Below are 531,371 nucleotides of genomic sequence, written 5' to 3'. Positions count from 1 at the left end.
TTCTTGTCTAGATAGCTTCTGGATTTGACTGTGTGGTCAATTTCTTCATCATAGTTCATTGGAAATTGTGCATGGTCTTGTGGCAAGAGAAATATAGTCATAGACTTTGGCAAAGGATGGAATAATGTGTGCATCACTGCACCTTTATTGAATGCAATATTAGCTAGCTTCCTGGAGAGCTTGGTTCTTAACTTTTCAAGTTGTTTGGATTTGAAGTAGATTTCCATCCCACGAAGGGTTTCAATTGAATTCATGAAAGTAAATGGAAATCTGTAATGTGCATCATGTATGCACCAATTTCTTTTGCACTCCCTTTCTCTTTTCAATGTTATAGTATTTAGGCATATTTTCAAACAGTTTGCTTGCACTATTGAATGCTCAATTTCATGTTTTCAAAGATGATGATGTTTGTTCATTTTTGTTTAGAGAATGATTTGAATTTACAATTTTTATCATAGTTCCTTGTAATTTTTCCACTTGTCTCAAACAATGGAAACTTCAACACATACAATTTGAAAGATAATAAATGATTAATAGATTGCTGATTGTACAGTAGCAAGACTGGAAATAATGTCAGTTGTTTTAGGTTGGAAATTTTTTAATAAGCCTATAAACAAGACCAAACAAATTGATTTATCTTCACTGTACCCATCCAACATAGATGTTAACATTGACTAGCAGCCAGAGGAATGTTGTTGCAGTCTAAATTTACCTCCAGTTAAAAAGAGAGAGACTTGAGCAGCCTCTTCCTTAATTGCCGTTGCTTTCCTAACCTTGACATCCATCCATTATCTCTTTAAACTTGCCCTTTTCTACCTTCAAATTCCAAACCTTTATATTTCTTCTTCATGCTAGAAAAGAGGGAAGTAAATTCCCACATCCTAGCAGAAGGTAGGGTACAATCTGGGTATGTCAATGCAAGACATAGATTATATATATACATATACATATATATATATATATACATATACATATATATATATATATATATATATATATATACATATACATATATATATATATATACATATATATATATATACACATATATATATATATATACACACACATATATATATATATATATATACACACATATATATATATATATATATATATATATATATACACATATATATATATACACACACACACACACACACACACACACACACACACACACATATATATATATATATATATATATGAAGCCTAAAACTTCTATATCCATAAAAAGCTAGAACCATATTAATCTTTTAAAACTATATTAATAAAATACTATCTCATTATTTATATTAAAATGGTAATGTAACCTTAAAAAAAAATTTAGTGCCATGAATCCTAAGATTGAATGCAGATGGTAGAATGAAGAGTTTAGCTTGAAGATTTGAGCTAGATATATTGACCAAATATATTGCATATATATAATATACACTTAGGGTCCTTAGTCTTGTCATATTAGGGCCTACACTTGAAATACTAGGGATAGGGTCTTTGGTATTAATGAAGCCCTCTAATTCAGCAAATTTGCAGAATATTCACAAAAAATTCACAATTTGATCTACTTTGTATTATGCTATAACTTATTGATCTAAATATTACCATAAATTCTTAAAATTTGATAAAGCTATTATCATATTTTGAATAAATACTATTGTTGATGTCAAGGGCAGTTCAAACACAAGAAGTTCATGATCAACACATTTAACGGATGAGTTAAAACAAACTCTCTACATTGCATCCACAATAGTTTAACATTTTCAACTAGTTATCCAAAATATAATCAAGGAAAACAATCTCATGAGTAGGAAAATTCTAATCAAAGATTTTAAACAGACCTGGCCTATAAACACAATTCACCTCAACAACTAAGCTAACATCAAGAGGAAAAACAAGAGACATATAGCTATAGAACCTAGCTCACTCACAAGCAAGCATGTGCCCTCATCAACAATTCTGTCAACATTCTTCCCCAAAGATGGAGATGAACCTTTGATCAACCATTTCTATTAGAATGATATTGTAGTATTTACCCATAATGGTCATTTAAGTCACCTAATGCATAGTTCAGAATATCATTATTGACAACTATTGCTGAGGGCAAAAAAAAAATGGGCAAATATATAAAGGGAACAAAATGATCAAATATCAAACATTATAGGTAGCAACACATAAATCCCATATCACATTTTCATTGTATGTTATGTGCAGAAGTAGTTGTGGATATTTTAGACCTATGACATGCAAAGTGTCCATTTTATGTTAGTTTGAGCTTCACTTGGTTTCAAGAATACTATGATATTCTCTACTTAACAAGGCCAACCATGTGAAGATGGAAGCTCATCTAGCCTCACCCCCCTCCCCCTAACATCAATCTAAAGCACCCATTATCATTGAACTACATACTTCATTCATTCATTCATCTATTTATGAACTATAACATTCAATCAATACAATCACATAACATTCATTAATATGATATAAAATTCATTAATACACAATACTAATCAAAACTTCATTAACACATAACAATATTCATTAACATAAAATAAAAATATGTATTAATAGGCATCATTCATACATAATTACATAAAACAAAGTTCTTTCATTATCCAAAAAGGTTTATCAAAGAAGATTTTTATAACATCATTTCTTTTTTTTGTTTTCTGAGCTCTCTTAAGAAAAGCGCTCATAGGAGCATCCATATCTGCATCATTCTCCTCCTCTTCTAGCACATGTAATGTCAAATTATGACAGCTCCTTCTCTTTGGAGGAGCAAGAGGTTGCTACACTAAAGGGGGCTCTGTTGCAAGAAGAAGTGAATGGGATAAATTGGCATACTCTTTTTCTTTTTCTAATTGTTATAAGTTTGTAATTAAGTACGAGTACAACATAAAATGCATTTTTCTTACCTGAAAATGCCACATCATGTACATTAACATTTTGATCTACCACCACGTCAACATGTTGAACACTTGGAACATGGTCCACTCCTTTAGCATGATGCTCAACATGCTCTGAAATATTCAAAAAAAGGATACACGTCAAATTCCAATTGAAGATGTTAAATTGTATTCATAATTGCATAATTAATTTCCAATAGCAAATTAATACCTCGACCACTATAATGCACATCATGGCCTTTGTCACGAGCAGGTTCTATGGTAGGATATGAAGGCTACAGTAAAATGTTATGCACATTGTTATGTAGTCAATTTACATTTAAAACTAATACCAAAAAAGAATCTTCTCAATTATTTAATTTCATTTACTTTTCATCTGACCAATTTACTTGTGAGATATCATTTGGTGCACTAGATTCTTGGGCAAGGCTTATAGATTCTTCACATAGGTGTGCAACCACAACTTTATAGCCTTCCTTCAAGGCAATTTTTCTATCTTCATCTGTGACCTCCACATTGAAATTTGTGCCTTGTGTTTTTTTCTTGATAATGTCAGTTTTCCATGTATGGTTTCATTAAACAAAAATTGTTTGCAACATTATATTAAAAAAAAAAAAATTCATTTCTCTACTTACAAGTCGAGATTGGAGATTCATATAGCCACCAGAGCCAAGTTTGTGTTGGCCAACCTTTTCTACTCTCGCTTTTGTAGCCATGGATGTGTCCTACAATCTATGAACATTTCAAACATCTTAGAGTATATATTTACAAATATCAATAATTAGTGCATGATTACAATGTACTTAATACTATAATGACATACCTCTTTTTGCCATGTGCTGCTTCATTATCTCTAGGTTCACATAGCCTTTTCTCCTTTGCATCTTCTATTATTTCATTCCACTCCATCAGTGGAATCATAGGAGGATACTTGTACTTTGGGTCATCCTTAAGAGCCCTTCTATATTGATCCCTCATAGTCTTTATATGCTTATATGCTCTTTTCATAAGTAGGCTAGTGTCAAAAATGGTTTTCCCAAATTTCTCCTCAATAGATGCAATTAGTTGATTTTTTAATTCCATAGCTTGTAAATTCCACCTTTTTAAAAACAGATAGATTGTTAGATCAATAACTTTAATATATTACAATAAATAAAAGAAAAGAAAATTATGTAGAAATGATATGAAACTATGTACCTTTTACGTATGGTGGGTCCAAACAGTCTCAATGTCATATGAAAAAGATGTTCAAAGAAAGCATTATTACCTACAAAAACATAAAGGATTTATTAGTTCAAAATGAGTAATGTAAAAGTAAACTAAATTTACACTTTAAATAATATCAATTTTAAAGCCCCTGGAAGCTTTCGTTCTTTTAATGGAAACATAGTTTTCTTATTCAGCAATAATATCCCTTCATACTAACTAGTACTAATCACATGAACTACTCCAGAAAACAGATCAGCTTCAGTAGTACTGCTCTCTATTGGTCTATCAACTGAAACATCATAACAATTAAATTACAATTTTAGTACTACTCTATGTTGGTCTACCTCCCTGCCTATGTCCATGTCTCTCTATGTGTGGGTATGTATATATATATGTATGTATGTATGTATGTATGTATGTATGTATGTGTGGTGTGTGTATGCATGTGTTTGTGTTTATGCAAGCTTCTGTAGACATCATTTAAGCACTGATATGCTACTTCATTTTTCATCAACTTGTAGATAGACATTACAAAATATAGCACATTACAAAATATAGAAAAATAAGGTTTTATCAGTTCTAGTGGGCATAGACAATGATGTTTGCATGGTCCTTGTTTTTGACAATGCAACAGACAATAGTGGACTGCCAATCGAAGGAGGAGTCCACACTTCATCATGAGTTAAAGAATAGAATATTGTTAGCAAATACATTTGCAATGGATAAAGATCAAATGGGATACTAGCGAGAAATGTCCACAAAAAAAAAGGTAAGTGTTATAATGTTGATCAAAACAAACAAAGTGTTACTTACACGAAGGTACTGCGCAACAACCCTAACCATGTTCACCATGTGATGTTGCAACTGGTACATACATCTATACAAGAACACATAAAATTAGAGATCATGATCCATAAGATACTATAAAATATGAATATCTATTGAACTTCTATTACTACTTTAGTCAAATTACTACTTACCTTCAAAGATTGGATTCTACTATCCAATTCTATTCTTAGTGCCTCTTTCTCCTCACTTCTATCTCCCTTGATGATAATGTTAAAAAGTTCATCAGTGTATCTTTGCATAATTTTTTGGGTGATGAATACAGGGTCAGTACTAAGGCCAATGTCATGTAGATATGATGCCTGTATTTCAGATTGCATTTGATCAGCGATCATTGTAGCTTTTTCCTATCATTTGTGACATCAAATATTCATATACTTTCATCAAAATAACTCCAAATCCATAAAGAAAAGAACATAATAATATGACATTTGTTTCTATATTAACATTAAAATTTACAATAATTAATGTTTACCTCTATTGAAGGTGTCTGAGATGGTGCATCCATATCGCCCTATGAAAAAAATTAGTAAGTCTTAGAAATCAGCAGCGAAATTAAAGTAATAGACTTACCAAAAAAAATATTAATAATAAACTAGATTGTATATGTAAATCATTTGTCTTAAGTTAAAAATTTAGCATAACTATTTTTTATATCTAAAAAAATATTTGACATGTTCTACTTAATGTTTATATGTGCACATATGGTTTGGAAAGAAATATTTGGTCATACAAGACCCCATCATAGTTGACATTAATCCTACTTGGACATTTCATTGATCATCATGATCTTCATCCATGTCATCATCATCATTGTACTTGTCACTTTGATTGTCGTCGTCACCAGCACCATCTTCATCACCATCATCATCCTCTTGACCACTATCATCATCATGACCATCATCACCATCTTCATCACCATGATCATGATTGTCATTAGCATCATCATCATCATTATCACCATTATTGTTAGCATGACCAAAATCATCACCATCTTCTTCTTCTTCATCATTGGGTAACTGTTGTTCCTAATAATCATTTACTTCCTCTTGTGCTTTTTTGATATCTTCTTCTTTGATCACATTATACTTTACCACCCTTCCTCTTGGGTCATTTCTAACAAAAAATGACCAACTTGGTTTGTGTGGAACACCAAAGTAAAACACTTGCTCGCATTGGCTTGGAAGAACCTAGGGCTCATCTTCAACTGGCTCAAATGACCTTGTATTAATCATAGTAAATCCACTATTGTGTTCATTAACAGTCCTATCAGGATCATTTCGATTCAGTCATAACCTAAACGATTTGACAAAAAATAGAACTATTTTAAATGAATTAAAGTCACACTCAAGTATATCATCCAAAATTCCACAGTATCAATTTTTAGATTGTTGAGGATGTATGTCAGTTCTAGATGAAATATTGGTGACCGCAAAGACAACACTTATCCCAAAATCACATGTTTTCTTTGTTTCATCTAACTTTTTTGTGTGGAATTTATAGCCATGGTAGTATATAGCTTTGTGGTGTTTGACCTACAATTATTCAAACATGTCAAGAATCTTCTCTTTGATCTATGAGTTGATATTAAACTTATGTCTCATGATTAGTAATCTTATACATACCTTTGTATTTCTTAAGCCATATATTAGATCAAGTACCATTGGCGTAACATTGGGATCTCCATTATGATGAGCTTCTTTAACCAATGATGCAACACCATCCCATGTTAATGAGCAACCATTTTTTTCAGACTATTCAATCCATACTGTCATCCAATCAAGATTGTTTGCAATATACAAGTGTAGTGCATCCCACTCACGACCAACTATAAAGAAGACAATTACACCAGTTAGAAACAACTTATATATATTGATTATGGATAAGAATTGTTAAATTACAAAAAAAAACTTATAATTACCTCTCACCCTCCTCAATCTACCTTTCCCTGTCAGGTACTCCCCTTTGAATTTATCATTACAGTTGGGATCCCAAATGTGATCTATATGGATACCTGCTACAAACTTTGGAAGATATTCACTGATATACACCATGGTCTAGTATATCATATATCCCTCTATCATAGAACCCTCATGATGTGCTCTTTGTCGAACCAAGCCCTTCATAAATTTCAAGTGCCTCTCAACCATCCACATTGATCTAGCTTGTACAGGTTCACACAATTTGATCTTCTCAACTTGATGTATGAGGTAGTGTTCTTGAGCATTGAAAAATGTTGGAGGTAAAAACTTTTTTATTTCACTAATAAGCTATGGAATTTTTCTTTTCCAATATTTTATATCTTTTTTATCAATTTCTTTAGATGATAACCATGTCCTAAAAGAGATTCAACATGCAAAAACACATAAAGGAGATTTCAAATAAAATTATACAATAGATTTCAAATAAAAAGCTACAAATCTAAGAAAAAACACTTCTAACCTCATGTATTTTCTAAGATCATATATAACTTGTTTAATACTGTTGTCAAACTATTGTGGAAGGGATAGAGGTAGGACGAACTACAATCATTAAAAAATGATCATTTCAATATATTATTAAATAATGCAATTGGTACTACATTCAATCTTACAAATATACTATAAATAGAAAACATGACTTACCTTGAGGAAGGTATTCCAATAATGTGTTTTCAACCTTGGCCCAAAATCACTTTTCTTTGATATAAGAGTGCTAATATTTGCAGCAAATCCTGTTGGATTTTTTTTTTTATGACTTCTTTTAATACATCACTTTGTTGCTCCATTAATAACCAAGGAAGGGCACTTGTATTTATGCAGTCTCCATCGCTATTTGATTCAATGAAAACTTTTAGTGCATGATTGGATTCATGAATGTCAGTACAAATTTTAGCAATTTGTTCTCTATCATGCCTTCCATCCAACATTTTCCATAGTGTCTCTGTTACATTCTTTCGAATATGCATAACATAAAATAAATGTGTGATTGGGGGATTCTTGTAGTATGGTAACCTACTAAATTGAGTAGGATAACTTTTCATTCCTCTAGAAAGTTGGTCATTGATGCCTTGATGACCTTTATGAGCGTCAATTACAAAATTAATAAATATAAGACAATATCAAAATACAAATTGTAAATTTTAGATGAAAAATTGGAGATTACCTCGACGATTTAGTCAATCGTATTCCAACTTCCATAAAATGAGGTGTCATTTCTCGTGGCCTTGATGATGTCTCTTCTTTCCCATGGAAAATATGTTTTTTGGAAATTTGATACCTATGATTATTGTGGAGAAAGTGTCTAAACTCATCAAACACATTCTTTCCTAAACTTCTCGAATGATGACATTTCATCTTTAGACCACAAACTGGACATGTAAATTTTCCCTTTGTCTAAAGACCTAAAAGATCATGTATAATTACACCATGTACAATTATCATGCACAACTTAAGTATTCAATAGTAATGTGTAAGCACTATAAACAGATCAAAAATATGTGATCTTGACAATATTACATACCGAAAAAAAGAGTTAGCCCAGGGGCATCATTTATTGTCCATACAAGCATTGCATGGAATTGAAATTTTCGATGTCCTATCGGTCTAGAGATGTCATACATAGTGATGTAATTCCATAACTTCAATAACTTGTCAATTAGGGGCTCAATATACATGTTCATATCTTTAGCTTGGTATTTACCTAGCAATTGAATGAACATAAACATTACGTAATTATTATAACCATTTTCATGCACTATTTATAAATTAATTTAGATAACTATAAAATAAAAAAATACCTGGCACAATCATTGACAACATTGTGCGCTCCCTCTTTATGGACATCCAAGGAGGAATGTTATTGTTAATAACAAAAATAGGCCATATTGAGTAAATAGATCTCATATCTCCATATGGATTGACACCGTCTGCCGCTAATGAAAGTTTTAGATTACGAGGTTCTTCTTTAAAGTGTGACCATGTTTCTTCTATCTCTTTAAATGTAGAGCCATCGATAGGCATTCACATAATGTCATCTTGACTTCTATTGTGTGCATGGTAATCCATAAATTGTGCCAAGCTAGCACACCTGAATAACTGTTCAAGATGTGGAATAATGGGAATGTACCAAAGAACCTTGTGAGGCACTTTTTTTGTTATTTGATTTGATCGATATCTACTAACATGACAATCAGGGCATTCTGTTGCAAATTCATGTTGTTTATGATATAGAATGTGATCACTAGGACATGCATGTATTGTCTGATACTTCATTCCAATCTAATCCATAATGTTAGATAATTCTCAATATGAACAAGGCAAAATATTTGATGGTGGTAACAAAAACTCACTAATCAACCTACAACAACAAATATGCATTGTTAATATAATGAATAGTAATTGCATGCTAACATTGAAGATGACAAAAATGACATACCTTAGCATACCTGACATTGCTACATTGGATATACTATTCATAACCTTTAAGTTCACCAACAACACTATAGCCGATAGTAGAGTTGTTTGGGAGCCTTCATATAATGGCTCATGTTCCTTCTCAAGTAAAGGTATATCAAGACCATCTTCATCATTATTATTAGATTTGCTAGTACCATCATTGTGAGCCTCTTCATCACCTGCCCCAATACCATCTTCTTTAATCATGTCCTCTGGCGCATTATCATATTCTTCCATGGAAGTGTTATCCGTAGCTTGGATATTCACACCTCCATGTTCCTCTAGTAGGAAATCCACATTCAGTCATGGACAAAAATCGTGGCCCCCTTCAACATGACCATATTCCCTACAATGACTCTAGGCTGTTGTGATTAGAATTATTCTATTCTTTAAGCGTTTACACTTTTTGCAAGGACAATAACATTTATCAGGTTTTCTTTAGAACTGAGCACACAATGTAGCCATTGCCTCATTATTTTTTTTTGGGTTCATATTGTCAAGCGTGGTCTTTCTTCACAGGAAAATATACCAGCAAATAAATTGGACATGTTGTAGTTAATGTTTATATCTACACATATGGAAATTGTTGATTAATGTTTTGAAATGTAATTAAAATGATCCTATAATTTCTAGAAGGCCTATCTATGTTTGAAAAATGTGGATTTATAGACAATGTATCTTAGTTATTTGCAAAATGCCTCAAAGAGATGTCACAAGCTGAAAGTTACTTAAGTGCTAACAGCAGCATGCCATGACTAATCCTGATAGCAATGACTAATCTAATTAATGCATCAACTAATGAAGATGACTAAAAGATTGAAACATATTAATGCAATCTTCAATCAAGAACATGTGAGCTCAAAAGATGGGTAAATCTCAAAAACTCATGAGCCTAAGATCATTACAATTTCAACCATGAAATAATTGCAATTGAAATTTGTTGAAAAATAGGCCTAAGTGGGCTGGCCTAAGGGTCAAAAGAAGAATTCATATTTCACTTAATTACAAATCAATTAGCTTATGTAAGTTTGGTCTCATGGTGGTTGTACAATTTCAAAAAACTTAATCCTTAGACCATTTGGGCTAACATCAAGGGACGTGAATTTAGGACTCAAACGTCTATAAAGGTTGGATGTTGAAATTATTTGGAAAATCAACCCTTCCAAGCACTTATTGATCCTTACGATGGATCAAACACCTTCTCTTGGTCCAATCTTGACCTTCTATGAAAGAAAATATACCCCTCATGTGGATGGAATCTCCCAACTCATAACTGTCCCATTCACCTAGTGACCCTCAAACAACACCCTGTCACATTCAAAGATCCTTCTCTCTAAATTCCTTGCATATTTTTGCAAAAATTCATATCAAATAGGTGCATAATAAATTAGAAACCCCTCTTCCATGAGTTACATATACAATACAGTAGTGGGAGGGGTCAAATTCATTGAGTTTGCCTCAGACAGTCAAGTTCTATCATGTGACAATGACAGTCTCTTATTACCTGTGCAAAATCCTTTACAAATGACTTTTCAAAAATAAAATCAACTTACAAAATAACCTTCTCAATCATTTTCATATTCAAAGAAAATCTTTGAAGTGAAATAAAGCTTGCACCAATTAAAAACAACCAAATTGCATAGTCACTGTTCTAGGGCATTTATCCTTCCATGCCTAGGTTTTTCCTTATTTCTTGGGAGACCAAAACCAATAATTTGAATGTTAGGTAAGGAATCAAATATCTTGGGGTGAGGTCTCCAATATTAAGAGGAGGTGTCATTTTATCAAAAGCACCTTTGAACTAGTCCAGAGGTTTTTTTGATGTTTTGATTAGATTCTAGATGAGTCCTTGTGGGTGCGAGTATATGAACATGATTCTTGATTCTGTCCACAAAAAATTTAGGCTTAACAAAAGGGTTAAAAATAATTGGCTTTTTAGGATTCATGCAAGGGGAAGGGCCAAAATAATTTTTAATCATAGGTCAATTTCAGCATTGATGATCCTCCCTCATGCACAAAAAACATGCATGACGGCCTCCTAGGGATTTGATAGGGCATCAAGTTATGGACTCATCAAGGTCAAACTAGATATTTATTGGCATAGGTGAATTAGCATTTAGAGCTATCAAGACCTAGGCATCAGTGTTAGGAATCATCATTTTAGATCTATCAAGCTTCAAAACTTTTCCAAGAGGCGTGAGGGATTGCAGGATAAAGTTCCACAGGAAGGGTGGGAGATTATTAATTGTAATCCATCTAGGGAAGTAATCAAAATATTGTCTTTACTAGTAGCCTCCTTTGACCAAGGAATTGACCTAAAATTATAGTTTCCCACTTTCTAGAAGCATCTCTTTGTGATCAATTTTTGGGATTTGGCATCACAAAAAAAGATAATAAATAAACTATTTTGTGTCATCCTAGTGTATGAAAAAAAGAGTCTAAATTTTCCTTCTCATATTCTATTCAACCAATTAGTTAAGAATTATGGGATGGAAACGAGGAGACATCATCAACATAAAATAATAGAGCACAATTACATAGTTTGATTTACTCATGTTTAATAGAGACAAACATATGGGAATTAGGGCATACAAAAAAATCTACTAGCAAGGGTCCCTTACCGCTATTCCCTTCTTCAACAATAATGAACAATTGAGAGCACTCCTTTTTGATGAACCGGGCTCCCTCTAAGAGTACTAGGGTCCCCTCAATAGCTTGTTTGAATGTCCTAACTATTGAAACAACAATATATACTCTAAGAATATATCTTTTCCAATTCCTAATAAATAATTCCACTCTTGCAGTCTTCCCTACCTCACCCACCGTGATAGTTTGAAAAGTGGTCTACAAGTTGCAATACATATAAAGTTTAGGTTCTATAATGATGAATTGTTTCCTCCAATACATAGATTGACACAAAATATTAATTTTCCAACAAAATGCATAGTAATAAAGATCCCAACAATTGTATGCTCATGGCACATTCTTAGTACTAGAAAAAAAACAATGAAAGATGTGTCTTTTGCATGCCTCCTTTGGCTGGGCTTGTTTTTCCATCTTGCTTGGACATCCAAGCAATTAAGCATAATTTTTTTTATTTTGGTGTCCTTTTCACAATACGAATAGAGGGACAATGTTCCAGCTTCTCCTCCATAAGTCCACTGCTCCTATTTTTGGAATGATGTCCACTAGTCCTCTTTGAAAAATACTCTTAGATTGTATTTAGAGCACTCCCTTACCTCCATACAATCAGCAACCAATCCCTAGGCCTCTAGATGGTGGTCTTCCTCACCTCTATGGGATTGATCATCCCTTTCCACCTTTGCCGTTATAGCTTATCTTCCTCAGCAACTTGAGCCACTATAGTCCAATTAACTTAGATTTTATTTCACTTGATCTTGTCAAGATCCAAGATATTTTTATCCTTCCAATGACCTGAGAAATTAATCATATTTGGGTATCATAAAGAACTCAAATGTTTGTGACTTTCAAATGAATAGTAGACCTAAATTTTTCATGAACAAACATCAATAAGTGTTGATACACATTTTCCTCCATTATTAATGAGATGAAAATAAGTTTTTTGATATTATTATGTACAAAATGATATTTCTTCTTGGCCCTTCAGAAGCATTGTTCAAATTTGTCTTTGTATTGTTTACCGGTAAATTATAAAAACACCCTTCACAAGCTGTACCTAACTTTGTATTAGTTTTTTCAAACCTTAAACCATTTTTGTCTTAAACATCAAGGGTAGACTTTGATGAAATGCATCAACAAGTCTTAAGCACTCGAACTCATTTATGATGCCATGCTTTGCAGTCAAATCATTTTTTACTTGTACTTGTATTACTTGCATTAAGATTGTTTATTGTTGTTGCAAAAACTCATCCCGTTGTTCCCTGTCATCCTTGTCCCGGAAACTCAGGGGGAACATAGAAAAAAATCTATGTTCTCTTTGATAATATATTATGGCTGTCAATAAATTGCATGAGGAATAAATCTCACAAGCTAGCAAGATCCAAATCTGATACCATCTATAATGTTTCCTTTAAATTTTCCTTATTTTTCCTCACATATCAAAAAATATGATTTGCAATTATAGCAGCACAATTAATTATAGACATAGTATCAACTTCAGGAATTGTAGGTTTACTAGCATAATTTAATTTGAATATAATATTCAGAATATATTTTAGAAAAGATATGACTTATCCATTGTATCTGTTGTTAACTATCTCAAATCTACAATGATCTTTCTTGACTAAAATGCCCTCAAATTGTCTTTATATCTTTCTGAACTAGGGGGGTTGTCTAGTAACTCGGCAATGGAAACTAGGAGGATCTTTTTCTTGAGAGGTTTTGTTCACAGGTTACTGAACCACAATCCATGTTGAAAAAGGAATAATAGTTTAATATAAATGATATTATCAATTGATGTCTTCTTCCTCTCACTCGAACACTAGTATATAGGATCTTCCACCAATACTTACATCTATCCTAATATCCTCTGCAAATAAATAGTTAATGATGAATTCATTACATTATTTAGTCCAAACACTATCTTTTACTTTGGTGATTTCTTTCCATTCTCTGTCTCCTATTCTTGATTTTATTTGTCATTGCGAATATGATTTCGGCTTATTTAGCACTTCTAATTATTTGGTAGATATCAAAAAAAGTGCTAATTTAAAAAGTAAATCCTCCTTGTCCTATGGTAGCTACTCTCAGGTGCATCCCTTGTCCAAACCATTTAAAAATAAAATAATATTTATATATTTTTATCGAAGAATATTCAAATAAATTAATAATTGGAGGGTATAATTATAGTTTAATTTTGAGGTGAGGGCATTACATCCCTACCAAGCCAAGAATAGAGAAATAGTCAATACAGACTTAGAGGCCGCCCACTTACCACCTTCTCCTAGAAAATATGAAGGACCGGATTGGTGGAAAAAAAAAGGAGCAGAGTAGGGGAGGTGAGTAGTTGATAGAGTATATCACAATAGGGGATTGAGGGAAAGTGCGAAAGAAAGATGAAATGGCCGCAGTATGGAAGGAGATATGGCATATTAATAGAGCTAGGCTACTGTGAGGCACATAACTAAAGCACCCCATCCAATAACAGGAACCGAAGGGGGTGGATGCCTAGATGAATTCATGTGGATGGAAGGCTATGGGGCTCCAACTATCTCTAGCTCATCTCCCACCCCCATCCAATGGTGGGAACTAGTGAGCATGAAAACAAGTCAATGCCAACTATCTATAGAGAAGCCTGCACCAAAACTCCCCTACACCCCCCTTTCTATAGTTCCTATTGAGCCCTATTCACCCTATTGAGCCCTATTCACCCTATTAGAAAAGGGAAAAGAGAAAAAAGACGTCAACTACCAACCAAAAATCACTTTTAAGTTAGGTTAGGCTATCAAAGCTTGAGTTCTATTCTGACCAGTTAGATTGTTTGAAACTTTGAAGGCTCAAATATAAATGGGAACCAGGAAACATAATAAAAATGGGATTAAACTAAGGAATGACGATTTCATGGTGTTACAAAAAGCATTTTGGAGTTTTTACAATTATACATCCAAGTGAAAATAAACAACAAACAATGTTCATACAGGAAAACCTTAATTGCAACATCCTTTCAATTTTGACCCAAGACTTCCACGGGTTGTAGTATAAAAATATATAATGTGCAATAACATATATGTATTTGAAGACTAGTCTAAGTGAAAGAATAGCTTGGGGTTGTAGATTAAAGGGTGCTTCAACCAAGACATGTGAAAACACATCAATAAGTTTAACTAGCGAAGATAGTAACAGACTTCAGTGGTCATTTATTTCTTTACCAATTTATGCCCATTATGGATGTCCACTTATCACAAGTCAGAAATAGTGGAATGTAGTTTTGAACCTAATAATTGTTGGTTGTTAACAAAAACAAAATAATCAACCAAACGTATGAAAACATAAAAAATGTGTGAGGTAAATACCAGTTTAAGTGTAGAAAGTTCTAGATTCAGAGCCAGATGTGAGATATGGAGTCCAGTGTTCCAGATGAGGAGTAAATGATAGGAAAGCAAGTAGCACTAGCATGGGTGGACCCAAGATTCTGTAGCTCCAACTACTTCATGCACTCAACAATGAAATTGAAAACAATTTTTCATTGTAAAGTTAAGCCCGTGTTGGTCGAAATTTCGGCCAACACAGTCTTAGATTTTTTTTAAAAAAAAATTTTCCTTCTACAATGCAACCAAGATAAACCTTTTTAATTGATAGTCAAAATTTTTGGTCGAAAAATGACCTCAAATGTACTAGTATTTAAACCATACTAAGCCACTATACAAGCATAAATCAATACAAAAGTCACATTCAACAAACATTATCGACAATAAGTATTAACTCTTGGGAATGTCAAAGCTAATTTACATAATATAGCTTCTATTTAAAAAAAAAGATAGGAGCACATTTAATGATCCCCAGAGAGGTGTAATAGAAAAGGATTAGGTTTAACTAGTTCGCTTAAGTTATGCACAATTCAAGAGGCAGTTACTGTAATGACCCCATCAAAACAAGGTTTGATAATAAATTAGTAATTGTGTAATATAATGAAGAACTATAAAATTAATAATAAGAATAAATTGAAATAAAAATAAAATTACAAGTCCATAACATTAATATAAAATCATCTATTTGAAATGCATTTGTTTCACTTTTGGGCTTTAAAATCATCGTCTATGTATGGTGCTTGTCGATAAAATATTTTAGTTCTTCCTATACTACACCCTTTCTTTCTTTCTTTGTGTGTGCATGTTCACATTAGGGACTTTCTCTAACAATTTGTGTGCACAAGCATGGGGGAACCATTTATTGTCATGCGCCCACCAAAATGCCATACATTCCAGCATGTGAAAACCATTTGCTGTGTGATTGAAGTTTAAATAGCACCCATATCATAAAAGCCAATGTTGTTAATAATATGATAAAACTAGCACTAACAATATTCAGGAGGTGGTGCTAGAAAAATAATTAAATTTAAATTTCCAAGGGTAGGGATGGATGTGAAACTTTCACCAATTAGTATAAAAGAAAAATCAAGTCATTAAGAAAAGGAGCATCTGTTCAGAATGAATATTATGTGACTTTGCACAGAATTGTTAAAGCCAAAGTTAACAAAACCCCTCCAAGGATATTCAGAGACTTAAAGATGAATAACCTTCCTCCTATCAAATTATTGGACAAAACTCTATAAATTGTCTAGGCATCAAGGACAAACATTCAAGTAAAAATGATTGCAAATAGAGAAGATGATAATGGTAGAAAATCAAGATAAGTCTATTTTTAGAATTGTGTCTAAGTGAGAAAACCGAATAATATAGAAAAATTCACAATTCTTTATTATGTTATATTTATAAATAAAAATACCAAGTATCATTTTTGAGTCATAATCCAAGAGATGCATATTAAAAAAAAAATTGAGTTGTTTCATATCCAAATCTTGACAATATCATGGATGGCTTTTGAAAAGATTTCAAAGCTCAGTGGCCATGCTCTAAGCATTGTCGAGAAATGCAACCCCATTAGTTGCATATGTGAAACAAAGAGTTGAAGTTCAAGGTTAATTACCTTGCACCCATCCTATAGGTGCTCCAACAATCAGCAAAGGAGATCTATGCTACTCAACTTCAATATGACTTCTACCTCCATGGATTCAAAATTCAAACTCATTTTTTGGGAGAATTTATTGCTTGTTGAGATATTATTATAAATGAGAAGCTCTGTGCCCATTTGTAATGGAGAACCCATTTCATGTAAATGAGCTATTGAGTCTCATATATATAACACTTTTTGACTCCTTATTAATCAAGAAAGGAACCTAAGTTTATGTGTCTTGCATTGTAGATGGTTGTTCTCAAAAGTCTAACTCTTAATTGTGTCTATGAATGTCTAATGCGTATGTGTTTTATCATTGTTACTTTTGTGGACTAGTGATCCATGATTCATAAAGCTCTATTTCAGTTATAAGAGGATATATGTTGAGCATGAGACTCTTCATTTTTGTTATTTCCTCTATTTCTTTTTTCCTCCTTTCATTTACAATAAGGCTTATACTGGAATAGGTGAATAGCTAGCCTTGTAATCATGGATATTGACTCACAAACCTATCATGCATTTGCGTGGCTTTCCATGATTGGTAGTTAAGTAGAATGGATTTATTCTAAACAAATATTTACACCAACAAGTCAACCCTTGATCCTTTGGGAAAAACCTCATTGATTTTGGTTTACCACATATAATCTCAAAATCTAGAATATTAAAATGTAATTAAATGACACAACCACTACACAGTTGTCAGACTCTTGTATATGATGACACACATAATAAGCCACTCCTTTTTCTGTCATCAAACCTATGTTAGTGAAATGGTTTCTCTGACAAAAATACATTGCTAGATGTTAGTTCCATTTTACATTTATCTTCCATCAAAAGAAAGTTTGTGAAAATGATTGTTGCATTTCTTCTAACACATGGCCTAGAAAAATATGCAAGAAGAAAATGATGTCAGTTTGCAGTCTCGTTTCATTTGAATGAGAGAAGCTATTGCTTCTAGCATGTATCTTGCATTGAGAACAAGCAGTGGCAAGTCCCTAAGACACCAGCACATAACTAGTCCCACATCAGTGGCCTTTCCTACTAAGAAATTATGTTGTAGTTGTTGTGTGATCAGTGTTAATTTTTGAAGGAAGATGATCCAACCATAATAGTGGGAACTCATCTGCAGATTACTGGTTTACCATAAATTTATGTGCATAGCTGACATTATATAAGAAGTAAAATGCTCATCCAATTTTTGTGAGATATGAAAAATATGAAATACAAATCATTGTATATCAATAAATTACAAGGGAAAACAAATATGGAAACTCCCGTCGCTTGTATTCAAGCAAAGTCCTTCAAATTTTTAGACATAATCTGCCCTAATTTGTTTTGTTGATTAGGAATGCATCTGGATGCAACTATGTGAGAGTAATATATATCAACAGTTTGGTCATACTGTATGATGTAAACTACTCAAACACTTGCCCAGACACATTCATAATTCCTCTAGATTTGACATTATTTTGTGTCAAAGGGTGGAAATTTCTTTTCAATATATAAAAACATAGAAATGTAGATGAAACATGGATGAAACATTACCATTCAAAAGTACTAACTGAAAGAAGCAGATTCAACTAATAGAGTTAGATAAGTAGTCTAGTTTAGGTAGGAGATGTTTTCCATTTCCTCTTTCTGGCTAGACAAAGATGCCTCAAATCATTGATGACAAACATACAACTTTTAGATGGTTGTTTGTCGATGATAATAGAATGCATTGAAAGAATTTGTACATGTTGCCTTATTTATTGAAAAGAGAATGTACATGTCTACTTCAGGAGGCCAATTTAGACCATTTACTTCAAAGCATTATTTATACACAAATAACTATTTTTTCTCTTGTTGATTTCATGCACAATTTAATATTTTCTAAATTTGTAGGCTATAGAACTTTTAACCACAAAAAAGTTGATTTTTCAATTTAAGGCTATAAACTAGTTTACATCAATGTTGGTTGCTTATAATGCATATTTCAGTCAAAGCATTTGCACCTGAATTTCATTCAAAACTTTAAATCACTTGATATGTAGATCTCAATTGTAATTCATTGTATCCTAATTACAATCATTTTGGTTGCTCTACAAGTCCATGCAAAAGTAGATGCTTTTTCTTGTTTTATAGAGTTGCTAAGTAATTTTTTGGACCATTTTTCCTAGAAACTAGACAATACTACTGTAGGCATCCATTCTATAATGGTACAAATCACATAACTTTTGAGGATACATGATGAAGAGTTGTGGTGCCATCTTGATGCTACAACCAAGGTATGGATCTAACAAATTAGAAGAAAACTAAGGAAAATTTAACTGGTTAACATGAAAGTAGGCCTTAATGTGCTCAAAAGTATACAAATGTAAGGTGCAGATACAAGTTTAAAGCAATATGAGGGGCTTTCAAACAACAATTATATGATAGAAGGAAGTTATGCAGTAACTAGGATAGCTAAAAATTCAACAAATATTTTTGCCTAAATAGAGAGGTCAAATAGATTCAAAACAGTAGAGTGTGATTTGTCACAGAAAATTATCTTCTACTTGATTTTTACCATTACAACACAATAATGTTTTTTCATAGGAAAATGAGTCTTATTTTGATTCACATTACATTTTTGTGCTGTTTTCATTGTATTTGTTCTTTAAATTCTATTTCTAGAGACTATCCATAATTGTCCCAGATCACCATAGACTAGGACTTGTACAGATCTACATCCTTCATTTTCGACCAGTCATATGAGAGAGGCTAAAGGTGGGGTGTTATCCTAGTGGGTAGTAAGAAACCTCTCCTAACTCACAAGTGAATGAGAGCTCTATTGACAATCATAGAATTTTTAATGTTGTACAATAATTTGTCTTTGGATGCAAGTTAATGTGTCTTGAAGAGAGTGATCTTTTATCCCATGGCAAAAACCTAACCTTTCATCTATGTTAAGTTATCCTTTAGATGTGAAATCATTATATGTTTATCAAATACTACTTTATGGAAAAGATATAATGGAGTGTGCTTCTTCTTGCTTGTATTGTGTAGGTTAACCCTCAGTTGTATGCATTCAGGTGGATAAATTTTTTTAATCAAATGTCAATCTATAAATCAAAACTTCAACTCGCCTTTGTAACACTAGGAAGGATACTCTTTAACATTTCTAGGTGTGAATTAATACTTTCACACCACCTTCTTTTAGCTTTACTATGACTCTTTGATGCTGCAAGACCTTTCACTTTTGAAATCTCTTTCAATGTCAACTTTGAAGCATTCATGAGCTCTCCTCTACTACAATCAAGCACCAAAGAACCCAAGCTGTCAAACCCAATTGGTGCTAAAGCTATAAAACCATTTTGGCATGTACTCCTGGCCACAAAATGCAGTGTAGGAAATGCTGAAGTGCACAAGCTATCTTTCGATCATGTAACAATGAAATTAGGGTGGAAAATAGTGCTTTCTCTTATTTTGACATAGTGTAAGCCCTTGCTCGTCAAAATTTTGACCAACATGAGCTTTTGGGTCAAAATTTCAACCAATACGGGCTTGTATTTAAAAATATATATATATGTTGCCTTACACATTTCGACCAATTTGACCCCATTTTATTAGATGGTTAAAATTTTTGGTCTAAAAATGGGGTCAAATGTACTAGTGTGTGATGGGTCGAAAGATGTCATACGTCATCCTATGACACCCTTCAACCCATATGAATGATTCTAATATGTCCCTAGGGGTCCAAGGACCTCTAGGCACATATGTCATCATTAAATGCGTTGAAGGGGCCTATGACCCCATTCGACCCATATGAAAAATTCTAATATGTGCTTAGGGCTCCTAGGACCTCTAGGAACATATGTCATAATGGAATGTATCGAAGGGGGTCATAGGTCACCCTATGACCCCCTTCGTCCCATATGAATGATTCTAATATGTCCCTAGGGATCCTAGGAACCCTAGGGACATTTGTCGTTATGGAATGTGTCAAAGGGGGTCATAGGTCACCCTATGACACTCTTTGATCCATATGAACAATTCTAATATGTCCCTAGGGTTCCTAGGACCCCTACGGTCATATGTCATCATGTAATGGGTTAAATAGGGTTATAGGTTACCCTATGACCCCCTTCGAACCATATGAATGATTCTAATATGTACCTAGGGATCATAGGACCCCTAGAGACATATGTCATCATAGAATGTGTCGAAGGGGGTCATAGGGTTTGACCTATAAGAAGGATTCCAATGTGTCTCTAGGGGTCCTTGCACACCTAGCGACATATGTCATCATGGAAGGGGGTCATAGGTCAATCTATGACCCCCTTTGACCCATGTGAACGATTCTAATATGTCCCTAAGGGTCCCATGACCCCTAGGTATATATGTCATCATGAAATTTGTCAAATGGGGTCAAAGGTCACCCTATGAACCCCTTCAACCCATATGAATAATTTTAATATGGACCCCTAGTGATATATGTCATCATATAATGGTTCGAACGAGGTCATAGGTCACCCTATGATTCCTATCAACCCATATGAATGATACTAATATGTCCCTAGGGGTCCTAGGACCTCTAGGGACATATGTCATCATGAAATGTGTCAAAGGGGGTTATAGGTCACCCTAGGACCCCCTTCAACCCATATGAATGATTCTAATATGTCCCAAGGGGACATAGGAACCTTGGAGACATATGTCATCATGTAATGGGTTGAAAGGGGTCATAGGATGACCTATGACCCCCTTCGACCCATATGAATGATTCTAATATCTCCGTAGGAATTGTAGGACCCCTAGGGACATATATCATCATGGAATGTATCGAAGGGGGTCATAGGTCACCCTATGACCCACTTTGACCCATATGAACTATTCTAATATCTCCCTAGGGGTCCTAGGACCCCTAGGGACATATGTCCACATGGAATGTGTTGAAGGGGGTCATAGGTCACCCTATGATCCCCTTCGACCCATATGAACGATTCTAACATGTCCCTAGGGGTCCTAGGACCCCTAAGGACATATGTCATCATGTAATGGGATGAAAGGGGCCATATCTCACCCTACGACCCCCTTCGACCCATATGAGAAATTTTAATATATCTCTAGAGTTTAAAGGATACCTAGCAACATATGTCGTCATGTAATGAGTCAAAGGGGATTATAGGTTGCCTTATGACCCCCTTCGATGCATATGAATGATTCTAATATGTCCCTCTGGGTCTTAGGACCTCTAGGGACATATGTCATCATGTAATATGTCAAAAGGTGTCATAGCTCACCTTATTATCCCATTCGACCCTTATGAACAATCCTAATATGTCCCTAGAGGACCCCTAGGGTCATATGTCATCATGTAATGTGTTGAAGAGGGTCATAAGTCACCCTATGACCCCCTTCGACCCATATAAATGATTCTAATATGTCCCTAGGGGTCCATGGACCCCTAGGGACATATGTCATCATGTAATGGATCGAAGGGGTTCATAGGTCACCCTATGACCCCTTTCGACCCATATGAACGATTCTAATATGCCTCTAGGGGTTCTAGGACCACTAGGGACGTATTTCATCATGAAATGTGTCGAAGGGGGTCATAGGTCACCCTAAAACCCCCTTCGATGCATATGAATGATTCTAATATGTCCCTAGGGGTCATAGGACCCCTAGGGATATATGTAATCATGTAATGTATCGAAAGGGGTCATAGGTCACCCTACGATCCCCTTCGACCAATATGAACGATTCTAATATGTCCCTAGGGATCCAAGAAACACTAGGGATATATGTCATCATGTAATGGGTTGAAAGGGGTCATAGGTCACCCTATCACCCCCTTCGACCCATATGAATGATTCTAATATGTCCCTAGGGGTCCTAGGACCCCTAGAGACGTACGTCAGTATAAAATGTGTCGAAGGGGGTCATAGGTCACCCTATGACCACCTTCAACCCATCTGAATGATTATATATCGTCATGTAATAGGTTGAAAGGGGTCATAGGTCACCCTATGACCCCCTTCGACACATATGAATGATTCTAATATGTCCCTACGGGTCATAGGACCCCTAGGGACATGTCATCATGAAATGTGTCGAAGGGGGTTATAGGTCACCTTATAACCCCCTTCGACCCATATGAACTATTCTAATATTTTGAACATATATAGTCATGTAATGGGTCAAAAGGGGACATAGGTCATCCTATGACACCCTTTCGACCCATGTAAATGATACTAATATGTCACTAGGGGTCCTTTGACTCCTAGGGACATATGTTGTCATGGAATGTGTTGAAGGGGGGTCATAGGTCACCCATTGACCCCCTTCGACCCATATCAATGATTCTAAAATATTCTTAGGGGTTCTAGGAATCCTAGGGACATATGTGATCATGAAATTTGTCGAAGGGGGTCATAGGTCACCCTATTAACCCTTTCAACTTATATGAATGATTTTAATATGTTCCTATGGGTCCTAGGACCCTTAGGGACATATGTCATCATGAAATGTGTCAAAGGGTGTCATAGGTCACCCTATGACCCCTTTCGACCTATATGAATGATTCTAATATGTCCCTATGGATCCTAGGACCCCTAGGGATATATGTCATCATTGAATATGTCAAAGGGGTTGATAGGTCACTCTATGACCCCCTTCCACCTATATAAATGATTGTAATATGTCCCTAAGGGTTCGAGGACCCCTAGGGACATATGTCATCATGTAATGGGTTGAAAGGGGTCATAGGTCACCCTATGACCCCCTTCAACCCATATGAATGATTCTAATATGTCTCTAGGGATCGTAGGACCCCTAGGGACATATGTCATCATGGAATGTGTCAAAGGGGGTCATAGGTCACCCTATGACACCATTCAACCCATATGAAGGATTCTAATATGTCCCTAGGGGTCCTAAGACCCCTAGGGACATATGTCATCATGTAATGTGTCAAAGGGGATCATAGGTCACCTTATGACCCCCTTTGACCCATATGAACGATTCTAACATGTCCCTAAGGGTCCTGAGACCCCTAGAGATATCTGTGATCATGGAATGTGTCGAAGGGGTTCATAGGACACCCCATGACCCCATTCAACCCATATGAACAATTTTGATATGTCCCTAGGGGTCCTAGGACCCCTAGGGACATATGTCATCATGTAATGGATTGAAAGGGGTCATACATCACCCTATGACCCCCTTTGACCCATATTGATAAAGGGCCACACCACCCTTACCCATTCACAATCAAGAAAGCAACAATATAGAGACCAAGAGAAAAAAATGCTTCACAAATAATTTTATTATACTTGAAAAATCCTTACAACACCCACAAGATGATATCAAGCTTCTCCTTGAGCTTCTCCTTGAGCTTCCACTCCTCAAGCTTCCCCCTTGAGATTTCACCTTCTTCTTGAGCTTGATTACAAATGATAATAAGCCTTGCTTAAATAGGCACTTTTAACCCAAGACATTACAAACACAACCAATGTGGGATAAAAGGTAAATACAACTATTTTTAAATAAATATTAAATTCCCACCCAAATACAACTAAGCACCCAACAAATACTAAATACATGATTTATCCAAAACCTTCTAGAATTTCCACCTACACACCTTGATTAATGGAATGACAACTATTTTTCTATTTATGCCACTCATGCACCTCGAAAATAGAAATTTCTCTTTTCCTTTATTCTTATTTTCTATTTTTAATTATTTCTCCTCTAATTTTCGTCACTTTCTCTCTCCTCCACAATTTTTTTTTTTTCAATTTTTTTTTCCAATAATTTTCCCATGCAAGATGCTCCTGCATCACATATGAATGATTCTAATATGTCCGTAGGGGTTGTAGGATCCCTGGGGACATATGTCATCATGGAATGTGTCGAAGGGGATCATACTATGAACCCCTTCGACACATTCTATGATGACATATGTCCTTAGGGGTACTAGTAACTATTCTAATGTTTCTAGGGGTCGTAGGACCGCTAGGGACATATGTCGTCATGGAATGTGTTGAAGGGGTCACCCTATGACCCCCTTTGAGACATTCCATGATGACATATGACCCTATGGATAGCAGGACCCCTAGGGAGATATCGTTCATATGGGTCAAAGGGGGTCATAGGGTGACCTATGACCCCTTTCAACATATTGCATTATCACATATGTCCCTAGGGGTCCTAAGACCCCTAGGGAGATATTAGAACTATTCATATGAGTCGAAGGGGGTCATAAGATGACCTATGAAGCCCTATAACATAATCCATGACGACAGATATTCCTAGGGGTCCTAAAACCCTTAAGGATATATTAGAATCGTTCATATGGGTCAAAGGGGGTCATAGGTCACCCTATGACCCCCTTTGACACATTCCATGACAACATATGTCCGAACATATTAGAATCATTCATATAAGTCAAAGGACACATTCCATAATGATATATGTCCCAAGGGGTACTAGGACCCCTAAGAATATATTAGAATCATTCATATGGGTCAAAGGGGGTCATAGGGTGACCTATGATGCCTTGCAACCCATTACATGATGACATATGTCCATAGGGGTCCTAGGACCCCTAAGGACATATTAAAATTTTTCACATGAGTTGAAGGGGGTCATAGGGTGACCTATCAACCCCTTCGACACATTCCATGATGACAGATATCCTTAGGGGTCCTAGGACCCTTAAGGACATATTAAAATTATTCATATAGGTTGAAGAGTGTCATAGGGTGACCTATGACCTCCTTCAACACATTCCATGATGACATAGGACCCCTAGGGATATATTAGAATCCTTCATATGGGTTGATGGGGTCATAGGGTGACTTTTGACCCCCTATAACACATTTCATGATGAAATATGTCCCTAGGGGTTCTACCATCCCTAGGGACATATTAAAATCATTCATATGAGTCGAACCCTATGACCCCTTTCAACCCATTCCATGATGACATATGTCCCTAGGGGTCTAAGGACACCTAGGGACATATTAGAATAGTTCATATGGATCAAAGGAGGTCATAGAGTGACCTAGGACCCATTTCGACCCATTACATGATTACATATGACCCCCTTTGACCCATATGAACAATTCTAATATGTCTCTAGGGGTCCTAGTACCCCTAGGAACATATTTTATCCTAGAATGTGTTGATGGGGGTCATAGGTCACCCTACCTATGACCCCTTTTGACCCATTACATGATGACATATGACACCCTTTGACCCATATGAACAATTCTAATATGTCCCTAGGGGACATAGGACACCTAGGGACATATGTCATCATGGAATGTGTCGAAAGGGGTCATAGGTCACGTTATGACCCCCTTCGACCCATATGAATGATTGTAATATGTCCCTAGGGGTCGTAGAACCCCTGAGGACATATGTCATCATGGAATGTGTCGAAGGGGGTCATAGGGTGACCTATGACCCCGTTTGACCCATATGAACGATTCTAATATGTTCCTACTGGTCCTAGGACCCCTAAGGACATATGTCATCATGGAATGTGTCGAAGGGGGTCATAGGTCAACCTATGACCCCCTTTGACCCATATGAACATATGCTATCATGTAATTGGATGAGTCATTCGATATGAATGATTTTAATAAATCCTTAGGGGTCGTAGGATCCCTAGGGATGACCCTAGGGACATACGTCTTCATGGAATGCATCAAAGGGGGTCATAGGTCATGCTTTGACCCCCTTTGACCCATATGAATAATTTTAATATGTCCCTCGAGGTCCTAATACCCCTAGTGACATATGTTGTCATATAACAGGAGGAAGTGGGTAATAGGTTACCCTATGATCCCTTCAACTCATATGAATGATTCTTATATGTCCCTAGGGATCCTTAGACTGCTAGAGACATATGTCATCCTATAATGCGTCAAAGGGGGTCATAAGTAACCCTATAAACCCATTCGACCCATATGAATGATTCTAATATGTCCCTAAGGTTCGAAGGACACTTAGAAACATATGTCATCATGTAATGGGTCAAAGGAATCTATGACCCCATTCGACACATATGAATGATTCTAATATTTCCATAGGGGTCCTAGGACCTCTAGGAACATATGTCATCATAGAATGTGTCAAAGGGCGTCATAGGGTTCGACCCATATGAAAAATTCTAATATGTCTCTAGGGGTCCTAGGACCCCTAGCGACATATGTCATCATGAAATGTGTCGAATGGGGTCATAGGTCACCCTATGACCTCCTTTGACCCATATGAATGATTCTAATATGTCCCTAAGGGTCCCAGGACCCCTAGGGATATATGTCATCATGGAATGTATCGAAGGGAGTCAAAGGTCACCCTATGACCCCCTTCGACCCATATGAACGATTCTAATATAGAATCCTAGTGACATATGTCATCATATAATGGGTTGAAAATGGTCATAAGTCACCCTTTGATCCCCTTCAACCAATATGAAGGATTATAATGTCCCTAAGGGTGCTAGGACCCCTAGCGACATATGTCATCATGGAATGTATCAAAGGGGATCATAGGTCACCCTATGACCTGCTTCGACCCATATAAATGATTCTAATATGTTTTTATAGGTCCTAGGACCCCTAGGGATATATGTGATTATGGAATATGTCGAAGGGGGTCAAAAGTAACCCTATGACCTCCTTCGACCCATATGAACAATTCTAATATGGGCTCCTAGTGACATGTCATCATGTAATGGATCGAAAGGGGTCATTGGTCACCCTATGGCCCCCTTCAACCCATATGAATGATTCTACTATGTCCCGAGGGGTCCTAGGACCCCTAGGGATATATGTCATCATAAAATGTGTCAAAGGGGGTCATAGGTCACCCTATGAACCCCTTCGACCCATATGAAAGTTTCTAAAAATTTTCTAACGGACATAGAACTCCTAAGGACATATTTCGTCATGTAATGGGTCAAAAGGGTTCATAGGCCACCCTATGACCCCCTTTGACCCATATGAATGAATCTAGTATGTCCTTAGGGATTGTAGGACCCTTAGGGACATATTTCATCATGGAATTTATTGAAGGGGGTCATAGGTCACCCTATGACCCACTTTGACATATATGTAGGATTCTAATATGTCCCTAGGGGTCCTAGGACCCCTAAAGACATATGTTATCATGGAATTTATCGAAGGGGGTCATAGGTCACCTTATGATCCCCTTTCACCTATATGAACAATTCTATTATGTCCGTAGGGGTCCAAGGACCCCTAGGGACATATGTCATCATGTAATGAGACGAAAGAGGTCATAGCTCACCCTACAACTCCTTTTGACCCATATAAATGATTTTAATATGTCCCTAGGGGTTGTAGGATCCCTAGGGACATATGTCATCATGTAATGGGTCCAATGGGGTCATAGGTCACCCTACGACCCCCTTCGACCCATATGAACAATTCCAATATGTCCCTCTAGGCTGTAGGACTGCTTGGGACATATGTCATCATGTAATGTGTCGAAAGGTGTCAAAGGACACCTTGTGATCCCCTTCGACTCATATGAATGATCTTAATATGTCTCAAGGGGTCCTAGAACCCTTAGGGACACATGTTGTCATGTAATGTGTTGAAAGTGGTCATAGATCACCCTATGACTCGCTTCTATCCATATGAATGATTCTGATATGTCCCTTGGGGTCTAAAGAACCCAAGGGACATATGTCATCATGTAATGGATCGAAAGGGGTCATAGGTCACCTTATGACCCCCTTTCACCCATATGAATGATTCTAATATGTCATCATGGAATGTGTTGAAAGGGGTCATAGGTCACCCTATGACCCCTTTCGACCCATATGAATGATTCGAATATGTCCCTAGGCATCCTAGGACCCCTAAGGACATATGTCATCATGTAATGGTTCGAAAGGGGTCATAGCTCACCCTATGACCACCTTTGACTCATATGGATGATTCTAATATGTACCTAATGGTCATAGGACCCCTAGGGACATATGTCATCATGGAATGTGTCGAAGGGGTTTGTAGGCCATCCTATAACCCCTTCAACTCATATGAATGATTCTAATATGTCCTTAGGGATTGTAGGACCCCTAAGGACATATGTCATCATGTAATGTGTCAAAAGGGGTCATAGATCACCTTATGATCCCCTTCGACTGATATGAACGATTCTAATATGTCCCTAGGGGTCCTAGGAACCTTAAGGACATATGCCATCATGTAATGGGTTGAAAGGGGTCATAAGTCGCCCTATCACCCTGTTTGACCCATATAAATGATTCTAATATGTTATTGTCATGTAATAGGTCGAAGGGGGTCATAGGTCACACTATGACCTCCTTCGACGCATATGAATGATTTTAATAGGTCCCTAGGGGTCCTAGGACTCCTAGGGTTGTATGTCATCATGGAATGTGTCGAAAGGGGTCATAGGGTGACCTATGACCCCCTTCGACCCATATGAACTATTCTTATATGTCCGTAGGGGTCTTAGGACCCCTAGGGACATATGTCATCATGTAAATGGTCAAAAGGGGACATAGGTCACCCTATGACCCCCTTTGACCCATATGAATGATACTAATATGTCACTAGGGGTCCTTGGACCCCTAGGGAAATATGTTGTCATGGAATGTGTTGAAAGGAGTCATAGGTCACCCTATGATGCCTTTTTACGCATATGAATGATTCTAATATGTCGCTAAGGGTCCTAGGAACTCTAAGAACATATGTCATCATGGAATGTTTTGAAAGGAGTCATAGGTCACCCTACAACCCGCTTCGACTTATATGAATGATTCTAATATGTTCCTAGAGGTCCTAGGATGCCTAGGGACATATGTCATCATGGAATGTGTCGAAGGGCATCATAGGTCACCCTGTGACCCCCTTCAAACCATATGAATGATTCTAATATGTCCCTAAGGGTCCTAGGACCTCTAGGGATATATGTCATCATGGAATGTATTGAAGGCGGTCATAGGTCACCCTATGACCCCCTTCAATCCATATGACTGATTCTAATATGTCTCTAAGGGTCCTAGGACCCCTAGGGACATATGTCATCATGTAATGGGTCAAAAGGGGTCATAGGTCACCCTATGCCCCCTTCGACCCATATGAACTATTCTAATATGTCCCTAGGGGTCCTTGGACCTCTAGAGACATATGTCATCATGTAATGAATTAAAAGGGGTCATAGGGTGACCTATGACCCCCTTCAACCCATATGAATGATTCTAATATGTCCCTAGAGATTGTAGGACCCTTAGGGACATATGTCATCATGGAATGTGTCAAAGGGGGTTGTAGGTCACTCTAAGACTCCATTCGACCCATATGAAAGATTGTAATCTGTCCCTAGGGGTCTTAGGACCCCTAGGGACATATGTCATCATGGAATATGTCTAAAGGGGTCATCGGCCACCCTATGACCCCCTTCGACCCATATGAATGATTCTAATATGTCCCTAAGGGTTCTAGGACCCTTAGGGATATATGTCATCATGGAATGTATCGAAGGGGTTCATAGGTCATTCTATGACCAGCTTCGACCCATATGAACAATTCTAATATGTCCCTAGGGGTCCTAAGACCCTTAGGGACATATGTCATCATGTAATAGATCGAAAGGGGTCATTATGTACTAACAAAGTAAGTGTTTAAGTGCCCTTTGTTATGGTATTCATCCTTAGTTTATTCTCAAAGATGTTCTTTTTTGCTCACTACTAACTATTAGAAAGTAAAGTCGAGGGGGTGTGAATCAATTATTCAATTAATAAAACTTTAAATATCCTTATTAATTATATAACATGTAAACAATAGATGAAATAACCATAGCAAGATAACCATACACAATAACACCATATTTATTAACTAGGGAAACCTTTGATCATAGGAAAACCTTGGTAGGAGTGATGCCCACAAGAAAATATACTAATATAAAAGTTCCTTGTGAAAGGATGTGTTGGAATTCTTTAGAATAACTGAGAGGGTGGGGTGAATCATTTATCTAAGGTCCAGATGTAAAATTAAAACTTTTCACAACATAGTGAACCCATAAAACATTTATCATCATGCATGCATCCATAAGATTATGCAATGACTTAAAACTTGTAGGCTATTGACAAATCAATTTGCAAAAATGTAAACATGAAACACAACAGATTCAATCAACACATTTGACATAATGATTTACGAGGAAACCCAATTTGGAAAAAACTACCAATAACATGCTACTCTTTTTCACTCTTCTAAAGTGATACCCTATGAAAGGCCAACCTTGTTAAAGGTTACAATGCACACTATTAAATGTGACCTGGTTAAAGGATTTCAATCACCCTATTAGGAGTAAGCCTTGTTAGAGGACTTTAGAAGTCATTTAAAAACATGAGAAAATATCTCATCAAAATCAATGCCCTTTTTCTTTTCAAATCCTTTTACAACTAACCTGGCTTTAATTATCTTCTTTCAACCTATAAACTCATTTATTTTGTAAAGTCCTTTTACCTACATGTAACTTTCATAAATACCAAGTTTGATTTTTTAGCAAGGAGTCAATTTCTTCTATCATTGCAAACTCCCATTGAATCTTTATATCCACTTGCACAACTTCATCATAATATTTAGCTTCACCAACATCTGCTAATAAAATAGAATACAAAGAGGGAGAAATTTTTTATGGTGGTCTACTTAGCCTTGTTGACCATCTAACATTCACTAAGGTGTGTTTTATTTGTTGTTGCAGAGCATGATGGACTATTGGAACATCATATTTTGGAATATCATCCAACACTAAATAATCATTTTCTTTCTTCTCATATTGTTGTAAAAAATATTTGTACAACACTTTCTCATTAAATATGATATCCCCACTTCTTACAATTTTACAATTTCCAAAATCCCAAAACCTATAACCAAATTCATCAATTCCATATCCAAAAAATACACATTTCTTTGACTTAGCTTCTAACTTGATTCTATTTTCAAAATTTATATGTGCAAATCCTTCACAACCAAAGGTTTTGAGAAAAAATAACTCACCTTCTTACCAGTCCATGTTTCCTTTGGAATACCATAACTAAAAGGAGTAGAGGGATCTCTATTGATAAAATATATAGTGATATTAATAGCCTCAACCCACATATTTAAGGGAAGCGATACTCACCGCCAATATTAGACCTGAGACAAATAATATTTTACTAGTCTCATTCTCAACCAAGCATTTCTATTTCTTTAAAGTTAGAAATACATTAGATTTCTATCTAAGAAAATAAATCCATAATTTTCTAGTTACATCATCAATAAATGTAACATAATAATGAGAGCCACCAAGAGAAGATAGTTGAGACGGCCCCCATACATTTGTATGTACAATCTCTAATTTCTCATTTTTCATTTCCTTCCCTCTCTTCACAAAACTAACTCTTTTTTATTTCCCATACATACAAATTTCATAGAAATCTATATTGAAACATTTCAAACTTGATAAAAATTTCTTTGAATGAAGTAATTTCATATCTTTTTCACTCATGTGCCCAAGTCTGTTGTGCCATAGTGTTATTTCAAAATCTAGAATGATTGTTTGTTCTCCCTGCTCAACTACAACTATTTCTGAACATTCTTTTTTCTCTAAAATAATTAAAGTAGAAGGAACAATATAACTTGTACAAATATATAAGATGCCTACTTTCACACCTTTTTCTACTACAAGGGAACCTTTTGAAACCTTTCAATTTTTATCATTGAAAGTATTTGTCCAACCCTCATCACCTAGTTGTTCGATTGAAATTAAATTCCTACCCAGCCTTGGAACATGACTTACCTCTTGTAGTGACCAATGATTCCTATTCTAAAAATTAATTAAAAATTTACCTTTTCCTACAATTTGGCAAGGTTCATATCCCCCAAATAAACAAGCCCAAAATCCTCTTGGGCATAATCAAGAAAATAACCTCTATGGGGAGTAGCATGAAATGAAGACCTTGAATCTAGAACCCATGAATCATCAAAAATTTCTAAAGAAAGAAGCAAAGAATCCTTTTTAGATTTATTACTTACCACATTTTCCTCCTTGTTCCCTTCTTATTGGTCTCCTTCATTGTTATTTCAAGTCCAACAATCTTTCTTCTCATGCCCTGGTTTTCCACAATAAAAACAATCTCTTGGTCCTTTGGATTGAGACCTATTTCCCTTTTACTTTCCTGTTGGTGTCCTATGATGACCACAATTATTTTCTCTTTCAGTCGTTCTACCTCTACTTTGTGCGTACAAAGCATTTCCTAATGTAAATCCACCCAAGATTTTCCTATGAGTTTCCTCAGTCAGAATAATACCAATCAGATCATCAAATTTTAGGGTATTAGATCCAGAAACAAAATCATTCATAGTCATTACCAAGCCATTCTAGATTTTAGGCCAAGAATACAAAATTAAGAGAGCCCTAATTTCTTTATCAAAATTGACATTTATAGAGGATAATTGATGAGTAACCATATTAAACTCATTTAAATGATCAACAACAAAACTACCTTCTACGATCGTCATATAAAATCAATACTTCATGAGAAATACCTTGTTTGAAGCAAAGAACTTTTCATATAGTTTCACTAGAATTTGCATAAACTATTCTACCATGTTATTTTTTGTAATATTAAATGACACCAATTGTGCCAGGCATACATGAATACTTCCAAGTTCCTTTCAATCCAAAATTTCCCAACCCTCATCTATCATAACAATCAGTTTCTTGGATCTTCCTTGTAATGGATGTCATACATCTTTTTGATAAAGATAGTCCTCTATTTGCATCTTTCATAACTGAAAGTTCTTCCCATTAAACTTCTAAACCTTCATCTTACCCTCGTCTTCCATCGCTCCCACTCAACTATGAGACTTGCTTGTAGAGGATAGCTAAAAAGGTGATGACACCTCCCTCTGATACCACTTGTTAGGATTAACCAAAGATAAAAATAATAGTTACATGTTAATCTAAATAATATTAGAAAATAATAAATCACACATAATAGAACACAAGACACAAGGATTTAATGTGGTTCATCCAATCCCTGGGCTATGTCCACCAATAAAAAGTCCAATATTATTATTATCTAGTGATTATAATCTACAATCCCTTACAACTCCATACCACCACAAGAAGCTATAATATCATCATATATTTAGAAATTCCTAACCATAAGCCATTTTATACAGACTTTTTTTGCTTACAAAATTAGGGCTAGAATAAGCCATCCAATAGAAAAATAGTAACTAACACCTTTTTATAATAGTAAAGTCATTTTTGGATTCGAGGGAATTACCCCCCAAAAAACCCATAGTAATAATAAGGGAAGAAACCATAGCCAATAAAGTGTGAGAAATTAACCTTCGAGATTGATAAGGGTCCACATCACAATAAATGGGTTATAGGTTATCCTATGAACCCTTTCAACCCATATGAACAAATAAAATAGGTTCCTAGGGGTAATATGACCACTAGTGACATATGTTGTCATAAAATAGCAAGTGATATGTGATGCAAATTTTGATGTATGTGAAGAGAAGCAAAGTTAAGATAAGATATTAAGATATCAATATTGTAAAGAGGTTTTTGTATCTATCTCTTTTGTATCAGGGAACTACATTATTTATTGCATGTTTGGGTAGTGGGATCATCTTGCATACATTTTTGTAATTGTATATATAAACTCTTAATAGGGTTGGAACAACTCCTTACAGGTTTGAGAATTTTAACAAGGCCTGGTCCTCTAACAAGGACCAAGACACTATATGCATGTGATAGACTCCTAATGGGGTCAACATCCTTAACCAAATACTTTTTTAGTAGATCATTTTGTGGATACCATCTCCACTAGGTTTTCCCTTGGTCAGGGTTTTCCTAGTTGATAAAATATGGTGTTATGAGTTCTCTTTGTGCATGGTTATTCCTACTATTCATCATTATTAGTTTACTTTCATATGCATGTTACAAGTCAATTAATAATATCTAATTTTGGGCAAAAGTTTGTAGAATAATGATTCACCCCCCTCTCAATATACCCAACTTGAGTAAGATCCCTATAGATATGGAATAGTTGTAGAAGAATCTTGAATAAGCTCTTGAGAAGATTGATCTTCTTACTAAAGAAAGAGATAACCTAAAAGAAATATATGAAGATGTAAAAGACTACTTTGGAGTATTGAAAGATAAGATTGATCATCTCAAATCTAGAAAGGAACCTAAAGATCAGACAAAAGGTGGTTGTAAAGTATCAAAATTGAAGAAAGAAAATTAGATTCTGAAACATGAGTTGAAGATCATTGAACTAAAGCTAATTTTGAAGAAAGATGATAGAAAAGTTGAATCAAATTTGAAATATGAAATGCAGATTTTAAATCTCATCTTAAAAAAGTGATATTTGAACTTGAATCCACAATAAGTTAGAGCATGTAGAACTTGAGAAGTAGAATACTATTGTGGAAGGAGAGTTAATCCAAACCAAGAAACAATTAGAAAATTTATATTCCGGTAGTGAGAAAATTTATGAGTAGCTATATTTTTAAAGACATTCCTATGATAAAACCTATCTTGGATATCTTATTGGAGAAAAGTCAGCAAAGAAATATGAAGCAAGAAAGGAGCTAGATCTATCTATTGAAACCCTTGAACATAAGAAGGATGATCAAAATAAGATTGAATTAAGTCAATCCAAAGATTCACCAAAAGAAGTTAAGCAACCAAGTCAACTTGAGAAAAGTAATGAACCTAAGAAAACTGAGAAAGTTGAATCACGTAAGGAGGTAAGGTATGAATTTAAAGGTAGATTATTTATATGTCATGAAGTTGGTCATATGAAGAGAGGTTGTATAGGAAAGTCATTCAAACCTATTACTAATTCTTATGGTTATAATTGTCATGGTTTTGGTCATAAAGTAGTTGATTGTAAGAAACCTATATTTGATAATAATAAATGCAATAGTAGAATGTTTAGAGATACTAACCTTGCATGTAATAAAAGAAGAAGATCCAGTAAAAGAAAATCTAGTAGATTTAATGAAGGAGAAATATCTAATGGAACAAGGAGTAACATTTAGTGTTACAAGTGTAACAACCTTGGACACATTGCCAAAAATTGTAGAAAACTAGTTAACCAGTCTGGACCTAATTAGAGAAGAAATACACTAGTATGTTAGCTATGAAAAAAATTTGGTCATATAGAAAGATTTTTCAGAATGGATATGGGGAACACCAACAAGAATCAAAATTCCAAAAGGAACAATAACAAAAAACTTAGAAGGAATGGTAACAACAATAAAAATCAAAGAGATGACTTAAGAGAATATGTGGAAGAATTCAAAGAGGTATTTGTCAAAGAAAAATATTTATCAAGTTCACATGTAGTATTAGAAGAACAATGTTTTGATGTACCAGATGAAAGATTGAAGTCAACTATTGTGTGTGATTCATCCTATTTGAATTAAGTACCTATTTATTAAAGACCAAATACTAGAGAGATGAAACTATAGTTAGAGATCAAGTTAAGAGTTCTAAAATTAATATAAGGTAGAAGATGATATGTAGAAGCTACAATTAAGAGTACATTTCTTTTGAATTTAGCACATACATGTGCAAAGGAAAACAAGATTACTAGTAACTAGAAAAATCTTTTTGTGAACTATGTACTTGCACAATTAATACAAAGACCATTTTGGTGAGATTTAAAGGATGTGAATGAGATCCTATGTACCATTTGATCATGTGAAGAGTTAAGGAGAAGTAAAGTGTGAAGTAAAGGTGATTTGAAATAATTCAAGGCAATTTGTAGTCCAAAGATAAAAAAGCCCTAAGTTACATGTTGAAGCAAGGTATTTCACTCTTCAGCAAAAATTTAATTAGTAAATTGTGTTAAGAACTCAAGCATTGAAATGGATAAGTCATTGATTTACAATGTTGAGGAAGTAGTGAGACCTAAGATGAAGATAAACCCTCTAAAATAATTAATTGATGACCTTAGCACCACATTGTCAAAAATTCTTGAGAACATCATTCACTTAGAAGATGTGAGTAGTTATTTGAGAAGAAAATTTGAAACTATAGTAAAATAACATATTTATGAGAAATTTATCTAGATTAAGAACTGGGACATGAGTTACAAACAAGGATTTGAATACCTAAAGGACAATGACCTAGTTAAGTTTATGTTTTACTATGAGTTTGATAATGAGGAATGGACTAAAGTGATTTTGAGAAGAATCCATGATGCAAAATTTTGGTTAGGAGATAATGAAAATGAAATCTTAGCTAACCTTATTTATGAAGTTATTGGATTGTGAAATAAAGGAGGTATACCAGTAAATGAAAGAATGTTAAGAATTTAGTACTTGATAATAATAAATTAGTTTATAAAGGTCAATTTGTGTGAAATCCTTAGAGCGCAACTAATAGATAATTTGGAAAGAATCAAAAAAGTAAAAAACAACTAATTTAGATTTCAGTCCCTGATTACACATATGTTTTTCTACCTGATCAAGAGATTTCCAATTATGCAAGCTTCAACACTACTGAGCAATGAGAGATGCACTATAGATAAGATCTTAGAGATATATAACATACACCTTATTGAGAAAGTCAGTAGTAACATTGATTTGATTGTGAAGACATGTGTGAATGAGATGGCAGAAAGACTTAGGATCCCACCCTTCATGATAGTGAAATATAAGGATGACATTTGTTTTATGGTGGATACAAATATCTCACATATTGAAGTAGTTACACTTAGAATTTTATATGTTGATCCATTGGGATATGAAGTCATTGAGGATGAAATCGAAGGGTATGTAGAGATAATCCTTAAAATTGACAAGGATGAGGAATTTGATAGAATTGGAACTTATGAAGAGCTGATTCAATCAGTTAACCAAGTACAACTAGAGAATTCATCTAAGAAGAAAGTTGAGACTATCATGAAAAGAACTATGCAATAAGCTAGAATTATAGTAGAAGAAGCAAGTGCTATGCGACAAACTATCATAAGAATGAGACATAGTGGTCAACAAGGGGTTATGTATGTTCCACCCTTGGCCTTTGCAAGACCATCTAAAGGATTGGCAATGGTAGCACTAGCTACTACAGGACCAATTACACCATTTGCAATAGTATCTCAACAACAAGCACATATTACACATGTAATCCCACTAAAACAATAAGTAGAAGAAGAAAAAGAAGAAAAAGTAGTTGAGGTGAAGAGGAAGTCAGTAATATTAGCTAAGGTAAAGAAAGAGTCACATGAATCTCATAGAAAGAAGAGAATGAAGGCCATGGAAATTGGACTAGGAAAGAGGCATAAGGAAATTATGCCAAGTATACTGAAGAAGAAGATGTGAGTTTAGATAGAGATAGAAAAGCTAGTAGAGAAGTGACCTGAAGTTGTGAGCTCAGGAAGGAAGGGATGGAAGCCTAAGATTAAAAAGTTAAACAATGCAATCATCAATGAACGTAATTTTGCCTAGTTAAATAAGTATTATTACTTGTATACATGAATTGACATATTAGAGCTAGAAAATGCTATTATTAGACACATAATACTATCTAGCAAGAAGTTTGAATAAGTTAAGGATGAGATACCCAAAGATCTCTATGAAAGATTGGTAAATATAAGAAAATGAGTGGCTAATGAAGACAAAGGCATAAGAGAAAACCAGATAAAAAAACTATGCCAAATTGATAGTGATGAAAACCTAGCCAACCTGATGAAGAGTCTTGAGCCTTATCTTAGCAACAATACAAGATCCATACTGATAATGGAAGGTAATTACCAGGAAGTAAATGAAGAGACAAAAAAGGCTATTATGAAAATGATGATAGATCTAAATAAGGAAACAACAACACCTCAAGTCACTATAGGAAAAAGACTCAATGCAAATAGATAGAACTAAAGTAACAATTGATATAGCTAAGAATCCTTTTAAGGATTATGGTATGAACATTGTTGACAATTTTTCCAGCAACAACTATAAAGAGGAAGTAGATAAAGAAGAATAGAAAGAGAAAGAAGAAGAGAAAAGAAAGAGAAAAAAGGAGAGAAAGAAGTAGGAAGAAGATAAAATAAAGAAAGAAGAAGAGAAAAATAAATAATAAGAGGAGAAAAGGAAGAAGGGGGAACAAAGAAACAAGAAATAAATTGAGGAGAAGAAGAATAAAGAAGAAGAAGAAGAAGAGAAAAGATAGAAGAAGAGGAGAAGAAAAGAAAAGAAGATGAAGAGAGGACAAGAAAAGAAGAAAAGGAGAAGAAGAAAAGAAGGCAAGTGTACATAGCTTTTCTAGTACACCCCTAACTCTTGTAGCCCTTACATGATTAGATGATGATAATCAGACTAAGATGATCTCATCTTTGAGAAAAATCATTGAGAAGAACATAAAAGTAAAGAGGCTACAAAAATCCCTTATGGATGTGATAGAGATACTACAAGGCACCCTAGCTGTACAACTGACAAATAGTAATCTAGAGGATAGAGAAAAGGTTGTGTTTCAAGATTTTGATGTTGAATTCACTAGTCTATCTGATATAGCAATAGTTCAAGCTCAAACAAAGCATGTTGCTAAACTATTTGATACTTTATGTCAAAATATTAGGAATGATCTAGGAGCCCTTGATGCATGTATCACATGAATCCAGAAGCCATTATAACAAAGATGGAGCTATATTATCTATAAATTGACCATATACTATCTCCAGCAATGGAATTTTTTTATCATGGCCATATAAATAAGAAGCCATGAAAGTCATTGTCATAGAAACAATAATAATGAGAAGACCTTCTACAATATTGGTGAAAAATAGAAATGAAAAAATTAAATGCATATCAAGTACATAAAGGGAAGCATGAGGTTTCAAGATCTAAGATCTCCACTTGGAAAACATACCTTTAGATTATAAAATTTGTTTAAAGTGCTTGCTTTTTTTTCAATGATATTGATATCCTACATAGTTAGAAAAATGATATCAACAATCAATTGAAACCCTTGGATAGTAAATAAGATTTTGATAAAAATAACTAAAATCTTACCTTTTGAATAAAGATCTCTACTTTAAGAATAGAAAATTTGTAAACATCAAATGTTGAACGGCAGTTCATATCACTCAAAAATAAAGGGCACAAAAAAGGGAAAAATAAAAGGAGAAGAAGAATATGGATGACCAAACCTATTTATGTATTGAAGGAGGTTGTAATAGCCAGTGATGGAGTCTTTCTTAAGTCATATTTTGCTTTACAAACTAAGGAAACCCCTTCAAACATAGGAGCTAAAACACTACCAAATTTTTTATTGAACTTCATTGCCAGAGAAAAAATATTTGAACTGTTAGGAATTCCAAACTTCCATTCATGCAATCACAACATTTACAACAAAAAACAATCCCAAAATTTTCCTGCCAAAAAAACACATATATGCCAAAAAATTACTGCCAAATGCATATGCCACTAGACACACCAAGTTGAAAAAATATAATGGTATGTAGGTTTTGTTTTATTTTACTAATATCCTAATATATAGTTTTGTTGTACTACTATAATAATTTTATTCATATTTTCTTTTTTATTAACTTCATTGTTTTTGGGTTTTTTTTTTTTTTTTTTAAAAATTTTAACTTACATTTTTCTTCTTATTTTTTAATCTTTTATTTTGTTATTTGTTTTTGAATGAAAATGAATACATACATACATACATACATATATATATACACACACATATATATGTATATGTATATGTATATATATATACACATATATATATATATATGTATATATATATATATGTATATGTATATGTACATATGTATATGTATATGTACATATATGTACATATATGTATACACACACACACACACATATATATACATACATACATATATATATATATATATATGTATATATGTATGTATACATATATATATACATATACATATATGTATATGTATATATATGTATATATACATATAGATATATATACACATATATTATATATATATATATACACACAAAAAAAAAATACAACAAAAATGTAAAATTAAATATTTGATAGTATGATCCTTAAATCATTTGACTCCTTTTCAGATCTGAGAAGATTATTCCTTTTACTATGTCTTGTGCATGCATTTATCTTGTGATTCTGAAGCCTTTTTGGAATACTTGTTAGCTATCAACACCAAGATTAGATAAATCCCTCAAACCTGGGCCATTTGTTAGTAACATTTCCTCTAAGATTGGTAAGCAATGGACACCCCCATTAAATTATGTTGCAATTCAAGGCTAATGGACTTTGATGAACCTATAAAGGTAGAATGATTGAGGCTAATGCTGAACACGAATAATAAGTTTGTAGTAAGAGTAGTCATGAGGGTTTGGTGAACAATATATCAATTGCCCAAATTGATGGAGGTCTAACTATGATATAGTGGCTATGTTTCTAGCCATTACCTACCATGTCTACAACGATAATGACAAGGTTGTAGAACTATGTTTCTAAATTTTCATCCCAAGTATTCAACTTGGTCTAGAAGAAGTAGTTTGGAATATTAGGGAAGACCTTTCTATCCCATTAGCTGCAAACTATGGGAGGCTTTATATTAGAGGAGAAGAAGTCCCTACATATCTAATCATCTTCACAGAAGATGAAGATGGATTTTGGGCAACCTGACCCATCTTTGTTAAGAACCTAAGCTTCTTGGCCCATTACCACGAGATGTTTGACCCAACCAACTAGAACTAGGTCAAAAATTATATAGAAGTGGATGAGGTTTTGAGTGATGAGGCAATGGAGGATGTGGTCCAAGAACTATGTAAGGAGCTTGAGGAAGATTCAAAGTAGTAATTCCCAATAATTATGCTTAATCTCTAAATAGGATCTTTAGGTTTGAATGTTGTTTTAATTTTTGAGATTTTGTTTAGTCTTAACAACTTCCCATTTCATTTAGGAAGTAGAACTAATCATTTTATACTAGTAGCCACTTTGAACTTAAAGCTTCAAATTATATTTAGTAATTAATAGATGTTACTATATTAAGTAAGCATGTTTAAAGAGTTGTTTGCTACCTATTTTCTAACCTAATTGACTTTCCCACTGCCTAGGGAGGACATAAAAGTGGTAAAGCTAGGAAGATATCTTAAATTATAGTTGGATTTACTTCTTTTTTTTTCATAATACTAACATATTTTATGCAGAATAGTTGCATTTTCCTTGATATATGCAGGACATTGGTAGGTTAATAACCAAGCTCCAACTTCAGTACTTTCTCTTCCATTCATTTTCTATCAGATCTTGAACTAGATGTTCTCCTGGAAGTACCCCTCTTCATGAAATTATGCATTTCTACATTTATCTTGTAATTTTTCTATCATTAAATTTCAAAATGATAGAAAGAAAACAATAATTCTTATGTGATAAAGCTATTTGTATTATAAGGATGAGACTTTGTAAACTGGAGAATGCCCTTTTTAATCTTGTAATAATATTGGACTTTGGTCCCAGGTGAGACTAGAGGTTTTCTTCCCCATTCTTTCCTATCAGTGCCCATTTGAATGGAGGGTTTTGTATGAAAATTTTCAAATTATTAATATAAAAATTTATGGCTTTGGCCTTTTATCGATAAAAAAAAATCATTCATCAAGATAAATATTAAATGTTAATTAATAGTTCACAAATATTCAAATAAACTATATCATATATACCTATGTTAAAAATTCCAATGATTAAATTAATAATTAACACAGTGCAAGGCTGAGAGAATTCCCAAAGGATATGTCCTAGCCCCCAACAAATAACCACACAATAGAAACACAATAAAAATGCAAGATCTGATATCAAATCACAACTCTTTATTCCTAAAATAACTATTACATGCAATGTGTTGAGCTATAAGGCCTTCCCAGTTACAACCAAATACAAAGTAATTACAATAACAATTCTACAAGATCCCTCAAGATCCAACTCACAAAACTAATCCCAGCTATCCTAGATCTATAACATAACAACAATCTGGTAGAAACCTCCAAGATCTCAACTTGTGCTCACAAGCTACCAAGCAACCTCCTTATTTCTAAACTGCAACCACTAGCTCTTCTCCAAACTTTATCCAACATCCAAGTGTAAATTGCCTCACATTTGGCATTATGTCCACACACTCACAACTCCATCACAATCCTACTATAAATTTCCTCACGTTTGGTGCTCTATCTACATACTCAAGAAAATTCTCCCAAATTCGTTGCTCCAAAATTGCTTCCCCAAAAACTTGCCAAACTCTAAGCCAAAACATCCTATTTATACTTACCAAGGTGGCTTAAAGAACCTTCTAGAACATTACAAATAATAAGGCTGAACCACTGATGGTTAGGACACATCCCAAGGCAAGATCTCATCGTAAATGGTGTGATCAAAATAAATCTCACAATTTGGCTTGCACCAAAAATGTAGAAATCACATCCAAAATGCTGACACTCAACATAAATAGGAAAAATTGGCACACGAAGAGTCACTCAACACATGAAGAGTCACTTGACACATGAAGATTCACTTGACACATACTATAGTGGTGAGATGGGATAACATGTGAACTTGAGTGTTAACATGATGTGGAATAACCTAAACTCAGCTTAAACTGTAAAATTACTAGCACTTGGAAATTGTAGCAACTCAGTAGCAACCAACATAATCAAAGGAATAATGCAATGGCTAGGACGCTCCTGCATTAGACTCCCCAGGTAAATAGAAAAGTGTTTCCCACTTTTGATGCCCAAAGCAAAAACCATCTTCATATTTACCAAAGGCTTCCAATCCAATAGGGAGAAGAAAACCAATCCACTCATCATCCACACCCACATCATTTTGTCAAACACCAGAATCTCAACCATCCAATTAGCATGCGCACTCCGTGAAAAAAAGTAAATATAATGCTTCACTAGCGAACCCTCATCCACATTAGAAACTACTGAATCCACACCAATAACAACAAAATCCACATTAGTAGCAATATGTAGATCTCCATCAACACATGTCAAACTCACAACATCAACAATCTCATTGCTCACAAGAAGATGCTCTACAACATACAACTCACCATCAATAGTAACTGGATCATCCATGACTAAGTGCTCTACAATTTCCATGTTAGACCCAACCAATTGATCATGAAAACCAATCTCCATCCCAACATCGACAAGGTTAGGAATATCCTTAGCAACAACCTCCAATTTCTCTGCAAGTTTTGTATCAAACTCCACAATCTGATCAACAAAACCAACCTCAACCACCTCAACCTTGCTATGCCATCTTCTCTCACAAACAAGTCTTATAACTGGCTAGACAACTCTATTCTAGATTAGTAGACTCTAACTCCACAAACATATACAAAATGCCTTCCTCATCTTATCCTTATCTCGATTAGCCAAACTAGTTTCAAATGGAGCAACCTCCTTCTTAGCTTGATCAGCCAAAGTAGCTTCAAACCAAGTAGATATCTTAGAAAAATTCCTCTCCACTATATCATAGAGATTCACAATCATCTTAGGGTCCAATCCTCTCAGAGCCATCTCCCAAGATCTTTGTAAACCCTCTGCAAAAAATCCTTCCTATGCTCCATGTGACAAAACTAAATTATTTGCAAGTTAGATCACAACTTGCCACCTCACATGAATAATTAGGAACCACATCACAAGTCTAGAACCATGGATCTGCAATCCACAAACTCTCTATAATCATGTCTCAACAAGATCAGTCTTCCATCTTCGCATCCATCGATCCATCTGCAAGCCCTTTGCAATTGCAAATTAGAACCACAATCTGCCACCTCACAATCAAGAGATCTAAGACTCCAAAAATAAAATCCACCACTAGATCAAGATCAAATCAAATTTACTTCTCCATCCAAGTCTTGGTGTAAACTACCTTAGCTTTGGCAATTTGTCTACATGCTTAGGAACAACCTTCACTCTAATAAAATTCAACTAACCAAGGTCTTGGTACAAACCACCTCACACTTTGGCAATCTACTTGTACACTTAGGAACAACTGAGCTCTAATACCATCTGATGTAGTGCAAGGCTGAGAGAATCCCAAAAGGAGATGTCCTAGCCCCCAACAAATAACCACACAATAGAAACACAATAATAATACAAGATCTAATATCAAATCACAAATCTTTATTCATAAAATAACTATTACATGCAATGTGCCAAGTGGTAAGTTAGCCTTCTCGATTACAGCCAAATACAAAGCAATTACAATAACAATTCTACAAGATCCCTCAAGATCCAACTCACAACACTAATCCCAACTAGCCTAGATCTATAACATAACAAAAATCTAGTAAAAACCTCCAAGATCTCAACTTGTGCTCACAAACCACCAAGCAACCTCCTTGTTTCTAAATTGTAGCCACTAGCTCTTCTCCAAACTGTATCCAACATCCAAGTGTAAATTGTCTCACATTCAATGTTTTGTCCACACACTCACAACTCCATCACAATTATGCTTTAAATTACCTCACATTCGGTGCTCTATCTACAAACTTAGGAAAATTCTCCCAAATTCACTACTCCAAAATTGCTTCTCCCAAAAGCTTGCCAAACTCTATGCCAAAACACCCTATTTATACTTTCCAAAAAGGCTTAAAGAACCTTCTAGAATGTTAGAGACAATAAGGCTAACCCACTAATGGTCAAGACATATCCCAAGGAAATATCTCAATATAAATGATGTGATCAAAATAAATCCCACAAGTTAACTTGCACCAAAAACATAGAACTCACGTCCAAAATGTTGACATTGGGCATAAACAGGAAAACTTGACACATGAAGAGTCACTTGGAACATGAGGAGTCACTGAACACATGAAGATTCAATTGACACACACTATGGGACTCTGCACACACTATAGTGGCAAGATGGGATAACATGTAAACTCGAGTGTTAACATGACATGGGATAACCTGAACTCGGCTTAAACTGCAAAATTGCTAGCACTCAACAATTGCAACAACTCGGCAGCAACCAATAGAATCGAGGGAATAACGCGATGGCTAGGATGCTCCTACATCAATAACAATATAGTAATAAATATAATATTAAAATAATTAAATAATTAAATAATTAATAATTGATGAACAATACAATATAAGTTAATATGCATATAATAATATAATATTGCAAATACTGAATAATTAATAATAATAATATAATCATATTAATATCCTTTCTATTTTTATATGAATTCCCACTAGGATATGAAATCGTTTGAATTGTGATATAACAATAGGATCTAATCACTTGTTTAGTAATTTATTTGGTAGTTTTTATAGTTGTTTATACTTTGGCAACTAATAATTAGTGACTAATTATTCAGTCACTTCTTTAGTCATTTATATAGTAGTTTATTTAATCATTTCTATTTGGTTCATCTTGTGCTTTTACCAAGTGACCAAATTAGTCACTTATTTAGTTACCTAGAACTATAAATTGCAAAGAAATATTGGAAAGTGATCAATTTTGCTCACATGACTAAAAGTTCTAATGGTGTGACTAAATTTCTTCTTCACAAATTGACACATTTTCTAAAATTTACTAGTGAGAGGAGCAAAGTTTGAGTAGAGCTAGTAGCTAAGTGTGGGCTTGGGAAACAAGAAGGTTTCTTGGTGGCTTGCAAGCACAAGTTTAGATTATTTTTGGAATTTCTACTAGATTGTGGTTCTAGACTAGCTAGTGGTTGGATTGCAAGGTCTTGTAGAATTACTATTGTAATTACTTATGTATTTGGTCATAACCTAGAAGGTCTTATAGCTGGACATGTTGGATGAAAATCTTATGATTCTATTATATATGAGAATTGGCATTGTTGTGGATCTTAATCTCTGTGTTATTGTATATATTCCACTGTGTGGTTAATTTTTGGGAACTAGATCACCTCCATTGGGGGTTCATTTGGTTTTGCACTACATCAGGTGCTATCAAAGTGATTTTTCCTTAATGTGTAGATAGATCACCAAAGTTGAGACAGTATGCACCAAGATCACCTCTATTGGGGGTTCATTTGGTTATGTACTGCATCAACCATTTTACTAGTTTGTGGGTTCACAAATATTTTAACTATATCATCTTTGGTTGTGTTGAGGGTCACAACCTTATCATAGTCTAAGCCATCATCAAATAGGGAGTGCATCAACTTGCATCAATGAAGAGCAACATTTTGTTGGTTGGTAAGTGTTTGACTAGTATCCACATTGGTGTTTAATGTAGACAACATGTGAGCTAATGTAGGTGTGTTGTTATATGTGGTTTGAAAAGATCTTAGTTTAGTAAGGTTATCTTGTATCAAATCTTCAATTTGAGGAGGGTTTAGAGGGGGTAGTGGATCATTTGGCAGAGGTTGAGGATTTTGATGAGTTTATGGAATATTTGGCAGAGGGTTTCGAGGAACATCGTTTCATGGCCCAATGTTATCAAGATCATTCGGGTCAATCATGCCTATTAAATTGCAAGAACTCAAAAAATACTAATTGTATACATAGTTTATAATTTTAAAAAAAAAACAACTGATTTCTATTAGAAAAAGCCTAATTTTAAATAGAAAATAATGAAAACAATTTAAAAACATAAAAATTAACTTACCTCTTACCAAAATGTTGGATTGAAGGTGGATGCATATCTTATATCCAATTTGGGATTGTATACACAAAATGGGGGACCAAAACAACCGAAATAGTAATGAAGATGATGCTCAAGGGTTTGTTTGATTTTATTTTCTACTTGCACATTTTGGATATCTGATATCATATCAAGTACCAGATAATATTAGATACCCTATTAGGTAAGGTATTACCTCTTTTCTTTGGTATTAGGATGGGTGGAAAAAAGAGTCAAAATGGATTTTGAAACAATTTTAGACATTTTAGAACTACAATTTTTTCATATCGCCATTTTTTTGCACAGCATAATCCTACACATACCCCAATACAAATACATTCTTATCTTGTCTTCATTCGTCTATTTTGTTTTCTTCTTCTTCTTCTTCTTTCATTCTCTTTCATTTATATTTCCTCTATTTCCTTTTTCTTTTCTTCTATTACTACATTTTAAAAAGATTTATCCTTTTCTTATGCTCTAACAGTATCAAGGCCAATATTTAATTTCATGAAATCTTATTGCTCATCAAGCTCTTCTATTTTCTCATCTTCTTTTTCTTTTTCCTCAACAAAAAAAACTCTTTTTTTTCCTCATGTATCTCTTCTATAACCATAGAAGTACCTACTACTTTGACATTTGGCATCAACATTACAAAGCTAGATACTTTATTTGTGGAAGATTTTGATCCAAGTTGTAAAATTTATAATTATTAAATTCAGTAATATCATTTTCTTTTCCAGGTGAAATGTAAGAAGTGAAAAGCCCTACAATATTACTTTGACAAAGACTATCGAGTTCATTAACTTGGGTGATCAACTCAATAATTATCTATTTTTTAATTAACCAAGTATAGACTTATTTTCTGTAAGAGCACATATTCTTTTCCTTGTTTTACCAATCAAACCTTATGTAATTGTATAAAATGATGTTACATAGTATTTTCCTATCACTACTCCTCATAAATAAGACACCATTTTTTGAAGGTTTATATGCTTTATTTAAAAAAGGATTTTAAAAAAAATAAATACATAATAAATAATATCAAAAAATATATATATTACATACTATAATTTTGTAAAACAAGTTTCTAAATTCAGATATTCTATTTTAAAAATATTCTAATTAATAAAAAAATGTTATAAACAAAACAAAAACATCTATACCATACATATCTTATATAAATACCATGTATATCTATTATTACATACATTACTATATTGTTTATAATAGATTTTAATTCTTTATTAATAAATTTAAGTGTCATATTGACAATTTTATAAAAATGTAACATTTCAATTTTTTAGTTTGTCATATATGACTCAAAAGAGGGGAAAAGAAGAAATACAACCATCAAGTTCTAGGCCTAATGTTACTTATTATTTATGTACCACTTGTCCACATACTTCATTCAAGACTCTTGGAAAATATAAATATTATTATCCATGTGTTTTTCCTTTAATATAATTTTGTTCAATTCATTTTATAGAGATAAATTATTTTCATTCTTATAATCATCTATCTCTACATTTAGCTTAGCACCATACTATAAAAGGCCTTAATAGCATCCCATTTTCTTTAGGAAAGGAAGAGGGGCATACAACTTCCCCATTTCCTTTTTATCACTAACCATTAAAAAATCAAGAATTATACTTGCATCAAGAGAATAAGAACTAGGACATACCTCTTTCTTTTACCCTTTCCATCTTCCCCACCTTAGTCCAATATTACTCATTATCACTGTCAAATTGTAGATTTATTAGATTCATTATTGTAATGAAATAGAACATGCTTAGCACTAAAGCTCTTTGCTTTAGGTTTCTTTGATATTTTAAGAATGGATTCAATCTTCTTCCTCTTCTTAGATGGAATCTCCTTCTCAACCCTAATTGTAGAAATAGATCGATGGAAAGCATCATCACTAAAAACACATTAAGGACACTTCTTTCTTCCAACTTACCTATTCATTAGGCCTAATCCTTCCATAACCTCACAAATCACTGAGTAGATTCTTAATCCACTCACAAGGCTATAGTAACCCAAACACATCCAGTCTCCTCAAACCCTTGTCTAAACACTCACATACATTCCTCTATACCCATTCAACCATTCTAAAACCCCATCCATACTCTAAAGTACTCCAAAACCTTTTATGGTCACTCAACCTACCCCTAATTAGGACCTCCACCTTTCACTAGAAACCTACTCACAACTTGCAACAATACCCAAATTTAACCAAATACTTTATTATTGACCAAATCACCTTTCTCCACCTCCCACTCCACCCTAAGGGATTCAAAAACATTTCTTGAAGACTTACTATCTTTAGGATAATCAAACTTCATGTAGGGACAATCATGTCTACAAGGATTACTCTCTTCCTAACAATAGTCAAGGCGCTCATCACAAAGGTGATAAAATCTTATCATTCCCTTCATTTATCTCAAATCAACACCCCCCCCCCCCCCCACCAATCCAACTCGTGTTGAACACAAAATCTTGTCACCCAATTATATGTAGCAGCCTAGCCATCTTTAGGACTCACATTAAATATGATAATATGATAGTCACAAAGAAAATTCTAAGACACACACTCATAAAAATTATGTATCATTTCCTTGGGTTACGACCAACATGGGGTTTTAGGATAGTTGAGGATTTTGAAGAGGTTATGAAACATTTGGCGAAGGGTTTCAAGGAACATTGTTTTATGGCTCAGTGTTATCAACATCATTCGATTCAACCATGCCTATTAAATTGCAAGAAATAAAAAATTACTAATTTTGTTCATAGTTTATAATTAAAATGAAAAAAAATATTAATTTCTATTAGAATAACCTAATTTTAAATATAATTTTTTAAAAAAACTTACTTCTGATTGAAACATTGGATTGAAGGTGGAGGTAGATCTTATACTTGATTTGGGATCGTATGTGCAAAATGGAGGCCGAAAACAACCAAAACAATAATGAAAATAATGCTCTTGAGTTTGTTTAAATTTTTTTCTACCCATAGGTTTTGGATATCTGATATTGTATTGAGTACCCAATAATATTGGATACTTGATTAGCTAAAGTATTACCTTTTTTCTTTGGTATTAGGATGGGTGGGAAAAAAGTCAAAATGGATTTTGAAACACTTTTAGGCATTTTAAAACTATAAATTTTTCATATCACCACTTTTTGATGCACCATGATCCTGCATGTACCCTAATACAAATACATTCTTATCTTGTCTTCATTTGTCTATTTTGTTTTCTTCTTCTTCTTCTTCTTTTTTCTTTCTCTTGGATTTATGTTTCCTCTATTTCCTTTTCCCTTTCTTCTATTACTGCATCTTTTTTAGATTTATCTTTTTCTTATGGTCTCACAGTACCAAGGCCAATATTTGATTTCACAAATCTTATTCGTTATCAACCTCTTCTATTTTCTCAACTTCTTTTTCTTATTCCTCAACAAAAAATTCTTCTTTTTCTTCATGTATCTCTTCTATAACCATAGAAGTACCTACCACTTTGACAATTGGCATCAACATCATAGAGCTAGATAACACTATTTATGAAAGATTTTGATCCAAGTTATAAAATATTAAATTTAGTAATAACATTTTCTTTTCTAAGTGAAATGTAAGAAGTGGAAAGCCCTACAATATTAATTTAAGGAATAATATTCAAGCTTACTAATTAGGGTGATCAACTCAATAATTATTTGGTATTTCAATTGACCAAGTATAGACTTATTTTCTATAAAAATGCATAGTCTTTTCCTTGTTTTACTAATCAAACCTTATGTTACATATTGTTTTCCTACCACTACTCATTAATCAGTCATCATTTTTTGGAAAATATAAATATTATTGTCTATCTATTTTACCTCTAATATCATTTTTTTCAATGCATTGAATAGAGATATAGGAATTCTATTCTTATAATAACAACTTGTTTTCCTTCAAGAAAGGTAGGTTCATACAACTTGCTCATTTCTTTTTCACCAGTATATTTTAAAACATTAAGAAATATACTTCATCAAGAGGATAAAACAACTCTTTCTTTTTCCCTTTCTTATATTTTCATACTTTGATCCTAAATTTCTATTTGTCACTGATTCATCAAATTCATTTCCATATTTAACTCAAATAGGATTAGCACTAGAGTTCTATGCTTTAGGCTTCTTTGAGATTACTAGAATAGATTCAATCTTCTTTCTCTTCTTAGATAGAATCTCCTTCTTAACCTTTGTTATAGGAGTAGTGTTACTAAAATACTGAAAGGATTTACAATGGACCTACATGTGATTGTTTTCATATAAGTACCATAATCTTTTTCAATGACACAGACATAAGCTATGGCATCATTTAGCACTTTTTCCACATTCTTCCCAACATCCTTGGACACTTTATTGCTGCATGAATCTCAAGTGACATTTCTCGAATTGTGTCAACCCTATCTTTAGAGGTATAAATAGGAGTGGAAAGTAGAATCCTTGCATAGTCTTTGGCCAATTATTTAGTCATATCCTTGTTTGCACTTATTGCATGATATCTTGATCAATTGGTACTATGAAAGTGATGTTATTCCTATATATACTAATAATAGGAGGGATTCTATCCTAGTTGTGCATGTTATGTTGCAATATTCGATTATTTCTAATATTGTAGCTAATTCTTTCATAAACTATTCTTTCCTAAATTGATTCTTTCCTTTCCTGTAGTTGTTTCCTTTCATGTAACTTTATGCATTTGGAACACAACTATATATGTACCTGTACAATTTTAAGTGAATACAATGAATGGAAAATATCCTTCTTGATTTTTTATTTTAAAGTTGGTATCAGAGCTTTGAAGCTCAAATCATCTGTATCCCTTCATTGAACCATGGTTGATTTAGATTCAGAAGTATTTTAGATAAAATCCACTCCCATTATTATTCAATCTAAAGGTTCATTATTTAAGGCAAGGATTACACTCGATGAAGCAAACTATGATTTTTCATCTTGAATCATGGAGATGCATATTGCTAAGAAGAAGAAACTCCCTTTCATTCATGGTAACTCACAACCACCTACTGAGAAGGATGATGGATATGAGAAGTGGTATGCAAACAATCAAAAGGTCAAAAGATGGCTATTGATATCTATATCCCTAGAAATTATGAAGTGATACATTCACTAACCACTACTCAAGATATTTGGAAAGCTCTTTCTAAGGCTTTCTATGATGGAGCATATGAATTGCAGGTGTTTGTCTTGACTCAGAGGGCTTTCTCTACCAAACAAAATGATAGAACACTCTCTGTGTATTATGAAGAATTAACCGAGATTTTTGGTGAGTTGGATCATCGTGATAAAGAGATCATGGAAAGTGAGAATGATGTTTAATCTTACTGATATTAATTCAGCAACAAAGGGTGCATATTTTTCTTGTTGGATTAGATGGTGATTTCAAACAAGTTTGTGGTGAAATTTTGAGAAAGGATCCTATTTACAAATTAGAAGCATGTTATGCATTGGTTCGCCTTGAATCTATTCGATGTACAAGAATGATTGGAGAACTAGAAAAGATTGAAACTTTAGTCATGGTGACTCAAAACCAATCTAATCGGAATGGGCCTCCTCAAAACCCACCTAAGACACTAATGGTGCTGATAAATCCACCTATAAATGCACCCATTGCAATCAAACTAGTCATACCAAAAGTCACTACTTTGAACTTGTTGGGTATCCAGAATGGTGGGATCGTAGCCTCGATTCATGGAAGAAGAATTTCAAGAAGACCTCTAGTGTAACATTTGTTGAAAAAAAGATAGAGGATAATGTTGCTAGATAGATCTTGGCATTAGCAACAGTGGAAAGTAATGGTGGTAAGTCTTTAAATGTCTACACTTGTTTCTAATAGTGAATGGATAATTGATTTTGGTGCTATGGATCATATGACGTTTGATTCTAAATAGGTCTCATCCCACAAACTATCCTCACAAAAATTTGTTTCCACTATCAATGGTTCTCCAGCCCTCGTTATTAGAGAAGGATCCTTACCTCTCATTGACACTTTGAATCTAGATTCTATTTTAGTGGTTCCATCTTTAGACTAAATTTTTTTGTCAATTTCCCAAATCACCACTACTTTACTTTTTGTTGTAATTTTTTGGCTTTATTTTTGTGTGTTTAATGGCATCCAAACAAGGAAAATGATTGGTTGTGGTGTTAGGTGAGGAAACTATATTACTTGGATTTGGTGTCAAAGAGTTTGGATAAGCTATGTCAAGCTCTAGCGATGGATGGCCCTAAGGGAGATAAGTAGAACTTTGAAATCTGGTTATGGCATCCACATTTGGGACATGCTTGCTTTGGTTACCTGAAGAAATTATTTCCTAGTTTATTTGCAAAATTTGATGTTTCTAGATTTCGGTGTGAAGTTTATGAACTTACAAAAAGCCATTGTGCTTCTTTTCCATTAACTTTGAATAAAAGTCCAATTCTATTTATGATCATACATTCTAATGTTTGGGGTCCATCCAAAGTCACTACCTTGGGTGGATTATGTTGGTTTGTTACTTTTATTGATGATTGTACTAGGATGACTTGGGTATGCTTAATGAAGTCTAAAAGTGATGTGAACTTGTTATTTTATAAATTTTATAACATGATTCATACTTAGTATAATGCACAAGTTCAATTTCTTCGTAGTGACAATGGAGGTGAATATTTGAGTTCTGAACTTTAGCAGTATCTAGAAGCACATAGAACTATTCATCAAACTAATTGTTCCAATACACCTTAGTAGAATGGGGTAGTCGAGAGAAAAAATGGTCACTTTTTGGAGGTTTTTTGTGCTTCTCTGATAGAAACCCATATGCCATTATCCTATTGGGGCAAAGCACTTACCTCTACAACATATTTGATCAACTGGGTACCCTCTAGCACTATTTATTTCCAAACACCATCCCAGACTCTTGTTGAGGTAGTTGTTACTCCAACTATCCCAAATTTGCCTCCTCACATCTTTGGTTATGTATCTTTCATACACCTCCATAAGCATCAGCTCAACAAGTTATCTGCTTGAGCACTACAATGTTTCTTTCTAAGATATGTTGCTTATCAAAAGGGGTACTGATGCTATCATCCTCTAACCCAAATTTTTTTTATTACATTGGATGTGGTTTTTCATGAAGACTCAATGTATTTTTCCTTTGAGCCTGAACTTCAGGGGGAGCACTAGAAGGAAATTTAGACTCTAGACTATGATGATCACATCTCTAAAGATGTGGATGTTCACATCTTTGAAGATGTAGGTAACTTGGACATCTCTGAAGATATGGATAACACCTTTGAAGATGTGGATGTTCACATCTCTGAAGATGTGGGTAATTTGAACATCTTAAAAGAAGGGGAACTCTCTGAAACTATTAATCAAGAAGTAGGTGAAACTTTGGATTAAAGTAGTGATGAACACCTAGAAACTGAAGCTATGGGTCCACGTGCATCTAAGTCCCTCACACCACACTAATCGCTTACCAAGGATGTTCCTAAATCATCAAGAAAAAAACTACCTCAGCGTATCACCAGAGGTATCCCTAAATCCACATATGAACTTGGAATTTTTGGTAAAGTTAAATATCCTATGAGTCATTATGTGTTCAACCATTGTTTGCCAAAATCAATCAATTATCTACTGTATCTATTCCTAAAAATGTACAGGAAGCCTTAGCTGATCCAAGGTGGAAAGATGTTATGAATGACGAGATGAAATCATTGTAGGAAAATAATACTTAGGGACTTGTTGATCATCCACTAAGAAAGAAACCAGTTGGATGTTGGTGGGTTTATAAAATTAAGTACAAAGTAGATGGTACAATTGAATCTTTTAAGGTGAGACTGGTGGAAAAAGGGTACATCCAAACCTATGGGATCAATTATACAGAGAAATTTGCACCTATAGCTAAAATTAATATAGTACAAGTATTGTTTTCTCTAGCTGTGAACTTGGGTTGGCCACTACAATAGTTTGATTTGAAGAATGCCTTTCTACATGGAGAGTTGTCCAAGAAGTCTACATGGAACTCCCACCCAGCTGCATGATACCAAAAACACATAGTCTGAAGACGTATAGATTAAAGGAGTCACTATATGGGTTGAAACAATCTCTAAGGGCATGGTCTGGAAGATTCAAAAAGTCAATGAAAGCCTTTGGTTACTATTAGAGTAATTCAGACCATACTTTATTCATAAAAAATTAGCAGGGTAAGATCACTACACTTATTGTGTATGTGGACGACATGATAGTTATAGGAAATGATCCTGAAGAAAGGAGGGCTCTATAGGATTACATGTTCAGAGAATTTGGAATGAAAGATCTCAGTCCCTTGAAATATTTCCTTGGGATCAAAGTGTCTCAATCTAATAAAGGGATCTTTCTGTCTTAAAGAAAGTATTCCTTAGACTTGTTACAGGAAACTGGTATGTCAGCATGTCAACCCACTGATACACTCATAAAAGAAGGATTGAATTTATGTATTGAGTCTAATTAGATACCAGTTGATAAAGGTAGATACTAGAGACTCATAGGAAGATTGATGTACTTAGCACACACAAGGCTAGACCTTGCCTATGCATTAAGTATTGTTAGCCAATTTATGCATAATCCTAGAGAACAACATATGAATGCAATTATGCACATTTTGAGGTATCTAAATTTTTCTCCTAGAAAAGGAATTTTATTCACTAAAAATGAGGATTATCAAAGTGTCGATGCATATACTGATGCTGAATGGGCTGGAGCAATAGATGACAGGCATTCTACTTCAGGTTATTTCACCTTTGTAGAAGGTAATATCATTACATGGAGAAGAAAAAAATAAAATATTGTTGCATGATCAAATGTAGAGGAAAAATTTAGAGGTATGGCACTTGGAGTATGTAAAACTTTGTGGCTAAGACTTCTCCTAAGAGATTTGAGCTATCCACCTAGATAGCCAATTCAACTATATTGTGACAATAAAGAAGCATGTGATATTGCTCATAATTTGGTTCAACATGATCATACAAAGCATGTGGAGGTAGATAGATTCTTTATTAAGGAGAAGTTGGATGAGAAGATTGTGGAGCTGCGTAAAATTCGATTAGAAGATTAGTTGGCTGATATTCTTACCAAAGCAGTTTCAAGTTGAGTGTTCTCGAAGTTTTTGGACAATTAGTTGGGCATGTGGGATATCTATGCACCAACTTGAGGATGAGTGTTGCAATATTGGATTGTTTCTAATATTGTAGTTGATTCTTTCCTAAACTATTCTTTCCTAAATTTATTCTTTTCTTTCCTATGCATTTGGCACACAACTATATATATACTTGTACAGTTTTATGTGAATACAATGAATGGAAAATATTCTTCTAATTGCTGACTTTCAAGTAATAATAAATAATTTAGTAAATTGGACATCTCTATCAACTAATTTAGTTCTCTTTATCAATCTTGTGTCAATATAATGAGATATAGGATAATTCTCCAACCACAAAGCTTGTGCTTCTCCAGATGTGAAGCTTGAAAAGAAAAACAATAGGCATGTAGCCAATGTTGCATAAAGGAGCACCGCAATTTTCTCACTAGTTTTTATCAAATTCAAATTTTCAATAAACTGATCCTAACTGAGAGTGTACAAATCATAACACGTACTTTTCACCATATTAAATGTGATATGGATCGCCATTACCAAAATTGAATTCTCTCACTTTGTGTAGAAAAGTTTGTTGCTGATAACTTGAGCTACATATATATAATTGTTGGGTTGGGAATAATTTTTACCACCAGTGATCTACTATCAGAAACAACATTTGTTAGAGCTTTGATCTCTTTAGTCTTAATAGACTTAACATGTGGTACATTACTAGTGTCATCCAATGTAGTTACCCTCTTCATAAAATCCTTTGTGAAAAGATGACATTGATTTAGCGATTGAAAAGTGTCATGATTGTAGAAATGTCAGTAACCCGGGGGAAGAAGCCTAGGCAAGAGTAGCTGAACTACTTGGCAACACAAGAGACCAAGTCACTCCACTGACATAAAGAAACTCGGCTAGAGTTAGGACCAAATCACTTGATCAAAAAATGGAAGCTCGAAAAAGGTAAGGACTGAGTCACCTAGTCAATAGGGACCAAGCTTACTCAACAAAGAAGCCAAGACAAATACCGAGAAAGGGCTACACTCGAATATAAAATATGTTCACTCACACGAAGAATAAACATGTCATTCCAGAAAACACAAGCAAGAACATACGTTTCTGATGGGTTTTTCCAAACCACTAAATGTATAATGGAATAAGTAAATGGAGACAAGATCAAACACGATATACTGGAGATGGACAAGTCTTCTTGCTTGCTTTCTTTCTATTAACCAAAACAAACTATTACAAATCTGGAAGGTAAAACAAAAAACCCTAAAAAACAATCTAAATACTAAACAAACTTACAACAATGTATGACTGCATACAATAAGCCCAGAGAAATCACTGCTCATATGGGAAAAACTTTCACTTTCAAAAAACTCAAGAAAAAAATATTCAACTCGTGCTGCTACACTTTTGATTAAAATTTTGTTGCTGCTTCTCTACTGAACTCTCCCAAATTAATTAGAATGTCTAGGATCTGTTAAAATGAAAAAAACATTCCCTCCTTCTGTCTCTTGTTGTTCACAAAAAACTTCCCTCTTATTTTTGAATTCAAACTTACCTACCACATTAAATGTCTTGACTATTAGAGTTGCAGTGTGTGACAAGACTTGGAGAACTCAACTTCTAATAGGTAGGTGATTGGTAGGCTCTAGGGACAAACCAAGTACATCATATTTCCAACAATGATGGTCATTCTCACCCATTTTTCATCACCATATAAGTTTAGAAAATGATTGGATAGGTCTAGCTTTTTTTGGACCAAAACCTGATTGGTTTCACTGTTTGATCTTCAATGTGCCAAATCATTGTGTAAAATATCATATAACTTTTAGTGATCAAATTTATCAAGTTTATAGGATAGATGAATTCTAAATCCTCAACCTCAATGACTATGTGAGGAATATGAGATAAGAAACCCATCATATCATTTAAAGTGGAGATGTTAGGGCACAACTTGAATTCAGTTTGTGGTTTAGAAGCTTCATCAAGAAACAAAAGAGTGAAATGTTATAGAAAAAAGAGATTGAAATATAATTGTGGAAATATCTTTGAATTTGTAACAAAAAAATATTAAATTTCTTTTTTGCATTGTGAGTAAGATGATATGTAAGCATTGTATTGATATGTGACGATCCTGACCTCATCCCTTATGATGTCAGAGTCTTGCACTCAACAAGAATTGATACTTAGTGTGCTCTTTGTGAGCCATTCAACTTCACTAGTAGACTAAAGGCCCATAGATAAATAATTCCCTTTCTATCTCATTATATCAGTAAATATTTGATGAAGTAGATTTGGAAGAATTGCATTACTTAAGATGAGAGAAATATTAAAAATAATTTCTCCCTTGTGTTTGACATTCCTAAGGATGCTAGTTTTAAGAATGTATTTCCTTATATGAGCGAAAGCTTTCTATCATCATTTTTTATCCACATTTTCTTCATTTCCTCTTTGATCTCTTCTTTGGTAATCATCTTTGTTGCTTCATAATATTTAACATGAATTGATCTATAGAGCCTTGCAATATGACCAATCTTCTTGCCTTTGAAATATCGATTACTCCGCTTCTTCTAACTTGACATTTATAGGTTAGCTTTATGACCATATTGAAATATGTTTAATAGTAGCTAGAAAACATTTTATTTATCATCATTAGATTTCCTACATTAAATTTATTTATGATTGAAACTATTGCAATTAAAGCATCTACAAGTAAAAGATCTATCATTTAGATATCACCTACTTCTACAATTTTCTTCTTTATATCCCAAATTATTACATTTGAAATAATGACAGTTAAAAAAATGGGGATTCATACTTACTTGGTGTCTTGCCAAAGACTTACCTTTGCCCAACTCATCAGGTGTAATTCTATTTTCACTTATCAAAAGTGACTCATTCTTTTATTTAATTGATCCATAAGAGCATTCACCAATATCACATCCAAAAAGTTCAAAGTCTCATTTAGTTTCTCCAAATTGGTTTTGATCTTTTCCTTGTTCTTCTTGTTTTCAACTTGATTTGATTTGACAGAAAAGGTCTTCTTTAGATTGATGATGCTATATTTCCTTACTTGAGTTTATTTACAATTTAGGATTATCTTGGGTTTGGGGCAATCTTGTGTCACCCAAAAATATTTCTATTTCCAATTTTTCCAGTTTGCTAGTATATTTCACTTTATTGATTGAGTGAATGATCATTGATTTGTTCAAGTCAATAAATTTGCATTGTTCAAAGTATGATCTAGATCTAGTCTTGTTTTTGTTCTTAGGTTCACAACTTATTTTGATCTATGTTGTTTGAGTTGTATTTTATTCTCTCTAGTGTGTTCTTTGACAGTTTTCATGACAGTTGGTGGATTTTGCTCTTGTGATAGAAATCTATAATTGTAGATCTTCCGTAAAGCTTCTATCTATTTTATTGGATCACGTGTGAACCTAAATCTCAAGCTGCAAGATTTCAAATAGTTTTTGTCTTATGTTCCTTATGATTTGGGACTAGACCTATTTGTTGTAATAGGTTTCTTGTTCTTGAAAAATCTTTGGATTTTAAGGCCGACTTGCATATCACGATCCTATATATTGTAATGTCATGTATTTGCTTAGGGTCATTTTTAGTTGGTAGTGATTCACAAGACTAAAACTGGATATATAGTCTCAAAAATTGAAGATTGAAAGAAAAAGACATGTATGAGCATAAGATATAAAAAGGAATATTGTTGAATATCTGTACATCTGATTTTCTATAAATAAATGTTGATTTCAATTTATTCTCTCAGAAGACCTATTGTTTGCAGCTTTGACAATTTAATCAACCAGTGTGATAAATATTAAAAATTAAATTCACAACTCACAACCCTAAACCTAAAAATTTTCTCTGCAAATACTATTACCGAGTGACAATTTTGATCGGTAACCAAAGAAACCAAGTGGCAGGAGAGTTTACCGAGTGAGCTCGGTAAATGAAAGGCAACTCTATAAACACTAGATATCGAGTGAGGTGGGTAGATGAATAATCAACTCGATAAATGAAGAACTCAGTAGACACTGCAGGGTGTGATTATTGACTAAACTCGGTAGCCACTAGAGAGTGGAGCAAGGTAGAAGAAGGCATCGAGTGAACTCGGTAGCCACTGCAGATGACTTCTACCAAAGACAATACCGAGTGTAGACTTATGATGTGAATATTTTCACCACTAAAACCAGAGATCCAAAGCTTCAAATACTCAACAATAAACTTATCAAATGTAGTAAACAAAGGGAAGAGTAATGGATTTAAGTATTCCTGTTTACTTTACTATTCAACTTGATTAAACCATTACAAAATTTGAGAGCATTTGGCTTCAACCAGAAAACCCTAAAATAACCCTAAACTTCAAACTGAAAAACTTTAAACTTTAAAATTCAAACTTATAGCTCTAATGGCTACATACTACAATGCCTGGAGCAATCACTGCTTCAACAGGCCGAATCAAAGAAATAATAAACTTACAAAATGACCAAAGAAGAAACACGTGCAACTGCAGGCATGAAATGAACTTCCTTTTCTCTGCACTCTAACGACTAGATCTATTGATCACTTCTCTTCTCTCTGCAACTCTCTGATCTGCTCTTCTTCAACTTTACTCTAATGTTTCTCTTTGTTCTAGTCAAATGAAACTGATCATTCCTTTTTTTCCTCTGCCAAAAATGTTTTTCCCCTCATTTTTGAATTTGAAAAAGTCACCTGTCCGTATTAAATTTTTTGAACGTTCAGGGGTGGTAGGTGGGAATTTGGCTCTAGGGAAAACAACAACCACATTAAATATTTCAACACTCCCCCTTTGTCTCGAGCCAAAAAAACAAGGATCAGTGTTGATCCAAATCAATTACACCAAGACACTCTCTTAGGTGTACAAAACTTCTAATGCCTAATGGCTTGGTAAATATGTCTGCTAGCCACTGCTCAGACTTGCAAAATTCCATTTTGATATCCCCATTCTCCACCAACTCTCTAATGAAGTGATATCTGATCTCTATATATTTGCTTCTCCTATGAAAGACTAGATTCTTGGACAATGCAATAGATGAGATGTTGTCACAATAAATTGTGGTTCCATCCTCATGCCTTTCATTCAAATCTGTCAAGATCCTCCTTAACCAAATAGCCTGACATGTTGCTAGATTTGTTGCTATATATTTTGCCTTTGCTGTAGATTGAGCAATAATAAGTTGCTTCTTGGATGCCCATGAAATTGCACCCGATCCCATATGAAATACATATCTGAAAGTACTCTTCCTATCATCTATACTTCCAACCCAATCACTATCTGTGTATCCCACCAGCTTGAAATCATCATTTGCAGTATACAAAATCCCAAATCCCTTGGTACCTTTCACATACCTTAGGATCCTCTTTCCCGCTTGCCAATGGGAATCCTTTGGTGTTTCCATAAATTTGGAAATCAGACTTACTACATGCATTAGGTCTAGCCGAGTTGCATTCAAATATATTAGACTTCCAACCATACTCTTGTATAGTGTTGGATCCACTCTCTTGCTAGAGTCTTCCTTGCTCAACTTCAGACCTATTGCTGTTAGTGTGGGGGCTGCCTTACTGTTCTGCATTTTAAATCTCTCCAAGATCTACCTTGCATATTTTTCTTGAGAGATGAAGATGCCATCATGCATTTGTTTTACTTCTATGCCTAGAAAGTACTTCAAGAGACCTAGGTCTATCATTTCAAACTCATTTTTCATGGTCTCTTTGAAATCACTAATTAGATCCTTGTCATTTCCAATAAAAATTAAATCATCTACATACAAGACAACAATCAACACATTTCCATTTGCTACCTTGATGTAGAGAGTAGGCTCACCATTGCTTTTGCTAAAGCCATTGCTCATCAAATATGAGTCAATCCTACTGTACCATGCCCATGGAGCTTGTTTGAGCCCATAAAAAGCTCTCTTCAATCTATATACTTTATTTTCTTCACCTACAACTTCATAACCAGATGGCTGCTCCACATACACTTCTTCTTTCAATACACCATTTAGGAAGGCGAACTTCACATCCATTTGGTATACCTTCCATTTGTGCTAAGCTGCAATTGCTATGACAACACGCACGATTTCCATTCTTGCAATCGGGGCATATGTCTTATCATAATCTCTTTCATACTGCTATTTGTAGCCCTTGACTACTAGCCTTGCCTTATGCCTATCAATCTTTCCTTCAGCATTGCATTTGGTCTTGTAGACCCATTTCACTCCAATCACTTGCTTCTTGGGAGGCAATTGAGTTAGCTCCCATGTCTCATTTCTTTCTATAGCATCTATTTCCTCATCCATGGCCTTACACTATTTCTTCTCCTTAATAGCTTCTTCAAAATAAATTGGATCACTATGAGAAAATTATGCAAAATTAACACTCTCATCATAATCTTCATACCTTTCATCTTGGTATATCTCCCTAAGACTCTTGGTCTTTCTTGGTAACAGGGAGGAGAGTGTGGGATCAGAATCTTCACTGCTACTGCTTGGCCCTGACAATCGATCATGCCTAGAAGAGCTCAGTAATGACTGAGGCTGCTTGCCTTTTTTTCTATCTGCTCCTTCTTCTTGTTGTTCATCAACATCCTCTTCACTCATAATTGGCACTTTACTTGAAGTGCTTGGTGACTCATCAATTTGTCCATACCAAGACTGATTTTCAAGAAATTTCACATCTCTTGAAAGCATCATCTTGTTGTTCAATGGGTCATACAATCTGTATGCCTTTGATTCTGGGCTGTACCCTATGAAAATTTATTTCATACCTTTGTCATCAATTTTTTTCCTTTTCTCTTTAGGCACATGTGCATATGCTACACATCCAAACACCCTTAAGTGTTCAACTGTCCATCTTCTTCGTGACCATGCTTCCATTAGAATTCTATCACGATCTACCTTTGTAGGACACCTATTAATTAGGTAAACTACTATTGCCATAACCTCTCCCCAAAATTCAGTTGGGAGACCTTTCTCTTTCATCATGCTCCCTGCCATTTTAGCAATGGTTCTGTTCTTTCTTTCAGCCACTCCATTCTGCTGTGGTGTATAGCCGGCTGTGAGCTCTTTATTTATGTCATGTTTCCTGCAAAATTTTACAAAAGAATTGGAGGTATACTCCCCTTCTCTATATGATCTTAGGACTTTAATATAGTGTCCACATTCTCTTTCAGCCTGGGCTTTAAATTCTACAAATTTTTCAAATACTTCAGATTTATTCTTTAAAAAATACACCCATGTCCTACGACTGAAATCATCTATAAATGTCATGAAATAAGTACTCCCCCCAATGGAAGTAACTTGCATAGGACCAACTAGGTCAGTATGCATTAGCTCTAATGGATATCTAGCCCTCCTAGAATTCTCAGAATTAAAGGGAAGCCTATGTTGCTCACCCAAAATACAAGCCTCACACTTGTCACATGAATTTTCTATACGTGGAAAACCTTCTACCATTCTTTTATTTGATAACAAATTTAAACCAGTATAGCCTAGATGACCATACCTGAGGTGCCATAGCCGTGAGGGGTCTTCAATCACACCCCTTAGAGCTGACTGTGTGGGAGGTGCAGCACCAACTTGAGATGAGAAACATGTCTCCATCTTCAAGGGAAACATTTTTTTCTTTTTCATTTGAACTGCTGCAAGTAGGATCTTGCTCCCATCTTTTTCATGGATGACACACTTGTCATTCTCCATTAGCACTTTGTATCTATTTTGAATGAGATGACCAATTCTCATCAAATTGTGCTTCATACCAGGGGAAAAATATACATTTTGTATTTCTTTCTTCTCACCTTTCTTAGTGTGGACCATAATAGATCTTTTGCCCACAACTGGTAGGGTTCCATTATTACCCATTTTAATTTCAGATTTGAAACTCTTGTCAATGAATAAAAACAAAGTTTCATTACCACTCATGTAGTTGCTACATCCACTGTCGAGGTACCAAACCTCAGGGCTTCCTTCTTCACCAACATTACACATGATGAAGGCAGTGGCATTATTTTCACTGTACATATTCACATTAACCACATTTTCTTGTCCTGACTGATCATTTTGCTTCTTCCAGCATTCATTTGCATAATGCCCATATTTATGACAGTAGTAGCATTCTACATTACTCCTATTTGAGTTGTAGTTTTTCTTACCTCCTCTTGAAGTATTTTGTGAGCTACTTGCTCCATCTGCTCTACCTGAGCTTTCTGCTGCAGCATTTTTTTGTCCTCCATTTCCTTGGCCTTTGCCTCTGGAGTTTCTGCCTGAGCCATTTCTTCCTCTCCCCCTTCCTCTTGGATTTGACTGAGCCTTGAATGCTTGCTCTTGGGTAGAAGAAGATGTGGATCTATTGATCTTATACTCATGGGTTTGAAGTGTACCCATTAACTCATCCATTGTCAAAACAATGAGGTCTTTTGCCTCTTCTATGGTCATGACCAAATTGTCATATTTATGAGGTAAACTCCTCAATATCTTTTCCACTATCCTCTACTCTTGATAGTCTTCTCCATTTGACTTTAGTTGATTAATCACATTTGAGGTCTTTGAACTAAAATTTGCAATTGATTCATTTTCCTTCATCGAAAGGTTCTCAAACTCCCTCCTTATATTTTGTAGCTTTACTGTACGGACTTTATCAGTCTCCTTGAAGTTCGTCTCAAAGATATCCCAAGCTTTATTTGCATAATTTGCTGCTACAATCTTTGAGAATACAGTCTCTGTCATTGCTGCTTCAATAAGACTTAATGCCTTAGCATCCTTTCTCCTTGACTCTTTCAAATGAGTCTTCTATGCATTTGTAAGGGCAGCATACTGAGTTGGGTCTGTCACATCATTGAACCTATTAACTAAAAATTCTCACAAATCATTTGCAACCATAATGGTTTTCATTTTCTTTTCCCATGTATCATAATTTTGTCCATTGAATGGTGATGGTTGCTGCCATATCTTTCCTGCATATCCTGCCATGATAAATATCCCAATAAAACAAATGCCCTAACTCACTGTGGATGTGGGGCCTCAAAGCTCTGATACCATGTGAGAAATATTAAAAATTAAATTCACAACTCACAACCCTAAACCTAAAAATCTGCTCTGCAAATACTATTACCGAGTGACAGTTTTGGTCGGTAACCAAAGAAACCAAGTGGTAGGAGAGTTTACCGAGTGAGCTCGGTAAATGAAAGGAAACTCGGTAAACACTAGATACCAAGTGAGGTTGGTAGAAGAATAATCAACTCGATAAATGAAGAACTCAATAGACACTGCAAGGTGTGATTACCAAGTGAACTCGGTAGATAATGCGATTATCGAGTGAACTCAATAGCCAATGGAGAGTGGAGCAAGGTAGAAGAAGGCACCGAGTGAACTTGGTAGCCACTATAGATGACTTCTACCAAAGAAAATACCGAGTGCAAACTTATGACGTGAATATTTTCACAATTAAAACCAGAGATCCAAAGCTTCAAATACTCAACAATAAACTTATCAAATGCAATAAACAAAGGGAAGAGTAATGGATTCAAGTATGCCTGCTTGCTTTACTATTCAACTTGATTAAACCATTACAAAATCTGGGAGCATTCGGCTTCAACCAAAAAACCCTAAAATAACCCTAAACTGAAAAATTGAAAAACTTTAAACTTTAAACTTCAAACTTATAGCTCTAATGGCTGTATACTACAATGCTTGGAGCAATCACTGCTTCAACAGCTCAAATCAAACAAATAATAAACTTACAAAATGACCAGAGAAAAAACACGTGCAATTGCAGGCATGAAATGAACTTTCTTTTCTCTGCACTCTGATGACTGGATCTACTAATCACTTCTCTTCTCTCTGCAACTCTCTGATCTGCTCTTCTTCAACTTTACTTTAATGTCTCTCTCTATTCTAGTCAAATGAAACTAATCATTCCTTTTTGTCCTCTGCCAAAAATGTTTTCCCCCTCATTTGTGAATTTGAAAAACTCACCTGTCCGTAATAATTTTTTTGAATGTTCAGGGGTGGTAGGTGGGCATTTGGCTCCAGGGACAAACAACAATCACATTAAATATTCCAACAACCGGGCCATGTTTCCCCACAAATCTAAACTTGAGATCTCCTAAGTTCTCTGCCATTTATCTTATTAGTTATGAGAGCACAAGAAGTGAAAGTAGAGAAAAATAGATAACACCTATGCTATAGCACTCAAAAGAAACAGATTTTTTTAACAGATCAAAACATATTACATTGATTCTGATTTTGTAGAGGATTCTATATGCTCAATCTCAATGAAGATGAGTTCTCAAACATTTAGGAAACTATATCTTAGGAGAACTAAAGGAATGTGGACAACATTAGAGAACAGATGAGGAAATATGCAGTAATAGTCTAAAATGCTAAGTTGCTAATTATTTTTTAAGGAACATGGGGAGGTTTTAAACAAGTTGTCTATTCTGCTATCAGAAACAAAATATCTTATCAAGGAGGAAATTAGTTGTATTTCAATTCCCCTTGGTTATATTTAGGATTCTGATGGTTGTATACATACTGGCATTCTAAACTGTTAATACAAAAGCTATAGTTCAGATTTGAACTGATTGCAGTGGGAGAAATTAATTTTCTTCCATCACTCTCCTAATTTTTAGGATTAATGCTTCCAAGATTGATGAATTTTTTATTCATACTTCAATATTTAGAATCTTCGATTTACTAGTTCGATCATGACTATTGTGGAATGCTCTATCTACAAGCTCTTGGCCCATTTGGTTACCATTCTATAATTTAGATGTAAAACATTTATTTTAACACTTATCATAGGTGATTTCTCAACACCTAAAATAAAGTCACACTACGAATCAAAAATCATAGTTTTAGAGGGCTCTATTGGTCCCGAACAACTAATTCTATCCTTCTCATCTTCTAATCTTCACATTTGATTCTTGGTTTCAGGGCAAAATTAAGTGAATTCTCATGACGTTGAACACTAAATACAATCTACTAAATATTTTTTATTATTTCTTAATATTTAAAATTATAAATTACATGATATTTAAGAATAAATGATTTAATATAATATGTGATATAACTGTTTCAATGTTAGATCTAATATATTCTTTTAAGTTTATTGGGATTGTCTAAAATAATAGTATTAACATAAAATATAATTATAGTTCTATAAAGATAACAATTAGAAAATGATATATTTATATAGACAAATTATATTTCTATAAAGATAAAAGTAGAAGATTTTTTTTTCTTTTATTTATTATATATCGATTGATCAAAAAGGAAAAGTACAAAAAGGAGGAGTGGGGGAAGTGGAGCCTCAACCCACTGAGTTCACAACATAAGAACCAATTACAAAGTAGGACTGCTCATTACAGAATATAACATAACAGTTACCAATTACCTAGTAGAAAATTTAAGAAAAATATAAATGTCAGATACTAGTTTTAAATATATTTTTACAAAATAGTAATTTTATCTTAAAACATTTATTCTAATATAACTCACAATAAAAGGAAATTTGACATAACAAAAAAAAAAACTTCAAGCAATTACATCTTTTATAAAAAAAATTAGATGAGAACAACAAAAAAATAATATTGAAGAAGATATTATTTAAAATAAATTGTTTTTAACTCATATACTGAAATAGCTGAAATTTTATTTGCAGCAGAGAACGTTTTCTGTATGCTTTATTGGTCACACAAAATCATCCTTAACATAAGGATGAAGTTAATTTTCAGAAATATTGATTGACATGACCTTAGCTTTACTCTCAGGTGCCTTTGAAATTGTCAGAGTCAGCACACCATTTGTCATGTTGGCCTTCACATGATCCAACATGACATTCTCTGGTAGACGCAAGTGACGAGAGAAAGTTCCATGTGGCCTCTCCAAACAACGCCACTTGTCATTTTTGTCCACCTCATCCCTCTTGCACTCTCCACTTATGTGCATAACACGTTCTTCCACTTGAACTTTCACATCCTCTTTTTTCAAACCTTCAAACCAGAGAAAAAAAAGATAAAAGAAAAATCATTTATATAAATAAATCATAAACAATCTTCCCAAAAATATCTTATTGATTATATAATTTAAAAGATATTTTATGATACAACACATCAACAATCTTAAACAATTATATATAAATTATCTCATTAAACCTGTACAAACATGTTACTGATATGGGCTCTCTAAACTATCACAACTTATCAAAAAAACATACATGAATTAAGCAATGATACCTGGCAAGTTAGCTTTGAAGATGTGAGCTTGATCAGTTTCAAGCCAATCCACAGGAATATGAATGGGGAGTTTTAAATCAGTGTTATGACACAACTCCCACAAATTCAATGAATCCCACAAATCAAGCTGCTTGAATGGGTCCATCATAATCCCACCTCTCCTATCCTCAACATTAGACTGTGCCACACTAGACATGCTGCGATAATATATATTAACCTCCTCTCTGATTCACTGCAAACAAAACAACTTAATTAGTACTTAAACGATCTTGCTTTAACATGGAATCAATTAAATAACTTGCAGAGAAGCTACAATTTAACTTACTAAAACAAGCTTCTAAAAGCGTCTGGAATATCAAAGGGCTTTGCCAGTGAAGCGTTATGGAAATGAGAGCTGACTGTAAGGAACGTTCAATCTAATCAACTTGGAATTACGTAAACTCGCTCAACTCCAAAGAAGCATACGCTACTCTTAACAAAGATGGTTAACTTGTGAAAGCATGTTCATTTCATGAGCCAGGGTGGTCATTCACTAATTATCTCTTGTTTCAATTGAACAATTATAGATTTATTTTCCATAAGAATGCATATTCTTTTTCTTGTTTTACCAACCGTAGCCTGGAACTTGAGGGTCACCCCTATCTTAAATCAGGGGCTGCTGGAATAAGAACATGGGAATAGGAATATCTATTCTAGAATAGAAAATAAGATTATGTATTCCTATTTTTGTTTGGTTCAATAGGTTTGATGGGAATTTATGGACCCACAAATTTATATTTTATAAAATAAATAAAATAGGAATATCTATTTCAATTTCACCTATTTAGGTGGAATTGCAAATGCTCATTTTTGGGCCAAAATTAGAATACATATTTCTATTCACAATTCTGATTTAGTGCACTCAAACGAAAGATTTAAAATTTTAAGAATTTACATATGCCTATTCCACTCATATAAGAATTTAAATGAGAATTTGATTATTTTAATACTTTTTATTTAATGTTTTAATATAAATATTAATTAAAAACAAAAATTGATGGTGATATACAAACATTGTAAAATTATAAAATAAGTATAAATGTAATATATATTTCAAATCTTTTGAACATAAATTCACATGTTTTATATAGTAAATAAAAATAATATAATTTAAAAAAATTAAATTAAATTAATAATATATAAAAAAATATGAAATTAATTTTTTTATATGCTTTATTTTTAAAAAGAATTTGAACTTTTTTATAAATACATAATAAGTAATATCAAAACATATATATTACGTACTAATATTATAATTTTGTAAAACAAGTTTCTAAATTCACACATTCTATTTTAAAGATATTCTAAATTAATTAAATATGTTATAAACAAACAAAAACATCTATGTCATACATATCTCATATGAATAACATGTATATTTATCATTACATGCAATACTATATTGTTTATAGCATATTTTGATGGTTTATTAATAAATTTAAGTGTCATATGATGATTTTATTAAAAAAGTAACATGCCAACTTTTTGGCTTGTTATATATGACTCAAAAGTGGGAAAGAACACAATACAACCATCAAGTTCCAAGCCTAATGTTACTTATTATTTTCATACCACTTCTCCACATACTTCATTCAACATTGCTTGGAAAATATAAATATTATTGTCTATCTATTTTTCCTTTACTATAATTTGGTTCAATTCATTTCATAGAAATAAATGGTTTTCATTGTTATAATCATCTATCTCTACATCTAGCTTAGAACCATACTATCAAAGGCCTTAATACCATCTTGTTTTACTTTAGGAGAGGTAGAGACTCATACAACTTCCCCATTTCCTCTTTTATCACTATCCATTAAAACATCAAGGATTATACTTGCATCAAGAGAACCAAAACTAAAACATACCTCTTTCTTTTCCCTTTTATTTCTTTCCCCACCTTGGTCCAATATTGCTCCTTATCACCATCAAACTCTAGATTCATTAGATTCATTATTGCAATTAACTAGAACATGATTAGCACTAAAGCTCTTTGCTTTAGGCTTCTTTGAGATTATCAAAATGGATTAAGTCTTCTTCCTCTTCTTAGATGGAATCTCCTTCTCAACTCTTATCATAGGAATAGATTGATGTAGATCATCACTAAAACCACATTAAGGAGACTTCTTTCTCCCAACTTACCTATTCAATAGGTAGCCTAATCCTTCCATAACCTCAAAAATCCACAACTAGACTCTTAATCCACTCACAAAACTACAATAACCCAAACACATCCAATCTCCTCAAATTTTTATCCAAACACTCACATACATTCCTCCATAGACATTCAACCATCCTAAAACCCCATGGAAATGCTCTAAAGCACTCCAAAACCTTCAAATCCTTTTATGGTCACTCAACCTACCCCCAATTAGGACCTCCACCTTTCACTAGCAACCTACTCACAACTTGCAATTATAGCCCAATTTAACCAAACACTTCATTATTGAGAAAATAACCTTTCTACACCTCCCAATCCACCCTAAGGGATTCAACAACATTTATTGAGGATTTACTATCTTTAGGATAATCAAACTCCATGTAGTGACAATCATGTCTACAAGGATTAATATCTTCCTAACAAAACTCAAGGTGCTCATCACAAAGGTGATAAAATCTTGTCATTCCTTCCTTTATCTCAAATCAACACCTCCCCTCACCCAACTCATGTTCAACAAAAAATATTGTTGCACAATTATATATAGTTGACCTAGTATGTTTTTGGATAGTCATGCTATCCTAAGGACTCACATTAACTTAGATTTCCTTCCCGCTTCTCAATTCCTCCAAAGGATTCTATTTAATCTAAGGGTCTCCTTAAGCATTCACCAATCCAACTACAAAACCAACCCTTATTGATCTATACAACACAAGTTCTTCTATACGATCAAAGTTTGACAGTCACAAAGAAAATTCCAAGATAGACACTCATAAAAATAAAGTAATCTTTCCTTGTCTTATGACCACTTTGAAAATTTTCTTGGATTCTCCTTACATCCTACCATGTCTTCAAAACCTTTCCAAACCCTTCTCACACTCCAATACTACCCAAATCTCAAACCAACTTATGTTCTTAGTTTGAGACAAATTTCAAACCTTTCCTCTGATTTGCACATGCCAAAAAATGAACATGGATCCCTACAAGTAAAAAAAGATTTTATATATATATATATATATATATATATATATATATATATATATATATATATATATAAGTTCCCCCAATTTCACTAAGATTTGTCCTTTGATCAATGGTGGTGTAATAAATTTTATATTCTCATTGTTTACCCTAGTAGGATTTTCATAGTGTTTTATAAATTTTGTTAGATCTCTCATAAAACTTTAGCAAAATGAATGAAATAAATAAATTATATTAAAACTAGTTAGGATAAAACCCCTCATAATTCCTAATTTATTTCAAATACAAAAAAATAGTTCAATAGGAAAAACATTATATATCTGATTATCATATCCGAAATGTATACTAAAAAAAATTGCTAGAAATCATAATCATTATTAGTATTTTTCATATTACATCCACCGACCCAATATTCAAACATCTAAAAGAATTTTATATTTCATTCAAGGCATTCATACAATTTTAACCACTTTCATAACTTATTTTTGACAAATCATGACTAATTACCCTTACAAACTAAAATAACTTATTGTTAACTTTGACAATTTCGCTTCCAATTAAAAATAGACCTAATTTATGGCTCTAAACCCTATTTAATGATTTATAAGGAACTAATCAATAATGATCATGATTGGCCTTATTAAATCACATGAACTCAAAAAAATTATGATATTAAATCATGGTCTCATTAAGGCATGAAGACCAACTAGGTGCTCCTACACCATAGATATTATTGAAGTACCTAAAGGATTCCATGTGGACTGGTGTGAGACTATTTTCATGTAAGTATATTTATCTTATCCAATGATACTGACATAATATTTGGCCTCTAAAATTTTTCCCTCATTCTTTTGGACATCCTTGGCCACCTTCTTGCTATGAATCTCAAGTGACTTTTTTGAGTTTTTCCAAACCTCTCTTTAGAGGTACTAATGGGACTAGAAAGTAGAACACTTTCGTATTATTCAACCAAATATTTAGACACTTCATAGCCGAGTGTCAAAAATATTTGACCTTGTTTTTACTACAATCAATAAAGTGAGAGTCCTCCATTTCCAAGGGTGAATTAACACTTTGATAGTCATCCTCTTGCACCAACTAGTTTCTTCTCTCTCTATCATGAGAGGTTGAGGACTTCCCTAAAAGTTTCTTCATAGTTTGTACTACTTGGCTGTAGTTATAGAGTTTTACTGTGAACAAACCAAGACCTCTCCTTGTTCTATCATTCCTTCCCCTTCCATTGGGTCTTCTACCTCTGTAACCTCTTCCTATGGTTCCTAAATCTCTACCTAATTCTTGGTGTCTTAACTCATTGTTCTTGTTAGATGAGTTTATTATCTTAAAGCTCCCTCTTCCTTTGAAGTTCTTTCCCCCTTCCTCTTAAGTTTATCCTCCTCTCTTGATGTAAATTTAAAAAACTCATCTATTGTCTTAGGTACCACCAAATGTATTTCATCCTAAATGATATATCTAAGCCCATTCATGTATCATGCCACCTTCTCCCTTGCATCCTCATGATGTTTGTTTTTCTTGCTAAATCTAGTGATATCCTTTGTGTAGGGATCCATATCTATGTCCTTCTACTTCAAATTATGGAACTTCCCTATGTTCTAGATCTCATAATCTACATGCATAAATTTTCCATTGAGTAGTTCCACCATCCTACTCCATTACTAATCATATTCTTTCCTAACCTTTCCCTTTCATTTTGAAGAAAATTCCACCATACCAAGGAAGATACTCTAAATCTTATTTTTAAAAATTTAACATTTTATCTATCTACCACCTCTTTATATATCAAAAATATTTCTCTATGGCTTCCATCCAATTATTGAGTTAGCCTCCACCTAGTTTCCTATTGAATGTAGGAACCACCATCTTTGCCTCAACACCTTCTCTATGTGCCTATTTTATGGAATTCACAAAATCATCATCTCTATAGGTGCATCTCAAGTTGGAGGTATTTCTTCTCCCTCTATGTCCAAATAATCCTTAGAGAATTCAAAATTAGTCTCTACTTAGCTTCCCTTACACTCTGACTTCTTGAACATCTTCTTGAGTCTGGTTTTCCACTTCTCATCTATCCTTTATTCTAGATCTCCTCCAAATCTTGATGTTTCAATATTTTAAGAAATATTTTGATAGCATCCACTTTATTTATTCCTCTAACATACACCACAATCAACACCAAAAATTGGCTCTAATACTAATATGATGTATAGGATCTAAGCTACTTAGAATCTCTCAAGGTATACACTAGGTTTTATTTTACTTTGGTACCTTTCCAAATATCTACACCTTCAAAACCTTCTCAAGGGGCTTCTCTCAATCAATAAAATATCTCTTGTCTCACCTCCTTGTGACAAACACTTGATAAATTTACATGTGAAACTAAAATGCACACTCTCAAACCTTCCACTTTTATCTAGAAGCATTCAAGATAATGTATGCCTTGCATATTAGGATCTTGACACCATTAATATAATAGGAATTGTGTGGGAATATCCTACACTCCAAACATCCCAATTCATCCAAGCTGGCCCATTGGATCCAACACAACTTACCCAAACTGCTTACATGCACAATTAGGTCTACTAGGAGACTTAGTATCAATTAGCCCTTCAAAATCAACTTTAAAACCTTGTCTCCAAAAATTTATTAACAAGGGCCCAAAAATAATTCATTTAGGGATACAATTTTGACTCCTCTATAGAATATCCAAAAATTGAGACTAGGTTCTATCTTTGACCTTGTCACCATATAGTGCTCGAATTAGGATTCTATGACTAGCTTGCATAGGGTTGATTAGAAATCTTCCCCAATTGATATATCTTGATGCATGTTTCATCATTCCATATCCATCCATTTTTAAGGAAACTAGAATGAATTTTATTTCACACCCACACACCCATTTTCTATCTTTGCAACTCAACTTCCTCTTCTTCATTGCTTGTCACATCCAAATGCCAAGCATAGGGCCTCAGTCCAAAATTTATGCTTTGTTTAGACCAATATAAAACAAAATGAATTTTATAATACATTACTATAACTAATGTTCCCCTAAATTTTTTCCAAATCGAATACCACATAATTTTAGACAAAAGTGATTGACTCTTAGAGGTACCTAGGGTTTGAAGGGTTTCCTGATTGTCTACACCAAAATGATTTCTCTAGATCTTAAATTTGTACAAAAATAAACCAAATAAATTGTATATGAAAGTGTATTCATAGGATTAAAAAAGTATCACTAGGTTTTCTCTATCTATCAATATTTTCAAGAACAAAAGAAAAGTATTGAGGAAATGCCAATAAATTTAGAATTGTCCAATTCAAAACCCCTTCTCAATTGCACCCAAACTTCATGTTACATTGTTCTTTGACTATTTAGGAATTATACCTTACTATGGAAACAATTCCAACTAGTTCCTACCAAAGTACAAATTATTTGGATGTTGTTGGGTTACATAGTGACATCATTTTGTCAACACTACAAATTGACAACTTTGACAACATTGATAATTTTGTAAAAATTGTTTTTTTTTCTCTAAAATCTTGATCAAGACTTGAATAGTTGGTCAAAAATGACTCAATTGAACATAAAATCATGTCTAATCCTACACCACAAGTGTAGGTGGTTGTTGACCAAGTTTGACCACATGATTCTTAATACATTACAAACACAACATTGGCACTATCAGCCTTATTACAATCCAAAAAAATATAGAATGAACCATGTGATACCTTATTTCATCACATGACATAAAATAGCCTCAAGGGACATTAAAGACCCTTGGGTTCATTGCACTATTTGGTTTGAAGGATCTCATATTATGAAAAATGTCCTTAGCAACCAAATGGATTTTTAAGGCCTTACAAGGGGATGAACCTTAGAAAGTTATGATTAGATATAATTTATCTAAGGTTCTTCCAAAAAAAATCCTCTTGGGTTGGAATCATTTTTTTTGACATTATTGCTAAGCATTTTTCTGTCAGACCTTTGGAGTAGTTGTCTTAAAAAATATATGAAAGCATGGGATTTAGTAAGAAAGCACATTTATCAAATTGGAATTATATACATGGGCTAGAAATATATTTTGAAAGGTCCATATAATTGAACCCAAAGCATAAATATAAGTTGTTTAAACTTTTGCTTAGTTTTTAAAAATACTATTGTTTAATTTTCAGGTAATGTAGAAAATCCACCCCCTAATCCACCAATCCCATAAAATCTACCACCAAACCCTTCACAAGATCAACTCCAAAACCCTTGAAATGAAGTATTTATCAAATAAATTAAATTGTGAGTTTTTCCTTGGGGATATCCCCAATTATTTTGATATTCTTCCTTCTTAGGGTAGAGGTGGGGGATCATCATTTGATAGGTTGGGGGAAATTTGTGACCTTAATGTTTTTAGGGAACCTATTGGAAAGGCATAGGTGGAGCATGTTATTATTCCTTCTATTCTAAAGGAACACGTAGAGGCTGACACACTAGGCACTATTAGATATTTTACTTAGAGCCTCATTTAGTTTTCCACTCCTTTGGTTGTCGATGAGCCTCATCGGTCTAGTGGTCACATGTTCACATCATGTGGATCTCTATGCACATTTGGTACTTCCAACAAAGAGGATTACGCTAATGGGATGATGAGAGATGACTTCCTCAATGCCATATTTTGCATTGATACACAGGTAAATATAAATAATTTTATTTTAAACTATTTTGATCACATCTCATATTACATGAATGACTAATATATTAGTATGTCTTGACGTTGTTCAAAATTAATGGCTAGAGTATTACTAACACTGGCACTAATCCCCCAACCTCATTTTATGTCATGTTGAAAAATCCACAGGTATGTATTAATGTATTCATTTAAATTAATACATCTATTTATAATGTAATCATATGATATTTTAACTCAAAAAAATTATCCATATGCATTAGTTTTATGTTGGACCATTGAATTTCACATTGTACTCTAAGTGTGGGCATTATACCACTCATGTAGAGGTATATTCATTTGCATGTTAATTTGATTCAATTTAATATATTTATTTAATAAATGAATGAATAATTAACAAATATGGCTTATTACATGATCATAGGCAGAGTCAGAGTGGTCATGATGATGTTGATTGGGGGTCAGCAGACTTTCATGTGAGTTCACTTTCCCTAGAGGTATATATATGTACTAATGCATTTTAATTTGTATGTGTATAGTATATTATTTTGCACATGAATGTGATGTCTAATGAATTTACATTCATGTGCAATAGGAAAATGTTGCACCTTTGGGATTGAAAGCATACAATGAAGGACATGATGCTCTATTCATAGAGATACCCAAATTTATTGATTGATAATATGGTATTAGAAACCATGTATTCTTCATAACTACATCTTATTCTCATGTTGTATCATTTTCAGCCATTGACATCAGAGACTTCTTCACATCTTCGTCACTTTATTGATTAGGGAATTTCTACTACAGTTGTTAGTTTTGAGCCACTATGTGAGGTATGAAAGAGTTTGCATTAAAATTCAGTTAGTATTAAAATTATTTATATTATATTCATAAGTATGATTAAGTGATAACTTTGATGATTTTTATAGGGTCTTATTACTCCAGATTGTTCACGTACCCTTGAGGTGGATGTAGAGAGGGATTACTAGCTAGCCATAAGAAAATAATTTATTTTATGTGTACTTATATCTCATTTTGATGTATAATAGTTAGTGATTAACATATACTTTTGATTGTAACTGATTGAGTTACAAAAGAGTCTATATTGATGAACTAGCGAGTGTGTTAGGAAGACCTTGTCATCTACAACATCTCACTCTTCTAGATAATCAAATCCAACCAGGGATTTGTTTTATTCCACTAGTAGGAAGGAGTAGATATCTAAGGATGTACATTTTATGCCTATATGACATTATTGGACATACATTTTTTTTTTTTTTTTGAGGTATGTAGTTTTTCACATATATTTCATGTATCACATTATTCGACATGCAACTACAATGTTTCAAATTATCAATGTATGACATTATTAGACATTTTTGGATATTGACATTATTAGACCTAATGGCAAGAACTTTGAGTTCATGTTATCACATTGGATTTGACGATTGTGTTCTTGGATTAGTTGATTGGATGCCAAGATTTGATGACTATGAATTCTAAGATGAAATATTTTGTTAAAAAAAGGAAATTTCATAATGCATATTGTGTTAGACCTATGAGAATGTTTGTACATTTAGAGATCAATATTTATCAATAGCTTACAAAGTTTAGTACCTTTATGTTGGCTGAATTCTTGGTTGAAATTAGTGTCTAATACTACATGAATGGTTTTAATGCATGGCTTGCTCACTTATTCTAGAGTTTTTTTCATGTGAATGGTTTTATGAATGTTACTAATCCAATTATAATCAATATCCACCTCTATGAAAGGCTGGTCCATTTGGATCTTACCAAGATACCCTCAACATGGATATTTCAAAAATTAACTCTAATCACATTTTGTGGGGATGAAAAGTGGCTACAAAAATCATGACACTTTAAATTTATGCCAAAAAATACTATATAGAATGATGCTTGTTTGTAGGTTCAATGCCTAAGACATTCTGCACATGACATTAAGGACTTCTATTCCCAAAATTTTTATATTTTGTAGTTGCTCATGGAAGACAACTTCAAATAAAATAACAAGTTCGTTATCATTATAAACAGCATACCATATATAAGCATCATACCATGGTTATACAACTACTTTCCTTTACTTGGACCACAAAATGTCATGTTGGGAACCTATCTTGTACCACATGCTAACACCTCAATAATGATAAGGGAGTAAATACTCCTCCACCATGTGACTAACAACATTTATTTAGATTTAGTAAAGGGTGTGATTGTCACCTTATGGCCCTCCATCCACAACCATAATTTCTTGGATCTTCATCTTCATTGCCTTTAACTTGTCAACCACTTAGTTCTCTATTTCCATGAAACTAAGAATTTGTAGTGTCTCATTATTCAGGGATCATGTTCAACATTATAACTTGAGCTAGAAAGTATTTAACACAAATATTTAATGGATCAAAAATATCAAATGGATAAACAACATTAAACATTGAAACACTAGTCCATGGTTTCATTTGCATAAGCAAGGGCATATTTTTCTTTAATATATCATCTTCCACCAAAGCATCATTCACTATAGTTGAAGATGATTAGGGCTTAGTAATATTAAAGATAATACATTTAATGGATCAACAACAATAAACATGCAAATACTAGTCCATGGTTCAAATCATCTTTAGAAGTCTCACTAAAGACTTAGATTTTGGCATGCCATCATTAAAAGTGTCTTCTATTAAGAATTTGTAATTGTAACCATCATAAACCTTTTATGTATAAAATGAATCTTATATTCAATCTTTAGTTTACATCCACTAGTGGGATGATATTGGAGTGGAGATATTGATTTCAAAATCATCCAATTATGCCTAGAAGCTTGTGTTAGGTGGGTGGAGTCACTAACAATACTGTATCTGGGTAAGTGCACCAAGTTGTGGTGCCAAAAGGGGGGTATAAGTGGACACCTTTTTCCTGAAATCTACAAATTTTGAACTTCAACAAGAATTTGAAGATAGTTACACTCAAAATTTTCAGATATGACAAAAACAAAAGTCGTAGTCCTTTGAATCTAGTTTCTAAACTACTAATTTTTTTCCAAAATGGTTTAGTTTTAGGTCCTCAAAAAAGGGGGCCACAAAAAGTGGTATTGTTTATTCCAAATTAAAATAACACAGTAAAAAGTGTGGCCCCCCTACAATTTTAACTTTTTTTTTGAAATTCTTTAATCGCTCTAGTCAAAAGTTACTTAACACTATGTAGTTTATCCCAAATTTTTGGGTAATTTTATAATGTGTTTTTTTTATAATGAATTTTTTAACTAAAAACATCACAAAAACATGAAATATCTGTGTGCTCCCCATAGAAATAATTGAAAACTAATCTAAAATCAAAACTTTTTTTTTTTCAAAGTGTGTAGAATGGAGTCTAGTTTCTAAAAAACTAAGTTGTTGCAAAATTTGATGAACAAGCTAAAATCTATAGCTCAATTAGTACATGGTGGTTTTTGGCAAAAAATGGACATACATTCAAAATAAATTATAGATGAAAGGCTTGAAATAGTTCAAATTAAAAATAAATTATATGGTTAGCTAGCTAACACAGAGACCTATAATGCTATGTAACTTGATCTTATCGATACCCAACCACGAGGAATCTTGAAGGGGAGCACACAAGAAAAATTGATCATTTTTGGTATGTTTGCTAGAAAACATGTCTCAGACCTGTTTATAAACTCTAAACCTTTGGGTTGGATCTCCAAGGAAAAACCAAGCCTTAGGCTTGGTTTTAATACAAAGCTTTCAATAGCGCGTGCACCCTATAGCGCGCACACACTATTAGAAGCATTTAAATTCTCAATAGCGCGTGTGCACTATAGTGCGCATGCACTATTTAGACCTAAATTATATCCCAAGAGCAAGAGAGAGCTAGGTGGGGGATGGGGTGTAGGGGGGAGGCAAGGGAATGGTTGTGTGTGTGTGTGTGTGTGTGTGTGTGTGTGTGTGTGTGAGAGAGAGAGAGAGAGAGAGAGAGAGAGAGAGAGAGAGAGTAGGGGATAGGAGAGGGGAGAGAGTACAGGATGGGAGAGAGGAAGTGAGAAAGAGTAGGAGTGGCAGAGAGGAAGTGTGAGAGAGAGTAGGGGTGGAAAAGAGAGAGTACGGGATGGGGGGAGAGAGATTGAAAGTAGAGGATGGGAGAGAGAGGAAGTGTGTGAGAGAGTACAGGTTGGGAGAGAGAGATTGAGAGTAGGGGATGGGGGAGAGAGAGAGTAGGTGGTGGGAGACAGAGTGGGAGAGGAAGAGTGAGAGAGAGGAGAATGGGAGTGCAAGTGTGTGAGAGAGAGAGAGAGAGTAGGGAATGGGAGAGGGGGAAGAGAGAGTAGCTCGAGAGAGAGTAGGAGATGGAAGAGAGAGTAGGTGATGGGAGAGGGAGAGAGAGGGGGGATAGAAATGTGTGTAATAGAGAGAGAGAGTAGGGGATAGGAGAGAGTGTGAAAATGTGATGGAGAGTAGGGGGTAGCAGAGAGAGAGTAGAGAGGGAGAGAGTGATAGAGAGAGAGAGAGAGAGAGAGTGAGAGCCAGAGAGAGTGAGAATGAGAGAGAGAGAGAGAGTAGGTAGTGGGAGAGGGAGAGAGAGTGAGAGACAAAGTAGGGGATGGGAGAGGAGAGAGGGGGGATGGGTGTGTGTGTGAAAGAGAGAGAGTAGGGAATGAGAGAGGGGAGAGAGAGATAGAGAGAGTAGGGGATGGGAGAGAAAGAGAGTAGGCAATGGCAAAGGGAGTGCGAGAGGGAGAGAGGGGGGATGGGAGAGAGTGCGAGAGTGTGAGAGAGAGTAGGGGTGGTAGAGAGAGAGTGAGAGTAGGGGATGGGAGAGAAGAGATTGAGGGGATAAGAGTGTGTGTTTTTGTGAAAAAGAGAGAGTAGGTGATGGGAGAGGGGAGAGAGAGAGAGAGAGTAGGGGATGGGCGATAGAGAGTAGGCAGTGGGAGAGGGAGAGAGTGAGAGTAAAGGATGGGAGAGTTTCTGAGAGAGAGTAGGGAGAGGGAGATAGAGAGAGGAGGATGTGAGTGTGTGTGACAAATCTAGAGAGTAGGGGATGGGAGAGAAGAGAGAGAGAGTACAAAATGGGAGAGATAGAGTGAAAGGATGGGAGGGAGTGAGAGAGAGAGAGAGTAGGGGATGGGTGATAGAGAGTAGGCAGTGGGAGAGGGAGAGAGTGAGAGTAAAGGATGGGAGAGTTTTTGAGAGAGAGTAGGGAGAGGGAGATAGAGAGAGGAGGATGGGAGTGTGTGTGACAAATCTAGAGAGTAGGGGATGGGAGAGAAGAGAGAGAGAGTACAAAATGGGAGAGATAGAGTGAAAGGATGGGAGGGAGTGAGAGAGAGAGAGAGTAGGGGGTGGTAGAGAGAGAGTATGGGAGAGAGAGTGTGAGAGAGAGTAGGGGATGGGAAAGAGTGTGAGAGAGAGTAAGAGGAGGGGATGGGAGAGAGAGAACTTGAGAGAGATGGATAGTAGGCAATGGGAGAGGGAGTGGGAGAGGAGGAGAGAGAGGGATGGGAGTCCATGTAAGAGATCTAGAGAGTAAGGGATGGGAGAGGGGAGAGAGAGGGGGGGATGGGAGTGTGTATCTAGAAAAGAGAGAGTTTAGGGGATGGGAGAAGGGAGAGAGAGTAGCGAGAGAGAGAGACTAGGTGGTGGGAGAGGGAGAGAGAGTAGGGGGTGGGAGAGAGTATGAGAGAGAGTAGGAGGTGGCTAAGAGAGAGAATGGGATGGGAGAGAGAGAGTGAGATTAGGGGATGGGAGAGTGAGAGAGAGAGAGAGTAGGGAGAGGGAGATAGAGAGAGGGGGGGATGAGAGAGAGTGTGTGTGTGTGTTTGTGAAAGAGAGAGAGTAGGGGATAGGAGAGAGTGTGAGAGTGAGAGAGAGAGTAGGGGGTGGCAGAGAGAGAGTATGGGATGGGAGAGAGAGATAGAGTAAATGGATGGGAAAGAGTGTGAGAGAGAGTAGGAGGTGGCAGAGAGAGTATGGGATGAGAGAGATAGAGTGAAAGGATGAGAGAGAGTGTGAGAGAGAGTAGGGGATGGGAGAGAGTGTGAGAGAGAGTTGGGGATTGGAGAGAGAGTAAGAGTAGGGGATGGGGGAGAGAGAGAGAGAGAGAGAGAGTAGAGAGGGAGAGAGAGAACTTGAAAGGGAGATAGTAGGCAATGGGAGATGGAGTGGGAGAGGGGAAGAGAGAGGGGGGATGGGAGTGTGTATCTATAAAGGAGATAAATTAGGGGATGGGAGAGGGGGAAGAGAGAGAGAGAGTAGGGGATGGGAGAGAGTTGGGGGATGGGGGAGAGAGAGAGAGATAGTAGGAAGTGGGAGAGGAAGGATGGGAGTGTGTGTGAGATATCTAAAGAGTAGGGGATGGGAGAGGAGAGAGGGTGAGAGAGTAGGTAGTGGGAGAGGAAGAGTGAGAGAGAGAGAGAGAATAGGGGATGGGAGAGGGGGGAGAGAGAGTAGGGAGAGAGAGTAGGGGATATGAGAGGGGAGAGAGAGTAGCGAGAGAGAGAGAGAGAGAGAGAGAGAGAGAGAGAAAGTAGCGAGGATGGGGAGTAATGTGTTTTCACATAGTGCGTACGCACTATAGTGCATACATGCTATAGTGCATATGCACTATATGAAATCACCTAAAAATGATCCAAAAAAATAAATTTGGGGCCCATTTCATCCATTCTCTACTTTTGGTCTATTGTGCACTCTATTATTTTGACAAAAATCATGGGTTTCAACATAGCAAACACTATTTCAACACTTTTTCAAGCTAGCAAACATTAAATTCAATCATTGGATACACAATTTGAAGAATTTTTGAATATTCCTTGTATAGAAAAGGTTAGTGCAATCCATTTTAAATATTGTTTGTCGATATATAGATACAAATTTGATTATAATTTGACATGTTGTTTAATATATAGTGAATTCATTGAAAATTGTATATTTGAATGAAATGTTATTTCGAAATGGTTAGAAATTTGACAAGTCGTTTGATATATATTGTGTATTCATTCAAATAATTATAATTTTTATATGTATTTGAATAATTTGTAATTTACACATTTTAAGTAATTTAGATGTTTGATAGGGAGAGAGATTTGACAATTAAAAGAGATAAAATGAAATTACTACGTGAACAAAGAAAATTGCAAAGAAATAATGAAGAATTGACTTTCGAAGAGGATCAGGAACCACCAATACAAAGAAACAAAGAGGAAGAATTAGAAAGACAAAGAGAATGAATGAGACTATTATGCTCAAGCAGACAATTAAATTTTGAAGCTACACCATCTTCTAATGTTGGAGTCATATCGTCTGCTACACCATCTTCCAATGTTGAAGTCATATCATCCTCTCATGTTGAAGAGACATTGATTTATAGATCCGATGATATACACACTCCATCATGTTATGTTGAAAGCACAATATCAACACATCAAGTAGGTGATATTACATCTTTTACATCTTATTGCCAAAGCACATCATCTTAGGTTCAAGGTACGCAATACACTCAACCTTATATTGATGTTGAAAATGTTGAGAGAATTGAAGATATTATAACACCTTATAGAATTCATTTTAGAAGACCAAAATATTTGATTGATATTGATACTAACATTTTGAAATTAATGCCTAACAAGATTAGTAAGTGTACTTGTCAAAGAAAAATTAATCATATGTGTAGATTATTTTTTGAAGAAATAAATATTATAGGTCAATGCCAATTATTTGTTAAAATGATGAGGAATTTGAAATTTAGGCCTATCATGAAGATTCTTGGACTAAGAACGATGGACGATCCAAATGAAAAGAGCATTATAAAGAATCTAATGAGTGCTTATGAAAAAGTGAGTTCTAAATCACACACCAAAGATAGTAATATCATAAGATGAGTACTAAAATCAACAATAGTAAGTAGCCAAATGAAGAAAGGTCGACTCATAAGAAAGACAAGCAAAACATTAAAAATTGGTAGAGGTACTCTAAAGAGAGCCATGCTAAGGTGTGAGAGATTGGAAGATCCAACAAAAAATGAGTTATGAACATTTAGTGGTAGACTACCATGAAAAGATAACAAAATTAGTGAAACCTTGAAATCATTGATTGAAGATTTTTGGAAAAATAACACACATGTTTCCCCTAATCAAAGAGATGTTGTAAGAAGGAGGATTGGTAGCCAAAATCGGGACCCACATGAGAAGCATTTTTTGGACTCAACTCAAACACAATTTTTTGCAAAATTTATTGGTATGTATCCTCAAATTCAAATAAGTCAAAGATTTTTTTTAGATGGGTAAACCTTTTTATGTGAAGATAAATCACACATGCACAACTTCTTGTTGTAGGATACATATTGAATTTTCTAACCATTTTGATGTTTTTAGGCATATATGTGTAGTTTTGCATTCTCAGTTTGTTTTGTAAGATTGTGACATGAATGAGCCACCAAGATCTTCAAGGGAATTCATATCCAACATTTTATGTGAAATAGGGGATGGCCAACAATTTTACAAGACATCATGCTTGGGTGGTACATGCTTATTTTGTGATTCTTTGCAACTTTTATCAACTTGTCAACATATGGATAGTACACATGCAATTGAAAATGAAATAGTAGATTATGGAAAATTTAAGACAGTGGCATATGCTCTAAAAGATGTAAAACATGGTAAAAGATGTGATTTAGTCATTGAAAAGATTCTAGTGTATGAGTTCATGAAGATTTTTTGTGAAAAGATTATTTACGAGTATGCAAGGCATAACCATAGAGCTCGATGGTTGGATTCACAATTCAAGTTGTGTAAGGATACATTTCCACTGGATACCATTGTTTTGGTTGTAGATTTCACAGAGAACTACAAACTACAACCACAAAATGAGGTGCAAGCAAAGTATTATACTTCTCAATAGGTTTTCATATTTGTTCACATAACATTCATGCATTCACCTACAAGTACAGAGGATGATAATAAGATTTTGAGGGAGTACCATTTTTATATCAGCAATGATCAATCACATTCTACAGAGTTCATACATGATTGTTTTCAACTATTTTATGGAGATTTGGCTAACAGGGGCATAACATATCGTCACCACATTATTTGGTCAGACTATTGTGCATCTCAATTCAAGAATGCACGGATGTTCTATTGGTTGAGCAAGATGCACAAGTTGTGTAGAATTCAATATATGTGGAATTTCACAGAGGCTGGTCATGGTAAGGGAGAGCATGATGGTGTAGGCACATGCATTAAAAGAGCCTTGGCTCATGAAGAACTAAAGTACAAAGATGGAGCAATATTGATAGATGCAAAATCCATCATCCAATGGTGTAACGCTGCAATGGGTCCAGGTAAGGAAGGTGAGTCTATGGTTGATAGATTTTTTTGGTTGATAGATAATACTAACATTGCATCATATTAGGATTGTTGCACACTAACAGGATCTAGTGAGTTACACTCTTTTAGAAGCTTTGATGTAGGTTCATGGAGTATCCACACACAAAAAATGACATGCTATTGTTCATCATGTGCAGAGGAAAATTGGGATGACTGTGAGTCAACTAAATGGGTGGACAAATGGGATATACGTGTTTTGAACCCAATTGACACCTATCGTCCCCCACAAGCACTAGAAATGGTAGAGATGGGTTCGTCTATTAACTTTGACCACTTGTCAAATCTAGTGCAACCTGGTAATATATATATTTATATATCTTTGTAATTTCAATATGTAACTTTATAACTTTTACCCAAGTATTTTTTAATTAATGACTGCATTTTGTACATTTGTCACTGCAAGCTATATTTTTGTTGTTATTGCACCTAAAGAAAATGAAGAAGGGACATATTATTATTTGTGTCATTGTGTTGAAGCCAAACAAAAATTGGATCACTCGGTTATAGATGGTGAAGGTTTAGAGTACCATGTCAGTGCAGTGGTTGTAACTGGCACATGGCTTAGACGATATTCTATGAAGAACTCTAACTTGTGGTTATTCAAGGATTGGCAAATAGAGAGGAAGATTCTTCATTATTCAAACCTTGTTTTTGCATCAAATGTCCACTTGATAAAATATGGTGGAAAACCACATAATAAGATTCTTTGGAAAGTTCATGAGTTAGACCATGAGGCAATACTTGAGACATTAAAATGTCGAGCAGATCCAATTGGCTCATTAAATTGAATAGGGAGAGAGGGAGAGAGAGAAAGAGTGATCAATTGGATCCAAATACAATGTTGCAACCTCTTCCCCAAGATTGTCCACATGACTAAGGTGGACCATATTTTTATGATGTGTAAGTGATGAGATTTATTTTAAATCATAGATTTTATGTTTTGATTTGTTTAGAATCTAGATACATTATTTGAATTTATATTAGATTCTTTAATAGGACCCATTTTTAGAATAGTCGTTTGAATAAGTGAAAGTTTAGAAATTATTGTTTAGATCAAAATGTAATGAAAGAACATGAAAATTGTTAGAATGTGAATTCTTTGTGATGTAAAGTCATGATTGTGTGCATGTAACCAGAAACTTCAAATTGGCAAAAGCAAGGATACAATGGGAGAAGTTTTCAATATGCATCAAGAAAGGGTTACCATATAACTTAGAAAGAAAGGATTTCTACAAATGGATAATTCTTAATGACAAGCCAAATTCAATTTTTGTCATTCTCTAATTTTAGTGGATTAATCTTATATTAAATTTTTTACTGTGCTAATTCTTCATTTGCAGGTTACCAAAGAAGAGGGCTAATAAATTCAAAGCACCGGTGATAAAGAGTGAGATGCCAAAATCATTTGTGAAATGGTATTATCAATTCACATCCTCAATATTTATTAGTGTTCTTTGTTCAAGTACCATTGTGTGTTAATCATCTTATGCCTAGAATTGCAGAGGATCACAATCATCAAAAAGTAAGAAGGAAAATAGGTCTTGATCTGATGATAATGGGGCAGTTACAGATATAGTTCTCTCTAAGGATAATGTTGATCAGCCAATGTATAGGTTGAGAGAACCAAAAGACTATTTAGGTCTACTAAAAAGAAATCAAACTTTTGATATTTTAGGATACAAAATGTATATTGATGGATTTGACAAGAATTAAAAGTATATAGACAATCAATTTAGTCTTCCATAAAATGGTTCAAGAGGAGGTCTCTAACTTGGTAACATCTTCCTACAACCATGTCTAAGAGGTTATAACCCAAATCTTCAGTTTGTCTTCTAAACACTCACATTGTTCACCATGCACCTAGTGTACCCTAGTGCCTCCAACATACCAAAACTCGTCCTTGGCTTCATACTGTAGACACCTAAAAACCTTTAGAAAATAAAGTATTTTTATTTTCTGAAAAATTCCTGATGACATCATCATTTATTAATTAATTAATTATTTAATTAATTAATTTTTTTTATGCCATTAAATCCCTTTATCTTAATTAAAAATATTTAATTAAGGAAGCCCTCCCAAAAATGTTTAAATCTTATTTAAACATTATTTCCTTATTTATTAATTATTTAATTAATAAATTGACTAAAAAACCCAAAATAAATAAAAAATTTATTTTTTGCCCAAAACTTGGCCAATTTCCTTAAGACCACTAACCTCTTCCAAAATCTTCTAATCCTTCTTTAATTTTGATTAAAGGCTAATCCCATCATTTCCTACCCCTAATCCCAACTCAAAATATTTAATTAAGATTAAATATTAATCCTCATGTTTATTAAAAAAGTTTTAATAAATATCTCCTCAACCCAAACCCTTGAAATAAATAAAACTTTATTTATTTCCTAAAAATCTAATTTATCCTCATCCTAAGAAGTTCTAGACTCTTCTAGAAAGTCTTCATCCTCATCCTAGGAAATTCTAGACTATTCTGGAAAGTCTTTATCCTCATCCAAAATCTAGACTCTTCTAGAAGATGTCTTTAAACCTAATCCTAATCCCCTCCTAACCTTGTCACATTCCCTAAACATGGGTTAAAACTTACTAACCCAAGCCAAAGTTAACAATTATCTCCTCCTTCACCCACCCTCATTAAATGCCATCCACTTGCCTATCCCTAAGCTAATCCTAAACCATCTTAATCCATCCTCTAATCATTTGCACAAGCCTAAGAAAGCTTAAAACCTTCCTAATCAAGTCCAAGTCGAAATTGCTCTCATCTCCCTCAAAATATCTCAACCATAAAACTTTATGAAGCCCACTAGGCCATAAATGATTCTTCCAAGCCCTTTTATTGCTCTTACAAGCCATTATGAGGGTATTTATGAAGATTTTAATCCTTTAGCCTCCTTTGTTGACTCATCCTTCCCCTTTCCTCCATCCTCTCACCATGTGACATGTGTCACTCCTTGATTGGCTATAAGGAAACACAATTCATGTGCTCTCCTCTCATGCAATCTGAGCCCTCCATGAGCTTTTTCCCATCCTTGCATCTTAGCCCTCAATCCCTCAAGCCTCTTGCCTATAAATTGGATCCTTCCCCTTTGCAAAACAACACAATCCATGAAGTAAAGTCATAATGCCATTTTAAGAAGCCATTTTACATCAAAACCGTACACTCACACCCAAATTCCAACTCCATTTGAAGCCATTTTTGAAGCATAAGCTTGAGCATACATCCTATCTATTTAGACAAAGCCACTCAACAAGAGAGCTTCTCATTGAGAGAGTCCATTAATGGCTCATATTCTCAATTTAGAGCTCATCTTAGTCTATCTTGAAGTTTATGAATTTTGTTTATTTTGTAGAAGCTTTATTTAAATTTGGTTTCTATTAGCATACTAACATTACTCATATACATTTTGGCATGCCCGGTGGGACCCTGCATGGGTCATCTTCATTAGCTTTTTTAGTCAAGTTTTGTATGTCATTTGCTAATTTTGGCTAATTTTGCTTTTTTGTGTGATTGGTAGGATTGTATAATTTGGTTTTGTAGGTCCACATGAACATGAAGAAGACAAAGGAACTCATAGTCAATCTCATAGTGTTTGTAGATTTTTCAAGCTTATAGGTGGACAAAGCACTTGGAATTCTTCTTCCTCTTCTTGTCCATATTCTTCTTATTCCATCTACTTCTTCTTCTTCTTCTTGTGGGAGATCTTGGCCATTTTTTTTTAAGGAAGCAAAATCATACACACTTCTTTTTAGTGCTTAAAATGAACCCCTAAATCATACTTAAATCCATTAAAAACTAAAAATTTGCAAAAAAAAAAAAAAAAAAAAAAAGCATTTTAACAAGTGAAACTAAACCAATCCAATCATTTGCATCCTTGCAACATCAAGGTTTTAGATGCATTCATGCAAAGTTAGGAACACTTCATTTTTGGAAATTTAAAAAGAACTTCAAGTTTTCATTTCAAAAGGTTCAAAATCAACACTAAGTGCACACTAAAATCTAAGTCAAACTCAAAGCATCAATCAAGGATTAAATGAACCCCATTTGCAAATATTTTAAAGTTCTTTTAAAAATCTCATGAAAACTAAGGATCCTAAATGGTTGCGAAAAATTGTCCTAAAAGCTTTGTTATTTGTTCCAAACAAATGTCTTGTTGCAAAATCTTGAATGTTTCTTAGGTTTTTCATGCATCAAAACAATCTAGGAATATCATTTTTGGGCTTAAAATATGCAAACTAGAACATAAAATTTTGAATGAAAACCAAAGTCCAAAGAGTCATTTTCACTTTTGAGTCCAAAAAAATCTTGAATGATCTAAGGTTAAAACAAAGCACTTCAAAGTTCTTAAAACAACACACAAAATCTCAATCTTGAATGCTCAAAGGTAAAAAACTTGAATGTTTAATCACTTGTCTTTGAATGCATGTTGCTAAACACACTCTTGAATGCCATGGATTAAAATCAAATTTTCCTTGAATGCATGATTAAAACAACAAATCCAATCTTGAATGCCAAGGATCAATTAACCATTGCAATATCAAACACTTCATTTGGAGCTTCTAAAATTGAACAAAACAAATCTCTTTTCCACATGCAATCTAGGTAAAGTTTGATTTTTGGACATTTAAGAAACTTTGTTAAGTTAAATACAAATTTGCAAAAATCAATTTGAGTAGTTCCTTGGACTCACCTCTTTTCTAATCACCCATCAATTCAACCATTGGTTGCAATCTCAATGCCATTTATGGGGATGGGTCTACTTGAAAAAGGTGTTAAATGTTTCATAATCTAACTCACTCACTTGGTCTTTGAACGTTTGCTTTAATTTTATCAAAATTCTTAAATGATCAAAACTCTAGATTAAATCGATCACACTTCAAGTTTGGGCAATAAAATTGAACAACTATTGACGTGGAGGGCCTCCGGGCATGCGCTTGACAAATTGAGTCTCACACATCTTTGCTTTGGGCTTTAAAACAAAATCACACCAACTCTTGAATGCTCTAAAAGGAAATTAATCGATACTTGAGGTGGAGGGCCTCCGGGCACGCGGGTTTACTTTTTTGTTGACCCTAACTCTTCTTCTTGTATTCATTCTTCACTCGATTTTGTTTTGTTGACGCTTCAAGTTGGAATTGAACATTGTCTCTTAAACATGAGTGCTTGCAAAGTCTATATCAGCACACATAAGAGTCAGTTGGTAAAAGAACAAGCATGTTTTTTAGCCCAAGGTCATCCAAGTCTTCTCTCTCCTTGTCGTCTTTTGAGGCCATCTTGGGTGCATAAGATTAGGATCCAAAACCTTGTTTCTTTTTAGGAGGCCTGCTTGGGGATTTCATCACCCCTTGGGAAGACCTCAACTCCAGTGTTCCGGTGGAGTATAAAGATCGGGAGGTGAATCCAATGAAACCTCTCTTGGAATCAAAATTTTTGTCACTTGGGCTAAGCCTCAAGGAACTTTATACCCTTGAGAAGTGAAAAAGGAGAAGTGGGTTACCGCTCCTCTCGGCTGTGTGACATATTTTTGGTTTCATCTACGGATTTGGGCCTCACGTACCTTTGGGTATATCGAGGACTCCCTAGCTAAACCAACTGTCAGCCTTGTAGACAACCATCTAGGATGTTAATGTGTTTGAAGTGACTGATCGAAACATTTGTAGAACACACACACTCCTTGGTGCTAGTATCACATTCTGGGAATCAAAACTTCTATTTGGTTGTTTTTATCTATTGCTTGGTCTTTTACTTATTGAATGCATGTTTGCCAAACTTGGTCAATCCTAGCTTAGGGCACACTTAGCATAGTCACTGCCTATCCCAGAAGTTGAACAAGTTGAAGCAAAATAACCGAGGTCTCTCAAAGCCAAGCAGATTCAAGAATTGATGTCAAAGCAACCCAAACCCAAATAGAAGTTCCACAAAGTTAAACTCAAACCATCTCAGGCATACCAAGAACTTTCAGCCAAGAGAAGGGAACTAACACCAAGTCCTTGAATTGCCAAACTCCAAAAAGTAGAGGACAAAGCTGCTAACAAAGCACTTCAAGAGGCCTGGTTAGAGCGCACCATCAAATTTAGCCAAAATCTAGGAGTTAATCCTGCTTATGCCTTACCAACTAAGCATGATTTCTATGATTAGACCCCCTTGTTTCTCCACATCTTCTTGGATAAGCTTCACTTTAGAGTCATCTTTGTAGAAAAGCCAGCCATTTTAGGTTATCCCCTTAAGCATTATTAGCTCATTCATCTCATTTAGAACCAAACCATCTAGCCAGCAATCAAAACCTCACATCCGAGCCTTCAAAATTGTTGTCACTTTTGCCAAAAGTTTGCCACTCCTAAAATCTTCCAAATCCATCAATCTCACCAAGGTTATCCCTTTGATAGAGCTTTGTCTAGGGTAATCCAACTTTGTCACTTGTTATCCCTCATCACCTTGAGCTAAAGGTTGGGATCCACAAGTGGTCAATCTCGTGTTCTTCCTAAAGGATCATCAGTCTATCCTTAAGTTGACACAATCACCACCAAGCTTGCACATAGGAAAGCAGACCTTTCATGCTTTGGCAACATATCTTTGAAATTAGAATCTCCAACCCAATCCTCCTTAGGTTTTGTCATATAGCTTTGCCTTAACCTAGGAAATCATTTGCATAGAGAAGGCTTCCCCCTTTTGCATCCATCAGAATTATTGCATCTCATCCCTAGGAGCATTTTTTATGCCACCCGTCACTCGCTTAGCCAAGAAGAAAGAAATAATGGAGCCCTATCATTTGGATTGAATAGCCTCACCCCCCTTGAGCACTCAGCCATCCTTCAGCCCAGAGAAAGCTATGCCATCATCTACTGACATTGAAGCTTTCATGAACCAACCAAGAAATGCAATATTGGTAAATGCCATTATAGACAAGAACAAAGAGACAATCATGGCTAATTTTCGAAGGGACAATGTAGGAACCTTTGACTTTGGAAGACCCCCTCCATTATCAGATCCATCTCACCCATTGTTTGGGCAGCTACCACCACCCATAGGCTCTTATGATCCAAATTATCCTCAATATATACCAAAAGAAGAGCCTCTAGCCAATCCATATGATCCAATAGACCCAAACATACCATCATCCACCCAAGTTGAAATCTCCATGCCGCAAGCCAACCCAACCACCACCACTCCATCCTTGGTTCATACCTCTCTGCTCCAAACCCCCTTTACCCAAAACACCTCATCATTCACCCCCTTCACTATTGTTGCTGCTGCTCCCCAACCCAGCCTTCCAAATCAACCCATCTCCCAAATTAGTGCTAGCATCTTTGGCCAACCTCGGCAATATACAATAGGGATGCCATCTATGGGGCCAAGTAATCAACCTTTCATCACCCCCTGCTTGTTCACTACAGCCCAAAGCACAATCCCATCATTTCCATTAGGTCTTGGGAGCTCAGTGCCATCAGCCACAAATCCACAAGTTACTACCCTCACTCCACAAAGCTATCAAACCCCACAAGCTACTACTAATTTTCTACCAAGCTCCCAAGTAACCACAACTCCCGCCACCACTCTACCAAGCTTTCAAATCCAGCCACCAAGCTATCAAACCCCATCAGTTCCATTCCCAAGCTTTCAATTCCCACCACCTCCACCACTAACTAATCCATTACCTCCTATTACCAACTACTTTTCAATGCCACTTCTAGGAGGTAATCCACCAATCCAACCAACCACCAATTATTTGCAAGTACCATCCCAAATGAGGGCACAGCCCACATACCTTGGTCAAACCCCACAAGCCCCCCGATCCTTTCCCCAAGCTTCACAGCCATCTTATACCTTACCTCCACAAAGCCATTCATTTATCCCACAGCCAGCTTATGTTCCTCAATCCCAACCTCAAATCCCATATCAACAGCAAGCCTCACAGCACATGCAACAATATGCACCACCTCCCCCTCAACAACCCATCATCCACCATGCAGCTGCCCAAATAATGTACAATCCCTATCAGAAAATCCCTCATAGCCATCCATATTTAGTGGCCCCATCTAGCGCATACCTACCTCAAGGCACTCCTATATTGGGGGCACCCCAGCCATCACCTATCAATTCAGAATGGGAGCAAATGAAGATAGCTCTGAAAGCCATCCAAGAAGGGAATGATCCGAAGACATTCAAGTTTGAGAATGTGTGTCCTTACCCATTTGACAGAGCCATTACCATGACACCATTTCCCAAACACTTTGAGGTACCCAAATTTGACAAATTCAAAGGAAAAGGAGACCCTGTCACACATATCAAAGAATTTTACATGCACTACTAGGACGTAGCATACAATGATGTCTTCCTCCTGCACTTTTTTCCCAAAAGCTTGGCTGGACCAGCTCTTGAATGGTTTTATAGAATCCCCTATGGCACAATTAAAAACTTTGCTGAATTATCTGAGGCATTCGTAGCCCAATATGCCCATCTTGTTGAAACAAAGCTATCAATAGTTGACCTTGTCCACACTAAGCAAAAAGGTGGAGAAAGCCTTGCTGAATACCTGCAAAGATGGCAAACCCTTACCAACCGCATATCCTGCACCTTGCCAGAGCACCATGTGGTGAAAATGTTTATTGATAATGCCCATCCTAGCTTGGCTCACCACATGACCATGAACTATTTGCAGACCTACAAAGATATCAAAGAGAAAGGAATGATCCTTGAGCAAGGACTCATTAAAGATGGTGTGGTCAAGATTTACAAGGAAGCCAACCAAAATCAATCACATTCCAATGAAAAGTCTAGGTATTGGAAAAAAAACAAGCACATTGCAACAGATGGTGTCACTGACACCAGACATGTGAATATTGTTGGTCCTTCTCAAAACCTGTCCAACCCACCATATCAACCAAACAATCAACAAGCTATCAATTACCAACAACATAATCACCAAAGCTATCAAAACCATAATTCAAGACCCAACTTTCAAGGGTCTAGCAATCAAGCTAATACCATCAATGTAGCTGCAAGACAAAAGCCCAGATTCCAACCTGCACCTAGAAATTATACACCCCTTGGTGAACCTTTGGATGTCATTTTTGAGAAATTAGTCAAGGAAAACCTCGTCAAATTTCCTCCTACCCAGCAAATCGACCCAAGCCAATCTAAAGCTACATGGTACAAAGATAATGAGTACTGCAAATTTCATAGGGTAAAAGGTCACACTACCCTCAGATGCATGAAATTGAAAGACTATGTGCAGGACCTCATTGATCGGAAGGAAATCACTGTTGGTGCCCAAACCTCCCCCAATGTAGGCTTATAGATCTATCAAAATGCATTTCCTCCACACCACAACCAAAATCCTAGAAAAGCACCTATCCAAACCAACAACAACAACACCAACAACCGTCAGCCAAACCAATAGCATGGGAAGAAAAATGACCACACTTCATCCTATATAGACTATGGTAGCCTTATAGGTTGTATATCCAAGAAAGAGCCTTCTGTCAATGTTATCAATATCCAAGGACCAAACAATGAGTGTGCAGTCACCACTCGAAGAGCGTAATTTAACATCGCAGGCCCACCCATTCCACCAGAACCATCAGCTCCATCAAAAAGCCAGTACAATATCTTGGAACACCTTGGGAACATGCAAGCCCAAATCTCCATTTTAGACCTTCTTCGCACTAGTCCTGTGTACAAGAACATTCTTGACAGTGCTCTCATAGAATCCCGTGTCCCTTTAGATATCAATGCTACTAATTTTCATAATCTTGTTGGACACCTATCCTCCTCATGTGTCCTATCTTTCAAACCCACCGACATACCTGTGGTCGAGCCAGATCACACCCTTCCGCTTCGCATAGCCATCATGGTATCCAATTTTGCTATGAAAAGAGTAATGATAGATAATGGATCAGCCTTGAATATTTGCACCCTAAAATTCATAAAACAAGCTAGGTATACTGAGGCAGATATCATCAGTGAGGTTATCACCATCAAAGCTTATGACAACTTGGAAAGAACCATAGAAGGAACTATTTTGCTGCCAATCAAGGTTGGGCCAGTCATCCAAGAAACACTCTACCATGTTATTGATCTAAACCTACCAGTCAACATCCTCCTCGGTCGCCCATGGATTCATGCCATGAAAGCTGTTCCATCCACTTACCATCAGTGCATCAAATTTCTACATCAAGGCACTGAGGTAACCATCCATGCTAATCCAGAACCCTTTGCTTATTGCAATGCATTTGAAGCTTCATATACAAACCATTGCCCTGGAATTGATATCGGCACATCCATCGCCAGCTCATCCCACACTTGTAATGACCCAGAAACCATCCTTGCCTTTACCTTGTCTATCGTGAAGATCAATAACAAGGGTTGTGGAGAGTATAGTCTGTCGGATGCATTTGTTGTCAGGGCATTCCCACTTGATCCACATGCCCATGGATGATCGACATATCACAAAGCTAAGGAGATTCCACCTCCTCGATACAAATAATTTGGCCCAACAACCTTTGTATCCTCAAAAATCCCTCTTCATGAGGAGCTCACTCCAGATATCAACAATTGGTTACATAAGGATGCACCTCAAAGGAATCAGGCACACCTTGATCACTTCAGCCAGAAGTATCCCCAAGAACATAAGCTCATCACTGACAAATGGAACTATCGAGGTGGTGGTCTAGGACCAGAAGAAAGAGGCATGCAGTGCCCCATCGATGCACACAAGTGGGAATCGAAGTCAAGTCTTGGCTTTGGCATACCCACAATTGAGGACACCAATACGAATGGTCACACTTTTTTGAACATTCACCGTGACCTTGTCGAAATCGAAGACATTCCTGAGGAAGTTGAAAAGAGAGCCTATGACGATATCCTAGACAAAATCTCCCTTGGAGACTCTGTTCTCCAAGAACTATCCATCCACCTCATTGACCTACCACTCGCCCATCCACAACTCATAGATTGGGACCAACCAAGCATCATACACATTGATGAGTTCACATCAGAGGAAGCACTTCTGAGATTCATGGGAGCCGAAACACCTCACAAGAAAACAAAGCCAGATTCTACCTATATCTACAAGCTAGATCCGAAGGGATATTTTGGAGAAAATCCCCAACCTAGTTCTGATACACCCAAAATTGGAACTAAGGTTAATCCAGGACTAGCTAAGGCAACGAAGAGAACCCGTCAGCAAGAAAATCTAGAGCCACAAGAAGAACATGAGGATTTAGCATTGCCTCCTCAAGATAATCGACCAAAGGTGTCTTCTATTCTAATTGAGGATACTCGAGAAGTCAACATTGGTTCTTCAAAGATACCCAGACTTGTTCACATTGTTGCATCCCTATCACAAGACCAAGCTGATCTCCTCTTTGAAGTCTTAAGAGAAAACATTGGTTGATTTGCATGGTCATATCAGGACATGCCAGGGCTTGATCCAAAGCTTGTAGTTCATCATCTTGCAGTCGATCTAAAGATCAAGCCCGTCAGACAAAAGCTTAGAAAAATGCACCCCAAGGTGGCATTATTGGTCAAAGCTGAATTAGAAAGAATGTTAGCTGCTAAGGTTATCCGACCTATCGACTATTCAGAGTGGATCTCCAACATGGTCCCCGTCACTAAGCCTTCTAGTGACATCAGAATCTGCACTGATTTCAGAGATCTTAACAAAGCTTGTCCAAAAGATGATTTTCCCTTGCCCAACATAGATATGATTGTAGATCTTACAGCTGGACATGAAATTTTGTCCCTCATGGATGGATTTTTTGGGTATAATCAAATCAAGATTACAGAAGAGGATTAGCATAAGACAACATTCACTACCCCTTGGGGAACCTTTTGCTACAACATGATGCCTTTTGGCCTAAAGAATGTTGGGGCTACCTATCAAAGAGCTATGAAAACCATTTTTCATGATCTCATCCATAGCATTTTGGAGGATTATGTGGATGATATCTTGGTCAAGTCGCATACCTTCATGGATCATCTTGCTGACCTGGAGAAAGTCTTTGATAGGTTAGCCAAATATCATCTCATGCTGAATCCCAAGAAATGTGTCTTTGGGGTCACATCTGGCAAGCTTCTAGGCTTCATAGTTTCTAAACGAGATACAGAGATTGACCCCAAGAAGGTCAAGGCTATCTTAGACATGCCTCCTCCCCAGACACTATGACAGCTTTGCTCTCTTCAAGGAAAGCTCCAATCTGTTCGACGCTTCATCTCCCAGCTTGCAGATAAGTGTACACCATTTTCACATTTACTGAAGAAGGATGAGAACTTCAAGTGGTATCCTTTATGTCAGCGTAGCTTCGACCATCTCAAGTAGTATCTCATCAATCCCCCTATCTTGGTTCCACCAGTTCCTGGTCGTCCCCTAATTTTTTACATATCAGCAACACCTACTGCTCTAGGGGCACTTCTAGCACAACTTGATGACTACAGCAGAGAAAGAGCCATCTACTACATCAGTAGAACCCTAGTTGGTTATGAACTCAATTACACTCCTATGGAAAAAGCTTGTTTGGCAGTTGTTTTCTCAACTCAAAAGCTTCACCACTACATGCTAAGTCATACCATCCAACTAGTCTCCAAGATTGACCCTCTCAAGTATATGCTCTCCAGAACAACACTTACAGGCCGTTTGGCCAAATGGGTTATGCTCCTTAGTGAATTTGACATCTAGTATGTGGACAGAAAGGCAATCAAAGGGCAAGCTATAGCAGATCACCTAGCTGATGCACCTCTAGTAGATGCATATCCTTTTCTCACCAAATTTCTAGATGAGCATATCTATCTAATTGAATAATAACCCCCATGGAAACTTTATTTTGATGGCTCATACACATTTCATGGATCAGGGGCAGGAATATTGTTGGTCACACCTCAAGGAGATTACATTCCAAAAGCCTTCAAGCTACAATTCCCTAGTACCAATAATATAGCAGAATATGAGGCTCTCATAGCAGGATTAAAGATAGCAGCCGAATGGAACATCATTGAGCTACAAATCTTTGGCGATTCTCAGCTCATCATCAAGCAAGCCCTAAATGAATATCAAACCAAAGATGAAAAGTTATTACCCTACAAAGAGCTAGTTGATCAGCTGACCCAGCATTTTACAAAGCTTCAATTTACACAAGTGCCTTGAATACAGAATAAAGCAGCAGATGCTATGGCTACTATAGGCTCGCTCTTGGAAATTCTCCAAGTAGCTACACAGTATGAGTTTTTAGTGGAACAGCTACTCACACCTGCCTATGCGAATGAGGATTCAAACCGTGTTTGTATCTTGGTTGAGCCCCAATCCCCTTGGTACCATGAGATTCACACTTACCTTAACGATGGTATCATATCCCCTCACCTCACACGTACCCAATGCCATAACCTCATCCAAAAATCATCCTGCTATGTTATCATAGCCAATACCCTATATTGTTGGGGTTATCATGATACTCTCTCTCAATGTTTAGACCAAAACGAGGCCGCGATGGTGTTAAAGGAAGTACACTCTGGACTTTGTGGTGCCCACACGAGTGGTATTTTCCTAGCATGAAAAATCCTTAGAGCAGGCTACTATTGGCCTACCATTGAAGAAGACTCCTATGAATTTTTCAGAAAGTGTCTCCCATGTCAACAGCATGCAAATCTTGTGCACACTCCAGAACATGATCTACAGCCTATTGCACCACCTTGGCCTTTCACTTTTTGGGGCCTTGATCTAGTTGGAACTATCACACCCCTCTCATCTGATGGACATAAATGGATAATAACAGCTACAGACTATTTCACTAAATGGGTGGAAGCAGTCCCCCTAGTCTCAGCTACAGGAGTTCAGGTCTCCAAGTTCATCTTGTACCACATTGTCTGCCGCTTCGACATCCCATCCACCATCTTCACCGACCATGGACATGGAAGAATTATGCACTTCCCTCCACATCCATCATCACTTTTCTAGCCCATATTTCCCACAAGGTAATGGCCAGGCAGAGGCAACTAAAAAACTCCTCCTTAAAATCCTAAAGAAAGTTGTCAATGATTTCGGCCGTGATTGGCACCTACAAATAAATCCAGCCATATGGGCCTATCGAACTTCCTTTCGTACATCCATAGGCACAACTCCATACTCCCTAGTCTATGGTGCCAAAGCGGTACTACCTATAGAGGTTGAACTTACCTCCTTGTGCATATCTTTGCAAGGGAAAATATCAAATGAAGAATACAGAGTAGCTCGGCTCACCCAGCTAGATCTCTTAGACGAGAAGTGACAACAAGCCTATGATCATCTCACAGTCTATCAGACTCATCTCAAAAGGAATTTCAACAAGAAGGTGCTTCCATGACACTTTCAACCAGGTGACATGGTCCTCAAAGAAAACATGAAAGTCCAAGCAGATCGAGAAAAGAAAGGCAAGTTTGAACCTACATGGCTTGGTCCTTATGTTGTCATTGCTTCCTTTGGCTCTGGAGCCTATCAGCTATCTACACCAGAAGGACAACTCTTGAATGATCCTACTAACATCATTCATCTCAAGAAGTTCTATGCTTGAAGATCCTTGGTATACCTAGCTTTTGAAAAATTTTTAAAAATAGTAAAGAGAAATAAGCGTCCAATGGTGAAAACTTGGCAATTCAAGCTCCTTGGATAGGTACCTTAGTGAAAACCTAGTAATTCAAGCGCCTTGTGTACTAAGACTAATCCATTATCTATCACTATCCTATCCCTCATCCATTCACCCACCATCCCATTAAACACCTGCTTGTTCCCTTGGTGTCCCAACCAAATATCCAAAATCTAATGGAGCTTGTAAATACCTCCTGTATACCTTGTACATCTTGTACCATACCTTGTATATCCAAATCTTGTCAAAAGTTTGTACAATATTCTAGCCTGTAAATAATCTTGTATCCTAGCTTGTATACTATCATGTACACACACAAAATCTCATTTTCACTTAAGCTTTTCGCAAACCATCTACCTATCCACCTATCACCTATTATAGACATCCCATCCTTCACAAACATTTCCATCTCACAAAACCCAAACATGAACAACCTTGTACATTTGTAACATATCTTGGTCCGTCAGCTTGTACATCCTCTTTAGCTTAGTACCATTGTATCTATCCAGTTTTCGTGTCAGATCATCCTTGATCAGCATTTTGCACACATCACACAACCCTTGGTTAGCTATTCCAATGCATCCTTTAGCTAGATTTCCTATTACCAAAGTGTTATCTTTCTTAGTTCAGCTTGCCAAACGCATCACTCATCCAAATCCACCAGCTTAGGTGCTCTCTGATAGGTCCTTGTAGGATATAGCTTTCCTCATGTCTGATCTTGGTCCGTTAGTACCTCGTCCTACCCATCTCGTTGGCAAATGGTTCTCTTTTGGATTTTCGCTTTCTTTTGATTTGGACTCTTCCCTGTTGGGTCTTGAAATATCTTTTCCAAGAAATCTCCTTGTTCCCTCCTCAAGGTTGCCATGATCTTCCATATCATGGTATAATGCGAATGGGGAAATCAGAGCGTAAGGTCTTGATCATGTCTTTTGTTTGTTTTTCTTTTCTACTTGTGGGTTACCCAGTGTCGGTTCTACGCTGCTTCCTTTAGGAATCATGTGTGATGCTGGGGCAATCCTTGCATGTTTGTTTTGAGTCAGTTTTTCAGTCCTCTGGACAGTTGGCGAAAAGGCCTTGATGTTCTTGGTAACCTTGGCAATTAACCAACAGTCCTATAGCAAATCTAGTGCTCAACTACATGGTGGTACTTCTCTTTGAAGTATCCCCCCGCTCAAAAAGATTCAATGGTTTTCCTTCATCTCCATTATCCCCCATCCATATCCAACATCCATCTCTCCTACCCCAGCTTATGGATCATTATCTCTTTGAATCACTCCTCACCTTTAACTTTAGGGATCCACAATCCTAGTCTTAGGGATCCACCAATCCAAATCAATCCACCAAGCCTCATCTTTCGAGATCCACAATCCTAGTCCTAGGGATCTCCAAAACCCATCTTCTGCCAATCTGACTCTTTGAAATCCTATTGCATCAGCTTTATAATCCCCTCATCCATCTCCCTATCCTGGATTCCTTTTTATAGCACTCTGCTCCTTCATCCTCCACCTTCCCTAAAGTCTTAAGCTTGCTTCCTCTTGTGCATCTGATTCTCCTTTATCATTCTCCCATAGTGAGAGTTTGAGCTAATTTAGCCCCTTCTCTTTGCCAATCTGAGTTTCCTTGCTCATCCGAGATTCTTGTACTTTTCAAGAAGCCATCGAGCCTCGCTTTCTCTCCCCGCCGCCTTCTTGAGGGGGCATCTCACAGTCCATTCTCTCCTCTTCTACTCTAGCCTTGGGCATCTTATTTTCTTATCTTTGATGCCATGCCACTTGCGGCATCACATCAAAGAGGGGCAAAATGTAAACACCTAAAAACCTTTAGAAAATAAAGTATTTTTATTTTCTAAAAAATTCATGATGACATCATCATTAATTAATTAATTAATTATTTAATTAATTAATTTTTTTTTTATGCCATTAAATCCCTTTATCTTAATTAAAAATATTTAATTAAGGAATCCCTCCCAAAAATGTTTAAATCTTATTTAAACATTATTTCCTTATTTATTAATTATTTAATTAATAAATTGACTAAAAAACCCAAAATAAATAAAAAATTTATTTTTTGCCCAAAACTTGGCCAATTTCCTTAAGACCACTAACCTCTTCCAAAATCTTCTAATCCTTCTTTAATTTTGATTAAAGGCTAATCCCATCATTTCCTACCCCTAATCCCAACTCAAAATATTTAATTAAGATTAAATATTAATCCTCATGTTTATTAAAAAAGTTTTAATAAATATCTCCTCAACCCAAACTCTTGAAATAAATAAAACTTTATTTATTTCCTAAAAATCTAATTTATCCTCATCCTAAGAAGTTCTAGACTCTTCTAGAAAGTCTTCATCCTCATCCTAGGAAATTCTAGACTATTCTGAAAAGTTTTTATCCTCATCCAAAATCTAGACTCTTCTAGAAGATGTCTTTAAACCTAATCGTAATCCCCTCCTAACCTTGTCACATTCCCTAAACATGGGTTAAAACTTACTAACCCAAGCCAAAGTTAACAAATATCTCCTCCTTCACCCACCCTCATTAAATGCCATCCACTTGCCTATCCCTAAGCTAATCCTAAACCATCCTAATCCATCCTCTAATCATTTGCACAAGCCTAAGCAAGCTTAAAACCTTCCTAATCAAGTCCAAGGCAAAATTTCTCTCATCTCCCTCAAAATATCTCAACCATAAAACTTTATGAAGCCCACTAGGCCATAAATGATTCTTCCAAGCCCTTTTATTGCTCGTACAAGCCATTATGAGGGTATTTATGAAGATTTTATCCCTTGAGCCTCTTTTTTTGACTCATCCTTCCCCTTTCCTCCATCATCTCACCATGTGACATGTGTCACTCCTTGATTGGCTATAAGGAAGCACAATTCATGTGCTCTCCTCTCATGCAATCTGAGCCCTCCATGAGCTTTTTCCCATCCTTGCATCTTAGCCCTCAATCCCTCAAGCCTCTTGCCTATAAATTGGATCCTTCCCCTTTTTAAAACAACACAATCCATGAAGTAAAGTCATAATGCCATTTTAAGAAGCCATTTTACATCAAAACCGTACACTCACACCCAAATTCCAACTCCATTTGAAGCCATTTTTGAAGCATAAGATTGAGCATACATCCTATCTATTTAGACAAAGCCACTCAACAAGAGAGCTTCTCATTGAGAGAGTCCATTAATGGCTCATATTCTCAATTGAGAGCTCATCTTAGTCTATCTTGAAGTTTATGAGTTTTGTTTAGTTTGTAGAAGCTTTATTTAAATTTGGTTTCTATTAGCATACTAACATTGCTCATATACACATACCATGACCCCAAAAAATTTGATCATCTCAAAACATCCCATATAACATGTTCCAACTCCTTGCACACTCTTAGCAACTCATCTCTTACACTTTCTCAATTTTGCCTCTTCTAGGCTTGTTCCAACTAGCCCTTGCCAGTCACTAATTTTCTATTTTCTCCAAAATTTGCCACATAAATTCCTAAACTATTGGGTGATTAAAATACCCTTTTCCTCACTCTAAAATATAATTCAAAACCAACTACACTTTTTTTGTAAAATATCACTCAAAACTAGCTATTTCAGTCTGTCAACTAGGCCTAGTTTGAGGCCATTTACAAAGCAACTCACAATCCCTTTACTCTTGGAACTCCCATGACAAAAAATAGTCTCAAGAAATGACTCAAATGAAAGGATTCTTCTATTATTTTGGTCTCATGATCAAATTTACAATGGTTTTTACAAAACCCTCCTTTCTAGCCCCTTTACCCTAGGGCTTTCTAGAAATCTTACTTTGCAACGTCTCTAGAACCCAAAAATGGTTCACACACCTTCAATTTGGTTATATTAGATGACTTCCAACATAAAATTCAACTCTTGTTTGGAGAAAACACTAAATCCACCTTTGGAGCAGTCACATACCCCTTTTTATGCACTCTTTCTCACTCAACCCCATACCCTTGGGCATCAAAAAATCAACTCCAAGTTCTTCCCTACACATGAATGATTAAAGAAAATATTTTAAAATATTCTTGACCCACTCCACAAGCCCCAGTAACCACATTAAGTAGAATGGGTTAGATTCACAAAATGACTCTCAAACCCCTCTTAAATTGTCACCTACAGTAGATTTTAGGACAGTCAATATGAAAAATAAAAAATCATTGAATAAACCTTCATACCAATGATAAATGAAAGTTAAAACATTTCCCTATTACCTTCAAAAATAATCAGATCAAAAGGTATTGTGAAAATGAAATTACAACAGTTACAATTTTAGATTTTAGATCAAAATTTTAGGGAAAACTATGCATTCATTGCTCAAACTTCAAAACTCTTACATTACCAATCAATTTCAACCATCCAAACTTGTCTCCCACAAATGGGAATGAGGTTTTAAACTCATTTAGAATCTCAAAACCAAATTAAACCTCCCTAACTACCCCTCTAATCACCTTTGTGCATTAATCACCTTATTTTGTTGTCAAATTGACACTTTTTGTTGTCAATTGACAAGTTTTTGATATTTCTTGCTACATGACTATCCCATTGCTTTAATATGGTCATTTGAGACCTTATTAAACACAAAAAATTAAACAAAAATCATATCTACCCTTTGGACCCCTTACATGACTCGATTAAGCCCAATTTGGCTTATATTGCCAATGTTGGCAATTTTACAAAATATTGCACTTTTAGTGCCTTTTACATTTTTTAGAGGCTTTGATAGCCTTATTACATTATTCAAGACCTTTATAGGTCTTTTCTTTCCACCCCTAACCTAGGATCAATCCAAATCCATTCCTAGTGACCCCTAGGTACCTTGTAGGCTCAATAATGCCATTAAGGCTTACATTAAAGCTTTGATTACAATATGATCAATCTATGATAAAAAAAAGATCACATGTCCATGATTAAACTCATTACAAGTTTTAATGATCTTAGAAGGCCATTTGTCTTCCAATCCACCTAAGGATTGCTCATCTTGCCTCTTGCTTGTGACGTTGGTGCTCCTGCACCAGTGCTAGCCAACAATTGGAAAATTTATGTTATTGATTGAGCTACTAGATCTTGTCATTTTTAGTTTTTTTCCTTGAGAAAATTCTTACACTTAGCATAGCTACTATCTTTCAAAAGCTCTTCCATATCCTTATAAATATTAGATTTGAGTGTAGTTTCAATATTTGGTAGCTTATTACCAAGAGTAGTCATCTCATAGAAAAAAAGTCTTCCAACCTAAGCTTCTCTTGAAACTTTTTTTATAGTTCTTAATTTCAAAATAGATACGACTTTTTCATTGTAACATGTAGGCACAGATCTCATAATTTTACTCGTGTTCATCATCATTGCTTAATGGTGTAGGGGCACCAAGGTCATTCTATGAAGATACATTCATTGAAGACACCAAGGACTAAGGATCCAATGGACTTCTAATATAGGGAGACTCTACCCTACAAGTGGACTCCACTTCACAAGCCCAACCTTCAAACTCAGGGTACTCAAACAACTTGGATCAACACCTAGGAACTCCTTGCCACCAATAGGCCTACAAAGGCAAATACTTCTTAAATGGTTTCAACACTCAACTTTTCAGATGGAAATGGTTATTATAGACTCAAACCAATAAGAAAAATCCCAAACTTGAGGTTTTGCAACACTCAACAATCAAATTTCAAAACTGTTACCAGCACTTCTACTAGGACAATTTCTAGTTTTAACAGTCAAACTCAAAAACCATAAAAAAGACCCCCCACTATTTTTTCATTTTTAAACACTCTTCAACATCCCCTAAGATATTCCAAAAGATTAACCACCAACTCGGCTCTAGCATCAAGTTATACCCACTTTGTGTCATAGTCCTAAATGGCCAGTTTAGGCTAGGTTACAAGGAAAACATAAAAAAATGGGTTCATAAACTTGGTTCAACCCCTTGGATCTCTTCTATACATAAAAATTTTCCTTCTACACCCTTCACATGGGTCAGATTAATCAGTTTAGGAGCCTGATCCTTCTTTTTCCTTCAAATCTAGACTAGACATAAGATTATGTTCAGTCTAGGGCTTGCTGGTAAAAATAGATGCCATGATCCTACAGCCCTAAATCTCTGCCATCTCAAATAATCCTCTCCTAAATTTTATTCCAAAAAGTGGCATTGAAATCCCACAATGGGTTTGCAACTTAGGATTCCATCTTGCTGAAACTCTCAAATTTGGAGTAAATTTGACCTATTTGACCTATTTGCATTAAAAATTATATAATTTTTTTTGTATACAAGATAAAGACCTCAAACTAATTAAAATGGAATCCTGACTCAACCCTCTATCCAACCATATAAGACTTATACCACCACTGATTCGTACAGGCTGTATAGAATTGAAAAAATAGTAAAAAAGGCATAAAATTTGAGTTTTTTACTCACCAATGTTGTCCACCATCCATACAATGGCCTTTCTCACATGTGGGGATATTAAGTACATGCCTTCAAATAATTATAACTTTCATTTGGATGGTTGGAACACCATACAACCTCATTTTCAGATTGACAACTATTATTTGCAAATATTGCTCTTTAGCAATTTTTTGCACTTTTTAAGGTTGGTTTAGTGGTTTTGAGTCCTATAATAATCATTTAGAATGATTAGGATTCATTGCGGTTGGTGGTTAGTTGAAATTCCAAAAAGTGCAAAAATTGCAAAGTTGCATTAGCAACTTTTGCAACAATTTAGCAACTTTTAGGAAATAACCATAAAACTATCTTTGGATGGTTGAAATTGTTTGTAAATTCCTTTATAGGCCCTTTGCACTTGAATGAGAGGCATAAAAGGAGTTTGATATGTTTTTCTTCCAAGAATCTAATAAAAAACCCATTGTTCCAACATTTTATGACTATTTTTGGCCATATAGTATGGATTTTTCAGATTGAAAGGGTGATGTTTTGCATTGATCAGTTAGTGTATCTAATTTGAAGAATTTTGGAGGTGGTTTGAAGGAGAGATCAATTTTCATTTGCAAGTTATACATTTTTCCTTCCTCACTGCCTGTGAAACCCTTGAACCTAGGGTTTGGCCAAAGAAATGGCCCTAGTTTGAGTTCCCAAGGTTGGAATTTCTTCAAAACTTGCATGGGGTAGGCTAGGGATATGTATTTTCATATTTTGATGGTTTTTCAATAGGGGTTTGAATTGGGAATAAATGGGAGCAAGCCCTAGGTCTAATAAGACCCATCTATTAGACCTAGATTTGATGTTTTGGTTAAGTAATGAAAAGAATAGGAGTTGAGGACTTGTCAAATCAGGAAAACACCCTCATCTAGCCTAGAAGAATGTTCTAGAGTTGAAGAATGAAGTCAATGAACCCATTTCTTGGTCTTTGCTTTGTAAACCATGCCTAAACTTGCTAATTAGGCCTATGTGCAAGGTAGGGTTAGTGTATGTTGGAGTGGAGTGGAGTTTTGAAACTATGGTGTCTGTGGTGTTAGTTTTCATTAGATGTTGCATACTGAGGTTCCAACCATTGATACACTTTTTTTTGGTCATTTTATAGTTTCTTTAAACCATCTTTAAGTGTGTGGGGAATCTTGAAGTTCCAAAGTCTCATTCTTCTCACTTTGTATGAAGAACAATGCCAAATGCTGCATTACTAGTTTGTGAATAATAACAGTAAATCTGACCACTATTTTATAGTTTGGATTGTGTTGGATAGTTTTAGGTCTCTATTGATGTAGGGGAGGTTGCAATTACTGATGTCACATTGTATTAAGGTTGAGTGAATTAGATTTTGGTTGGTACAAGGGGGAAGTAGTTAGTATTCAGTCTTGAATTAAAATATCTATACCAAACAAAGTACCCCATATTTATAGTCAGATCTTACTTAGTACATGTGTATCACTTGGAATATGAAAATATATAAAACTTCCAAATATATTGAAGCGACTAACATCTAGCTTCTTCCCTATGAAAGCTTCCTCTGGTGTCATCTTCCCTAGCATATTGTGTGGAGATTTGTTGTATGTGTATACTATTGTACTACATGTCTCTTCCCATAGGTAACAAGGCATGTTTTGGTCATGTAGAATATAACACTTTCTACCTTATATATATATATATATATATATATATATATATATATATATATTATAAGGAATATTTCAATCTCTTTTGATTGCTTCCCTATTATTCCATTTGTACTAGATCAAGAACAACCTCAAACCTAGTGTCACTCATTAGAAAAGATGTTTTTTTACTTCTTAGAGATTTCAAAAGATCAGACTCCAACTCTGTTCCAACACAAAGTTGCCAACTACCAAATCTCTCTCACCTTTCGTCATGGAATCAAACTATTTTCTCTATTAGCTCTGGGTGGCTAGGTAAACCCTATTCCCAACCTCGTCCTATCCTCTTCAGCGCTCAAACGTTCTCGGGCAAGCCGAATCGGAAGGTCCCTAAGGGTCACTAAATGCCATAGGGCTGCGATCTTTGATGGGGCATATATTAGAGTTTGTGTGAGGTATGGATGTGATTCCAATTCCTACAAGACCATGTTGTGGAGACCTACAATAACCCCTCTCACTTTTTGGAGATCATACTCCATTTTTATTTTATGACGCCATCTCGGGTGATGCTAAAACTTGTAGTGTTGGCCAGTACAAAGTTGCCAACTACCAAATCTCTCTCACCTTTCATCGTGGGATCAAATTGTCCACTCTGTTAGCTTCGAGTCACCAAGTAAACCCTATCACCAACCTCATCATGTCCCCTTTAGTGCTCAAATGTTCTCAGGCACATTGAATCAGAACATCCCTAAGGGTCACTAAATGCCATAGGGCTGCGATCTTTGACAAGGCATATCTTGGAGTTTGTGTGAGGTATGGATGCGATTGCAATTCCTATAGGACTATGTTCTAGAGGCCTAAAATAACCTCTCACACTTTTTGGAGATCACACTCTTTTCATTTTACGATTCCATCTTGGGTGATGCTAAAACTTGCAGTGTTGGCCAGTATAAAGTTGCCAACTACCAAATCTATCTCACCTTTCCTTGTGGGATTGAATTGTCCACTCTGTTAGCTCCAGGTGGCTAGGTAAACCCTATCCTCAACCTCATCCTATCCCCTTCAGTGCTTGAACATTCTCGGGCATGCCGAACTAGAACATCCCTAAGGGTCACTAAATGCCATAGGGCTGCGATCTTTGATGGGGCATATCTCAGAGTTCATGCGAGGTATGGATGTGATTCCAATTCCTACAAGACCATGTTTTAGAGGCCTACAATAATCTCTCACTTTTTTGAGATCACACTTTTTTAAATTTTACGATGCCATCTCGGGTGATGCTAAAACTTGCAGTATTGGCCAGTACAAAGTTGCCAACTACCAAATCTCTCTCACCTTTCATCATGGGATTGAATTGTATACTCTGTTAGCTCTAGGTGGCTGGGTAAACCCTATCCCCAACCTCATCCTATCCCCTTCAGCGTACAAAAATTCTTGGGCACACCGAATCGGAACGTTCCTAAGGGTCACTAAATGCCATAGAGCTGCGATCTTTGATAGGGCATATCTCAGAGCTCGTGTGAGGTATGGATGTGATTCTAGTTCCTACATGATCGTGTTGAAGAGGCCTACAATAACCTCTCTCACTTTTTGGAGATTACATCAATTTTTATTTTACAATGTCATCTCGGGTGATGCTAAAACTTGCAGTGTTGGCTAGTACAAAGTTGCCAACTGCCAAATCTCTCTCACCTTTCATCGTGGGATCGAACTGTTTTCTCTGTTAGCTCTGGGTGGCTAGGTAAACCCTATCCCCAACCTTGTCCTATCCCCTTTAGTGCTCGAACGTTCTCGGGCATGCTGAATCGGAATGTCCCTAAGGGTCACCAAATGCCATAGGGTTGCGATCTTTGACGGGGCATATTTCAGAGCTCGTGTGAGATATGGATGCGATTCTAGCTCCTACAGGACCTTGTTTCAAAGGCCTACAATAACCTCTCTCTCTCTTTTTGGAGATCGCACTCCATTTTCATTTTATGATGCCATCTTGAGTGATGCTGAAACTTGTAGTGTTGGCCAGTACAAAGTTACCAACTGCCAAATCTCTCTCACCTTTCCTCGTGGGATCAAACTTTCTACTCCATTAGCTTTGGGTGGCAAGGAAAACCCTATCCCCAACCTCGTCCTATCCCTTTCAATGCTCAAACATTCTCAGGCATGCCAAACTGGAACGTCCCTAAGGGTCACTAAGTGCTATAGGGATGCAATCTTTGATGGGGCATATCTTGGAGCTTGTGTGAGATATGGATGTGATTCTAGTTCCTACAGGACCATGTTGTGGAGGCCTATAATAACCTCTCTCACTTTTTGGAGATCACACTCCATTTTCATTCTATGATGCCATCTTGGGTGATGCTAAAACTTGTAGTGTTGGCCAGTAAAAAGTTGCCAACTGCCAAATCTCTCTCACCTTTCGTCATGGGATCGAACTGTCTACTTCGTTAGCTCTGAGTGGCTGGGTAAAACCTATCCCCAATCTCATCATGTCCCCTTCAGTGCTCAAATGTTCTCAAGCATGCTGAACTAGAATGTTCCTAAGGGTCACTAAATGCCATAGGGATGCGATCTTTGACAGGGCATATCTTAGAGCTTGTGTGAGGTATGGATGTGATTCTAGTTCCTATAGGACCGTGTTGTGGAGGCCTACAATAATCTCTCTCACTTTTTGGAGATCACACTCTTTTTTCATTTTACGATGCCATCTCGGGTGATGTTGAAACTTGTAGTGTTGGCCAGTACAAAGTTGCCAATTGCCAAATCTCACTCACCTTTCATCATGGTATCAAACTGTCTACTCCATTAACTCCGAGTGGCTAGGTAAATTATAAAGGGTTTTTGAATCTACCCATAGAATAGTTAGATTTCAACCTAAGAGGAATTTAAATCTAGAAAATTAGAGTAGGAGACCTACAAGGAATTCTATGATAGTCAACATTTTGTACTGTATGACAATTGGAGGGTTAAACCAAGAGTTGATTCTCAATCAGTTCAACACTAGAAACTTGGGGTTGGTGAAGCCATTGGTGAAGAGTTGTAGTTATTGGCTTGGAATAGGGCTAGTGTCCCTAAAACAAAAAGGTGCAAGATCTTGATTGGAGAAGTGCTCACCTTCGAGGAGTTCACAAATGACCCTATCACTTTGGATAGGCCACAAAAATGATATCCTAAAGGAGTAAGATATTAGGAAGGCCACAAGTTTAGTTTGGTAGATTAGCAAGAAGAAAGTGCTTAAACCTCACTTCTTGCTCAACATCTCTGCATTACTGAGGGGGAGATAAAGAGGATAGATGGCTAAATAGATATGGAAAAAATAGAAATATAAAGAGGGGTGGAATAAGAGAGAGTGAGATACAAGGATAGAGTGAGATACAAGGATAACATGAGCCAAAACTACCAAATTGTAGTGCTTGAATCCTTCATTAGAAAATCAACACCAAAATTTGAATACGAGTCTACAAAACAACATGTTCCTTCCACTTGTCATACTCTTTTATTTCCTTTTAAAGATGCTCTATGATTTTCCATAACATGCGTTGTAAATTTGTTAACAATTATAGCTCCCTCTTACAAGTATCTTATGTGTCATCTTAGATTCGTCCCCCTCTCATGTGAGTTATCTCTCTTTCCTAGACATCACAACTATTTATTAAACTTTTATTTTTACCTTAATCTAGTTACTATAGAATAATAACAACACATTCCAATCAACTGGTGATTATGTTACAATCATTAATGTATGAAAACACATAAAAATATCAGTGATTATGTTACATTTATGATTTTTAAAATGAATTTTTTTGCAAATAATCTATCTTTTCTCTACTATCTTTGACATCTTTTAATTGATGATAAAGAATGGTGGTTATGTATTTAAGCTCAACAAGCTACTTGTGTTTTTTCTTCTTGTCTATATTCTTTTTGTAACAATGATTTTTTCTTCTACACAAACTTTGTGACCACTTGTGATCAAATTTTTATCTTATTTTTAACATAAATGTTTAGAGAAATTTTGATCTAATTTTGTTGGATAGAGTAATTTCAAACAAAGATAATTTTCAATAGGCCATTGATCTATTGATAAAGCTGAAATCTCTTTAAGTGTCCAAAAAATATCAATTTTACTGAATGCAAGACAAAAATTTTAATGAAAATTCTTCCATCAAAAAATTATTTTCATAAAAGACTAGAACTCTATTATAACTATATTATTTATTATCTATAAAAATTATAAAAATAAGTACTAGAGAAGAGACACAAGTGACCATGAAGATTCATATTGTAAAAATGGTATAACTAAGCCTATAATGAAGAAATATTTAGAGAAAAGTTGTATCCATTAAAATCTTTAATAATAAATTAAATCAAAATCAATACAATTTATTACTGAAAGATATTCATAGTTCCATCTAACCACCTCCCAAATCAAAACATCATGGAGCCAAGATTGCAATCAAGGGACAAAAATAGACTTATTCAAAATAGCATCTGCATATGGATTGTCATATAGCATAAGATTGCAATGAGCTCTACCTTGGACAACTTCCATGCAAATGTGTTGATCATTAGGATCATCATAATAAAATGCCCACTTATCAACCATTAAATCATCCTTAGCTTCCAACTTACAGTACACCCTTATTTTCACCTTCTCATCTCTCTTTGCAACATAAGCATGTTTCTTAACACTATCCCTATAACTCCAATGCTCGCTGAACATGAAGAAGATGCATAGAGATAGAGGGAAACAAAAGAAGGTGTAGGTAGACATGAAGATTAAAGGAAATAAAAACATAGTGATAAATGAATAGAGATATAAAAAGAGGATGAATGTGAGAAAAAATAGAGAGAGTTAGGGAGACACAGAGAGACATCTAGATGGTGATATAGATTCATAGAGATCATCATATTAATACTTAGTTTTCTCTAATTCAAAAAATATTGAAGATATCATGCTAGAACTCTCTTATTGATTTTGTATCAACTTCATACTTAATTTATCTTCTTTAGGTCATACTTTTTAGGTTTAATTGTATGTGCATACATTAATGATTATTAGCAATTGTAAAACTTGATCTTCTTCTTATGTAACAATATTTATATGCTTAGATGAATACACTATTTATTTGATTATATATCTATAAAATTGGTCTGTACAATGAAGACCAGTCATCTACAATCCAAGGTTTTAATTTAGCTAACAAATTGAGAGCTTCTCAAGCTACTTATTTCTTTCATGGAGTTCCTAATAAATCTCAAGGTTCTCATTTAGGTGACCAATTGCTAGGAGGTCCACGAATATTGCCTGATAAATTTTATTGCTAGGAGGTCCTAATTGATCTTGACTGATAAAGTTTATTGCCAATAATTATTGTATCAAAAATTCAAACTAATTAGGTATTTAATTAAACTTGATAAACAAATGATAGAGAAGGAAAACTTTAAACATGAACAAGATCATAAATCATATGACAATGACATATTGCAAATGATTAACTTATGCTTAAATAGTGATAAAGTTTATTGTTAATCAATATTCTATCAAAGTTTTGAACATATTAGGTATTGAATTTAATGTCATACATAAACATATCTAATTTAATGTCACACATGCACATATCTAATTTAATGTCATACATGAACATATATAATTTAATGTCATACATGCACATATCTAATTTAATGTCATACATGAACATATCTAATTTAATGTCATACATGAACAAACATATAATATAAAATGATAACCAATAATGTCATGTACATTAACAAACACATAATATATTATGATAACCAATAATGTCGTATGTGAACAAACATATCATTTATTAACCAATAATGTTATAAGTCAAATAATGTCATACATCAAATATAAAATGTCATATAAATCAAATGTGTATCGAATATGTCCACTAATTCCTATATATATACATGTCTAGATCAACTATATCTTTTCCTTCCCACGAGGGGAAGGAAACAAATCTCTCGAAATCTTCTATCATTGTGTGAAGGGAGATGGTAGAGATGACGGGTTCCTCCTGACATGCTCGCTCGTCCTCTTGTTGAGGATCTTCTCTAACTCAAGCGGATACAAACAAAGTAGATATGAATCAATATTAATTATACGTTGAAATCAAATATATATACACACAAAATCAATTATTTTCTTATCGTCATCAAATAGTCACTCTATAAGTCCACCTCGAAGGCTCGTGGATGATCAAGCATGACAAGACCCTACAAAAATTCAATAAATATAATCAATTATAAATAACATTAGAAATTTTGAGACTAACTATTATAAACAGCAACTAAAATGAAGAAAATTCTTTCATACCTTAGTCAATGGCTGTGAGCTAGCCATAGTTGCGACCACTCCACGCTCAACAAACTATCGAAGATGAGAAGGGGTGTCCGATGTCATAAGCTACATGTCATACAATACATGTTACATGTAACATGAAACATGAAACAAATATAAACAATTGAATTAAATTAACATGAAACAACTGTACCTATATGAAGCTCGTATGATGTCTATGCTCTAAGTCCGTAGTAAAGGTTGAGGGTCCCATAGAGAACTGATGCACATGCATTATTTTTTTTGTAAATATTTAATATGATTACTTAATAAATATATGTATTAATTAAAATGATTAAATTGATACATACCTCTGGACTCATGGAGGGGACAAAAAATGGGCCTGGAGGATTGCTGCTAGGCTCGACAACAATCTGACCCTGAATTTTGAACAATGTCAATAGATGCTAATTAATTAATCATTCACTATACATATGAAATGTGATCAAATTAGTAAATTATAATTGTAATTTACTTGTGTGTCAATGCCAAATGTGGCATTCAGGAACTGATCAGTGACGAGCCCATCATCCACACCATCTCCAGCATGAGTGCCAAATGTGCATAGGGTTCTGCATGAAGTGCACATATGACCACGATGCACAGAAGGCTCCCCCTCAACTAATGGGCTCATGGAATGAGTGAGGGTCCATGTCAAAGCATTAATGGTCCCTAGAGTGCTAACCTCTACATGTTGCTTCACAAGTGAAGGAATAGTCACATGCTCGTGTTGTCTTGGCCACAAGTGCCCTAACTACATTAGGGTCACAACATGCTCCCAACCTCTCAAATGATGACCCCCCACCTCTACCCTAGGAGTCTAATATACCAAAATAATTGAGGATCTCCCCAAGGACAAACTCACAATATAATTTCTTCAAAAAATACATGGGGACCTCGTGATTGTTGCAAGGAGGGGCATCAAAAGCCATCCACTGTCTATCCCAAAAAATATTTCTAATAGCATCGTGTATGCACCAATCATTGGGGAACCATTTAGTACCCTCTCTAACAGTATTTTGCTCACTAGGTTTTCTAAATAATGCACATATTCTACCTTTTGGTATTTCTTTTTTTTTAACATCTTCATATGACAATTTATTTGCATAAAATCTTTTTTGTTCATCCCTCTTAACCCACCAAATATCTAATTGACCACTAACTGAGGATATCTAGGTCTTAATGGATTCAATGGATGATTCCAATTGAGCCCTCATTGGATTGGTTTGTCCAAATTCTTTCAACCAAGCAATGAGTCCTTCTAATTTAGTTTTGCCTCTATTTCATTTATTATATTTTCTTGTGTGCCTGGCGAAAGTCTTGCAATTGGTTTGGGTTGTGGAATTTGTTGTTCTTCTTGGGGAGGGTTTTGGTTTTGAGGGTTTTGAGGTTCTTGTGGATTTTCCAGTTGATTATGGACATTTCCTAATAAAAAATCAATTGAAATCAAAATAAATAAACAAATTTAAATAAAAATTGTAAAAACCCTACAAAACAATATAAAAATCCTACAAATCAATATAAAAAAACATATCAAACAATGAAAAATGAAGTTAAGATCACATACAGCATCGGTGTGGGCATGCTTGTGATCTCATATTTTGCTAGCGAGGAGGCATATTGGCAACTAGGATGGTGAAAACCTTTGTTTCTTGAACCCGTGTACGCACTGCTGGAGTAGGAATGCAAAAAAAATAAAGATGAAAATGATGGGTTGCGGGTATGTAGCCCATCTATAAAAATTCACTTTTTTAAAAGCACATATGCGCTATAGTGTGTACATACTATAGAAAATAGAAAAAAAAAAAGAGTTGTCACCTTTTTGGCACCACAACTCAATGCATATACCCATCTTGTAGAGTCCAAGTTCATCCATGCTTCTTTCATTCATAGTTAAAAGTAGAAGTACATGTTGAATATAAATTTGTGCTGAGAGTTCAAGAGTTGAAAATCAACAAAACTATATTTTCATTACACATTGTGAATTCAAGTATCTAGAAGCAAGTTGATATGTCTTAAAAAAGAGTGAAGTCATCTAACTGATTACTAATAAATTATATCATTTTACTAAGAAAGTGTTTATTTAGCTTTAAACAATCTTAAAATGGCTAATTTAGCTTAAAAGTGTTGATTTTTGACTTAGTGAATCTTGAGGACACCTAGGTATTGCATGCATGGAAGCATTCTTGATGCTTGATGAGTGAAACAAGATGTCCCCTAGTGTTTACCCAACCAACTAGACCTAACAAAGCTAACAAAATGGTCCCACAATGAAAGATTTCAAAGATGCTCCATTTAGCAACTTTCCACTATGCAAAAATGTAAGATTTGTGTCAAGTGAAATGTGTTTGTCCAAACCAAACTATGTGAAGCATAAAAAATTGGAGCTATACGCACTTAGACCTTGGTAACAGCTTCCTTGCACACTTCATGAAGCTTTGATAATTGTCATGAGGTCCAAGATATCTCCCTTTGAATATTGCTATTTGAATCAACTTAGTGCAACTTGGGGACACCTACATACAACATGCACAAAATAATTCTCAAAGCTCAGTGAGAAAAAAAAGATGTCCACTAGAGTTCACCCAGTCAACTAGACCTAATGGAGTTGAAGAAATGGTTTTATGATGAATGGATTGAAAGATGTTCCATTTAAAAACTTTCCACTACACAAAAAAACAATTTATTTTTTGTTAAGTGAAATGTGTTCACAAAAACCAAACCACATGAAGCATAAAAAAATGGAGCTACACACACTTAGACCTTGAGAACACCTTCCTTGCACACTTCACAGAACTTTAATAACTATCACAAGGTCCAAGATATTTCCCTTCAAAATTATTGTTTGGATTGACATAGTGTATCTAGGGGACACCTAGGTATGATATGCGCAAAATAATTCTCAATGCTTGATGAGAGAAACTAGATGGCCCCTAGTGTTTACTAAACGAACCAGACCTAATGAAGCTAATAGAATGGTCCCACAATGAATAGATTGAAAGATGCTCCACTTAGCAACTTTCTATTGTGTAAGAATGAAAGATTTTGTCTTCTTGAAACTTCTATTTGTTCTTTACCATTCCTAGATGTTATTATGATCATTCCTCTATTCAATTTCCCTCATTGTTTCGATTGGTTCCATTTTAGAAGGTTTTTGAATACACTAATTTTGAGTTTTTGCATAATAGTTTGACCCAATAGTTAAATGGTTGTCCGATACTCAAGGAATGAGAATATTCTAACATGTATGATACATTAGTAATTAAATATATGCAATAAATGAGTGAATGGAGGTTTATTCCACAAGATTTGTCTATTTGGGTGCATTAGATGCAATCTAACCTATAGCAATAGAAGATGTTTCTTAAGGAGGTCATGTTTTTATGATGATAGATGTTTTTTAAGGTTGAATACAAGGTATAGGAACCTTAAAATTATCAAATAAGTGAATCTATTTCTATGAATGCAATGAATGTGTTCCAAAATTCTACATAATGGAATCTTGATTGCAAAATCCCAATAACATTCATCTCTTTATATTAATTATATGAATGTATATTTACAACTTAGCTCTATATAAGACACCAAAAAGAGAGAGCTAAGGAAAGAAAACCTTCGGTCTTGCCCAAAATAATATATGAAATTCATAAATATTGTTAATTACATAATTTTGTGATAACATCTAATCCAATGAACCATCTGGATCTACTCTATACCCTTTATTGTCTCAAGTATTGCCTCATGGTATGACTTGCGAACCTTCTAAAGAGTCCTATTGAGTGGTTTTCCTCTATATTTGATCAAGTGGACATTTGATGCAATCACAAGGTTCAAATAATGAAGAATATTCTTCTCTATTTCCCAAACCTTGAATAACAACAAGTTAGGGTTCCTCATACTATATTGTTTAAGCCATGTAACAATTGGTACAACTACACCTATAGGGTAATCTAAACCTTCACCATTTGTAACCAAGTGATTTAATTTCTATTTTTCCTCGACACAATGATATGAATAATAATTTGTCCCTTCTTCATTTTATTTAGGTGAAAACACAACAAAAACATAGCCTACAATGATAGAAACATAACGTGCTCATTAATTTACCAAATAGTTAGCTAAAAGTAATAATGTTACATATTAAATTTACATTGATATATATTCCATCCCTATATTCCTTAGTACATGATGGAAAAAAGCATGCCATTTTTTGTGTGTGGATACTCCATGAACTTGCATTAGAGCTTCTAAAAGAGTTTAGCTCACTCGATCTTGTTAGTATACAACAATTGTCATATGGTGCAATGTTAATATTATCTATCAACCAAAAAAATCTTTGAACCATAGAATCACTTTCCTTACTTGGATCCATTGTAGTGTCACACCAGTCAATGATACTTTTTTCATTTAACAATGTTGCTCTGTCTTTGTACATTAATTCTTTATGAGCTAAGGCTCTTTTGATACATGTGCTTGCACCATCATGCTCTACCTTTCGATAACTAGCCTTAATGAAAATCCACATTTATTGGATACTAGTTAACCTATGTATCCTACTCAACTAATAACACATTTGTGCATTCTTGAATTGAGATGCACAATTGTCTAACCAAATGATGCATTGACAATATGATATGCCTTTGTTAGAAAAATCACCACAAAATAGTTGAAAGAAACCATGTACAAACTATGTAGAGTGTGATTGATCATCACTAATGTGAAACTAGTACTCCCTCAATATCTTCTTATCCTCCTCTATACTTGTAGATGAATGGATGAATTCTATATAAAAAAATATGGAAACTTGTTGAGAAGTATAATACTTTTCTTGTACCTCATTTTGTGGTTGTAGTGTGTAGTTCTCTGCAAACTCCACAACTAAAACAATGGTATCTAGTGCAAACGCATCCTTGTGCAACTTGAATTGAAAATCCAACCATCACATCTTATGTGTATGCATTGCATACTTATAAATGATTTTTTCATGAAATATCTTCATGAACTCATACACTAGAATCTTTTCAATCACTAAATCACATCTTTTATCCTCTTTCCCATCTTATAGAGCATATGTAACAATCTTATATTTTTCCAAAATCTACTATTTCATTTCCAATTGTATGTGTACCATCAATATGTTGACAAGTTGAAAAAACACCACAAATCAGGCATTTACCATTCAAGCATTACGACTTGTAAAATAATTGACCATCCCCTCTTTCACAAAGAATGGTACAAATGGATTCTCTTGAAGATCTAGGTGGCTCATTTCTGCTACACTCCTACAAAACAAAATTAGAATGCAAAAACATGAATATATGCCTTAAAGCATCAAAATGGTTAGAAAACTCAATATGAACCCTACAACAAGTTGTGTATGTGTGATTTATCTTCACATAAAAAGTTTATTTATTTCAAAATATCTTTAACTAATTTTAATTTGAGGATATGTACTGATAAATTTTACAAAGAATTATGTCTGAGTTGAATCCAAAAAAAATTTGCATGTGGATCGTGGTTTCTACTACTAATCCTCCTTACCACATATATTTGATTAGGTGAAGCATGTGTGTTATTCTTCCAAAAATATTCAATCAAAAATTTCAAATCTTCACTAATTTCTTTATCCTTCCATGGTAGTCTACCACTAAATGTCCATAACTCATTTTTTGTTGGATCTTCCACTCTTTCTCACCTTTTGATGGCTCTCATTAGAGTAAATCTACTTATTTTCATCATTTTTCTTGTGCTTCTAATGAGTCAAGATTTCTTCATTCAGATGCTTACTATTTTTGAAGTATGCATGTTGTAATATTACTATATTTTTTGTTTGACTTAGAAACCACTTTGTCATATGCACTCATTAGATTCTTTACAATATTTTTTTCATTTGACTCATCCATTTTTCTTAGTGCATCTTAGTGCAATAATCTTTGTGATGGGCCTAAATTTCAAATTCCTCATCATTTCAACATATAATTGACATCTTCCTATCAAATTTCATTCTTCAAATAATTATCTCCATAAATGATTAACTTTTCTTTGACAAGCACACTTTCGAATCTTATCAGGCATTGATTGCAAAATATTAATATCAATATCAATCAAATATCTTGTCTTTATAAAGTGAATTGTAGAAGGTGTTCTAATCTATTTAGTGTCCCAACATTTTGAACAACAACATAATTGTGGGTGAATTACATACCTTCATCTGAAGATAATGTGCCTTGGCAATAAGATGTGAAAGATGGAATATCACCTAGGTGCTATGTTGATGGTGTGCCTTCAACATGACATGATAAAGTGCACACACCCTCCAACGTAGAACATGATGTCTCTTCAACATGAGATGACTATGTGACTCCAATATTAGAAGATGGTGTACCTTCACAATTCAATTGTCTTGTTGAGCGTAAGAGTCTCATTCGTTCCCTTTGTCTTTCTAATTCTAAATCTTTGTTTCTTTCTCTTGGTGGTTCTTGTTCCTCTTTCAAATCCATATTTTCATTAATTGATTGAAATTTTATTTGTTCACACAGTACTCACATTTTTCTTTCTTCCTTGGCATGATGATGATTTCTAAATTTCAAATCATTTAAAAATACAAATTGTAATGATATCTAAACATATAATCATGCAAACATACAAATTACAATGATATCTATGAATACAATATATTACAACTTGCCAAATTATAATATAATTTGTCTCTATAATGAAAATATATATTTAAAAAGTATCACATTAACCTCAAATATGCAATGTTGATTACCAATTGAAATAGTGTATAATATGGTTGAATTTGGTACTTCCAACACCAATAATAGTATTTTCTTACTTCAAACATTGTGAAACCCATGTTTCTGTCATAAAAATAGAATGTAATAGATTACAAAATGAAGAATTTGGGCCTATATTAATAGTTAAATTTCTATTTAAGAAAATTTCATGTATTCACATAGTGTGATCACATTGTAGCACAAGTGCACTATGTAAATACACATTTTCCTCCCTTCCTCTCCATCCAATCCCCTATAGGTATTTGTACCCCCTTCTCTCTCCATCCTATCCCATTCTCTCTCGCTCTCTCTCCATCCTATCTAAACCTCTCTCTCTTCCTATCCCCTACTCTCTTTCTCTTATCCTATCCCCAAGAAATCTTCATACCTCTCTCTCTCTCTCTCTCTCTCTCTCTCTCTCTCTCTCTCTCTCTCTCTCTCTCTCTCTCTCTCTCTCTCTCTCTCTCTCTCTCTCTCTCTCTCTAAATCTATCTCTAAATTTCTCTATCTCCATCAATCACTCTCTCACTCTATGTTACTCTCTCTTTCTCACCATCCTATCCTCTATAGATATTCCTACCCTATTCTCTCTCAATCTAATCCCATCCTTGTCTCTCTTTATCCATCCTATGCTCCATCTCACTCCAGATTAGTCACTCTCTATACATCCTATTCACTCGCTATATTCTTATCTGGATATCCTATCTAAAATATATCTCTTCCAATAGATAAATTGTGTGGTGTTACCTAACTTTTTACCAAAGCAATTAAAGAATTTCCCAAAAAAAATAAGGATTATAGGGAGACCACTCTTTGCACTATGTTATATTTTTATTGAAAAATTAGTACCACTTTTTGTGGCCCCCTTTTTTGAGGGCCTTAAACTCCACCATTTAAAAAAAATAGTAGTTTTCAAACTAGGTTCAGAGGACTGCAACTTAAATGTTTTAGTCATATCTTGAAATTCTGGTGTAACTATCTTCAAATTCTTGTCAAAATTTAGATATTGCTGATATCAAAAAAAAAAGTGCCATCTTATACCCCCTTTTGGTACCACAACTTTGTGCACTTACCCTGGTTCTAATATTAGTTCTTTGGAGGTTTTGGTGGGATAAATCCTTAACCTTAAGAAAGATTCTAATGTATTTTTGTCTATCATGTCTAATGAAATCCTTTGATAGCTTTGGACATCTAGGAATAATAATTTCCATAATGGTTGTGTTAGATTACTAATTACCAAGTCCCTTAGAAAACTCATAGTCGATGATATTGATTTCTAGGTTTCTATTACAATGAGGCTCTCCAAAGATATATTTGGAAGGTTATTGCAAGATGAAACTAGGAAAGTGTTTAATTGGGAGACTTATCATGGGTATACTTGGTCAAGGTGGTTAGATGATAAAACTACCTTGGAATTTGGATAAGAAAATGTTATGGAGGATATGGAAGATCAGAGAAGGGGGCAAAGAGCCCAAGCTTTTGAGTAGGAAGGTCCAACTATAGTAGTGCAAGTAAAAGTAGAAGTTGATGCAACAATTTTTGGAGTGCAAGCTGGCATATAAATTCCTAACCTTGTAACAATAGTGACCATAACAATATTTAAATGGTTGGATGAACCATTACTCTAAGCTACATGGCTCAAGGAAATCAAGGGAAACCTTCCTTGATGGCTATGATATTTTAGGATGTATTAGTGATGTTTATGACACATTCTTTACATTAGGAACTATTGTGAAGTAGAGGATATATTGTATATGATGTATACATTTGGTTCTAGTAGGAGGTATAATCATTTGATGTCATATACACGTTGTATTTTTTGTTACATGAATTTTACAATATATGTTCTATTATAGGAGGGGGCATTATTTTTTGTATGATTTTGAAGATTGGAGATATATAATGTATTTCTAATACTTGTTCCTCTTATATTTGATAGAAAAAAACATGCATTGCATCACTTTAGATGTGTGATAAGAATTATTTTCCCCATATTAAACAATTTCAACCTTTGAGACTACTTTTGAGTAATGTCTCATTGGTATTGTAAAATAGACAAATCAATTTTACATTGAGATATGGGTCTCAAAACTTGATGCAGCTCTTGGTGTAAGCCACTTTAAGATCAATAATTGTGTACAGGTAACCTCCTTATTAAGACATGATTTAACTATTTGCACAATCCAACAGATGTAGCATTATACAAGTAAAGAATGATGTGACATGCAATAAAGAATCAAATAATTATCTTTACAAGAAAACAGATGTACAAAACTCATGACATGATAAATTCACACCACTATGGTGATAAGATACACAACTAATACCATACATCATTTTTTCTACTATCTTGGTCTAGATTCAATAATGGTTTTGAAGTACATCTATATGGATGCAACTATAAGAATTCAAATGAAGAGAAAACATGCATAGTGCTTGCAAGATATGACCCAAAAAAAATTGTTAACACATATTTTTCTTTGATATTGGATGCTCCTATATCATTTATGTAGGATGTTAGGTTTAAGGAGTGGATTTCATGAACTAAGGAGCTCATAGTTTATCAAAATGGTTATGGTTTATGAATATTGTTCTTTGATAGGTTTGGTCCACACACATATCCAAGGATAGAGAGGGAGTTAATGTGTATGCAAATTTCAAATAGTTTTACAGTCAAGAAGATTTTTAAGTTTGGGCACATGCATTAGTTGCATTTCCAAAAGGGGGCTCATGAAGAAAACTTTATTGGGTAAAGGGTTTATTAGGGGGCACAAACAAAGTTTTTGTTTGGGAAAAGGGTTCATTGCGTAATTGAATTTATTATTTTCCATGAAAGAGATTTAGAGAAGAACATCCTAATCATAGAATATGGCTTGAGAAGAATTATGATAAGCCTTAGGAATAAGAACCATAAACAATGTTAAATTTGTAAGATGATTCTTGATTATGGAATTGAGTTTTCAATTCAAGGATCCTACAATAGTAACTTTTAGCAAGGTTCATAAATGAAGGTTTAGGATTAAGGATAAAGTGTGGACCTAAGATATTATTGTAATTTTGCTTTAGAAAAAGGCTTGTGGATGAGGAATTTGTATTTTCTGATAGGGATCTTGAAAAGTCTAGAAGCTTTGTAAAATGTTTGGAAAGGGATTCCTAAACAATTTTGAGTTTTTGGAAGATGGTAGAGATTTAGAGAAAGATTAGTAAGTGTAATGTTCAAGTTTCAAAATGTCTCAACAAAAGTAGAGTTAAGTATGGCATTTCCAAATAGGATTAGATTGACTGGTTTCACTCTATAATAATCTAAATAGAAATTTTATTTGCATGCAGTAGATATTTTGAATGAGATTAAGTTGACTAAATTTCACTCTTCAACCTCTCTACTTATAACCCTAGGTCCAATAGATTTTGATCAAGGAATAAATGCCAACCACCTACCTTTTTTCCCAATTAAAATCAACTTATTGATTAAATTAAGATTGATTATGGATTACAATCAAAGATAATAATAAAATGAGAAAACATATTTTTTAGAAAATGCTTCAAAGAACATAAACTTATATTTGCATGTAGGAACAAGTGGGGTAAACAAACACAATGCCTATAGACCAATATCACATAGTAAGAAATAGTTTTTATCAATCAATTTCTTTAAGGAGCTTAATTTTTTAAATACATTTAGAAAAACATAAAGGGGATTTGCACAACTATTCTATTTGGTAGCTAGGCATTTTGAAAGATGTCTTTTCTTGAATTTTAACATGAATAAATAGTTCAGTAATGCGCAAAATTATTACAAGAAAGGCCATATTAAAATTTTTAGTATTTATTAATATTGATAGTTAATAAAATGTTATATACAAGAGGTGTAGTAATAGGAGGAATTGTTGTAAGAGATATTGTATTCAAAACTTTTGGTATTTGCTAGCAATAAAATATAGAGAATTTCTTCATTTAGGAGTTATTCATAATGATCATTAAAAACTATAAGTTTAAGGGGATAATTAAACTACTATATTATGTTGGAAAGGTGGTTATGCACTTTAAATATACAAAGATGAAGTTGGCTTTGATGTCAAAATCATGACAAGAAAGGTTTTGTTTCCTAAGTACATTATCATTGACATATGGATGAGATTTAGAAGGTTTTCATTGATGTTAAATGTGTTTTAAAGATTGTTTTTGATTAAGGTAATAATGGGTTTTGAAGGGACCCAAAAACCCACAAAAAGTCAAAGGATGTCATAGAAAAGCATTACAAGTCTAGCAACGCAAAAATGATCAACCAAAGATTTGTAAGGATAGATTTAACCAAGGTCAAGTTTACAAAGACAGTTAAGAAGGATAATCACTAAGTCCTAACTATCCCAAAAGGTGAAGAAATTGCTCCACCTATGAAAGAAAAGGAAAAACTATCTAGGTGAGAAAGAGACACCTTTGACTGCTTTCCAATGACCAGGATCCAACCCTTCTCAAACATTACTACTTTACTCTTCCATGAATGTAACAATGAAGATCTAACACAAGGCTAAGATCCCATGAGAGAAACAACACATAAACCACCAGCCAAAAAACCATTTTGGACTGGGCCATTATCAACCTTTTTTAGTTTTTTTTAGAAAATTTTTGGTAACTTCTACATCAATCATGTTCTACTAGGTAAAGCCAATAACATCAAATACTTTATTGTTCATCAACACCAAATCTAAACACCTCTACAACTTGAAGAAGCAAGCCTATAGTGGACCTGACCAATTGCACCAAACTAGTCAAATTAGTAGACACCACATTTTCCAAGATAGAATCAACAATAGAATTCTTACCCACACTCTAGACAACCTACATCTGAATTGAACCAGTGGAACCCTATATCCCTTCTGTAGGAATCACCTCCTCCTAGGAGGTATTTATACTATCCATATAGTGCCCCAATAAGGTTCCCTTCCACCATGAATAGGACCTCTTAGATTTATCTTTGACAAAGTCACACTTTGGTACACATGGCCTATTTTGAAATATTTTCTACATCTAAAAATAAGGCCTTTATAATCTAGAAATTGAATCCAAGATCCCCTTGGAGAAAAAAGTTGAATCTCTCCTAGCATACCCTTATAAGTGTCATTAAATCTGAGCATAGGTAGCATGAAACATATTAGGCGAGGCAAAATCCACCATTATACAATCTCCTAAAGCTTCACCCACTTCCTTGAGAATTGAATCCATCCAAAGATGTAAGGGAAGGTTAGGAAGTAGAATCCATATAGGCATCTTATAAAAATATTTGGAAGAAGGATTGAAATCCTAATGCCAAGGTTTGATCATCAAGGGATATTGATTTTTCTAAGTATCAAGGTGATCACAAAGAAAGATCCATCTATCTTCTAGATTATCGATTATTGTAATAAATAAATCATTAGCCAAGGGGTAGATCTAAACTGAGTAAAAAATATGAGGTTCCCAGTGCTTAGTTATCCAAGCATGAAGCCCCAGGAGCATGTGTTAGAAGCCCTTGGACCAACAAATAAAAATGTCCTCAAATAGAGCCTCACTTTTATGCTCAATATCTGATATTGTATATTCATCAAAAGTCAATAGAATAGAATGATAAGTAGGAAAGGGTTTAGATTTAACCCTTCTAGAAACATCCTCCAAGTACCCACTTGTGATTTGAGCATAAGAAGACCCACTGTTACAAGTAGAACTTCCAACATTAGCATGACCTATAGCCAAGTGAAACACAAGGGACTCCATAGAAAAGCCCTTCTCAACCTCACTAATTATAGATCCCTTCGCCATAGTTGAGTTAAGCTTAGGATCTCTCATATTGGCTAGACGCAGAGAAAATACCAAAGCTATACAAGAATTCTTCAGAGCAATCTTTGACCCATAAATAGTATTTACATGACCAATAACAATAGGAATGAAACCTCCCATGGAAGAATACAAAGCACTATTAGAAGATTGAGTAGGGCCTAGAGCTAGAGCACCTTCATCAGACACCTACTGCAAAGTCTCTGTTGCAAGAACTCTAGTGTGTGCAACACATGACAAAAGATCCTTTCATCAATTTTAAAGAAAGATAATAGTGTTTTAAATATTTTTGTTAAACTTATTGCAATTAGTTAATAAAGGATATTTCCCTCAAAGAATTCCCTTTCTACATAAATCGAGCAAGGTCTCTCTTCACAAGACCTTTCAATGGTATAAATAGAAAATAAAATAAATTTATTTATTCCAATCAAGGTTATAGGCATTTAAGATGATATAAGATGAGATTGGTTTGAAGATAAATAAAAGTATTTTAAAGACAATCAACATTAAAAAAAGGCAATACACGTTCAAAAAATTACCTTTATTACAAAAATAGCCCTTTTCATGAAGACACATAAGGATATATAGATATAAAAGATGATATTCAAATATGATGAAGAAGATGAGAGAGTTGTAAGAAAAGAACATCATTCACATTGGTAGTACACACTCTAGTAGAAAAACAATATGAAAAATATTGCAAATCTAGAAGAAAAATGTGTAGATTTATGAAGCACTTATGATACATTTATAAAAGATAGTTGTACATAAAGGAAAGATTACACATTTGTTAAGCATTTAAGAAGAGATTGTTCACATTTGTGAAACATTTATAAATTATAATAAAATTCAAAAGCGAGATCATGATTATTCTAAGTGTTCATTTCCTCTAATAAAGATTTAATGCCTATATACAGACATGCAAGAAATATGTCAAAAGGTCACAATAAAAATTTCTATTTAATTAAAATGCTGGAAGGTAATGTTCCCTTTTTTATGTTTTCTTGGACAATATGTGAAATAATGTAATTTATGGATTTAGGCTATGCAATTTTATGATTAGGTATTTTTAAAAAATGTTCTAAGTAGATAAAGAGGGATTAGATGGTCTAAACCCTACAAAAAATAACATTAAGTCAAAATGATTGATGAAAAAGAATTCAAAAATGGTGAATTCAACAAATTTTAGAATAACTTAGTAATTGTTGAAGAACAGAGTCCAAAGATTGTGAGACTTCACCCCAACCCGTCATAACATAGACATTTTATTTACATTTTTATATTTGAGACTTTGATATTTTGACAACTATTCGAGACTTAGATGGACAGTGGATTGTTTTTTCTAACAATTTTGATACTTTAGTAGTGTTTTAAATTATGATATGTGCTAAGAACTTGATATTATGTATGAAATGATTGAACACATATGGATGCAGTTTTATGACATGATAATATTAAATTATAATGCAATGCAAAATGTTAAATTGGATTGTAATGACTTATGGTATGTAGATAAATGTTACATTGAACATGATGATTTAATATATGTAAATAAATGTTAAGTTGAATATGATGATTTATGATATGCAAATTTATTATGATGGTTTATGATATGCAAAATTGAGATTCTAACACCTTGAATGATCTAATTGAAATTATTAGGAAAGGGAATTTAATTTGAATTGTGTTAATATGGATTTTGTAAAATTTGAATTATGCATTTTATGATATACATGTTATATGACCTCCTTGGACTATTTATGCTCAAGGAAGTGGAACCATGGAAATTCTTGGGGAAATGGTTTCCAAACCTTTGTGAGCATAGTTTAACCAAGGCAAATCTTTGGAAGATTCAAAAGCCTCATTGTGAAAGTATTTTTCTTCATAAATGTGAGTTTTTTTGCATGTGGAAATGTTTAATCATAAAGATGCATTAGGGACATGTCATGGTGATGTGAAGTGTGTTTTTATGTGTCACTTGACACTTGTGAACTTTGTGTGAAAATTGACATGTCATTTAGGATTTTGATCATGGTGGCAATTTACCCTAAAACTGATTACCCTATTAATGAGTAAGTAAACCCACATGACAAGGGGTAGGATGGGTCACAATCAAAGGAAATTCGAATTTGGACTTGGCTAGGGTTTTGAGGGGTCATTAAGTGGTCCCAAGGTGTCTTTCATGTTAAAATAAGTTACCCATATGATAGTATATCAAGTTAGGGACCTAATTTTGACCATGTGAGTGCCTAGATAGCCTAGGGGGGGCCTCTACCCATGTATTCTTCCATAATTCGAATTTGTAGTTGTCACATGTGTTTTCTCTCATGTTCCCACTAAGTCAAATATAAAAAATTTAGAGGAGACAAGTTTGTAAGAGGAAGTCGCTAGGTGTCTTTGCTAAAATAGTTAGTGGAAAGGCCTTATTAGAGAGTCTTGGTCAAATTAGTGGGTTGTTCACCCACTCTCTAAGTTTATAGAAAATTAAGGTTTTGGAAGGAGATTAAGGGAGCTCTACTACAACTATATTTGCCTCTATCTTGGACCAAGGTTGGTGTTTCAAACCATGTTTAATTTCCTTTCTTTTAGTATTGCAAGATAAATTTGCAAGTATGGAGGATTTGTCAATGAAGCATGCATTGCATGGTGAATCTTTGCATTGTGGATTTTGGTATTGTGTTGTGGAAAATGTGAATGTGTATTGTGTTCTTGAAGATTTCTTAGTTTTCCTTCTTGGTTTTCTTGTTTAGATTTGAATGTTGAATGTGATCATGGGTGTGAAGACTTCACTCACCCTTGAGAGGGAAGAAAAGCCTTGGGTGAAGGGATTAGTTGGGCTCAACATTGTAGTTGAGAAAATTCACCTCATGATGATGAGTTGTTTTTCTTTCATGGAGTATGGGCTCCATTGAAGCCATATACCTTTATTGTTTTGGGAGATACAAGGGGGTTGTGTGTGTAAGAAGGAAGAGATTGTAATGATGGCCTTGAGAGGCAAAATGAAAGTGCAATACGATGTTTTATGTTGGTTATGACATCTCCTCTTTGAAGATCCCACCTTCACCCAATGTGAAATGATTCCAATGGTGAATTAATGTGCAAGTCATGGGAGGGATTTGTTTTCTTTTATGTGTTGTGTTCATGCAATGGCAAGTGATGTATGTGTGTAACCCATTTGGATCTTGTTTCCCCTACTTGGTGGGTGGCTTCATGGAAGCCTAGGATGGGAGGTGAGCCTCCATGGTTTCTAGTTTGTGTGTGTGTGCAGGTTTTGTGAAGATGGACTCCTTGAAGATATTAGGGTTTCACCCTTGTCAATGTTCAAAAAAAAGAAAAGAAAAAGAAAACAAGTGTGTAGAGAGAGACCAATATTATATGTCATCTCCAAATGTGTTGAGATATCAAGGCTTCATTGTTATTTCTTTGTGATGTAAAAAAAAAACTTGTTTATTGATGTATGTTGCTAAACATTGTGTAAGGATAGATTGAGAAATTGAATATGGTTACTTGTAAGGAAATGTTTATTAGAAATTTTTACATTATGTGGTTTGATGTAATTTGGAGTATCATGTAAATGAGACACATCCTCTTATAAATCAATTGGTGAAGGTATTCCATATGGTTATGTTTCTTTGGTATGTTGATAGATGATTACATTATAGGTTTATATGTTGTCATATTTTTTATGGTTCATTTACAAAATGCAAAATTATTGCTGCATGAAGATTGGTAGGATAGAACTCATAAACTATAAAATTCAATAAGTAAATAGACTTCCATGAAATACACAAGGAGATGCAATAATTAGTATGTTAAGGTTGATTTTAAAATTAATACCTAAAAATAACTTCATTTTAGCTAGAAGAAGGAAGGAGCAGAACCATAGTATGAGACTTCATAAAATGAAAAAGCCTGTATGTGCATAAATTACTCTCTTGATTTTGTAAGGGAGAGACAAATAAGTCTCCTCCCTAATACATTCTAATATTTTAGTCCAAGGAATATCCCTTGGATTCTTCTAAAAGTTTCATGAAGGTCAATCCCCCTAACCAAGAAGGAATAATAATAATGCACTTAAGCTAAAAAATTAAAGAAAAAGGTAAATAAATAAAATATAAAATATAACTATTCATCTCCTAAGCACTTACTTTTCTTTCCTTGGAAGATTTATGCATGTGACAAGGGTTATGGGGATGGGAGCATTTCTGACATGAAGTCAAACCCCAATCCCAAGCACATCTACCTTGGGCTAAGGGAAGTGTGCCCTTCTATGATTCTAGGTACCAAACTTGAAGGAGGGCCAAATAAGAATATAGAAAACTATGCAATGTTAAGAAAATTGACTTTTCCCAACCTCAGCTCACCTAGGAAGGAGGAACATGTGTTTTGAAAAGAGGGAGGAGTAGGCGGGTGTTGAGAAGTGTCCCATGTGAGCCCTCCACCTTGGAATCATGGTTGATGGAACCTTTCCTTTTAGGTGCATTAGGGGAGATTTGCAATCAAGTCAAAACATTGTGGAAGGAGGGTTTAGCTGGCACATGACCCTATATTGCTAAGAAAATTCACATGGGAAGGAATATTAAGCCTTGGGCAATGTAATGATATGTAAGAATTTTGGGGGGCGAGGGGGGGGGGATAAATGGGTAGATGTTAGGACATAGGAAAATTGTTGACAGTCAACTTTGGAAATTAAAGTTGTTTAGGGGGATTAATTAAATTAATAATGTATGTTATTAATGGAGTGCTTAGGATGATTGGGGTTGTTAGATTAGATAGGTTAATAAAGTATGTCATGGGGTGTTACTATTATTTAACTGAAGTTATTTTATAAGTAGATTAATCATTATGCTAATATTAGGTAGGTATTGAGGAATAATGGATTAGGTTATTAAATAGCATGAATTCATAGAAATTGTTAAGAACTTGGTAGTTAAATTATTATTTAAATAAGTAAATCATGTGCTAATATAAAGTATGTGTTATGGAGATATATGATAACTAATTGTGTTATCCAGTTATTAATTATATGTAATTAGTATTGAAGGAATAATCAGTGATAATAATACTTATTAATTAATTAATTAATTTAATTTAATTAAAATCAAATAAGTAATTAATAATTAATCTTAAAATAAAATTGAATAAATAATTAATCATTGGGACCTAGTTAGTAGCACCTAATTAGTAATTGACCAAATTGGTCGAAGTAGAAGAAAAAGAGATAAGAGATAAGAAGTTCATTAAGGATATATATATGCAATTAAATAGAAATGGAAGATAAATGGGAAATTTATGTAATAAGGTTGTGTATGTATGTACATGGTAGGGTACCTTGAATTCAAAACATTTAGGACAAATTTAAAACACCTCCACATTCATAAAACCTAGTACCATTGCAACTGCATTAATGCAAAAAAATTAAACTTCACTTGCTTATACAGAATGTCTTAATTGGAGTATAGAAGGTGAAAGGGTTTATAACCATAACATCATTATAACTTAGTATTGCAATCAAAGTTAAAAAAACCAAGTGACCTCTCATAGAAAACTTGAAATCTAGATTTTGAATGGAACAAATTCTATTACATCAACTAACCTTATCATCTCCAAACTCAGTGGTTGAATTAATAAATTTTCCAATACCCTTGAGAAGATATAAGTTGTTATCTAGGCAACTCACCATTCAATAGAACATTTGTAACAAGTATAGAACCATACCTAAAATCTATAGTACACCCTCAAAAAAAAAATGTTGGTTGTGTTATTGCCATGTAAATATAGGGCATGACATTCTGGTATCAGAGTAGGTTACAACACTAGACCCTAACCCATTACACTTAGCTCATTAAAAATGAAACATGTGTGTAGGATGCCTGTCATTACCCATAATGGTTTTCAGAGGGCTAGAGGCCCTAGAGGTGCACGAGTCAAATCTAGAGGGGTAGGACATGGAATTGTCGAACCTCCATGCGAGCAACCTCAAAATCTTAATCAACTTGTTACAACCATTTAAAATCTTATTGGAGTAGTGCAGGAGAGGATGCCACCTATAATCCCACAACTCAAATAGTAAGGAATAGGGGAACATAGAGCAAATAACAAGGAAAGAAAGAGTCCCCCACTTGGGGATGTAGAGGGACAAGGTGACTAGGAAGAGGCCTTAATTCATTAGATTAAACCATCACCAGTCATAGAGACACCAATAGTAGTGAGAACACCCAGGGACATACGGAATGAGATTATGGATTTGATCTAACTCAAACCACCTCTTTTCACTAGAACTACAGATGGTACATAGGCAAAGGCATGGTTATAGAGCCTAGAGAGTTGGTTTAGGTTGCGACCATATGAGAAAAATCTGAAGGCTTGACTTGCTATCCACTTATTATGAGACAATGCTTCCAATTGGTGGAAATAGGAGGAAATCATAGGTAGAGTTAGAGTAGACCCACTTACCTAGGAGGCATTTGTGGCCAGATTTAGAGATAGGTACCTTTCAAAGAATTTCAAACAAAGTCGGATTGAGGAGTTCCATGACATTCAATAGAGGGGCCTTACTGTAGCACAGTATAAGAGCAGATTCTTAGAGCTCCTTCCTTATGTTGAGTACATGAAGGATGAGAAGCTATAGATCTATCAATTTACCAAGCGTCTTAACTTATCTCTTTAGAATTCAATACGACTAGCTTTTTTGAGCACCTTTAGGGAGGCAATTGAGACAACATTGGTTTTGGAAGATCTCCATAACAAATAGGAATTTTGGGATTGGTCCCACAACTAGAATTATTCCCAATAGTAAGGACAACATAAACCCTCATGGAAGGCTAATTAGGGTCATTCAATAAGGACTTCTAAGGCCCCATAGGTACAATAAAAGTCATAGTAGGATAATAGGAAAAAGTCAACATAAGGATATTAGGGTTCTAAGACCAAGCAGTGGCAATCCTAGGGGTCCCAACGAGATCGAAGACCACAAGCTCCATATGCACAGCTAGCTAGGACTTAGGAGTCCTCCCGTGGTGGGTATAGTGGATCCAACAGGATAGGTGGCCAACAATAGCCTAGGCCATAGGGAGTTCAGATTTAGATGTGTGGGCCATGTTATGATTGTGGTGGTATGGTTCATATAGCTAGAGAGTTTCCATAGGGACCGATGGCCAGTAATCAGTAGGGAGCCACTTCAGAGCCTATGGTAGTAGACATGGGTAGATCCCATAGGGTATTTGTAGCAGTTGATAACTGCCAAGCCAAGCATTAGGCTACAATTATTGATGCTATCGATATGATTAGAGGTGCCAAAGTTTCTATATTGTTTGATTCTAGAGCTACCGATTCTTTTGTATCTCCTTTTATAGTGGAGCATTGTCGACTAGTGGTAGCTAGGTAGAACGATCATTGGGAAGTTGAATTGGAATCTAGGGCTAAGGTGATAGTTAATTCCCTTATTCATAATTTTCAGATTCAAATTGGAAATTTGAGTACGATCTTAGAATTTTGAGCTACTCCCCTAGGATCATATGATGTAGTCCTTGCTATGGATTGGCTATGTACACATAATGCTAAGATGGACTGTAGACAAAAGAAGGTTGAGTGTCTTGATGATTATGGTACTCCTATTGCGATTTAAAGGGTGCAAAGGCTAGTGTCTCTTTGTATCTCCGCCATGCAGCTTAAGTGGTTTCTACGAAAGGGATGTCAGTTATTTGCAGTATCTATCAGTGATAGAGAGGAAGAAGATGAGAGGGAACCTTCCTTAGATGACTATCTCATACTACAATAATTCAAGGATGTGTTTTCCTCAGAGCTTCCGAGTATGCCACCACCTAGGGAAGTTGATTTCCACATAGATTTGGTGCTAGGAGCAAAGCCCATTTCAAGATCTCCATATAGGATGGCTACACATGAACTCAATGAAATTAAGATTCAGTTGGAAGAACTCTTGGAGAAGGGACATATCCACCCTAGTGTATCACCTTGGGGTGCGCTGGTGATCTTTGTGAAGAAGAAAGATGGATCACTTAGATTGTGTATTGACTATCGACAATTGAATAAGGTAACAATCAAGAATTGATACCCACTCCCTAGAATTGATGACTTATTTGATCAGTTGCAAGGTGTTCGAGTATTATCCAAGATAGATTTGAAGTTGGGATATCACCAATTGTGAATTGTGGAAAGTGACATTCATAAGACCACATTTCATACAAGGTATGGCCACTACGAGTTTACAGTGGTACCATTTGGTCCTACAAATGTCCTAGTTTTATTCATGAGCCTTATGAATGGGGTATTTTGTACATTTTTGGATAATTTTGTAGTAGTGTTTCTTAATGATATATTAATATATTCACATGATGAGAAGGAAGACGAAGAACACTTGAGGCAAGTATTGCAATGCTTAAGGGAAAATCAGCTATATGGAATTTTTTCCAAGTTTTCCTTCTTTAGAAAGGAAGTGCATTATTTAGGTCAAGTGATATCAGGAGATGGAATTGTAGTGGATCCATCCAAGATCCAAGCCATCATATATTGGCCAACACCAACTAATGTTTCATAAATTAGAAGATTCATGGGGTTAGTAGGATACTATAAGCAGTTTGTGGCAAGATTCTCCAGAGTAGCTCACCCCATCACCTCACTTCAGAGGAAAGGGAAAAAGTTTGAATGGACAGACAAGTGTGAGAGGGCCTTCCAAGAATTCAAGAGGGACCTCACTAGCACACCAATCCTAGCAGTGCTTGATCCTTCATCAAATTTTGTAGTTTGCACAGATGCTTCACTAGATGGTATTGGGGCCATTCTCATGCATAATGGCCATGTCATAGCATATGAGTCTAGTAAACTTAAGATTCACAAGCTCAACTATCCCACCCATGATTTGGAGCTTGCAGTAGTAGTTCATGCCTTAGCTAGATGATGCCACTTTCTTCTAGGACATCACTTCGAGCTTCATTTAGATCACCAAAGTTTGCAGCATATTTTCACACAGCCAAATCTGAATGCCTGATAGAGGAGATGGATGGAGTTCTTATGTGAGTACAATTTTGACATACATTACATTAAGGGAAAGGAAAATGTAGTCATGGATGCCTTGAGTAGGAGGCATCACGAGATATCTTCTATGATTACTGAGATAGATTTGAGAGAGTGCATAATACACCATCTTTTCAGAGATGTATTTTATACAAAAGTTTGTCAATTAGTCCACTCTCAGAGACCCCTAGAAGGAAGATTTTCTGAATTTTCATTGGGTATGGATGGATTACTATGCCATAAAGGGCACATCTATGTACCATCCTCGAATGAATTAGGTGAGTTCATCATTTTGGAGGTACACAGAGCACCCTATGTAGCACATCTAGGTGTCAAGAAGATTCATGTAGATTTAAGGCAATTATATCATTGCCCAAGAATGAGAATGCAAATTGCCAACATCATAGCCAAATGCCTAGAGCGTCAGAGGGTTAAGGCAAAGCATAGACATCCAGGTGAGCTCTTGCAGCCACATGAGATACCTGAGTGGAAGTAGGACACTATCTCAATGGATTTCATTATTGGTCTTCCAATGTCTTCTCGTCATCATGATGCCATCATGGTGATAGTTGACATGTTGACCAAAGTTTCTCACTTTTCACCCATTTGCACCACCTTTACAGCACCTGTAGTGGCATAGGTATTCTTGTGAGACATTGTTAGACTCCATGGCATTCCTTGTAAGATAATATTAGATAGAGACTCCTTATTCACCTCCTCATTTTGGAGTGAATTATAGACATCACTGGGTACCAAGCTCAACTTTAGCACAACCTATCATCCTTAGAACGATGGGCAAATAGATAGAGTTAACTAGATCCTAGAGGATATGTTGTGGATGTATGTAATGGACCACCAATTCAAGTAGGAAGAGTAACTCCATCTTGTAGAATTCTCCTATAATAATAGGCATCACACTTCCATAGGCATGCCACCCTATCAAACCTTGTATGATAGGCCTTTCAGGATGCCCCTAGCTAGGATAGGATTGAAGACATGATATCTATAGGGCCATGGTTAGTTGAGGACATGGAACAAAAAATGGTATTGATCAAACAACACCTTAGAGAAGCCCAGGATAGATAAAAGAAATATGCAGATGTGAAGAGGGTAGATAGAGAGTACATGGTTGGGGAGAGAGTATTTCTGAGAGTGCAACCACATAAATACCCAATTTTTTTTGGAAAAGGCTCTAAGTTAGCACCTCACTTTGTGGGTCCTTTTGATATTTTGGAGTAGATAAGACCAATTGGTTATCATTTAGCCCTGCCACCTATCTTGTCGCATATTCACAATGTATTTCATGTATCTATGTTAAGGAAGTATATTTATGTTAAATCTCACATCATAGATTGGGATGCTTTGTAGGTGGAGTTAGATGAATAGACAGCATTGGAGCCCATTCACATTTTGACCTGACAGACCTAGACACTTCAAGGCTGAGAGTTAGACCAAGTTAGGGTCTAGTGGGATTGTTATCATGAGGTCATGACTTCATGGGAGGATGCAGCCCAGATAAAGACTAAGTACCCATATCTTTTTTATGAACGGTAGGAGGAAGTTCATGCCTAGGGGGGAAGGATGTGAGGACTCACCCTGACCTGTCATAGCATAGAAATTTTATTTACATTTTGATATTCAAGACTTTGATATTTTGACAGCTATTTGAGACTTAAATGGGCAATGGATTATTTTGTCTATTAATTTTGATACTTTAGTAGCGTTTTACATTATGATATGCACTATGAACATGATATTATGTATGAAATGATGGAACACATATGGATGAATTTTATGACATGATAGTATTAGATTATAATGTAATGCAAAATGTTAAATTGGATTGTGATGACTTATGGTATGCAAATAAATGTTAAATTGAACATGATGATTTATGATATGCAGATAAATGTTAAGTTGAATATGATAATTTATGATATGCAAATTTATTATGATGGTTTATGATATGCAGAATTGAGATTCTAACACCTTGAATGATCTAATTGAAATGATTAGGAAAGAGAATTTAATTTGAATTATGTTAATATGGATTTCGTAAAATTTGAATAATGCATTTTATGATATACATGTTATATGACCTCCTTGGATTACTAATGCTTGAGTTTAATTGCAGGAAGTGGAACCATGGAAATTCTTGGGGGAAATAGGTTCCAAACTTGGAAGATTCAAAAGCCTTATTGTGAAAGTAATTTTCTTTGTAAATGTGAGTTTTCTTGCATGTGGAAATGTTTAATCATAAAGATACATTAGGGACATGTCATGGTGACGTGAAATGTATTTTTATGTTTCACTTGACACTTGTGAACTTTGTGTGCAAATTGACATGTCATTTAGGGTTTTGATCATGGTGGCAATTTACCCTAAAATTGATTACCCTATTAATGAGTAAGTAAACCCACATGACAAGGGGTAGGATGGTTCACAATCAAAGGAAAATTGAATTTGGACTTGACTAGGGCTTTGAGGGGTCATCAAGTGGTCCCAAGGTGTCTTTTATGTTAAAATAAGTTACCCATATTATAGTATATCAAGTTAGGGACCTAATTTTGACCATGTGATAAGCTAGACAACCCGGGGGGGGGCCTTTACTCATGTATTCTTCCATCAATTCAAATTTGGAGTTGTCACATGTGTTTTCTCCCATGTTCGCACTAAGTCAAATATAGAAAATTTAGAGAAGACAAGTTTGTAAGAGGAAGTCGCTAGGTGTCTTTGCTAAAATAGTTAGTGCGAAGGCCTTATTAGAGAGTCTTGATCAAATTAGTGGGTTGTTCACCCACTCTCTAAGTTTAGAGATAGTTAGGGTTTTGAAGGGAGATTAAGGGAGCTCTACTACAAATATCTTTTCCTTTAGCATGGACCAAGGTTGGTGTTTCATTTCCTTTCTTTTAGTATTACAAAATAAATCTACAAGTATGGAGCATGCATTGTATGGTGAATCTTTGCATTGTGGATTTTGGTATTGAGTTGTGGAAAATGTGAATGTGTATTGTGTTTCTTGTTTGGATTTGAATGTTGAACATGATCATGGGTGTGAAGGCTTTACTCACCCTTGGGAGGGAAGAGAAATCTTGGGTGAAGGGATTAGTTGGGCTCAACATTGTACTTGAGAAAATTTACCTCATGTAGAGGAATTGTTTTTCTTTCATGGAGTATGGGATCCATTGAAGCCATATACCTTTATTGTTTTGGGAGATACAAGGGAGTTTTGTGTGTAGGAAAGAAGAGATTGTTATGCTAGCCTTGAGAGGCAAAATGAAATTGCAATATGATGTTTTATGTTGGTTATGACATCTTTTGTTTGAAGATCCCACCTTCACCCAATGTGAAATGATTCCAATGGTGAATCAATGTGCAAGCCATGGGAGGGATTTTTTTATGTTATGTTTTGTGTTCATGCAATGGCAAGTGATGTATGTGTGTAACCTATTTGGATCTTTTTTCCCCTATTCTATGGGTGGATTCATAGAAGCCTAGGATGGGAGGTGAGCCTCCATGGTTCCTAGTTTATGTGTGTGCATGTAGGTTTTGTGAAGATGGACTCCTTGAAGATATTAGGGTTTCACCCTTGTCAATGTTGGAAAAAAAAGGAAAAAAAAATAAAACAAGTGTGTAAAGAGAGACCATTATTCTATGTCATCTCCAAATGTGTTGTGATATCAAGGCTTCATTGTTATTTCTTTGTGATATAAAAAAAAACTTGTTTATCAATGTATGTTGTTGAACATTGTGTAAGGATAGATTGAGAAATCGGATATGGTTACTTGTAAGGAAATATTTTTTGAAAGTTTTTACATTATGTTCTTTGATATAATTTCAAGTATCATGTAATGATACACTTTCTCTTATAAATCAATTGGTGAAGGTATTCCATATGGTTATGTTTCTTTGGTATGCTAATAGATGATTACATTATAGGTTTATATGTTGTCAAATTTTTTATGGTTCATTTATGTGTTACAAAATGCAAAATTATTGTTGAATGAAGATTAGTAGGATAGAACTCATAAAGTTTAAAATTCAATAAGTAAATAGACTTCCATGAAATGCACAAGGAGATGCAATAGTTAGTATGTTAAGATTGATGTTAAAATGAATATCTAAAAACAACCTCATTTTAGCTAGAAGAAGGAAGGAGTAGAATCATAGTATAAGACTTCATAAAATGAATAGACCTGTATGTGCATAAATTACTCTTTGGATTTTGTATGGGAGAGACAAATAAGTCTCTTCCCTAATATAGTCTAATATTTTAATCCAGGATATATCCCTTGGATTCTTCCAAAAAAAGTTCCATGAAGGTCAATCCACCTAACCAAGAAGGAATAACAATAATAATGCACTTAAGCTAAAATGAATATACTTAGACCCATATAAGTCATGTGACCCTTAGGTCATCCTTTCTTGAAAACAACACAAAAATATATATCTAATTTAAGATTATGTCAATTTAAAAATTATGTTAAGACTAGACACCTAATGATTAAACTTGGAAGTACTAAATAGATGTCCCCATAAAATAATAAACTAATTACAAACAAATTAAAGAAAAAATTAAATAAATAAAATATAAAATAAAACTATTCATCTCCCAAGAACTTACTTTTGTTTCCTTGGAAGATTTACGCATGTGAAAAGGGTTATGGGGATGGGAACATTTTTGACATGAAGTCAGACCCCAATCTCAAGTACATCTACCTTAGGCTAAGGGAAGTGTGTCCTTCTATGATTCTAGGTGCCAAACTTGAAGGAGGACCAACTAAGAATATAGAAATCTATGCAATGTTAAGAAAATTGACTTTTCCCAACCTCAACATGCCTTGGAAGGAGGAACATGCATTTTGAAAAGAGGGAGGACTAGGTGGGCATTTGAAAGTGTCCCATGTCAGCCCTCCACCTTGGGATCATGGTTGATCGAACCCTTCCTTTTAGGTGCATTAGGGGGAGGTTCACAATCAAGTCAAAACATTGTAGAAGTAGGGTTAAGTGGGCACATGACCTTATATTGCTAAGAAAATTTGCATGGGAAGGAATGTTAAGCCTTAGGTAGTGTAATGATATGTAAGAATTTTAGGGGGGAGGTAAATGGGTAGATGTTAGGACATAGGAAAATTGTTGACAATAAACTTAGGAAATTAAAGTTGTTTAAGGGGGGGTTAATTAAATTAATAATGTATGTTATTAATGGAATTCTTAGGATGATTGGGGTTGTTAGATTAGATAGGTTAATAAAGTATATCATGGGGTGTTAGTGTTATTTAACTGAAGTTATTTTATAAGTTGATTAACCATTATGCTAATATTAAGTAGGTATTGTGGAATAACGGATTAGGTTATAAAGTAGCATGAAGGCTTAGGAATTTTTAAGTGCTTGGTAGTTAAATTATTATTTAAAAAAGAAAATCATGTGCTATTAGAAAGTATGTGTTATGGAGATATATGATAACTAATTGTGTTTTCCAATTATTAATTATATGTAATTAGTGTCGAAGGAATAATCAATAGTAATAATAATAATTAATTAATTAATTAAATTAAAATCAAATCAAATAAGTAATTAATACTTAATCTTAAAATAAAATTGAATAAATATTTAATAATTGGGATCTAGTTAGTAGCACCTAATTAGTAATTTACCAAAATGGTCGGAGTAGGAAAAAAACAGATAAGACATAAGAAGTTCATTAAGGTTATATATATGCAATTAAATAGAAATGGAAGATAAATGGGAAAGGTATGTAATAAGGTTGTGTATGTATGTGCATGGTAGGGTACCTTGAATTCGAAACATTTAGGAAAAATTTAAAACACCTCCACATTCGCAAAACCTAGTACCATTGCAACTGTATTAATGCAAAAAAATTGAACTTTACTTGCTTATACAAAATGTCTTAATTGGAGTATAGAAGGTGAAAGGATTTATAACCATAACATCATTATAACTTATTATTTCAATCAAAGTTAGACAACTAGGTGACCTCTCATAGAAAACTTGAAATCCAAATTTTGAATGGAACAAATTCCATTACAACAACTAACCTTATCATCTCCAAACTCAGTGGTTGAATTGATAAATTTTCCAACACTCTTGAGAAGATATAAGTTGTTATCTAGACAACTCACCATTCAATAGAACTTTTGTAACAAATATAGACCCATACATAAAATCTAAAGTACAACCTCAAAAAAAAATTTGTTGGTTGTGTTTTTACCATGTAAATTTAGGGCATGACAAAGATCCACAAAATCAAATTTTGAACAAAGAAGGGTTTAGATGGGAACCGCAAACTAGAGAACCCCTTGCCAACCACTTCTATAGGATAATCTACTAGAAAAGAGAAAATTAGAAAGAAACTGATTCCTATTGTTTGGATAAAATTTATGTGTTTAAACAAATAAAAAGAACAAGGCAAATAATGTAGAGTAGAAGTGAACAATATACTGTGATGCAACAAATATGTAGTGAGCAATGTAAAGACAATAGATTATTTATAGAAATGAAGATAACACAAATATATTTACATTCAAATTCCATTGTCATAATAAAATACAATGACTCTTTACAAGCCTTCTACTGCAATAGAAACTCAACAGTTCAAATTTTAATATATAAAAATGGTTGTCTGATATAACGATATGGAATATGTACATACCCTATAAACTATTTTTGATAGACAATGAAATATATGCTACTACATGACAACATAATAACTAACAGATAGTGTCTACAATATGACTGCAATCTATTATTCTAGAGTTGTCTGCAATATGCTAATATGAATTATCTTTTGTAATGTGCCCTCTCGGATATGCTATAATGATGCTTGCACCTGAATCTATAAAAGGTTGCCATAGCAACTGGATGTGAGCAGAATCTACAAAGGGACTTGTTAATAAATCAAAATTCAATACACACTTGTTGCAGTGATAAGAACTCCCTTGCATGATTAATTGAATATTGAATAGACATATAAACAAATCATAATGGTTATCATTGATAATAACTCGTGCCTTCTTTGGGTAGGCATTTGATGTTAGGATAGATATTTTAAATAAATCTATCTAAAGAATGCCATGCCAATAGATATCCACTACAAAATGGTTAAAATTTAATTTAATACACCCAAACCTATATATATATATATATATATTCTCTATTTTTTGCCACTAAATTTTTTTATTTTAATTTCTTAAAAAAATTGACATTTATATCTCCAAAGATTATAAGTTTAACAAATACTTTATGTGGTGTTTATTAAATTATTTTTAAAATATATTTATTTATAATAAAATTATTTTTTTTGACATGTAGATGGTTGTCAAATTCAATCTAGAAAGATAAAAGCAACATTTACACACATGACCCCACTCCTATTGGAAATATAGATGGAGTAACTAAGGGGGGGGGGGGGGGGGGGGGGTGAATCAGTTACCACAAAAATAAATCCACAAATCCCTTAGATGTCTCATAAACTAATTACCATTGTTACTCGGTAAACATACAGAAAAATATTGTAACTTGGTAGATGCAATGTATGTTAACTTATTACTGATCGTTAAGCATTCATAGTGATTAACATGCAACCATAAAAGAAATAACATGAACATATGAGACACCAGATTTAACGTGGAAACCCAATATAGGAAAAACCCCAAGTAACTAGCTACTGATTTTCACTCTTCTGAAGTGAGCCCTGATAGGAGCCAACCTAGTTAAAGGTTACAAAACACACTGTTAGGTGTGACTTTGTTAAAGGATTTAATCACCCTGTTAGGAGTGGCCTTGCTAGAGGTCTTTAGAATAATTCAATTGAAATGTCAGCTTATTAGAGAATTTATAAATGGTTGTTAGACCAACTCTATTAAGAGATTTAGGAATCACTACTACAATGGTGAGAAAGTAACAATGAGATGACTTGAATGAGATGCAACTAAATTGTTGATACATATCTCTATTTTACTTCATTAGATCCTTCTTGATCAAATAAAAATTTGCTACTCCTCAAGGATATCTGATCATCCTTCAAATTTTTCTCACACTTTCTTCTCCAAACAATCAACACATTTGCATGCTTGTTCATTACACTTTAGAATTCTCAACTTGACCTTTTATTTATACCTTACAAATTATCAAGTCGACTCATTTACAACTTACAATTGCCAATAATCATTGCCTCAGTCAGCTACAATCATTACTTGAAATAATTAAACTTTATTTCCCAAAATAATAAAGTCCTTCATTAGTTGACTTTGCTCAGTAAACATTGTTCCTAAACTAATTTCCTGTGTTAACCAATAGAGGCTCAGTTAACACTACAAACTCTACAAAATCCTTTGGAGACTGAGTGAACTTGGTAATCACTAACTTTTCTTTGTTAACCATGAGAGCTCAGTTAACACTAACTTCTACCACAATCCTTTGATGCCCGAGTGAGCTCAGTAGATATTGTCTACATAAAGTAATTTCAAGGAATGCTTGGTAGACTCTAAAATTTTCTTTGCTGACCACTTGAACTCGGTAAGCATTGACTAATAACTTATATGACATTTGTGTAACATCAAGGACAATACACAATTGGACAATTGTATCCGACAATCTCCCTCTTTGGCATTGATGGCAACACAACATGTCATAACACAATAAAATTTGAAAACAAGTCTTTTTCTGATAGAAATTTTCTCCCTCTTGGATTTTATGCAAAAAACTTCTCTAATGCAATAACCTCCCTTTGTGAAGGAATTACATAGCTTCTTCTTCAAACAACAAACTCTCCCTCAAACAAATTCAAATTTTAGAAAGATATGACATTAAACTCTCCCTCTTTGACAACACATGCCAAAGATAGCACATACTAAATAAGTATCAATGTACCTTAGGTACTAATTCATATGCAATGTTCCCATGACTATGTTGCATCAACTGATAGATCTTCAACTTGGTTCCTGTTGATGCATCACTAAAACTTTATTTTAGTGAGCTTCAGATAGGGGAATGACCCCTAACTTACCTCTTAGATACAAGAATTCATCCTTAGGTGATGACTTGGTGAATATGTCAACAATCTATTCTTTTGTATGGACATATTCAAATCCGATCTCTTTATCCTACACCAACTCTCGGACAAAGTGATATTTTATTACAGTGTGCTTGGTTTTGGAATGTATCACTGGATTTTTAGATATGTTAATTGCAATTGTATTGTCACAAAACATAACAAATGGTTCTTTGATCTCAACCTTCATACCTTCCAATAACTATTTAAACCAAACAATATTAGAACAGTTCACTGTTGTTACAACATACTTTTCTTCTGTTGTAGATTGGGATGTGCAATTTTTCTTTTTACTTGTCCAACATACCAACCTCTTTCCTAGAAAGAATGCTCCTCCACTTGTACTCTTTCTATCATCTAGATTACCACCCTAATCAGCATCAGGAAACACTCTTAGGTCAAGATTTCTTCCAAGTTTATATCATAGACCATAATCTTCAGTTCCTTTCAAGTATCTCAAGATTCTTTTGATCGCCATCATATGATTTTCTCTGGGTTTTTATGAAAATCTTGCTACTATACCAACTGCAAGAGTAATATTAGGTCTTGTATGAACCACATATTATAATTTTCCAATCATTGATCTATACAAAGTCTAATTGACCTCTTTTGATTCATCATCTTTGGTAAGCTTTAATCTAGTACACATGAAAGTTCCAATTGGTTTACAATCTTCCATACCAAACTTCTTGAGTATCTTCTTGATGTATTTAGACTAAGTAATGTAGATACCATTCTTGCTCTATTGAATTTAAAGACCAACAAAGAATTTAATCTCACCAAACATAGACATTTCAAATTCTTTGTTCATTTTCTCTGAAAAATCTTTGCATAGATCATCATTCCCTATAAACAAAGTATCATCTAAAAATATTTCTGCCAAAACAATCGTGTTATCTGGTCCTTCCTTGATATACAAGCTATTGTTATCATTAATTCTCTAAAAAATAATTTGAATAAGATAGTTATGCAATCTCCCATACCATTCTCTAGGAGCTTGTTTCAGACCATACAATGCTTTGTGTAATTTGCAGACCATATCCTTTTTGTCTGGATCAACAAAACCTTCAAGTTTCTCAATGTAGACTTCTTCATCAAGAATACCATTGAGAAATGTTGATTTGACATCCATTTGATATACCTTAAATCCTTTGTATACTGCATATGTTAATAAGGTCCTAACACCTTCCAATCTTGCAACAGGAGAAGAAGTCTCTCCATAATCAATTTTTTCTTCTTAAGAGTAGCCTTTACATACCAATCTAGCTTTATTTCTTGCTACCTTACCATCTTCATTCAACTTATTTCTGAATACCCATTTTCTTCCAATCACATTTTTATCTTTAGGCCTAGGTACAAGAGTCCAGGTTTTGTTCTTCTCTGTTTGTTCTATCTCTTCATTCATAGCCTCAATCCAACTTTCATTTTCCAATGCATCTTTGATATTTCTAGGTTCAAAATCAGCAAGTAAACAAGTACCTTTTAGCTTACTTCTTGTCATGGTACCTTCTAATTTGTCTCCAATAATCTAATCTAGTACATGATGTCTTCTGACATACTTGGCCAATATAGGTTCCTTGCCTCTTGAATTAATTGCATTGTCATCCTCTTGCACTTCAACTTCAAGTTTTGGCTGCTCTGAATCAGTAGGAATTGGCTTGGTAGCTTTAGAATGTGACTCGGGTTCCTGCAACTTGGTTTGAACTTCTTGCAACTCGGTGACAAATGAAGACTCAGGATTAGAAGTCACTTGATTAACAGATGTGTCTAACAATGTATTAGGTTCAATGAAAACAAATCTCCTATAATCTTTTGGTTCCTTTTTTCTTTCTTCTTCAGTCCTTTTTACAAACTCATCAACTTTCACATGTGCACTTTCTATGATTTTGTGAGTAGACAAATTCAAACATCTATATGCCTTACTCTTACAAGAATATCCCAAAAATATACCTTCATCACCCTTTGCATCAAATTTTCCTTTTCTAGATTCTTTCAAGATATAACATTTACTTCCAAATACTTTCAAGTAACTTACATTGGGTTTATAGCCATACCATAACTCATAGGGGGTTTTGAATGAGTCTTTCTTTAGCTGTATTTGATTCAAGGTATGAATTGTAGTGATGATAGCTTCCTTCCAGTATTTGATAGCAATGTTATTTTCAATCATTGGAGTCCTTGCACAATCCATGATAGATCTGTTCCTTCTTTCATCTATTCCATTTTGCTTGGGAGTTCCAAGAGCTGATAGCTATCTTTTGATTCCTCTTTCAATGCAAAAGTTATTGAATACATGGGAAATGAATCCACCACCTCTGTCTGATCTCAAACATTTCAATCTTTTCCCTATTTCCTTTTCTACTCTAGCCAAATACCATTTAAATTTCTCAAATACTTTTGACTTCTCTCTCATGTACATAACTGTCATCATTCTAGAGTAGTCATCAACAAAAAGAATGAAGAACTTTTCTCCAGTATAGCTCTCAATTCCAATAGGTCCACACAAATCAGTATGCACAATTTCTAAAATATCTTTAGACTGATAGTTTTTACTTTTAAAACTAGTCTTTCCCATCTTACCAATCTAACAATTCTTGCATAGACCAACATCAGGTTTCTTTATACTAGGAATGCCTCATACTTTCTTGAATTTTCTTATCTTTACCATGTTATCAAAGTTTACATGACATAACCTTTTGTGCCATAACCAACTTTCTTCAACTTGAGTAATAAAACATGAGCACTCACCAAGTTCAAGATAAAACAAGATACCTTTTGTTTGTATGTCGGATCCAATCAGTTTTCATTTGTCATCCAACAGTCTTGCTTTTCCATGCATGAATTCCACCTTGAATCCAATATTGATTAGCTATGCTACACTCAATAGATTATGTTTTAGTCCTTCAACCCAATAGGCATTATCACATAAAATTTCTTTGGTTAATGAGATTCAGCCTCTTTCTTTTATGCAACAAGGTTCATTATTTCCAAACCTTACACTACCACCATCATAGTCTTCAAAATGTTCAAACTTAGTTTTGTCACCAATCATATGATGTAAACAACCAATGTCAACAATCCATGTATCATTTTTGCTCACATGAGAGATAAGTGTCATCTTATCTTCCTCATCATTATCAGATTTATCTTTCACAACAATATAAATAATTTCATCTTCACTATTATCAGAATCTTTAGGGTATTTAGCCATAAAACATGTTTTCTTACCTTTGTCCTTAAATGATTTAAAATCTTTCTTGCCATTGCATTTATGACCTTTCTTCTCATCCTTGCTTTGCTTGTTTGGGCACCTAGCTGCAATATGACCAATTTCCTCAAATGAAAAATAGATTAGGGGAACTTTACCTTTGTATTTTCCTTTTCCACTACAATATTTCCTTGCTAGTAGAGCCTCAACAACCTCAAGATCACTGTTAGAACTTTCCTCTGATTCTTCTTCACTTTCTGACTAAGATTCCTTTATTTTCTTCCCTTTTTCCTTGCATGAAATCTTGGCTTCAAATGCAAATTCAATGTTCTTGGAAGCTGGAACATAATTGTCATAGTTATCTAGCTCAAATTTAGTCAACCTTCTTACTGTGGCATGTAAATTTATCTTATGATTTTCTTCACATCTTCTTTCTTGAATTGCAGATACTCTAATTGCATAAATGGGAATCAATGTTCTAAGAACTTTACTTACAACTGTTACTTCTTTGATATCTCCTCCATAAGCTTTGATTGCACTAACACTTGCTTTGACCCTCTAAATATATTTGGCAATGTTTTCATCCTCTTTCATTCTCATTTGATCAAATTGTCCTCTTAGACTTTTTGCTTTGGCTATCCTCACATTATCATCACCTCCATAGATATCTTTGAACTTGTTCCACATTTCAAAGATAGTTTTGTAGTCCTTGATATCATCAAATTCTTCATAGCTTAGGGTAGATGCAATGTCTATCATCATGGTGTTATGAGTCTTCTTTTTAGCAATATCATTAACAGATAAAGTACCAAAAGGAGTTGTGTATTCTTCATCAAGGTATTTCAATCATGTATCTCCAATGGAAGTTAGATTAAGTCTCATTAGTCTCTGCCATGCTAAGAAGTTATCCCTATTAAACTTTGGAATTTCCCTCTTGTAAGACATCCTAATCTTTAACTTGGGTCCTTGAAACCCTTCCTACGAGCACCCAAATCTCTGATACCAATTGTTGGAAATATAGATGGAGTAACTAAAGGGGGGGGGGGGTGAATCAGTTACCACAAAAACAAATCCACAGATTCTTTAGATGTTTGATAAACTAGTTACTACTGCTACTCGGTAAACATATAGAAAAATGTTATAACTCGATAGATGTAATGTATGTTAACTTATTACTGATTGTTAAGCATTCAAAGTGATTAACATGCAACCATAAAAGAAATAACATGAACACATGAGACACCAGATTTAACGTGGAAACCCATTATGGGAAAAACCATGAAGTAACTAGCTATTGATTTTCACTCTTCTGAAGTGAGCCTTGTTAGGAGCCAACCTGGTTAAAGGTTATAAAACACACTATTAGGTTTGACCTTCTTAAAGGATTTAATCACCCTATTAGGAGTTTCCTTGCTAGAGGTCTTTAGAACAATTCAATGGAACTGTCACCTTGTTAGAGAATTTATAAATGGCTATTAGACCAACTCTATTAAGAGATTTAGGAATCGCTACTACAATGGTGAGAAAGTAACAATGAGATGTAACTGAATTGCTAATATAGATCTTTGTTCTACTTCACTAGATCCTTCCTGATCAAATACAACTTTGTTGCTCATCAAGGATATCTGATCATCCTTCAAAGTTTTCTCACACTTTCTTCTTCAAACAATCAACACATTTGCATGCTCGCTCATTACACTTTAGAATTCTCAACTTGACCTTTTATTTATACCTTACAAATTATCAAGTCAGCTCATTTAAAAATTAAAATTTCCAATAATCATTGCCTCAGTTGGCTACAATAATTACTTGAAATAATTGAACTTTATTTCCCAAAATAATAAAGTCCTTCATTAGCTAACCCTACTTGGTAAACACTATTCCTAAACTGATTTCCTGTGTTAACCAAAAGAGGCTTGGTTAACACTACAAACTCTACAAAATCCTTTTGAGATCAAGTGAACTCAAAAATCACTAACTTTTCTTCGTTAACCATGAGAGCTCTCTTAACATGAACTTCTGCCACAAAATCCTTTGACGCCCGAGTGAGCTCGATAGATACTATCTACACAGAGTAATTTTCAGGAATGCTCGATAGACTCTAAAATTTGCTTTTCTGACCAACTGAGCTTAGTAAGCACTAACTGATAACTGATATGAAATTTGTGTAATATCAAAGACAACACACAATTGGACAATTGTATCCAACAACTCCATCCTTTCTTTCATTATAGAATTCATATCCAAATTCATAATTGTCACCATATCATAGACATGTATGATGTTATTCAAGTCAGTGCCAATAGTACATTATACACGTAGCAATTGATCCTCCATTACATCTAATGTACCATACTCTATTGTTATTATCGCTTGTCCATGCAAGATGATTTTATCTTGATAACATTTCCTCACTTACTTCTGTCGCATCATATTGTTTAATTGATTGGCACTTTGAAAACAATTCTATGTTATAATCTTTAAGTATCTCATATATTAAGTCAACGTCCATCATTGAGTAGTTTATTAGATGCCATGTAAGTAGTTGCTCAATAATAATAGCCGGCACAATACAGGCTAAGCTCTCTATAATGCATGTTATAGTCCAAGTTCAATAATGGTTAGGATGGTCCCGATAATGTTCTTTATAAATATTCTAGTTTTCTATTATAAAATATGTAAATCATAGAAAAAAATTCAAAATTTCATTTTGTAAGAGTTTAGTCATGTCTTCATATACCTATGATGCTAATGATGAACTGTATTCTCCTATAGGAAGTCATTTTTAATGACATCATACTGATCAATAAAGGGTTGTGCACATTCAGGGACATTGTTTCCTTGAACTTGAAAAGGTTTCCTCAATAAAATCCACATGTATATAGATCTCTTCCAAATCAGTATTTCCCTCAACAATAGTATTACCCTGGTCTAATGGTATATTGGAAGATTTTGACCATAATATTTTATTGTTGTATATTACATCAATTTGGTAATCAATATGTTTGCAAGCTCTTTGTATCTACTCATTGTAGAAACCCAAGACAACTCTAATACACCTTGTGAAAGGTGGATGAACAAACTAAACTAAAATGGAAAAATACTCAATATGTTGTGGCACTTATATATTTCATTAACCATTTTTTCTATATCGATAACAACATGAGGTGTCTCTATTTATAGAGAGCTTTGATTGTTTCTAGAAACATCTAAATTAGGTGACATTTAACAAATAGACTTTTCTAGAACTATCTAAACATAAATGCCTTCTAGAACTTAACCCTATCCAGCAATTTCTAGAATCTTATATTATGCCTTTACATTTCATTTGAGGGGATATTACACATTCCAACACCCATTACATATCCTCATGATTGGCGCATTAATTAAGCATTTGTGATAAATTTCAATATTTAATTATATTAGATTAATTGTATATCTTTTTAAATTGATAGATGACAACAAAATATAAGGTTTGGGTGTTGATGTTTGGTAGCTCAATCAAATAAACCCATCAATATATATAATTATGAGATATAATTTGTGTGTGTGCATGAATGTGTGTTATTCATTATTATATTAATTACCAAATTAACAACTAGACATGTCCCTTCAAGGGACATGTCTCTTCATGACTTATGCTTAATATAAATATAAGATAGAGCTGCCTTTGGAAAGTACATACAATGAGATAGTGTTTTTACATTTGCAGCAATCCTCCTCCTTTAACATAGTATCAGAGTATTAAAAGAAGAAATTGGCCCTAGAGACAAGTCTATATGAAAACATGTCGTTCTAGAAGATTTGAAAATCAAGAAACTCAATCCACAAGAAATTTAACAAGCTTAGAATCAAGGATAGACATGGCATACACCGAGCAATCTTCCCATCTAAAGAAGAGCATGCGGCTGAAATAAAGTATGCTATTCAAATTGAAGAAAATTAAAAATATTGTATGCTACTTTGTGCAAAGACAACACACAAGTGTCTTCATGAATCTAACTAGAAGCAAGGTTTCATGAGCAAGTGTTAGACATGTCATCCTTCAAGATTGATTTTACAAAGTCACTTATAAGACATATCGACTATATTATGAATGTCAAGCATAGTAAGAAAAGGTAAAATTGTTATCCAATACATCTTTTCTTTTAAAAAGAATAGAGTAGCTTGTGAAGGAAATGTATTTAAGGCAAATCACCTATCTAAATTGACTATAATTTTATTGTACATGACAAGACAATAATAATTTACAAGAGGCAAAGCCATTGCACCTAGTAAAACTATCATATCATGGTCAGGTATTTTCTAGACTTCATACACATTGAGAAATTATAATTTGAAGGTGTTGCAAAAGATTAGGTACTGAAGCCAATACCACCTATGAAGAAATGTGAATTGATTCTATGTTAATTTGGTTAGCTTGGAAAACTATTCGTCCACATGTATTATTTAGTAAATAATTGTTTTATTAACTAATTTGTTAGAGCATGGATAATTATTTGTTAAATAATTGACCACTTTTAGAAGCAACTAGAAACCAATTTTTTATTGGTTGTTGTGTTGTTTTCAATCTCAACCATCAATTGAGAATCAATCTCGACCGTTGGTTTTTCAATAGGAGTAGTATATAAGGGGGTGGCATTTGGAGAAAAAAAGTTGGAGAAGCATTTGCAGTGATAGAAAATCGTCTTGCAGTGTTAGCAACAATGCAATGAGAGTGTTGGGGATAGTAGCAAAGGAATACCAACAGGAGAAATTGAGAGGTTCTTAGAGTTCTCCCAGTAAGAGGGAAGGAATTTTGTATATCTTGATTTGATGAAGTTAATATAATTCCTCATTTGTAGAACTGGTTTTCCCTTAGGGTTTTTTTCCAATGATGATTTGTCCAAAAATACTGTCATTATGTTGCTTATTTCTTTCTGTATTTTTGGTGACATTGTAGTTGTGTTACTTTTTGACAAGGTGAATGCACCAAGTTGTGGTGCCAAAAAGATGACACATAACTCAAATTTCTAAATTTTTAAAAGGGTGCATGCACTTTGGCTCCAAGGGCTTGTGGAGCCCAAGTCAAAGTGGGTATGAACCTTTTAAAAACTTTATAAATGGGCTACAAACCCACGACCCATTCCATTTTCTCTTATTTCTTTGTGTTGGTTTCTTCTTTCCCCTCAATAACGTGCACATGGAATGTAGAATTTGAAGAATTTTCTCATTCTCCTCCTCAAAATGGCTCCTTGTCACCAGAGATCAAGATCGGGATCGTTAAGTATATTTTCTACTCTTCTTTTTGCATTGTTTTGTATATATATATTTTTGTTTTGCTTCATATTTTTTTTTTTTTTTTTTTTTAATTCAATTGGTTTCTTATCAGGAAATATGAATAATATACCACCAAATCTCCAACTTGATCAACAAAATCAAAATGAAAACCCTCCACAAGATCAAAACCAAAATCCTCCACAAGAAGAGCTAGAAATTTCGCAACGTCCACCGATTGAAAGACCTCCTCCTAGCACCCAAGAAAATATAATGAATGAAATAGAAAGAGAGAAAAATGAACTAGAAGCAATCATTGGTAGGTTGAAATCTTGCAAAAAAAACTAATCCTATGAGAGCACAATTGAAATCCTCCCTTCAGTCCATTATGAGCCATGTAACTTCTGTTAGTGGTCAGTTGGATATTTGGCATGTTAAGAGAGAAGAACAAAGAAGATATTATGAAAAAAAATTATCTTATAAAGGTGTAAGAAAAAATGACATAGCAAAAGGTAGCATATGTGCATTGTTTAAAAAGTTTGGAGAACAAGACAATGTTAAATATACAACTAAAATGTTCCCCATCCATTGGTGCATGCACAATGATATTAGAAATAACTTTTGAGATAGATGGTGGATGGTCTTTGATGCCCCTCCCTACAATAATCATGAAGTTCCAATGTATTTCTTAAAGAAATTGTATTGTGGATTTTTCCTTAGGGAGATCCCCAATTATTTTGATATGTTGGATTCTCAGGGTAGAGGTGGGGGGTCGTCGTTTGAGAGGTCAGGGGACGTCATGACCCTAATATAATTAGGGCACCTGTTGTCAAGCCACAAGGTGAACATTTGATTATTCCATTTGTTGTGAAGAAACATGTAGAGGCAAGTACTCTAGGGACTATCAATGCTCTGACACAAACCCTCATTCATTGTGCGAGTCCATTAGTTGAGGAGGGGTCTTCTTTGCATTGCGGTCACATGTGTACATCATGTACATCCTTATGCACATTTGGTAGTCATGTTGGAGGAACTATGGATGATGGGCTAGAAATTGATGATTTTTTGGTGACACATTTGGCATTAACACACAAGTAAATTACAATTATTTAATAAACTAATTTGATCACATTTCATATGCACAGTGAATGACTAATTAATTAACATGTCTTGACATTGTTCAAAATTCAAGGTAAGAATGTTGATGGCCCTAGTACAGATTCCTTGACCCCATTTTACGTCTCATTGATGAGTCAAGAGTTATGTATCGATTTAATCATTTAAATTAATACATATATTTATTAAGTAATCATATGAAGAATTGACAAATTTCTTTTATCCATGTGCATTAGTTCTCTACTGGACTATCGACATTCACAAGGGACTTTGAGCCTAGGCATGATATGAGCTTTGTAGAGGTACATTTGTTTCATGTTTCATGTTACATGTAAATTGTATTATATGATTTGTAGTTGTTAATGTCTCAGACTCCTCATCTTTGCCAATCCATTGATTGTGAAGTTGTTGTCATGATGGCTAGTTTAGAGCCATTGATCGAGGTATGAAAGAGTTTTCATAGTTTTAGTTGTTATTTATAATAGTTAGTATTGAAATTTCAAATGTTATTTATAAGTGTGATCGAGTGATTATATTAATTGAATTATTGTAGGGCTCTATTACTCCCAATCATCTGCAAGCCTTTGAGGTGGATGTATAGAGTGATTATTTGATGACAGTAAGAAATAATTAATTTTGTGTGTACATATATTTGATTTCAGTGTATAATAATTATTGATCCATATCTACTATGTTTGTATCAACTCCTATTAGAGAGGAGCTTGAACAAGAGAATGAGTGAACATGTGAGGAAGACCCCATCATCCCCATCATTTCCCTCCACACAATGACTGAAGACCTCTATGGATTTGTTTCCTTCCCCTCATGGGAAGGAGAAGATATAGGGATGTACACACATGTATAGGCATTAGTGGACATATATCTTGGATTTTATGTTAGTGGACATATTCAACATACATTTGATGTATATATGACATTTTATATTTGATGTATGCCATATATTTGATGCATGACATTATTAGACTTCTGACATTATTGGTTATCATAATATATGATATGTTTGTTCATGTATGATATTATTGGTTATCATAATATATTATATGTTTGTTCATGTATGACATTATTGGTTATCATAATATATATCTTTTTTTTCTTATTTATATTTTAAGTACATTTCATGTATTTCGTTTAAATATAATTTTCATCCAAAATGATGCAGAGTGCTCACACCAAAAGCTAGTAGATTTCCAAAAAGGAAACTTTGAAGGAAAACTACCTTTCCCACCTTCCTAAGAATCTTTAAAGACTCCTTCCAACTTGGTTACAACACTAAACAAACTTCTACGCAACTTCACAAAACTACTTGATCACTTTCCCTATTCAAGACTTGGGAAGCAATAAGGGAAAAATGAGTAGATTTGAGAAATGGATCCTAATCAACTTCTTGCTTCAAACTAACACCTTAGACACTTCAAGGAACACCCAATGATGAGGTTTCCACAATTGGTTTACTCTCCTAACATGTAGTTTGCAAAATTGTTCTCAATAGGCCTAATTGCCCTTATAGCCCTTTTTGTGGTTTTTAGATAGTAACTTTGTTTCATTGAACCTGGAAAACAAAGAAAGTATTTGGATACCCTTTTTGAAGTTACACAAAACTCCAAAGGTTCAACTCCCCAACCTACTCCAACACTCCTAAACCTACGCAAGCCTCACAAGCCTAATTGGCCAAATCAAGCCTAGAACACTTGGAATGTGCAAGGATGGGTTCTTAGAATTGGTTTTCTATTACAAAGGGTCTTATTACACATTTCCGACCATGGAATGACTATTTGCCAAGTTTCATAACCCAACTAGTGCAAGAGCACCCTAATCATCTCCTTCGAATTTGGAGTTATAATTAGTATTTTTTGTGTCATGATAGGTTAGGGAGTTAGTTATTTCAATTCATGTATTTAGGTACTCAATTAAGGACATGTTGACCAAGTTCATGTTTTAATCAATATGGGTCTAAGTGTGTCAAAGTCCCTCAAAATGTGGAAAATTCCATGTAAGGCCATAGATGGAGTGTTAAAAGTTCATGATAAGCTTTTGGACATTTTAGGGTACTAAGAAAGTGTGTGAAAGCATAAAATGAAAAATGTGCAAAAATGTAAAATTGTCAAAAAAAAGTTGTTGTCAACATTTTTTTTGTAAAAATAACAAATTGTGGAAGATGGAAGGTCATCCATCTTGGACAAGCTCTTAGAGGAGGTAAAATGTCATGTTATGGTATAAACAATGTAATTTCATGTAGAAGATAAGGGGGAAGAGGTGTGAAGAAGAAAAGTGCAGAGTATGGTGTGAATTTGTATAATAAATCATTTATTTTTTGTGAGATTTTGTTGATGTACTGTCATTTGATTATAGTCCTTATTATTTTCTAATATCTCATGGTTATGTTGACTCTTAAGCTTCCTTATACATGGTAATGGAGTTAGGATCAATACTAAGTGTTGCATGTATGTCTAACATCACTGGTTATGGGTATAGTTCTCTGTATTCACAGATTGAGCAATAAACGACATGCTTCTTCAGGTTAAATGATTACATTACCTACATGTTATCTTTATATAAAGTGGAGGAAGATTTAAAGGCTCCCTTGATTTTTTTAGATCACCATCTTATAAGTTGACACCACGACCTTGTTTCTAATTATGGGAATGGCTGAGAATCAATAAATACCTACTGATTGCATGGAAAATACAGAGGATCAACAATTCAAAATGTGATGGTGGCTTGGTTAGAGTTTTCATGTGTGTTGGAAGGCTTCTATGCATTCATGGGATGCTAAGGAATCTCTTGGAAGAGGGGAATAGATGAGATAATGGAGTTTTGGAGACAATTACCATAATCGACAATGAAACTCTCATGGAGACAAGGATTTGAAGAATCTACCTTCTACTCGATGACTAGGAGCCTGAAAGTTAGTAGTTGGAAAGGTTTTGATAAGCTAATGGAGTATTTAATTCTATTTGAGTTATTTGAGAGTTTTTAGAGTTTATATTTTATAGTTTAGTATTGGCAGGTGATTGGAAGATTTTGATTTCTTACCTAAATTCCAAGCTAGGGCTACAAAGAAGCGTCATCATTAGGTCAGTTTACTTGTAATAGTGTTTGGATCCTACTAAGGTGTATAGAACCTTATGAATGTTTGAAAATAACTTTATTGGTAGTGATTTAAGCCTTTGGAAGTAATTTGGAGCATGGTGTTGTTAAAGACCTTGGAGCATGTAAGGTAGTGGAGGTGTTGTATATTATGTGAGATAGTTGGTTGAGTTTGTGAAGGTTTAGGTAGAGATATTTGGAATAGGTGAGTGTGACATGAAGAATAGGCCAACCACCTAGTATCTAACTTTGGAAGATTCCCAAGGGACCGAAAGCAATATGTTTGGAAGGCTTGGAAGAAGCCTAGCTATAGAGTTTGATAAGAAGATTAACACCTCCTACTTGCATCACCAACTCCAATCCCTGTCCATAAAATTGACATTTTAAGGAATAAAAACACCATATTTTCACACTAGGAAACATTCATTAACCCCTTAGATCATCTGATAAAATTATGAAACTTAGGAATCTTAATCTACCTACCCTAACCTTAAGAATTTCTCACAAAATCTATATATTTGATGTTAAAAATTTGTTGAACGTACACCTCATGCCTCCTCTAACTTTGTAGAGGGTATTTTCATCATTAGACATCCATTCCAACTGATTACCAGTTGGTTTGATTGGTTACAAGGTTAATTTCAATGTTTTCCAAAAAATTGCTAAAATTGCCAAAAAGTTGTCACCAACTTTTATTGCAAATTGCAATTTTTGAACTAACTCTTCCTAGAACTTAACTTAGTAGATTTTTGGTAACAAATAGGACCTATATAAGGTGTAATAACTCTCAAAATACTTCTTGACTTAACTTATTAACAAAAACAACAAAAAACCAAAAATCCTTAGGACTAAGGAAACTTGGGTTTATAAGTGACCTCAAGTTCCTTGACCTTACAAACAAGGATTTCCTTATCACCATAATAAATAACATGTTCAAATTGAGGTGTATGATCAGCCCTTTACCTTCTATCATGAGTCTCCATCATTGGATGAGATGATATATCTAGTTGCCACCTAGGTGCCCTGCACCACAGGTTTCAACATCACTAGAGATGGGGCCGCAAAATAAATTCAATCTCCAAAAAGAGAGAGAGGTTATTGTAGGTGTCAAAAAAATGATCCTGTAGCACCCAGAATTGCATCCATACCTTGTATCAGCTTCAAGATATGCACCATCAAAGATCGTTGCCTTATGACATTTAGTGACTCTTATAGTCAATTTGGTTCGGCGTGCCTGAGAATGTTCGAGTAGTCAATGGGATGGGATGAGCTTGGGACTATGGTTTACCTAGACACTCAAAGCTAATAAAACAAACAGTTTGATCCCATGATGAATGGTTAGAGAGATTCACCAGATGGTGACTTTGTATTGACCAACACTTCAAGTTTCAACATCACCCAAGATGGGGCCAAAAAATCAAAAAAAAAATCCAATTTCCAAAAAGAGAGAGGTTATTGTAGGTGTCAACAACACAATCCTGTAGCACCTAGAATTGTATCCATACCTCGCATGAGCTCTGAGATATGCCTCGTCAAAGATCGGTACCCTATGGCATTTAGTGACTCTTAGGGTCAATTCAGTTCAGCATGCTTGAGAATGTTTGAGCGGTCAACAGGATGGGATGAAATTGAGACTAGGGTTTAGCCAAACACCTAAAGCTAATGGAATAGATAGTTTGATCCCACAATGAATGGCTAGAGAGATTCACCGGTTGGTGACTTTGTACTGGCCAACACTATAAGTTTTAGCAACACCCGAGATGGGGCTGCAAAATAAAAATGGAAGCCAATATTTGAAAAGAGACAAAGGTTATTGTAGGTGTGGACAACACAATCTTGTAGCATCTATAATTGCATCCATACCTCGCATGAGCTCTGAGATATACCTTGTCAAAGATCATTGCCCTATGGCATTTAATGACTCTTAGGGTCAATTCAGTTCAACATGCCTGAGAACATTTGAGAATTCAATGGGATGGCACAAACTTGTGAATAGGTTCTATGTGGCCACCTAGAGCTAATAGAATAGACAAATTGATCCCATGATGAATAGTTAGAGAGATTCAACAGTTGGTGACTATGTACTCGCCAACACTACAAGTTTTAGCATCACCCAAGATGGGGCCGCAAAATCAAAACAAAATCCAATCTCCAAAAAGAGAGAGAGGTTATTGTATTTGTCAATAACAAGATCCTGTATCACCCAAAATTGCATCCATACCTTGCACAAGCTCTATGGTATGCCCCGTCAAAGATCACTACCCTATGGCATTTAATGACTCTTAGGGTCAAATTCAATTTGGCATACCCAAGAACATTCAAGAATTCAATAGAAGAGGATGATCTTGAGACTATGGTTTATTTGGCCACCTAGAGCTGATAGAGAAAATAGTTTGATCCCACAACAAACGGTGAGAGAGATATGAGTAAGATATGTATGCCTAGGCAATTTTGTGCAAGATATGAGCAAAAGTTGCTAATTAGGAAAAATCGGGTCTTTCAAATTTTTTGGTCAAGATAGCCTAGGATTAGGTGTTTTTAGTCATTTTTTAATAATTTCAAACCTTTACCAAGTCCTAGAAGTGAAATCTAGTGAACTTTGCAAAAGTTGCACTTTTTGTGCAAAATTGCAAAAGTTGCTAAAAAATGCAACTTGGTTGGAAAGGAGTGTAAAATCTGTTTCATATGTTCATGTACCCAAGCATGGGTAGTTACAACTTCCCAAACCTCTATTTGCAACTTTTTGCAAAAATTGCAAAAGTTGCTCAAACAACTTTGAAACTTTTGAGCAATTTTTTCTCTTTACATCTTTTAGTCAAATGGGTTCATCTAGGACTATTCTAGGACCCTAGTTAAGATTCATAGGAGCTATAAGGTAACCAAATACCTTAGTTGCCTATCCCTAACAAATTTTAACCTATTGAGCAACTTTTGACCAACCTAGGAATTTGAGTGCTTCCCCATGCTAAAAACCTTCTAACCTTCCAAAATATGCTTCTCCATGCTCAAATACCCAACCATGGGTAGTTACAACTTCCCAAACTATCACTTGCAACATTTTGCAAAAATTGCAAAAGTTGCTCAAGCAACGTTTTGAGCAACTTTGCAACTTTTGAATATTTTTTTCTCTTTACATCTTTTGATCAAATGGGTCCATCTAGGAGCATTCTAAGACCCTAGTTAGGATTGCTAGGAACTATTAGGTAACCCAATACCTTATTTTCCCAAACATAACAAAATTTTACCTTAGGATTCCATGTTTTTGTAATTATATTCAATCTAATGAATCAACTAGATTTGCTCTACATTTTAATGTCTCAAGTATTACCTCGTGGTCTGATTCACAAACCTTCCAAAGAGTCTTATTATGTGGTTTTCCACTATATTTTATCAAGTGGACATTTGACTCAAAAACAAGGTTCAAATAATGAAGAATCTTACTCTCTATTTGCCAATCCTTGAATAATCACAAGTTAGGGTTCTTCATAGAATATCATCCAAGCCATGTGTCTGTTATAACCACCGCACCTATACCATCTATAACTGAGTAATCCAAAAAAAATTGGCTTGGAAACAACAACACGTAATAATATGTCCCTTCTTCATTGTCTTCAGGTGCAATAACAACAAAAACATGGCCTTCAGTGATAAATACACAAAATATGGTCATTAATTGAGCAACTACTTAGTTAAAAGTTATAAAGTTACTTATTGAATTTAAGAAGATATATATATATTACTAGGTTGTACTAGATCATACAAGCGGTCAAAGTCAATGGATGAATCCATCTCTACCATTTCTAATGCCTGTGGGGGACAATAGGTGTCAATCGGATCCAAAACCTGTATATCCCATTCGTCCACCCATTCAGTCAACTCACACTCATCCCAATTTTCCTCTGCACATGATGGACAATAGCATGTGATTTTTATATGTGGATACTCCATGAACCTACATCAAAGCTTCTCAAATAGTGCAATTCACATGATCCTATTAGTGTGCAACAATCCTTAGATGGTGCAATATTAGTATTATCTATCAACCAAAAAAATCTACGAACCATAGACTCACCTTCCTTACATGGACCCATTGTAGCATTACACCACTAGACGAAAATTTTTGCATTTGTCAATATTGTTGCATCTTTGTACTTTAGTTCTTCCTGAGCTAAGGCTCTTTTTGTGCATGCGCTTATACCATCATGCTCTCCCTTTCCATAACTAGCCTCTATGAAATTCCACATATATTGAATTCTAGATAGCCTGTGCATCCTACTCAACCAATAGAACATCTGTGCATTCTTGAATTGAGATGCGTAATTCTTTGACCAAATAACATGTTGGTGATATGGTATGCCCTTGTTAGCCAAATCTCTATAAAATATTTGAAAAAAACCATGTACAAACTTTGTAGAATGTGATCAATCATTGCTGATGTAAAAATGGTACTCGCTCTATATCTTCATGTCATCCTCTATACTTGTAGGTGAATGCATGAATGTTATGTGAACAAATATGGAAACCTATTGAGAAATATAATACTTTACTTGCACTTCATTTTGTGGGTGTAGTGTGTAGTTCTCTATGAAGTCTACAACCAAAACAATGGTATCTAGTGGAAATGTATCCTTGCACAACTTGAATTGCAAATCCAATCATCGAGCTCTATATTTATGCCTTGCATAATCATAAATAATCTTTTCACAAAAAATCTTTATGAACTCATACACTAAAATATTTTCAATGACTAAATCACATCTTTTACCCTGTTTCCCATCTTTTAGAATATATGTCACTCCCTTATTTTTTTGTAATGTACTATTTCATTTCCAATTGCATGTGTACTATCCATATGTTTACAAGTTAATAAAAGCTACAAAGAACCACAAAATAAGCATGTGCCATCCAAGCATGACATCTTGTAAAATTATTGACCATCCCCCATTTCACATAAAATGTTGGATATGAATTCCCTTTAAGATCTAGGTGGCTCATTCATGTCACAATCTTATAAAACAAACTTAGAATGCAAAAATACACATATATGCCTCAAAACATCAAAATGGTTAGAAAATTCAATATGTATCCTACAACAAAAATTTGTGCGTGTGTGATTTATCTTCCCATAAAAAGGTTTACCCATCTCAAAAATCTTTGAATTATTCAAATTTGAGAATACATACCAATAAATTTTACAAAAACTTGTGTCTAAGTTGAATCCAAAAAATGTTTTTCATGTGGGTCATGATTTCGACTGCCAATCCTGCTTTTTACAATATCTCTTTGATTAGAGGAAACACACGTGTTATTTGTGTAAAAATATTCAATCAATGATTTCAAAGCTTCACTAATTTCTTTATCCTTTCATGATAGTCTATTGCTAAATGTCCATAACTCATTTTTATTTGAATCTTCCAATCTCTCACGCCTTACTATGGCTCTCCTTAGTGTACCTCTACTGATTTTCAACATTTTTCTTGTCTTTCTCATGAGTCAAGTTTTCTTCATTTGGGTACTTACTATTGTCGATGTAAGTACGTGTCTTGTGATATTAGTATCTTTGGTGTATGATTTAGAACCCACTTTGTCAGATGCACTCATTAGATTCTTTACAATATTTTTTTCATTTGAATCATCCATCATTCTTAGCCCAAGAATCTTCATGATGGATCTAAATTTCAAATTCCTCATCATTTCAAAAAATAATTGGCATTGACCTATAATTTTTAATTATTCAAAGAATAATCTCCACATATGATTAACTTTTCTTTGACAAGTGCACTTGTTAATCTTGTCAAGCATTGATTTCAAAATGTTAGTATCAATATCAATCAAATATTTTGGTCTTCTAAAAAAAATCCTAGAAGGTGTTATAATCTCTTCCATTCCCTCAACATTTTGAACATCAACATAAGGTTGAGTGTTTTGCATACTTTGAACTGAAGATGATATGCCTTGGCAATAAGAGGCAAAAGATGGAATATCCCCTACTTGATATGCTAATGTTGTGCCTTCAACATGACATGATGGAATGTGTACATTTTTGGATGTAAAAATTAGCGTATCTTTAATGTGAGATGATGATATTACTCCAACATTGGAAGATGGTGTAGCTTCACAATTCAATTGTCTTCTTGAGAGTAAGAGTCTCATTTATTCTCTTTGTATTTTCAATTCTTCCTCTTTGTTTCTTTGTATTGATGGTTCTTGTTCCTCTTCAAAAGAAAATTCTTCATTATTGCATAGCAATTTTTTTTGTTCATTTAGTAGTTTCATTTTATCTCTTTTAATTACCAAATCTCTTTCCCTCTCTTCCATTGTTTGAGTTTTTGTTTCTTCCTTGGCATGATGATGATTTATATATGTCAAATTATTCAAATACATATACAAATTACAATTATTTTTCAATGAATACACAATGTATATTAAACAACTTGTCAAACTTCTAACCATTTTCAAATAACAATTCATTCAAATATACAAATTTCAATCAATTCACTATATATTAAACAACTTGTCAAATTATAATGAAATTTGTCTCTATAGTCACAAAAAATATTAAGGACTATACTAAGCTTTTCTATAGGAAGAATGTTCAAAAAGCCTTCAAATAGTGTATACAATGATTGAATTTGGTGTTCATTAGCTTCCAATAGCATGAAAGAATGTTGAAAAAGCCTTCAAATAGTGTATCCAATGATTGAATTTAGTGTCTGCTAGCTTCCAATAGAATGAAAGAATGTTCAAAAAGCCTTCAAATAGTGTATCCAATGATTGAATTTGGTGTTTTCTAACTTTCAAAAACATGAAACCCATGTTTTCTATCGGAACAACATAACAAACAACAAACAAAAAATAGAATATGGGTCAATAGGGACCCAAACTTTCACTATAACCATTTTTTGGTGTTTTCATATAGTGCATATGCATTATGTGAAAAATCCATCTCTCCCTATCCCACCCTCTCCTATCCCCTACTCTTTCTCTTCCCTATCCTACCCTCTCCCATCCCCCCCCCCCTCTCTCTCCCCCCATCCCACCCTCTTTCATCCCCTACTCTCTCTCTCTCTCTCTCTCTCTCTCTCTCTCTCACACACACACACACACACACACACACATCCCCTACTCTCTCTCTCTCTATCCCACCCTGTCCCATCCCCTACTCTCTTTTTCTCCCCCTCTCTCATCCCCTTCTTTCTCTCTCTCTCTCTCTCTCTCTCTCTCTCTCTCTCTCTCACACACACACACACACACACACACACACACACACACACACACACACACTCATCTCCTACTCTCTCTCTCTCTCTCTCTCTCTCATTCCCTACTCTCTCTCTCTATCCCACCCTCTCCCATCCCCTACTCTCCCTCTCTCTCTCTCTATCCCACCCTCTCCCATCCCCTACTCTCTTTTTCTCCCCCTCTCCCATCCCCTTCTCTCTCTCTCTCTCTCTCTCTCTCTCTCTCTCTCTCTCTCTCTCTCTCTCTCTCCCCCCCCCCTCTCTCTCTATATACACTTTCATGTATCTATCTTGATCTTCATCTCCATATTTATCTAGCTAAATCTCTCTCCCTCTCCTCTCTTTTACTATATATTTCTCACACACATCTTTCTCTCTCCTCCTATCACACCCTCTCCCATCCCCTACTCTCTCTCTCTCTCTCTCTCTCTCTCTCTCTCTCTCTATCCCACCCTCCCATCCCTTAATCTGTCTCTCTATAGATATATTTTCATGTATCTATCTTGATCTTCATCTCCATATTTCTCTACCTAAATATCTCTCCCACTCTTCTCTTTTACTATATATTTCTAACACACATCTCTCTCTCTCCCCCTATCACACCCTCTCCCATCCCCTACTCTCTCTCTCTCTCTCTCTCTCTCTCTCTCTCCCACCCTCTCCCATCTCTCTCTCTCTCTCTCTCTCTCCCTCTCCCCCTATAGATATATTTTCATGTATCTATCTTGATCTTCACCTCCTTATTTCTCTAGCTAAATCTCTCTCCCACTCCTCTCTTTTACTTTATATTTCTCACACACATCTCTCTCTCTCTCCCCCTATCACACCCTCTCTCTCTCTCTCTCTCTCTCTCTCTCTCTCTCTCTCTATATATATATATATATATATATATATATATATATTTCATGTATCTATCTTGATCTTTATCTCCATATTTCTCTAGCTAAATCTCTTTCCAAGTCCTCTCTTTTACTATATATTTCTCACACACACACATCTCTCTCTCTCTCTCTCTCTCTCTCTCTCTCTCTCTCCCTCTCCCTCTCTCTCTCTCTCTCACCCTCTCCCATCCCCTGCTCTCCCTCTCTCACTCTCCCCCTCTCCCATCTCCTACTCTCCCTCTCTCTCACTCTCTCCCTCTCCCATCCCCTACTCTCTCTCTCTCTCTCTCTCTCTCTCTCTCCCTCCCTCCCTATCCCACCCTCTCCCATCTCCTACTCTCTCCCCATCCTCTACTCTCTCTCGTTCTCTCCTTTCCTCTATCTATCCTTCCCCCTCTCCTTCCCACTCTATTGAAATTCAAGCTTATAGAGTGCATGTGCACTATAGTGCATACGTACTATGTAAGCTTGAATTTAAAAATGATTTAAACAGGTTTTCCTTAGGGATCCAACCCAAAGGTTTGGAGTCTCTAAACTGGTTTGAGACGTGTTTTGCCATAAACATACAAAAATAATTGATTTTTCTTGTGTGCTCTCCTTCAAGTTTCCTCGTGGTTGAGCATCGATAAAATCAGGTTACATAATATTGTAGATCTCTACCTTAGCTATATAACCATATAATATATTTCAAATTTGAACTATTTCAAGCCTTTCAACTATAATTTCTTTTGAATGTATGTCTATTTTTTGTCAAAAACCAACGTCTACTAATTGGACTGTAAATTTTAGCTCGTCCATTGAATTTTGCAGCAACTTAGTTTTTTATAAACTAGACTCCATTCCACACACTTTAAAAAAAAGGTTTTCATTTTAGATTAGTCTTCAATCATTTCTAGGGGGAGCACAGAGATATTTCAAGTTTTTGGGATGTGTCCAATTAAAAAATTCCATCGTAACATGTCTCTACAGACCACGTCCAAAAAAATATACATAATAAAATTACCCAAAAAAATTTGGGATAAACTACATACTGTTAGGTAATTTTTTACTAGAGCAATTAAAGAATTTAAAATTTTAGAGGGGCCACACTTTGCAGTATGTTAAGTTTTTTCTAAAAAAATAGTACCACATTTTGTGGCCCCCTTTTTTGATGACCTAAAACTAAACCATTTTGGGAAAAAAATAGTAGTTTAGAAACTAGATTCAAAGGGCTACTACTTTTGTTTTTGTCATATCTTAAAATTTTGAGCATAAATATCTTCAAATTCTTGTGGAAGTTTAGAAATTTTTGATTTAAAAAAATGGTGGCCACTTATAACCCTGATATTTACTGTGAATTAAATTTTGACAATTAAATAATCATTTAAGATAGGAGATTAATAATCAGCGACTGCAATAGTAATTTTCACATGGTATCAGAGTAATGTTCAGGGTAAAAAAGTTTTTTCCTAGGAAAGAAATTGAGGGTTTAATAAAATCTAGTTTGATCTATTTAGATTTTTTATTGCTTCAATCCCTTGAGACAATTTCAGTTGGTTTGAGAGGTCAGGACATATAGGATGGTGCCTCAAATTTTGGTGTCTGAAAGGCCAAACTTTTGTTGTTGTTGGAAGATAATGGTATCAAGGATTATGTTACTAGTGTTGTAGTTGTACCTACAGATGCAATGCAACTTGCAACATACAAGAAGGACAATGCCAAGGTGAGGAGGAGAATCCTTGATGGTGTTAAGGATCATATTGTTCCACATATCTCAGAGCTAGATAAAACGAAGAAGATGTGGGATGCCATTTTTAATGTGTACCAGAATGCTACCACTAACACGAAGATGATTCTCAGATAGAAGTTGAAGAGTACACAGATGAACTTGGGAGAAGACATCACAAGTTACCTCACTAGACTTAGACTTTTCGAGGATGAGTTAGTAGCTATTGGAGATAGCCCTAGTGATGATGAGCTAGTGAGAATAGCCCTAAATGAGTTTACTAAGCAGTGCAGTGTCTTTTTTCAAGTTGTCAGTGAACGAGACATCTTACCAAGTTGGGATTGACTATGGACTGATTTTACTTAGGAGGATTTTAGACTAAGTCTTGTCAATGGGGCCAACAAGAGTTAGAAAAGTGAGGTGGAACATGAAAACATTTCCCTAGCGAGAAAAGGGAAAGCAAAGAAGGGGTCTAGCAAAGGATTGAATTCACAAAGTGAGAAGAAGAAGGACCTGTCCAAGATCAAGTGCTTTGGTTGTCATGAGTATGGTCACTATGTTAGTGATTTCCTTGAAAGGAAGAAGGGGAAGAAGAAGGTGCCAACTTCAGCAAGTGCATAGGAGCTCTCTACTAGAATGGAAGATGATTTTGTGTTGATAGCTTGTATGGCTACCTCAACCTCACAATGTGTTTGGTGTATATATAGTGTAGTGTCATTTCATATGATAGGAGTTAGAGATTACTTCTCCAATTATAAGAAGGATAACACCAATATCCAAATTTCTATGGGAAGCTCATCCAAACTCAGCTCAATTGAGAAAGGGACTATTCAGTTTCAAAGGGAGAATGGAAATATAATTCCACTTTATGATGTGTTGCATGTGCCAAGTTTAGGTATGAATTTGACTTATGTATTTGTTCTTCAAGATAGGGGGTATAATGTACTCTTTAGAGGGACACATGTGTTGATCAAACATAAGGATTGAAAGTCACCCATAGCTATTGGAGTTAGGAGTGGTTGCCTTTATATGTTGTAGTTTGATACTCCTAAAGCACTTTAGAATAGCATTAATTCTAAAGATCTTGGAGAGCTATGGCATATGAGGATGGGCCATATTCATCATGGATCACTTAAATTTCTTTGTGAGACAGTGACGAGTGTTCTAGAGGTGAGCACAAGCATGATGATGTATGTAAGGGATGTGTGTTGGGGAAGTTTGTGAAAGAATCTTTTTCAAGGAGTGACACCAGATCTAAGGGTGTTCATGATTTAGTACATTTAGATGTTTGTACGCCAATGCTAATGAAATCTCTCACATGATATGATTACTATGTTACTTTTATTGATGATTTCTCTAGGAAGACCAAGGATGAGGTTTTTAGTCACTTCCAAGAGTTCAAGGCTCTTGTGGATAATTCCACAATAAGGAAGATAAAGGTTCTTCAATTAGACAATGGAGGCGAGTACAAAGGAAATGTCTTCTAGGAGTTTTGTACCAGGAAAGGAATCAAGAGAGAGTCGATCGTTCCTCACAACTCGCCACAAAATGGAGTAGCTGAGAGGAAGAACCATTCTATATCAGAGGGAACAAGGGCTATGCTACATGACTAGGACATGCCATGTTACTTATGGGAAGAGGCATGTAGTACAATAGTTTACATTTAGAATAGGGTTCCACACAAGGTGCTAGGGAAGATGACACCAGAGGAATCTTTCATAGGGAAGAAGTCATATGTTGGCCACTTCATGATATTTGGGAGTCTGGCATATTGCCATATTCCAAATGATACACATACATAGTTAGAATAGACTGCATAGAGAGGGTACCTTGTTGGGTACAATGAAACCTCAAAGGTATATAGGATTTTTATCCTTGGGACTCGAAGATATATTGTCGGACGTGATGTCAAGTTTATGGAGGACAAGGCACTTAGAAGGTCTAGAGATTTTCTAGCAAATGATTAGTGTAGCCATTGAAATCTCCAAGGCCAAATCAAGGGCAACAAAGCTCAAGTATAGTTACTAGTACTAGTGTAGGCTCAACTGGTGAAGTTTCATAGAATTTGGAGCAATTGGTGCAATAGGAAATGCATCAAGAAGACATAGAGGTTGATATAATTGTATCCTCTACAGTTGGCAATAGGAACCATGAGGCTCAAGATATACAAAGGGATACTTAGGATTTTGTAGGAGCTCCTAGGAGGAACTCTAGAGAATAGAGACAACCAATCAAGTTCAATGACTATGTAGCATTAGTTAGTCATTTGGTAGATAGTGATTCTTCAAGCTATCAGGAGGCTGCAAAGCATCATGTATAGCAAGATGCTATGGTTGAGGAATATCTCTCAATAATGGAGAATGATGTGTGGGAGGTAGTGCCTAGACCAACAGATAAATCAATAGTTGGATCATGTTGTCTCTATAAGATAAAGTGTAGTGCAGATGGTAGCATTGAGAAATACAAGGCAAGGTTTGTGGCAAAGGGCTTCTCTCAAAAGGAGGGAATAGACTATGAGGAGAAATTTGTAGCAATGGCTAGGTATACTTTTATATGAGCTGTGATCTCATTTGCAACATAGATGGGATGGAAAATCCATTTAATGAATGTTAAGACAACATTCCTCAATAGTGAGTTGAAGGAGGAGGTATACATAGAAAACCTAAAAGGCTTTATAGCACACAACAAAGAAATCCACATGTGCAGATTGAAGAGAGCATTGTACAAACTCAAGCAAGATCCCAGAGCATGACATGAGTGCGTTGATACATACTTGCAAGAAATGTGCTTTGTGAAGAGTGAAGCGGACGCTAACCTCTACTTCTTGGTAGTTGGCGGTGACGTTCTTATTCTTGTTCTTTATGTATTTGATCTGTTTCTTACAGGTTCACTAGGCCTTATAAAGGATTGCAAGAGGGACTAGAGTTTGAGATGAAGGGTTTGGGACGTATGCACTACTTCCTAGGCATAGAGGTGTGGCAAATAGATGGAGATATTTTCCTTGGCCAAGAGAAATATTGCATTGAAATCTTGAAGAGATTTGAGATGGAGGATTGCAAAGCCATGTCTACACCCATTATCACAAATTGGAGGAAGGTAGATACATCTAGGGAAAAGGATGTAGGTCCCACCTTATATAGGTAGTTGATTGGTTCACTTATGTATTTGGTCAAGACCAAGACAAATATAGCATTTGCAGTAAACTCTCTTAGTCAGTTCATGGTTGAACCAAAGAGAATGCATTGGACAATGACCAAACATGTGCTACATTACTTATGTGGTACAATTGACTATGGGATTAGACATGTCTAAGGTGAAGGTATTAGATTGATAGGCTATACTGAAGTAGATTTGACATGTAGTACAACATACAAAAGGAGCACTTCAGGTTGTTGTTTGGGTTTGGGATTAGGAGTTGTCTCTTGGTTCAGTAGGAAGCAAAAGTCTGTAGTTTCGAGTTCAATAGAAGTAGAATACATAGAAGCTAGCATGGCAACATGTGAAGCTATATGGCTTCAAAAAATTTTAGTGGCCTTGTTTAGTCATAAGGTTGAGACTACTGTGATTCACCGCGACAATCAGAGTTGCACCAAGTTGTTTGAGAAACATATAGACATCAGATAACACTTCGTCAGAGATTGTGTACAATAGGGGATTGTTTGGCTACAATACACACCTACAGAGGAGCAGATAGTAAAAATTTTGACTAAGGCATTGGGGAAGGAGAAATTCATCTTCTTCATAGATAAGTTGGGTGTCATGTAGAACAACTTCCTCGTTAAGAGGAAGTGTTTGGTTGGTTAGCTTGGACAACTGTTCTTCCACATGTATTATTTAGTAAATAATAGTTTTACTAACTAATTAGTTAGAGTAGGTACAATTATTTGTTAAATAATTGACCTCTTTTAGAAGCAACTAGAAACCAATTTTATTATTGGTTGTTGGATTGTTTTCAATCTTAGTCGTCGATTGAGAATCAATCTTGACTGTTGGTTTTCCAATGGGAGTAGTATATAAGGGGGCCAGGGGGGCATTTGGAGAGAACAAGTTGGATAAGTATTTTCAATGATAGAAAATATTCTTGCAGTGGGCGCAACGATAGTGTTGGGGATAGCAATAGAGGAATATCAATAGGAGAAATTGAAAGGTTCTTGGAGTTCCACCAGTAAGAGGCAATGGATTTATAGGGGTTTTATAGGGATGATTTGTCCAAAAATAGTGTCATTATGTTGCTTATTTCTTTCTATATTTTTAGTGAAGTTGTAGTTGTGTTATTTTTTGATATTAGATGCGAATTAATTTTCAATAGTTAAATAATCATTTAAGATAGGTGATTAATAATCATTGACTCCTATAGTAATTTTCGCATTCTCCTTGTCAAATAATTATACTCTCTCTCATTCATTTGACACAATATGAAAGATTCAATCAACACTAGTTTGAAGAACTACATCACCAAAGTCTTTCAGTCGAGCTATTGTCATCAGTGTATTGATTGGCCCCACCATTTGTGTCTTGTGTGTATCCTGTGCTTGCACAGTGAAAGATATCTGTATTGATAGGTATATTTGATAGGAGCTACATAGGGTTGTAAGTAACATGTTTTTTAATACATAGCCAATAGAGATATCATGGGAAAATAATTCATGTTTTGAGAGCATGTGACCATCAGAGAGGAAATGCAAAAGTATTCAACCTAATAGAAAAATTAGGAACCACTAAACATAGTGGTCATAATATTTGAGGAATTCGGCAATGATAATTGTCATATTAAGGTGTACATTGAAGACTATTTTCCATGGACACTAAACGAACTAAAGGGACATTTGATGGGGACTAATCCTTTATCATTGGATACCATATTACAGAGGAACATGAGCTAATCAACATCATAATGGAAAGAATATCTTTTACTAAGTCTAACCAAATATTTAGGAGTATGCAAAAGCACTCACAAGAGACCTGGACAAAAATATGGCAAGACAAGAAATTTATGTCTCCTAAAATGCACATGGTAATCTAATATTATTAACAAAAAAGATTGAGTTGAAATGTATTCAGTATTAATTGATGCATATAATATTAGGTATTTATATATTGCTGACTTATATAATTTTGTGGGTACGAAGTTCAGTAGAAGACATATTGTGAGCTTACTCTTTCATGTGGGGGAGGAAATAGGGAGAAGACATATTGTGAGATCACTCTTTCATGTGTTGGGAGAAAATAACAATCATTCATATTAGAGGTGTAAATACATTACCTAGCAATAGACATAGGATGCCACTTAACATTCAACTAAGTCAATATCTAAAATTGGTGCCAAGAAAGGTATTATGAGTGAATCTTCAATTTGACTATGGCATTAGATCTATGAATCATTATTCAACATTACTTATGAAGAATTCACTTGTACAAAAGTTATAGATCTTACCAATATCAAGAAACTTGTTGAAGTGACGATGATCGATGACTAACTCTAAACTCCAAATACTCTTTTAATATTCCTTTAAGATCTTTAAAGTTTTGAAAATGGGATCAAAAGGGTGTTGATGTTAGTCTAGAAAGAAATATGACTCTTTGAAGACAAATTGACTAACCTAGTATGATTGAGATTGTATAAAAAGAAATAAGAAAAAGAAGAACAAAAGGAAGTTTGCCATATTTGATATAATATAGAATTGTTCAATGATATAAGAGTGAGAATTTAACATTGTGTGGCAAATTATAACAAATGTTTCATTCCCGCTTGAACCATCCTTAGAGGGGAGATATCAGAGAATAGACACTATCAAATTTCCAGTTTGAACCATCCTTAGTCGAGAGATGTTTCTCAAACAATCTGAGAAAATGTTTTCTAAAGTAATGTAAATGGACCTTCATTAAAACAATTTGTATCAAAGTTGTGGAGATAAGTATTTCTTAGCCTTATGTATCACATTTATCTACTCATTGTAGTCTCTCTCTTATTTGTATTTCTATATGTACTATAAAGAGTTATTTGCCTTGATCTTTTACTCTGTCTTTAGAGATGTTCTTGCAGGATAAGATGGTTGATACTTTACAAATTGTTCATAACACAATCTTATGAAAATAGCTCCAAAGAACCTTTGATCTAGAATTCATTAGTCATCTAATGATCATACTAGATAAAATGAGGCTCTTGAAGCAAATGTCTTTGATGATCAAGTTTATGAAGTATCCTTCTGTATCAAGAGGGGGTCTAGCAATTCATTAAAGGCAATCTTGGACAAAAAGAGGGAGCAGATAAATGACATGCTTTGGTCAAACTTTTGATAATCTTGGTCGTATTGAATTAGAGAGAGTAGACCATGTCGAGATGGCTTTTTTAGTGATCATAAACTATAGCGGTTAAAGCACTATGATTAATGAGATAAAGATTCATGTATGTAGGTTGGAAGGCCTTATGCCATCAAGACACCTATTAAACTAAAGAAGCATGACACAACTTGTTACCAAGAGGTTACAAGGATGATAACAAATTCAGAGGGAGTCTGACACTTCATCGAAGAAAACCTTGTGCTAAGAGGTTAGAAAAGTTGATATCAGACTTAGAGGGAGTTTTGACACTTTATTAGTAACCTTGACAAGGAGGTCAAAAAGTTAATGTTTCTTCGTGAAGAAGAATTTCCAACGCAATCCCTTGTAATACATTCTTGCCTACGAGAGATAAGTTTAAGGTGAAAACCTTATGCTCTAATATGTTTCATGGTGTATGTCATGACAACACCACATGAGAGTATCTATGGTGACTTCATATGAACTTTTGATGTCGTGTGTATAGGCTCACCCTCTGTGTACATCATGAGGAAGTGAAGACTTCCAAATGATTATCACTTGTATTTTTGGAAGTTATTGGAAGGTGACGATCTTACAATAACTTAAATCATGATATACATTTTATAGAAATGTTGAAATAGATCATGAAAGGCTTTATCTTGTAAATCAACAATTAAGTATTACATATCATTAAATTAACGATCTATAAGTTATTTGTATAGATATATGATAGGTATGTGGTGAATATTTTGTCTTGATATTCTAATAAGCCATTACTCAGAGTCATTAGTGAATATCATATGTTGATATTCTAATAGGCCAATACTCATGTTACCTAATATGATATCAAAATAATATTTGGTTTATATTATGTGTTGATATTATGATAGGCCAATACTCATATGATGCATATAATGGAAGTTTTCTGATCAAAGATGTCCTTGATATGTCATTTCTAATAGTACCAATGGTGTAATATATGTCTTGTGTTTATCCTCCCTAGCTAAGAGGGAGTGTTGATGTTTGGTAGCTTCAATCGAATAAACCTATCAATATATATAATTATGAGATATAATTTATATATACGTGCGATATAAGCTATACGATAAATTTTTATGTGTGTGTGTGTGGGTACAATTCATTATTATATTAATTATCAAATTAACAATTAGACATGTCCCTTCATGACTTATGCTTAATATAAATATAAAAGAGTTGCCTTTGGAAAGTATAGACAATGAGATAGTGTTATTACATTTTGCTATTACTACTCTTTTCAGAGTGGAGGAGATTGTCCAGATTAAGATGATTGATGAAAGGGTCAAGTGTGCCCTTGAGCTAAACTTGAGGGTCTATGGTCTCTCTCTTTCTTCTTCTTTAGAACCTCTTACAGCAAGCTACTCTTTTCTTAAGGACCGACTGGATATCAAAAACATCAAACTTGATTGTGCCTAGGTCAGACATGATTGCACCCTCTTTATTTGGTTCCTCTCACTTGTTGACCACCTTTGGGTTCTTAGGGCAAAGAGGAAACTCTTCCCTCTTCCTACCAAGATCTATCTTGATGAGGATCTTACTAAATCACATGTGGCTGAACTTAAACTAGCTCGAGTTCTTGTTGTGGCTGCCCATCAAGAGGGTAAGTGGGTAGTGATCAGAAATCTCAAGGTAGTGATTCGTGACACTTTTCCTGTAGGTTGGGAAGTGAGGTCGACCTCTAAGGCCAATTGACATGCACAGTTTATGTAGCCTTGCCACACTATCAAGAACTTCTTCTTGCCCTTATCTTTAGCTCGTTAGCTCGAAGTGTGAGTTGCCCCATCATGTTTATACACACAGTGTACCTCTTTGGCAACAACTCTCCTCCTATAGGACTCTTTGACATCGCAATGACCCTTGTCACCCTCACTTGTTCGTTGTTCGTCTTACTCCTTGTCTCGATGTTGCTTGCTCACTTCTTCTTTTGCTTTTGTTTTTGTGCTTGCTCTTTCGCCTACCTTTTGACCCCTGCTGGCATTTTCAGTCCCTTAGGCCCGTTTGTGGCCTCTTGGTGGACATTAATAAATTATCTTATCTTATCTTAACAATGGGTGCAACTTGTCAAGATAAATTGAGTGTATTGAAATGAAGAATAAAGTTATATTGTTCAAATATAATGAAATTTATCAATGAAAAAAGTAATTAGCATGTGAAATGTATAGTAATACTTTAAAGGTTAAAAGGGATCGTCTCTGAATGAAATTGCCTCTTGAGAAGATATAAAGAGAGCTTTGTTTGAGAAGTAGAACTATCAATTAAACAAGGAGTGATATCATCTATATCAATAGATCCAAATGTACGAAGGCCGAATTTCTAAGAATTATATTTGCAAGATATATAAAAGATTTATGTGCAATATTATATGAGATTTTATAAGCAATTTAGTAAGTGCATCTACGAGAGTGTGAGCAAATTTAAGGATGATTATAAGAGCTGGATTAATGTAAGAATTTATACATTACAACATACTTATTAGTAAGTGCATCTACGAGAGTGTGAACAGATTTAAGGATTATTATAAGAGCTGGATTAATATAAGAAATTGAAGTTATACATTACAACATACTTATGAGTACCATGTGTAATATTACCGTGGACATGACTTGTGTGATTAAGAAGAGGTTACAATAAATGCGTGCACACATGCTCAAACACTTTTAAAGACTTCAATTAGGGTGAACATATTCATGGAGAATATTTGAAAAGGAGGTTCAAATACATCTATCATATTGCACATAAAAAGTTGGACCCTTACTATACTTCTATTCTCTTAGAGATTAGGAGGTTGTGCCTCTTATGGAAAGAGATTGGAACCCAAGAGTAGAGAATAGTGTCTCTTGTAGGTTGGCACCTATTAAGAATGGAGTGATTGATCTCTCTCATAAGTTCAAGCTTGCAAACTCAGTGTAAAAAATTACTATATACTAACAACTAATTTGAAAAAACTAAAAAAAATTCATTAATATACCGATTCCCCTTCCATTCTCCTCCACCCCTATGTTCTCATCATATTATAGCAGGTTCTCCATCTTAGAATGTCAAATAACTCATGAAAATATAATAGTAAGAAAAACAAGGCTTTAAAATAAATAATTTTTTTAATACAACTTTACATGATTTTGTATAGAATTAATCATATTTTGTTTTCTATAATAAATCTCACACAATATTTTCATGGGGAGATCTCTCATCACACTCATCATCTCAGCTAAGTTTAATGTCAATATCTCTTATATCTCTTTTTAATATAGGGGTTAGTTCCTTAAAACTTGGAATAATCTCAAAATATTTTCTAATTTCATTGGCATTTTCTAGGTATTCAACATGTAAAATTCATATAATTTTGTCATAATATTTTATGACATTTCCAATCTCTCACAACAGTCGTCATCGCTGTTAAATATAAAACTAATTTTGATTTTAGTGCTAATGCCAATTTACTAGGATTAGGAAAATAATCTACAAATATTTTAGCAAATGTTTAGCATTTTCTAGGTGCTTATAATGTAGGATTTTTTCATATAATCATTGAGGCAGATTTACAATTGAATATTCCTCCCCGTTTGTTTTCTTTCCTTTGAAGAGCTTTACTAATTGAAACTTACGAAGATGATTGTGACGAATCCAGATCAATAATCATATATATAAATATATATATATATATAACTAAGATGTTCAACATTGTTAACTAAAATTTTCCTGTGAAGAATTTTACCGATTAAAAATTAAAATAGAGGACTTATGCCCTACTGTCCATACGGTCACTCAGTAGCCAAAAAACACTCCTTCCGCAATGGCCACACCGGGAGCTTGAAAGCAAACACGTCCCATTATAGTTGGCTACTTGGGTAGGCAGCTAACGGACAAAGATGCGGAAGGGATTTTGCAACTTATGTCTAAGCTTTGAATAGAAGATAGTCAAGAAGAAATGTGTTTTCAATAACAACTTTAAGGCCGGCCACCAAGTAAAGAATATAAGATCAAAATTTGATAAATACAATCAATTATTAAGCATGAATAGAACCTCAGAACTTTTTTGTGGGAACTAATTATATTCAGCTTCCTGACATGGAGACGTTAACTTGTCTGATCCAGAGAATCAAGACTCCGAAATCAATTCATGTCACCAAAATTGGCTTAAGCCATACTCTGATGTTAATCCTGCATGACAGTCTTGAAGGAATTTTCCAACAATCCCAATGATCTTTTCAATATTGATTTGGCAGATTCATTCTTCTCCACATCATACAAGTGCAATAATTCATTGTACAAAGATTTATCAATCTTCTGACTAGAATTAAGGCAAGATACTTCTATCATGTCAAATAGGCATTCAAATGCTGCCACGTGGACCTGCAATTTCAAACAATACATTGTCAGTGAGACATGGATTTAAATCTCTTTAAAAGAGATGCATTTAGAATTTAAATGAAAAAAAAAACAGAAATTTATTATACCACTAACAGTTACAAACTGCGCTTGAATGTAAGCATTTCATCACAGATCGTTTTCTGTATTTTGGAAAGTTTAAATCTTCTTACAATCACGAAGTTGAATATTGCCAATATAACTACAGCACTAGGTGAAAGGAAACAGAAAAAGAGTTTTAAAGTTATAAATGACGTAGCTGAGAAATAATAGTTATAAAACTAGAAAACATTCGGAAACTTGGAAAGGTCTCCAGATGAACAAGACAAATAGGCTTACATCACAAAAATAACAAAGCAGAAACCTTCTGTCAATTGAAATCCCAGTTCAAATAAGAAATATCAAGGAATATGTCATTCAAACGAAAACTCTTAGTTGCCAAATCAGCTGTTTGTAAATGTCCTAAATCATATATATAAGGCTCACTTGCAGCATTAAAACCTTTCCCACAAATATGACTAACCTTCTTTCATAGAAGAAACTAATAATTCCAGATAACAAACCATGTAAACCTCAAAAGGCATGCATGAAGAATGAACTATGGTACATATAACACAATTATTGTCGAGAACCACATTTGGAAAGTTATTGTCCTCAAAACAAAGGAAGTCAACAGGCCTTTGGTCTACTGGTGAAGTTGAATGGCTCACAAAGTTGTCCACCAGGTATCAAGTCTTGCTGAGTGCAAGGCCCAAAGACATCATAAGGGATGAGGCCGGGATCGTGCCCCGAGCGAATTTGGCAGTTTGGATGCTCCTTGGTCCTTGGCTCTTAGCCAAAGAGGTTTCAGGCACGTGTGGGCCCGTATCGGGTACCTAAAACTTGTTTGTGGATGACCTCCATAAAAAAAAAAAAAAACCAAAGGAAAACCCTATGACAAACAAAAAAAAAAAGCAGCAAAAATCAAAGAATAAAAAGAAGATTAACAAAATGAAGTGTATCCAACAAGTGTAGTCTCCATCGACAGAGCCATCAAGAGTACCAATCACAAATGATAATTTTGAATCTTTTACAGTATGTTTTACAAATACAAGCTTGAAAAAACACAAAATACATGCATTGTATCCAAAACAGTTATTATCAAAGAAACCCTACAAATAATTCAAGTGCCCAACATTTTGTTGTAATATTCACTCTCTTGGATATGTTAAGTGAAAGGATCTCTGCAAATGTACTAAGCACTACCATTTATTTCTGTTTCCAAATGCAGATTTTAAGGTTATATAAATATTCATAGAAGAGACATGTCTCTTTGGTAATAAATGAATGAATCATAAATTAGACTATATATATATATATATAAGTGCACATAAGAAAGTTTGTTTAATTGATGATTGACCAATAACAATAGAAGAATTTTCTCTACGTCAATTTAATCCGACTGAAGCTACAACATAAACACTCCCTCTTAGCTAGGGAGGATTGTTATAGAACACATTATGTTCTCAAGCATATAGAGAGATATCATTTCAATAAGATATTCTTGGAATGACATATTTAACTATATCAACATATATTCATCAACTTGGATGTTATCTTTCAATATCATCAGAGATATGATTCAACAAGAAATATCAATCATATGATATTCAAAATACTTATAATCTTTTGGTATGTTTACTGGCATAAAAAATCTTTGACGCCTACCAAAAGAATATGTTATATCCTAGTAGGATATTAGTTATTTGATTTTCGACACTCTGAGACAAAAACTTAATAAGGTCAATTAGATAACTAGTAATCAACATGTCATGAACTCTATCATGATCTCCGACACTCCGAGACAACAAGTTAATGGAGTCTGATTATGATACGTTCGTTATCATGACTGTCGGCACTCTAAGACAACAACATAATGTAGTCTGTCATGATAATAGGTCAAGCTATTGATAAGATTGTCACCTTACAATAGCATCCCTCCAAATATATCAATGAAAGATCATCACCTTTCATGACATAATCCACATATGCAAAATAGTAACCACCATGAACCAAATCAGAGGGTGGAACAGGGGGGCTTTCACTCCAACTTCTTTCTCACAGAGAATAACACATTACAAGGAATTTCACTAAGAAACTTCTCCCTCATAGAGAAGATATCATTCACAAGGGATTGCACCTTAAAATTCTCCCTCTGAACAATGGTCTTGGGAAGTCAGGTCTTGTAGTTACTCCTTTAGAGGCTCTCTTAGCTCGAGGATGCTTGTCGGACTCCCTCTAAATCTGATATCGATCTTTTAACCTTTTTTTTGTTTTGTTTTTTTGATAAGTCATTGCTTCCTCATGATGTACACAAGGGTAGGCCCATCAAAATCATGCAGTCACACACATGTATTTTAGACTCCCTATGAATATCAGTCTTCTAAGCTCCTACGTTGTCTTTGAGGAAGTGTCCGACTCACTCTTAATCGAAGAATACTCATAACCTCAATCATCAAGGATATTCGCTTCAAGGGCCTCAGTTTATCTAGCTTAATGAAGACTAATGAATTCTAGATCACAACTTCTTTGAAGCTACTATCATAAGAATGAATCTGCACAATAATTGGTAGCATGTGTAAAGTACCAACCTTCTTTTTCTGGAAGAACATCCTCAGACATAAAGGAAAAAGATTTAGGCAAATAACTCTTATAGTATGTATAGAATTACAAATAGGATAGAGACAACAATGAGTAGATAAATGTAAGATAGGAACACTTATCTGCACATGAGTCCATAGATTTGATAATGGAACATCTCTTTTCTAAAGATGGTTCAAGTGCGAATGGAACATTTGTTATTATTCCCCTCCACAATGTAAAATTCCACTCATTCCATTTTATAGAGTTTTCAGTCACTATCAAGTCCAAGGAGAGACAATCATGCATAGATGATATCAACCTTTAATTCTGTTAGTCATCAACCTCTATATATCTAAGGAGACATTCATATTAATACCATTATAGATTTGTATCTTCTAATCATCAGACAGATCTTCCTAATCAATATTGTTATGTTGCCTTCTAGAACCTGTCCCAGTATATGCCCTCAACAGTTACTTTCCCAATCCTTCTATGTTATTACATAGATTTCTCATCCTTTATATTCATCCATTCCATCAAGACGAGAGATATGATTACCATTTTATGCATCTCCACAGCTTGCTTATTAGTTGAGTTCATATCCTGATCACATTAGTACTAAGAATAGAAAAAGAATCAGGCAGGAAGTTCAGTATCAATTTGAGGCGCTACTATCATGGTAATATAAGTTGTCAATGTTTTGTCAATCACCGTCTCCAGGTATATATGTGTATACTTGAGTGGAGCTATATATACCTTCCGCCAACAATGAGGAATTTGCTTATGCTCAGTGATGAATTCAGTCACACCAATTTAGACACAATCAAGTCTTCCATATTAGCACATGACTTGAATTTCCCCTTGTCTTAATATCCGATTTAGCAATTCATTATGTTTGTATTCTGTAACCATTACATTCCATATGATAACATCTCTGTTAAGAAATCTGTCAACCAATCCACGACCTTTATTAATATTGTGTTGCTCCATATATTTATAACGACTTATTTCTGATTGATTATCAATTCCCCTACAATGAGGGATTAATTTGTATTCTTCTTATAACCAATGCACCTGTCTTTCAACCTTTAACTGCTGTTATTACACTTAATGGAAATCAGTGATGTTCTTTATAGTAATCTCAGTGCCTTCATACATTGTCTTTCATCAATGAAGAGTTATAATGAATGAAATATGTCTTGTCATCAATCCATACATAAATCTGAATGTTGTTTACACAGAGGTATATATTCGCGAATCTCAGAGGTTTTGCTTCCCTCAATATCTCTGCAATTATATTATTTGGCTGTCTTCCTATTCTTCTGTTTGGTGCTGATCATTTCATTACCCCCCTCCCAAGGGAACCTTCTACTCTTCTGTTCAATATTGATCAATTTAAAATAGGTCACAAATGAATGAGTTTTGATTCGCAGAGTAACAACAAAGTGGAACTGTTGCAGATTTGTCTAGGTAAAGGATCGGATCCGAGTAATGATCTGATATCTGTTTCCAGTTTTCAGCATTTGTGCTTATGTGCCTAAGGAGGCTGCTGCTCAACTTGGGAAATATATGAAGGATGTAGTAGAATGGACGTTTCATCCCTTGTCTCTTTAGTTCCCTGTTTAGAACAATGTTGAGCAATTTATAATTCATAGCTTACTACACATCTCCTCAGCTTGGGCAAGGTTATGCTTGCGGGTTGAGATTTGGTCAAATAATGTCAATAACTTTTCATATTAGAGTACCCCATCTGAATGGAATCAGAAACCAGTGTTCGATATAAATTATTGAATGCCTCAATCGCTTCATTGTCCTTTTATATATAATGAATTCCTTTTATTACTCTGTCCTTTCTCCCTCCCTTCCATGTCATGATATTGCACTTGCCTCTATTATATATGATCACCTGGTATCCTTAGTCACTCCTCCGTCTGACTTGTATGCCCTCCATAAGATTCTAGTATCCAGTACTAACTATCTTCCATGTTCCTGCAATCTCAATGATATTTGTTGATCTCAATGCTAACCCTCTGAAACAACAGTTCAAAATGTCAGCATTTTGATAGCACCTTCGGCAGATGTAAAAAAACCTGATGACGATGTTGAGGCCGACGAGGAGATTGATGATGTTTCACCGCAATAGCTAAGATTGGTTGTCACACGTCTTTCCGCATAACTGAACTTTAATTTTATTTTTTTGATAATCATTCGTCTTCAGTTCCCGTTATTTTATTTTTTTCCTCGATTCATGGGGGTATCCCCATGACCTAAGCCCAGCGATGACCAGCGGCCGATGCCAGCTTAGGGCGAGACTAGTCCCCCATGGGTGGAGAGCAACCGTGTGCAAGCCACTCTCACTGGTTAAACCCGGAGGCAAAATCAAACCGTAGACCATGGGGGTGACCCACGACTTCAAGCCTATCAGTCTACCATGTGCACTAGGGGTTGCCCCCTTCAGTTCTCATTATTATTCTCATGTGTTCCTTTGTGCACTCAACACTTGATGATTGATAAGAATTTCTTTTCTCTGCATATGGCATATCCTATTATCATCTCAGAATAAGATGCTTTGACCTTACGTGGAGGATCAAATCATGACTGCCTACTGGTGTGGAACGTGAGATGCAATGATTTGCTCCTTTGATTACCATTCTCTATTTGGTCTAATATCTGTAGTGTAGAGGTTCTTAATACTTGTTTACATTAAATGTATTGCTACTTCCTAACTCTTTCCGCCTTGGTGATGATTAACCTCTCTATAGCCACTGAGCAAGAGTTCGAATGATAGTGTTGGCAGATGTTCCGGTTGTTCTCTAATGTTCGATCTTCATTTTTCCTTGTCTCTTCCTCTGTCAGACTCAAACTGCACAACTCCTCAAGGAAGAAGATCTTGTTGGAGTATATCTACTGGCTTAACTATTTATGGGTTTGATACAAGATGTTATGTAATTGTTGAAATCCTAATTTCTGATCCTAGTGCACATGTCGATTCTATAATTAACATTTGCAGCCTGCTCTAATACCATGTTAAGTGAAAAGATCTCTGCAAATGTACTAAGCACTACCGTTTATTTCTGCGTGTTCCAAATGCAGATTTGAAGGTTATATAAATATCCATAGGAGGCATGTCTCTTCGGTAATAAGTGAATGAATCATTAATTAGATAATTTTAATATTAATATATCATATATATAATAAATATATAAGTACACATAAGAGAGTTTGTCTAATTGATGATTGACCAATAGCCATAGAATAATTTTCTCTATGTCAATTTAATCTGATTGAAGCTACAACATTAACATGATATGCCTCTATCCAAACTGTGATATTGAGCCTATTTAATAAGTTTACTAGGATATTAGGAAAATTTAATTATTCTCATCTCAGTAGTTAATAATGACATGTACTTCACTTAAGTACACAACTTCCACCACCACCACCTCATCAATCCTTACTAATAGTAGAAGCTAGGTGCCACCTATATTTAGACTTTTAGTCAATAAAACCTGTCTTAGACTAATTTATCTGGCCTCATTATTGGGAGTGACTAGGAGTTGTAATTGATTTGCAATGTCACTTTGATTCATGCATGTAAGAGCTAACTTGCCCAAAATTTCTGACATGGGGGGATGTAGAAATGGATTTTTGAGACAGTTTTCTTTCCCTGTGATAGGGAGCAACAAGAATGATAATGAGGAAGACAATAATAAAAATATGATGTTTTTAAAAAAAGGTATAGGGAATATGAAATTTCAAATATATTCGTATGATACAGCATTGAAAAATCTAAAATCATTCATCATAGAACATAGCAATTGAGTTGAAACTTGAAATAAGAGTTCAAATGTCAACTTTGCACATTAATAATTATTAATTTCATACTCATAAACCATTAAATTTGGAATTGAAATGCCCAAAGGCTGCCAGTTTGAACAAAATGAAAAGTATTATATCATTTATCATTGCATCAATGAATCATTTTATGTTAAAAATTCTCAAAAGATTCAGAGTCTCAAAGAAAAAGCTAAAACATGTAACAAAAACAGAATGCTGCCACTGTTAAGGATCTTAAGAGCCTCCGTTAAGGTTAAGGATTTCATTGTCTGTGTGTTTTAATTCACTACGGTAACTTGTAATAACAATTCTTTTTCTGTGTGTTTCAAGCTACTCTTACAATGAATATGTATATGATATGAAGAGGCATGTCTCCCATGGAGACATGTCTCTTCTTAATTCACATTAGTTATTAATAATACTTACTCAATGCATTATCATGATAATAGAGAAAGAAAGATATCAAATGTTTAAGGCCAATAGGCCATTCAAATATTTGATTTCATCAATTGGAAACATCCAATCGAAGCGACAATTATTAACACTCTCTCTTAGCTAGGGAGGATGATCTCTATCCAAATAAACAAAGTGTACTATTGTTAGATCATGGTAACATCAAGAGTATGGTATGGCCAAGAATATCAACCATATCATATTCACCATACTCATATAGTTTCTTGGTATGTGCATTGGCATCACGTCTCAAAATGTCTACCAGAGAAAAATTTCTACAGATGGTGTCTCCATATACTAAGTCTCATAGCATACACCATGTCATATCTCAGCAGCATAGATACATGAGATATGCACTATAAGACTATATGGCATGTCCACGAATATCTTACAACGAGATATCCACCATAATAATATCATGTCATGATATTAAGAGTAATGGCCTACAAATATCAAGTCTCATGATATTTATCAAGTACTTAGAGTAATGGCTTACAAATATCAAGTTTCATGATATTCACAAAGTACTCACTCATGTGATATAGGGACACTATAATCATGGTTTATTCACGGATATTAATGCCCCATGATATAATATGTGCACACGTATCACTCATGATACTTACCATAGGAAAATTATAATCATGGTTTGTTCACGGATGTTAATGCCCCATGATATATCTATAGGATACAACTCATAGATAGCTATTAGATGATATCTATCTCTCAGTTGTTATTGATTTACAATATATAATCTATCACAATCTGCTTAGACATCAATCATATGATATCCATCATGATAGAAGGTTAGATTATTGTAAGATCCTCATCTTACTATAGTAACCACAAACAAACAACAATGAAAGATCGTCACCTTCCATTATGTTTCCACAAAATTATGTAGTAACTCACATGACATCCAACGTGAACATTTCCAAAGGGTGGAACAAAGGCTTTCACCTCAAAGTTCTCTATCATTGAGAAAAAAACATTACAAAGAATTTCATCTCAAACTTCTCTCTCATAGAGAAAAACTCTTTTAAAATACATCTTCAGTAATCACTAATGTTGAGTCTCCCTCTCAATAAGAGCTCCGCTCAATAACTCCAAATTTATCTTCAATAATGTATAAACTTCACTTTGGCACAAGGCTTGGAGAAAAGATCAGTTATCAAATCTTTAGTGATAATGTACTCTAAATGAATAACATTTCAAGTATCCATCTATGGTTTAGGCATTTGCATAAAGGCCTTTTCTTATGTTTGCATCTATGGAACAACTTCTAATAAATCACGGCCCACTAATTGATACAATCTATTGATCACTAGAAATTCCATCTCAACATGGTCTACTCCCTTTGCATCAAAATCAACTGAAGCATATCGACTATCTTCTCCTTCTGTCACAGAAGAATGCTTGTTTCATGGTAACGAGTAATTGTGTTGAACTGTAGGTTTATCCCCAAGTTTGGTTACATCAAACATTCATGCTAAAGAGGCTCCCTTTTGAAGCTCCAAGTTCATGCATCAACCTCTTGATGCCCAAGTTTACCTTTGACGGATGTGCTAGACTCCCTCTTGTTATAGAAGGATACTCATCATTTTGATCATAGAAGATATCTTGATCCAATAGCCTCACTTTATCTAGTATGGACATCAGATGACTAATGAATCCTAGATCAAATATCGTTGGAGCTATTGTCATAAGATTCAATCGTGCACAATATTTGGTAGCATGCCTAATGTACCATTTTTCTTTTCCTACAAGAATATCCCTGTGGACAAAGGAAATGATCAAGGCAAATAAATCTTATAGTACGTATAAAAATACAAATAAGAGAGGAACTACAATGAGCACATAGATGTAATATTCAAGGCTAATAAATACTTATTTGCACATCAATATCCTTGATACAAGTTGATGCAATGCAAGACCTAGTGAACCCTCAATGGAGGTGACCAAGCCCCTAGCAAACAACCACATCACGGAAACACAAACACAAAACACAAGATCTAATAGCAAATCCAACTTTATATTCATCAAATAACTAATTGCATGCAATGTGTCGTGTTGTAAGGCCTTCTCCATTACGACCAAATACAAAAGCAATTACAATAATAGTTCTGCAAGATCTCACACGATCCAACCCAACCCTAGCTAGCCCATATCTGCAACAATACTGCAATTTGGTAGAATCTCCTAGCAAGATCTAAACTTGTGCTCACAATTCACCAAGCAACCTTCTTGTTTCTAAGCTCACTCTTACCTACTAGCTCTGCTCTCAAATTCGTAACACAAAATTCCTTCCTTGAATCTCTGGTACTCAATGCATGTTCTCCTACAACACTACCCAAACCCCTCTCTCATATTTGCATAGCCACAATTCAGCCTTTTACAAATAGAATCATCTAGAACCACAAATAGGTCCTCACACATCCCATGGTTGATCCACGTCACGATCACATACTACACATATTAAATGCACCAATCAACTGATCAAATCTCCCAAGAACATCTAGTCAGTGACCCAAACCACAGAGCATCAGCAGCAACCACTAAGCACACCAAGCATGCACTAAGTATACCGAGCAAGAACGTCCACTGAGCTCCCAGATAATTACCGAGCACTAGTTCAACCGAGAAGATCATCAACCAGGCACCAACGACATAACCGAGTTTCTCGAGTCACCAAGTTTTGCGGGTGAAACTATAACCAAGAACTACCCAATAGTGATTGAGCATAACCTCCTTTCAACCGAGTTCACCAACTCCAAGGTCAAAAGCCACTCCAATATACAGGATTGTCAACTACCCTAGGATTCTCCTGCATTAGACACCCCAGATGTGAAAAGATGTTCTTAGTAGCTAGAAAAACATCTTTTGGGATTCAACACATAAACCCTGAACTGGTTCTTCATATACATGTTCTCCAAGTCATCAACTTCTACACATTTCCCTTTGTTCCTCTTCTGCAAATCCTTTCTTGCAACAGACAACTGTTTACTTTGCTTCTTCACATCCTTCCTTGGTGTACCATAGGTTTTTTTTCCACACTGGTCTCTAACCATTCGAGAATCCTTCTACCCAACTCGCCTACCAAAAGTCAAGTTCCTCCTATTGAGTTCTACATTTTGCAAAGGAATTAGTGAAAACTTCCTGCCAACCTTCTCTACAGCAAATACATTCTTGACACAACCATGCACTTCCCTACAATCATACTACCAAGGTCTACCAAGTAATATGTGACAGTTACTCATGTCCACAATATCACACAACACATGAACAACATATTGCCCAATTTAGAAATTAACAAGACATTGCTCCCTCACTCCCAAAGCATGTTCATCTTGTAACCAACTAATCCTATAAGGACAAGGATGTCTCATTCTCTTCAAACCAAGTTTCTGAACCATCTCCTCGGCAACTAGGTTATCAATACTACCACTATCCACAATCACATTCCAAAAATCACCTCTAGACTTGCAATGATTCCTAAACAAATTCCTCCTCTAACAAGGTTGCAATGCCTTCTTACCAAACGATACTCGTTGACCCGGCAAGTTATCTTCCAGCTCAGGCTCATTCACCAAGTCCTCATTCTCATTTACCACAACAAATCTTCTATCACTGACCTTCATATCAGCATTGGCACATTCAAACAATCTATGTCCTTCACCACATTTGTAGAAAGTACCTTTAAATCCACCTCTACTTGTTCTTCTCCTTTGTTCAATAGGTTTCGGTTCATTGTCAACAATCTATTTATCCTTCACCAAGTGATCCTACTTCTCCTTCCCACGGGAATTACCTTGATGTCTTCTCTTCAACTTATCTTCTACCTTAAAGGCATACTGATAAGTATCCTCAACCGAATCAATCTTCAACATATCAATCTCATCCTCAATATTGAATCTCAAACCATTGATATATCTAGCCACTTTTTCCTTAGAAGGTTCCCTATATGCAGACCGAATAGTTAATTGTAGAACTCCTCGATATAATCCTCTACAGACATATCCTTCTGTTTCAGATTCTACAATCTCTTAAACATCTCAAGTTCATAATCAATAGGAATGAACTTAGCCTTCAACTTTGTCACCATTAATCTCCACCTAGTCTATCTCTTTACAATTCTTTCCATCATAAAGCAGCATGTCCTTTCAACTTAGTCTGTGCCAACCTCACTCTGAGTGGATTACCAATATCCTCTTACTCAAAGTTGTTTTCTAACTCACCAATCCAATCAATCAAGTCTTTAAGATTTAAAGTACTTGAGAAATTAGAAACATCCATCTTATGCTTCAACTTCAACCGAGCTCCAGATCTATCCAACCGACTAGTTCTATCTTCCATAGATCTCCCCATGCAATTGGTTCTATCTTCACAACTAGATTCAACAACCTCAAAGTCTTCAGCAACTTCCTCATAACCATCTTTCGTACCCACGTTCCTCGGTACACCAACTATAACTCTCATGATCTCAGCAACCATATCAGTCTTCATCAACTCCAATCTCAGATCTGAAATCTGATCTAACATTCTCTAAAATCTTAGTCTCCACAACATCACATAGACCTATAATTGCCCTAAGGCCCAATCTTCTTGCAGGCATCTTCCTAGATCTTTGAAAAACAAGAATTGCACGAGATCTCTGCAACCCACACTCTAACAATCTCCAACCAAATCAAACCTTCATTCACTTTGATACCACTTGATGCAGTGCAAGGCTGAGTGAACCCCCAATGGAGCTGACGAAGCCCCCAACAAACAACTACACAATGGAAACACAAACACATAACACAAGATCTGATAACAAATCCAACTCTATTCATCAAATAAATGATTACATGCAATCTATCAGGCTGTAAGGCCTTCCTGGTTATGGCCAAATACAAAAGAAATTACACTAATAGTTCTGCAAGATCTCACATGATCCAACCCAACCCTAGCTAGCCTAGATCTGCAACAACACTGCAATCTAGTAGAAACTCCAAGCAAGATCTAAACTTGTGCTCGCAATCCACCAAGCAACCTTCTTGTTTCTAAGCCCAATCTTAGCTACTAGTTCTTCTCTCAAATTTGCAACTTTAGATTCCTTCCTTGAATCTCTGCTACTCAATGCACGTCGTACTACAACACTACCCAAACCCCTCTTTTATACCTGCACGACCAGCCTGTTAGAAATAGAATCATCTAGAACCCAATTAAACATAACATGCCTTAGTTGGCTTGAAACAATCATTAAACACACACATGAGAAATAACCAAGACCCCAAATGGGTCCTCACACATCCCACAATCGATCCACGTCACGATCACACACTATGCATATTAAAAGCACAAGTCAGCTACTTAAATCTCCCAAGAACATTGAGTCGGTGAACCAAACCACCGAGCATACCAAGTATACATTGAGTATACAAGCACCACGCCCACCAAGCTCCCACATAATCACTAAGCACTAATTCCACTGAGTAGATCATCAACTAAGCACCAACAACTTAACTGAGTTCGTCCAGTCACAGAGTTCCTTGAATGAAACTACAACCTAGAACTACTCCAATAGTGACTATCTCTTCCTTTCAACTGAGTTCTCCAATGTTAAAAGCCACTCCAACATACAGGATTGATAACTAACCTAGGATGCTACTGTATCACAAGTTGCTCCAATGAAGGTCCACATGCATCAAATTAGAAAATGCCCCCATATGAAGCATTTGTCAAACAATGGAAATGGGACATTGGTTATTATTCCCTCCCACAATGTAAAATTCCCACTCTTATATCATTGAACAATTTTCCATGACATCGTAAATGCAAAACTTCTTTCTATTTAATAGATCTTAGAACCTTAGTCTATTTGCATTGTCAGAGGACATAATAGAAGTGATGAGGCTAAGCTTTCAGCTCTGGTCAACAAACACATCACTATCATAATCAAAGTCATTTCCAACTATTGCATCATCACAAGCTTTTGTCGAAATTACCCCACTCTATATCTAGTATTCCTTTGTATTTGGCATACACATTTCCCATAACATCTTATTCTAATCCATTTCCAATGATCTTTGCATGGACTTGCTCAACCTATGCATTGGTAACCTTCAAGCTACAAAACGCTATAACAACACTAGTAAAGGAATGATTTGTCAAGGAAAGATGCTTCTCCATGACCATTCTTAGCATATCCTATTATCAAGCATTCCAAGAATCCAATTTGTGTTCTCATGGTGGCATGAGACATAGTTCACACGATGATTCTTGAGGGAAGCATTCAATGATTGGGTCATTAATAATCAAATATGGAATGCCATTGTTTATGAAGTATTCATATCTAAAGCTCCATTAATGATCTTCATCCACTACAGACTTCAAAGTATGACTCAACAAGGGATATTCATAGTCATATCTAGTGCTAATGTCCAAGTATCATATATAATATCTTTGGTCCAATGATTCAATCTCCCTCGACACACTAGGAATATCTGTACTTAGTCAAAACTCCATACTTAACATTGATCACTAACACTCAACTTGGGCTCAATGACTGTCAATTCAATTCATAACCTGCTACTTTGTTGTTTCCAAAGTGGATGTATTTTCTGCACAAAATCTTCAATACTAACCATGAAAGATCCCTGATGGATCTCTTCTGCTGATCTGCTGTAATTTTATATTTTTAAATCTGTTTTCTTGTTTATTTATGTTTTCTTGCAGATTTAGATAGAAATGCAGAAAGGTTTGTTTGTTTTTGATGGTTTTATAACATAGAAAGGAATAGGGAACAACAACCATGAAACAAAACTGAAATAAATTAAGTATTCAGTAAAAATCAGAATTATTGCGTAATAAGCAGATTTGTTTGAATTATAGAACCAAGCAATAAATCCAATGCATTTCCAAAAGCTCACATACAAATTTGATGTCAAACTGTAAGGTGAAGATTGTTCTTGAATCCAGCATACATTTGGAGGTGAATACAAGCAATACTCTATACACCACGTGGTGTATCTCCTGGAAATGGCGTCCCACAGGCTACAATGAACCACATCCAACTAGAAAGATGATATGCCACACTGAAACCCCAATAAGAATTGATGCCTCTGTCCTTAATCACCATGCACAATGTCTAAGAGATTCAGTGCCAAAGATTGCTGAGGGATACGTCCCAGCCAATCACTAACTTGGGGTTTGCGTCCCAGATAGAAATCGCCCATTCAGAGCAAATTCATAAACAAGTTGTCAAATATGCAAAAGATGGTCTTAGAATGAAACTTTTATCTCCTTATAACCCCTCCCAATTACAAATCGAACCCTAAGTGTCTCCAAGTGGCGTTGGGTAGTGAAAGTGTTATAATTTCTTATTTTAAAGTGGTCATGTTACAAGAAAATGACCTTTTTCCTCATAGACAGAAATATGTTTATTGAATTGCCCTGGGACCAAAGAGAAAGATTTAGAGAATTTCGAGACCTTTCCAACGAGCTATCACATCATAGGATGTGCATCCAGATGAGGCCAAAAACCCCTTATTACTCCAAAATGGCTAATAACTTAGCCTTATTTAATTATTAAATGCTAACTTAAGAAATATTAAAAATATAGCCCAAATAGCCACAAAATGCCCAACTGACATCACAAACCATAAAATCATCCTGTCATTTGTCTGTGACTGAAGTTGGAAATCAAGGATCCACTGGCAATCTCATCCTTAAAATCTAGGGATGCTCTTAAAATTTAGGAAACAAGCCCTATCCCTCTGAAACTGAACCCAAAGAGTAATCTCATGGAGACCCAACCCTGGGCAAGATCATACCTCCTAAAAAGTAAGAACTGCCTCCTAAAAACAAGGAACGTCTCCCAACTGATCAATAACTGCCAGAACATCAAGTCCCCAACACTGAATAACCATACTGGGTCTCTATCCAACCCTGTCAGCCTACAAGACCTCATGATAAGCTAACTCACATGTCTCTCCTAAACTAAGCTAAAAGGGGACATGACAGTCCTCCCCTCTTGAAGATGCTTGCCCACAAGCAATACAACACTAATGCTCCATTATCCCAAGCAATCCAATTACAGAGCATTGATCGACCCCAAACCTGAAGTGTCTCGTTAGGACAAACATACTCCCCACTATAAGGTGTAGATGTGAAGTAGATCACATCATCACAATAGAGTATCCACCCCTAAATACCCTTGCGCCCAAGAATCCAAACAAATGGCCATCCTGTTCTCCTGTCGAAATTCAAACCAGTAGCTGGTCCCAAAACAGTCCTGTTATGCAACCCATCCCAAACCTCATACAATCTTCATGGCAAATCTAAGGCACCCACTCCTGTGTGTTAAGATATTGAGGCACATGGGGTTATGATCAAATCAATGTTACTATCTGAGTCCTGATCAGTAATCATACTCCTAGCTGATCCACCCTGAGACGGAAGTGGGCATGCCTTGAGCACGATCTTCCTTCTCCCCACCATAATCTCCAATTGTCTCTTCCTGAAATCTTGGTTGTATCTCCCCAAGTATTGCAACCACTATACACCCAAAACTACATCCATGCCCCCTAGATCACACATGTAAAAGTCATCTATCAAGGTGTATCCCTTCATGCCTATGCTCAACTGTGGGATACCCTTAACGCATTGCAAAGTAAGACCATTGGCCACAGTCACATCGATTCCTGGAAAATTTTGTGCTTGCATACCACATCAGTCTACCATTCTTGTATTTATAAAATTATGTGTAGACCCACTGTCCACCAAACAATACACAGTATGCCCATGGATCATACCCGAGATGTAGAAGAGGTGAATCATTGGTACACCTGACAACGTAGCCATAGTCCCTTGTGTTGCGACTGCTACCTCAGCATCTTCAAGCTCAATTTGGATACCATCATCTTTGTCATTTATATCCCGACCCTCCTCATCATCCGCATCTGATATGACCTCAATAAGATGTGCCTTTCCCTGCCCAAGGCACCTATGTCCCAATACCCATGGCTCCTTACAAGAAAAACATAATTTCCTCCTCCTTAGTTCATTTCTAGAATCCAGGTCTACTCTGGGAGGTGGAGGTGGCATGTCCTTAGCCTGTAAAGGAGGTCTTTGTGGTGCCTCTATATTCCCCAATGGTTTCTTATCAGTCTGATAAGAGGTAGGAGTGGTGTCCAATCTCAATGTCGCATCAATAGCATCCTGAAGAGTGGCCGGTTGGAAAGCACGAACCAATCCCTTAAGCCTGTCCTACAATCCCTCAAAGAATAGCATCACACTACGCTTCTATGTCATATTAGGTACCATAACTGCAATGCACTGGAACTCATTAATATAAGCCTCTGCATGACTAGTTTGTCTCAGATAAGCCAACTCTCCATAGTAAAGTTCTATATCCTTATGGTCAAACCGTGTAATGAGTCGCTCAGTGAACTCAGTATAGGAATGTACTAAGGCGTGATCTTAGCTAACCAATCCATGGTGCCACCAATCATAGGCAATCCCCTCTAGATGCAACACAACAAACTGGATAGCCTCACGCTCAGGCATGGGCCGTAATGAAAGATATATATCCAGCTTGTGAACCCAAGCTCGTGCACTCGTATCTCCTAAGCCATTATATGTAGCCAATGTGATCTTCCCAGTAGCTCTATTGAGGTCATAGTTTTGCTGCTGTTGTGGTGGTCTATAACTACGATCTCCCCTAAACCTAGCTATATCTCAACGCTGTGCACAATACTGGGGAAGAGAGAAGACATCCCTAACCTCAGGGGGTAGAGCTCTCCACTCAGTTGTGGCTGCCAAAACTGACTCTTGGAACCCCACCTCTGGTAGTTCCACCTGGGCTCGCTGTTCGCCTGGTATGAACTGAGGAAGCAATGGTCTATTCATAGTAGGTGTACGATGGCGATGCCGCCTAGAGGAATGAAGGGAGCTCCCAACTGAAGAATGGGACTGATGGCTGCACTGACTACCAACCATTGAAACTGATCTACTTCGCTCGCCTCTGTTTCCACCCATCTCCAAACGCTCCAAGGTATCATGTAATCTGTCTAAAGCCTGTGCTATCCTTGGCTGAGTAATGAATATGGTCTGCACCATCTCTCTCTCTTCATCATCCTGATTCCCTGTGCTGCCCACTTGTTCTTCTGTCATAATAGGTTCCTGGGCTATTCCAAACCCTTGCTCAAGTTGAGCTCTCCTGCGCGTATAAAATATGTGTATCTCAGCTCTTGGATACATAGATTTGTATTCAATCCACCAAGTAGTGACTACCCAGATGCTGAAATGAATTATCAAAACTTTTTATCCAATACCCAAATGCCGAAATGAATTATTAAAACTTTTTAACCAGAACCCAAATGCTGAGATCTATTGTGACAGTTTCTCACAAACCCTACAGGCTGGCAAGATGTAAGCTCTGATACCACTGAAAGATCCCTGATGGATCTCTTCTGCTGATCTGCTGTAATTTTATATTTTTAAATCTGTTTTCCTGTTTATTTATGTTTTCTTGCAGAACTAGATAGAAGTGCAGAAAGGTTTGTTTGTTTTTTATGGTTTTATAACATAGAAAGGAATAGGAAACAACCAGGAAACAAAACTGAAATAAATAAGGTATTCAGTAAAAATCAAAATTATTGCAAACTGTACCAGGTAGATTTGTCTGAATTATAAAACCAAGCAATAAATCCAATGCATTTCCCAAAGCTCACATACAAATTTGATGTCAAATTGGAAGGTGAAGATTTTTCTTGAATCCAGCATACATTTGGAGTTGAATACAAGCAATACTCTATACACCATGTGGTGTATCTGCTGCAAATGGCGTCCCACAGGCTGCAATGAACCACGTCCCAACTAGAAAGATGATATGCCGCGCTGAAACCCCAATGAGAATTGATGCCTCTGTCCTTAATCACTACACACATTGCCTAAGAGATTCGGTGCAAAAGATTGCTGAGGTCTACGTCCCAGCCAATCACTAACCTAGGGTTTGCGTCCCAAACTAGAAATCGCCCATTAAGAGCAAATTCATAAACAAGTTGTCAAATATGCAAAAGATGATCTTAGACTGAAGCTTCTATCTCCTTATAACCCCTCTCAATTGCAAATTGAACCCTAAGTGTCTCCAAGTGGTGTTGGGTAGTGAAAGAGTGTTTATTTCTTATTTTAAAGTGGTCATGTTACAAGAAAATGACCTTTTCCCTCATAGACAGAAATCTGTTCACTGAATTGCCCTGAGACCAAAGAGAAAGATTTAGAGAATTTTGAGACCTTTCCAACGAGCTATCACACCATAGAATGCACATCCAGATGAGGCCAAAAACCCCTTATTACTCCAAAATGGCTATTAACTTAGCCTTATTTAATTATTAAATGCTAACTTAGGAAATATTTAAAATATAACCCAAATAGCCACAAAATGCCCAATTGACATCACAAACCATAAAATCATCCTGTCACCTATCTGTGACTAAAGTTGGAAATCAAGGATCCACTGGCAATCTCATCCCTAAAATCTAGGGATGCTCCTAAAATTTAGGAAACAAGCCCTATCCCTCTGAAATTGAACCCAAAGAGTAATCTTGTGGAGACCCAACCCTGGGCAAGATCATACCTCCTAAAATGTAGGAACTACCTCCTAAAAAAAATGAACATCTCCCAACTGATCAATAACTACCTAAACATCAAGTCCCCAACACTGAATAACCATACTGGGTCTCTATCCAACCCTGTCTGCCTAAAAGACCCCATAATAAGTTGACTCACATGTCTCTGCTAGACTAAGCTAAAAGAGGGGACATAACAGACCACAACTTGAATTCTAAGAAGCTTAACTCTAAGGTAGGTCCAAGGTTCCATGTGCAACACGTATAAGATGCATGAAATGTATTAGAAATTTGTAGAAATGATGCCTTATAACTTGGGTCAAGATATGCCCAAGTCGTTCCGACCATATATTGCTCAATTGCATAAAGTCAAGGTTTTCATAGTATATGCTCATTTTCACTTATTATGGTAAGTAATCTATTTCCATTTTCTTGACATTAACGCCTCAATCCAAATAATGAATTTTAAATAGTGTTGATTTCCTATAAGGAATAATCTTTGTAGTTCCATCAAAAGCTTTTTTGTGATAGCTTAGAGCGGTGCTTTGACAACAGACTCTTCCCCCCTTCTACTTAGCTTCCTACTTAATGTAGCTTGATTTGGTTATATGACAGGACCCATTATCACTGATCTTTTTCATCTCTCCAACAATCCCATCATGGTTATGGATTTACCTTTTCTTCCTTTTAATTCTACGTTTCTATTGTCATTAATGGCATGCGAGAAGATTTGACTTATCTGATGCTCACTATCCGATAATCAAACAAATATTTATAAATAAAATTCTATCTGTTAAATCTGATTCTTTGATACCGTTTGATAACAAGAGATTAACCTTCCCACTGCCTTGACACCAATATCGAATCAATTAAAGGGGCATGGGACAGGCACTGTTCGATAAGCAAAGAGGCAACCAATTTATGCCCGAGAAAGCACTTGCAGTTGTCTGCGAAATGTGGCCATTAAATGATAAGCCACATACTTTCGACTTTCTTGCAACCCAGTTTGACAACAAATGTCAATTACCAAAGTTAGAACCCAAAAACAATATGTTCAAAACAATGTCTCTTTTAGATGCGATGCCTTCTCAATACCTGAAAGTCATGCAAAAACTGAATGGTGCGATACCAAAGTGTTGTATTTATGCATGACCACAACTATCATCCAAATATTTTCTTGTGTCGAGGAGTTTGGAAGCTTGAACTTGATTGAGAACACTAAACAGAAAAAACTGCACCCATCGCTGCAAGAGAGGTGCTTCTTAGTAGAAATCCATCCTAAACAAAATTTCTTCTAGTCAACCATAACATTCGGTTCCAAAAGATCTGTGATATCTCGACAATTGTAGGGCATCTGCAACTCTCGCTCCATGGCAACACTACATGTTTTTGAAGTATGCGAATGCCTAAAGCCACCATGAGCACAAGGAATACACTGATATGCTATTCTAATGTGTGCATTGCTCTCCTTGGTCTTGGTTAAAAAATGTGATGTTTGATTTTCCAATGACTGAATTAGTATTATTCTATTTGCATTTAAGTGGTGCCTATAGAGACTAGAGCAAGACTTTTGCATTTCTCTTTTTCTTGCAGGAAAAATTCCTTAACGAGGCACACACTTGCTCTGCTACCATGTTAAGGATCTTACGAGCCTCTATTAAGGATTTCATTGTCTATATGTTTTAATTTAGTACGGAGAGTTGTAATAGCACTTTGTTTTCTGTGTGTTTCAAGTTACTCTTACAATTAATATCAAGGTCACCAGGAGACGGGGAGACTTTGAGGTCTTCGGTACTGGTACTGGTACCGGTACGACAATTTTTCAAATAGGAGACGGGGGTACTTGGAGATGGCAATTTTTTTTAATGTTTAAAGAGTCTAATACTAAAAGTAAAGACAAAATTTGAAAATAGTAATACTGCAAGACTAAAGTAAATAATAATAGTAATGTCACATTAAAAATTAAAATAGACTCATAGAGTCAAAGATTTCAAAACTCACATGATCACAATATTGTATCTCATAGAAATATTTGTTTTTCGAATATTGCATATGATCACCATCATATCAGATTGATAATCGCTGAGATTATCATTACATATTCAAATTTTAAATTCAAAAAAGTATAGTTTGATGCTGAATTGCCGATATGCAAACGAAAATGAACACTTTGTACAATAAACAAAAAATAGAGATATATCTAGTATTAGTATGTTGATGGTACTATCATCTACTCCACAAGGTTGTGATCATCCATCTCAAGGTCTTCAGCTATCATGCTCTCCAAAAAATCATCACTCTCCAAAAATATTTTAAATAATTTAATCATTTAAATTGTCAATGGTCTTAATTTTTGTATAAAAAACATTAAAATGAGGGCTAAAATATATAAAATTATTTAATATTATATTTTACATTTATATTTTACTAGGAGACTTTGGGGAGACTTCACTTTTTGGATTAGGAGACAGGGAGACTTCAGGAGACTTCGTCATGAAGTCTCCAACCTTTTTTGAGGTCTCCGGAGACGCAAAAAGTCTCCGAGACACGTCTCGGTCTCCGAGACGCGACTTTTAGGGGGAAGACGGGTCTCTCGGTAACCATGATTAATATGTATATGATATAAAGAAGCATGTTTCCCGTACAGACATGTCTCTTCTTAATTTATATTAGTTATTAATAATACTTAATGTATTATCATAATGATGATAATAATTTATATATTGTATATGTATAATATATCTCGTGTAGTATGCATACATACATACATCTATAAATATATATATATATATATATATATATATATATATATATATATATATATACACATAAAGCAATTCAAATATTTGATTTCATCGATTGGAATCATCCAATCGAAGCTACAATTATAAACAGCTACCCTAATCTACATCCATATTAGTGTCACTACCACGTTAGCCTGAGCCTGAAAGGTTGCACCATCCAAAAAAATCCCAATCAATCCATGCTGTGTGTTGTCCTCATCAACCTAGGTTGCATCTTTGGTATTAATATTCTGCAATAAAAATGGATACCCTAGAGTGTAATGATCCTTAAGTTGCATAGCACTATGCACAACCACTAACTTTTCTGCTCATCTAGAAGTAAGCCTATTTGTCTTGATAGAAAGGCTAAAGCAATAGGTAGACGATTCCTCTCTGCAGCATTGGAAATAGCAACCTGTGAGAGAAGGCGAATGGAAAGTGTCCTCAATTCTAGTCCATCCGCCCATGCCATTGCCACCACTGAATAGGGATTTTTTGTGCCACTACTGCTCTATCCATCTTTGCCTTTGGTGTGTTGAAATTTGGACCATCAAGATTTGAGAAGACTCACGAAGAATACTGGATTGTTTAAGGTGAATACATCTTTTGAAGGCCCTTCATCAACCCATGTCTCACTGTGGCATCTGACCAGCTTGAGATCATACCATTTTGGATTTAGTGTAAAGGCTTCCATATGAAGTGACATATTCATAGTGTTCCACCGCTGCATGATAATGGGCTTGATATACTACTCATATAAGTCGAATTGATTATCCTTAGCCGAAATTACCTCCATCTTTTGAATCATGCTATCAAGTCTCATACATCTCTCCAATACTAGAAGAGTTCATATCACCATATTTGTTTATGATGAAAATGTAATTACAAACAAAGAAGAGGTTGTTGTGAAGGGTACACAACTTTAATATAGGAGAAAATCTGTAAGAAAACAAAAGAATTTGTTGTAAGAAAGAATGTTACATGATAAACACCACTTAACCAAAAGAAACTGGATCCTTAGAGAGGATAGAAATTGAAATACTATCTTGTCCCCTAAGCATGTTGTCAAGGATAAGAAGAGCTATATATTGTTTATAGTGCTTCTGGATTAGATTACGTGTGCAATTCATGAATCAAAAATTACACACGCAATCTAATCCAAAAGAACTGTAAACATATTTCATGAATTGTAGAAACCTATTGTCATTAAGGTAATATATTGCTTAAATAGTATGATTGCTTCTAAAATTGTACCACCATGAATGACAATGAGCCTCCAAGGAAGAGGTTAACAATGTCACATAGTGTGGAGCAACACAATAGGATCGTATATGTTATTTAAAACAGTCATAATTGAAAACAACTCATTTTTACATGTTACATAAATGATATCATAATCAATGAGTTTTTCAATTTTATAATACAAAGCTTGACAATTGTTAGTAGACTAGTCATGATATTGATGATAAATACAAAAAGGAAGATTCTTGAGATCTTGTCTCTATATATATATATATATATATACACACACATATATATACCTATATATACATATACATATATATACATATATGTGTGTATATATATATGTATGTATATGCATGTATGACATTAGATTTTCAGAATCCATGAAATATGTTTGCAGTTCTTTTGGACAAGATTGCGTGTATAAATTTTGATTCAAGAATTGCACACACACTTTAACTAAGATATCATTTTGTATAGCCTTCTTCATGCCAAGCTAAATATCTTACCCTTCCTTCCTTGCTCTAGTGACTCTCACAGCTTCGTCGACTGAAACCTTTCCTATTCTTAGTTTTGCTCCAGAGCCACTAAATCTAGTTACCTTCTGGATGGCTTGCTTTGTAATCTTGTAAGGCCTCTCTAGCCACATATATTCACCATGTACTCTACTCAGTACAAGTCTTACCCAATCCTCTTGGAAGAAGTTAGGAATGTCTATTGCATGATGCAATGTGGTGTTCTATAAATGTCTCCGTTCCTTCTTCAACTTTCCGTTATCACGGAATGTATAAAATACTTCATTTATTTTGTCTATTCCCAGTTCCAAGACTTTTACCTTTAAATACGCACTCACATCTTCAATAAGAAGTACGTCTGCAGGTAGTGAAGACAACATTCCAGTCTAGTTCGCTAAGTCTCCCCTTACCGAGGTAACCATTTAATCAACTTCCTTGAATTACTTGTTGCTGACCAACTCAATCTTGTGTATTCCTTTTGCCATAATGTTTTTCTGAATGTTGAGCTATCTGTTACTGATTTCCTTTCCTCATTTTTGCCTCTCCACCTTCAAGTTAGAAATTTCCTTGTAGGTAGAATGGTGCACAAATGGTAAATTAGGTTTTTCGTAAATTTTGTACAACTCAAGAATTCGAGCTTGCAAAGTAGTTAAAGACCACTTTGTTAACCTATTTATGCCCTTCAGTAAACAATTGTTAGGTTAACATTAATGTGTATTGGTAAACAAAATGCTTACCTACCGCTTAACTTGCAATTAATGCCAATGACCCATGCTACAACGGTAATTATCTTTACGCTCCTACCTTGTCACAGGTTCATTGTGCTTCACTAGTTTGTCTGTTGTGTTACCAATGCATCTTTTACCGATTTCAAATAGGGGACTTGTTTGTGATATTATGCCTTCGCACGTAACCCCTTTAAGCTTAGGTTAGCTTAATTCATCTTTGAAGTCTCACCTTCAACCAGTGAACTTCCAACCTCTTCAGGCTTGGTCACTTCAACCTCATCAGTCTTCTTTGCCCATACTTTGTTGAAGTTCTTTTTGACTTCATCTTTGTCCACAATCTTGTCCTTCCCTCTGTTATCCAGGTTCTACACTTGGAATCCTCTTCCTAATCAATGGCCTCTAGTAAGATGACCTATCTTACCACAGTAGTAACAAGTCATGCATGTTCCTCTCGGTGGTCTTGAATGATTTCTTTGATCAGTTCTCAGTTTGCAATATGTCTTTTGTTCTCACAAGTTGAACATAACGGTGTAGTGAACTTGTTCTTCCAGCTGGGACTTGATGTTCTCTGAAACTGCTAGATTGACCTTTCCTTGGATCTACAGACCTTGGTCTTGTGCCAGCACTTGTTACAGAAGTAACAGTTATAGTAACCATTAAATCTTTTCTCATTAGAATGAGATCTGCACTCTTGAGAAGAGTGACCATACCAATGGCATGTGTTGCGATACCCGTAGAACATATTTTGTGTTGTGGGTGCAATCTTTCTATGCCAGCATACATTGGAAGTGCAACCTATTTTATGACAACAGTGATAGGTTGGTTTCTTAGGCTTCTTACCTTTAGACGATGTTTTCCCTTGTCCTTGCTAGGTCTGGTCCTTGCTTCCAAAGTCCTTTCTAGCTCTAGTCCTTGCTTCTAGATGACACACATCTTTTAGTCTTGTTGTCACCTTCATGGCCAAGACCTATTGTGTTCTTTGTCTTCCTCTGAGCCTTGAATTGTTTGTTTATCTTTTTAGAGCTGTCGTTGAAGTTTTTCAGCTTCTCATTTCTACCATGGGTGCTCCTTAGTTCCTTAGTCATCTTTTGAATTTGCTCATCCTTTTGTTTGACACTCTCTTCGGTCGTTCTCTTTTCTTCCAGTACTTCCCTTAGCACTTCTCATTCTGTGCTTGACTTAGCTTTTCTAATGTTTCTTCCAGTTCTTTTTGCAGCAATAAGATACACTTGTTCAATTTCTTGTTGTTTGTCATAAGGTTAGAGATTGTTTCTATAGATCCGTCTGTATCACTATGCTCTTCAATTTGCTCAATGATCTCATGGCTCTTGCTAAGTTTTTTCATGAGTTCCTTTCTTTTTTACTGTGAGTCAACTTTTCTTTTCGATCCTCAATAGTGTCAAGAGCTTCCTCAAGTTGCTTGTTGTACTTCATGGCTGCTACCTAATCTTCCCTCAAGTTGTCAGGCTTGTTGTCAATAGGGTTTGAGCTATGATACCAATTGTTGGTACCAACTGGTAATGAGAGGGGCGATAAATCAGTACTAACTCTAAAATTGGTTATTCTCTTAACTGTTCCAAACAAATTGAACAACAACCACTTAACTAACAACACAATGATAAATGCAGTAAAGTAGAAGTATGTAAGCTCGCACACAAAAGCATTCATCAATAGACACACAATTTTGTACATGGAAACCCTCGATGAGAAGATAAAAACCATGGTGGGGATAATATACCCACTAGCTTTTTACTGTAGATAAAAGGTTGCCCGGTTAAGAGCTACAACTTGTTCCTTCTAAGAACACATCTGGTTAAGAATGTCTACAACTTATTAGGATTACAATCAGCCTAATAAAGGTACCTTGTTACAAAATTTTAGCACTCCTTCAAAGAGACACCTTGCTAGAGGATTTATCATATGCTTGCTACTGAAGCATGCCCAATTAAGAGCTTAAAAAATGATTACAATGGTTAGAAAGCAATAAAATATGATCTAGACTATATGACACCTTGCCTGATAGATCTTTAGTGTATATTCAAAAGATACCTTGATCTTCTCTTGCCACTTAGGCAATCTCTATGATAGATTTTGTATCACCTCATTTGTTCTCTACTTGGCCTTGTTTGTAGTTGTAATGATCCAACTTTGATCATTGCTCTAAAGAACAAATTTCTTATTTTCTCTATCCTCTTCCAAATTTATTTTCATCCATAATGTCCATTACCTTCGTTAGAGTTTCATCTCCCTTTTATTATATATAAGTTAATCCCAATAATCGTGTCTTTTGGGACTATTAATAATGCACTATGTTTTAATATATGATACTGTTATTATTTTACTTATTTAATAAATTAATAGTCTATATTCTCTAGTGTACTATTTAATATGGGACTACTAATAATGTACTATGTTTTAATATATGATACTATTATTATTTTACTTATTTCATAAATTAATAGTCTATATGCTACAATTAAGTATTATCACTATTTATATCGTGAATTATAATATTGATTGATTATATATCTCATTTAAGATTTTTTAATAATTTATTAATCTATAATAAATATAATAGTATTTATTTTATATCTTGTTATAATATAATTAATTTAGCAAATTGTTATTTTATATTTTAATAGTAATATTACTATGATAAATATTATATTTATCAATTAAGTATTTCAATAAGATATTTATATAATGTGTGTATTTAAATATTATTGTAGATACTAATTAGGGCTCATGACAAGTTGACCCCATTCAAATTTGCTTGTCCTCAAGCATTGATGTGATTCTAATTGGTTCATACTTAGATTCATTCTTTTCCCTGCATATGCATTAAAACACTTGCAAAGTATACATGTTAGTATATGATGGCCTATGAATAAAGACACAAAGTGGACACATTAATGCAAGAAGACACAATGCAAACATGAGGTAGACACCCTAATGAATGAAGACACAAATAAAACATGAAGCAAACACATTAATGCATGAAGACACAAAATAGACAAAGAGTATACATGTTAAAACTTATTAGTCCTCCCATATTTTGAAATAGGTAAAGGTTAAAGAATTGTTTTACCAATTTTGACTATAAATTTCATGCTCCCTCCTATTTGGAAATCAATTTTTTTGAAAATGTGTCTTTTAGCAACTTTCTCTTAGCCAATAACATAGTAGGGTTCCCTAGCATTTATCCCTTAATTGTAGACTTTCTCTTGTGTGTCCGACTCAATAGTGAATGGTAGAATTATTGCTGCTTGAGTTTGGAAATGATCTACTTGGGAGTCCCTTAGATTTAAATCCACATTGGGACTCTCTTGCCCCAAAGTGAATGAATTATTCCTCCCCATGTGCAAACTCCCTACCCACTATTGCATAATGGATGGTAGAATTATTGCTGCTCAAGTATGGAAACAAGCTACTTGGGACTCACTCAGATTTACATCCACATTGAGATTCCTTTCCCCAAAAATGATCAAATTACTCCCCCTCTGCAAACTCCCAATCCATTGCACACTTAAAAAGAATACTTCTTTCCAAATTATTGTTTTAGTTACACTCATCTTTTTTTCCTTGTTATCCATGTTTTTGTGTTATGTTGTTTGTTATATTCCATTTGATTGTCTTGAATCTTTTCCTCGTGTGTTTAATTACATAATGGATGGTAGAATTATTGCTGCTTGAGGAAAGAAACAATCGACCCAAGGCTCCCTCATGGTTATCACCCATATTGGGAATCAATTGCCTCAACGTGATTGGATTACTCTTTTGCCTGTGCAAACTCCATATCCATCATGAATTTTAACACAAAAGGATTATGAGTAATGTCACCTTCCGAGACCTTAATTAACTCTTTCATAATTCCAATTTGAAATTTAAGTTTTTAATGTCCCCATATCCAAATTTTACATTATTTAACTTAAATTTATCAATTGAACCATTGTAACCTAATTTTATATCTTCTTATCTCTCATACTTATCACTTATACTGATAAATTTAATATAAATATATTATATAAATATATTTATTTTAAATGAGAACTCATTTATCAAAATGATTTTTTGAGTTCAAGTTATCTTCCTAATGCTTTATATAAATATAATATATACCTTAGCCATATATTTATGGTACCTTGCTATCTGTATAGGATTTTAATAAGCTTTATGCACATTTAAAATGTTCTAGTTACATGATAGGGTTTAGGGAATCATACCATAGGTGCATTTTTTGACGTAATACACTCTTAGAGTTTAAGCTTTTGAAAAGTTTGAGATATTTAAGAATAGAGTTGAGAATGAATCTGGTAATTAAGAAAAAATGTTTGAGATCAAACAGAGGAGAGTCACCTCTAGAGAGTTTAATATGTTTTGTGAAGAGAATGGAATCAAGAGACATCTTCACCTAGGATACCTGAACAGAATGGGATTGAAGAAAGAAGAAATAGATCAGTAGCAGAGGCAGAAAGAGCGATGTTGTTTGAGAATGATGTATCCAAGACATTTTGGAGAGAAGCAGTAAATACAATAGTGTACACTATGAACAGAGTACAAATCATAAAACGTATGAGAAGACACCTTATGAACTTTGGTTTGGTCATTCATCATCAGTTAAGTATTTCAGAATATTTGGAAGCAAGTGTTATATTAAGAGAGATGATGATGTTGGTAAGTTTGATCCAAGAAGTGATGAAGGTATGTTTCTTGGCTATTCATTGAAAAGCAAGGCATATAGATGTTTTAATCATAGAACTAAGACAATAGTTGAGTACGCAAATGTAAAAATTGGTGAGAAGTTTGGAACTAAGGAAAAGATATTAGATTACAATTCAGATGAAGAAGATAATTTTGTACTTGTTAGATAGAATGTAGAAGTTTTCTTTGAAACTAACAATGATCTGCAGAATGATGTATAAACTATTGACCAAAGAGGAGAACAGAGATCTGAACCAAAAGATGAGATAAGAGTTGAGATGTCAACTCCTACCCCTAACAGGAATCTGACAAAAGATCACCCTCCAGAGAAAATAATTGAAAGTAAAGACAAAGGTGTGATGACAAGAAACAAAGATTATGAGGAGATATGTTTAATTTCTCAAGTTGAACCTAAAGATAAGAATGTGACAGGAACCAAATGGGTATTCAGAAATAAGATGAATGAACAAGGTGAAGTCGTGAGAAACAAGGCTAGACTTGTACACAAAGGTAACTCACAACAAGAAGGCATAAGACTATGAGGAAACTTTTTCCCCTATAGCTAGAATGGAAGCAATAAGAGTGTTCTTGGCTTATGCAGCAAATAAAAAGTTCAAAGTATATTAGATAGATGTTAAATCAGCTTTCCTGAATGGAGAATTTGAAGAAGAGGTATATATTGAGCAGCCTGAAGGTTTTCCTTTGACAGAAAACAAAGATATGTTATACAGACTGAAGAAAGCTCTATATGGACTGAAGCAAGCACTTAGAACCTGGTATGCAAGGTTGGACAACTATTTGGTAAAACTTGGATTTGCTAAAGGTACCACAAATAGTAACTAGTATTTGAAAGAAATTGAGAATGGTTTGCTGATAATAGCAATATTTGTTGATGACGTCATATCTAGAGGTAATGATGACGCAAGTGATAAGTTTTCTGAAGAGATGAAGAATGAGTTTGAGATGAGCATGTTAGGAGAAATGATTTTTTCTTAGGATTGCAGATTGTGCAAAACAATGATGGTATTTTGATTTCACAAACTAAGTATTTGAAATACTTGTTGAAAAGATTTGGATTGGGAAGTTGTAAGCCTATTGGTACACCAATGATAATTGGTCACAAGTTATCTAGCAAGGATGAAACACCTACAGTTGAGCAAAAGAAATACAGATCCATGATTGGAGGTTTGCAATATCTGAGTCACACCAGACCAAATATAGCAAATGCAGTTGTGATTGTAGCTAGATTTCAAGCTAATCCTAAAGAGTATCATTATGCAACAATAAAGAGCATATTCAGATATTTGAGAGGAATATCTGATTATGGAATTTGGTATGATAGATCGAGTGATTTCACTCTATGTGCATTTACTGATGCGGATTGAGCAGGCAGTATGGATGACAAAAAGAGCACCAATGGTGGATCATTCTTTCTTGGAGGTAGATTGGTTTCTTGGCTAAGTAAGAAACAAGATTGTATTTCACAAAGTACGACTAAGGCAGAGTATGTTGTAGGAGAAAACAATTGTAATCAAGTGATGTGGATGAAACATATGCTAAAGGATATCAAGATTGAGTTTGCAGAACCTGTTATCATATACTGTAATAACACAAGTACAGTAAGTATGTCTAAGAATCCTATATTGCATTCTAAGACAAAACATATATCTATTAAGTATCATGTCTTGAGAGAAAAGGCAACAGAAAAATAGATTAGATTGGAATATGTGAGTACTAAAGATCAAATTGCAAATATCTTTATGAAGCCCTTACCTAAAGTTACATTTGAGTACTTTAGAGGTATGCTCGAGGTTATGCCCTTGCCTACTTTTGAGTAGATGATGCAGGGATTGCATCAATCCAGTGGTACAAAGTATTATTGTTAGACTGGACTAAATGCTGATGCTTCCTATATGGGGGAGTATTTGTGATGAGCTGAGTCATTCAGGACTCTTGGTATTTGGTCCTGAACAGTGTGTTTGGACACTTGAGCTGGTTGAAGACTTGGAGTAGTTAATTGACATAATGAGGCCTTTGTCATTGATGTTAATGGGGGAGAATATGCATGAAAAACATCTCCTAAGTTTGTATAGGAAGAGTGCATGAGAAGTCTCTACTTTATTAGGGAGATTTAGAAAGATTCATGTAAAGGAGGACGAATATCTCTATGGGGGAGATATGCAGCATAAGGAATTCTGATGTATTGCGAGTTGTTTAGTGTGAACAACTGTTGCCGATCCTAAAGAAGATGCAGAATAGAGCAATATTCCATAGGATTTTAGATTTGATTGATAAAGAGGATTTGAAAAGATGAGAACAACAACTACAAAAAGTACTATTTTGGTATTCTTGGAACTTAGATGTTTTCCATCTATGTTGCCATCAATGCCAACGGGGGAGATTGTTAGCATGAATGCTGATGCTACTACATTGGGGGAGTATCCTAAGCATTGGAGAGTATTGACATGTTGCATTCATGACTATGTTTGTCATTGATGTCAACATAGCAGTAAGTCTGTGAAGACTGATAGAGTAGTGGACAAAGATCTTAGTTGTACGGACAAGGTTTTGACTGTTTGCTAATGCGCGTTCACGAACATGTTCAGTACAATGTCCTAATGTGAAGGTTCAATACGCAACACGTAAGTTGAAGTCGTATAGAAGTTGTACTTGATTTACAAAGTGCAGTACAGAGATAGAGTACCTGAGAAGCAATTTCTAATGTTTGCATTATATCCTTTAACAGTGATATAACTTGTTGATGCGCTGTTAGCTAGTGACAAAGGGCAGTCTAATGGTGATGTTAGCAAGTGTGCAGTTCCTAAAGTCGCACATGTAAAGTTTTGTATATACTATGAGCCGACAGTGCTATTGTAATTGTAAATTAATTGATTATCTTATTATTATTAATTGGGAAAGCTTCAAGGCCGACTCAAAGAATTATTTTAAAGATATGGTATAAAGGAAAGATGTTTTCCTTGTTTGTAAAAGAGTATCAAGTATTGTATTGAGTGTGAAGTGCGAAAAGGAGTAGAGCGTTTACTAAATGTGAGAAAGCAATCCAAGGGATTATTGGATGCGAGTTTTTGTGATCTGGTTACAAGATCAAGAGCAGAGGACCGGTTGACAAGACAGAGGAAGGAAGTACTATTCAATTCTATTATTCTGCAAGGAATAATACAGAGATCATTTGGACAGTGGGTTCATTGATCTTGCCTTTGAAGCTGTTTGGGCCGTGGGTCTAGCTGTCTTCCACAACTCCTAATAGGGTTGGCACAACTCCTAACAAGGATTCAAAGTCTCCTAACAAGGATTGATATGTACTGAATGTTGTTCTAGACTCCTAACAAGGTCCATCCTCTAAAAAGGAATATTTATATTAGTACATCATCTCCTAGGTACCATCCCCACTGGGGTTTTCCCTCTGATCAAGAATTTCCCTAGTTAACATATCTGGTGGTATTGTGCATGAGCATCTTGTTGTGGTTTCTGATTATATTGCTCATAAGGTTAAAGTTTAATAAGGTTGACAATTGTGATATTAGTTGGATTATTGATTCACTTCCCCCTGGCTCTCGGTTATATTGGTGGACTATATATTCTAACAATACTTCATACTTGTAACAAGCTATTTTTTCCCATTCTTAATTAAACGATTAAATATATAGATGAAATATACATTACTTTTCATATTCACATGAAAAACAGTTATCACAACTACCCTACATATTCAAATGAAAGAGATCAATGGTTATAACAAATTAATTGAATCCTAGTCCATTGAAAGAAGTAACTGATTTAACAATATTAACCATCTAAACATATATGCCACTGAAAATGCAAGTACATAAAAGTAAAGTACTTGTTAAAAAGAAGATGACTTGAATGTAGATGATATCTTTGTCTTGTGCGAGCCTTATCATGGGGCTTAACCTCCCAACAACAGACCCTTTAAGTATCCCCACACAATCTCAGCTAAAAGGCCCTCCCTACCTATTATTATGCATGGAACAGCCCTATCTTGCCTCTAAGCATCTTGATGTTAGAGTGTCATTCCACACCCAACTTGACAACAAGAATCATACCATTAGACCATGATGAGCTCACTCAATCTGATTTATTTGTTTAACTCCATTACCTATTTAGTTTGGAGCTGATTAACCAGCCTTTTGTCTTGTAGGTTATATTCATAAAAAACATTTGTTATCAGCCACACCCTTCATCTCGACCTTGTTGATCATCCTTGATGAATCCCAATGTGGCTATCCATGATTCTTGAATAAACTTTGTTTTCTACAATCAAGATTTCCTTACCCAACCTAGGTTCACATAAAATTCATAAAAGAAAGGTTCATTGGCATTTCATAACCTTTTTACTTGCAGTTCATTTCACCAAATCAATTAACATCATCCCACACTCTTCATCTTGACCTTGCTGGTCATCCTTGATGAATATCAGAGTGGCTGTCCAAACAATGCATAATCACAACCAAATAAATTCTGCCCCAGCCTAATCTTTTGGCTTAACATTACTACAAAAGATTCATGATGCTTTGTAATTGTCTTTTTTGACTCTTCCCGAGAGTTTTGTCTCTTATCTCAGAGGCATATAGAAGATGCCCCTGTATAAGCATTGCACTAGTTGGATCTCTTTCTAAGTTAAACAAAGTTCAGAAAAGAAAACTAATTCTAAATGTAATAGATTCTTTATGCATGTATGCACGGCCAAACACAAGTAAATAAAAGACACTCCATTCAGAGCTAGACTTTATCTATATTATCATTGCTTTCTTTCAATTCTCAAGCTAAGATTTCCAAGCCTCTTACAACAATTGTAAAGAATAGAAATAAAAATGCATGACCTATGAAATATTATCACTTCTTCGTATGTTCAAAACGAACCCTTAGCAATTGTTGGTAAGTGTGAAGCAAGGGTTACAATCATAGAGAAAGGATTTAAGAGGTGCAACCTCCAATATTGTCTCATAACACTATATGCTTGTGCCCCTCAAGCAAGGATGCTAGGCGTTGTATGAAAGATATCAGCAAAAACTATTGCACGACTCTGTGTGGAAAGTAATCTCAACAATGACGCATGATATTACAGATAAGAAGCTATAAGTATATGGTAGTGGAATTGCAATTGAATGTGACTACAAATATGATGGAATGAATTTGCAGAATAGTATTGCGACTATGAATGGAATCAATTTACAGAACAATATGCGACTGTGAAGGGAATGCATTTGCAGAGCAATAAGTGGACTGAGAATAAGATATGAAAATTCAATTGTTGGCATGAAGGAACCGCCGCATATAAGAACTTGTTTGATTGATAGCATGCTCGGTTAGGAGCAAGAAGGTAGAAGGTGGCAATATGAGTTACAACAAGAACCATTGGTATCATATATGCAATTTCATATTATTAAAATGGCCACTGAGATATATTAAGGCCCACTGAAGATTATACGGAATATGACCGCACATGATATAACATTAAACCATTGCCAAGGGTTGGAAATAATAATAACTTTCTAAAATGTTGACATATGGATGAAATGAACGATTTTTATAACATCCACAAGGCTAAGGTAGCCTATGGGACCCACACGATCACCCCCCCAAGGTAGGTGAGAAACTAATTTAGCTATAAACTTTTGGTTAACTTGTCTCTCTATCGTTGAATTTTGATAATCAGAGCCGTTGTTCTCTTCACTTGATTCTCCTCAAATAAGTAGTTCAAGTCTTTGTTCTCTAATAACTCTACATACCTAGGTCTAGTGTCACTATATGCTGGACATTCCTTGACAAAGTGGTGCTCCATCTCTACCACCCCCATATTACAGAATAGACAAGTTTTTTCTGACCACTCTACTTTTGGAACTTGCCATCTACGAGTCTCACAATGGAGCTGGTGTGAACTAGTTCTGAGTTGTGCAATCGACATTTTTGCTCGCCAATTAATAGGTGCTCTTATATAGGCCTTTTCATCATGACTAGAAGTGGGGTTAAATTCTTTAGAGTAAAATGATTTTTTCCACCCCTTTGTCTTGCCCAAATGATACTATTTGGGCAAGTATGGATGCTAATATCCCATTTTCTCATCCACTTGTCTTTTTGCTTCATCCATGTGCCCTTTCGCTTGACAAGTTTTCCATCCATGACTAGCTTGGGCCAACTATGATTTTCCAAACCTTGGGTTTTCTTCAAATAGCTTAGCAACTGGACCAATGCGATGGCTTCTAACGGAAAAGAACCCACCTCGACAAATAAGATCTCATAGGGCATCCTGGTCTTGACTCTGAGATTGCATGTAATGAAGTGTTTTTGAATTCTTTCTACCTATCACCATTTCTGTTCGGACACATTGCCACCCCAAGCTTCACACCCATATAGAATAACCGGAGTGACCAGCAGACCAAAAAGAGTTTTCATGGTCATCCAATCCCATATTTCTGCGTTCCTACACCTGTTTTGTAGAGAATATAATGCCTTCCAGCCCCTTTGAATCCTTTTTGATCTGCGTGTATCCCAATTGATTTTGTTTTGAAAATTTATATACAAGTACTTGTACTCCTTCACAATCTCCAGAGGGTTACCCTCAAACAAGAACTCATCCAGTGTGCCCCCATTCTTTTTCAACAAGAAGTTCATAACTTTGGTCTTGCTAGTGTTCACTTGCATTCCAACCTAGTGCTTTCAAGTATTCTTTCAAACCCTTAGCCATCTTAGCAAGTATGATGAGATCGTCTGCATATAGGAACAATCTTATCACAAAGTGAGCTCGCTACACCCCCTCACTGTTGGTCCTATTCATCCATTCTTCTAGCTTGTCAATATAAAGCCCAAATAAGGTTGGAGATAGCGGACACCCCTGTTTAACCCTAATGTTGCTGGCAGAATCTTCTAATAGCCCTTTCATCGTTTTAATTTTAGCTTTGATTTGCTCATACAATCTGTGAACAACAGACCTAAGTTCCTTAGGAACTTCCAACTCTTCCATTCTATCTCAAAGTTTGTTACATGGCACTATGACAAATGCTTTTTTAAAGTCTACGAAATAGCAGAAAGCCTTGGTCCCTTGAGTGTCCCAAATTTTCTCTACCAAATATCTGAGCATGATCTATAGTAGAGTGTTTCAGTCTAAAGACCGCTTGCCCCTTCGCTCTTTTCCCTTCCATTTCAACCCATTTGCTGATTTTTTGTTCTGCCATGCTGCCAAATAACTTTCTGAAGAGGGGATTGATCATGATAGTTCGATAATTAGAAGAGTTGTTTATGTCTCCGCTTGTGTGGAGTGGAATCACCACACTAGTTGTCCAATTTATAGGGAAGCCTTCCCTATTGACAATGTTGAAAATCCTAGTGATGTGTGGTGTCAGGGTTTCAACACCCCATTTTAAATATTCAGCCTATAGCCCATCTATATCTTGGACTTTACCAATAGCTAACCTTCTTATGCCTTGAATAATATCCCTCTGGCTGAATAGATCAATTGTAGTCTCGATTACCATGGTTGTATGCTCTCCAAAATCACACTCATAGAGGGTCTTGGAATATTCTAGTCATTTGGTCCATGTGATGTTGTTCTCTATCTATGTCTTTCTCTGTCAGAGCTCTTTCAAAAACTTTTTGGGGTTGTTTTTCCCAAGATTAATCAGCTTGATACTTCTCAAGCTCACATATTCCTCTTTCTTCCTTTTAACCAGCTAAGCATACTCCTTTCTGCTTTCTTTGTTCATGTTCTTTTTCCAACTTCGTTTTGCCATTTTGCACTCCTCATCAAACCACGCATTGGCCGAAAAAGTATTCTTGTCTTCTCTCTTGGCCCTTGATCTTTTACACCCCTCTAGGGCTTTATTGATAGTAAGGACAAGATTATCTTTGTCCATGGAATGTTTTTTAGAAGGCTAGAGATATTTTCCCTAAGCACAAGACAACCATATAAGAGTCTCGGAAAATATTATGATTTTCTTGTGACATTAAAACTTTGTCGGCCGGGAGCATCTACCTCTTTTGTAAGAGTTTTGTAACATTATGTTGATCCTTAATGTGAGTGGCCACCATTATCAAGATGAGGTTATGATCAAACTTTAGCTCTATGGGGCATTCCTCTATCTCAAAGTTAGTTATCTTTGAGACATAGTCTTGTGAGCATATGACATAGTTTGCAACACTTTGTCCATTGTGTCTTTTGCATGTGATTCCACCTGATTTAGGCCAATTTTGCATAACATCACATATGACCATGTTATATAAGCAACATAAACCTAGTAATTCAGCCCCAAAGGGATTGACTTTTCCCATGCTGTCCTGCGATGATCTTTCCCATTTTTGTGTCCCCTCTTCCTCTAGCTAAATTGGGTCTCTGCTTTACTTGTAGCTCTCCTTAAGGCTGAGAGTTTGGTTTTTCATTGTCCTAGTGTTGAAATCGCCTAATATCATTATTTCCCCTAGGGAGCTAAAAGGGGCAATGTCTTTTTTGAGCGCAGTGAACGGTTCTTCTCGGTCCAATCTATGTTTCTTATACATTGTTGAGCCTTTAGGGGCAAAGTAGCAGGCAGCCAAAATTTGTAGAAATCTGATTTTCTGTTATTTTTATCCATATATACTGCTTGTTTACATCTTCTTTCTCCAAGTTTATAAGTTTGCTCCACATTTCTTTGATTAAAACGACAGCCAAAATTTGTACAAATCTGATTTTCTGTTATTTTTATCCATATATACTGCTTGTTTACATCTTCTTTCTCCAAGTTTATAAATTTGATCCACGGCAATTAAAACGGTGATGCCTCCATGTCCCTTACCATTTTTTGTCCGCTCATTCCACAGCGATACCTTCTTTATATCCCTCAAAATCTAGCACCCTACATCCATCGTGCTCATGAGTCTCGGTAAGCATAATGATGTCATTACATTTAGCTATTGGCCCTAACCCAGGTCTTCTTCTCCAAGGATAACCTCTGCAATTCCAGCTGACTATAGTTAAACGTTTCTGGGTAGGCCTGAGTCCCTATTTATTGTGTGTAATTTTGTTGCTGATCTGGACTCTGCCATTTCGTAGCCTTGCCCATTTACCATTTTCTCTTGCTATTTTCACTTTTTCCCATTCCTTCCTTCTTCCCTCCTGCTGACTTAATGTAAGGTCATCATCAAGATGTATATGTGTGCCTTTGAGAAACTTTCTATTACTTAGGATTCTATTTTTGTCTCCTGCATTCTACATTGTCACTAACATTCTTGTCCTTGCCTCCTCTTATCCATTTTCCGATTCTCTGTGCTTGTATGGTTGTTCCATGCCAATCCAATTGGTCTTTAAAGAAGTCTTTAACTAGATTTGTTGTGTTTTCCTATTCTTCATAGTCTCTTAGCCCTTTGACGACGATATTTGTTGCTTTCTCGCTTGTTTCCTTTCCCTCTCTAATCTGCCACCGAACTTGTTTTTCTATGCTTTCGTTAGAAGTGTTTGCTGGCCCCTTTACTATGTTAGCCCATGACTTAACTTCTTCAATTTGCTCTCTAAGTTGGTTCTCTTCTAGTTCCATATTGGCCATGGCATCTTGTATATTTTTCATTTGACGGTCTTTGTCTCCATCCCTAGTCCCCCCTCCTCCAGTGTTACCTGCTGCTGTCTTCTTTTCCCCTAACTCTTTCCTTAACAGTATCAGCTCGTACTCCCCTTTTTCCATACTAAACTGCAATTTCTGAATCTGCTCTCTAACTGACTTGACCTCCATTGTTAGTTTCCAGTTATCTTCGGTAAACCTTTTCATTTTCATATCTTCTGTTTGACTCTTCTCTTCGAGCGCCCACACCCTCTCTTCCATGGATACCAAGTCATTCACAAAGATGTTCAAGTACCACTTCATGGGTGTCTTCGTGGGCTATAGTTATTTGGCAACACACCCCCCCTGTGTCCATCGTGTGAGAGTCATCTACCTTCTCTTTACTCTTGAGAGCAGTAAACTGCTTATCTGTTTCAGTTTGTTCAGTCAACCTCAAACTCTGTTCCACCGTCTCCGTGTTATCTGGAACGTGTGGTACCGGTTTCAGAAGTATAGCTGCCAGCCTCCCTCTTTTTGCATATTTAATCTTCCATATCTTTCTTCATCTGATTATTCTTCTGTATTGCTTAGCATTCACGTAATATAGTTTCCTCTTGCAGTCGGTTCGTTGACTTGTGGAAAGCTCAAGATGCCTATTGGTATATTGCCATTTGCTTCTCCAGAATTGAAAGGGCTCATATGCCCAGTTGGGGGCCCTGGAAGAATGGGAAAGCTCCCTTGATTCTACCTAATGAGGCTACTTTGCACTACTCTATCCCCATTTGCCAAAACCATGACTTTGGTACCAGAGATAGCATTGTGCCCAGAGACCCCTCAAAACCTGTTTGCTGTTCTATTATTTTGGGTGACCTGTCTATCTGATTTATTGCCACGATGTTACTGTCAGATCCTATGTTGTGCCCGGTGATCCCATCTACTTCTGCCTGTGATTCCTTTACCGCTGATTGATCGACAGACAAGAGTTGTGTAAGAACCTTCCCACTCTAGGGGACAATCCACTCTACAACTAATAGAAGAAAAACTAGTTGAAATACAATTTTAGTAGAAAATGCTCAAAAGTATTTAGAGACCCTAGTTCTGGTGCAGCTATAGCTTCCCAAGATCATTAGATCCCATACTATATGGAAATTAAATATTTTCCAAGGTTTGGACTTTGGACTTGTTCTTCACATTGATAAAGCATAACTATCCAATTTGACAGTGCAAATTTCAGATATTCATGGCCATTTTGTCATTCTAAGCTAGGCAGTGAGGATCATGTATGGGGTCACTCACAAAAGATATGACATTGCAAGGAAGCAGAACGTTGTTAGTGGCATAACAATAGATCCTTGTCATTTAAAAGAAACAAGTTTATGTCAAATACTTATCACATCGGTGATATCCTAAACTAAGAGAAAAGTGAACAGAATAAATATGCAAGAAGGGAATTAAATGAGCTCACAACACTGAAAACATCATATTTTCGGCAATATTGGAAACAAATATATTAAAAGAGCTGAGAATTCTCTAGCACTAGCATAGTTCAGAATATTACAGGAAGTGGGATAATAATAAGAGGCTGTCAACACAATCTCTTTTAACTTTAGAATTTTAAAAAAATGTTTATCTTAAAGGTCACACAAACACCATAAGTGGGATAGTACTAAGAGGCCGTCCAGACAATCTCTTTTTGACTTTGGAATTTTAAAAAAAATGTTTATCTTAAAGGTCACACAAATACCATGCAAGTAATTAGTAATTTAAATTGGAACATAGCATAAGCAAATACTTTGAAAGGAAAGTTATAGGCATGAAGTACCTGTGCAATTTTTATGCTGCCTATGCATTCCAGAATTGGTGGAACTAGAATTTGAAAGGACTGTAATTGCACAAAAGAGTTGAATAAACATATCAGACATTGTTACAGAGCAGCTCAGCTGTCTGTGTAAAACTTAACGAAAATAGATTTTAACGATCATATAATTAAAGCACACCTCAATGATTAAGGTGTTTACAAGAGCCCCTTCATCAGAAGACATGCTACTAGCTTCTGAGGTGGCGAGACGAAGCCTTCCACACAATGCTCGGACTGCTAGAAAAGCTGATAACTTAACTGCAGGACACACAAGAAAGTTCCTTAGTGAACAAAAAACATAAAACGAGATCAATATACATCATCTAGCCAACAAATAATTAAATATGAAAAATAGATGTATGGCCTTTTGAATCTTAATACCTTGCCATGAATTTCCAGGTTGAAGAGTACTATGAAATGCTGCAATTATATTCTTTCCCTGCTCAAGAATATCCTGTACCTTGGCAACATTGATACCAGAAGTTATGCAATCCAAGACCTTTTCGATGGGTGATGGCGTCTCTTGTTCATTTTCACCTGCACACATGACTTTTCAAGATTACATGTGTACTTATATTATGCAATTGGTTGCATTGATTCATTTAATCAGCAAGATGACATCAAGACAAGTAATTGCATGGTTGAATTTATGATGCCATTCACCAATTCAATCTGGAGATTGTAAAAATTTGGAGAGTTGCATGTGTGCAGATGAGGCAACTTTTTACAGATATCATATTCCCATCTGGAAATCAAAATTAAAATGACCTGCATTGGTCTATTTGAAGCTGTTGAATGACAGACATTTTTGGTATGTATGTCAATCATTGAGCTTGTCATTCATATGTTTATTCATTATTGTCCTTCATCATGTTACATGGCTTCAAGTAACAATTGGTATCATGTAAGCAGTAATGGATTAGATAAAGACAAGGGCATGAATTATACATGCATATCACATATTAAGAAATTTGAACATAACTATATATGCACATAGATAAGTCAAAGTATTTATATTCATCTTCGCATTCGAAATTGGCAAACCTCAAAATAGTGGCATTTGTGTTCGCCAACTCGGGGAGCTAAATAACTAGATAAGTTCATTCTTTAAAAATTGGTATTCTTCCAAAGTTGCATAATGTCAATGTAAACCAGAATAATGTTGACGATAGATGGTTATTGCATTACACTATATCTGTAATGTCCACTTCTTGAGTATCAGAAGAATGTACGGACTGTTACTTCAATCTTCCTTTCCCACAGTGTTAATTGAAATCTAACTTGAGAAAAGCGATAGTAGAAAATGCAATATCCATGCAAGTTGCAATAAATATATTTAATGCAGAATGATCAATATCTGGTTATTGCAGAATATGACATAACTGTGAAGCTGACAATGGAAATTGTGATATCTGATATGCTACTGTGTTATATACAATGTGACAATTATTACTCATGACTTATCATGATAGATTGGTTATACAAGCAGTTGTTATTTATTATTAATGCTTGTTGTTTCTGATCATTATGCTTAATGCATACAATTGTCTGCGAGAAGATGTTGCTTACAGCAATATGAGTTGGCATCTCTGATTTGTATATATGTTCTTGCAAGTTGCAACAATAACAGTGTTGCTTCTGATCTTATCAATAATCAATTGTGTAATGTCTCTTAATTAGACTGATCAGCAGCTGGCAGAGGGTTGACCTATCATTCGAGTTCTTGTAGGTCAACAACGAGGATAGGTGACTCAGCCAAGAAGGTCATGGAGTTCTATAGGTGCTCTGTGAGCCCCTTTGGGCATTCACGAGGGTTCCTTTTTTATAGAAAGGTTTGTCAGTTCATTTGTTGACCACCTTGAGGACCATGGAGCAGAGCAGGATCCCTTTTGAGCAGTTTAGTTGATTGGAGACATTCTCCTAATTTTTAGGAGGGGTCCCTAATTTTTAGAAGGAACTATAATTTGGCCTGTAGGAGTCGGGCATCATCAAAGATTAGGTGGCTTTTGTCAGACTCCAATTTTGAGTCCAGATTACTGTTTTATAAATAAATTAGGAAATATTTAAATATTTTCTAAGTTGGGGTTAAATAAATTAATCTTAAAGTGAGTATTATTATTACTTTATATTATAATAACAAGTTATAAGAAGTTCATGGGCCCATCTCCCTAGGTGGAATAACTTATAAGCTTAGTTACCCTGGTTCGTTACTTTGCCCTTTGGACCAGGCCAAGGTTCAAACTGGTACCTGGTTTGGGTACAATTTGAACTGGGTTCAATTTTTTGTCTCCAAGTTCGAATTGGTCCCATCATGCATCGAACCCAAGCAAATTGTCTAGAAACAGATTGAACCAGTAATGAATTGCATCAAATTGGACCCCGCAAGCAACGCAAAAGTGACATTTTTTGACATATGTAATAATATTTTGAATTCCTTATTACTAAAAGGAGAAAGTGAAAGGCTTATGATGGCTTCTAACACTCATGTGTGGTGTGTAAGTAGATTAGTCTGTCTTCAGCAAGAGCAAATCGGTGATTGAGCAAGAGTTTGTTTGTACAAGGCGTTGTTAGACTGGTTTGAGCGCTATCTTTAAGTGCTTGTGCCTCATTCCTACACCTTTGTAAGCTTACAATGACACGAAGAGGTAAGTCCTTATTCTAGTTTCTTTTTGTTTTGTTTAAGCTTTTTATATTTTTCATTTATCCTTCATTGTCAATAAGATCTAGCCAATATTTTCCCTAAAATGTCATTCTCAATATGTAAACAATTTCTTGCCATAGGAAAAGGAACTTCAATGGGATCTGCCTCTTTCTCAGTAGCCAATGCCAATACCCAACAAAGAATAGAACCCCATTCTGATTTTCCTTTGTGGATATTGTATGTCCTCTTCCAGGTGTTTTTCATTGGAAATGTCAAGGTTGTAATGCAGAAAGCAATAGTTCATATTTTCATGTAGTGGGCCATTTGTGTGGATACTCTGGAAGAGGAGTCAAGAAATATCTTGGAAAAAGAAATGCATCTATGCCAAATTCATTAGCATCAACATATATTCAAGAGCATTAGGAAGCAGAAGAGAGAGAAGAATATAGGAAAAATAGCATTGATGGCAGTAGCAATAAAATTAAAAAAAGAGCAAAGAGAATGAAATCCACCACAGCTGTTGTGATAGAAGACCACCCCTTCTATACTACCAAAGCTGCCCTCGATTCTCAAAATGAAGCACCCCTTACACACAAAAGAAAGGGACCACTAGAAAATGCATTTCAAAATCAAAGTAGGGAAATTGTCGACATTGATGCAGCAAGATGCTTGTATGCAAATGGGTTGTCTTTTAATCTTGTTTGCTCTCCATATTTCAAGAGGATGCTGAGAAGTGCTAATAAAGCTCCTGCAGGGTATAAATCTCCCGATTTTGAGAGATTAAACCACCTTCTTGGATCAAGAGGTCAAGTTGATTGATGAGCAATTGAAGCCAATAAAGGATTCATGGATTAAGACAAGGGTTAGAATTTTTTCAGGGGGTTGGAAAGATACTAGAAATTGTCCATTGATCAATGTTTTGCAAGTGTCCCCTGAAGGGGCAATGTTTTTGAAAGAAGTGGATTGTGAAAGGGAAGTAAAAGATGGGCAATTTATTGCTAATATTCTCATCTCTGTCGTTGAAGAAGTGGGTGCTAGAAATGTTGTCCAACTTGAAATGGACAACACAAAGAATTGTAGATCTACTAGTTTGTTGGTTGAAGAGAGATACCATGATTGTTTTTGTACACCTTGTGTGGTTCATTCCTTCAATCTTATGCTACAAAAGATTGGGAAGAGTATTGAGTGGATCAAGGAGGTGTATGAAGAAGCTGTGGAGAACCACATGTCCATCACAACCCATCACATGACTAAACGAATATTCAAAATGTTATCACGTTTGGAGTTGCTTAAGGTAACTAAACTTTAACTCAAATTAGTAATTTAACTTTAAAATAATAGTATCTTACAATTTCTAATTTTTTTATTGTATAATGTGTATTCTTTTTTGATGTATCTAATAGTTGTTTTTTTCTCTATTTTATGTTGCACGTTACTGGAACCATAGTTCCAAGAATCATGGCAATTCACTCGATTCACTCGATTCGGTGATTTGATTCAAGCCAAACAATATTTGTGAATTGGTGAATCAAATTAGCGATAAACAGTTTATGAAATAAGTTACTTGCTAAATTTCAAAGGTTTTTTTTGATTTGCCGATTCATGGCCGATTCACAATTCAATTCGGCCTTACCGATTCCGATTCTTGTTACTTTGACTGGAACACATTTTACATCAAATGTAACGTAATGTTCCCATTTTTGGCAAGTCTGTGCAGTTAATGGAGTTAGCTCATAATAGGGATCCTTGTGAGCAAACAAAGTGACAAGGGGGTCCCAATTGTAGAAAAACTATTTTTAGTAAGTCTATTTTTGGCAGTTTCTATTTTTGACAGTGCAATGGGTGGCTTTAGAAATTGGTCGTCACCTGCAATGGATGTGGTTACTGATTGCATGAGCTCTTATTTATTAATTAATAATTAAAGTTCCATTATTATTATAGCAATATTTTATAACAATGTCATTAAAAGATATTACTAAAACAATTGTGTTGGAATGTTTTAGGAGCTGAGTTATTTTGGAAATCTTTCGCAATTTTTGCAATTGACTTCTTTTGAGAAACTTTTGCCAACAAAGGATTATAAATATGAGCTCATTTCATCGGAAAAAGGATCCTTGAATATTTATTTTCATTTGTTGCTTTGTATGGGAGTTTCTAAGTTTACTGATTTCTAGGCTTTTGCTGAAGTATAAGGGCTATATGCTGATTGGAGCTTCCACTGCTGAGGTATAGTGGATCTAACTCAGAGTTGGACAAATTTGAATTTATAGACGTCTTCCATTTATATTAGTCCTGTAGCTTTGGAAGGCATTGGAGTTGGAATTTCCTATATGCGTGGGTATTCTGATTTTAGGTGCCCATTTCTCTGATAACAGTCGTCTTTCATTTTCAAAATATTGAATAAGCTATATTTGTATTGGGGCATTATCTCATTCTGCAAATTTGTGATAATCATCCTCAGAATTGACGCTGGAGTTTGGAGGTCTAAGATTCTGCAACTGGGGGTCATTTCGAACTAAAATTTGGCACAAGGAATTCCCATTGGTTGGAATCGGGATTCTCCTTTCTTGTTGACATAAACTTCTGCACATTTGGAGCTCAATACTGCTTATAGATGGGCATCCATACACTTATTTGAGTGGTGGGATTGAATGGTTCGAATCTGTGTTTGCGGTGATGCTGTGATTGTGAGTTGAGATACCACTTTGGGCGATTGTCACATGTTGTAGGCAATTCTTCTAATTGCACAATTTGGGATCCTTCTGTAACGATTAATCATCTGCATATAAGCAGCTGCATACTGAAATCGCAAAAGGCTGGAGATTGATTTTGTGTGCTTGAGCTGATTGCTTTGGGCCTCCCGTTGAATGCTTTGTTGATACCATTTTTCATAATGCTGTGGTTAACAAACAGGGTCTGTGTTTTAGAGGAATTGAGCAGACTTGTTCATCTTAAGAATTGGTTGGCTCTACCAACTACAAGTTCCATTCAATTAAATAAAATTCTGATTTTAGTTGCTTCTATAGATTTTTGTATAAGCACTTCCTGTGTTGTTTGAATTTGGTTAAATTGATACATTCAGCCATTACCTCTCCAACTCATGTCTTAGTATAGATCCTTTTGAGTGGCCATAGAGTGTTATTACTAGAATAGTATTTTTCTATACCTCTTGTGAGAAATCATAATGAAAATTATGCTAAGGTGGAATTGGAAATGGAATATGCCCATTCGATGTAAGTGTTCTTGTCATTACTATCAGTCTGACTATAATGGGATGTTATGAAAAAACTAAGCTCATATTTCCAGAATTACACTTAGGGCCCACAATCACGAAAAATTCACATATTTCGGTCCAAGCCAGATATAGGGGTTTTATAGGGATATCAGAGCGGTTTCATGCCAGCCTACAGGAATTGGGCTCAAAAATTATTGGTAAGTGGTCTGTGTAGGAGTCGTTAGTTCTTTTTTTTTTGTATCATGGGAGATGATAGGAGATTTGTGTCGGGTATGCACTATACCCGTAGAGGCTGTACAACTCCACCCAAGCAAGCTAAGCCTGGGATACAATTTGGGTCTACTGGTAGCCTGAGTGGTTCAAGCAATTTAGGAGTTAGAGATGCTGATGCAGAGATTGACAGAGAGGCTATGCAGACATTCAAGAACCTAGCAGCCTGATAGTAGCAGATCACAGGTGTATTGCAACAACTGTCTAACACACTGCAAGAGATAGCACTTCCATAGGGACAAAGTAGGGAGAGGGCTTGAGATTTTTCTGTTGGCTCGCACAGATCTCGAGCTGAGGATAGAACCTGATATGGTATTAGATATAGAGATGGAAAAGAGGTTCGAGTTGAGGTTCGAGGCAAGTTAGCTGACAAAGTTGACAAACATACTAGCACTAATGATAGGCCACATAGGCCAATGTTTCTAAGAGCCAAGGTTGATGCGGCCAGTATTGACTCTAAGGCTGCTTATTCTGTTCATGACGCAGTTGAACACTTTAGGGAGTGGAATGCTTTACCATAGGTGATTAAAGAGCATCTGAATTTTGATGGGTTCCTAAGTTAGAAGTGGGATCATTCCTAGGTGAGGCCGACACCTGTGAGACAAAGGCCTTGACTGACAGAGTTTGTGTAGGAATTCAATAATGTCGTCCTTAATTGTGGTACCATTTGTAAGAGTTCTTGAAGTCTAATGGGCACCTCCATTTGTAGCATCTGATTCACCAAGTTGTTATCCCCCTCCAATCATCCAGGAGTAGCACCTTTGATATCTTTTGTATCCTTCATTACCCTTTATATTTCTTCTCGTGCCTCTCGCAATCTCGGCTTCATCGTGCAGGGATCACGATGCGTTTCTTGCTTGGCCTAGTTGCAGTTGAGAACAAGAACTTTCTCCTCGTCAGTGTTAAGGAGGTTCACTTGTTTTGGGCAGTTGGCGACTTCGTGATCCCTTGAACCACACCATCGACACAATTTTTGAGTGTCATTCTTCGGGTGATCTCTGGCAAAGTGGCCCCATTGGCTATATACCTAGCATTGGATTATAGGCCTTCCCTTGGAATCATACTGTATCCAATTCCTATTGTCATTTATGCCCCATCCCCCTCGGCAGTTGTTTCTGTAGCCATTGGATGTGGCATTATTATTGCCCTAGGTCTCATTATCAGTGCCAAAGGTGGATGGTTGTTCTTGTGTGAAGAGTATTTGTTGGCTTTGTGTCTTCATGTTGAACAGGCACTCCTTCGTAGAATGACCCAAGACCTGACAAATATACATTGCCTTTTTAGGACATGCTCCCCTTGTGTCTTTTCTCTTTACAATCCGCACACCATATTTCTCCCTCCTTCGTACGGCTAGTGGTTCCCTTCATGGACTTGAACTCCTTCCTCATCCACTCCAAGTCCTTTTGGAGGGCCTGCACTTTCTTGTTGGGTTCCTCATCGCTATCTACACTACTTTCCTCTTCAAAGGACTCGTTGCTCTCAAAGGAGTATGAGGATTTACTTTTCTTCTTTTTTTTCTTTGCCGTCTTGCCTTCAATGTCCAAATTCATCACACGGTCGTAGGCATCTATGTACGATGTGGGCGGGACTATCTTTATCCTCCTTCTCAGTGCCCTGTGGAGTCCTACAAACCACCGTTTCTTTATTTCATCGGCAGGTTGAGTACCCATCCCGCTAAGAAGATCCTTGAGCCTTTGATTTTAGGCTCATATTGTTTCTTTTTTCCCTTGTTTACAGTTTTAGATCTTTGCAACGACCTCATTGTCGTCCCGTAGTCAAAATTCTGCTTGAAATTCTTTCTTTGGATTGTTCCATCTGGTGATCTTCGCCTTGTCCATGTCAGCGAACCAATCCACCGCCACTCCCCGTAGGCTGGCTGGAAATTGGTTCAACCACTCATCGGAGTTAATGACCGAGTTAGCAGTCCATATGGTTTTGTATGTACAACAATGCCGTATGGGGTCTTCCTTCCTATCGCATGTGAACTTCGAGAGTTTTTTCTTCTGAGACATTGTGTTTCTTGTCTTTTGATGACCACTCGATTGTGTCCTAGAACTATTAGGAGTTGGTCTCGGCGGGTTACTCTAACCACTGTGTAGTGTCCCTTCAACACTTTCTTGTTCCTCGGTGTGTTTTGTTGGCCTCACCTCCTTTCCTACTTCTTCATGGGTTCCCTCTCATAGTGGTGTATGGGATGAATGTAGAAATTGTTCCCTTGTCTCCTCGAGCACAGTTAATTTGTGTTGTGTTTCTTCAAGTAACTCCTTGTTGCTCTCTATTCATCGTTCCGATAAACTGTGGCAACCTTCGATGGTTCATGTGCCTCCCGCGCACTTGCCTTCTACCACACTCGATGATTCCTCTTACTACCCCACAGTCCCTTCTTCAACAAGTTGTCTTAGCCACTGCCTTCGTTCGGCTTGGATTATATCTCCCTACACAGATTGTAATTCGTCAACATCCTCCCTCAAGTTCCTATTTTTATTTAAGAGATTGGGCATCTGACATATACCATTATATTTTTTTTTTTTTAAAAACACTCTTTTATTTATTTAATCTGTATACAGCACATGTCGACTCATGTGACAGTTACAGACTCCTAAGTGTGCTTGACACCATGACTCAAACGCTCATGGTTCAGTTTTGCGACGCCATGTGTCTCTCTCCTAATAGAAATTCTTGAGGCTTTCTTGTCGACATTCCTCTCATTCCACTTCTTCCCTGCGTCTCTTCTCTTCTAGGTATGCTTGTGCAACTAGATGGGGAAGTTGGTCTAAGAATCTGTTTGTTGTTAGGCTTGAGTGCATAGCATCCCACACATTGTTTGATGTAACCTCATTCTCCATGGCTTCTCTTGGCACAAAGGTTTCAAGGCTTATGCGGTACAGGATGTGAAAGTTCTAGGTTGCCTCGTGCTCACCTTCCAAGATTTATGTTTCATCATTCTCATTCTTTTTCCGATTGTCTAGTACGATTACTCCCATTTATCCTCGGCCTTCCATTCGCTACCACTCTAGTTCGAACTAGCAATGGCGCCAAATGTTCAATCCGTAGGTGAACAGGAAAGAAACATATAATAACTTAACAAAGTAAAATACTATTCGTTCATCAAATGCTTCTATACATAACAGTAATGTTCCATACAATGATGCCAAATACATAAGTGAAAGTCACATTTATAATATCCGATACAGTGCTCATGAAACGACACAACCGTGTCCATACCGATAACCGTCTAACTACCCAGTTTGTCAGACAACAACATGCATATCCAAATCCAATTGATTAGAGATTTTAATGCCCAGAGATTTAATTGATTTATTAATAGAGTGACTTATAACTTAAGTTTGTATTATTAATGTCACTTTATAATGTATGAGCATTTTCTTTCCTTAGTGGGAAAAACTATTAATTTTATAAGGAAATAAGAAACAAAGGGAATATGAAGGGTCACTAGGTTGTGTTTAGAATGAGGAGCTCATTTCAACATGCTTGAATATTCTTGAACATTGATTCTGGTCTTGAGTTTCTCTTTGAAAATATGTGAAGTGTTCAGCTTCATGTTCAAAACCTAAGGATAGAAATCTATAGGGTCTCCTCGTCAGATTGAATGGCAACTCAGTTCAGCATTGGTGATGAATTCACATTTGGAGTTACAGGTTCTTTCTATATGTTTCCAATTTGACTATTGTTGTTGTTTCTAAGATTGGATTTCTATGTATGTTATTGTATTGCTGGTTTGTGATGTAATAATGGATTCTAAGGTGTTTTATATAAGTATTTTTCTAGTGATTACTGGCTTTAAACTATATAAAATTATTTGTTGTATTCTGAAATTTTTTGGGAGAAAATTTGGGTAGAAATATCAAGTATGATATTAAACTAAATTATGAAACCGAGATTTCCTGAAACAAATAATAAAATATAGAGTTATCCAAAAAAATTCAAGACAAATTATGGAGGAGTTGATACAGCCCAAAATATGTTGCTTATACAATATAATATAATACAGGAAAAGTGAAAGCAATTAAACAAGCACTGAACCATTAGAATATTATAATGTTTCTTTAATGGTCATCTTAGTCTTCAACATATTAAGTAGTTTCAATTTTTGTCTTTAGTTCGCATTTGTTTCTTTTAGAAATGTGGTCTTTGTAAATCTATATAAGGAGCTTTCATCTATTTTATTTAATACAACTACAACAACATTGATATACCAAAACATGGTATCAAAGAAAGTCAATGAGGTTTCATTAAATTTGGCAAGTTTATGAGAAAAAACCCAACCTCTTTTGATCTAGAATTTTTTCTAATTTGTCTTTTGATTTTTTGAAATAAAACTCATTAGAGATGTTTTATGAAATTTGTAGTTTGTCTTCGAAAATCTTTGCTCAAAAGCGCAAGCCTAGATGAGGGCTATGATTACATGATTTCTTTGTTTGGGCAAAAGTTTCTATTTCTCGAAGGTTGCATGATTGCATGTTTTCTGCATGTTTGTTGCATGTACTTGCATGTTGTTGCATGTGTTGTCTTACCATGTGAACTCTTGTGTTTTTCTGCATAAAGTTTTTTTGATGAGTTTTTGTAATTTTTTCTTCTAAATTTTTTTTGATGCCTTTTTGTAATTTGTTCTTTTAAAAAAAATTATGGCTTTTCGCAATTTTAATTTTTCTCTCTTAAAAAAATACATATGGGTTTTCATAATTCTTTCCCTTCAATTGTTTTAATCGATTTTCATAATTGTTTTCCTTCAAAAAAAAAAATTTTGTGTTTTTACTTTTTACTAAAAAATTATCTATTAAGTTTATAAAAATTTTCTCAAAAATTACCTTTTGGGTTTTATTGTTTTTTCCTAAAAAACAATGCTTTGTATGTTGATCCATGTCTTTGATTCTATAGTCTGGTTTTGATCAATTTTACACCTCAAAATTATTTGATTTTTCCATTTTTTCTCAAAAACTTGTGGCATTTTCAATCTGTTATGGGGCATCATGCTCATCTACAAAGTTTGGAGGGTTTGTCAATTTTCCCACAAAATCATGATAGTTCTCAGTGTTTCGCTCTGTGTTAAGAGAACAACAGCTTTTTATCCAACATTAGGTTGGATATTTTCGTGATGATATATGGTGAGATGTTTTGTTGATTGTGGGAGAGTTAGTAGCAGAGTTAGTGGCAGGCTCTTGTCTCTTTTTGCAAAGCGTTCTTATGAAAGGGAAACCCTTCTCTGTTCATTTCTGGAAGGATTTTGGCTTCTTAGTCATTAGCATTTTGTGGATCTAAGAAGGGTCTCAACAACAACACAATGTTTTATAGAATTTGTGACCAAAAGGCAAGAGTTAGATGATGATTATTAAGGGAGGGTATTAGAATATTATACTGTTTCTTTAATGGTCATCTTAGTCTTTAGTTTATTAAGTAGTTTCTATTTTCATCTTTAGTTCATGATTGGTTCTTTTAGAAACATTGTCGCTGCAAATCTATATAAGGAGCGTGCATCTCTTTTGTTTACTACAACTACAAAAGCATCAATTCACCATAAGAGGAACCTTTTAGAACTTGAAAGTGCAGCGTATCTGTATTTGTAGGGAGTTTTGGTATTGTTCGACAAAAATTTGAAGTGATAAATGCATTTGCTAGCTGCAACTAATGAGGATGACATGGAGGTAAACAAAACTTTCATAAATCTATGGAGACAGATGTTGCTATAATTTAATAAAAGTAAATGAAATTGGCTAATTTTTATGTTGCAACAACTTTGTAATGTCCCCATTTTTTAGGCAAGTTTGCGGAGTTATGGAATTATCTCATCATAGCGACACTCATGACCTAACAAGGTGAATAGGGGTCTCAATTGTGGACTTACTATTTTTAGTAAGTCTATTTTTGGCAGTACAGTGGGTGCCTCTAGTAGTTGGTCATCACCTGCAAAGGATGTGGTTAATTATTGCATGAGCTCATATTTATATATTAATTATTAAAGTCATATTATAATGATATTTTATTATAATAATATTATTGAAAGGTACAAATCAAACAAGTTGAGTTGTGTTGGTAAAATTTATGGAGTTGAGTTCTTTTTGGAAACTTTTGCCAATGAGGGATTATAAATACGAGCTCGTGTCATTCTAAAAAGCATCTATTGAATATTATTTGCTTTTGTTTCTTTGTGGCTTTTTTTGAGTTATTGGATTTTTGTGCCCTTGCTGAGGTATAAGGGTTTGGATCTGGACGAGAGACTGATTCTCCTTGATTCATCAGTGTAATTGCAACTGAGTTCATTGTGTTCATTGGAGGAGCCACATTTTGGCTCTATAAACGTTTGCAACCAATTGCCAAAGCTTGGACGTTGTTCTAGAAGGCTGAATATGATTTATTTAGCAGCTGCGATTCATATTTAATGGGCTGCGGTCTAACAATCTACCTCCAATCAGAATTGGGAGTGCCAGCAAGGTTTTTCTGGCCTGCCTGTGCTTGATCTGTGTATGTGATCGGGAATTTACGAGGCCACATACCTATGAGCAGCTGCAGGAGCAATTACTATGTGCTGCAATCTGATCTAGACCAGTGACCTGCATTACTGAGGACGTGCGATCACACAGCTAGGGATTCCAAACATAATTCGGGATCATGTTACATTGTAATGTCCCCTGCTTAGCCAGTTTGGATATATGTTGTCGTTAGCCCGTTCTTTCATGGTCCCGAGGGCTAACCAGGACTTCAAATGGCATCCTGAGGTTATTTGGCCTAGTCAAATTTAATTACAAGCGAAATGGAGTTCGTTTGTTGGGTTTTGGGGAGGACTTACTATTTTTAGTAAGCCAACAAGGGATGCAGGCCTTCATTTTTCAGTGGCAGGATGAGATGTATTTTGTCAAGCTCCTTCCGATGAGCTATTATATGTGGGATTTCAAATTTATTTGGTATATTATTTTAATGTTTGAAGTTGTAACAACAAAAGTGACTATTTAAATTAAATATTATAATGTTTCATAAAGTCACTTTATAAATATCAAGTTCCCCATTTTAAAGTACATACATGGGCATTCGTAAAAGGGAAAAGTAACATTAAAACTCATGTATTATCCCACATTGGCAAAAGGAAAGCGTAGAACTAATGAGGAAGGGTTAAAAGAAAGAGGATAGCTCTCATTTGTGGCATGCTTGGATATTATGTGAATTTGGCGATTGTGGAGATTTTCTCCTTGGGCTTGGAGGACGTAAACCCTCTGTGCTATCAATCTTGACGCCATTGAAAGACATGGTCTTGAGATTTGTGTTGGAACTTCAAGGTAATTTATATTGATATCTATTCTCTATTTGGTCGAGTTTTACTGTGCCAGGAAGAGTTTGGGTTTTGGTAGTCAGGAATGAAGAGCCAAATTATAAATCTGGGTTGTTGATAGAGTTCGAAGTTCATAGTATTTCTCAGGCTGCTGTACATGTTACTGGACGTCTCTGTTGAAGGCATCATTCAGCATGGCTGGGTTTGTGGCCGAGCTACGGTGACAGCGCTACAGTGCTGAGCTATAGTGTCGAGCTACAGTGACACGGCTACAGTAATTGCTATCTTGTTGGAAATCAGATTGTGAGGTATTTGATATTTTATTTGAAGGAGATTGTTAGTTCCCTGAGAGTTTGATTTGAAGGAATAAGGGCTGGGTTGAAGAGAGACTGCTGGTAAATAATTTGTGTCTATTTTGGAGGGGCTGCAAATCAGTGCTGTGGCTGACTAGTGACTGCATAGAAGCGTCTGATAACACACAGAACCAGTACGACCAGGTCTGGAGTTTGAACATTATCAAAGCGATCTGCTGTTGCTTGGAAGGAGACATCATTGAATTTGAAACTATTGCTGGAGCTGTTTCTTGTGAGTAACTGTTACATTCTTGTCAGACCTGTGTGAATCTTACGTTGGTAATTAACAGGCTTGCAATTGTCTGATGCTCTGATTTGTAATGCAAATTTCTAAGATAAATGTGAATCTTGGAAGCTTTAAAAAATTGCACTGAAGTTATGTTTATGTAACTCTTGAAGTATTCATCTTGTTATTTAATTGTTTATTATTGAAAGTAATTGTAAGCAATAGTTTTATATCAACAAACATTTCATCCATATTGGAAAGAGACAAATCAGAAATCTCAGCTACCAGATTGCATGCAAACTGTTTGACAAAATTTATACAAGCTGACGGATTCAAAAAACAAGCTCAAAACAGGGTGGCCTATTACATTCATGCTGGAGGATTAATATTCCTTATGCTGGTGCCAAGAACCGCATTCTGGAATCCAGTATTGATATCATTGCTTCTACAAACCATTTCCAGGTTCAGGATATTTGCTATAGTACGTTATTTGCAGGAATTCAATAAATTCAAATTGGCAAGGTTATTCACTTTAAATTTGGTGATTGGAAATTGGGTATCTGTATTCCACAATCCTACTTAGTTTCACTGTGTAAATGGCATTAGTAGGAAATGTTTTATGAGCAGGCATTGACAATTGAGATTGTATTAGGTAGTTGGAATAAAATAAAATAATTGCTATCTGAAGTTTTATAAAACAGTTGATGCAGTAGCTTGAATTGGTATTAGAGTAAACTTGCTACGTGTTTGACAGAATACCTAACCTATAAATTAAGAAAGAAAATTGCTGTCAAATTAGCTCAACCAGACTCAGGATTATTACAAACTTTAAAATGGCAAATTGAATTCTTTCAATGGAAAAAACCTCAAGCATGGGACTCAACAACTTCAGTGGGAAATCCCTAGCATATGAGAGCATGTGTACTCTCTATCCTCACTGAACATAACCCTTTTTGTTAAGTGAGGTTCTACTACCTCATGCTATTTGAGCAGTGAAGCCAACAACTAAAGTTTTCAGTATTAATTTACAGAATATCAACATATAAAATCAGGATGATAGTTAAAAAAATTTATTTTTTTCAATTTCCCTGCACGAAGGACATATTGTTATATATTCTATCAATTTACCAGCAGATTAGAAAGGACAAAAACATAATCACTTGTTACAACTTTCTTAGTCACGAGATATATTTTCCTGGATTTGTATTTTTATAACATGTAAAACTGAAAAATTGTACGGTGATGTTAACTATAATTACTTTCTAAGAAGAAATCTGATAGGACAAAAAATGTTACCTGCATTATCGTCCTTCAAGGATAGAACAGTGCGATCAGTTTTGCCCGAAGAATTTTTTATGCATATCTCTAATAAGAAAGGCATAACTATATTGAAGAATTCTGGTTTCCCGAATGCCTTAATTATCTGGCAACGAATAACATATTAGTGAGAATTAAAAGTAACAAATATTTCAAAAGAAAATCAATCACTAAACTAGGAACATATATGATTGGCAATTAAGAGCACTATTACTATCACATACAAAATAACTTTGAATCCAAATATCATGCAACTGAAATATACTTATCACATTCATACACTTGCAAGCTTATACCTTGACATAAAAATTGGTAATTCTCCTACAGTGCCGTTATTGTCTATATAATATGAATGCTAAGAAACACAAGTTCTAGAGTTAGAATGAAAGAAGCAAATACATCAATGTAACAAATCATAATTGATATAGATACTAAAAAATTTACAGCAATCGAACTGCTAAATTTATAGTGTTAAACCATCAAGCTCAACACTTAAAAATGAATCAGAAGCATCCAACAACAAAGATAAAGGTGCTATTGTTAATCTGGGAGGACAAACAGAGGGGATGCATTGTCTATAGAAACCTACATGGAACTACAATACATTTTAAGACATCAGATTAGAAAAACTTCATAGCTTTAAAGAAAAATGAAGACAAACAACCAAACTCAGAGCCAGAAATTAGCTTTACCGAGTTGCATAAAGAATACACACATTTACTAAACTCTAAGTTGTGTACAATGTACATGCACTCAGAAATGCAGTGAGGCACCAATAAAGTCCATTCAGTCTCAAAATTCAGTCGGTAGGAAGTTGTAACATTGATCTATTATAACCAGTAGCACATATCCCTAGAAATTTACAGAATTTATGCAAACACAAAAAATTTCAAACCTAGATATACATGGTACGGCACCTGCCTTGTTTGGTGAATGTAGAGGATGAGATAGATGCAAGAGAATTTATGATGTACAATGATATCCAAAGCATTGTCTAGAAGGGCATATTCCAACATGGAGATCATTATCATTGTCTCCCATATTCTCAGAGACATGCAATGTTATGTTGTGCTAGTGATATCTATCAGCCAAGGGACAAATTCCACATTGTGCTTGTATAATGAACTTGTGACCATTATATATAGGATGTGGAGTAAGACACACTCCTCTCCACATTAAAAGCTATGTGCTAATTCCTAAACAGCACATGGAGAAGACCAGTGCATATCCATTCAAGGCTTAAACAAACAAACCAGCCAGCCAGCTGTACTGATTGATATATGCATGGTACTTCAGCATGCATACATGTAAGTAAATAACAGCAGATAAAAGAAAAATACTATGCCCATACATTGCAGTTATTGTAGCTATTTCAGTACACAAAACATGATTGAATGAGAAAAGGTTTCCATGTAAGTATATCCACCAAGAAGTTACTCTTGGGAGAAACTTACCTGAAACACCTAGTATCTTACAACCATTCACCATTCAGCATTTTAGAAGAATACATCAAAAAATTCCCATGGCAATTTAACAATGCCTAAAACTTGCCTTATCCATCAGCATCCCAATATAGCCATATATCTTATTTCATTAGATTTCCCATTATAAGTAGTGTGACTTCAGTCTCTATTTTTCAAGCAGTCAATGTTTACTATGCATGTATACCTTTTGATATGACTCTTTCTTGATTTACCATTCTTAAGAAAAAATTCTGGTAGTTGATAACAGAACTAGTTGCGGCAGATTGTTTACTCCTGAAACACCACCCATGAATGAATTGCTCAAGAAAATAACGTTGATACTAGTGAGTTTTTGGTGTATCATCTTGCACACAGCAAAATGTTCCTCACCTGCTATCTTATGGTTAATTTCTGGAAAAAGATGCAGCATAAACTAATAGAAAACTGCTTTGATCAATGAATGCCTATTGAGCAATTTATATGATCTTTATGATCCTATAGATCTTTTTCACCCGAAAATGCAATCAAATGATTATAGAATTACTATCTGGAGAAAGCCGTGCGCCATGAAAATTGCAAGCACAGTTTGTGGAGAGATTTATTTTTCTTATAAAGCAAGAAGATAATCCACTCAATCTGATGAGCTCCAGCATCAAGTTCCACATAACCCAGAGAGCTAGAATCTAGTACCTCATACCTAAAAGTACTTTAGTCTCTCTTGCTTTCCGTTTTGTCAATGTATTGAACATTTGATTAGTATTTTAAATTGGATTATAAAACCATTGAATTTAAGTTCATCTAATATGAACTGCTAACTCAAAGTTGGTTCACCTTCTAACTCTTTTTTCTCTTTTCCTGATCAGTGAGCTTGTACCTAGGGATGCATCAATATATTTATACCATAAGAGAGCTATAGAGTTTTCTTTTTCATTACAAAATCCAAAATTAAGGTTCAGTAAGCCTTTTCGTTATGGCTGATTTCTTCTATTCCTAAACTTCTTGTTCCAAGCCTAACAAATTTGAAACCATATACTGCCTGCTCCAGTGCCACACAAGATCCAAGCTATATGTTTCTATTATATTATTTATTCATACTTATTACTTGGGCTACCTAAATCCGATCAACCTTTCATAATATTTTCATACTATCTTCCACAATCATGAGCAATATTTACTGGCCTTGTTGCACCTTACCCAGCAACAGCTTGTTAATGTCCTTTGGTTGCAAAAGGACCACTCCCAATCTGGCTACCAGAAGAACATCCTCCTGGTTGCTACAAACACCTTTGTTTACCATCTCTGTGCCCAGGGCCCATACCATGTCTTTATTTTCTCCCAGGTCGAGGAGACATGCCACAAACCTAGATGAAATGTCAGTATTAACCTTATACCTATTTTTGGCAACCAGAGCTTCAACTCCAAGGATCCACATATTCACCATTAACACAAGCCTATGGTGAATATTAAAAATCATTTTGAGCCTATCCTCCAAAAACTCCCCAAGGAAAGCCATAAAACTCTTAGTACTAAGCAACCTAATTACCGTATCCATCTTACTCACTGCATATTTCAAAATGCAAAAATACATATAAAAGAAACTACTACACTCCTTAAAAGATAGATCTCTTCCTCATAGCACCATAGGCTTCACAAAATAAGCCAATTGACCCCTGTTTAAAAGTTTATGATGAACAAAGTCTCATTGGCCACCAAGTTGACCAACCTATAACATCCAAGTTGGCTTCTCTATGCACATGGTTGGCAGTGAAATTTTTGCGTTTGTCCTCTATATTTTTTTATATGTTCATGAATTTATGTCCAAGTATTTTTTTTTTATATGTTCATAAATGTATATGTCGAAGCAAATTGTTTATATTTTTTTTGTATGTCCTAGTATATATTTTTATTATTGTATTTTGGTTTTCCTTCATATGTTCATATCCCCTTGCTAGTTGCCTTTCTTCGAAGTGATGTCTGAATTTATTTCTTTCATATTTTATTGCTTCATTTGGTTCTTGTGTTATTTCTATAAACATGCATATCCATTTATTTCTTATTAGTAACTTTAGCATTGTATAGCTTTGCAAATTGGGGCCTAGCTGGTATTCTAGTGAATGGGCTGAGGTAGAAAGGGTCTGTTTCTACCATGCTTATAGATTTTGTTAGGGGCATTCCTCAGTTGACTGGTCTCTTGAAGTGCATTTTCTACTATTTTTTCTGAAGATTGTTCACTACTATGGCAATCTCTTAGAAGTCCCGATTTTCCACATTTTTTTATCTTGTATAATGGGTCACCATCTCTAGTTCTTTATTACTGGAGTCTTTTTATCATTATAATTATTTCTGCTAGGTGACCGTCAATTTCTAGCATTTCTACATCTCTTTAGTTTTTGGATTTATCAAACAAGCAACAATTGTTGTTGTGTTACTTCACATTGCAAATACACTAGTTTGAAGATTCTCTTGATCCCTAGAGATGGGGAAACAGAGTCAACGAAACTCCTGCACCTAGTCTAGCTGAGTCTTGCTCCAAGACCCATCTTGAGTCTTGAGCTCCAACTCTTATGTCTAGTGCTTGGAGATAACAATCATACTTTTCTAAGTGAAAATTCAAGATTCTTTGGTCATTCCTAAGTCTTATTTTGTCCATTTCACATGAACCATCAACATAACAAGAAGACGATTTAAAAAGAGAAATTTTAATGATCAAATTGGAAAAATTAAATGCAATGGAGGAAAATGAGCACCCTTTGAAGAAATATCTAATATCATTTCGATATTGACTTACCTTGAAGTTCAAGGTGACAAACATACCAATTGTATATGGGCTTTTTTTAATTTCACTTATCACCATATCAAAATAGCTATATTGTTGTTATCTATTCATTAGTTATAGCGCTTCCATGTGTTAAATGTATTGTTTGACTTTGAAACTTTGAAATTTCAAATTATTAGAGCTTGAGAATCATGTGACATGTAATGTTTGAATTATGACAAATTGGAACTCATAGTACACTTTTATGTTTTTAATGCATTAATTTTTTTGTGTTTATTTTTGGGTCGAGTCAATATCGAGTCTCAAGAACGAGTCAAAATTTTGGGCTATCATGTCAAGTCTGAGTTTAATACTTCAAACTATGGCAAATAACATAGAATCAGCTTAGGCAACCATCCTCCTAATTGTCCCTTTCCACAACATTTCAAAAAGTAAATCTAATATTTCCTCTTTTTCTTTTCTTGATTTTGCCTCATAAATCTAACATTTTCAATGTGCACAGAAAATCTACCATTAGTGATTACATAATACTTTTGTGTAATGTCCCTGCTATTAGGGTTGGCTTGGGACAAGTAATACTTGCAAAATGAATATCAAAATTTAACAATAATAAGTCTAACTATACTATTCTACGCTCTATCCTAACCCCAACTTTAAAGACGTCTCCAGATCGGGATTACTAACCCTCCTCAGGATCTCTGGATCATGAAAGATATAATATCAATTCTAGTACTATCCTCAATTACTTCTTCGTCTTCTCTGGAGTGATCCCTCTAAAGTCCTTCCTCGATGAGATAAGCTCTACCCAGTGCCCTTGTCACATATGCATATGTTGACATCAATAGAATATTCCGGCCAAAAAGATTATATCATCCTCACTTATGTCGATCACACGGAGACTAACTTCATATACCAATATTTGAGGCAATGCCATATTAAGAGCACTCTCTTCCCTAGAAAGGGACTCTCTTGATCTTAAACCATTAATCATAACCATTAAATCATGTGTATTATTTAGAAATTCACTTTTATATGTACATATATACATATTTATATGTATCAAGTATCCATAACCATAATTTAAGAAAGAGTTAACATTAAAAAATCACATCATACCTTCCTTACATTGTCTTTTCTCGACATGCATGGTTTGGTCCTACAATACAACTATACTTCTGTTTTATTGTTTTTTTGCTTTAGAGGATTTGATTGGTTGTGTGTGTTACCTATAATCTGATCTCCTTCTTCTTCTTATTTAATGATGATTGATAGATTTTTTTCTATTTCTCATCTATATCCTTCTTTCAAAGAGTCACAACCATTTATAATAACAATCCTTCGAAATGTCACAACACTTCCTACTTATAATCTTTTGGAAAATTCATAACACTTCATAATTAAAACCTTCCGGAAGAGTCACAAATGTCCATAGCTACAACCCTTTCATAGAGTTATATTCTTTAATCATTGCAACCTTTCGAAATATTCCCTTTTTTTCTTCTCTTTCCTTTCCTCTTCCATTAATCCTTCTTTAACACCTCTTTTCTCCTTTCCCCTTCATTAATTCTCCTCCCTTTTATATCTTAATTCAAAAAAGTCACATCTCTTTACTACATATCTATTGACTTTTCATTAGAATTAGTTAATTTATATTATTCATATTATATTATTAATTTACTTATTTATTTTATATTTATTATTGAATCATATTTTGAAAGGTAACATACTGATAAGTAGGAGATAATTTCCACTCTAATATTCTAACTCTGAAACCAAAAGAGCTGTACAGAAATATGAATGCACAGACTGAGAAGTTGTACGGGCCAAATTTGGAGGGCAAAATGTAGAGCCGTACGGTGACGAGATTGCTAGCCGTATGCAAGAGTTTGTCAATCTGTATGGTGGAGGTTGTGTGGCCACACGTGGTGGTTGCCAAACCATACAATGACCCTAGTGGCCATACGGTATGGAGAGACAATCCATACGGAGGGAGGTTGGAAAGCTATACAGTGGAGGATAGTTAGCCGTACGGTGTTTGTAGCAAGTCGTACAGTAAGAATAATAGGCCGTACGGTGGCTCAAATGGATGACTCGAAGGCCCAAGCCATACAAGGAGGTGAAGGACGGCAAGGAAGGATGGATGGGTGAGGAATGAGCAGCGCGGAAACACACAGTTGGCGACGGAAACACAATGTTGCTCATACACAAAACACAAAATGTTGATGGAATCCACAAAATAATAGAGACACCAAAATGGAAGTGCACAGAACAAAGAATAGATCGAACCAATAGTTATTCGCAATATGATGGTGCTCCGACTTGCCAAATCTGAGCGAAGTAATACATGCGACAATAGAATTAGGTGAGGGTTGAATCCCACTGAAACCACACTAGCTAAATAGGGAAGATTTTTCAGTTCCAAAATGGCGAACAATGTAGAACTCCAACAGGAATTCGTAGTACAGAGAAAAATAATCCAAAGCATACCTGCAGACTACCTACAACTCGTGCTTAAATACCCATCGGGAAACTTTCCAAAGGTGTACAAAGACAGCTAACGACAACACAAACTACGGAAACAAAAATTAAAAATGGGTCCGAGATACATTAAATCAATCAGCTCGTTACAAAAATTTAATTAAATACATTTATTTTATGACAGGGACATTACAGTCCTCCCGTCTCAAAATTTGCTTGTCCTCAAGCAAATGCAAACCCGGTTCTGGGAAACCTTCCATAATCAGCTCCTTCAGTTTCCGAGTCAAACACTAAGTAGATCTTCCCGTCGAAGTAAATGATGTCATCAATAACCTTGTATCTTTCATCACATACATAACCATCCATTAACTCACATGCAAAAGTGTTCTTAGAATACTCGGCCAATAGATCAGCTCGCCACTTATCCGAGGAAGGTGGTGAGGTGTTGAATATCTTGTTTTTACTTGCAACGTCTGGGGCCAAATCCTGTTTAAAAATTGCCTCCATCTTCTTGATTGTGACTTCCCTTGATCCTTTATTTGACATTCCTCTTAGCAACACCTTCTTCCCATCCGTCTCGAATGAAAAGTCCATCCTTTTGAAACTTTGAGTGTATTGGTCAAGAGTTTCCAACCACTGGATGCCCAAAATGATATCAATATCAACCAAATCTATGACAAACAAATCATTTGCCAGGGTATAGTTTCCCATGGAAATTTATAGCTGTGGGATCACCTGAGTGCAAGGTCACAAGGTTCCTCTTGCAACCTTAACCTCAAATCCTTCGTGCTCAACTGTGTGTAGGCCTCTACTAGTGACAAAAAATGAATTGATGAAATTGAGTGTGGCGCCACTATCAATCATGATTGGGACTCATTTTCCGTGAAGTGTGCCAAGAACTCTGAAGATACCACCTCCAATCGGTGTAGTGAGGGTAGCATTGGAACCCCCTTTTTGTATCAGGGCATTTATTCTCTCCTATTGGGTAATTTCTTCGTCAATCGCTGCAGGTATTTATTCTTCATCGTCATCAGGCATCACCTCAATGTAATGAATCTTTCCCTTCCTGAGGCAACGATAACAGGACCCCATAGTTCATTGCACGTGAAACAGAGCTTTTACCTCCGAAGTTCTTGCCGAGAATCTTCATCAAATTGAGGTTTTTTTCTGAATTGGTTTCTTGTCTTTGTCTTCTTGTGGGGATGGTGTTGGTGTAACTGCGTGAGTTTTGGAGGAAGATGTGGCCATGTCACGCACCTTCTTAATAGCTTCGTTGAGTGTACCTGGGTTGAACCCTTTGATCCAGCCTCTCAAAAGCTCTCTCAGCCCATCCATGAATAACACAATTCAATGTCTTTCAAAGATGTCTGTGACTAATATTGACAGCCTTTGGAACTCAGTGACATAGTTGTCTACTGTGCCCATTTGCTTTAGCTGAGCTAGATCTTTGAAGTTTAGCTCTGGATCCTTCCCATCGAAACGATCAATGAGTCTCTCAGTAAACTCAACATAAGAGGTCACTTGGTTGTGACCGAGAGTGACCAGTCCATGATGCCACCACTCATGCGCCACTCCATCCAGATGAAGTGCTGCGAACTTGATTGCTTCCTCTTCAGGCATTGGATTGAGTTGGAAATAGGTATCTGCCTTTAGGGCCCACGATTGTGCGGCAATGACTCCAGATCCATCAAATGGCGATAAGTTCACCTTTCCAATCTTTCTCCTGAGTTCATCATTAAAATAATCACAATTTCCTCCGCTAGAATATCTCATTCTTAGATCAACATAGTCTCTGTAAGATATATCTCCTTCCATATTTGCATTTTGCCAATCTTCCCGCAATTATTCTTGCATTTCCTCAAAAGTCGCATCTCTTCCTTTGTGCAGTGCTTCCGTCCTTGGAAGGAAGGTGGGTATCAAGGGTCGAGAGTGAGAGGGTTGAAAGTTTTTCCTTCCGAAAACAAAATCATTGCTATGCACATTTTGTTCTCCTATTGTCTTTCCCTCGGCCAATTTTTGAAGAGTTTCCTGCATAAGCCTTTGGGTTTCGTTGATTTGCATTTTATTTTTGTTTAGCTCTCTTAAAAGATTCATGAGTTTTGTCATAGGATCCTGATGATCTGCCATTCTATCAATAGGATTATTTCATCTTCTCCTCTGAGTATAAACTTGCATTCACTTCCATAGGCAAGCAAGATCAAAAGCTCTGATACCACTATAATATTCTGACTAACTCTAAAACCAGAATATCGTACCAAAATATGAATGCACAGACTGAGAAGTTGTACGGGCCAAATTTGGAGGGCAAAATGCAGAGCCGTATGGTGTGGAGATTGATAGCCGTACACATGAGTCTGTCAACCTATACGGTGGAGGTTGTGTGGCCACATGTGGTGGTTGCCAGTCCGTACTGTGACCGCAATGGCCGTACGGTATGGAGAGGCAATCCATACAGAGGGAGGTTGGGAAGCCGTACAGTGGAGGATAGTTAGTCATACAGTGTTTGTAGTAGGTCGTACAGTAAGAATAATAAGTTGTATGGTGGCTCAAATGGATGATTCGAAGGCCCAAGCCGTACAAGGAGGTGAAGGATGGATGGGTGAGGAATGAGCAATGCAGAATCACACAGTTGGCGATGGAAACACAATGTTGCTCATACACAAAACACAAAATGTTGATGGAATCCACAAAATAATAGAGACACCAAAATGGAAGTGCACAGAACAAAGAATAGATCGAACCAATAGTTATTCGCAATATGATGGTGCTCCGACTTGCCAGATCCGAGCGAAGTAATACATGCGACAATGGAATAGGGTGAGGGTTGAAGCCCACCGAAACAGTACTAGCTAAATAGGGAAGATCTTTCACTTCCAAAATGGCGAACAATCCAAAACTCTAACAGGAATTCGCAGTACAGAGAAAAATAATCCAAAGCATACCAACAGACTACCTACAAGTCGTGCTTAAATACCCATCGGGAAACTTTCTGAGGGTGTACAAATATAGCCGATGACACAAACTACGGAAACAAAAACAAAAAATGGGTCCGAGATACATTAAATCGATCGGCCCATTACAAAAAATTAATTAAATACAATTATTTTATGACAGAGACATTACATCCACAGCAAGTCAAATTTTGATATTGCTATCAAGATTTAACTGTGTGATTTTGAGTCAAACTCGTACAGTTAAATCCTGATAGCAATATCACAAGGTAATATACTATCTACTATATTCTCTTTTGTAATTAATTTTATTTATTTACTCATTTATTTATTCATTTAGTTGTTTTATTTTTTGATCAGTAATAGATTATTATTTTTATTTATAATAAACGGGAAAGGACATGCCCTAAAACAAAGGGTAGTAACAAGGAAGGGCACTACCATCCCAAAGTATAGAAATACAAAGAGCTCAAGTCAATCACCCAGGATGATAACAAGACTAGAGATTAACTTTTTTATTACCCTTAGAATGAGACCTAATAACCATATCAAAGGGTTCCTTCAAGCTTTCTCTATTTTCTTCCCTTTCACAGTCTATCATCTATCCTTGACCCTAGCAGCCAAATTTAGCCAATCTTCAGATGTTCCTACATGAGGTATTTCCACACCACACATATCTTCTACATATTTTTCTTTTTGTTGGATTCATATCATCACCATATGAGCCTATTAATGTGCATCCTTCCTTAGGTAAAACCTTCTCCTTAGATGTTTGAGGTTTGTACTTTTCCTTTGCTACAAGAGTAATCTCCCCATTGTTGCTTAGAGACACTGGTCCTAAATCCAAAGCAATATCATTCCTACCATTCTTCTTTTGTCCACTCTACAGAGGGTGGTCCGTTGGCTCAAGCTCCCTCTTTCCAGCAACAACCTGAGAGAAATTCTTTAACTTCTCAATGTTTTTCTCAACTATATGATCTTTTTGAGAAGCATCTTTCCATCAAGAAGTTGATTTATGCATTGTATCTTTCACATGAAAACATCTTCTACATATATATGGGATTCCTTTGTAGTCAAGAGATTGTGTCCAACAACCTTTAAAGATTTAATTGAAACTTCTATAGGAATCACATTAGAGATATCCATCTGTACCAAAATGTGTGCAAAGGTGGAGTGAATGAGATTAGAAGATGCTCCATCAACCATTATAAATTTTCCTAAAGAATTCCAACAACAACAAGACATGAATCAAACCAAAGATGCAGTAGAAGATTTGGTAACCTTACCCGCAAAGGGATCTTTCAACAACTTTGGAAGTAGGACAAAATTCACGATGCCAAGGCTTGAGCATTAAAGAAAAAAATCTCCTCCTTATTCAGAACCTGCCCACACAAAACTTTGTTCCTATCATGCACAGTTTCAAAGACAACAATCAAAAGGCCCTCACCAGGGGATAAATCTGGACACGTCTGTTGATAATGGATTCCTGGTTGGTGGAAATCCAAGAATATAAATCATGCAGATTTGGCCAAAGTGCATTAAAACAGCCAATCAACCCTAATTAGGAAAAAACATTGATGTTATGCAACATTGTGGCTTCCACCTCACCCTCTAACTCTACTGAGATAGGCACAATTATGAGTGGAAAATCCTAGCACACTTTGTATTGGTAGCCACAGTCTAAGAGGGAAGAGAGCTCCCCTTTGCCCTTTGAGGTGAGATGCAGCCATCGTATATAAACCTGCAACACCCAAACCTGTTGTTGCACAACAAAACCCCTGTTGTCATCACCTATTCGCACTCTACAAAAGACCACCACGATGTAGAAGAATCCCTTGTAAAAACTAGAAACCCTCCTTCACATTCAAACATGCAAAAGATCATTTCCCTCTGTCTTGTATTGTGTAACATCAGAAGAAGCGTCGCCATGCAAACAACTAGAAGCACCAAGCACAGATTGACCATTTTGATGAAAGCAAACCTTGGCCTTTGAGTGGAAAATCAAAAACTTAACCGGCATTTTAGAAGCACGCAAACAACTTCGAAGCGCCATCCAAAAATAATTCTTTGCGACCTACTAACTCTGTATTCTTTATTCAATTAACAATATTGTATTATCTAATTATTATTAAAGTTCTATCTTAAAATGGAGACATGACATTTTGTTAGTTAAATTGGGAAGTATAATATAAATTTGTTCCAAAGGGGTGTTAGTTGATGATGGTTGGCAGACTTAACCAACCATCGAGCACTATTTGTATTTGGAGTAGAAAAAGTAATGTTGTTGATTGTATAAATATGCTATAATGTGAAAAGAATTATCTATTTTCCACAGTCATTTGTATTCTATTATTTATGAGTTATATGTTATTCATGTTCCATTAAATATGTTTGTTTACTCTGCATGAAACAATACACCACCCATAGAGAGTAAACATTTTGGTGTTCTTACCTATTGGAGCCTAGAGATCAAACAACTAGAAGGTGTGATAGCAAAGTCATGCGCTCGTTATTCGAACAAGAAATGCTCATAATTGAAAATGACATAGAAGAGGGACTAACAAGGGTAGATCAATTGACACAAGACCTGGTGCATGTGTGAGAAGTTTTGGTCGACCAATACATGCTAGAGGAAGCTCGCAAGAGAGTGGTCCCTAAAGGCATAGTAAGCGACGAACATTCTACATGACCAGTGGTCTATGATCTTCTTGGAAGCATCCCAAGGTTGGTGGTACATAACTTGGTTCAAATAAATGAACAATGTATAGAAAAGCAATGGAAACATTGCCAACAGATATTGCAATAGTACGAAGAGAGGAACCAGAGGGAGGAGGAACAACACAAACAAGTAGGCAACGTATCTTTGGCAACTCATATATTTAATGCCCTTCTACCAAACAAAAAGGTGACATTCTAGGAAAGAGATAGAAGAAGAGAGGTTAGTAGAAACCTTAGTAAGAAGATCTCTATGAATCTAAGCGAAAAGTCACAAGCAACGAAAAGTGCAAACACTATTTGAAGTATCCCAAAGTCTCCCATGTAGTAATAATCATAATGTCAGACAAAGTCAAAGTTGGGAAGGTGGAGGTTGACTGGAAGTGAAGGTAGAATACAACCTACAAAGCAAGAGTGGGAACAAATCACAAGAAACTTACCACTCCTTGACAAAGCAAAGGACCTTCCAGATCAAACGAGCATTCCTTCGATGCAAGAAGTGACTAAAGAGGAGAGCTTAAATTGTGATCAGTACCAACTGAACTGTCAAACCACTCTGAAGGTGGTAGTAACGAGGAAAACAATCTTGGACAGCTTGTGGCAAATTTATTTGAAAATATCTTGTGGGGCACTAAAAACCTAGTTATATCAAAGGAAACCCAAAATAGGGGTATTAAGACTAGAAACTCCAAGGGAAATAGAGCATTCATACAAGGGAGCTAATTAAGGCATGAGCGGCATAGGTTGAGGGTTGAAAGCTTGCACGTAGCCAAAGGTGCAAGTGATGCACAGGGATGCATAAAAGGAACAAACCTACCTCAGTCAAAAAAAATCACTAGGTGTCGATCAAACAAAAAAATAGTAAACACCCTTGAGAAGTAAAAACTACCTAAACTCAATAGGAATGAATTAGAGGACCCTATCCGCGATTGCAAAACTTGTGTACTATATGGGGGGTTAATGACCAAGTGTCATGCCCTCATTTTAAGATATAATTTTAGTAATAATAATAAGATAATATAATAATTATTAAATAAATAATGATAATAAAATCATATACTAAAAATAAGAAATAATAAGATATTATTATTAAAATATAAATAATAACATACATATAATCTATTATCAATAAAATAATATTTAAAATAATTAAATAAGAATAAGATTAAAATGAAAGAATAAGTAAATAAAATTAACTATAAGAAAATATTGTAGATAAGATACAATAAATTTATTAATGTCCAACAAGAGACCGCGAAAAGGTTCTAAGGGCCTAAAAGTGTACAACCAAGGAGACTAACAACACGACCACCAAACGGTACCTGGGAAAGAGCAGAACAAAAGTAAACAACAAAGTGAAAGAGAAGCAAGAGCAAGAATAAGAACAAGAACACCACCAAGGCATGGACTAGGGATTCTTCCTTGGTGTCAAGAAGTCCAGAATAGAAGGGTAGGGCCCAACACAACCAAGAATACTAGTGTGTCTCTGAGTAGTCCTTGATGGGTGATGCTATCAAGATAGTCTCACAAATCTAGTATGACTAATAGTAGAAGTATCAACCACACGCTTCACACCCCAAGGAGGCAAGGGCAAGAAGAAGGCTATGATAAGCCCATTCGAGGCCTGGCTCTGGGAAAAAAGAAGCTGCAGAGTATGGTCACGGAGTTGCATGGTCTCTCGAAGGTAAAGTACGAGACATCACTAGTCCGTATAAGTGAAGGTGGAGAGCGACTGACAATCTCTAAATAAGCAGTAGTATCTCCCTCTAATCTCATCGTAGATGGGGCATTGAAAAAGGAAGTGGGTCTCAATCTCCGCCTCAACCAAGGTACAAAACCGACAAATCTAATCCTGCCTATCGATATGGTGATTGATCTTGGAGCCAAAGCCTATGAGAACCAACCTGAAAGGAACCTAGGGAGATACGCAAAGCGTGGCTCCAACACCATGTCAAATAAGCTCGACATGCAATAATCCCATCCTAAATATCCAAAAATTGCTTAGTGTCGAAGGCCATTCGCAGACATAACCCCCTTGGGGATTACTCCAAGTTGTGGCAATGTACCATCAATAAATGTTAAGTCTAACATGCCCATTAAGCTCTTGTTGAGAAGGAGGTGAACGGGAGCATCCAATGAGAACTGGAAGGGGGGATGGCTGCCAATCCCAATCCCAATCAAACGCAGCAAAATAGTCGCCTGAGCATACTGGCAACGGGCCTAGGTGGCAGTGTTAGTATCGGCAATGGCAACTGAAGAACAATAGGCCAGATAAGAGTAGCGGTAGCAACCCTCCGCAAACACCACAAAGACACAGAGGTGGTGGAGAAACCAAATCAAATCAAAGATAACCCCTAGCCTGAAGGGGTGGGCACCAAAGTCAGCAAGAATAATACTATAGAGAGTGGACTGATGACATACAATGTCACCTTTCTAAATAGGATTTAATAATAAATGATAATAAACATAAAACAAATAATATAATATACAATAATATAAGTTAACTAAATCTAATGACAAGTCAAGAGATGTGTAATAATGAGATGGTAATTTCCTATAATCAATAAGTTGCAAACATAAAGAATGAGAATCAACATTTCACCATTAAATGACCTTCAAGTATAGATTCACGTCTGCATCCTCTTGGAGAAGCCCAAGCCTAAAAGATAACAATCTATCATCTCATACCAGGCTTGAGAGCTTGTTTAAGGTCATATAAAGCCTTCTTTAATTTGCAAACATGACCATCATTACCATGTATTACAAATTTGTCGGGTTGCTCTACGTAAACTTCCTCTTCTATTATGCCATTAAGAACAACACTCTTCACATCCATTTGGTGAATTTCTATCCTTTTGATGCAGCAATAGCAATCACAGCCCCAACAGAGGTGTGTCAAGCAATTGGACAAAATTTCTCTTCATAATCAATTCTCAACTTTTGCAAAAAACCTCTGGCAACGAAACTTATATTTTTCAAAACTGCCATCTGCAACATGTTTGATTTTGATGAGCCTTATAGATCAAACCACTGATTTATCTTTCGGTCTACAAACAATGTCCCAAACAATGTTTTTATGAATAGATTGGTATTCTTCTACCATAACATCTTTCCAAACTTGATGTTTGAGAACTTCCTCTACATTAGCAGGTTCTAATTTGATAATTTCACTAATCAAGGCAACATAACTAGAGTATATATGAGGTCTTTTGCTTTCTTTGAAGGTTCCTTTTGGAGCCACATAATTTCCAGCCTCTTGAGTCATTTGTCTTGCCCATAGAAGCCTTTTCTAATTCACAATAGTATCTCTAGGCTCGTTATCAGAATCCATAGGTTCGTTTTGACTATTAGCTTCCATATGCTCATGAATTTCCCTCAGAAACCCAGAAGCATGATTCTCTTCCATATTTTCAGGGTCCTATTGATCTTCAATATCTGTTTCATAACTATCTTTGGATCTTTTGAATGCAACATCTTCTTCAAAGATTTCATCTCTGCTTAGCCCATTTAGATTTTATCAACGGATGTAAATCCTATAGGCTTTAGATGTTTCACTATAGCCAACAAATATTTTCTTTTTCCGATGTAAATCCTGTAGGCTTTATATGTTTCACTGTAGCCAATAACTATTCCCTTTTTCCCTAAGGGTTCTCGTTTGGATCTCTCTTCTTTGGGTATGTGAATGTAAACAAGACAACCAAAGAATTTCAGGTAGATTATATAAGATTTTATCTTTGTAAATGCATCTTTACAGGTTGTGTTAGCCAAAAGAGAGTAAGATAAGATAAGATAATGATATTAATGTCCAACAAAAGACCACCAAAAGGTCTATGGGACTGGAGGATTACAACAAGGAGGCTGGCATGTAATGTCCCTTCCTTTGATTTATAAGTTTTGAGACTCTTTTAGTTGCAAGAAGTGCTTTTTTATCCAAACTTGTAACCAATTAGTTTATCAACAGTTATTTGATCTTCAATCAGAGATAAATAATGCTAAGCTATTCCTCTAAATCTATAAAAAGTGGCTGATTGTGTGACCGATGTGATTGATGGCTCCACAGCTTAGAATAATTGCTATATATCTCGTGGAAATCTTGTGGTAATATTCTCCTATATCCAAATTGAATATATAAAGTTGTCTTGGTTATGCCATCAGATTGATAATACTCTGGTATATAAATGTAATTGGTACTATGCTGAATTAGGAAAAAGATGTGTTTGGCAACCTGTCATTTATAGTCAGGGTGTCTACTGAATTCACAGCAATTTCCAATCACTGGTTATGGTCTTATATCGATTAGTGTTTCCAGGACATTCTCAATCTTAATGTGTTATGATATACAAGATGGAATTACACTATAACTATTGTGTCACATTTCTATTTTTATTTAGACTTCTCTTTCTTGTATCACTATCTGGGAAACTAGTCCTCTTATACTGTCACTGCTAAGATTTTTGTCCTGGCTATTGAATATTACTGTTATCGTGACTAGTTATTATCCACTATTTCCCGAATATGGATAGCTTTTCATTTATGCTAGAGTAGCTTGTGGTGTTTAGTATGAACTTCTAGTGTCCTTGATAATCTACGTTGTCCCTGACTGAGCTTACGGTTTGGATCTCTGCGGGATGGCATCTTTGGAGATGTGTTTTGTCTTTCACTTGCGACTCCATGTCCTGCTCTCCCGTCGTCCTTGTTTACTGTGATGAGGTGAGGCTGCCTGTACTTAAATGTGTAAGTGAAGTCTCTGTATATGCCGCTTGCTTTGCAATCTTCTCCACTTTTTGTCTGTCGTCCTTTCCCTGCGATGTCCCCTTTTTATATGATGATGTTGGAAAAGGCACGTCTATTGTATTTGTTTAGTAACATTATTATCATTATTATTATTATTAAAAATGTCAAAACATCATCATCATCATCATTATTATTATTATTATTATTATCATCATAGAATCTTATTATTTGAGAATGGGGACATTAATAATATAATATAATAATATAACAATATATCATATTATTATATTAATATACTATTCAAAGGAATAGTAATTGTTAAGAGGGTGTGACCATTACAAAGACATAAGAGAAATTTGAGAAATAATATATTACTATCAAAGGAAACAATGAAAAGTAGTGAGTCAAATTTCTAATGAAAAGTGTTGACCGTTTGGATAAATTATAAAGGAGATCTCATTCCAAGACAAAAAGGATGGTAACAATAAAAATATTATTAATCAAATTTTGAGAGCAAAGGAAAAGTAAACAGTGATCATGAAAGGGGACATCACAGCCAACCTTCTATCGTGCCGCCTCCATCTCTTCGCCACATGCCATCTCACTGCCCGCTGCCATGTGAATGTCACTACCAACTCCCAGGACAATACCAGGTGCCATGTGATTGCCACTGCCAACTAGGTGCTCTATACTTTGACTTTCTATCATATTTTTTTTTCTTTTTTCCTTTCCTAGAACATTTTGGCTCTTGACTACTTTGTAACAACCACTCTCTCAAATAAATATTCAACTTCAACAAACTCTGTTCCAACTACGTAAAAATAAAACACACTGCTGTTGGCTAGATGAGCATCTCATTCATGTTGCTCGTCAGTTCTGCAAAACCAGACTGACCTACATACACCTAATCCCTTCTTAGAATATCTTTCTTTTATCTTGCAACTTGCTCATTAGTGTATTTTCAGTTTGTTTCAGTAACCATTTTAAATTAGAACCATCATTAACACATCAATTCTTATCTATGTATTTATATTCACTGATGTAAACCCATTTATGTCCCAAACAATCAAACTTGACTGCAGTACTGGCTGATAAATGCAAAAGAATTCCAGCACACTAAACAAAAGTATATTGATAATAACAATGTCCTTATAAAAACTGTCTAATACAATTATTTTGTTGATAATATAATTGTGAGATTAACGCAGCAAACTCTGTTAAACTCAATCGTGGGAGTAGGTTAACTAAACCTATCAATAAAACCATTCAGATTGACTGTTTAACTTTAAACGGGTCAAAGATTATGATTTCTTTGCTTCACAATCAAATGGCAGGGGAATGAGATACATTAATGCGAATAATCATCATCCAAGGCTTATGATGCGCAAGAATAATTATTAACCACAGATATTTTTTTTGCCATTTCTCAAAGAGACTATTCCACAAAGGACATTATTATCAACATAGATTACTAAATATGACACTATAAATTCACAGGAAATTAAGGAAGAATTTGTGAATCTCTTGATATTTGGCCAGACTGCCTAAAAGAAACACAAGAATAGTGGAAGATATAACCAACTACCTCTGCATATCTAACAAATGAACAAAAAACTTATGGACAAACATATTTTTGCCACTTGTACCTTTTCTAAGCAAATAAATGCTGCATTACGGTACAACTTATTTTTCTTGGTGCAGGCAGAAGATACAGCAGTGACAATGGCATCTGGCCCAATGGGGTCATTTGGAGATATTGCATTATGGCATGCTTTACAAATAGCAGCAGTTGCATCCAAAACAACCTCCTTCCCCTGCCAAATAAATAGGATTAAGAAGTGTTGGAAGGTAGGCATTTGCAACTCCATAGAATGAAAGAAATGAAATGAATAACTAGATATTACAACTTCAATGACTTTTTAATATATCTATCATTCCATTCGGAATGAAATACAAAACAATACACCTGTTGCCTTGCTAAATCTCTAGATCCATACCTCCCATATACGTCCAGGAATTTCTTTCACAAGGAAATTCAACAAGTCTTGAACAAAGGGTGCCAATGATTCACGTAGAACTTCTGCCAGTTTTATCATTGCTTTTGCAGACTGACAGCAGAAAAATTACAACAATCATCTCTTCCATAGTTACAAAGATAAACATTTCGTGCAAGTAAGAAGGAAACAGAAAATACAATACATAAAATAAAAAACATTTTGTTCTATAGTTCATTTACTCAAAGTATCAGCAATTCAAAGCCATAAGCATCAATATGATAAAACTCATTAGCTAGAAGTTGTCAAGAATGAAAGAATTAGCCCACTAGCATACAGAGTGACCAAATATGTAGCCCAGTCAAAGAAGTAAAGAAAAGAACAGTGTGTGCTCTAAATTTCTGTCATGGCCTCGTTTCCAATAAAATTTTAATTATTAAAATTATAGAATAAATTAATGATAATAAAATTATATAAAAATATAAATATAAGTAAATAGATGATAATCTCAACATAAATAATATATTATTAATATAATAATATGATATAATATAATGATATAATAGCAAGGTTGCACAGGGATGGGGTTACTTGGGGTACTTAGAGTACCGGTACGACTAATTTTCATAATAGGGGATGGGAGTACTTGGGTATGTCAAACTTTATTTTTAATTATACTTTTATATTTATGGAAAATCTGAAATTATGAATCATGACAATGATTTTTTAAAACAAGAACTGTGATAAAGTTTGCCAATGTAATGTATTGTTTTCACTTTCAGATTTGCTATATGTTTGTAATAATAATATATGATAAATGATTAAAGATGCATAACAGAGAAGGCAGACTTTAAACATGAACAAGAAGATTATAAATCATATGAAAATGACATACTGCAAATGATAAACATCTGACTTGAACAGTTATAAAGTTTATTGTTAATCAATATTGTATCAAAGTTTCGAACTGATTAGGTATTGAATTAAGCTTGATAAACAACAAGCTGATATGCCAAAAAAAAATGGAAAAAAAAATCAGAAATCTTAATCAAGGTCCTTAGCTATGATGCTCTCCACCGAGTACCCGGTACTTAGGATACGTGTATCCGGTACTTGGGTATGTGGGTATGAGCACTAGGGGTGTGGGTATGAGTACCCATGCAACCTTGTATAAAAGAAATATAGAAATATATCAAATTGCTAAAAATAACAATACAATAATATTTAAGCCCATCAAATTCATAATTATAGAAATAGAATAACATTTCTAATGTTATTATAGTACATGTCTATATATCAATATTATGCATATCCAAAATTTAAGTACAATAAAACCTTATACTAGTCTATGAACCAAAAAGTGATATTAAGGCATTAATGAAACCGTAAAATTAGTAAGGGACATGACCCAGTAGACTGGTCACAACCTTTACAATGCCGAACACACTGTTAACTGTCAACGGTGACAATGATAAGGGAGGAAGATAGCAGATAGAAGGAAATATTATAAAGAGTTAATCATTGATTGGAAGATGGAAGCCATTATTGTTGGGATCTGCGACAGAGTTGTATGAATCAATTTATTGACAATCTGTAATTATAAATTAATAACACTTAATATACTACGGGAAGTTGCGACATGAAGTGGAGGATGCAAAGGAGAGAATATGGGAAGAATACAGACAAAAATTAAAATCTCCACAAGGACAAATAAAGCGGAGCACAGTAGTGAATCAGAATATAGGAAGGAATACTAGTTAGCATTAGCATCAGTGTAGGGAGAAGAGAAGACCAAACAATAATCCCAGTCAGCAGCATACCATCCAATCATCATTCAACTAGAACATACATTCAAACCCAGTAAGAGGTAAAAATAGAAAAATGTCCATCCTCTCCATATGTAAACATTTTAAAGGGTAATGGTGCTCGGTGAGTATACGAACAAACTCATCAGTCATGAAGGATCATAGTGTCAGCAATAATAGAATACAATCATCCAACACACTATATATAGGAAGGTCACATCCTAAAGTATTTGCCCTGGCTTGCATCACACAGAAATTATTCCTTATCATCTGCTAATGTAGTGATTTACATTCAGAACCACTAATCAATACTTCGGAGAACACAAAGATTGTTATAACGATCATCTTCTTATATGACATAGTCACAACAGTATTAAGTTTCAGAGTATTAATTGATATAGTCCATAGTATCTTTAAATAGCTATCGAATATCTTCAAATGTCATTGGATAAGATATTGGAGAAAAAAGAAACATTATAATGGACTTAAGTGTGAGCAATATAACACAATTGCCTTCACTAAATGTCACTAAAAGAGCAAGGAGAAGATATGCATAGCAATCAATTCCTCAAATACCTGATTTATTTAAGTAAAGATATTGATGCCATAATAAATGCTAAACTTCGAAAAATGATTTAAGGCAAATTTCTGTAAAAACCCTATGTTCACTTCTGCCGGTCTTAGTCGACCAATGGACGAGTTTCTTTTTTTTTTGTTTGAAATATATTCTTTTTTCTAAATTATATAAAGGACGCAATACATTAAGAATAAAAAAACAATTCCAGAAATTACTTTGCATTTAATGATAAAGTAAAGACAAGATTTTTTCATCAATTCCACAATCTTATCTTTCCAGATTTTTTATTTATCAAAGAACCTGATTTCCCGGGGACAAAAGCAGCTACTGTCGGTTTAAAAGGGCATTCAGAATGCATTAATGGTGGCTCCACACACAACATCAGCTACCCCCAACTCGAAACGCCAATCCCAGACTCCAAAGAACCAATGTCAAACAGCCAACTCCAATACCAATTAATACTAGCAGGCGGAATGATGGATTTCTGAAGACAAACAGATTTTGCAGGATGTTCACGTGGATTGCAGAATTTTGGTGTCATTCCCTGCTAGCCGTATCCTATTGCCCAACTGATTGTGACATTATTGGATGACCAAACTGAAACTTATTGCCACACGTGTTTCCAGAATTGCAACCACAGCTGATATTAAAACCAATCGACTTCCCTCCAATTGCTGAACAACTCAATTTCAGCAGCAATCGAATTACTTTCAGAATGCCAATCTCCTTAACCACAGTAGTTACAGTCGCAGATTATAACAACTGTATACCTCAGCACAATTGTTTATGAGAAACTCATAAATACCTTCAAACCCTTGCCAGTTTATCAAGAGATAAAATATATGATATTCAAGATGCTTTTCTCTTCGAATGGAGTCATATTTATAAGACTATGTGCAACCTGTCTTCACCTTGACGCTTCTCAATTAAACATCCCTTTATAATATAAAGTTCAATTACTTTATAATATAAGCACCATAATTAATCACCAAAGCATTAAATACTCATTAAGTCTCAATATAATTGCAACAAATATGACTTCACCAGATCAATATTAGAATAATATTTATGTTTCTTTTTAATGCTCACTATTGTATCTTATAGTATCTCTGTAAATATTAGAATGTTTCTAATATTTAGCTGTAGTCTAGAATAGAATGTTTCAATTCTATTCGACTCTCCTCTTTGTATATATAGATCATTTGATCTCTAATTAATAAGTCAAGTATTTTGCCATTTACATTTGTAACATGGTATCAAAGCCTCTTTGAAATTTGAAAAAAATTTCAAAAGAAAAATTCATAATGAATTTTTTTTTCCAAGTATTTTTGAAAAATCTGTGTTTTCTTAGAATTTTCTCTCCCTCAAATTAGTAAAAATCGCAATTCTCCTATTTGTTGTTTTCTTGGGCAAAATTTTTTCAGTCCTCATTCTGCAAAATCACAAATTGGTTCATGGGCGTCATTTTTCTAGTTTGTTTTGCCCTCATTTTTCTTCTACAAAAGGCTGCGAGTTACCTATTCTTTCTTTCACCTTGACTGCGTTTTTTTTCTAAGCATCCACCGCGATTTGGAGTCTCTTTCTAGCATGGTTTATTTTGGTCTATTCGTGGGAGCAGTCGACCGTTCTTTTTTCACTCATCTTTGGCTCGATTTCTCTACCCTTCTGCTCGTGTTTTTTCCTCTCACTGTGGGCACCGACGCTTTTCTAGATTTCCCCTTCTGTTTGTGGTCGTTTTTGGTGATTCTGATCATTTTCTGCCTCTCCAATGGCCACCTAAGGTTTTTGAAGCAATCGGCTAGGTTTTTGATCCCTCGAAATCAATCAAAAAACTATTTTGAATACATATTCTAGATGGATTTTTCAAAATCTCAAATGGGTTGTCGTCAGATTTTTTGTGGGTGTCTCAATTTTCGAGCCAGCAAATCCGAATTTTGATAGCATATTATTTCTAGGTTTTTCAAGCTCTCTTCTGGGTACTTCGATTTTCTTGGGTCTTTCATTTTTTCACCTCGAAGTTTGTGCCATTTGAGATATTCACATATTATGAGCATTTGTATCAGCAGCATTAAAAGTCAAACTCAATTAAAAAGCAAGCCAATGCTACCCAACACTCAGAACAGAAAGAATCTACCTACCATGCCTTTATGGCCAACATACCTACTGATCATGTGAAATCTTCTGCCTGGTACATATATTCTAGTGCCTCCCGACATTTCACTCACAGAGGTGATTGGTTTGTTGAATTCACTCCCTATTCTGACTCAGTAATCTTTGGAGGCGACGAAGAATACAATATTGTCGGCAAGGGCAATGTTCAGATTCAATCCGGAGGAAGAAGACTCATGTTCCTCAATGTATGTTATGTTACTAGCATGAAACGTAATCTTCTGTCTGTTAGTCAAATTACAAAGCAGTCCCCTCAATTGGATGTCATTTTCAGTGGAAATAAGCGTTCGATTATTGATTGTGCTTCTCGCACTACACTTGCTGTTAGTCTCAAGGATCATGGTATTTATAGGCTTGTAGATTCAAGTGATTCCCTTGAGTGTGCCTTCATCGCCAAATCATCTGCTCTCAACAGCCTTTGGCATCGGCGATACGGTCACCTAAACATTCAATATCTAACACAACTTGCTCGGGATAATTTAGTCCATGGCCTACCTGATATCCAGACCCAGAACCATCGCGTTTGCGGAGCTTACCAAGCAGGGAAACAACATAGGACACCATTTAAGGATGGTGAATCATGGCGGGCATCTAAAGTACTCCAGCTAGTCTACACTAATGTATGTGGTCCTATGAATACTCCTTCTGTTACTGGGAACAGGTACTTTCTCTTTGTGGATGATTTCAGTCGCAAAATGTGGGTATATTTTCTTAAGCAAAAATCAGATGTTTTTCATGTATTTCAGCAATTCAAAGCCCTAGTAGAAAAAGAGTCTGGTTCCCCCATCCTTACTCTTAGGACCGATAATGGGGGGGAATTCTATTCTTCTTCTTTCTCTGCCTTCTGTACTACTCATGGCATTAGACGTCAGTTCACCACACCTCACACCCCTCAGCAAAACGGTGTTGTAGAGCATCAAAACTGTACCATCACAGAAATGGCTAGGGCTATGCTAGAACATTGAAATATTCCCATAAAATATTAGGCAAAAGCAATATCCACAGCTGTCTACCTTCTTAACCCGGTCACCCACCCTTGCAATTAACCATAAGACTCCTGAGGAAGCCTGGTCTAGTCGCAAACCTAGGATCAACCATTTGAAAGTTTTTGGCTCTCTAACATATGTATGGATTCCTGATGCCAAATGCACTAAATTGGATTCTAAAAGACAGAAACTCATGTTTATAGGATATAGTCATACACAAGGCCTACAGACTGATTGATATAAACATTGATCTTTTAATCTTCAGTCGTGATCTTGTGTTTGATGAGGAACTCGGACCATTTCAGCTCTTTGCCTCCCTGCCGCATTCTGAGATTCAGTGTTCGGCAATCTCTGACTTGGGTCCTTTTGTTTTATATAACTCATTTGATGCTACTGATACACCACCTCAACCACCTCCAGATAATATAGCTCCTGCTCCTGCTCCTCATCTAGCTATTTTGACAGCATCTGATATTGGCTCCTCTACTCTTCGGCCAAAATGGTGGGCTCAAATGATTCGTGATCTTCATCTTGATGAACTCATTGAGGGTAGAACCTCCAGAAATAAGAGCATTCAGCACAACACAGTTAATGTTGCTCTTATGGCCAACATCCACAATATCCTTGAGCCCCAGACATATGCAGAGGCCAAAGGAATTCCAGAATGGGAACAGGCAATGGATGTTGAGCTTCAGAGTCTTCAAAAGAATCACACCTGGGTTCTTTCAAATCTCCCTCTTGGGAAGAAACCCATTAGCTGTAAATGGGTCTATAAGGTCAAGTACCATGCAGATGGTACCTTGGACAAATACAAAACTAAACTTGTTGCTCGAGGATTCACCCAATGCGAAGGCATTGACTATGAGGAGACCTTCGCCCCAATAGCCGAGATGAGCCCTACTCGCCTTCTTCTTGCCATTGCAACTCAGTATGGTTGGAAAGTTTATCAAATGGATGTAAAGAGTGTTTTTCTCAATGGTGAATTACAGGAAGAAGTCTACATGACGTAGCACCCAAGTTTCAAGATTGTTGGTTTAGAACCAAAAGTATGTAGACTCCAAAAGGCCCTCTATGGTCTTAAACAGGCCCCTTGGGCTTGGTACATAAAGATTGATAAGTACTTAGTTGCTCAGGGATTTCAACATAGCCCATCAGATAGTAATCTATATATTAAACACTCTGGTAATGATATTCTTTTTTCTTGTTGTCTATGTGGATGATTTGATCATTACTGGGAGTTTAGAACATTTGATTTTAGAAATCAAACAGGATCTATACAAAACTTTTGATATGATAGGTTTTGGATTGCTTCGTTATTGTTTAGGTATTGAGATTTGACAGAATGACAATAGTATTTTTTTGTCTCAATCCAAGTATGCCAGAAATTTTCTTGACAGGTTTCGAATGCAGGATTGCAAACCTACCTCCACTCCTATGGAGACTAGTTTGAAATTGTCCGCACAATCTGATTCTCCTCCTGTAGATGAAATACTCTTCAGGCAACTAGTAGGTAGTCTCATCTACCTTACTACTACTAGACCTTATCTCGATTTTGCAGTCAACTACATCTCACGGTTCATGATGAACCCCAAGACTGATCATTGGACTGTAGTGAAACGTGTGTTGCGCTATCTACATGGTACTTCAAATTATGGTCTTCTTTACACAAAGAGTGCTACTCCTCAACTCAGTGGATTCACCGATTCCGATTGGGTCGGCTTAGTTGATGGCAGGAAATCTACTTCTGGCTATGTGTTCAGTATCGGATCTGCAACAGTTACCTGGACCAGTAAGAAGCAACACGCACGAGCACTCTCCTCTACAGAAACAGAATATAGACAAGTTGTCAAGGCAGCTTGTGAAGCAATTTGGCTCCGTCAAATGCTTGCAGATATGCATATTCCTCAAGCAAGTTCAACTTCTTTGCTTTTAGAAAATCAGGGAGTACTCAAACTTGCCAAGAACCTAGTGTTTCATCAACGAACCAAGCACATAGAGCTTCATTTCCATTACATCCGACAGTTAGTAGAAGATGGATCTATTCAGTTACTCTATGTCCCTACCTCAAAGCAACCCGCAGATATTTTCACAAAACCCCTTGGTCCTGACAAGTTTGTTAAATTCAGGGGATCTATTGGTGTAGTAAATAGATTGAGCATTAAGGGGGGGTATTAGAATTATCTTTATGTTTCTTTTTAATGCTCACTATTGTATCTTATTGTATCTCTGTAAATATTAGAATATTTCTAATATTTAGGTGTAGTCTAGAGTAGAATGTTTCTATTCTATTCAACTCTCCTCTTTGTATATATAGATCATTTGATCTCTGATTAATAAGTCAAGTATTCTCCCATTTAAGTTTGTAACAATCAATTCACCCAGATCCAACAAAATGATAAGTAACCAACAATGTTATAACTGCCTTGACCAAAATAGGAACTGACCAAAAGTGACTTACTAAAAATAGTAAGTCCAAAAATAGCAAATCCATACCAAAGACCCCCAAAACCAAACGTCAACTCATGGGAGTTGCGCTAATGAGCTGACAAATCCGAATTCCAGGAACCTGCTAAATCGGGGACATATATATATATATATATATATATATATATATATATATATATATATATATATATATATATATATATATATATATATATATATATATAGATATATAAAGAGAAGCCTTTTATAATAAGAATCAATCTCAAGTGATATGGGACCAAACAAGGGTCATTACAACTTCTTGGTCTCGATTTAGATCATAAAGCGAATGAAATTCAATCAGTGTAGGCAACTTACATCACTAATTCAATCTGTTGGTGTAATTAAATGTTCACCACTTACACTTTACTTAAGCCCATAGTTTGCAGCCTCGGATTTGGAGAGTACTAGGCAAGCCCAAAATTTTCAACTCAAAAAAAAACTCGGCATATACTCAACAACACAAAAAGTACTAAAATTTAAAATCTCTTAAAGAAACATTTTTTTTTGTAGAATACAATTATAAAATGTATTAAATTAGCAATTGACATTTCAATAGAGAAAATGTATAGTTTTATAGCACTAAAATGATGTGAAAAATGCATCTAATCCAATGTTTTCCCTGCATCCTCATCTAGAAGATTCTGCTACTTAACCAAAAACTTACGAATGGTCCTCTGTCGCAACTGCCTTTCTCTAGTATCAAGAATTGCTTCCGAAATCAACTCCAATCTTCCTTCATCATCCAACGGAGGCAATACAGGAGAAGGTATCACATGATGACCCAAAGCCCCCTTGAGTCACGAAACATGAAACACATTATGAATTTTGCTATCATCAAGCAATTGCAATTAACATACCACCTCACCAACCCTCTGCACAATCCGAAAGGGTCCATAATATCGCGGCTTAAGTTTCTCAACTCCACTTTTCTTGATCGAACACTACCAATACGGTTGCAACATCAAGTAGACCGTGTCCCCTACCTGAAAAGTTCGAAATGTTCTTTTCCTGATTCTGTGCCTTTTGTATATTATCTTTCAAGGTCCTCACTACATCCTGATTGTCTTGCAACAACCCCCCAACACTTGGTACTCTACTATCATCACATAACAAGTCTACAAAACTAGGTGGTTCATATCCATATAGAGCTCTGATAGGCGACATCTTTATCATCATGTGATGAGTGGAATTGTAACAATACTCACATAAGTGAATCCACTTTACCCACACCCTCTGCTAAGAAGAGATATAATTCTGCAGATAACCTTCAACCCACTTGTTCACTATTTTCGTCTAGCCATCAGTTTGTGAATGGTAGTTAGTGCTAGGAGTCAACTCAATCTCACACAATCTAAAAGTCTCCTGCCAAAAATGACTCATAAATCTACTGTCACGGTCACTCACAATGCAACCTGAAGGTCTCCCTGAAAAATAATTCAGCCAACTACATAGTTGAAAAGAACCTTTGCAGGTCAAATCTGTAAGGGAAGCAGCATGTCCTGAGAAACCAGCCACAAACATACGGTAAAAGGTACAAAGACTAATAAACCCTCTTAACTATATCAAGTTCTCGAGGGTAGGCCACTCTACAATAGCATGGATCTTATCCGGGTCCATACGAACTCCATTGGCACAGATAATATGTCCCAGATAAAGTAATGTTGTCATACCAAGAGCACACTTGGACTCTTTGGCATACAAGGAAGCCTGATCCAAAATACCCAAGACTGTATCTAGACGAACCACATGATCATCCCAAGTCTTACTATAAATCAGAATGTCATCAAAGAAGACCAACACAAACCGACGAAGCTGACTATAGAACAACTTGTTCAAAGTAGACTTAAAAGTGGCAGGGGCATTGGTGCGACCAAAAGGCATGACCAAGAATTCAAAATGCCCACAATGACACCTGAATGTTGTCTTCTCTATGTCCTGCTCTCTAACCTAGATTTGATGATAACCAGATCTCAGATCAATCTTCGAAAAATACAATGAGCTCATCGATCTGTGGAATGGGATACCAGTTTTTATGGTCCTCTTATTTAGCATCCGGTAATCAATACACATCCAAAGGGTACCATCCTCCTTTACCAGAACAACTGAAGAAGTGAATGGGCACTTATTTGGCCTAATATGCCCCTAATCGAGTAGCTCCTGTATGCTCTTCTCAATCTCATCTTTGAGCCTCTTCGGATGGCGATAAGGAGTAATCATAATAGGTTTAGTGCCCTCCTCCAACTCAATAATATGCTCAATCCCGCAATCTAGTGGCCTACCAAGGGGTAAACCATTAAACACTTTAGAGTGTTTAATCCTCAACTGTTGGATATCAGGATGATATTCTGCCTCCTCAATATTCTTTGGAGTTGACATAATCCTACACTCTACTGCCCAATCAATAATATGCTTATGTCGAACCAAGTGTTGCATACGCCTAAGTGAAACCTGCTTCAGCTCATCATTACGGATTGCTTTAAGAACTTGGGGTTGTCCGTCCTTAATGAACCTCATCTCCATCTTCTTTGTGCTCAAGTAGATATCCCTAAGTGTGTGTAACCATGCCATACCAAGAACTATATTTGTTCCCCCCATGTCTACAACATAAAAATCTGCAGTGAAAGCATATGTATTAAGCTTCACAGGAAGATCTGTAATCATCTTGTTACACTTTAAAGTGTAACCATCAGCTACCCATAAGCCCACAAAATCCTCCGACTGCATACCTCTCCTAGTAACCAAACAAGCATTAATAAAATTATAAGTAGCTCCAATATCTAATAAAGCAACAATACCCTGCCCAGCTATGAGCCCACACATCCTAAAAGCTCCCTCCTTCCTCATACTAGATAAGTAAGCTACCTTAAGGTTGGAGTCATCCACCTCATCATCGACATCATCATTCCTATGTTGATCCAGATCATAATTCCCAGATTGCTCCAAAAAATCAGCACTGCTATCATCATTGTAGAACCACTCCATCCTCCTATTTTTACCCTTAGGTTTCATAAGACAATCATGGTCAACATCATAGGGACCCCTGCAATAGAAACACAACTTCCTCCTTCTCAAATCATTAATTGTATCCCATCTAAGGGTGTTGCAGCAGGACGCTTACCCTCCGTCTTCTCCTCTCTCCGAGGAGGTGTCCTATCATAGGAGGATGAGGCAGGCTTTGAGGCAAACTTGCCTCTAGGTGTAGAGGCCTCTAAATTACGAGCCTTTTTCATTCCCTCCTGTAATGATGGGGAGTCCAATGACTTAACCCACCCTCTGAGTGCCTCAGTAAGGCCCTCAATGAAAAGCATAACCCTCCTCTGCTCAGATATGTCATACACCATCACTGTTAACCTCTGGAACTCATTGATGACTGAGCCAACTCCCTAAAATAAACCTCAGGATCATTCTTGTCAAAACGGTCTATCAATCCGTCAACTAACTCCTGGTATGATATGCTCTGATCATGATGGAGAGATACTAAACCATGATACCACCAATCGTGCGCAACTCCATCAAGGTGTAGCACAGCAAACCGAATGGCGTCCTCCTCAGTCATAGGACGCAAAGCAAGGTAGATGTCAAGCTTGTGGACCCAAGCTCTAGCAATCACTCTACCACTCCCATCAAAATGAGCCAATGTCATCTTACCAATTGCCTGCTGGAGCTCAGTATACCTGAGTCGTTGTCTGTCAGTAGCAAGCCTACCCCTGGAATGCTCACACTTCTATGTCAAATATCTGTCAAAACTCAAGTTATCCTTTAATGCCTAGGGAAGAGCATCCCACTCATGAAAATGAGTCAGTACATCATCAACAAATGGAGCAGCGTCAGAAGTAGTGCTAACTGTATCTAATTTGGATCTCAAAAAGGTGGATCTGTATGGCCTGTCTTGAGCACCAATATAGCCTGTCTTGTCCACCCTATCATTCATCCTGACATCATACTCAATCCTGTGCCTGTCATCAGCCCTGGGTCCCACATCCACACATGACCTGTGGGAACCAACAGAAACATCTCGATCTCTCTCTCCACCCCGATCCCAAGGCAAAGCTAACTGCTGCAAGGTATTAGACAACTGTTGGAGAACACCTATCATTTGCTATTGCCTGGCTACGATATTTCGAAATGCTTGCAAGGCATCTCTATCCATAGATGTGAGTATCGCCGATTAATCGGCGATACGAGATAAAATCGCGATTTTTTGGGGCCGGCGATTTAGTCACCCCAAAAATCGCAATTTTTTTTTGCAGATTTTTTCCAAAAAATTGCAAATTAATCGCCTAAAAAATCGCGATTTGTTGCAAAAAAACCGCCCGCGCCCGGCAGTCACATAAAGTGACGAAAAAACACATTTTTTTCATTATGTTTTTACATTGCTTAGGGCGTTTTGGAGAGGAGAGGATAGAGAAGGAGTTCTTGTCAAGAAACAGGCGGAATCAAGTGCATTTGGAGGCCTTTTGATTCAATTTCTTCGTTACTAGGTAAGTGATTTGAATCTTTGTTTTTTGTTTTTGCAAGAGATTGTATTTTTTTTTCTTGCATGTAAATGGATAAAAATACATTCCTAATTAGTTAGGAATGCATTTGATGAATGTAAGCAAGATTAAATGCATTCATTTGCATTTTTTTCCATTCTAGATCGAATTTATGCTAAAAATTTGCCCTTTTTAAAAAAATTTGAAACCCTAGCAGCTAGTTTGTTTGAATGTTATTTGGATTTCAATTTATTGGTGCTGTTATTGGAATGTTGCTTGAATTCTTTGTTTAACTGTTAACTTTGATCTTGTTATAATTTATTTATAGTTTTTTTTAAAAATTTGTATGTGTAGGCAGCCCGCAACAATTTTAAATGGCAGACAAATGGCCATTGACTCCATGCCCCTCAGGCTACATTGGCACCAGGTGAAAGAATGCGAGAGATCAAGCATGGAAATATGCCTATGAAGCATCCGATGAACCAACCAAAGTGATTTGCATTCGATGTGAAAAAGTAATATCCGGGGGCATTTACCGGTTCAAATATCACATCGCAGGGATCTCAAAACATGATACGAATCCTTGTGAGAGTACAACAGAAGAAATAAAAAGGTTTGCAAATGCCTTGCTCGCAGCTGGAGAGCAAAAAAAATTGCAAAGAGAGCGGAATAAATTGCATGTCAAGGCAGCCATAGCAGAGACCCAGGTCAGTTTCGTTGATGTTCAGGAGGAGGAGGCAGCCATTGAGAGCATGGCTCGCTCTTATTGTGGGCCGCATGTCCGCAAACAGGGTGGTTTTTCTTTCACGAGTTCCACTCCCACTCCCACTCCTACACCTCCTAGCACATCCGCACCATCAGGATCAGCAGGTGCTTCTGGGATAGGGAGCTATTTTGTGCCGAGGCACACACCTGGTGCACAACCTTCATTAGAGGCCACTAGATGGAATAAGGAGGTCCATGACCAGTTGGACAATGCACTAGCAGATTTCTGGGTTTTCAACAACCTTCCTATTAGTGTTGTTGACAGTCCCTATTGGGAGGCTTTGGCCACAGGGTTGACAGTTGCAGGAAAGGGGTACAAGTCCCCTTCTCGTTTTGTGTTGGGTGGCAGGTAAGCAAATAATTTTATTACATTCGATTTCTTTTTAATTTTTAACTTTTTACTTAGTTCTAAATTTTAATTAATTTATCTAGAAATTAGAATGTTGATTACTAAAGTCTAAATCAATTTTAAATTACTAAGAATCTAAGACAACTAAATTTTGTTTTTGTAGGCTTATTGGAAATTTTGTTGAGAGGGCCAAAGCATTTGTTGAGGAACAGAAACAAGAATGGACAAAATTTGGTTGCACCATTCTTTCTGACGGGTGGACGGATGGGAAGAGCAGGACCATAATTAATTTTTTGGCCTACTGTAATGATAATGTGGTGTTCCTGAAATCAATCGATGCCTCCAACAAGGTAAAAAATGCTCAGACATTAGCATTGATGTTGGAAAACATGGTCTTAGAGATTGGCATTAAAAATGTGGTGCAAATCATCACAGACAATGCTGCTACATATGTATCAGCAGGTAAACCGTAATTTTATGTTGCATGTGCATTGTGAATTTCACAACAAGAATTTTTAATAGTTTGATATATTTGAAAAGTTGAAAACTAATTAGTATTTGCTTTTACAATTGGCAGGAAAACTCCTACAGTAGAGGCACCCCACTCTCTCTTGGACCCCGTGTGCAGCACATGTCCTTGACCTTCTTTTGGAGGACATGGGCAAACTTGAGTGGGTCACTCCAATTGTGGAGGATGCAAGGCGGGTGACAAAATACATATACAATCACCCATGGGTCCTTAGCCTGATGAGAGAGCACACTAATGGCAAAGAAATTGTCAGGCCTGCCGTCACAAGGTTTGCAACGATTTTTTTGACATTGCAAAGCATTCTCGATAATTTGGCTTCTTTGAAGCAAATGTTTGTTTCCAAAAAATGGCTTGCTTCCACATTTTCAAAGAAGAGTGCAGGAGAGAATGTTGTGCGGATTGTGTTTGATAAATATTTTGAAGATAAGGCTGATGAAATAGTAAAGGTAACTACAAAACTTTAAGTTTTAGTTTACACTTTACAACTTTATTACATACTAAGTTTGTAACTCAAGTAAATAATAATTTTGTAACTTGTCAACTAATTTCAAATTTATATTGTAGGTGTCTGAGCCTTTAGTCAGAGTTCTGTGTTTCGTTGATGGAGACCAAACGCCAATGGGTGAACTATATGAGGCCATGGACAAGGCCAAAGAATCTGTCAAAAATTACTACAAGGGGGAAAGCATCAAATATGAACCCATTTGGCAGATCATTGATAGAAGGTGGAATAATCAGCATCACCAACCCATTCATGCAGCAGGATATTTCCTCAACCCACGTTTTAGGTATACTGCAAGCTCATTCTTACTCAAATTTAAGTTAACGAAGACTTGAGTTCATTTTGCTTTCGTAGGGTGTTGGGTGTGTACTAAAATTGCAAGACTTATTTGTTTTTGGTTTTTGGTTTTAGGGCTGATGGTACATATGCAGATCCTGATGGAGAGGTCATCAGAGGCCTAAGTGAGTGCGTCGAAAAGATGGTAACCAGCGAGGAAACAAGAGATAAAATCATCGCTGAGCAGGAGATCTTCACTTCAGCAGGGGGCAAGGTGTTCTCCACTTCTCTCTGCAAGAGAGCAAGGCTTACACAAACCCCAGGTAATACATTTGCAAACTTCTGAATCTCAAATGCTAAATTAATATTTATGTTTCACTTTTTGTTGTCTATTAGTATTTTCTAACTTGTACAATTTTTGTGATGCAGTGGCTTGGTGGACCACTTGGGGTGCAAGCACTCCAAATCTTTCAAAATTTGCTCTCAGAATCCTATCACAACCTTGTAGCGCATCACATTGTGAGCGCAACTGGAGTTTGTTTGAGGCCATCCACACAAAAAAGAGAAACAGGTTGTCCCAAAAGAGGATGAATGACATGGTCTATGTGCAATATAATCTTAAATTGCGCATGAAAAAGGCGCAACAAGATCCTCCTGGGCCAATTGATTTGGATGAGATAGATCCTTATTATGATTGGACGGCACAGGAGCAGGCTCCCTTATTTATACAGGAGGACATCTCCAATTTGGAGAGGGAGGCCGCGGAGGAGGAAGGGGGTGGAACTGGATATGACATCGATTTGGATGACATCGAGGAGGGCGATGATGAGGATGATGACATTGAGCTTACTGCAGAGGACCTTGACATCTTGCGCGCAGCGAATGTGGAGCTACCGACATCTAGTTCTATAGCTACACCATCTCCTACATTGGCACAGACACAGACACGGGCACAAACCCTGCGGGGATCTAGTTCTAGAGCTTTACCCTCTCCCGCACTCACTAGTAAAGTGACTGGGAAGAGGAAGATGTAGTCCTGTATTTGACATTTGTACTTATTTGTAGTCATGTTGATGTGCTTATTTGAACTCTTTACATTTGACACTTTATTTATGAGAATACTTCTCATGTGTTGTGAACTTGTTAGTTGTTAGTAATTTACAACTTGTCACTACTTGCTAGTAATTTACCGATTAATAACTCTTTTTGCATTGATATATATCTAAACATGATTGTTTCTTATGTATTGTTAGTAATTAAGTCATTAGATGCAAAAAAACATTGAATTCTGTAAAAAAATCGCATTTTTTTATTAAAATTTAGTGGTTTTTTAGTTCCCGATTTTTTCCCAATTTTTCCCAATTTTTCCCGATTAAACTTTTTCAGGCCTAGGCGATTAATCTCCTCAGGCAATTTTTACATCAATGTCTCTATCAACGTAAGCATCAGTAACACGTTGTCCAAAGCCACCGGAACCACCCAAACTACCCACTGAGCCAAACTAAATCTCTGGCTCCCCCTCACCTGGACATACATTCTAATCTCGTCCAGTGTAGTGCACACCTGGCATGAACCTACAATCACCATCTATATTTCAAGATGCAACATAACCGAAATATGTCTCTGAAAATTCTGAGCCCAATTCCTGCAGGCTGGCAGGAATCTGCTTTGATACCACTATAAAAACCCTATGCTCACTTCTGCCAATCTTAGTTGGCCAATGGACGAGTTTCTTTTTTTTTGTTTGAAATATATTTTATTTTCCAAATTATATGAAGGATGCAAGGTAACATTAAGAATTAAAAACAATTCCAGAAATTACTTTGCATTTAATGATTAAGTAAAGACAAGATTTTTAATCAATTCCACAATCTAATCTTTCCAATTTTTTTATTAATCAAAGAACCTGATTTGTCGTGCACAAAAGCAGCTATTGTCAGTGTAAAAGGGCATTCAAAATGCACTAATGGTGGCTCTACACACAACATCAGCTACCCCCAACTTCAAATGCCAATCCCAGACTCCAGAAAACAAATGTTGAACAGCCAACTCCAATACCAATTAATACTGGCAAGCGGAATGATGGACGTCTAAAGACAAACAGATTTTGCAGGATGTTCACGTGAATTGTAGAATGTTGGTGTCATTCCCTACTAGCCGTATGCTATTGCCCAACTGATTGTGACATTAACGGTAATAACGTCCAAATTTTGAAAGATAAAGATCTCTATCGTATCTACAAACTTTAACAAAACCAAACGTCAACTCATGGGGATCGCGCTGATGAGCTGACAAATCCAAATTCTAGGAACCTGCTAAATCGGGGACATTACAACATATATATATATATAGAGAGAGAGAGAGAGAGAAGCCTTTTATAATAAGAATCAATCCCAATTGATATGGGACCGGATAAGGGTCATTACAACTTCTTGGTCTCGATTTAGATCATAAAGCGAATGAAATTCAATAAGTCTAGGCAACTTACATCACTAATTCAATCTATTCATGTAATTAAATAATCACTACATAAACTTACTTAAGCTTATAGTTTGTAGACTCGGATTTAGAGAGTACTCAACAATCACAAAATTTTCAACTCGGAAAAAACTCGGCATATATTCAACAAAAGCTTGGGGAAAACTCGGCAACTCAAAAAGTACTAAAATTTAAAATCTCTTAAAAAAACATATATCTTTTTGTAGAATACAATTATAAAAAATATTAAATTAAGTAATTGACATTTCAAAAGAGAAAATGTGTAGTTTTATAACATTAAAATGATGTGAAAATGCATCTAATCCAATGTTTTCCTACATCAACATTTTTACCTACATTTTTAACATCTATAAATACACGAGAGTTAAACTTGAGAGTACTCACCCAGCAGAAAAACTTGAGAGTACTCAGCAACTCTGATAATACTCGGAGAGTTTGCAAACTATGTTTAAGCTTACTAAGGATAATGCTTTGCATAGTAGTTACATTCAAAAATTTGGATTTTGTAATTTTAAGAATTTTCTAATTGGCATTGCAACTGTGAACATAGACGTATATGATATGGCATATTAGTTATTTCAATTTGAATATATGTGAACTATCAATTCACAGTTTATATTTATCTTGATCAATGATAAAATACCATACTATCAATTGATTTAATTTTGTATATTTCTTGCATTTCTTTGTATATATGTGTGTATTGTTTTTTAAAAATATAGATATATACAAATACATGCAAACCCCCCCAAATAAAATTGTTCATCCATGCACCCGATTCTTCCACCCACATCCACATCCACACCCAAATCAACAACTTAGATTTCATGTATACAACTGCCCAGAAACAATTGTAATACTTAGAATATACAATTGAAAAGTAATTTATTGTTTTTATAAACAAACTACAAAGGGAACAGCATTCATAATCATCGAAATTGTTTTTTCATTTGCTAAGATTGATATTGACAAATTAGCTATGGACTACATATGCTGATTACAAGTCAATTTTACTAACCTTTTTCTTGTTTGTCCATGATGATGATAGCATTCCATCACAAAGTACAGCAACTATTTCAGGCAAATATAACTGAAGAGTAATGCTCTCACTACTTGAGTTCTCCTCCCAAACCTCCTCAAAGAGGCTGCCAACCTCCTCTTCATCATCAAACCTACAGAAAAAATCATAACAGGTAATAACTGATAAATCTTGCAACACCATATGAATTGAAATTATGAAATCACTCTTCTAAGCACTTCTCAACAATAGAAAATGTGGTTGTCAGCAAACCTTGCCACAAAAGCCACAGGGAGAACTATGGTGTGATATCCCTTGACAATTTCAGCAGCTCGATGAGAGAAATTTTTAAGAAGAAGAGCACTTGCCACTCGAGTGTTCCTGTCACTGTCAGAAGTATACAATGCGACAGTATCCTCAATCGTCTTCTGCGCTTGAGCAGAACTGGAATATTTCAGCAAGTCTCCACAGGCAGATGCAAATGCTCGCCTCCCTGCCGAACTTTTCTCTCCCTGAACTGCTGGGAACAAAACCTTTGATAGTGTGCTTACGGACGGTTTTATATCCAAACCAACCTTTTGAATGAGTAGACTGATAAATCTTGCAACACCAACCCTACAACAAAGAAGACAATCAAAATTACAAATAAAGAAATTGGTTTATTACCTCAGGCTATTATATTTATGCAATTGCCATTTATAAGAAACAAAATCCAACTTTAAAAATATACAATAACTTGAAATAATGATACACAAAATAAAATGTTAATAACAACCTTATACAATATTCTGCATACTGATTGTAAGCAATAACAAGTCAATAAATACACCAACAACTCAATTGAAAATGAGGAAGTAAAAGTTAAAACAAACCTTCTAGAACATATGTGTTTAATTTTTTTGTACAAGTTCAGTACTAGTTGAGCTTGAGCTTAAGAGCATACACAAACAATCATTAAATATAAATTATTCTTTAAAATCCCTTGGCAGCAGAATTAATATTGGACTGGTGATGTGCAAGTACAAATAGCGGTCACATTAGCCAGAATCCTTAAGCACTTGCATACAATGAGATATTACTAACACAAACCTGACAAAAAGATCACAGAACTAATGCAAATCTGGAAGAAGGAAAAACCTGCGCTCCACTTGTCAAAATATTCCAAGTCAGCTATTTAATTATATTGCAAAATAAGAAGCAAAACAAAAGATTTTCGTTAATCAATGAAGAAAAAAGTATTGGACACAACAATGAATAGAATAGCAAATGTATTTTCTGTAAAGAAATCTTATTTTCAAGTTGAAAGAGTTCTCATCAACTAATATTAGCAAAGTAATTAAAAGTAATATTTTACTGTTTCTTTTTCAACAAATGTTAAACTCTTAAACTTCAATTTGCAAAATGGTAGTCACTCAAAGATTAACAACTGTTTGTATAAAATGCACCAATATTAATCAGCTTCTCAAAATTTTACTGTTGATGCTAGGTTCCAATTAAGAGCATACAGTTGGTAAAATCTTATCATATTCATTTTAAACAATTTCTTTGTAATGTTCCGAAGGAAAACTCAACTTTATGGCGATCTCGACCCAAATGAAATATCGGCCCGAAGGGGATTTCATTCCGAAGGGATCTTGATCTGAAAGCAATCTTGGTACGACGGAAAATTTGATCCGAAGGGAAACTCAGTTCGAAGGGAATCTCGATCCGAAGGGGAACTCGATCTGAAGGGAATCTCGACCCGAAGGGAATTGCTCTGATACCACTGTAATGTTTCCAAATTCGTTTAACTCCAAACAAATGTGCACCGGATCACGATAGGCGTACAAGGTGAGATGCAAGGTTGGGCCAAGATGATGTACAGACTGCTTGGGCCATAAAGTGGATGCCTAGATGTTGTATAGTGTTTTCCTTAGAGGTCGTACGGTAGTGTATGAGGGTCGTACAGTTGAGGGAACAACTGATGGCCGTACAGGGAAAGCAATATGAGCCATATGGGTTGATGGTATTATGCTCATACGATGATGGGTGGGTTGGCTATATTGTATGTTTGAGGCTGGTCGTACGGTACTAAGAGGCGGGTTGTACTGTTTGCTAAGAGAGGCAATATGGATGGTGTGGGAGGTCGTATGGTATGCAGGGGAAAACTTGTCGTGAGGAAGATGCTATGAAGGCCGTATAGTATTTGCACTGAGTGTTGCGAGTAGCGGATGGGGTACGGAAGGAAAATGGTTTCACATCTGCACCCTAAACTATTAATCCAGAATACAATAAACAATGCCAAACAAGAATGGAGATTTGAACACAAATATCCTTCAATTAATATTTTTCCAAAAGATGGTGCTTCGATTTGCCAGATTCGAGCGAAGTATTACATGAAACGAAATAGGGTGAGAGTTGAATCCCACTAAAACCGGACAAGCCAAGTAGGGAAGATCTTTAACTTCTGAAATGGTAAACAGAGAATACCAACGAGAATTCACAATACCAAAGAAATAATCCAAAATGCATACCAACGACTACCTACAAGCCGTGCTTACATACCCGTTGGGGAAAACCTTTCTAAGGGTGTAGAAAGATAGTCGACGACAGCACCTACGAAACAATTAAATAAAAATGGATCCGAGATATACCAAATCAATCGGAACCATAGATACACATAATATTAACTTGGGCCCTGTCTTAATTAATTAAAGTAACTAATTAAATGTTTTTTTATTATATTATTTAAATTCTAGGACCAATTAATTAATTAATTTAATTCAATTATTACATTAAAATTTGAGGACATGACACTATACCTTTTGCTGAGTGCATTGTTAGCTCAAGACAAAATAATAAATTGCCGCATATAACCTCCCTTTTTGAAGCACCTACCAGCTATTAGTCCTAGATGAGAATGTTTTATGAAGCTAGGATCAAGTTTTCTAGTTTTAAAACAATTAGGCACCTAAACATGATTACAAACCGTTCCATGAATTATTGCCACTTTGTAATATCGGTCTGCCCATGCATCATTTGTATGTCTTGGTGAATGGAGTCAAAAAAAGCATGTTATCTTCCAATTGTTTGTATCATTGTTGGGTCTTCATCTAAGACACCACTTAATAGATATTTGCCACTTTTGTGATATTGAAGGAGAAGAACTGAGATGCTCGTGAATTTTGTAAGCATCTGTATTAATGTTCTACAATGTACATGAATTGGTTTGAGGGATGATATTATGACATCCTGAAAGCCTTGTCATTGTGATAACCTTTAATGCTTTCAATCACTCAATATTGATAGCTAACAGTGTTTATCATTGCTCGCTATCACTGACTATTTTATTGTATTTCTTTCTTCCATTCAATTTTTGTCTTCCTTAATGGACATGGTTTCTAATTTTTATGGACCATTGCTTACTCTTTATACATTAACCTGTGATTGTTCCTTACAATCTTATCGAAAACTATTTGTCATTCGCTCCTTTGAAAATCGTTATCATTGGTAATTACTTGTATCTTCCCTTCTTATAAGTCTAGACCTACTTCGGACCCCATTAACTACATGACTACCATGATCGGACATACATTTGCCAAACTTTATGCCACTGCTCTAAACACCATATTATCTAGAGAGATAGACAGGAAAGGTTGTAGAGCTAAAGGACAAGCTGGTTTTCGTGTTGACTATTAGACTATGCATCATATCTTCACGATGAGGGCTATTATTGAGAAGGCTAGGCATTGCTCTAAGAAAGTCTACTATTGTTTTGTAGATTCCTGCAAGGATTTTGATTTTGTTCCTAGGGTGGCCTTATTTCAGAGATTTAGTGACATTGGGATCTCTAATATGTTATTGACTGCTATTATGAGACTGTATGTGAAAGTGACTGGTAGGCTCAAGACTTCGGAGGATTTTTTAGATCCGATTCAAAGCACCATTGGGGTGAAGCAGGGCTGTCCTCTTTCTCCTACTCTGTTCAGATTATATATTGACGAGCTTGAGGATTTTCTTGTGAAATCTTCGCAGCCTGGAGATGGGTTTTATTTGCATCAAGTTTTGATCTTCATTCTCCTTTTTGCTAATGTTCTTCTCATGGCCTCTCTTCTTGATAGCTTACAGAGACTCCTTAATGGTCTAGCCTCTTTTTGTGATCACCATCAACTTGTGGTCAATCTGGCTAAGACTCCTGTTATGATCTTTAATTGCTTAAAGACCTCTCACCTTCATTTCTTCTACTAGGGACAAGAGGTTGAGATCACTTCTTCGTACATGTATCTCAAAGTTAAGTTTTCGGGACCACGCTTCGGTTTGAGACCAAATATTCAATCTAGAATTAGTAAGGGCATGGGTTCTCTAGCCATGATTGAGAGACAGTGTTTCAGATATCATTTTCAGGACATTTTGTCCAAGCTATCCCTCTTGGACTCCTTGGTTAGACCAACCGTTCTTTATGGGTCGATGGTTTGGAGGCCTTCTCTTATTGCTTCAAATTGGGCCCTATTGAGCATGGTCAAACGTTGTTTCTACAGCGCATCATTAGATGTCATAGACTCACCCCCACAACATTGTCCTAGTTGAGTTTGGAGCTCATCCTTTCAGACTTGCAACCATTTTTTACTTGATCTAGTTTCTACATCGGCTTCGTGGTTTCATGGACTCTAATGTTGGCCATCACAGATACTCTCATTTGGCATATTGTTCTTTCGTTCAGATTATGAGATCCGACACTATCACTAGATCTTGCTGTTGGTATGCCCTAGACACCTCTTTGTTGAGTTCGATCAAGATTGACATTGATTGTCTCCCTCCACACCAGTTCTCATTGGATGCTCCTACTCATCTCCTCCCCTCTTCTCAAGAGTTGAATGAGTATGTTAGACAGGATATTTACAGGCAGTATATTATCACTACTTGGTGTAATCCTCCTGGTGGATTATGCCCTAAGATGGCATTTTATGCAAAGCATTTTCTTGAGATTTAGAATGGTATTATTGTGCGTCCTGCTTACCTCTATCGGCATTGGTGTCATGCCCTTCGAATCTCTTTGGGCTCCTTTAGAGTTGGTTCTCATCGTCTTCGAGTCTAGACTAATCACCATTTGGACAAAGAGGATTGGGTTTGTAGATTGTGTACATTGGCGGAGGTTGAGACTGAGACCCATTTCTTATTTCGTTGCCCTATCTACCATGAGATCAGAGGGAGATATTATTGTCTTTTCAAACATTGTTTCTCTTTCTGAGTTCTTCAGCTATGTTGATCAGCGATGTCTTGCTCTTTATCTTCGAGAGGCCACCCAGCTTCATGAGCATACCCTTCAGTTAGCCAGATCTCAGGACCACACCTCAAACTAGCTCATCACCGCCTTTTTCTCCCCCTTGTCTCAGTCACGGGTTGTGAAAAGGCCTTCCAGCATCACTCCTTCTAGATCAGTCAAACATTGTAATAGTCTTTCCAGGTAGAGGCACTCCTCTAGCAAATCTCGACAGTGATCTATCACTTTTTATAGTCCACGGTTATATCCTTCTATGACTGACTACTTTGTACCAAAGAAGGATTCTTAGTCCTTACCTTGTGTTTCTTCGTCTTGTATCTTGTTTTGTTTTGTTTCTTTTCTATCACCATTTGGTGATCGTGCTGTTGTCGGCTCTTCTATTTGTATGCTCAGTTCCATAAACCTTTGTGGTTTTTTTGTTGGAGATTAATATTATTATCTTATGTTATCTTATCTTATCTCAACTTAGTCACTTTATTAGTCAACATAGATGTTGACAATTGGTTTTCACATATTCGTGATCATTGATTATTGGCATTGCTTCTATACTTCGCATCCCTCATCGTTTGTATTCTAAGTCAGAATCATAAATCCCCATATCTTGATGCTTTGCGAATGTATTTTGATCAATCATCCAACACCAAGGTAGACCTAGTCACTTCCCTCTTGCCTACTGTAAAGACCCTTAATAGGGTTTGTCATAATTTGTTCCAACATTCCCATTTTAGGGTTTGAATTGTACTTAAGGATGGTAATTTGTAATGCTATGAGAATGTCGATTTTGAATAATTATCATGTGTCATCATATTTAGAAACAATACATACTTAAGCTTCAATTCCTTCATCCTCTCCTAAACTAACCCTAAGGTGGATGGTAGAATTATTGTTACTTGAGTGTGAAAACAATCTTCCTAGGGCTTCCTCATGGCTCTCACCCGTATTGGGACTCGTTTGACTCAAAGTCATTGAATTAGTCTTTCCTTTGCGCAAACTCCCTACTCACTTGGATGTATTAAAGATTGATTAAGATAAGATAAAATATTAAAGAATTGACATAATATATTTGATTATCTTTATTCAATAAACATATGTAGATATAATGCTTCAAAATAAACATTCATCGGCTTTGTGTTCAAAGAGATCATAAGATCATTAGAGATGAATGGATCTGCCGAATTTGTGACATGGAGAAGGCCCATATAGTATGAGATCAGAGGGAGGTTCTATTGTATATTCAAAGGGTGCCGGCCTCTCTCATCCATCTTCAAGTACACATATTAGTGGTGCCTGACCCATTATACTCAAGAGACACAAGGCTTCAAGACTGCACCTTACAAATTAAGTCTCCCTTGAGACAAACCACAAATAATCTCATCACCTCCATCTTCTCGTTGGTCTCTCTAACTCGAGGTGCCAATCGGTCACTTGGTCTTGCTAGCTCTGGGCACATCAATTCAATGAGCCCTCACAAGAGTTTCACGTGGTAGCAACTCTCAACTTCTAACGGTTCTCAGAGACGACACAAGCCTTCTTCTCATCCTGGATCGTATCGTCTAGTTCTAGATATTTTCTCCATGACGGACATCACTAGCTTGTTGTTGGTCCTCGCTCTTTGTTTTTGTTTTGTTCTACTTTCCTTGGGCATTTTTTGGTGTTCCCACTGTTCTTCGACTTCTCTTGTTGTATTTTGGTAGTCCCTTAGACCCTTTTTTGTGGTCTCTTGTTGGACATTAATAAATTAATCTTATCTTCTCTTATCATCTTATCTTCATCCATCGATCTCCTTAAACTGCCTACTCCTATAAATCACTTATATACCACCTAATTAATGATGTATTTTTTATAAATAGCCTTCATTCCTCAATCAATATAATGATGATATTGAAATGGATTTCCCTCACATATAGATAAGATTATAAGTTTAAATCTCTAATTAAAAATTATTCAATTGCATATCTTTCATGCCCTCAATTGGGACATTACAGATGTCAACAATATACACATTTACAATTTGTTTACCCTCGCAGGGTAATAGAGACTAATTGCATACAGAATGTAAAGTACTCAACACGGAATGGAAAGGGAGATAGTAATATTATATTCATCCATTGATCACTGTACATAATTGTAATTCATACCAAAATGTCTTAATTAAAGGAAATAGTGCATACATACAGGGTCTGAGGGGTCGTGAGGCAAACTGTCGCGATCATGTACCTCCCTCAGATGTGCCAACCATCTAACTACACAATAACCCAACAACATCATCCCCCCAAAAGAAAAGTCTTCTCTTGACAACTTACAAAATAGGAGACAACTATCTAAATACATCAAAAAACAAAGACTAAGGAGGAGGTCGCATCCCTGGAGTGTCTAGCAACCAACACAGCTAGTAAACCTGATCCATACGGATGCACAAATCTTTTTGTGTCCTTGTGTTGACCTCTACAACATCCTTCAGTTAAAATGATGCCTCTATGGCTTGTGCTTCCTTCTATGCACAAGCTACATTAGCCTCCTCTAGCCCCATTTCAGCCTTTTCCTTGTCCTACAAGAGCGCTACTCACTCTATCGTCCAAGTTGCTTGTTGGCTAGCCAACTAAGTTGCTAGCTCCTCTCGAGCCTTCGCCTCCACCTCTCTGGACCTCTCAGCTACAACTCTATCTGCCTCTGCACGTCGCTAAGCATAGTAGGAGAATGAAAGTACAAATTAAGGTAGAAAAGAAGTATTTTACAAATGACTTTTTGAAATTAATCAAAACAATAAAAGATTGTGTAAGGAGACATTTCAAGTGGTATTAGAGTGACTTTCATGCCATCCTGTTAAGGTTAGGAATGAAAATGATAAGAAGCAGTAGTAAAAACATGATCAAAGAAAAACAAACACGAAAAAACCAATATAACGGACAACAAAAAATTCAACAACGGAATGAATCAATTCACACAAAAGAAATGCAGCGCTCAAAAGAAATTGGATCAGTTGTTGGGAATGCTAACACAAGCTTTATTAAACAACAAGTGCAATCGAGCTCAATCCATCAACAACACAACTCTAACTACACGTATATCTATAAAACATTTTAGGTAGAGAATACCAACATTCCCACTAACAAGGCAATGCACCCACAGTGGTTAATCAACAACATCAATTTTGACTAGACCATGGTTTCAGTTTTAGAAGTTGAACTTGGGGCCTCTACCTTTAGGGAGGGCAGGTTTTATTTTCCCAGCATCAAAATGGACAGTTTGTGGTTATCATGGACACTTCAGAAGTTTTGAAAAATCAAGGAGAGTCTCAGGCTTTAGAAGTCTAATTTTGAAAAGCGTTATGAAGAGGATTAGGCAACCTTCTCTATACATTCACCACCAAAAGGGGGCACCTAGGATGATCAAGGGAGGGTATTAACATATTGTAATGTTTCTTTATTAATAATTTCAGTTGCTTTAGGAAGTTTCCTTTTCTCTTTAGTACATGATTGTTTCTTTTAGAAACTTTGTAGATCTATTTAAGGAGCCTTCCTCTCCATTGTTTAATATAGTGAGTTACCATAACAAGTTATAAGTCTTCACAATTTCCTAATATCTTATTCATTTGCTAACATATAATAATCAAGTTATTTCTACTACTCTCATTGGCTATTGGTGTCCAAGGGTTGTCACTCCTTGTTTACAATAGTATTTGAATGCTTTAAGTTGAGTGGTTCAAGAATGGGGACATCACACAATATATCCATTGACATCAAAGTAGCAAGCATTTATATTGATTAATCTTTCCATTTCCAAATTCATAAAATAAGAATATTGACAATATACATAATTACATTGATTAATCTTTCCATTTCCAAACTCATAAAATAAGGATATTGACAATATACACATTTACAATTCACATTCAATACACTCATTTGTGAAGAATGAAAGTACAAATCAAGGTAGTGATGCAAGAGCATCTTGGGTTCAGGGCAATCTTGCATTTACCAAAATAATATTGTTGGTAAAAATTATATTATAGCCAATCGTTAGAATTAGTATTCAAAAGGTTGCATGATGGTTGAGTCCCCCTTCGGGAAGTTTATGTACATCATCTGAATGGATTTACGAATCATCATTGTACTTGGAATTGCATATCTACTTATATAAATAAAGTATATGTTTAGTGTTGCGTTCTAGTCTATTAATGCGATAAGTATTCGTTTACCATGTACGGTAAACATTTGGCATCGTTGCCAATCAAACCTAGTACAAAAAGAGGTGTTATGAAGATTAATGTCGAATTTGCTCAATAAGGATAGGAACAAAATAAAAGACAAGGATGAGATACGCACAACAGAAAAAGCATTAATCCTCACACAACAGGCAGAGCGAAGGCAAAAGTTTCAGCAACTCAAAGACGAGCACCAAATTGCTAAAGGAGCACGGACTAAGGGACTGCATTCACCTAGCAAACCGAGTGTCGAGGACTTGCTCAAGGAAATGCAACAAATATTGAATTTGGTAGAAGAGACAAGGGAGGAGTTCCTAAACTTGTATACGCCAAGGGTATAGAATTTGAACGGAAAGGAAGGAACTCGCACAGCTCGAGGTGTCAAAGGAGCACAACTGTGGGGTGAACTCTTCATTCCCAATACACTGCACGAACGAATACAAGTTGAGAATCAAACAACTTCGCTAGTAAATGACCTCTTCACACCACAAAGTAACAGGGTTGTCCGAAGTAGTGCGGCTGTGTAGAACAATGCCGATACACAGAACAACGAGGATGCTCAGAACAACATGGGTGCACAGAACAGTGCAAGTACACAGCAGAATAGTGTGGGCGCACAAGTACCACAAATAAAGAAGAAATTAACAATGCCAAGACCAAAGGAAAAATTGTCGAAATTTAATGGCGATGGGACGGCCGATCCAGTCAGACATTGTAAAACATGTGAAACAATCTAGACTGCTAATGGTGTAACAGATCACGATGACTGAGTCTGACAATTTCCGGCTACCCTGCGAGGTGTAGCCATTGATTGGTTTTCAGACACAGATCCGAAGAAGTTAACTACATGGTCGAACGTCAAGAAAGAATTCATAGCAGAGTTTCGATTACTTAGGGAGAATAATGAGATAGAAGTGGAAATCTATAGTACCAAACAAGGCAAGAATGAACAGTCCATGTATACACGAGGAGGCTGAAGGAGCTGGTAGGAAAAATGGAAAGCCAACCAACAAACGGGTTGAAGAAAAGGTGGCTTGTCGAAGGGTTATGACCAATATTGCGAAAAGATGAAAATTGTACCTCCAACATCATACGTTGATGCATATAACCGCGTGATGGACTTTGAAAGTAAATAGGAAACAGACAAAAAGAAGAAAGACAGATCGTCGAACTCAAAAGACTCATCCTCTAAAAGCAGCAACAACGAGGAATCAAGTAAAAAGGTTCAGGCACTACAAAAGCACATGCTACATATGATGAAAGAGTTCAAAAACATGAAAAAGAATCTTGGCCAAGCAAGACAAGGGGAACTATAGTGCATGTATTGCAAGGAGGAGGATCACACAAAGGGCTCCTATCCTAAGAACCAATTTTGTGATATCTGCCAAATTGTGGGACATTCCACCAAGGAATGCCCATCCAATATGAAAACGAACAGACACCAACAAGTATTACTAACGCACGAAGTGTCCACCTTGGGAGCAGGAACAAATATGAACAATGACACAACAACCTTAGGAGGGTACCCAAACAACCAACGCAAACCAGGCGACAATAATAATAATGGGGGTTGTAGCCTGATACAGTACGATCTGAGAGGATGGCCAATGATACAATGTCATGCGTGCAACCTCTAGGGCCTTCGCCACAGACTGTACTACGAAGGGAACGCTACAATTGTGCAAATGGTGTGATCCTAGAGACCACGAGGATTCAAAATGCCCTAAACCCAAGGTGAACCTATTAAGTATAGAAACTCTAAAGTTTCTACAAATTCTTTGGACTAAATATAGATATGATTCTAGCTTCTCTATCTTCTACAACTAGTTGTGAGTAACTTCAGATTATTGTCTTTGACTGAATTAGAAATATGAATCAGAATTCTTTCTTTTGCTTCTGCAAATCGTATGAGGGCAGAATGACTAAGGAGGAGACTTGTATTTATCTTTTGTGTGTCCTTAGACTTCACTCTTACCCTCTATAACTATAGAGATTAAAAGACATGTTCTTAGAAAGGACATGTCTCTTCCAACAAATCATTTAGTTAACCTCCAAAATCGGCAATCAACTAGGATTAATTAAATATTAATTATCAACCAAACAATGGTGTTAGATTAACATTAAACAAAGAAAATAAAGCAAAGATTTAACCTTTACTTATCATGCAATCTCAGATCAAACTGATCTGTTCTCAAACCAATATGCATTAACAAGTTACAAAATTAACACTCCCTCTTAACTTAATAATCATACTGAGAGATATCATATCTAGCGACATCAATGAAGATGAACAAGCAAGATTTGATACTCTATATCTATCTAAAGCTGAGCATGTGGTATCATAGAACACATGATATAATGTCATATTACTAAACCTGTAGTATGACAAACCACTACTACTAGTGATACTAGTGTTGCAAAGAATACAATGTATAGGATAAATCTAAAGAGTAAAATAATTTCTTCATTTATCCAAGTTGTGACTCATAGATAATGGTATTTCTATATCACAACATGATCCTAAGTTTAAGACCTACCAGAATACAGGATAAACCTGGAGAATAATAAAATTCTTCCTTTATCCAAATTGTTGACTCATAGAAATGTCTACATCACAATATGATCTTAAACTCATCTAGATCTTACAGTAGAACTCTACTGTTTAGCACATTATCTACGAGATCGTCACCTCTTATAATGTCTGTTATACAAGTGTTCATTATCTCAGAGATCGTTACCTCTTAAATAATGAATACAAATGGTGGAGCCCATAATAGTCAATAGCTTGACAAAATAAAATTATTTTATTAATAATTTAAAGAGTACAAATGAATTACAACTCAACCATACCAAGTCTCCTCCTGAAGTGTTCTATCTTCACTCTAGATAGAGGTTTGGTGAGTATGTCTGTTGTTTGATCTATAGTGCAAATGTATTCTAATTTTACAAAATTCATGTCTACCATATCTCTTACATAACGGTAAGGAAATTCAATATGCTTGGACCTATCATGAAAAACTGAATTCACTAAAAGCTTGATGGAACTTTGATTATCGCAATGATTAATCGTAGGATTCATGGCTTGGCCAAATAATCCTACAAGTAACCTCCTTAGCCAAACTGCTTCTCGAGAGGCCATCACTGCTGCAATGTATTTGGCTTCTATGGAGCTCTGCGCTACTAAAGACTACTTTCTACATATCCAAGATATTATCGCTGATTCTAAACTGAAACAACATCCTAAAGTACTTTTTCTATCTTTCACACTTCCACCCCAATCTGAATCAATGAAACCATGTAAGTCTAAGCCAACTTTCTTGTATTTGAGTCTAGAATTAAGAGTGCCTTGTAAGTATCTCATAATGTGTTTAACCGCAACTAGGTGAATCTCCTTTCATTCACACATAAATTGGCTTAAGAAATTAACAGCATAGCAAATATCTGGTCTTGTATTTACCAAATACATAAGGGACCCAATCATCTATCTGTAGAGAGTAGAATCTATGGAAGGTGATTCTACTGTTGCTTCTTTAAGTTTATGTAAATTAGTCTCCATTGGAGAAGACATAAACTTGCAATTCCACATTCCAAATCTCTTCAAAATATTTGATATATAATTCCCCTGATTAAGTATGATATTGTCAAAATTCTGTTGTACTTCCAATCCTAGGAAGTAATGAAGGAGTCCCAAATCTTTCATCTCAAATTCTCTAGTTAGATCTTTCTTGCACTGATCTATGAGATGATCATCACCTGTTATTAGTAAATCATCGACATATAGTATTAGAATTACCATATCATCTTTATCTCTTTTATAATATAAATTTAGATCAGCTTGATTCTTGGAGAATCCTAAGCCAGTGAGACACTTATCAATTCTTTCATACCAGGCCCTGGGACCTTGTTTAAGCCCATAGAGAGCTTTCTTGAGCCTGGAAACAAGAGTATTAGGATCATGTGTTTCAAATCCTTCAAGTTGCTCCAGATATACTTCTTCTGTAATCTTTCCATTTAGGAATGTTGTTTTTACATCCATCTGATGTACTTTCCATCCCTTTGATGCTGCAATTGCTAAGATTGCTCTTACGGAGGTATATCTAGCAACAGGAGCAAAGGCTTCTTCATAACCAATCCCTTCCTTCCCAGGAAATCCTCTAGCTACAAATCTAGCTTTATACTTTTCAATGCTACCATCAGTAGCATCCTTTATTTTAAATATCCACTTGGAAGAAACAACAGATTTTCCTTTAGGTCTTGGAACAATTTTCCAAACATCATTTATCATAATAGATTGGTATTCTTCTGTCATTGCTTCTTTCAAAGTTGTATGTTTAATAGCATCAAAAGGATTGGTTCGTTCTGTTTTGGATAAATCACTCATGTTTGTTGTATAACTAGAGAATCTTTTAGGTCTTTTTCTTTCTCTAACTATTCCGGAAGGTGCAGCAAAGTCTTGAGCTGCTTCAGCTGTTTTGATGGTTCAAAGTGGTCTTTTCTTTGAATTTTCTTCAAGGTTCATATTTTGAATTTCATCTTCGATTTCTTCTAAGTTCTCCCTCTGGGACCCAGATTCACTATTTCTTTCAAAACTAGATAAAGGAGAAGGTTCATCAGAACTTATGGCTCTTTTGAGTGCAAGATCTTCTTCAAAGATTACATCCCTACTAAGTTCAATACTTTTATATCCAGGTATGAAAATCCTATATGCCTTAGATGTTTCACTATATCCTACAAAAATACCATTCCTCCCAAAGGGTTCTAACTTGGTTCTCTTTTCTTTTGGAACATGGATATATACAAGACACCCAAAAATTCTAAGATGACTTATATTGGGTTTTACTTTAGTAAATACTTCTTCAAGAGTTTTATCTTTAAGATAGGAGTGACGGCTTCTATTTCGAATATATACAGCAGTACAAGAGGCTTCTGCCAAAAGATAATATTTTATATTTTGATCGAAAATCATAGCTCTAGCAGCTTCTATAATTGTCCTATTCTCTCTTTCTGTTACCCCGTTTTGTTATGGATTATAAGGAACAGTGTACTCCCTCTTAATCCTTGATTCTTTACAAAACCTTTTCAACAAGTCTGAGGTATATTCTCCTCCATTATCAGTTCTAAGGGTTTTAATTTTATGCCTTGAAAAGTTTTCAGTTAATGTTTTGAATTCCTTAAATCTCTGTAGGATTTCTTCTGATTCTTTGCATTTTAAAAAACAAATCCATGTTTTCCTAGAGAAGTCATCTATGAACAAGATGTAATACAAGAATCCTTCAAGAGAAAGAACAAAAATGGGTCCACATAAATCTGAATAAATAATTCTAGTACATTATTTGTTTTTCTAGTACTATCATGAAAAGGACTTCTGGTGTTCTTACCCAGAGCAGACCCTTTGCAAATACTTGAATGTTTTTTATTTAGTTTAGGTAATCCAATAACCATCTTCTCCATAGTTCATAAAGTTTTGAAATTTAGATGTCATAATCTTCTATGTCATATTTCATTTACATCTGCAGCTTCATGAACTAAGGCTTGAATAGATCGACTAGATTCTATATTCAATTCATACAAATTTCCTTTTTTTTGACCAATTAACTTCACTTTCTTGATGGAGAAGTTCTTTGCCCAAGTTAATACTTTGTCATTAACGAATGCGACATTATGCCCATCATCTTCATGTGTCATAATTGAGATTAGGTTTCTTTTAATTCCCAGTACATAGAGTACACCTTTAAGAAGAAGAGTATTTCCTGATTTTAGTTTCAAAGTACAATTTCCAATTCCTTCAATGGAGTGTGTTGAATTATCACCAATGGTAACTTCACCGTTAACCTTCTCTAATAAAGAGTCTAGTATTTCTTTGTATCTCGTTATACGTCTAGAAGATCCACTATTAATTACCCATGCTTTATTTGAAATTTCATTTGATATTGAGGAATACAAAACACGTTTCTCAGGATCATAAGTATCTTCTTCCCTAATATCATTTGTACAGTTTGCTTGTTGTTTGGAATTTTCAGGACAATTAGATCTATAGTGTCCAAATTTTTCACGTTTGAAACACTTTATTTTAGATAGATCTTTCTTGGGTTTTCCATTCTTTTGATTTCCCTTTTTCTTCTTGAAATGCTTCTTCTTGCCCTTATAGGAGTTTGTATTAAGAACATGAAGTTCTTCATCTTCTATTTTCTGTTTCCCTCCATTCTTTAGTTCTCTGGATTCCTCTTGAAGACAATTGTTCTTAGGTCTGTTGAAGTCCAGAAGATTATCTCGGGCACTTATTCCTTGTGCAAATGTCTCCCATGAATGTGGCAATCCATCTATAGCCATTAGTGTTAATTTTGTGTCACTAATAGTGGTTTCTATACTTGATAGTTCATCTCTAATGCGAACAACTCTTAGGAAGTAAGAATTTATTGATTCTCCTTTCTTTATCTGAATGTAATTTAGTTGTCTTTTTCAGTGCGAAACCCTAGTTGCATTGTTTGCTACATATGCATTTCGTAATGCATTCATCATATCAAAGGCAAATTGATGTTTTGTAAGCATAGGTACGATATCATTTTTTACTCCATCTAAAATGATTTGAATGGCTTTTCTATTTCCTCTGCTCTATATAGATTTATAAGGTTCAACTGATGGTTGTTTGGATGCTTTGTCAACGAATTGTCTTACATCATTCTCTTCAAGAATCATCATGATTCTGAATTTCCAAGCCTCAAAGTGTTCTTTCCCATCAAACCTATCCTCGAGTCTGATTGTGTATGCCATTGAAAATAGGAGATAGTTGCTAGATATATATGAAGTCAAATAGCTGAATTTTGCATAGCCTAGGTTCAACTACCAGAGCTCTAATACCATGTAAAGTTTTTGCAAATTCTTTGGACTGAATATAAATATGATTCTACCTTCTCTATCTTCTACAACTAGCTGTGAATAACTTCAGATTATTGTCTTTGACTGAATTAGAAATATGAATTAGAAATATGAATCAGAATTCTTTCTTTTGCTTCTGCAAATCGTATGAGGGCAGAATGACTAAGGAGCAGACTTGTATTTATCTTTTGTGTGTCCCTAGACTTCATTCTTACCCTCGATAAGTATAGGGATTAAGAGACGTGTCCTTAGAAAGGACAGGTCTCTTCCAACAAATCATTTAGTTAACCTCCAAAATCGGCGATCAACTAGGATTAATTAAATATTAATTATCAACCAAACAATGGTGTTACATTAACATTAAACTAAACTTCCAAGGATAGGCGCCGATCTTGTCAAGGAAATAAAGCAAAGATTTAACCTTTACTTATCATGCAATCTCAGATCAAACTGATCTGTTCTCAGACCAGTATGCATTAACAAGTTACAAAATTAACAGAAACATGTGATCAAGAGACATTAGCACGTGGAAGCGAAGAAGACAATGTATCCAGACCTACAAAAGGAAAAGAAAAGGTTACAGCAAGCACGAGCTGAATTAGTAAAAGAAATGGAGGCTGAAAAATTGCAAACAAAGGACAGTGCCGCCACCTCAAGGAGGATCCAAGTAGAACAAAATATCATACAGCAGGTAATGAAAGCTAAGGTTCCCATGAAACTGAACAACCACCTTCTTGCGATGCCTCAGTTACGAACTGCAATCCTAAACATGACACCATCCCCGAAGGCGATGGAAGAGCCAAGAAAAGACGCACCAGGTGCAAGTGGAATGATTGCGATGGACCCAATGCTACTTGCATTCACCACAGGAAGACACCCTGCAGTAGTAAAGATAAGTATTCTTGGAACCATTCTCATGGATACCATCATAGATGGAGGGTCAGGAGTGAATGTACTACCGAAAGAAACATGGAAGAACTTGGGGCAACCTAAGTTATGGCCACCTACATTCCAACTGCTCACCATCGATCAACATGGGATCAAACTCCTAGGGACTCTGGTGGCACAACCTGTAACGATCAGGACACAACCATTCTTACTGGACTTCATGTTTATTCTGTTATAAACAAAAGGGTACAACACCATCCACGGACTAGGCTGGCTAGTACAAGCAAAAGTAAAACACGACTAGAAAAAGAACACTCTGTCAATGCAAGGAGGAGGTCGTAGATTTGTAATTGACCTATATGCACAAAGGATCGGACAGGAGGCAACATCGTCAGATTCTAAAGGCGAAGGAGACGACGAAGGGAAGAATCGAGTGGAACACAACGAAGAAGGAATCCTGAGACTAGAAGGAGAGTCCAACGATGACAACCTGGAATCAGTGAACAACCTACTCAATTGGCAAATGGAGGACTATGAGCTCTTTTCGAGATGTCACATGTTGGGGAATGCGAATAAAGAGTCAAATACAAAGGAAGTGGAGCTCCAAAAGATAGCCGACATGATGAAGAGGGCACTAGAACTCCAGATGCAAGCCAAACTAAATTTGGACACTTGGACGCAGCAGGTACATGAGTTGTTGGCTCAACTGAACAAGCTTCGGGCACAGAGGACATCTACCACACCGGTTGTACCATGAACACAACCCTCTACTTAATTAATTTTGAGTCTTGATGTAATTAGTAGTTAGCTGTCTCTATTTTGTCGTCCGGAAACGACTTTCCTTTTAGGAGGGATAATGTTGTCGATAAAAACTATATTATAGCCGACAGGTAGAGTTAGTATCTGAAAGATTGTGTGACGGTTGAGTCACCCCTTTGGGAAGTATATGTATATCGTCTAAATGGATTTATGAATCATCATTGTACTTGGAATTCAGTATCTTCTTATATGAATAAAGTATCTATTCAATGTTACATTCTAGTCTATTAATGCAATAAGTATCCATTTACCCTATATGGTAAACAAATACTTTGTTTCCAAACTATTCAGTTTACCAGATTGTATAACCTATGTGATCGATCCACCGATCATTCATTTATTTGAGTAGGCATTTGCAATGATCGGATTATAATCAAGACTTAACTAGGATCGTAGTCCTAGATTTGCATCTCATTTGAATCAGTTGCTTGAGTTATGATTTGTTCTCTCTTTGGTAGCGTGTTCTTGTATGCTCTTCGACCCATTGGTGAATTTCGATCTTGCAATGGAAATCTATAGCTTGTGAAGCTCGGTGGCGTATACTTTTATGTTCTTGGATCATGTGTGGAGATAAATCTCAATTCCTTGGCCCTTAGATGACTTATATGGTTCGTTCCTTAGGATTTGGGATCAAACCTATTTGTTGTAATGTATTTCTTGTTCTTGGAGAATATAATTTATTCTTGAGCCGACCAGCATGTTGTGATGCCTATATATTGTAGTGCAATGTAATCTTGTGGAGAGAGCTAGAGAATATCAAGGTAGATACCATTTGAGTTGGATCTAAGGTCTCCGACCGTAGATTTTAATCAAGCAGCTTTATTGTAGCCTAGCATGTATGAAGGAATGTATGTTGCTAACTGATTGTAATTTGATTTCCAATTGTAGATCTGGCATTGTTCTATCAATCTCTTGTAGTTTTCCATTCTGTTTACTATTTGCTGCATGCTTGGACAGATCTCTTTGAGGTCAATCCTTCTGTGAATGTAGCAAGTGGTATCAAAGTAAGTTCTTCTTCCTTGTGGAGTTGATTATTGAGCCTATTGTTGCGAAGCCCTAAGCTGATTTAGCTAAAGGGTGGAAGAGTTTGGTCAAAATGGCAAGCATTGAGGAATCATGCTAGTTTGCTTTGACGACAGAAGAAAAGTTGAACAAAAGGCATGAACAAAAACAGAGAGAAGGTGGCAGATTTCAGAGAGGCAGTAGTAGATCATTTGCAGATGGAGGTAGATATTACTTCAATCTGAAGCTAGGCAGGTAATGGAAAGAAGAGATTTCATATAGAGGAAGAGGAGGTGGATACCCTAGAGGTAATGGTTACAAAAGAGAGGACAGAAATTGGTTTACGAGAACTTGTTTCAAACGTGAAGGTGGTGATAGAGCATTTCAGTGCATTCGTCGGAATTCAAACAAGAAGATTAGTAGCAGTATTAGAAATACATTTGTGGAAGAAGAGTCACCTGAATCAATGAATAAACTAGAAGATAGGGAAGCCCTAATGGTTAAAAGAGCCCTATGTTATGAGGAACCTGATAAACAACCGATGATGATGAAGAAAAATTTAAGACTAGATATAAAGTTGCAAGGAAGCGTTGCAAAGTCATAATTGATAGAGGAAGTTTAAATAATTTAGCATCAGAAAAGATGGTTACCAAGTTGCAGTTTCCAACAATGAATCACCTGAAGCCATATCAGATTGCATACATTAAAGACGATCATAAGGTTCTCATAAGTGAACAATGTCTTGTGAAATTGAAAATTGGGTTATATCATGGTGAAGTTCTTTGTGTTATTATGTTGATGGATTGTTGTCAGATCTTAATGGCTAGAGCATGGCAGTATGATAGACAAGCGATGCATAATGGTAGATTGAATAGGTCTACCATTGTGGCTAATGCGATGAAGCAAGTATTGTTACCTTTGGTAGAAGATCCTAAAAATGTGGAATCTACCACAGTAAAAGTCTATTTAGTTGAAGGAAGAACATTTCTAGATGGCTTGTAGAAAGAGTGTATGTAATTTTCTTTGATTCCTATGAAACTATAATGTCCCCCTCTAGGATCCTTTAGGTTTTGTGACTAATTTTTCTTTTAAATCTGAGTGCAAGAAAATTCTTCCACATCAAGACTCTACTTTCAGCACAAAATCTTTGTAAATTTATCTTGATGATAATTGGTCTTAATTATTATGAAAATGGTAATATATGATCTTTCATCAATATAATGCTCCCTTCTATGAATCTTAGGATTTTATCCAATTTCTTGAAATGCAAAACTCAATAGTAATGAAGACTAATCATCAAGGGTTATACTGTTAAACCTTATTCCATTGAATATTGTCTTTGGCGTATATTCCAACTGTAAATGTGATGTTTGTATCAGGACGTTGTCCCTGATTCAGATTGCACTGCAGTTTGGATACCCTCAATAGTGGAATTGGTTCCTTTTGAAACCAGAATGCATCCAATGTGACTTTCTTAGAATAACTCGTAATCAGAGATCAAATGTTTTTATCCGTTTCCCTTGTTCTCGGGTTATTCCCAAGCAAATGGTTGGAACTAGAAGGCTAGCATTGATCCTCTTTTCAACACTTGTCTATATTTCCTTGTTCCCTTCGACGGTATGATTGATACTTTTATCTTATTTGACATAAGTGATTTGTCTAAAGACTTACATGCGCATGGCAATTCTGTCAAACCCATCACACGTGCCATGAGGACTCACCCACTTCTCCTTAGATTATAATTTCAATACATAGCGCAGATGCATGAAATATCACTGATTATTGGTTCCAATTTGAATCTTCAGTGCTCATTGCATGTGAACAAGGAACCACCATAGGTTGATGCTTATGGATGAATTCTCTATGAATGATACTCCTATTTCTTCCTCCTCGTTTGAGGTGTTTTGAGGATGATTTTTTATTCTTTACCTGCATGAGCTATTGAATGATGGAATCGTGCTGATTGGATTTTGACTGGTGTTTGATTCGCTAACTATCACTGACTGATTATATATTTGGATGCTTTTCCCTGTATGTCTAATTTCTACGTTTGTCATGTGTTCCGTTCCTAAATGCCCATATCGAATGGGTATGTCCTACTTGAATTTAAAAAGGTAGCTCTCTCTTAGCGATCATGGCTTTTCAGCCAGGACGTTATCATTTTCATCCTTTTAATTTCTTATACCAACTGTATATAAATCTTTAATTAGATTGATGATTATTATGATGCTTAGGATCACATTAACGTGTTAATGTAATAGTGATTAACATGTGGGTAGATTAATATATGAATTCTCAGGAAATCTGTATTGTATCGTTTGCTGAGAAATTACCCCATATTATTACAGTTCTTTCATTTTATAAGTCACTATTGATACTAAATTTGGTCCTTCAATAAAGATGGGTTTGCTACGAATTTCATAGCAAGTTTTACAACGTGTATTGCCTTATGTTTTGTCAGGCTCCAAATGTGCATGTTCAAAGTTCAGTCCGTCTTCTTAAAAATTGATGTATCCCTATTGAGTTGCTGCTCAGCATAATTATCGTGAATTATATCAGTGTTCCTATTAATGCTCGATGATTGGCCAAGATTAAATCACTAATCCATATTCAATCATTAATCAGTATCACGAGACTGATTTGAGTTCAAAGGATGGTTCAGACATACAAAAGCAATATCCTAAGAACCAGATGGAAGAAATAGAGACTGTCTTGAATAGCAAAATTGGAAGGGGTAAAAGAGGAAAGGAGTATATAGAATATTTGGTGAAAAGGAAGGATGGACAAGTTGAGGATTCTTCATGGATTTCTTAAGCTGAGTTGGATTCGTTTGATTCATCTCAAACTGCAAAGTGAGAAACTCACTTTCTTAAAAACCTCAGGTAACTAATGCTGGAGCATCTTGGATATAGAGAAAGCTTGCATCAACCAAAAATATTGTGTTTCCGAGTTGTTGAGTTTGTCAGTTTATACCATAGTAACATGGGGACGCGTCCCCCCCTTTTTGCTCCACGTCCCAGAGACTTCAACGAACGGGGGACTGAGGACTCTGTCCCCCCATCCCCGGCAGCGCCACTTGATTCCACCACCTCCACCAAGGATGGGGAACATCTCGGTGTTGACTATTTGCAGATTTGACTATTTATGTTTAATGTTCGATATTCCAATTCAATGCAATGTTCAAGTATTTACCCTTTTACATCTTTATATCTTATATTGCAATACATATTTTCATAACTAGCATTTTAAGTACCATATGCATATATACATACCCCCTCTCATGTCCCCTACTGCCATCCCCCCACCATCCCAAAATTAAGGCCCCTTTGTCCCCCCGTCCCGGAAACTTGTCCCCCCATTCCGTCGTCCCCCTGTCCAACAGGGCGGTGTAACTATGGTTTATATAGTGTATGTGATTAATTCAGTGATCCTTCATTTGTTCGAGTTAGCATCTACAATGATTGGATTATAATTAGGACTTATCTTGGATCATGTTCCTAGGTTTACAGCTCATTTGGATCATTGCTGCTCGAGTTATGATTTGTTCTCTCTCCAAGTAGTGTGTTCTTGCTTGCTCTTGGACCCCTTGGTGAATTTCGATCTTGCAATGGAAATCTACAACCTGTGAAGCACGATGGCACATACTTCTATATTCTTGGATCATTTGTGGACCTAGATCTCAGTTTGTTGGCCCTTATACAGCTTATATGGTCTGTTCCTTATGATTTGGAACTGGAGCTATTTTTTGTAATACGTTTCTAGTTCTTCAAGAATGTAATCTATTCTTGGGCCAACCTACATGTCGTAATGCCTATATATTATAATGCAATGCAACCTTGTGGAGAGTGTTAGAGGATATTATGGCTAGATATCATTAAATTTGGATCTAACCTCTCTCACCCAAGATTGTAATCAAGCAAGCTTGTTGTAACTTGACATGTATGAAGGCATGTATATTGCCAACTAATTGTAATTTTGTTTCAGTTGAATGAAAGTAGATTTGGAATTTTTTTCTCAATATCTTGTTTTCTATTGTGTTGACTCTTCCTACACACTTGGAAACATCTCTTTGAGGTCCCTCCATCTATGACTATACCAAGTAGAAAAGAAGTCTCTTGCAATTGAAATATACGAAATCAACATAAGCCCTAAAAAGTTCATAGGGGCACATTTCATGTATCAATGTCCACTTACTAATTTTATCTATTTATCTTTCCAAGCATGCACCAAGAGGTCTTGATGCACGTTTCCTTCTAATTTGTGTTGGCAGTTTGTAGCAGCAGGAGCTATATGTTATACCTATGATAGTCTTCTCTTTTTGAACTATTCATTCCAAATTTGAGTTGGTTGATTATGTATTAGTTGTGCCATATATGATATTAATTGGAGACCCTTGCCTCTCTTCTATTCATTCTATTACCAACGATTATTTTCTTCGTATGTTTCATCATCAAAGCTATAGTATAGACGCTTCATATTCCATGCAATGGAGTCTTTGAATAAATGTGGTGGATTCACTAAAAAGTCACAACAAATAAAACTAGAAAGCACCATCCTATGTGTATGTAGAGGTCACTATGATTTATTTTATGGTGGATATTCTTGGATCGTCGCAACTTATGGACAGGTTATTTTATTTTGTTCATCATCATTCAGAATGAGGATCATTCCCATTCTATGTTTACAAGAGGTGATCTTTCAAGAGATGATAGTTGGTAATCATTAGTGATTATAGTATGTGAACTGAGCAGTGATTGTTGTATACGCTCTATGTATTGATCATTGTATAGGTCTTGTATTTCAATTATCGGGTACATTCTATGTGAAATATTTGTTTTGCAGGTTCAATATTGCTATAGTTGTGTATTGATCTTTAAGTGTATGCAAACTCAAAAGTTTGTACAGATTGGTGTCAGACTATTATTATTATTCAATAAAGTATTATTTTTCATGTGTTTGGGTTTTCCCCCTCACGTTGGAGGGTTCTTTTGAGCTACCATTTGTGTTTTGTGTCTTGTATTATTTATTACGTATATTATTTTATATTTTATCACTAAAATCACCAATTTGAATTTCACTTAAGTGATTTTCTCTCTCTACGATGCTCCACATCATTTACACACCTTTCCTTGACTTGAAATCTTCAAGAGTAATATTACTTTATAGAGATGCATCTGATCTCCCATCTTCACCTTCTTGATATGCCATGAAACTTCCTCTTATTGGTTCTACATCCATGCTTATGTGCAAAGATGGCAATAATTCAACAACTACTAAGAACAACAACTCAAGTATGGATTGATAAGTAGGAGATAATTTCCACAGCAAGTCAAATTGTGATATTGCTATCAGGATTTACCTGTGTGATTTTTGAGTCAAACTCATTGACCCATGTTTCATGAGTAGTGATTCAACATGAATCCATCTCTCATGAGAATAAATGGAACACTTAGCACTCATTGGATCTAGGTGATGCTCACAGGGGTGAAGCATCGGGACTTCTCGGGAGGTCACCCATCCCAATACTACACTAGCCTTAGCGCTATGGATTACAAACAACAAATAACAAGTTTTGGCTGAAACTATGACTCTATGAAATATTGTGTGCATTCAATAGAATGATACTTGAAATGAACCAATTGCAAATATAGGTCTACTCCAAGTATTATAATCAATCTTACTCAATCTTTGCTGTGTCATCCAAGCAAAGTCCCATTGTAGAAATGTTCAAGATGGTACAATCAACTGAAAAAAAATTCAATTATCATCTCTTGAATTTTAGATGATATCAGTGATATTGAAGTGATTTTTTTTGCACCATAAGAAAGAAAATCATATTGATATTGCCAACCTTCTAGCCAAGTCAGTTTTCAAACATAACCTGAACTACCATCTCAAAATAAAAAGAGAAATTTCCTCTACCTATCATCACAGCTAAACACTCCATCAAAGAACAACAAGCTATCATCGCAGCTAAACACTCCTCTCTTGTATCAAAAACCGATTTGAAGGTCAAGTCATGGGCATCTCTTTGTAGTAATACAAACTCTCAACCTGTGGCTAATATTAATAAAATGGTACAAGGTAAGATCAAGGATGAGAGGTTGAGACAGGTTCATGAGCTTAACCTGCGGGTTCGTGGGCTTCCCTCTAATCATGATCCTCTTGCTGCTAGACGCTCTTTCCTCTATGACCAACTTGGTCTTACAAACATCACAGTGGATAGGTGCTGGTTTGGTCATGGTGATGTTCTTTTTATTAGATTTCTTTCACTGGTTGATAGACTCCGGGCTCTTCGTGCTAAGAGAAAGCTCTTCTCTCTCCCTTCTAAAATCTTCTTAGATGAAGATCTCATGAAGGCTCAGGTTATAGAGCTCAAACAAGCTCGCAAAGTTGTTGCAAATGCGAGGCAAGATGGCAAGTGGGCAGTTATTAGAGATTCCGCTCCAAGTGGTTAGGTAGAGCGACAGGCCCCCAAGGCCAAATGACGGTCCCACCAGCAGTCGGACAAGACGGAGACCCCCACTTGCTCCCTTCTTGTTAACTGCTGGAATGGTAATGGATCTTTAAGGTCATTACCTGGTCTTCTTTGTGATGTTGTAGGTACTATTGATATTCTTGTTATTACCGAGACTCACAAGAGTCTTGTGTGTCCTCTTCCAGGTGTTACCGGTTTTCAGTGGTTATCCATTTGTCTTGATGAGGTTTGTGTGTCTGGTGGTGTAAGGGGCTCGGGTGGTGTTGTTTGTTTGATTAAGGATGATATTTTCAGTAACACCTCTATTGTACACTCAGACACGTTTGCCAAATTTATGTGGGTCCGTATTGACCGTAAGTGTCACCGCTAGAGAGATCTTTATTTGGCTGCTTGCTACATTCCACCGGCCTCCTCTCACTATGCTATTCATGCTACTGATGACGAGGACCCTTTTATTGATATTTGTGAAACTATTTCTCAATTCGCTGTTCTAGGGGACATTATTTTACTCGGGGACTTTAATGCGAGAACTAAAATGCTCCAGACTCCACTTTATGATCACAGTTCAAACTCCATATGTTCCATTGAGATTGATCCTGCCCATTCAGGGCTTCAGAGGTGTTCCGAGGATGTGCGTGGGCTGTTATCCGTGTATGTCAGACATTTGTTGCGGCTTTGTGAGTCTTCTGGCTTGGTGATCTTAAATGGCCTCTCCTGTTTTTCGAGTTCTAAGATTTTTACTTGTTGGCCTCATGGTGGTGGCGCTAGTGTCATTGATTACACTCTAACTTGTCCCTCCATTCCGAGCATCCGCAATTTCACCATTTTGCGCCTTCCTCTGGCTGATCATGCTATCCTCAATACTCATATTAGCCTCTCCCCTCTCATGTCGCCTCGTCATTCTTCTTCTATAACTACTCGCTCACCCATTTGCTTTCGTTTTCTCGATGGTGATTGTGAGCTCTATTCCACTCATCTCTCAAGACTCCTCAGCCCTTCATGCTTCTCAGACTCGTGTGAGGCCACCTCCATGTTTGAATTACTTACGTCAGCTATCCTTAAATCTACCACCCTTTCCATTCCTCATCGTCCCCCTTTGCTCCTTCGCAACAAGCATCGTAGTACCTGCCCCATGAACCAATGGTTCGATTCGAACTGCAAATCTTTCCATCTGCTTTTGAGGTTCACTCCACCGACTTTGCCAGTATTCGCTCGTCTTATCTCCGTTTGCTTCGGAATACGAAGCGTAACTTTGTTGCTTCTAAGTGCAAATCTCTTTGCTCCACGCTGATTCGCAATCCCCAGCTCTTTTGGCACACTCTTTTTGTAATGTCCCCTCTTTAGTTCGACATGACATTGATCATGGATTTTGCCTATTCCAGACTCTCGTAGACAAATGGTGTGGAGAGAGAGTCAATTCTGCGGATCAGATGGTCATATCTTGCTCTTGAAGAAGTGTTAAGAGGTTATATTTTATTATTATGTGTTATTGGGGCCTACATGTTATAATTTTAAGTTGAGTTGCACTTTTTATTTTATAAGATTACTTTATTATAAAAAGTGCATTATAATGAGATTTTATAAAGGATGTTTCTAGAAGTTCTAAAAAAAGTGCATTATAAAGAGATTTTATAAAGGATGTTTCTAGAAGTTCTAGCAACTTCTTAGAAAAGTGAATAAATAGAGGGCTGGGCCTCTCATTTTGGACATGCTTGGATTTGAGATTTCTTCTACTTCTTCCATTGTGGAGCAAATTTGTAGTCTCTTGGGTCTGCAAATTATTATTTGATCTTTGGGAACGAATCACTCCCTTGGATTGGCGACTTTGAGGGTGTGAAATATCACCTGAATTGTTGCATTTGAGGAGTTGGTAATTCAGCCATCTCATTTGGGCTTCATTGAGATTCAATTATAAGGGTTTACTTTGGTTGGAATAAGGGTTTCAGTTGTGCCCTAGCATTTGTGGATTGATTAACAGGGTTTGAAGACACAGTTGTGCATTATTTTCAGACTGTCAGTCCAGGGTTTGGACCCACATTTTTGCTCATAACTCCTAATTGGCTTGACGGATGAATTTCATATTTTAGGGGGTTATTCAGCAACCCTAGGCGCCCAGATTTATTACTTTTGGAGTGACAAAGAACGCTGCAGTATTTTTATCTAGCAGCCGTACCAGGCCGTACCTGTACAGCCCTGTCAGTTGGGCAGCAGCAGCAATTTTGTGAGTCGGTTTGGGGCAGATTGTGAGGTCTTCGTGTGGCATTAATTCAGCATTCATATCCGGCAAAATTGGAGCTATTCCAGGTGCACAAACTGAAGTTTTGATTGCCAAAATATTGCATGTTATGGATTAGAACAGTCAGCACTGTCATTGCATAAATAGTTATTTCCAGTCATTAATAACTGTTGTAAAACTTTCGTCATTTGCATTCCAAATCTGAACTGGGTTATTGTTCATGTCATAACATTGCATTGTCAAGAGCTTGATGTATTAGAAGTGCATAGTTGTGACAGTCTCTCATTGTAATCAGTTCTATTTGCTGTCATAAAATCAGAATTGCATTGGACTTCATATTTGAGTTTCATATTGTCATCTATCTCTTAGATTGGTAGTGTTATAATCTGGAATTGTTGTTCATACATTATTGGCATCATATATTGAGGTTTCGTTGTACAATAATTAGTAATATTGCAGCCTTATTCGGTTACATGCCAACTGTTTGACAAAATTCCTAAGTCCAGTTTGAGGGTTTCAGTGGCCTTTATAGTAAGGGTCATTACAGTGGTATCAGAGCCATAAGTCCTGCCATCCTGTGGAGGTCTTATAGGGAATTTGGAACAGCTGGATAGAAGGGAAAGTGTTTGACGAAATGTCAAAACACTAAAATCAGAACATTTATGTTTGAGCATGCGACAGAGGCTTTATAATTTCCACAATACCAAAGCAAGACAAGATAGGATTTCAGACCTGCAGAGCGAACAGTCTAGCTCATCTGTACAGGTGGACATAGAATCCAGTCATACAGACACAGGGGAGGTATTCTTTGATCAAGACTACGACTACAATATGGATAGAGGCGGGAATGCCGATCCAGATCAGCAAGAGGAAAGATTTTTACAGTTATTAGACACCTTGGCACAGGGACAGCGATTAGCCGAACAAAGAGCACAGGAATAGAATCAGAGAATGGAGCTTATGATGCAGATGATGGCTCGTCAAATGGGGTTGAACGCTAACACAGGTGGAGGAAATAATCAGAATGGTAACAATCAGAATGGGAATAATCAGGATGGGATACATAATGGAGGCGAACAAATTGGGAACAATTTCGGTCATGCACCCCAGCAAGCTAGGACAGTGAGTTCGAGACCTATGATTCCCACGTTCCTTCCTAGAGCTCCAGAGCAGCCAGTACCAAAACCCCAGATCACTGACATACAGGATCAGCTGAGGAGAGATTGGGAAGCAGGAGGTCCAGATTTTACAGCTGCAATCACCTTTAGAGAGTATATGGATGTGCGGATGAAGCATATGCCCCGTGGACATGACAGGACTCAGAGCTATGAGCTACGAAAAAAAGTAAGGAAACTTCAGTTACCATATTATGATGGCTCGGGGAAGTCTACAGCAAGAGCTTGGGTTCAAAAACTTGACACATACTTTCAATTGAACCCTATGTCTGAGGAAGAAGCTATTAAGTATGCAGCAATTCACCTGGATGGGTTAGCACACGAGTGGTGGCATCATGGTATGATCACTATGGGTCATGCACACATTACCTCATATGTGGAGTTTACGGAGAGACTGATTGAACGTTTTGATAAGAAGGATCCAGAACTCCATTTCAAGGAGTTAGCTCAGCTTAAACAATGGGGATCATTGGAAACATACATTTCAGAATTTCAGAAACTTGCAGTGTTAGTAACAGATGTATCTGAACGGAGGCTATTGGTTTTATTTATGGATGGGCTAGTTGATCCGTTGAGAGGATGGATTAAAGCTCTCAACCCTCCCACTTTGCAGGAAGCCATTAAGAAAGCTCGTGACATGGATTCCTCTTCAGCTTCTAAAAATAAATTCCAGGCAAAGAGTTTCCCTTCGGGAAAAGATAGGGACGGGAAACCCTTTCATAGAGAGGCACAGCTACCTTAGGAGGAAAGTAAGAGGTTGGACAAGGAGACACTTAATGACTTGCGTAGGAAGAAGCTATGCTTCTATTGCAAAGGCCCGCATGAGTATGGCCATGACTGTCCTATGAGGCCAAAAGGGAAGGCCAACCGAGCAATGTGGGCTTATTATGAAGACTCAGATTCAAATAGTTCAGAACATCATGATGAGGATCCTGATGAAGCAGAGGGAGAGCAGGAGATAGATAGTGCAGGGCAACAGCAGGGAACAGAGCTACATTTACAGGAAGCACGACTGTCTAGTATCCAGAGAGAGGGATCTTTCAGACTTCGGGGAGTTTTGGCTGGGCAGAAGGTTATTACATTATTGGACACAGGTGCCACACATAATTTCATTGATGCACGATTCGTGGAGAAGCGTGGACTCATTACTGAGGAGTTCGTGGGACTAAGAGTCAAGGTAGCTGATGGATACACTCTTCGTTGTGACAGGATGGTACGAGACCTACCTTTGCGCCTGAACAACTATGAGTTTAAGGCGGACTATCATGTGGTCAACATGGGTGACATGGATATAGTACTTGGAATGCAGTGGCTACATTCATTGAAGGTGGTTACCCTGAGACTAGAGGATATGGAGATACAATTCGAAGTGAATGGTAGGACTCATGTGCTTAAGGCTATCCGTAATGGAGACATCAGGACTATCTCATTTAGGCAGCTGGAGAGATTAACTAGGCATAATGATATAGAGTGGGCAGCAGTTTGTACTTTGACACCTACACAGGAGGAGCAACATAAGACGGAATATCATCCTGATATTCAGAAATTGAGGATTAAGTACGAAAAGGTATTCAGTGAGATTCCACCAGGCAGGCCACCGGACAGAGGCATTGAGCATGTTATTGAGCTGGAGGAAGGTGCTAAGCCTATCATGATCACACCATATCGACACCCAAAGCGACTCAAGGATGAGATCGAAAGGACCATCGAGGAGTTGCTAGCTATGGGGCACATCCGACCAAGTAAGTCACCTTTTGCATCTTCTGTTGTTTTGGTAAAAAAGAAGGATGGAACTCTTCGGATGTGTGTTGATTACAGGGAATTAAATAAGAGAACCATTAAGAACAGGTATCCCATTCCTCGCATTGATGAGTTGATAGATGAATTGCATGGGGCTTGTTATTTCACGAAAATTGATTTGAGAACAGGATATCACCAGATCAGAGTTTGTGAACAGGATATTGAGAAAACTGCTTTCAAATGTCATTGTGGGCACTTTGAGTTTGTAGTCATGCCTTTCGGTCTGACCAATGCACCTGCCACTTTCCAGTCCACTATGAACAGAGTTTTCCACCATCAGTTGAGGAAATTCGTGCTGGTGTTTTTTGATGACATTTTGATCTATAGCCGATCATGGCAGGAGCATCTAGAGCATTTGGAGACAATGTTGAGCATTTTACAGAAGGAGTCCTTGTATGCAAAAGAGTCCAAATGTGACTTAGGGATGACCGAGCTGTTATATTTGGGACACATTATTAGTGCAGATGGAGTGCGGATGGATCCTGAAAAGATTCGCGCTATTGTTGATTGGCCTCCACCAGAGAACCTTACACAGTTGAGGGGGTTCCTTGGTTTATGTGGTTTCTATCGCAGGTTTGTCAGTGGCTACTCACGACATGCAGCTCCCATGACAGATCTACTGAAAAAAGGGGAATTTATGTGGACTCTAAAGGCACAGGACTGTTTTATGAGATTTAAGGAGATAATGACTACGTGCCCAGTTCTAGTATTACCTAATTTCACGAAGCCATTTGAGCTTCAATGTGATGCATCTGGAGAAGGAGTAGGTGTTGTACTTATGCAGAATAAGCACCCCATAGCTTATGAGAGCAGGAAGCTCAGAGGCCCCGAGCGTTCATTCAGTATATATGATAAGGAGATGTTGGCCATCATGCATGCTTTGGCCAAATTCAGACAATATATTGTGGGTAGCAAGTTTTGTATTAAAACTGATCATAACAGTTTGAGGCATTTCTTGGGACAGCGGGACTTGAATGATCACCAGCAAAGGTGGGTAAGTAAGTTGCAGGCATATGATTTTGACATCTCATATGTCAAGGGAACTCAGAATGTTGTTGCAGATGCTCTTTCTCGAAGGCCACACCTCACTCTTATGGTTCAGATATCAGAGGATTGGCAACACTTGATTATAGCAGAGTATGCCAGGGATACATGGGCCTCCGATATAGTGGCGGGAACAGTGATTGATACCAGATACACACTTGTAGATGATTTAATCATTTACAAGAACAGGATTTACCTAGTCCCAGGATCGAAGGTTAAGCAACTGATTTTGAGAGCATTTCACGACTCACCGACAGCAGGCCATCCCGGGTACTTCAAGACTTACAGGTCAGTTCGAGAGCGGTTCACTTGGAAGGGGCTGAAAGCTGATGTTTTGCAGTACATTCGAGAGTGTCTTGTTTGCCAACAAAACAAACAAGAACACACCTATCCGGAAGGGTTCCTACAACCACTTCCGATCCCTGACAGGAAGTGGGAGTGCATCTCCATGGACTTTATCACAAGTTTGCCCAAGGTACAAGGACGGGATTGTATTTATGTGGTGGTAGATAGATTAACAAAATATGCTCATTTCTTTCCTATCACCACTACCCACTCAGCAGCTCAGGTGGCAGAGGTTTTCTTTCGGGAGGTTTTCAGATTACACGGATTGCCTCGGAACATTGTGAGTGACAGGAATAGCCGTTTCATGAGTCATTTTTGGCAGGAGCTATTCCGGTTATGTGGCACGGAGCTTACACCCAGCACAAGCTATCACCCCCAAACCGATGGTCAGACGGAGATTGTGAACAAATGGGTGGAAGGGTATTTAAGGAATTATGTGGCAGCTCAGCAGCGAGCTTGGGTCAGATGCATATATCTCTGCGAGTATTGTTACAATACTACATATCACATCACTATACAGATGACACCCTTCATGGCACTTTACGGTTATGAAGCACCTAGTTTCTTGGATTTGTTGTTGGGCGACAGCCGGGTACCCAGTGCAGGAGAATTATTACAGGAGAGTAAGGATATAGTTGCTACTCTCAAAGATAATATTGCGAGAGCTCAGAACCAGCAGAAGCAGTATGCAGACCAGAAGAGGACTGAGCGTAGTTTTGAGGTGGATGATATGGTTTACCTCATGTTGCAGCCATACAGGCAATCTACTCTTAAGAAGAGTGGTGCAGAGAAACTCAAGCCACGCTATTACGGACCATTCAGGGTTATCAGGCGAATTGGTGAGGTGGCTTATGAGTTGGAGCTTCCGGCAGACAGCAGGGTGCACAATGTGTTTCATGTGTCCCGCCTCAAGAAGGCATTGGGTCAGAATGTGGTGCCTTCCGCAGTATTACCTCCTTTAGACGATGAGGGAAAATTGATTTTAGTGCCAGAATCCATCCTGGAGAGAAGAGAAAAGCAGCTTCGCAGAAGAGTGATCAAAGAATACTTGGTTAAGTGGAAAGATCTACCTGTTGAGGATGCTACTTGGGAGGGGGAAGCTATTTTGCAGCACCTGGCGTTGAGATTGCTTGAGGCCAAGCAATTTCAGGAGGGGCGGACTGTAATGTCCCCTCTTTAGTTCGACATGACATTGATCATGGATTTTGCCTATTCCAAACTCTCGTAGGTAAATGGTGTGGAGAGAGAGTCAATTTTGCGGATCAAATGGTCATATCTTGCTCTTGAAGAAGTGTTAAGAGGTTATATTTTATTATTATGTGTTATTGGGGCCTACATGTTATAATTTTAAGCTGAGTTGCACTTTTTATTTTATAAAATTAATTTATTATAAAAAGTGCATTATAATGAGATTTTAAAAAGGATGTTTCTAGAAGTTCTAGAAAAAGTGCATTATAAAGAGATTTTATAAAGGATGTTTCTAGAAGTTCTAGCAACTTCTTAGAAAAGTGAATAAATAGAGGGTTGGGCCTCTCATTTTGGACATGCTTGGATTTGAGATTTCTTCTACTCCTTCCATTGTGGAGCAAATTTGTAGTCTCTTGGGTCTGCAAATTATTATTTGATCTTTGGGAACGAATCACTCCCTTGGATTGGCGACTTTGAGGGTGTGAAATATCACCTAAATTGTTGCATTTGAGGAGTTGGTAATTCAGCCATCTCATTTGGACTTCATTGAGATTCAGTTATAAGGGTTTACTTTGGTTGGAATAAGGGTTTCAATTGTGCCCTAGCATTTGTGGATTGATTAACAGGGTTTGAAGACACAGTTGTGCATTATTTTCAGACTGCCAGTCCAGGGTTTGGACCCACGTTTTTGCTCATAACTCCTAATTGGCTTGACGGATGAATTTCATATTTTAGGGGGTTATTCAGCAACCCTAGGCGCCCAGATTTATTACTTTTGGAGTGACAAAGAATGCTGCAGTATTTTTATCTAGCAGCCGTACCAGGCCGTACCTGTACAGCCCTGTCAGTTGGGCAGCAGCAGCAATTTTGTGAGTCGGTTTGGGGCAGATTGTGAGGTCTTCGTGTGGCATTAATTCAACATTCATATCCGGCAAAATTGGAGCTATTCCAGGTGCACAAACTGAAGTTTTGATTGCCAAAATATTGCATGTTATGGATTAGAACAGTCAGCACTGTCATTGCATAAATAGTTATTTCCAGTCATTAATAACTGTTGTAGAAGTTTCATCATTTGCATTCCAAATCTGAACTGGGTTATTGTTCATGTCATAACATTGCATTGTCAAGAGCTTGATGTATTAGAAGTGCATAGTTGTGACAGTCTCTCATTGTAATCAGTTCTATTTGCTGTCATAAAATCAGAATTGCATTGGACTTCATATTTGAGTTTCATATTGTCATCTATCTCTTAGATTGGTAGTGTTATAATCTGGAATTGTTGTTCATACATTATTGGCATCATATATTGAGGTTTCGTTGTACAACAATTAGTAATATTGCAGCCTTATTCGGTTACATGCCAACTGTTTGACAAAATTTCTAAGTCCAGTTTGAGGGTTTCAGTGGCCTTTATAGTAAGGGTCATTACACTTTTCCCCCATACCCCTTCACCCTCCACCCTCCACTTTCGCTCCCTCACCTCGCACACCATGGCTCTTTACGACATTCCGTGGCAGCCTTCCATTCACCCCCCTTCACCTCCTTTCATCCGCCTTTTCAGCCCTTCCCACATTTATGAGGCTATCAAATCCATAAAGTGTAGTCGTGTTGCTAATGAGGGTTTCTAGGCTGAGCTTTTCAAGTTTGGTGCCTCAATTCTAGGTCCTTATCTCTCTATTCTTTTTAATAGAGTGATTCACACTAGGTTTCCGACCTCCTGGTCTAGGCATTTGATTTTTCCCATCCACAAGACCAGCCCTGTCTCTGATCCAAGGAACTATAGAACCATCATGATTGGGCATACATTTGCCAAACTGTATGCAACAGCACTTAATGCTATGCTATCTGTGGAGCTCGACAGGATTGGAGGTAGGGCTAGAGGGCAGGCTGGTTTTCGGGCAGATTATCAGACTATGGATCATATCTTCACATTACGGGCTATTATTGAGGAAGCTAGACACAGATCAGAGAAGATCTATTGTTACTTTGTTGATTTTCGCAAAGCTTCTGATTCTATTCCTAGGGTGGCTCTATTCGAGAGACTTAGGGAGATTGGTATTTCTGAGATGCTTCGTATCGCTATTATGAGACTGTAGTTAGTAGATTCTGGACTCCAGAGGGCTTCTCGGATCCAATCCATAGCACTATTGGTGTTAAGCAAGGATGTCCTCTCTCTCTTACTTTATTTGGGATGTATATTGATGAGCTTGAGGACTTTCTCTTGAAGTCTTCGCTCCTGGGAGATGGTTGTTATCTTCATCAAGTTCTAATCTCTATCCTTCTATTTGCGGATGATGTGGTTCTCCTTGCTTCTTCTCTAGACAGATTGTAGAGACTTCTTGATGGTTTGGCTTTATTTTGTAATCAGAGACAGCTTGTGGTTAACTTGGGTAAGACTCAGATCATGGTCTTTAACTATTTAAAGACCTCTCATCTTCACTTCATTTTTCAGGGTCAGGAGATTGAGATCACTTCATCCTACACTTACTTGGGGGTCATGTTTTCTGGTCTGCATTTCAATATGAGACCTACTATTCAGTCCAGACTTAATAAGGGAATGGGTTCTCTTGCTATGCTTGAGAAACAGTGTTTTAGACATCACTTCTAGGATACCTCGTCTAAGTTATCCCTCTTAGACATTTTGGTTCGACCGACTGTCCTTTACGGTTCTGTGGTTTGGGGCCCTTCTCTTCTTAGCTCAGACTGGGCCTCGATTGAGCAGATTCAGACTTTGTTCTTGAGATGCATCATCAAATGTCACAAGTTCATTCCTCACAGTATCATTTTTGCTGAGTTTGGTGTTCATCCTTTCACACTCACGGCCATTTTTTATTTGGTTTGGTTCCTTCATCGTCTTCGTGGGTTTGTTGATACTGCTGTGGACCGAAACTGCTACTCCTACTTAGCTTACTGTTCTTTTGTCTCCATTGCGGATGCTGAGTTCAATAATCCCGATCGAACTCAGCACGTTGTTGGTATGCGCAAGTTTCTTCTTTGCTGAGTCTGGTTCTCGCACGCGTTGTTGGTATGCGCAAGTTTCTTCTTTGCTGAGTTCGATCGAGATTAACATGGATCATCCTCCTTTTCAGTTCTCCCTTCTCGGCAAGAGTTAAATGAGCATGTTCGTCTTGATATCTACAGACTCTACATTACTACTACCTAGGGTAACCCTCCTAGCGGGCTGCGTCCACATGTCTTTTTATGCGGAGCACTTTTTAGAGATTTATGATAGGATCATTGCCCGTCCTAGCTATCTTTCATGACGGTAGTCTCATGCCTTGTGGACTCTTTAGGTTCTTTCAAAGTTGGTTCCCACCATCTTCGAGGTCAGACTGATCATCATATTGATTGTGGGGAGCGGATCTGTTTGCTCTGTACTCTAGGGGAGGTGGAGAATGAGGCTCATTTCCTTTTTTGATGTCCCATCTACTATGAGATTAGAGGGAGATTCTTTTGTCTATTCAGGAAATGCTTTTCTCTCCATGACTTTTTCAGCTACTATGATCAGAGATGTATTACTCTTTATATTCATGAGGCCACCACGCTCCGTGATAGCATGATCCAGACACTGCTTCCCCACCGGCACTCATCTACTCAACTCATTACTGCCTTCTTTACACCATTATCCCCTTTGTGTTGTGTGCAAAGGTCTTCCAACTCTATTTGGGCTAATGGGCTTTCTAGATGTGTCAGATCCCGTTTCGACTACTTGCACCAGCAACACTCGTCTGGTTGTGGACAGAAACAGGGCAGTGCCTCTTAGCATCGACACTTGTTTCATTCTATGACAGATTTTTTCTCGCCCAAGAAAGACTCCTACTGCTTTCTTGGTCTCTGTTCTTTATTGTTATTTCTTTGGCGGTTTTCGTTTTGTTCGGGCATCTTTGTATGCTCCTACTAGGGTTTGCTTCACTGTTGTAATCTTTTCAATCCCATAGACCTCTTTTGGTCTTTTGTTGGACATTAATATCATTATCTTATCTTATCTTATCTACCCTACTCAAGATCATCATTTGGTCGTCTTTGCAAGAAAATTGGGATGAGTGAGATAGGTGTAAGTTTCAACAATGCAATCTATTGTCCACTAGAATGCCAATTAATCTGAGTCATCAAAACACAAAAACCATCTCAAACAATACCAAAGAACAAGTAGTGAAGTGCATCTATATTGGTAAGGAAAACTATTGAATCCCCAATTACTAAATAATAAATTATAAATAGTTTTTACTGAGAATTGGATAATGTCACAAAAATAAATTATAAATAGTTTTTACTGAGAATTGGATAATGTCGCAAAAAGCTACTTTGTGCAAGGCAAGTGCAACTAGTCTGTCATGTTCATTGCAATAGTAATCTTGCCTAAAATCCTGAAGATCCATGATTCCAACTAAGAAAGATATCAATCAGACTCCCTTTTGTCAATTCCTCCAAAGAGATTGTCACTCTCCGTCTATGTGTAGATGTCGCCTTCATTATGCAGTAGTTGGCTTCAAATCTATTAGGTGTAAAAGCTCCATCGACCTATAACATTATTGTGAATTAACCTAGAATAATCAAGAATCTGAAATGATATGCTCAAAATTAATATCAAACAGTGTACAAAATTACATAGTGACAAGAGAAAATGTGTTTTGCATATATAGTATACAATGAAACATATCATTTAATCCTTTTAGTGCTATATACAACAGTTACATATATGGATTTGTCTAACAGAAACTAAAAACTGGATCCACACAGAATATATACTGTCAAACACGCATTACATTCTGGAACTCCACATACCGTGTATTTAGTCCCACTCCAGAACGAACAAGATGAACAATGCGAGGAACTAATAGTTCTAAAGTAGGAAGATCAACATATTTTAGACACAGATCAAGAGTCTCCCACATTGGGGAATCTTTTGCAACTGCAACACGCAAGTTTTCAAACTTGTCTTTTTGAATACCAACACTTTCTGCATGTAACTGGGGAAAACAAAAAAAGAATCAGTAAATAGTAAAAGCACCTATGACTTATTTATTGGTAAATGCACTTAATAAAATGCTGTAACATATAAGAATAAATTAATGGAAATAAAACATTATGTTGTTTGAAATTGTACAAAAGTCGTGCATCTCAGACAAAGTTTCAAAGTTATTAATCAATAGCCCTTCTACTGTATAAGTAAAGCATACAAAAATATCAGTCTGAAGAATGGGGATATGTTAACCTCTGCATAATTCAGCCTCTGATCTTCTAAACTTGAAAGGCTTTCTAACATACAGAAAACCAAATCTGGTAAATGAGGTCGAATTGCATCCCCAGCACCCTGCAACAAAGATGTGTGAAGAGACAAAATGATAAAGGTTTGGATAACTTATGTCATTTCAATTTCAATCAAAAAACGATCCACTATTATTGTAGGAATTTAAATGCCCAATACAGTACAATTCTTTACAAGACCATACCCATGTTTGAATAATACATTACAGCTTAAGACTGGTATGCTTTCCACAGAGGAACCAAAATATTCTGACATTCTAAATCAATTATTTATATTGTATGATTTATCATAGCATACCAATTTGAATTTCTGTATGTGTTTTGGCACACTGCAGCACTATTGATTATTCTGAGTGGCTAACCATCTTTATGTAGAAAGAACAAATTTTGACAGAAGGTAACAATAGAAGAACAATCAGCATATCCATTCATGAGAAAAAATAATTTAAAGCCCTTTTTGTTAAATAGATGCCTAATCCTCCAACTCTGGATGGACATTTCAAAGGGCAGCATACAACATTAGACAAGATATCAAAGTAAAGTCCAATAACAATGTATGTGAATACTAGAAAAACAAGTAAATCAATGCATTTTTATCACTGGTGAGATAAACATAAGATCCCTGCAAAATGATAACAACTAAAATTATTGCAGGGAGACCCCTATTTAGGCATACAGACTCATTTCCACAAATGAAAGGTATGCCACTGCGTTATCCAGATTACACAATCATACAAATTAAGCCTAACCCAAAAGGAAACTTAATTGTAAGCATGATAGAATAACATTTATGCTGCAAAATATCCTGCAAACATAGTCTTCTGGAGTAACCATCTCCAATTGCAAATCATGTACATCCTACTCCAGTATTCAATACAATTGTAACAATTCTATAAGTAATAGATGTGCCCTGAGATGAAATCCAATTAACAGCGACTCCAGTACTTCTTGAATATAAAGAGTTGCATTTATAAAGTTATTGACAAAGCATTTTCTACAGTGGAAATTAGTTTTTCTTCTTTAGGGTGCATGACATACCCAAAGGGATTCTAAGGGTTGTAAAATAAATATATGTTGCATATTTGCAGTGCCATCATTTCTATTTTAAATAGACCTTAACCAACTTACTATATACGTACGCATTTTTTAAGCATATTGGCTATCTGAAAGCTATAGCCATAGTTAGACTGACACATTTCTGTGCTGCAACTACTAGCGAAACAAATCTGAATCTATAAGTTATGTCAACTAAACTCACAAACATTTAAAGGCAAGTCTTAGTGAGTCACAGTTAATCTACCCACCTGCATTTACTGCAGACCCATTCAAAGGAATAGCTCAAATTTCTGAAGTATTAAAAATGTGCCTAAAATATTTTGTTGTCAAAACTGAATTCTAACACAACACTGTTATGGAATAATATTCATGTCAATAATTTTGTTGATACTGGATTCATAATTAAACAACAATATTAATTGTACTTTACTTGCTACATGGATCACCGTAGTTTGAGCTTGCTAATAATATCAATGTGAAGATTTCACAATTCTAATTTGTTCATCCACGCGACATAGCCTTATGTAACTCCACATTGGTATATCCTACCCATTTGCACTCATATCAGAAGTTTTACCAAAATAGACATTTTAATATTTTAATGAATAAAAAAGTCATTTTTTTAATCTACACAAATGGCCAAATAGGTCAATGGGTCTTGTACATACAACCTATTATAATCAAAATTATCTAGCTAACAACCCTGGGACAACAAAAGACATTAAATGCATGAAAGAAAAACTAACCATTGTAAAAAACAGTCATAGTAAAATTCCTAAAATAATGGGATTCCAATATATTTGGAGAGTTTACCGTACAGGGTAAAAAGATCAACACATGTAGTATAACACAATTCAATGCAGAACAGATACTTTATTCATATATGCACTTAATGATTACAATCCGAATACAATGACTACAATGATCACAATGATGATTCCAAAATCCATCTCGGACATGTACATATACTTTTCCGAAGGGGTGACTCAAGCGTCATGCGCTAGTTCGGATACTACTCTAGCCGTCGGCTACACTATACATTTTACCGACTACAGAGAGCTACCAGTTAGCAAATAAAACCATAAAAAGGAAAATAAAACTAAATGAAATAAACCAAAGAAGTCAATAAAATCCCAATGAAAAATGGGGTTCAAATATATTTAGAGGGGCGAAATACAATTGGATTTTCTGAGCAATACTGAATTTTTAGCTTGAAGTTTTAATCAAACACTTCTAATGAATGATAGGTGAAGGATATTGATTAACCTCAGTAATGAATGTCCTTATTAAGTATGCTCAATCTCACGGTTCTTGCCTCATAATTGTGTCTTTGACAAGCAGATTGCACAGCATCAATTTTTGCAACAATGAAATAAAATGCTTGTGTGTTTGTCAATGTGACTATCTTTCTGGTATTGTATTGACAAGTATGCATTCAACTTTGAGTTAATGCAACTAATCTGGGATTCCAGTGCAAATCAGAAGTACAAATAAGCTTACAAAAATTGTTAGTATGCTCCTTCAATTCCACAGAATGCATTGCCATGATAAATAACTAAACATGTTGGAAAATTATGGATAATATATGAGTAGAATTTATCTTTACTGATCTGTCTTTTGAGTTCTACAAAAATATCAAAAATGCATGTAGGACATACTTTTCCTTTGCTTTCTTCGAAAGATTTTAAAAAGAACTAACCTTGGAAAGCTTCATGATCATTTTAATTGAAACTTGCTGCACACTTGAAACTTTGCTCATCATACCCTGAGAAAGCATAAATGGCAAAACAATAGCCATTGTTGCACTTGCATCATTTCTGTCTGTGAGGGATGTATCACACAGCCTTGTACTTAATGAGCTCACTGCTCGGCAGAGACTGTCACCAGCATTCCGAACAGTTTCCTTTATGTCATCCATAGCACGAAAAGCTGTTATCCAGATTCTCTCCAGGTACTTTCCTACCTAATGCATCCACAAAAATTCCAGAATATTCAATCAGAAAATTAAATAGTGTCATTGCCTTATGTGTTCTGCATTGACAATAGGGCAGCTAAATTTCCACACATAAATTTTACCAATCTCAGAATCAAATAATCAATATATTGAAATAGTGAATCAAACTTCAGTAACAGTTTATATACCCGCCAAAAAATGCTGCCAGTACAAAGACATGCTTATAGACAATATGGAAAAGAAGGCATCCATCAAGAATAAACTGGCAGTAAGTTGTTTCATCTTTAGAGAAGCGTTTCTATTTATCCAAAAAAAACATCTCCAATATGCTGCACCACAAAATGTAATCCACTGCTTCAAGGAAGACTGGACATCCCAATTAAATGGCATCTTAAAACCATAGTTTGAAAACTCAAACACCATGCAGACCTAGCAAGCCAAAAAAAAGTTACTTAGACTCTAGACTCAGCAAAGCAGAAGAAATATTCCTCACAAAACAAGATACTGATGCATATAAATAGCACATGAATTTATTTTTCTCATCAATATGTCAAAATTCAAATGTTTCATATGTTATATGGCCTTCAAATTGATTAATAATGCAAGAAAGAGGGGCCAAAGAGTTGGTTATATGGGCAACATGGGCATAAAAACAAGCCAGGTCTAGGGATAGCACAACCAATGGGGCTGAAAGTCAGTGCCACCAGAACCAAACTAAGGCATTTCATATCACAAGGAAATTCACTGTGCACATCACCTATCATAATTTTATCACTATATTTTCATCTATTCTTCAACACCAAGCCCTCACCATTTTTGAACAGACATTAATTGTTCCCACTCCCTTCTCTCAACATGTTTTTATCATGGGGATGTTGAAGATATCTTCAGTCTGGCCAAATCTGACCAAAAGTGTAAGAAAATCAATTGTAATACTCACAATTGCATGGGTTATGTTGTCATTCATTGTCAAACAAGTCCATGAAATAAAATCGCAGGTGCGAAAAAACCCTTGATTGAGACCTCATAAAATTTTGCTGAATAATTGATTTGACTTTCCCCAAAACTGACTAGATTTGAAGAGCTGGAACACTCACAAGTTGCCTCTTTTCACTGTTTCAGCCAATTATTACCATTTTTTCCTACTAAGTTTAAACTACCAAGAAAATTACCTAAATACATCTGAAGCAAAGTCTTTGGATGTCTTTTGTCCCCAATCATAATAAACAAACCCACATTTTAGTTGAAAATGCGGAATGTTCCTTTCTTGCACCTAGCTTAGTTTGATCTTTCCCTATTACTAGGTTTACCTAGGTTAAAAAGGATGCGATTAGGGGACTTAGTGTCCTGAAGTGAGCTCATTCAGTGATGTTGAGTGTTTCTGGCAAAATTTCTATTATCGGCATGTCGCTATTTTTAAACTTGGACACCTCAATTCCTCTCTCAGTTACTGCAGTGTATTTTAGTTGGACTTGGTGACTTAATAGAATTATTCTATTTTATTCATTAAATCAAGTGCCTTTTAAAAACATCCAATTTTACCTAGTAACATTGGCTTGTTTTTAAAAGAGGATCCGTTTGAAATCCAAAATAGACGCCTAAGGAAGAGGATAAATATTTATCCTATTGAGCTTATATTATGCTTACAAAAAGTAACGCCGATGAGGCATAAGCTCATTTAAACTAAATCAAAATGTTTTATTTGGGAACTCAAAAGGTTCAAACTTCTATGACATTTTTAAGTTGCTTTGAAATCAATTTTGAAAGAAAAAGGTTTCAAACGGAAAAAGCTTGCCCAAATTTCTTGTTTACTCTATATATTCATGCTTTGAGTTCTCATTCAGTTATGTTGAACTGATATATTACTGTTATACTATCAGGACAATTTTGAAGTTCATATCTTAACTGGTTGACAGCGAAATACCTCATTCAAATTATCAATTTCGGTGGTGAAAGGTACCCATAGCTGATAGGTTCTCATTGTTGGATATTTTTAGCATGTTTGAAGCTTTCAAGTGGAATTGTGGCTATTAGGACAATTTTGAAGTTCATATCTTAACTGGTTGACAGTGAAATACCTCATTCAAATTATCAATTTCGGTGGTGAAAGGTCCCCATAGCTGGTTGGTTCTCATTTTTGGATATTTTTAGCATGTTTGAAGCTTTCAAGTGGAATTGTGGCTTGAAGAGATAAAGTTCTTTACATTTTTTCATGTGGGTTTGAGATGTTTGGTGTGAAATATGGTTTACAATTTACACTTTGGCCCACGATGGGAGTACAAGCTACGAATACAAGCACAATGATGGGAGCTACAAACACGACATTGCAAACACAGCACAACACGAATGGAGCCACGTCGATGACAATCTAGGTTTTAATGCTACTGATGTCGACAATGGGCTAGCTTCATCTAGTCTTTGTCTCTTCTGTTGGCAACGTGATGACAATGCTCCCAACGGTTTTTGTTTTCGAACTGTGTGGTGTTGCCTCTATCTTTCGCCTTCAATGGGGTGCTTCGTTATTGTTCTTTCTCAACCTTTACTTTCCATTTCTGCTCGTTCCTATTCGAGCTCGTGCACCTTGATTTGTTCCTCATATAGACTGCTTGCATTGTTTACCTTTCCTTTCGGTGATTGGAGCTTGGTCTACCAAAGAGCGCAGTTGTTGTTGTGTTACGTTGGTCTTCCCTGGACCCTGTCTTTGTTACATTCTCCTATCTTCTGTTGTGTTCTACAACATCCTTCCTAGGTTAAAAGGAATTCATTCTTTACTGCATTACTTTGTTCATCCTTTGGAACTATGGGAGACGGATTCTACTATTTCTCACTATTGCGATTGTTACGACGAGCATGGCCAATTCGCAGTCTTTTCCTCTTTTGAGCAATGTGAGTTTTCTAATTCATTTCCTATTGTTCTCCCTTCTTTCTTTGTAACTTGTCTACTAGGTGTTGTGAAGTTTTCACACCATCACCCCAAAATTTTTGAGGACCCCCTTTTTTCTAATCGCCTTGGCAAATTTTTGGATTGTCCAACAATTTTGAGTTTTGAAAATTTTGAGCCTTGGACACCTTCAGGGCCAGTGGGGAGAAGTTTAGATTTATTTTCACCCAGTTTCAACTTGATTTTCTAGAGCCACCAATTTTATCCTTCAGCCGAACAAATTTTAAAGAGCAACACTTGGTAGGATAAAATTATAAATTTTGCACTTAGACATTTTCTTTTAAAAATTCGGATATAATTGTATAAATTTGGATAATTTTCAAAAAATGAAATTTTTGTTAAATTTGGTATTTTCGAAAATCTTAATTATTTTTTTTGGTGAAGAAAATTAATTTTTGTGATGGTGAAATAAAATTGCAAAATCGATTTTAGGCTCTAGAGAAATAATTTTATTTGTGTTAAAAAGCTAAAATTGCTTAGCTAAATCGATTTGGGTAAGAAATTGCAAAAAAATGATTTTAATAGATTAAAATTGTCTTGAAAACTTTTTGCCTTTAACGAAATTGGTAATTTAATATTGAAAAATGGCTTTTGGTTAGCCAAAATCCTATTTTAATGACGTATTAATTACTAAATCCTCATTAAATGGAAATATTTAACATCTCCAAGGCACCATTTAATTTCTTTTTGCAATTTAGAACTAATTGGCAATTTTAAAAGTTAATTTTCATCATGGCAAAATTAATTTTGGTTAAGTATTTAATGTGGCCATAATTTTGCATTAATTATTTGTTTTTCTTTCTCCCAGGGTCCAAGAAGAAAGTTGGATATAAGAGAAGGCCTCTCTCCCATTTCTTCCTCACTTTTCACTTCTCCTTCTCAAGGCGTTGGTGATTTTGCAAAAGCAGATCTGCACTTTTCTTGCTTGGCGAATTTTTTGGAGGCCGAAATTTGTGGAGGCCGAAATTTGTGGAGGCCGAATTTTGTGGGAGCCGAAATTTGTGGTAGCCGAATTTTGTGGAAGATAAAATTTTAATTTTTGCAAGTGGCTGCGATTTTTGCCCTAGGTTGGGAAATTTTATTTGGAGGTAAATTGCATGATAAATTTCTAATTTGCAAAAGGATTTGAACTTCTTGAAAGTCATATCCTAGGTTCCGAAAAGTCGCTGTAAGTTTACTAGTTAAAGTGAATTTTCATCATCTAGAGTTGCAAGGAGTGCTTAAGCTGACATCCATATTTCATTCTAGTCTAAGGATTGCTCCACTTTGTTCTTCTTGCCTTTTGGTCCACCACTCTACCATCCCGTAATAGGGCGACCAGCATGGAGGATGATAATGCAAGTAAGAATCTCAAGCGGGCGAACACTAAGAAAGACAAAGGATATGACGCCCAATACTTCCTTCTTCTCGAAAATGAAGAGAATAACTGACACCAATATCTGTACAGTGGACATGATACGGATGAGGGACAGACTGAAGGAAGGACAATCCCCCTTGGCAAAGAGGAGAATATCAACGAGACAAATTTTGGATCGAGGTTGGATGAGTTGGGAAAGGTTGTTATCAAGAAAAAGCATTTGGACACCCTTTCCTCTCTCAATACTTTTATTGGATTTGCGAAATAATATGAGAAGGATCATGAAAAGATGTTACAAGTAGCAAGCATCGTGGTGAAGTCAGTGGAACTCAGGGCGAAGCACACACCTTGTCCTCCTATGGAAGAAGTTAATAAAAGGTTAGCTAAGTTCATTGCCTTAGCTAAGAAAATGAAAGAAAAAGGGAGATTTATATTAGAATATCATTTGATGTAAGCCCAAGAGGCAATTTCCCTTTCTTCTAGAATAGGACAAGTGTCTATTTCTGATTGTCCACCATTTTGGTGCCTTCTCATTGGTTGCCACTTTTTGCACTTTTTTCATTGGTCCATTGATGAGGTGGCAGCTTCTCATTGGCTAATGGGGTGGCAAACCTAATAAGGGTTTTGAGGATCCAATCTGGATCGTTGATCTTGTTTTGATCTCCACCATCCGTTGTAGTTTTGGCCCCTATAAAAGGCCATTTGTTCTCATTTGTAAAGGGTTGGAGAAATTGTTGCGAAGATAATACCAAAATTGCTCTCTTTTTCATTGTTGCGATTTGCATGTTGATTAAGAGCGTTGGGTATTATTGCATGTTTTCTACTTCCACTTAGTTAGATTTCTTTTCAAGTTGTTAAAGTTGGTTTCCTTTCAAGTTGTTTAAGTGAGGCTAGAGTAGATGAACAATTGTATGGTAGCATTGGTAACTGTTTGATAGGGATAAATACTAGGCCACTAGCATCCTAGCGGCTGGTTGAGAAGCTTTGTGTGGTAAACCAGTTTATTATTCCTTCGAATCATTGCACCTGTGGAAGTGAGGCCGCTGGTCAACTCTCATTAGGTTCGGTCCCCGTCCATTTGCTAACCTTCCATTCATAGGAGTAGGAGTAGAATAGTAAGTAGTTGGGTAGTCGACGCTTAGAGAAGCAAGTTAGAGGAGTAAGTTAAGTATTAGAACACATCCATTCACCTTCCACAACCATTGCCTTCCCATCAATATCATCACTGGCAGACACATCCTCCATCACCACCACCATCAACATTATCTGCCTCTGCACATTTCACAAACTGAGTCGTCATCTCCATCACTCCACCAAAGTTCAAGTCATCCTCGAATGAATAGCATAAGGCCGCCTACGTGATTACTAGCAAATCACATCGATAAAACTGAGCGAGACGGTGTAAGGAACATTGGAGCTATTGCTTATGTCTTCATGAGTAATAACTTTTCAAGAGAGGAGTTTCATGTTTGATATCCCATATTGAATATTCAGATCCTAATATGTTATGTAAGTGATACAAAACTCGCATCAACACTAGGGTTTGTGTGTTTTCCAAGGTTCCTTATGTTTGCTTGACCAATTCTTCGTTCACCCTAGATGCTCCAGAGCTTCCCCTTACTCCTCTGCATACTTGCCAAAGCAAGAATACAGATATAGTGTTAACAGAAATGTTGGAAAGAGTTGTTAAGATGGAGGTTGCGCTTTTGAAGGTTACAGATACCAGATTGACAAAACTATTGGAGAGAGTTTGTCGACTAGAGACAGAGAATAAGTTGTTTAGAGGTAAGGTACTGGAGGTATCCAATAATAATTCCATTGTCATAGTAGATCATTGTGAGCTATGCCACTATCGGACGAAGCAAGGTGTTGTTAGCTCAGTCATTTCGAAGCTACAAGCAAGACAATCCGAACTTGACAACATACAAAACTCACTCTAAAGATAGATTGAGAAACAGTTGAAATCATGGGCATTAGACAATAATAATGCAATTACTCCTCTTGAGGGGGTTGAGGCTGTAGGCCACTACAAACTTGTTGAGGAAAGTGCAAGGAGAACTAGGGAACACAATATGTAGGTTCATGGCCTCCCGCCCATCATCTCTGAGCCTTTAGATGTTGCATACACATTTCCAATGATTCCACAATTTTATTAGATAGACTACAAGTACTCCAGACCGAAAGGAAACCATCTAAGATTTTTCTTGATGAGGACCTTCCTAAGTCCCAAGTCACAAAACTTAAACAAGCCAGAGCTCTAGTAGCAGTTGTAATATGGGACGACAACTGGGAAGCCATCAGAAACCTTAGGGTGGTGATTCAAGATAGTTTACTTCCTAGTTCAAAGTCCAGACCCACAGTAGTGAACACTAAATGACGTTCTAAATGGCAAGGTGGTGTTTTTTTGTCTTAGGCTTTATAGATTAGTTCTTGGAACTCTAATAGTTCAGTTCAGTACTCTCCACATCTTCTTGATGCTGTGGATTTCTCAAATTTGGTGTTCCCCACTAAGATTAGTGAGAGCCATATCCGACCTCATTCTACATTTGTTGGTTTCATTAGATAACTAACTTCAGGAATGAGACCACAAGTTCCGGTGGGATTTGCGGTTTTGGGGCATCCCTGCCTTGTTAGAGATCGACCCTGTGATTTGGTTTATGTTGTCCTTTCTGATGCCTTGGCTAATTTCATGTAAACCCAATTTTTCAGCACTGCCACACGTGTCATAGAGATCAATTTTAGTGTCCACTATTTCCTTTGACATCCTCCCCCTATTTTGTCCATAGTGGCCATGATGAGGACCCCTTCTCTGACCTTAATAACAATGTTAACCAATTGTCCATTGTTGGGAAAGATCTCCTCTTTAGGGACTTAGATGCAACAAACTCCCCTTCACAGTAGGGTGGATGACTCTTTGCATTGTGGACTTAGATCCGCCTTACATTAGGCTCCCCAGGTCATTAAAGGACCCATATGCTCCCCTGACCAAATACAACAATCATCTTTTATAGCTTACTAAGTTCTTGGACATACTAGTTCTTAATGGGTTAACTTGTCTTCTTGAATCACACTTATTTACATACAAGTCTCATGGTAGTGGTGCTACCGCAGTGGGTTATGCTCTCTTGGCATTCCTTCATCCCCTCCCTTAGCAACTTCTCCATTAACCCCCTTTTTCTAGTTGGTCATGTTATATATATATATATATATATATATATATATATATATATATATATGTGATGGAAATATTGTCTTTTGTCAAAGGTCAAAAGACACATCAAATGAGAACATGATTGTATTCTAAGGAATGAGTTGTAAAAGGCATTTAGAATTAATGATGGACAACAATTCAGTGACACTAGATTATCATGGCAACATGTATATAGATTATATCGGATCACATGGCAACATGCTAAGTGTTATATGCTTCAGGAGCTAAGGACATACATGAAATGTGCAGTTTATAAACAGTGACAAGTTTCAGATTTGAATAGCTAGGACTACTCTTACAGAGGTGTATCTGGCAGCTGGAGCAAAGGTTTCTTCATAATCAATTCCCTCTTTCTGAGAGAATCCCCTGGCTACGAATCTGGCTTTATATTTTTCAATGCTACCGTCAGCAGCATGATTGATTTTAAATATCCACTTAGAAGAAACAACAGATTTTCCTTCAGGCCTTGGAACAATTTCCCAAACATCATTCTTAATAATGGATTGGTATTCTTCCATCATAGCATCTTTCCAAGCTGTATGTTTAATAGCACCCGAAACATTGGTTGGTTCTGATTTAGATAAATCACTCATATTTGTTGCAAAACTAGAAAATCTTTTGGGTCTTTTGCTTTCTCTAAAGGTTCCAGATGATGCAACGAAGTCTTGTGCTTCCTCTACAATCTTAATAGCCCAATGTGGTCTTTTCTTAGGATTTTGAGTTTCCTCAAGATTAAGATTTTGTGTTTTATCTTTAATTTCTTCAATCTTCTCCCTCTGAAACTCAAATTCATAATTTTCTTTAGAACTAGGTAAATGTGTGGGATCTTCAAAACTAACGGCTCTTTTATATGCTAAATTTTCTTCAAATATTACATCCCTACTAAGTTCAATGTTTTTTTGACCAAGTATGAAAATTATATATACTTTAGATGTTTACTATACTTGATAAAAATACCTTTCCTCCCGGAGAGTTCTAACTTAGTTCTCTTTTCTTTTGGAACATGAATGTACACTGGACACCCAAATATCCTAAGATGGCATATATTAGGTTTAACCTTAGAAAACACTTCTTCAGGAGTTTTATCTCTAAGGTGGGAGTGACAACTTCTATTTTGAATATAGACAGCAGTGCAAGAGGCTTCAGCCCAAAGATAATATTCTAAATTTTGATCAAATATCATAGCTCTTGTTGCTTCTATAATTGTTCTATTCTTCCATTCTGCTACCCCGTTTTGCTATGAGTTATAAGGAACAGTATACACCCTCTTAATTCCTGCATCTTTACAAAACTCTTTAAACAAATCTTAAGTAATGTCCCCTCCATTATCAGTCCTAAGAGTTTTAATTTTGTGTCCTGATAGGTTTTTAGTTAGGGTTTTGAATTCTTTAAATCTCTTAAGGATTTATTCTGAGTGGACTAATTCAAAAACATTGTTAGTTTTTCTAGTGCTATCTTGAAATGGACTTTTGTTGTTCTTACCTAGAGCACATCCTTTGCATATGCTTGAATGATCTTTATTCAACTTAGGTAAACCAGTCACCATCTTCTCCATATTCGATAAGGTTTTGAAGTTTAGATGTCCTAACCTTCTATGCCATATTTCGTTTATATCAGCAGCTTCATGAATTAAGGCTTGAGTAGGTTCTATATTTAATTCACATAAGTATGTAATGTCCCCTACTTAATGTGACCATCAGGGTTAGTAGATTAGCCTATGATACGAGCTTTCGTAGGCTAACAAAGTGATGAGCTAGCTCATTTGGCAGTATTTTAAGGAGTTGCTATTTTTCAGTAAGTCAAGGGGAGTCAAGTGATATGGGAATTTCAGGTGTTTGGCTTGGTAGATTTGGTTGAGCTCTTTCCGACGAACTATCATACATGGTATTCTAAGTTCAACTCATATGATTTTAATGCCGAAGTTAATATACTTTATTATAAAGTGATAATTAAATAAAAGACTTATTAATTATGTCACTTTATTATAAAGTTGTTTTAAAAAAATGTTTCTCATTTATCCCACATTGCTTATGCAAATGAATCCAACTTCTTGGAGAACTTTATATTCTCTTGGCTGGAATGAGTTAGGGTATGCTTGGATGAAATTATTATTATGCTTTTGGACTTTTGGGAAATCTAATTGTTGAGCTTGGAGGATGAAACCCCTCTTTGCTAGCATTCTCTTCATTGTTGAAAGACACAGTCAAGAGGATTATCGGGTGTTTTCATTTAGAAAACACAATGGGATTTATTGGTGATTTTACACATGATTTAAGAGCTCTGAAGTTCAGGTTATGCAGCCATGAATAGTAATTTTGCTACAATGCGCGTGAATGGTGTTTTCCTAAACTGTGCGTGAATAATGTTTTTGCTACAATGCCCATGAATAGTGTTTTGCTACAGTGCGTATTGTTAGCCGACTGCATGGTTCCGGCGAAGTTTCTGTAGCCGACAGATTGACTGTTGTCGGTGTTTTGTATTTTGTAGCCAACGGGTAAATAGTTTGTAGCGGATGTAATGTTGTGGCCGACGGACTCCTTCGGGAAGGTTCGGTGGTAGTATTTATATTCCGTCTAGGATCATTGTAAATCATCAATCATCTACTATTACGGATATTATGAAGCATAATGTATGTCTGGCATATGCGAATATAATTCTGCTATTCTGTTCCATTGTCTGTATGCGTTGATTTCTTTACCAGTACGGTAAACATTTGGCGCTGTTGCCTTATGAATCTGGAAGGTGGGAGGAATGAAGATTAATGCCAAATCAGCTTAACAACGATCAGAATAAGGTTAAGGAAAAAGATGGAACCCATACTACGCAAGAGAATTTAATTCTAGCACAAGCCGAACACCAAGGGAGATTTCAGAAGATTGTCGACGGAAACCGGAGCGTCGAAGAATTGTTGGAGGAGACTCGGCAGCGGGTTGAATTGGTGGAAGAAGCACGGGAGGAGTTATTGAATTTGTGTTCGCCGACGGAAGAAAATTCAGACGGAAGAGCATCAACATGCACGGCTCGCAGTGTCGAGGGAGCACGAGCGTGGAGTGACCTCTTCGTCCGGGATAGACTTCCACGGGAAACAACTTCAGAAGATCCTTCTTCTTCACCAAGGTTCGCTGCTATCGACACCTCCAGTGCGAGAGTGCAGACCGCCGGTGTGGGAGTTTAGACTGTTGGTGTGGGAGTGCAGACCGTCGGTGTGGGAGTTCAAACTGTCGGTGTGGGAGTGTCGATCGCCGATGTGGGAGTGCCGACCGCCGGTGTAGGAGTGCAGACCTCCGGTGTGGGAGTGCAGACCTCCGGTGTTGTGATGGCGAGACCCAAAGAAAAGTTGCCGAAGTTTGAGGGCAATGGTACGGCCGACCCCATCCAACATTGTAAGACATGTGAGACGATCTGGCGGACAAATGGAATCACAGATGCCAACGAATGGGTCAAGCAATTTCCAGCAACCCTACAGGGTGTGGCGAATGATTGGTTTTCGGATACGAATCCACAAAAGCTAAATAGCTGGGATAACATTAAAAAGAAGTTCCTGGCGGAATTTAAACTCTTGCGGGATGATAATGAAATCGTAGCAGAGATTTTCAATACCAAACAGGGGAAGCACGAAACTATCCGCGTCTACGCCAGGAGATTAAAAGACTTAATAAACAAAATGGAAAGCAAGCCGGCGGACAGATTGCAGAAAAGATGGTTCGTGGACGGCCTACGCTCGAAGTTGCGGAGGAAAATGAAAATTGAGCCACCATCGTCATATGTGGACACGTATAACAGAGCACTGGACCTTGAAAGTGAGTAGAAGACAAAGAAGAAGAAACCTAGCTCCTTTGATTCTGATGACGATGAGCCTGTCGGAGATGATAGCAGCAACGATGAAGGCAGTAGCAAGAAGGTTCGTGCCCTACAGAAGGATATGGTTCGCATGATGAAGGAGTTTAAAAACATGCAGAAGGAGCCAAAAGGCAGTGAACTGTGGTGCACGGAATGTAAGACTGACGGTCATACTAAAGGATCGTGTCCAAAGAACCAATTCTATGACATTTGTCAGATCATGGGCCATTCGACAAATGAGTGCCCCTTTAACATGAAGACAAGAGGATCTCCGTAGGTGTTTCTTACACAGGAGGCTTCCCCGTCGGGCAGTAGCGAAAATACGAATACCGCAGGTGCCACATCCGGAGGGTACAGGAATAATAACAGAGGGCAAAACAACAACAATACAAATAATAACAATAATAATGGGAGCCGAAGTCGAACTCAGTATGATGCAAACAGACGGCCAATCATTCAATGCCAAGCATGTAATTTGTGGGGTCACTTTGCGCGGGATTGTACAATGGCAAACACACTGAAATTATTATGCAGATAGTGCGGACCCGGCGATCATGAAGATTCCAAGTGTCCAAAGTCTAGAGTAAACTTGATCACTGTTGGCACAGAGGTAGAGGAGGTTCTGGCAATTACACGGAGGCAAGCGGAGGAAAAGAGAAAATTGGGGGAAGTGCAGGCAGAAATTGCAAAGGCATCGTCGGCGAGGACATCTCAGTTGAAGGACATCACCGGCACCTTGGCAAGGAACTTCGCAAAATAAAACATTGTACGGCAGATCTTACAAACGGAGATACCGATCAAGATCAGTGACCTTCTCACAATGCCCCAATTACGGACGGCCATTCTAAATCATACACCGTTTTCGAAAGCAATGGAGGACACAGGAAGGGATAGTAGGGAAGTGATGACAACAGACCCAATGCTGCTAGCACTCACATCCAAACGGCATCCGGCAATTGTCGAGATGGGGATTTTGGGAAATGTTTTGACAGAGACAATTGTTGACGGAGGGTCCGACGTAAATGTCTTACCGAAGGATACTTGGAAGAAGTTGGGAAAGCCGACGCTATGGCCACCTACATTCTAGTTGCTCACGGCAGACCAGCACGGGATCAAACCATTAGGAACCTTGAGGGCGCAACCGGTAACCATTGGTACGCAACCATTTTTATTGGATTTTGTAATTATTCCATTGAAAAGAAAAGGATATGATGCTATTCTGGGACTGGATTGGTTGGTGCAAGCAAAAGTAAAACATGATTGGAAACGAAATACCCTATCAATGGAGGGCAGAGGCAAAAGATTCACAATTGACCTGCACAAACAAATGGTCGGTGAGGAGGCAGCATCGTTAGATTCAGAAAGTGACGACAAAAGTGACGACGAAAGAAAGAGGAGAATGGAACAAGACGAAGGAGTATTGAGACTTGATGGAGGATCGAATGATGACGACCTGGACTCGATGAATGGCCTGTTCCACTGGCAGATAGAAGACTACGAACTGTTTCCGAGTTGCAATATGTTAACGGTCGATGAACGTGACAAAACACAGGAAAATGAATGTCCGGAGGAATGCAGGGAAACAGAAGAAGGAAAAGCTGCCATGGCTGAAGCTAAGGGGAAGAACATACAGTCTGAACATAGAAAAACGAAAGATCCCACTGTCCGGTACATGGTGAATGGACCGCGCGGAAAGAAAAGGTTACACCGCAGCATAAAATTAGTGGAAGGGCACCGACAGTAAGGAAATAATCCAGTTGCGCGACGACCGCAGGCACAGTGGGCGACGGAGGTGGCACAGCACAGGCGTAAGGCGTATGACGGTCGGAACGAAATCAAAGTGGAAAGGTTTAAGGCCAGATGGTTTGGACCATATCAGATTCGGAAGGTCGGCGACAATGGAGCGATCAGATTATCAACTTTGGACGGGCAGAAGGTACCTCCGACAGTCAACGGATCCAAATTCAAAATATATGGTGCCAGGAAGACTCTGTCGTTGTCGCAGAAGGGGACTCCCTCATCGTTGCCGAATGGCGACGGTCAGAGGCAAATTTGAGGTGCTTTGTATATTTTTTGAAGAAGAAAAAAAATATATATATTGAAAAAAGAATTTTAAAAAAATAATAACAATTGTAAAAGTCCCGTGGGTGGCTCCAGCGGGTAGCTGTCCGCGGAATGTCCCGCAAATAGTTCCTGTGGACTGTCCCGCGGCAAAGGTCCACGGACATGTCCCGCGGGTAGCTGTCCCGCAAACATGTCCCACGGGTAGTCGCCGCGGACTGTCCCGCGGGTGGCTCCCGTGGACATGTCTCGCAGGTAGCTGTCCGCGGACTGTCCCGCGGCAGATGTTTGCAGACTGTTCTGCAGGAGGTTTTCTGCAGCATGATCTATCTATCTGTTTTCATTGCCGGAAGAATTTTTGAGCTTCTCATTGCCGGAGGAGTGGTTTCAGTGAAGGATTGTTGGAGTTTTTCTCATTTGCGGAGGAGAGATTGTTTGAGTTTGTGTAGAAGATGGGTGTGCGAGGTTTTCTTAAAAAAAAAAAAAAAAAAAAAAAAGATGACGACAGATTCAAGTTGTTCAAAATGAGTGACAAATAATGCCAAAGGGAAAGGGAAGCATCAGTGGTTGCCAGAAAGAGTGTAGAATCGGCAGAAAATGGCAGAAATGGTGTGTTTCGTGCAGTTCTATGTGGGTTTCAAAGTGCTAATTTGATCGCGGCAAGGAGCGCACCCCGGGCGCTGCCCCAGGACCCCGCGGGGGCGCTGCCCCTCAACCCCGCCGGGGGCGTTGCCCCTTGGACCCTGTCGTTGCGGATATCAGTCATGGGAGTCTAACCAGTTGAGAAAAGTTGAAGTTGTTGCAGGCATGGACTTTCTATGTACTAAGGCACTGGGAGTAGGTGTTGGCCGGGAGGCTGTCTTGGTGGATGCGTAGAGAGCTCGGGAGGAGCTAATCATCCAGTTGGAGGCAGTGCAGCGACACTTTGCTCAAGGTACCGAGGAATTGAAAACAGAGAAAGCAGCACAAGTGGCTATCAAGGTCAGCTTCATTGAGGAGGTAGAGTGTTGTGTTAGTAGAGGCTACAGGCACGGGACGAAGTGACAGTGATGTGTCAGAAGCAGATTTATCTGGTTGTAATTAGTCCGTTAATGTATTTTGTTTGTTAATTTGTTTCAGATATTTTGTAATTGTCGTCTGGAGACGACTTTTCTTTTTCGGGGGGATGGTGTCAGCCAACTAGATGGTTCCGACGGTGTTTCTGTAGCCGACAGATTGACTGTCGTCGGTGTTTTGTATTTTGTAGCCAATGGGTAAATAGTTTGTAGCGGATGTAATGTTGTGGCTGACGGACTATTAGTTTGTAGTACATACATGATGCCTGTGCACATACAAAGAGAATATAATTATGATGAATATCATATGGTTGATATTCTTTGTTGAATCATCCTACAGATCATATCGAAAGACATCTATTTTGATGGATATATATTGATATCCTTAAATACGTTTTTTCAAGAATATCATATTGAGATGATATCTCTATATATTCTATAACAATTATCCCTAGCTAAGAGGGAGTGTTAATGTTGTATCTTCAATGGGATTCAGTTAATCTAATCCCCTATGGTTATTGGTTAAACACTATTGTTTTTTATTAATCATCAATTAGACATATATATATACAAATACATACATACACTGATGTAGGAGCATCTTGGGTTGCATTGCTATCCTGCATGTTTACCGAGTTCAGAGTTGTGGTTGAATTGCAATGTCTTGCATTGTCGAGTTCTCTATGTTTGTCGAGTTCACAATTGCTGCCGAGTTATCCTTTGGTTGCCAAGTCAGAGTGGCTGTCGAGTTCCTTTGGTTGTCGAGTTCATGTGATTGTCGAGTTCCTTTGGTTGTCGAGTTCACCAAGTTGCAGCATTTTGTTTGGTCCTTCATTTGCCAAGTTGTCTGTGTGCGGTTTCTAGTTGGAGCCAACCTTAGCATTTAATTCCATATTAGGTATTTGTTGAGAGCCAACTTGTGGCTTGTTTTAGCATTTAATATAAGGGTTATCTTGTTGTATTTGCAACATGACAACTTGTGGCCATGCATGTATTTAAAGGACTCTTTGGTAGAGTTTTTAAGGGGGAGGGAGGAAGTAGATCGAAGTAGCGTAGGTTGAGCAAAAGCAAAGTTGAAATGCGAGGTTTGATCATGGTGGATCGAATTAGAATTGTACTGTCAGTCGTAACCCAAAAGGCCTTATAGATCGGCATGTATCTGTCATTTTGATGAATCTATGAAAGCAGTTGTTCCTCTATCTCCTGTGTTTTGTTGTCATTCTGTTGTTTTCCACTTTGTTTACTCTCACAGGTGGTTTGGAATAGCTGGGAGTGTCTTTGGCCTTCGTTATTTCATCCCTCCCTGAGTCAAGTGGTATCAGAGCAAAGGTTCGTCGTTGTGGAAATTGGCTTGTGTAGAACCCTAAGCGAATTTGGTTGCAGGGTTGCAAATCTACGGATTTGACCTATAACTTGCAGAGGGTTACGATCTTGCAGGAACCTGATTGTAAAGATGGTTCGAGGTAGAGGAAATGCTGACAATGTCGTATTGGATACATTGAGACAAATTGCAACCAAATTAGATGTTATAGAGACAACCCAAAGAAGAGGAGCGCATCTTGATGATGTGAATGATGAAGCAGCACCACCAAACCCTAATCCAAAACCTGAAGAAGATCAAGATGAGGCAAGGTTTTTGAGAATGTTGTCTAGGGAAAATTCAAAACCTACTGTAGAAGTTGTTCCTTATGATGGAAAATTGGATACCAATGATGTGTTAGATTGGATCTCTGAAATGGAGAAGTTCCTTGACTATGAAAATACTCCTAATAATAGAGGATGGTGAAGATTGCAGTTACAACATTGAAAGGACATGCCTCACTGTGGTGGGAGCATTTGCAAACTAATAGACAAAGGAGAGGAAAGGAGAAGATCAAGACTTGGTTGAAGATGGTGAACAAGGTAAAGAACAAGTTCCTTCCTGTTGATTACCAAGTTAGATTGTTGAGAAAGATGCAAAATTTGAGACAAGGAGATATTTTTATGAAGAAGTATGCTGAGGAATATAGATTGGACATCAAATCTGGACATGTGGATGATGATGTTGAGAAAATTGCTAGATATTTAAAATGATTGAGATCTGAAATTCAATATGAGATAAGTTTTGTGAAATTGGAAAGTGTGGAGGAAGCATATCAATATGCCTTTAAAGCTGAGGAGATCTTGACAAAAATGTATGAACAAAGATAAAGAGGTAGAGGTGGTATATTCCAGAAAGGCAGAGGTAGATTTTATGGAAAAGGTGGCAGATCTGAAAATTTTGTGCAAGATTAGGGCAAATCGGAATGGAAGAATGATGATAAAGGCAAGACCGAGTGGAAAGGTGGTGATTCCTACCAAGGAGGTACTGGTTCTTACCGAGGGAGAGGTAATTCTTATTATAGAGGTGGTTTTCGTGGTAATTGTTTCAGATGTTGTAAAGAGGGACATAGATTCTTTGAGTGTAGATCCTCTAAAAGTAGGCAAGGTAATAGAAACGTTGTCGTTCAAGGAGATACCGAGGGCTTACCAAGTGGACCTAAGTCTAGACAAAATCTAATGGTAAGAAGAACCTTATGTAATCAGGGAAGTGATGAAAAACTTGTCCTAAGGAGAAGTCTTTTCAATACCAGATGTAAGATGGCTGGAAAATGTTGCAAGGTGATCATTGACAGTGGAAGTTCTACAAATTTGACATCAGAAGAATTGGTTACAAAGTTGCAGTTGCAGAGGTTGGAGCATCCCAAACCTTATCATGTTTCATGGATCAAAGATGAGCATTAGATATTAGTAAGTGAACAATGCATTGAGAAGTTCAAGATTGGACATTATTTTGATGAAGTTCTGTGTGATATTATGCCTATGGATTGTTGTCATATTCTGTTGGGTAAACCTTGCCAATATGATAGATATGCTATACATGATGGAAGATTGAATCAATATAAACTTTGGATGAATGGGAAAAAGAAAATATTGCTGCCTTTGATTGAAAGTCTAGATGAGGTTAATTGTACTACTATGAAAATTTTCATGGTTAATAGAAAGCAATTTGAAAAGGAAATGAAGAGGAATCAAATCTGTTTTTCCATAATTCCTAGGAGACCAAGTTTTGCCAGTACCAATCGAGTGTCAGAAATTAGTGAGACCCAAGTGTCAATCAATAGTGACCGAGTGACAACAGAAACTGCTAGTATTGACCGAGTGCCAATACAAATTATAAAATTGCTAAATGAGTATAAGGAAATTGTTGCAGAGGATATACCTGATGGTCTACCTTCAGTAACAAGTATAAGTCATTGTACGGATATGATTCTTGGAGCTAGTTTGTTGAATAAAGCACCATATAGATTGACACCTATTGAAAATGAAGAACTTAACAAACAAGTGCATGAGTTATTGCAGAAACATTTGATCAAAGAAAGTTTGAGTCTGTGTTGTACCTGTTGTATTAGAAGAATGGAGAATGGAGAATGTGTATTGATTCTAGAGCTATTAACAAGATCACAGTGAAATATAGGTTTCCTATGCCGAGGATGGATAACATAATGGACTATTTGAGTGGAGCAAAGTATTTTACCGAGATTGATTTTAAGAGTGGCTATCATCAAATCAGAATCAAAGAAGGTGATGAATGGAAGTCTGCTTTCAAGACAAAAAATGGTTTGTATGAATGGTTGGTAATGCCTTCTAGTTTGACTAATGCAACTAGTACTTTCATGAGGTTGATCAATGAAGTTCTTGTAATATCCCCGTTTTGGTTGACATCGTTTTGCGTGCCGGATCAGTCTATCACGGACTCTCGTAGACTGGTGGTTGTGATGAGAGAGTCATTCTAGCATTTATTTGAGGATTGGATGGCTTATTATGCTCTTGGAGATATTATTTTATCATTACTTTTTATATGCGGCCTACATGTTATAATTATAAGTTGAGATTGCACTTTTTATTTTATAAAGTTATTTATTATAAAAAAAAGTGCATTATAATGGGATTTTATAATGGATGTTTCTAGAAGTTCTTAGTAACTTCTTAGAAAAGGATGTTTCTAGAAGTTCTTAGTAACTTCTTAGAAAAGTGAATAAATAGAGGGCTTGGCCTCTCATTTGCACACACTTGATTTGATGATTCTACTACCTCTCTCTATCAGCATTTGTGGCACCATCTAGGTTTGCAAATATTCAGCATAATCCTTGAGAACGATACCTCTCAAGAGATTGCATAACTGCAGAAGTGAAAGATCTTCTAAAGGGTTGCACATTGAAAGTGGTATTCGGCCATTTCATGTTGAGCTTCATTGAGTTTCAAACTTGGACTGAGCTTTGATATTTTTGGAGTTCTTTTTGGTGAGGGATTGCGTCATTGTTCAATTGGAGGGCTTAACAAAAAGATTCATTGCAAATCTGATATCAACTGGTGATTTTCGGAAGTCTGGCTGGGATTACATTTTATCATCATTGGGTCATCAATATTGGTCCAAATCTCATGCAATCATTTTTAAAGCATTCCAAAAGCCTAGGCATTTCAGTCTGTACCATTTTCGGCTGCCAGTGTTGAAGGCAAAAATTAATACATTTTCAGTACAATGTCGTACTGTACGGCCTGCTTCAGAACAGTGTACGACCTGCAGCAAAGGACAGTTTGGGGAAGTGCAAATTTGTTGTTCTTCATCAGCATATGGCCGTCTGCAGTTACATCAGTACCAGGTTCTTCTATTATCATTGCAATCGCTAAATATCAGTAGGCAATAGGAGTAATGAGGGTTTGCATTGTTTGTTGAATTTTGTCTCAGTTTTGTACCCAGCTATATAATCACTGTACACCTTGTTCAATGAGCTTGATAGATCTTTGTAATCAGTCCCAGCATTGCATAATTTTGTAAGTAGTTTCTTGGTACCAAATGGTTTGCCAAATCTGAAGATGCAATTGTTCTAAGAAGGGCTTCATATTGGCACTATTTTTGCATTATTGTGTTGCTTGGGTTTGTTGCTCAACAATATCTACGATCAGTTATTTACTACCAGCAGTATAGTTGATTGCTTGCCAAGTGTTTGACGGAATTTCTCAGTACATATTCAATCTTTTAACTCAACAATACAGTTCAAATTACATGCAAAGTGTTTGATGAAATTCAATTGTACAAAGAATCAGTGTTTTAGTGATCCTATTAGTAAGGGTCATTACAGTTCTCAAAAGATTCTTGGGTAAGTTTGTGATTATTTATTTGGATGATAATCTGATATTCAATAAGACTAAGGAAGAACATCTTCAGCATGTTAGACAAGCATTGTAGAGTTAAAGCAATTTTGGAATGGCCTACGCCTGAGAATGTGGGTGAGGTAAGATCATTTCATGTTTTGGCTAGTTTGTACAGGAAGTTTATAAGGAGTTTCAGTTCACTCTGTAATGCTATGACTGAGACAATCAGAGGAGATAAAAGCGAATTCAAGTGGACACATCAGGCTGATAGCAGTTTTGAGACTTTGAAACAAAAGGTATTTCAAGTTGAATGTGATGCAAGTGGTAGTGCAATAGGAGTTGTATTAACTCAAGAAGGTAAACCTGTTGCTTTCTTTAGTGAGAAGTTGAATGATGCTAAAAGGAAGTATTATATGTATGATCAAGATTTTTATGCTATTGTTCACGCATTGAAGAAATGGAGACATTATTTGATTCCTAAGGATTTTGTGTTGTATACTAGTCATAAAGCCTTACAATACTTGAGAAGTCAGCATAAGTTGAATCAGAGACATATGAAGTGAGTTGAGTACTTGCAGAGTTTTACATTTGTGATTAAGCATATGAGTGGAGTCACTAACCAAGTTGTTGATGCATTGAGTAGAAGACGTTCATTGCTGATTGAGATGAACGTTGAAGTTCTTGGTTTTGATAAGATGAAGGAGTTGTATTATACTGATCCTTACTTTTATGAGATGTAGAGAGAGTGCAGAACACCTAGTTTGACAAAACAACCAAGTCAGTTTGATGAGTATTTTATTCAAGCAGGTATGTTGTTTAAGGGTATTTGTTTGTGTATTCCTAAGAATTCTATGAGATTGAATTTGATTAGGGAAAAGCATAGTGGTGGATTGGTTGGACATTTTGGAATTGATAAGACACTGACTTTGTTGAAAGAGAAGTATTATTGGCCTCAGATGTATAAGGATGTTCAGAAGTTTGTGAAGAGTTGTGGAGTTTGTCGAGTTGCAAAAGGAGTAAGTCAGAATATTAGTTTGTATACACCTATTTCTGTTTCTAAGAAACCTTAGAGTGACATCAATACGGATTTTTTTCTTGGATTGCCTAAGACAGTGAAAGGGTATCATTCTCTATTATTTGTTGTGGATAGATTTTCCAAAATGGCTCATTTCATACCTTGTAAGAAGACGATCAGATGTCAAGCATGTTACTGAGATTTTCTTTAAAGAAATTGTTAGATTGCATGGATTACCTAAAACTATTATTTTTGATAGAGACAAGAAGTTTGTTGGTTATTTTGAGAAGACTTTATGGAAGAAGATGGGTACCGAGTTGAAGTTTAGTTCTACTTTCCATCCACAGACAGATGGACAGACAGAGTTTGTGAATAGAAGCTTCGGTAACTTGCTGAGATGTTTAGTTGGAGACAAACCACATAACTGGGAGACAATATTAGAACAAGTTGAGTTTGCATATAATAGTTCTGTGAATAGGAGTATAGGGAAAACACCTTTTGTGATTGTTGATAGAATACAGCCTAAAGGGATATCAGATTTAAGAGATGTTGGTGAAGAGAAGAGAAGTGTTGCATGAGAAGAGTTTGTTGATTTTATGAAGTCTTTGCATGAGGAAGAAAAGTTAAGATTGGAACAAAGTAATCTAAAGTATAAGGAGAATGTTGATAAGTCTAGAAGACATCACGTTTTTGAAGTTGGTGATGAGGTGATGGTTCATTTGAAGAAAGGAAGATTTCAAGTCGGAACATACAGTAAGTTGAAGATGAAAAAGTTTGGACCTTGTAAGATCTTGAAGAAGTTTGACAGTAGTAACACTTATGAAGTTGAGTTACTTGATGACATGGATATATCTCTTATATTCAATGTTGCTGATTTGTATAAGTATCATAAGTCAGATGATGAAGTTGTTGTGTCAGATAATTATCCTAAGAAGCAATATGAAGAAGTTGAACAGATATTGGATCAGAAGGTTGGTAAGAGAACAAGAGGGAAAGATTACTGAGTATTTGATCAGGTGGAAGAACAGACCAGTTGAAGATGCTACATGTATTTCCCAATCTGAGTTGGATTCAGCGCAAGCTATGACATCTCAATAATTCAGGATAATCATTTCTTTCAACCCCGGATGTCTAATGCAAGAGCATCTTGGGTTACATTGCTATCCTACATGTTTACCGAGTTCACAATTGTTGCTGAGTTGCAATGCCTTGCATTGTCGAGTTCTCTATGTTTGCCAAGTTCACAGTTGGTGCCGAGCTATCCTTTGGTTGCTAAGTCTAATTGACTGTCGAGTTCCTTCGGTTGTCAAGTTCCTGTGGTTGCCGAGTTCCTTTGGTTATCGAGTTCCTTTGTTTGTTGAGTTTGCCGAGTTGCAACATTTTGTTTGGTCGTACGTTTGTTTAGTTTTCTGTATGCAATTTCTAGTTGGAGTCAACCTTAGCATTTGATTTCGTGTTAGGTATTTGTTGAGAGCCAACTTGTGGCTTGTTTTAGCATTTAATATAAGGGTTGCTTCGTTTTTAAATTGGAGAGAGGAAGTAGATCGAAGTAGCGTAGGTTGAGCAGAAGTAAAGTTGAAATGCGAAGTTTGATCATGATGGATCGAATATGAATTGTGATCAGCTAGGCATGTATCTGTCATTTTGATGAATCTATGAAAGCAATTGTTCCTCTATCTCCTGTGTTTTGTTGTCATTGTGTTGTTTTCTGTTGTGTTTTCTCTCGCAGGTGGTCTGGAATAGTTGGGAGTGCCTTTTGCCCTAGTTATTTCATCCCTCCCTGCGTGATACACACAAACACACACACACACACACACAGATTAACATAGAGACATGTCTCTTCTATTCCTATCTATATGCATTTGGATATGCACTTAGAACACACATAAACATATACAATGCCATTAGATTTGCAGTGATCCTGAAAACTCAATAGGTCATGCTCTATTTCGTTTCTCCATCACTTGCACTCCCTCTTCCCCCCTCGCACCTCCCCCTCCTTGTACCCCTGGTCCCTCATCCCTTGCACCCCCTCTTCCCCTCATTGTCCCCCTGGTCCTCCATCCCTTTCCCTATCCCCATCCCCACATTGTTGTCCACTATGATTACGGTGACCCTAACTTGTTTACCCACCATTTTAGACAACTTCTCCTTCCCTTTTCCCTCTTCTCCACATTGGGGTGCATCACCACCAAGTGCTCTCGTTTTTCCACCTCCATTTGGGATGCCTCCTTGTCTTCCTTCCCTCATTTCTCAACCCCACAACTTCCCCATCCTAGGCTAAAGAACACTTGCCCTATGAATAGGCCTCTCATCGGGCCTTGTGGTCATTCTTCATGCTCTACCATCCTCCTTCCACTTCCCTTCACCCCCCACCACCAGCTCCTTCATCATAAAAATCGTCTCCAGTTTTCCTAGCATAGATGTACCCTTCTTGCCTCCTTCCACTACTGACCAAAACTTTTCTAACATACCCTTTTCCACAACCATTCCTTCCTCCCTTTGAGCTTGTTCACAGTTTATCATCTTCCTATATCATTGAGCTTTATGATATCCCTATTCAGCATCATTTCCAGCTCACCACCCACCCCCATTGTCACCTCTTGTCCTAGACCATTGTAATGTCCCAATCTTTTTAGCCTCTCACTGGAGTTCTTAGCCTTTACATTCTTCGAAGGTTGAGTAGAGAAACAAAGAGAAATGGATTAAATTAGTTTCTTATAAAGTCATTGAATAAATTTAAATTAAAAGGTGACTTTATAATTAATTCATTTAATTAAAAGTGACTAAAGTTAATTAAATAAATTAAAAGAATCTTCTAGGAGGAATAAAATATTATTTTAGAAGGAGGTCCATCTATTGGAGGAAAAGAATAAATAGGGAGGGCAGCCTCATTGTTGCGCATTGAATGTGTTGCCATCTACTCTTCCGAATAACTTGTGGAGCCAAGGGTTTCTGCAGTTGCTACATTGATCGTTGGGAACGAACACTCCCATTGATTTGCATAACTGAGGGGGTGAAATATCTTCCGAAGGGTTGCGACTATTGGAGAAGACAAATCAGTCTTTTAGCGCCAGATTTGTAGAGCAAGGAATATTTGGATATTGCTACAGTATCAATACTACAGTGTGACACTACTACAGTACCGCTGCTTCAGTAACGCTGCTACAATGTCGTTGCTACAATGATTTGCTACAGGAAAATTCATATTTTTGGAGTAATTCCAGGTTTTTATCTACTACATTTTGCATTGTTTGAGAGTAGATATTTAGGGCATTGGTAGAGTTTGTAAAATCTTTTGTAATCTGATTTATATCAGAATTTGTTGACATAATGACTTATTGTTGAAAATGCATATTTTCTCATTTGAAACCCATGTTTATATGTTCCAATAAAATTCAAAAAAATTTACATCACCACTGCTAGTCATTTAGATTTTGCAAGAATATCTCTTTTAGTTTGGCATTTTAGAAAGAAATCAAAATTTAGATATGCAATATATCCCTTGTGTGCAAAGTGTTTGACGAAATTCTCAGGTTAGAAATCAGGAAACTAAAATCAAAATGGCAAGGGATATTACATTGGTATCAAAGCTTTGATCTTATCATCCTGGAGGGTTGAAGTTTCATATGCAGCCACAACAATGAGGTCACCTTAGGCTTTTCACTCATAGGAGATCAAGACGAGCAAAATCAGTATGAGAATATACTTGTAGAAGAAATGGGTGACAAGGGAGGAGAAAAGATGGCAAGAAACAAAGGAAAAGATAGTGGAGACAATGAAGAAAGAGAAGCACAAGAGTTCTTTAGACATTTGGTAGTGAAGCAGCAACGGATAGCTAAAGCTTTATGAAAACTTACTACAACAATACAAAAGATGAACCAACATATCAAACAAAACCAATTCCTAGATGCTGACAGAGCGTAGTACAAAGAGCTTCCTCCCAAACCATTCATAGGCCTACACACTCTACCTTTCTCAAGAATAAACACGAAGATGATAATGTTGAAGGAGAGACAACATTTGTAGATCATCTTATGGAAACAAATGTTGAATGTGAATCATTGACACCAGAGGTAAGGGAACACCTAAGCTTTGACAGATTTCTAAGTCAAAGGAGAGAGCATTATAAGACAAGGCGAGATTGAAGACCAAGCGACCAAAACAAAGGTTTGAAGCATGCAGCACACAAATTCTCATTACCTATGTTTAATCGTAGCAGGATGGTTACAACTCAATCTTGGACTCATAAGCTAGACACTTTCCAAAATCTTCGACCCATGATAGAGGAGAATGATTTTATGTCTTCTACTTCCAATAAGATGTGTAAAAATTTATATGTTGAATTTTATGGACATACAAATCTGAATCAGGAAAATAGTATGACAGCCTTGGGCAATAATTTGTCTACATCATCCTCACAAGATGTTTCACTAGAGATTATGGAAGTGACCATGGGTGTTGACACTCAAGATACTGGTACCAGGAATGGAGATTGCATAAACACTTCTGATTTTTATGACATCAGTTATGAAACCTTGCATCCACAAGGACCAAATGCTATCCTTGAGATGGCACATGGTAGTACTCAAGAAAGGGGTATTAATGACACAATGTATTATGCAGATTCATGCTCTAATGAGTCTGATTCTTCAAATCAGACCTTAGCAAATGAGTTTGAAGATTCAGTTGTTGGCATGGAGCCCCAGGATTGCAAGCTAGAGGAACATGCAGTTGAGTTATCTGTTGAAGGACATAGCCACAGTACCTTGGATGTTGATGTGCGCATGGACAATAGCACACAACATAATGTGTCTAATTCGGACTCATTTCAGTCAAGGAGTTTTCTTTGGAATGGGCAGTTACAAAGACCTCATCATTTGATAGAGCCACTTAAGGTGGATATGAAAGTTGATCCTCTACATAGTAGAGCAGCCTCTAGTATTTTGATTACACATGTTGAAGGTAAATCTTTACAATGCCATGATATCATTACTGATTTGTTTGAGCATAATTGTGTTATGCACCACCATTCTCCATATAGTGAAAACGTCAACACTGTGATAACATCCATCGATGGCAGCCTTACACCTACTGGTAAACTGAAACATATCAATTATACAAGAGCTAAATTAACATACTTTGGCATTAAAAAGGTGAAGAAGTTTAAAGAAATGAATGATGAATGGTTGCCAAAAGCTAAAAATGCTAAAGTGGTAGCTGCCAATGCAAGACAACATCTTCAAGAAGTCAAAGGAAATGTCAATCTCCTCAAAATAGCAAGGAAAAAGAGGATGGATAACATTAGAAGACTCTGATTTCAAACTAGGAAAATGAATCTAAACATGTACCTAGATCCGATGACAACAATGAATTTGACGAGTCTAGTCAATTAAAGGATTTAGTAAAGATTACAAACATAAAGAAACAAGAACAGTTTGAGGGTTCTTTACGTGTAACTAAAGTTGCTCATAGCTTGAAGACTCGATTAAAGGTGGAGGCAGATGAGATTATTGCAGCATTATCTCATCATGACATGATGCACAAACAAATTGAGGATCATATTTGGACAGTTCAAAAAAAGTTAAATCCAAAGGGGGAATCAGCAGCACCCCTAGATAGAGAAATGCTTAATGATTTGAGTAGAAAGAAGTTTTTTGCAAAGGAGCGCATGATGCAAACCATGATTGTTCATTAGGGTGTAAGGGGAAGATTGAATATGTTATGTGGGCATATAATGAGAATTTTAAATTTTAAAATTTAGATCAGAAATTTGATCACGAAGGGTCTGAGCTAGCAGGATCAGAACATGAGGAAGAAAGGGCTGAAAGGGAAGAGTCAGTTCAGCTACAGGAAGCATGTCTCACTCACATACAGTGTGAGGGTTCCTTTAGGATGCGTGGAGTTTTAGTTGGGCAAAAGATCATTACCTTGCTTTATACAAGAGCCGCACATAACTACATTGATGCTTGGTTGGTTGAGAGACGCAACATACAGAAGGAGGGATTTGAGGGTATAAGAGTAAAGGTTATAAATGGCTACACTCTTAGGTGCGACAGGAACATTTCAAGTCTGCCCATGCATTTGAATAGCTTTGATTTTAATGCAGATTTTTATGTGGTAAACATGGGAAATGTTGATACGGTATTGCGGATAACATCGCTTCATGACATAGACTGTGTTTTGATGTCAATAGATGAGGAGCAGCAAAAACATGCTTATCATCTAGACATTTAACAGTTGAGGCAATTTGTGTTAATTTTGTGTACAACAAATTGTGGAGGGATCATATTCCACATGTTGATACAAGTTTGGGTATTCTTGGCAAAGAGACCTTGCATATCAAGGAATTCGAGTGTGAGTTAGGTTCTAGAGAGCTGTTGTACTTAGGAAACATCATTATTACACAGGGAGTATGCATGGATCTAGACAGGGTCAAGGCAATCATTGAGTGGCCTACACCTGAGAGTCTCATACAACATAGAGGAATTTTGGGCTCATGTGGTTTTTATTGTAGATTTGTTAATGGATATTCACGACATGCAACACCACTTTCTGATCTAACCAAGAAGGGATATCTTAGGAACTACACTGAAGGACAGCAAAAGGGATGGGTTAAGTGGATATGTCTTTGTGAGTACTTCTATAATACTACCTACCATTTTTCTATTCAGATGACACCATTTATGGTCTTGTATGGTTATGAGACACCCAACTTTCTTGATTTGTTGATGAGTGATAGTAGAGTGCCTAGTGTTGGAGCTTTGCTGCAAGAAAATCAAGATATCATGAGGGCTCACAAGGAGAATATTCAGAGAGCAGAAAACCAGCAAAAGCAATATGCAGATCAGGAACATTCATTTGAGGTAGGAGACATGGCATACTCGGTGCTACAACCTTATAGAAAGTCTACACTAGAGAAGAATGGTGCAGGAAAGTTGAAGCTGCAATACTAGGGACCCTTCAAAATCATTAGGCATGTGGGTGAGGTAGCTTATGAGTTGAAGTTACCAGCTGACAGTAAGGTCCATAATGTTTTTCATGTGTCACACCTCAAGAAAGCGTTAGGACATCGTGTGGTCCCTTTCACAATTGTACCACCCTTAGATGATAAAGGTAAGTTGATTCTGGTTCCTGAGGCTATATTGGATGTTAGGGAGAAACAGTTAAGGAGATCAAGGAATATTTGATCAAATGGAAGGACTTGCCGATTGACAATGGTACTTGGGAAGGTGAGGAAATTTTGCAGCATCTGGAGTTGACATTGCTTGAGGACAAGCAATTTAAGGAGGGGCGGATTGTAATGTCCCCATCTTTTTAGCCTCTCACTGGAGTTCTTAGCCTTTACATTCTCCGAAGATTAAGTGGAGAAATAAGGAAAAATTGATTAAATTAGTTTCTTATAAAGTCATTAAATAAATTAAAATTAAAAGGTGACTTTATAATTAATTCATTTAATTAAAAGTGACTAAAGTTAATTAAATAAAATAAAACAATCTTCTAAAAGGATGAATTAAATATTATTTTAGAAGGATGTCCATCAGTTGGAGGAAAAGAATAAATAGAGAGGGCAGTCTCATTGTTGAGCATTAAATGTGTTGCCATCTACTCTTCTAGATAACTTGTGAAGCCAAGGGTTTCTGCAGTTGCTACATTGATCATCAAGAACAAACACTCCCATTAATTGGCATAACTGAGGTGGTAAAATATCTTCCGAAGGGTTGCGACTGTTGGAGAAGACAAATCAGTCTTTTCATTGTGCCAAATTTGTTGCCTAGGGCCAGATTTGTGGAGTAAGGAATAAGTTGGATATTGCTACAGTAACACTGCTACAGTGACGTTGCTACAGTGATGTTGCTACAGTGACGTCGCTACAATGATTTGCTACAGGAAAATTCATATTTTTGGAGCAATTCCAGGTGTTTATCTACTACATTTTACATTGTTTGAGAGTAGATATTTAGGGCATTGGTAGGGTTTGTAAAATCTTTTGTAATCTGATTTATATCAGAGCTTTACACCAAAATTTGTTGCCCTAATGACTTATTGTTGAAGATGCATATTTTCTCACTTGTAACCCATGTTTATATGTTCCAATAAAATACAAAAAATATTTACATCGCCATTGTTAGTAATTTGGAGTTTGCAAGCATATCTATTTTAGTTTGGTATTTTGGAAAGAAATCAGAATTTAGATCTGCAATATATCCCTTGTGTGCAAAGTGTTTGACGAAATTCTCCGGTTAGAAATCAGTAAATTAAAATCAGAATTGCAAAGGATATTACACTATTAGGGAGGAGGTTCAAACTACGAATTCTAGTAGGACTGTTGATGGACATGGCACCACAGTTTTGGGATCCTATTTAATTGATCTCTTCAACCAAGTTGTTTGCACAAGCTTCCCCCCTTCTTGGTCACAGCACATCATACATCCAACCCATAAGGTGGATCCTACCTCAAACCCAATAGTTACAAGACCATCACGCTTGGGCACAACTCTAAATTGTACACCACGATTCTCCATATTCTTTTGTTGAGGGAGTTGGATCATTATCACATTTGTGCCAAGGGGCTGATCGGCATCAGACTGGATTATCAACCAATGGATCACATCTTGACTCTTTAGGGTGTTATTAAAGAGTTACGACATCACTCCTGTATGGTTAAATATTGTTTTGTGGATTTCTGCAAAGCCTTTGACTTTGTCCCTAGGAATGGCCTTTTTCAAAGCCTATAGGATATTGGTATTTCTAAAACTTTTATTGGTTATCATGAAACTCGATGAGATGGTTTTAGGTTGTCTAAAGACCCCTTTTGGGTTTTCGATCTTCATCAAGAGCACTATTGGGTTAAGAAGGCTTCACCTTATTGCCTACTCTTTTTGGTATCTATATCGACGAGATAGAGAGGTATCTTCCAGACCATACTCTTCCTAAGGATGGTTATCTTCCTCACCAAGTTGTAATCTCTATTCTTCACTTTGTTGATGATGTCATTCTTGGAGGGTTCGCAAAGGCAACTCGAAACTCGTGTCTTTTTTATGTGTTGCGGCATTTATCGTTGAATTTGCGGAAGACCAAGCTAATGGTCGTCAACGCTCTTACGACCTCTCAACTCTATTTCTTCTTCGAGGGTCTCAAGGTGGAGATCTCATCCTCTTACACATATTTGGGGTTCAAGTTTTGTAGGCCTTGCTTTACCATGAGGCCCACCTTTCAACCAAGTATTAATAAGGGGTTTGTTTAGTTGGCCCTCTTCAAATCACAATGTTTGTGGAACCGTTTTGCGGACACTATGTCCAAGATGACACTTACAGATACACTTATCAAACCTACTAGTATCTATTGTTCAATTGTGTGGGGTCCTTGTTTGTTGGACTCAAATTGGGCCTCTTTCAAGCACGTTCAAATTCTCCTTTAGGGTATTATCTAATGCAAACAATCCATTAGGCACAACATTGCTCTCAAAAGGTTTGGGGCACGTCACTTCAAATTTGAGGCCATATTTGACTTTCTCTAGTACCTTTGCAGCCTTTTGCACATTGCTAACTCATATGAGGGGAATCACAGATGTCATTACCTGGCATACAATTCCTCAAATTCTATTGTCACTTCTGTTCTCTTATCAGATCTGGCTAACTTTTGGTTTGTTGACACTTCAACCCTTCTTGGGTCTATTGGGATTAAGACGAAACGCCACTATAATAACCCCACCTGGCTAAAACTTGACCAATTCCAATTTTCACTATATTTTCATCAATTCTCCCTCACAAATCAGATGTTTGGCATTATTGTCGAACACTTGGATAACAACCTTAATCTTCAAAGCATATGAATTATAGATGGATAGATGCATACACTAGATGTAATGGATAGATGGATGAATGTTGATATAAACATTTACTCTAATATATAATTCTGCCATACATTTTAGTCTGAAATAACAAGTGGCTTACAACAATTTCTATGTTTATTCATTTACATATGCTGCAACAATTTATCAAACTTACAAATAAATGATGGAACCTGTTAATCTTAGAGATGATGCCCAAGTTGCAGAACCATTTTTACTCAACACTAGGAAATTGCAAAAGAATTACCCCAAATATATATGCCCAACAGTAGTAAGAATAGATGCTCAAGTATAAGGGGAAATGATGTCTTATGATGCAAAAAACACACGCCACAACAGAGATACCAAGCGCCCTTGGTAACAATATATTAAGCGCCAAAAATGGTGAGCAATATACATAAAATGATTGCCAAACAATTTCCAGATTGAAACCTCGCCCAACAGCAAAGATGATTGGCATGGTTGAACAGGTTTCTCAATCACCAAATTCTTAGAAATAATGATGATCCAATTTGCACCAACACCAAATTGATTCTCCAACAAAAACCAAGGTCTTCCTAGCAACAGTATGAACAGTAAGGAAGATATCTAGCAAATATCAAGTTCGCTATACTTTAGCAATGGAATGAAAACACTTCTTAGCTTAAAAACCCTTATACCTCAGCAAGGGCATCAAAATTCAGGACCTCAGAGAAAGCCACAAAGGCAACTAAAGCAAATAAATATCCAAGCACGCTTTTCCCAACAAATGGGCTTGTATTTATAACTTCTAGATGCCCTTTTTGTTGCGAAAACGTAACTTCACTTAAGAAGCTTGACCACACAACATTAATTAGAAGCTTCCATTAGATTTTTTCACTTCACTTGGCTCAACTAATTAATAAATGGCTCTTTCCAATGATAACTCAACACTCAAGTGAAATTATAAAGTTAAATTATAATTTTATAATAAGCCATTTAATAATTTAATAATAATTTGGCCACTAAAAATATAATAACTCCCAAAATACTCATCTTTTTAAAATGGCTTTTGAAATAGGAGTCATACCTATTATTTCTCTGTGACCAAATGCACTTTCCAAAAATAGAAAGGGTCCATCTAAATTAACAACCCACTTACCACAAATAGTAAGTACACAAAACTAAACCCAAACGAAGTCCAATCTGAGCCAAATGAAAACCAATCTATAGCTTACTAAATTGTAGAGAAGACAAGACCCTCTCAAGCCAAGCCACTGCCTCAGAAGACCCTCTATCCACAATAATTAGCCTATGAGGATCATAACAATAGGCTAATCCCTAAATCTCTAATGTTGGCAAAAATGAGGACATTATAGCCACCTCCCTTCCAATACTCACCTAATGCACGCCCTTTATAACAATCATCTTTCCTATCCTTAGTTGTGTCTATAATGTAATCATTCAAATAAACTAACTACATATTTAGATGCATGGGATTAACAGTTACAACGAATTAATAATTCACTTGAAACGCCTTAACTAACAATTGGTGATTTACTTTATTTATTTAATTAAACTAAAAGATTTAAATTGCACGAGAAAGGGAGAGATCATTAACTAACTAATACATTGTAAATCTCACTTCATGTTACTAAGAAATACTAATGTAACTACAAACACAATTGGATACATTAATTGTAACTAATGTAACTATGAATGCAAACCCAATCTATGTTGTGCAAGCCTTGGCATTGCTAGAGAGGAGAAGCATTGTTAGAGACTTAACCACCCTACCACGGACCTAGTGTATCCCCCTCTCACTCTCAATTGAGAATGGCCTACTCTACACGGGATAAGGCACAGGAACGCCATCTTGTCCTTCCACCTGAGCATCCTGGTGTGAGAGTGTAAACTATATAGCTAGATAGGTTGTGGAACCTTCTTATCAGCCCATCTATCTGACTACAAGTTATCCTGATCTTGAAAGCCACTAAACCTACCCTGGCCAGGGATTTACATGGACACCATGTGCTTGATCACCCACCGCTCACCTTGACAACCAAGACTACACCTAACTGCCCACCATGAGCTAACTAAAGTTCTACTTTCTAGTTTATAATTTCTAGACTGGTTTTGATATGAATTCTAGTTTGAGTGCAGATATAGCACAACCAACTTAAATGGGGTGGCACCACACATCTCAGCCTTTCCTGGCCTTCCTTCATGGTTCTTGGTGCATCATTCCCATCGTATATTAGACTGGTTGAACAATGCAATAGATCATCAATTTCATTCAAGAGTTTCTTGCGATTGCATGAATACAAGTGGCAAGCCTTCTCAAACACTCCACATCTATTGGAGTAAAATCTCCATGCTCCCAATGGCACATAGAAAGGGTGTCATTGTAGCTTGTAGAGTGTGTGTCCACATGGGTTGTCTCTTACTAATACCTTATGAAGTTAGATAAAAGGTAAAGAATATAAACATTCTAGGCCGATGGCTCATTCCATGAACACGACTATGCACATAACTTAGATCTTTGCTTTATGTTCATTTATGTCCACTTGGACCTGTAGAAATGTAAAGAGAATTAATGCAATACTTTAGACTACCATAAACATCAGTAATGTTGTGAAAGAGTTATCAATTACGACCTGGCAAAGCTGCATGGAAATAGAAAGAGGTATCCTTCCCCATACTCCAATACGCGAGCTTAATGTATGGCTTTAATGGTCTGTGTTCAACAATCATAGTGATGTTTAACTTCTGATGGAAAAACTAAAAAGGGAATAGCAAAATTTGCAAAATGAGAAGAACCCACAACAGACTACAAATTGCCATCTTATAAAACATTGCTCGGCTTCAAAGAAATTATGCTCTACCATGAAACAATTATGTGCATGAGAAATTGCAAGGTACTGAGCATGAGTTACAATCTTGATGGCCATAGAAACATAAAAGAAAAGAAAAATAAAAAGGTCGAGATCATAAGGAATGATAAGAGGCCGATGACCTTTTATACATAAATTTAATTTGATGTAAGGGAAAGAAAAAGAATATAAAGTCCTTCCCATGATTTATTATAATAATACTTATATTGTTTGCACATGTTTGTATGTGTTATGTATACATATACCTACATACACGTTATAATTCAATATATGTATTCTATCCCATACGTTAAATTTTACATATACGCATATAAACATATATATATATATATATGTAACACGTACAAATGTGTGTAAATACCATGGTATCATTATAATAAATCATATCTAACATCACAAGAAAGATTGTAAAGCATCCAGAATCTCATATCAAAGGTAACAATTGTTTTTACTTCACTTAATGTTCAAATGAATATATTTTTGATGACCTAGTTAGCTCATTGTGGACACTTGGCATAATCTAGTTTACCCAGCCTACTTTCCCTTGACCATGGTAGGTTTAGACTCGTACATGTCAACTCAGTGAAAGGTTGGTTGCCTCCTACATTGTTCCCTCTCCACCAATGCTTTCCCCCATTGTTGCACTTCCTGCAAAAAGGAATTAACTTGGTGAGAGCATACGTCCACATTATTCAATTAAAAAAAATGTTATCATAACTAATAACCCTATTAACTAACCATTTCTATTCATATGATAGCAATATAAATTACCCAAAATCTTTGATTCCTTGTAAAACATGAGGAATAACCAATATTTCATTCATATGAACTCAAATGAGTAACAAATTTAACCAACAATTTCTGATTAGCACAATTTCTGATTAGCTTGAAATATGAACAATCAAATTAATTTTCAAAATCAACGAAAATAAGGTATGTAACGCCCTCCCCCCGCTTCTTTGTCCCCACCATGAATAGTTGCAATAGAGTTGTCATTTACACGTAATTTGTTCACACTATTTGGATTAACCCCCATGGGGACTTTCTCTCTAAGATGGCTTTTACGTGGAGGACTTTTAGGAGTTCCTACCTATGCCACCACTAGCCACATCCACTCGTGAACCCCCCTTGGCTCCATTAGTGTGGGGTCGCATCAGCTTCAATACAAGACCGAATACCACATTGATAGAGTGCACAGGATTCGTCAGCTTTGTAACAATGGGGAGGTTGAGTGTGTGAAACACTTCATTTTTCATTGTCCTCTATACTACAAGATCAGAGGGAGTTTCTAGCACCTCATCAAAGAGACAAGATCGTTCTCAAGCCCTTAGGCTGCAGGACCACATACTCTAACATTGGCATCCCATGACACCTCTACCTTGTCAATTTATTACGCCCTCCTTCACAAGGCTTCATTTAGAGGATGGTACCAAGAGTCAGCTTGGCCCCACCCCTTTTACCAAATTTGTGAGGCCTAGGACGAGCTCCTATCTGTAGCAGCATTCCTCTCCCAAGATCACTATGACGTGACCTAGGGTTACATATGGTCCTATTGCTTATCCTTTGGTTTAGAAGTTCTTTCTGGCTGTTCGGAACCCTTAATTGCATTTGAGAGGGTTCTTCTCTATGGTTGCCTCTCCCTGCTTTTGTTTCTTTTGTTTCTTTCTTCCTTGCGATTCATTTAGTGTTCATTTTGTGGACCAGTCCCTTATTGTTGTACTTGGTAGTCCCTTTGACCTTTTGTGGTCTTTTGTCGAACATTAATAAATTTATCTTATCTTATGTAAAGTGAGTTTTGAAAAGTTTTGTGTTGTGCTTCTGACTGTTGGAGTGAGCATCCCAAATTCAAGAAATGTGTTTTTTGTAAGTAGCTAAAATCAAGTTTTGCTCGTATCTTTCAAAAGCTAAAGATTTTTTATCTGGGTATTGTTTCAATGGATTTGTCATCGCCATGAAACTCATTTTTGCAATTCACTAAATATGTTTCCCAAAATAATAATTTTTCGAGAACAGATTGCCCCTCAAGGAGATCATACCATTTCCTTCAACTGGTGTTTTCAGACTGAGTTAAGTTCTGCAGTGCCTAAGATCTGAATCTACAATTTGAGGCATCATTGGATAGAGTAATTGCTCGTTAAATTAAAGAAGCTGATTAGTGTTGATTTAGCACTTGCATGCACACCTTGAGAAGCTTGAGTGAATTTTCTGCTCTCTTTAAGGTCTGATTTTATTAGCAGGAAATTTGATTTCAGTGTTAATCCATCTTTGACATTATTTCTTAGCTAACACATCCTAAATGTGTTGAAGTTCATTTCTTTGTAAAGATCCTAATATTTTCCTATGATGATGATGAGATAATGGATCAGCTCCTTCATCTTGTTATTTAAATTTGGTCCTTATTTCTATGTAAAATGGACTAACTGAGCAGTGAGTTCAGGTGTTGCCCCCACTTCATTTTGCTGCTCTTCTATTTTCATCTTGTTGGTTAATTATCTTGCATGTAATCTGAATCTAACAATCAATGAGTTACACTTCATTAGTTTGAAATATTGCATCATATTTTTCAAATAAAACAAATTTGATTATTACAAAGGTGTCAGGGCAATTTAAAAGTCTACGATAGTAACCTTCATTCGCTATAACTCACATGAGCTCAACAATAATTACTACAACTCTTTTGACCTCATTCACTTCAACTTAACACACCTTATTATTCTAACCCATGTGAATAAGGTTTCCTAACAAATCAAAACTACCTCATGCTTATCGTAAGTATAAAGTATAACTATGTGTAGAGTGGCCGCCACATCTGCAACAACGGACTGATGAATGAATATGTTTCTATTCTTGGCACCCAATGCATATGAAACAGAGCTATTGAGTAGAGAAGCTGTTAGGTTAGGCCCAGGATCACCAGAAATCAGATTTAACATAGAGAACCTCAACTACGATGTCTATGATCAAAATTTCCTAGTTTGGTTAATGTACCAAGGATGACAACTATGAACAGCTCTGTCAATACTTCAAAAGCACCTAACAATAAACTCCATTCAAAACACAGTTTTCAAATATATTCTAACTAAAAAATCTAACCCCTTTTTAGCACAAATTTTAGGGCATACTGAAAAAATAACATGAGATATTCTTCAAGTTCACTTGATTTCATATATTTTACTTGAAATTCAAAGAACCTTGTGGCATAGGCTGTAACACTAACCATTATCAATTTAAAAATGTGAATATAAATTTCGTATGGAAAAAGGCTTTATCATACAGGCTTCTATGATGACTCCAAAAACCATTATTTGTCAAAATGGTGCTATTCTGTTTGACTATCTGTACAGCGCTCTGAAGAAAAGGGTGTCTGCCAATCATAAATGATTTCCCTTGAAAGCAGATTGCAAGGAGCCTGTTAATGAGAATATGGGTGTACAATCAGGTTTATTAGCTTCTCAACGTGAAAGTCTATCGTGGCCAAACTATCTGTCTGTATATATAGACCTATATTAGACCTGAGAGGTAAGCACGGGAACCATGCCTTGGGCTGGGTATTTAGGGTATACTCCTTTGGATAGATTTTAAGCCATTTCCACCATATGCTTTTATTGCTTGTTAACCTGCCCAACTTAGAACGGATTGTAAACCTATTTTCTATAAATTTGAGTCCCAAGTCGATAAAATTGTTTTCCAAATTCAATCCATGGTTTGCCCATGACTCACATTCTTACTTAGTTGCTTACCAACTAGGGCCCATCCCCTCAAATACTTTTCAATACCAGATGCCATCAACCATTGCCAACTAGGTACATCTCCTAATAAAATGCAAATAAGGTACAGTAATTTTGCCTTACAACACAAATATAGGAGCAAACGTCAAACTAACCTGATCAAATTTGCGCCCTTGGAGAAGATCTGCAAGAGCAATACATGAAGACTCACGAGAGCGCCACAGTCTTGACCCACTTTGAGCCAATATATCCTCAATAATGTCATCAAAGAATTCATCAACAGTCTTCTTTGGCTCAGCCACAAGTGATCTCCAGATATGCCCCATTGCATCCTGCAAAATAATCCACAACTCAGAAGTCTATCTGCAAATTGTATTTCAAACAAAACCATATATAATTATCCACTACTTGATAATTTCACCAATAAAACATAACTTCATCAATAACTTATCTCTTATGAAACAAAAACAAAAAGCTGATGAAATATGCCTAAAACAAAATTTCGGACGAGCTGCCATTAAACAACTACCCCGTACTCCAGAACTGTCAAAATAAGTCTCTTTTTACGCAATACAAGTACATTAGAGTTCATTGATAATTCTCAAGAGTGCATTTACATATTCCATTGTTCATGATTTAAAAGGTCAAGTATATCAGATTTCCACAACTAACCTTTACAAGATACATCATAACTCCATGCATTTAACAAGTTCTAAATTAGTATGTCAATCACCTTACCACAGATGTTTTTGCTTTATCCGGTCTTCAATCCCACAAGAAATCCAAACCAAGCCTGCTTGGCATTTAGTCTCTTTACCAGTAGACCAACAAAAGTTTGTGCGTGAACATTAAATGCTCATTAAAATTATGCAAAATATAATGAAGCACAATTCGCAAATTATTGAGAAAAAAAGTCTGCTGGAACATTGCTATTTCCCTTTTTACAAACCATATCAAGTCAGAGAACCTCAAGCCTATTTTTATTTTATATAGGATAACAGGGGAATTCAACAAGGGAAAAACATAATAATCCTATATAGGCTAAAGGGGGAATTTAAGAAGCAAATAATATAATCATAATTAAGTTGTCCAGGATCACCGATGATGAGAGATAGCATACCTTTAACTCAGGCACATGAAGCAAGTATTTACAACTAATAAGTATCTCTATGAAACTGAAGATTTCAGAGAATTGGGAGATGATGCTGTTGATGTCAAGTAGTAGTTGTCAAATAAGGAGTGGCAAAGAGCAAAAACACAATCACTCAGCTGTGGCGGTCAAAAAACTAGAGAAAGTGAGAAGACCAATTTAGAAACAAAGGGTGAACAGTTGCGAGAAGGGAGCATAAGAGAATCTCAAAAGGGAAGAAACATATTCCTATTACATTTGATGTGTGCATATGAATATATGTTTCCCATGATCTCTACACAAAAAATAAATAACAAATATCCCTTGCCATTTGAAAAAGAATTCATGTTGTCATCAATGACAAAGGAGGAGATTGTTAGAAATATTTTAATATTGTCATGGATGTCTAAAGCACTCAATTGAGATTGTTGGACTCTGTCATTGATGGCAAAGTTAATAGGAGAAATCATTGGACGGATTCCTTGATGGAAAGCAAATAGCCAAAGGTCACTAATCATTAATCATTCACGCTTGCCAACCATGTCTACATTATGATTTCAATTATTATGTTAACGAGCTGCATAAGGTAGCAATAAGGAAATAATTGTTAAGAAGATTATTATTATTATAAACAAACAACTGTGATTAAAAGGAATTAAGTAAGGCAATGACAATATACATATTAGTTATGAGCTGCAATTATCATATAATAAATGATGATTAAATTTCATGGCAGCAAGTTACAAAGGAGTATTTAACTTTATAAGAGCAGTGAATCAATTCTTGTATGGCAGTGATTAAATGAAAAAGTGGAAATAGAAGACAATATCATAGAAGACAAAAAGCATATAATAAGGCAAAATGACTGCAACATTAAGGCGGCTATAACATTTGAAAAGGAGGCGCTTAAGACTATAGTTAACATCAAAAAATAAGCAGAAATGAATATCATGGAAAGGCAGAATTCATATGTAATTCCTCCTTTGCAATCAGGTGCGATCAATGCCCAAAGTAGCCCTCCTAAGAAGATAATAAAGCAAGTTTGTGAATGGGAAGAAAGAATGGGAAGAATACACAGCATAACTCATACATGCATATGAGTTAAGAGGAAGAATTAACAGAAAATGATATATTAAATACTCTTCAGATTTCAAAAAGAAGATAGAAGAAGATGAAGTGTAAAGTAATGAAGATATAAAAAGCATAACTATCAATGCTGTATAAAGAACAACAAAAATAGCCCATCAATGGGCTCCTAAGGGTTCACCCCAATGCAAAGAAGAGGAATGAGGTGCAGTGGGAGAAGCCAGAGGCGGGATGGATAAAAATAAATTTTCATGGTGCATCCAAGGGGAATCCTAGATCATCAAGTTTTGGATATGTGACAAGTGACCTAAAAGGAAAAGTTTTGGTGATTGAAACAGAGAAGCTAATAGATGCGACAAACAATGAAGCATAAGCTTCAGCGACACTATTAGCAATGGATGTAGCATCCAAAATCAAGGAAGAGCATGTGCACCTAGACAGTGCCTCACAAATCATTGTCAACTTTATCTCTAATGCACGAGCTCACCTGTGGCATATTAACAAAACTATGCAAATTGTTTGGAAAAAGCTAGAAAGTTTCAAAAACTTCAAAGTAATCTACATATATCGCAAAGGAAACAAATTGGCAGATACACTTTATAAATTGGTGGTCCCCTTTGCATATGAATTTGGATCTAATTTGCCAAAGAACTTAGTTGTAACAATGTCTTAAATTGCAATGATGAATTCATATGGGAGGGTATGTTACGAGATGGGTGGGTGATGTAGTGTACTACCAACTTACCTTGATTGGGCGTATGAATGGTGATGTCATCATTCCACATTTATGAGGATGTCAAAGACAGTTTTTTAGTGAAGATATTCTTATTCTTGACACTTTGTAGGGATTTTTTTTTCCATTTGGTGTTATAACAAAGAGAAAGTGACAGTTATAGAGGTGGGATGGAGCTGAATTTCGACTTCAAGGCAGACAAGGCAAAAATGTCCTTCAACAGACAAGTTACAAAGGAGAGGTTGAAGAGCTTCTTTGCCAACGATGATCCATTTTTTCTAATATTGGTAAGAGCACTTATACGGGCAAACTTCATCATCTCCAAGTTCAAATATAGAACAAATAGCACGATCTCTTCCATGTATGTGCATGGGGGCTAACAAATACTAACAACACTAATTTGCTCAACAACATCATCCCCCTAACAAAGAACGTCATCTTTGGACGACGCACAACAAAATGTGGATGAACACAACTATATAACTATACAAAACAAAATCAAGACTGGAGAGGGTTAAGAGAGTGTCACTAATCAAGAAAGCATTGGTGCTGGCATAGAGGGTCCTTCTTAGGTCTTCTCATTGTTTTTGGTTGTCATCTTGGCATACACGTCCGTGTTCAACTTTTGGTCACAATGGAAGCATTTACTTTAAGGGATTTGCCTCTTATGCTTTTCATACTTACCATAGAATAACTTGGTATGGTTTTTTGACGATCTATTACTTGATGAAACTTCTACCATTGAAGTTGTTTAAGTGGCATCTTCAAGAGACATGGATTTGAGAGCACTTACCATCCCTTTCTGTGAATCTCTTAACACTTCCATGAATAAGTCTGTCAAGATCTACCCTAGAAACTTGGACTAAGAGTTTTTGTAATTCAGCAAAATAACCTTTTAACCAACCAAGATTATAGAATCCCCAAGGGAGATATCTAACCTAGTAGCTGGAGTAAACGACAACTAAAAGGCATTAACAAACTTAACAAGCAAGAGACGGTACAGAAGAATATCACTCGATTATCATCAAGTTGGTCTTACTAAATCTTCATTATCAATATACAACTACTTACAAGTTCGTAGCTAATTATCCCTCAAAACTATAAACCTAACCTTCCAACTACTTCTAAACTACTTTCAGCAATCTATCACTTTTGCTATGCTTTGTGCCCCAACCTTGCACTTCCAAAACTAGAACCTCTACCCTAGTTATATACAAGATTGTCAGCCACAAGTCGGCTTATCTAATCAGAAAATCACAAGACAAGGATAATGTGTTACAACAGATAGGTCACGATACAAAACATAAGAATAATCCTCAAATGGGTACATCATGTTGTGCAAACATACAAGAGGATCAATCAAATGTATTACAAAATAGAACAATGTGCAAACACACATCACATGTCATGAATCTCCATTGCAATTCGCATCTCACCAACCTAACTATTAGAACAGGAGAACTGGAATAGGACCAAACCAATCTTAAGATATCTTCATAGGAAACATCAGATCGTGATGCGAACCTACACACAGAAAGTCCACGATGCCTAGATCATGCCATAAAGATTGCATATGAAAATGAGCTAACTGAATTGAATGCAAGCTAAAACAACAAGAAACTGTCCTAGCAAACATTGAAACAAATAAAAAGAAAGCAAATGTTTTTGGGGGATGCAAGATTGCCAATGACCCGAGCATGCTCCTACATCAGACACCACAGGTGAATAGATGTTCCATATAAGGGATTTATTAACATTTGACGAGGTTCAAAATGTACGTGCCATAAACATTCTTCACCCACTCATCTTCCTTCTCAGAAAAACCGGCACTGCTCTGAATTTTCTCATGGCCACTCCTACTATTGTTGATGCAAGTAACTCAACAAATTTCTAATAGAACAATAATCAACATCAGGTAAATTGTTGCTCCTCCTACAATCTCTCCTCTTACCTGAATAACCACTGCCAGTTTTACTAGTATAGTCTGTGATCATCTTTTGTTGCTTGACTCCAACTCTGAAAACCAAATCTTCCTGCAACCCAACCACAGGATTTTGTTGCTCATCTGATACCTCAATACCATCTCCTTTGATAACCTATTGTAACATTCGATTGTCACTAGTCATCAAGTTCACCGATTCATTTATATCCATCAAATCCTTCAACAATTTCTCAACCTTACAAATCCTACAAGCATGAATAGCTAAAGTATGAATCTACATACTTAAGTTCTACATTCATTCCTTCATCATTCAAAGTAGGTAAAGTAATTTTTTTGTCATTTCTAATGATAGAAACAACATTTCTTTGGCAATATGGAATAGTAACGCCATCATATTGCCAACGTCTACCCAATTAAACATGGCAAACACTCATATTAACCACATCACAAGGTATCTCATCTCGACAAGTCTCAATATTAAAATTAAGCCAACACTGTTGTTTCACTTCAACCATGTAATCATCTTGAAACCAGCTTATCCCATAAGTACAAAGATGCTTGAGTCTTCTTGGTCCCCATGTAATGTCCCCATTCGTAGCAAGTTCGTGATGTTGCCTTGGTCAGTTCATCATCACGAACCTCACGAGATGACAGTGGAATTTGAGGGCCTCACTGTCGAGTTATTAGGCCTTCCAGTGGCCTAGGGTGAGTTTTGGCTCTGCTTTGAGGGACTTATTATTTTTACTAAGTCAACAGTTGGTTTCAACGAGCTCAGATGAGTTAGAGTTGAGTGATGCTCTTAGTTTTTATTTCTACCTTCTGGTTTTGGCTCCAAGAATCTTGGAGGGTACATCTATTTTTAATAGGTCACCCGTTAAGTTCATTCACTGTCTTTCTTCATCAGGATCACTCTTGTGTTGTTAGTTTTCAATTTTGATGCTTCTTCAATCACTTTGACAAGGCGTGTCAATTATAATTATTATTCAACTAAATAAGTTGAGGTTAATTTCTGTTGGTATTGTGAAATGGTCATCATAGTGTCATAGCTCGTTGGAACCGGGTTGAAAAGTTTTAAATCCTAGGCACAAGAAGCAATGACCTTGTGTGTCAGAATATCATGATATGATTAAAAACGTCATTTTTGGAGCCAAAAGAAATTAATAAATTATATCATGTACCAAAGTATAAAGCAAAAAGCTTTTAAGTGAAAGGTGTCGTAAAGAAGTCATCTTTAATTAATATAAAAGCAATGCTTTGTGAGAAAGGGATTGATTCTTGGTTATTGCTTTTTGATTTTATTAGTGAGGATTTGATGTTGCGAATCCTTCTTAAAGACTGATTCCTCTTGATCTGAGAATAAATTTGCAGCTATTATATAGCAAATTGGATTAGCATTCTGAATTTGAGTTTTGCATTCAATTCATTTCTGAGGTATAGTGATTTGAATTATTTCTTCATTCTAATTTTGGGCGTCTTCCTCTGGTATGCTAACTGTTTCTTGAGGCGATTTTGTGCTTAAGATTTTGGAGTTGTCCATCTCTGTTATAGAGTACCCATTGTCTCTACATTTTGGCATCGTTATATCTAAACCTGGCATTTGGAATTGTGGCTAACGATTGCATATATCTGAAGCCTGTGATTACACATTCTAAGGCAGCATTTTCTACAGCACACCTTGCATTTACTAATTGATGTTGGACTCAACGTTGGGAATTGGTGTTCATAATTTAGCTGCTGTAAATCAAATTCCATTGCAGATTTTACCAGGTTCCTCATCCTTAGTTGTAATTCCTTTATTGATGAGAGGATAATTCTGTACGAAATTCCTAATTGCAAACTGAAGTTACAATTCAATATTTGGCTTAGCTAGAAATTATTGTGGTGTTTATTTATTTCAGTGTTTAATACAAGATTTCTTTTGATTCCAGGTAGAAATAATACATCTTGAAGTTGGATAGTAATGCATGACTCTAATTTGATGTTACAGGTTCCCAATCCTCTTACAGAATGTACTGAATCATCTCCTATAGTTACATCTTCCTTAGTCTCTTCCACCATAGTATCTAGATGTTCTCAAAATCCAGTGATATGATTTGATAGTGCCGAAAAGAATAAGAACTTCCCAGAAGTCTTCTTCTATATTTGTTTTTCTAACTTTAGCATAGGATACTTGTTCCTTAATTCTATCAGGGCATTTGGCAACATAGTGACCATATTGATCATATCTGAAACATTTAACTTCAAAAGTGTCTTTTCATTGTCTGAATGAACCTTTTCCATTAAAAAGTTTCTTCCTTTCGAGGTTTTTCCTCTTTCCTTTCTTGAAATGAAATGAAAGCTTTTAATGATGTCCACGAGACCCATGATCCATGGGACCAAAAGAACCCCTAGCTAAATTAGTGTGCATTCTCCAGGCTGTCCCTTTTGTTGTGGATCTGCATAAGTAAGATTGCCCCCTTGTGGAGTCTTGCCCCTTTTGAAAAATTCTTTTATTTTAGTCCTCTGTAAAGTGTCCTTGTATGCGGTGCAATCCTTCACATAGTGCCCTTCCGTTTCTACCACTCCGTCTTTGCAAAACCTACAAATTATGTACTGGCCAACTAGAATTTTAGTTTTTCCTCTGATCTCAACCCCTAAGTATTCTTTGTCACTGTGATCGCATGTGCTATTAAATTCTTTGACATAATGGGTCTTTTTTCTACCTAACTGATTTGTCCACATGGCAGATCTGATTTTTTCTACCACCCATTTTTTAATTTCTAGATTGGATTCCGAGCATTCCTGGTAGTCGATGTTCCACTTGTTGAACCATTTGCTATTTTGCTTCTTCCATGTCTTCTTCCGACAGTCAAACTCCTTGTCAACCACCATTTTAGGCCAGCGATGCGTATCCATTTTATGTACAATTTTTAGGTAGCTCATGTAAGAAATCAACACATACAGACAATGAAACAGAATAGCAGAATTATATTCGCATATGCCAGACATACATTATGCTTCATAATATCAGTAATAGTAGATGATTCCCCTTTACAATGATCCCAGATGGAATATAAATACTATCCACCGAACCTTCCCGGAAGAGTCCGTTGGCCACAAACATTATGTCCGCTACAAACTATTTACCTGTCGGCTACAAAATACAAAACAGCGACGACAATCATTCTGTCGGCTACAGAAACAACGTCGGGACCATCCAGTCGGCTGACACCATCCCCCCCAAAAAGAAAAGTCGTCTCCGGACGACAATTACAAAATATCTGAGGCAAATTAACAAACAAATTACATTATCAGAGTGACTACAACAAGAAAAATCTACTTCTATCCCATCACTTCCACATTCATCCCGTGCCTGTAGCCTCTGCTAACACAACACTGCCCTTAATGAAGCTGACCTTGATAGCCACCTGTGCTGCTTTCTCTGCTTTCAATTCCTCGGTACCCTGAGCCAAGCGTCGTTGCACTCCCTCCAACTGGATGATTAGCTCCTCCCGAGCTCTCTACGCATCCACCAAAACAGCCTCCCAGACAACACCTACTCCTAGTGCCTCTGATACACAGAAAGTCCATGCCTACAGCCACTTCAACTATTCTCAACTGGTCAGACTCCCACGACTTGATAGCCACCTGTGCTGCTTTCTCTGCTTTCAATTCCTCGATACCCTGAGCCAAGCGTCGTTGCACTCCCTCCAACTGGATGATTACCTCCTCCCAAGCTCTCTATGCATCCACCAAAATAGCCTCCTAGCCAACACCTACTCCTAGTGCCTCTGATACACAGAAAGTCCATGCCTACAGCCACTTCAACTATTCTCAACTGGTCAGACTCCCACGACTGATATCCGCAACGACTAGGGGTCCAAGGGGCAAAGCCCCCGGTGGGGTCGAGGGCCAGCGCCCCCGTGGGGTCCTGGGGCAGTGCCAAGACCAAATTAGCACTTCGAAACCCACACAAAACTGCACGGAACACACCGTTTCTACCATTTTCTGCCGATTCTACACTCTCTGGCAGCCACTGATGCTTCCCCTTCCCTTTGGCATCATTTGTAACTCATTCTGAACAATTTGATTCTGTCGTCATTTTTTTTTTTTTTTTAAAGCAACCCCTCCTACTTCTGTTTGTCTGTTGCTGTTTCGATTCTCTACAAGTTCCTCCTTCCATCGCTTTTGTTTTCCTCGACCATGTTCTGTGCGGAACACAGACAATACCTCTGGTTTAATCTTTCTTTTTCTCCCATGGAAGCTTACAACAGCTGAAACTATGAACATTCACCCATCCGCAGACTAGAAAGAGGTCTTCGCAAGGCGCGTGAATACCCAGCGGGAAGAGGACCTCCGGACAAGTGCCCGCGAGACACCTCCGGACAGGTGCCCGCGGAACACCTCCCGCAGACCTCCGGACAGGTGCCCGCGGGAAACCTCCCGCAAACCTCCAGACAGGTGCCCGCGGCGCACCTCCGAACAGGTACCCGTGGAACACCTCCCGCGGACCTCTGAACAGGTGCTCGCAGAGCACCTCCCGAATAGGTTTTTTTTTTTCTTTTCTTTTTAAATTTTTTGACAAAAAATAAAATAAAATAGAAAGACAGCACCTCAATTTTGCCTCCAACCGTCGCCATTCTGCAATGACAACGAAGTCAGCTGGCCATTCTGTGACAGCGACGAAGTCTTCCTGGCACCATATATTTGCAATTTAAATCCGTTGACTACCGGAGGCACCTCTTGCTCGTCCAATGTCTCCAATTTTATCACCCGATTGTCGCCGACCTCCCGGGTCTGATATGGTCCAACCCATCTTGCCTTAAACCTTTCCTGTTTGATTTCATCTCGACCATCGTACTTGAGTACCAACTGCCCCAGCTGAAACCTACTGAGTTTGTCATGCCACGCCTTATGTCTATTCTGTGTTACCTCCGTCGCCCACTGTGCCTGCGGTCGTCGCGCATCTAGCTTATTTCCTTGCTATCGGTACCCTTTAAGTAATTTTATGGTGCGATGCGTTCTTTTTCTCTTATGCGGTTCGTTCACCGTGTACCGAATGGTGGGAACTTTCTTTTTTCTGGGTCTGTATTCTATGTCCTTCCCTTCTTCAGCCGTAACCTCCTTTGCATCATCTGCTTCTCTATATTCCTCCGGACACTCATTTTCCTCCTTTTTCTCACTTTCATCGACCCTTAGCATATTACAACTCGAAAAGAGTTCGTAGTCTTCTATTTGCCAATGGTAAAGGCCATATACCGAATCTAGGTCGTCATCATTCGATCCTCCATCTAGTCTCAATTTCATCTTCATCTAGTTCCATTCTCTTCTTTCCTTCATCATCACTTTCGTCGTCACTTTTTGAATCTGACGATGCTACCTCCTCGCTGACCATTTGTGTGTGCAGGTCAATTGTGAATCTTTTGCCTCCGCCCTCCATTGATAGGGTATTTCGTTTCCAATCATGTTTTACTTTTGCTTGCACCAACCAATCCCGTCCCAAAATAACATCATATCCTTTTCTTTTCAATGGAATGACTACGAAATCCAATAAAAATGGTTGCGTACCAATGGTTACCAGTTGCGCCCTCAAGGTTCCTAACGGTTTGATCCTGTGTTGGTCTGCCGTGAGCAACTGGAATGTAGGTGGCCACAGCGTGGGCTTTCCCAACTTCTTCCAAGTATCCTCGGGCAACACATTCACGCCGAACCCTCCGTCGACAATTGTGTCTGTCAAAACATTTCCCAAAATCCCCATCTCGACAACTGCCAGATGCCGTCCGGATGTGAGTGCCAGCAGCATTGGGTCTGTTGTCATCACTTCCCTACCATCCCTTCCTGTGTCCTCCATTGCTTTCGAAAACGGTGTATGATTCAGAATGGCCATCCGTAACTGGGGCATTGTGAGAAGGTCACTTATCTTGACCGGTATCTCCATTTGTAAGATCTGTCGTACAATGTTTTGTTCTGCGAAGTTCTTTGCCAAGGTGTCGGTGATGCCCTTCAACTGAGATGTCCCTGCCGACGATGCCTTTCCAATTTCCGCCTGCATTTCCCCCAATTTTCTTTTATCCTCCACTTGCCTCCGTGTAATTGCCAGAACCTCCTCTACATCCATGCCGACAGTGATCAAGTTTACTCCAGACTTTGGAGACTTGGAATCTTCGTGATCGCCGGGTCCGCACCATCTGCATAATAATTTCGATGTGTTTGCCGCTGTACAATCCCACGCAAAATGACCCCACAAATTACATGCTCGGCATTGAACAATCGGTTGTCCATTTGCATCATAGTGGGTTTGACTTTGGCTCCCATTATTATTGTTATTGTTCGCATTGTTGTTATTTTGCCCTCTGTTATTATTCCTGTACCCTACAGATGTGGCACCTGCGCTATTCGTATTTTCGCTACTGCCCGACGGGGAAGCCTCCTGTGTAAGAAGCACCTACGGAGATCCTCTTGTCTTCATGTTAAAGGGGCACTCTTTTGTGGAATGGCCCATGATCTGACAAATGTTGCAAAATTGGTTCTTTGGACACAATCCTTTAGTATGACCGTCGGTCTTACACTCTGTGCACCACAGCTCGCTGCTCTTTGTCTCCTTCTGCATGTTTTTAAACTCCATCATGCAGATCATGTCCTTCTGTAAGGCGCGGACCTTCTTGCTACTGCCTTCATCGTTGTTGCTATCTTCTCCGGCAGGCTCGTCGTCATCAGAATCAAATGAGCTAGTGTTCTTCTTCTTTGTTTTCTGCTCACTTTCGAGGTCCAATGCTCTGTTATAAGCGTTCGCGTCTGACGACAATGGCACAATTTTCATTTTCCTCCGCAACTTCGAGCGTAGGCCGTCCACAAACCATCTTTTCTGCAATCCGTCTGCTGGCTTGCTTTCCATTTTGTTTATTAAGTCTTTTAATCTCCTGGCGTAGACGCGGACAGTTTCGTGCTTCCCCTGTTTGGTATTGAAAATCTCTGCTACAATTTCATTATCATCCCGCAAGAGTTTAAATTCCGCCAGGAACTCCTTTTTAATGTTATCCCAGCTATTTAGCTTTTGTGGATCCGTATCCGAAAACCAATCAATCGCCACACCCCGTAGGGTTGCCGAAAATTGCTTGACCCATTCGTTGGCATCTGTGATTCCATTTGCCCGCCAGATCGTCTCACATGTCTTACAATGTCGGATGGGGTCGGCTGTACCATCGCCCTCAAACTTCGGCAACTTTTCTTTGGGTCCTGCCATGACAACTAAATTTGGTAGAGGCGTTACTGGGTCCTGCAACACCGGCGTTGTTTACTCCAACACCGGAGGTCTGCACTCCAACATCGGAGGTCTGCACTCCCACACCGGCGGTCTACACTCCCACACTGGAGGTGTCGACAACTGCGAACCTTGGTGAAGAAGAAGGATCTTCTGAAGTTGTTTCCCGCGGAAGTCTATCCTGGACGAAGAGGTCACTCCACACTCGTGCTCCCTCGGAACTGCGAGCCATGCGAGTTGATTGTCTTCCGTCAGAATTTTCTTCCGTCGGCGAACACAAATTCAAGAACTCCTCCCGTGCTTCTTCCACCAACTCTACCAGCTGCCGAGTCTCCTCCAACAATTCTTCAGCGCTCCGATTTCCGTTGGCAATCTTCTGAAATCTCCGTCGGCGTTCGGCTTGCTATGCCAGAATTAAATTCTCTTGCGCAATACAGATTTCATCCTTTCCCTTGATCTTATTCCGATCCTTGTTAAGCTGATTTGGCATTAATCTTCATTCCTCCCACCTTCCAAATTCATAAGGCAACGGCACCAAATGTTTACCATACTGGTAAAGAAATCAACACATACAGACAATGAAACAGAATAGCAGAATTATTTTCGCATATGCCGAACATACATTATGCTTCATAATATCAATAATAGTAGATGATTCCCCTTTACAATGATCCCAGACGGGATATAAATATTATCCGCCGAACCTTCCCGGAGGAGTCCGTCGGCCACAAACATTATGTCCACTACAAACTATTTACCCGTCGGCTACAAAATACAAAACACCGACGAAAATCATTCCGTCGGCTACAGAAACACCGCCGGGACCATCCAGTCGGCTGACAGCTCAGCAGACAAATAAGTGTCATGGTCTCTTTTGGAAACATGCCTGCTTCTACCAAAAGAATTTCATATGGGACCGTTGACTTGACTTTGAGGTTAGTGGTGATGAAATGCTTTTGTATTCTTTCAATTTGCTGCCATTTGTGGTTTGAAACGCTGCTCCCCCAGGCTTCGCTGCCATAAAGAACTATCGGAATCACTAGCAGCCCAAAGAGGGTAATTCCAGTTTTCCAAACCCATAACTCTCTTTTTTTGTATCTATTCTGTAGAAGGTACGAGACCTTCCACCCTCCTTGTATTCTTTTTGATCTACATGTCTCCCAACCTAGTCGATACTGGAAAGCTATCCCCAAATACTTGTATTCTTCTCCAATTTCCAAGGCTTTAACTTTGAATATGAAAGTAAGATGTTGTTTTCTTTTCTTCAAGGAAAAGACCATAATCTTGGTCTTTGATGTTTTGACTTCCATCCCAACCTCCGTACAAAATGTTCCTAAATTTCTCAGATGTTCCTTTAATCCCTGGGCTATATTAGTAATGGGTATAAGATCATCGGCATAAAGGAGCAATCTAATCACATACTCCGCTAGCTGAAATTCCTCTCCATTGGTTCTATTTAACCATTCTTGTAGCTTGTCAATATAAACACCAAACAAGGTGGGGGAAACTGGGCAGCCTTGTTTGACCCCAATGTCACTGCTAAAGCACTCTGACGTGCCTTCTTTGGTTCTGATTTTTGCTTTAACCTACTCATAAAGCTTATAGACAGCAGCTCTGTACTCTATTGGAACCTCCAATTCCTCCAGTCTCTTCCATAGTTTGTCCTTGGGTATGGTGTCGAAGGCTTTCTTAAAGTCAACAAAGCAGCAAAAAGCTTCTTCTCCCTATTTCTCCCATACTCTCTCGATGAGGTATCGCAAAGTAATACAGTGATCAATAGTGGAGTGTTTGGGTCTGAAACTCACCTGCCCCTTAGCTCTTTTTCCCTCTTTTTCTGCCCAACCACTGATTCTATGGTCTAATATACTCCCGTAAAGCTTGCCTAAGAGAGGGTTCACCATAATGGTTCGGCAATTGAAAGGGTTGTTGGCATCTTCGCTTTTATGGAGGGGGATGGTTGGTATTCAAAACATCAATGTCTTCATTTATGGATTTTTGTTTGATTCCTTTTGGTAACTGTCTAGCTTCTTCTTGGATCAACTCAAGGTAAGTAAGAAGTTAAGAGATATTTTAAAAGGATGTTACTGATATTCTATCTTCTTATTTGCTATTTAACAGTTGGAAACAGTGATATCAATACCAAACACCAACTCAAAAGCTGATTGAGAGTATACTGCCATAGATCTAAGTCTAGTTTTCCTAATATATAATAAAAATCTCTACAATTGGGGCGACAGACTTCCAAATGTAGAAGATTTATAAGCTATAATTTAATTATAACTATATGTGTGAGTATGAGAAAGTAATATAAGCTATAGTCAAAGCTTCTACTCTAGAAATTACCATAATTCCTCCCCATCAAAGCTTTGGCTCCAATTGTTTCTTGTACTCAATATACTCTAGTAAACATACAAAAATAACATGAATCAAAGATAATAGAAACAAATCACAGCCACAGCTTCCAATTTGTTCTATCACAATTTATTTCCAGTCAAAGCTTTGAATCCAACTACTTCTTTCTATTCACTTTTCTTTCAAATTTGCACTATACAATCGAAGTTCCTTAATTCTATCAGAGTATTTCGCAGCATAGTGACCTAATTGATCACATCTAAAACATTGAACTTGGGAAGCATCTTTTCTTTGTCGGAATGAACCTTTTCCATTATAATTCTTCTTCCTTTTAAAAAATTTCTTCTTTCCTTTCTTATGATGGTTGGTATTCAAAACATCAAAAACTTCATTTATGGATTTTTGTTTGATTCCTTCTGGTAATTGTCTAGCTTCTTGTATGCAGTCAGATCTTAGGTAGTCTAACTTTGGGAATTTTGACCTTGCACATATACCTTCTTTCAATAATTCCCATGAGTTTGGTAGGCCACCTAAGGCTATAAGGGATAATTCTTTGCTATCTATTTCATACCCAACAGTTGACAATTGATACCTTAATTCTAGTATTCTCATCAAGAAAGCATTTATAGATTCTCCTTTGTTCATGCCTATGTGATTCAACTGTGTTTTGAGTGAAAGTGTTCTGCCACTATTGTTTATCTCAAATGTGCTCTCTAGAGTTTGAACATGAGGTATGCAGTTGTTTGTTTTGCCAATATAGGTACCATGTGGTCTCTAACAGAATCCACTATCAATTTTGTGGCTTTTTCATTATTTTCAATCCACTGGGATTTTTCCAGTTCATTTTCAGGTTCAAGTTTTTTGTCTTGTACATATGATTCTAATTTGTTATCTTTTAATAGCATCATCATTCTTAACTTCCATGCTGTGAATTTGTTCGCTCCTTCAAGGCAGTCCTCTGATCTGATTAATGTTCCCATTTGAAGAATTTAATGTATAAGCAATATCAGGTGAATAATCTGATTTCTCAAATTTAATTTTAAATCTGCTTTAATACAGGCTCTGATACCATGTAAATGAATAACATATATCAGACTATTTCTGTTGTGATTTAGTTCTGATTTACAAAGCACTGATCTGGATGTGTTGTTTGCAGGTGATAATAAATCAAAAAGTTAATGAACCAAGTGAATAATCAAATCTATCAATTGACTGTGAATGTATTTAATCTTGATGCTCAATTTGCTTGAACGATCTATAAAGATTGAACCATTTATTAATTTCAATAATCTTCTCTTTTGTGACCGGTCAACTAATATAACATCTCCAAAAGGCATAAGGAGGAACAGTCGTGACTATTCAAGCATATGTCTCTTAGAAGAGACACAGAAACAAAGTCTAATACGTTAAACAACCCAATTGGGTATGATTAATTATTGAACCTTTTGCAAATGCAGCCGATGGTTAAATCAGGCATGATTATATGCTAAACAAATATCACTAACAGCCTTTGATCTGACCTGAGTGATGGATAATTCACTCAATCCATTCTCTAGCACACATGATTGATATTGATCAGGGATTTACAGCCTGATCCAAGAGATAGATAAATCTGATTTCTCAAGTTTAATTTTAAATCTGCTTTAATACTGGCTCTGATGCCATGGAAATGACTGTTAAACTTCTATCAAACTATAACTGTTATGGTTTATTTCTGATTTACAGACCACTGATTTGGACGTGCTGTTTGGGAGTGATAATTAATCAGAAAGTAAATAAATCAAATGAATATTCAAATCTATCAGTTGACTGTGAATGTATTTAATCTTGATGCTCAATTTGCTTGAATGATCTACAGAGATAGAACCATTTATTCATTTCAATGATCTCCTCTTTGTGATCAGTCAACTAATATAACATCTCCAAAAGGCATAAGCAAGAATGGTTGTGACTATTCAAGCATAAGTCTCTTAGAAGAGACACAAAGGCAAAGTCTAATATGTTAAACAAACCCGATTGGGTATGATTAATTATTGAACCTTTTGCAAATGCAGCTGATGCTTATCGGGCATGATTATATGCTAAACAAATATCACTAACAGCCTTTGATCTGACATGAGTGATGGATCATTCACTTGATCCATTCTCTAGCACACATGATCGATATTGATCAGGAATTTACAGCCTGATCCAATTAGATGAATATAATCACTCAATTGTTCATACTTAAGAGTGATATGGATAATATCAGTTTAATGTATAGATGATCTCATAGTTATATATGGCCAGTTATTTTAATTTCTATGCATGTGTGTATGCATGTGTATCAGTTCATATGGTGAACTAGCATACATACATGCACAGACATGTGCAAACAGTTGCCAATGTTGGTATATCCTTGGGTTCTGACAGATGCTGTCATATCTTAACATTGCTCATTAATGGCGGTTTTACTTTTTTGATAGATTCGCATTAATTATTGCTATAGGATGGCAGGATTATGCTTTAATACCACTATAATGTCCCCACTAGGACCTTAGTCAATTTTCACTATAAATTTCAAATTACGTTTTCGATTGCACTTGCAGATGTTTAATATTCCTACTAACCTTTCCCCTATCTTCATAATCCAATACTTATGGATTAAGGGATTTCATTAAAGAGTAATGAATTTTTTGTAATGCACCGTTAGAATCTTAGAGAATTATTGTGTGAGATGCGAGGGGAAATCTTCTTATTCCAATGTTTTAGAAAGAGCCTTTGCATGTCATGTTTTTCATTGAAAGACCTAAATTGGGGTCTCTAGACTCAAATGCATGCCTTCTATGTCTAATGTAGATGCAATTAAATCACTTGAAAACCAAAATTGGGTTCTTTAGAGGAGATTACATGCAGCGTTTTTAGCCTTGAAGTCCAAAATCGGGTTCTCTAGGGAAGATTACATACTTCAAATGTGCAATGAAAACACATGAAGTCAAAATCTGGTTTAGGAAAGCCCATTTGCATGTGACGTTTTGCATTACATTTCACCAAAATTTCATTCCTTTGGAAAATCAGGGTTAGAAAAAGTGATTGCATGTTTTATATATGCAATGCACGTACATACATTTGAACGCCCAAGCCAACATTGGGCTTAGAAAGGGTCATTGCATATTTTCATGAATTGCACTTACATGTAAAGAAAATCCTTTGGCAAATTGGGTTACAAGATGTCATGACATGTGATGCATTTACATGTAAAGAGAAAAATTCGGGTTAGAGGATCCATTTACATGTTTTAAAATGCAAGTGAAACCACCCAGTATGTTGTTTTATTGAGAAGCTAGTGGTATGCAAGCTAGAAACGTGGTTTGGAGGAGCAACTACTTGTATTTCAAACAAAAATAACATGTAATGGACTTGCATCACTTAAGTTTTCTACTTAGCACATGTCTTATTGATTCACTTAAGTGAATCTCACTTAAAGGGGTCAATACATATTTACACTAATATATTTTATATATCATGTGTAAATATACTCAAAAAGTGATATTTCACTTAAATGTTATGAATTAAAACATTAAAGTAAATCTCAACATCAAATTAGATAAAGTGCTAAAGTCACTTAAGTGATCAATTAAAAAGTAACTCAACGGCAAATTATAACATAAAGTTCACTATAATGACTTAAATTATTTAAATGATAAATTAAAAGCCATAAAGTAACTTAAGAACGTAACATAAAGTGAATTTAAGTTATATTTTTTGAAAAGTGTAACTCAAAATATAAGGTCAATATTTTAACTAAGCAGTTGAGGTTCGAGAACCCACTTTTTGGGCACTTAATATATTTTGACTAACAACTCCGTTTAAGCCCCACGATATATCGAAACGAGGGCATGATTGAAAGCCAGAGATTGAAGGAAACAAAAAGACTAAAACAATCTAAACAAACACTTAAAAACGAAAAAAGGAACTTTGAAGGTCTCAAAAATCAAGTACAGGCTAACAAACTTAAAAAACGGAAATGACTTGACAAGAGCCTTTAGTAAAAGGATTCATTGTATGAATTGGGAACGACTGATTGATCAATCTTGGCCAATCAAATAGTGAATTATCATAGAGAAATGTGAAACTTAATTTGTAAAGTTTCAGCGTGTTGCCTCCATTTTGAGGAGACAAAATGGAGGACAACCAGTAGACCGACCATTAAGGAAGCCCAGTGAAATAATTATGTAACATTTTTTAATGGTAATTCAGCTAGAATTATTACGTTTTGCTGTAAGTTCTACTGACTCTGTTTCTTTATAGTCTTTTGTTTCTGTTTTAGAAACTTTGCTTGTAATCTCCATTTAAGGAGAATTCCTCTCCTTCGTTTTCTATTGAATATCAAGTGATTATCATTTCATTGCCTTCACAACTCTAATTGCTACACCCATTTCAGCTTTGACTCAAGAACCAGTAACACTATAGCTGAATGAGGCACAAGATGACTCATCTTTAACATTTAATCATTACAAATGATGACTATGTATTGATTATATGAGTTGATGGAGAGCTATAATATACATAGAGATTTATAAAATGGATGATTGAATGACATGTTATGTGTTTGTTCATAATAGAAGGGATCTGGTCAATTTTTGGATACAAGGGTGATGATAAACATGTTGGATTCCAGTTGTACCTATTAGATATTATTTAATGATTGAGCATTACCTTGTTTATGAAGTAATAGCATCATATAGTTATGTCTATAAAGTAACTTACACTATAAGTTACAAGTACCAATGGAGCTTTCTCAACCAGTAATAAATACAAGTTATACTCCTTGAGTGTGTGCCAATCAGTTCCCTCAAACTAAATGCATTCATTCTTTCGACAGCACCAACCTAGACTATATATGCACATAATCTTAGAAAACAAGTGTCTCCCATCACTAAACTCCTCCGTGTGCCATCATCAGATCCAATATTTGTATAGAAGAGTAGTTGATAAGAATATGATATTGCTTCAAGCTTATTTTATTCATTGTATTTGATATCATGAACTTTTTTAACTTGTCAATCTTGTATTCAAGTTCAAAACTTTGGCATTCCACCTTTCTTCTTTTTCTGCCAGAGCTATTGAGCCCCAGGAACTGTCATTTTTGTTTGGCATGACTTGTAATTGAGCAACCTACAACCATTATTGATTGACAAAAACAACCTTAAATTGACAGCCTTGCAATTTAACACAAAACAAAAGCTTGGTTGATATTGATAACATGACAAGAACGACATGAATATTGACTACAAAGTTGACTGACAGTAATGTTTTGTAAGAGTAACAACAGATTCCTGATGTCTTGATTCCCTCTTTGGGCAGCTAATTAAAGGTATCATTTCCTTGTCATAGCTAGAAATAACTAATCTTCAATTATCAGGTTCTCAGACAATTTGAAAACTTCAATACATGCCACAAATAAATACTAAGCTAAGTCTGCTTAAAACATGAAGCATTCAGTTGTCAATGATCATTGGTTATATCCTTGCTGATATTCCCCCAGATACCAAATTAATACCATGATGATCACAAACAAAATAGAAACAATGTTTCATTAAACATGAAATGCAATAAAACTGAGAACAAAGATACCAATGAATCATCAGTGTTGGGCATTACCCTAATACACAATTCTTTCAAAGATATTCTCAAATTAAGAAAAGAATTTCTTCCCTTCAACCAAAAGCACCTAATTTTAAAAAGACTTTTAAACTTAAAGCAAAATTCAGGCTTCCACAAAAATAACAATTGAATGAACTATCTTACTCATTTTCAACTTAGTTACCGGATTCATGCCTAGAGGCTGGATCCAGATTTGGATCCTACCCGGACCCGGATCTGTAGCTGGATTTGTCTGGATTCTTCCAGATTTTTTGAAAAAAAAAATTCGATTATTTTCTTATAATCATAATGGATTTGATCCATAGATTCATACCAGAATCATAGATTCATACTATGAAATGATTTAGAATCATAGATTCATACTATGAAATGATTTAGAATCATAGATTCATACTTTGAAATGATTTAGTTTTAGAATTATGTATACTTCTCTCATTTTTTTTTTGTGTGTGTGTGTATCTATATATATATATATACACGAATCATAATTGGGAAAAGAAAAATTACAGATCCATGGATCTGGTTCACGTGCCTGTGTCAGATCGTGTCACGAAACGGTAACTAAGATTTTCGATAATTTTTCTTTAAAATGTAAACAAAAGAAAGGATAAGGAAAAAAAACCTGGATATTTTTGTCTGGATCATACTGATAACGGACAAGCTTTGGCACAAGCAAGCGTAAATGAGGCTTGAGGACATCACCTGCCTGCCTAGCAATTTTAGAAAATCCAAAAGCAGCACCACGTTTAGAATTTAGAGATGCCTGATAATTGGCTAAGTCCATAAACCTATAAATCAAGTCTGGCTGTCCCATTTCAGTTGCTAGACTGCAAAGCTCCTTATATGTACTTAATTTCCCACCACCAGGTCTTTCTCCAATACTTCCCTCTGCAAATACTTCTGAATCTTCTGTCAACTGGATAGACATAAAGACAGTTTAATAGAAATCAAACAGGCACATTACATGATCTGGTGTAAACAGAAATCCAAAACAGCTCATTTTGTAATATGAATAGTTCTAGTTATCTTACGACAATGAAAAGAAAACCAATACCTTGACAGCTCGTTTTCTATTTGCTGTACCAGTCAATGTACTGACAAGAGCTTTGACCAGTTCACTTTTGGTCGATGAATTACCAAGCTCATAGACAATGCTCATGCCTCGTGATGCCATCTCTTGTGTGAGATCATTCTGCTCACCCAGTAAATATGAGAAGGCTTCCTGTAGAAAATGACCAGTTCCATATTTTAAAAACTAGATAAATCTATGACAAAGTAATTTCTATTACAATAAAATGACAAAGGTGAACAAAAGCCCATTAAGAAACGTTTCTTAATTATATTAATAAAAAGAAATTCAGTTGATCTTTTCTATTTTACAGAGGACAGAGACATATAATGTTCACAAAAATTATTCAAAAGAAAAATTAAAGACATAAAATTGTCATTTTCCTTTGTCAAGTCAAACTCCCCCAGTTGATAGAGTGTTATTTGTTTACAACTCTATCTGATAAATGAACACATAAATTAATAACAAAGGACAGCTCATTCCAGAAACAAGACTAAATTATATTTTAATTTGCGCATGAAATAATTACAGAAGAAGACCACTGATGGTCAGCCAAGGATTTCAGTCAGTCCAACTATATCATCAAGCTTTCTTTGAATATAATAATCTATTTAATAAGGTTACCAATAAGGTTATTAACCAAACGACTCTTATGACTACCCAATGCAAACAAACAATTAATACATAGTCGGATAATTTATATTATCAAAGAATTATAATAGTCATTGTACATAACAACCACATCATTCCCATTTGAAAACAATGAAACCACCCAGCAAATTAGGAAAGAAAAAAATTCAATGCTATGAACTCTAAACATGGCATGATCACAGTACGTGAAGTAAATAATATCAGAGTTACCTACAGACGTGTTGGTGCACATATAGACCCGCACTTAAAAAAATTTAAAACAATTTGGGTTTCCCTTGATTCCCAAACCTCATTCAACTGGATTCATATAGTTAAATTAGTTCACATCATACCCAGTTTGGTTCAAGAACAGGCCTTGAACCACTTTGAAGCAGTTCAAATTGGTTTGACTGGTACAAACAGGTTCCTGAGGTTCATCTAAGAGGTTCAGAGATTCAGAGTTCTAGTCCAAAAACACTAGTTTAGTGGTTCGAGAGAGCACACTAAGACTTAAAATGCAGGTTCATAACAGCTTGGAGAATGTTCAGAGGTGCAATTCAATTGTTCAGGTTTAGTGGTTCAATGGAAAAGTTTAAAAGTACAACTTCAGTAGTTCGAAGATCATTCATACAGGATCTTCATAAATGACACATGGTGGACAACTCAGTCAATTTAACGAGGTCAGCCAGTTTGCAAGGTTTGTCGAATTTAAAGATTTGGCACAACAAAGGAGGATGTTTCCGAGTCAGTGGTGATTGATAGGATTTGCATACCATCGATGGTACATGCCTTCAGAGATTCAGAAATTGTTGTTTTGCTCTAACCCTCCATTATAAACTCTATGGGCTTGATAACTCCAAAGCTGATACAGGAAGATCCTAATAAAGAATACAGGGAAATATTGAGCTAAATGTTTGATCCACCAGCCAAATATGTAAAACCTGATGACAAAGGCCGAGATTGTGATCACTAACATCAAAAGGAATCTTTCAATGAATATGGGCATGAGACCTCAAGTCGGTGATAACCAAAGTTAAAACCACATCCTTATTTGGAAGGGAACATTCAGCTTGTGTATGACTGGGGATCTCAATCATATAGCTACGGTATGCACAAGGCTGGCTTTGTAAGAGTCGTACTCAAGGCTAATATTGACACTATCAATGGTGGTCGACTCCCCATATGCAAGTGCATCCTATGTATCTTCTAGACATACCTTGGCTCCCTAGTTCGATTAATAACCTTATTGGTGACAAGCAGATCCAACATGTCCAAACGGAGCTGAACACAGGTGTAATTGAGTGAAGATTGACACTTGTTAACTTTAAAACACTCATATAGCTACGGTATGCACAAGGCCGGCTTTGTAAGAGTCATACTCAAGCTTAATATTGACACTATCAATGGTGGTCAACTCCCCATATGCAAGTGCATCCCATGTATCTTCTAGACATACCTTGGCTCCCTTGTTCGATTAATAACCTTATTGGTGACAAAAGCAGATCCAACATGTCCAAACGGAGCTGAACACAGGTGTAATCGAGTGAAGATTGACACTTGTTAACTTTAAACTCCAATATATCTGATAGTTTAACGTAAAATAATGATAAAGTGTCATCATCAAATAATTTTGGTAAGTCATAAAATTAAAAATTGTCATAAGATGAGAATTCCATATTCTCAAGAAATATCATAGGAAAGAGAATGAGATAAAACCGAAATAGAAAACAGTTTTCAAAGAATCAGTTACTTGAAAGTTGAAATTATAAAGATCACTGGGAAATAAAGAGAATTTTGGGTGCAAGAAAAGATTCAGTTACAAAAACCGAAAAGTTTTATCAGAAACAAGAGAGAATAAATATGCATCAAGAGGACTGAGAAAGGGTTCCGCCTTTGATTTGGGGACTTTGTGCTACAGGAAAACAAGACGGGTTTTGATTTCCTGATTGTAAGAGACAGAGAGAAGGGGAAAATGTTTTTCAGAACTCCTATTTGTAAAGGGGATGGGAATAAGTTAGAAGGTTTTGTTTTCCAGGGAATTTGTGTTCAGTAATCTTTGCTTTTTGAAGCTTTGATTAAGTATTTGAAGAGAGGAGGAGAATGTTAATTAAATCTTTGAATTTAAACATTTTTCTCTAATTAAAGCAGATCTTTGAATCTTTTTAATTGTCTTTAAATGGTTGTTCTATTTGCAGTTGCAGATACTATAAAACCCGAGTCTTATGTAAATGTGTTCCTGAAAATGAAGCTTTCAGTCTAATTGTTATTTTCTAGTAATAGGAGAGTCAAAAGGATTGACTTTGTGCGATCTCTTTCTATTCTTCTCACTTCTTTCCTCTGTTTTGCAAATCCATTTTCAACATGTGTCATAGTTATGAGCAGATGTCAAATCGCTTTTCTTGCTTTCTGGTTATAAGGATCTTTGTTTGTAGTGTAATGCATTCATTGGAGATCTTAAATGGGGAGCTGTACCCAGATAATTCAGAGAATGATCATCAATTTCATGATAAATTATCCAACTGTTAGTGCAGCTTGTACTTTGTTGTGAGCATTTGGAGTCAATTTACATATTTATATTTGAAGGACAAATCTATTCACTAACAGGACGCACCCCAACAGTTAGCTTCATGAAGACCCTTTTCACTAAAATGACCATTGCTTTATACTTAGGCACAAATTTGAATAATATAATTTATTAACTCCATTTCGCTCCAAAAATGACTTTTTCATCATATCATGATATTTTGACACACAACGTCATTCTTTTATGTGCCTAATATTTAAAACTTTTCAATCCAGTTCCAAAAGAGCTACCACACTAAGGTGACCAATATACAAAACGAGCAAAAAAAGAAAACTCAACATATTTAATTGAATAATAATCATAATTCACCCATATTGTGAAAATGACTAAAGAAGCATCAGAATCGAAATCTGAAAGCACATGAGTGATGAATGAACCTGAAGAGGTGACTTACTAAAAATAGACGCTCCCTCCAAGATTCTTGGAGCCCAAACTAGAAGCCAAATATAAAAATTGAGAGTGTCATTCAAGTCATCTAACAAATAGTAAGTCACACCTAACAGAGCCACAACCCACAAAAAGGTCCTCTAATCACCAGTATTAGCCTACAAAGACCCAGTAATAGGCTAAATCCATCCACTATCATGGTCATGCTAAAAAGGGAACATTACAAAACAACGAAATGTTGTATGTTAACATTTTACGATGTTTAAATGGCATGCTTTATGCATATTTTCATATGAATAGCATGTATATTTGCATATTTCCCTATATATTCTAAAATTTTCCTATATTTTATATAGTCATCCCCTCGTCGTCCCCAACCTTGGCAAAAAAAAATGTTGTCGTAGAAACTTGTCCCCTGTCCGTTATCGTTTTCATCATAAAAACTCGAGGTAAAACTGAATAATATGAAATATAAATAAGACGACCATATTTTTTGTGTTATCAATTTTAAGTAACTTTTATATAAATTACAAACTAAATTGTATGAACCCAAAATACTCAGTAACGTATTATAATGGTTGATGACGTCCACTCATTTTGAATGACAAGGTCAAAGCCAAGATTTTGTGATTAGTATTATAATAGATGGTTATGCAATTTTTCTATTACAGTCGATGTGGTGCTTTTCGTCAGGATATTCTTGACAGTGTATCAAGATATTCCCGACAGTGTATTGGGAGGTTCTCGATAGTGTATCGAGATGTATGCTGTCAGGCGGACATGTATCGGGATGTATCGGGAAGGTTCTATTATTGTAGCCGACATGTTGTATGTGGCCGACAAATACCTTCGGGAAGGTTCCTCGGATAGTATTTATATCCCCCTTCAAGATCATTGTAATCATCAGCATCATAAGCATAATGTAATATCTTGGCATATGCGAATATAGTTCTGCTATTCTTATCTGCTATTCTGTTCCATTATCTATATGCATTATTTTCTTTACCTAGTACGAAAAACATTTGGCATCATTGTCGGGTGGACCTGGAAAGGCAGGAGAATGAAGAGTAATGCCGAATCAGCTGAACAAGAATAAGAACAAGCTGAAGGAAAAGGACGAAATACACACAGCACAGAGATCTAATTTTGGCACAGCAAGCCGAACACAGAAGGAGGTTCTAGAAGATTGTTGCCGACGGACCCAGAAGTGCGGAAGCATTATTGGAGGAGACTCGACAGCGAGTAGAGTTGGTGGAAGAGGCAAGGGAGGAGTTTTTGAATTGGTGTTCGCCGAAGGAAGACAATCCAGAGGGAAGAGAATCGACTCGCACAGCTTGGAGTGCCGAAGGAGCAAGAGCGTAGAGTGAACTCTTCGTCCGGGATCCACTTCCAGAGGGAACAGATTCGCTTAACGGAGACCCTTCTTCACCAAACAGCACAGCTGCCGAGATACCAATTGTGAGTGTCGGGATACCAAGTGTGAGCGTCAGCATATCAAGTGTGAGCGTCGGGACACCAAGCGTGAGCGTCGGGATACCAAGCGTGAGCGTCAGGATACCAAGTGTCGAGATGGCGGGACCAAAGGAGAAGTTACCTAAATTTGATGGTGATGGAGCAGTTGATCCCATCCGACATTATAGAACCTATGAAACGATTTGGAGGGCCAATGGCATAACAGATACAAACAAATGGATGAGGCAATTTTCGGCAACCCTACGGGGGGTGGCAATTGATTGGTTTACTGATACCGATCCACAAAAGTTAAACAGTTGGGATAACATAAAAAAGAGTTTATTGCAAAATTTCAACTCTTGCGCGACGATAATGAAATTGTAGCGCAGATATTCAATACTAAGCAGGGGAAGAATGAAACAGTTCGAGTCTTTGCGAGGAAGTTGAAGGACTTGATCAATAAGATGGAGAATAAGCCGGTTGATGGGTTACAGAAAAGATGGTTCATTGAAGGCCTTCACCTGAAGCTGCGAAAGAGGATGAAGATCGTGCCACCATCGACATATAATGAAACGTACAATCGTGCAATGAACCTCGAAAGTGAGCAGAAGACAAAGAAGAAGAAGAAGAGCAGCTCGTCCAATTCAGATGACGACACGTCTTCAAGAGAAGATAGCAGCGATGATGAGGGCAGCAGCAAGAAGGTTTGTGCCCTTCAGAAGGACATGATTCGGATGATGAAGGAATTCAAGAACATGAACAAGGAGACTAAGGGCAATGAGCTATGGTGCACAGAGTGCAAGAAAGAAGGCCATAGGAAGGGATCCTGCCCGAAAGATCAATTTTGTGAGATTTGCTAGATTTTGGGACACTCAGTAAAGGAACGCCCTTTCAACCTGAAAACAAGAACACTGAAACAAGTGTTCCTAACACAGGAAGCGTCCACGTCTGGAAGGAGCGGGAACAACAGTACGGAGGGTGCCACGTTGGGAGGATACAGAAATAATCGGTGCAGTCAAAACAACAACAATAGCGGCAACAACAATAATGGAGGAAGGAGTCGAATCTAGTATGATGCGAATGGCCGACCGATAGTTCAATGCCGCACATGCAATCTGTGGGGTCACTTCGCCTGAGAGTGCACAATGGCAAACACACCGAAGTTGCTATGCCGATGGTGTGGACGTGGCGATCATGACGATGCTAACTGCCCGAAGTCTGGAGTAAACTTGATTACCGTCAAGACAGACGAGGAAGAAGTTCTGACAATCACTCGGAAGCAGGCGAAGCTATATCCTGATCCGACGGAGGAAAAGAAGAGACTGGAGGAAGCACGGGCAGAGATCCAGAGAGCAACGCAAGCAGAAACAACACACCTAAAGGACACGCCTGGTACCTCCGTATGGAACTACGCAGAACAGAACATTGTACGAAAAAATATTGCAAACTGAGGTACTTGTCAAGATAAATGATTTGTTGCTCACTATGCCTCAACTCCGTACGGCACTCACAAATATAGTTCTAATTGCTAAGCAACCAACAGAGCAAGAAAAGGAGAAACAAGGGGGCGCAAGTGTGGAAGACTCGATGCTGTTAGCTCTTTCATTCGGACGCTATCCGGCGGTTGTCGAAATGGGCATTCTCAGGACTGTGCTAACAAACACGATCGTGGATGGAGGGTCCGATGTCAATTTGCTGCCAGAGGATACCTGGAAAAAGTTGGGACAGCCGACATTGTGGCCACCTACCTTCCAGCTACTAACAGCCGATCAACAAGGAATCAAGCCATTGGGAGTCCTGACAGCACAACCAGTGACAATTGGAACACAACCATTCTTGTTGGATTTTGTCGTGATCCCACTGAAGCGGAGAGGATATGATGCCATTCTGGGCCGGAGGTGGTTGATACAAGCCAAGGCAAAGCATGATTGGAAGGAGTCCTGCGGTTGGAAGGAGGATCGACAGACGATGATCTGGATTCGGTGAATGGTCTTTACCACTAGCAGATAGAGGACTCCGAACTCTTTCCGAGCTGTAATATGTTAAGGGTCGATGAAGATAAGAAAGAAGAAGGAAATGAATGTCCGAAGGAATATAAAGAAGCGGAAGTAGGAAAGGCAGTTACGGCTGAAGATGAAGGGAAGAACATACAGTATGAACCCAGAAGAAGGAAAGATTCCACCGTACGACCGCGCAGAAATAAAGTGTTACTTCAAACCACAGATATAGCAGAAAGGTGTCGACAACAAGGAAGACACATCATACGGTCTGCACATGAAACAAAGAGGAAGGGTTTAATAAAAGTTGCAACAGTACGGAGTGGAGGTGTTATTGACGGCCAAAAGGGGCAGCTGACGGAGTCCATGGTACCGAGCTTCGGGAACAAACTGGGCGATATGGAAAATGGGATGGGGAGATCGTGTACCTTAAATAAACTTGATGAGCAACGATTGCAGACACAAGGGGCCACGGAGGTGACAAAGAACAGGCGCAAAGCATGGCATGATAGACACCTGAAATTGAACAAGTTCCAACTAGGACAGCTAGTGTTGAAGTATGACGAATGGAACGAGATCCAACCAAGCAAGTTTCAAGTGAAATGGGTTGGGTCGTACCAGATTCGGGAAGTGGATGATAACGGAGCAATAAAACTATGGATACTAGATGGAAAGGATGCGGCCAATGCGGTGAATAGGTGGAAGTTGAATGTCTACCATGGAAGAAGTAACACACCTCCGTGGACGAACAACTGAGACAAGAACGACTGTAAGTACTATATATATGTAAATATTGTACAAAGTTATCTGTTGAAAAAAGAAAAAAAAAAGGCACCATACGGCCTCTTGACCGTACGGCATGATGTCGTACGGACTGGGCACCATACAATGTCTTGTGAGAAAGCATAAGGAACCGTACGGGTAATAAAGTGTCGTACGGCTTGGACATAGGAAATAAAGCCTGTACGGCTTCCATTAAATTGTTCCTCAGTATTGAAGCATTTGCCACCATACGGACGAGCAGAGTGCAAATTGCAACCGTACAGTGCCCCCAGTCACTCACCATACGGCATTTGCAACTTAAGTCATCGTACGAGTTTCTAGTCAAAGTTGTCGTACGGCATTACAACAAGACTTTGCAAAATTATTTATTCAAGCGGTTGGTTGCACATTGGAGTTGTACGGCCTTTCCAAATAGTATTCATGTTTGGTATTTTGTCAACTAAAGGTTTATCACCATACAAACATGGCGTCAGCACTACAAGGTGGATACGTACGGCATACAAGTCAATTCTACAGGCAATGAGCATTCGTCTGGAGGTATTTGGTTGAAGGTTTTTGGTTCCTTCTGAAGGCATATAGATTGCATCACCGTACGGGTTGGAGGAAGGACACCGTACGATAGGTTTCTTATGTACAAACATTGTGCGGCATTCAGGCAAGTAGAGGAGTGCAGCCACACAGCGTCCAGAAGCAAGTCCAGAAGAAAGGTGTTTGGAGGGTTTCTTAGAAAAAAAAAAAAAAAAAAAAAACGTCGACAAATCAAGAATATTCAGAATGAGTATCAGATGATGTTAGGGAGCGCACCAAGGGCGCTGCCCCTCGACCCTGCTAGGGGCGTTGCCCCCTAGACCCCTAGTTGTTGTGGATTATCAGTCGTGGGAAGTATGACCAGTCGGTGAGATCAGGAGCTGCTGCAGGCATAGTGTGTCAGAGGTGGAGAGATAACAAAGCGAAGCAAGTCCTTGGCATAGTTGGTGCTTATAGAGCGAAGAAGGGCAAAGGCTGGGCGGGAAGCTCGGGAGACGGCAGAGAAGGCTCAAGAGAAGATGGTCGACCGACTTGCCACCCAGCAAATTGTGTGGGAAGCAGAGCGGACAGTGTTGGCACAACTCAAGGAGACTGCACAAGGGAAGCAGCAAGCGGAATAGCAATTAGCCACAGTGGAGCAGCAACTAGTAGCAGCCGAGCAGCGGTTGGTAATAGCGCTTCAAGAGGACTCAACGCAGCAGGCTCATGATCAGAAGGAAGTCGAGTGCCAGGAGGTGGCATTGATGCTAAAGGAAATGGTGGAGGAGAACTCTTAGATTAGAGCTGATTTGCAGATCCAGACAGATCAGGTGTATCAGCTTTGACGTAGTCGATCTTCACAATCGGAGACACAGCCTTCGGGTTCATGATCTATAAGTCCATGTTCTTTTTGTTTTATTAATAATGTAGTTAGTTGTGGGTTTTTTGTTGTCTAGTCGTCAAGAGACGACTTTTCTTTTTGAGGGGGATGATGTCGTCAGGATATTCTCGACGGTGTATCAGGATGTTCCCAACGGTGTATTGGGAGGTTCCCGACGGTGTATCAGGATATTCCCGACAATGTATCAAGATGTTTCCGACGATGTATCAGGAGGTTCTGGACGGTGTATTAGGATGTATGCCGTCAGGCCGACATGTATCGGAATGTATCGAGAAGGTTCTATTATTGTAGCCGACATGATGTATCGGGAAGGTTCCTCGGATAGTATTTATATCCCCCTTCGGGATCATTGTAATCATCAGCATCATAAGCATAATGTAATATCTTGGCATATGCGAATATAGTTCTGCTATTCTGTTCCATTATCTATATGCATTATTTTCTTCACCTAGTGCGGTAAACAGTGCTGGCCCTTCTTTGTTAAAAATCTCTAACACAAAAAAATCCTGGGTGTAAATTTTGGTGTTGCTTGAATAAGAAAAAGGTTGTTAATACAATTAATTTTGTTTGAAATTAGCGTAATGAATAATTAATTATTATACTAGGAACTAATGAAGATTTGCTATTGTGGGGACATGATGGATGTGGATTCTTTAATTGGGCTAGTGATGCACAAACAAGAAGTACAATGCATGAAATTTACTTTTTACGATGTCTTATTTGCCTTTTAATTGCATTTATTTGTTGGGAACATAAGCGAAAAAATGCATAGCTATAATTGGTATAAGGATTTTTATCGATAACAAAATGACTAATATCTGACTTGATATCTATTATAATCTTCTGCTAAATTTATCTTTACAAATAAATCTTATCTTTAGCCTTCTAAATAAGACTATGTTCAAATATCGTATTTTTTATTTTTTATATATTTAAAAATATAAAGATTATGTTCGTAGAAAGGAGAGACAATTGGCATCTCCCTTGATAAGGACAGGAATAGTCCTCGAGCTTTCCTTCACTCACGATTAAGGCTATTTGTCATTGACGAAACTTAACCAAAAATTAAATGATTTTATTGTTGATATTATATTCAAATTTATAGTTATATATAACATAAAAAAATTATATTCTTTATGTATACAATAGTATTTATAATCAAATTCTTGAAATGTAATTAAAATTTTAAAAAATGTTGTCAAATATTTATAATTTAAAACTTTATTTTTTGACTTCGTTAACAATAAACATTAATATTTAAAAACCATGCTTACAATGGAAGCAATTATAGACAATATTGAATATAATTTTAAAATAACTAGATTTAAATCCAATGAATTTAAAAGGTTGTGATATACCTTTCTTATTGATAAAGTCAATTTATAATGAAGAGGATAGCTAATTAATTTGACTTTTAAAAAATTAACAAATTTTTTTTTCATAAATTCATATTAAGATTTTAAAAAAACATTTATTCTGATTCCTATTTTTATTGATGGAACCAAACATGAATAAGTCATCTACCGATTCCTCTTCTAGGACAACCAAACAACTCCAAATGATATTCCAGAATTTATTTTCAGAATGCGTGAATTGCAGAAGAGAGCTTATTCCAGCATAGTTGAATTCCGCATTGAGCAATTCTAGCAACCAAACGGGGCCTTATGCATTAAGATTCTTGAATGGTGAACAGTAGCCCATTTGATGAAGATGTGTTGTGAGTACAGAAAGACATGAGCACTCAAGGACTACAACCTCCAAATTGATTGCTTTCTCTATTCCTAAGACCTTGAGAGGATAGGATTTATTTGCTCCATTCAGCCTGGACTCTTTAATTCCCTATTTGTCATGTCTCTTCAAAATGCTCTGCTCCCAACAAATCGCTCCAATTCAAATATCCCTCCCTTTACTTTATCACCCGTCTGCTATTATTGTACAGCAACTCCAGTCTGTATTAAAAAAGTCCAAACATTCTAGGATTCGTAAAACTAGAGCTTCATGGGATTAAATGGTCAAATTAGGCGTTATCTAAACTAAGAAAGCATATCGCAATAGATACAAATGACAATAATAATCACCAAGGCCACAAGGTATGTCCTTGATATTTTGTTTAAACCAAAAATAGAAAATAAGATGCCATTTCTCATCAATGAGAAGCAAAGTGAAAGATAGCATAGAAACAGTATTTATTTTTATTTTTTTGATCTATTCTACAGTGCACAGATGATTACTTCCAACTCTTATGAACACATTTGGTTACCAGACACATTTTGTGCTTTTTGTGCTCACAACAAAATTACCGTTGTAGAATAATCAGTGTTTACACCGCAATGGATCAGACTATTCAGTTGCTCATGTTTTACCCATATGGAAGGAGGTTATTTCATTTTTGAGGAAAATGAGGACAATTCCCTGACTCGAGAAAAGTTCTGGAATCATCAACAAATACAAAATTATAATTTTCTACAGATAAGCATCCAAACATAAAGTAGGAATTTTTTTGAGTTGCAATCACTATAATGAAGAAATTTATCACGACGAAATTTCAACTAGAAAATATTTGCAAAATCAAACTCACACGTCCACCTACAACAATACAACCTTAACCATATATTATTAACAAATTTGTCTTATAGTGATCTCCCTGAGCATAATTTGTATAATTTTTTTAACATATAGGTGTGCTAGAATGAATAACCATGCGATTACTCGCTACTTTAAGATCTAACCACAATAATTTTGATTACAGAAGAAACTGAAATACAAATTACCATTCATAATTACGTGAATAACAAATCTGAATTTTAAAGTTCTCGTGAAGTTAACCATACCTGAGTTTGAGGAAGCAATTCTTGAATCTTTGGATGTTGGCCACAATAAATTGTTAATGACAAAAGCCAAACAGAACCTGCACATCGTTCTTCTTTTCGAGTACTATAAAGGAGCTCACCAAATAACTTTTCCGTTATTTTCTCTCTGGCCTTGACATGACCATCATCAGCCACCTCACTTTCAACAACCATACTTTCATTAACTTTATAGGTAGCAATTTCGCCCATAAGATAATTTGAAGATGTAGAAAGAGAAGTGTAGCTTGACTTCAAGATATCATCAGCTGTCATATAGACACCACCCCATATAAATGCCAAAGCCTCCCCTGCAGAAAATAACAAATCTTCAACCTGCACAGTTTCATGTTTTGGTTTTCAAATTGCTTGATGACCAATATGAAGAAAAATACAATGAATGCAGCTTTGTCCATATCCATCAGCAACAACAAAATTAAAAATGAAAATGTCTACACCATCACACATTTACAATTAACGCACGAATGTTAAATCTGCTGACATACCTTTGATCTGCTTAGACTGAAAATTAAATCAAGTGCCATGTCCATAAGCCTTGGAGATGTATCTCCAATGCACATATGACCTAATGCAATAGCAACCTTCTGAACGACCTTGGTATCATCTGAAGCAAGCAACTCCTTCAGACGTACAATTAAAGAGCTCAGAGATGCATCTTCAGGTTCTAACATTGTCCTACACATTGATGTTTCTTCCTCAAATGCTTGTTCAGATATATTTTCCCCAGGTATCCCTTCTGTGGATGGCCCCACACCTGCAGTTTTTGAAGATTGGTGAAAATTGTAAGCATGCCCATAAAGAGTCAACCGGCCTCGCAACCCTACATGACCGAGTGCCTCAACAGCTGTTCCAGCCAAATATATACTTTGGGAATTGATAGTATCCACCAAGGCCATCAACGAAGTTTGCAGGACATCTCTTGGAATCTTTCCAATAAAAACCACAAGTTTAGAATCCCAAACATCACTTAGTCTCAAAATAGAATAAAATATATAACACAAACGACAAGTAGTTAAATACGAAACAAACCTCAAAAATAATGGCTAAAATCAAGTACTGAAAATATTATCGTTCCAACATGAAATAGTGTCCATTCAGTGACATCTTAGTCAAATGAAAATAGAATTCTAGGACTTCTTCAACAAACAATCTTTCTTTAATGCTTCAGGGAAATACATTCTTATAGAAGTGACAGAACTAATGTCAAGAGCCTGGTATGATGTACCTAGTTCAAACCCCTTAGCAGCAAGTCCACACTAAACTTGTTTTAAGTTAGGACAAAAGCTTGCCAGTTAGGACAGTAACCAATCCTGTAAGATCGTAGCTACGTACATAGATACACTCATGGAGAGAGAGAGAGAGAGAGAGAGAGAGAGAGAGTGAGAGTGCATTGAACACAGAAACTTCAACTAAAGAAACAAGAGAACATTCAAATATTGAAGTGCACCATGTACATGAGGCACGACTACACAAAAAGACATAATTAGAAGGGAAATAATTTTCTGAAAGATGTTAAAATTTTCTTTGATATATGCCTTATTTTTTTTAGCCTTTAGAGCAGTCATATCAATCTAGTCTAATGTACATGGTTAAAAATGTAGTATCTTTACTATTTAAGGATTAAAGGGGTATGCTTGGTATTATTTAATTTTAGTCTAGAATTTGTATAAGAATGTTTTGCAGACACGAACTTGCTTGCTATATACAAGGGCTTTATCTTCTCTACATAATTAACTTTTTTTTCAGATAAATAGAAGTCAATTTGATATCTAGACATCTTGTGTGTGTGTGTGTGTGTGTGTGTGTGTGTCAAAAATTAATCAACTACATAAACAAGATAAAGCCCTTATTTATAACTAGCTACCCACATAACTACATTAACAAGATTCAATCAACCTTCTAATATTTCCTTACACAAGCCACCTACATAACTAGCTATTTGACTTTCAAGAACTAAGACCAATGCTTACGTAATACGATAAAAGCTCTACACTAATGTTACATCCCTATTTTTGCTTAAATATAAAATGCTCTTTGTTGGGTGGATATTTTGCAACCGACAGTTTTGGGTAAAAATTCAGTCACAAAATAGGATGACCAGCCACAGCGTGTGAGACAGAGTCTCTCCTACCTTAAAGGGAAGGCTCTCCCTTCTCACTGTTCCTTGGATCAACTCAAAGTAAGCAAAAAGTCGAGAAATCTTAAACAGGGTGTTACTAATATCCTTTCTTCTTAACTTCCAAGAAAGGATCCACTTACTCGTAGAATGAATAATGGGCAAGGTAAATCTCTAACTACACTTCTATCAAGAGCTGGAAATAGTAATACCGATAAATCTTCACTAACACAAAGGCTAGCTAAAACATACCGGTTTGGCTCTAAGTCCGGTTGTACTTTTATATGGTAAAAGTTTTACAATTAAGGCACAAAGACTCCTAAAAGTGAGAACAATCTAACTATTTTGCGAATTAAGATGAAAATACAAGCCACAGACAAAGCTTCTAGCTATGGATTTTCACAATTGTTCCTGGTCAAAGCTCGGGCTTCAATTGTTTCTTAACTCTTTTCTATCAATCACAAGATACAATATCAATGACAAAAGATAGTACGAATCAAAGCTAACTTGAATGAATTATAGACAAAGCTTACAATTCACACAAATAACAATCTCACTTAATCAAAGTTAAGTCTCAAATGCTCCTTTGTATTCACTTTCTCTCAAAATAGTGCTACACAAACAAAGTTCTATTGGCACAATTTCTACAGAGCTCTCTTGCATAAAGATAATGATGATTTTACAATGAAGGGGGCACTCCTTTATATAGGCAAAGAAGTTGAGAAAAAGGGAGAGGAAAAAGTGGGAGCAACTAAACCAACTTTGACCAAGTCTAACTACAAGAGAAAATATAGGGTTACATGCAACTGCATGTGCAACTCACATTACATCTTTTACATACACATGTAACTTGCATTACATGTAATTACACTTTTTCATGTACTGCATCTTCTCCAACTACAAACATGAAAGAAGAAGAAAGAAGACGGAAGAGAAAAGAACAATTCTAAAAGGCCTTGTACTTGACGATGCAATCCTAGATGATAACAGGATTGAGAGTTCTTGTACCTTGTACTGCTGCATTCACGTTGATAACCATAGTGTTGCGTCTTTTGACAACCTCTAGCTCTCTTTGATGAAATGTCTATTATCATGTGAAAACTTGATGTGATCCATCTTTTCTCGCTCAAATTGTTCTGAATTCTCCTTTGCAGATCAGCACAAACTGGAGTCTTTGACACTTTGAAAACCTTCTTGATGATGTTCGGATGTACACTCGAAACAACTTTCCATCAGCACCTTTAACTCCCTTTTTTTTTAAAAAAAAAAGTAAAGTGTTTAGCGCATGGGAATGCGTGTAAATGGAAATTGGCGATTTTCAAAAAGTGACTTGGGCTTTCAAGATGTCACTGCATGGAAAATGGATTACATGTAAATGCAACATGTAACAGAAGCTGGAGGGTGAAATGAGATGCAAGTGTGAGCAAAAGATACGCTTTACATGCATATGTGGATGAAGGTTAAGATGGAAAGCTGATGCAGGAGCATCCAGAGGTATAAGGGCAATCCTGTGTCACCAAAAAAAAAAATGTACTTAGACTTAGTTTCTATTTCATGTGTTTTCATTTTTGGATACCCATTTGGGCCAAATAAAGGTTCCAACTCCCACAATTCCACTATCAGTGAGCTAGAAAATCTCGAAAAAATAGGAGCATGCAATTGGGCCATCATTTTGGTGAACTAGGAGGTGTAAATTGGCTAGATCAATGTAATTGTGATTTAGAGCATTCCAGAAAAAGAATCAGGTCAAAAGACCCCACGGTTTGAAAGTTATTGCAATTTTTCAGGTTTTGGAGACCTCCTAAGAATGCTTCAAAGTCAGGTTAGGGGCATTAAATGACCTCAGAAAGGGCCGAAAAATGGGGGATGAGCGGAGCTGGTCCATAGGGCTATAGAGCGCTTCGAGAGCTTTTCGGAAATGTAAACGGTTCGTCAATCGGAGCTACGGTTCAAAAGTTATGCCTCCCGAAAGTTCGGTTACCGTTTCTGGATTCTTCTAGATTTGCACCGACTTCTAACGCAGCTTCTGGAACCTTCTATTTGGTCGGTGGATGTCTACTAGCAATTTCTAGAATGTACTCCTAGTCCTTAACCCTCCGGGGTCTATTTAAGGAGATTTTGGCATTGTAAAAGGCAGTTCGGAGTGGAATTTGAGAGGAGGTACTAAAAAGAGAAATTATCTCCAAATCTATGCTATTGTAAGCCCTTAGGGCATGCTTTGAAGTTTATTTTCTCTGTACTGTTTGTACTAGCTTATTTTCTCAGTTAATACAATTTCCCTTTTTTGTGGTGTCTATTCTGTTGTTGGGTTGTGTCCCCATCAAGTGGTATCAGAGTTGGTTTTCCTGAGTGTGTAGACAGAGCGTCGACTGTGAGGCAGTTTGCACCAGGACTATGTGGTTGTGGGTTCGAGTTAGAAGATGCCTCCACGAAGAGAGCGTGGTGGAAGGGCCAAAGCTATTAATCCTGAGGAGGTTAGAGCCCTCCAAAGGCAGGTACAAGCATTGCAAGAGGAGCTCCGTAGAGGAGCAAATGTTGCCGCTGGTGACGACAGTGAGGATGACAATGAAGAAGAAGTTATGGGACTACAAGGGGAATTTGACGGGGAAGTTCTGAATCATGCAGAGGAAAGGCTTTTTAGGGCCATTACTAAGTTTGGGAAAAGACCCACAATTGAAGTGAGTGTATTTTCAGGAAATCTGAAACCAGATGAGTTGATTGATTGGATCAATGAACTGGAAGAATACTTTGAGTATGAGAATATCAGGGACCCAGATAGGGTTAAGTTTGCAAAGGCTAAACTGAAAGGCCATGCCAAAATCTGGTGGCAAGAGGTTCAACTAGAAAGAAATAGAAGAGGAAAAGAGAAGATCACAAGATGGAATCGCATGGTGGACAAATTGAAAAAGCAGTTCATTCCTGTGGACTATGAGTTTGATTTGTTTAAGAAGATGCATGGGTTAAAGCAAGCAGGAAGATCAGTCCAAGAATATACAGAGGAATTTTACCGACTCTTGATTAGAGCGGGACATGCAGAAGCAAATAAGGAGAAGGTTGCTCGTTATATCAGTGGGTTGCGACCTAGCATCCAGGAGGAATTAAGTCTGGTAAGAATGTCCAGTGTTGAAGAGGCATACCAGTTTGCCCTACGAGTTGAAGAGAAGTTGAATAAAAGGTTTGAAGGAACACAAAGAGGGCGCAGTCAAGGAGGAAGGGGAAGCGGTAGATCATCTGGAGGCCGCAATGAAACCCAAAAGAAAAATGAAGATGTGGGTACTAGCGGAAACCAGAGGAATGAGAGTTTCAACCGCTCCCATGATCAAGACTTTCGAAATCAGAGAGGAAGAGGTAGAGGACGTCGACAAGGAAGAGGCGGCTTCCGTGGTACCTATTTCCATTGCAATGAAGAAGGTCATCGTGCCTTTTGAATGCCCTCAATGACAAGGAAGGACAGATAGGAGAGCTGAGGGCCAAGCTAGGGTTGCTCATGTGGATGAGGATGCACAATCATCACATTCAAAGGATGCAGAAAGAGGAGAGACCTTGGTAAATGAAAGAGTCCTATTAAGTGGTGAGATTGAACCAGGACAACGGAGGAGTTTGTTCCGTACTAGATGCAAGTGTGAGGATAAATGTTGTGACGTGATCATTGATGGTGGTAGCACTGATAATTTGGTATCAGAAGAGATGGTCTCTAAGCTGAAGCTCAAGAGGGAGAAACATCCCCAACCCTATCGGATTGCTTGGGTAAAAGATGATCATAAGGTCCTGGTAAGTGAACAATGTTTAGTAAAATTCAAAATTGGGAGTTACCATGATGAAGTTCTCTGTGATGTTATTTCGATGGATGTTTGCCATCTATTGTTGGGTAGACCATGGCAGTTTGATAGACATGCAGTGCATGATGGACATGCAAACACATACTCTCTGACAAAGGATGGAGTTCGCCACAAATTGAAGCCCATGAAAAAGGAAGGTGAAAAGGTATGTAGCAGTGCTAGGATTTGTCTTGTTGATGGAAGGAAGTTTTTAGATAGCATGAAACATCAGCATATGTGCTATGCTTTCATTCCTAGGAAAGATAAAGAAGGTAGTAGTGAAATACCACTTGAAGTTTCAGATTTACTAAGGGAATTTGGAGATATTATCTCTGATAATGTTCTAGATGGATTGCCACCAGTAAGGCAAATCAGTCATCAGATAGATCTGATTCCAAGAGCTAGTTTGCCTAACAAGGCTGCTCACAGGATGACTCCTACTGAAACAGAGGAGCTAAATAGACAGGTTCAGGAGTTGTTGAGGAAGGCCTTGATTCGAGAGAGCCTGAGTCCATGTGCAGTACCTGCAATACTTGCACCAAAGAAGGACGGAGAGTGGAGGATGTGTACAGATTCTCGAGCTATAAGTAGGATCACCATCAAGTACCGGTTTCCTTTGCCAAGGATGGATGATATTATGGACTGCTTGAATGGAGCTCAGTACTTCACAAAGATAGATCTGAAGAGTGGTTATCATCAGATACGGATTCGAGAAGGAGATGAGTGGAAAACAGCCTTCAAGACCAAGGAGGGTCTTTATGAGTGGTTAGTCATGCCCTTTCGATTGACGAACGCCCCAAGCACCTTCATGCGGCTCATGAATGAGGTACTTAAGAAGTTCTTGGAAAAATTTGTTATTGTCTATTTGGATGATATTTTAATTTTCAGCAAGATTTTGGAAGAACATTTACTGCATATTCGTAGTGTCCTTGAAAGGCTAAGGGAAGAGAAACTATTAATTAATCTGAAGAAATGTATCTTTGCAAAAAGGGAGTTAGTCTATTTGGGGTTTGTTATATCACCTGAAGGTCTCAAAATGGATCCGGAGAAGGTAAAAGCCATCTTGGAATGGCCTACTCCAAGGTCTGCTACTGAGGTAAGATCATTTCATGGTCTAGTTAGTTTTTACAGGAAGTTTATTAAGAATTTCAGTGGCATATGTGCACCCCTAACTGATACAATAAGAGGGGATAGAAAAGAGTTCAAATGGACTGTAGCAGCTGCGAGAAGTTTTGAATTGCTGAAGAAGAAGGTAACAGAACAGCCTGTGTTGGCACTTCCAAATTTTAGAAAGGTTTTCCAGGTGGATTGTGATGCTAGTGGCAGCGCTATTGGGGCTGTATTAAGCCAAGAAGGTAAGCCTATTGCATATTTTAGTGAAAAATTGAATGATGCAAAGAAGTATTATGTTTATGAACAAGAGTTCTATGCAATAGTTCAGGCCTTAAAGAAATGGAGGCATTATTTATTGCCAAAGGAATTTGTTTTGTATACTGATCATCAGGCATTACAGTATCTAAATAGCCAAGGTAAATTGAATCAGAGGCATATGAAGTGGGTAGAGTTCTTGCAAAGTTATACATTTGTGTTGAAGCATAGAAGTGGAAAATCTAACAGGGTTGCAAATGCACTAAGTAGGAGACAGTTGTTACTTACAGTAATGCAGGTTGAAGTAGTTGGGTTTGATGAACTCAAGAATTTGTACCCTGAAGATCCTGATTTTGCTAAAGCATGGGAAGCTTGTAAAGAACCTGTTGCTGTAGATAGAACCAAGTGGTTAGACTATTTGATTCAGGATGGCATGTTGTTCAAGGGTAGTCAATTGTGCATTCCAAGGAGTTCCATGAGGGAAAATCTGATTAAGGAGAAACACAGTGGAGGGATGGCAGGACATTTTGGTCGAGATAAGACCATTGCCATTCTTAAAGAACATTATTTTTGGCCTCAAATTTCACAGGATGTGAAGAAGTTTGTACAGAGTTGTCAGGTTTGTCAAGTTGCTAAGGGGTTTAGTCACAATACTGGCCTATATCAGCCATTGCCTGTTCCATCAAGGCCATGGGAGGACATAAGTATGGATTTTGTTCTTGGATTGCCAAGGACACAAAGGGGTAATGACTCAGTATTTGTGGTGGTTGATAGGTTCTCCAAAATGGCACATTTCATTCCATGCCACAAAACTCATGATGCTGTCCATATTGCAGACTTGTTTTTCAAAGAGGTGGTAAGACTACATAGTCTTCCAAGGAGTATAGTTTTTGACAGAGATACTAAATTTGTGGGGTATTTTTGGAGGACATTATGGAAAAAGTTGAGAACAGACTTGAAATTCAGTTCCACGCATCACCCACAAACTGACGGCCAAACAGAAGTGGTAAATAGAAGTCTGGGCAATTTGCTGAGATGTTTAGCTGGGGATAAGCCCAAGGGATGGGATTTGATTCTACCACAAGCAGAGTTTGCTTACAATAACTCTATAAATAGGAGTACTGGAAAATCACCATTCCAAATTGTATATGGGAATAGCCCAAGGACTGCACCAGAATTGAGGAAGATAGAACAAGGGGAGAGGACAAGTGCTGAAGCTGAGGAATTTGCTGAACATATTAAGCGTCTACATGAGGAGGTTCAGGCACACATTACCAAGATGAATCAAGAGTATAAAGCTAGGGCTGATCAAAGGAGAAGACATAAGGAATTACAAGTAGGGGATCTAGTCATGGTGCACTTACGAAAAGAAAGATTTCCAGCCGGTACTTACAACAAGCTGAAAATGAAGAAATTTGGCCCCTGCAAAATTCTGAAGAAACATGACTCAGGAAATGCATATGAGGTGGAGCTGCCAGATGGTATTCAAATTTCTGCCATTTTCAACATTGCAGATTTAACAGAGTATCATGATGATGGTGCAGATGAGGAGCTGGTGTTAGAGCCATGTCCAATTTCTACTTCTAAGAAGGAGGAGATAGAAGACATTCTAGATCATCGTGTGGGTAGGAGTACCAGAAACAGGCAGTATGAAGAGTATTTGGTCAAATGGAAAGGACGACCGATTGAGGACTCAACTTGGATTTCAGCAGCTGAGGTTTCCCATTTGGGATTTCCTCTACCATTCATAAAGTGACAAGGTCACTTTTGAATCTACCCTGGGTGTCTGATGCAGGAGCATCCAGAGGTATAAGGGCAATCCTGTGTCACCAAAAAAAAAAATGTACTTAGACTTAGTTTCTGTTTCATGTGTTTTCATTTTTGGATACCCATTTGAGCCAAATAAAGGTTCCAACTCTCACAGTTCCACTATCAGTGAGCTAGAAAATCCCGAAAAAATAGGAGCATGCAATTGGGTCATCATTTTGGTGAACTAGGAGGTGTAAATTGGCTAGATGAATGTAATTGTGATTTAGAGCATTCCAGAAAAAGAATCAGGTCAAAAGACCCCACGGTTTGAAAGTTATTGCAGTTTTTCGGGTTTTGGAGACCTCCTAAGAATGCTTCAAAGTCAGGTTAGGGGCATTAAATGACCTCAGAAAGGGCCGAAAAATGGGGAACGAGCAGAGCTTGTCCATAGGGCTATAGAGCGCTTCGAGAGCTTTCCGGAAATGTAAACGGTTCGTCAATTGGAGCTACGGTTCAAAAGTTATGCCTCCCGAAAGTTCGGTTACCGTTTCTGGATTCTTCTAGATTTGCACCGACTTCTAACGCAACTTCTGGAACCTTCTATTTGGTCGGTGGATGCCTACTAGCACTTTCTAGAATGTACTCCTAGTCCTTAACCCTCCGGGGTCTATTTAAGGAGATTTCTGGCATTGTAAAAGGCAGTTCGGAGTGGAGTTTGAGAGGAGGTACTAAAAGGAGAAATTATCTCCAGATCTATGCTATTGTAAGCCCTTAGGGCATGCTTTGAAGTTTATTTTCTCTGTATTGTTTGTACTAGCTTATTTTCTCAGTTAATACAATTTCTCTTTTCTATGGTGTCTATTCTGTTGTTGGGTTGTGTCCCCATCAAAAGCATGGAAAAATACGGAAACATGTATTTTCTCATGGAGGTGTGAATGCATATGGAGAGAAGAAAATGACATCTTTTTGACTTTACAAAAAGTGACTTTTAGTCAAAATCCGACCTTTTAGATGCAATTACACGTAAGACATTTTATGTAATCGTGTCGTGCGAATGGAAATGAAAGGTGAGATGGGTGAAAACGGAAGTGGAAAATGGGATTACATGCATATGCGGATGGCGAATGGGATGAAAAACATGTAATCACATTTCATTGAGTGAGAGATGAAGTGTTGTGACATGGAAATGGAAAGTGGAGTGAAGTGAAACGTGCTCAAGTTCTTGGGAAAGAACTTGCAATTTCTTCCAAATGGAGAAAAAACCGAAATGCAAACAAGCAAAACATAAAAACAAACACAAAAAAAAACACATGCTTCTGGCAAAATACTCAAACATGTCAACAAGGAAATCACTTCAACATGCAAATTCGAATTTGGAGTTTGGAAAAATTCCAAAAGTGTGAAAATGAGAGTTTTCATCCTTTTTAAAGGCAAAATGCACTTTTCATGGCATATATATGGACAAATGGGCAATTTCAAGCCAAAATATGCATAGAAATAGCAAGATAAACACAAATTAAATAGCAAAAAAGAAAGAGTCCACTTGCATGAAGATTAAGTGCCAAAAATGAAGGAGAAAAAGCCAAAATAGCAAGTTTTATAGACTTAAGACCAATTCTCCCTTAAATCCGGATTTTCAAACAATCTTTTGACTTTTTCCGCACTTGCATGTAATAGACATTCAATGATCGAATTTGACATGAGAAGGCCAAAAATGTGATCTTTGAAGACAATATCATGCATTTAAAACTAAAAAACAATCCCTCTTGATCAAAGGTATGGGTTGGAAATGCATTTTTTTGAGTTTTTTGAACAAAAATATGACTTTTTTAATAAAAAATTTGGGCCGTTTTTGGAAAAACGTGGCCAAAAAATGCATGTTTTAAAGTCATTTTTGACTTGTGAATGCAAAACGACTTCCCCAAATGGATGTACATGGATCCAAATGCAAAAAAGTGACTTCAAAACACATAAAAGTGGATTAAAACCCCAATTTTCTGGGCATTCTAAGCAAAAACGTGTTTCTCCAAGCAAAAACGATTTAGTGTTTTAACACCAAAATAATGATCACAATGTAATGGAATCAGCAAATAAGGTCAAAACGATTTGATTCCAAGCAAAAACATGTTCCAAATTTGAAGATTTATGGAGTTTTTCGCAAAATCATGCTCTAGCTTGGGACTTCTGAACACATTTTTGGGTGCAATAAACTAATTTTTTATGAGGGCAAAATGATCATCTCTCCAAAACGTTTTGAATGCAACTGATTTCATCCAAATCCATGGAGAAAATTAAAAGTTATGATCAAAAAAAGAGGTTTTTGGAGCAAGAACATGTTTTCTTCACATAATAGGATATTTTTATGTTCATTACATATTTTGAAACATGTTGGAAGGCATAATAGGACCTTTTAGAGTCCATTACATGTTTTAAAATGTCTTGAGACATAATCTCACTTTTTGAGACTCATTGCATATTTTAAAATGTGTAAGACTCTAAAATCCCACTTTCTGGAGTCACTTACATATTTTAAAATGTCTCACCTTTTTGATGCACAAGCATAAAAACTCAAATTTTCATATCATTGCATCAAAAAGGTCCACTTTTACAAGCTTTTGATGTAATGGCATGAAAAGCATCCTCAAAGTGAATTTTAAGGTGCAATAGCATGAAAAGTTTCCACTTTTTATAGATTTTTATATGCATTTGCACATAAAAAGTCCACTTTGAGGCATTTAAGTTATGTATTTCATTTAATTTTATAAAAATGTCATCAATATGGGTCAAAAATAACATTTATGCATCATATTAATCAATATAATACATAAACATTATATTAAAGTGACATTTATATAAGTATTTGATTTACAAATCAAAAATTTTAAAAGTAACTATATAGTTTTATAGTCACTTTAAGTGAAAAATTAAAAAGTAACTCAATTTAAAATTATAACATAAAGTGCACTATAGTCACTTTAAGCTATAAATTTAAATAAAAAGTAACTTCAAAACATAACAAAAAGTGAGTAAAATGTTATATTTTCAAAAAGTGAATGTCAAAATGAAAATATAACATCATATTTTTAATTCGTGTTGTTGCACCTAAAATGTCCACTTTTGAGGCACTAAAATGACCATATCTCTTGACTGACAACTCTGATTGACCTCTAGGTTAGACCGAATCAAAGGGAAAAATGAAAGACATGACATGAGCAAAACCAAAGGACTAAAAACAGACAAACGCAAACTCAAAAGCAAAAAACGGACTTTGAAGGCTTCAAAAATCAAGTAAAGGCTCGACAAAAAGCAAAACAAAAAAGACTTGACGAAGGCCTTCGATAAAAAGATTCATTATATCAATTGGTACCGATTGGTTGATCACTACTAACCAATTAAATAATGAAATAAATTCAGAGAAATCCGAAACTAATTTGAAAAAGTTTCATACTATTACCTACATTTTGTGGTGACAAAATGCAGGACAACACTCTTTATAGCAGTTGAGAACTTCATGTGAAGTAAGTTGATTTGGTTAAGTTTGTCAATCATTATTGGTCATGTGAAATGGAAGTGTTGGTTATTCGTTGTAAATTCATGGGGTTTGGAATAATGGTTAATCATTATGATATTATATGAATCGGAAATGGATAGCTAATATGAATACTTATTGATGATCTAATTAAATGATGAGGAATATGTTATTACCATGGTGAAATTTATTTTTGCAAGAACGCAACAAAGGGTGGAATCATTGCCAGAAAAGGAAAGGGCTTGTAGGCACCACCTACCATTGAGCTAACAAGTACGAGTCCTAAACCACTTTGGTCAAGGTAAAAAACGGACCAAGCAACAAGGGATACCAAGTGACCACCATGAGCTAAAGTGGTCTACTTTTTTAATAAGATGAGAATAATTAAATGGGGCAAAATTGTTACCTTTATATATTGATATGAACTTCAAAGCTTCTTGTGATAACTGACATGGGTTAATATAACAATACAATGGTACCGATATATACTTGTACATGTATGTCTGTGTATATATAATTCAAATTTGACATGCATGAGCATATATGCCCACTTAAAATAAGATGTATACCCAAGATACGTATGCTCAAAATATCATGTATAAATACATATACCTGTGCAAATGCATATACGAGTATATCTAGATATAGGATGGTATCCTTATATTAACACCTTGTGAGTGGAATTATTATTTCCAACCTTTGGCTATGTTTTAATATTATTTCATGTCATCGATCCTCTTTATTTTTCCAACGGCCTATTTAATATTTCTGTTCTTCTTTGAAAATAGCCATATGTGCTATCAGCCTCTCTGTGTCTATTCATGGAAAGGCTTATTTTTCCAAGGATGCCTTCGTAAGCAGTGAAGATGTACCAACGAAGCAATCAGACAAGAACATGTTCTACAGATGGAATGACAAGCAATCAAGCCAGCAAGGTGATCACATCAAGACAAGTGCCACTTTCAGGATCTCTCCTACTTACAAGTAATTGTGTTATATTTATGTGTTTGTGAATAATAGATAATTCTTAGACAATATAATCTGTAAAGAGGGAAAAGGGTTATGTAAGGAGGCCAAGAGAGCACTTACATCATGCAAGGGGGCACAAGGAGTACTTACATAGGACCAAGAAAGCTCCTTACAGCCCCTGCCCAATTCTACAAGATAGTGTGTCTTTGGGAATATCAGACACTAATAGGGAAAGCAGGCACAAGAAAACCACTAACCAAGCAAAGAGGACTCTAGTATACATCCATTAGACTTTAGTCCAGAAATAGCTTCGGATGGACCTATCATGTTTCTTCCACTAATTTGCAATATGCTTGGATAATGCTATGATAGAATGTAATTAATATTTAATCTAACCCTAATCACTAAATGGATATATAGAAATATATTTTCCTATGTTGTTTATGTCATGATTGCAAGATTCAAATCCAAGATTATTTTTTAAAGAAGTATCTACCTCATAAGATGTAACCCTAACTCTATTGTTGCAATTGTAGTTCCACGCAAGATTCTTGGGCAACTTAGGAAGGAGACATCACAAATGGTATCAGAGCATAATCCTATCGGCCTGCAGGATAAACCTACTTTAACCACCATCTATTAAGGGTTTAATATTTATACTTTTTTCTTAAGAAAGTAAAAAATAAATATCGGATAGGGCAACTATGCATTTCTATTTATGTGCCCTCAATTACTTCATTTTGAAAAATAAGCATTCTTCCTCCATGTGTATTGGATATACATGCTTCTCACATGTGTGTCTTGATTTGCTTCACAACTGATAGACTTCGGCACGTTTATTCGATATGTATATATTGGATGTTACATCCCAAATTTTGCCCTAATTTTTAATTTGGTCATAATTGTCGGTTTAACAAATTATTTCTTTCATGATCATGTGAGATGAGTTAGTTATTTATATACGTTGTACCAACTGTTGATGAATTATTCTTTTCATGATCATGTGAAATGAGTTAGTTATTTATATACGTTATACTAACTGTGGATGAAATGGTTGGTAATCTATAACTGTTATTAGATGATTAGCAATTGTTTGATTTGAATTAACGATTAATATATTTTATTTTGAATTACTATGGAATTAATATTTTGGCGAGAATGTTTTACATGGGTGATTACAGGAGAACACTAAAGAGAGGGGAAGCATTGCTAAACGGGATCACCGGAATGGGATATTCATTTGGTTCAGTCATCAGGATCAACAGGTATGACCTTAGACTTCCTTGGAAGGGATACGATGACTTGTCCACAGGTTACAATATGGGACCCGCATGAGCTATTAAGAAAACAATATAGGAAAAAACATAAAATAATCTAAATTAAAATATAATACATACCTTATGAGATTGTTTATTAATTTTTATCATATCATTATAATAAACACTTACATACGAACACATAAATATAAAAATGAAATGGCACCAATAAATTATAATAATATAATCTAATGATGTCACCTCATCAATATACTTATGTGAACGTATATAAGAACATATTATTATAATAAAATAAAAATTAGAACTCTTCAACTCCTCCTTTCTCCTTATTTCTTTTCCCTCTTCATTTTCTTCTCTTTTTTTTCAAATCAAATTTATGTTTTTTAATTCGAATAAACATCTTGGGAACCGATAGAAGTCGAGGAGTCTTGGCAAGCCTTTAAAGAAGCCATGAAACAACCAAGGCAGCATCAACCTATTTCCATGTCTGCTACATTCTCCATCCAAGCCGTGTGAATCATTCAAGCCGTGAGTTTCCTTCGCAATTGAATCATTCATTCTATCAACACACCTCGTATCATATTGTCTCTTCCTTACTCCGCCAACGTTTGTATCCCACAAACCAAGTCTCAGAGCTAGCGGGTGAAACAATTTGCCAAATAGGGGATTCGGCCAAGGACGAGAGGAGCCACGTCCAGACTAACTTCAATCCCAATCATAGGTCATGATTAAATGCAATCGTATTTCATAAGAGTCCTTTTGCTGAGCATATGATCGACTGTAGTCGGCTACACATTGCTAGGGTTGAAAGAAATATAACATATGCATCCGTAATTCATAGTTTCTTCCTTCTCTGATTGTTGTCGACTACTTATTGTTAGAACTCAAAATAATGCAAAATATGTTTTCATATTCATAACTTCTTCCTTTCCTAATTTGAATGTCCGACTATAGCTGGCTATGCATTGTAGATTGAGATTAATTTACAAACCATGTTGTTGGTCTCTTACATTACATAGAGTTCATTAAGATCTACATGACTAAACATCATTTATAAATTCGAATGATAGTTGTTGATACTTAAATGATTGTATGAACCGACATCAATAAACACACTGATATAATTTCCGAAACAAAGATCAAAGTACTCTTAGATTCTTTAACACCTAAGATTCATCGGCAATGAAGCCATTGAAATGGTGAAGAGGTGTAAATAAAACAGAATGATCATAATCTTCCAGGCACCTAGGATTCATCAACAAAGAAGCCATTGAAATGGTGAGGAGGTGGAGTTAACCTGCAAGAACCAAGAATGAAATCAGATATGAATAACTATGTAATGAAACACTTAATACCTCATGTTGTACCTGTAATGGAATCTATTGTCAAGTCGAGTGGTGGTGATCGGGTCGTTGAACCCAAACAGAATTTCTTGGCCAAGGTAGTTTATAGGAATATACGTCAATCTTATGATCACTTGATCTCCGTACACGTCAGTTATATAAGTATAACTGATTGGGCACTCAAAACCACCCAGTAACTCGGATGGCTGGACTGAAGAACATCCCAAGCCCAATCTCAAGGTAGGGAGGGTCATTCTAATATGTTAGGATGTGTCAGGATAAGTATGGTCCGAAGTTGGGAGGTTAAGCCCATGTCAATGCTTCTCCTCTCACCAATGCCAAAGCTTGCACAACCAGATAAAGGATCCTCTATTATTACTATATGTTTTTCACTATTTTACTTGTTAATCATCTAGCATGAATATTAGATAGCCTTTTTATTTCAAATAGGGTAATTAATAGCCATCTAAATTTGAGTAAAAATATGTATACTTTCAGTTAAGCATGATTTCAATTAAGGAAGATAGTTGTTGCTTTATTTTTTCAGCTGAATATGTTATCAGTTAGAAATGGTTAAATTATTTACACTGAATATGTTTTTCATTATTTCAGCTAAACATGAAAATACAGTTGGATTAGTAATAGTCATTTAACTGAATATTAATACAGTTATTGTTAAAAGAAGTCTTTGTCATGTGAAATGGAATCAGTTACTTTGTAATTGTTAGAAGATATAGATCTTAAGATGTCTTTGAATTGGTTATGAAAATTCGTTTGTTACACTGGATGCCTGGAATGTCTACCATGTATCTATGCATTGCTTAGTGCTCTACATGTCCATATTTATGCATTGCCTCATGTCTTAGATGTCTAATATGCATTAGATGTATTGCTTCATGCTTTAGGTGTCTAACGTGCATTTATCACTTCATGTCTAACATGTATACTCCATGCCTTACATGCATTTTTATGGCTTCATGCATTTCGCATGATTAATGCAAACATGTATTAATACATACTCATGTGTACGACTCATGCCTTAAGTGAATTCTTGTTTAATATTCATGCGTATGAGTGAATTCTTGTTTCATATTCATGCATATGATTCGTGCCTTAAATAAATTCCTATTTCATATTCATGCGTATGATTCATGCCTTAACTATATTCTTGTTTCATATTCATGTGCATGATTCATGCCTTATGTGTATTTGAGTACTTCATGTATGATTCAACATGTAATCATGTATATAATTCACGATTTGTGTGCTACATGTATTCACACGTATGCTTCATGAGTTAAATGTATTTATCTGTATACTTCATGCTTTGTACATTGTGTGTATTCACATTCATGCTTCATTACTTAAGTGTATTAATGTCTATACTTCATGCTTTTTGCACATTGGATATTCAAGTGAATACTTTGTTACATGTAATCATGTGTATGGTTCATGAATTCATATATACTTCATGCTTTTTGCACTACATGTATGCTTATTCATATGTAGACTCATGCTTTATGTACTATATGTGTTCACATGTATGCTTCGTGAATGTGATGACCCTTGCCAATAGGCCACTAGAAACTTCTAATGCTGAACTGAGAAATTTTGTCAAACACTTCACATACAAGGGTCATATGACTGATATAGTATTTCAGTTTGCTTTAATGACTCTTTATTCAATTTGCATCAATGAGCATCTTTTGCAAGAAGACTCAAAATTGACTACACAATGATCTAACATGAATGTGCAACTTATTTTGACAATATTCAATGCATATATGTAACTAAAAACTACTTGCAATATGTTGTTACAGCAAATAGTAATTATGACAAACACTTTGGATGCAACCTATGATGGTGTTAATGCACTTATAGCCAACTGGCATTAATACAAACACTTGGTATGCAGAATTATAACATTATTTATGCCAAAAAGAGAACCTACAGCTAATCATGAATGATAAATACATATTCAATTACAATTATATCAAACCAGCAACTTATGTCTCCTTTATTGCACATAAAATGTCAACTACAATGCTAGTATGAAATGGCCAAGACTCTTGGCTTACATTCGCAAGAATAATGTTTAAATTTGTTACAAACTTTCATCTACAGCCTTACCTTCTAATATGCATCTAAATGATAAGAAAAATGCATGAAATATCCAAAGGAACCTGATTGTAGATGGCTGTAATAATTTTCACCAATGCTGCCTTTCCGCTTTGCTATTACGGATCTGCTTTTTCGCTTTACTTTTTCAGATCTTCTTTTTCGGATTGTTTTTTCGGACTACTTTTTTCAAACTACTTTTTTGGATTGCTTTTTCGGACTGCTTTTTCGGACTGCTTTTTCGAACTGCTTTTTGTACTCAAATATTTTTTCTCAATGTAGCACAAATAGAAGACTGAAGTATCTTCCTCCCAGCTACAATAATTCAAGTGATATTTCACACCCTAAAAATTGCTATCAATGGGAAGTTTTTGTTTTCTATGACAAAGAAGTAATCTGCAAAAACCCTAGGCTCCACAAAGTGAAACAACAACAACAACATCAAATCTGCCTCTCAAAATGAAGCCCAAGATGCCTATTTATTCTTTTTCTCCACTTTCTCCAGAAACTTCTAGAATATTATTTTATTTAGTGACTTTATAAAATATTTTATAATTCAAGTCACTTTATTAAATTAATTAAATATAAAGTTACCTCTTAATATTTATTTATTTAATAACTTTATAAATAATTAACTTAATACCACTTATTTATTTAATTAAAATAATTAATTAGTCATCCTCATAAAATATTCATTATTTTGGACAACTTAATTAATTAAATTAATCAAATTACCTCCAAAACGGGAACATTACAGTGAATTAAGTGAATTCATGCTTATGATCTATGTGTATATACTTTGTGCCTTGTGTGTACTCAAGTGCATTTGAGCGCATATTTCATATATTCATGTGTATAATTCATCGAGAGGATTGCTCCATACTTTATATGTTTGATTCAAGTCTATTGTATTTTCAGAATACACTTCATGTTGTTTCCATGAATACTTGTAAATGCTCCAAGAGCTACATTCTTGCATTCAAATTAAAATCAAGTACATATCTTTTGCCAACACAAATCTCAATATCTCCTAATAAAAATTGGTGAGGCTCTAGCAAAAACAACCTAAGGATTGTTGGATGAACATACCATGCAAATCAATAAGGATATGCCCAAAGAGGGGGAAAGAGAATACACAAACTCTAACAGCATGAAGTGGCAACATTAAAACTTGATTAAGTATAGAAAATATGCCTATAAATATTCATGAAAAACAATAGCAAGACGTCTCTGTCTCTAATTCAGATTGTAATTCACTGATTCGGTCAAGTCTCAGATATAAACACGAAATTTCATATCTGTCAAACATTAAATTATCTTTGATGATCCTCTAAAATCGTCATAAGGTCTCTGACCCATTGACTTGGACATAATCATCCTTCAATTCATGGAGCAAGAAACCCAGTAGCCAAATCACGAGCAGAGCCAAGGGTAGGGAAACATTATTTAAAGTATTGTATGATATTCCCTGTTTGGAAAACTTTTCTAGTACATTCTGCTTACTAGTAACACAGTGTGAAATATCACTAGGGTCATGCCCAAAATGGAAACAAGTATTGAAACCTAAGAAAATACCAAGGTTGCATGCAGTATAGCTATTTTTCAAAATAGGGGACAGGGATACTTCGGTAGGTCAATTTTTTTTATACAATTTTATATTTTGGAGAAAATCTGAAAATATGAGTCAAGACAATGAGTTTTCAAAACAAGAACAGTGATAAAATTTGCAGATGTAATGTATAATTTTAGTAATAATAATATATGCTAAATGTTTAGATGCATAACAGAGAAGGCAAACTTTAAACATAAACAATAAGATCATAAATCATATAAAAATGACAGGAGATCATAACTTTTGACTTGAACAGTGATAAAATTTACTGTTAATCAGCTTTGTATGAAAGTTTCAACTTGATTACATATTGAACTAAGCTTGATAAACAGCAAGCTGATATGCAAACAGAAGCCTGACACAAAAATCAGAAATCTTAATCGAGGTCCTTAGCTATGATTCTCTCCATTGAGTACCCAGTAATTGGGTATGTGTACCTAGTACTTAGGTATGTGTAACAGTATCTGGTACAGGTCCCACTGGTATGGGTACAAGTACCTGTGCAAGATAGGAAAATACAGAACCAGATTGTTCACATTGATCTGCCACTGTGTTTCTTTATGATTATTGAACAATCCAACCTAGAGCATTATACCTATGTGTGACATGCTTCTAATTCTCCTCAATATATGGAAAGCACACAGTTATGTCTATTGAAAACTTTTCTTAGTATCACAAGCCTTGTGACATTGAGAATTATTGACAAACCCTAATATCAGAGTGACACAGCAGAAGCTAAAAACATTACAAACACTAAAGGGCTAAATTGGGATTCTTATCGTAACAAAAGATCCAACAGGCAGAATGAAAATGTCATTGCTTGAGGACAAGCAGTCTTGGGAACAGAAGACTCCCATGCCCCCACTATACTGGGAATCACAATTTCAAAACCTTGGCAGTCGACTAAAACAATGCAATGATAGTTTACCTTGGTCAACTTATTACAAGGCAAAGACAGCAATGGACTTCAAATTTAGAGCTCTGACTAACTTATTCAATGGGTTGGAACCTTCAGTAAAGTATGAAATAAATTATATTTAATAAACACTACATAGCTCCATTATAAAGAAAAACATTCCGCACAAAAAGATACACCCTGTCATTAAAAAGGGAGGGATATTTATGACACATCAATCAAGGAAAGAGATATAAATGGATTTTCAGCAGATCTAGACACAAATAAATATATAGAAGATATAAGCAGAATGATCGCTGTCTGTAGCAGCAATCTTTATCATATCTGTAACAGCAATAAATATTAGAGTACACAACAATAATTAGCATTAATGTCTTAGTATTGATGATTACTCAGAAATAAATTAATATTAGCTAAGTTACTGATGTGCCTGGAAAAAAGGCAGATGCCGCTGTGGGTTCATTTGGATGCTCGGACGCGTTAGGATGTGGCATGGATGCTGGCAGGAAGCTTGATTCCCAATTGCGGATGTGCACGGGATGCTTGGGAGAGTATCCAGAGAGAATCCGAAGAGCATCTGGGCACATCCCATGTGCATCCAACCATCTTGAGCGCCCATCACTTAAGTGACTTATTAAAACATGTGTTTAATAGGTTTGTTTTATTATATTTTTTCTCTTATTTGCCTCAAAACCCTAAAACAGCCCTAAAAGAGGCCATTCATTTGCCCATTCTTTCCTTTTGTTTGCAGCTGGGCTCTCTTCTCATTTGGTCTCCATTGTGGCATTTTGAAAGCAAGGTCATTAGTTTTGAAGAGGATCATTTGTAGGGTGTCTATGGAGCTTCCACAAAGGGAGATTGAGCATCTAAGGTAAGCATTTTCCATTTCATAAGCTTTTTTAATGATATTTTCTGAGATGCTCATGATTTTCTCAAGTTTTGGAAGAATTTTTTCAAGATTTTTCCTTTTATTTTTTTTTAAGAAACGAAGGAACAAGTTTAGCCATCTTTTTTTAGTATTGTATATCTGCAATTGTGTGTTTCATGTTCATAGTTTATTTAACCATTTCTAAGTTACTTATTTCTATTTTTTTATTAGATTCATAGTTTCTATTGTGCAAGAATAGTCACTGCTAGTAGTCAAAGTTCAGCAACAGGGCAAGCTAAATGAAGTGATAACTTCAATATTGATGTGGCATCTCCATTATGGAGACACCACAAGATTATCACAAGTTTCAGAAGGTGGGTCATACATTTGGAAATACAATGTATGTCATAGTAAACCATTCAACAACTCATATTATTGGGTCAAAGCTCATTTTATGGGCCCTACTGGTAAAGGAATAGCATTGTGCCAGGGAAGCAAAGATGGAAAAAGGTTGAGCAGTGCACAGTTAGCCAAATTTATAAAAGAACAAGAGGTTGTTGATCGTTTAGTGAGCAAATCAAAAACAAGTTTGCACAAACTTTCATCCACAAAGAGCAAAGTGAATGTGCCCATTGATCATGTTTCATCCTCCAAACATCCATTCTTGAAAGTGGGAGAGGAAGATGAAGAAGTAGAAGTAATTACCCGCAAAAGAGGTCTATTGGATCAAGCATTCAAAATGGAGGCAAGAGAGATTGTTGATGAAGCAATTGCACGTTGCCTTTATGCCAATGGTCTTGCTTTCAATTTGATACGATCACCATATTGGAAGGAAATGGATGCAATCATCCTTAGAGCACCAGCTGATTACATTAGTCCTGGGTTTGAAAAGGGGTGTACTGCTCTTTTGCAAAAAGAAAAGATTTCTATAGACAAAGCTCTTCAACCAATTAGGACATCTTGGAAAACTTCTGGCATAACTATTGTGTTTGGTGGATGGAAAGTTACAAGAAACCAATCATTGATAAATGTGATTGTTATGTCCCCCAAAGGGGCAATGTTTTTTAGAGTAATCAAGTCTGCCAATAAAGCATCAAACAAAGCCTTGTGCCAGGTTCTTTGATTTGACTCAACCAACTTCTTAATGACAGTCACTAAATTCTTGTTGCTTGATTCTGCTTGACCATTGCCTTGTGGATAATAATCAGATATATGTGCCAAAGTTATCCCATGATTGAAACAAAAATCAGTCACTTCCCTGGATGAGAAAGCAGCTACTTTATCTAAAACAATCTTATTTGGAACACCAAAACATTAAATGATGTTCTGCTTCAGAAAGTCACAAATTATTTCGGATGTAAAACCCTTCAGCTGAATTGCTTCAACCCATTTAGTGAAGTAATTTGTTGCTGCTAAGATATGTGTATGACCCTTACTTGACGATGGATTAATAGTACCAATGAAATCAATTCCCCATTGTTGAAATGATCCATCGATCGCGACTTGCTTTAATGGAAGAGCAGCAAGTTTTTGCTTGCCAACAAAATTGCTGACACAATTCACATTTCTTCACCCATTGATAAGCATCCTGAAAAAGTGTGGGCCAATAGTATTGTGCTCTCAAAATCTTATGTGCAGGGACAGGTGCTAAGAAGTGTCCACCACATGCCCGACTATTAAAAGAATCCAAAAGTCATACTTGCTGACTTTTATCAACTTTTATCAACACATCTAAGGAACGTTCCATCCATTGCACGCTTGTAAAGTCCACTCTCCAAAGAATGAAAATTGAAGCTTTTAACTTGAGAGTCCTTAATTCTGTATATGTCAAATGTGGAGGACATTCGACATATCTCAAATAGTATGCAATATCAGAGTACCAATTATCCATAGTGCTAACAAACAAAACAGTAGGAAGAGAGGAAGAATTCTCATCTTCTACCTGCAAGGGTTCATTCTCAGCCATAAGCTGACAGAGTCCTTTACCACAAACTAACTTGGTAAGTCGTATCTCCATATAATACTCGTGAATCTTAGCTATCCAATTTCCTCTTTTAGTACCAAAATCCTGCTGAGTCAGAATAGTCTTGACAGTAGTATCTTGAACTAGAGCAATGATATGAGAATTCAAAATATAGAACCTGAAATGCTATACTACTTTAACAACAGCATAAGCATATTTCTCCATTGAATATATTTCAGTTCATGAGCCTTCAAAGAACAACTCATGAACAAAATTGGTAATTCGATCTCTTTATTATTTTTCTACATTAGAATAGCAAAAAGAGTATGTTCTAAAGCATAATTGTACATGATGAAGCTTTTTGTATAATCAGGACATATGAACACAGGAGCATGTGCTATACCATCCTTGATTTCCGCAAATGTTTTTCTTCCTTCTTGATTCCAATGGAAAGCATTCTTTCCTTTCATCATTTCAACAATGTGGCAAGTTTGTTCAGCAAAATCTGGTACAAACCTTCTCAGAAACATCACCTTTCCAAAGAAAGAATGAACTATGGTTTTGCTTGACGATAAGGATAAACTTTGTATTGTTTGAACCCTTTCTGGATCAATCTTAATACCTCTTTAGACACAATAAGTCCTAAAAGCTTACCCTCTATCAGACCAAAAACTGATTTTTTAGTATTCAAAGACACACCATGTTGTTTGCATCTTTCCAGGACTTGTCAAAGATGAAAGAAATGATCTTGCCATTTTTTGGAGCAAACAGACAAATCATCTAAGTATACAACAATGTTGTCATTAATCAGACCATCAAAAGAAAGATCCATTGCTTGTTGAAACGTTAATCCAGCACTGATAAGACCAAACGGCATTTGCCTGTAATAATTGGTCCATGATCAGTAGTGGATAATTATCCTTAAGAAATGCCTCATTGAGATTACGAAAATCCACACATATGCAAATTTCTCCATTCTTCTTTCTAACAGGAACTATATTAGCTACCCAGGATGAGTGATGAATAGGAAGATAATACCTGCTTCAAGCATCTTTTGAATTTCAGCCAAAATGGTACCTAAAATCTTGAAATCGTATTGTCTCTTCTTTTGACGGAAAGGAACTGTGCCAAACTTAAGAGGAATATCATGTTGTACTTCTTTTGGACGGAAAGAGTTGAGATCTTCATAAGAATAAGCTAAAACATCTTAGTTACCAAGTTCGGACCTTGCTGCCCGGATCCGGCTCCAAGTTCGCGTTCGGGTTCGCTGCGGGTCTGGGCAAGGTCCTTCATTTGTACTGTAATGCATTTTTTTTTGTAAATATAACATATATATATATATATATATTGTATATATAATGAATATAATAGTATATAATGCACATATATATATATATATATTGTATATATAATGAATATATATAGTATATAATGCATATATATATATATATATATATATATTGTATATATAATGAATATATATAGTATATAATGCATATATATATATATATATATATATATACTCATACACCCACCCATGAATCCAAATGGGGAAAAAAAATTGCCTGAACCCACAAACCCGAACTCTGAACCTGAATCCGTCCCCGAACCCAAATCGGCAACTTAGTAAAACATCTTTGTATTCACGAAGCAAAATGATGAACTTTTCCTTCTCCGTGCACCAATTGCCAATGTTAACCAACTTTGGATCTTCTTCAGTTCCAATGTTGTATTTCTCATACTATTCCAAAGATCTCGTCCTTGTCTTTTGTTGTTCCTTAGCATATCTATCATGCTTGTCAAAAAGCTTTTCCAAAGAAATCAAACAATTGGGAATCTTATTTCATTTAAGCTAAATACCTTCATGACCAATTTCAAGATCTATCTCAAAAATTAATTCATTCGAGGCATTTTTACTTCCTTCAAAGTACATCTCATCAAAACCCTCTTTTGTTTCAAGAAAATTAATAATCTGAGTATCATCGTTGAACACTTGCCAATGTTTACAATTATCTAGAATACTTGGTCGATAAACCAATTGTATTTCATAAATGTTAACTTCAAAGTCTTGATGAGGAAGTAACAGGGTTGCTAAAACCGCTAGCAAATCAGCCATGACATTCAATTCTCTAGGAATTACTAAAATATTGAAAGCATTAAACAACTTGACGTAATCCCAAGCTAGATCACGGTAATGTCTAAGTCGACCATTTCTTGCTTGATATTGACCCTTGACTTGACATACAACCAACTCAGCATCCCCCTTTAATGCAAATTTTGAATTCCTTTGGCTTGTGCCATGTTCAATCCCAATATCAAGGCTTCATATTCAGTCATGTTATTGGTATTAGGAAATTGCAATTTGTAAGAAAAAGGGAAAAAATCACCATTAGGTGAAATAAACACAACTCCAGCACAGGATCCCATAGAAGCACAACTTCCATCAAATTCCATAACCCAAACAGCTGTAAAACTACTTGAACTTGCTCCACAATCGTGAAGAATGATTTTCCCTTCAAGAGAATCAGTAGAATTACTTTTGGGAAAAAAATTCTTCTTCCTTAGTATAATCCATAGGATCATCTTCAAGAATAACTCCTTCCTTAGGAATAACATCTTCTATAGTTTCAACAGCATCAACAAATCTTTCAATGTCTGATAGTAATGAAGAACTTTCAGAATCAATCCAATCTTTGGCAGATTGAGATATCTCATCTGCATGTAGATAGTAGTTACCCATTTTGGCTGACTCAAAAAGAATTTGAGCATATGGGTCATTGGACTTCACTACTACATACTTTGTTTCTCTTTCAAGGTACAACTTCTACATAATGTCTTTAACTAGTATTCTAGCGTCAGTTATATCCATATTGAATTCTCCTACTACATCTTTGCAAAAATTACGTCCAAGTAACATACCATAGGAGGCTGGTACATCTACAACTAAAACGGTCATCTTGATCTTTTTGTCTAGGAAAGACTTAAAGGCAAACTAAGCATCTTTGATTTGTCCTTTCAGAGGCATTTGTTTGTTCTCCATAGAATAACAGCTACTAAAAGATTTAGTTAAAGTCAACCCTAAAGCATCTGCAACCTTGGCTGGCATAACATTATCAGAGGCAACATAATCTATAACACAATTGCTTAACTTGAAACCAATGATCAGTGAGCAAAGATAGAAAGGTTCAAATTCTTTCCCAAAACTAAGGATGGAATGGTAACTAGGTCATTTGGCATATTTTTATATTCAGGGGCAACCAAATGACTCTGAGTAGGTTGGGATTCTTTGACAAATTTAGTAAGTCTATCCAGCTGATCCGGATAGGCTTGTAGCTATTCTACCCCAGACATCTGATTTTTAATCTTCTTAGCATGATTTATGATATCAAAAGCCTAGAAAGAATTTGCTAAAGAAGAATTGAAATTTTCAGCCTCAGCTTGGGTTTTAATACTAGTATTAGGCGACTGGATTTTGAAATACTAGATGCAAGAGAAGTTTGATCAGCACTTACTTGATTTCTAGCTGGATCATTAGGGAGGCTAGGTAATGTTGTTCCCCTGCAATGGTCACAGGCATTTGAGGAATATCCAACTTCTTTTCAGCCTCTTCTTGTTGTTGAGCCAACTTCGTTTGTGAACATGTCATAACTACATAAGCTTGTGCAAAATCAATTCATGATCTTCATCATTGTATTGTACATACCCAATTGTAGAGTCGTCAATTGCTTGATGATCATCATGATATAGAGCAGAAGCATCCTCGGAAGGATATTTATCTTGATTATCATTCATTACATCAACTTCAATCTAACCAGGTAGCTATATTACTAGGTGGTGCTTCAAGCACAAGACACTTCGGAGGAGGAAGCTTATTCTGATTTTTAGCTGCATAAGTATTTGCAGCATTAGGATATGGTCGCCTTGGAATATCCTTGTATGGTGTCGCAAATGAGCCTTGAGATATTTTCTTTTTGAGTACGAGAAGCTCATTTGCTAACTTCTGAACTAGTGAATCAAATATACTCGATGAAGAAGATTCCAGAAGGAAATTGTTCTTAAATTGATTGGAATCTTTACGAATTTTTCCCGCAAGTATCAGATAATCTTCAGTCTTAGTTGCTAGAGATTGTGCAAGAGCCAAAGTTGTAGGGAAGCTCTTATCAATAAAGGATGACTTCAGGAAGTTGAGTGTTGATGAAGAAATACTTCAAATTTGTGGCAATAGGTTGAGAAGCAGTAGGAATTTGATTAGCTAATTTATTGTATTAAGCAATAAACTCCCACATTTTGTCATTTGCTTCCTTCTTCATTTGTGTAAGTTGTGCTAGAAGAGCATGCTCATCTTCTGCAAGCTTGAATCTTTCAAGAAACTTGGAATGCAAAGATGGCCAATTTGTGATAGAATTGGGCAAGTTATAGAACCAATCAGCTGCTATATCTTGTAAGGTCTCAATAAAAAGCCTTACAAATATATCTTCATGTTCAACACCAAATACTCCTACAGCAATGTAGAAGGCTTTAATGTGTTCTTCTGGATGTTACTTCCCATCCCTATAGAACTTGGGAAAATTCTTACGAGAACCTTGCGATAATGCATGCAAGGGTGCTCCAAGATTTAATGGACCAAAACTTGCTCCCTATGGACCAGTAGCCATATTAATGACTTGAGGATGAATAGTATGAGAAGCAAGGTGTAGTTGTGCAGCAGAAACAAGGGGTTTTAGAAAAAACTGCGAATCTTCACTGGGTATAGCAGTCTTTTTTTTGAAGGATAGCTTGTAGTACAAGACAGAGAAGGAATTTTGGTAAGCAAATTAAAAAGGCCTTGCTGAGATCAAAATGATCCGGCAGAACTTGATGAACTGTCACCCTTCTTTCTCTGTGAATACACGTGCTCAAAACTTGCCAGTGCGATAACCTGTAATGCCAATTATAACAAGGAGATAATCTTCAAATGAAAGCAAGAGGCTTTCGAATGTGTTCGTATCCCTAGTAGAGTTGCCAAAAAACTATTGAGTAGATATTTTGCAACCAACAGTTTTGGGTAAAATCCAGTCGCAAAATCGAATGACTAGCCACAGCATGTGAAACAAAGTCTCTCCTACCTTAAAGGGAAGGCTCCCCCTTCTCACCGTTCCATGAATCAACTCAAGGTAAGCAAGAACTTGAGAGATTTTCTAATGGGGTGTTACTAATATTCTTTCCTCTTAACTTTCTAGAAAGAATCCACTTACCCATGAAGCAAATAATAAGCAATATCAAATCTCTAACTACACTTCTATCTAATAGTTGCAAACAGTGATACAGATAAATCAACACCAACTCAAGGGCTAGCTAAAAGTGTACCAATTTGGCTTTAAGTCTTATCGTAATTCTACATGAATAAGCTTTACTATTGGAGCACAAAGGCTTCCAGAAGTAAAGATATCCTAATTATTTTATGAATTAAGAAAGAGATATAAGCTACAGACAAAGCTTCTAGTCTATATATCTCTACAACCACTCCCAATCAAAGCTTCTGATCCGGTTGCTTTCTAACTCTTTTTTAAACTTAATTATCAAGAATGCAAAACATGTGAATCAAAGACAACAAATGCAAATCACTGTCAAAGTTTCTAACTTGAACAAGTAACAATTTCACTCAATCAAAGTTAAGCCTCAATTGATTCTTTGTATTCACTTTTCTTTCAAAATGGCACTACCCAATCAAAGTCATGCTTGCACAATTTCTCCAGAGCTCTCTTGCATACAATAAAAGATAGATTTTACAATAAGAGAATACTCCTTTATATAGGCAAAAGAGTTGAGACAAAGATGGCAGAAAAAGTGGGAGCAACTCAACCAACTTTGACCGAGCCTAACTGAAAGAGAAATTATTGGATTACACATGCAACTCATATTACATGTAATTACATAATTTCATGCAATACATCCTCTTTGATCTACAAACATAAAAACAAAATAACAATCTTAAAGATTGTTCTTTAGTACCTTGAATTCGATGACAACATTACGCATTGTAGGAAGATCAAAAATCTCCATTGTCTTTGATATAGCTTTTATTCTAACTGCATCGACATATACTCATTTTACAATCATGGAATTTGCCGCCAAAGAATCTTGCAAGTGCTTTGCCAAAGATTTATACAAGGCAAACTTGTTCATTGCATGAGAACCAAAATCTTCATAATCTAAATCAGCATTGATCTTGATTATATATTCTGAAGTTATCCCTTCAACTACAACCAAATTACCATGTGCATCAAGAATTTGGCATCCCATTTGTTCTAAGTCACACATGATTCCAACTTCTATTGCTTGACAATCTCCTAAACTGGCCTGTAACTCTGTTACAAGCTTTCTCAGTGTCTTTTCCTTGTAACCCATGAGTCCTTGACATCTGTAGAACATTTCACAAAATGGAAGAACATCACACGTAACCATGGCATCTAGATCAGATTTAGCAATCTCATCCCAATCATTTAGAATTTCTTTCAAAGTATTAGCCTCCTAAGCCAAAGATATAGACAAATCATCTATCATTTCTTCAACATTTTTGACACATCCAAGAACTCTGGTCCTATTTGTAATGCCTTGTACTCCTTCAAAATGACTTCTCCCATCCAAGACTTCACAGCTTCTACTATTTTCCTTTTCTCCTTAGGTGTCTGAGATACAACTGCATGTTGTGAAGATTTTTATTGAATTACCTCGTTTAAGCGAGCAACCACCTGCTTGAGCTGATTTTTCTTTTCCCATAGTTCATGATTGATCTTTGACACATTAGCAAGTGTGTCTGGAGCATCTTGTAAGCAACCCAGTCGTGACTGTTTCCCAACTTCTACCTTGGTGAATTTGTAATCAAAACGAGTAAGTTCTTCAACTAGCTAGTTCACCAAGGGCTCAGCAATTTCAACAAACTTGGTCTTTTCATAATCAACTAAGATCCTTGAAACAATCTTATCTTTCAAAGATTTGGAGTTACTTTTTTTAATAGGAAGATCATCTGGGGTTACCACAACCTTCCTTCTCTTCATTGTGATCCTACTTAACCATGCAAGCAAACTTGAAATTTTCATCTATGGAAGCAAGTACAGTGGAGACCATTGGCATTGATCTCGATTGTATCTTCCTTGTGACCAACCAGGATTTAGTTTGCACAGCTAAATTCATAGGTGCATTATAGGAGGAATCTATAATGAACAACTCAAAACCAATCAGGGATGTGTCAAGTTGAGAAACCTGACCTTCTGTAAGAATTGGAAAATCTTCGAAAACATTCCCTAAACGTTCACATTGTTCAATTGTTAAAATGGGAGGAATTGCTGAAGTTATAGGAAGAGCCAATGTATTGACTTCTGAAGTTGGGATGAAAGGTGTGAAAACAGTGGCAAATGAATCCACATCATCATCTATTGTACTCGAAAAAGACGCTTCCTGCATGGATGGTCCGTGAGTTTGTGCAGGTCTTGGAGGAGATATGACCATGACTTCTCCTTCTTCCTCATCTTCTTCATCAAATTCTTTGTTTGATTCTCCTTTTGACTCTTGAACTTCTTCAGGTATCTGAGATAATTTAAAACACTTTCCACCTTTTAATTTGAATTTGAGGGATTTCTTTATATCAGATAAGAAAAGATAATAATATTAATGTCCAATGAAAGACCACCAAAAGGTCTATATGGGATTGGAAGGTTACAACCAGAAAGTTGATAACAGTAGGAGCACTAAATGGTGTCCGACAAAAGTATACAACAAAAGCAAATAAGAAGAAGAGAGACAGAGCGAGATGTAGAGCGAGAGGCCAAGACAAAGACTAGGAGTCCTTTCTTGGAAAAAAAATCAGTCACAGAAGAATACGACTGCATGTGGATAGGAACTCTGATTTGTCTCTGCGAGGTGCCGCTAATGTAAGAACTCGATACGGGATCTGACAGACCTGGAATGACCAAAAGAACTGGAAGAACTAGACGGCCTTTTCACACCATGCAAAGAAGATAAGGGTGTGGAAAAAAAAATGCTCCATCTTTACCGACAATTTCTAATTGTGACTTTCTTCCAGGAGGACCAAAACTTCCACAATCCAAACCCAACTTTGGATTGAAACTTTCAAGACCTTTGATTTTCAACCACTTGTTAGTGTTTCCCATAATGGATTGAAATCTATCAAGGATAGATGTACCTTCCTTTTGCTACCATTGAATACGGAAAGTGCATCATTTATCAAAACCAGCTTAATGATATTATGGATCAAGAATATTACCATCATCTTCAACTTGGAAATCAGATGGGATCTGAGCATATAAAGCTCAATGATCTGCTGCAAAGTTAACTTGCAGTAGTTCATTCTCATTACATCCAACTTTGTCCGCATGTCAATCCAAATATATTCTATATGATGGACATGAATAAACGCTCTGTTGATTTTTGAATTCATCTCTCTGTAATCAAAATCAAATCTGGCTTTGAACTTCTTGAATGTAACCAACTGAATTCCTGCTTCCATGGCCTTTGCTTTGTGTACAGAATTTATCATGTAATGACCAATCACCAAGGTCTTAGCAGAAGAAATACCAAAACTTGGTCTGTGCAAAGCATGTTGGTCAGACTGAACCTCAATGAGTTGTCTGGCCAATTCTATTAAAATGATCCTATTGGTAGCATACCTAGGTAAGGTATATGGTTCTCCTTTGAAATACTCAACTCTTAAAAGTTGGAACTAGATAAAGATGCAACCATACTGATTAACCTTGTCCCAAGCTTCATCAGATACCCTTTTAACAGACAACTGCTTATCAAACAAACACCGAAAATGTCCAAAGAATGCATCTTGAACTCTTCTGTAATGGTATTTACTATTAGTTAGAGTAATCTGATCATAGTATTCAAAAACTAGAATTTGAAGACGATCACCTTTGATAGAAAGTACTGAAAAAGATCCTATAACAGCAACAATATAAACAAGATAGGAATTCATGTAGAATGTTGCCGATGTTCCTACATTTAGCAACTGCTCACAATGCGCAATGTTGATAAGTTCCCCCCAAAAGATATGTTTCTTATTATCAATGATTTGGAAAATGAACTTATACATCCATGGTTCAAAATTATTAGAATCCTTGAGACCACATATCCAGCTAAGAAGAATAATTAGGTCTTTGTATTCCGGCTTGAAACTAGATCTGTGAATGGTTTTTTGCCATCTTGAGAAATTGTTTCTCTTGGAATCCAACCAATATAGATTAACATACTTTTGATAATTTCCCTTATTTGCATTCTATATCTCCAAAGATGGCTCTTTGGTCAAATCCACACTCTGCACTCTGCAACACTTTGAAAATCTACTCAATAACCTCTGGATCAAGGCTTATAATAACATTACCATCAACATCCTTGATGGTTTATGACTTCGTACTGAAACGCTTTGCATATCCAAGAACATATTTTGGTTCATGAGAAGCCATAGGAAAAGAAGACACCAAATTAATATTACTTCTTTTAGTGTGTTTCATTTCATAACTAGTAGGAGGTTCTATCTATCACAAGAAATCAATCATATCTACATGCCTAATCTTCCTATCTTACACACTATCAAGAATAGATGTAACCTGGGATTAGTTGCATGATCCAACTCCTTATCATATTGATATTTCATTTTGTGGTTTGATCTTGCAGATGGGGACATAACTTGTGCTTGTGTTGATGATTATATGCCAAAAATGAAGGAAAAAGAAACTCCATATTTGAAAATCCTCAAACAAACTTGGGATTCTTCAACCTTGCAATGATGAATTCGTAATGACCATACAATTAGGTGTTTTTGGATGAGAATGCCCAAAACGTGCCCCAAAAGATCTCTCTCCAAACTCCAACATTTTCAATGAATGCAAGTTATTGGGACGTTTTTGGTCACAAACATGTTTCAAATCTGCCCCAAATGAATCATTTTTAGCATTGAAATGCAAACACGTGCTTTCCAATAGCAAGAAAATGTATGAAAACTTCAAAACGCCACTTCTTTGCCCCAAAACATGTTCTAAAAACCTCCAAATCTAGACATTTTCTCAAAAACATGGGTCTAAAAGACCATGAAAATCAACGGTTTTTGCAAGGAGATTCAACGTTTTTAGCATGAGAATGCTTGGATTTTGCAAAAACTTCCCTAGAGGAGAAGATTTCAAGATTTCATGGAGAATCTGAGATCTCTATGCAAAAACATGTTATTGGGAAGCACATGCATGGGTCGATTTTGCCCTTGGAAGCAAAAACGGGTTTTTAGGATGCAAAGACATGTTATAAGAAAAATGCACTTTAGAGATGCATATACATGTTTTAAAAACATGTATTAAGCTTCCCTTTACCCAAACGCACCTCTTGGGTACATTGACATGTTCTAAAAACATGTCTTAAGAAAATGCACCTTTTCGGTACATTGACATGTTTTAAAAACAGGCATCTTGGTCAAAAACGGGTTTCCAAGATACATATGCATATCTTCTAAGCAAAAAGCACCTTTTGGGTGCAATGACACATTTTAAAATATTCAAACATGACCTCCATAAGGCAAAACGCACGTTTTTGGTGTCATTACATTTTAAAATATGCATGCAAGGGTAAAACGCACCTTTTTGGTGTCATTGCACATTTTTCCAATATGTATGTCTCAACTTTTTTATGTGATTGCATGTTTTTGCAATATGCAATTGCATGTTTTTTATGCATTTCCATTCAAAATCGCACCTTTTAGGTGCAATGACAAAATTTGAATTAAAATGTGCTTGTAGACATGTTTGCACAACTTAAGTGATGATTTAAGCGCATGTCAACTTAATTTTTAAATAAATATTACTCAAATTGGACATAAATAATATTTACACTATATAGTTAATATAGTATATGCAAATATCATTTTAAAAGTAATATTTACTAGAGCATTTGATTTAAAACTCAAAAATTAAATCAAACTATATAGTTAATATAGTCACTTAAGTGAAAAATCAAAAAGCAACTAAACTGAAAAATATAGCATATAACATAAAGTGCACTATAGTTAGTTTAGGTGAAAAATCAAAATGATAAAGTAACTTAAAAACATAAGATAAAATGAATTTATGTTATACTTTTCAAAAAGTGAATGTCAACTTAAAAATATAACATAATATTTTTAATTCATGCAGTTGGACCTAAAAGGTCCACTTTTTGGGCACTAAATTGGTCATATATTTTGATTGCCAACTCCAATTAAGCCTTAAGATAGATCAAATCGAAGACAAAACCGAAAGCAATGACTTGAGCAAAACCAAAGGATGCACACAAACACTCAAAAACGAGAAAAATGATGTTGAAGGCTTCAAAAATCAAGCATAGGCTCAAAAAATAGAGAAACTAAAAAGACTTGACGAAAGTGTTTAGTAAAAGGATTCATTATATTAATCGAAGTCAATTGGTTGATCAATACTAACCAATTAAATAACAAACTAAACTCAGAGAGCCTTGAAGGTCAGGGGTATGATCTTGGATGAGCATTGGTGGGCCCGTGTACAATTTGTATTGGATTTCACCGAGCCTATCATGACTATGCTATGCTTTGTGGATATAGATGCACCTTGCTTGGGGGATATGTACGATGGCATGGACACCATGGTAGAAAAGGTAAAGCTTTCCATACAAGCACATGAGACTAACCCCACAGAATGTGGAGCCCAGTGCAAAAAAGTGGAGGAAATCATTCATCATCGTTGGGAGAAGATGACTACCCCATTGCACCTCCTTGCATATTCTTCATGTCCAAGGTACTATAGCCAGGAAATACTTGCTATGCCGGATAGAATTGCACCATATGCGGATGAAGAAGTTGCTATTGGGTGCTACACTGCATTTGCAAGACTCTTCCCAAATGATGAAATGCACAAAAAGGTGAGGCTAGAATTTGACTTATTTGCTTTAGGATCATATGCACGGACCAAAATGACATGGGAGTTGTCACATGGTGGTACATGTATGGTCAACCATTCAAGTATCTACATTCTCTAATTTGCTTTTCATTTGTATGTTTAATTTTATGAGCACTATCCAAGTTGCAAGTTCTTCTACTGATGAACAAAATTGGAATACATACTCCTATATCCATTCAGTGAAGCACAACCGGTTGGGCTCAAAGAAAGCTGAGGACTTGGTTTATATACATACCAACTTGCATCTTTTGTCACGTAAGGAAGGTGGACACAAGGAAGGGTCAACCAAGCTTTGGGATGTAGCCCCTAAATGTGCAAACTTGGATGCAACACTTCAGGATCTTACTGTGATGACAAATGATGATGTTGATAACATCATGGCACATGCATCTAGCACAATTGGAACCATGTTTGGTTCAAATGAACTTCCAAGTGTTGCAGCAAAAGCAGATGATGAGAATGTGGATTTTTTTGAGAATCCGTATGATTCTAATTGACTGAATTTGATTTGTGAATCTTGAGCCTTGACTGTTGATTGATCAACATTGAACCATGAACTATGTTTTGATTTTGTAATTCGAATTGCATTGGAATCTTGAACTTGAGTGATTTACTAATTAGACATTACTGTTATTTCAATCATGAACTATGCTTTGATTTTGTCATTCAAATTGCATTGGAATCTTGAACTTGAGTGATTTACTAATTAGACATCACTGTTATTTCAATTTGATTATGCTAATTGCTACAAAATGGTTTGTTTTTGTATATTTCTTGTATTTCTTTGCATACATAAACCAGCATTAGCATCAGAACCAGCATCGGTAACTTAGAGTATTAACATTGAAATAAGGCAGCAAAAGGTTGTGTCCAATTGTGGAAAGGCAGTTGTTTCCAAAAGGCGCCTTCCTTCATAAATGGTTAAGATGTATCAACCAAGAAATTAGAAAAGAACATATTCTACAGATGGAAGGACAAGCAAACCAGCCCAAAAAGAAATCACATCAAGACAACAAGTTGATCAAAGAAGAGATAATGTGATAAAGAAAAGTAAGAAATTTCAGATGTGATATCCATTCACTTAAAAACCGTCCATTGCATCAGCAGATATAATCATCAAGTGATTGAACATATTTAGCAGTCCATTTCATCTACAAACACAATTATTAATAGATATATAATCAAGTCAGCACAAGCAACCAAAGGACTAAGAGTGATTCATAAGATCGATGAGCAATTAGAACTTATCTTTAGATCAGCAGACAGATATTATATCAGATCTTCCATTTTCAGCATCTCTCCTACTTACAAGCAATTGTCATATAATTATACATATGTTTATGAATAATAGATAATGCTGTTGTGCTCAATTGTCTGCAATCTACCTCATCAGAGGGGTCTGAGGCTAAAGAGGCCAAAACAGAACTTACATCATGTAAGAAGGTCTCCACCTGATTCTGCAAGGTGGCATGTGTCTTTCCAAGGATGAAATATCAATAGGGAAAGCAGGTATAAGCAAACCACTAACAGCGCAAGAGGAGGACTCTGGTATAAGTCCATTCTTGGGCTTAGTGTACAAGTGGCTTCAGATGGACCTATCATTTTTCTTCCTCCAATCCTTAGTATGCTTGCATAATGTTATTGATAGCATATTATTATGTTGTAATCTAATCCTAATCATTGAAAAGGAATATAAATATATATTTGTATATGTTGTTTATGTTATGACTGCAAGATTCAAATCCTAACCATAATTTGTTGCAACTGTGATTCTAATGCAAACAAGGGGACATCACATGACTATGTAGTATGTACATATTGCTGACTTATTTGAGCCCATGCATGCTATGATAAAAACTCAGAACTTCCCTAACTAGTAGATTACAACCTAATATACGAGTGGAGAATAACACATAAACTGCCGCTAAAGCCTTTTCAACCACAAATCAAGTAATTTGTTTCAATGTTCAGTTTGACAACAAATCCAAGTGGCAACATGAGTACTATGGTCAGCATCAGCCACAAACATATTATGCTAGAGCACAACTATCTAATGATCCAGCTACTGGTCCAAGCACTAACTCCAAAAAATAGTTCCATGGCAAAATACTCCAGAGGTAGCATTTTTTTATGACATAAGAGACTGACAGTAGCATCTTGAGGATCAAATGGCCAAATACAAACCATTGCAATATGCTAGAAAGGTTTTTACTTTAACTTTCTTGATGCAAATTGCATAGATATGTCATGGATGTCCTGGTGAACTCAAACTTCTATCCTAGAATCAGTATCATACATGTTCACATCTATATTCTATGCATCTTTTGTAGAGAATTAGTCTAATCAAAATTATATAATCCAGCATTACAGTTCAAAATAACTTCTAGACAAAAAGCATTATTAATTTATTTATTCTCTAACAACTAAATAGGAAAGAAAATTCAAGATCACTTTAGCAAAATTATTTGTCTAGGCAATCATAGAAGAACTTCTGGAAGCATCATTATTTATATATATACAAACAAAATCAGAAACATGGCCTAACCAGTTAATTTAGAATGCTGCACTCTTAAAAGAACAGATGCAAACTATAAACATGGACAAAATGCCAAAAAATGAAAAGGCCATATTTTATACATAGACAAGAAAGCACTTACAGGAGGAGTTCCTGTCATACACTGTGCTAGCACATAACCAGTAGCACAGATAGCTCCATGACTCTCTTCAAATCTGCAAAAGAGAATAAACCACTGCTAAACACTAAAGGCCACCTTTCAGAAGATCAATCGTATTCAATTCTAAATAACAAGGAGAAACAGCAGATATCCTACAAAAGAAACATACACAGACCTTATGATATTCACATCAGGATTCAATTGCATAGGTTCTGAGTCAACTCATTGTAGTAGACCATTCATTCTCATCCCATGAGATATGGTCCAACTAAATGACTTGTAATTCAGTGAGAATGAATGAACTACCACTAATAAAACATGGGTCTAAGGAGTTTGCCTCAAAAACCTATGCCATTGAATCCTGATTTTAGTATCAGAATTTGAGACACAGCAAAGAATACTCCTTATAAGTTCACAAACCTTCCTTTGTTAGAAACTTTAAACTTAGAACAAAATTCCTGAATCAGAACAGATGATGAAGAAGCAGATAAGGCTGAGCATGCGATCCCCACTAAACGAGCTATAGACTCGCGAGTGTCCATGTCTATGTGACCTATATATTGTTTCAGCCATGGAAGGCGTTCAGCATATCTTGATGCAAGTATCTTCACCTCAAGAAAAAAATACCAGCTCAAATGTGTTAGCAACTTCATTTAATTTTACATTTTATAGATTCAGAGATCAAAATAGTAAAACAACAGTGTTCACTATAGTTGGAGAATGGTTTTAAGAATTCAACCTGTTGATTATGAGAAACAATATTTAGCAATCCCTTTGATGCAGTTGCATGCAATTCTACAGAGCCTTCATATGCCATAGCATGCTCAAGCAACAAGCAAAATGACATCACTGTAGCATCATTCAGCAGAATATCTCTTTTACTGCCGTCTAATAAAGCTTGATCACATTCAACTTCATAACATTTCTGCAGAAATCTTATCATAGCTACATACATTGATGTTGGGAATAAAAGATTGCGTTCTCCAACTTCCACCGGCATCTGAACCTTTGGCTCATACTTACAGATATAATCTATCATTTCTTTCAATTGAGGAAGTTTCTCTTCTACAGATTGACTGGACTGATTCACCACTCTCTCAACTTGCTTTCGAGGAAATAAACCCTCCAGAGCCATCTCCCTGTCAGCTTTCAAAAATCTTAAGTTAGCTAAATTTCAACATAGAACTATCTTTTCCTAAAATTTATCTGCCTCTCTTCCGTTCGCAAATGTTCACCCATAAATCCAAAGAAAGAACTCGGTAAGATTATTATGACAATGTTTTACACTAAATGAAAAGCAAAGATTTGAATTTTATAAAATATTTAAGAAATTGTAAATGGACTGTTGCATTGACATTATCAGGTTCTCCTTAATTCTGTAATATCTTCTCAATATATCATGCTTGGCATTCGCATGCATATCAATACTTTGATTAAATAGAGGTTTGCATGCCAACTGTTTGGTTTAATGCCTATGACTCATGTTCAACGATTTCAGGCTTTAGATATCTTACTAGTATGTCCCTTATGGCAGCATAATGAAGTTATGTTATTAATTTTGTATGTCAAATGTATGACAGAATTACTTTGCAAAGAGTTCATGTTTTATAACAAGATTTCGCACAAGAAAGATCAGTAAATTCAGTTCAGACTTTGCACACCAACTGTTTTACGAAATGTATTTGATACAGAACTGAAAATATAAAGTAGAAATGCAAGGGATATTACAGTGGTGAAGTTGGAACCTGTTAGAGTTCTTACATGAATTCTGCTAATTCTTATATTATAAGGTTCTATAATGTATAAGTGCATGTTTTATCTATACTGTCAAATGAATATTTTAAGTTTCTCTATATATTTTAATTTTCCCTATTGTTATATAGCTGTCCCCTAGCCATCCCCAAAATTGGCAAAAGAAAATTGTCGTCCCAAAAACACATCCCCCCATCCCCTGTCATACCTGTCCCAGAAACTTGGGGTAACCTTGCTACAGTCATGAATCGGTCAAAAAGCGAATCCGGATGATGATAACTAGTAATAATCAGTCTCTAACATTAACATCCAATACTTCTTCCATCTTATTCCTCCAATGGATGAAGAAAAGTGTCTCCCACCATAGTATTGAAATATAAGTTAGGATTATAATATGATGACTTTTCACTATGCCAGGGCAAGATTGCTGTACATGAATCTTCTTTTCATTCTCAGGCTTCACGAGGACGCTGAAGTTAGTAAGTTGACAGATGCAAGGAAGAGATCAATACTAAGGTAGTAAGCAAGAGAGACACTCATCCAAATCTGAGACCAAAATGTTTAATAGGCTTCAATATCACTTCCAAGAGATCATGATCAAATCAGTTTAACCTCTTCAATACATATCCTATTTCGATCGCTCAATTTGAGCATTTTGGCCTTGTGTCAAGACCCCAGTTGCATATAAGTTCAGTATAAGAGAAAGCACCACCATTGCTGCAAGCATATCAAGTCAAATCAGAAACAGCACCATCTACCATCATTGCAACCACATAGTCCTATCAGAATCAGCATCATATCACTACAAGTGATACCATTTATACATTTGCACATCCATATAGTTATATCAGGAACAGAAAATCATGGTATCGCTATAAGTGATATTTGGAAAGTAATTGCATAAGTTTGTACATAAAGATCAGATACAGCAATAACCATATTGAAAACCTTTGCACGTTTATATCTATATATCAGAAAGACCATTACATTGCCATAAGGAATAATAATTACAGGGAAGCACTAAAAATCAATAGATCATCCTTGCATAGTTGTCAACATTCATATCTGAGACAGACGAGATAATCTTAGCATTTTTTACATTGCACTAAGTGCAAATATACTGATCAATATCATCTTGCATATATCTACTTGTCAAATCAGAGATAGCAGTGGTAATGATACTTTCTATATGAGAAAAATCATATAACAAGGGGTATCATGGACAATTATTCTTACTTCAGCTATTTTTACTTTAAGTGAGACCTTGAGGAAGGATAACTCTTGCAATTAATTGTCCCTATTTTATTAGCTCAAACAAAAGGGGACATTACAAAATCACATTGAGTATTTTTATTAATTATACCCCAAGATTCTGATAAAAAATACAGGTTTGCCCCTAAGATGGGTCAGTTTGATAAAAGATCAAACTACCATTTTAGGTCTTCAGTGAAAGAAAAATGGATTAGTTTAAATTCTTATTCATATTTTTAATAATCCTCATTTTTTATAATGTATAACATTTATTTATATCCCAATGCACTATGTTTAGCATGAAATAACAAAAGCACTTATTTCTTTATTGACTGCCAGTTCTTTAAGATGCAAGAGTTTCTGGATTAGACCGTGTTTAATATTTTTGCATCAATGCTTTGAGTTTGAATCACACACGGTGATCCCAGTTTTTTGCCAAGTTTTCCTATTTTATGCCCAAGTACAATTCCATTTACAATGGCATGCCAATGTTGCACACCTGATATGCTAGTATAATTGATGCTGGAAAAATGTCACAAAGGAAAATTCAAGACAAAATACACCATGGAATCTTTATTTCATATCTATTAGTATTACCATCTCAAATTCTGCAGACATTAAGAAACGAGACTTAAATATATATAAATTTCTGTACCATAGGAGATTAAGGAGAGTGTTTATAAATAAGAACTTGGTAAACATATAATTCTCCAGAATTGCATTTTGCATAGAGATCTTAAGATTTGAAATAAAAAAAGAACATTAAAGTAATATTAAGGTTAATACAAGCTTTCACAGAAAGCTATATTCAAACGATACAACTTCGATGTTTAAGTATCAACCTTTCCTCTAGTTCCTCTCTACTTCAATTGTACATTTATACAATAACATGACGAAGGCAAGAGAATAATAAACCTTATATCCATCTTAGTATCAGCAGCTCCAAGCATACAGATAAACCGACTTGGGCAATGGTCAAAGCCATGCAATAATGTAGCCCACCGAACAGCACAGAATCTTGCTTCACTTTCCACCTAATAAAAAATAATTTAAAAAGAAGCAATAAATTTCAAATATGAGTTCAACCATTATAATAACATTCGGTTTTATAACTACCAGCTCATGTAAATTCCCACCAACTTACCACTTGACAATTTTCCAGAAGAAGTTCATCTAGTTTTTTCAACACCATCTCACCAGAGTCCTTTCCATACAAAAGTGTAATTATTCATATTAGTAAAGATAAACACAAAAACAATGACCAATTAAATGAAAACTTGATGTACAATTCAAGCGAGCAAGCTTCCACCCAAACAGATAATTCCAGATCTCAAAGCACATCTAAACAAATAATGGCATCTGGAAAACTCTTTTAATAGAATTAAAACCTCAAAAATACTTTTTGTCTCTGGGACAGTGATCATCCATCATTATCTATCTGATGAAATGAAGTGTACCTCACCTGAATAATGTCTGGCAAAAACGAACCCAATAATCCAACTGTATGTAGAACCTAGAAAAAATGAGGAATTATCATTGTAATGAGGCTAAGGGAAATCCCCATCCATATTGAGTCTTGACAATATATTACCAATATTAAATCAAGATTGCTGCATAGGATTTCCTTTGAAGTTAACCTCCTAGAATCCTCTTTTCAAATTTTGGGCATCACTCAATGAGTGCAAAGAGATTTATCCACTTCTAGTTTCAAATTGTCAAGTAGATGGCTTGGGCAAAAACAACCTAAACACTAGTCAGCTACCTCATGGAAGATTGCTCAGCTACACACTAATAGCTAATTTGGCCCAACAATCTCCTTGCCATATGCGGAGGGAAAAGAAAGACAGGAAGCTCTACCACCCCAGATGTTTCTAGCAAAGAAAGTGGGACCCTCCTCAAAAAAAGCACAGTTCATTTGACATAATCCCAGATTCAAAATCTCTAGAGTATCCTTAATGATTATTATTACATGAATTTGATAAATCCCACTTCCAAAGCATAAGTTATATTAATACATAATGAGAGACCTGTAGAAAAAACTCCATCCATCTCATATTTTATCATTTAAAACTCAAAATATCTGTTTTAGCCAGTGTTACCTGGGGATGCATTTCCAGAAAAATTTGACCCGTCCCTGTTTCTGGGACGTCACAAAAACTCAGAAACTTCTGGAAACCTTTCCCTTGGCTGCCCTATAAAATGAATGCTTCAGTTTTGTTAATTTGTTTGATTTCCACTCTCATGTGGACTCTAAAGTTAAATTGTTTAACACAAACATTATATATTATGGTTCTATAATTCGTATAAGCATGTTTTATCCATGTTTTTCTATGAATATTTAAAATTTCCCTATATATTTTAAATTTTCCCTATTTTTTGTATAGTTGTTCCCACTACCATCCCCTGCTCTAAGAAAAGAAAATCCATCTTGGAAACCTGTCCGCACCCCGACCCCCCATCCCCTCGTCCCGGAAACCTGTGGTAACATAGGTTTTAGCATGCTGTCTTGCCATTTTAGCATCCAAGTAGTATTATAAAAGACATTGTCAAAGCATCTACTCAACAATGAAAGCCTGCAACTGCCTAAGCCATCAAGGAAATGCAATTGAAAGCAAGCATAGTGAAAGTATTTGTACGTCAAAGGAAGCAACAGGAATAGGATATCTCAAGATGAAGTTTCCAGCTTATTGGTGTATAAGAAAAATAGAGTACAAAAGAGTATAGGATAGAGAGGACAATGCTTCTACTATAGTGGACATCTTTTGTGTTGAAAACATGGGTACAAATGCATTCAGTCACTCATCCATATTAAATTGGAACAGGTATATTCAATTCTAAAATCAAAATGTCCCAAGTATATCAGTATCCAAAGACTCAAAAACTCTACAAAAGTCTATGAAACAAAACTTCTCTCTATCCTCTTACAGCTTTGGAATCCCAAAAGATAGCACATATTGTTCAACATGTATTCCCTTGTCCATGTCCTGCTCCTCTTTGTATTTTCCTTAGTTGCAGGATTCGTCTCCTGCTGCCCGGATTCGGGTTCGGGTCCGTACGGGTCCGGATTCATCCCTGGGTTCGGTTCGGGTTCGGGCAGGGTCCTTAGTTTTGACTGTGGATTCGTCCGGGTCCTTGCTGAAGCGAACCCAGATGAACCCACAGCGAACCCAAGGCTAAAACAACATTAAAGAGTGTGTTTTTTTAATTGTTTTCTTATGCAACTCTCAAAGGAACTTACTAAAAAACATTTCACTCATCTAATCCCTTATGTCAAGGAGGAGGACGATGATATAGCAGCATATGGGACTAGTGGAACCAGTTTGGGTTCCAATGATGAAGATCTAGATATAGTTGCAGTTGGGGATGAAGCCATTGATTCCTCATTTTGTGATGATCCATTTGACCCTTGAAGGGCATTTGATACTATGATTATTGATAACCTACTAAAAACTTGTCATCTATCATCATGTTTCAATCTTTATTACTTGATGAACTAGTCTTTCTTTTGCAATTTAGTAATTCAATGTATTATTTGATGAACTAGTCTATGTTTTGCAATTTAGTAATTCAATGTATAATTTTCTTTACAATCATGAAGATAGATTAATGAGCTAGTATTTAATGCTTTTAGATTCAGGTAAAAACAGGTTTTGAAGGGACCCGAAACCCTTCGGCATTTGGCATTGATCAATGATCAAGCAACAATTATTCATATTGTGAAATGACTTTGTTTTGCAACTATGCATGTTTCTCTTGTGTGTGTGTGTGTGTATATATATATATATACACGAACCCACCCACAAACCCAAATGGGGAAATAAAAAATTGCCCGAACCCCGAACCCCGAACCCGACCCCGTCCCTGAGCCCGAATCAGCAACTTAGGTATTTTCAGTATTTGCATTAAAGTAATCACAAAACCATACAGCACTAAAAAAATCCCCTAAACTTCTGATTGGAAAAAGCGAATTGGGTCATAATGATTCTCAACTCATTATCAATGCCACCCTCTCTCAAAGTGTTTATTTGAAAACACGAATAACAAGAGAATCTCTTTGTAGGTGGCTTTTGCATAAGCATTTCAGATCGAACTCAATGATTCATCATCGAAATGAGTAAAAAGTTTAATGGATTGCTGACTTAATTCATTACAAAGACGGTAAGGTCAAGGGTAGAAAAGGAGGGACGAGGAAACTAGATAAGATATGAGATGGAAATAAAGCAGGATGAGTGTTGAAAAACAAATTAAAGAACACCTACCAGTAATATATTAAAATTAATCGAAGATTTAATTATTAAGAAAAATTGGAGTTAATGCAATCATATTTACCACTAAAAACCACTATCATTGCATTCACCCCACTCCTCAACTTCTCCTTAGTTTTAAACCTTTTCTTTTCATTTTAATATATTATTGGTAGGTCATATTTTAATTTTTTTATTGATCCTCATCCTTCTCCTTTTATCTCTTATCTTTTGTCACTTTCTGCTCCCTCCTCTCCTACTCTTGGCCTCACCATCTATTTAGTCAGAAAAGTCTGCAATCCATTTTTTAACTCATTCTCACATGGATCATGCAGACTGATCTCAAACAATGATGGAAAAGGGACATACATAGTCATAACCAAAAGAATTCTCAAACACTTAAAATGGAAATACAATGTCACACCTTGTATGCTGCAGCAAGTGAATTAAGTGCTTCTTGCACTGTAAAACGAATAGATGGATCCTCCTGTTTTAGAGCTTGAAAAAGACGAGCTGCCATTTCCGTATTTTCCCTGCTCAAAATAGGAACCAAATTTCTAAGATAGTTCCTGTATTTATTCTCGCAGTTAAATGCTCATGGATTTTAAATAACTATGATACAAAAATAATTATAGAAAATCTACAATATATCTTGAAAGTTTCTGTATATCTGAAACCTGAACAATTGTGGTGCTCGTGGAGCAAGCTGCCCAATAGCCTGATATGAAAAGGCTTTAATCTCCCACAAGGAAAAGTCTGGAAATATCACCAGCGCATCAATGACAATGAACTTGGAAAACAATATCATTAGAAGTGTTTTCAGTGTGCCAATTATCACTCTGAAATGAATCTAAAAATTGTTAACATGACTTATTTATAGAGTAAACCCTACACTACATATGAATGTTCCCATCTTTAGATAGAAAACCATAAATTGCATATGAATACTCTCTTGCCTTAATTAGATAAAACCACACAGCACATATGAGTCAGAGTTACCTCATATGTTTCAATCAGTAACAAAAATTAAACTGTGCACATTAAAATAAGGAAAATGAAGAATTCCCATAAAGTAAGCATTCATATTGATAATAATTAAAGGCATTTATGCCCATTAAAGCAGTGAAGGAAACCTGACTCAACAGTCGTTATCCCATCCAGAAACTTCAAAACGCCACTTAAAATAACAGGTCCCATGAGCTTCAATTGATCTTCAGATGCCTGCAGTAGACAAGAAAAAGTGCATTACTCTCCCATTCTTGATAGGCAGTTTTGACTATCTTACCTAAAAAAAGACATTTAAATATGGAAAAATGACTTGACCCTGCCCAGATATAATCCTAAAACAAAGCTTTACAGCATTTCTTTACATTCCATCTCATCTCCTCTTTAATCAAGATAATGCACTGCAAAAATTAGATTTGTGAGAATGATATGAAAGAGGCCTCTAAAATCACAAAGATACCCAAATGTTTAACTCTAAGAATACACCTTAGTTAGGACTGACATGATATAATCCAAAAGCAATCTTTGTGGTATTCCATCTCATGTCCTATTTGTCAAAAGGATTTACCTAAAAATTATGAGAATTGTATCTTAAAAAAACTGGTTCCCCTCATTAGTTATCCTAAAAGAACTGATATAACGTGTGCAAATAGGTGGCCTAAAGTGGTCTTTGCTGATACTTTATGCAAATGTAAAAAGACGTGGTACTTTGTGCAAAGGTAAAAAGATGTGGATGAAACAAAACATCAAGTGGATGAACAAATGGAATATCCATTTTAATGTGTCCCACAAACAATAAAGAAATAAAGGTATTTGTTTTGGAGATATTCTATAAGAAGATTTGGGGAAATGGCTTGGAAGGAAAAAGGCTTATTACATCAGCAAGTTGAATCCTACTTGTGACCAACTCCAAAAGGCACACATAGAGACCAACATTTCTTGGAGAGCTAAAACTCTTAATGCTCAGCTTAAGAACCAACTCCCACCAGCTTAAATGTGAGATTGGGAGATGGAAGAGGCCAAAAGATCCTTGGGAAGAGAGAGTTTGCACATTTTGTAATTCTAGGAAGGTAGAAACCAAACAAAACTTTATTTTAGAATGTGATGCATACAGAGACAGAAGGGTCAAATTCATGGATACTATATCTGACAGCTCTTGGTACGATCTATTCAGAGAGGAGAACATTGAGCAGTTAGGTGGGCTCATCATCAGCTTGCACAAAAAGAGAACTGAATTACTAAAGTGAGTTTAGTGGTTAGAGTGTCCCATTGGTTAATTTTAGCCTCATGGACGTTAAAATTCCATCTATCTATCTATCTATGGAAAAGTCACAAAGATGGTCAGGAAATTCAAAACAAGCCCAAATATTCAACTCTAGAACACATCTTTGGATTTTGTTAAATGAGGAATGGAAAAGAAGGAATAATATTGTGATACTTGAGATCTAAGTCACAAGGTTCAAACTCAAATTCAATTTTGTTGATCATAAAATTCAGATGAAATTCGGTGAGGGTAAAAATTTGGAAAAAAATTGACATTAAATTTAACTTTATAAATTTATTTATTTTTAAATATAAGTAATATATCCACAAAGTTGTCAAAATAGTTTGACATTGCTAACTAATTAAATAAATAACTAAATATTATTTTAAAATAAAATATATTATTATAAATAACAATATTATATTAAATATCATAACATTTGAATAAGTTCGGAAAGGTAAAAATTTGCTAAAATTTGGACTTCATGGATGAAATCCGGCGTATCCTATGACTTAGCTTAAGATATTATTGTTAAATGAGGAATTTCCAAGGAATACTATCAAGATTTCCTATGCAACAAAGACAAGATCATAAGAAAAAGCTCTCATGCAAATTCAATCAAGTGGCATCATAGCCTCCCCTAATCCATGTCCCCCATTCATCTCTTTCATGAAAGCAATTACAAACTCCATGTTGATTTAAGCTCACAACACAGTTAATGATAGCAAAAGCAAAAGGCAAGCAAACAATTGTGGGGTGCAAACCCTGACGAATCCACCCCTATAAGGAACAAATAATTGTGCCTGAGCTCAACAATAAGATACTAGAAGACAACATCCATCATCTCACATCCAAGAACTTATGCAGACGCCTAGGAATCTGACAATACAACAAACAAATAAATGAATGGGCCAAAACACTCAAGGAAATATTAGGCAAAGCCAATATGATATCAAATCATGCCCAAGGAAATATTTCACAGTAACTTTTGCCAATAAACAGCATCTCAAAAGAATTTTCCATGGAGGAATTTTGCCGATTTCTAGGAATCAAACTATCCATTGAATAAATACGTGAATGGGCCAAAAAGCATTGGAAGACAATCATGAATATGACACCAAATTATACCAGATGGGGATATTTAATCACGAAAGAATCTTCCAAGGATGGTCCACAATTTTGAGCTCTTCATGTAGTACCATTGAATTCGAACTGCTAGGCAAAATGCCTCCTTGGGCACTAGTGTAGATTCATCTTTATCCCCTCCCTCATGAAAGTGTGCTTCAAAAAGGTTTCAAGATTGGTGGAAAATTTTATGTGAGGTTATGTCTATATGTCCAATTGCTCATCTAAAAAAGCAGCAATCGATTATACTAATTTTCGAGTAGATATACAACTAGATCAGCCTCTTCCAAAGAATTTAACTTTGAAAGTTAGAGACCTGGAAAGGATACGGCCTTGTAAAGTATAATTGCATCCCAATTCAATGCAAAATTTGCCAACAATATGGTCACATAATCAAAGAGTGCCCTTGATATGCTAGGCAAGAGTTGAACTGGATAAAAGGGGGCCACATAAGAAGAAATCAACTATGTAATGTCCAAATTGTTAGCAAAAGTGATTTGGGAGAAAGTTCTTATTTCAAAGGAAGAAGTTGGAGGTGAAATCATTTGTTAATGAGTACTTGGTGAAAGCCCTAGTTCCGCCCTCTACAAGTAGGTATGGTAGACCACCCTTTACGAGTAGCCATTGTGGAAATACATTTTCTCTGGAAGAAGTCCAAAGTGAAAGCCCACATTCCACCCTCTACAAGTAGGTGTGGTGGACCACCCCCTACAAATAGGCATGTTCGAAATGCATTCTTCTCTAGGAGATGTCTGAGGTGATAGCCCTCATTCCACCCTATGCGAGTAGGTATGGTGGAGCACACTTTCCGAGTAGGTATTCTTAATGTTGTAGCTTCAGTCGGATTGAATTGACCTAGAAATAATCCTTCTATGGTTATTTGTTAATCATTAATTAGACAAACCCTCATATATCTACTTATATATATAATATATATATTAGATATTATTATATATAATATATATTATACATATATAGATATGTTATATATTAATCTTAATATTGTCTAATTAATGATTAATTTATAAATTACCATAGGTACATGTCTGGTCTACGTATATTTATTAAACATTCAAATATGCATTTGGAACGTAGAGAAATAAAGGCAATGTTGTTACATTTGTAGAAAACAATCCAACAAAATTTAACATGGTATCGGAGCTACACTACAAATATAAATTGGATGAAGGGTATAAGGAAGGGATGATACTTTGCATAATAAGGAAACAAACAAATATACAAGGCATGATGTAAAACACCACCGAAGTTTGGCAACATGGAAGCAAGTAAAAGCGGAAATCATTAGCCATTCAAACAAAGCAAGGTCCTCCGGAATGAAGTGTACAAGTCATATAGCCTTGGACATCGAGCAACACGTATAACACGTATACTAATCAAGGAACATGCAATAGAAGGGAGGCATCAAGTTTATGAGCATCTGGTCCCACCTATGAAAAAACATAAGAGATAATAGGAGAATCAATTTCATTGATTAAACGATCTACTGCAGAAATTGTATGGAATAAATAGTTATAGAAAAATGATGGAGGGAGATAAATATACACGAAAGGAAAATGGAGCATGACAACACCGATTCCTATCTCAGGGAACTGTTTTATACTAGAGGATGTTAAAACCCTTAGATCAATCTCTACCTACAAAGCTAATGTTTAACTCATTTTTTGTTTTTTGATGTTTTATGATTTTTTTGTGTTTTTTGGAATAATTGAATTGCTTAATTAAATAACCACTTCTAACTACTAATCCACACCTGTAATTGAAAGTCAGAATAATTTCTTTATTTAATTGCATAAAATTTTGGAAACAAGAATAAAGCAACTTAGAACCTAAATGGTAAAGGCAATATAATTGATCTTCAAAATTTGACTAGCAATGTTCCCTTAATCCAGATGCTTGATTTGAACTACAAATTCGCATAACACAATTCCGGCAGAGATATCCAATCACTTATTTGCATCTCCTATATTGCCAAATATGCAATGACATCCCTTGGAATCAAATCTCAAGTGGATGGAGTAGGACGATGGTCTATATGGACAAATCACGCATCTAAATGCAAAATCACGGGTCAAAGAAATAGAACACATTGCCTATAGATTCACCCACAATTGTTATAGCAGACCCCACACAGCTTGAAAAGAATAACAGGCCCAATAGGCAATGTTGCCCAGCTCCAAGGGAATTAGATTGGCTCAGAGATCGCCAAGTATGCGTGCAATCATTTGAAACGTTGCCCTCCATAAATAATTTGATGGATAAAAATGCCACAATTCATGTTGGGAGGTTGGTACATCCTCCCCTCTAGGTGAAGGCACTGTTCAACATAGACCAATGGATTTGTGACATGTGCTTAATCACCTCCTGTAGATCATTGTCTCTGGTTGTTGTGACATTCATTGATAGCTGGAGCTTTTAGTGTAATGGCAGCGGCGATTCCAACAAGTGGTATCAGAGAGTTGGGTTACGGGTTCAAATCCCTGGGGTCATGCTGAGGGGGGGATTGCTGGGAGGTTGGTGCCTCCTCCCCTCTAGGTGAAGGCACTGTTCAACATAGACCAATGGATTTGGAACATGTGCTTCACCGCCTCCCATGGATCCTTTTCTCTAAATTTTTGTGACGTTCATTAATAGCTCGAGCTTATGGTGTAACGGCAATGATGATTCCACCAAATCAAAACCCCAACATTTACACAATAGATATATAATAGTTCTTCAAAGATTTCACTTCAAAATACACCAAGTGTTTACCGCACTGGGGTAAAGAAATCAATGCACACAGACAATAGATAAGAATAGCAGAACTCCTTGTATTATTTGCATATGCCAAGAGATTACATATAGATGATGATTGCAATGATCCCAGAGGGTGTATAAATACTTCCCAAAGAACCTTCCCGAAGGGGTCCGTCGGCTACATACAACATGTCGCTACATAACAAGAACCTTCCCAAAGGAGCACATACCGACGGGATACATCCTGACGCACACCCTATCGGCTATACAATATTTACAGATGACACCAAGAACTTCCAACAAACAATCTCCTTATGCACAAATTTAATAGGAGAAAATAGGCAAATTGTTATACAATAGCAACAATTTGTAGCACTACTGAGAGCAATTTCTCAGAATTCCACAACCCCTCAGCCAAATGATCAAGAAGAAAATATATAATATTCAAGGTGATCAATTCTCCCAAATGAAGTCATATTTGTAATGATTTTTGTGCCAACTAGCTTAACCATCACATCTTTCACTTAGAGATAGCTTTATAATATAAAGTCCAATTACTTTATAATATAAAGCACAATAATAATTAATAGCACATTAAATATTCATTAAGTCTCATTAAAATTGAAATAAATATGACTTTGCCAAATAATCCATGTGGAAACCAAGAGCAAAAAAGGCCAGGCAACCACCCTGGCCAAAACTGCCCTACTAAAAATAGGAATTGGCCAAAAGTGACTTAATAAAAATTGTAAGTCCAAAAATAGCAAATCCAAAACAAGGACCCTCAAAACCAAACGTCAACTCACGAAGGTACCACTAATGATCTAACAAACAAAAACCTCAAGATCCTGCTAAAATAGGGACATTACAGTCCTCCCTCCCCGAGATTGCTTGTCCCCAAGCAATCGCAATCTAGGGTGCTGCAGAATATCCTCAGGCTCCCAAGTACCATCCTCATCCGATAAGTTTTGCCACTTAACCAAGAACTCTCTGATAGTCCTCCGCAACTGTCTCTCTCTAGTATCAACAATTGCCTCTAGAATCAACTCAAGTATCCCTTCATCATCTAGAGGAGGCAATACAGGAGATGGCACCACATGTCTTCCCAAAGCCTTCTTGAGGCACAAAACATGAAACACATTATGAACCCTACTATCCTCAAACAAATCTAACTCATATGCCACCTCACTAACACAACTCTCTATACGGAAAGGACCATAATAACGTGGCTTAAGTTTCTCAGAGCCACTCTTCTTAATAGAAGATTGTCAATATGGTTACAATATCAAGTAGACCATGTCACCCACTTGAAAAGTACAAGCTATCCTCCGCTAATTGGCATCCTACTTATGTTGTTTTTGTGCTCTATGTATATTGACCCTCAAAGATCTCACAACATCCTGACTATCCTGTAAGAAATCTCCTGCACTTGGCACCCTGCTATTGCTGCACAGCAAACCCATCAAGTTGGTTGTATCAAATCCATATATAGCCCTGAAAGGAGACATTTGAATGGTCATGTGGTTAGTGGAATTATAACAGTACACGCATAGATAAATCCACTTCACCCAAGCCCTCTGCTAAGAAGAGGCGTAGTTTTGCAGATAGCCCTAAACCCATTTGTTCACAACCTCAGTCTGACCATCTGTCTGCGGGTGATAATTAGTACTAGGAGTTAACTCAATCTCACATAATCTAAAAATCTCCTGCCAAAAATGACTCATAAACCTGCTATCACGGTTACTCACTATGGTCCGAAGTAGACTGCGCAACCTGAATCTCCCTAAAAAACAACGCAGCTAGCCACATAGTTGAATAGGTAGCAGTAATAGGAAAGAAATGAGCATACTTCGTATGCCTGTCCACTACCACATAAATACAGTCCCGGCTTTGGGCTTTAGAATACTCTCCAAGGTAATACTCTCCCACTTCCTCTCAGGAATAGGAAGTGGCTACAACAAACCCGCAGGATAAGTGTGGTCTTTCTTGTTTTGCTAACAAATAGAACACTCTCAAGCATAGCGTTGAACATCAGTCTTCAACCCCTTCCAAGTGAATCTCTCTTGAACCTGTCGATATGTCTTGAAGAACCTTGAATGACTAGCCATAGGAGAGTCATGAAATGCTTGTAGGATAATCTCACACACACTTGACCCTAGAATCAAATATATCCTCCCCTTGTAGATGATCAACTCATCCGCAAGTGAATAACTACCATTCTGAATACTGTCATCCAAAATACTTGAAGCCCACTGATCTTTGGCATACTCAACGATAATCAAGTGTCTCCAGTAATGTGAAATCTTTGTAACTACACATAAGTGAGGCCTCCTCGAAAGAGCATCTGCAACAACATGCTTAGTTCCCATAATATAGGAAATATCAAAATCATATGATTGTAACTTACTGACCCATTTGTGTTGCCTCTCATTCAAATCCCTTTGTCCAAGGAAATGCCTTAAGTTATTATGATCAATCTTAATGCAAAACTTGCTGCCCAATAAATATTGTTTGAACTTGGCCAAGGCATTCATGATGGCCAACATCTCTAGATCGTAAATATTGAATGATCTCTCAAGCCCCCATAATTTCCTACTCTCAAAGGTTATGGGATGTCGATCTTGAGATAAAACTGCATCCAATAACCTCTCCAAAAGCATCACAATTCAAATCAAATGGCCTAGAGGAATTTAGTAAAGCTAACATTGGGCATGAAGTCACAATGGCCTTAAACTTCTCAAAACACTCCTATGCTTGAGCAGTCCACTGAAAAGCACCCTTACGGGTCAGATCTATATGGGGAGCCGCATGTCAAGAGAATCCTGCCACAAATCTACGATAAAAAGCACAAACACCAATGAACCCCCTCATTTGTATGAGGTTCTCAGGTGTGGACCACTCCACAACAGCATGAATCTTATCTGGATCCCAATTAAAGTAGCTTTGTCATGCCATGAGCACACTTGGACTCCTTGGCATACAAGGAAACCCGATCAAATATGCTCGAAACTATACCTAGATAAGCAACATGATCATCCCAAGTCTCGCTATAAATCAAGATTTCATCAAAGAATACCAACACAAATCTCTGGAGCTGACTGTGAAATACCTTGTTCATAGAAGAGTCGAAAGCAACAAGCGCATTCATCAAGTTGAAAGGCATGACCAGAAACTCAAAATGTCCACAGTGGTATCTGAATATAGTCTTCTCTATATCCTGCTCTCTAAGTCAGATTTGATGGTATCCCAACACTTCATCAAAGGCAGCCTTGTACGAGGACATCAGAAGGTTGATATCAAATTCAGAGGGAGTCTGACATTCCATCATAAGCAACCTCGAATAGAAAAAGTCGACAGATTGAGAGGGAGAAGTTCGAGGTGAGATTCCTAGTAATGCATTCTTCTCTGTGAGAGAGAAGTTTGATGTGAAGACCCTTGTTCCACCCTCTAGGAGCAGCTATGGATCCACCCTCTAACTTGGTTCAAGGCGGATATCATGAGAGTTACTATTTTGTATATGTGGATAAATGTCATAAAAGGTGACGACCTTCATTGATGTTTCTTTGTGAGGTCACTATTGTAAGGTGACGATCTGAACAATGGTTTGACCTGTTATCATGATAGACTACATTAAGTTATTGTCCAAGAGATCATGATAAACGACTGTGTTATTATGGACTACATTAAGTTTTTTGTCCTGGAATGAGCCAGAGATCATGATTGTTATCTAATAGACTACATTCAATTGATGTCCTAGAATGAGTCGAAGATTAGATAATACATATTCTTCTAGGATATAACATATTCTCTTAGCAGGCATCATGAACTTAATGCTAGTGCACATACCAAGAGAGAATATAAGTATGATGAATATCATGTGATTGATATTTCTTGAAGTATCATACTTCGGATGATATCGAAAGATAGCATCTAATTTGATGGATATATGTCAATATCCTTAAATATGTCATTCCAAGAATATCATAATGAGATGATATCTCTCTATGTGCTTGAGAGCATAATGTGTTCTATAACAATCCTCCCTAGCTAAGAGGGAGTGTTAATGTTGTAGCTTCAATCGGATTGAATTGACCTAGAGATTATCCTTGTATGGTTATTGGTTAATCATCAATTAGACAAACCCTTATATATATAATGATTAATTTATAAATTACCATAGAAACATGTTTCTTCACAAGACATGTCTCTTCTACGTATATTTATATAACATTCAAATCTACATTTGCAATACACAGAAATAATGGCAGTGTTATTACATTTGCAGAAAACGATCCAACAAAATTTAATAGGCATGGTGGAAGTCGTGTGTGTGTCCATGACTTTATTATTATCTGCTTATGAAGCAACTACGGTGAATTATGTTATGCTAAGATAACATATTTTTTTCAGGAATCTATGTGATGAGAATTTATTTTGACATCTTTGGTTGCAGCTATATCTGCCTGCCATCCTACTGGTCTCTCTCTTGAGAAGAGGGAGTATTGAAGATTGTAGCTGCAATAGAGATGCATATCTTTGATATGTTGAAATTGAGATAATACATATGTATTGTGTTTACAAATGGAATAAATATTTATGATAATATTTGAGATAATATTATGCGAAGAGATGTATCATGCAAAGAGTCTTGTATTTGGAAATATGAAGAGTCTTATAATTTGGAAATGAAAAGACTTTTGATTGTGATGTAAAGAGTCTCTCAATTTCTTTATATGTGTGTGATTACTTTATATTCAATACATCAAGTCAAAGCTTTGTACTTAACATATATTATCACTAAAAGAGATATTTTTCTGTTGTGGTTGGGTTTTTCCCTTCGAGAGGAAGGGTTTTCCCAAGATGTATGTCTCGTGTCTTTAGTAAAGACGATCAATCTCCCTGTGTTGATCAAACATTTTACAGGTTAAGGTAGAAAGTTGATTGTTTGTTACATCCACTAGACCTGACATCATGCAGGTTGTTGGTTATATTGCAAAATTTCAAGCTATGCCTAAGGAGACTCCTCTACAAGCAGTTAAAAGATTTTAAGTACCTAAAAGGAACTGATAATCATGGTTTATGGTATCCAAAATGTTCTGAGTTTACTTTAACAACCTATATTCGTTCAGATTGGGGTGGATCAGTTGACAATAAGAAAAGTACAAGTGGCAGCACATTTTCTCTTGGTCGTTGTCTTGTTCCGTGGTTAAGCAAAAAGCAATCTTGCACATCACTTTCCACAGCTGATGCTGAGTTTATTGCAGATGTGTCATGTTGCACACAAGTAATTTGGATGAAACATACTCTGCTCGATTTTAAAGTTAGAGTTTCTTGATCCTATTTCTATTTACTGTGAGCAACCAGTGCCATTGATATTTCCAAGAATCCGATTATGCACTCACGTACTAAACACATTCCAATCAGATTTCATTTTTTGAAGGAACAAGTCAGTAATCAGGTTGTCAAGCTGGATATGTCAATACTAAAGAACACGTGGCTGATATCTTTACTAAACCATTACCCTGGAAACAGTTTGAATACTTCAGAAGCAGACTTGGGGTACTACCTTACTGAGAAAATTACTTTCAGGGGGAGTACTTAAAACACTTATCTCTAACACCAAAATGATTTAGTTCTGATCATTGATGTCAAAGGAGCAGTAGTACTAGTCAGACAGAGTTGTGTGGGCTTGCGTGCAGTATTGCCAGCAATGAAAAATATGGGGAGATTGTTGATGTTTTTCTTTGTTTATGTTCATGTTGTTGGTCTGCAGTTTATATGGAGACAACTTTGATTGCTACAGTGAAGTTTGTGTTGCTGGTCTGCAGTTCATTTTAAAACAACCAGTTGCCCTGCTGGCATTTGTAAGCTGGCATGTGAGAAAAAATACTGTTGATCTGATGCTCTTGATAGTTTCTGTTATGTCAGTCTATGTTGCCAGAGAAATCATTATGGTTGGGCTGTGAAAACTAGTTTTTAAATATGTGAAATCATCAGTTATTACCATTGTATTCAAAGTTGAGGATTATCACAGAAAGTTTTAAAACAGGCAGAATTGAGGCCTTTGTATGTGTTGATGTTTTTAAAAGGAGTATCTGATTGAAAAGTTTTTCTTCTTTTTTAAAACCCTGGTCAAGAGGTTATGAAGTATACAAATTATGCATCTGAAAGCAATGCTTTATCCTTTGCTATGGATGTGAATCAGACAGCTAGAAGGAATTGAATACTTGGTCTGTTGTTGAATAAGGTTTGAAAAAAGACAGAAAAAGCTCAAGCATAGTTTGAGCATGCTACGTTCAGCAGTAGGAGGTTGCTTGGATAAAATTCCTCATTCATTGATGAGTTACAATGTTTGTGTAGGAGGAATAATCTGAAACGTTCCAAGTCAACAGAGGGATCTGTGCTTAGTACATGAGCAGGGTGTTGTTTTGCAAGAATTAATACAGCAGTAGCAATATATCTTCAAGGAAGTCTAACATACTCATGGTGCTGGATTAATTATAGACTATTTCCCTTGTTGAAGTTCTTGCTCGTTATATGCAAATGGTTGTAGTGATATAGTTAGTTGTATGAGTTGTTGCTCTTAGTGGTAGAGGTTGGAGCCTGAACTTTGATGTTGCTGAGATAAGAGTTGTAGCTCTTTTTGTACTGAGTTGTAGACCATTTCTGACTATTAGTGGACCATGGTTTTTTACCTAAGTTGCCGGTTCAGATTCCGATATGGATGCAGATTCGAGATTCCATACACCACTGTGCTAATAGAAAACCAACATGGCAAAATAAACCACCATGTCTATGTTTCAGTTTAATAGAATATTAATTGCAACATTTAGCCATACACACAACATGATACACTTGCTTGGTCACATGCATGGGACATTTTTCCATATCAAGGGGACAATATGAAAATGAAAGGAATCATCAAAAGATAAGTACAGTTATCTAAATATTTATTTTGTATTGGTTAAAGGATTTCCAACCAGGCTAGATCAAAACTTGAGATTCAAATTTTAAGCCCTAGATTCAAAGATATCATTGCTTTTTTTAAGAAATCCCTCTATAATCGTCAATTTGGATTTGGATCTCCTCTATTAGCAACTTTTAATGTTCATTCACAAATGTATAAATGACATATAAACTGTCTTTTTTGGCCTTTTTAGTAGTCACTTTTAGGGTTGGGAGGATCCAATAGATCAAATATATTAAATTAGGCCAAAAAAGCACATTAAAAAGTTTTTTTTTTTTTTAAATTGAGACCAAATTAGGCCCAGGTTCCGCCATTGGACAGCAAATTCTGCCTGGGTTCCTTTGAGAGAACTTGCGGCGAATTTGTGGCTTTGTAGGTGAATCTGTTAACTTAGTTTTCTACACAAAAGGATTTTCCATGTGAGAATATCTTTGTATTGTTGTCTTCATTTTGTGTGATCTTCTTTGGTCTTCACTTGTGGTAAAAAAATTTAAATACTAATTCACCCCCCACCAAGTATTTTCTTTTGTTTTTCAGATGTTGAAGTAATAGCTTCAGTTGGATCTGATACCAGCATATGGAAAAAGCTTACACATACATATATGTATATATATGCATATTCATACACATACATACATATATGTATATGAAACAAGCTTACACATGCATGCATGCATGCACACACACACACACACACACATATATATTTGACTTCCTCTATACTCATATCACAAACTATTCAAATGCTTGCGATCATGCTTGTATCGGGCTTCATATATATAATACGAATCAATCCATGAGTTGATTAACATATGTGTCCAAAGAAGATTAACTATCTTATCCTCACCCATGATCAGGTTTGAGATCTGCAAAACAATGAGTATTATATATGATGCTATGTGTTGGCACTGATATCAGCAAACATGCCCAAGCATTATATATGCTATATTCTACTTCCATTGAATGACAAGTTAAATTTGTATTGCATGTGCTAGTCACCAACTGAGGTTCACTAAAGTATTAATCATTAGTTAGCATCACGTATGATCGTGACCCTACGTGGCAAAAGCCGTGTAAGGGTCATGTCCCTACATGAATGCAACTATTCGATGAAATACATATATTAAGTATTTGCTGTGGGAAAAATATCAATACCATGGCATGTGATTACCCCAGCAAAACAGACATTACCATCTGCAGTCACTAACAGACTTCACAATAGTTAGTTCATAGCAAATACAGTAATCAGTGATAAAGTGTATAACAGTATACTGCAAGGAAGTATATACCTGTAATAAAGAAAGAAATACTCATCTGATTGAGTCTGAAAATAAAGTCTATTATTCTCTATCTCTGATCATCAATTCCTTAACATCAGATACTTACTATAAATAGTAAGCATGCCAAACTGATCCAAATGAAGAGCCATCCTTAACACTCCTATCCTTTGAAATGGGAATTGGCCCACAATTCTGCCAACTAAGACCGCCTAACCACCTGAATTGGCCTATAAAGGCCAGTAATAGGCTAATCTAAACTACAAACCAAGGTGAAATAAAGTGGGGACATTACAGTGGGTTTTGCCTGATTTTTCCCTAAAAAATCTTAGGGATTTTTATGTGATACTTTTCCCAAAAATCATTAGTTTTTTTTTGGTAGAAGGGGGTTTTACAATTTTCTCCTCAAAATCATGTCTAGATTATTTTTTATTTTTCCCAAAAAAATCATGGAAGAGTTTAATATTATTTTCCAAAAATCATGGTTGTCACAAATGAATGATTTATTGATTTCTCCACAAAATTGTGGGTGATCTCAGCATCGCATCAAGAGTTGGACAATTTTTTCCACAAAAAATGTGGTTTCTTGCAATTGTTTTTGGTCCCAACTAGAGTTGTTTGGTCAAACAGTATTCATCTCTGAAAGTTTTTGCTGATTTAAAAAAAAAATCAATTGCTGGTTTCTTGAAGTAGTGAACAGTGTGATGATTTTTCTTCAAAATCGTAGTCCTATTTTGAGAAGTTGACCTAGGTGTCTCTACCTAAATGGAGGTGAAGCTTTTTTACCCAACATTAGCTTGCAAGGATTGTAGTTGTCTTTGTCATATCTACAAATTCTGCAAACCCAGGGAGGGTCTCAGCAGTAGGCACATGTCCCAGAGTGATCTAATGAGAAGGGGCCAGCTTTTTATGCATCCGTGACCCAAAGACTTATAGATTATGTGTGTTCCATCAGGTAGTAAGAATGAACACCATTAAGGGAGGGTATTGAAAGAATGTTGCAATGTTTCTGTAATGGTCATCTTACCTGCTTTAGGAAGTTTTGTTTTCTGTTGTTTACGTTGTTTCATTTTAGAAACATCCACTTGTAATCTTTTATACATAGAGCCTTTTATCTCTATTGTATATATCAATTTATAATAACAAATAAGACTTACAACCAATAAAGAAAAATAAATATATATTCCTACAGTCTATCCTAAAAGCTAATTGGCAAATATAAATTAAACATTGTTTTAATAGCAAGTGCCAGTTGAAACTTTATTACGTAGCTAAAGAGTCTAATATATTATGAAACTCCTTAAAAGGAAACGGTAAAAGGCTTAAGGTGTAGAACCATTTCAAGGCGACACAGCTAGTAGGGTAACACGCCAAAAGGGTGTACAGTTCTGCAGATTCTGAGACTTAAATCAGACTTCAAGATCAGAACCTGGTTAGGCTTAGAATGAACCTTGATACAATTCCTATGTTCAGGTCTACATAGGCAGATATATATGACAACTGCAGATCCTGATTGTATTCACAAACTTGAGTGATGAAAATGCTGCAATGAACCCGTGGGAATACGAATGCTTGAAGATCAGACTGTATGTTTTCTGTGTGTCTCCAAACTACATTCATAACCCGCCTATATATTCTCCTAGAGGGTATGTCCCTTAAGGGACATAACCCTTGGCATATAACTAATAATTAATTATCCCTAAGCCGGCAACCATAATGCAAATGTTAGTTAGGTCTAACTAAGATTAGTCAAGGACAAACTAAAATATTTACCTCCAGATCGCCGTCACCTATAGAGCATATATAAATTATTACAAATGTCATTCATTGAGAATATATAAGGAGAAGAGCCAGGTATGATCTGCACCATTAGATTCTGTGGATTATCTAGGTTAGATTCTTAACACTCCCTCTTAACCTGATAATCTTACAGAGAGATATCATATCTAGCAACATCAATACAGATGTTAAGCAAGAATTAATACTCTAGAGTCTATATCTGTCTATCTCTTCTTTGTATGTAGTATCATAGAACACATGATACAAAGTCATATTACTAAACCTGTGATATGACAAATCACTATTAATAGTGATAAAACACATTTTGTGAGTCATAGAAACTGGTATTTCTAAATCACAACTAGATCCTAAATTTAAGATCTACCAGAATACAGGATAAACCCAAAGAATTTCTAGAATTCTTCCTTTATCCAATTTGTGACCCACGAACATAGCAATGTCAATGTTACAAGACGATCTAAAATTCACCTGGATCTTACGGTAAAATCTATTGTTAGGACATTATCTAAGAGATCGTCACCTCTCATAATGACTTATGCACAAGTATTCATTATTTCAGAGATCGTCACCTCTTAAATAATGATTACATATGGTGGAGCCCATAACAGTCAATAGCCTGACAAAATAAAAATTTATTATTTTATTACTAATCAAAGAGTACAAATGAATTACAACTCAACCATACCAAGTCTCTTTCTAAAATGTTCTATCTTTACTCTACAGAGAGGTTTGGTGAGTATATCTGTTGTCTGATCTGCAGTACAAATGTATTCCAATTTAACAGAATTCCTATCTACCATATCTCTTGCATAATGGTAAGGAATTTCAATATGCTTGGATCTGTCATGGAAAAATGGATTCACTGAGAGCTTGATAGAACTCTGATTATCACAATGAATGATCATGGGATTCATGGCTTGCCCAAATAATCCCACAAGTAACTTCCTCAACCATACTGCTTCTCGAGAGGCCATTGCTACTGCAATGTATTCAGCTTCTGTGGAGCTCTGAGCTACTAAAGATTGCTTTCTACATATCCATGAAATCATAGCTGATCCTAAACTGATTTGTCTTTAACACTTCCACCCCAATCTGAATCGGTGAATCCATGCAAGTCTAAAGCAACTTTATCATATTTGAGTCCATAATTAAGAGTGCCTTGTAGGTATCTCATAATGTGTTTAACAGAAACTAGGTGAATCTCCTTTGGTGCACACATTAACTGACTTAAGGCATGAACAGCATTGCAAATATTAGGTCTTGTATTTACTAGGTACATCAGAGACCCAATCATCTGCCTGTAAAGAGTAGAATCTATTGGAGGTGATTCTGCAACTGCTCCTTTAAGTTTATGCAAATTGGTCTCCATTGGAGAAGACATAGACTTGCAATTCCACATTCCAAATTTTTTCAAAATATCTGAAGTGTACTTTCCTTGATTCAGTATGATACTATCAGCATTCTGTCGTACTTCCAATCCTAGGAAGTAATGAAGAAGACCCAAGTCTTTCATCTCAAAATCTCTACTTAAATCTTTCTTGCACAGATCTATAAGATGATCATCACCTGTGATTAATAAATCATCAATATATAATATCAATATTACCATACCATCTTTATCTCTTTTATAATATAAGTTTGGATCGGCTTCATTCTTAGACAATCCTAAACCGGTGAGATATTTATCAATCCTTTCATACTAGGCCCTGGGAGCCTGTTTAAGCCCATACAGAGCTTTCTTGAGTTTGCATACAAAGGCATTAGGATTATGGGTTTCGAATCCTTCTAGTTGCTCTAGATAGACTTCTTCTGAAATCTCTCCATTGAGAAATGTTGTCTTTACATCCATCTGATGTACCTTCCATCCCTTAGATGCAGCAATTGCTAAGATAGCTCGAACGGTAGTATATCTAGCAACAGGATCAAAGGTTTCTTCATAATCAATCCCTTCTTTCTGAGAAAAACCTCTGGCTTTATATTTGTCAATACTCCCATCAGCTGCATGTTTTATCTTGAATATCCATTTGGAAGAAACAATGGACTTTCCTTTTGGTCTTGAAACTATTTCCCAAACATCATTTTTCATAATTGATTGATATTCTTTTGTCATTGCTTCTTTCTAGGCTGGATGTTTAATAGCATCAGAAAGATTGGTTGGCTCTATTTTGGATAAATCAATCATATTTGGTGTATAACCAGAGAATCTTTTAGGTCTTTTACTTTCTCTGACTGATCCTGAAGGTGCAACAAAATCTTGAGCTGCTTCAATTGTTTTTATGGCCCAAAGTGGTCTTTTGTTTGAATTTTCCTCAATGTTCATATTTTCATTTTTGACCTCCTCTAGGTTCTCCCTCTGGGATTCAGATTCACTAATTCTTTCAGAATTTGATAAAGGAGAAGGTTCATTGGAACTTAAGGCTCTTTTGAATGCAAGATCTTCCTCAAAGATTATATCTCTGCTAAGTTCAATAGTTTTTTGTCCAAGTATGAAAATTCTATGTGCTTTAGAAGTTTCACTATGCCCTACAAGGATACCTTTCTTCCCAGATGATTCTAATTTGGTTCTATTTTCTTTTGGAACATGAATATATACAAGACATCCAAAGATTCTGAGATGACTTATATTAGGTTTTATTTTAGTAAATACTTCTTCAGGGGTCTTATCTTTAAGATAGGAGTGAGGGCTTCTGTTTTGAATATATACAACAGTACAAGAGGCTTCTGCCCAAAGATAGTATTCTAGATTTTGGTCAAAAATCATAGCCCTAGCAGCTTCTATAATTGTCCCTTTTTTCCTTTTAGCTACCCCGTTTTGTTCAGGGTTATAAAGAACAGTATACTCCCTCTTGATCCCTGATTCTTTACAAAAAAAAATTAAACAAGTCTGAGGTATATTCTCCTCCATTATCTGTTCTAAGGGTTTTAATTTTATGTCCTGAAAAATTTTCAGTTAATGCTTTGAATTCTTTAAATCTTTGTAAGATTTCTTCTAATTCTTTGCATTTTAAAAAATAAATCCATGTTTTCCTAGAGAAGTCATCTATGAACAAGACATAATACCAGAATCCTCCAAGGGAGGGAACGGACATGGACCCACATAAATCTGAATGAATTAATTCTAGTACATTATTTGTTTTTCTAGTACTATCATGAAAAGGACTTCTAGTACTTTTACCTAGGGCACACCCTTTGCAAATACTAGGGTGATCTTTGTTTAATTTTGGTAATCTAGTAACCATCTTTTCCATAGTCGATAGGGTTTTAAAGTTTAGGTGCCCTAATCTTCTATGCCATATTTCGTTTGAATTTTTAGCTTCATGAACTAGGGCTTGAATGGATCGACTAGATTCTGTATTCAATTCATACAAATATCCCTTTCTTTGACCAATTAATTTAGCTTTCTTGATGGAAGAGTTTTTAGCCCAAGTTAATAATTTGCCATCTACGAACGCCACATTGTGTCCATCATCTTCAAGTGTTGTTATAGAGATTAGGTTTCTTTTAATCCTTGGTACATAGAGTACACCTTTAAGAAGAAGAGTATTTCCTATTTTTAGTTTCAAAGTGCAGTTTCCAATTCCTTCAACTAAGTGTGCAGAGTTATCACCAATAGTAACTTCACCGTTAACTTTCTCCGATAAGGAATGCAGAGTTTCTTTGTATCCAATTATATGCCTGGAAGATCCACTGTCTATTACCCATGCCTTATTTGAGATTTCATTTGATAAAGAGGAATACAAAACACGATTCTCCGGATCATAAGTTTCTTCTGCTCTGACGACATTTGCACAATTTGCTTGTTGTTTGGAGTTTCTAGACAATTAGATTATAGTGTCCAAATTTTTCACATTTGAAACACTTTATTTTAGATAGATCTTTCTTGGGCTTTCCATTCTTTTGATTTCCCCCTTTCTTCTTGAAGTGTTTTTTCTTGTCTTTATAGGAGTTTACATTAAGAACGTGAAGTTCTTCATCTTCTACTTTTGGTTTTCCTCCTTTCTTTAGCTTTCTTGACTCTTCTTAAAGACAGTCATTCTTGAGCTTGTTAAAGTCCGGAAGTTGATCTCTAGCACTTATTCCTTGTGCAAAAGTTTCCCATGATTCTGGCAAACCATCTACGGCCATGAGCATTAGTTCGATGTCATTAATGATGGTTCCTATGCTTGACAATTCATCTCTAATACCAGCAACTTTTGGGAAATAAGAATTTATTGATTCTTCTTTCTTTATTTGGATGTGATTCAGTTGTCTTTTTAATGCAAGCACCCTAGTTGCATTGTTTATTTCAAATGCATTCCTTAATGCATTCATCATATCGTAGGCAGTTTGGTGTTTCGTAAGCATAGGTACGATATCATTCTTAACTCCATCCAAGATGATTTGAATGGCTTTTCTATTTCCATTGGTCCATATGGATTTGTGAGGTTCAACTAGTGGCTGTTTGGATGCTCCATCAACAAATTGTTTAACATTGTTTTCTTCTAGAATCATCAGGATTCTGAATTTCCATACTTCAAAGTGTTCCTTTCCATCGAATCTGTCCTCAGGCCTGATTGTATATGCCATTGGAAATGGAAGACAACTACTGAATATAAACAGGTCTGATAATTGGAAATCTGCAGAGCCCTAGATCTGATAACAGGGCTCTGATACCATGTACAGTTCTGCAGATTCTGAGACTTAAATCAGACTTCAAGATCAGAACCTGGTTAGGCTTAGAATGAACCTTGATACAATTCATATGTTCAGGTCTATATAGGCGGATATATATGACAACTGCAGATCCTGATTGTATTCACAAACTTGAGTGATGAAAATGCTGCAATGAACCCGTGGGAATACAAATGCTTGAAGATCAGACTGTATGTTTTCTGTGTGTCTCCAAACTACATTCATAACCCGCCTATATATTCTCCTAGAGGGTATGTCCCTTAAGGGACATAACCCTTGGCATATAACTAATAATTAATTATCCCTAAGCTGGCGACCATAATGCAAATGTTAGTTAGGTCTAACTAAGATTAGTCAAGGACAAACTAAAATATTTACCTCCAGATCACCGGCACCTATAGAGCGTATATAAATTATTACAAATGCCATTCATTGAGAATATATAAGGAGAAGAGCCAGGTACGATCTGCACCATTAGACCTGTGGATTATCTAGGTTAGATTCTTAACAAAGGGCAGCAAATACTGCTAAAAGTAAATAGTAATACCTTAGCAAAGCATGCCAAAGAGAAACAAGAAAAAGTTGTCAAAGTAACGAACAATTTTAAATATTAGTTGAAAATCAGCCTTATGCTACAAAAGCTATCATTCAATTGGCATTATTTATTAACATGATTCCATTCTATAATTTAATGCAGTAAGCTGACAGGCTTTGTATTAGCAAGATCCATCTTTCTAAAGTCTACCTTCGTATGCAATTTAGTTAACTCATGAAATCACGTGGTGTTCACTCATTTGATTTCTTCCTGTTAATGCTAATTGACTATTCTCTACTTTATCTAGTAGTAAGTTCTATCTCTTCTGGTTCAAATATCTATGTTGCAACCAAATATTGGTCTCTACTTTAGCTACTTGTAAATTCTATTTATAGTTTTAAAATAGGTTTACTTAGATCTTTGGGAGACTCCCCTTATTATTTGAAGAATGTTTCTATGATATGTGCTGTTTCATTTTCTTTTGTTTGCTAACAGACAAATTAAAGACACAAACAATAGTGGATAATATCATAATAGTCTTTCTGAAGCAAACTTTTGCATGACAACAAAAAGCTCCAAATTTTCCTTCTGCTTCATGAGAAAATAAGGACAAATGATATAAAAGATGCACATGCTTTGTATAACATGTTCTACTACACAGCAATGTTATTTATATGAATGTAATTAAGAGATGATTTGAAATCTTCTTGTTGATGTTCAACTCTGTGCCAAATTGGCATGCCCTCTTGACTACATTTAACCATTTGCACCACATTAACATATAGTATTTTCCATGGTTAAAGATAAATATGTCTGTAGTTTATTAACCAAAATCATTTCAAATGCATAAAAAATACAGATAGTACTTTGCTTAGCCGATGCTGCCTGCTGCTCCCACCTCCTGTTTTTCTTTGCTTTGTTTTCCTCGAACACCATTTGGTGCTGCTGCTGTTGGTTGGTTTCCTTCATTGTACTTGGCAGTCCCCTGGACTTTCTTTGTGGTCTCTTGTTGGACACTAATGACCTTATCTTATCTAGTTCCATTCAAATGTGTTAAGCTACACTAACACGTGCTATTTTAACACCATAGACATTTTAGTCCCATTCTCCTACATGGTCAATGATGAACACTGATGTAACCTCTTTCAGACAATTATTTTCTCACCTCCAAAGGTTCATCCACCTCAGATCTTCAATGGGATCTAAGGGTGATACCTTGGTTCCACCTTGGATTGTCCCACTTGGCTCCCTTAGCCCAAAGTACTCCCTCTAATCATGTTTTCTAAAGTATTTGGTTACTTTTCAGAACCTAGGATCCTTTCATCCCAACATTTCCTATTAATTTGACGTACTATTGTGTTGTTCACTAACATATTTCTTTGTTTACTTATTTCTTTATTTCTAGTCTCAGTCTACAGTACATGAATTTAGGAAATATCATTTTAGAATTATATTGTAGGGTCCTAACATTTTTGATTAATTGAAAGTACTATTATGTCGTATTTTCTAACATCTTTCTTTGTTTACTTATTTCTTCTTTCTAGTCTCTGTCAGATAGGACCATGGGCAAGAAACAATTACACCACGTGAATTTAGGGAATATCAATTTAGAAACTATTAACCCTTACTTGCATTGGTTTTCTAATTTTGTATTGAAATCATGCACATAGTAGAACATCCAAAAAAGTTTGCAAGCATCAGTTGCCATAGTTATTATATTTTACAGACCAAATAATTAATCCAGATATAAATTAATAGTTAAGATTATTTATTTTTGGATATTACATTTGTAAATTTTGCAAGAAAAAAAGGATGAACTGAAACAGTGCGAAATCATTTACTATAATACCAAAAAAGAAATAAAACAAAATCATCAACATGAGTTATTGAATAAGATGAGCTTCTCACATGTTTAAATACCCAAACAGTGAATTCCATTCCAGCACGCTTCAGCCTTAAATTTGTTCCATTTCCTGTATTAGAAAATAAATTTCATTATTGAAATCAAGAATCCACAGCAAACTGTTAGGTAATAGTCCTTGACAAATCACAAGAAAGCAAAATTAAACAATGAAACAATCAAATATAACTAGCTATAAAACGTTGTTATGGACTGTCTTTCCCATACCTGCATGCATATCAAATTTGCAAAACAAATATTCATGTTTATGTGTGAAATATAAAATGTTATTCTACTTGAGCACTACAGGAATAGATATTATATACTAAGAAAACATAAGTCCCATTGAAGCCTACTGTTTGTGGCCATCACAGTTAAGGAAAATAGGATCAGAATAATACCTTATCTTAATGTATCTCTTGTCTGATGTATTCACTAAAGTTAATATCCTTGTTAATATGATCTCCTAAATTCTTCTTGCAGAATTTTGTCAATATATCTTGACTGCACCACTGTAACTATTTTTGAATTTGACACAATAAAATGTAGAGATGTTAAGTAGAGATCGCTGCTGTTGTAATAATACTTTTTGTTCTGTATGTATGTTTCAACTAGCAGCAATCCCTGGATATAAGTAAGGAATGGAGGAGGCACATCCCATGTAGGCACATGTCTGTATGTGGCATAAGCCATGTAGTTATGCCGCGTAGGGGCATGTCCCTATATGAGACGTGCCTAGTGAACCAATGCTCTTGGCACACAAAACAAAAGATCCATAAATATAGTCGCTGTTTAACATAATATGATCTGCTCCCTAATTTGTATTTATATAAACCGATTCATATGAAATGATAATCAGGATTAATTGATCAGTAAATAATTATTAGAATTTACATATGAAGTCAATATATATATATATATATATATATATATATATATATATGTATGTATGTATGTATGTATGTATGTATGTATGTATGTATGTATGTATGTATGTATATTCACAATTGAGTGTGTGTGTATATATATATATACTCAATTGTGTGTGTGTCTAGTTGTCTAATGATTATAAGTCATGAATGATAATTAACTTAGTAATTATAACAACTCATTAACACATATCATTACATGATCAATTCAATCCAACTGCAGCTATAACATTAACACTCCCTCTTAGCTAGAGAGGATTGATCAACATATTGTGCTCTCAATAATGAGAGGGAAATATCATCTTAGAATGATATTCTAGAAAATGGTGTGATGAACAAAATAGATCTATTATTTAGATGTTACTTGATGGTATCATCAAAGTATGGTCTATACAAGAATATCATTCATAATATATTCACCATACTTATATTATCTTTGGTATGTGCACTAGCATCAAGTCTGATGATGCCTACCAATGAAAATATCTGCACATGGTGTCTCCAATACTATGTGTCATAGTATACACCATGCCATATCTCAATAATGTAACCTCAAATCAAAGTAACAGGACTCAGAATTGAATCGGAATCAGCCATGAATTGGAATCGAATTGGCCATGAATCGGCAAATTTTTAAAACCCTTGAAATTTAGAGAGTTCAACAATTTAAAACTTATTTCATGCACCCTTTATTAAATATAACTTAAAGACACTATAACATCATCAAATAGAAGCTAACATACATAAACAAAGAACATAAATAATAAGTCCATTACATACATAAAATGTAAATTGTAATTTGTAGCTGAATTAAACATAAAACATAGGATCATATAACATAGATATATAGAATTATAAATGTTGTCAAATCACAATGGTATGTAAGATGAAGATCCATAAAATCAATGACATCAAACCATAAATGTATGTAAAATGAAGATCCATGAAACATATGTCTATCTCTAAACAAAATGAAAAGACAAGTCTATTTGCTCTAGCTCTAGCTCAACTCTATCTCTCACTTTTCCTCTCGTTTTGTCATACTCAACAAATAGAAGGCCTTTTAGGGTTATAAGAAAGAGAAATGTGAAAAAAAATCATTAAAGAAGTATTTCTTTATGTTTTTTAGTTACCCAATTGGGCTGCTTGATTTTTCCAGCTGATTCGTGCTGATTCATGGCGATTCAGGACAAGAAATCGCCAATTCGATTCACTAATTCACAAAAAATTGCCTAGCTATCTAAAGAAAACCCAATGCCTGGAAACACATCGCTGGCCCAAGCTAGTCATAGAGGAAAAATTTGTCAAGTGGAAAAGCACATGGATGAAGCAAAATGACAAATGGATGCTTAAATGGGATATCAACATCCATACCTGCCCGGATAGTATTAAAGAAATAAAGAAGTTTGTCATGGAAAAATTTCACAATATTCTATGGACAAGGCACATGGGGCAAAAAAAATCTTATTACATTAAAAAATTTAACCCCACTTCTAGTCATGAGGAAAAAGCCTATATAAGAGCACCTATTAATAGGAGAGCAAAAATGTTGATAGTGCAACTCAAAACTAGTTCACACCATCTGTGATGTGAAACTGGTAGATGGCAAGTCCCAAAGGAAGAGTGGGCAAACAAAACGTGTCTATTTTATAATATGGGAGCGATAGAAACGGAGCAGCACTTAATCAAAGATTTTCCTACCATACAGTGACATCAGATCTGGTTATACAAAGATACTTCAGAATAGGGACTTGAGCTACTTATTCAAGGAGGATCAAGTGAAGAGAACAGCGGCTCTGATTATCAAACTTCAGCGAAGGAGAGACAAGTTAATCAAAACTCTGCAGCTAGATTAGTTCCGCTCCTACTGTTGGTCTAATTTTTCACAGTACAGAGAAAATTTTGAAAAAATTAGTGAAAATTCATTTGTGGACATTATTATGCATTTTAGGGTTTGCTCGTATTTCTTAAATTTCTTAGATTTCCCTAGTTCATCTCGTGATCTCTCTGTTGTTGAATTTTTATCAGTTTCTCAAAGTTGGTCATCAGAGCAATCAATTGAAAAACCCTAAATGCCTTATTAAAGTTTACCTTAGCCTTGAAAACCCTCGGAAATTTTTATTTTTTTTTTAAATGCTCTTAAGGTTTATTACTTTTACCCCAAGGAAGGGCTTGCGCAAGCGTGAATTCATTATAATTCTGTCTAAACCTTATGTGGCAGTGCTTGGCCTGCAAATTGCTTGATCATTCTATTAAGAAATACCTCTGATGATACAAAGTCTTTATAATCGTTGATCTTGTTCAGATCAACGAGTATCGCATTCCCACAATTTCGAGATGCAAAGTTTTTAAATAATGCGGGCATGCGACTTGGTGACACGTAGCCCTTGCCTTTTTAAGTTTTAGCGAACCGTAAAGTTTGTGGGGAGTCATAAGTTGTCAGAAACTTTTGCAGGTTTGTCAGTACTTTTCGTGCACGTTCTGGATTTCCTGCAATGTCATTGGTTGAGTTACTAATAGAGATATGCCTTTATTACCAAGAAGCGTCAACCATTGATTTCATTTAAATCAAGGGCTAGCGCTTTCCAGCAAGAAGGAGATGCTCGTGAAATAAATAATGCGGGGAAGCGTCAATGGGACAAGTGGCACAGTCTGACAACATGGGCCCGCCGTTCCCAAGGGTGATGTTGAAATGTCTTCCGTGGCAAGTGTCAGATGAGTTGGAATGGATGGAACTATTTTATTCGTCACTTCAGCCAACGTGGTATTTAAGACGCCTGATTCTATAACCGTTGATTTGTCAAAGATCAAAGGCCAGTGCATGCCCGCATTTTGAAGCTGCACGAGAGATAAATAATGCGAGCAAGCGATTTTTTGACATATGGCAAGGTGGGGTCGGGAATCTCTAACTGTATGCTACAGTGTGTCACGCTGTAAAACAATCGCTGATATGTAATGCCAGATGTGCCACTAAAGAAGTTTGTCTGCCAAATGGAAGTGAAGCCTTATCAGCCATAGATCTTTCAAAGATCGAGGGTTAGTGCAATCCCGCATTATGAAGCTGCTAGTTCAATAAGGAATGTAGGTATGCACCTTTGCGACGCGTGTCACAGGGGGGCCAAATTATGGAAGAACGCTGAGTCACGCCATGTGGTTTGCCACTTGTGCTTAGCTGGAAGTACTTATGCTATGGGCGCGAAAACCTCAGAAATTAATGCAGTAGTCAGGTGGGTCAGAGCAAGAGGGTTGACAAGAGTCATTTCATTGGTCCAAGTGGATGATGCGATCATAAAGTGCAGAATTTTTCACACCGTTGATCATATCTTGATCAATGAAGGGCGTTTTCCCGCATAAAGAACTTGAGTGAAGTTTAAACAAAGCGGAAAACACATGTCCTTGGTAACGTCACTTTTGCCATCTTGTAAGGTTTACAGAATTCCAGCATTGCCACCATTGATCTTTCAGAGATCGACGACTGGTGCAAGCCCGCAATTTGAAGATGCTCATCAAATAAGGAAAGCGGGAATGTGCCAACTTGACACGTGGAAAGAATGACGTCAAGCACCTACTCGTTCAGAAGAAGATATGGGACCCGCTAGCATGGAAGTTTTTAGGAGGCGCAAACTCATATAAAGGCTTCCTATTGGTCAATATAGCTAACTGGACTTTGTTTAAATAATAAACTGATCTGATTGTTGATCTCGTCTTGATCAACGAGCAACGCTTCCCCGCAATTCTAAGATGCAAGACATTTAAAAAATGCGGGTAAGCGGTATTGCGACACGTGGCCTTGTTTTTAAAGCCATAAAGCTTGTTGCCTTTCAAATCAAAACCATCCGATCTGGTGAAAATCTACGGATAGGATTCAAATTTGGTTGCAATTTGGAGGTAACGGTTACTGAGAGTAAATATGGTTCAAATTTCATTCGTGCGATTTCAATGCATGAAAAGAACTCACGATCTCACCATTAATGAATCACCAAAGCGCAAAAAGAACATCAGGGCATACAAAATTTTCAGAGCCAGGGCACGAGAATTTTATCTAGCGATCCAATAAAATTGCAGAAGAAATCACACAGTGTAGAAGTGCAAATTTTAGCAAGTAAGTACTCTATGACTCTTTAAAAAATTCACGTATCTGTTGTTATAAAATTTCTAGGGTTTTATTCAAAATGCCTCCCCGAAAAGAGTTCACTGGACAAACGGATTATTTGAAACGTTCTGTGCACGATGATTTTCTTGAACAATTCCCTTTATCGATACATGAAATAACTAAGGGGAGGGAACTCATTCCAAAACACCCTAGAGTAGCTGTAGCAAAAGGTTTTTATGACAAAGCAAATTGGGTAAGAGATGCCCAAGTTTCCATAGGGGGTTTGGAGTTGTTTAAGAAATGGTTTTCAAAGCGAAAACTGGACACTCCTATGAGCAATGTATGGGAATTTGACATTGGTAAATTAACAGTCCCCACAGTTTTCTTTGATAGTGATTTGTTGATGGATTTGGCCAAGAAATATGATCTGATTACAGGGTGGGTAAAGAACCATGCTGGAGTGAATCATTTTAGGATTTGCCCTGAATTAATTAGTGAGGTTTTCAACCTCAATCCTAACCATGTTGTGCATGAAACTATTGACATGGATGACCTTCAAGCAAGGTATGATGCACAAAGGATTTACCTAAGAACAGGGCCACTGCAAGAGCATGCTGCTAAAATTGGCACTTTGCCTGTGATTACAGCCAGTACCCTAGAACCATTGCTAAGAAGGCATTTCAACCTTAGAGCTCAAGCATTATATTTTTCTCTTTGCAAGATTTTTGGGATGGATGAAGTTGATCAAATCCCAGGCTCTATTGTCCTTACCATGGCTCAAACTCTTCAATTTGGGATGAGCACTATTTTGGATTTTGCTACTTTTCTTGTAAAAGAAATTCACAATGGTTTGGTGGAGAAAGCACAGGGAAAAGTGGACAAACCATTCTATTGGTATTCATTGCTTATGCATGTATGCTTGTACAAGGGATTTACCTTCTTCTCCAAGGGTATGGAGCTGGAAACGACTAGGGATGGAGAGAGGAATCCAGTGCAGCTGTGGAGTGTAGATATGACTTCAGAAGCTACAGATGCCAATTATGTGAGATTTGATAGATACTTTGCATCAAAGCTTAGGTTTCTTTTGAAAGGGGACAGCCCCAAAATTCCACAAGCATTGTTAGAATTGGTCAAACCCAAGGACCATGCATAAGGATTATTGGTTAGTCATAATTGGGGGGGATATAATCCCTTATAATGTTTCAACTATAATAAGAGTATATGATTTTTTGGGGAAGCCACATGTGTTGCCTTTTCATGTGCCCTTGAAGATAGGGATAGTTGAGCTCCTATGGCAAATAGGCACTATAGATGAGAGGGAATTGTCTAAGAAGGGTACCTTTTTTCCAATTGTTACTGTGGTACACGATTTTGTCTTTGTGAGGAAAGGGTGGAAACACCTGAATTTGTTTCTAGATAGATATAACATGGCAGAATCTCATGCCAGATTTATTGATCCTGAAGGATTCTATGACCTCTTAAGAGAGAGGGTGAAAGCTTCTCGCATGGTACAACAAGTTTATTATCCGGAGGATATAATCAGAAATATTTTCACTTTGCAAGAACAAGAACTGAGGGAAGAAAAATGGATAGTATTTAGCAAGACCCTAGAATTTATTAATGCTTTTGACCCCCAGTATGACCCATTGAAAGAGAAAAAATATTGGGGAGCCAAAATGCAAGTACTAATGAATAATTTTGCTGTGATCATCCAAACTATGAATGAAAAGAAAGCCACATATGTTGAGACATATCCAGACAAGGCTGCAAAAGTGCAAAGGAAGATAAGCATTAAAAATATAGCGGCTCCTGGCCAGTATACCTTACAGAGAAGGGCAAGTTATGTGAGGGTTTAAAGTGTGCAACAGGCACCCCCTTCATTAGAGGCCAAGACCAGGAAGTCCATCTGCAGCCAGCTCTCCAAAAAGGCAAAAATTAGAGCAAGGGTCTTCTTCTTCTCAAATAGAACAATACTCCCCAAGCTAGTCCCCAATCCGGATAGATGATGAAGCATCTTTAAAGGAGCAGCTTAGACAAATTGGTGGAGAAAAGGATGTAATTGTTACCTCCACAGATTTGGAGATTGGAGAACCACAAGAACCTCCTATGCCTTTCTTGGATTTAACCGTTGTTGATTACCAAGGTAAGGAAATTGATCCGATAGTTGCCCAAGCCTCTGAAAGGTTTATTAATGATGAGAATTTTGTAAAATATAGAGCTTTTGCTCAATTTTTGTGGAGATTAAACATGGGAAATTTCGAGAAAACCAGTGAGAAGATAAAGGCAGAACAGCTAGACAAACCTGATTCAGATATTAAGGAAAAGGTGAAGTCCAAATTTTTGAATGATTTTGCTCAATTTACTCTTGAAGCTAGGAGGCAGATAGTTAGACAGTTAGGAGACCTTCTTCTGCCAGAATAGGATATAGCAAATGCCATTGTTTTTTATTCGCTAAGAAAACAAAGGGATGTTCAACTAAGGACTGCGGAAGAAATACTACAGGCTCATAGAGGAGTCAAGTTTAGTGATGACCACCAAGCCCTTGTTATATGGTCCATGGAAAAAAGGAACAATACCAGAATGCATGAGATTTCCACTGTAGAGCATACCGGTGCATTGACAGTGTTCAGGGCTGGTGAGATAGGTAGTAAACAAATAATTGGGATGGCATCAAAGATGCTAAAATTTGGGAGCATGGTGTCTGGCCAAGAGGAAGATAAATTTGCCCAACTCAATGCTAGGTTTGAAGAAGTTTTGAAAACATATGAGGAGAGAGGTATGCAAATACAATCATTAGAAAATAAAGTAACTCAACTGGAGAAGATTCTTGGGAAAAGAAAATTAGGAGAGACCAGTAAACCCAGGATTGCATAGCCCCCATGGCCACCTGTTGAGCCTTTTAAATCAACACCAATTATTGAGATACCTGATACCCCAGAAAGGCCTCAGTTCTATACTGTAGAGGATTTTGAAGAGGAGAAAAACAAGTTATATGCAATGCATGTAGAACTTAATCATCAATATGAAGAAAAATTGAGGCAGGGTATCATGTATTTAATAGACAGGATAGAATGGCCCACATTTTTTGATCAATTAGCGAGGATTTCAGCTATCAGGGATGAATTGAAGCAAAATGAAGCTATATTCAGACCCATTGTACAGAAATGGACAGAATGAAATGACGATATCACTGCTATGTGTATATCTGTTATTCAGCTAACATATCATCAGATAGAAAAAAATCTTTGATTTATTAAATAAGTTGCAGGGTTTTGATGATAAGCAAGATTCTTTCCAAAAAAGATTAACTATTTGTTTTTCCAAGTATTTTGCGGAAAAATTTGATTTATTCCCTTGTGCTTTAAAAAAAATTGACAAAATAAAGGAAAAGGAAGAATGGAAGGAGCTGGATGAAGTCTTTTGTGAAAGAACAAATAAAGTTATAAATGAGACGGACCACTTGTTGTGGGCAATGACAAACGAGGAGTTGGTTAAAATACAGTTGTTCTATAATACTGTCAGGAAAGATTTTGTTGTTTTAGAAGAAATTGCAATTTCTTTAGTAGCTGTACAAAGAGGTTCTGAATTTTGATTGGCCAGAGGACACTATCTACAATGAGTGGAAGGAAAAGTTTGTCTATAGAACAGACAAAAGGAGATGATGAGGTGGAGGATGATGATGAAGAAGAGGGTACAAAAGTAGAAGCCACCTCTGCCTTTGATGATAAAGACAAAGAGAATCCTCAGGTAGCAGGAGATGACTCATTACTGTCACATTTGATAGCCACCTATCACGAGGAACCAAAATGCTAAAGGAATCCGATCGTAGTATTTTTGTCTTTCCAAATGCAATAACAGAAGCGGACCCACAAAAGGATTTTCAATGTACCAGTCTTTCTGTTATTCACAATTTTGTCTTGTTGTGATAGGTGTATGTAAAAATCTTTTGAAGCACACCTGTCAATCACATTTTCCCTTTGCTTGTTGCAACTCATGCCTATATTAATCAGTTTTCAAGGCAATGTGATGGTCCAAAAAACTTGTATAATTTTTGTTTTTTCTCAAGAAAAGTACAAACAGTTGGTCCAATAGCATGTAGTTGTTTGGTTTTGAGTTTGCTTCCAATTGTACTCCCTGAGGATATATGGGAATGACAGAATCAGCAAGATGTTCTGGGTTTTTCTTTAAGTTCTATTGGTTATTGTATTAGTCAAATTCAAAAGGATAATACAAAGGGGCATTTACAATATATTTGTGTCACTAATTTCTGTCTCCATTTTATAAGCTTGTTTACTTTGAAGTTATTTAAATAAAGTTTAAATTGGCTGAACGCAATCTGTATGGATTGTATGTTGGCTTCATTGTTGCTTTTAATTCAAGGAATTATAGAAATGCTTCAGTAAACCAGTGGGGTTTGTGAGTTTATAAAAGGGATTTTCATAAGAATGGAAATGGGTGATTACAATTGATTAATTCATTTACAAGTTATTTGAATTAGATCTCCCGCCAATAGCCTATTCTCTGCCCAATGGATAAGGTACTGGTCATATAAATCAAAGATGATTGAAAGTAGATTCTGCTTCTACATGTCAAAACAATTATAAATTCATAGTCATTCTTTTTTCTATTTTGTTCAAGGTTGTAATGCTGGTCACCACTTGTTTACATTTAGTTTTCTGGGTCCTAAATAACTGCTGTTTCCAAGAACGCTTGTGAACTCACGAAGAATTATGACCATATATGCTTATATGGGATGCATATATATTTGAGAGCTTTAAAGAAAATTGGCAAACTATGTATGTGCCTGAGGGTAAAAGATGAGAATCAGAATGAAACTAAGATAATTTCATACCACAGTTTGCAAATAGAATCATCCCTAGGTATACCCGCCTGGGTTTAGTAGGGCCTAAAGAGTAGGAAACCATCCTTGGTTTCGTTGCAGTTGGGTCCAGATGATCTACTTGTGTCATTGATTATAGGAATTGGCTAATCTTTAGATTATGTGAATATTTTCATCCTAGTATTGAGCATTTTGTTGCTCAGTAGTTTCAAACACCAACACCTACCTTGGGGGGGTGATCATGTGGGTCCCATAGGCTACTTTAGCCTCGTGGACGTCATTAAAATCTATCATATCATATCATATCATTTCACACTTACATTAAAGAAAAAAAAGAGAACCTTTTTAACTCTAAGGGCGCTATCTATTCATCTCATGAAATATGGAGACTAAGTTGCTTGAGATTTCTCGTTGGGCGGTAGAGCAATGCTTGAGATAAAGCATGAAGACAAGCTACCTCTGAGATAACTCACATATGCCAAGTTGTCCTCAATATCATTGGTTGGATAGTAGAACTGTTACATCCCAATTTTTTACCTAGCTTGGAATATAGACATTGAGGTTCACATGAAGTCAGTTGGCAGTTTAATTTGATATAATCTGGCAAAATGGTAAGTTAGTTGGTCGTTATGATTTCAAGTGCAGATGACATGTTAGTTGATCATTAATCGTGAATCCATGGAATTAGGATGAAAGGTTAATTTATTTATTTTATTTTTATTTTTAAGTGCGCCTGGTAAACTTTTTAACGTGACTGGTAGCGCTGGCGCGACACGCCCACCGGTACCACGAGGACGGGGGAGACTAGAACCCGTGACCAACCCCCTGCAACAGGGAAGATTTAGCCAACCGAGCTAGGGCCCCCGCCCAGGATGAAAGGTTAATTGTTATGATTATTTATGGTTATATAATTTATAATTTAATTACGGAGAAAATTCTTGCAGCGAGCATGCCGAAGAGGTGGAAACATTGTCAGAAAAGAATTAGGCAGGGCGTCACCATCACTGAGCAAACAGATAGAGGACCTAGCAACTTGGAACAAAATACATCTGTGGAATCGCATGAGTTATTTTAATAAATAGTTTAATTAAAATAATTGAGTTATTTAATAAATAATTTAATTAAAATAATTAAATTATTTATAAAACATATCTTAAAGGATTTTTATTTTTTTCATCATATTATTTTAGTAATAATTTATATACGTGCATTTAATAAATAAAATAATTTTTGGTACCATTATAATTTAATAATTAATAAAATTATTGTTGCTTGTACTTATAAGATTTTAATAACGTTAGAATTATAATAAAATTATTATAATTCTCGAAGTATAACTTTCCAACTCTATTCTCCCAATTTAATATTATTTGTTTTTAAATGATAACACTTGACATTGTTGATCGATTTAAACATTTAAAAATTTGAGTTTTAATCTTTCCAACTTCTTTTTCTTATTTTTAAATTTGAATTTTTGTGATGTATTCGTATAGTCATCTTGGGAATTCGAAGGGCTTTCTTTATAAATCAATGGGAGCCGGAAAGTCATTGTTCGTCTCTTCTAGAAGCCGTGGAATATGATCTTGTAACCGAAGGAAGCCAAAAGGTCTGGCTGTAACTTTAATATAAAACCATCAATGTAACTCAGCATAATAAGGGGGGGTAATCGGCTTTCTTTCAGACATGAACTTTCATCGATTTCCTTGCTAGTAATATTCTGTAGATTCTTTTTAATAACTTTCCTCCTTGGTAAAAGATAATATATGTTAGCTTTGCCATATCCGGCACCCATGCTCGATTCCATATTTCCTTTGTTTTACTTTTCCTTCCGAATACATTCCTGCCCTGCTACGGTGTTAATACCACCCAGTCTATATTTATATTGTAATCTGACCCAAGAGCAGCCATAGATAGTGCAAAAGGAGACGACTAGAAATAAGAGAAGGCACTTCGATTGCAGAACTATGGGCGTGTCACATAAGGAGACATGCTTATTTCTTCCATTCTTGCTATGCTTAATAGAGCCGACTGTGAGTTATTTTTAAAAGTTCCATGTTCTAGATTTTGTTTTAAGCATGCCACCTTCAATATGTTTCAGTCCAGTTAAAGACTTCTTAGAGTCAGTCTCTACATTCTTTGTGCCATGTAATTAGGCAGGAACCTGAGTTAGATTCAATCTCTCTGTCCAATAAATGTTTTGAATTAGTCGTATGTCTCAAAGAATAGATTGCAACCAAGATTAATAATCTTTTTGAGTAACCTCTGAATTTCTTCATAAAACCTTTATTTCTATTCTTTTCAAAATAAGTTTTTATGACTGATAACTGATAAGAGCACCAAGAGATCACCCGGCTAAATGCCTGATTGAGGTGATGAAGGTGCGAGTTATGCAAATAAAATTCCAAACTCAAGCTGTGCATGAGAGATCCTATAATCGAATTGTGCATATGAATTCCTTGTTTCATCTGATCTGTAAATAATAGCTGAAGCCGTATGCCATAGAACAATTTTAATCATGAAAGATCAAACCGACTGCCATAATGATTTGAGGCTAAATGAATTTATATTTATAACAGAAGATGTCATAAGACAGTAAATCGTACCTGGATGGCCTTTCCTTCATAGGAAAATTCAACATTCCAATTTGAATTAATGATTGATACTGAGATAAGTCAATGGACCAGAGTACCAATGTAAATCACCAGGCTAAGAGTCAGATTAGGGTGAATAGGTACATGTCATATCAGTAAAGACTAAATGTTCAGGCACCAAGGAATCACCGCCTGATGGGCTGATTATGGTGAGGTGTAGATGAACCTGTGAAAAAGAAATGCAAGAATGAAATCAGTAATCTAAGCATTCATATATAAACAAACTAATATTTATTAGCTCATGCATATTCCTGTTATGGTGATCTCTTATTGCCAAGTCGTATGGCATGTTATATATCATGATGCGCAGTGGATCGAATGATGTTCCCTATCAATTCCGAGTAGGGAGGGCCTTTCTCGTTAGAAATCATGTGGGGATATATATTGTGGTCCAAAGTTGGGTGGTAAAGCCCCTGACAATGTTTCACCTCTCAAGATGTCAAATATGTGTTAGAGAGAGATAAGCCATGCATTCAATTGTTTATCAGAAATAGGTAATAACATTTTTTGTTTATGAGAAGGTAAGACTTAATTGAAGTATTTCTTTGTTATCATCATTTTACTTTCATATAAATGAATATTGAATATAAGAATTTATCTAATCTTGAGAAATTGTCACAGACAAGCAATCGAAGGAAAAGAAATCCGAAGCCCTAATTGATTGTGTGATAGTTGGAACCTTAATTGATACAGTGGTATTGGAAGCCCTAACTGAATCTGTGGTATCGAAAGCCCTAGTTGAATCTGTGGTCGCAGAAGCCCTAAATTGAATCCGTTGTCACAGAAACCCTAGCTAGAATCCGTTTTCGCAGATGCCCTAATTTGAATTCCGTGGTAATGGAAGCCCTAAGTGGTAAAGCAGTATCAGAAGCCTTAATAAACCGATGGTAATTGATGCCCTAATTGGTAAGATGATATGTGATGCCCTAATTTAAATTATAGTTGTAATCATCAAATGATTTTTGAGATAGTAGTCAATTTGAGAAATTGTTATAGTGTATTTGTGGACTAACCCGGGTGGTTGCAGAAGCATACTTAGATGATTTTCAGTCTCAATTTTCTGAGGTATATGATTTCAATTTCTGAAGTAATTTCATTAAAAGGTATTTCAAGTATTTAGTTAAGAAATTTTGTTTAACTGACTTTAACGGTAATCTTCTTCACATGAACATGAATGATGTAAGTGCCTTCTTATGAAATCGAAGTTATAAATGTATTTTATGCTTATGTTAGATGTTGATTTAGACCCAGAAAATCTGCATGTTACAAGAACAATGCTTCAAATAAAGCATGATGACAATCCAAATCATGTATGCAGGGGAGTAATGATCAATCACATAGTATAGATTACTCTTTTTGAGCCTTTATACAAGTCAAAAACGAAGATTGTGGAGACAAGCATGTGTTAATTTTTGGTTCGATGTCATTAAAGAAAATCAATCTCAATTAAGGTGGTCAGCTGCCTCTTCATAGCCTTGGAATGCTTGATGCAACAATCAGGGCTTTCATGCAATATCCATGTACTTGGTGAGTTAAATTGTTGTGATATTTTCATTGCAATTACTCTTTGGCATTTACGATTTGACATGACCTTAATTTGATCCATTACTAGCCATGAATTTTCTAACGTGAATTACATTCACAATTATTTACAATCAAGATATGCCTGATATATTCAGATTGCTTACAGGTGAATAACAATAATAAATTGCAACAGCGAAGATTATGGCTAAAGTAGAAGAATATAAAAAGCAAAAAAATAGGAATTCACATTTAAATTCCAGTTAACATAAAATTTGTATCCAAACAAGTACTATTTAAGACTTCTGCAATCTTACATACATCAACCTATTATGGATGAACAGTCATATATTCAATTCAAAGAATTCAAGGACTACTTACAAGACAAGGAGCCTATTAGTAGCAGTGAGGATGTGACAATAGAAGATTACCATAAATGCAATCAAAAATACATCGAAGTGTAGCAGGAAACGAGTTTGCTGCTCTAACAGAATGGTTAAACACTGAAATTAAGCGGGCTTTCAGTCCTGGGCTAGCTGGATTTATCCTTTCGTCAGAAGTGATACCTTCATTGCTAACTGTACCTACAGATCAAACCCCAAAAGAACAACCTCTTCAGATAGTGATCATGAAACAAAATAAGAACATGCTGTTGGAAATTTATCCAAACAAAATAAAATCATTGCCGTTAGCAATCTGGCACTGATTACATTACCATTCCCAAAATCTCCAAAAAGCAGGAAAAGACCATATTAACTACAATACCTTGGACAGCCCAGGTAGAAGATAATGTAGGCATTTTTTATTACTAGCACTTTCACCAAAAAGAAGGTGCAATGATTTCACCAATAGTAAAATATATTCTGAGTAATATATTGGCGGGTGAATAATGCAGAAAGTAAAACTTGCCTTTTAGTAATAATTATTTATGCTATAAACAAATTAATTTGATCATATAAGAGACTCGGTATGAATGAATGCAAATTAATTAAAACTATAAGTTGTTCATAATTGTCTTTACAAAACAGTTTTATTTTACAACTTGTGAAAATGATCAGCATCAACAATGTACAGACTTAATCATCCTTTCTTTTGTCCTCCAAAAACTTCTTGGGTTTTTTTTTACAGGATGTTAAACAAATGCTAAAATATAATCCTAAATAATTTTATTGATGGTCAACCCTTCAGTGACACATTTAAGAATATGATCAGAAACTATTCTTGTGAGATTGCCGTATCTAATAACCCTACAACTCTAATAATAATAGCATTCAGGCACTTTAATCATAATAATTAGAGACTTAATAAGAATTGTAAAATATTAGCAGAAAATGTATAATTTAAATAAATAGGTAAAATACAAAATGTAATCTAATAAAATATATTATAATATTTGGAGATGATTTGATTTTTTGATATTTTTTTAAAATGGCATTTCTTTTTAATTAATCTCATTCTCTATCCCAATTGAGAGTACCCACAGATAAATCACTAATGTGAACAGAAATTTCTACGCAGATAATGCACTTAAATGAAAGTAAATAGTGTTAATTAAACAATTTAAACTAATTTATAAATAATATATTCAATTTAATTTGTGAAATGGTTTTACAAGATAATTGTTTTCCTGTTGTGCTCTTCAAGTAAAGAGAATTAAGATCTATAACTATGGTAATCACTTTGATAGGAAGCGAGAAATATTGCTATAAAATTAATTTAAAGTAAACATTTTAAAATGTTATGAGTCATTATTCTTCAAATCCCATAATTCAAATGCTAATGTAAAGGACGATTCAGACTTCATATAATCTAAAGTTTCATTTTTCTTTTACATGCATGATTAGAAGACATCTCTATTAATGATTTAGTAAACTTTAGGGGATCTTGAACTTCTAAAATTTATCAACTGACCTTTTTGATCATATATTACCATAAAAAAATTAAGATCATTGATTATAAAACATCAAAGTTAATAACTCTTTAATTCCTTCCAAAAAAAATTACCAACATGAATATACTTTTAAATATTTACATTTCTTAAATTTGACGTGTATCTTAATTTTAAAATGATATAGATTAATAAAATGTAGTGAGCTTGGCATAATTTCTATTTATAATTTCTATTTTTTTTTTAAATTATTAGATACATTTTTTTTAGTAAAACATTGATTGCCAAAATCCCTAATCCTTATAGCTTCAGTTATATTTTCTATGTATAAATGTTTGCATAAGTGTTTCAAAGAAACATTTATTAAGTTTATGACAATATTCAATAGTAAATATGCTTAGACATGAGCCTTACATATTTTTTGTCATTACATAATTATCTATCCATTTAAATGTTCTCTTTTCTGGTTTGATGTCCTTCTGTGAGAAATTAGAAGTTCAAAATAAAAAATTTGAACTATTGGAAGAAAATTTAAAATTTAAATAGAATTCTTTACTATAATAATAAATATATTAGTATAAAGTTAGATTTTAAAAAATCATAATCCGTCAAAAATAAAAAATAAATATTTTTAGACTATATATTATCAAATTTTATATTATTATTTTTTTAATTATATATTTTTAAATAATCTATTTTCAATTTATTTTTATCCTAATATTATAGAACATTTCAAACAAAATAAATATATAATTGTTTGGCCATATCAGCTGAAATGTAGATAATAAAAACCCCAATTTTGAAACAAAGCTTGTCCTCCAATTTAGATAGGGGGCAAAGGCAAACGGTTCTGAGAACACAAGCTAAACACTAGGCAAGAAGAAACTTCAGTTTGACTAATTTGATTTGCTTATGAGCCTTGGGTGGATTCTATTCCATTGGGGGTGAGATTACATCGGGATGGAAATTATATAAACCGCAACCCAAAATTCCCTATACAAAGAAATGAGCAAGCATTCAATTCTCGAAAGGTCTTGGTTAGGTTAACAAATGGAAGCAAGAATCAAATTAAGAAATCATTTTCACCTACGCTTTCCAACTACAGTCGTCCCGCCAACTCTCATAAGGAAAGTCAATGGTTGAGACAAAATAATAATCTTTGGATCACTCTACTAACATCTACCATCCTTGATTCTGCTATGAGAGTGGATCGAATCATCCTTAGTGTTGGGTGGATATTTTGCAACTGATAGTTTGTTATAATTCAATCGCAAAATAGGTAGACCAGCCACAACACATGAGACAAAGTCTCTCCTACCTTTAAGGGAAGGCTCACCGTTCCTTAGATCAACTCAAGGTAAGCAAGAAGTTGAGACATTTTGAAAGTGTGTTTCAAATATTCTTTCCTCTTAACTTTCAAAAAAGAATCCACTTACCCCCAAAACGAGTAATGGGCAACATAAAATCTCTAACTACACTTCTATATAATAGTTCGAAATGGCAATACTAGTAAACCAATACTAACTCAAAGGCTAGTTGAAAGCGTACTAACATCTACCATCCTTGATTCTGCTATGAGAGTGGATCGAATCATCCTTAGTGTTGGGTGGATATTTTGCAACTGATAGTTTGTTATAATTCAATCGCAAAATAGGTAGACCAGCCACAACACATGAGACAAAGTCTCTCCTACCTTTAAGGGAAGGCTCACCGTTCCTTAGATCAACTCAAGGTAAGCAAGAAGTTGAGACATTTTGAAAGTGTGTTTCAAATATTCTTTCCTCTTAACTTTCAGAAAAGAATCCACTTACCCCCAAAACGAGTAATGGGCAACATAAAATCTCTAACTACACTTCTATATAATAGTTCGAAATGGCAATACTAGTAAACCAATACTAACTCAAAGGCTAGTTGAAAGCGTGTCAGTTTGGCTCTAAATCTTGTTTTAACCTATTCTATAAGAATAACCTCTACTATAGGGGCACAAAGACTTCCAGAAGTAGGGCATTCTAGCTATTTTTTGTGAATTGAGAAGGTAATATAAGTTAGAGTCAAAGCTTCTAGTCTATATATTACCACAATCGCTCCCAATCAAAACTTCGGGTCCGATTGTTTCTTAACTTTTTATGCTCAACTATTTGAACCATAGAACAACATAAATCAAAGACAGACGCAAATTACAGTCAAAGCTTTGAATTTGCACTTATCACAATTGCATTTGATCAAAGTTTCAGCTCCAATTGCTTCTTTGTATTCACTTTTCATCAAAATAATACTACACAATCATAGTTATGCTTGCACAATTCTTCAGAGCTTTCTTGCATACAATGAAAGATAATTTTTACAATGAGGGGGGCACTTCTTCTATAGGAAAAGATGTGAGAAAAAGGAGGAAAAAGTGGAAGCAACTCAACCACTTTGACCTAGTCTAACTAGGAAAGAAGAATTATTGGATTACATGTCTTAAGGACATGTAATTGAATTACATGCGATTGCATTACATGTGTTTGAGTTACATGCGATTCGATCTTCTACATCTACAAAGAAGAAAACTACACTTGAAGAAAAGATGAGTGGTCTGCACTGGTTTTCCTGAGTCTTGGTCGTGACATGTGATTCACTCTATTCATAAGTCTGGTCTACTTCCGACCATGGCAACTATCGAACCATCATGATCAAACATACATTCACCAAACTTTATGCCACTGCTCTGAACACCATGCTATCCAAAGAGCTTGACACGAGAGGCTGCAGAGCAAGAGGTCAGGTCGGTTTTCGTGCGGACTACCAAACTATGGATCATATCTTCACACTATGAGTCATTATTGAGAAGGCTAGGCACCACTCTGAGAAAGTTTACTGTTGTTTTGTGGACTTCTGCAAGGCTTTTGATTTTGTTCCTAGGATGGCCCTATTTCAGATACTTAGCGAGATTGGGATTTCAAATATGTTGTTAACTGCTATTATGAGACTATACGAGAAGGTGATTGGTAGATTCAAGATGCCTGAGGGCTTTTCTATTCTATTTTTAGAGCACCATTAGGGTGAAGCAGGGCTGCCCCCTTTCTCCCACTCTGTTTGGGTTGTATATCAACGAGCTCGAGGACTTCCTTATGAACTCCTCGCACCCCAGCAATGGGTGCCATTTGCATCAGGTTTTGATATCCACTCTCCTTTTTGCAGATGATGTGGTACTTCTGACCTCTTCCCCTGACAGTTTACAGAGACTCCTTGATGCTTTCGCTTCTTTTTTGTGATTAGCGTCAACTCGTGGTCAATCTGAGTAAGACTAGGGTTATGATCTTTAACCGCTTAAAGATCTCTCATCTTCATTTCTTCTTTCAGGGGCAAGAGGTTGAGATTACTTCTTCTTACATGTATCTCAGGGTAAAGTTCTCGAGACCCCGCTTCAGCTTAAAACCAGCTATTCAGTCTAGAGTCAGTAAGGGCGTGGGTTCCCTGGCCATGCTTAAAAGACAATGTTTCAGACATCATTTTCAAGACATTTCGTCCATGTTGTCCCTCTTGGACTCCTTGGTTTGCCCAACTGTTCTCTATGGCTCGGTGGTTTGGGGACCTTCTCTTCTTCTCTCAGATTGGGCCTCTATAGAGCATGTTCAGACATTGGTTTTATGGCGTATCATTCGATGTCACAAGCTCACCCCCCATAGCATTATCTTGGCCGAGTTTGGAGCTCATCCCTTCAAACTTGCGGCCTTTTTTGACTTCATATGGTTTCTCCATCAACTTCGAGGTTTTGCAAATTCGACTGTCGACTGACACAAATATTCTTACCTGGCCTATTGTTCTTCTATTACAGTTATGAGATCCAATACTAGCACTAGATCTCGTTGTTGGTATGCCCAAGCCACCTCTCTATTGAGTTTGATTGGGATTGAGATTGATCATCTTCCTCCTTACCAATCTTCGCTAGATGCTCTTGCTCATCTCCTTCCCTCACAATAGGAGTTGAATGAGCATGTCAGACAGGATTTCTATAGACAATATATTATCACTACCTAGCGTAATCCTCCACGTGGATTACGTCCGAAGATGGCCTTTTATGCTGAGCATTTTCTTGAGATTCAGAACGGGATTATTGTTCGCCCTGCTTATCTTTATCGGCGCTGGAGTCACGCCCTATGTTTCTCCTTGGGCTCCTTCAAAGTTAGCTCCCACCGTCTTCAGGTCCAAACTGATCACCATATAAATAGAGATGAGCGGATCTATCAGCTGTGTACTTTGGCGGAGGTTGAGACTAAGAGTCACATTATATTTCGTTGTCCTAGCTACTATGAGATCAAAGGGAGATTTTACTGCCTATTCAGAGATTGTTTTTCTCTTTCAGCGTTCTTCAATTATATTGACCAATGGTGCCTTGCACTTTACCTCCGGGAGGCCACCCAGCTCCGTGAGCATACCCTACAGTCACTCATACCTCAATGCCATATCTCAAATCAGCTCATCACCGCCTTTTTCTTCCCCCTGTCTCCACCATGGGACACAAAAAGGCCATCCAGTATCACTCACTCCAAATCAGTGAGACATTGCACCAGTTTTTCCAGGCAAGGACACTCCTCCAGTGGTTCTCGGCAATGATCTAAGACTCTGGATCATCCATGGTTATACCCTTCATTCATTGATCATCCACTTCATTCACTGATTCTTTTCTAGAACCTCTCTAAATCGCAGGCTAGGTCTCTTAGCAATACACAACTAAGAATTCTTAACTTTCTCCAATAGTTCTTTCAGCGGTTATTGTATGCGCGTATTCCCAATTTTAATAACACCACTGTACAATCTAACATATAAGTCCTATAGATTTCAAACAGCAATAATACGGCTTTTCTTGTTAATGGAATTGTTGGTTCAAGCAAGCATTCCCAATATCACCTAGACCATGCAGTAAATAAGAGGTGTCCACGTTTATTACTGTTTCTTTTGAGACAACAGTTTATTAAAACTTCCGCTAAAGAGTGTTCACAATAGAGAATCCACACAAAACCATGAAAGAATCTTCACTCTTGTTTGGGTAACGCATAAGCTCCTAGCAACAGTCCTAAATACTTTCCTCTATAGAATGCCCAGCTTTCACTGCTAAACACCTGTTTATTAAATCAAGTCACTCCTATTGTGATGGTATCATCTAAACTGTTAATAGCACCTAGGAGACGATTTCATAAATTATAACAAAACACTCTCTTCTGCCTGAAACAATGTAACCTGCAACTCTAATCACCAACGCAAGTTCTCTTTTTTTTTTTGAATCCTTACATTAACATTTCCCAGAATACGCAGAAAACATGAGACAACTGTCCTTCAGTGAAATATCCCCAATAACCGAAGATGTGTGCTCTCAACACGTGCTCGATGGATGTATTGACACTAAAATTTCCTTCATCGGTTATACATGGCTCTTCTTACACCTGGCACCTTTGCATAGCGTTTGTCTTTAAATCTTGCACATCTCCATATGTCATTCACGTTATAGAATCATCCTCAAACTACTTTGGCCACTGACATTCCCTTTATTGATGGGCGTTACAATATAGTGTGCGTTAGAATGCCGACAAGGAGAACTCACCCTTGCAATTCTAAAACCACAAACTATCTCCAGGCAATTGGTAACTTGTGCCAGTATTCCATGCAGTACTAGAAATGCTTTCCAACAACTCACACAGTTGTCCTGTTTCAGATACGACAACCTCTGAATCATATTATTGGCAACTACCAATGCATTTTTCCGCAAACCCGGTACTTGGTTTCTTCGAAATACACCTTCATATCTTGATCGTGCATACTGAGACGCAACGACACTTCTTGATTGGGTGCCCGCAAGATGTGTATCGGTAAAGGCCATACAATAGCTCACGATATCGACAAAAATCTAGAGAAACAATAATCTCTGAGGTTCCAAAACAACAATTGGAGAACATAATACCACCCGCTACTTATTGTAACGGCCAGCTCTAGTAAAGAGTTACGCTTGAAAAAAGTTACGCTTCAAAAACTTCTCAACAATCATGCCAAAAAAAATGAAATTAACAGTGCTTCAACTCGTCACATCCTTTCACTGCTCTTGTAACGTATTATTATAGCTAGACTTGCTTCATTGAACTTTATCTACTCAGTTGGACTACTCAATTATGAACATAATGCTCTACATGTGATACCTGGCCAGAGTGGAGTCTTACTAGTGCACCCGATATCCCCTTGGTGACCTATGGTAATGGTCACTAAAGCTCCCGCGATGACCTTGAATGCAACTTGGTCTGCACTCCAATGTGTTGTTTGCTGACTGTCTAATCTATCTTGTGAGGACATCTTCCTCCTCTCTTCTACCTTGTGCCAACGTGCTTTCCCAGTCTCCTTATGGTTAACCCAACAGCTATAACTGTCTACTCATATATGCACCACCCCCGTAGTCTTCTCTATTGTGATAAGATAAATCACTAAAAAATTAATAAATTATGGTCCCAGCACTCGAATATAATTGCAAACCAAGATCTAGTTCCCTTTCACCCATCTAAACTTAACACACACACATCCGCCTGTGTCTATTCAAATCCCTTTATAACTGTAACAGCATAATCTTGCGCACAATGCTCAATCGTAACTCAAGCTTTGTCTTTGACAACTTTATGATTCACCCATTAATCTTTGTGAGTTCAACTCTGTCTTGAAAACTTTTAGTCAAGGCAAATCTTCCCTTTCTGTTAACGTGTTGCTTCAAAAACATTAAAATCTCAACACAATCTGTCTTGAAAAATGTTTCCTTTGCTCAAAAAGATAAGATACTATCCTGAAATATCCGATTATATATGCAGAGGTATATAAACTCAACAATATCTTTAGTTTTTGCAAGTAATGATAATCTCACTATAATAATCCTCTTTTAAAATTCAAAGAAAAGAATATCATTGTTTCAATGTTAACCCTTTGGGTTGGTAGGATACCACGGCTCTGATACCACTAAAACATCCCCAATAGATATTTACCCGATTTCTTCCTCAAAATAATATTCAAAACTTAAACATATGAAGATGCATTACAAACCAACAATATACACCAGTAAATTCTCATAAAGTCTCTTAAAAATATGTTATTGCATTATACCTCAGCAATACAATAACTAGCATGCAAAATCCAATCTTAAACACAATTTTATAGCGAGATTGGAATACTAAGGAAAGAACCTATAAGCACACGCGAGACACTGATGTGACATCTCCGCGGACAATGGGTTTGCATCCACTGTCTACCAACACGAGGGGCTACGTCCTCACGCTGAATGAAAGTTGAAGCTTTCTGAATAATTCTCGCAAGAGAGAAACTGAAATCTGAATCATAAACCAAGCATACCCCATGAATGAATCTCTTCTCCTTTTAATCCTCATAGTTTTGACTCTTCGGCTTCCTTCCTGTCTTTTCGTCTTATCCCTCCTTGTCACCTTTAGCCCACCTTATAATATTAAATTGCCCTTTTTTATTCACATTCTCATAGACAATTTTAATATTATAGGAATATGTCTTTAAATCTTCTAATGTCCCAAAAGGGGACATTACAGGGTTGAAGCCTACGAAGTGTAGGAGTAAGAGCTTTCAGTGGGTCGAGGCTTGCAAAGTGTGGGAGTTGGAGCTTCTAGTGAGTTGGTGCTCATAAACATAAGAGGTCGTAGACTCCAGTAGGTTGGAGCCTTGTAAAAGAACAGTTTATATAAGAAAGCATTTATTTGCCGTGGTCTCTTGTGTTATAATTGTTCATTTCAGCATTTGAAGTTAATTGTTTGGATAAAAGTTTTTAATTGGCAAATTCATTATTATATTGATTCACCCCCCCTCTCATAATCGTACGCTCTTCCAATCTCTTTGAGACAATATATATTGTAGTGGTCAATCATATGCATATGTCAGTGATAAGAGACTTGGTTAGATATGGTATCTCTACCAAGTAGTGTTGTGATGAATACAGAAATCCCAGAAGCCTTAGGGAGACACTCTTCACATAACGATTGCCTAATTGAGAATTAGTTCTCCTTAGGGGGTTGGGTAATCCAAGAAGAGTTCCTTCCGAAGGATTAGGAGGGTTAGTAAGGGATAGTATTTAGATTGATATTTAATTAGTTTAATATTTCTAACATGTTTTGAATTTTATATATATATTTGCTATATTGTACTAATGATTTGTTGCAGGTTCCAGCATTCATTCCTTAAGCTAGACGAGGGGACATTACATAGGGTGCGGAATATGGGTTATGACACTTAGCCTTAAATCACCCATACCAAAAGTATTGACTTACAAAATTTAATTAGCCTTAGATAATAGCTTATGAACTAAGCATCACAGAAGTTGAATAGTACCTTGAAAAAGAGAAAAGAGATTGTTGATTAGTGCAGGATCTTCTAGGTTAGCATCAGCCACTTTCCTTTTCAACAAGTCCTCCCCCTTTCTGGAAACTTTTTCTTGACTGCAACAACAAAGATAATCAATCTTGTCAATATACCGCCTAAAACATGTATTAATAAAATAAACTGAAAAAATTAGAGTTTTAGCGATATGGATATTAAGCATCATCTACATTAAAAAAATCTGAAACTATTACAACATAATGATTTGAACTCAAGGAAGCGCACCTGTCAGCACTAGCTGCTATATACAAAGGATAAACTAGTTCAGAGGTAAGAAGCATTCCATTTACCACATTTAGAATTCCTAGCTGGCGAAACAAAGAATGCCCTCAGCTTAAAATTTTAAAAGTGGGATGAATTGTAGATAAAAATGAATCCATCACTTCTCACAGGATAGACCTAGACCAGAGCATATTGTACATACACAATCTTACCTTTCGCCTTAAAAGTTGCTCACCATTTAGTGCATGTTTTCCAGTAATACGACGGCTTTGCACTATTGAAAGCCCCAGTGGACTGCACAAGAAGAAATAATTAAGACTTTTATAGCCATTATTAAACATCAAATTAGCAAAATCTATATAAGAACATATTCTAAAGATCGTACCCTTCATTTGATGGAGACAGTTGATATAGGATGGTCTGGAGGCAAAACGTTAAAAACAACTGACAGTCTGCAGACCCAATTATTTTCTTATATTTTGTAGCAACTGCTTCATCAATTTGATTGGCATGATTCTCCATGTTCTATTGCCAGTATCATGGTAACCAAAAAAACAATTAAATATCACAATGATTTTTTATATGATCTTCACATAAAATTGATTATATAAATAAATACAAATTTCAAAAAAATAGAATGCAACTAACACACTTGACACCTGCGTTACAGTAATATAGAAAGAAAGATTACATTAGAAAAACAGTGTAAGGAGGGAACAAAGGTCTCAACAGACATAAGAAAACTCACTACATCACTCAAGAAGATTTCATAAACAAAGAAAGTGGAAAGTTTTTCAAAAACTTTTGAATATACATTAAATAATGTATATTCTTCTTCGTCAATTACTGCCAAATATGTGATGTACACTTTCCAACTCCTTGTGATAAGAGCTCTGCCGCAACATATTTGTTTGCACTCTTGAGGAACAATCTCAATGAATGCTTATTTCTTGGGATTGACGTTTTCAAAAAGTCATAGACATATCATCTACAACATTATTAGGGCATCGAGACATCTGTTAAGAATTGGAAAATTTTGAATCACTTTTTCCCGTTATTTATCTTTATCAAAATTTTACTTTTAAAGAACTTTCTCAAAAACATTTGGTCGAAAAAATTCAACTCCAGAAGAAATAATATGAGCAAAAACAAGGTTTGCTCATGTCATCATGATGCAGGAACACCTAGGCAAGCATAAGGACACTTGGAGGATCAAGAGGCCAAGGAAGGCATAAAAGTGTCAACAATGATTGATTGGGATGTATTGAAGCCTATCATGGCATTTTGTAATAATAAAAGCAATGTAATGGTTAAAAGTAGGACCTAAATCATTGTAATAATTGGTAAGTTAGGAAGCAAGGCAAGATATTAAATAAAAGTTTTAAATTAAAAATTTTAAATAATAAAGGCTGTAACAGTTGAAACTCACCCTATAAAGCCTGGTCAAGGCATGGGACAGCAGGATGGTGTGAAAGCAACATCAATTTGTACAGACTGAGGATCCATATGCAATAAAATCATTGTTTTTCTGCAACTTCAATGTGAATTTGAATAGTTGAGCTATCAAATTGATTGTATCTGACCTTTGGATGATTGGCAGACGAGATCAACTCATCACACTAACCCTGTGTATGATCTAAGGTAACACAAATCTCATTTCCTCTCAGTTGCTGCTGACAGATCTAAGGTCTCTTACATTGTTTTTGACAGTTTTGAGTACACTTATGGATTCAAAGACCATTCCATGAAAGTTTGCCTTCTGTTTCTCATGGGATGGTCATAACATAACCTGTAACATATGAATCTAACCAACACTTGCAGAGAATTGAGTGAAAAATTGGTGATCACCACGACTGATTGATTGAAGGAACACTAACTTGGAGGCTTGACCATAGCAGTAAGCATTTTTCCCTAACAAGGGTATGTTTTTATGATTGATTCTATTTGTTTATGTTGCAGGGAAGGTGGAGGTATTTGGTTGAGTCCCAGAGATATTTGGAAGGCTGACATTGACCAAGCCCTAGTTTTGTGAGGGTTTCTAAGAGCAATTTTGGGCTTTTATATGTGGAGAGCCTATAGGACCAAATTGGTTGCATATTCCCGTAACTGGAGGCAAATGACAACTCTGTTGAGATAATCAAGGTCAGGAGCCAAGTATTTGGCATAGTTGCTCTGTAATTTTGGGGTAGTTTAGGCCTAAAAACAGTGATGGTCAAATTGATAGATTGGTCCAAAACAACTTCTATGAGTTTTTGATAAGTTCAAGCATTCTCAAATGGGTATCAGAACGTACAATTTATTTTGAAGGTCTTTTGGAAAGTTTGGGAGAAAAACATTAAAAATACTCACTGGAAACCTCATAGGAAACTAGGCCTAGTAGGACAGCAAATTGAGTTTGCCTATAAGATAAGCACTTGGAACTTTGAAAGTTGATTGTTTTGGTTGGATTGGATAAGTAAATGCTATTAGAACATTTGTGGGTCATTGGGAAAGCTGAATTCACATTTTGGATCATTGGAGCCATTAGGTGCCTAAAGAACATTGTGAAATAACACAAACTTTTGGAGCGTTTTTGCACATTCTTGGCCTAGAAGCCTTAAACCCCTGATTGCTCCTCATCACGTCACAACCAAATATAAGGTAATTTTGTTGCTTTCTGCATTTATCGGCAAAACATTTGAGAGAAAAAAAAACAGTAGATTTCAACCTTTCTTCAAAAAAAGATTTCTTTTGATAAATTAATTTCGGTGATTTTTCTAAAACTAGCAAAAAGAACTACATATCTAAACATATGCCTTGTTCAACATCATTAAAAGGTGAAAACAAATAAAAATTTAATTATCCTATTAGTTTTCGTAAATGGCCAAAATTGGATTGGAACACAGAGTGCACTTCATTCCGACAGAGAAATAATAAACAGATCCTTCAAATTTTGAATACCATTATATTTTTGTATTACTTTAACAAATGTAAACTTGTGGACCCTTCCTAACCTTTAATATGGAAATCTATCAACCTGAAAATTAAAACATAGTCCTCAGTCATGTTTGAGGCCAAAAAAAGACGGCTTGTGAATCCATGTTTTATGGGTATTATCAAAGGTGAGAAACTTACAGATAAAAGGAAATCACCTAAAGTTCATAAAACTTTTTGATAAGCCAAAAAGGACCATCCAACATGAGTCATATAGTCGACAATCTAGTGTCATTGCATGATGGTATATTAATTTTTGGTAATTTGACACACTCTGAGAAACACCACCCACATGATAATGGAGGAACTATAATAGATGATTCACAAAGCACAACTCTGTCTGAAGGTTTTGCAAATGGGGTAGCAAGCTAGTTGTGCTTGATCTTGGGACAAAGTCCATGTTTAAGCATGCTTGAGTCATTCTGGAATGGGTAACCTCCCAACAAGTCTGGCTGCTTCACTCTTGTGAGCACTAGATAAGAGCTCTTTCAAAACCATGCAATTGATTGCACATAAAACATCATGTAATTTGACATGGTGTAATTAAAACACCACCGCATAATAATGAATGAGTTGAGGAACATTGATCTAAAGGCAATACACTAGTTGAATGTTATGCAAATGAGATAGCAAGCTAAATTTGTTTGAGTTTGTGAAAATACCATGGTTAAGCATACTTAAGTCAAAGTAGTACATGGAAGCTCACCTTCTCACACATCATTTTCAGAGCTGCATTTACTTATCAGGTTTGCAGGCCATTGTAGAGATGTGGTTCAAATCTATCAGTATCAGATTTGGAAAACCTATAGCAATATGTATGCTTCAAATTGATGCTAACAGCAGAAAGAACAAGTGACACGTCATTGGAGATCTGGCACTGATTTCTGAGGGTTTGGGAATTGGTGGCTAGGGTTTTGACAACATTTCTGAGATATTTGAGAGTAAATCTGCAAAACGCAGATCATAATCATCTCAGAAAAAGAAAGGAAAAATACTGTAAATTATTTCTGAAGGTTCTGGGCAGATTAAGTGTGGTTTTTTTGTAACTTTTTCATATTATGAAATATTCAAAAAATTCTTAACTAGCAAAAAAATCAGAAAATAATCCAAGCCTAGATTTAAATTTGTTTAAGAATTTTTACTTGCAAATAAAATTCCAGAATTTTCTGTTGAATATTTCTGGAGGTATCGTGTTTTTCCTTTCTCCCTATAAAGTGATATTACACTTTCTTCCCAAAAAACAATTAAAAAAATCCTTCGCTTCCAACAACTAAACCAATAACAAAGCTAATTTAGAAGGATAGACCACTAAGTCATATTATTGATATTGCGTGTTGCCAATGGACTTTGTGGTTTCATGAGTAAGATTTTCATCTTAGTCAACAGCCTTGGTCCGACTAATGTTGTAACTGCACATCAACATTACCAAAGACTTAAAACTGTAGCCAAAGGTTGCAAGCAGTTGTGACAGTTTCAATTACAATACAAACCATCATACATCCAACACTGGTTTCATGAGCAAGATTTTCATCCTAGTCAACAGCCTTGGTCCGACTCACACATTGTAATTGCACGTCAACTTTCCAAAGAACTTAAAACTGTAGTCAAAGGTTGCAAGCAGTTGTGACAGTTTCAATTACAATACAAACCATCATACATGCAACATGTGCTATTCATCTCCCTTGAACAGATCTGAATGTAGACATTCTTTGTTAAAAGATAGATGGTTCAATAAGGAGATGGACAACACATTTGTTCTCGCATATCATAAACAAAACTAACCATCAAGTTTTATTATCAATAGAAGAATCAAGTTGCCTACAAATTTGCAGATCTTCACAGTTATTTGATGAAAATACAATTCTGCTAATATAGCTGTAAATTATTTCTTGTTTGTTTTTGTTCTTCAATCTTTCTTTGCATATTCTCGAAATCACTATCATAATCAAATCTTCCACTCTGATCACCTAAGAATCTATTTGATTAGGTTGTCCATGAAGCTTTGCACCTAGGCCAGCAGTCATTCACAACAATCTCATTTTGTATCATTTCCAAGGGATATTGGGATCAATGACGTAAAAAATATCTTTATTTGTATGCCCACTCAAATGAGACCTATGTACGACAAGTTATGGCTCAAAATACATATGACCATTCAGTATACTTCCCTTCACATCCTCAAAATGGAAGATAAAAGGTTAGCCAACCAACACTTAAATGTTTTAAAAGATTATAGAGGATGATTTCCAAAGACAGCAAGAAGAAATAGAGGAATGCATCCATGTGTTACCTTCAATTTTGGCAACACCCTTTTTTCAAAGTTTTGTCAAGAATCATTCCTTGTTGAGTCTGTCTTTACTGAGTCTTGATGTCACTTGTAAAAAAATCAAATTTCTCTAGCCTTAAAGACATCCTTTGCTTTGTCTGACTTCTAGCAATTCCTCAAAACCTAAACAGTATTTTCCATAGATGTCACAACTTGTCAAACCACCAACAAGTTTCTTTGTTAGAGTTTTCAATATTTCCCATAATTCTCAGCTTCTATTCGATTTCATCAAAATTTAAAATAGTTTTCAAATGAAGAGCTCACTCAAAAGTTTCTTGTGAAATTTGTTGTCCGTTTGTGTGGCTATCACAAATCCCCAAACTCCAAATGGGGTTTCAACAGTTCATTGAAAGTGGAATACATTTCCGAATCTCCTCGAGGCTCCATCTTGAAAGAAAGAACCAAGTCTTCAAAGCTCTGAATCATTTTTTTGACGTTTTCAATGTTTCTCACAACAACATTTTTTTATTTTATTTTTTGATGATTTAAATAGGAAATGTGGGTGTTTTTCTTAAAGTCAAAATCATTTCAAAACATTAGTAGAGAAAGAATCAGTGACAGTATCTTAGATTTGATAATGGAGGTGAATTAGGTTCAAATGAATTCAATGACATTTTGTACTAAACGTCAAACACAATCTTATACTCCAAAACAGAATGGAGTAGCTAACAAAAGGAATCGTACAATCAGGGGCATAGTCCAATGTATGTTGGAGAATGATTGTGTTCCGAAGAAGTTTTACATTGATGCAATTTACACTACAGTTTATCTTCTCAACATGTCTTTGAAACAAACAACGAAGAAGACCTTAAAGGAAGCACACTCTTGAAGGAAACCCACAATGAATCATCTTAAGTTCTTTGGTTATATTGCATATGTTTGGATTCTAGATGCAAAGTAATCCAAGTTTGACACTAAGAATAAGAATTTCATGCTTTTTGGGTAGAGTGAATATCACAAAGCCTACAACTTGAATGATATTGAGATTGATTGCTTGACTTCAAGAAAAGATGTTGGCCTGAAGGAATCCAACCATAGCTACAATAACATTAACACTCCCTTTGAGCTAGGGAGGGACCCATTTTAGGTTATGTCACAATGGATACATCCATACTTGATGAAGATATTACCTCATGTATTATCAACCAAAGTATCACTTTACATGATATCACCATTATGGCTTTCCATATATATCACAGTACGTGATATTACCATTATGCCTTTCCTTAAATATCACATTACATGATATCCACCATCATGGATTTGCATAAATATCACTTCACCTAATATTACCATTATGGCTTTCCTAAAACATCAGATTTGTAAGAATTTGCCTAAGGGCAAAATTCACCCAGGAACTAAGAACTCAAACACAAGCACAACTGTAGACCAGAAGGAGAGAGTATGATCAGAATGACGATATATTCAATATGCCATGTTAAAGTACACTAGGAGTGCCTGTATATAAAGGCCTCTGAGATACATCTAGAATGCATCGTAATCAGCACCATGATATGTCATACAACCAGGCACATGTCCACCAGATATGGGTTATCCTCCATTAAGAACGAAAGTAAGTGCGGTGATGAGAGGATATCCCTACAAGTGTGTGAAACGCAAATCAGTGTTGTAGACACCATGCGCTAAAATAGAGTTGCGTACTCCTATGTTGTCAACATGACAATTCAAAAAGGTGCGCAAACTCCTAAGTGTCTAACAAAATAAAATAATAAAATAATGCATTAACCTAAGTAAACTTAAGTGTAAATAGTGAATACGTATTTACACTAACACACCCCCCCCCCCCTTAAGTGCAACTTAGGGGAATGCCCTTAAGCTTACAAAACTAAAATGAAGATGCAGAATGGATCCCGGCTACTAGGCCATGTTAGGTACCCATATACATAATGAAAATGCAATCTCTCATAAAGCGGAGAAAGAGGGAAAACCTCATGGGAAAAACCCTCCCCCAAAAAGAGAGATAAATAGGAATGCATGGATAGCTGGAGTAATCAAGACCCCCCCATTACAACATACATCCACTATATACATAAGAGAATGATGAGAGGAGGAAGAGAGACAAAATAGGCTTCCCCCCCAAGGAAGAATGCCGACAAGTGAAAGCTGCTCCGATGAAGAACCTAGTCCAAGAATGTTGAATGATGTTTCTCCCCTTAAGAAGAAATAAAGGCATAGGTACATTCCTAAAGATGTATGGTGGCCCTAAAACCTGCTCAAGTATCCTTGTACTGATGCTGATGCTCACTCCTTCCAACTATGCTGAAAAGAACGAATGCAAATCAGGCAAGAATGTCTGTTGAACCTGTTCCACTGAACCATCTGTCTCCTCAACTAACAAAGAGACCTCCTCCAATTGCTGTTCATAAGGATCCACAATCACGCCAACCTATTAAGATCGATCATGTAGAGAATGGACATGAGGGTCAAAGTGAGCCCTCACAACAACTGTTGAAGGATCATCGTCATCAATGAGAAGATGTAAGTCCTCAAGTTTGTCTCCCAAGTAAACTGAAGCTAGAGCTGGAAGACGAGATGTACCATGCTATGATGGACCTTTCACTGTGGCAATGTAAGCATGTGGACTGGATTGATGATGTGACCTCTCACTGCAACTGTCGATAGAACCCCACGTGTCTGAACCAATTGAAGCACTATCGCTGGTGTCACTATCAGTTTCCACTGTGTATGATGTGCGGAGAGGAGTAGAGGATAAGATGGGTGATTCCTCAAAGTGAACATCCTTCTCCACAAAAATCTTGTGAATCTCTGGATCCATCAGTCTATAAGCCTTAACATTGTCTTCATAACTGATGAAGCTACAAGGCCTAGGTACCAATGCCTTGCAACTCCTGGAAGATAGGTTAGCCCATGCTGGACAACCGAAGACTCTAAGGTGACTCACAACTAGTTTTCTACCGCACCATGCCTCAAAAGGAGTCTTCCCATCTAAGGCATTATGAGGAGACCTATTAAGTATGTGAGTAGCACTGCTAATGGCTTCAACTTCAAGTGTAGGATCGAGAGACTTGGCTTTTATCATGCAACTTGCCATGGTTTTGAAAGTCCTAATCCTCATAGCTGCAACATCTGTCTTATGCGGACTGAATGCTGATGGGTTCTAAAGATCAATCCCCTCAATTTTGCAGAAGTCCCTAAGTCTTCTGTCTACATATCTATTCTCATTGTCCACCCTTAGTACCTTGATGGCTTTCCTTGACTTGTGTTCAACATGAGTCTTGAAGTCTTGAAGCTTATGAACCACTTCATTCTTATGATCAAGGAGGTAGACCCAAGTGAATCTTGAAAAGTCATTAACAAATGTGAGGATGTAGTGGCCTTGGCTGACTGAAGTCACTGCAAAGGGTCCTGCTAAAACCATGTGAACTAGCTGAAGAACAACTGGAGCTCGTGAAGACTTCCCTTTATCATACTTCTCCTTGAGATTCATATCCACTGAACATGATGAACACTCTACCTTAGAAAAGATCATGTTAGGTAGACCTTTGACCATGTGTTTGGAGCAAAGTTGCTAAAGAGAGCGGAAGTCAAGGTGACCAAACCGCTCATGCCATAATGTGATTTGTGAAGTAGAGTGAGTCAACAAGTCTTGAAAAGGAGACTTAGGCACAAAGTGGGAGAAAGAATAAAGCCTCTTGTCATCATTGACTTTCCCCACTGCAACCAATGAATCATCTCTAAGACTTCGCACCATCACTGAATCTGGAAGGAACTCAACTTTGTGACCATCTCCAAGGTGAGTGATTTGATAAACTGATAGGAGATTGGAGCTAAGATTTGGAACGTAGAGAACATCTTCAAATTCCCCATTTTCCATTTCCACATGTCCTTTCCCTTCAACTTCCATTTTAGTATCATCTCCCACGAAGATGTGTGGTACCTTTGACTACTTCAATGAAGAAAAGTCTTCCTTTGAAGAACCCATACGATTAAGAGGCATCGGAGTCAAGTATCCATTCCGGAGAAGAACTTGTGTTTTCCATAAGTGCTTGCCCTTTACCTTTTGAAGAGGTTGGAGTTGAATCCTTGGAAGTACCTGGCACTTGAATCTTATTCTTCCTAAGTAGATTTTCTAACTCATCGATTCTTTTAGTCTTGCAATGATGCTCGTCATGATTTGGCTTTTTGCAATATGTACAAAAAAGTTTGTCCTTCTTGTCGTTACTTCCCTTTTTGTTTGAAGAAGAATTGCCTTGTTGTGAGAGGATTGTTGTGTCTCAAACTATGATTTCTGCTTCCACTGCTTCTTCTTCTTGTTGCTTTTCCCTCCTTGACTTGATTGGTGCTCAACACTAGCCACCAAGGCTTTGGTCTTTGATGACTTGAGAAGTCTTAAATCCATCTAGTGAGATTGTTCAACAATCAACATCTCTACAAATGCATCAAATGAAGGCTTCTAGTAAGCAGATCCCATGGTCAACCTGTGAGTATTGAAACTCGAAACAAAGGAAGCATACTCTGAAGGTAGCCTCTTCAGGATGTGATGAATCAACTTATCATCCTTCATGGGATTTCCACAATCTTTCAGAAGTGCCCTATACTCATTGGCTTTGATGATATAATCCTGAATTGTGTCAAAATTCTTTAGATCCAAGAGAAGTAGATCATCCTCAATCTGAAACCCCTTTTCTTCATCCACCTTACCATACAACTGTTCAAATTTATCCTAAGCTTCTTTACATTCTAAACAATTTTTAATGTGAAAGAGAAGATCCTTATGTACACAACTCCTGATAACTCCTAAAGCCTGTTGGTCTTGTATTTGCCAATTAATGAGTTCTTTAGCATCAATAGGTTTATGAATTTTTCCATCAACATAAAGACTGTATCCTTTTTCCATTAATCTACTCCATGCAATATCTTTCTATGTAGAATAGTTGCGTGAAGTTAGAGGACATTTAAAACACATGATGCAAAAATTGAAATGAGCACAAAATAGAGACACGAACACAGTACACACCCCCCCTTTTTACTCAATCAAAAGACCCCCCCAAAAAAGATGCTTTTGGCACTTTATAAGTATTGCATGTACAATGGGTCACTTGTCAAAATGAACAAAGTGGACTTTCTGATTTTGCTTTTACAATTGCCTTATGAGGCCCAAATCTATCACTAAGCACTGTAGACCAGATTTACAACAATTCTGAAAAAGAATCAAAGCTTTACAATGCTAAAAAAAGCCTAATTCTGAAAGTGAGAATTTGGTCCACACAACCCTAGAATCTGACTCCAGATCTGGAAAGTAGACGAAAAAATACACTTTCAAAAAAAAACGGAACCTGAAAAAGTGACCAAACATGCCCATACAGAGCGTTTTAAGTTGTAAAATGCAAGATTATGCAGGTACAGTCACCAAAAAACACAATGTCTGCAAAATCTGTGCACCAAAACCAAAAAACAACACCACCACTAAAAAATTTAGGAAATTCTACCCAATTTCAAAAAAAACTGCACCTCAATCGGAGTCCAGATGTCCAAGTTATGAGCTCACAAAGTCAGGCTGCCAAATTGAAATGCAATCTGGAGAGGGATCTGGCAGGAAATATGTTGTCTTAAATTTGATGGTCAAATAGCCGTCACTGCAGTTATAAAATGACTAGGTTTGACAGTCACACGGCCGTCAAATTTAACCTAGTGTTTTGCTGACGTCAGCAAAAAATAGCCCTTTGCTGATGTGTTGGGTTGGGTGTTCGTACCGTACGGATGGGCTGACGTGTCAGGGCCGGATTCCACGTGGCACATGGCAGTTCTGGGCTTACGTGTCCCTGTGCACATGGCAATCTTGCGTGTCAAGAAGGACACGTGTCGAGCAAATATTAACCCATGTGTTGCTTACATGTGCAATTCACTTGGCTGTCTTTGTACCTTTGTGGCTGTGCCAGGAGAGGATGCATGTCAAGTATTATGGACGCTGCAGGTGCAGAGAAGGGTTGCGAGCAGGAAAATGTAAACCTTGCTAGAAAACCACTGTGCGGGCGCCCAATTAAGAAAACTAGGAGTCTGTCACCGCCGGCAGGAATCAGTCCAACGAAATATGCACGAGCTAGCGGGATTGTGAATGCACCAGAACTCTTCGAACACGGGGCCTGAAAAATTTGAGTCGGCCGGAATTTCTTCAAACTACGCCAGAATCTTTGCCAGAAGGTGGGCTGCCAAGGCAACCAAAATGCGGGCCGAAATTTGAGCGCAGGGTTGCCGGAACATACGTCGTGGCCGGAATATCAAATCGCATCCCGCAGATCTGAGAATGGTCATCGGGATTCCTTTTGCGGTGGGCGGGGGCAGTGGGACTTAATCCCACATGCGCCCTGCTATGAGACTATGCAGTATTTAAAAAATACATGTTGTAGCACTAAAACGAAAAGCCCGCAAGTGTGGGGCTAGCCGATGTGTACTTGGCCGCTGCCGGAAGGTTTTGTGCCGAAATTTCAGTGATTCCCGCTACGATATAGAATGTGGTACAGCCACTGTATTGTGTGAAGGCTGCCGATTTAATAATGGATTTCTCCTACAAACACACAATATACCCTATGCAGAGCTGGGATCTAACAGCCTAGTTCTGGAAAAAAAAATTCTCTGCCGAGAAATAAATTCTGAAAAAAAAAAGCAAAAAAAAGATAATTACAGACCCAAAAATAATCAATAAGATATGCAAATAATGACCACACTCGAACTGCAAATTAGAGTTTCTAGGTTCTGATTTGCAAAAAAAATTTGCCTCACGGTCGACTTTGGGCCAAGGTAGCCAAGTTTATAGTCGATTTTCACCAAATCAGCGTTCCAAATGCAATGGCGAAGTCAGATCTGGCTCTAAACACTCCCAATTTCTGCAGTACTCTGAATTCAGGCTGAAGTGCTAAAGCAACAATGGTCTCGAACGGCTATGTGATGAAAAAGTCTCCAAGCTTTGATACCATGTAAGAATTTGCCTAAGAGCAAAATTCACATAGGAACTAAGAACTCAAACACAAGCACAATTGTAGACCAAAAAAAGAGTATATGATCAGAATGACGATATATTCAATATGTCATGTTAAAATACACTAGAAGTGCCTGTATATAAAGGCCTCTGAAATACATCTAGAATGCCTCGTAATCAGCATCATGATATGTCATACAACTAGACACATGTCCACCAAATATGGGTTATCCTCCATTAAGCACGAAAGTAAGTGCGGTGATGAGAGGATAAGCCTACAAGTGTGTGACATGCAAATCAGTGTTGTAGACACCATGTGCTAAAATTGGGTTGCGTACTCCTATGTTGTCAACATGACAACTCAAAAAGGTACGCAAACTCCTAAGTTTCTCACAAAATAAAATAATAAAATAATGCATTAACCTAAGTAAACTTAAGTGTAAAAAGTGAATACACATTTACACCAACAAGATTACATGATATCCATCATTGTGGATTTGCATGAATATCACTTCATGTGATATTTTTGTTATGGCTTTCCTTAAATATCACCTCAAGTGATATCCGCCATTATAGATTTTAGATATCTCCACATGTAATGTCCACCATTATGGTATGTCCTCAGATATCCCATAATGTAATATCCACCAATATGGCTATCCTTAAACATTACTTCATGACGTAATGTCCACAAGTATGGCATGTCCTCATATATCACCTCATGTAATATCTACCAATATGGCTATCCTTAAACATTACTTCATGAGATATCAACCATCATTGTGAAATAATCACCTTACAAAGATGGTAAATTGTACAGGTGCTTTATCATTGTGAGATTGTCACCTCAAAGATATTTACCACACAAGTACAAGGTCACCACTCATTCTCTCACATGGTGTTGTCATGGCAGCACACACATGACATCCACCATGAACCATATTAGAGGGTGGATCTATCATAGCTTCTCCAAAGGATGGAACAAGGACTTTCACCTTAAACTTCTCTCACAAAGAAGAATGTATTACAAGGGATTGTAAAACGAACTTCTTCTTCACAAAGGACTCATTAACAAGAATCAACCTTTTGACTCCCTCTAAATCTGATAACAACCTTCTAACCTCCTTGTCCAAGGTTGCCTCTAATGAAATTTAAGACTCCCTCTATATCTAATTTCAACCTTTTGACCTCCTTGTCCAAGGTTGCCTCGGATGGATTCTCAGGCTCTCTCTAATTGTTAATTCTTCCTCTTCGAAGAGCTCAACAAGTTGTGTCTTCAATCTTCAACCCACGTGATTTTCACACAGGATGCATCAAGCTCTACTCTTGAATGCTCCTTGAACCAACAAGTATCCATCTATCCACAAACCTAGATGTCCGCATAAAGGCCTTCCAGCCTACATACATGGGACTCCATCCCATGAATCATAGTCCTTTGCTACAATGTCCAGATCACTAGAGAAACCATCTCAGCATGGTCTACTCCTTTTGAACCCATATAATTGGGATTCTTGACAACCAGATGAAGAACCCTGGTACCAGCTAATAGAGTAGAACCCTACAAACCATCTATGACATACTAGCTTCATTTGGATACCATGGGTGTAGGATCTCACAATGGAGGCGAACCAAAGAAAAAGAAACTGAAACAAACAATGGTGATCGAAGAGGAAGAGGATGAAGAAAATGGGGTTTAGAAGAGGAGGGCAGCAATACGAACTCATCTTCCTCGGACTCACAAGAGGCAGAATCCGCCTAAGTCACTTGTAGGGGACTCCATGGGAAGTTACTTTTTTACCACCTGCGGAGGGGCCACTCCCAAACGGGAATATCAAAATCCCCAAAGATTTACCCTAGTGATCCAGATGGACTTATTACAGCAGGTACTTCTAAACCAAATCAAGGAGCAAGCAGCACCCAACAAATTCTGACATGGGGGGCTTCGAGACTATCACTTCCAAGGTTGGCGCCACTTATCTATCCCGAACAACATTCCCTACTAAGGTAATCGACTTAAGATGCCAGCCAAAGTGAGGTTACAAACACCTCTCGGCCCAGAAATAGTTCATTCAGTTGCTCTTGTGGTACAGACAATAGGAGGAGAGGATAAATAAACTAGGGAATTTCACACTCAGGAAAGTATGACGATTTTGGACAGCGCAAATACAATACTGGAGGAGGCTGACAGGTTACTTGAGGAAGAAGGCATAGTGTCTTCCCCTTTAGAGGCAGTTGCTAAGGAACAGGTAGAGATACAAAGTGAGTGTGGGGAACCTCCAGAGACAGCCTCTTTTGCAGCCAAGGCAAAACTGTTCCTTAATAAGCTACATACCATGAAGCATTCTACCAAGGAGCTCGTGCAGCAAGCTAAGGCTCAGAATCTGGAAGCTGTCATAACAGCTACAAAGCGGTTGACCGTGTTTATGCAAACTGACTACCATACAGATTGGGGACTTCTAGAACAGGGTGGATATTCAAAGGAGGACATGGCTACTACGTGGACAGGCAGTTCTAACTTCTATCATTTCCATTGGACAAGAACAATTACCTCTCATAGAGGCCCTTAAAGCTATGGAAGTTACCTTTCGGGGAACTTTCTTGAAACTTCAATAGGACAAAAGCCTAGCTAAAGCATGGGGGCTGGAAAGGAAGAATCTTCAACATCAGTGGGCAGCCGAGAAAGTCACCATGCAGGAAGCCTGGAATATAGAGAAAGTTGAATTGGAGAGCAAGGTCGCCACCACAAAAGCCATGAAGATGGACGCTTTACAGGTATTGCAAGGTGTTCGAACAAAGCAGAAGACAGCTGAACGGAACCTGCAACGGCTAAGGGGAGCTCTGAGCATAGGATGTCATCCCATCCCTCTTTTTGATGTCAAAGTTCTTTTTGTTGTTTCATGTTCAACAGTCATTTGGAAGACGACTTTTTTTGGGGGGGGATAGATGTAGTCGAAATAAAGTAACTATTATGTTTAGTACTTGTTAAAACTAGTTGGGTTGGGTAGTTAGGAGGTGAAGGAATGCGTCGGTTGGTTAAGTACTTGGAATATTGCAGTGTAACCCGGGTGCACGCACCCGACACCCGAGTCAAAACTTGGGTGCACCCGGTGCGGGTGCATCACGCACCCAAGCACCCCCACCAGCAGCTTTTTTGCCACCGCACTGGTCGAGCAACCAGGCGGGACGTGGTGCTCGGGTGCTTCCCAGGTGCGTGGGTGCTCGTGGGGTGCTTCTCGGGTGCTCGCGGGGTGCGCCGAGAAGAGGCCCAAAAAAAACTTTAAAAAACAATACTTTTTGCTTTTTTTTTTTGTTTTTGTTTTTTAAGTATGCTAACCCTAATTGGTTGTGGGTCCCATGTGGTCTATTTGAAGGCTTAATAAGACCAATAGATCTCATTTTCATTTCATCATTTCATTTAACCATTTTGGAGCAGTAAGGAGCTAAGTGAGAAAGAGTGTTTGGAGGAGCTTGTGAGAGATTAGTGGGTGGTTTTGCAAGAGATTGCAAGATCAAGAGGAGTAAGAGGAGCAAGAAAGTTTGATTTGGCAAGTATCTCCTCAAGTTCAAGCCTTCAAGGTAGGGTTTTTTTTATTTTACTTAGTTTTTTTGGTTTTAAAAATCAATTTTTAAATAATAATTTTTAAATTTACTATTTACTATTTACTATTTAGTTTTACTAAGTTACTTTCAAGTTTCAAGTTTCATTCTTGAATCTTGTTGATAGTTGAATCTTCTTAGTTCTATGATTTTTTATTTTATAATTTATTATCTATATTAATTTTTAGTAAAATACGTTTCAGCATATGCCATATTGCCATATTTTTATTTTAAGAACAATGAAAAAAACTAAAAATTAATATAAATAATAAATTATAAAATAAAAAATCATAGAACTAAGAAGATTCAACTATCAACAAGATTCAAGAATGCAACTTGAAACTTGAAAGTAACTTAGTAAAACGTTTCAGCATATGCCATATTGCCATATTTTTATTTAGTATTTACTATTTACCTTCATTTTTTAATACTTTAAATTTTTAAATAGTAAATGCTAAAATTAAATAGTAAAGTTTTAAGTTTTAAGTTTTAAATTATTTTTACTTGGGCTGAAATGTATCATGATCATTTTTATAATTTTATTTTCATTTTGTGAAATGCAGTTTTATAAATGGCTTCTAGATCCAGCCAAAGTGCAGAAGACATGGAAATTAATGAGCCAAGTGCATCTAATTATGAGCCTGAACCTGAGCCTGAAGGAAGTGATCATGGGGCTGATATAGGTGGTCAATCTGAGCCTGAGGTAGAGCCTCCTTATGCTGCACCAGGGGTGCCTTCTACTGATTGCCCTTCAGTGATTTTGAGGAAGTATGCTAGGGGTCCTTATGACTCAAAGTCCCCTCTGAAACAATTTGCTAGAAAAATTACACGCCCTACACCTTCAGGGGGTGGCACACGCAAATGGAAGTGCAATATATGTGGAGCAGAATGGTTTGACAGCATTACAAGAGTTAATTCACACCTCTTTTTTTGGAGTGGCTATGGTGTGAACCCATGCATGTTCTTGTCAAATCCTGAGAATGTCAAATACAGAATTGAAGTGAATAAACTATGGGGCATTCCTGATGATAGTGACGTTGCAGTGCCTAGATCTTTGTCTGCTAGGCAACAGGTACAGCATATACAGTAGTTACAGAAGCAGCGAGATACATCTACTCGTATCTTGCATCAGAGAGCAGGGACTATGTCACCTACACCATCATTCACCTCACCTACACACAGTTCAGCAGGGGACAGCAGTAGGGGGAAATGGAAAGCAACCACAAGTCGTAGTGATAGTAACCCCATTGCTCATTTATTTAACATATATGCAAGGGATCGGTTAGATGATGTTGTTGGTGATTCTTCTTTTCCAATAGCATCTCTACACATGTGGCTCGATCTACCTATTTTGTGAGGATGATGACCATGGCAGTGAATGAGAGAGAGCCATCATATGTGCCACCAGGTGACCACAAGCTGAGGACTACAGTGTTGGATAGAGCCTATGACAAGGTTGGGATCTTGATGGAGCAAATGAAAGCATGTTGGATGGAGTCAGGTTGCAGCATTATCATGGATGGGTGGACGGACATTAGTCATCGTCCACTCATCAACATTATGGTTACATGCACGGAGGGCCCATATTTTTTGAAGGCAGTTGATTGTTCAGGGCATCATAAAGATGTTGATTTTCAATTTCATGTGCTTAGGGAAGTCATTGAGGAGGTTGGACCACAAAATGTAGTCCAAGTTGTGACAGATGCAGCACATGTGTGCAAAGCTGCAGGGAGGCTTGTTGAGGCAGCTTGTAGGCATATTTGGTGGACTCCATGTTGTGTGCATGCCATGAACAATGCACTCAAAGACATGGGGAAAATAGAGTGGATTAGAAAGGTGGTTAATGATGGGAGAAAGATGCAGATGTTTATCTGCAATCACCATACTTCACATGCACTTTTCAAGAGCTTCGCAAAGAAGCAATTCCTCAAACCAGTTGAGACTAGGTATGCATCATATTATATTCTCTTGGAGAGAATGATTGAGTTGCAAGAGCCATTGCAACTCATGGTTATGACACAAGAATGGAATCGATGGCCTGAGTCCAGAACAGAGCAGGGGAAGAGGGTAAAGGAGACAGTGAAGAGTGATCAGTTTTGGAGTGATGCAAAATACATAGTTTCCATCATTACTCCAGTGTTTCAGGTGATCAGATATGGAGATGCAGATTCACCCAGCCTTGGAGAGGTTTATGAGTGCATTGATTCCATGCTTGGGCAGATGAGGGCTGTTGTACATGAGAGAGACCCCACTCTAGCATTTTATACGGAGCACATTGAGCCTATCATTCACCGCAGGTGGGAGAAGTTGAACACTCCTTTGCACATGGCTGCCTATGCATTGAACCCGAAGTGGTACATACCTAGGCCTGGTAGAGTCACACCACTTCGGGATGATGAGGTGAAGAATGGGTTCTTCCGATGCATTGCCAAAATGTATGATACTGAGACTGCTAGTGAGATTCGCACCGAGTGGTCTGAATTTGCTAGTCTTTCAGGTAATCCTTAAATCTTGATTCAGTGCTCTAAACTCTTTATAATTATTAAATTATAAATTCTTTTAATAATTAATTGTTACTTTACTTATAAGTTATAACTTTATTTAAGTTATTTATAATTTTAATATTATGTTGTGAACTTTAAAATTTGTAACTTGTAGGATACTAGGATATTGCAAAGGTGGATCTAAAAACCATGGCACAAAAGAATCCCATTTTATGGTGGAAATGTCATAGTTCACAAAAGTTAAAAATCACCTCACTAGCCATTCGACTGCTTTCTCAAGTTTTTAATACTAATAACTAATTCCAGCCCTTTACAATCTTAACTTGAAGAGTTTTACCTTGCTGATTTTAATTTATGATTCATTGATTCAATAATTATTAATCATCGATTTACCATTTATCATTTGTTACAAATTGTATGAACATTTGTTTGTAACTTGTAAGTTGTAACTTTCAACTTTGTTATCTCAGGTGTCTAGCTCCTCAGCTGCAGAGAGGAATTGGTCCACCTATAGCTTCATTCACTCTGTTAAGAGGAACAGACTTACCTCTAAGAGAGCAGAGAAGCTGGTTGTTGTACATGGTCACTTGCGGCTCAAAGATCGCAAGACACGCGAGTACAAGGAGAGCCCTGCAGCACGATGGAATGTGGAGCCAGAGGATCCAGCTCAGATTGATGAGGATGTCGATGCAGAAGCCAATGTAGGGCTAGTTGGTGTTCCTTTAGAGGATCAGGATCTTACCTAGGAGGAGTCTAGTAGTTCCAGCGATGAGGACTTCGACATAGGGGATGATTAGAGAGCACTTGAGAATCATCCATTCTCATTATTGGCATTTTGTCATTTTGTTGATTATACTCACTTTGATATGGCTATGATACATTATTATTATTTCACTGTTTCATGCTATTCAGCTCATTGTCATCATGAGCATCTTTATGATATATGATATTCATAAAATCATATTTGAACAATGAATTTTGAATCTTGCATCTTGAACTAAGTTAATTTGTCAAATGGTCATTAGTAATAGTAATGGTTATGAAATTTCAAATTTCAAGTTTGAACTTATGGTGTATGAATCACATTTTAATTTTCTCTATTCATTGTAGTCAACTATATTTGGTATGTTAATGTTACATTGTTATATAATATATTGAAGTATCATTTCATAATTAGCATTTTCAATCATATATAGTAATAATATTATATATATACTATGCAACCCCCTCCCCCCACTCCCTCTCCTCCCCACCCCCCGCTCCCCCGCCGTCCCCAAATTGAGGCTGTTTTTTTTCCGCACCCAAAACTCGTTCCGACGTCCCCCCGCACCGCCGCACCCCCGCGCCGGGGTAACACTGGAATATTGTCAATGCACTCACGTTGATTTTGGTATTAATAAAGAAATCATTTTCTCGCCTACTGGTATTGTGGTATGAATGGTATATTTTGTGTTTTAATTCATATGTATCTCAATTGGGTTATTTTGTATGGTTAGCATAGTATATCTATGTTAAAGGGCTGAAACATAATTTGTTGAGTGTAAGCCAGCTATGTGATCAAGGGTATTATCTTTGTTTTGATTCAAATTCTTGCACTATAAAGAAAGCAAAAAATGTTATAGCTAATGCTACTAGGGCAGCTAACAATCTTTATATTTTTGAGGATACTAATGCTGAAGCTTCTTGTTTAAGTAGCATAAATGATGCTTGGCTTTGGCACAAGCATCTTGGGTACATTAATTTTGACAATATGGTCAAGATTAGCAAAAAGGAAGTTGTTAAAGATTTGCCAAAGATAGAGAAGCCAGCTGACATTGTTTGCAAGAATTGCCAAGAAGGGAGGCAAACTAGATCTTCCTTCAAACCAAAAGAATATACCAACTCCAAGCCACTTGAGCTAGTGCACATGGATCTGTGCGGTCCACCTAGAACAGCAAGCGTTCAAGGTGAGAAAATATTTTATGTTGCTGATTGATGATTATTCACACGACATGGGTCACTTTTTTAAAAGAAAAAGTCAGAAGCATTGGATAAATTCAAAGTGTTCAAAGCTCTAGTTGAAAATGAAATAGGCTTCAAGATTAAATGTTTGCATTCAGATAATGGTGGAGAGTTTACATCTAATGAGTTTACTAATTTTTGTGAACTTCATGGTATTAATAGACAGGTTTCAGCCCCAAGAACACCACAACAAAATGGTGTTGTGGAGAGAAAAAATATAACAGTCCAAGAGATGGCACGTTGTTTAATGAATGAAAGGAAAGTAAGTGATATCTTTTGGAGGGAAGTTGTCCATACAGCTGTGTACATTCAGAATAGAACCTTGTTGCAATCCATGTCAAACATGACTCCGTACAAGCTTTGGAAAGGTAAACCAGCTACAGTTAACTACTTTAAAAATTTTGGCAGTCCATGTTATATTAGAAGAGATGAAAATAACCTAGGCAAGTTTGACTCTAGAGCTGATGAAGGGATCTTTCTTGATTACTTCTCAAAGAGCAAGGTTTTCAAATGCTATAACAAAAGGTTGCACAAAATAGTGGAAAGTGCAAATGTTAAAATTCATTAAGTTACTAACATCTCTAATGAGAATGCGGACAGCATAAGCAAAGAAAAGGATCAGACCAGCACTGTTGTACCTTCATCACCACCATCCACACAAGCAGGAACAATCAGCAAAAGAGTTGAAGCTGCCAAAGAAAAGGCTGAATCATGTAGTAAAAGTTAAGGTACTTCACATGGTAAAGCTGAAACCTCACATGTGTCCTCCAAGCATGAAACTCAAGGTGAATTTAATGATCCCTCCTTTAAAACTCCATCCAAGTTTGTTCAAAAGAATCATCCCCTAGATCAAGTTATAGCTGAAAGAAGAACAAGAGCTACTAGGAAGGATGCTAATTACTTTCAGGATGATGTGTTTTCATTAATATCTTTGTACGAACCAAACTGTTATGAAGAGGCAGCCAAGGATGAGAATTGGATTGCAGCTATGAAGGAAGAATTAGAGCAGATCCACAAGAGAAATACTTGGGAACTCGTGCCAAGACCCTGTTGTGAGGTTTTCACATCATCGCCCCAAAATTTTGGGGACCCCCCTTTTTTTTTTATCGCCTCGGAAAATTTTTGGATTGTCCAACAATTTTGATTTTTCGAGAATTTTGAGCCTTGGACACTTTCAAGCCAATGGAAGAGACTTAGCTTATTTTCACCCGATTTTTTTTAACTTGATTTTCTAGAGCCACCAATTCTATCCTTAGGACGAACAAATTTCAAAGTTAATTCCAACTTGGCAGGATAAAATTGTGAATTTTGTACTTAGACATTTTCTTTTGAAATTTTGGATATAATTGTATAAATTTGGATAATTTTCAAAAAATGAAACTTTTGTTAAATTTGGTCTTTTGGAAAATCTTAATTATTTTTTGGTGAAGAAAATTAATTTTTGTGATGGTGAAGTCAAATTGCAAAATCGATTTTTAGGCTCTAGAGAAATAATTTTGTTTGTGTTAAAATGCTAAAATTGCTTAGCTAAATTGATTGGGATTTAAATTGCAAAATTTGGCTTTAAATGGATTAAATTGCCTTGAAAACCCTTTTGGCCTTTAATGAAATTAGTACTTTAATATTGAAAAATGGCTTTTGGCTAGCCAAAATCTAATTTTAATGACGTATTAATTACTAAATCTTCATTAAAAGAAAATATTTAACACCTCTAAGGCATTATTTATTTTCTTTTTCCAATTTTGGTCCAAATGGCAATTTAAAAAGTTAATTTTCATCATGGCAAAATTAATTTTAGCTAAGTATTTAATTGTGGGCCATAATTTTGCTTTAATTATTTGTTTTTCTTTCTCCCAGGGTCCAAGTCGGCTAGCTTGGAGAGAGTAATAAAGTTGGGTATAAGAGGAGGCCCCTCTCCCATTTCCTCCTCACTTCTCACTTCTCCTTCTCAAGGTGTTGGGGATTTTGCAAGAGTAGATCTGCACTCTTCTTGCTTGGCGAATTTTGTGGAAGCCGAAATTTATGGGCTACAGGTTGCTTTTGAAGTAAGGATATTATAATAGCTAAGTTTAATGGATCTAAGAGATTATTGAGTTCTTGTCGAGCGGGGAATAAATCATTTGCACACACGTGAGTAACTTATGGTCAGAGTGCTTAGGTTCAACTTGAGAGTTCTTTCCCTCGTTGAGTGCTCGCCCTTAAGTAGATTTTCAGATAGGCCATCCTGAGATTCTTGTTCTAAGTTACTTATTTCTTGAAATGTTTAGGAACATTTCTTTGGGTTGATGCTAGATAGATGTTGTGAGGTTTTCACACCATCGCCCCAAAATTTTGGGGACCCCCCCTTTTTTTGATCGCCTTGGCAAATTTTTGGATTGTCCAACAATTTTGATTTTTCGAGAATTTTGAGCCTTGAACACTTTCAGGCCAATGGAAGAGACTTAGTTTATTTTCACCCGATTTTTTTTAACTTGATTTTCTAGAGCCACCAATTCTATCCTTAGGCCGAACAAATTTCAAAGTTAATTTCAACTTGGCAGGATAAAATTGTGAATTTTGTACTTAGACATTTTCTTTTGAAAATTTGGATATAGTTGTATAAATTTGGATAATTTTCAAAAAATGGAATTTTTGTTAAATTTGGTCTTTTGGAAAATCTTAATTATTTTTTGCTGAAGAAAATTAATTTTTGTGATGGTGAAGTCAAATTGCAAAATTGATTTTTAGGCTCTAGAGAAATAATTTTGTTTGTGTTAAAATGCTAAAATTGCTTAGCAAAATCGATTGGGATTTAAATTGCAAAATTTGGCTTTAAATTGATTAAATTGCCTTGAAAACCCTTTTAGCCTTTAATGAAATTAGTAATTTAATATTGAAAAATAGCTTTTGGCTAGCCAAAATCTAATTTTAATGACGTATTAATTACTAAATCTTCATTAAATGAAAATATTTAACCTCTAAAGCATTATTTATTTTCTTTTTGCAATTTTGGTCCAAATCGCAATTTAAAATGTTAATTTTTATCATGGCAAAATTAATTTTAGCTAAGTATTTAATTGTGGGTCATAATTTTGCATTAATTATTTGTTTTTCTTTATCCCGTGGTCCAAGTCGGCTAGCTTGGAGAGAGTAAGAAAGTTGGGTATAAGAGGAGGCCTCTCTCCCATTTCCTCCTCACTTCTCACTTCTTCTCAAGGTGTTGGGGATTTTGCAAGAGCAGATCTGCACTATTCTTGCTTGGCAAATTTTGTGGGAGCCGAAATTTATGAGAGCCGAATTTTGTTGAAGGCGAATTTTGTGGGAACCGAAATTTGTGGAAGATAAAATTCTAATTTTCAAGAGGGGCTGCGATTTTTGCCCTAAGTTGGGTAATTTTATTTGAAGGTGAATTACATGATAAATTTCTGATTTGCAAGTGGATTTGAAGTTCTTGAGCTCTAGTCCTAATTTCGAAAAGTCGTTGTACGATTATTGGTTAAGGTGAATTTTAATAATTTAGAGTTGAAAGGGGTCCTTAAGCTGACATCCTTCTTTCGTTCTAGTCTAAGGATTGCTTCCCGTGGTTCTACTTGTCTTCTATTCCACCACTCTACCATCCCATAATAGGGCGACGAGTATGGAGGATGTTAGCGCAAGTAAGAATCCCAAGCGGACAAACACTAAGAAAGACAGACGATATGATGCCCAAAACACCCTTCTTCTAAAAAATGAAGAGAATAACCGACACCAATATCGATGCAGTGGACATGATATGGATGAAGGACAGACTAAAGGAAGGACAATTCCCTTTGGCTATTGGTAAAGGTAATTTCAAATCATTTAGAGTTGAAAGGGGTCCTTAAGCGGATTTCTCTCTTTCGTTCTAGTCTAAGGATTGCCTCCCTTGATTTTGCTAGTCTAATTGTCCACCACTTTACCATCCCGTAATAGGGTAATGAGATGGAGGATGTTAGTACAAGCAAGAATCCTAAGGGGACAAACACTAAGAAAGACAAAGAGGATATGATGCCCAAAACACCCTTCTTCTTGAAAATGAGGCGAATAACGGATACCAATGGTGGTACAATAAAAGGATATACAAAAGGCAATTGCACATCACAGCCCAGGCATCGACACTTCCATTACAACCATGATGAGCGATAACAAAGAAGCCCTTGATTTTGAAGACATTAGAGAAGAGGATATCAATCAGATACGACTTGGATCGAGATTGGATGAGCTAGAAAAGGTTGCCGTCAGGAAGAAGCATCTAAGCACCCTTTCCTCTCTCAATGCTCTTATTGGATTTGTGAAAGAATATGAGAAGGATTAGAAAAGATGCTACAAGCAGCAAGCAGCATGGTGAAGTCAGTGAAACTCAAGGCAAAGCACACACCTTGTCCTCCTATGGAAGAAGTAAAGGAAAGGCTAGCTGAGTTCATTGCCTTAGCTAAGAAAATGAAAGAAAAGGGAAGATTCATATTAGAAAATCATTTAATGTAAGCCCAAGTGGCAATTTCCCTTTCTTCTAGAATAGGACAAGTGTCTATTCCTGATTGGCCACCATTTTGGTGCCTTCTCATTGGTTGCCACTTTTTGCACTTTTTTCATTGGTCCATTGATGAGGTAGTAGCTTCTCATTGGCTGATGGGGTGGCAACCCTAATTAGAGTTTTGAGGATCCAATTTCGATCGTTGATCTTGTTTTGATCTCCACCATCCGTTGTATTTTTGGCCCCTATATAAGGCCATTTGCTCTCATTTGTAAGGTGTTGGAGAAATTGTTGCGAAGATAATACCAAAATTGCTCTCTTTTTCATTGTTGTGACTTGCATGGTGATTAAGAACATTGGGTATTATTGCATGTTTTCTACTTCCACATAGTTAGATTTCTTTTCAAGTTGTTGAAGCAAATCGCATTTGAAGTTGTTTAAGTGAGGTTAAAATAGATGGATAGTTGTATGGTAGCATTGGTAAATGTTTGATAGGGATCAATACTAGACCACTAGCATCCTAGTGGCTGGTTAGGAAGCTTTCTGTGGCAAACTAGTTTATTATTCCCTTGAATCATTGCACCTGTGGAAGTGAGGCCACTAGTCAGCTCTCATTAGGTTCGATCCCCGTCCATTTGCTAGCCTTCCATTCATAGGAGTAGGAGTAGAATAGTGAATAGTTGGGTAGTTGAAGTTTAAAGAGAGAAGTTAGAGAGGTAAGTCAAGCATCAGAACACATCCATTCACCTTCCACCACCATCGCTTTCCATCAACATCATCATTGGCAGACACATCCTCCATCATCACCACCATCAACATTATCTGCCTCCGCACATTTCACAAACCAAACCACCATCACCTTCATTCCACCAAAATCCAAGTCATCCTTGAATGAATAGCATAAGGCCGCCTACGTGATTACCAACAAATCACATCGATAAAACTGAGCGAGTATCCACAAGAGTAAGGAACATTGGAGTTATTCTCATATCCCATGAGCAAAAACTTTTCAAGAGATGAATTGTATGTTTGATACTACGTATCAAATGTTCAATTGCTAATATGTTATGTAAGTGATACAAAACTCGCATCAACAGACCCAAGGACAAGAACACGATTGAGACAAAGTGAGTGTTCCACAACAAGGTAAATGAAGAAGGTAAATTTATCAGAAACAAAGTTTGTTTGGTTTGTAAAGGCTACTCACAAGTTGAAGGTGTGGACTTTGATGAGACTTTTGATGAAACGAATCTTGCCAAGCAGCCTAGAAGCATCCAAAAGCATGCATAGACTTTGTTCCTCATCTTCTAAAAGCCTTGTTCAGTTCTGCATATATTGTTACATAATAATTAGGACGTATCATCCTTAATCCTTACATTGTTCTCAAGATATATCCTTTTTATGCCAAAAATGCTATCATTATCATTAATCAATTGTTAGTTTTTAACTTGACCAAGGGCAAAATCTTGTTTATTCTTTGGCCTATTGTATAGTTGCTTGCTTATGTGTCTTCTTTTTTTGCTTGCCATCTATGCTGGTCTTTTGTAATATCCCCTTTCTAGCCAGTAGCAGTGGTTGAATTGTCAGCCCATCATTTCGACCCTCATGAGCTAATGTCTTGGTTTAAGGGTCCTTGGATTGAGCTGTTATATGAGTAGTGGGAATATCACTTCTCTTCATTTTTTATTTGGGGTCAGGACTTCCTTTGTAATGTCCACTTTCTAGCCAACTTATCATTGGTTGAATTGGTAGCCCGTCTTTTCAACCCTCGTGAGCTAATGTCTTGGTTTGAGGGTCCTTGGATTGAGCTGTTTTATGAGTAGTGGGGACATCACTTCTCTTCAGTTTTTATTTGGGGTCGGGTCCCTGCATTCACATTTATTGTTTGGATAATTTTGGGCAACTTGTTATTTATATTAACTCAATTTCGCTCAATTACCACTTTTATAGGGCACTTGGGTATTTGGCTTTGGCAATGAATATCTGGATTCGGAGTTGACTCCCTGGAGGAATTTAATTTGCCAAACTCATGATTCTTAAATTATTAATAAAGTTTCACTTTATTAATGATACTTTATAATGGCTTATTATGATTTAAAGTTGGTGCCAAGTCTTCATTTAATGAGCATTTAATATGATTTGAAGTTGGGCGCCTAGACTTAAGAAGGGGTGATCAATTATTATTTAAAGTCAACCTATGTCAAAAGAAAATATGTTTAAGTTATGTGAAATGTGATTGAGAAGCTACTTGATTGACTTGCACAAAGGAGAATTATAAAAGCTCAAGGGTGAAAATCGATCCTTTATGCATTTGATATTTAAGCTTGTGAATGAGAAGTAATGGGACTGCAAGGGTTTCACTACATCAAACTTGGAAGAATACAATTTTTCTAAATTTTCAGAAATTACAGATGGTGTGAGATCCATCAATTTTTGCAAATATCAATGGCTTCACCCTGGAATTATGATTGGCTTTAAATGCATAGCTTTTTTAGAAGAGATTGAATTAGTTTTCAAAGAATAAAATAGCAGATATTGCAACGGTGGCCAAAAAATAAGAAATGCAGCATATAGATCAGTTTGGCGCTGATGAGAAGGCGTCGTAATCATGTCAAATAAGCACTACCACACTGATCACATTGATCAGGGTCCACAAATGCAGATGGACTTCCAATTCCTTGTTACGATAAATCGATGTGTATTAAACAGGGGAGACGAAGGCTCCTTAAATAGATTTACAAAGACGATGTTTCTAAACAAAACAATCGTGAACTAACAACAGAAAAGGAAACTTCCTAGGCTAACTAAGATGAACATTAAAGAGATGTTACAATATTTTAATATTCCTTAATCTACAGAAAACAAAATATAGGAGAGATCTTTTCTCCAACCTAGCATTCAGTTTCTCAAAAACTACTTAGAACTATTCTTCTGATGGCATTTTTAATGCATACTTGGGGCCTGACTTGTTGGCATTTATGCAATCCTTGATTCTATTGGTTGACATCGTTTTGCATGCCAAATCAATCTATCACGGACTCTCGTAGACTGGTGGTTGTGATGAGAGAGTCATTTTGGCATTTATTTGAGAATTGGATGGCTTATTATGCTCTTGGAGATATTATTTTATTATTACTTTTTATACACGGCCTACATGTTATAATTCTAAGTTGAGTTGCACTTTTTATTTTATAAAATTATTTAATTATAAAAGTGCATTATAATGGGATGTTATAATGGATGCTTCTAGAAGTTCTTAGTAACTTCTTAGAAAAGTGAATAAATAGAGCGCTTGGCCTCTCATTTACATACACTTGATTTGATGATTCTACTACCTCTCTCTATGAGCATTTGTGGCACCATCTAGGTCTGCAAATATTCAGCATAATCCTTGAGAACGCTACCTCTCAAGAGATTGCATAACTGAGGAAGTGAAAGACCTTCTGAAGGGTTGCACATTGGAAGTGGTATTCAGCCATTTCATGTTGAGCTTCATTGAGTTTCAGACTTGGACTGAGGTTTGATATTTTTGGAGTTCTTTTTGGTGAGGGATTGCATCATTGTTCAATTGGAGGGCTTCACAAGAAGATTCATTGCAAATCTGATATCAACTGGTGATTTCCGGAAGTCTGGCTGGGATTACATTTTATCATCATTGGGTCATCAATATTGGTCCAAATCTCATGCAATCATTTTTAAAGCATTCCAATAGCCTGGGCGTTTCAGTCTGTACCATTTTCAGCTGCCAGTGTTGAAGGCAAAAATTAATACATTTTCAGTACAGTGCCGTACTGTACGGCCTGCTTCAGAACAGTGTACGACCTGCAGCAAAGGACAGTTTGGGGAAGTGCAAATTTGTTGTTCTTCATCAGCATATGACCGTCTGCAGTTACATCAGTACCAGGTTCTTCTATTATCATTGCAATAGCTAAATATCAGTAGGCAGTAGGAGTAATGGGGTTTGCATTGTTTGTTGAATTCTGTCTCAGTTTTGTACCCAGCTATATAATCACTGTACACCTTGTTCGATGAGCTTGATAGATCTTTGTAATCAGTCCCAGCATTGCATAATTTTGTAAGTAGTTTCTTGGTACCAAATAGTTTGCCAAATCTGAAGATGCAATTGTTCTAAGAAGGGCTTCATATTGGCACTATTTTTGCATTATTGTGTTGCCTGGGTTTGTTGCTCAACAATATCTACGATCAGTTATTTACTACCAGCAGTATAGTTGATTGCTTGCCAAGTGTTTTGACGGAATTTCTCAGTACATATTCAATCTTTTAACTCAACAGTACAGTTCAGATTACATGCCAAGTGTTTGACAAAATTCAATTGTACAAAGAATCAGTGTTTTAGTGATCCTATTAGTAAGGGTCATTTCATACTGATGAGAATTGACAGTTAGAAGTGTCCCCTTCTCTTAAAGTCTCACCTCCCTATACATGTCTACCTTTACAGCTTCTTATCCTGCTAGGCTTCTTGAGTTACACAACTCTACTCATTTAATGTCTTCAATAAAATTTAACTATCAAATTTTACTAGCAATGATCCAAAACATATATTATTAAAAAAAATTGCAAGGGAAATAAAAATGCAAGAAACTGAAATTTGTCTAGATGAAGATAAGGAGTTGTACAGTTGCATAAAACGCAATGACTTGAGATAACAAAAATATAAGAAAAAGGTATCAGTAATTTCTTATATTAGCCGTTGAGGTCCATGGTTATACCATTAAATTAAGCTAATCCTAATCAAGCAAACTTTGCCTAAGCCAAATACAAAGTTAAATAATGCAAAGCAAGGAAAAATAGAAGAGAAATACAACTAGAAGAGAAAATAAGATAAATGAACATGGTCTCTGATTTTATTTATAGAGAATATCAACCACCACTCTGTTTAGAAGAAAATTCCACAAAAGTAAATCATGTAAGCATCTACAGTGATCCTCACAACTTCAGAACCTATTATTCTCAGTGATTATACGATCAAGATTTGTGAAAGAGAGAAACCTGGGCAACAATTCTCAATAATATGTCTTGATGCTGAACAGGCAACTTTGAAAGACCATATAGTAATTCAGGAGCAAAATTCAATTTCTCCTATTTCAACCAATAGGAAAACCAGTAAGTCCCAAAATATTTTTCAAGCATAATTCATTTCATGGATACTTCAAATGTTATTATTTTCAAGATAGAGTACAATTGCTGAATACCTTAAAGTATCATAAGAACAGTTATAAGACAAACCTCCATAGGCAAACGGTCAAAAGCCATCTCAATATACACAATTGAAAAATTCTTAACAATTGGGGCAGCATCAAGACTCTGATATAGGTTCCACAAATCCAATATAGGCAAGCAAATTGTTGGTTGGTCTTTTACCCGCTTGTTTATGTGTGTCAGCATCTCCATCACCTACAAAAATGACAGATATCCAAGAATAAGATTTCAATGCAAGTTAAGATTATTATAATTCAATCATGTATCCAAAATTCAAGACAACAAAATCACACAAACATTAAAACAAAACTCAAAAAGGATATCCAAAGCTACCGAATTTGTCTAGACCTGTCCTTTTATTTACCTGTAATAAGACTAAATAATGTTAAACCGAAATTCTGCAGTGGCAGATAAGGAACCAAGGCCCCACAATAACTAGTAGAAAGCCTTGTGACCAATTATCCTCATATTAATGACTATTAAGTCTATGTAAGTTGTGACATCCAGCTCAATACTCGATCTGACATTACTAATTTAAAAAATTTGATACTCCACCAAACAAACATTGAGCTAAGGATAGGAAAATGACTGTCTCGCTCTCTATAACCCCAAATTTATGTATCCATAATGATCACCTTCACATCAATGTATTCTCCCTTGTTACATACTAAAAGCATGTGTAAAATATCTCATATTAATAATAATGTCAAAAACATATTTTACAGACTAGAGAAATATATGCAACAAAAATTTAAAAGTTTAATAATAAAACAGCCCATGATATCAATTTCAAGATCTATACTTCAAACGGGTCTAGTCAGATTGCTTGATGTCAATAATGACAGGCCAACCTTGACTGGATATTAATTAATCTGCAGAGGCTCAAATTTCCTATGCTTGCCCCTTTTTAGTATTGGGATAAAGGTGTGTCAACCTTTAAAAGCCCTAACATTGGTAATTGTATTTATTTATCCAAATAATTAAGGTGTTTGAAGATACCTTTGCATGGACAAAGTGTGTGCCCAAGTTGGGTGATGGCAGGTTGTAAGGGAATCAACTATTAATAGTCGGTTATACTGAACTCTCTTAAAGTTATAAGTTCTGCCAGTTAGGATAGATTTTATTACTGTTGTAAGATGCATAAAAGTATTCCTCACACCTAAATATAGCAGTTTTTGGGCCCCCAACTATCAAGGTGCGAATGAGGAGTCGAAGGATAATCTACATGTGTCATATGCATCTTTACAGGTGTTTGGAAAATAAGCCAAATGGATTTGAACGCCCATCTATTTTGGCTTGGTCTAGAATATTCCGTATTCCTTTTTTGTTGTATTTCTTTATATAAGGTTGTCTTGGAAAGCATTATGCTGGTTATGTTTTGCATGGGAAGTGTTATGCTAACAAATTAATCCAAATTGTGTGTTGTTGATTAAAGTAATCTTGTTGACGAAGCCTACTGTTGATATTGTATTGAAACTGATGAAGTATTGTGTTTTTGGAATGTAGGAATTTTCTCCCGAAAGTGTTTCCCTCACATTTATCATGTGTTCATTGCGATACTATTTTGTATGTTTATTATCTATATCTGAATGTGTTTATTATTCTATAATAGTTCTCTAAAGAAAATTCACACCATCTCCACCACATTAGAGTTACAAAACGTTTTCCACACCTTCGCTTCCTTTCAGTTGGTATTGGAGCCTACCCAATTTTGGTTCCATTGTTGGGAACCTGGTTTTTGTGCAATTCTCAGTTTAGGTGGTAGCTTTTGTAAGGCATTTTCAAAATATTGCCAAAATAAGATGGCATGCACATCAAGAAAAATTGAGATGGAGAAGTTCAATGGCACTAACTTTGAACTATGGAAGATAAAAAAACAATGTAGGATATGCTCATACATTAGAATTTATGGTTGCAGTATCCGAAGCAAAACGGGTCACCATGGCCTAGGATGTATAGGATGTAATTGATCGAAAAGCTATCAGCCTTTTCATAAGGCTTTGTCTTGCAGACTTTATCCTACTACATGTTCATGAAGAGAAGAGTGAAAGAGAACTTCAGAAGAAGTTTATATACGTTTGTAAGGATATATCCCTAGTATATATATATATCAGATACTCATAAGAAAGAAAATGTATTCTTCGAAGATGAAGTTCCATTCTTAATCATCTTAATGCATTCAACATGATATGCTCAGTTGGATTCTATAAGTGAAAAAGATTGATGAGGATTGTTGCATGCTTCTATTGTGTTCTTTGTCGGACTAATGGACCACCTTGTTATCGTTGTTAGGAATACAACCACCGAGTTCGAATTGGATGATGTGGTGGCATTGTTACAATCTAAAGAAATGTAAAGAAAGACTTTTGAGATGGCTAAGGAGGCCCTTGCGGTTTGTGAAAGATCAAAAGCAAAAGGCAAGAAGGGCAATGAAAAAAGAGGCAAAACGAAATCCTATTGAAGATTTGAGTCTCCTAAAAAGTCCAAGGTGAAGTGTTGAAGCTGCAGCACAACTGATCACTTCTGTTGAGAATGTAAGGAGGAGATGAAAGCTCCTTTAAGCTTTTTTGAAGCTATTTTGTAGCCAAAGTTGTTTTTGTTTGAAACCCTAATTTTTCAATACCAAATTTGAATTCTTGGTGGGTTTTTCAAGAGCTCATCTGGGTTGTCCTCCCATTTTTTTGGGTGCCTCGACTTTTGTGCCTCATTTTTCAAGCTAGCAGAACCAAAATCCAACAACATATTCCTTCCGAGTTTTTCAAGCTCTCTTCTAGATACCTTTTTTTTTTGGGTCTTCTTTTTTTTGCCTTGAAGAGTGTGCCTTCACAAATTTTCACACTTTTTCATTGGAAAACGTGCCATGGCATCTCTAATATTTTGCTCAAGGGAAATCAAAAGTTCAACGGTCACAATTATGGCACATAGAAACAGCGAATGCTAACCATCTTTGAATATCGCAACAACGATAAAGTGGTTTTGGATACTGCAACTCGACCTGCTCAAGTTGGTCTTGATCTAAGCAATTTGACTCGCAACCCATAGTGAATAGTGCGAAGCATACTCAGCAAACAGAATTTGCCTTTTACACATTCTGACAGCTTCATGCTCTAGATAGATTAACCATTAAGGGAGGGTATTACAATAATAGATAGTTTCTATTATCTCCGTTTAGTATGTAATAGTTATCTATAGTATATATTACAATAATAGATAATTTCTATTATCTTTGTTTAGTATCTAATGGTTATCTATTGTAATCTCCTGTAAATATTAGAATGTTTCTAATATTTAGTTTTTTGTTTCTAGAATAGAATGCTTCTATTCTTTACCATTGTTTCTTAAGGAAACATTGTTCAGTCTCTTGTATAAATTGATCTCTTGATCACTGTTAATATCAAGCAAATTATTTCCAATTACTTCGTAATATGGTATCAAAGCCAATACTCTATATTTTTTCGAAAATAATTATAATTTCTTCGTTGAGATTATCTGTCTTTTATTTTCAAAATTATTTTCAAGCATATTTGCTTCCAATACCTTTGGTACGACTAGGGTTTTCAGCCAAAAAACGTGCCATTTTGTTTGTAACTCCCACGATTTTTTTCAGTCTACAAACTCGCGCCCTTCTCTCTGCAACTAGCACAACTAAATCCTTTGAAAATCAAGGGTTAATCTCTGTTATTCACGTGGAGGTCTGTTGAGCGCCATTTCTCTGCAACTCTCGCCCAAATTTTATGCCACTCGTGTCCAAATTTCTCTAAAAATTGCGCGTTCATTTTGTGGCCCATTTTATCCTCTCTTTTTTAAATGGTGGTTTTTTGTGTATTTGGAGGTGTCTAGATTTTTTACAACCTCTGATGTTTATTCGCACCCAGATTTTGCAATTTTCTCTGCAAATCTGCCATGTTTCTAAGCTTTTTTGAAGCCAAGGTTATTTTTGTTCACCCTAATTTTTCAATACCAGATCTAAAATATGTTTATATATTCTTGTTGGATTTTTCAAGAGCTCCTCTGGTTTGTCATAAGATTTTTCTAGGTGCCTTGATTTTTGTGCCTTGTCTTTCGAGCTAGCAGATCTAGAATCCAACAACATATTCCTTCTAGGGTTTTCAAGCTCTCTTCTAGATACCTCTTCATTTTTCTTGGGTCTTCTGTTTTGTGCCTCAAAGTATGTTCCTTCACAAATTTTCATGCTTTTTCACTGAAAAGCATGTTATGGCATCTCTAACTAATATTTTGCTCGAGGGAAAAAAAAAGTTCAACGGTCGCAATTATGGCATGTGGAAACAACGGATGCTAACCATCTTTGAATATCAGAACAACGATAAGGTGGTTTTGGGTATAGCAACTCGAATTACTCAAGCTGGTCTTGCTCTAAGCAATCTGGTTTGCAACACACAACAAACAATGTGGAGCACATTAAACAGACAGAATTTACCTTTTACGCCTTCTGACAGCTAAGTGCTCTGGAGAGATTAACCATTAAGGGCATGTTTGGTTGTTGGAATAGCACGAGAATTGGCATTGAAAATTAGAATATGAATTATATTCTCTGTTTGGTTGGCAGAATTGGAATGCAGAATAGGATTACGAATTCCCAAAATAGCCCAAAATGAGCTTTTGTCTAATCCCAAAAATACTTGTAATTGGAATGCCCCTTCCCATTCTCAATCTCATTTAATCATATTTGACAATCTATCGGGTCCGTGTTAGGCATTGATATTGTTGGGGTTAGGTTGAACTCCTGCTCATTCTGTTGTTTGTGAAGAAAGCACCGTTTCCTCTCATTCTATTGTTTGTATATTTCAGAAAGTTGCTCTGGTAAACGGATTTATAAAGAAATATCACTAAAAAGACAATTGAAGTCCTCCAGAGTGTATTCTACAACGATTTTCCTCTTATAACGAAACGATCAAGGGTACCTGTATAATCCCCGTCATCAAAGTTTTGAGCGTAGCTTAAGGCATCATACCCTAATTTTGGTGCAGATCTTGGCTTAATCATCCTCCTCGATTCAGCTCTGATCCTCCACAATACAGGTTTCAAACTTAATCTGCAACAACTAATCATTTCTTCATTATCATCAATCAGAATAATTCTGTAGAAACTAGCGTTTTTAGCACAAATCCAATACTTTCCCCATTGCCAAAGCTTTCTATGTCTAATGCTCATACTCGCTTTCATATACGGGAAGTCCCCAGATTCAGATTCATCATCAATATGATTATAGGTATTCCCAATCAAATACCATGCGAACCAAACAAGAATGGGATTGGTCTTTTCCATTCCCATTCTCTATTTCTATTCCTATTCCAAATTTCCATTCTAATTCTCTATTCCTACGCTTGCAACCAAATGGGCCCTAAGGGAGGGTATTACAAAAATAGATATTTTCTATTATCTTTGTTTAGTATCTAATGGTTATCTATTGTAATCTCCTATAAATATTAGAATGTTTCTAATATTAAGTTTTATGTTTCTAGAATAGAATGTTTCTATTCTTTACCAATGTTTCTTGAGGAAACATCATTCAGTCTCTTGTATAAATTGATCTCTTGATCATTGTTAATATCAAGCAAATATTTTCCAATTACTTCGTAATATCAAAGAGATCAAAGCTCCTTATATATAGATTTACAAAGACGATGCTTCTGTTAGTGTAAATAATTATTATTTACACTTTACTTAAGTTTACTTAGGATAAATGCATTATTTTATTATTTCTTAGGTTAGACACCCAGGAGTTTGCGTACTCATATGAGTTGTCTTGTTGACAACACAAGAGTAAGCAACTCTAATTTAGCACATGGTGTCTACAACACTGGAGTTTGCATAATCAACTGAGTCATCATGTAGACAACACAGATGTTCGCACTCTTAATTAAGCACATGGTGTCTACAACATAAATTTACATGACACACCTTTGTAGGCTTATCCTCTCATCATCACACTAACTCCTATGCTTCATGGAGGATAACCCACTCCTGGTGGACATGTGCTTAGTTGTGGAGCTTATCATATTGCTAACTCCTAGACATTCTAGATGCATCATAAAGGCCTTTATATACAGGCACCTCTAATGTGCTATATTGATCAATTACAATCAATTGAATATCATATTGTTATTCTAATCATACTTTGTTGGTCTATTTTGTGCTAGGTACTGTGCTTCTTGGTCTTGGGTGAATTTTTCCCTAAGGCAAATTCTTACATGTTATCAAAGCTATACCAAATTCTTACATGGTATCAAAGCCATAGAGGTGTCATTTCATAGCCATTGGCGAATGTTCTTGCTTCACCTCTCTGAGGACACCTCGACTCAAATCCGGAGTATCCGCAGACATTGGGAGCGTCTAGAGCCAAAGTAGACCTCACCATTGTGTCTGGAGCGTCAATTCGATGAAAATTGACTATAAATTCGCCTATATTGGGCCATAGTCAATTTTGAAGCAAAAAAAATTTTGCAAACCGACACCCGAAGGCCCGATTTGCAAATCCGGTATGATCTACTAGATCTGCACATTTATTTTGTTTCAGTTGTTTCAAATCTGCATTTAATTGTCTCTGCATTAATTGTCTTTATTGGATTATATTTTCAGAAAACATTTCCGGCCTATCAGGCCTGCAAAGAAAATCTTTTTGCAGGAACCGAGTGGTGAAATCCCAGCTCCCCTAGGGGAATAAGCTCTGCAAATTTGGCATTATTTGCAAGACAGCCAAATATTCCATCGGCATCTATAAATGGTGGCGCATCTTATCAAATTCCGGCCAACAACAAATCCGGCAGCCGACCACCAAATGCAGCAAATCCGGCAAGGTCTAAACACTCGGTAGCTCTTTGTTTGAGTGGGGAAGCATTGTGTGTTCTAAACACATTAGTTTCAAACCCTGGCGCATGTGGGATTAAACCCACTGTCCGGCCACCGCCTTTTTTATCTTCGTCAGCCGGCGCCGTTTTTCGGCCCCTGCTGCGGCCATACTTTCAAGCAGAACGACAACCGCCACATGTCAGCACAGTCACCGGCCTGTGGCATGCAACACACTAACATGTAGGCACCACTCCACAGCTGCCACGCGACATCCAGCAGGTGACACATCAGCAAGGCCACCTATCCTCCACATGGTGCCAGACATACTTCGACCCGCACAGTCAACGACAAATTCACATCAGCATTGACAGCGTGGTGTCCTAGTCAGCAGCTGTACTCGATCCATACGCTGCCAAGTCAACAGATCCATACACCCAATCGGCCTAACACGTCATCATTGTCTGTACTTGTCATGCAATCCGTACACTATTGACATCACCAGGACACATCACTGCCACATCATCAAAGGGCATCTTTTTTTGCTGACGTCATCATTTTTATGAGCCTAAATTTGACAGTCGTATGACCGTCATCCAGAGGCAAAAGTGAACTGTTGTGATGGCCATGTGGATGTCAAATTTAACCTTGCAGTTTGCTGATCAGACCCCTCTCCAGATTCAATTTTGATTTGACAGTCCGACTTTGGGAGGCCATATCTCAATCCTCCAAGCTCCAAATCAGGTGCAATTTTTTTTATTTTGGCTAGAATTTCCTAAACTTTTCAGTGGTGCTATCATTTTCTAATTTTGATGTGTGGATTTGTTAGAAATTGCAGTCTTTGATGACTATACTTGTCCAATCTTGCATTTTGCAAATTCAAATGCTCCATACAAGCTCATCTGGACTCCAAATCAGGTTCCATTTTTTTTTAAAGTGAATAATTTTTCTTCTACTTTCCAAATCTTCAATCAGATTATAGGCTTGTGTGGACAAGAATATCACTTTTAGAAATAGGTCCTCTCTTTGCATTGTATTGCTTCAAATTTGTTGTATTTCTAAGCTACATTGTAAAGTTCCAGATTTGCACTATAAAAGGAGGTTGTAAACAAAAAATCACAAGTCCACTAAGGTCAAAATTGACAAAGTGAGCCATTATAATCGCACTACCTATAAAGTGCCAAAAAATGCATTAGGGGGGGTTGATTGATTTTTTTTGCATTTTGGGGGGTGCATACATTCATTGATCTCATGGAGTTTTGTTTCATATGTCGACATGGAGTTAGACCCAGCTTGACAAAGACGAACTATCAGAAATGGAGTGCCTTAATCATTGATCATCTAAGAAGAGAGCATAAAGAAATATTTCTTTATTTATGTTCCAACGAATTGATCTCTTCCATTCAATAGCCACCTATTGCAAGACTTTTGGACATCATTTATTTCAATATCACTTTTGATTTCTATAAAGTCATTGACAAGTTCTGGTATCCTTATGACATTTGGATGGCTCTTTGGGAAGCATATGGAGATCCAACAGTTCCTCCATTTCCAAAAGACATTCTATCTTTAGTCACTTCAGTTATGGTTCCTCCAACTCTAGATGACATCGACACATCCTGATACTCCTGTTGATTCTACTGATCCAATTCCAGCCACAGATGCTCCTGATTCAGTACAGTAGGTATTACCATGTCTTCCTACTTCAGCTTCGTGGGATGACTTCCTTCCAGACATTGCATGGTTGTTTGTGGAGTCTCACATTGAAGATGTGGGAGACATCATTGATGACATCAATCTTCTCTTTATTGAGGAGACTTCTTCACTCATTGCGAGGGCACACTCTGACCCTCACCCACTTGATCGTTCTGACATGATTGTGGACATTTATTTATAGCAAATGGAGAAGGAATCTTTCACTTATGAGGAGTCATATCAATCTTTGGAGATTGTCTTCCAGTTTCCTCAGACATCATATTTTATGAGGATTCTTCCTACCAGTTGGGGAACATTCTCTATCACACCTATGGCACCATTTCTTTCCGCACAGAGGACAATCATTCAGCTTTCATGGTGCAGCTTCTTCAATCATCAAGGAGCTTATTTCATGGGTGTGCCTACATTATTGAGAGGAGGCGACAATGCTTCTCTTCCTCCATCTTCCTATCAGGATGCTTCATCATCTTTGGAGTTTGATTCAGTTTCATCCTTGGACATGTTACCTTGTTTGCCACCATATTTTGGGCATTCACGAGATTGGTTTGTGGCATCTTCATTCATCAAGGACTTGTCGACATTTGAGTAGACTTCAGAGACAACATCCACCGCATATGACATCTAGATCCCTCTTCCATCTTCCTATCCGCAGTGGGAAGCATATGTGCACCTATACTTGGTGTATATTCTTCCTAAAGGGAGAAATGTTGTTTGTAGGCATTGGATTTTCTTTTGTCTTCAGACACTTAGCATTCTGAGATCCTTCACTAAGGGGGGGATTTCATCGAGGGATTCTCTATTGTATATGCAAGATGGATGTCATAATGGGGGGGTCTTGTTTACTCCATCCATTCATGCATCTTTCTTTCTTGTACTTTTCTCTCTTTTTGGGGAAGGGTTTTTTCCCATGAGGTTTTCCCTCTTTCTCCGTTTGCAGAGAGATTGCATTGCATTGTGTGTTCAGAATTGCATTTGTACTTGGGTACCTAACATGGCCTAGTAGTCAAGACCCATTATGCATTTCCTCATAGCTTTTGTGAGCTTAAGTGCATTCCCCTAAGTTGCACTTAAGGGGGGGTGTTAGTGTAAATAATTATTATTTACACTTTACTTAAGTTTACTTAGGATAAATGCATTATTTTATTATTTCTTAGATTAGACACCTAGGAGTTTGCGTACTCGTATAAGTTGTCTTGCTGACAACACAGGAGTAAGCAACTCTAATTTAGCACATGGTGTCTACAACACTGGAGTTTGCATAATCAACTGAGTTGTCATGTAAACAAAACAGTTGTTCGCACTCTTAATTAAGCACATGGTGTCTACAACATAAATTTATATGGCACACCTTTGTAGGCTTATCCTCTCATCATCTCACTAACTCCTATGCTTAATGGAGGATAACCCACTCCTAGTGGACATGTGCTTAGTTGTGGAGCTTATCATATTGCTAACTCCTAGACATTCTAGATGCATCATAGAGGCCTTTATATATAGGCACCTCTAGTGTACTATATTGATCAATTACAATCAATTGAATATCACATTGTTATTCTGATCATACTCTGTTGGTCTATTTTGTGCTAGTTATTGTGCTTCTTGGTCTTGGGTGAATTTTGCCCTAAGGCAAGCTCTTACAGCTTCTAAAAGAAACAATTGTGAAGTAAAGACAGAAATAGAAACTACATAATTCACTAAAGACTAACTCAGATGACCATTAAAGAAACATTATAATATTCTAATACCCTCCCTTAATGGCCATTGTCTATCTGATGTTTTTTGGTCACAAATTCTTCAAAACATTTTGTTGATGGTGAGATCCTCCCAGGATCTGCAAAATGTTAATGTGCAAGAAGCCAAGATTCGCCCATAAAAGAATCGATAAGGGTGCCCCCTTCTTCAAAATGTTTTGCAACAAGAGACGAGCCTACCACGAAAACAAGTCTGCTACTAACCCTCTCAGAATTGGAAAAACATCTGACCAGAAATCATCATAAAATATTCAACCTAATGTTGGATAACAGAGCTGCTCTTCCCTAGGGACAAAGATGAACATTGAGAACAACTAGCACGATTTTGAGGAAAAATCGACAAACCCTCTAAACTTTGCAGATGAGCAAGATGCCCCAAAATAGACTGCAAAAAGGCACAATTTTTTAGGAGAAAAACCACACGATTTTTGAGGTGAAAATCGATCAAAACTAGGCATGATTTTTGAGGTGAAAATCAATCAAAACTAGATAGTACAAAGCTTCCTTTTTTTAAGGAAAAATCGGTACAACCCACTAGATTAGTTTTGAGGAAAAAATAAAAAACCCACAAAGGAATTCCATGCAATTTTGCGAATTACAAAATCATAAATGTTTTGACGATAAAAATTACGAAAACCCATCAGAAATTTTTAAGGGCAGCAAAACATGAGACTTCGCATGGTAAACCAGTACATGCAAGCAACATGTAAGCACATGCAACCCTAAAAAATCATACTTTTGCTGCAATTAAGAAATTGCGAGATCAAAACCCTTAACCAGACTAGCGATTTCTAGCAAAAATCCTCAAAGACGAACCACAAAGGTTTCATAAAATATCTCTAACAATATTTATTTTTAAAAATCGAAAAGCAAATTTCGTGAAAAAAATCCAAATCAAAGGAGGCTTGAATTTTTCTTATAAAATCCACCAAATTCTATGAAATCCCATCGACCTGCTCTAATACCATGTTATGGTAAATTGATGCCGTTATAGTTGTATTAAACAAAGGAGATGAAAGTTCCTTCTATATAGATTTACAAAGACGATGTTTCTAAAAGAAACAATCGTGCAGTAAAGACGGAAGTAGAAACTACCAAATAAACTAGAGACTAACTTAGATGACCATTTAAAAAACATTATAATTTTCTAATATCCAAATCCAATTGAAGATCTGAGTCTCCTAAAAAGTCCAAGGTGAAGTGTTGAAGCTACAACACAAGTGATCAATTACGTCAAGAATGTAAGGAAGAGAAAACTCCAATTTAGATTCAAACAAATCCTCTCACGATGACTATGAAGCCCTTGTTGTAGCTTCGGCAATGCATGTATCATAGGAGACATGGCTGATAGATTCATGTACTTTCTGTATGACCTCTCTTAGGAGTCAGTTCACAAACTATGAAGAATACAATTGGGGGTGAAGAGCACATGATTATACTGAGAAGGGGGAGTGAATCAGTATAATAACAAATTTGTCAATTTAAAACTTTTATCCAAACAATTAACTTCAAACATTGAAATCAATAATTATGCACATGAACACAATGACAAAGATTTACGTGGAAACCCAATGCAGGAGAAAACCATGACAAACAAATTGCTTTTATATAAATTTGTTCTTTTACAAAGATTTGTAGGCTACAACCTACTAGAGACTCCAACCCCTATGTTTCTGATATTTCAATGTTATTGGTAAAATACTTGCTTGTTATTAACAAAGACCGAGAGGTCAATATATAGAAAAGAATAAAGTGATGTTTCCTTAGGAAACAATTGTAAAGAATAGAAAAATTCTATTATAGCTAAAAGAAAGCTAAAGAAAGCTAACAAATAACTACAACTAACTAAATATTAGAAACATTCTAATTTTTACAATAGATTACAAACAAATAATCATTAACTAATAATAGAAGCTTTTCTATTATCGTAATACCCTCCCTTAATGGTTAATCTATCTACAACACTAAGTTGTCCTCTGAATTTGACAAACTTATCAAGGCCAAGAGGCTTGGTGAGAATGCCTGTAGTCTGATCCGTGGTAGGAACATACTGCAAGTCTATTGTCACGTCTTCAACCAGTTGTCATATGTAGTGACAGTGAACATCCAAATGCTTGGTTCGTTCATGGAAGATTGGATTTCATGCTAACTTGATAATGTCTTTGTTATCAACAAACAAAGTAGTTGGTCCTGCTAGTAACATCTACATATCCCCAAGCATCTAACGAAGCCAAACAGCTTCACAACCTGACTTGACTGTCCCTCTGTATTCGGCCTCTATAGAGGAGAGAGAAACTGCTTGCTACTTCTTACTGGTCCATGTGACAGCACCTGATCCCAAACAAAACACATATCCAGAAGTTGACTTTTTATTGTCAACAGAGCCTCCCCAATCTAAATATGTGAACACACTGAGTCTAGGAATAGAACTTCGAGAGTAAAGAAGTCCATAATCTAAAGTGCCCTTCACATAACAAAGCACGCGCTTTGTTGTCATCCAATGGTCAGCCTTAGGAGCTATCATAAAGCGTGAGATGTAGATGACTACGAAGCTGATATCAGGCCTAGTAGCAGAGAGGTGGATGAGATTGCCTACTAGTTGCCTGTATGTAGTATCATCAACAGGAGGAGAATTAGACTTGGTTGATAACTTGAGACCTTTCTCCATGGGTGTAGATGCAGGCTTACAATCCTGCATACGAAATTTGTCTAACGAAGCCTTGGCATATTTAGACTAAGAGATGAATATACCAAAAAATTGTTGCCAAACCTCAACACCTAGGCAATAATGTAAGACCCAATGGTCAGTCATATCAAAAGATTGGCATAAATTTTGTTTGATTCCCTGAATCAAAGATGTCGAACTGCCAATGATGATCAAATCATCCACATAAATAACCAAAAGGATGATGTAACTGTCAGTAGTCTTCATGTACAAATTTGAGTCTGAAGAACTCCTATGGAAGTCTTGATCACTGAGGTACTTATCAATTTTCATGTACTATGTCTACGGGGCCTGCTTCAAGCCATAGAGAGATTTCACTAATCTAAGAACCTGATGTTCTTTACCGACAACCTTGAAACCAGGAGGTTGTATCATGTAAACCTCTTCATGGAGATCACCATTCAGGAAAGCACTCTTGACGTCTATCTAATGGACCTTCCAACCAAACTATGTTGCCATGGCTAGGACTAATTTGATTGTGCTCATCGTTGCAGTAGTAGCAAAGGTCTCCTCAAAATCAATGGCCTAGCACTAGGAAAAGCCCTTTGCAAATAAACGACCTTTGTACTTATCCAAAGTACCATCAAATTTGTATTTAGTTTTGTAAACCCGTTTGCAACCAATGGGTTTCTTCCCTAGTGGAAGATCAAAAAGGACGTACGTGTTATTCTTCAGCAAGCTCTGGTGTTCAGATGTCATGGCATGTTCCCACTGTGGAATTCCTTTAGCCGCAGAACATGTTTGAGGTTCAAACACACTATGAATGTTGGCCATGAGAGAAAAGTTAACAGAGTTTGTAGGTTTGCTCTTTTTCCAAGTAGTTCTCCCATCAATAAGCTCATCATCACAAAGATCAGTAAGTGTCTTAGCCCACCACTTAGATTGGAAAGGAAAACAACCAACATTAGTATCAGGAGATGCTTGAGGATCAAGTTCGTCATCAAGAGAATCTAGATCAAACTCAAGTGAAGAATCTACAAAGCGAGGTGATCCTGTAGAAGAAGTTGGAGGTGTCTGTACAGGGACCACTGGTATAGCTGGAGCTGCAGGAGCTACTGGAGCCCTCCCATTAGGTGGACCTAATGGAAGCCTAACTCCCAAATCATGAGCCTTCATAGGCTGGTCTATTGGATTAGGAACAGGTGAAATACGCATTAATGGTCCTCATTGCTCATCAAAGACTAAATCACGACTGTACAAGAGACGAGATGTCTTAGTGTCAATCAAGCGGTAGGCTTTGTGAAGACTACTATATCCAATAAGCATAAGTTTCTGACTCTTGGCATCCAACTTGGTGCATGACGCATTAGGGATCCAAACAAAAGCAAGGGAGCCAAAAACCGTCAAGTGATTAATTTTGAGCTTGCGACCTAACCAAGCCTCTTCCGAAGTTTAACCTTTGACCGCCACTATGGGTGATTGGTCCAAAAGATAAACTACAGTGATGACTGCTTATGCCCAGAACTTCTTTAGAACATGTCTGTGTTTGAGCATGGATCGAGCCATCTCAATGATTGTTCTGTTACGACATTCAACTACATTGTTATGTTGTGGTGTGTGGGGTGTGGTTAACTAGTGTTTGATGCCATGAGTATTTAAGAAGTTAGAGAATTCATTAGAACAAAATCTCTCACCCATTGTCTGATCTAAGAGTAATAATAGATTTCCCAGACTCTTTTTCAACTAGAGGTTTAAACTTATGAAATACAGGAAATGCATCTGATTTCTTTTTAAGAAAATACACCCACATTTTTCTACTGAAATCATCAACAAACAATAGAAAATACCTGGACCCAAGAACAGAAGGAGTGGCTATAGGGCCACAGATATCGGTATGTGCAAAATGAAGTACTTGAGAAGCTCGCCATGAACTGCCACTAGGGAAAGGTGTGTGATGTTGCTTCCCAACTAGGCATGCATCACAAACTCCAAGCTATTGAGGCTGGATCTTTGGCAAACCGAGGACAAGCTCTTCCCGAGCAAGCTGAGAGAGATAATGTACATTTAAGTGCCCATACCGCTAATGCCAAAGTGTGCTAACAAAAGACCGATGAGAAGCCATAGCTAAGTCTTGAGAATCACCAAAATTAGTAAGTCGGAAAAGACCATGATCCTCAAGACCCACTACAACAATAGACTGAGTCACCCTATCAATGATGGTACACTGATGTGAACTGAAGGTGACATCCAACTGTGGAGAATGTCGCAGCAACTAACTAACTGAAAGTAGATTTAGTTCCATCCCTGGAACACAGTACACATTGAGGAAAATGAGATTCCTCCCAACAGATTGAATCTGAATGTTGCCTTTGCCAACAACAATGTACTCTTCTCCACCACCAAAAATAACAAAATCTGAGTAAGGCTAGTAGTTAGTAAACCAGTCCCTGCGGTGGAGAAGTAACGAGAGGCACTTGAATCAATGTACCAGGCATACGACTTCACATGATCTGCAGGCCTTTTAGCCATGAAGGCATAAAAGGTAGATTTCATTTTGGGCTGCGAACTTGATTGCATAGATTGGGCAGCTAAGCATTTCCGACATTCAACCTTCTTGTAACAAAATTTGTGGCAATAGTTGCATTGAATGGTCTTCTTCCAGGAGCCGTCTGAAGCTAGAGTAGAGGACTTCTGCTAAGAAGACATTTACTAGTGACCATTTGGCCCCAGTGACATCTGCACAAACCAACTCCAAGACTTTGGATGCTCTCCAAGAGTCTCCATATGAGAGGGGAGTTTGGTGTTGCTTCCCTGTCTAGCAAGCTCCACAAATGCCATGTGCCTATGATTGAATCTCAAGTAAGTCATTCACCAAAATCTCCTGAGCCATCTAAAAGAGATAATGTATATTGAGGTGACCATACTATTGATACCAAAAAGAACTAATGGTTGAACTCTGACAGTTGTGTGTACTAAAGACAACATCCAACATCAAAAATGCTATGTGTCTATGATTGAATCTCAAGTAAGCCATTCACCAAATTCTCCCGAGCCAGCTAAAAGAGATAATGTATATTGAGGTGACCATACTATTGATACCAAAAAGAACTATGACAGTTGTGCATACTAAAGACAACATCCAACATCGAACAATAGTGCACAATTTGACTCACTGAAAGCACATTTGGCTCCATCCTCGTAACAAGGAATATGTTACTATGAGATTTCTCCCACCAAATGTAATCTAAACATTGCCCTTTCCAACAATTGTATACTCTTCACCTCCGCCAAAGATCAAAAAACTGAAGGATAGTGTGGACTCCGTGAAACAATACCTTTTGTGTGTAAAGTGTTGATAAGCTCCAAAATCATTCCACCACACAGACATTTTGACACAATTTGTTTCTCATTGGGTTATAAATGTATAAAACCTTCCACTCAGTATACTTTGCAACATGGGCCTTCTACTAAGACCCTCCCTGGTTGGATTTTTTCATCAAGCAATCGTTTTGTGCATTAATTCTTCGTATGACCAGGTTTACCATAGTAAAAAACATTTTATTACTTTTTTGGTACCCTCTTCAAATTTGTTTTGACTTTTCTATTGAACAAACTTACCTTTGCCTATGCCTTTATTATTGGCTTTGGAAGTGAATCTCTATTCTGCAATAGGTGTTTGACTACTCCCAAGCTATTGTTTCCACCTATCCTATTGCAAGAGCTTTTTGCACAATTCATCAAACTTCATATCAACATTAGTGGACATGATGTTTAGAGTCTCAATGAAGTGTTCATAGGATCGTACTGGGCTTTTCGCTATGAATACTATCATATCTTCTTTTTGCATCATGAGACCAATAGCCCCCAATCAATTCTAAATATCCTTTATCTCCATAAGATGCTCTTGCAAAGACACCTTATCCTCCATCAAAATGGAAAATAGCATATTCTTAAGAAAGAACACTTTGTTGTTGTATGATTGTTCATTGAGTTTATTCAAATGAGTCCAAATCTTTGCAGTTATTTTGCCAAATGGCACTTCTAGAAGCATGACATCAATGACTGACAATTTGATGAACATAACCACTTCCCAATTGTGCTCATTGTACTTGTCCTAAGTTTTGTTTGTCACAGTGGAACAAAATAGCTTGACCAACTACAATTTGATCCAAGCATTTGTACATCAAGATTGTCAGCATATGTTGTTTCTAAGTGTTGTAGTTCTTGTTGTTGAAACATTGATTGGTTTCCAACATGATGCCAATCAACAACAACATCCTTCCCATTTCCAACGCATGAAAAACGACGTAAAAAAGTAAATAGAAGGTTTGTTTAGGGTCTATTTGGTTGCAGGAATAAGAATATGGGAATAGGAATACATATTTTGGAATTGTTTTTCTAGAATAGAAAATAAGAATATGTATTCCTATTCTTGTTTGGTTCAGTCGGAATTTGATTAAGAATTCACAGACCCAAAAAATTATGTTTTCTAAAATAAATAAAACTAGAATACGAATACATATTCCAATTCCACCTATTTAGGTAGAATTGCAAATGCTCATTTTTGGGCCAAAATTGGAATACGTATTCCTATTCACAATTCTGATTTGGTGCACCCAAATGGAGATTTTGAAATTTTAAGAATTTACATATGCCTATTCCACTCATATTCCCATTGCCAAACGGATCCTTAATTACAATCACTATTTTAAAAGGTGTGATATAGCCCTTGTATTAATATATTACAATGTTGTTGTAAGTTGTGATGCCCATTTAATGGGATCTAAAACTTAGTTTATCCTATCCGATGTTGTGTGTAACACAGGAATTGCAAATATTTCAGGGCTCACATAGGAGTGAGCAAAGAGACAAGTCCTCATAAGGTGAAAGTTGCACTTGCATACTTATATTGGATAGGACAAAGAGCCACATTGAAGCATTGGAATGCGGGGAAATTCTTTGGGTATGTGAAGAGTCATACATGGGCACCACAATGAAATTTGTGGTTCACAATTATGGGTAAAAATTGTCAGTTTTTTGTTTCACTCTTGTGAATTTACAGTGTGATTGAGTAGCAGTTTTACATTTAACTTTGATAATAAGGAAATGCTAACAAAATTGATAGATAACACTATTTTGGCACATACTGAATTCTTATTAAGTTGTAATCACTTAATTGTTGATAATAAAGTGAATGGTGCTCGATTTCACCTGCATGTTTTAATCGAGAGGGTTACCCAAGGCATTGTTGGTGTTATAAGTGAACATTTTGTCACACTGATTATTTACAGGGTGATTGAGTAGCGGTTTTCCACTTAACTTTGATAATTAGGAAATGCTAACAAAATTGATAGAAGACAGTATTTTGGCACATACTGAATTCTTATCATATTGTAATCATTTAATTGTTGATATTAAAGTCAATGGTGCTGGATTTTACCTGCATGTTTTGATCGAGAGTGTTACCCAGGGCATTGTTGATGTTATAAGTGAACGTTTTGTCACACTGATTATTTGTTGCCAATTTATTTCAGATTTCATAACCATTAAGCATTGCTCCTACATAAAAATTAACAATATATTACAAAGAGTCACATAAGAGCTATTTCAAAACTCCTTCATTATGAGGAATGTGTTTTCAAGACATATATTTGCTGCAAAAACACCTACGTACTTTATAGTTTCACGAAACTTAACACTAAATACAGTGTCTCACTCCGGTAATAATTAGCACTGTGCAGCAAGGGTTTCGTATTGTCTTATTCAAGATAAAATCAGTTATGTGGAGTATTTGTAGGGCTCTAAATTGTCTTCTTCCAATAAAATTAGCTATGTAGAGTCCTAGGGTTTCATATAACGTGAGTATAAAATGTTTTCTTACCATTTTTTTTCCAATTATAATAAATCTCTGTAATTCTAGGGTTTCACCAAAAATCTAGGTGTTGCCAGTCAGTGTGAACTGAAATCTCCTATAAATTATATACAACAAATGTCAAATATTAAAAACTTATGCAAATAAAATACATAAGCAATTGCATAAATGTGTATACCTTTTGTCTGGTGGATGGTACAGGAGAAGATATAGAATTTATTGCATAGGGAAGTAGCTTTGACAAAACTGTTTCAAGTTTGTTGTCGTCTGTGAGCGCTAATCTTGTCAACATACGATCTAGCATCGCTTCTCTTTCTTTCTCTGCTACATCCGCCATTATCTCTTTCAGAATATTTTTCCTCGGTTGAAGATATCGGATTTTTAGAGACAGCTTCTCTCTGGTTTTGTTGTATGTTTATGAAGTCTCAGGCACCCCGGTCGGCATGAGGAAATTTATTTTAACTGTGTCCACGAGAACGGACGGTCTAAGGGACCAATTTTTATGGAGCACGTGCACTTTTCTTTTCAAACCTTCGGCTTTTTATATTATTAAAAATCATTAATTAATTATTACACCAAAAAAGTTTGGAAAATCTTGGTTTATGTTTTTTATATATTTGTGTTGTATATGACGCCATTTGCTAGACCTAAAATTATATATAGAAATAAAAGACATAGATATTAGTAGATAAAGAGGAAGAAGCAGAGAAGAATAGACATACATGAGGAATAAGAGATATGAAGAAATATAGATGATCGTTAAAAATGATAGAGATATGCAAAGAGAGGAGAGAGGGAAAAAGAGATGGAAAGATGAAAATATAAAGAGATGAGTATACAGAAAGAGAGAAGAAGACATAAAGATAAAAGGGAAGAGAAAAGGGAGAGAGTGGTAAGAATAGATAGATAGTAGGGGGGAAGAGGGGGAGGGAGAGATGGAGGTAGAGAGAGAGAGGGGCATGGGGATGTTGAGATTGTTGAAAATTCTTTAGTGTTGATAGAATAATATGTTTCTAATCTATATATACTTGAGATTTAATAACTTTTTCATTTTGAATATGATAATATTTTATCCTTAAAATTAAGCACCTGTGTTTCCATTGGTATCTAGTAGTTCAATAGCTTTCTGACAAAAAAACATAAACATCAATTTAAAAAGGAACAACATATATTATAAAAGAAGAAATACCTCTCACAATGACATAGAAACAAATCAATTGTGTATGGAAAATATAATAGTGCATATAAAAAGGTCCTCTTGAAGCCAAGTCAATGTGGTATGACATATTTACATATCTATGAGTGTTGTGTTCTAGAGATGTTTTACTATATTTTGTTACTAAATATATTTGTTCTTGTATGTAGGAATTGGTATTACAAAGAGAGCCTAAAGTGGAGATAATATGAGTGACTACAATTTTGGTATAGTGCTTCCAATATGGGAGTTGATCCATGTCCTATTAGTGTCCAAGAATCACCACCATATGTAGATCCAAGAAAGTGCATAATTGAGATGATATGTATTTCATATATGCCATAAATGATGTGATTGTCAATATGTTTATGCAACTATAATTCAGCAAGCCTCCTTTTAGTACATCACTATCTAAAAGACTTTTTATGGCAAGAGACATAATTGATCATTTATAATATGACTAATAGTGAAGTGTTGACATAGAAGAGAGTTATTTAGAGACATTCAATTTGCATCTTTTGTGTTAAATTAATGCATTATTTCTAGATTCAATCATGTGAGATATTTTTGATTCAATGTTTTAGATCACTCTTAATGGTCTATTATGAGAATGTGAGAAGAGAACTAAAGGAGAAAAAAGATGAATCACAAACTAATGTGGATATCACAAACCAAGGTGTATTAAAAACTGGGGGAGGGTGGAGTATACACGGGGTTCAAAGTAAAAACTAAATCGCTAAAAATCAAATGGAAATAAACAACAAAACGTAAAATGATAAAAATATCAAACATTGATAATAAAAAAATGTAATCATAGTAAAGGGTTGGTTACATTATTAAACATGCATTATTTTAGTGAACTGGTGAAAAGTTTAAATAAGATTCTTGTAATGATCTATGGATTGTGATTTATATATATTTATTAAAGATAAGTATGTCAATTTATATCCAAACATAAAAGTAAGCTTTTTTATACTACATAAAGTAAAAATTAATTAGGTTTTTAATCAATTTTAAAGAGTTTTTTTTTGTATTTAATCACTAAATTAAAAAATAGTTTCAAATATAAAATGTCGCATAATGCAATTTTTGTATTCCCTAGTTACAGATTATATATGTATCATTTTAAGAAGTTAGTATCTATAATTAGTTGCTCTATTAAGAACCATTTTGGTGATTTCAAGATTTCATATCCATTATGCTTGATCTAACGACCTATCTCTCCCTATTTCAACATATTTTCTTCCTTCTTGAATCCCTATTCAAACTTGCACAAATTTTGTAAATATATAATGTTTTGAGTGATCTATACTTAGGTATAGAAAACCCAAGGTGTTCTATACTTAGGTATAGAATACTCAAAGTGTTCTATACCTCAAACATTAGGCCCAAATTCAAGTAGGTGGCCATTGTGGCATTTAGCGGATTTCTTGACTGGTATTAGCCTCCTTTGAGTTTTGAGTCTTGAAAATTTGTGAGAGTTGTATAAGTGGCATATCACTCCTTGTTTGGATAAAAATTACATATACAAGAAATTGAGCTCATCAGAAAAAACATTCAAGACCAAGTTCAAGCATTTCTTAAACCATCCAAGGCATATTTGAAAGCAATCTTCTCCATTATAGCAAGCTTCTCTCCCATGATGGCTAAGTAGAGGGGTTTCCAATCAAGCAATAATATACTCTATCCATTGATGTGCATTTCATCCATTCTTCAAGGAAAGAGTTTATCATGCATACAATATTGAAGACCTTGGAAAGGGATAAATATTTCTATGCATTTGCAAAAGGTATCCTTAATTCCTTTCTAGACTCCAAGGTTCAAAAATTACAATTCAAGCAATACACAAGCATCTCCATAAATATGTGTCATCTCAATATTCATTTATTAAGTTATACATGGTAGATCTAATATTTACCTTTACATTTATATATATTATTTTCATGCAATTTTATTTACATTTAAGTTAGGGTTTGATCAATGCAAACCCCTTTCAAACTAACAATTTCCTTCTTCTTTTTTGCAAGAACAAGTAGAAAACCTACTACTACAAATATAGAGAGTACAAGATCCAAGACCCAACAATTTTTTTGTGAAAGTTTCAAGCAAACTATTGGATATACATCAAGCCAGACAATCTATGCTCAAGTGTAAAATACCCACGACATTTTGTTTCCTGCAAATCACAAGTCTACATTGTTGTTTATTTATTATTTCAGGTCAGTATAGATTCTTGTTTGATTTATGTTTGTTTGTTTCAATCAAAAGTTTTCATTTATGTCTACTTAGGCTTTCATCTTGTATCAGTCAATAGTATCCCCTCTAATCCAACAAATTGTAGTTCATTATCTATAAAGGATCATTGATTTATTTAGTGCTTATTACCTACTTGAGCCTATTGGACCATATTCATATTCATTTTGATTATTCAATTAAGAAAATGTGGAAAATCCCCCTATCTCACATTTCACCCTCCACCATCTTCTTCTTATTGTACATTTAGGTCTATCGAACTTATAACATTTTTTGTTAGAATAGTTTAGAATAACTGAGAGGGAGTGTAAATTAGCTATCTTCATGTCCAGATGTATCAATTAAACTTTTTAACTCTTCAAACAACTTAGATCTAATATCTAATCCACTCAATCTCTATACCAACTTATCAGTAACATAAACTTGCATTACATTGACCCAATAATAACAAACTTCTAGGATATAAAATATTTTAAAGAAAAACATCTCAAATAACATCCACACAATTAAGAAACTAGGATTTAACGTGGAAACCCGATTAGAAAAAACCACCAACAACATGTCACCAATTTTTTACTTTTTTTAAGTCAGCTATGTTAGGAGCCAACCCTATTAAAGGTTACAATACACATTGTTAGGTGTGTCCCTAATAAAAGATTTAATCACCCTGTTAGGAGTGGCATTGTTAAAGAACTTAAGAACATTCCATTAGAATGTCACTTTGATTAAAGGATTTACAGATGACTGTTAGGTCAACCTTGATTAAAGGATTTCAATTGATACAATGGTTAGAAAGTAACAACTAATTGATTTGAATAAATACAACTCACTTTGCAAATATAGATCACAATTTGGTCCAATAGTTGATTCATTGACTGGCCTCCATTATCATCTCCATCACTGATTTTCTTGGCAACCTTTCAAGCAATCAATCTTCACCTTAACACTTCATTGTTCAGCCTTTTGCTCAAGTTCACCAATCAATAATTGCTCCAACCTTTTCAAGTCTGCTAATGTCTCTACGTTAATCCTTATGCCTCCATAAATAGGTAGCTTGATCTTTTGCTTCCTAAACACCACCATTGATCTTAGGTTTAGGTTAGATTCATCAAATCCTTCCATATTTTCGTTTCCTCCTTCTACTTCTAGAAACTTCTCTTTGAATCTATTATGAGAAATGCTCAAACATGGCTCCCTTGTAATGCCCCACCAAGGAACCCAAAGATTTAACCTAAAATTTCACTAAGTTTGGTAGCATTTTTTTTTTTAAAAAATGAAAGTTAAACTACAACATACATATAGTAACGAAAGCAATAACATCATTCAACTAAAAATAAACATAAACATACATAACAGGTTACATTCTTCATGGATCCCTTAACGTTGAATTACATCTAAACTAACTATTAATGATTCCATCTAGTACTACATCCACATTATTTCTAATTGCTCAATCATCCGCTGTACATGCCACAGGGTATGAAAGGCTTAAAAGAATATACATCCGTGTAAATAAACTACATCATCATACTAACTCTAATCCATGATGCAATAACATAAATGAAACCACAAACCATAC

At 36.2% G+C, this 531,371-nt stretch overlaps 2 protein-coding genes and 1 non-coding gene across 4 annotated transcripts; 1 reads left to right on the top strand and 2 right to left on the bottom strand.

Moving 5' to 3' along the window:
• Positions 1–68,623: 68,623 nt before the first annotated feature.
• Positions 68,624–69,331, bottom strand: LOC149541376 (17.6 kDa class I heat shock protein 2-like). Its single transcript, XM_089795602.1, has 2 exons — positions 69,136–69,331; positions 68,624–68,892 (listed from the first exon to the last, which is right to left on the bottom strand). The coding sequence occupies exons 1-2, from the start codon at positions 69,329–69,331 to the stop codon at positions 68,624–68,626; spliced, it is 465 nt and encodes a 154-aa protein (XP_089651728.1).
• Positions 69,332–178,614: 109,283 nt separating this feature from the next.
• LOC149541374 (ARM repeat superfamily protein) lies at positions 178,615–526,858 on the bottom strand. Of its 2 annotated transcripts, none has more exons than XM_089796637.1 (34): positions 526,523–526,858; positions 507,561–507,728; positions 507,324–507,413; positions 477,869–478,008; positions 477,696–477,777; positions 477,487–477,569; positions 477,214–477,320; positions 467,396–467,548; positions 452,939–453,003; positions 430,766–430,853; positions 430,310–430,388; positions 430,057–430,165; positions 426,533–426,592; positions 426,304–426,422; positions 423,125–423,524; positions 422,806–422,996; positions 422,368–422,440; positions 384,596–385,036; positions 384,075–384,425; positions 371,988–372,155; positions 371,556–371,849; positions 350,961–351,137; positions 313,463–313,726; positions 310,655–310,753; positions 310,225–310,409; positions 272,398–272,739; positions 272,125–272,278; positions 253,691–253,801; positions 253,340–253,507; positions 234,556–234,682; positions 219,634–219,789; positions 219,392–219,510; positions 219,217–219,276; positions 178,615–179,338 (listed from the first exon to the last, which is right to left on the bottom strand). In XM_089796637.1, exons 1-34 carry the CDS (start codon positions 526,679–526,681, stop codon positions 179,141–179,143), a joined length of 5,580 nt encoding a protein of 1,859 aa, XP_089652763.1. In that variant the 5' UTR covers positions 526,682–526,858; the 3' UTR covers positions 178,615–179,140. The 2 variants fall into 2 exon arrangements, with proteins under 2 accessions (XP_089652763.1, XP_089652764.1); XM_089796638.1 differs by having other exon boundaries at positions 422,806–422,990.
• LOC149541375 (U6atac minor spliceosomal RNA) lies at positions 382,193–382,313 on the top strand. Its single transcript, XR_016355825.1, has one exon. It is a non-coding gene; the product is annotated as a U6atac minor spliceosomal RNA (small nuclear RNA).
• Positions 526,859–531,371: the final 4,513 nt, after the last annotated feature.

The sequence above is a fragment of the Cupressus sempervirens genome, chromosome 8 (genome assembly GCF_028749045.1).
Source record: "Cupressus sempervirens isolate cs-2001-9-10 chromosome 8, ASM2874904v1, whole genome shotgun sequence".
Taxonomy (NCBI): Eukaryota; Viridiplantae; Streptophyta; class Pinopsida; order Cupressales; family Cupressaceae; genus Cupressus; species Cupressus sempervirens.
This window is presented reverse-complemented; position numbering and strand designations above follow the sequence as displayed.

What these genes read in the sequence shown, in the direction of transcription:
- LOC149541376 (XM_089795602.1), bottom strand. Translation starts at nt 69,331, where the DNA reads ATGTCTAGTGTGGCACAGTCTAATGTTGAGGATAGGAGAGGTGGGATT. An exon ending in CTTCAAAGCTAACTTGCCAG is followed by an intron (nt 68,893 to 69,135) that starts GTATCATTGCTT and finishes TCTGGTTTGAAG; the next exon opens with GTTTGAAAAAAGAGGATGTG.
- LOC149541374 (XM_089796637.1), bottom strand. Translation starts at nt 526,681, where the DNA reads ATGGCGGATGTAGCAGAGAAAGAAAGAGAAGCGATGCTAGATCGTATG. An exon ending in GATAACGACTGTTGAGTCAG is followed by an intron (nt 430,389 to 430,765) that starts GTTTCCTTCACT and finishes TGATATTTCCAG; the next exon opens with ACTTTTCCTTGTGGGAGATT. An exon ending in TGATCATGAAGCTTTCCAAG is followed by an intron (nt 310,754 to 313,462) that starts GTTAGTTCTTTT and finishes TCTTTGTTGCAG; the next exon opens with GGTGCTGGGGATGCAATTCG.